The sequence below is a fragment of the Vidua macroura genome, chromosome 6 (genome assembly GCF_024509145.1).
Source record: "Vidua macroura isolate BioBank_ID:100142 chromosome 6, ASM2450914v1, whole genome shotgun sequence".
NCBI lineage: Eukaryota > Metazoa > Chordata > Aves > Passeriformes > Viduidae > Vidua > Vidua macroura.
Genome location: NC_071576.1, coordinates 32,073,434 through 32,555,313, shown reverse-complemented (window position 1 = coordinate 32,555,313; position 481,880 = coordinate 32,073,434). Strand labels below are relative to the sequence as shown.

The 481,880-nt window shown below is 39.2% G+C and overlaps 6 protein-coding genes and 2 long non-coding RNA genes across 15 annotated transcripts; 5 read left to right on the top strand and 3 right to left on the bottom strand.

Moving 5' to 3' along the window:
• The first annotated feature begins 60,023 nt into the window (after positions 1-60,023).
• Positions 60,024-79,216, top strand: BMF (Bcl2 modifying factor). Its single transcript, XM_053981559.1, has 4 exons — positions 60,024-60,083; positions 62,506-62,826; positions 63,769-63,932; positions 77,297-79,216. Exons 2-4 carry the CDS (start codon positions 62,511-62,513, stop codon positions 77,396-77,398), a joined length of 582 nt encoding a protein of 193 aa, XP_053837534.1. The 5' UTR covers positions 60,024-60,083; positions 62,506-62,510; the 3' UTR covers positions 77,399-79,216.
• Positions 79,217-137,692: 58,476 nt separating this feature from the next.
• On the top strand, positions 137,693-140,851 carry SRP14 (signal recognition particle 14). The gene is made up of 5 exons (XM_053979479.1): positions 137,693-137,780; positions 138,244-138,316; positions 138,996-139,108; positions 139,653-139,685; positions 140,022-140,851. The coding sequence occupies exons 1-5, from the start codon at positions 137,757-137,759 to the stop codon at positions 140,109-140,111; spliced, it is 333 nt and encodes a 110-aa protein (XP_053835454.1). The 5' UTR covers positions 137,693-137,756; the 3' UTR covers positions 140,112-140,851.
• Positions 140,852-141,662: 811 nt separating this feature from the next.
• On the bottom strand, positions 141,663-179,315 carry EIF2AK4 (eukaryotic translation initiation factor 2 alpha kinase 4). The gene is made up of 39 exons (XM_053979478.1): positions 179,163-179,315; positions 177,417-177,532; positions 176,176-176,278; positions 173,429-173,602; positions 172,488-172,568; positions 171,892-172,040; positions 171,474-171,589; positions 170,648-170,805; positions 169,679-170,214; positions 169,217-169,326; positions 168,557-168,714; positions 167,804-168,216; positions 166,994-167,063; positions 165,781-165,864; positions 164,444-164,566; positions 163,882-163,986; positions 163,589-163,646; positions 162,819-162,898; positions 161,706-161,807; positions 161,092-161,142; positions 159,870-160,106; positions 159,316-159,391; positions 157,571-157,692; positions 157,127-157,176; positions 156,867-157,035; positions 156,254-156,370; positions 155,765-155,830; positions 155,071-155,241; positions 154,343-154,477; positions 154,137-154,244; positions 153,268-153,396; positions 151,865-151,951; positions 150,450-150,562; positions 148,881-148,939; positions 147,734-147,831; positions 145,624-145,692; positions 144,976-145,020; positions 143,769-143,893; positions 141,663-142,536 (listed from the first exon to the last, which is right to left on the bottom strand). Exons 1-39 carry the CDS (start codon positions 179,313-179,315, stop codon positions 142,482-142,484), a joined length of 4,971 nt encoding a protein of 1,656 aa, XP_053835453.1. The 3' UTR covers positions 141,663-142,481.
• Positions 179,316-184,191: 4,876 nt separating this feature from the next.
• On the top strand, positions 184,192-214,217 carry GPR176 (G protein-coupled receptor 176). Its single transcript, XM_053980305.1, has 3 exons — positions 184,192-184,438; positions 211,973-212,225; positions 213,110-214,217. Exons 1-3 carry the CDS (start codon positions 184,210-184,212, stop codon positions 214,215-214,217), a joined length of 1,590 nt encoding a protein of 529 aa, XP_053836280.1. The 5' UTR covers positions 184,192-184,209.
• Positions 214,218-216,916: 2,699 nt separating this feature from the next.
• On the bottom strand, positions 216,917-220,702 carry LOC128809540 (uncharacterized). Of its 2 annotated transcripts, none has more exons than XR_008437759.1 (3): positions 220,458-220,702; positions 219,214-219,471; positions 216,917-217,113 (listed from the first exon to the last, which is right to left on the bottom strand). It is a non-coding gene; the product is annotated as an uncharacterized LOC128809540 (long non-coding RNA). The 2 variants fall into 2 exon arrangements; XR_008437760.1 differs by having other exon boundaries at positions 220,534-220,702.
• Positions 220,703-220,790: 88 nt separating this feature from the next.
• FSIP1 (fibrous sheath interacting protein 1) lies at positions 220,791-355,679 on the top strand. 7 transcript variants are annotated; one of them, XR_008437516.1, is made up of 19 exons: positions 220,791-220,805; positions 221,804-221,929; positions 222,278-222,464; positions 223,260-223,409; positions 224,756-224,925; positions 225,778-225,862; positions 228,037-228,135; positions 230,929-231,020; positions 231,775-231,882; positions 235,310-235,474; positions 239,514-239,651; positions 287,530-288,076; positions 290,142-290,189; positions 291,512-291,679; positions 292,504-292,547; positions 292,929-293,049; positions 294,086-294,140; positions 295,890-295,982; positions 308,859-308,886. XR_008437516.1 is itself a non-coding variant. In XM_053980099.1 (14 exons), exons 1-14 carry the CDS (start codon positions 221,218-221,220, stop codon positions 291,535-291,537), a joined length of 1,968 nt encoding a protein of 655 aa, XP_053836074.1. In that variant the 5' UTR covers positions 221,030-221,217; the 3' UTR covers positions 291,538-292,166. The 7 variants fall into 7 exon arrangements, 2 of the variants coding, with proteins under 2 accessions (XP_053836074.1, XP_053836075.1); XR_008437512.1 differs by lacking the exon at positions 220,791-220,805 and adding an exon at positions 221,030-221,244; XR_008437515.1 differs by lacking the exons at positions 220,791-220,805; positions 228,037-228,135 and adding an exon at positions 221,030-221,244 and having other exon boundaries at positions 308,859-308,888.
• THBS1 (thrombospondin 1) lies at positions 298,102-313,949 on the bottom strand. The gene is made up of 22 exons (XM_053980098.1): positions 313,833-313,949; positions 313,575-313,669; positions 312,275-312,852; positions 311,714-311,789; positions 311,270-311,466; positions 310,976-311,101; positions 309,361-309,454; positions 308,837-309,010; positions 308,289-308,465; positions 307,814-307,987; positions 307,511-307,638; positions 307,250-307,402; positions 306,537-306,755; positions 305,929-306,036; positions 305,384-305,543; positions 304,875-304,993; positions 302,984-303,218; positions 302,373-302,600; positions 301,894-302,165; positions 301,336-301,433; positions 301,086-301,225; positions 298,102-300,446 (listed from the first exon to the last, which is right to left on the bottom strand). The coding sequence occupies exons 2-22, from the start codon at positions 313,642-313,644 to the stop codon at positions 300,439-300,441; spliced, it is 3,534 nt and encodes a 1,177-aa protein (XP_053836073.1). The 5' UTR covers positions 313,645-313,669; positions 313,833-313,949; the 3' UTR covers positions 298,102-300,438.
• Positions 355,680-388,031: 32,352 nt separating the features above from the next.
• Positions 388,032-394,730, top strand: LOC128809556 (uncharacterized). Its single transcript, XR_008437771.1, has 5 exons — positions 388,032-388,091; positions 390,701-390,745; positions 392,143-392,272; positions 393,191-393,261; positions 394,676-394,730. It is a non-coding gene; the product is annotated as an uncharacterized LOC128809556 (long non-coding RNA).
• Positions 394,731-481,880: the final 87,150 nt, after the last annotated feature.

The window sequence follows — 481,880 nt, the reverse complement described above, 5'->3', positions numbered from 1 at the left end:
ATACAGTTAAAGAGAATAGCTTTATTTCTCTATCTTTGTGTCACCTTCTAGTTTCTGTAAAGTCAGTGACAGACATATATTTAACACTTACTAAAATAAATAATAGGGCTTCAAATGGTTGTATTTAATAGTTCACGCTTGATAATTTTGGCTCTATCTTATCAGTGCTTCTGTGTTGTCCTAACTGTAAACACTACAGTTCTATCATTACAAGGTGCTGTGAGGTTTATGCAATTGTTTAGAAAATACTTTGAGATAATCAAAAGAAAGACAATTGCAGGAGTGCAAGGCATTTTTTAATGTAGTTTCTCTAAATATTGGCCATGGACAGATAATTATAATTTTTCATGGACAATATCTTGAATAAACTTTAATTCCATCTACTTTGACTTTTAATTTAATTGTTAGTATCTGAAAAAAAAATTGTATTTAGGGTCTGTAGATGGGTGGGATAGCCAGTGATGGTATCCAGATAGCTGTGAAGGATTTCCCCTGAAGACATGGTACAACAGACTCTGTAGTGATGATCCTCCTTGTATCCAAGGTGACCAAAGTCATTACTGCCAGCCAGCACTGCTGGTTTGTCTCTGTGCAGTTAAGAAACCTTTCTCTTGAGACAGGAGTGTGAAATTAGCAATGCCTTGGAGTTTCTTTCTAGATGCTGGAGGAACCAATAGGGATGGCAAAGTAAGGAATTTGGCAGCAAAGGGGAGGGAGCAGAGTGCTGAAGGGGAAGACTCTGGTGTTTGAATTTTCAGTGGAAGACTTCCAGAAAATAATAGATGAGAAAGACAAAGGCATCTTGGCTTTTGAACTCTGAAGTATCTCAGGATACTGAGAACAAATATTCTGCATGCAAAATGAAATCTGGAGTTATTGATTACTTCACATCTGAAATTTTGTCAGCAAAAGCATCAGAGAATAAATATATCAGTGCTCTTGTAAAGTCACTAAGTGTTTTGTATTTATGAATGAAGTCTCTTCTTCTGATGTTCTCAGTTGATATGTTCACTGCCTTTTATTGTCATGCAGAAGATTATGCCATTTTGATGAAAAGATCATTTATGAATCAACCTGCATTTCATCCATCTGCAGGACATCAGAGCATCTTGCCAAGATGCATCTAACACACACAAACATGTGATTTCACTCCCTTGGGTTGTTTTACTATTTATTACACAACTGCAGCAGCATTTTTTCCTCTGACTTACTTTTTATCTATAACCATTGGGTATTCTCCTGGATATTGCTGCTTTAATAGTCTTTAAAAGTCTATTATTGCTTTAATAGTCTTTAAGAGTCAGAAGAGGGACTGAAGAAGATACCAGAGCAACTTATATTCTCTTGGCAGATTTTTTTTCTCTATGAGGACATCCATGGCCCTTTTAGAAGCTATTCAGGTGACTCATATTATTTAGTAGACAGGGAACAATATGGTGGAAATTTTTAGTGAGGTTTTTGTATATTAAGATGTTCACTGGGAGTCTTTCTGTGACTCTGCAGTCTTTTACACTTAGATTCTCTCCAGATATTTCTTCATGCCCTTGAGTCTGAATGTGTCCAATGCTGAGGGGATTTTCACAGGACCTCAAGGAACTGACATCCAGAAGCTGACTCACCAGTTACTAAACATGAATACACAGTGTTCAATACATCTGTACCTCACTTATATAGCATTTGTATAGCCCTTCTTATGGATACTTTATGCAATATCACTCCCACACCACCACTTCCAGTGCTGCCTCAAATTCAGTTTTGGTTGCCAGTCCCAGACAATATACTGCCTTTGAGAACAAATGCAAAGATGTGTAGTTGTCAGTGTTTGATGACTTTTCCTTAAGCACTGTTTCCATTTTGTTTTTTCTCCGTGCAGCTTAACTCCCTTATTACAAATACCAGTTTTTCACAGCCTTTTTGTTTCTCCACATACAGAAACTCGGAAGAGCTGCAGCAGACTCCTAGAACATTTTGTCCTGGGGCAATTTCATACAAGCACTTGATATTGCTGGTTAGTTTGGAGTTGTTATTTGAGAGGACCACCCTCAAATTTCTTGAGCAGATGAGGAGACATGAGACATTCCCATCAGCCTCTGTGTGAGAGAGAAACTCAGATAAGAAGGAAGAAAGCTGGCAGCCAAGTTAGTGTGTCTCGTCAAGTTACCCTATTGGAGCCTATCAGTGTCAGCTTGTGCACAGAAAAAGAAGGCCCTTGGTAAACTAAATCTATTAAAACAAAATAGGTAAAAGGTAAGGGGCACACTTAACCTCCTAAACGTACTCTTCCTTAATTTTAGCTCAGTCTATTTTGGATGAAGTATTGTTTTTCAATGTTTCCATTAATTGAACAGCTGTGAAGTTTATTAAGCTAAGGAAAGTAGTTGAGGTGAAGATTTAAATAGTTTAAGAGCTGCAAGTAGAGGAAACATTACAAACTGGGAAAAGCAGAAGAGAAAAACTAAAAAGAAAATAAAATGGAAAAAATACACACATACCCCTCATTTTCTGCTTCTATACTGAATAGCTTTCCCTTATTCCTTTATTTTTGTTTGAAGAATTGCAGTCCATCTGGCAGAGAGGTGTATCTTCTCTTTTTGTGGCTAATGTAGTATGAAAAAAATTCTAAGCCAGCATCAATATTTTATGAAGTTGAACTAAGGCAGCATGTGCCCCCATAGCTCCAACTCTTGTTGCTTTTACCAAAATATGAGTAAATTACTTTAGAATGTTTTATGGCCCATGATTTTGTTTACATAAGAGCCTGTGCAGTTATTGATGCTTGGCCTGATCTGGTTTCTTGGGCTCTGTGCATGTTCACTGAAGGGGAGAGAAGACCAGTAGGCAGCTATTGGCAAAGAAACAGGAGCAAGGAATCCTTCTGAGGTTGTTAGTGAAAAAGATGCACTCTTGAGCCTCTGGAGGCTGTTCCCAGCTGACCACACTGGGGATAGAGACAGCAGCTATATATAGGTGTGGCCTGAGGCTGCAGGGGACCACACACAGGCACAGCGGTGCTCCTCACAAGCCAAATAAAGCTGCTGCTGCCTGTGTGAATCAGCTGGTGAGTCAGCAAAGCCTTTGCCAGGAGAACAGCAGGCACAGAAAAAGGGATGCTAACTGGGTTTCCTAAGTAATAGCTTTTTGTTGTGCCTTTTGGGGCGCAGAAAGTGAAGAAATGTGCGTAGTCTGCTGTTTCAGAGTGATTTCACATTTAACCTGGCAAGTTGTTCAAAAACATGAGAAAAAGCAAATGACTGAGAAATGTTGCAGAGCTATAAAGAATGTCTGAAGGCATTTGAATAGTGCTAGACATGTAAGGTTAGATGTGTTTGGCTTTTGAAATTTGAAATATGTCAGAGAGACATAGGAGAATCTACTGAAGTGTTCTGGAAATATCTACATCCAGGGCAGATGAGAGAAACTGACAGCTAAGAACAGATTTAGGTGAGAAAGTTGGTTTTGGGGAAAGCAGTATTTTTCCCAAGGCAGATGGTCATGATGCTGGTTTTTCTTTATGGTCAGCTGGTCACGGCACAAGGCCAGTAGTGTTCACCATGTAGCTGTGCCTGGGTTGGTGCAGAAGGCAGGTGCAGAAGAGGAGGAGCCTGCCTTGACACATGTGAGGTAAAGAGGAAGCAAGGCCAGGTGTGTGGGACATGGCAGCTTTTGCAGCCAGGATGTGCATCTCACTGGGGAGCCAGTGGCTTCCTGGAGCCAGGGGAAGGACAAGCAAGCAAACCTACAGATCTGAAGAAGGATTATGGCCATAACTGGTAAAGAAACACTGATGTGAATGAGTGGGCTCTTAAATATGTCTGTGAGAGTAGGAAATACTGTTTCACTCTCTCTCACGCACACATCTTCCTGAAGTATCCCATGCACATCTCTGCATGGAATAAGAACATACCTAAGAAAAATCAGAAGAGCACTATGCATCTTCTTAACTGTGCTTGCTCAGTCTTCTGATTTGATGGTATGTATGCAGTTCCTTTGCAATATGGCTTAGAACCTTTGTTCTCTTTGATTTAGCAATACTGAAATAATTTCCCAGCTTACACTACCTCAGCTGCTGAGAGGTGGAAGTGATATTGGTAACTGACATTCATCCTCAGAGACAACCATATGACCATAAACGCAGAGCCATTCCTCCTGCAAACATCTGCTGCCCTAGCAGACCTCTCATCTATTTTGTCCTCACAGCTTTGATTCGAACAGGAACTTGGAAATAAAAAAATCAGATAATTAATTTTCATGATGATCCACAAAAATAATAAGAAAAATAAGAGCTGTGCTGTTGTACTAAAATGTTTGACCACAACAGTTCTCCTGGCAACCTGAGGGAGCTCAGTCTCGATCCCATGGCTGTAAACAGCAGAGTGATTCCCCTGGCTCTTGATCCCCTTTTTCCTATTTACTGTTCCTGGGAAAGCAGCTAGAGAGCAGGCAATTGTGGCTGGCAGTGGCCACCTGGTCTCAGCTATTATTTTGCCAGGATGCCCAGCTGCTTTCCCCAGCACACTGGACTCACTGTCCATGAGCAGAGTAGTACATGGGCACAGCTTGTCCTCTGCCTCCTAGATCAGACAGTGGCAAGTAGTTGCCCACAAAGGACAGAGATTCACAAAACCTCCTCTCACACCTCTTTTCCTTGGTCTGGGCAGGGCAGATTTGTTGAGGACATACACAGTAATGGGCACACGTACCAAAAGCAGTGGACACAGTCCCCATGTGGCAAGCTCAGACACATGGCAGAGGGGGCCAGTATGCATGAACTCCATGGCCCTGGATCCTCCTGGATAAATAGAGTCAACATAGGGTAACAGAAAGGTAATCATTGTGCTCTTCCTGTGGCAGTGGTTGCAGACAAACGGAATTGTCTTGCTTATGAGTCGTGTCATTAGCAAGTATTTGAGTGTTAGCAGCCATGTACTGAGAATCTTCTCAATCTCATTAAACTAGACCTAGGACTTGCATAAACATTTTGGTTTACTGGAAGCACAAGAGCTTTAGTTGGCTGCAAAGTGGTAAATTAATTCAAATCTGAAACTACCTTTCAGCTGCAGACAGTGTCATTTGCATTCAAAAACAATATTGTAAATAACACTCTTCCAATGTTCTTTACAAGCAAATGTGTGATATTATTTTAACTGAAAATTTGGGAAGCCTGCCCAACATGAAGCAGCAAACCATTTCTGTCTGAAATAGATTATTCTTTAAAGCTCTGAAGATTGGAAAGAGATTTATTTTCTCTTGAACAGCTGCTCCTAACAAAATAGATGGCAAAAAATTACTTCTTTATTTTTAGAAGAAAATTATTACTAAACAGTCAGTCGTAGGCTTGAAAAAATAGAATCGAGGTCTCAGAGTATTTGAATTCTCTAACCTGAATTACATAATTTTTCTTAATTCTGGTAAATGCTTGAATAGCATTATTATTATTTAAACAAAAGTCTTAAGATTTTGAGGTTTTTTGCCTGCTGACTTGTAAAAGGGATGATGTTTTATTTGGCTTTGAGATTTTAAAGAACACAACAAAAGCCTTGGACAAATTCTGCAGAGCAACTAAAAGATACCTAAGCCTGAGCTTGGAAAAGGTGAGGGAAGTGGATGACAGTTGAACAAACAGCCCCTAGATTGTTTTATTGCATGAGGAAGTAGATAAGAGCAGTTAAAGGTGGCAGGGGATTACCGCTGAGATTGTGAGGTAGAGGGGTCTGAGATAAAGGACACAGATATGGGAACACTGACAATAGATACTCAAACTGTTAATTTTCCTTGGACAAGAAGTCCAGTTGCCAGCTGTCCATAGACAGTCTACCTGAACTGCTGTTTAAACTGGAGGTTCAGAGGTGCCACAGCTGTCTGCAAGCAGAGCTGGCCCAGGGTGGCTTAGCTCCCACCAGCACCACATGAGCACAGCACAGCTGGCCCATGCTCTGGTGTTTGATGAGTATCACTTAGTAACTGTATGGCACACATTAAATCCATTTCTCCTGCACAATATGTAACCAGGTAACCATAGGGCTCTTATTTCTTCAGCTTATTTCCATTGCACTTTACTTTCTGTCTCTAACAAGGCAGCCTCACTGTCCCTCAGACAGTGCTTATTCTGCTATATACTGCATCATCTCCAGAGCAAAAGTGCCTGTGGGGGGAAAACTAGGCATAAATTAATTTTATGCCATTTATTTTGCAAATGTGTATTTGCATGTTTCATGTATAGATGAAGTGAACTTTATAAGGGATTTAATCCAATTGCCCATGGCCCAGCTCTTGAAAAACGCTGAAGTGACTGGCTGAAGCATGCATTCAGGATCTGCATTTACGAGTTTGCAGTTTAAGGCTGGCTTCAGTCATATCTGGAGAACAGCATGTGTTCCAGATACTGTCAAAGGCAGCAAACTGCTGAAAAAATCGTGCCAAAGCAACAGCTGAAGCAATGAGAGCTTTCAGTTTCTTACAACTCCATTTAACTGTGTGCTTAGGAGCAGCTCATTAAGTAGCAAGCAACCATGTGAGGGGATGCCAAAGATTAAAGGAATCCTGTCATGAGATAGTGGTGACATTTGCCTGCTGCTTTCCAAGTGGCAGTGCTTGCCAAGCCCGGGGGAAGCCAGTGACAGCCCACAGTAGCAGCATCAATTCAAGCAGCAGATTGGCAGGAACGGTGCCTGCTTTGAATATGAATGCTTGAGCCACGCTCATGGTAGGTCCAATTTGTGAATCCTGTCAGGAGACAGACTGTTACAGAAAACAATTACCTTTTACACACATTTATTTTCATGTGTGTGTACACATCCAGGTGGATCTAGCTCAAACAAGACTCTTGCACTGATAATTCAGTGCCTGCAGTGGCAAGCACAAAGGGACAGGGACTATTGTGCCCCTGTCTCAGAAGTGAACACAGGGAACAGTTCTCTCCCACTTCACAAGTTCCTATGAGTGTTGAGACCTGATGGAAACAGAGAGCAGCTCTGAGTTTCGCACCTGTGGGAAGTCGGAAGGCATTCAAGACACCAGCAGACTCATCAGGACATCTTCAGCCCTCTGAGTGGCTTCCCTGAGCTCTCTGAACCACAGAAATTCCAGGCTTGACTACCTCTTCACCTGTGTGACTTTGCAGAAGCACACTGATGTCTGTGGAGTTCACTGGCCGTTCTAACGATCCTGCAGGCTTGGTAATCACGTCTCATTCAGGAAGACTGAGAGCACTGAAATGGACTTCAGCAAAATTACAAAATTTTTGCAAGAGGTTTCTTTTTGTTCTTTTTGTGGTTGTTTTTTTGGTTTTGTTGTTTTTTTTTTTTTTTTTTTTTTGGTGGGTTTTTTTTTTTTTTTTCTCCAGAAGCATTATGCTGCTACTACACAGAAAAGCCTTGCTGAATTTATAAGAAATACGCCTTACTGACATTTCTTACAGTTAGCCTCAGGAAAGTGGAGTTTTTTTAGTGTTCTTATTGAGATGTACTGCTCCAGAGAAATAACCTGGAAAGGCCATGAATGCTATGCAACTACTTATATCAAAGAGCGACACTTCAATTAATAAATCCTTATTAACATCTCTAATTCTAATAAGTTTCCAACATTCATAGAAATCCCAAGCCTTCTCCTTCAGTTACTGTTTTTATGTACTCTCAGTTATTTTTAGGAATTTCAAATGTTCAGTCCCAAAGTCCCAACATTGTTAAAAAGTCCTTGTTCTTGCTTTGTACAGCAGAAGGTATTAATTTAGCTTAGAGCAAGAAATCTTGTGAAGAACTGTGGGCTGGAAAATAAAACCAAATTGTATGGTTGCTCAGAAAAGGGTAACAAGGTCTTTGGAGATTATACTACCACCTAGAGAGTGAAAGCAGCTACTCGAAACAATATGTACATAGCACAACTACAAGCTCCATTTTTTCTTCCTCGTACCTATTTTTCCTTTAACTGCTCTATCGTGCTTCTTACATCTTTGCCTTGTATTCTCAATGTAAAGATGTACCCAGTGATGTAATGGAATTGTATAAGCTAAAGTAATTGCTAGAGAACAAGCAAGGGGAGGTAGTTTCCAACTTCCACAGGTCTTTATGTTCTGAAGTCTCTAAAGCCCTTGTTTTGTTTTTTCAGCTGGTTGATACAGACGTCTTGAACTTTAGTTAGATTTATTTTGCATATATGAAACAGAGATAAGAAAAAAGAACACATATTTCCTGTAAGAGCAAGAATTTTCTCTCCCTCTGTAGCAGCATTAGCATAGATAAGTACTTGGGTTTTAAAGAAATCCCAGAGTATTGCTTTGGTTGCCCAGATAAGAATGATTTATCTTCTTAGATAATAACCAAAATCAATGTATAGAGAGCACTCTTCTAGAAGTGGGAGTCAACTCATCTTCTGGGTGACAAGCAAAACTAATATGATTTCCAGAATAATAATTCCCTTTAATTTTACATAAGAGAGAAGGCAGTTTGTGATTTGTTTTTCCATTTGCCATAAATTTCATTTGACTGAGAATGGCTCATGGTCACTTGTCCAAAGCTAGCACTGAATTTGTATAGTTACTCACAACAGCACTCCAGCTGACAAATTGAAGCTATATTTCAGCTGCACTTCAGTAGTGGCTTTTATTCCCTTTCAGGAATTAACCCCATCTGTCTTCATGCAGCACTTCAGTGAGGGCACAAGATGACTGCAGGATCAAGATAAATACCCTGTACATCCAATCTCTTTTCAAACCCTTCTGAGTGCAATTGCAACACATCCATCTTTGGTTGCAAATTCACCATCTAAACACACATAATGACAAGCACATACTTTTTTCATGAATGTTTTACTTACCTTTATTAGAGACAAACTGGTCTGGCCTTGCTTTAGACTCAGGTAACATTTTATGATGAAGGCTCAGTAACATTCCTGTGCTTATTTCAATCATTTCAGGACTCTATTGACCATATTTCACAGAATCACAGAATGGTTAGGTTGGAAGAAACAAAAGTAATTCATCTGTCCCAACCTCCCTGCTCAAGCAGGGTCATCCTAAAGCACATTGCACATGACTGTATGCAGATGGTTCTTGAGTATCTCCAGTGAGGGAGACTCCACAGCCTCTCTGGGCAACCTGTTTCAGTGCTTAGTCACCCATACATGAAAGAAGTTCTTCCTCAGGTTCAGGTGGAACTTCCTGCCATCAGTTTTTGCCCATTGCCTCTTGTCCTCTTGCTTGGCATCACCAAGAAGAGCCTGACTCCATCCTCCATGACAACCTCCCTTCAGATGCTCACAGACATTGCTGAGGTCCTCTCTCAGTCATCTTTTCTTGAGGCTGAACAAGTCCAGCCCCTCAGCCTTTTCTCATAAGAGATGCTGTCTTGCTGCCCTGCTCCAGGAGCTCCCTGTCTCTCTTGTCCTGAGGAGCCCAGAACTGGACACAGCACTCCAGGTGAGGCTCACCAGGGCTGAGCAGAGGGGCAGGATCCCCTCCCTTGACCTGCTGGCCATGCCCTTCCTAATGCAGCTCAGGATCCCATTGGCCCTCTTGGCCACAAGGACACACTGCTGGCTCAGGGACACTTTGCTGTCCACCAGGACCCCCAGGCCCTTCTCCACAGAGCTGCTTCCCAGCAGCTCAGCCCTCAGTCTGGGCTGGGCCATGGGGTTATTCCTGCCCAGCTGCAGGACCCTGCACTTGCCTTTGCTGAATCTCAGGCAGTTCTTCTCTGCCCATCTCTCCAGCCTGCTGAGGTCCTTCTGAAGGGCTGCACAGCCCTCTGGGCTATCAGTCACTGCTCCCAGCTTTGTGTGCTCAGTGACCTTGCTGAGGGCGCATCTGCCCTTCATCCAAGTCATCACTGAGTAAGTTAAACAATTACCAGTAAACAGGGAAGTATTACGAGGTTTGCTTTGAAGTTTGTTCAGCAGTTCAAGATTGCAGTGCCTAGTGATTACATCACATAGATTTAGAGCGGGAAATTACTCCTTAACATGAACTTCTAAAGCCTTTTTAATTTCAAATATTCTTGTAGCTCAAGTTTGTCATAGTCACAAGCTGTTGTTGTTTATAAAATTATAAAAATTAATTTAAATAAATATTAAATAAAGCAATTTCAATAAGAAAAATGCAGTTATGAAAGGAAAATTTGGAGATGAGAATTGCTTTCTAATTCTGTCTTCACTTCAAGGGAAGAGAAACCTTTTTCCTCCTATCCTGAACAATTATCTCTGATGTGAAAGTGTGCTTGTACTGAATGTAGGATAGATGGAGAATCCTTTCAGAAAATATCAGGAGGAGACACAAAATGACCCGAAATTGAACTCCTCAAATAAGAAGCAAAACAGTCTGTTAGATGCCAACAAGTCTACAGGGAGTCAGTAGTTCATTTGTCTTCTGTGCTTGTTGTTCAAGATAGGAAAAATGGGACCTCTTCAACTATCACTTCCACAGTATAAAAACAGATACAAAGCTAGAAATGTTCATAATTGCCAAGCAAGTGGGGGCTCTCCATCATTTATTACATCTTCACAACTCAGACACAATGGGGTCATATTTGCAACCCATACTCATCCAAGTGTTTGACCTCATTACTTTTCATTTCTTTTATTAATGCTTAGAAAAACTCTGACAAGGAAGTTTTGCCAAGTTCTGTTATCCCAGGATTTGAAAGACTTAATGCCTAGCATCTTTAACTCTCTGCTACATCTTATAGTCCTGAACTGTGCTGCTGAGTCTGCCCCAGACCCAGTGATCTTTGTGCCTTTTCAGTATGCACAGTTGTTAATCACATTCTAGTATCCTACAAGTTCATACCTAACTCCACAATTGATTTCCGTGCAATTTCAACATCAAATACTCAATACATCCTTTTCCCCTCCAATTATCAAGTTCCCTCTGCCTCAACATGATCATAGTTGCAATTCTCATGCCAATGTTTCCAATTGCTTTTGTTATAGTTAGTATGAGTTGCATCTTGCTTTATGCACTAGCAGTATCAACCTTTCTAATAAGCTGGATTTAGATTAGCTCACCTAGCCACCAAGTATCTAATAAACATTGTCTTACAGAGTCTATTCCAGTCAATTTTTCTCCCTCCTTCAACCCATATTCTTCTTTATGATGCAATATGCTTCCTTTAAAATACACGTATACGTGGTACAAGTCCATGAGCACATACAAGACTTTAATTAGCTGCATGGCAGTACGTTTACATGTTAATAAGCAATCACGCCTTCCATTGTGGAAAAGGAGGTGGGATAAACTCGATGTTTGATCAGATTTACAAGGTTTCATATTGACCTGGTAGCAATTTATTTTGTAGTACTGGAAATAAGTTTACAGGAGAGATGTACCTTATTAAGCAGGAAATAGAATAACACATGGTAATTTCATTATGAGTACAGAAGGAAAGAATCCCTTTGAAATATATTTTGAAACTTTGGTTTGGAGGTGTTTGGCCTTTGGAGTCTATGAAAGGACAGTACACAGCAAAAAGCTATCACTATGGAGTCTGACATGTCTGATGGGCAAGTTTCTGGATAATATTCTGTTTCTGACAAGATCAGCAATAAAGCATGGAAATGACATCAAGTCCTACCCCTGCAGATGGCAGCAGTACTTCAAATTTCAGTTCCACAGCGCAGGATGTGGTAGAAGCCAAGTCAGATTTCCAGAGTGAAGGTACTATTGACTGTCAGGCCCCTAAAGTGATGTGTTGCTACTTATCAGCAGGTTACTGATGATTTTTTCAGTTGGAAGATGAAAATTTTAATATTTGCCAAGTAACAGAAAGATGTTCCGGAGCCTTGTGGAACCCCTCTTGGTTCCAAGCATAATCAGCTCTTACCCTGCTTTATCTCAAGTACTGCAGATGTTATTTTAAAACCAATTTATATTCTTCAAGCTAGCAACAGCATTTGACTTTGTTGGCTTGGAAGAGCACAGCACAGTAATAAAAGCAATACTTGAATAATAAATTCAGCTGTAGCAAGATGTTGCTAAAAGAAATCCTTTCAGTGGCAGATAGCTAGCCCTAACAACTGCAGGATGAGGCAGGATGATCAAACAGACCAAGATACCTCTTTATTCACAGCATACAAAAATGGTTTGAAGTACTACAATTCAGCCACCTGGAACTTTCTGTGCTCCGCATGGATCCTCAAGGGTTTGAATTTAGATGTAAACAACTTGAACTCACACCCCCCAAGATTAAGTGTTAACATTAAAACATTGACAGTAAAAATTTTGTTAATGTTAATAAACATTAACATAAAAAAATTTCAGTCGAAGCATCCAACAAATTGGGGTTTGAATAATGTGAGACGTTTGTGCAGAGCCATGTCCTTATCTGCTGCCAGCACAAGCAAAGGGAAGACCAGCAGCACATACTGGGATACTCCTTTTAGCAAGGTCCAAACTAGGTATCTACTCTTGTGTCTGTTGAGTTGTTTGGAAAGACAGACAAGTGAAGAACTGTATTCTCCCTACAAATCTGACAGCAGCTGCCCAAAAGCCCTCAATCTGTATAAAATAACACTAGTTCAGCTCCACACCTGCAGCTTCCTAGTCCAAGCCTGAAAGTTCTGCTTAACATTTAAGCCTGCGAAAATGTCTAACTCCCAACATTCCTACTTGTGGAGACTTCATCTGAATAGCATAGTCTCAGCCACATGAGTCTGTCAGGCAGAGACCCAACATCCTTGTCCATGTGCCCACCCTGCAGCCAATAAACAGAACGATGCCAGCAAGTAAAAATAACACAAATTTCTGCAGCAGTTCTGGAGAAGAAACAAGAACTCCTGTGTGAATTACCTATAAGGCATGATGTGAAAAACAGTTCAAATGACCTGAAGTTACTGGTAATTATCCATATACACCAGCATTCCAAGTCCCAGCAGCCTGTGAAGCACAACTTGGCAACAACCACTTCATCCTCCTAAATGGCCATGGGCAGCTTTCATGGCTGTCTGTTACTATTAGAGAAGAAAAGACTGTTTCAGTTGGAAGGGACTACAACAATATTAGTTTTCATTCAGCTACAGATAATGAAGGCCCTGCAGAGCAGAACAAAACAGAAGAAATCAGGGTTTCAACTCTGCATTCCTGACAAAATATCTCTACTTATTTAGAATATGAAGTAGTTTCCCTTCCTTTTTCTAGCTCTTTTGACCTAAGCTGACACCTTCAGCTTTTATCATTACATGGTCTCTTCTTTCCTCTGATGTGTCTCTCCTTTTTGGCTTTCTATCTTATTAGAAATAATTCAATAAAATAAATTACTTATATGTAATGATGACAGTAGACTAAATTTTATTCTACAAACAATGCAGAAATACAATGAATAATCAATGTCATACAAGTAAGCCTATCCAGGCAAGCTTACAATTTGTTTCACAGGAGTTCCTCTAACTTTAAGGCAAGGATTAGAAGCTAATTACATTTATTATTTTATATCTATTCAAGATTATGGCTGTAAGCTTTGGTTTTTCATATACCTGTGCTACCACTAGCTCATTGCTATGAGCTACTGTTTTCACAAATGCATTGCTTTATGTTACCTAGTGTCTTTTCATTTTAAGCACAAAGTCTTTGCAAGTAAGCATGATGGTGTGGCTGATCCTTAGTGGATAGTTGTCTATTTCAATGTCATTACTAGAGTTTATGCCATTTCCCAGCTTAAATCAGAGGCAACACAAACGCAATAAACATGAAGTAATTTAATAGCAGTTTAAGTAAAACTTGAACTGTGAAGTCTGAACTTTAGATTGTTGTGTGGATTTCTGTAGGACAATTTCAAAATTGGATGGGTTGGATTTCTTGGGTTATTCAGCAGATTTGTGTCTGAGGCTGTAAATTCTGTTCAATAAACAGATAAGTAATTGCTAGCCTAGTTTAGACTCAGCACTTTTGTGTTCCATCTCCTGCTCTATACTATTTATAAGATTACTGGGTGCTTTGTAAGACTGTGCTTCAATAGGAGGGGAAGCTATCCCTGTAAAGCCTTGGGATTCATCAAATGAAAGGTGCTATGTAAGTTGCTACTGGTTTTCCTGTTTAATATACTGTGAATTGATGAAAGAGAACAAGAGAGTGATGGTTACCTCTCAACATAATATAAAATTTGCCTTAGGTGGAGACCTATTTACTATTTAGACTTCTTTCACCCAAAGAGAAAAACTAATGATGGCATTTACTGTTTTCATAACAACCCAGGAGAGTGCTGACTCTGACAGGCTGCTACTCCCTGATGGCTAAATAGCTAAGGAGAAGTAACGTGAGAAACAACTCTGCTGAAAATAACTCCAGCCATCATCACTGAAGCACATGGACTCATTCCTGCCATAAGTCTGTTTCCCCTGCAGCAAAATCCCTCTTATTCCCCTCCCATGGTGGTGGTTTGTTGTTCAGCATTGTCACTTCTGTTTTTTTTCCTTTATTCCACTGTGTAGACCACAGGACAAAAGGGAAGGGAGGAGCTGTCAAAACCAATGTGCCATTCTGCTGCTGAACTACTGAGCAAAGGGGATATTAATAAAAAAACCTGAAACTTAGGTGCCTAGGTGATCTGGGAACTGGATTCTGAACTCTGTTTCTGGAATATTTCCATTCTGGAAGTCAGTGAGAGAGAACAAGAACTGCACTGTAGCCACCTACAGTGATGGAAAGACAGGCAGAAAAAAATAAAATAAACAAAGTCAAGGAGAAACACACTGGAAATCTACCTGGGATTAGTAGTACAACCCCAATGGAAGACCTCACCAACATACATCTGCAACAGTTGATTCCAGGCAAACATATGTACTGTCCATGCTAGTCTGCAAGTATAGAACCAGATGAATCACTGGTTATGTTGATGAGTGGAAACTTACTACACATGGACGCTTGAATAATCTAATATTAGTGGGGGTAGCTGATAGGCTAATTGTTTCATAATCATCCAAACTTTAACACACACTACACTTATTAGAACAAAAAGCAAAAGGGTTAATATCAACAAAATGGCAACAGGGTAAAGCACTCGCTTGAGAATTCCAGTAGCTGTTGGTAACTATCCTAAAAGAGTGTCCCACCATCGGTGTTCTCCATCTTTCTTCACCTGCTCCATCACACAATGTATTTCTTCCATATTGTGATGGAGAGTAAACAAACATTTTGTTCAGTATCAAGAAAAATGTCTTGAGCTTTGATGGTGCTACTTTCACAATTGAATCCTTTTTGCTCTCATACAATACAAGCATTAACATCAGTAGTCTGCCACTTACTTTCATCTTTTTGGGCCCATGCTCCATGCTCCAGAGGACAGAGTATAGATCCATTGTGATTTAATCCTAATGCAATGACCAAGTATATTCTATATACTGAAGTATTGTGGCTTGGTGAAACAAAAACTGTGGCTGTGCTGCAGAAGGGATCATAGGTAGAATTGTCTAGATACCACCAGGATTGTGATTTATTTTCAAATTAAATAATGTTATCCCAAATTAGCTTTTGAATTTCAACAGGTAACGTGCCTTCTTCACATTCTCTTCTGACTGGAGCTGTCATTGATTGCATCCACAGTTGAGCTTGGATACAACTAAGAGCTAAAGAAACATTGGTTTGAACTATGCTAAGTGCATCTGTGATAAACGGAGGATCTTTTCCATTAATTCCCTCCCACTGAGTTAATATGTCCATTATAAACCATTGATTAGCTCCCCAAACCACAAGGGAAGATTGTAGAGGGTGTTTCCGTTTATTTAGGTCACTAATTATTGTGACAAGTTTTCTCACTAATACCTCACAGTCTATGTCATTTAGAGTTCCCAATCCTATTCCCAGAATGCCAGTCACATCCCTTCTGGTTGCCAGGAAGAAGGGAGGGCTTGTTCATGCAACCACGCTGGGCATACCGCATAGGAGGTTTTCAGGAGCAATCTGGTTGGACTGTGGAAACATTATTTGCATTAACAGCTCAACTTACTTGAGGAACCATGTGGGGTTAAACAGCAGCTGCTGTTGACCTGCATTTTTGATTAAGTAGAGACAAATGTTGTAGACATGAGGAGACCGTTCAATAGGAGGCTGTGTTGTTAAATATGACTCTTAAACAAGAATTTCAAATTGAAGGCCCAAGATCAATCAAGAGTTGGGGTCTGTCTAAAGACACATCACAAGCATTGGATGGGATATTTTCAAGGTATGCCAGCACTCATGCTCTTAAAAGAGCAGGTATGTATGTTGTTTTTCCCTTTAGCATAGTTTACAACACTTATTTCCTCAACATAGCTCACCACAATGTGACAACAACGGTTGTCAGGCATTTAGCATTGAATTAGGCATCTAATTAGGCATCCTATCGAGGTGATGTCGCCTTTCATTCCCTTTAGAGATGGGATGTGTTGATTTTCACTCTTATCTGTGACAATCCACTCCAGCTTAAAAAAGAGGATGTTATATTGCAGTGCCATTGCAAATAAATTAGGCCAGGCATAGATATGTCTACAAGCACATATTTGTCTATCCATGGCTCCCCCATTGTACATAAATTTCACAGTTTGTGTTCTACAGTTAGGAAAACAAGTGACAGTTCTACACCCTGTTTTTCCCATAAACAAAATGAAAGCACATGCTGTGAAAAACTAAAATTGTAAGAGGATTTCTTACTGTCACTTGGTTTAGTAAAATCAGTGTGGTATATTTTAATTTCAGTGGGTTTTTCATTAGTAGATCCATTGATTGTTCTGCACCCTATTTTTATTTCTTCCCCAGACATTGCCTGGAGTGCTGATATTTCAGAAATATCATGGTTGTCATGAGTTCCTTTTCCATCCCACTCACTTGTGAGATATAATTAATCTTCATGTACAACCACAACAGCAAGGTTCAGGTTGGCTTTACTTTTGTATGGAATCCCAACTCTTGCTGTATATTTAACATCAGCTTGGGGACCATGGACATTCTGTACCTTGATTATGAGCCAAAAGGAATTGCATTGTCATATTATGAATAGAATAATATAATAAATCAAATATATTACTTTGCTCTCCTCAAAATTTAGGTTTCCATACAACTATGCACAGCAGAAATAGTATTACAGCCAAAACTAATGACAGTACTCCTTGTAGACATTCAGGGTTGGTGTAGGCTAATCCAACTGCCAGCACCCATGAAGGACTCACACTAAAAGTTTACAGAAAAACTCTCTTTAGTAGTAGAAAATTGTGACAGGTAAAGATTTGAGGATAGTCAGTGGTAGTATCTGACTGCAAAAATATATTCAAAGCAATACAGACAAATTCACCTCTAAAAGTATTCAGTACACACAGATCATGGTTCTTATCCAATGGGCACCCCTATGGGCGAGAAGACAGGTTCAGTCTGTCAGCCGATCCCAGTAGCAGAATGGAGTCTTCCCTGAATTTTTCCCATTCTCAACTCAGTATTATGCTATTTCTTTATGCTTAGATGGAGCTTGATGTGGCTCTAGTCATATATACATTTGTTACTGATTGGTGTAAAATTCTGTTGCTTCACTGCTAAAGAGCCAATAAAATACAGGGTACATGCTCAGTGAGGGCTGAGTAACTTTGGGATGGAGGTGTGTTGATGTTACAATTAGGCTCTAATGAACCAAGTTCATCTGAAAAGAGCAATTTTTTCACAGCTGTTGGCTCAGTAGTAAGACATCTTGTCCTCTCTTCCCCTGGCTGACAGGTGCTATACAGTTCATGAGCTGAAAAGTGCCTTCCAGTTCCCCTCCCTGCAAGGCTTTCTACAGAGCCTGGCCACAGTGTCTCCCCTTTGCTCCACCCTTGTTCCATTCCCCTTAGCAGGTGCTATGGTTGCAGATTGTGTGTATGGGGAATCATTATGGAATAGGTTTCAAGCATGCCAACCACATTCCATACAGGGAGCATCAACTGCAGTTTATCCTATAATTTCCATTCCATTATAACATCTGGTAGGATATGAATAGAGCTTCTAGATTTTATCTGATTTTACCCACAGCCATTTTTCCACAGTCACAAAATCCAGGACCTCCTACAAAGTAAAACTGTGCTGTGATAAAGAAATGTAACAACAGCTGTCTGAGATGAAAAGTTGTCCCAGTAAAACCCTTTTCAGCCAACAAGAATAGATAAGGCAAACACGGAGCTTACTTAGATTGGGTAGTTATTCTGCAGTAGTTATTATATTGAAAAGTGAGAAGAGCTGGGTATCAGGAGTAATAAGAAATTCCAGATGCATTAAAAAAAAAAAAAAAAGAGCCATAAGAGGAAACCAAAATAGCCTCCACTGCCTCTGAACAAAGAGTTTCTCTTAATTCTGAGAGAATGAAAAAAGGCTGGCAAGTATGCCCAGCAGCACTGAAATATCTGAAGGTATTCCTGTGAAAACACCTGTCAGTATGGGGCAAGAGTGATTAAACACAGCTAGATCTGAGACAGGATTTTCAAAAACCCAAGCAGTCAAATTTTGCAGACTGGTGTATATGTGGTTGTTCACAGTTATTTATGTATATTATTCAGCACAGGATATCTGGATGCAGCCCTAAGATGCACTGCACTCAGAGTCAAGAAATAAAGCAGAACTGGGCTATTATTCAAGGGAATAACTTTCTAACTGACATTTTCAGAGTTTTAAAAAGTGCCTCCTTATGCTCAAATTAGAGCTGCCTCTCTGTCTGAATGACTGTGTTTTGCCACAGATACTTTAAAAACTGTTGATGGAAGGGAAATTACTATATTGGTAGACTGGTTGGAAGATGTTTTTAAATTACTATTAAGAATTTATATTGCTTGGTGCAGAAACTGTATGCAAAAATTGTATTTTGGCTGCTGAGTTAGCCCAGGAACTGAATTTACAGCCAAAGGATAAACCTGCTTCAGGAATAAGAAAGAAAAATCCCTGAAGTTACTTACAGTGTACATTTCCAAGCCAAGAAACAGATGAGCCTGATACAGGCCATCTGGCATGCTACAAGAATTGTAAACATTATTACAGAAAACTGTGCACCTGGGGGACAGTTGAACCTTTTGAAGGGGCAAATGGCTTCCCACCAAATAGAGAGTTAAAAATCCCATTGCTGGACTGTTGGTCCCATCTGAATTTTCTCAAAGTTGATGGGCTAAAGGCTGCAGAATAAACACAAGTTCATCAAAATGGGAACAGCTTAAAATTTGAATCCATGTGTTTTCTAAATGTGATAATGGTCAAAACTGGAAATCTGATGAAGACCTAATTTGTGCTTTTTAAGCTATCTGTCAAATCTGAGACAGCAGGGTGTGGCTGAACCACATAGTCAAATTGATACATTCATCCATTACTAAGTACTCATATTTTCCATGCTTTCCTTGCATTAGCACTCCTAGGATTTCTGGAAAGGAAGCAATGAAGGCACGTAGGAAAGAGTGAACAGGTTGGAAACAATTTGAGTGACTGAGCAGAAATTATTCCTGAGTAAAAGTACTCAGCATGCCAAAGTGACAGCTAATATTTAACTAGTCTAGAAGTTATTTAAGAGAAATCGTGGTGGTGGTCATGGTTGCAATATCTCTGACAGAAATATGCAATTGATGGGGATTTCTCGGGGAGAAATGATTTCTACACAACTAGGGGATAAATTCACTTCTGCCTTGAACAAAATATAATGAAGCTCATGCAAGGATGTACAAATGCATTTTCAATACTGCAATTTTGTATTTTACAATCAACCATAAATAGGAAAAACTGAGAAGGTGGCCTGATGCAGTGCAGGCACAAGTGTGCTGCTAGAGACCCACTGAGGATATACCAAGGGATAGAGTCACAGAGGGAAGAAAAGACTGGAAAAGGCTGGGAAAGAATGGGGTGCTGAAAAACCTCTTACCAGACAGCACAGAAGACAGAAGCTGTAGGAGTCCAACACCCCTGTGAGCTCTGCTGCCCACAGCTCATAGCTGCTCAGCCATGCCTCAGCATGTTGCTGTCCCAAGACTCCTTGAGGGATGCAGTAATATTTATCACAGCTGTGAGTTCCTTCTGCTCTTTGCCTTTCTCAGTTTCTCCTGTAATATTCTCTTGTTCTCTATATCCTTGCCTGGTCTAGAGATTCCCCTTGGCTGCATTTTCTTTGCTCTTATGTCTACCTGCCAGCCATTGATCTAAACTTTTTGGGAATAGAATCACACAATATAAAATAATTTCAGATTTAATGGATTTCCAGATGTCATCAGATTTAACCTCTTGCCCAAAGCAGGGCTATTTGTGGTCAAGTAGCTCAAAGACTTAATCTCTAGCAAGGGAAATTGGACCATATGGCCAAAGAAGCTGCACAATATTTGATCACTTATTACAAAGAACATCAGAATTTCCCTTGTAAATGTGGCCCCTGACTCTCTGTGGTGTTTCTCAGAAACTTTAAATGGAAGAATCTGATGCAATCTGCAAGTGTAATACACATGAATAGACAGTTTATTTGTTTGCTATCTTTTAAAGTTTGATGAGCCATTTCATAGAGCTTCACATTGATTTGGACAGCTTAAGTATACAGTATATGAAGCAGGGGGAAAATATGGCATATCATCCTTTATGCAAGTTTATCACAGTTGCTTTAAAACTTGCAGAAGATTTTAGATATAAGGTGAGGCTCTATCTAAACTCTTTTCAGAGCCCTAGAAAGAGATTAGAAACATGGGAGGGGTTTTTGTCTCAAAGTGCCTTCTTTAGCATAGTGTAGTGTCTTAGGCTGAGCCAGACCTTCAGTAAGGAGCAGAGATGAAAACTTCCTCCTGACTTCCTTCCTTGTCCACTAGTTAGCTACAAGAAGGCAGGGAAGATGGGCAGGTCTAATACAAGCATATCTGGAGACTGACAAAGATGCTAACTGCAGTTTTTTCTGTGGGATGATTATGGATTGTGATGGGAATAATGAGTGCCAATTTTACCTAACATACTAGTCCTGAAGCTTCAGGTAAAGGCTTTCACGCAAAGCAGAACTTGGAATTTGATTTTCTGGAAGCACAGATATTCCTTCCTGGTGCTGAGAAGTGTTGGCATTTTGAAGCAGGTAATTTAGTGTTACAGTCACTCTAGTGGATGCTATGGTGAATCCTAAAAAAAAAAAAAAAATTAAATTCCTTGCACTGATATTTTTAATTTGCTTGCATGTTCTTGAAGCTCAGGTCACCTATATACATGCCTCTCATGTTTCTTTTCCCATTTCAGAGATTAGCTGCCCTAGGAAATCCACACATTTTTCTCCATTTGTTGAGGTTTTTAAGACAATCAGCATAAGCAATCTCAAGAGGAATTAGATACACACAGGATAATTTTAATCAGTCAATGGAAGCTTTCAATAAGGATGAATTTGAAATACCTAGCAACTTTTTTTTTACTACTGAATGGCTCTGTTGCATTAGCACAGCTCCCAGGAGGATCTGTCCTGTGATCTTCCTGGGAACAGAGCTGAGGCTGACAGATTGGTAGTTCCCTGTTCCTCCTTTCTACCTTTTTTTAAGATGGATGCAATGTTCCCTACTTCCAGTCACCTGGGACTTCTCCTCACTGCCCTGACTTTTCTAATGCCATGGATGGTGGTTTAGCAACTACATCAGCCAATTCCCTCAGGACTCTGGGATGCATCCCATCAGGTCCCATAGATGTATGTGTGTTCTTTGGAGTGTTTTTATTCTACTTTCAGCACTACCCTTCACAGGTTTTAAGAGGCAAAGTTAACATAGGCATGAAACTGCTGATAAAAGTCAATTCCTCGCCACCTATCCCCAGGCACCGGGCTCTGGACTTTGGTGCTGCTAAGACCTTTTTTCCCTCTAATTACCAGTTTTGAGGGTATCTAATTTATGAGATCTTCCTGGGTCCCACCCATCTGAGATCCTGATTGAGTCTATTGATTCATCCCTTTATTACTTCATTCATTCCTCTGAGATATGAGCTACATGCTAAAGGCCTGCCTACTTGGAAATTAGTCTGAGCTCTGCATCTTACTGCAGTTAGGTTAGAGGAGTACACAAGCAATAAATATTTAGCAGCTCATAGCTATTTCGGCTTCTGTTGTCCTCAGTGGTAGGCTGTCAGTGTTCATCCCTCAAACTCTTTCAGAGTAAGTTGACTCCCATCAACAAGAATGCTGCAGAGATCATCCACATCAAGAAGCATTTGCTGAAGTTTGTTTCCCATGCTAAGGGCTTGTCTGTGAGTGGAAATTTACTACCCTTGGACATGCTGAAATGGCTCTTGGTGTGAATCTAGGCTTGTAATAGCTCTAGGCTTATACCAAAGCAGTTATTCCCTAATGCCTGTCCTGATTATTTTAAGTGCAGACGAACAGTAGCAGTAGCTCAGCCAGAAGCAGCAGTGAGTGTGCTGGAGTAAACAGGGTGCAGACAGCTGCTGGTGTTTTATAGAGGAGGTCACAGAGCCCTGCTTTGAGGTTGGACTGCTTTAAATGTTAGTTGCTGTCTGGAGCACTGTTTACAGTAAAGCTCCCTCCTCTGAGGTGAGCTGCTGTTAGCAACAATGGAAAATTCTAGTTGAAGAAAAAATTAAATATTATTAGACACAGCTAAATAAAAACCATTAAAGGAAATTACAGTAGCACTTTTAGAGAAACACTGTTATTTGGCAGTGATGTTTGTAAAGACTAGTAACTACTTAGATTCACTTATGTGACCTCAACTATTTATTTCAAGGGCAAGGATAATTTTCCAAGTGTACTTTAACTACATACATTGTCAAAACAGTGTTTACCTGATGTAAATTGCATCTTTAATGGCTTTATTCTAGCCTGTCCCTTTTTCCCATTTCTAGATTGATGTCTCTAAGTACAGGTGCCTCCTTAGCAGGGAAGGGCTACTAAACTGAAGGTAAAAAAATAAGTCCTAGCCTTGAGCCTTCCTATCTCCCAGAGCTCTAAATTCAAGGAGTAATCACTTGTCTGGGGCCCTCAAACAGCCAGTGGCTGCTAATGGGCCAGGCTGTCATATGTGACATTTCAGAATTTATTTTCTTGAAATACAGGAACTGAGAATCTCTGTCTTGCCCATCCACAGAGAGCCTTGCCCTACAAACTTAAGTCCTCATGCCTTTTGCTGCCAGACTTTGTTTTGACCCTCGCACTGAATTGCAGTTCTGCTCTCCCTGAATGATTACCCCACTACTTGCTCTGCCCCCATACGGAATGCTGCAGTGAATGTATACTTTTGAAGTTTTATTGCAACAAAACTGTTTTGAAGATGTGGAGTTTGAAAGTATTAAATTACAAAGCCACCTTCTTTCAGTTGAGCTTTCAATAAAGAAGCATACGTTAGAGAGTCGGAGCCAAAAGAGAAAGGTGTACTTTGACAGGAAAGAAAGGGATGAAAGGTTATACCTGAAAGCTTGGAGCAGGAAACAAAGGACTTTGAAGACCATGAGGCAGTTTGGAGGCCTCAAAAATCCAAGTCCCTGATGGATAATATCACCCTGCATTTGGACATAGGTTATGACACTACAGCTTGCTTTCTTACTATGAGGGTTATCCAAGACAAGGGTGATTTAAAATCCTCTTTCCCCAAGGGAGTATTCAATTTTCACCAAGTAAGACACTTCATTAAAGATGAAACTCAAGTTGCACTGTTATTTTTAGAATCTTTCACTATTCAGAAATATTGAACAAATTCCAGAACAAGACCTCCTAATGAAACAGAATTTTCTTTGAACTTTTCACATTTCTGAAGACAGCTTAAGCAGATTCAAGCCCAGACATACATACTTATAAATGCATAGACCCTACATACAAGCAAAAAACCCCCAATGTATTGCTCAATTAGGATATTAAACGCTATATATCTTGAGTGTTTCTCTTTTGCAGTGTGATGTAAAGTCTCCAGTAAGTAACACAGATGAATCCTACAAAATTATCCTAGACATGTAAAACTTAGTTTCCATGGCTATGCAGAGAGCTTTTCTGGAGTCAAGTAAAGAATACATGGAAGTGCAAGTAGACTATAGGTTGCTCAAGTTTAAAGTGGCCTGTGGCAAAGGGCTTTGGCATCTCTTTTGCTCTTTTATTACAGAAGGATGGAAATTGTATTTCTGTAGCACTATAAAGCCTGGAGTTTGTTGTTAATGCCTGGCCTGTTCTCAGCTGCTGACCCTATCTGGCAATATAAATTTGATGCAAATAGGTCAAGCTATGCTTGTGCCAGCTCTACACTGTTTGATGGTTTTGATATTCTTAGAGCACTATATCACCTGATCTGGCACACATTGGCTGGAATAAGCCAAATCTAAGCCAGAATGATGATTTGGAGAGGCTTATCTTCAGTGAACTGAGACTGCAGTCATAGCTCACCCTGTCTGCAGCTGGAGCTGCCTCTGCCTGCCTTTAACCACCTGCTGCTTTGCTTCCTGAGTCGCAAGAGAAGCCACACATTTTCTTCCTAGCCTCATCCAGCTAGGCTGATCCAATGTTAAACACATTTATGCTAGCAGGTCATTTTGGCTGAAGTTGGTGAGAGAAGCAGTATTATGGGTAAATACCAAAGGAAAGTAAAGATAGGAAAAATAGATATAGAAGTGCAGTACTTGTTTACCTAATATCTTATTTAGAAGAAGAGCTGCTGAAGTAGCTCTGAAAGAGCAAGAAAAACGAATACAATTGCTGAGTGAGTGTTCAAGGTCTAAGCTGTGTTGCACAGAAAAAGAGCAAGACTTAATACAACTATTAAATTACATCTACTTTTATTTTTACAATTGATAGATTACTTGCATCTTAGCTATGGAGCTTACAGGACAAAATAAAACCACTGTTATAAAAGGTTACAGAAGATAGGTCTGGACATTGCATATTACAGAGACAAGGAAATTGTACAGTTTTTCTGGATCTCCCACTAAATATCATCCCCTTGTACTCAGAATTCAATACAGTTATACAGAAGACAAGAGGTCTTCTACCCAAACTGGCAGGACATACTACAAGAATGAGAAGAGCTATTTTGGGTGACTGAGTCTGAATGAGCTCAGGATGGTATGGCATGACCTAATGGGGACCAAAAGTAACCATGTGCCACCCAACACAACTATGGTGTTGCTGCTACCACAAAACAGGCAGAAAAAACCAAAACTATTAAGACACTTATCAAGTAGGATAAGATGCCTCTTCAATCTACCAGATAAAGCTGCAACAAAAATTCGATCAAGCACATCAGGTTCCACTCCATGTGAATTCTTTAAATCAAGATAAGATCTTTATGGAAGGTATACTAAGTTCTGGTAAAAGTTGTAGGCTATCCAGAATAATTGTTTAATAAGAATCATCATACTATCACACACAAAATATGACAAGATTATCATAAGTCTTCCATCTACAGAGTTTCATTGGGTGGGTTTTGGTTTATTTGTTGAAGTTTTTTTAGACAGGGTTAGAATTTAATTGCAGAACCACAGAATATCTCCAAATGCCACAGCCCTGGGGACTTGCTCTGTGTGATGTACACATATCATATAAACCAGGTACTTGTCTCTGAAACAGAAGAAAGTATATTAATTGAACTACCATTTACACTACCCAACATTAGACAAACAAGACAAGACCTGCCTTCATTGCAGTTTAGTGCCTAGTACAGGCCACGGGGGCAATGCACACAAGACAATTTTGATGTTGCAATGCATTTTCTTAGCACCCACACAGAAAAAAAGTAATTTTACCTATGATTATACTTGCAGCCAGTAGGTAGTAAATAGTGAGTCACTGTGCTCTCTCCAGCTGCAGCTTCCTTCCTTTCTCTGGCCTATCATCTAGGCTTATTCATTTTCACTCTGCATCCAGTGCTTCTCTCCATTTTCAATTATCACAGGAGTTTGCACAAATCAGGCCCTTTTTCAGCAAGAGATTGAAGACTTAATACAAAGCTGGTATTTCATTTCCATAGCAGTGGCCCAAGTTTATTTTGATAGGGGACTCAAATCCCTTGTCAGGAAAGGGCAGCAGGGTGGGACGACAACAGGGCAATAATAAACACTTCCCCCAGCCCCCAGAAAGGGTACAGCCACTCTATATCTGAGCAAGAAGAGCCAGGGTACCTATGGCCAGCAGTATCAGGGTCACTTAAACCCCAGGACAGCACACAGACACTCCTACTTCAGCAAGGTCTAAACCCTCATCTCCTGAGGTTTGAATGCAGTTCCAGGGCCAAAGGGTGGCTGGTGGATGGGTGGAGACTCACGTGAGGCTAACCAGGGTAATCAGTCAGTGCCTGCTGACCTGCTCAGGGCCCTTTCCAAGTCACAGCCCCCTCTGCCATCTGTGGGAAGAAAAAAAACCTATTTAGGTCTGAAGGGAATTAAACATATTTAACTAAAGTTTACACTTTCGTGCAGCTTAGGCATACATTTCTGAGTTGTTAGATATGCTTTTGGAGGTTATTGGTGTGCTGAACCTCACAAATGAAGAAAAATAACAAATGAATGCCACATTTGAAAGCTGAAAATACTTAGACATTACTTTTCTTCTACTGATTGTGGTCTTATTGTACCTGTCTCCCTGGCCAAGGTTATAATCTGCCGCAGACGCACACAGTACTGAGCACAAGGGAAAAAAAGTCATCCATAGGTAGGCAGCTGGCCCTGAGATGTCAAAGGCAAGATTCCAGCTGCTTGGATAAGATTCTTCAGACTTTTAAGAAGCCATCCAGCTCTATGGAGCATGTGTTGGTGTTTGTGCAGTGTCCAGTGCATGACTGTTTTATGATAAAATGCTTGATGTGGGTTGAAAAAAAACCCAGAGATTTATCTATGAGCAGTTTTATCAGTTTAGCCTTAACTTGGAAAAGGAATTACAGTTCTGTGTATGTTGACTTTTCTGGTTGAGTCTTTATTGAGCAAGTGTTTTTCTAGGCTGAAATACTGCTGCATTGACAAGTTGACTTGAAACACAGCCCATCTGCCTCAGCAACCTCAAGGGAATTTGCTGTAGCTTGAAGCTAATCTTTGCTCACTTCTTTGAACAGCATTGTGAAGATGAGCTGACCCTCATTTTCTGCCTTGGAGACAGATGCTGGTTAGTAGTGCTGCGTAGAATTTGCTGTAGTGCATTACATAATATCTGCGACAAAAAGGTACAGCCCCTAAACTGTATAACCAATAATTATGCTAACAATAACAGATAATAGATAAATTAAACTGAAATAGAGGTAAACCATATAGCTATGTAATCATGTATAATACATACTTATTAATATATCTCTGATAATATACATGGATAATAATTGAATAGATCAATAACAGTATTCTATATAACAATGTATAGATATAATTCTGAGAATCTCTGTCAAGGTCTCTTTTATATTTAGATAGAGAGCTAATGATGTCTATATCTAGAGATATTTAGATCTGTATGTACAAAAATTGTATTCAGAATCTTTTTCAGAGTATTGGTTGGCAGCTTGCAGTGAGAATACCCTGTATCCTACAGAAAATATACTGTATACAAGCATTTCTAACTCTTTTTGCCTGTATAAATCACCTTGTCTGTCCCTAGGAAAAGAATTAGAAATTACTCATTTTATCCTTACTAAAAAAACTTACACTACAGAACTCCTTCCATGTTATTTGGGCAGTCTATTAAACCATCTTTTTATAAGATCTGTGTGCTGAGTAAGAAAGTCAGGAGTCTGGTGGCTGGTGGGTTTTATAGATTCCAGCAGCTGATTCACTTCAGTTATAGTAAATCTGGTAAAGTATCTGTATTACTAAGTTTCTGAAGAGGAATGACATATTACACTTCTCTGGCAGTTCTACCTTGAGCAATAGCAATCATAATCGTCGCCCTGTTCTTTTAACATTTTTTTAAAAGTTTTCTATGCCTTCTGATGTTTACATATTTCTACTGGAGTTCTCAGACACTGTTCATGCAAATAATGATTGTTTTGCATTCTTTTTTGTGGGAGGAGAGAATTGATGGACTGTTGTCTGACCAGTGTGGTTGGAGAGGTGGCAATTTCATCCTCCAATCCACTGCCACTTTTGGAATTCTATATATTGCGAGGTCAGAAATAAAACTTCCTTTTCCTCTTTTCCTTCTTTTGCATCTTGAGTGAGTGTGTGAGTTATTTAGTGTCGTAGTGCAACACATAAGTGGTTTTTAAAAATATCTAGAAAGTCTTGTAAAGGTTGATACGAAATTTTATGCTCTCACTGGCTTGTTTATTTTACCAAGCCAAATGATTCAGGCTAGATTTGAACCACTTTGTGCTTGCAAGATGTTCTGTCTAATAATCTAGCAGGGGGCATAATATTAACTACAAAACAACTTTGAGATAACATGAAACATCATAAAGGTTATCAGAAAGCTTAATGTAAGGACTGATACATCATGTCTGGCCTATCAGAAACCTTTTGAAAATTGAGAGTATAAATGGCTATGGCTCCATCTTTGGAGGAAACAGGAACATATGAACCTCTCTTTTGCAGCGTTTTGCTTGCAAAGGAGGTAATTAGATTGCAAGAAATTGGGTTGCACTGGCTAAGTCTTATTAAGACTGTCAAGAGAGACTGGCAAGCAAGGCAAACATTCGTTTCTTGGGCACAGCAAGAAACATCTTGTGCTGCAAAGCCACTGACCCGATTTCAGGTGTTGATTGCTAAAAGTGAATTGGCTTTTGACAGCTCCCCTTCATCTGAGCAGGTGATGGCTTGGGCTTCAGGAGGCGAAGGTGGGTTGCTAATTGCCCTCTCACAGTGCTCTTTGGCAAAACTGCACTGTCCTTGTGTCAGCAAAGAAGGTGTCATCCAGAACGGCAGCTTCTTGTCTCCAGCTTTGAACGGGAGTTATATACAGGTGAATCCCAAAGTGCTTTTTTGCCAATTTAGTAGGCAAAAATAAGGATTCATGGTAATGTTGTTTCTAGAAAAAGAAGTAAGATACAAGGGAAGATGTAGGACAGGCTTGCACAGACATTAAGTTCCTGTTTGCTTTTAATTTTTTTATAGTGGTGGCTCAAAGAAACCTCAGTCAAGAGAAGTAAACTCTTATTTTAGACCTGCAGGTGTACTCCATCAGCTAGCAGCCTGAACTAAAGGTGTCAACTGATTGATTGTCTCATAGGCTGGATATTGTGTACTCAAGCATATTCAGAATTTCCTTTAAAGGGAAACTTTTCAGTAACTGAAAAGATCATCTTTTAGATATATACTCACTGCCAAGTGGCACAGAGTTCCCTTTCTAAAGCTACAAACTAGATTAAATAGGGACTGAAAGCTGTGAATCTCTTATCCCTTATTTAGATAGTTAAATTATAGATGTATGCACCTATATCCATCTACCTCCATGAAGTAACATCATGCTTAGGTAGTCATACTGTTTAAAAATTATACTCGTGTAGATAAAGTAGGTCTAATCTTGCTTCTCCTTGATTTTGAGCGCAGTGGGAGAACATAGCAATTTGCTACTGCAAATTGTACCAACCCTAACTAATATCAGGTAAAACAACCATTACTCTTTGGTTTAAATATTTGTTCTGAGAGAGAAATTCAGAAGAGAACCCTAACAAGAATCGATTAACTAAGTACCTCTAATGAGTTTCAGTAACATCCTAAGAATTAGAAGGGCCTACTCTATCCCATAGGAAAGAAGACAGAGAAGAATCCTTTGGCAAAGCATAAATCTCATTTTAAATGAGATCATAAGCATGCTGACTAGCTACCCAAATTTTACTTCTGCATATAATACTATGTGCTCTTCCTTGCTTACAAAATTTTAACTCCTATTCATGTCATCAATAGCAGTATTTAGTTTATTTCTAAAGCAAGAGAAGCCATTTTTGCTACCATTGTTGCAAGAAAATTCTGCAGGATAATATGATCATATTTAAAACAATAGGAAACAAGTCTAGGGAATAAACACTTCAGGGGTAAGTAAAACATTGCACAATTTAATCAGTCAGGTCTGTACATCTACATGGAAAACACAATTTCTAACCTGTGCTCTGAAGGACCTGAGAGGCGAGGCCAGAGAGGAGAAGTTTTAAAACTGCCAGAGGAAGCTGACATCTGAATGCATCTCTTCTACTCTGCTGTTGTGGCCATTGGTAAACTACAATCATGTATGACACTTAGGAAAAAACAACATTGCATTAATTCAGTGTTTTCATTTATCATTCTCAAACTGTGGCTGCTTTTTTGAATACTTTTAAAAACCTTAGAAGCTTTGACTTTTGTGATAACACAAGTTATACTTATTTAGATTTGGCTTTTACTTACTACCATTTTCCCTGCTTTTTCCCCCCAGTGCTTCTATCTTATTTGTTCCACAAATATTATTTATCTGCCTTTCTTCCCTTGCTTCCTTTTCTAAGTGGAAAGAGATGCACTACGTCTTAGCTTGATGATCATCTCTGCTTTTATTTTTACGTCTTTGAGATAGCACTTATGGGATGAATAAGAACCTGCCTGGAGACTTATGTCATTTAATTAACAAATAAGGTTACTAAATTCCTTGTGTGATTGAAAAAGACAGGGAAAGGCAGAGAAAGCAAAAATAAAAGTCTTGTACGGAGCCGTACAGCACTTGTGAGACGTTATCATCACAACTGGCGACGTGCCCTCTCGTGGTCATACTGCTACAAGAGCAATGCCTTGTTTTAATTAAGAGCAGGCTACTGTTCAGCTAGTACTTAGGCATTTTAGTTCGGTAAGGCTGGTTTTAGGACATGTCAGACCCCCAAAGTGTGAGCTGGCTGGACAGTAGAATGCTACAAGCAGAGAAACAGGAAAAAGTGAAGTTGTATGTTGAACTTTTTGAGTTTTGGAGTACAGTTTTGGAGTACAGTTTTTGTGGCAGTATTCTGGAAATACAGAATTTCCCTACTGAGAAATACAAAGACCTTTATCAGATTGTTTGATGTCTGATGTTGTGTACTGAATCATGAAGCCAAATAAGCAGACTTGGAAGACCTAAGACATAATGACAAGATTTCATTTCTTTCCAAATATAAGATTTAATTTCTGATCTACAGTTGAATATAGATCAGAAATACAGATTTAGCCTGCGGGTAAATATTGTTGATTAGTTCCACAATTGATTCTGATTGAAATTAACAAGGTAATCTTGTTTTCTAGGATAAGGTACTCTGATTTAATTAGGAATATGCAGTTATGTTACTCTTTGCACTTGATAGTGCATTAATTTTAGAGACTGAATCCAAAACTGTCCACACAAGATGAAATAGCTACCTCCATTTAGTCTGAGCTAAATGACCTCAGTCACTGCAATTTCTGCCAGAATCATAATCCCTGGTTGCTCTTGCTACAAGTGTGCTGAACGATGCAGAAAGCAGCATTACATCTGCTATTACACTACTAATTAAAATGTTTTAATCCCCTAAAAATACCATAATAGCACTTTCATTCTCTGTGCTTACACATACCAATAGATACACACACAAGAGAAGACAGTTTTATTTGCAATGTAATATCTCTGAAAGTGATCACTGTGATGTACATAATTTCACAGAGCACCTTTTGTGCCCATTATTCAGGAACTTGGCCTTTGTGGCCACTGCAGTCACATAAAGGAAGTTGCAGCGGTTGAAAGGTAATGGCCTTTACACTAGAAAGAGTGCTAAAGGTTATTAAACAACAAATACATAGATATTCACAAAACACAAAGTCAGAAACTCTATAACTTCATTTTTGTCCATCCCAAGTGAATTTCTTCCAGGAGAACCATTTATTTCTTGTAAACAGTGTCCCAGTCTGGGCACAAGGACAGTAGCCCTACTGCACTCTCCCTCTTAGTATTAGGGTAATATAGCAGGAAGACTTCCACTCAATGTAAAATCCACAGCAGCACAATGCCATTTTCTGCCTATTATTACACCATTATATGATTTATTATTCTTGCTTGAGTTTTTTAGCCAATATTTGTCTGTCAGATTTCTCTCATTTTTTTTTCCCAGAGCTTATCTCCAATCTTCTAAATGACTTTGATTTTTGATTCTGCCATCCAGCCAGTGTGTTTTTTTCCATCAGGGTTTAAGCTCGGACATTGCATCAACCCATGTACCATCTCCACATACACATATATTAAATTATTCAAAATTATTGCAGTCTGAGGAACTCCTAGCCACTGTTGCTAGAGAAAATGACCTTGCTGCCTCAGTGAAGCAGATAACTCCTTGAGTCAGTGTCAGCACAGCCTTTTTTGTTCTCTTTAAGAAGTGTGTTCTTCAGGCTGGTGTGCTCCTGCAGCTCACCGCTGTACATATGCTCACCATATGCACACAGTGCTACAGCAGCCTGGTGACACTGGAGCTTGGGGAGTCCTGTCTATATTTGCTGCTGCCCAATTGCCTTCCCTGCCAGTAGCCTGAAGGGCAGGAGAGGAGGGTCTAATGCATCTCCTTTTCCATGCCAGTGCCTCTGGAAAATGCCCCCAGAGCAATCCTATGGCTATTTTTAGCAGCTGTGAAGCTTTTTTTGTCTTTACGGTACAAGATAGCAAAAAATTCTTACTTCAAGTCTGAAGCAAGAAAAATTATCACAATACAAATTGTCTACTAAACCAAACTTCCATTTTTCATAAATATATCAGTAGAGCAGCTTGCTGTCAGTGGCTGGATGACTACAATTACTGAATACTTCTAAAGAAAAATGTCCTTCTATAGTTTTATTACTATGGATACTTTTTCCAATAGAGTAAAACAGTTTAGACTTACAAATCAACCAAAAAGATTTAAATAGATGGATTTAAAATAAGACTGGAAGATAAGTGCATAAAACAGTTCCAGAAAATCCAGGCCATAATTCATATATCTTTGATTATGCACTTCTAAAGATGGGAAGTGCTCATTGAATTTAATGAATATTTTGGTTCTTTATCAACTTGTGGATCAGAGCCTTGATATAAACACAGCTGGTGTGTGTTCAATGACATCTTCTACTGCTTTGCCATTTATAGGATGTTATTTAATGGGATCTTCTGAGGATGTTTATCAAGTTAGTTTGAGTTTGGCAGAAGTAGATTATGTAAGCATTTTGCAACAGAAACATACACAAAATATGCCTAAAGCTTTAAAACTTCTTCCCAAAAAAATGCAATTAAAACATAAAGTTGTATATTACATATTTCATAAAATATCATCATACTTATAAATTCCACGTGAAATTTGTGGGACAAAGTTCATCTATGACAAAGAAATAACTAAGATTTATATTTAGTTTCACATCATAGTACATCTGTTTGATTTGATTTTTAAATTCTCTTACTATAGATTAATATTTGATGTTTATCTAAGTTGTCCATGTGTAACTTCAATGGGGACAGTGGCCCTGCCTAAGATATTGCCATGCTGTACCATGTGTTGCAGTGAAATGGATGGCTTCTACATAAATAGTTCGATGCTTTTTCAAAAGAATATAAATTAACATACCTACTTATGAAATTTCTGGAAAAAAAATTGAATTTGCTGGATCTCAAGGTTAGGCAATATTAAAAAATGTATGAAAAATACCTTGGATTGGGGTTTAAGTGGCTGCAGTCTTATCACAGGGTAAATACCATTTGATATTTATTTTAGGAGCACACAAAACAAAGGATAGGGAGATGCTGCCACTGGTAGAATCAGCTGATGTTAGAAATTTCCTATGCTTAGGGGTTCCTGGCGTCCTGTACAAACGTGCTGGCTGTCACCTCAATGCTGCCTCACAAAGGCATGGCTACTTGGTTAGGTTAGTGATGTTAAGGTGAAGGAACTAATGCATCAAAGGTGATGAATAAAACTTGCTGAATGCTCTGACTGGGTGACTTGTGATTGGAGCACTGATTTTTAGTCTCTACTGAATTCTGAGCCTAATATGCTGATATTCATGTTCTTCATGTGTCTAGGTGAATTGGCTAAACTCCCTGTTTAGTCCCACAGTCCTTGTAGGGCAAATAAGGAGCTGTTTTCTGTGGCAAGAGACAGTGTCAAATTATTTTTAATATTACCAGTGGCAGTTAGTGTTGGTTCTATTCATCTGAATGAGAACTTTGACTTTCAGGGAAACATGGGAAGGTTGTGCTGAATGTGTTTGAAAATCTCACTGACAGTGTGACTGTTCAGAGCGAGAAATTATTTCTATGTATGCTGTATCTCTGCTTCTGCATTTTACTTTCTTCTTTGGAAATGCAACTCCGGTAACATTGCCAAGTTCCTACAAATCTGGACTGGAAGTGATGTTTGTAAATTAAATTAATACCTCACCATCCACAAATAAGTCTCCTTTAAGAAAAATATTGCATAGCCTCAGTGTGATAAAACTTAGCCTAGCTGTTCTTTCTGGTTTTTACTGGCCACTGCAGCTTCTGAGAAAACACTAATGGATGACTCAGAAAAGAGGAAAATGAAGTTTTATCATGTGAGAGGTGAAATATGGGAAACATTTCAATAAGGCAGTATTCCCTGGGCAACTTCTAAGCTTTTATGTCCAATGCAGAAAACCAAAGTGATAGTTTCAGCACGTGCACAGGAAGGTGTATGGGGTGGGACAAAAAACAGGCACAGATACAATCTGATTTTAACATTTCATTGTCATCATTCTTATGAAGTAATAATTCCTTTATTCTCACAGCGAATGCCTGACTTAAGTTTGCTCCTTTGCTTCCGCAGTTAGGATCTTTACTCTCTTCGAGGGAAGCCCCAGCCGAGGTTGACAGGGCGGTGAAGTTTTCCCTCAGGCCACTAGATGCTCGCACAGCCCCACAGCCCTGCATGCTCCCGGCTGCCAGGCAGGAGCAGGCTTTTTTACATTAAAAACAAAACAAAGAAAAGGCCTTAAACTAGAAGAATTTCAGGGGAAAGCTAAAAAAAAAAAAAAAAAAAAAATTAAAAAAAAATTAGGAATTTCCAGAATCAAGTTGTGTAGGTTGATTTGGTCCATGTGTGCAGACATGATGACACTCATTTGATTAATAATCAGATTTTTCTAAAGAATGTGCACATTTGGTGCACATAAAATATTAGTTGTTTATTTTTCTTCACTTCAGTACACATATTCTGCATTATTTATTGTCTAAACCATACTTGCTCTGCTTTCAATATAGAGTTCTGTGTATCTCTTCATACTATCTTCTGTGTTCACAGTATCCTCCTTTTCTGCTTGTGGTTAATAAACTTTCCACTTTTCTGGATAGCACCTAGATGGCCAAATGATTGTATTCTGATCTTCTGGATCAGAAGCTGAGCCACAGAGGGTAAAGCCAGCATTTCTCAGTGCAACTATTTAATCTCATATCCAGTATAAGAAATCAGTTCCACAAACTTTGGTGCTCTAGAGCATGCACCCTATCTTCAAAGTCCAGGTTAGTTTTGGTTACTGCAAGGGCTCAGTACCTTTGCAGGATGCATCCCAGATTCGGGAGCTAGAAGGAATAGGAATGTTTGTCTTTCTGTGATGCTGAATAGATGGGGTGGAATCTGTTTCTCCAGAGAAGCCCTCAGTGGTCTTGGGGTCCATTCTAGCTTTTCTTGACACCCGTGGCCTGGCCTGTCTGTTTGGGTCCTTCTGCAACAAATGAATTATAGGACACATTCCTGACACAAAGGCTGCTCTCGTTGCCTGATTTAGAGGTCTCGCTCGGAAGCAGTGGCATAGCAGACGCAGGAAACCGAGAGCGGCGTCAGCCCTGTGCTACACCACGATCACATCACCGAGGGGCACTGTTGCCTTTGCTTAATGCAGCAGCCCTGGAAAAAGACGGCTCGGTGTGTGAAGGATCTCCGTCCCCAGCCCTGGCACTACTCAAACAAGCTGCCCTACTCCATCAAGACTGCGCTACCCTGATATCCAGGAATATGTCAGAATTAGAGAAGTAAAGCCTAGTACTTGGGCTTTTTTCCTGAGATTACCTCTTACTAACAGTTGTGAAATTGCCTCTGAGAGTTATCCACCAGGGACTAACAGAGACCAAGTCATTTTGCATTCAGTGAGTACACGGTATGATTCAACTGATCTGAATAAATGTAGAGGTAGCAAGCAACATCTCATTTCCAGGCTCTCACATGTTCATTTCTCAAGAGACACCAAATCTTGAATTAAAAAACAAAAAAACAAAAAAACAAAAAAAAAAACAAAAAAAAACACCCAAAAAAAAAAAACAACAACCCACACCTGATTTATCCATATAATTTCAAATACCTCTATGAAGGCTGCAGACAACTTCAGGAATCAGATCCTGATCTTGCTTGCTGTGATTGTAGAGTGAGAAAAACATCAGTAGCTTCAACAGATTTTTATTAGATTAGTTCCATTTGTGCTGAACTACCACAAAACTGTTTCAGCCTTGGAACTGGCAGCTTAGTTACATGACTGTGAAGGTCCTGGTCACTGCACCAGAACCAAGATTACAGAAGGCTTTTCCATTTAATGGCATTTCTGCCAGTTTGTACTTCTGGCATGAATATTCTTTTAAAATAGCTCTCTGAAGGCAATTAAGGAAAACAACAAAAAAAAATAAGGAGAATAAAGAGACTGTCATTAGTAATCCAAGAAGGGTTTCATTTCTGAGAAAGGATTAACAATGAAGACAAAGAGCAGAATGAGAAAGCAATTGCTGTTGTCATTATCAGCAATTTCTTCAAATTAAGTTGGCAAGTCTTGTATTCAGTGTGCAATATTCATTGTGGATTGGCATTTGAAAAGATTTGTAAGAATTAAAAGTAAGTCTTTAGAGCAAAGCAGCAGCAATATGGTCTTGGATTGTGACCTTGGGTAAATTCCATCAGGACTTCAGTGCAGCTCTAGCCATGTAATATATCACTTGGTCCTGGGGAGATCCTGTATCTTTTCACTGTTCTCCTGATCCCTTAGAGAATAGTTAAGCACACAAATTTTTTTGCAGACCAGCCAAAACTTTGCTTTCTGCTTTGCAGATCTATATAGAAACAACATAGCAAACCTCTGCAAAACTACATGAGCAGACCGGTTTAGAGTGAAGGAAACATTAATAATAATATTAGGGTGAAAGAAATTGAGCTGGGACTTTCCTTCTTTGCAATAGTGCAGAGCTTCACCATGTAACGGTGAGTTGTGACAGGGATGGCCGGAGAACCCCAGCTAATTTATATCATAATAGGATTTGCTTGGTGGGGAGCTCACTCCAGTGGGATGAACGAAATATGTCACTGAATATGTGTGATTTCTAAACAAAAAAATAGTAACTAATGCATTATGGTGCAATATTAACATTGTTTCCTTCAGATCATATCATCAAGCAAGTATCAAGGAGATGGGAAATGTCAGGGTGTGGCCTGTACCCATCCTTCATTACCTAAGATACTGCCCCAAAACAACTGGGCTGGTGGCTCCTCAAATCTGCCTTTCCCTGGCTTTGCCAAGAATGCATTGGAATACCTTGATTTCACCTGTTGCAGAATGAGAAAACTGCATAAAGCATCCCAGGTTGTGAGATTAGTTCAGATCAAGTCACCAAGAAACCCGATGTCTTGGTCTCTGTCCTTTTATGTCTTCCAGCTTTGCTTAGCCAAGGCCACTGTGTTCACAAAACAAAACGAGACCTTGCTATTGTCATTCAGCCTCACAATTACTCCTTGCAGTGCTTCTCTTGGCATTTCCCACCATTCTTTCTCGTCCTGCATCTCTGCTGCTCCTGCCTCTTTTCCCCTCTGCTTTCCCTGCTTTATCTCCTGCTTTTGTCTGCTGCTCCCCACTGTGCCTCTGTTAATCCTTTTGTTGTGTCCCTCACGTCGGTGCGAGCACCACTCCTCCGTCAGCCTCCTCTGCTCTTCCTGCTTCTTCTCGCTGTGCATCCAGCCACTTCCCCTCGTATATCTGCCGCTCTGCCATGCACAGCTGCTGCTCTTCTCCCCACCTCCACCACTCCCGCTGCTGCTGCTGCTCCAAAAACAGTTTTGACCAGCTCTACTTCCAAACAATGAGGCTTTGACCTCTTTCCCCTGGGAGAAGATTTCACAGCCAAACACGTCTCACTGGCAGGAGCTTTTCCTGATATTCAGCCTGTTTCCTTCTCCCATTGCTCCTACTTAAATCTCTTTATATTGAACTAACAGCTCATGCCCCAGGCTAGGTGTTTTACCCCTCCTGTTCTGCCTGTTGCAGAGAAGGACTGGATACAGACAGTGTGGCCAAAAGGAACAGGGACACCCTCCTAATATGCAGCACTGTCCAAGTAAGCAAGCTCCTGTCGTACCCAGAAGAAGCAGAACAAACACTCTTACCATAATGAAAAATAGGCCACATGCCTTACAAAAATTCACCAAGGGCCAAATCTTGATCAGTTTTTATTCATCTGAAGGAAAGATACTCGTACGGACAGCTGTGTCAACAGCCTGTGAGCCAGGGGCTGAGTGAATCTGAGCTTCTGAAGGGGAACAGGGATCTGAAATAGGTGAATAAGGCCCAAACAGAGTACATTTGGACATGAGGAGAGAGATTTGAACTCAGGAGGCAGGAGAGAAAAACACTGAGCTCGCACAGAGTGCAAAAGCAGGAGACACTGAGTTTAATTAGTTGAAAGGGAAAAAAAGAGGAAGAAATAAAACAGACTGTATGGAAGGGAGAGGGGTGGGAGGGGGGGTTCAAACAGCTGGATGTGGGCTGAGGTGCATTAGGAGACCTGCAGTGGGATGACAAGGGTTGAGTGGGGCTAAAGGTGAACGCATCCCCCGCACACAGTGAGGTTAACAAATTGTGGCATGACTGAACACAATTGTGAAGAGACTTGTGTTTTAAGGGTGAAGACTGTCTTTTAACAAAGTACCAGAAAAGTGCTCAGTCAAAGAGGAGATTAGGACTGATACTGAAGCTCCACTTAAGAGCCTAAGGCAGACAACTGATGTCTGCAAAACAGTCTCCATGGCTGGTGTGAAACAGAAGTGGTCATCTGTCCACACAACCACTGAGACTCCTCCTTGCTAGGCTCAACACAAATATCAGGGATAGAGAATGCAGTTTTACTGCGTAGAGCAAGCCAATTGAACTGATGAAGAAAGGTGGAGATTTTTTGTTCCTTTCTACCCTCCCAGCTGGACACTGGACACTAACTGGGCTCTGTCACTTCTTCACACCTTTCATCTATGGATCTCACTCACTAAACTATCACAAACATATCCATTTCTTTTTTTGTGATCAGTTTTATGCTGGCATAGGGAATTGGTGCATAGCAAGAATTCGGAGAATATAATTTTAAAGCACAAACCACAGATGTTTGGGCACAGGATAATGAAGATGAAGGGAAAATGGAGCATTGTTTTTCCTCATCAGAGGCAATATTGAACCTAGCTGAATGTACGCAGCACTATAACCTGAGTGGACATCTTCTTCCTTTTCTCAGGTGTTTTAAAATGTGCCAACCGATATGTTCCCATTAGCACGTTGTAAGGGCTGCTCATTTTCCTAGTCTAGACAGGCCTTTCAAGCAGACGTGCAGATCTGCCTTCAGGCATTTTGTCAGGGCAATCCTCAAAAGCACCTTTCAGAGGCTCAACAGACAACTTCAAATGGCAATTTGGAATCTTATTCTTGGTGGTTAAAATAGCTTATTTTGGCCAGTCCAAAAGCTAAATTATTAATACCAGATGAATTAATAGCAGTGTAAATTGCTCATTAGAAATTATAATAGCACTGAACACCATAACAGATCCCCTATAGTGTAAAGCAACCTGGTCCCATTTATTTAATGAAGCTACAACTGCTTACAGCAGCCAAGGACCTGCCCTAACATTTTCATGCTTTTGCATTTACCTAACATACCATTGCAACCCTCTCCCTCAATTTTTCTGCCATTCTTATAATTTTTCCCTTAGAGGGCTTCTTTAGACATAGCAAAGCCTGCTTGGTAATTTTTATGTCTAGCCTCCTATTTCCCTTGCTACTCTCCCGCACAGTAATTTGTGTGAGGAAAAGGTAAATCAGAGCCACATGTTCCCTTTATAAGCCTGAGATAAAGGACAGCAGCAATATTATTTGCTGTGAATTCACTGGGATTAGGCAAAATGCTGTTAACTATGCAGAAGATCACAGTATCAGCATGCTTCCTCTGTTTTGTATGTTATTTGTTGGGGCAAGCTCAATTGATGTAGGAGGCAGCTGAGGATGGTGCATCATGTCCTGGACTTCCTAGGCAGTGGACCCATTGCCCTCCAACAAGCTGGCACAATTAGATATGCCATACTCAGCCAACCAAACAAGTTGTACCTAGTAAAGGAACTAGCTGAAGGTGTGGAGAACATACAAATATTTTTAAATTTTTGGTTACTCCTATAACAAAAAGAGCTAGTCAAAATCAGTGTTTAGTTTGTTAATTAAAAAATAGGATAGGGGGATTACTTTGAGATTTTTTCCAAGTAAACTGTAATACTCATGTAAATGTGAAAACATGACATTTTTATTTTGAAATGCCACCATTGTAGTGTGAGTGTATGTTCTAATCTGTTTTGTCTCCTGTAGTGGAGAGGGAGTTGTGTATCACTTGCACCACTGGTGACATCCCACCAAGGGAGATACAGTCCAGTCAGTTTCTGCAGCTCAAAAACAAAGATGGGCATTATTATTGGATCAAAGAAAAACCTCTTTTAATAATATCACATCTAGGGTCTGTCAGTCCACCAGGCCACAGCACAAAGAACTATGATCTATTCCAATAAAGTCAAGAGCATCACTGTGGAATCACACTTACATGAATGCAGACTAAAACTCTTATTCTTATTCTGGCTGTTTTATTTGTTCCCCGTTACTCTAATTAGCAATTCCCTGAGGAATGATTAATCCACCTATCTCCAGCTGAAGAGTGCAAAGCTGACTATTTGAACAGAAATTTAATGCTTCCCACCAGATATTTTTAGGAACTATTTCTTCCATGCCACACTTCTTTAGTTTTGCATCTATGTTGGAGTTACGTATGTGCAAAAAAGTGTGTATGTCCTGTGCTTACATCTATTCTGGAAATAAATTAAATCCACAGATTATTTTAGAATTTCAGGTAACGCTCTTGCACTAGAGCTGCTGGCCAGTGCTTGTTTGTAACACATTTGCTTAAAATCAGTGTTTTTCAGAGTGTTTCATGAACTAGTTATAAATAACATTTAATAAACACTCAGCAGTCCTGGACTAGCCAATTGTACCACCTGTAGCCACGTGGCTTTAAAGATGACTCTTCTGCCACATTAGGAGTTTTGGAGGGTCTTAGCATTGTTGATACTGTTATTGGAACTATTTTCCCCAAATCAATGCTGTTATATTCATCTCAAGCTTAAAGACTTGGGGGATGTTTTCTCCCACTTCATTTTGGGCTCTGAGACATGCAGTGCTTTCCTGAAACTTCTAGCATTGAATCTCAGCAAATGATACCTGGATGTGTTTGCTTTGAAGACAGAGGAAATTCTTACATTCAGTGGGACCTCTTAATACTTCTCTAGGGCACTTCCATCACCTACCATAACTTTGCTCAGAGCCATGGTTTGCTGTAGGCTCTGTTTGATGGAAGATGCTGCACCTCAGGTACATAAACATAAAACTTACCAACATAAATATCCCTCTTTCAGCAGAAAACTAACCACAACTGCAGTGTAAAACCTGCACCAATATTCCCACCAGCTTGCTGGTGTAAATGAGGATAGGGACACATCCATTTACAGCACAAACTGCTGGGCTGTGAACAGAAGAGTGCCAGCATCAGCTGCACGGTGCTTACCTGTCCAGCAGTCACCCAGCATAGCCTAACACATATGTGAGGTGGCTGCCTTTCCTCCTCCTCCCAGGACCAAACAGTCTCAGGTTACTCCATGCTGGCTTGGGCAGGAGAATGTCTCTGCACTGGAACTTTCACAGCTTTGATGATTTAATGTGTCTGTACCCTAAGGACAGGACTAGGTATTCCTGGTTTTCAGTCACAAACTCTGATCTCTTTAAAACTTGCTTTGCTCTTCTTTGCTCATTTCCTTTCCACCTTGCTGGCTTAATTCAGGCTTTGGTCAGGTGAGATGGCTCTGGGAAGCTTTCCCACTGTGAGATAGCTACTCCATTACCTCTGTTACTGTACATTTGTTTAATTAATTGCTCATTTTGTTCCTGAGCTGTTGTGCTGGCCCAGTGCACTTACTGTATGCATGAGTGCCTAAAAGGTGACGAGGCTCCTAGGAATGACTCTGTCCCTTTCATTTATTTATGGAAGTTGAGCACATGATCCCTTATAAATTGCAGGCACCACTTGTTCAGCCTGACTGTAGATACAGTGCCACAGGCTCCAGCCCCTCTCAGCTGGCACTGATGGCAAGCAAGGAAGGCAGCAAGGACCATATTGCAGAGAGCAGGACTGATCAGCCCAGATCAGGAAAGCAATTAAACTTTATGTGGCATTTGAACTGTGGACCTGGAGGTGCACAAAATAGCCTTTGGCCACTCTAAGATCTTTTTTTTTAAGTGCTGTGACTACTTAACAGAGGTAATTGTAAGAGCATAAATCAAGGGTTCTGTTATTCCTCAAGAGGCCAACATTTATTACAGCAGACTTTAAAATTATTTTGAAACTTAGAAATTATGAGAATTTACATAGCAAATTACTTATTGTCAACAGGCAATGTAGCAGAAGCTTCAGCAACAGCAGCTGAGACAAGCAGCCTCATCAGTATATGGGCTTATATTTAAGCACTGAACTATGATGACAGAAGTTCCTTCTGGTAGGAATGCTGGCTTAAACAGCCCAAACCAATGGTTCTTAACCCTGAGCTGCCTTGGTCAGTCTGGGTCACTATCCAACCCCACAAACAGCTACAGTGAAAAAGGGGGAGAGGGTGGCGCATAGTGGGAAGGAGAGAGGGTGTGAGGGCTTGTCTTGGGGTGACTTGAGCCAGCAGTACTGCTAAAAGCCATCCTTGCCAGACTAGGTTCCAGCTGTCTGAAGCCCTGGGATCTTTCCTTCTTTTCTGCCTAGAGACAGCTTTGAAGGTTGCTCAAACGTCAAACTGGGTGTTTCCAGGCCCACTTCATCCACCTTGCCAATCTCTGGCGTGTGAGCAGGGAGTGTGTACAGTGGGATACTGTAGGATATGCTGCCCCTGTGTAAAACACAGTCAATAGACATTTCACTAATGTATACTTGGAGGATGGGATGAAGGAAGGTGACAAGCAGTTGTCCTCCACAGTAGATCTGTGTGTTGAGGGAGTCCACTGAGGCATAAAATCTTCCTTGCCAGGCTACCTCAAGTTCAGTGCAGAGAATTTATTGTTCTGGATCCAGGCCCAAGGAGTGCAGCTCTGGCTCTGCTGCTATTTGAGTAGTCTGGGACCAACAATTTACCTGTAGTTCACTTTTCACCATCTGTTAAACATCTTAAGACAATTGTGCTGAATGTCAAACAAGTTGGGTTCCGTATCAGCTGGGTTATAATTAATGAGTGCCTATGATGTGGCTGTTGGAAGACTTCCACAGAAAGTGGAACTTCTTTTATCTACAACTCTGCTCCCCCTGTTCATCCTCTGCACTTTCCCTGTGGGTATGAGTAGCTGAATACTGAGCGCTGATCTGGTTTTCCTTGTTCATAAGCACTGCTTTTTTCCAGTACAAAAAGGAGATGCCAAAGAAGGTTGTTGACTTCATGTAATTTCTCTGAGGTGCTCAGATACTGAGTTGCTGCACACACTCTTGATAGATGAGATTAGATAAAGGAATGAGGTCAAATAGCAGCTTTCTGTTACTTCCTTCCAGACAGTGGAGATGGAGCTAATATGATGGGCATCCTGGGAACACCTAAGAAAGATAGGTCACTGGGAATCAACTAAATAAACCATTTTCTCCTCCTAGAACTGCAACTATGCAGACACTGTCCCCCATCCCATTCAACTCTTCCCTATTCCTGAGATGCAGCAGTCTCAGTCTCTAAGTACAATATTTCTGGCTCTTTTTTTCTTCTTGCAGTGACTGTTGGAAAACTGTATTTCAAAATAACTATGTAGCAAAAAAGCAAATTTGTAGTTATAAAACTTTAAAAATTCACTGGCAAAAATGCTATCCTTTTTTAAAATTAGTATTATTATTCTAATTCCAAGATATTTGATTGGAGAGCTAGAAAACTTGCAAGTATACTTCTGCTAATGGATTGAACTTGACGATGTTTTGTGAACTAATCCTATGCCTTGGAAAGGCTCGGATATATATTTTGTTCAAATGAATTGATTCCACGGAACGCAAGTTGTCAGTAGCCTGTTAACAATAAGTAAGTTCAGAAGAATACTGCTCTATTGGGATTTAAATCTTTATCTCAGCAGTAATACTTGCCATCTAATTTTGATCAATGGTTAGAAAACCATTACTTACTTCCAGGAAAACCTTCACAAAAACTGTCACTGGAATTACCTTTTTTCTGACATGCTTGGAAACATTTTTGGGAAAGACATGAGGAAAAGATAGAGAATCTACTTTTCCTGCATGAATACAAACTATTAGAGAAACATTTCAAAATATTTCATTCAGAGACATCCCAGGTCATCCTCCTCCGCTTTCCTGTTCCTCTTGCTCACCAGCAACCTTTTGACACTGTCTCCTATGGCAGCCTCCTGCATACACTGGCAGCCCATGGCTTGGAGAGGTGCACTGCTCGTTGGGTTAAGAGCTGGCTGGATGGCCGGGCCTGGAGTGATGGTTAATGGTGCCTCATCCAGCTGCTGTCTGGTAAACAGTGGTGAAACCCAGGACTCAGTGTTGGGACCAGTCCTGTTTAATACCTCTATCAACTGAAGGAGGAGACTGAGTGTCCCCTCAGTCATTTTGCAGGTGACACCATGTTGGGCAGGAGAGTTGATCTGCTGGAGAGTAGGAAGGATCTGCAGAGGGATCTGGACAGGCCGGATCACTGGGCTGAGACCAATGGTATGAGGTTCAACAAGGCCAAGTGCCGTGTCCTGCACTTGGGTCACAACAATCCCAGGTGGTGCTACAGGCTGGGGGAAGAGTGGCTTGAGAGCAGCTCAGCAGAAAAGCACCTGGGTGTGCTGATTGACCCTCTTTGCAGAAGAGGTTGATTACAAAGGCTTCTGCTACCTTCCTGAGGAAGGACACCTTGTGCACCACAAACTTCTCTTGGAGTTCCTTCTTGACTGAAGTCTCTCTGATTTGCAGTTTAGCACACAATAGAGGCCATGCCAGCAGCAGAGCAAAGAAAAATTCCCCTGCCCTGAGCAAGTGCAGTACCAATGTCATTAGTTATTTGAAGAAATTGCCAGTCAGGATAGCTGTATGTCTCTAGACTGACACTTCTGAGGCTGTACCATTCAGTGCTGCAGTGCCAAAGAATAAAAATATTTCTAATATCATGTCATCCAGCTCTTTTCAGGGATGCTCAACACTGAACTGAGCAAGAGGAGATTTCTTGAGTCTCTCATCTCCTATGGTATCAGAAATCCTAGAATCCTTTCCTCTGGAGGAAGCTTCTGGCTATCCTTAGCATCACTGAATGATCCCTTTGTAAACTTGTGTCCAGGCCCTGGAACAGTGCCTGTTTTTCAAATCCCATATATTTTGTGCTATGAGGGGTGTCCCTTTCGACCCTGGAGTCTCTGTTCCATCTCGGGCTGAGACTAGAGAGGTTTTGGCCAGAAACTTCTCCATTACCTCTCCAGCAAGAGTCAGTTCTTCCGATGAGACCTGGTCTCCAGAAGTTCCCGATGCGGTGGTGTGCATTCCAGATTCCACTTCAATTATTCACACAGGACTGCTCTGTGCTACTTGCTACTCAGACAGCCTCCCTCTCTCACTTTTCTTTTAAATAAGACATGCTCTCCTCTAACCACAGAGAAAGGTCTCAGGAGCTGACATGTATTTACTCTAGGTGGGGTTCTCGATCCTACCCTTTTGAAAAGGAAATCTCCTGTATCAGGTGCAATCCCAAAGACGGTTTTAGTGGAGCGCACTAGGAAAGACTTTCACCATTTCAATTGATTTGTCAATTAACAAGAGCAAATCTAGAGGTCTCTGTCCCTCAGACTTTGGGGATCTTGGGGCTTGCACTTCAGCTTTGAGGCATCTATGTTCTGTATGTTTCCAATACAGTGTTTTCTGTTTTAAGAACATGAGGGCCCTGTCTTTTTGTGCTGCTTTTTGTGCTGAATGATTTGCTGTCCTTGACCCTGAGAATTCCAACCAAACTATTCCAAGTCTGGTCTTAGGAGTGCTGCTGGTTCCTTGTGACCTGTCAGAAGCGCTTTGCTCTTGTGCTCACACACCTCAGAGAAGATCAGTGATTGGCATCACTGCACAGGAACCCTGCGAGTAGCAGCCAGCTCTGTGCAGCACAGCTGGGGTTATTAAATGTCCAAATGGTTAGACAGAAAGTCTTTCTGGACTACTAAAAATTATGTGATAGACAAATTAGAGATGACATTTAGAAAGGATCTTCCATTGTAGTTCCAGAAAGTCTCAGATTTCACCTATAAAAGGGGTGTTCTGACTGGCAGCTCAAGGGCCACACTTTGCCCAGAGAAAATTCCTTTGCTTTGCTGGAAATGGGGAACATCTGCTAGTACTGCACGTATGGCCCAGCAGCTGAATGACCCCTGTAGTGCCTGTACATAATCAATTATTAAGAGTCAGAGCCTGCCATTCTTGTAACCACATAACCAGCAAGTCAGGTTGTGGGGAGAGGGCTGAAGAAGGATTTAGCCAGGGTCACCTGGAAAGGCTCTATTGTCCCACCCATGGCTAGCATGTGTGGGGGAGCACACAGTTTGTTTTACACTAGGCTGCTGGGTCAGACAGGGTCAGCAAGACAGTAGATCATACAGCTTTTAACTGCGTTCAAATCCTACAGAGCTTTGTAGGAGATAGAAGGGCAGACTGGCATCAGCTGTATCAGTGCTGATAGCACTGGCTAGCTTTTTTCTGTGTAGTAAGGGATTGTTTGCACTGCCTAAGAGCAGCTACTATACATAAGCTGGGGGAAAAAAAAAGTGCATTTTAACACACCAAGCCCAGACACACTAAGTCCTGGTTTTGCCAAACATCTTCACAGCTGCTTTATAAGCACTTGCTTTTGAGTTCCTGAGCCCCAATTAGATGGCCAACGCCCCAGAGCAGCTGATAGCTGGAATGAGATTTACAGCAGCCAGGGTGCTGAGCAGGGGAATACCAGAGGAAAGCAGGAAGGCTGGGGTGAGTATGGAGCCTTATTGTTCCCTAGAACTTAAGTATTTGAGTGGCCTTGAGTTAGGTACTTGCTGCTTATAATGGGTATTTATGGCCACCGAGTTATTTCCTAAGAGTAGTCATCCCTTCGGAGGCGAGTAACTGGCTCATCAGGGACGTACTTGACATTGTAACAAACCTAATCATTAGAGCAAAGCACAAGATAGAGCAGCTGTAACCACTTTCATTCAAAAGCAAGGCTGGAAGATGAGAGAGCCACGTGCCTCCTGTGTCATTGCTGGTGGATAGCTACCACACCGGGAAATGTCAAGAAACAAAGAGGCATCCTTGAATCCTGGCCCTGCTCATCTTCACAGCTCCTGCAAATTCTGTTACATTAAGCATGGTGTAGCAAGAGCCTGGCAGTGACTCAGTGTATGAAAGCCATCATGCCTAGTAGGTTGTGTGAAGTCCTTATTCATGTCCCTTCCAGGACACCTGTAAGTCAGTCACACTGCGAACAAAGGCACAGATAAGAAAAATTAAACTCTTGGAACAACTTTTCCTAAATTTTCATATCTTCAAAGTCTGTGTGTACAGTCAGTCTTGTTTAGGTTATTCATGAATAGCACAGACTCATTTGTAAAACTCTGTACTCTTTGTAACCCTTTGTACTGCACACCTGCCTGACCACACAACCACACAACCTCCTTGCACCTCCGCTCTGGCCATCTCCGGCTGTTCTAGTTGAATCACAGCACCAGCTTTGCTAACAGTATGTTTTCACTGTGGTTGTGTGAGGGAGTATCAGTACCAGCAATGCTAAATACCTGGCAGCCAAGAACCAAGCCACAAAAAAAAAAAAAAGCCAGAATTTGCTTTAAAACTACATTTGTAAGAAGTAATGACTGTATAGTAGGATTCATTCTACCTGAGTTCTTGCATTTCAGTACTGAGACTTCCTTCCAAGTTTTCTCCTGCATCACCATGGTTAGAAATAATATTTTGGTCCATGCTCTGGATGTGCCAGAAACCACTAGATAGCTAGAGGCTCACAATGGATTGTTTGAATTGACAATGTTGTTCAGCTGTGTATAAGACATGTGACATTTAAACCCAGTGCATTAGAAAATCTGAAGTGGGTAGAAAATGCTGTCAGACTGGAATGGTAGCTGACTTTGCAAAGGTGTAAAGTGCAGTGAAGGATGAGTGATGCCAGCTGCCTGCATGGTCCCTTGCCTGCCATGGACTTCCTGTGTGGCCTTGGGCAAGTCACACGGCTTCCTTGGGCTTCAGTTCCTTATCATTGTAAAAGGTAGAGCATCTGCTTACAGCACAGAGGTGCTGGGGAGATACATGCTACAAGGGAGATGTGATGAGGCAGTTGGGTTTCTAAGATTTATTCCACACGGTCAAAGTAATAGAGAGCCTCCAAAGTATTGGTTAGCCTCTATTCAGAAATGGAAATTGTTTATCATGTTAAAACTGTTCCAGGAAACCAAGATATTAAGTAAAATACTTCCCTTCCTCCCCCTCTTCCCCCTGCCCCCCCCCCAAAAAAAAAAAGGCTACAACTTGATACTGCTAAAACACCTTATAAAATCTCACTTGTCTTTTTCATTAGCGTTCTCTTCAGTCTTTAAACTTCAAGGGAAATAGCTCCTTCAGTCCATTAGCGCTGCCTTAATTCAGGTGAGATATGTTAGTGAAAAGAGAGGCCAGGCTCTGCCAGTGAGACTCTGCCTCACAAACCCCAGCTCGGGGAGTAGCTCTGTCTGAGCAGAGCCAGGGACCCTGTGCCTCAGAGCAGCACTCCGGGTTGGGCTGCCTCGGAGCTCACCTTACCTCCTGTCAGCGTCTTTCACTTCCCCCCATGGGTCTGTAAGGCAGCTGAGTTACAAACACAATAAAGATGGACCTAAAGGACCATGTTTTGTAATCAACCCTCCAAAACTTTTGTGGGTTAACAACACGGTTCCGCTTTTGACTCATCTCTAGAAATGAGCCTCCTTTCTTTCTGCCAAAAAATGTGACCTGCCAGCCAGTCTGACGCAAGGTAATTTGTCCTGTTTATCTGATGACTTCAATAAAGCATAGAGATTACTGCTCTTCCTTCATCCTGAAGGACCAAGTTGTTTATATGCTGTAATCCCGAGTGACTTTTTTTTACAGTGAGAGCTTGAATGTGACAATAATTTGGAGAAAAATCTTGGTAGTAAAACTAAAAAAGGACTTTTAAATATGTTATTGGTGTATTTTCTTCCAGCTTGCACATTATCCCTAGTCCTGGCCCCTCTCAGCAGTCACGAGATAAGCTTCGAAGAAACAAGGTTGTTGATTGACGGCTCATTAGAAGTTGCAAGAGCAACAAAAGGGAGCCTGCAGCAGCCGGAGCTCACCGCCTGCCTGGCTGTGAGGACGCTGGTCAGCACTGGCCTGAGAGGAACAAAGACCGCGGGAGACACTGGAGGAAAACAACATGAAATTTTCATGGTGTGCGAGAAAGGCCAGGTGTAATGGATCAGGGCCAAAGCCTCCCCTGCCCCCACGGCCCCGCCGCATAGATTGACTTTCTATATTTAGGCACTCACGGAGAGCATAGGTTGTGCCACACGGCACGTACACGCGTGCACAAATCCAGGGTACCCTGACTTCTCCATGCCAGACTGAATTTATCTGTCAATCCATTTAGAAATGAAGGGCTCCAAGTACATACAGTTTTAATATCTGTACATATTAGATGTCGCGGCTCCTGCCTTAGATAAGGTCACACACTGAGCCAAACTCACCCCTGCAGTGTAAGCCACGGGGGAATGAATTTGGCTTAATGTGCCTGCATGTAGTTATGTTTGTTTTTACAAATCTTGTTTATCCCTTGTGTAAGCATTTCCTCATAGTTAGGAGACTTCTACCAGGCACACGCCAATCCACCTTCAACCCACAAACTGGGGTGTGCTTCTGTAGCTTCCCACAGGTGTCTTTCAAGCCCCCTGACTCAAGTGCTGAAGGGCACTTGCTCATCAGACATGCTGGCGGGTGACCGCCTTCTCTCAATCCTCTAAGAGCTGAACAGTAGAGACACGTTCATAACAAATTGATGCAAAGAAAATTAGCCTTTGCCCTTTGTATACAGTGTCATCTGACACTAGTTGCAAGTGAGTTTTAGTTAAAATATTTCAGTGGAATATTTTTGCTCAAATCCCCTCTTTTCCATGCTGAGGAGAATTCTGTTTGAGGTGTAGGTAGGTGTGCTTGATGTCGAAAATCGTATTTTAATTCTAGTAGGTCACTTTGACTTCTTCAGTAAGTGCTCAAAAAATAACGATTATCTGTCTTATCTAGTAGTTATCTAACTTCCAGTTATGTGCTTTTCATGAATAGTCAAATACAGGGCTTTAAATTTATCTCTTGTAAGCTTTCATACTAGTACAAATTCACTATGCAAGCGGATCAAAATGCCTGGGTCATGTTTGTTTGGTTGGTTTTGGGTTTTTTTTTTTTTTTGCATTTTAATACATTAAATACATGCAGAAACATTTGTAGGATACTTCTAAATATGGAACACCCAGCAGAAACACTAGACTTAAAGAGGAAAATTAGATTGTAGAGGTGGTGTGCAACAAGATGCCGTTAGATTATTTAACTTTAGAAACTCACATGCTGCTGGAATTTAGGTAACACTTCTGGTTGTATTAAGATTTTATAGGTTGAGGAGAGCCAGTATTTTGTGAAATGGATAAAATGACACCAAAGACATTATTCTGCCATGGGATTTACTGATAAAACCTAAATCTATTACCTCTGTTCTTCAGTAAGCATAGCTTAAAATCAGATTCCCTAAATTTAGTAGTGTTATGTGAGCATACAATTGGGATAAACATAGATATAATCCGGAGCTTGACTTTAAATTAAGAAAATTACCTTTCCTATAACATACAGTAACCATTTTCATGTCTTCAGTATGCTTTCTCTTCAATTCTTGAAGAGCTATAAGGGTAATGCTTAAAACTGAATATTTTAGCAATAGAAAGTTTGAGTCCTGAGCCAGGCAAGGTGATTTGCCTAAGATTGCCTATAGATTCATTTTGAGCCATCTTTCATTCTTTTGTTCTGCCTTCGGCTCATGCCAGATCTAATTTTGCTTTCAATTAAGAATTGAATTTACTTGTAGTTAGTTCTTCAGAAAAACTTGAAAAGTGTTATCTGCTGTAAACCACAATAAATTACTAAGGATTGAAGCTTGCATACAGAAATCTGCTGATTTCAGTACAAGTTTGGGGATGGGGAAAGGGAGCTCTGAGAGAACCACCTAGCACGCAGCCATAGCAGAAAGCCTGTACAAAATTGCTATCGCAGCGCAGTGATACGCAAAAAGGCACGAGATGTAACCTTTCTCCTATATTGTAACCCAGCCCTTCCCAAAGTGGCAGCAGTGAATTGAAAGGAAATATTGAAGCAAGCTGCGCATTCTTCAGCCGCGGGGCCGTGTGGGCTTCCTCGGGCCCTGCGCCACACAAAGGCGAGCGCGGCTCTGCGGGGACCTGGCAGTCCCGGGGGGGCCCTGCGCGGGAGCTGCCATATCCCTCCATTGTGATTTCCCCTCGAAAATAGTCCACTGCGTTACAAAAAGCCCAAAACACAATAGTGTGACTCAGCAGTTCAGACCTGCAGGCCACCAAGCCGGCTCTGTGAAGGTGTTGCTGCTTGTGAGGGAAGGAGGGAAGATTCCAAAAGCAAGCGCTGCCTGCTTTTGGACCTCACTGTGCAGACAGCCTTGGGTAAAGGCATCTCCTGTCAGTGCTGCACTGAGCTGCCAGGGGGCCACAGACACATCAGCTGTGGGAGATGCTGAAAGAACAGGCGTTCAAGGAAACACACATAGAAATCCCACAATTGTCAAACCTTCCCCGTGATTTTGGAAAGCCAGCTAGCATCTCGGACCGACACCATAAATCATTAGGCAGGCAGATGAGGCAGCTATCTTGGCTTTGCTGTCAATAAAGTAGGTCAGGCACTGGCTTGCCAGCCTCTCAGTTACCATAACAATACTATTTGTAACACACTTCAACAACAAAAAGCACCAAAGCTAGAAACTACAGCTAAGTAACACTCTATGGGCGGTGCTGGGGGCCAGTTGCTGGTCCCCTTCCCTGGCAGGAGAGAGCAAGAGAAAGACAAATGAAAAATTAGACCAGGTGGTGGTAGAAAGCAAAGAAACTGGCAGACCAGCAAAGCAGATGAGAGGAAGAAAAGACAAGAGGGGAGGCAACATTAGCAAATAAGCAGAGAGGTGAAAAAGGTAGCAGAAAACTTTGACAAAAGAAAGGAGGAAAAGAATATGAAAGTCGATTTAACCAGAAATAGTCCTTCTGGCTAGTCCCCCTAGAAGGGAGCAATGACTTAGGTCAGAAGAGGGGCTGTGCAGTACCAGAGGGGAAGGCAGGGTGTGAACAAACCCACTTCCCCAGGGAGTGAACAAACCAGCCCAGAGGTTTGGTGCAGAGAGGCAGGGTGCTGCCTGCCCATCTCACAGCTTCTCCCTGCCCCTTGCCTTGCAGCCACTGAAAGGTGGGATCCACATCTCTCGGCCACTGCCTGACTCTGCTCACGCTGGCTTCTTCCCACTTCACCCTCTCCTCCTGCCGTTCCTCTGAAGCCAGCAGTGAGCCTGCTCTCTATGTGAAACGCCCAGGAAAGCTTCTATTGCCTCAAGCTTCTGCACGGTTGCCTGATCGCCTTTCAACCTCCCCACTTTTGTTCTCCACTTGTTTTCCCCTTAAGTTTGCTTCTAATCAGAAATTCTGGGCAAGATTTTAAAATCTGAGGCAATGCTCAGGTGGGACTTCTGTACCTAAGGTATATATAGACATTTGAAAAGCCGACCATTGGGGGTTTGGGACTTTTCAGCAAAGCAGTCCTTTGAACCACTGTGCTATTTGTTCAATTGTTTTTTTCCGTGGAATTTTTTTAAGCCATTATGTTTAAGTCTCCCTTTAAAGAGCAGACAGCTCTTGTGCTTCAATGTTTTTTGGTTTTTTTTTTTTTTTTTTTTTGTTGGTTACAGAATGCTCCATTTTCACTGACCACCCCGCAAAATTTCTCTTTTCTTTTTTCTTTTCTTTTCTTTTCTTTTCTTTCTTCTTTTCTTTTCTTTTCTTTTCTTTTCTTTTCTTTTCTTTTCTTTTCTTTTCTTTTCTTTTCTTTTCTTTTCTTTTCTTTCTCTTTCTTTTCTTTTCTTTTCTTTTCTTTTCTTTTCTTTTCTTTTCTTTTCTTTTCTTTTCTTTTCTTTTCTTTTCTTTTCTTTTCTTTTTCTTTTCTTTTCTTTTTCTTTTCTTTTCTTTTCTTTTCTTTTCTTTTCTTTCCCTTCTCTCTCTCTTCTCTTCTCTTCTCTCTCTTCTCTTCTCTTCTCTTCTCTTCTCTTCTCTTCTCTTCTCTTCTCTTCTCTTCTCTTCTCTTCTCTTCTCTTCTCTTCTCTTCTCTTCTCTTCTCTTCTCTTCAAAAATAGATCATTCAAATAATTGGAAGCAAGTAATGAAAACTGGTCCAGAGAGTTTCATGTTCTATTATGAGTTTTCCACATGTGTCAATCTGCTCTGCCTCTGCAAACCCTCAGCACCAGGCAGGAAGGGAGGATAGGAGTTTGAAGGAAGACAAGCTCCCTTTAACAGAATGGACAAAAGTACTATTTGCCACCTGCTGGCACCTTTTGAAGGAACTCAGCATGTTTTCCAGCCACAGAATTGTCCACCTCCTACTGTACACCTGTAGAACCTGAAGCACAAACCATGTGAGTGGATCCCACCGCAATATTGTGTCTTTTGCAGAGCTGGGATGCAGGCATCACCTCACCATTTCCCTGCCCTCTGCAGCTCTTCCTGTCCTGTCAGTCCCAGCAGAGGATGATTTGCTGGACTTTGATGAGGTAGCCACAAAAATGAAACAAAGATTGCAAAAAAGAAATAGCAAACACCTCCCCAGATTTAAGGAGATACTTTACTGTAGTTTTGTAAGAGGATCTCATCTATCTCTTTAATAAGTAAAGAATTTGGGTGACACAGGACCTTCTTGTCTCCAGTGGAGAACGTTTTTTTTCCCAGGGAACCTGAAGCTCAGTTATTAAAAATGAAAATCTGTCTCAGCCTTTCAACTCTGTTCTTGGAAACACCAGCAGTTAAAAAGGAGAGAGTTAAAAAGGAGCCAAACAGAGAGACCTTTTCCAGATCAAGCTTTCCTGGGACCTTGGTATCGGGACGGTGGCACTCGGCTGCAGAGAGGAGAAAAGGTGAGCTGTGCTGCTTTTTACATATCACAGAAAACGCTGTGTTTCCTCTTCAGAACTGCTGCCCACCTGGAGTGCTGAGCTGCACAAGCACAATTCAAACCCAAAGAAAACCCTCTTCCCAAAAGTGCCTTATGCAACTCCCCAGGCTGGTGTGGGAAATGGGTTTTCACGAGCATTAGAGATACTGTGATGAACTGGTGAATCATTAGTTGAAAACATTCCTTCAGGAAAATTGTAAAGCATCCTGTTCTGACAAATTATTTTCAGACTTGTTTTCCAGACTTTGAGATTTGTCAGGAACTTGTTTGTTTTTTTCCCCACCCAAACTGTAAAGTCTATCCATTCTAGTTGTACTGGCATTTGGAGATGATTTGCCAGGGAAGTCACTGGAAGAAGAATAAGGTCCTCAGTTTTATGTTAGTCCTCATAAATATGCATTTACAATTAATACGGTGAAAACAAAAACTCAAGGCAGCAAAAGGAAATTTTTCTACAGAAAGTAGGATTTTTTGCCTACATAGCAAATTTAAACTCTTGTGTTTTATAAAAAAATGTTTTTAACACAAGGAGAGCATATTAATGTCATTAACTGAAGATAATAAAGACAAAGATCAAAAATTACTTGAAGAATATTCTCTGGGTGGTGAAACAGGGAACACCACAGATCTACATATGAAAATGGAGTGTCTGAATTTGCAAACAACAGCATCCCTAGACAGACTCTTCTCAAAGGTATTCTGAGCTGACTGAATATTCAGTGTCTTATAAGCCCTTTACGATAGGAAAACTTGCAACTGGAGAAAAAATATTTTTATATTCTATATTTTTATTTTATATATTATTCTATATTCTATATTTTTAATGTTTATCTTTCTTTTCATATATTTAAATAGGTAACAATGTGAAGTACTCAGCAGCTTCTAGCACTACATCTTCCTTTCAAACTATCAACAGAATTAGGCAATTCTGGTTTTATATTCACTTTCACTTTCTAACTTCAGTTTTAATTTTATTGCATCTAGGACTGTGCTGAACACCCTGAATGGTCCTGTATTGCAACATAAACCGTCAGCACTAGGGGTCAAATTTCTATGCTTTATCTTCACATTCAGGATAGCTGAGTGCTACTTTTCCACCATTTTCTATCCAAATATTAATGATTTTGAGGTCAAACCTCAATAAATAACACTGAGCATTTACCAAAATAAATGAATTCTCTGCTGGTTCCAGTCAAAGGTCCACATAGCTCAACATGCAGTCTCTGGCAGTTGTTTGCGAAAACATGTGACACACATAAATGTGATGTTCCTTTTCTGCATGGTGACAACAATACAACAATTCACCAACATCTACAGGATGACAACATCTGTATGGGGATTGTGCACAATGTACTTTGTTAGGACCTGATACTGCAAGGACTTCTCTGTTTGATGACCTGTGAGTAGCACTGAGAATAATGAAAAAGCTGAGAATCTGGGATCTCTGTATGTGCCCCAAGATAGGAACAATCACTGTCATTAGTTTTGAAATGGAAAAAATAGATTTGGGAGTTTTTAAAGAATGTAATAAAAATTTGTCCCTTAGATATTTTGAACTTGGGATTCCTAAAGAATTTTCCACCCAAGCTGATTTGCACTGGCACGGGTTGGTAAGGGAGGTAATGGAGTCTCCATCCCTGGAAATATTCTAGAGCCATCTGGACATGATCGAGGGGTAGGTGGCCTTGCCTGAGCAGTGGGGTTGGACCAGACTATCTCCAGGGGCCCCTTCTACCTCAGCAGTCTTGCAGTTCTGTGATAACTGAGCTCCAAAACCAAACAGTCTCAACCAGACAGGGAACCCTTGCAGGTAGTGAAGTGTGGTGTCAAACCCCAAGCTTACACATTACCCAGCTGTGACATTTAGCAGCACCAAAACTTTTCATGCAGCGAGACAAGGACCTGATTCTGCCCTGCCCTGAGTATATCTGGGGAGTCCTGAGTATAGTCAGTGTTCATTACCAATCACACTCAAAAATGTTTTTGATCTTACCCCTCTGAAGTCAGTTTGACTTTGCAAGGAGTGGATCAAGCCTTTATAGAATGAGGCTGCAACTCTGTAAAGATTAGATACAGATTTTCCTTTAATATAGCCCTTATGAAATCCCAATAGTGGAGTTAAACATCTGAGGAAGTTTATGCTGCAGGAGTTAGTCCAGAATCCAAGTAAGGAAGATGATGAAGAAGAAGAGAATGAGATGGGAAAAAGCAGGAGAGAGTGCACAGGAGTACAGAATCAGGAGGAAAAACATGGGCAATGGAGGAAATCCAGAGATGTGGGCAAATTGGTTTTGGGAGGGAAGAAGGAAGGAAGGAAGTTTGGAAGGAAGGAAAAAAGAAAAAGAAAAAGAAAAAGAAAAAGAAAAAGAAAAAGAAAAAGAAAAAGAAAAAGAAAAAGAAAAAGAAAAAGAAAAAGAAAAAGAAAAAGAAAAAGAAAAAGAGAAAAAGAAAAAAAGAAAAAGAAAGGGGAGTGCAGGTGACCCCAGCATACAAGAGCATATTCAGTAGCACACAGAAACGCAGACACCTCAAGCCTGGTTGTGTTTCCCTCAGCCCATTGTCTCTAAGGCATGGCTGAATTCGCAGGGCTGGCTGTAGAAAGGCTGTATGGAAAATGCAAACTCCTGTCTCCAGTGTTTGCAGTAGGAGTCAAGCAGAGCACCCCAGGAGAGGGTGAAGCATTTTCCCAATCCAATGACATTACCTGGGGAGAAAAAGTGTGCTTCAGTTTTGGTTTCAGAAAAGCAAGAAGCAGTAACCTTGGCATGCTGCCTTAAAAAATGCTCCCTTCAGAAGAAAACCCCAACAGCAATATCCTCTCACTTTTATTTATAGACAGCAAGTGATCCTGTTCTCACACACACTGATTGAAATGTGCAGCACTTTCTCCTACCAGCACTGGGTGCTGAACACAGTGAGCCCTTCCATCAGGATGCAGGCCAGCTTTCTCCAAGAGTCTGGCTTATGTGAGAAATACACGGGGATGGTCAATCATGAAATTCAAGACTTTTTTTCTGCCTCACACAACAATAAAGCGTGGCAGAACGCATTTAGTAAAGCCACTGATATGTGTCAGGGCAGAAGACACTGTTTTCCACTCCTCTACATTCAGATAGAGCCCCCTGAAAAATCACCCCATTGACCAAATGTTTTTAAGATAACAAAATAAATAGAATCAACCCTGAATGTTTTTCTTGTTCATCCTTTGCTTTATGATCCATGAGACTGCCCTTAATTTCCCTATTCCAACCATGAGAGCTACAAAAATAGAAAAATAGAAATGAAAACTGAGCTCATCAGACAAGACTACCCCCACCAAAGTCAAGCTGGCCCTGTGTGGGTTTTGGAGCCCACCCAGGCAGAGCAGCTTGCAAGGCCTGTGCCTAAGATCACAATGTACTCTGCAATTACAGCACAATGCTGACAATAGCATTTTGTCAGTAAAATAAGAAATAGTTGTGAAGACATGTGAGGAATATGTAGGGGGGGAGGGATAACTAAGTAAAAGAAGCAATTTTGTTCACTATTCTTTTGAGAAGTAGAGCAGGCTGACAGAAGGGTTATAGGATGGCACAGTATTTCCATCCACAGATGTCACAGGGACACTGCTGCACGTGATTTAAGATTAATCTCTTGAATCAAAATGTCACCATGTACACTAATGAGCAAAAACTCTCTGGCAGAGAATCCGTCCCTTGGGCTCCTGTTCCCAGGTAAAAAGCTTGTCTCCATACTATTGTAGAAACTCTCTCAGCTGAGTGCAGTGAGGTTGGTGGTATAACTTGCCCCTGGTTCACAATTTTCCATTTCAGACTTGCTGTCTCTGTCTTGGTTTCGGTCTATTTACTCGGAGCCATTTCTTAACAATGTCTAATTTCCTCAAGGAATCCCTCTGAGTCCCCTCTCTTAGAAATGCTGCCATATCTTTTTTTTAATCACTGAAAGGCACAAATATCCTTCCTGAGCCCTCTTACCATCCAGTCTGATTATATACATAGATTTCAGTTTCCATACATTTTCTACACAGTAGGAGTTCCCAAAATGCAGCCTCTGGGGATATAAAGTGTGGCCCCAACTGCAGTACAAAGAGATGAAAACAAAGCCGATCAGGTACTGTTCTTACTGTTAATGAGCCTAACCAGCAGGCAGTTATTACTCAGTCTGGAAGACATAAGTGGTTGGAATCATAGCACATTCATTTTTTATTTATAGTGATGCACATTCAAATTAGAAGTAGCCCTCCAGCAGCTGGCATTTGGCCAGGGTCTGACCATCAGTGTGATAAAATTTGACTATCTTGAAGATATAGAATGCCTTTTGTTGCCTTTTGGTTTTTTAAATATCAATCTTCTCCTACTCACAATTCCCTTGACTATCAAAAGTGAACGATGAGGCTTAATTAATTTAGGAACCTTACCCCTTACTGAAAATTAAAGAAAAGAGTATTTTTTCTTTCTTACTTGGTGGTGAGGTGCAAGTCAAACATAATCTGACCTTCTTGTAAATAAGCAGACTCAAGCCTTCTGGCAAATAAAAGAGTTGAAATGAATGCTTGGACAAGAACCACAAAGAAATGGGTTATTGGAGACAATGAACACTATTAGCTGGTCAGTCTATTAACGGCAACTGTAAATAACTCACTCAAAATCATAGTGACTCTGAAACATTTAACTGGAGAGGCTCTGTGAGCCTGCCCAGGACAATGTGATACGAGGAAAACGTAGTAATTCGCCTCACCTTGCCAGCCATCGGTTTGCAATCTAACCCATCCCCTGAGTGTAAGTTACAAACCTCAGTAACTGTGTGGCAGACTTGACAGCAATTAACATTACTCAGCTGCCAGCTGGGTTTTAAAACCTCCCTTCCAAGCGATCTTGTTACGTAGAGTTTAAAAACAGCCTGACAGGGTGCTGCTCTGAGCCAAGGAGCTGGGTCCTGCCTCTCTTTAACATGGTGAGATTTTGCCACTGATTACAGGGGGAGCTGATAAATCATTGGCAGAGTAAAGGTAAATGCACCGAGCTGTTGTTTGCAGCATGAAGCTTGGGGTTTTTATCCTAATCTCATCGAGGGGGCTTCACAGAGAGTGCTATAAAGAAATTATCCTTATTAGTTTAATTCTTTAGTCCTGTGTAGTCCTGTAGTCGTACTCATCTACAGGAAAAAGCACAACACACTGCGAAGAACTCCTCGACCCTCACACCTCAGCGTTCAGACTTTACAGGTCAGGAAGAACTTTCTAAGTCATTTAAAGCTGAAAAATCAAAGTTTTGTTGGAAATCAACTACCTGGAGTCGCACTCCCATCAGATTTAAAGCTAGCTCGGCGCGGCTGTGGCTCAGCCCCCGCTGGGGCCGCCTGCCGAGCTGTGGGAGCATTCCGAGCTGCAGGCCGAGGTGCCAGCAGCGCGTCCCGCTGAGAGCTCTCCGGCCCCGAGCCCTCACTGCTCCCACCTGGACCAGGCCGGAGCGGGCCCGCCCCGCCCCCGCCTCTGCCGCGAGCCGGCCCCGCCCCCCCCGCCCATTGGCTGGCGGGCGGGGGCGGGGCGGAGGCGGGGAGGGGGCGGCGGGGGCGGGGCTGCCGTCAGCTGTTCGCGGCGCGCCCGCCGGCGCCGGCCGCAGTTTGGCGGTGTGGAGGCGGCAGCGGCGGCGGCGGCGGCTCCTCCCGGGACGCCTCGTCCCCGAGGGACGCCCGTCCCGATTCTCGGTGAGTGCCCGGGAAGTGCCTTCGCCACTGGGGCCGGCCGCTCTGTGCCAGGTCGCTGGTGAGGGCGGTGCCGAGGCCAGGCGCGATCGTGACAGGGAAGGGGGTTCGCCTCGGGGCAGCCCCAGCCCGGCCAGTCCTGCCCGGAGTCCCGCGCCTGCTGGGGAGCGGAAAGAAAGAGGGAGGGTGCGGGCGAGGAATGAGCTCCGTGGGCGCTGAGAAAGCAGCTGATTCGCTGATGTAGGCGATGGCTGATTCCACATCCAGCGCTGCCCCTCCCGGGCCGCCCCGCCGAGCTCGGGAGTCTCGTTCCACGGCGCTGCCCGGAGGAGCCGCGTTAAACCTCTTGGCCGGGGGCACATCTGCGGGGCTAGAGTCCGGGAGGGGAAGAGTTAAAGGCGGCCAGCGGCGGCGAAGCGAGGCCGGCCAGCTTTGTTTTGGGACGCTGGCACGCACGTGTGCGCTGAGCCCTCCCTCCGCTCCCGGCCCGCCGCCTGTCAGCGCGGGCGTGCGGCTGCCCCGGCCCGCGGCTGTCGCCGCTGGCTTGTGCAAGGAAGTGCCGTGGGTGGGACGCGGCACCGGAGACGCGGGTGCTGCCCGGGCAAAGACCCGTAGACCGAGCAGTCCGGTGTCTGTGGCTCCCAGCGTGAGTTGCGTTGGAGGTTGTAGGAGGAGTTCCAGTGAGTTGTAGGACGAGCAGTCCTTCGCGCTGCCTCAGCATTCTCTGCAAAGCTCTGCAAAAGGGTCGGGCCGTATTGCAGGAGGTCGAGTAAAAATTATTGCTCTTTAAACCCGCTTTTGTTTGGGGTTTGTACCTTTGCTGCACTTTCCTTGAGGAATGTCCATGTCCCAGTGAGGCTGACAGATGAGGTCTGGCAAACTTTCCTGCAAAGACAAAATACATTCCTGCCTGCCTCTCTGTCAGGTGACTGATCCAGCAGAAGAGCTGGCAAGGAGATCATCTATGCCTGCCTCTTGGGGCCCATAACTCCTTTCAGTGTGCTACTTTAAGCCTTGGATGAGAATGTTATGAGTGCTCTGCCACTGTCATCCAGCAGAGCTGCATCCAGCTGTGGGGCTGGTACCTGTTCTGCTCTGCAGAAACTTCTTTGGGAGTTGTGGCTCAGTTGAGTGAACTGCTGAGATGCAGCAACTTAAATAGCCATAGTGCCCTCAAGCCAGAGCCCTGAAGAAACAGTTCTTGCACTGCTTGGTCCTGTTGTCTCTAGCATGCTAGTGTCCTGAGTGCTGCTCACCTGGGGGGAGATGGGAGCACCAAGGGCAGCGCTGAACACATCCTTATAAAATTATTATTAATGTCTCCTTCAGGCCTGAAATTCCTCTTGCTAGTCTTCCGTTCTGTTAAATGCTTCGCAAACCAGAGCAAAGGAAGAGACATGAAGAGTTGAATTTCACAGCCTTGTTTGGAACTGGGTGGAAATCCTGGAGATGGATCTCTTAGGAGTCTGTCTTCCAATTGGGTTAGATGCACAGGTAACAGTAAAGGGACTTGTGGCATTTTTGGTAATACTGCTTCTAATTGCATTATGTTTACAAAGAGCTCTGAAATAGTGATTTAGGGTTCTTGGGGGTTTTTCCCCTCTGTCGTCTTTGTTCAGCTTTGTGCTGTAACAGGGCTCAGGAGTGTTTACTGGTGGCAGCTACAGAAATCCTGCTTTAAACACTGACACCAGCCATGTTTTTCTTTAGTTGTAGGATGAACCATTGCACTAACAGTGCATGTATGCTTGAGGGTAAGAGGGATAAGGAAGTGACTACACTGCCAAGTTTGGGACATGTCTTAAGTAGACGTGAGGGGAGAAATTAGAAGTTGAAAGGAAGTTGGCCCTCACAGGGAGAAGTAATGGAGAGCTTCACAGAAGTGGCTTTGACAATTCTTAAGTTTTGCAACCACTGGTGTTTCTTAAAAATCTAGCCTTTCAGCCTTATGATTACAAGAGTTTTTCTTCATCAATAAGAAATAGGTGGGAAAAAGTGAATGGGATATACCATAAAGTCCAAGTATGGCAGGCAAAAACAAAGCAGACCCCAAAGAAGCTGACTGGTCATGAGGCTAGAAGAATTTGGGTTGCTTCTTAAAACGTCTTTTCTGTTTCTGTGTGCTGAGGTTGGGGGTTGGCTCTCTACTTGTGAGCAGGTGTGGAATTGGACCTGTGGGTGGACTTACACACGTGTGAACTTTGTCTCTCTCTGACCCAGCACCTGAGGACTTTCTGCAAAGCCTTGACTTTCACCACAGGTTGCTCACCTCTCCTGTCCATGCAGATGGGCAGCACTGGGAAGCAGGGAAGAGGGAAGGTCTGGTAAAATCGGTTGTGTTTTATTGTTGGAGCAGAGGGCATTCTCTCCTGGACAACATTCTTGTTGTGTCTTAGCTGTTTCCTCAAATGTCCCTTTATTGCAGGAGCAATGGATCGTCCCAGCTACCTGGAAGAGGACTATTCTAGCCTGGATGGGCTGGACGATGACGTGTTTCACTCTGATGACTTTGGACTTGCAGGTCAGCCTAGTGAGATGACTGCAACTGGCTTTTTCACACAGAACCAGTCCTACAGCTGCCTTCTGGGGAGGTTTCAACTATTCCCCCTCACACACTGCTGTGGTCCCGGTATCAGGCATCCTGAGCAGCAGGACAAGGCAACCCAAACACTCAGCCCATCCTCTTCCAGTCAGGATGTTATGTTGCCTTGTGGAGTCACTGAAGAGCCAAGGAGACTCTTCTATGGTAAGAGCACTCCAGTGTCACTAGCTTTGCAGCAAAGAAACTGTCCCTTTAGCATTTCCCCAATCAAGCAAGGTCTCTTTCATTAGGGCATTTTATTAAAGGACTGAAATTATTTTGCTTTAGTCCTACTCCCTCAAGAAAGACAACTTCTAATTTCTTACCCTTGCTTGTCCACTGCAGGAACCAGACACTTGCTCATTGCTTCTGCTGTCTTTGATATTCCCTCTCGCTCTTTTTGGCTTTATTCTATCACAATTGATTTTACTGCTAGATGTCTAAATGTTCACTGTACTTCATATCCTACAATTTGCCTACATTTTTAACTACCAATGGTCTGTCTCATCCACATAGGAAGTGGAAACTCCTAGAAGTTTTCAGTGGAGAGAAGAAGATGCAAAAAGTTACAGCTTTTAGGCTTTTCACTGGATTTAAAGTTGCTGAATAAGTAGAATGTCCATCCAGTATTTTACTAGTAACTGATGGGTTTTGGATACACTCAGCTTTGTGTATCCAATTCAGCTTTAAATCAAATCACTAAAATCACTAAATGACAGAAAACTGAGAAAAGACTGACACAAAAGATACTTGTACCTTTGAGGGGAGACAACTTGAGGCAGAGATTCTGTAAAACTGCAAAACTGTCATTTAAAAAACCCCAAGCTACAGTGCTTGGCTGAGCTGTAAACAAGCAAAAGGAATACATTTTAAGATCCTGCCACTCATTTGACTATGGGAATCAACACAATGCTCTGTTTAATCAATATAAGTTTATTTGAAAGCTGGGAAAATCTTTTACTGCACTGTGTTACAGTATACAGTCATTGTTTGGCCTTCAGGAACTAGACTTTTAGGACTATGTACAGCTCTTTCCTCCATGAAGTGTACTGAACAGAAAAGATAATTTTTGCACTGGAAGAATGACTCTTCTGATGTGTTTTGTAGGGAGTGCTGGTTACCGTTTACATGTCCCTCCAGCTGGCTTTGTGTTGGATCCGCACCTCCAGGAGGAACCTCAGGAAGGTCAGCGGGAAGCACGTGCTGAGGTGCAGATTGCACGGAAGTTGCAGTGCATTGCCGACCAGTTCCACCGGCTCCACATACAGAGGGTAGGGTGTCTCTGGAGGGGAAAGTGGGGGTTTACCTGTGCAAGAGTGCTACTCTGAAGACTGGCTCCAGGCATCAGCTAAGTGAACTCTTGTTCAAGACAGCAGACTGCCAACAGTGATAAAATGGCAGGAGTATCCTGATGGATTTTGCTTATGCTAGATTGTTTGCTCTTCCTAAAGACTGGCAGGTGAAAGGAAGAGAATATGAGGGAATATGAATATGAGCATTTACTGCCCAGGAAGGGAGCTCTTCTGTGTTAGCTGCTGCTATTCCAGCTCTTCCTGTTCATCAGCAGTGGGGTTTGAGGCTTTTCCCAGGGATCTTCCTCTTGCTTTTTATTACAGCTTTTACTCTTCTCCATTCTCCTCACCACCAGCACTTTCTCTTCTGTGGAACATGTAGCCATCAGTGGCTTATGTTGGCTCCTTGTCTTGGAGATAACAAGCCTAGAGTCTGTTCTAACAGTCCTTGTTGTCTAACGGTAGTTCTATGTAATGTTGTAAAGAATATTTAGATCATACTAGACTTGCTAGCAGCTACTAGTAAGACAGTTGTAGCTAGTGTCGCAGACTTGTGACTAACTTCCTCACCACAAAATACACCTCTAAGATGCTATCAGGTCTGAAAAACACACTCCAGATTCTTGGTTTCTTAAAAAAAAAAAAAAAAACAAAACAAAAAGAAAAAAACAAAACCAAACCCCAAACACTGCTGTTCAAAGAAACAAAATAACCATCACCCCCAGAACCCTTGATTCTTTCTTTCCTCCTTGCCCTCCTTCCTCTTCGAGTAGAGATAAAATGGAAATCTCAGCCCATGCAGAGATGGTCAGAGGTGGCAGAAGCTTGGCAGTAGGCAGCAGTTTGCCGCTTCTATGCAAGCCCAGCAAGGAGGGTGTGTATCTGCTTGTATATGAAGAAATTTTGGTGACTTCAGAAAGGGACAGAAAGTTTATCCTACTCCAAGTGAGTTTGTCCTCTGTTAACTATGGGATCGTTTGCAGCCCTTCTCAAAGGTAAGTGAGGATCTCTGTCCTGATCAGAGTGTGGCTTGTGGTTTAGCAAAGGCTTGGTCCTCTCTGTGTCACCTGAGAGATGAGGAAATTCTGGGACTCCTCATCTCCTAATAGGTGGTTGATTAAAGAAGGAAAATGAAGATTAGCCTGTAGAAATGTAGATGGGGCTATGAATGTCATTTAGCAAACTGCAGGAATAAAGAGCTACCACGAGATTTTTAACGTGTTGTTTGTGGTTGAATGGGGTTTTCCCCGGTGGCGCCTTTTCGCCAGCGTTAGCTGCAGGCCCCGCTCTCTCGCCAGGCTGTCTCACAGGAAAGGGAAGGTTTAACCAGCTTGGCAGAGGAGCCCTGCACTGAACTGGTGGAACTGGTTGTAACCTGACCCCTTTCATCTGGGGGGAGTGTCCCTATCTGATGCCCATGCCTTGGAAACTCGTCCGGGAGCGCCCACCGGCCCCGGCCTCACTAGGGCAGGCGGGGTCGGGCTGCCGGTGCCCGGCCGCGGCTCCCGGTGCGGGCCCGGCCGCGCAGCTCCGGCCGGCGGCCAGCCCGGCGTGTGGAGCCGTAGTAAACAAAGGCGTCCGGCTGTGCTGGGCGGCGCGGCCCGGCCCGGCCCCCGGGGCCTGCCAGAGGAGGGGCTCCGCGCTCTTTGTTTGAACTGGAACAGCAACAAGTTGTAAAGGGGACGGGAGGGGGGGCCTTCAGCCATTTAAATTTGAAAACAAAACGGGGAAAAAAAAACCAATACCCAAACCAACTCGAAAACTTAACCCGAGAACAGAGTAGTTCAGCCAGTGGTTATCCACAGCCTGACCCTGGGATAGGCCTTGGCATTTGGATCTGCTAAGGGATTCTTTCTTGTTTGTCAGAGAAACTGAGTATTGAACCACATATTGGTGTCCAAAGGACTGATCCTTGTGGAGTGTTTTGTTGTCGTGCCCAATCCCTTCCCTCCCAGTCCTGCACGGAGGATTTCCTTTGGCTTTTGGCATGAATCCCCTGTGGAGACCCCCCTCTGTCCTATGTGCAATGACTCTGCCCAGCCCGTTGCTGAAGGAGCAGGCGGTCTGCCCCTGGAGACATGTGAGCAGTTCACAATGTGCTGTGGTTTGGAAGGGGCAGTCTCTGAGGCATGGAAAACTGGGCTGTCGTTTATCTTGCTGTGAAACTAACCCCTGATTTGAAAACCCCATTTCAGCTTGTCTCAAACATTTGGTCAAAACCAACTTTCTAGAGTGGTGTCTTGAATCAGATTTAGAATACCACAAAGTTAGTCACACCAGTGTGGTCTTGTGAAGTCCTGAGAGAGAGCAAGCTTGGTTTTCAACAAGCTGTGCCTGTTTTCAGAGCCTACAAAACATTTATCTGCGAACCTGTGAAAAGAAAATGTGTGTGCCCTTTCAGTGGAAGTTAGGAAAAGCTTTTACCATTGGAATGGTGCATCCAGCTAGCTCAAGAGCTGCCTTCTCATGGCTCTTGACTTCTGTGAGACTCTCCAGCAGTTCAGGTATGGCCCCCATTCTGCTGCTGCAGCAGCAAGGCTGTGTTGACACAAAGGCTGCTGGTCAATGTACATGCCTGGCTGAGAGAGAAACTGAGCAGGCGATTGCTGCTGAAGCTGACATCACTGAATTGTCATTGGACCCTGCTGCATGCACGGTCTAACCCCATCCTACACTGGAGCCCTGGAGAGTCACTGTTATCTCTTCTCTGGGCTTCTGGAGCTAAATGGTATTTATTCTGTAGTTCTTGGCTATACAAAATATTTTTGGGTATGCATCTAGTAAGAAAAAGAAAATTGGCTGCACCTATGCTTGCTTTTGGCATGAAAATCACTTTCAGAGTTTCATTTCCTATTAATATGTTAAACAGAAAACAGTAATTTTAAACCTGGCTATTTCATCCTTAGAACAGTGCTAGAGCAATAACACAACATTCCCTAGAACTCCATGTCTTTCATCTCCTTAAGATGCTGAATTTCTTGTAAGAAGACTTGATCAACACTTTGTGTTCCTAAGTAGCAGAGCCTGCTAGAGGTTGATCTCGATTGCAAGGGCTCTGTAGAATGACATGTGAAACCCATCTATGTTTTCTTGAGTTCTTTACTGTCTCTTACTTGATTGAGGTTGTGTAGCTTCTAGCAAACTTCCCTGTTTTATTTTTTTCACCCTGCTCCTGGAAAACAAAGGTAGAGCCAAGCCATGCTTTCTGCAAGAGCCAAGCCAGTACCTGCCACCTCCCCCTCAGTTTGAAGCAAGTGTGTCTTTGCTATGGAGTCAGTGAACTGCTGCTGTAGCCCAGCCTGTGGCTGAACTTCAAGAGCGTGCTCTGAGGTTATGGAGAACATAGCTCAGCTTATGGGACCTGCTGGTTGGTTGGCTGGGATGTGCTTCCCATACCCCACATGTCCAGGCTGTGGCAACAAGTGCCTGTGCTCTGCTTCAGAGCACAAACTAGGGTTTCCTTGCCTTGAGGAAGAGCTCTGACCTGTGCTGAGAGTGTGTTCTATGACATGAGGGGTTGTTAGATGGGATGTGAGTACACAACCAGGAATGGTGGCAGCAGCAAAGCCGCCCCAGAGGAGCACGGGATTATCCAGGCTGGGGTGGATGACAGTGTATGTCAGTATCACACCCCTTCAGTTTGATGGGCTCCAAAGAGGCACTGGAACGCTATAGCTTTTTCCAAATAAAATAACTCTTTTTAAGCAGGCTGCAGCTTTGAGGGGACTGCTTTTATCGTATTTCTTCTTCATGGAGATAAGATCACTTCACAGGGGATAAAATTGTCTCTTTAAGAGCCAAGGAGTGGTAGCCTTGAACAGTTCTGGGCTCAGGTCCAAGCAGAGCCACTGACTTGCTGTATGACCTCAGACAAGTCTCTTGACCTCCTTGTGCTTCAGTCAACCCATCTGGAAAGCTCAGTTTAAAAAAAGCTGAGCCTCAATGAGAACCAGATGCTGAATCAGAACTGAGCTTTCTTGAGTAAATAAGTGCATTACAAACAACAACAAAGTCCCTTTCCAACACATCAGGAATCCTGCAGTTGATTTAGATATGCTGACCATGCTCAAAAAGCCTCTGTGGATCTAGCTGTAGAAAACTTTGTTTCTCTAAATTCCCCAGTTGGTTCAGCAAGTCTTACCATCACTGCAACAGAGTTCTGCAGCCCATGGAACACAAATGCCTGCATCTACACTGCCTGTGGGCAGACAGCTAGGCATGTACCTATTTGCTTCAAGCTAATGACACTGAAAATGTCCAGAAGGAAATGTTATTTTCCTTTGAAAGTGAAACGTGTTATGTTTTGCATACTTCTTCCTGTCTGTCTCATAAGAGTTATCAAGGCCTCCTCTGAGACACTTCTACTTATGCAACAGGGAGCCTGCATTGCTTGTCGGAAACTTATTGGTGTGAGAGAATGGGTACATGGTACTACATGTGCATCATTTATCCCAAACTCCATCAGGCTTTTTTCATTATTAAGGACATTCAGGGCATTTTTAACAGTTGGAGTTTTTTTACACTGGAATTGTTTGCAGGAATCTGTTCTTTATGATAAACTTATATTTTACGAGAAACATTCGGGAAAGCTTCCCAATAATAATGCAGAGATTCAGACTGTCCTGCAGCTAAGCCTGTAGCACCAGCAGCTCCGTACTTCACTTGTACCTACAGTTTCTTTGAGACCTGGGGTACGTGTTTTTGTTCATTTGTTTCTTGAGTAGGTCAGTGTGTTTCAGGATCTTTCCTGCTGGCTGGTCATTGCTGCTCTGTGCACAGCAGTGGGCCACCTCTTCAGCGCTGCTTTCTGTGCATTGCCCACTGGTGCAGGACTCAAATCTCCAGCTGAGGATGCACAAACATGGAGAGGGACAGAACTCCTGAAGTGAGTGAGCCCAGTTTAAAGGGCAGGGGGTCAGGTGGGTGTGAGTTTGGGAAGCCTGAGATGTAAAACAAAGTTCTTTCAGCTATGGAATTGGAATCCTAGGCTTGAAGAAAGGAAGGGGCCATTCTTATGGTCAATGGAGTCAGAAATTTGATATAAGGAGGTGGACACAGATTTTCTTTTTTTCTTTTTTTTTTTTTCCCTTTCTTTTGACAAATGAAGGAAGAGGTGGGCTTGGAAGTGTACCTTCCCCATACATACAAATGATACAACAACTTGCTGCCCCTTGCCTAGCACCTGTTTTGAAATCCTGCTGCCCGTGGAGCTGATTACTTGATATGTAGGTTAACAGAAACATTTCACATCTAGTCTGAAATGGTATTCTTTGGTATGTTAAGACACTGAGAATAAGAACGTAATTATGCCACTGTATGAATTCGTGTTTCTACCATATCTTGAATGTTATATGAAGTTCTGGTTTTCTTCATCCAAAAATGATGCAGCAGAACTGGAAAAGGTTCAGAGGAGGGCAAGACAGATAATAGAACTTCCATATGAAAAAATGGGCTAGGACTGCTAAGCCTAAAAAAAGATACAAACCAAGAGAGAAGCAATATTAAACAGAAATCAAAAGTGACATAAAGGAGATGAATAGACTAATTTCTCCCAGTACAAGAACTAGGCAAAATCAAGTCAAACTAGTGGGAGCCAGCTCAAAGTAAATGAGGTCATTTTTCATGCAACAGGTGAAAGCTGTGGAGCTCCTTGTCAAGGCATATTGTGCATCCCAGTGCTTTATCTGGGTTCAAGGGGAACTGAGACAAGTTTATGGCCATTGAAGCAGACATTAAATAAACAGAAACCAGATCTGACTCAGGAAATCCTAAGCTCAAACTAGTTAAATGCTGAAGGAGAGTACTAGTGGAAGCTATTGCATGTACTTGTCCTTAGCTTTTCCTCAGGCAACCATGTAAGGCTGCTGCTGGAGGCTGGGCTATACAAACTCTTGATGCAAGTCACATATAATCACTGTATATCAGTTTAATAAAACCCACAAAACTTCTAAGCCATCCTAATCTAGCCTCTTCTATGCTTTCAGCTGACAAAAGATTTAAACATACTACATGTAAGTTCCTGCTTAAAATAGGGGATAATGTTAAAAAGCAAAACTTCTGCCTAGCTCTGGTAGAGAAAGTGGGCAGAGGATAAGGGAGCTGGGTGGCAGGAGAGCCGTGCAAGCTCTGTGCAACTGTGTGCCATGAATCCCACTGGACACAGGACTGTCTTGAGGTGGTGGAGCCACAACCTCAAAAGACCAAGATTGTCCAGAATAAAGAGCACAAAACAGTTCTTTGAGACAGTGCAGGTGAATTGTTCTGCAATGTTTCCAACATCAGTGTTCAGTGGCGCTGTCTCTCCTGTACAACCCCTTCAATCTCTGCAGGTTCTTCTTCTCGCAGCACTGTGACAGTGGTTCATGCTTTCTGCTTGTAGCAGTATGACAGCTGAGAAATTACTTTTCAATTAAGAAATAATTGTGGTAATGCCCCACTTATTTTTTATTGTGGGAGAGTAGAAAATGCAGGTTATAACTTGACTGAGATCATACAGGATTGCTGATAGGAACCTAGTTGTTCTGCCTCCAGTCCTCCACCTAGGTTGGTTGATCTTATTAAGATAGTGCCATCTCTGGGGGGATGATGAGATGTTTGGACTGATTATTTACGGTGAGGAGTGTGCATGTTTGTATTTTACTCAATTAAATTTTATGGTGGAAAGGCAGGAAAGCAAGTGCCCAAATGCAGAGTTCTCTTTTGTTTCAAGCCACTGAGGAGGAATGTCCTGCCAGCCTTTATAGTCTCCGTTCAGATGTTGGGGTTTTTGTTTGTTTGTTTGTTTGTCCTCAGTAGCTGCCTCGCCAATTGAAAAGGAATCCTTCCGAGGACCGGACCACGGCAGAAAAAAACAGCAATCCAAAAACAAGCAGTGAGGCAACTCCTGTTAACCTCAGTTAAGTTTTCCGTGATGGGAGCCAGAGCCGAGGGCGTGCTGGCAATGGGGCTGGAGCCCCCCGAGGGCAAGCGGGGCCGGCCGGCGGGCGAGGAGGAGCGGGCGGTGCGTGCGAGGGCCCGGCCGGGCCGTGTTTGCGCTCGGCGGCTGTGTTTATATCGCTCGCTAAATTTAGCCTCTGACTCATCGGCGCTGCTGACGAAAGTTTGCGCTGCCCGCAGGCTCCAGCCCTGCACCTGCCCTCCCGCCGCCTCCCCGCGCAGCCGGGCAGCCCGGACCCACCCCTTCCCCCCCACGCCAGGATATTTTTCCTGTAAAAACTTTTAAAGTGTTATTTTAAGCAAACCCCGAGGCAGACTTTAATCACTAGGGGGGGTCTCCGTAGCAGTGAGCAGTTTTGGGAGCACCTCCCTTCTGCTGGTGAAGGAACAGATGCCAAACACAGGTCAGCAGGTCCCGCGGCCCGCTCAGAGCAGGCGATGGACACCGGGAGCTGTGGAACAGCTCTGCCCCATCACACGCAGGTTCAGTCAATAAACCCCTAAAAGGGTCAAAAATTCTTGCAGCTGCCGGCTGTGGCTAGGCGGTGCAGGGTGTCCTCTCCCGGGCATCTCTTCCAGCACTCTCACCCACACACACTCACACCCACACCCACCCCCCCCCCCCCTCCCCCACAGCATAGGGGTGAGCCCACGGGGGTGAACCCACGGGGTCCCGGACCCCGTGCCGCAGGTACAGAGTGGTATCAAGCGCAGTTCTGTGGAAATGCGGGATCTTTATTTACCGTATTTGTGGAAAATAAGCCAGCGTGCCCCTCGGGATGGGGAAGGAGGGGAAGGCCGAGGGCCTGGGAACGCGGTGGCCGGTGGTTGCCCTTCCCAGGTTGCCGTCAGCTGGCTGTTGCCATGGCGGCTGTCTGCTTCCCCTTCCTGCCCGCTCTGGAGAGGAAGGCGCGAGTGGCTGCGTGTTTGTTTTTAAACGCCGAGAAAGCTGAGAAAGGGCTCACCTGCGCAGCTGCGCCGGCAGCAGGTTTGGAGCAAGAGCCGTCGTTGTTTGCTGCTCAGAGCCAGTGCCCCAGTCTCTGCTCTCTCCCATCCTTGGGCTGGGCAGCCCATACATGGGTTTTGGGGGTCCCCTGCATCCTTTCGGCTTTGCCCAGTATTGTCCTCTCTCCGTAAACACACGTGTTGCTTATCTTGTTGCGAAGTCTGATGGAGGCTCATGAGAAAGGAAACAATATTTGGGATGACTCCTCCTCTTACTACACGTTTAGTCCCTTGTAAGAGTCATTGCATGACAGAAGGATAGAGTTTCCTGAGGAAGGTCTCTCATCCTCTTTGTTGTGTTACCATGAGAAACCATGTGGCTGAGCTCCTCTTTCATTTTTTTCCTCTGTTACTGCCTTCTTTTTTACTCTGCTCGTTCTACACATGCATTATACTTTGGTCATTAGGAATCACAGCTGGAAAGATTTGTATTTGACTTCCAATGGTCTGCATTTCTCTCTCCAGTAGGGGACACCTTCTGTAACCTCTGTTGCCTTGGGGACTGTGACTTTCTAGTCTTTCTTAGCTAAAGCATATTTTGTGGTAGCACAATATGCCTCCAGCCACCTGGCAGCCAAAACAGCCTTCAGCGATGAGTCAGCAACTGCTCTTGGTGTGCAAGTATTTTTGTATTCAGTGAATAAATACAGTCCCAACAACTTGTTGCTAATACTTGTATTAGTCATTAAAGGAAGAATAATGTTTTTTTAGGTATACATATACCATTATTCTTCTTTTGCTCTCACAGCACCATTTATGGCCATATTAATCCTTCTAGTTAAGATGGGATCAGAATATGACCATTAATTGTCTGGAAGCTATGAAGCAAAGTCAGAAGCTGCCCATGAGATCAAGAGGGTAGACAGAGTGTACCAGACAGACCCACATACAACATGTGTATATGACAAGCATATTTACTTTTTTAAACAGGGATGTTAATGGCACATGTATATCAAGTGTAAAAATGAGTCTTATTAATCTGTTAAACATTTATGCTCGTGGATTCAAGGGGCTGTGTCAAAGGGACAACATTTTCTTTGAAGTGTATCACCTGTCCTGATCTTCCCTTTGATCACCCTGTGCAAGGGCTTGGTAAGAGTACAAAAGGTTTTGACATCTGGGGTGCTATTTGCCAGATATATATCTGTATGCTTACAGTGTGAAACATGTATTAGGAATTAATTATGGGGAAGAACTAAGTGTTGGGTCAGTCATGTTCCTCTTTCATTTGCTTCCAGTAAAAGTCTTACATGTTTGGTTTTTTTTTTTTTTTTTTTTTGTGTTTGTTTACAAGTAGTCTGGCTTTTGGTTCAGCACAGTTCATGGAAGAGGCTTCACTAATGTACTGTTGCTGCAGAGAACACTTTTCCTGTAAAATGGCCTTTTCTTGTGACTCATTGAAGCATTCATGCTAACATTTCAGACAGACAGTCTCTTAAGGATATCCCCTTTAAAAAGCAGCAGCTGCAATAGGAAATGGTTTTATGTGTTTCCAGCTTTGTGTTGACTTACTGTATTCACAAGTCTACTCTTCTTTAGTTACAGTTAGTGTAGAGGGCAAAAGGGGCTTCTTTCCTTCTTGGGAGGGAAGCCTCAAAAGGGTTATTTTGTTGCTCCCACATGGAGGTGGCAAAGTGTTCATCCCTGCTGTTTTTGTGCAGTAGTGACTCTGAGGATTGAGTTATTTTGATAAAGGGCAAATCACCCTTGTGAAGCTTAGGGAAATGATACACCAGTGTCACAATAGTTATGACTCTTAGAAAAATGTCTCAAAATATATCACATTAAAAAAAAATATATGCCAAGTTCATGGAATCACTCTTCTGGGTTTTCTGTCCATCCTGACAGCTAAATTATACCATACCAAAAACCCCTCAATCTTGAAATATTTAAGAATTTTGGTCTCAGCTGAAGCATATCTGAGGGAAAAGACACAGAAATTTGTGAAAGGGACATTTTTTAGTTCTTTCCATAAATTGTTTACTGCAAATAATATCTGCCGTTCCATTCTGTGGCTCTTGTCCCATGCTGAACTAGTACCACAGAAAGTACCACTGATCAGCCCAGAAGTGAAGCTATAACTACAAACCCCATTAGCTGGGCTTGCTGCTGAAGCATGTAGTCCCAGCTTGGTCCTCTTTCTGTTGTCCTGGATCAAGCATCAGTCTGAGTACACAATGCCATGGATCAGATAGTTTAGGATGGTTTAGGATGAGATGTTAAACAGTAAGGGCAACTTCTTTATCAGATTAGTTCTGGCCTTGATCACTGTGCTGCTCTAGTTCACTTTCCAGCACTGTGGTGGAGAGAGGACATTGTGAGTGAGCTGCTCCAGTACATGGGCCAGTGAAAGTGTGTGTGGGACCACACCACCATGGAAGAAAATGCTGGCTGAATACAGACCTAGGGAAATAAAAACAAGCCTTAAGTCTAGGAATAAAACCTGGACGGCTGCCCTCAGTGTAGTTGAGATGTTATGCTTCTTATAAGCAAGGAGAACCAAGGGTAAAAAATATTTCCTATTCTGCTCTTGCATGGAAATCTCCTTGAGTGTATTTGCCTGTAGGCAAACACAGGAAACAACTTTAATTGGAAAAGGACAAAAATGCTGTACCAAAAAGTGACTTCAAGAGGCAGTGAAATAAACACAATAGAATATAATGTAAAATACATATTAGAGTTTTTCTCAGTATTTGCCTTATCGCATTCCACTGATTCTCTTGCAGGCCTGTAAACCATCATAAAGTGCAGTTCTAAAACTCTTATTTACCAGATAAAACCAAAACTCAATACCTTCCTCAAAAAGTTCCCCCTTAAAAAAAAAAAAAAAAAAAAAAAAGTTTATGAGCTCAGTCTCAGTCCTTCCACTGTTTTTTTCAGAACATGGCCTCCCGTACCTATCACTGGAAAGAGCAGGTAATCCTTTTCTCCTGAGGTGAGGTATAAAACTTGAGGAGCCAGAATAATTAGAAACCTGTTATTGTATGAGAAGCACAAAGCAGCTTCCTACATGAAAGAGGACAATAATATGAGAGTTCTTACATGTGTTTATGTAAGAACTATTTCACACTCCCAACAGTGTGCAATATTAAAACTGTACATGCCAGATAAGGACTCCTCTTATGTGCCCCCAAGTGTAACCCACTTCATAAAAATTCCAAGAGAGTTTCCATTAGAGAGGGTACACCAATGAAGCTGAGATGTATTTCAAGCTTAGGATTTCTGTACCAAGTTTTAAACATCCTTTTGCCTTTCCCTTACTAAGTCTCTATAAGACAATTTTTACCCTCTTGGCTGCCAATAGAATAAAATAATCTAACAAAGCAGATTGTCTTCAGAGCATCTGCAATATATTTGTCCACTGTGCTCTCCTAGCATAGTTCCTTGCTTGTGGAAACTGCAAAAGACCACTTTGTTCTTGCATGCCACTTCATTGAGGTCTTACCCAAAATTCTCTGTTCAAGGAATCTGTCTAAGCTGTAATAGCTTGATAAAAACATGGTACCTAGATGTCATGGGGACATTGTGGTTCCCTGTGCAGTCTGAGCAGTTTTAGGAGTGTGGCTGTATGGAGGAGGGTGCTAAGAATCTCTGGAGTTTGATGAGGAAGGGCAAACCTGGTCAAACTGAGATGCGAGTAACAAAACAAAAACTTTGGGTTTGTTTTTTTTTTTTTTTTGAGACCAAATTAGTGGTTTATAACCAGGTCCTACAGGACAGTTAATAAAAGATTGTTTTCACCTGTAAACCTAGCAATGCCAGTGCAATCAGTAAGGACTGAACCCAGGACTAGTTACTTTGAAATAAATAATAGCAGGCTCTAGAGCTACTGCTTACAGGTTATGCTACAAATACAGTGCTCTTAAAATGTGTACTGGGATCTGTGTGAACTTTTCCAAACCCATTTCTTCTTGTTAAGTCTTAAGGGCAAGAATAATGACCCACTGCTAAGATGCAAGATGAATACAGGTTTTCTGAAGCCTGTTTTGTGTGTGCTTGAGATTCAAATGGCACAGATATACTCACACTGGAATACAAACATTATTTAATAGCTATCTGCAAGGGCTTTGAAGAGCTGTCTATTGACACATCTCCAATGCACCAACTCCAGTTGCAACTCTCTTATTTGTGATTATGCAAAAAATGCCTTGCAACTGTGTTGTTCTGCCCTGTTGGGCTAATCTGAGTTGAAACATCTTGTTCATATAATGTGCTTCAGTGCTCTTTCATGAACTCCTGTGTACTGAGGCAAAGTTGTGGGAAGCCAATCTTCTGTTTCCTCATCTGCTGGGGATTGGGGAGGGGGGTAGGGGGTGGAGATTTGGGCTGGTTTGTTTTGTTTTCCAGAAATGATCATGCCTGCTTAGCAAATATGGAATTCTGGATGAGAAAATGAAGACTGACTTCTAATAGAGAGTTGGTTATTGAGGTGAAATAGTATCCCAGACTGGGCAATGTAAGGAGAAACCCACCTGTTTGTATGAGATGCCATTAAAGTGCAGGAAGGTGGGGGTATAATCGGAGCCACTTTTGCAGGGGTGATTACATATAACAAAAGGAGGAACAGCGTCCCTGTCCCAAAGCTGCATTATGTAGTCTGGTGTCCCCCTGAAACTCAACTCCCATGTTTCTTCCTTGACAATGGGACCTGAAATAACCTCTTGGTTTTGGTTTTTTGTGTGTTTTCAAGTATGTTCTTGCTTAAGGTTTAATTGGCTCCAGTCAGTAGGAAAGGGCTCCAAGGCTGATTATTTATGGCTTACTGTCAAAAGTGGCTATAAAAAGGGCAGTATTATCTTGGAGATGCTGGGAAGGAAAATGTGGTGGGGGGAGGGTGGGGGAGTGTGTGTGTGCACGAATGTGTTTTCTTGTACTAGATGAAATCAGAGTTTTGCTGTCTCAGCAGTGTGGTTTAAATTGAAGATTAACCCTTTGACCTTCACGGTGTCAAATCACTTACAGATGGATCACCAGTTATATTTTTTCTTTTTTTTTACTTTTGGGGTGAAGGGGGGCTTTTTTTCAAAAAAAAAAAAAAAAAAAAAAAGGTTGTTTGTTCATGCAGCTGGGGCTTTTGAAAGGCTCAGAAGCCAATCTGATTAAAAACAGCACTTGGCTAAACTCTGCGAAATCCTACAAGCAAAAAAAAAAGTTTAATCCTCTTGTGCACAATGCATAAAGGGTCTGCTCTTTTCTTTTTGTAATGTTAGAGCTACAATTATTTCTGGAGAACTTATCATTTCCCTCTCTCCCCTCATCCCTTGCTGCACCCCCTTGTTATGCTGATGGGATTAAAGTGTCTGCTCTTGAAAAGTGTAACTGAGTTGTTATTGGAAAAGAGAAGTGGTATGTTGCAATTTTAGAAATATAAATAACCTTGCTTTAACTGTTCTTCTCTACAGCATCAGCAGAACAGAAATCAAGTGTGGTGGCAGCTTTTTCTCTTCCTACACAACTTGGCCTTAAACACGGAGGTGAATAGGAACCACACTGGGCAGAGGTGAGCTTCGCCCGCCTGTTTCAGGCCACATCCAGTCTGCAGGGAGCACTGAACAAACACTGGTTCGGGGGCGAGACGTTGCACACCGCCGGCCGGATGTGAGGACTCTGACTTTCTGATACTCGTCTTCAAGTTTGGGTGTTTTTACGGACTCTTCTTTGCTGCTGCCTGCCTCGTGAGGCAGGGAGCTCTTGTCCAACACTGTTGAAGGAAAGCCAGAATGTGGGTGTGTTTGGTAAAGCTTGCTGCTGGTTCCCCGCACCGGTGACCTCTGTGCAAGGGAGGCAGGTATTAGACTGACGGCTTCCTCTGCCCTGTGTAGTAGTGGATGGTAGAGTGCAGGAGTGACATTTTGGCTGCTAGTTAAAATGATGCCTGGGATTGATGACTAAACATACCTGGGGTATCTTTTAGAGCAGAGATGCTCAATTTCTCCACATTTTTAGTGATGAAAAGCATTCAAGTAGTTTGGTTCCATCAGGTTACTTGTTTTATTAATTGGTTACTGTTTATTTCATTGCACCCTGCATAAGAGAAAATCACAAAGAAATCTGACCTCTTCAGCCATTCCACTGGGCACCACTTGCAGCTCTCTCACAAGAAGTTGTTCTTTGTCATTGCCATCAATTAAAAAAAAAATCAGTAGAACAGTCTGAAAAAGAAACCTTCTTGGGGTTGCTGGTGGCTATTCTGCCACTGCCTGCCTTCAGTTCAGTGTTCTCAGTGCCCATGAGCCAGCAGGAAGCCAAAATCCATGGAATATGGCACAAGTATCATTCTTCTACAATGCTAATGTATATGTGTTTAGTAGTTTCATGATGGATGTTTATTTTATTTTGGTTTTCTTTTCTCTTACTATATAATGTGGTTGATCAGGAAGGCTTAGATCCCAGGCATCTGATAATTTTGCTTCAGGATTTGACAGGGAAAATAATTAGCATCTAGTCTGATATGTACACTGTACAAGCAGTCTGTCCATTACTCTAGTGTGTAGTGTTTGGAGGCTGCTGTAAGCATATACTGACTAGCAGCAGTAATGTTATTTCAAGGAGATCTTCTGTCAGTTTGTATGCACTCAGAGGTTTGTCCATATGGCTGGCACTATTGGACCAGCACAGGGAAACTACCCTACCAAAAGGAAGTAGCCTTAAATATTGATGGCTGCTTCTCTGTAGCCTTAAATATATTTAGTTCACAGACCCAGTGACAGCTAGGGTAAAACATGAACAGAGAAGCAATACAGACCTTATTATTTTTTCTGAAAATTTCCATATTGCCACTGCACCTTGTTGTAGGTCTCAAATGATACAACCAGCATGAGGAAGAGCTGTCCAGAGAATTGCTCTTCAGTTGTGTTAGAAATATCCAGCTGCAGGTGTTGAGAAATTCTGCTCTTGATCCACTCTGAAAAATATGCATTACTGTACGGAAGAGTAGTTTACTTGCACATATGCTTTCCTTCTCCACCCCTCTTCGCATATTTGTCTCTTAATTCCTGCTTTCTCTGGTATTGGTGTAATCTCATCATTGCACTGGTAACTGGTAACAGTTTGCTGAAGAGAGTTAAATTTGGACCTTCTTGCTTTCTCTCAGCCCTATCCTCTTTGATTTTCATCCTGCTCTACTGTGGCAAAATGTACTTTAGCTCCCTGAAAGAGGTTCCCAAGCCTTTTTCACCCTCATATATTCATAGTCACTCTCTTTAGACATAAGGAGAGAGTTTATGTGAGAAGAGCTTTTTTTTCTCCTTTTGTGTTATTTTTCTAGCTAGAGCTAGAGTTATATGTTTGTCCATGATGGTTAATAATTCATATAAATGAATCTCAAGTAATATTTTTGGGGGTGGGTTTTATGGAGAGGGAGGGTGGGAGGTTTTTTTTTTAGGAGGGGGAATTGTTTTTAGTTTTGTGTTGTTCCTTTAAGCATGTGCACTACAGAGTTACCCAGAGTGATCTAAGTGATAGCTGTTGCTGACTATGCTGCAGCAGGATGGAAGCCACTCTCTGCCCATGCTGCCAGAGACGAGGCTTTCCATACTTTGCTTTGCACAGTCTGCTTGATGTAAACGCTGGTCATTGGAGAAAGAGGACTTAAAGGGTGGGGAAAGCCTGAGGAGTAGTGCAAGCACAGACTGAACTGGGGACCCCTGAGAAGCCAAATGTTAAGGAGAAGACTCTTAAATAAGGAGCTCTTTAAGAGGCAGAAGTGGAAGTGTGGAGGCTCAGGAAGCAACACAGCAACGATGCCTCCCTGTGTGGCATGCCCTTGGATGTGATACTTGCATTTCCATTTCCTGCTTGCCAGGACCCTTTTATCAGGAACAGTCAATGCTACTTCATAACAGCCCTGCAAACTACGAAAAATTCAGCAACTGCTTCTGACATTTAAAAATCATTGTGGGCTTTCCCCTTTCCCTCTGCCTCGACTTGATGGCCAAACAGGCCAATAAGGCCTGTCCTCTGGATGCCTAAGGTGGAAAGATAAGTCTGGTACTGCCACTTTCTAGTGTTAAGACCCGACCAATTTATCTAGGACGAGACTCTTCTAAACATGGAGAAACAAGTACCTGAAATGGTTCCTTAGTCAGGCTGCTGGCCTCAGTAAAGTAATTTGGCTCAGGGAAAGATACATCATTGCCAGTCCATATTTCCCACTGCAACAACAGACTTATCAAAATTGGTCATGCCAGGGTCTCAAAACCTCCTTGAACAACAATACTTAATTGGAGACATAGAGCTAATGCTAGACAAAGGCCAACTTCCTGCAATGTGTGTTGGTTACTGGTGCCAGAGATTTACAACCACTGATAATATATTTTAATTATATTCCATATCTGCGTATCTCAGAGAAAGGAAATATGCTCTGTCAACCCAAAGTCTTACTTTGCTTCTCGTAGATTTGGAGGGGCAGGCTGGTTATTCGCTTAGGGAAAAGCAACTACTTCATACTTAAAGTCTCACCTACTTGGGGAAATAGTGTGACAGTTTCATGCATTTATCAGCAAACACATGGATGCACAGCACTCATGTATGTGTCACCCATTCTGTGTTTGTAAGGCCCCTTGAACACCTGCTCGAGGGATCTTGCCTGCAGAGTAGCTACTGCAGTGTGGCCAGGGACATATGTCGATTATTTGGAGAAATGGTTCCAAAGAACATGGTTTAAATCCCGTGCTGAAGGATTATGCTCAGGTTTTTAGATATGAGTTTGTTCTGGTGTAAAGAATGGGACACTTTCTCTCTGTGCTGTTAAACTAGAGTCTAACAATTTAGAAAGAAGAGTTGGATCTTTCTCCTAAAACAAATTCCTGTTTTTAATGAGCAGTTCTTAAGAAAAATTTGAGCTACTCCTGATGGTGCCAGCAGCCTTTGAAATTCTTACTTGCCTTCCTCAGATCTCCAAAATGGCTTCAGAACTCAACTGTCCTTCCTTGACGGATGAAGTTCTTCCTATCCCTTCCCAGCTTCCTACTCTTTTGAATATCTTGTAACCTGCCCATCCTAGGATCCAGCAAGCCTGGTGCTAGTAGGGAATAGTTAGCTTTACTTTTGTTTCCTGCAATTCTTGAAAGCTGAGCCAGTAATCACAAAGTGACTGCCCAGGGATAGCTGCAAACTGCTGCAAACAGGATACAAAAAAGGCAGGAGAGGATGAAATTGCATGGAAAGTGCTGCTGCTGGATCTGTATAGGGCTGCAGCCTTCTCTCAAGGTGCTGATGATCCCTGGTCGCATTGAATTCCTGCATAACTGATCACGTATTTCAGTTTAAATAGCTTGTTACTAAATATTTGTTGGCTAAACTCTTGTTTGAGGAGTCCTGAAAGAAACTTCCTTGTCAGCCTTTGTTTTGGAATTGTGTATCAGCAAGGAAATAGAGGCGAGGAACCCAGTCTTCCTTGGCGTAGAAAGTGTGATTGCAAAGACATCTTTCTTTCTACTGGCTGTTTATTTTGTCCCCTCAAGCCTGGATTAAAAGTATAGGCAATGTGTGTATGTGAAGTTTCTACAGTCCTGGAGTTGCTCCATAGCAGTCACTGGAGCTGTACCCAAGGTGGAACTTCATTCAGTGTGGCACTTGGCACTCTTCTGGGAAACAGCAGATCCTGACCATTAGTAGACTAGGAAGAAAGGTTGGTTTGTTGGTTTTTTTTTTTAAGAAAAAACAAAATTACTTGAGGCAGTTATTACAATGTGACCCTATCAACTGTTCAATGAATTCCACCCTTCTGCTGCTGGTCCTGACCCATATCTCTGCTGAAGCTGTGGGAATGGTGAGACTGTGACATGCTGAATGGTGTGATATTGAGGGTATTTTTAAAGGGAAAAATAGGGAAAACACTCAGTGTATGTGCTAGAATCATACAAGAATGCAGATTTGTGGAGGTCTTGCCTTGTTTTACCAGCAGATTTACTGCAGGATCATAAATAAAGGAATCATGGAATGCTGGTTCATATTAATGGGAGGTCTGCCCACGAACCAAGCACTGTTGAGTATTACCATAATTTGGCAACAAAGGTTTTAATAATGTCCTTCAAAAGAGTCTGTCTTTCAAACTGGCATTTGTGATCATTTGCAAAAATGCCTACCTGTTGCCTTTGATTGTTTTAGCAAGAAGAAATACCTCAAGGAATTGATAAAAGATCCAAGGACAATCTTTTACAGTTCCTAAAGACTTCAGTGGTCTCTGTTTCTTTGGTTTGCATGTGTTCACACAGGTGTTACACAGCTCAGCTCTTCTCCACCAGGAAAAGCAGAAAAGACCAAACACATCAAATGCACTGGAATGTAATTGTGTGTGTGTGCGTGAGTGTGTGTGTGTTCTTGAACTGAATGCAGTCTGACATCCCCTACCCCTTCTTTCTTCCATGTGCCTCACCTTCCCCCTTAGCCACAGAAAGGAGGGTCTCTTCCTGCGAATCCCATGCTGGAAGTTGGTTTCTGGGAAGCGAAACCTAATGTCTGTGGGCTGTTTTTTAAAGCCATGTTTCAGTTCTGTCTTCAGACTTTTTGCTGCCTTTGGGGAACAGAGGGGTGGGAAGGGTAGATTGTTAAACTGTTTTTAAAATCTATTATGGAAATTTTGCATGTATAAAGTTATTCTTAAATCTAAAGGAGTCTCTCCAGTTTGTGGACATGGCTCCAGGAGAGCATCATCACAGATTCCTCAACTCAGTTTTAGATGATACCATCTATACTCATATAGTCTATACTCCTGAAAGGAGTATTTGATGACAAAAGGAAGAGGGATTGGTGTGATGGAAGGATGACATCATCAGTATGTCCTTAAATACATGTCAGAAGTTAGGCTTGTAAAAGGGAAATTTTAAAACAATCCAATGTCTGTTTCTACTGAGTGCATTTGAAAATCCTGCCACTAAATTTGAGTTTTGGTATGTAGATGTTGGGGTTTTTTGGTTAAAATAATCATGGCTCTCTTCTGTTCTCTTCCATGGTATGTAGTACAGTCTCCCATGTTTCTAGGTGAAATTCACTGACAAGAATACTGTGAAATGTGGATTAACATTTTCTTCTTCTCCTTCCCCCACTGCTTCCTGCATGACTGTTCTTCGGTGGAATATTTAAAAAAAAAAACAACAACAACAACAACAAAGTTGTTCAGAGTCCTTCATCTAGAAAAGAAAAAGGGTAAGATGAGCTAGAATTTGCAATGTACTTAATAAATTTCCTCTTAGTGGAGGGTTTCCCCATGACTTAGGATTTTCACCAGAATATGATACTGTCCTGCTGCAGAAATAAACCCAATGCTCTCCTGTGAGATTTCTGTCTGGATTAGTCCTGAAGTGCACACACCTTCTTTGCCATGGACTGAGACCCAGTGAGAATGTAGCATTTTGTTTATTCTGGTTGTGTGCCTCCAGGACTCCTGCCTGTACCAATGGTGACTGGGCAGAGCTCCTTTTTTTGTATCTGTGCAGTATATTTGCTTTGTGCTTTCTTCTTTGGTGCTTTTTAATACTTTAATACTTGGAATTTTTTTTCTAATAACTGGTACAATTTTTAATAAAATTGTTAAATTTGTCTGTGTTCCTTGATTTATTTTTTAAGGGATGAAGGGCATTTACACAGCTGACCTATTCTGGAGTTACCTAAATCAGTGATACAATTTGGCTTGTTCAGCTTTGAAAATATCTGGTAGGTTATTTTATGTGCACCGTAATACCAGGCCCTGTGGCAATGACAAGATCTCCTTTGGAGATTGGACTGCTTTCCTTGGGGATAATTTGATTTATAAAATAGTCTTTCCAGAAGATACATTTCCATGCTTGGACAGATGCTGCTTGGAATTGCACAGTTAACCCACTTAAAATCAAGAAGATCTTGTTAAAATACATGAGGTACACCCTCCAAATTTGCAAAATGCAATCTTTGATTGATGACCACTTACCTACTGCCTACACAGGTACATTCAAAAGCACTGAGGCCTTAAGAGTAAAGACTCATTGCTAGGTAATCCTGTTAAAGAAATACAGTTCTCACTGGTCTTCTGAGCCTGCAGAGGAAGGTGAGAGTCCTTGTAGGGTGGTAATGACTCCTTCAAACACAGACTTGTTAACATCTTGGCCATCCCAAGCACAGCAATCATCAGGCCTGTCTTCAAGGTTTCCTCTGTTCCTATTGGGAAAAACTACCTCCACTAAGTAAAGGTAGCTGACCTGGGTGGAGCAGCAATCGTGATACATGTATTGTGAATTATTTGTAATAGAGCTGGTCAAATTCCTTCAATCCCATTCTTCCTCCAGTGCAATGCTGCTGCAGTGTGCTTGGGAGGCTTAGGGAACCAAGTTAACAATCTTACCCGATGTTAAGTTGCCTTGACTGGTGTCTGCGTGTTACAAAAGGGCCTTTCATTCCAAGAACACATGATGTGTGTGGTATGAAAAGCCACATGTGCATCTAAGACCACAGGGGGAAAAAGACAGTTTTTCTTTTCATTGTATTAGATCTAGTGAGAAGTGTGTCCCCTGGTCAGCCTCATGTGACCGTGAAAGAGCCTGTTGTAACACGCTGATACGAGGGGACAGACTTGAGATTGACTTCGATGGGTGGGTTTGCTCAGAGTTTCCTCATGTGGTTAAATTCTCACTGGTAATTAAACTCTCACTCTTAGAAGCTTTAATAATTCTTGCACCAAAGAGAATAATGGCTTTTAAAAATGAATGGTTTGTAATGCTACCCCAGAAGCATTTGCCAAAGCAGCAGCATGCACTGCACCTTGCTCAGAGCAAAGGCAAGCGTGCAGATGTATGATCAGCCTCCCTTCCTCTGAGACCTGTTAAATTACTTTTGACTCTTTGGTTTGGCTCTATCATGACCTGCTGGCCGTTACTTGCCTGGCAAAGTAGACTAAGGGTGCATGGAAACATTTTCAGGGTTAGGCATCAGGACCAAATTGTACAGGCTGGAACATTCCTATTGCACATTAATTTTTTGGTTTTTTTTTTTTTGGTGTTTTTTTTTTTTTTTTTTTTTTTTTTTTTTTTTTTTTTTTTTTTTTTTTTGTTAGTTTGAAAGAAATTGGATAGCCTAGAAAATGTGCTTTGGAAAACTTTCTTCTTAAAGTACTAAGCTTGCATACTAACAGGGCAACTTTCAATTTATTTCCAGCCATGGCCCCTTTCATGACAATCACATGTTCCTCACTTTCTGTACTAACATGACTAGGAAAATTAGTTCTGTTATTAACTTCCTAGCTGCATGCTGTAGGGACAAGGTAAAAAGTTTAAGTAGGATTACTGCTTGAAAGAAAAAATGTTTATCAAGGAGTGCTCAGCCTGTCTCATTAAAAATAATAAAGAACTCTGAGGACAAGAAAGTTCTTTGGTTGCACAAGCTACTGCACAAAGCACTCTATTTTCATGACTCTGGCTGCTGAAGTTTAGAAGCTACTATAGTGTATTGATCGGGGAATATTTTTCAAGCACTCATAACATTGTTTTATGGTGCAGTAAATGTGCTTGTCCTCAGTCTCCGCAATGTGTATGCAAGCTTGGAAGCAGCTCTGCTAACCAGCTTTCTCCTTGTGCTCTCATACTTGAGTAATTCAGACATGATGCAGCCCCATTTCCCTATTTTGCTTGCACCCCCCTGCCTCCTGTTTCTAGTTATGAAGAGATGAAGTTTGGGGAGGAAAAAGCATCCTGAAAGCTTTTGACAGCTTTGGGAGGTTGGTGTTAAACTGCAAGAGCTACAATTGTTTCATTGTTCATATTACTGGTTTCTGTCAAGACGCTTAAACTGAAAGAAACATGTTTCCAACAGGAATCTAAAAGGAGGTGACAATAATTTCTGATAGTGAGTTGTCTTCCACCTGACACGATGCATGGTGTCCTAACACAGCTAGAGAGTCTGACAACAAACCACCAGGCGTGACGCACTGACACCAGTATTCATATTGCCCTCTATAAGTCCTTTAAATCTTGATTTCTCTTAAATGAATTATGTTTTCTGTAACGTTCATAATGGACTCTTTTCTTTCTCCATTAAAGTCTGTGTCAGCATTCTCCTTCTCTGTGTTTTGCCTCAGGGCTCTTGATGTATACAAAGACTCCTCTGTTTTCTGCTCTTAGTCACACGCTTTCACTCTTAACCTCAGCGCTATAAACTAAACATCCACCCACTATGGCTGGAGATGACCCTGTTTACGTCTGCTGCTCAAATCACGACAGCAGCAGTCATGAAACTTTGTTTTCATGGAGACAGTTAGTTCTTAGTAAGAGGACAATGAGGCTTGACTTCTTTCAACACTGCAAGTTTTTGAAAAAAAATTAACAGAAATAAATAGTCAGGAAAGATTAATAGAATATGTAAAAAAATTGGTTGTTTCAATCATTTCACATCACTGTCCTTTATAAATTACCTATACAAGTTGTTGTAGCAGTCCACTATGGTATTGGAACACACTAAGTCAATCTGAGACAGCAAGGGCACAAACAGGCGAATAGGGCTTATGTTTACATTTCAGGGCTGGTTATGATGATGAGTCTGAACCATGACTCTCTGCAATCCAGCAGTGAGTGTACAACAGCAGGGTCACCCACACACTGAGAAATTCCCATTTTTGGACACCTTTGCTGCCAAACTTACTGCCATGACTACTGAGGAGGGAGCTGTTTGGGAGGATGGCTCTTCCTAAGAAGACCAGCAACCCCTTAGTAAACAGGGTGATGAGTGACGGGTTTGAGAATATGAAGGAAAGTGTCAGGAACACTGCTAACTCACAGTGGAGTATCCCCTCCCTTGACCTGCTGGCCATGCCCTTCCTAATGCAGCTCAGGATCCCATTGGCCCTCTTGGCCACAAGGACACACTGCTGGCTCAGGGACACTTTGCTGTCCACCAGGACCCCCAGGCCCTTCTCCACAGAGCTGCTTCCCAGCAGCTCAGCCCTCAGTCTGGGCTGGGCCATGGGGTTATTCCTGCCCAGCTGCAGGACCCTGCACTTGCCTTTGCTGAATCTCAGGCAGTTCTTCTCTGCCCATCTCTCCAACCTGCTGAGGTCCTTCTGAAGGGCTGCACAGCCCTCTGGGCTATCAGTCACTGCTCCCAGCTTTGTGTGCTCAGTGAGCTTGCTGTCATCATTTAGCAAGAAGGTGTTGAGATGCTCTCAATATAAAACACATTTCAATGTTTTCCAATGAGTCCTCCCTGTGACCCTGCCCAACATTTCCACTACTGGGGCAGCAGCTTCCCAGAGCTCTCCTCACTACTCCCCTTCACACAGGGAGGCCCAGGGCTCTGCAGCTGGCAGCCAGCTTGCCCAGTCTCTTAGGCATTTGCACAAAGCCCTCCTTCGACGGGACAGGGTCACAGAGCTCATTTTGCCTCAGTGCAAGCATGCTCCCCATGGAATCTTTGCTGGCACTTCCATTAGTCTAATTTTAAATATCCCAAGTGAATGGCTCTCTACCAGTTCCCTTGAGAGACTGCTGTAGCTACTAATAAATCTTACTGACAAAAGGTTTTTCCCAATATCCATCCTAACTTCTTTCTCTCTTAATTATATTCCAATACCCTAGTTGTATGTCCTTGTGTCACTTTGCAAGGAAACCTTACCAAAGTCATTTCTATAACTAACGCAGAGCTCACTGAACTCTGGCAAAAGCTCCTGCTGACTTCAATGTACTTGCAGCCAGCTTTTGGGCAAAGCTCTGTGTTTCCCCTCAGTGCAAGCCTGTAATCCTAGAGCCAGCATGGTGTGGCATAGCAAGGTTCAGTTAGTGTTGCTACCCAGCCTTTTCACTGCTACCCTCAGTCTTTCTGCCTGGGACCACCAAAGACTTCAGTGGGGGTAGGAAAGTGGACAAGACATATAACCCAGGATTTTCTTCAGGCTTTCTGAGGTGTCTAAACCCCCTGCTTGCTGGCACTGGCTCCCCTCGTGGGCCTGGCAGCCTGTGGAATTCAGGGCTGAGGCTCCAGTAGGATGGTTTGGTATGTATATCTTGGGAGCAGCTCACCTGGGAACAGAAACCTGGCTCCACCACCCAAGTACTGCTGGTCTGGCAGCCTGGCTGTGTCCCTGCATGACAATATCCCTGCCTGGGGTAACACTAGTAACAACAACATGACATTCATTCCTGCAATGTTGGATGTAGTAAAGCATTTCCCCTTCACTTCCTTCCCTGTATGATTGTGAGTCATGGTTCTTGGGAGCTGATAACATGGGAATCCAAACGGTGCTTCGAGTTGTGCCCAAACACGAACAAATACTTAATCAGTCAGGGATTTATCAGAAAAAGAAATGTTTGTTGATGTAAGCTGTTATTTAGAGCTGATGTGCTCATGCCACATTATGTGGTCTTTATGCCTCCATCTGAACTAGGCACTTTTTCTTCAGGTCAAGTTTCCTTCCTCATCCAGAGAAACAGAACCAATCCCCTCCTCGCTCCCTCTGCAGTAGTTTGCTTGCCCTTTGGAAAAGGAAAACCAAAGCAGAATATCCATCTTTGCACCAGCTGCCTGTGAGGTTGGCCAGGGGGAGTTTCCCTCACTGGAGAAGGGGTTACCACAGGCCACGTCTACAGCTGAACCCTACTTAACATGGTAGATGTGGCCTGTAATTGCTAACATCCGACTCAGTTGTGATCCTTAGTTAAAGGTGTGTGGAGTCAGTCAACCAATTTGACATTTTATCGGAGTAGATACAACAGAGGATGATGGAAGTTGGTCAAAGGTTGTGAAGTTCTCTTGTAACATGAGGCACAAAATCAGATCCAGCAAGGTGCATTGATGCTTACCTATCCCTTTTGAAACTGAAGTCCAACCTCACAATCTCATCCAGCTGCTGCCTAGCCCTGGAAGGGGTTTTCACATTCCTCACCATCCTAAAATTCTGCTGAAGGCACTGAACATCTCAGGACCAAGCTGGTGCTTTTCTGGCTCTCTCATTTGAGACACCTGTTGGGCAGCCTGTTTCAGAGTGTGCCACCAAAGCAAGGTTCACAAAAGATGCGGAGGAGGGTGATCCTTTCTCTGCTGTCAGCCAATAACTCTCATTTGAACACTCACCCAGAGTCACTGTCTACTGCCAGACAGGAGCTGAGCCTGGTGCTCTCTGTTCCCAGAGGAGGGCCCTACACATGTAGGATGAGTTGCTCTAAGCTCCTTCTGTCACATCTATAACACAGATATTTTGGAGTCCAGAGAGTGGGAAAAGAGAGTGAATACAACCATCTTAGGGCTAGCAAAAGCATGGCGTGACTGTAAAATCTGTGTTTCTGTTTACAATCAGTTGAATTTGAGGGTTCAATCTTTGAACCAGGTTGAGAGAGACTTCCTCGTGAGGTATTCAAAATCTGGAGAGAAGTGTTTTATTGGCACTCTTCTCATGATCTCTGTGCCTCAATGACCCTCCCAGCTGTCTCCCTGCTGAGGGCACCAGTGGATGTTCTCTGCTCTTAGGCTTCCTACATTGCCTGAGGGGCAGCTCAGGCACCTGGTTCAGGGCAGTGGAGCTGATGGAGAAACCTAAGAGTTGGTGCTGCAGAGTTCAAAGTTAGGATGTTAACTGCCTTTTAGGCTTCTCCTTGCTCATTACTGTGGAAAATAGGGTAGTGCATTTCGTTAATCTCAGAATAGACACAGTTCTATAATGGGACATTACTTCTGTGCATTGCACTTCTTTGTCTGAGATAAGATATGGTCTCTAATGTCTCTTTTTTTTTTTTCCTTCTTCAAGTTGGTACTTGTCCAGAGCACTTCTTCATCTTGCCAACTAGTGATTAATTGGCTGTACTGAAAGGTTCAACACTTTTCTGTACGTTTACCAGAGGAGGTAGAGGAATGTGTGCTCTATCTAGAGTAAAAGCATGCCCTAAGTGGATTTAAAAATGGGTCATCACTTGCTCATTTTAGAATCTGTGCCCTTAAAGCGCATAAGCAAAGGTGCCCTACCTATTTGATACCATTTTAAAAAAAAATTCATGGTAAGTGGGAATGTCAGTGGGAAGTTCCAAGACTTGTGTTTATCTTCAGTCAACACCATACAAGCAGCTCAAGCACAGACTTCTTTGTGCTATGCTGGTGTTGTCAGCTGTCACATAGAATGTGGTTTTGTCCCTTGCTGCTGGAATTTCTATGTTGATTATACAATTTTACCTCCTGACAGTCCAGGGGGGAAAAGTTGCTAAAAGACATCAGCCTAGGCAGGGCCTTGTCAGCTGTAGTTTCAGTTCCAGCACCTGGTGTCTTTCAGCATTTCTAGCCCTACAGTAAGGCTTTGGTCCACTTAACAGAGATACTTGAGAACTCTTTGAGCAAAGCTTGGAATGGGACTCAGCCCTCTGTTTCACAGAACTGCATCTCAGCTACTTGCTACATATCCTTTTAAAAGGAAATCCCAAATTAGGGCCTTCTACATTTTGTGTTATCACCCTTCTGCAAGAGAACTTCATGAAGCAATTTGACCTTGTTCCTACTTCTGTGTTAGCATCTGATTCATTCGCCCTTAAGTTGGAAATTCATGCTCTTGCAACCAGACATCCATGGTTCATGTCTTACAGATGACCCAAACATGGGTGTGTTTCAGCTGGCCATGATGCTTGTAACCACCAGACCACAATCTGATCCCAGAGCCAAGAATAGCAACAAGATTTCTGATGTTCGATTTTCAACAAAGCTGTCTTGCTTGCAAGACATTTTGGAGTGTTGGCAATGTTGGTAAACAGACAAGGACCCAGGAGTGGGCAGGTTGAATTGGAAATGAAAAGACAGAACAAAACCAAAATAGTATTTTTTAAAACATTCTCTAGTCTTGTTTTTAGTGTTCTGGTTTTGTTTTGATTTTTTTTTTTGAGTGACTCACAATTTTTAAATTTGTGGTAGGTTATAGTGTTGCCAAACCTAATATATCTTATCCTTCATCTAAACCTCTCTCCAAAGTTTTCATGCTTATTCAGTCCTTGATCTATCTTTTGGGATGGCTTCTAAGGACACCAATCAGTAGCAGATGTGATAGTATTTTTTTTTTATTGTGGACATCTCCTGAAAGTAGTGTACCAAAATAACAAAACAACAGCTTTTGGGGGCTACCAGTCTCAAGACAGTCACTTCTTTAGGTCCTTGCCAGCCTAATTTGATTTGAACAGGGAACTGATAAAGAAATGCTATCAAGCCCAGGCAAGCCATGTTTCTGCTTCTCCATCTGAATCATTTCTTGACTGCCTGTTGAATGCTTGAAAGCAAGTTGGGTGCCTTCCAAAACAAAGCAAAGATAGCCTCCCTGTCCCAGAGAGGTTACCGTGCAAACAGAGACTGCCCAGCATGCAACAGCAACCTTGTGTGCATACGGGAAGCAGTGGAGGCAGTTGATTATATGGATTGTGTAGGCAGGACTTAAAGATAGATGTGAAGCCCTATTAGTTGCCTGTGTGTGCTATTGGCCTGCTGGAGTTCCCAGGGCACAGCCCTGGGCAGCCCTTCCTCCCAGGGGCAGGAGGGACGCAGCCCGGGCAGGTCACTGGGCCCAGACATGTCCCACGGGGCACACTGTGCTAATGTGTAATGCCTTAAACTGAGCTTAGTAAAGGGGTTTGCAGGGATATCCCCCGTGATCCAAGTGACCAGACTAAATTACCAAGCTTTTCAACAGGAAAGGAGGCTTCTAGATCAAAAATTATAATGTTGCACCATACATAAATTACAGGTTCATTTCTCTACATACTGACAGTTATAAACAACACTTTTTTGGCCCTAGGTCAGAGGTATGGCTTTGACCATAATTGCATTCTTTGTAGATAACTTATTTTTGTTTTGGTTACCAGAGCTTTTGCAATGGATCAGACCTTTGCATTACTGTTTGTGTCTCATGCTCCCATTTTTCTGCCCTGAGAGCCACCTGCTGTCACCAACACCACCTGGGTGCTGGGCACAAAGGCAGGGCAGCATGGGTCACCATCAAGGGGAGGGGAGCTCAGCAGAGAAAAGCTCTTGAGTTTTGAGCAGGACCCATGAGGGCAGAGTAGTGAGAAGCCCTGGTGTGGCGGTGTGTAGTGCAAGGTGCTTTGCCCTACTGGAGGAGGAGGAGGAGGAGGAGGAGGAGGAGGAGGAGGAGGAGGAGGAAGCAGTGTTCTTTATCACTTTTGTTTCCCACTGTCCTGCAGTCAGATTTTCTGCTTGTTTTTCACTGTGCCCTTCATGTGTTTTCCATCTCTCCAGAAATCACTGGCTTTGTTTAAAATAGACTTCGAGCGGCTGCCAAGACTTTATCCAGAGAGGGAGAAAAATGTGCGGACGCCAAGTTCCTATAGAGTTATCAAAAGCTTTCACTCCCCATCAAGAATACACCAGAAGCCTGGTCTTCTCAAGAAGAGTTCTGAATAGTCACTACAGGTCATCCTACAAGAGCCACCAAAGCACTTCTGCCCAGAAGAGCAATCCTCAGCTCCCAGTGGTGTCTCCTGAGATCTGCTTGCAAGTGCCCTCACAAATCACTCACCTCCTGGGATGCTGGCCTTTCTTTACAGTGTATTGAATCTAAACAGAAATATCACAAAGTTAGAGGAAAATGACTTAAGGATGTTTGACTCAAAAACATTTAAAGGTACCCTGCTCATAAAGTAATAGATTTTATCAGAGCACAACTTTGTACTGTAGGCTTGCAGCCAAGGAAGATTCACCGTGGGGGGCTTTGCTGGTTGTATTTGCTTTCTCTTTATGCTTTACCACCTTTTTCTAACCCAACCCTAAAGGGATTTCCTGCTCTGTCTCCAAAAGGAGATACTATTGTTAAGTAATTCCCAGCTCAGAGCTTAGCATCTCCTTCTCTCTGCAACAGTTCAAGTCAGCAAGATAAGTACATGTAAAATTGAAAACAGGATCAGCTCCTTCATCACCAAGGCAAAAGGCATTGAAATAGAGACAAAAACAAATATACTTTGCTTTTAGGTAGAGCAGTGTGATTTAACTCTGGCTTTTGGACTTGTTTCCTAATATTTCTTGATTAGAAGAGCTTACTGAAAATATTGGAGATGGCTGGTGGGGAGAGACTTTCCTGACAGAAGCAGCTTTCTGGCAGAACGTAAACAATCCCAGAGCAGGCTTCATGAACAGCACTCCTCCCCCCAGGAGTGAAAACACACCAGCTCAAAGCCAGCAGCTCTGATGCTTCGGTCGCTACAAAAAGCCGTGGTACATGTCTAGAAGATACCAGGAGCAAAGGGCTTTCCATGCACACTTTGGTTTCCATGGGGTAGCAAGGTCTCATTTTGACTAAGTCATGCAACAGCCTCTTGTCACCTGCTCTTTTACCTTGCAAAACAGCATCAGGGAGGGAAAGCTGCCTTGGCTGAAAGAAGTGTGTAGTGGATGCCAGACTTCCTGATGTTTTAAAGGAGGGAGAGACTTACAATTTTAGATGAAGTGAAAAATTATGATCTCCTGTTTCTCCTATTGCTTATCTCCCTGCTCCCTTTAGAGGCTGTCCTCTGCTCTTTGCTTTGTCACAGGTAGTCTTGGTTTGCTGCAGCTGCTTTTGTTATGTTCCTCCTCTTACTCTTCCTAGGAAAATAACATCAACTCATCACTATTTTTTTCCTGCATGTTGAAAGAGACTGATACAAGCAAAGTCTTCTACAAATCCTGGCTGTAGATTAGTGAAAGCCATGTAGGTCTTCCGTGAAGCCTGAGGGAACTGGATGCTGAGGTCCTTCCTCACTTCACCACCAGCATGAATGCAGTGTTTTCAGGGAAAAGGGAGTGTCCCTGACTATGCTGTACCCCTGTACATGTGTATATCCCTACTGTGATTAAGTCTGCAATTATGGTAAGCACACAGAGAACTCAATGCACAAAATATGAACTTGTTTTGGAAGTCTGGGCAACAACATCTTGATGACTCACTTTATCTCTGTAAAGAATGACTGAGAAATACTTATTTCTCCATAATATTGTGACAAATCAGAGTACTCTAGAAAGCATCTTGGAGGAAATTGCTGCTTCTAGTACTATTGTAAATTAAATATTTGGTCATTTGCCTCATTCATGGTGCTACTTTCACTGCTTTTTTCTAATACTGTTTTACTGCCATGTCCTGTGTAAGGAGGGAATACTCATACAGCCCAAAGCAATCCTGCATTACAAAACATCTTTCTATCCAACCTGGTGCACTGAATCCCTGAAAGCTGAGTGTCCACTGCAGGAATTAGCTTTAGATGTTGTTAAGACACACAGCTACTCCCCAGTTCATAGTGGGGAGGGGGGAAGGAAGTGGGAGACCGAGTAAAAGAAAACCCCTGGTGCTGTAAAAAATGGAGTGAGGTGTAAGAGGGAAGAGATGCAGCACCCAAGTAACGAGCAAGAACAAAGCACAGATTCAGCCTTTGCACAGCAAGCAGAAATTTTTAAAGGCATCAGACCAAGATGCTTCTTGCTTAGTTCTTTTCTAACAGCTCTGAAAATGAAGTGAATTAATAGTTTCCAAACCTAACAGGTAAGTTTGCAGCAATCAGAAACATGAGAATAAAAAGGGTGGTGAAGCAATACTGAGAAAGAAGATTACATACTGGAAATTGGGCTCTGTGCAAAATCTTTTTTCTTTTTTTTTTTTTTTTTTTTAGTTACTGTAACTATAAGCAAGAAATGTGTGCCAGAGGAAATGAGAATTTAAGAATATATAGACAGTTTGGCAGGGCCACAAAATGAAAGCTTTAAGGAAAGAACATTTAGAGAACAGAAGGAAATATTAGTGGGAGAAATGATAGCAGCATAAAAACATCACCTTTTGAAAGATAAAATTTTGCGCTCAACTTTTTAACATCATTTAACATGCATATGGTAAAAGTTTTATCATATTGATGCTTGGACGAGAAATTATGAGCATGTGTTTTTTTTAACCTGCTGGGAGAAAAAATGCGTACAGAAAGGCAGGGAAAGAAGAAAGCAATTCCAGCAACTTAATAGTTAAGGTGTTGGAATAGTTACCAGACACTGTTTCTGTAGGAATGATGAAGCTGAGATTTAGAAGACGTTGAAAGAATTGTGATTCTGAATGGCCAAATACACATTAGTGCCCCCACCTTGACACAAATAAACCACAGCTGCCTGGACAGCATAATTCCCTTTTGGCTTGAAACTGTATATGTTATTTAGAAGGCTCTTTGAGAATAGAAGTAGCCCAGTGAGAGATTCATATAGAAGCCAGGGATCTAAAGCTGACCCAGCAAATAACTGCTTCTTGCTGTCTGTGCTAGAAAACTAAGTCAGTTGGATCCCTAGCAAAAGTAGCTGGAAATACAGAAAAATAAGCCCTGATCCTTTCCTCTAAGAAGATAACAAAGAGATAGCAGGTGCTTGGAAGCTGTGGCGAAAGGCCTAGTTTTGAATCCCTGTGAGCATGGAGCTTGTGCTGCCATGTTTGCCTTTGGTTGGATGTCAGCAAAGAATGGAATTTGGCTCCTCCTCATTCTGCAATGTGTAATTTTTATCTCTCCAATATGTGAAGTCACCAAACCTTCTGACCTGTTTACTCAGTGTTTCCAGAGGCCGTTCATTTCAAAACATTACCATGTTACAGGTATGTGGAGTCCCCAGTTCAACCCTTTATAGCAGTTATTTATTACTCTGGTGTGTTCTGTTAATGCTGAAACCACATTTTTTTCTGCCCCAGCTGGCCCACTGCAGGGCTTCACCCTCTGCTTTTGCCACCTAAAACCCCCTGGTCCTTGTGCAAGAGTAGCTTCAGCCATCCATTCAGCCAGCTGGTCCTGGCTCCACAGCCCTCAGCCTGCACATCCATCTGCAAACAACGTGCTGGCCAGACAGGAGCATCCATGGAAGGCATCATGTGCATCATGCCAGAGGTACGGACAACAAATGTTCCACAAGGCCAAGGATGGAAAGGGCAGCCTGCCTGTGATTGCTTTTCATGAAACTTCAGCAAAAGTTCCTGTGGAGCATACTCAAGAAAAAAGGGGAAGAGCTTGGTGGCATGGTGGGAATTTTGGATTGCTTTGTACTTGTTTGCATGGTATACCAGCTTCCAGACACTGATTGAGAAGTGAAAGACTGAAAAGCCCTTCTGTTCCAGGACAGTGGTGGAGTTTGTTAAGGCAGGGTCTGTCAGAACTTGCAGTCTACCCATAGTGATGTGAGACTCAGCCTTGGATGGAAAATTGGCCCAAGAAAACTAAATATTTGAGCAGCTAATCTGTGCTGCATTATCAGTACCTGAGCAAGGTAATTAAAGCTAGCTCTAGCAGAGCTACAAAGTCTCTGGCCATGCCTTTATGTTGCAGTGTTGGCATCCTCTCAGATGCCTGAAAATCTTTGCTTCCAGCCTCCCTTTGGAATTACTTAGTGCTAAATGCACCACGTATGGTGTTTGTTTAGTCAGACATAAATATCCCTGTGGATATCGTGAAGACCATTCCTTGATGCAAATCACTGCCATTTTGGGATATATGCTCCAAGATGCTGCACTGTTCTGGGACAGGCAGGTCACTGCTTTCCAGAAGGAACCAACCACAAATGGACTGCACTCGCCATTTGTCCCTTTTGTTTGCCCTTCAGCCTGCCAAGTGCTTTGGTAGCCTCACAACTGCAGGCATCACATGAGCAAATCTTTGGATGTTTGCTCCTGTCAGGGCTGTTAGTTAAATATTTGGGAAAGGTGGCTATACCATGCAACTCACATGAAATGCAGGAAGGATCCCAAAGTGTTTTACAAATGGTGTTTAACTCATGATTCATCCCATCTAATGTAAGGGTTTTGTCTGGAATACTTAAATTGAAGCTTTGTCACTTTGGCTTAGTTTGTGTCACCCAGAGCAAGTCTTCTAGTTCCTAGCAATTTATAACCCACTGATGGGGTGCTGAAAACCCAGCCTGAAATACCACCTACATCGTGTGTGAAGAGGATGAGGACGAGGAGGCACCTATCTTCATCCCACTGGGAATTCCCTTGCTTGCAGTGGTGGGGGTGGGGGAAGTGGTGTCTCATGGAATACCCAGGATATGGGCAAACCCCTCCAGCCTTTACTGCTTCACATACCTGTCAGGTGTGATCTAGGACACAACAGTGTATATTCCTTGAAATAGTGTATATTCCTGGCAGATCTTACAGCTGGAAACTCCCTGGGATGTTGGCTTGCTTAGCCAAAACTGGGAGAGCAAGTTGCTCTTTCACAGAAAGATAGGGAAACCCCTGACTGCAGAGAGAAGGGTCAGAGGTGCTGCCAGTGGAAGTTACAGAGATGAGCCTGGGTCAGGTAAACCCACTGGCCCATGCAGGAAGGTTAGAAAAATGAGTCAGGAAGTGAGGAACATGCTCACGTAAGCTGTGGCACCAGTACACAGAAAGGCTCTGTGATTCACAGGACAGACTACGAGCTTTTGGAAACGAGTTCTGGACCTCCTCCTTCTGCCTGAGCTCAGCTCAGAGCTTCTTCTGCAGTGTAGTGGAGCCAAGGTGGAGAAATGCTGGTGACATTCACTACTGTCACCGAGGTTTACATATTGTGCTGTCTGTCACTTGTTTTAAGGTGCTGGGGAAGGTCTGCACGCTATGTGCTGTATTCAGTGTGTGCTCTGTGAACATTTAAACCATTCTGTGACACAAGCCTGGAGGTTTAGGGCAGGATATGCTGGAGATACCATGGGTCTCTCCAGACTTGGACTGGTCCTTGAAGCTTAGGGCAACTGGAGGTACCAGGCTTTCTGCCTGGAAGAGGGGAAGAGATAGAAAAGTGAAGGCAGAAACAGTGCTGTAGCCATTGAAATCACAGGATTCATAGATGAGTGGATTACAGACCAATACAGCCACCAGGCCCCCTTCTGGTCTTACTGCAGCAGCAGTGTACACCAACCATGCCTTGCTCAAGAGAAGTGAGGCCTCTGTGCTCTTTTATATGGAGCCTGATGGCTGCTTTTGGAATGCCAGTCCTGGTGGGCACACAAGGGATGCCCTATGCTTTCCAGCCCTACTGGTCTACCAAAATGCCCAGAGTTTGGCATTGTGTCTGCACATCTGCAGTGAGTGTCTGTGTCTCAGGAGGGATGGAGGTGACTTCACTCTCCTTAGTGCCGTGGTGGCAGTCCATTTTCACCACTCCACTGCTGGTACAGTGGTGTGCTGGGCCACCTAAGCACTGCCTTGATTTTTCAGATACAGTATGTAATTAATCAGCAGGCTTCCTGCTACATCACGGTCTCCAAGAGTGAGTAAGTGAAGCTAGATAGTCCTGTGCAAGAACGTTGACTTTCAACATTAAATTAGAGATGTGATATGAAAAACATAAATCAAACTCTTGCTATTAGTAACAGTGAAGCAGTTTTCTCCAGGACAGATCAGTATAGAAGATTTCTTGCATCTTCTGGAAAAAGAAATGTTGGCTGCTGCCAGAGAGATGATACAGAATAAACAGACTGTGAATAGGTATGGCAGTTCAGGCCCGTGAGTGAACAGGCCACGGTGCCAGCAAATGGCTCCCACCCACTGCACTGCCAAACATGCTTCCTCAAGTGAGAACCAAATAACCATTGCCTGTGTCACCAAACTCAGAGGTAATAAAGATCAGCTGGCCAAGTGAAAAGCCACTCTTGCTTTTTCCTTCTCCTATCGGCAGCAAACAACCGGGCTACTTGTACAGGAGGGCAATGGGTCCCCTGTTCCTCATCACGGCTGCCCTTGCCCCTAGGTTGCCTTCTGCCCCCATGGCCAGGCTGCCATCACAAGCCCCTTGGGGAGGGGAAAGCTCATCTGTGTGTAATCTTTGATGTGATACAGCTACAGGCTCAGTTAGCAGGTACAAGCAGTGAAGGTGAATATTAAGAGCTGCTTAGAGGATTGACTTTTCATTAAGATGAATCTATTGTAATTAAGCCTAACAGAGATGTTTGTGCTAATGCTGCATTATTAATTGCCTGAATTCAATCCTTCTTTTTTAAAAGTTTTTAAGTTTTTCTTTACCTTTTTTTTCTTTCAGTCTTGTATTACTTCTCCTTCTCCCTCTAGAATATATATTGGTGTGCCGTTTCTTCTTTCAATGTCTGTTTTCTCTCAAGACCAATTTTTTTTTCTGTTGTGTTTAATTGTTTTTCTCCTGATTTATTATTCCAAGCCCATGCTAGGCAGTCTATTTATTTATAATTTGGATTATTTTTAAATGGATACAGAGCTCTAGGTCAGTGTTTAAAAATTAACTAAAAAAATACACAAATGAGGCCCAATGGTCAACAAAAGATTACACATCCTCTAGGACTCACATGCTACTCCAAATAAACCACTGGGGAATACCAGCCCCAGGCCCCAAAAGCATGGAAAATTCACTAATCTGGACAGAAGTGGGCTGGTATAGAACATATATATGGGAACCCCTCACAGAAAACACCAGGCCACTCTTCTTACAATTGAACCAGCAGGTGTTAGTATGAGCCCTTGGGAGGAGTGACAGTGATGGTTGCTATGGCAGAGAAATGCTGGGCTCTGCCCAGCCCAGGTACCCACTTCCCAACAGCTGATCCACTTCTAGGCATTTTGGGAGAATGCAGTTCACAGAAGAATAACATGGCCCTCACAATACATATCAGAAGATTATCCTGAGCATCCTGAACTTCTACTTCACCTTCCTCCTTCCACCACGGAGGAAAGGAAAACCCAGGGTGTTGTTCTGCACAGAGACACAAACCCACCCGTCACCTGCCCCTTGCTTTGGCACTACCCCGCATTACATGTGGGTTGTATCCCTCTCTTCACACTCCATTGCAAAACTTCTCCAGTAAACAAACAAACGGTATCAGCCACTGTGTGTACTGGAGAGGCAGCACGGCCTGTGGAGGAGGAGGGCAGCAGCCCTGGATGGCATTGTGCAGTGCAAACAGCCCCGCCTGCAGCAGGCAGAAGGGGCGGCCGTGCCGCGGCCTGGCTCAGCCGCGAGTGCCACGGCAGGGAGAGGGCTCAAGCCACCGCACCCCCAAAGGGAAGTGGTGCCCTGGTCAGCTGGCCACAGAAAACACCATCACCCCCCAGCAAAAAGAGTTTCCCACGGGTGGTGCCATCAGTGCTCTGAGGTCCCTTGTCCCCGCATAAAGTGTGCAGCACACTGAGGGGTGGCCTGAGGCAGCAGGGAGGAAGCAGTGCCCTTGTTCATGCCCAGAGAGGCCTCTCTGGTAAGGCCAAAGAGAGAGGCACTTTGGGCTTTCCCATGCTGACTTGACAACTGGGCACATTTAGTGGGTTTGCACAAAGGTATGAAGCAGTGGCATGGGGTAGCCAGTGCAGTGTGTTCTGCTCATCCCCCTGCAGAGGTGGGGGCCGTCAAAGACAAGAAAACTGGAAATGCAGGAACTAAATCCACCTGCTCTGTCAGTCACAGCCTGGGCTTCTGCTTAAGACACGCAGGCCTTTCACAGTGGTGCAAAGAGGGAGCGAAACCTTCCCCGGGGATGGCTGTACCGTGTGCCCAGACAGAGGCAGGCCGGTGTGTGGAGATGATGCTGGACACTGAAACCAGCACCGTTCCCACTGCAGCACAAGGGTGATTTAGCTGTTGCCCCAATGAAAACAAGATCAGGCTTTTTAGTGCGGTGTTAACAGCTATGTTAAAATCCTCACACTTTCCAACAAAAGAAAGCCCTCAGAGAAACCCAAACAAACACTCACACAAGCAACACTGGAAGTTGGCTTGAGTTACAAACACAGGAAATTAAATACAAAACCATGTTACAATAGCATTGAGGATCTGACTTAAAACAAGCCAGACTAGAGCATGCACTGTTCAGATGGCCGTATTTTTCCCTACCCCCACTCCCAGGGGGATTGTCTCTATAAATACACGCGTGCATGTAAGTAGTTGTATGCTTGTATATACACATATATGCATGCACAATTCCTACCACATTGAATAAACCATGGAATTAAAGAATACAGTAGCCTTTCCCTGAACTGAGTTGGCCCAGTATACAAATACATGAAGGTGTTTCAGCCAGGACTGCAAATACAGTATATTATTGGGAGAAAGTTTGTTAGGCTTTTTTTATTTCGTTCCCAAATAGAGATTCTTGCAAAGATTCAGTTCACAGCACAATTTCACAACAAATGTAGGTGCAACTGAGAACAGTGTGAAGTGAGAGCAAGAACAAGAAGACAGAAGTTCCTTAAACAGGTTTTCTTGCTGAAGAAAACATCATATTTAATCATCAGTTTCTATTACATTAGCAGAAGACACGTTTAGTCCAAGAGAAATTCACACCAAGGGTTATGCCAGTACAGCAGGATTACCTGGAAAAAATACTCTCCTCACTGACAAATCTTTAGTGGGCTTTACAATCGGTCCTCTTGTGTGCCCCTTGGTATGACAGCCAGCATGCTGCCATCAGGTGCCATGACACGTCCTCAGCAGGAGGCCCTTCTCACCTCCAGTTGCAGCCTCACACTGCTGGAGGCCGTGGAAAGGGGAGGGTGGCCTCAGGTTAACATGTCTTGACTTGTGCCTTTCTGTAGGCAAAGCCCTTTCCCTTTGCTGTAAATCCCTATCTCGTGGCCTCAGTCCTAAGGTACGTGCTTGTTTTTCTGCTTTTATCTTCAAAACACTCACAAATGCATTTCAAATGAGAACTCTATTATGTTTTCCTTTCCTTTATTAGACTTTGCTACAGTTTGTCAATACTGGCTACCGGTGTTATTTGAGGCCACACTTGAAAAAAAAAAGGTCCTTCCCGAGCTCTGCACATTTATCTGAAGTTCTGCATAAGGTCACATGTCTCCTCCAGCAGAAGGTCTTGCAAAGTTAAACAAAGTCCCCTCGCTTGCTCTGTCTGAGTAAATACAGACCATATTGGAGTAAATAAACAGCCAGGCAGTGTCCCAGACAATGGGCCTTGGCGATGAATTAATAAACTCTGCCTCTCGCATTAGTAGAGTGTGACTGGAACTGGCAGGAGGCCCTGGCGGGACTCCAGAAACGATTATTACTAGACAGAGCCAAAGGAGACTTGGCACGGCGCGGAGCCCACAGCTGGAGATTAGGTAACAGAGCCCGCCCGCTCGCCGAGCTGCCAGGGCGTTGGTTGCCCTGCCTGAGGAGAGGGTCAGGGCTCTGGTTTTGTAGCTCAGATTCATGTAGGGTGCCTATCTCTGAAACTCACGCTGCTCCGATCTGTAATCCATGGGTTTATTCTGCAGGATCAAACTGCCATCCCAAACCCTGGCAGCTGACCAAAATGCCTGTCTGGTGAAACTACAGAGGATGAGCCCACCCCATCCCTGTCCTGTGCAGCACCCAGAGAGTCTGGTACCCGTGGGGAAACAGGGCTTGATGGCACTGCCCAGGCAACACAGCAGGGCAGCGTTGTTCTGGGTGAGGAAGCAAGAATTGCTTCTTTGGAGAGAAGCTGTGTCTGGGCTTGTCTTCTGAGCTGGGGGTTGAGTCCAGAGGCAGGAGCTCTGCTGAGGATGTAAAGACCTCCTGATGGCTTGCTCTGGAGGTTGGCTGGAACCCATGGGGAGCCACTGCTCTTCCTGAGCTAGACAAAATTGTCACCCAGACATACTGATGAAGGAGCTGTAAATAGGAAGGGACCACAGTAAGCTATCCCCTCTGTTCCCACCTCCAAAGAAAAGGTGTCTGTGTTGCTTCATGTCCTGCGGTGTTGCAGCCCCTGAGCTCTCTCCCAAACCCAAAGAACCATTGCCTTGGAGCTTGGAAGCCCGGCAGCCGTTGGATGAGCACTGCAGCAACCTCAGGTAGCAGGTTTATCATCTGGGCTACCTCCAGCATGGATGCCCTGCTGATACAGCTCTACTGCTTCCAAGAGCTGAGCTAATTTCTGCACCCAGTGTTACCCTGGTTTATTTAGACCTGCTTCTTGGATCTCTGACATGGGGCTGCTCACTGCCATGCACAGACATGCCTGTGTTTGCAGCTCACATCCCCGCAATCAGCTGTAAACCTGTTAGCAATATATCAGGTAGGCCTGGCACTTGTGTGCTGGAGTACAGGTGGAGGGGGAAGTGATGCCTGCTCCCGGTGTGAAGCATTTTGAGAAGTATGAATGCAAAACTCAAAGAGTTTTTCAGTCTGCTGATCAAGAGAGGCTGTATGCTAAACCACTCTCTTCTCACTCATACATCCATGGTGAGAAGATGGTGGTCTGAACTCCATCCCTGAGGGCCCCACACTATTATGATGACCCTAATTTCAGGAACATCTCTTTTTGGTGCCCACGTCTTTTACATCTCAATGACCGCAGCTCTGAAAATGAAAAAGTAGAAATCAGCCTTTCTGAGAGTCATTAGCATGAACAGAACTACCTGGATTACCTTAGAAATGCACTTTGCCAAATATAAGGCAGTAATAAAAGTTACCAAAATGAAGATAATGAAGTCTTTTATTTCACATATATGCTATAGTAAATGGCATTTTCTTATCCTCATTTACTGCTGAATCTCCAACCTGTCCTGGACTGAATGCCCCCAGAGAAGAACAATAATAGTTTCCAGCTCTGAATACTGCCTTTTGTCATCAGGTTTGAAAGCCCTTCACAAAGGAGAGGAATCTCATTTTCTGTGTTTTTCCACAGGGAGAAAAGGGGTCACGCAGGCAGAGCCGGAGCACCGCTGCACTCAATGCCAGCCCGCTGCTGTGCCCCCTTCCCAGGACACGACCATGCCCTCGGCTGCCACCCCGCTCCGGACTGAAATGCTGAAATGCTGAAATGCCACTTGAGCGGGCTCGTCCGAGGAACATTCGCTATCTGTGCGGGAGACTGCGAATGCCCCTGGTGTGAGTGACTAGCTGGTGGCTCAATCAAACGGAGGAGTTTCCAGTGAATGTGGACCAGGGCTAATGTAAAACTGACTCCACAGCCCTTTGCTCACTCTCCAAGCTCCTCCTTCCTCAGCAAACAAGTGGGTTTTTTCTTTCATAACAAAACTTGAAGCGAAGAATTGCTTTCCATTACCTAAAGTGCAGATCTTGTCCTTCTCCTTAAATCACCTTCAGCTTGATGAGCGTGAGCACTCCTTGCTGGTGCCTCTAAACATCGCCTGGAGAGAAAACCTCTGCAGAAAGTGAAATTCAGAAGAGCTAATAAAACATTTTCTGAAGAGTTTGAATCTCTCATTCCAAAGAAAACAAAAAGGTCGGCTGACCTTTCAACCTGACCCTTTTCTCTTTTTTTCTAAGGCATTAAGAAAAACATTCTGCAAACAATGAGTGCTCGTGGTAATTGTCCCTCCCCTGTGCCCCAGTTCTTGCCAAAAGCAACATTTCAATGGCTATGGGGGGTGGAGGTTGAAAGCAAATGAGTGAGCGAGCAAATGCTGGCTTTCACACATCAGTGGCCGGCTACGCCCTGACCACATCCAAGGAGGTTCAAGGTGAGGGAGTCAAGCTCTCAGGCTGCTCCTCACTGAGTTTTACAGTTGCAGTGTCTGAAATATTGCGGTTCAAGTATGGAAATCTGTATCGGAAGCATTCAGAAAGTCCAGTCAAAGGCTAAGGAAAAGGGTCATACAGCCTTAAAGTGAAGTATAATTTAGATCAACATCTTTTCCATCGGCTGTTGAATTCCACCTTCATGTCACGTGCCACATCCACTCATTCCTCAGCCTGTCACAGTTCTTCTAGTGTTAGGGGAGAGGCCTGTGTGAAAACAATTTCATGTTAGGAAAAAAAAAAAAGTGTGTTTTTTGTATGAGAAAAGCCTTCTTGTACCATTTATTTCCATTGTTTTCTAGCACTAGGACCTGCAGTGGATCCTGCTGTGACATGTTTCCAGCTGCAAAAGGAATCAAAAGATTTAAGGTTGAGTTCCCTCCTGATTCTGGAACATGTTCCACTGTGCAATCTTTTGTAATATCTCTCTGCAATAAAGCACTAATGCTCTCCAAGAGGCCTCCCCCTTTCACTTTCCTCATAAGAGGTGATGACAAGCTCCTAGCCCAATTGTCTGCACACATCCTTAACTGTGTGAGCCAGAGATTTAGCTACCTTTCCTGGTTCTGACACTAACCTGTACACTGGTCCAGGGCAAACCATTTAACCTTTTACCCCACCCAGGCAAAATGTCCATGGAAATCCCTTTTGGTAGTACCAGAGCAGAAGCATTAGCACTGCTGGGAGATGGTTGTAAACAGGGGGGCTGTCAGCTGCCTTTGGGACTCAGCTGCCAGGAAAGGAGACCTGACTATGCCAGGGCTCATCTTGCTAATTCTGAGGCAGCTGAATCCATTCTGTAAAAGCACACTGGTACTGTCAAGGTCCTGCCTTTGAACGTGTTTCTCCATCTGTAAAATGTGGATAGAAACACTGAGTGAGCTCTGTAAAGGTCTGCTGAGATTTAAGCTATGTTGGCATTCTCCTGCTCAGTGTTAGCAGAACTGGCAAACGCTAGGAGAGAGCAGGAGGGTTTCTACTTTTCTCTGAATCGTACTGTAAATCTCCACAGCCCTGAGAACAGAGCTTGTAATCCCCAACAAGCACACAAGTGGGTTTAGGTGCTGGTGTGGGAGGAAAGAAGAGGTCAGGGGACATCGTGGTAAGGTGGGGGTTGGGGGGGTGTATGTGTGTCATGACATGGTAAGTAAACAGTGCATCCAGAATCTCTTTGTTACCCTCCAGATTTACTTCTTCTCTTCACTAGGGGTTTGTACAGCAAAGTACAGTTTTGTGGCTCTTCTTCAAGACCATTAACTCAATATAAAAATATCAGCACTGTTTTTATTATCTAAAAAAAAAGAGCTCAGAGCTGAGTTTTTGTGAGCAATGCTTGGTTCATTATACAATGACTCAGACTAGGTTTTGTGGTGGAGGATTCAGCTTTTCCTTAGTGGTAGGATCAAGATGTTCTGTTTCCATGATAATCTACCTTTCATCTCTCTCACGTTGCAAAATTCATTTTTACCTTGATCCCACACAAATGTCTTAGTTTCTTGCCTTTGTTATTGTAAATTATTTACTTTAGAAATGCTGAATCATGACACTGAGGTTAGAGAAAATTGCACTTGTATTTAAAGTAAGAATTGTTCCCACATCTTCTGAAGATTCTTGGACTATTATTTTTGTGTCCTTACATTTTATGGTTCAAAAAAGTTCAAGTGGCACTCAGCTTGACCCCCCTCAGACCAAACCTGAACTTTTACCCTGGTGGAGATATTTAATTCTAGCAAATGATACCTCCCCAGTGCTTCGTGGGAGAAACTGTGCCTGGGTTTCAGCAGGAGATCTGCATGCCCAGTGACAGTACTGACTTCCTTCAGCCTTCCTCAAAGCCTGGGTGGCACAGCACCTCCCAAGTGGGTCCTGGGGGCAGCTGTGTGGGCTCCTGTTTCTGTGAATGGTGTGGCACCTGAACAAAGGCAGCCTGCAATTCAGAGAAGTGCTCCAGAGTTTGTGTGAACACCTGAAACTTGCGTTAACACCTTGGGCCTGCAAAGATTGGGCTACAGTTCTCCTGAAGAAGAAGATGATCATAGTTCCTGATTTTTATTTGAACAGAAACACAGGGAAAAGGAGCCAGAGCCCCAGCCCCAAGCATGCTCTGCAGCCAATCAAGCAGCCTGAAAATACATCACAGTGTGATGCCTTGGCTTGGTTATTACCCAGCTGCAGCCTGGCCCACAAGTGGCAGGGCTACCGCTCGCCTCTCCATAAGCTGTGTTCCACTGGCTGCATGACAGCCAGTGAGCAGACATGCTGCTGTGAGCAGACACACACTGCTTGCCCATCCTCTAGTGGCACACAGCTACCAAGGCTCCCTCCACTGCGGTCACAAATGGCACTGAGAACTCGTTTGTGTGTCCGAGGGCTGTGGATGTGAATGCTGGTACAGGCTGCCGTGTGATGTGTGCTGCCTGCAGCATTGCAGTGACCGGCTACCAGCAGCTAACAACCAGTCTGACCCAGTAACCTTTCTTTTCCTATTTTTAATAGGTTTTTATGAATGCAAGGAGGAGATGCAGGAGAGTGGTTAGAAGACAGTGTGCATAATTTTCAATTTTCTTTTCAAATGTTTTTTAAAGCCATTATTCAAGTGTTCCTGTGTTACATATACTCACAGGTGTCTGTTTTACCACCCTGTGCATTTTCTATAGGGTTACTACAACACCAGCACTACTAGGAGAGTAGTACTCTGATGAGATACAACCAGTGGGGTGGGGCCAGTGGCCTGGGGCTGGCACGCACGGCCCCTGCCCTCTCTTCTCTGAGCCAGTTGGTCACCCTCCGCCTCTACCAGCGGCTGCTACCTCCGCTCCACTGAGCACCGGCCGGCGGCATGCAGAGAGCCAGACAGGGGCCACCTCGTTAGTCATTTAATGAGTAAACAAACAATTTCTCCAGCGTTCTCCAGGATCATTCAGCCTGAGCCAGAAAGCCAGCCTGGCAGAAAAGGGTCTCTTGTTCTGGCCCCCCTCTGCAGCAGGTGGTGAGGGGTTTCTCCCTCGAAGTGGAGCAGGGCTGCCACACAAGCAAGCCCACTGCATACATAGCACACGGGACCACCCGTGCCAATGACTTCTTCCAGAGGCCAGCTCAATCTGTATCAGTTAATCCACGTTTTCTGTGCATTAGACCTCAGGTTCTTTTATATTCCCACTGATAATTGAATTCTCCATTTTAATGGCTCTCATCTTCTGTAGATGTCAGCAGTGCTCTGTAACTGTGGATTATTTAAGCCTCAGCACATCTTTAAGGCAGGTTTAATACCCTCCATTTACAGAAGGGCTGGGCGAGGCCAGGCAGCAGTCAGAGGGTACGTGCCAAACTGCACCATGGCCAGGGATAAAGCCCCATTTTCCTCTGTTTCTGAAATGGGATGCTGTCTGTTTAATCTAGGCAACTCTGTCAAAGGATGGGGTTTCCCATCAGGATGGTGGGATGGTCTCTGTGCATGTGAGAGCCCAACCCAAAGTCCAAAGCTGAAGTGCTTTTGGCTTTTCCAGTGTCAAAGTTACTATTTTACCTGTTAGTTGCCCTGCATTTTACAACCCTTCACATCCTGTGTGACCTCAAAACTTCATGAAGTCCAACTTCATGGACTCTCAGGAAGTGCTAGCCTGCTTACAGGCACAGCTATAGGGCAGCCACTATTTCAGCTCAGGTTGGAAGGAGAGGTGTTGGAGTGCAGAGCTGTGGGGAGTTGTAGGACAGCAGGAACATCACCCGTCTCCTTTCCTCCCTGGGTTTATCAGGATGCCATGAAGGGACTCGATGCTTGCTCCTGCTTCATCCGTGAGGCTTTGCCACCCTGTGCAGGAGTCACATGGGTGCTGTCCCTGCCAGCTCGGAGGCAGCACTGCAGGCAGGCAGACGTCCCTTGCCCTGCCACCCCCTCTCTGGAGGGATGGCGAGGGGAGAACCGTGTGCTGGAGGATTGGAAACAATGCAGGATGGGGGAAAGAGCATAGGACTCATGAAGCAGGAACATTTGGGTCGCGTGTTAGCACTAGAAACCTGCCAGAAATGGGACAAATGCAGGAGTGCAATTACTGACCCGTATTCCTGGCTGTTTCCAGGGAGCGTTCATTCCCCCTTCCCAGCTGTGCTGGGGTGGAGGTGAATTTGCAGTGCAGCGGGAGCACTAACAAGTTAATGTTTAACATTATTATTACCTCATCTTCCAGAGGCTCCTTCTAAACATAACAATTGACGACAGGCTCCTGATAGTTCGGAGAAGACCGACCTCAGCCCTAAGACTATGATGAATATGATTTCCCTTCCCCCTCTGTTTTGATTTTCTGCTCTGTTACTCCAGAGCATTGGCTGGCCATGACCCCTGGCTGCTTTTTCTGTAATTACCAGCTCCTGCCAGATTTACTGTGGAAGTTAATGTCTGTTCCAGCCAAGTCAGCCCCACTGTTATATTGTACGAGACAGTAACCCCTTCAGTACAGGCAGAGCTCTGGTGAAGCAAAACAAAGAGTTAGGAACAGGGCTTCTTGAGGCCCTGGGGAAAGTTTCATGTGCTTGACGGGGGTGCTGCATTAACAGAAGCACTTTCATTGTGCAATCTTCCTTGGGGTCTTTCAAATCCTTCGGAGCACAAGGGGTGTGCGGTGTGGAAACAAGAAGAAAGCAACTTGTACAAGAGTTTACTCTGACAAACTCTCAGGATTTGCTCTCAGTCCGCTGTGCGCCTCTGGGCCATTTCTTCAGAGCCTGTGCATGGTCTGGTGGGACTTGCTTTAATAAATTAACATTCTGGACATTTACCCTTAAAACTGGAAGGATTTTTTTCAGATGTTGTTTTTGCAAGCAATTTTTTACATGCTCAAACGAAGCACGCTAAAAAGGGCAAGATTCAGGCTCAGATGGCTGGCCAGCAGATGCACAGGTCTCAGCTTCGGTCCAGCCATCACAAACACCCGGTTCTGCACCGACACGTTCTGCCCGGCTGATCAGAGCAGCTCCTGGGCTGCACTCACTGCAACAGAGTGCAAGTGCAAGGGCATTTTAAATGTCTGTGGAAGGTGAAACATAATTGAAACGTAGTCAGGGGCTAAATGTGGTTAAAATACAGTCCAGATTCTGATAGAAATTATATTCAGCTATATCTGGAATAATTCCATCTAAGCCATTGGAGCTGTGGGGTGCAAATCCCGTGCCATGAGGTCATGGGGAAATTAGATGAGTAGCCTTCGTACGGTGTGCACCACAGGAACAAGAAGTGGCCACCACAGCAGTGAGCAATGTCAGAAACTTCTGCTTCAGACACAATTGGGAGATAATAATGAGGAATCAAAGAGATCACGCAAGTACCAGTCTGTTAACATGACCTGTTACTGTGGAGGGGAAGACACTAATAATAGACCAAGTAGGCTTGAGTAAAGCACTTGCAACAAATTCTGCTCTAGGGCTCCCATATTTCTGTTTAAGATTTTGCATACAGATGCACAGCATGTGTGTGTCCTGTTATTCTTTGTGTTTTACACTGATATTTAGATGTTTGGGGCAGTACGCAGCATTAGGTCTGTGCATTGGACTTACTGGGGTGGCTCCTGGACACCTGTCTGAGTCTCTGAGATGTGCTGCAGCACAGCAAGGGGCTTTTGACCTCCTGGGCCAACCAAATATTCAGAAAACCATGAGAAATCTATAAAGCTTAAAGAAAAGAAAAATATCCAAAAATATCCAACTGGAGATATTTATCCATAGAAAAAGTGGACACATCTGAAAATGTGTATGTATGGGCACCCCTAGTCTTCACCACAATTTGAATCTGTGTATCATGGCAGATAGCCCATTCTTGAGGGAAAACCAGCACTCTCTTCACCAACACCATCAGAGCCTGCTTGCAGGTTTGTGGGGCTGCAAGTGGGACTGGGCACCAGAGCTGTTTGGAAGGAGAGGCTCTCTGCTTATTCCCACTGTGGAAGCTGGGACTGGAGCCATGCCAGGACAGTGGGGCTGGAAGGAGCAGTTTGATGTGTGGGGACTCACAGAACCTAGCTTTCTGGTAAAAGACCACCAGTGACTACAGACCCAGCTGAGATATAAAGAGCCACTGGCTATCTGCATCCAGGTTTGAGAGGAGCTCACCTGCACCACTGTCCCAGTGGGTGGGTCAGTGTGGGTCCTGGGCTCTCCTGGGCTGGCTGCCTTTCTGAACTGATGGAGAAGGGAAGGTCTACACCCCGGTGATGTTGGCAGTGGATTGCAAAACAGAAACAGGAGTAAATGCAGAGTATCCCTATCAGAAACATGGGGAGATGAAAATCATCTGCAGCACCCTGGGCACCAATTCTTAACCAGAACCGAACCAGGAGGAGGCTCACCCACCAACCCCTCCAAACCCCAGGCTGAGTGAGGATAGTGAGGGGACCCTGCATGGGCCTCTCAGTGATGAAGCAGACCTTCTCAAATCTTTTCTAGCCTGTGAAACAACCCAGTGGCCTGTCACGCGACGAGGGGACGTGTCTGGCAGGCTGGCCCTGCGAGATGCAGGGTCTGTGGCAGGAGGCCATGGCGTCCTGGCTGCCCGCCAGCCCGCGAGGCTCTCCTCCTCCAGCAACCTGCCAATCTGCCGCCCCTGGACGTGCTGTCGGGAGCGCAGAGCAGCCTGGCCCCACGCTGTGCTCAGGCGTGAGGTATTTATTATCCCAGCAGTGAGAAGGTGGGAGTTGGATCTGTGAGGAAGGCAGGGATTGGCTCTGCTCTTGGCACAGGGAATGCCTGAACTGGGGACGGGAGGGTGCCGCAGGAGCCATGGATAGCACTGGATGGAGGTGTCTGTCTTCTCAAGGTACTCCAATGTGCACAGGTGCCTGTTGCAAGTTGGCTAAAATAATCCACGACACCTCAGCTTAGTTCCCAGGAGATCACCCCACAGCTCCTGCCCTTGTTCCCCAGGCTGGCAAGATCTGCAGCACTGCTTGCAACATGCTGCGTGCAGCGTGCTGGACACACTCAGGCACATTTGCCTGACCTCTGGATGCCACCACAGGTTTTTGGGAACACCCCAGGCTGCCACTGTGGGAGGCTGTGCAGACATGAAGAGAGACCATCAGCGTCCCTGGGTGAACTGTGAATGGGGTCGTGCTCCCCCTCGCTGCTCTGCAATGCAGAAGCCCTGCATGGATGGTATTGCATGAGCCCAGTTGTTTTGAGGCACACTTGTGAAGCAGCCCACAGGATGTCAGGGATCACCAGGGCAAGGCTGGCTGCATGTCTGGTGCAGCTGGCTGAGTACCTGCCTCTGGCTGTGGCTTGTACCCACACTGCTGAGAGGAAGGAAAATCTGGTTCCTGCATCAGGGCAGTGATGCTGTGCTAGACTTTGCAGCAGGGAGCACCCCAGGGTGCTCTCCACCTTTTGAGGGAACAGGGCTATTGCTCCTATCCTTCATCCCTTCTCCCTTTGGTATGAAGTACATTGCTGGACATGTGGGAATCTTTCAGGTATTTCCATGTGAGGAATAGCACCGGATAGATAAACTTGTGACAGACCATTTGCAACATCTTCACTTTTCCGGTGCAGAGTTTGAGATTCTCCAAGAGCTGCAGCCTGGCATCCTCTTGGGTACTCAATTTCAAACCTTCAGCTTCACAATACTGAGAGAGTTGGATTGGCAAAAAATGAGTTAGACTCTCTTGATTTTATATCACACTCCGTCTGATTTTTAAAATATATTTTCAACCAATATTGAAATGTGAAATACATTGTCAGCATCTTCTTAAGTGTCTTCAGGTGCAAGTAAACATGACTAGAAGCCCTTGAACAAGGGCAGGAGTGGGAGGTAGCTCTGTCAGTTCCATTTATGATGCTGACTGGGATTTGCTTAATTTGTTGAATTTGACTGCAGTTTTCTTGCCATTTTGGGGTGGGTACATGTTTCGTTTGGGTAACTATTTTAATAGGTACAGCCTAGGATAAAAGCTTTCTGAGTCTGTAAATTAATGGTATAGATGGGCAATTTGTCAGTTTGAAACACTGAAGAATTACACCTACACTGCTGTGGTGATACATACAAATACCTATATAGAGACTGTTTATTGTTTATTATTGGCAATTACACATCCTGGAAAGCCTATGCAGTGAAACCCTCCCTGTCATAAACACACTCAGCTATCTGGTCATCAAGCTGTGGGGTTTTTCTTTTCGTGTTGGAGGCTGACACCAAACCCAGCAACAGAACAAAAGCTTGGTCAGAGGGAAGAGGGTTTGCTGTGTATGAAGTGAGTTTTGATTCATTCCCAAGCTCAGATGTTGCTTTGGGAAATATATTCTCTTCAGGCCTCTTGCTGTGACTCTATAAACAGAGGCAGCAACGGGCATTTGGAGGCACTAAAAGTGATTTAAATGATCCAGCCTGGGACTTTTGCCAAGCAGCACCTCCTTCTGTTTGCTGCAGGGGCTTTTCTGCCCTCCCCCTTGCTGGTGGGTTGGTTGTTGTTTTTTGGTTGGTTTTTTTTTTTTTCTTCTTCCATGCAAAATTTTTTGAGACTGTCCTTTGAGACAATCTCTTTCTCCTAAAAGAAGAAGAAGAAGAAGAAAAAAAAAGCTTGCTTCTCCAGATGGACAGCTGCTCCCTGCTCCTTTTGATGTTGCTTTTATCTGCCAGGCCAGTGCTCTCTCACCCTCTCCCCTCCCCCGGAGGCAGTTTCCATGGGGGTCTCAGGGGAGCTTTGTCTCTCACATGTGTTTAAAGAGAAATGTGGAGCTGACACAAAGGCTCCACAGCTCGACCTTTCACCCTCCGGAGTTATGAGGGCCATAAAGCTCGAGTCCCTGGTAACAGCGCCGATGACCAGGGCAGTTCTGGACACAGACAGAGCTTTTTTGGCAGAAAATTGTTTAACTAAAAATAGTTCTAGGAAAGAAAATAAAAGGTTGTGCAAACTAAGCAATGTCTTTTATTGCCTTATTTGGTGTTACTGGTAATAACATGAATTTCTTTGGTATGGCCAGAGGCAGATGGCTTCACTGCATTTAGTACTGCATTTGAAATGCATGGGGCACAGATAAAAAGTGACACTTGTTGAGGTGCTGGGGACCAAGTCTGTGCTTGCTGGCCTGCAGATGCAAGAGGTGAAGGTTGCTCTGTTGCAGCACCTGATGCTGGGCAGAGCTCAGGGGAGGCCCTGGCTGAGGCAAAACCTCCAGGCATCGAGGTGTTCTCTACCAGGCAATGGGAGACCTGCTGGAGAGGAGGAACCTCAGAGTCCAGCAAAGGGCTGAGGAGCTGCCAAGCCAGCCAAGGAGCAACTTTTAGCCTCAAAGGTCACAGAAGTATTCAAGTGCTTTAGGTCCAGAGCAGATGAAGGGATTGCTTTTCCCTTACTGCTCACACCTGTGAGGCTGTCCTGGACTAGGTGTGCACCCTGGGAGCCTCCCACCATGATTTGAGTCATTAGTAGTGCCATCTTTCTCTTGTTGTTACTTCCTATTTGGCCTGGCTAGCAGCAGATGTTGGATCCATGTGCTCCAGAGTTGACACAAAAGGTTCACTAGTATTTGCTTTCCTGCTGAAGCTCTTGCCTTTGCCTAAAAGGGGCCAGATATGGAATGAATGGGAGAAAAAGTCCCTATGCATGAGTTACATCAAGTGGAGAAGCTTGGAAGCTCACAGGTGAATGACTTACCCAGGACAGCTGGAGCCTACTGACACAGCTGCTCTACCCAGAGCTGCTGAACACCAGAAGAGAAATTCAGAGGTGGATCCTTCAATTCCTTAAGGGAAACTCTAATGCTTGAATGTGAAAAAGGGCTTGTGACAATGAAGTCCTGTTGCCCCAGTTTTCTCTCCTCCAAGTCAAACTTGCTGCAGTGTGGCCTGGCCTTTTAGGCAGAGGTTTGACAGTGTGCATGAAGATGCAGGAGTTTCAAAATGTTTATGGAATCTAAATATTGTGAGAAAATGCCTCATTCTCTTTTGGTAGCAGGTTGTCTGGGAGCAGTGGCCACCTGTTACATATGTATGTGTGGGTGTATCAGCTTGATGGAGTTCTTATCAAGGCTTAGGGCTGTAGCAGTAATAAGACATTTCCCAGGAATCTTTCCTATAACTTTTGTTCTTCTAAACCAGATAAAGTGGGGGTCACTTGCTGTGCAACAGAGGGATAGGCTTTTCCTACTCACCAAAAAAATTCAGGAGGCTTTTATTTTAGGTTAAATAAAGCAAAGCCAAGAAGCAGGGGGGAAGGGAGAAAACCAAGTCTCCAAAAGAAGGAAAAACTTCAGTGATTTATGCTGAGACATTTTGTGTTTTTAACCTAAATACAGCTACTGTTAGAGCAGACAGGGAGAATTTTTACACCAGAAGGTACACACGAAAAACAAAGACAGCATCTCTTCCACTTACATGATCTCTCACCCTGGTAGCTTTGTGCTGGAAATGAGAATCTTTTAACATAAGTAAAACTCCCTGTGCAACCATGCACCAACAACCACATGCAGTAATTCTTCATGTAGCCACGTTTGTCTGCCTGTCTTGCATGATAAGGTGCACATATGCACTATCATATTTCTTCCTATAAATCTCCTTTTCTTTTCAGAAAGTTGTAAACCTAAAGATAACAGCACACACTCTCTTAAAAGCAAGGTTGACATTGAAATCCTTGGCTTAAAAATGTTGCCTGGGGGAAAAAAGTCTCCATCAGTCCAAAGGCAGCAGATTTGGCTCATGTGCCAATTGTCACTCTCCCACCACACAACGGGACACATGCTGGGTGAAGGAATGGTGCAGAAAAGGAGTGTGAAGGGCAAGCAGTCCTTCGACTCTGGCAATCCTTCAGTGGTATACGAGCCTTGAGGGGATCACATGATGGGAATAGAGCAAAACAACAATTTAGCTCCTCTAAATCACATCACCTTGTGGAATCAGTGAACACAATCTCTTCCCTCCTATATATCACCCTCACACCAGACAGATCTCGAATGCAGAGGAGAATTGAGCACTTCTGCTCCAAAGCATGCGTCTGTGGTTAATAACAGATGATCCTAATCACTGCTCCTGGAGCCCAGGGCTAGCTGATAACTCTCTCTTCTGACTACTGACCCCCATAATCATCTCATTCCTGAGAGGGAGCAGATATTGTGAATGATGGGTTTTAGCAATTGGGACAAAAATAGTCCTCCTTTTGCTCAAGGAATTCAGATATCAGCAAACTAAGGGAGAAGCAAAGAGGCTGAACAGCCACACTATAGGGCTGGGAAAGATCTTCATCATGTATCTGGATCTGCCACAGGGTTGCTCTCAGTGACCTCAGGCAAATTAGTTAGTCTCATAGCCCCATTTTCTTCCCTCTGGAAAAATCAAGAGAATAATAGATAGCAGCTCCAGAATGACACTATGAGGATACATCATTAAGTGGTATATTTATAAGAAGTGTTGAATTTTCCAGAGATATTATATTAACAGCTGAGAAACACACTTTGCTGAACCCACTTGTTTCCTCAGAGAGTGGTTTCAGTGCTTCTGCAGCAGCCCTTGAGGCTGCAGTGCCACTGAAGGGCAGCCTTACCAGCTCTCCACTTACACTTTAAAACCTCTGTGCAGGCAGCAGCAGTCACAGATGCAGCTGCAAGAAGAAACCACACACCACACTTGTGCAGGTGCATGTGGGCCCCAGTGGGGAAGACTATTAACTATTTCCTGGTAATAGGGACACAGAGGTCCTTCACAAGGCTCAAATAATCTCAGCACAGTTCCAGGACGTGGCCCGTGTGGGAAGCTGCTATCCAAATGAATACACAACTGTGCTTAACAGATCCTGGCTTACTTAACTGCAGACTATATTCTGGATTCTCTTTCAAATTCATGTTGGTTTGTGCATTGTGCCTTGTATCTTCAGTGTGGCAGGGAAAGCTTTCATCCTATGACTTCCATTAGTGTTAGTTTAAAGCTTAATTTCTAGAAGGCATAGTTGATATTTACCCCAGTATTTGAAGATCAGATCCATTTTGTGTAGCAAGCTAATCATATTATTTGCATCTCTCCTTGACAAAAAGTTGCAGCAGGATCATTCTTTAGTTTGCACTAGGTACCTGGGAACTAGAAGAAAAATTTATAATTGATGCTTTTTAAGAATAGTTTTATCTCTCTGGGAGAAAATTGTTTAGTTATATTCTTCTAATATGTTCTTTAATTGTAGTTATTGTATGAAATGGAAACTGCATGCTTATTTGCAAAAGTAACTAGGCAAGTTTCCCTTCACTGAAAAGACTGAAGTGAGGATGGGGCCTCCACTATGAATCTATTTTTGGAGCTACATTTAAAAATAATTTTCTATGAAATTGCTTCTAGTTATCTGGTTTTCCAGACCATTAAGATGCAAATCTAGGCAAAGTAGATTTTTTAATACACTAAATATCTGTGAACCTATTAGGATTGGCTGAGCTGAAGCTGATAGAGGAGATAATGATGTTCTGCTGAAACACAGCAATGCTTCAGTGAACCCTGATGATGACAATACATTGAAATAACAACATGTGGCATTGCAATCCACCCACACATCATCATGCATCACACCAAAAATGTCACATTATGCTGATGGTAAAGTTTCTCTTCTAAAATCACAAAGCTGGCAGTTCTAGCTGCAATGCTTACAACAAACTGTCCCTTTTCATTTCATGTCTTGTTGGTTTCAACTGTACCCAGGATCTTTCTTCGTGATGGTGGATGCCTCAGAGCATTTAAAAATGGGATTCAGAAAAATACTTAGCCATCCAAATTTCCGCTCCTACAGAGCCCCACCTGAACAGTAGGAGGCTGTAAAATGAGGCAGAAAATCTAGCAAGAAAGAAGTCTGGCACCAGATTTCCATGCTATCTTGCTTTCAAGCAAGAAGTGGTCTCTGTCTTTCAATTCTACTTGAAATATAACTTCTTCAGGTGTTCCAAATGCCTTTGCACTTAAAAATATTTGAAAGCTGAGATTTGGCATGAATTTCAGAAAAGGATTTAGGGTGGTAGTTATTGCTATTATGGCAGAAATGTGATTTTCTCTTTCATCTATGCCATCATAACAAAATAGTTAAGAAAACTTTTTTTTTGTTTGCCTCTTTGTCTGATAAATAAGGCAACACATTTTTCACAACCACCTTCAACATTCTACCGTTGGTGGAGCTAAAGATGAAAGACTTTAGGGGAAAAAATGATGAAATGGATCAGGCAAAATCCAAAGAGAACATGCCTGTATTAAGACTGGGATCTGGATGGAGCTTTTGTTTCCATACCATAAATTTTAACGTTGATAACCTCAGTTAAGCTTAACTCTGCAAATACCTGCTTTCAACAGGTGTTGCAACTCTTAACATCCACAGAAAAATCCTATTTAAGCACTCTTACAATACTTACTAGCACTTCAGTGTTTGCAGGCCAGAGAACTGTGACTTCTACTCCATATCAACAGTAGTGGAGATCCAGACACAAAGTATTTCTTCTCTCTGCCATTCCCTCCTTTTCTCTGTTGGGCTGGATGGATGATGATGCTTGCTGGTTTTTGTTGGGGATTTTTTTTTCCCCCAAAACAACATTGCTGCTGCTGCTGCTGCTGCTGAACCTGCGTTTTCATACCAGAGCTTGGCAGTTGCAAGTAATCCCAGGAGATACATTAGATGCCACAAAGTAATTGACAGTCTTAAACATGATTGAGTCCATTAGGACTTCTTCCATCCTAACCAGGGAGAGAGGTCTCATTTTATATTTTTAAGGTACTGTGGAGATGGACATAATTCCCTTCAGAAGAGTTTAAACTTCACATTTCCCATCTCCCTAGAAAGTGTGACAATGATCAGGGGAGAGACTGGGGTGGGACATTTCTTCTCTTGGACATCTTCAGAAGGGAAGAGAAAGAAAATTGGATATGTCAGAGAGAAAAAGAGTGATTATGGTTATGATGCCTACTGGCTTGGACACACACTAGCCAGAGTCTTGCCTTTCCTGCCCTGCATTTTGCACTAGGCAGCTATTGCATGAAGTACCTAAACGTCCCTGAGATCAGCATGTGGAGCCCAGGATGTCCCTTACCATCTGACTGCAAACTAGACAGTTATACACTTTCCTTTTGGTCCAACTAATATCTAATCCTTTCCTAAAGCTGGCTTTCCCACAAGAGAGTTTAGGAGTACTCCCAGATTTCTTGTCTGGTGGCCAGAGTACTGTAAGCAGCTGTGGCTTTATGGAAGGTAGGAAAGGGCAATAGCAAGGCTCCACTGCATTTCACACCTCTGGCCAGTTGCACCTGCTAAGATATCACACACGTGAATTACATGATGTGACAGTGGCCATGTGACTGACTGTGTGCTACATATTTCCCGCTGCACTTGGATCTAAGTTGTGTCTGTCCCTGCCTCCTAGAAGGTCTGAACCTCCTCTGGGTCCTGACTTCTGCTCAATGGGACTGAAAATTAGGTATCACAAAGCCTCGCCCTACAGTGAGAAAGTTTCTCTTTTGGACTCAGAAAGTATAGTGTGTGAGTGAAGCCTAATTTATTTTAGTGCCATTCAGCCCTCAGTCTTTTAGGTGATGCTGCCAGTAATATTTGCAGTGATTTAGTTAGGGCAGTGATATTTTGTTATGGGAACTCCCATCCACTGGCCCCTGAACTGAGCACACTGGTTTCCCACTGCAAAGGCAAGAAGCAGTTCCTCAGAAGAAAGAGCTTTGGATGGCTATTGTGTACAGACAGATTTAGAAACAGGGAAGAGTCTTATGGACCCCATTACTGATCAATAGAACCACTGTTTCCTGAGGTATGGCATGGCATACATATAAAAATAAAGATAGCATAAAAAAAGTATAAAAATAGATGTGACGCAGTGCATGGACTTCTTAGCAAAAGGACTTTGGGTTTGGGAACTTCCTGTACAGATACATGCTGCATCTTCTCCTTGTTCATATGGCAGGGGAAATGAAAGACGAAAAACACCAAGGGTGGGAATTAAGACTGTTTTCATTTCCTCTTTCTTGTTTGTTACTTGGTCTTTCTCTAGTAAAAGAAAAAAAGAAAACCAAAAAACAACCTGACAACAAAAAACCCAGCTGCACCTGGAGTTTTACATAAATGTTCTCTTGCACTTCAACTCGTTCACCTCCTGGCAACACTGAACTCCAGCAAAATACGGTGCACTCTCTCTTTAAGAGAGACTGCTCCCTGCCCAGCTGTTGACTTGCCTGAAGGTGAGACCTCTGCTTAAATTCATGGCTCCAGCTGTCAAAAGCAAAGAAAAGCAGCTTTTCCTTGGCGGCTCTCTGCTTTGGGTAGAATTTGACATCTTCCTCAGTCAGCAGAATTTAATCAGCATCAAGTGCCCACAGCCACTCAGCTCCACCACGGCTGGGGCTGGGGCTGGGGAACCGGACCTGCAAAGGAGAAGAGGGGGAGAGTCCTCAACACAGCAGGCAAAGACACAGGAACAAACACATGTTTCTATGGGAAATCCAAAGCTTGTCACCATCTAGGGAGAGCCTGATTATCCTATTTGACTTAAAAATTGCTGTTATCATGCAGTAACCTTACCCGGCTCAGAGTCTGCCATGTCCTCCTGAGCAGCTGAGAGCAGTAAATGGAGTGAGTTATTGACAGTTAACAATTATACTGATTTCCAAAGTAAAGCTTGTGAAATGGGCTCAGGGATATGGTTTCCCACACCTGAGTGGACAAGCAAAGCCAAGGGAGCAACTTTTGATATTGTTATGCCTTGCTTGCCTTTCTCCTGGGGAAAAGAGCACCTTAAGTTATTGTCACATCGATGCCAACGAACGAAATTATCCAGCACATGTCAGAAAATTGTTAATTTTCTGAGTTTAATTTCTGAGTGCCTAACCTATAAAGCCGAGCATCTGATCCATTCATGAACCTCAAATGATCAGATCAGACCACTGTGTGCACACATAGGTACACTCAGACTTGCCTATGGACGTACTACAGCAGGAGGGCATTTGCTTTTTCTCAGTACGGTCACCTGCTTCCTGCAACCAAGGCCCCAAATCTTGCAGAGAGAAACACACTGGGGACAGATCAGAATAAGGTGAGGGAGTGGCAGCTCCCAGTCCAGGGAACAAGAAACTCTTTACTGTGAGAGTGTTGAGACACTGGAACAGGTTTCCCAGAGAAATTGTTGATGTTCCATCACTGGAAGTGTTCAAGACCAGGTTATGGGACCATGAAATGGGACTCTGAGCAACCTGTTCTAGTGGAAGGTGTCCCTGCCCATAGCAGAAGGGTTGGGACGAGATGATCTTTAAGGCCCCTTCCAGCCCAAACCATTCTGTGATATTGGGGGACTCGCTTAGGGCAAGACAACTGCTGTTACAGCAGAAGTGTGCATGGAGACCTTGCATTAGTGCTTATGTATTTAGAATAACCTATTCACAGTAAAAGTTATTTGTCTGTATATTTTCAAAACTCAAACTCCAGGCATTCTTATACATTTTCTAGCACCTGCAGCTATTACCCATTTCCTGACAATATCATCATGCCCATTGAGGACAGGAAGGACATGTTGGGTTGTTTAGTTTTTTTTTTTTTTTAATGTTTACCCCTTCCACCTGTTTGATATTAGCCTGCATAATGGCCTGGAGTTAAAGCAAAGGAGGTGGCTGCTAGGAGCAAACAGGAAATGAGGCAATACCTAAGGTAAGGCAGGCAAGGGCAGCAGAGAAACAAGCCTGTGGGGATATTAACTGGTGAATATCCACATGCCCCTAAGCAGAGGGGTGATTTAGCTATCCCTAGACCCGACCTATGTATCAGAGGGACACTAAAGACTGGAATGCCCTCAGCTAGGAAAGTAGAGAAGTGAGAAAGAAGGAGATGGGTGGGGGGAGGAGAGATGCTGCCAATGCAGGTGGGAGTGCAGGTAAAGGCTTGCTGCTCAGGGAGTGGGGGAGAGCTCGCAGGTGCATTGCAGGCTAGCAGCTTGACAGTGATCAATGGAGAGCTCCGGCTGTGAACTGTGTACTCTCGCAGCCTGTAGCCATGAATGTGGTGGGTTTTTTTTTCCCCTGTTCCTTTGTATTTGGGGAATGAACTTCATAAAACCTGCATTCATCGTTTCTGCTCAGCCACATGACAAACTTCAACTGAACTGTGTCTTGGAGGGGTGATGCAGCCACAATAACAAGATCCCTCCTGCTCCAGTCATTAAGAACACTGCATTTCTCATTGTCACAGAGCTGGGGGAGGGGACCAAGAGCAGCCGAGGAAGCAAATCCCGCTGAGGATACTGTTTCAATATGAAAGAGACCATTAACCCACTGCATTTACCTACAGAGCTCATCAAATGCCCTACCAAAAGACATACTTCTAATCTTATCACAATATCGCTCATCTTTCTCAACATTTGCCTTCCAAAAAAGCTGTTACTGATAAGCAAACTTACAATCTTGCTCCCCTTCTTAAACCTCTTTAAAACTTTGCAGTGTTGAAGGCACAATGCTGATCTTCTGTAGCGTCTGGAACCTTTTCTTCTCAAATGATATTGCCTGTATAGGGCAGCTAACTGAACACATCTGTTGAATGTAATTTGAATGCTGCAAGTTTGTTCTATATGTATTATCTTCTATATCACTTGGAAATAATGGGTCTAATTTTTTTTTTTTTTTGACAACGATATTGTTTGTGACGGTGGTTTTCTATTGTCAGTGAGTGGTCAAACAGTGTTTGCAATTTTTTAGTAAAATTTTGTTATTGATTAATGTTGTAGATGTGTATGTTTAATTATTTTAATAGTTCTTCCCTGCCTCCTGTAACTAGAAGAGGTGATATGCTCATTCACAAGCAGATCCTCAGTTATCATTCACTATAGTGCAGTTTTGTGGAAGGAGATGAACTGTGACAAGCTTTGGGTCTGTAGGATTACCTGCTGTACAGCACTCTGCTTGTGGGAACTAGGCCAAGTAATAATGTTGGATTACAGAATAGATGGAAATGACTGAAATGTATTTTCTTTTGGGATCAGAAATATTTTGCTAGAAGTCTTAGAACTTTCATTAAATTTAGTGACAGCAACTGGCATGGACTATTTTTAAAAAGTACACATTCAGCAAATGTCTGCTGAGAACTTTTTGCTACCAACTCCATTTTATCTGTTTTCTAAAAAAGGTCCTATAGACTCTGACACAGCCAAATTGCTGTGGCATGCAAAAATACTAGTGTTAGCTGAACCCTGGTAATTGTACAAACATGTGCCTTTAGCTGGGGCAAACACAGGATAAATGACATTAACACTTCTCTTGGGTATAGACTAAACATACTTCTCCTCTCAGGAGGAAGCCTGATTGCAGGTCCAGCAGGGCAGCCTGGCTAATGGGCAGTAACTATCTGAGCTTAGCCTGAAGATGTGTCCCAGCTCGTTGTGAAGCCCAGCTCCTTCCCAACAATGACAACAAGGGGCCTTCCCTCGTGCCTGACCTGCTGAGTAGAGAGGGGAAAGTATTATTTTATATATATGTATATATTATAAGTGTTATTTAATTTGCAATACTGTGATATTTAAGAGCTCTGGTTTGGATTAAGGACTTTGTGCTAGGCTCTGTTTAAACACACATAAAAACTGTCCTCAAGAGCTGCCTGCCTTACACAAACACACATGGAAATCAGGTATGGTTTCCCGCTGAGGTTGGGCTTTGTCTTTAACGCCTTGTGCTGTGCCAAGCATGTTGTCAGTTGTTGCAGGCCCTCCATATCTCACAGCCCACACCTCAGCCTGCTCCTGCCTGAATTGGTAACTTTGCGAGTGCCTGTGTTTGCATAGTACGCAGTAGGGTACCCAGAAAGATACTTGAGGCCAAGTGGGACAGACTTCCTATTTTAAGGGTAGCTACAAAAAGACCCCAGGTACTGCAGTTCTGAGTGGGAAGAGCTTGAACTGGCTCAGCATGGAAAACAAGCACCTTGCACTAGGTAACTCAGGGGTCAGGAGAAGGCAGAGCTGATCTGGCATGGGCAATACTACACCACCTCTTGGCAGTGCTGCATGCTTGATACATGCATGATGACTAATGGGCTGCAGGGCTTGTCATCCCATGGGAAGTATCTCTCCATCAACTCTGAGGCAATCTCTTGAAAAACAACAACAAAACTGCCTTTGGAGGCAGCAACTAAAGTAGGACCAGTGAGAAGCAGTTAGTTTACCCTGTGAGAAATGTGTATTTGTTCTACCTGTATGCTGTTCAAAGGGCTTCTGGCTTTAGCAGAAGTATTATAGAATGTTAAGGGTTGGAAGTGACCTTAAAGATCATCTAGTTCCAACCCCCGCCTTCCGTGGGTAGGGACACCTCCCACTAGGCCAGGTTGCTCAAGGTCTTAGAAATCTTACCTTGTGACCTAAAAATTCCTCAAGAAAGGTGAGTTATAAGCAATATCTCTTTCAAAGCAGTGATCCTTCCTTTATGAAGGAAGGGTGGCATGATTGCTGAGAAGGAACTGGATGAAAACCTCTTTGGGTAATACCCAGTGTTCAGTGGCCTATAGTGACAGACTCACAGTGGTGTGCATCCAAATGGTACTTGGATTTACCATTTTCTAAAAGAAAGCAAAGACTTCTCTTTTTAGTAATCTTTTATTTTCCCCTCTTTCTCTCAACAGTGAAGGTCTGACTACATTACTTCTCATAAACCTAGACTCATAGAATATGCTGAATTGAAAGGGACCCACTAGAATAATCAAAGTTCAACTCCTGGCCCTGTGCATGACACCCCAAGAGTCACACCATGTGCCTGAGGGCAGTGTCTAAATACCTCTTGAACTTTGTCAGGCTGGTGCTGTGACTGCTTCCCTGGGACCCTGTTCCAGTGCCCAAACACTCTCTGGGTGAAGAACCTTTTCCTAATATCCTCAGGCCATTCCCTCAGGTTGTGTCATTGGTCACTAGAGAGAAGAGATTGGAGCCTGCCCCTCCAGTTCTCCTGATGCGGAAGCTGCAGGCAGCTGTGAGGTCTTCCCTCAGTCTCCTCCTGGATGCAGACCAAGTGATCCTACCCACTACTTTTCTGGTTTCCCCTCTAGCCCCTTAACCATCTTTGATGCCCTCCTTTGGACGCTCTTTAACACTTTATAACTTTGTTACACTGTGGATCTCAGAACTGCCCCCAGCACTGGAGGTGAGGCCACCCCAGTGGAGATCAGAGCAGGACAATCCCCTCCCTTGCCCGGCTGTGATGCTGTGCCTGATGCACCCCAGGACACAGGTGGCCCTCCTGGCTGCCAGGGCACTGCTGGCTCTGTTCAGCTTGCCATCGACCAGGAGCCCCAGGTTCCTCTCCAGAGCATTGCTCTCAAGTGTCTCATTCCCCTATCTGTATGTACACCTAGTTTTGTCCTGTCCCAGATGCAGAATCTGGCACCTGTCTTTGTTGAACTTAATTTAAAAACTTATTTAGAAAAGCTATATTGCTTTTTATAGCCAGTCAGTTTGGTTGTGTTCAAAATCTACAGAGTGCCCATCAGGACAAAGTTCATCAATATGGCTACACCATCATTTACATGGAAGTTGTATGTGATGTGCTGCTTGCAACTACTCTGTCTTGTAGGTTAAACATGTCATGTGGGCAGACTGATTCCAGGAAAGCATTTACATATCAAAAGATGTCAGAATTCTCAAAACTGGTATAAGCTTAATAAACAAGCGTCCTCAGGTGCTGTTCAAGATGGTTTGGTTTTGTTCAGAAGGAAGGATGCAATGCAGTCAAGGTGTTGTGGTCTGACTGATAAACCAGTTCTGGTCAAGATAGGGCACAGAGCCTACCCAACTTAGCTAACTTCACAGAAGTTAAGCAACTTGCCTTTTCTTTAATGTATTGCACTCTGGCTCACTCCTGTGATCAGTCACTCCCCAATAAAAATACACATTTTTACTCTTGTAGACAAAATGTATAAACATTTGACCCCTGGAAATATGATATACAGCTAGAGACAGCCCTTGAAAACCCTGGAGTATGTACGTGCATTATAAATTTCTCCTATCTCATAGGACCAGCATGGTAGAAAAAAAGATAATTGGTTGTCTCTCTTGGTCTCCCTCCCCACCCCGCTCCCTCGCGCTCTTGCACTCCCCCTCCTTTTTACTGCGGGATGTGCCAGCACTTGTCTTGGCAAAAGCCAGTCTTGGATCTTAAAACTGAAGAAAACTCCAGTGTGTTTGTGACTAGCTCAGCCTTTACCAGGCGTCTTGTCCCCCCGCCCAGCCTGCCTCACAAGCAGGTGGGTGTGCTCTTGGGAGATGCAAGAGACTTCTCTGGGCTCAGGGCAGGTAACATCAGCTGATGGCTGTGTGATTTCCACCCAGCACCCTCCACTACACGGCACACAGATACTGGTTGGTTGTTCTCCCTGTCCAGGCAATCTTTGGCATTGCTAGAAAGATTGCCTGCAAATCTTACCATCATCACCACTTTTGGCAGTGGCGATTTCGTGACATAGAAAACTGCCCATTTGGAGTTGCAAAGCAGCTCATTTTCCAAAGAAGCTACCAAGCAACAGTTAGGTGTTTCTCCTTCAGCCAGACTCAGTCCAGTCTGAATTTCAACCAGGAACCAAGATATGACAGCTTCCCATTCTCACTAGCACCTCACAGTGTCCTGTCCTGATCATTAAACATTAAATCACCCTGTGAGTAAACATGCATGCTGTTCTTAATGCATAGGCATCTGCAGTCCATGCCAGGACTTGGGATGGAAAAGGTGGGACCGTATGCATCATAATATGTTAATAATTTGTGAAGCTCCATCCTAAGCTTGCTCTCTCTATTTCTTCCTTGTTAAATTTAATGGAAATTTTTCATATAAGCTTGTTCCTCTGGTCATTATTTCATATACCATCTTGTTCTTGTGTTAAGGTCATGATTTAGTCTAAATTACTAATTTCTTTCTCCCTGTTGTTTTATTTTCTGACATATTTAAATAATCCTGTTCCTGCTCTCCATTCTTGTTTTGTTGCTTTCAAATCAGTTTCTTTTACAGTCTTCTAGGAAAGTTTTCATTTTCCTGATCATCAGGAGTTGTGGTCTATTTTTTTTTTTTTTTTTTGTAAATATGGGTGACAAGGGCTGTGTGCATTGTTCTGGATGAAGTTTTGATACTGCCTTTCACAACGGTGGTAAATGATTTTCTAATAAACTGAAGTATCTTGTCTAATATATCCTCTGACTGTGTTTACCTCTTCCATGGCTGTGTCACACTCGTGGCTCAGCTATCCTATATCCAATGCATGAATAAGTTTTGGTCTCTGTTCAGTACTGTTTCTTACAAATACTGTGTCCCTGTCTTTGCAGCAGAAGCTCCTGCTGCCTAGGTGTATGACCTTCTATGCTGTGAATTTCAGAAGTCATCACCTTTTTTCCTGGTATTCTACTCATCCTCTCTGTTGATGTGCCACCTCACCTTCAGTAAATTTCAGTAGCACACTATTATTATTAATTTTGTGCTTCCATCAGCCCTGCTTAAGACAATAAATAACATCTCCTTAACTTTTGTTTTATGCTGTTGCTGGTGGGAATAGTGTAAAAAAGCTATTAAAAAGCTCATCCTAAAAAGCTATAACACAAAACCTCTATTGCAACTCCTTTTCATCAATGACAGAAGTTATTTATGCACCTTTGCCCATCTATTTCTGTTTTTGTCCAGTGCAAGAAAGGTAGGAGGAAAGCAGACCTCTTAGTCATGCAGAAGAGAACAGCAGTGTGCCATGATATGATCAGCCCTGAGCAGAACTGGGGGTGGGATCCCTAGAAGTATTTGGCAAAGCAGTTGACATACCAATGGAGGGGGACAGAAAACCATTTCTACTACTTGTACAGTATTCCCAAATATGCTTTGGGAGCCACTGAGGAGGCACATTTTACTGGTGTTCTGCAATACATAGCTGTGGCCTTTACTCCATGCACAGAAGAGGCTAGGAAAAAACAAAAACAGTCTCAAGTTTGTGTGGCAGTTCGTCTTCAGTCTGGTCAGTTCCATGGGAGAAGTCTCAGGGCTTTGAGTGTAGCATTTCCAAACACTGAGAACAAACCCTAAGCATCTGCAAAAACCGCAGAGTGTACAGTTAATACACCCAGATGTGCTGTCAGCTCCACAGCACTGCACTGGAGTGGATGGAGTGTGTAAATCTTGGAAAGGTTAAAGCTGAGAGACCAGTGATATGCATAAAGACTCATGTTCCTTCCAGGAGAAGGAGGAGGGGGGTGAGGTGTTATCATTCTCCATTAATCACTTACATCTCCAACCTGCCTAAATCCTCTGAAAAGAACCAGCAAAGAAAACACCAGCTGCTGTAGCTCCTACTTTTTCCTCTGTAACCACCGGTCTCCCTCCCTCCTCCCTGCCTTCCCCAGACTGTTTATTTTTACTGCTCGTGAATCAGCCAGGAACTTGCTCCCTGCAACAGGATCAGCTGAGAACAAGCTGCAGATTGAATGTTCCCTGAAATCCTGGGTTTGTTTTGTAGCTTAGGATCAGGAGCAAAACTGTGGAGAAAAGGAGAGAAAGTGCTATCTGTCTTCTTCCTCACCCAGAGACTTTCATTCTGCAGAGAGCGGGACTTTCCCAACTTGCTCTTCAAATGTACTGCAGCTTTCACTAGAGATTCTGAGCATGCTAAGCTTATGAAAGTCACTTAAACTGTGGGTGCATTGGGTAGGGAACCATTGTTTTATACAGATGTGCTAGGTCCTACAACAGCCTGAACTGCTGCACCAGAACACCACACCACAAGCAGCACAACACTCTCCCTTTGGACACGGCTGTGCTGGGATGTGAGAATTGCCCTGTCTTGAATAGCAAAAAGATTCACCTTCCAAGCTCAACTGCACCATGGCTCTGACTTTAGTGCCTCAGCTTGCACCAGAGGCAGAGGCAGAGAAATCCCGACATTAGTGAGGTCACTACCCTGTTTAGTGAAAGCCAGAATGGCAAGACAGTTCCCTGTGAACTCTCTGGTGAAGAATGGTGACAGAGAAGTGACTGACAGGGAGGAAAGAGCTAAGACAGAGGAAAACAAGAAGGAAGAACTGAAGGAAGGAAAAAAGGAACTGAAACAATCCCCCTAATTTTTTTTTTGTGCGAAAGGAGAAAAAAAAAGGTAAAATCACTCTTGGGAGAACGAGTGTCTTCCTCAGCCGGGATGGGGTTGTCTCTCTGGTGCCTCTCTGAGCCCACATGAACCACAGCACCCATGAGTGCAAGACCTGTGCATTCTCCTGCCACACTGCAGTCCTGATCCCTAGGAGGATCACACTACTGATCCACAAGCAGTAGAATTTGGGAATCAGTTTGGAGTCCTGTCCTCCACAGAGAAAAAAAAAAAAAACAAGGAAAACCTTATTTACAGAGCCCCCAAAATATTAATTTCTCCAGACTCTTGTGTTCAAACTGTCCAAAGGCCATCCTGACATTTGCTGTCCGACAAATCGTGTAATCCAATTTAAATCCAGCATTCAATTTGTTCGCCTCTGAAAGGCATGAAGGCATTCCCTTGTCACCGAGTGGAATGGAAAAGCGCTCGACTTGTGCAGAGGGGTGCATCTCCCCATGCAGCACTGCCACAGCATGCACCCAGAGGCTGAGCTGTCACTCAGGCTCTGGCCTGGTGCACAGCTGCTAATCTCACACTGAAGAGGCTATTTGCTGCCAAGCCTCCTCTGCCAAAAGATAACTTTATAATACTGATAATCTGGTGCCCTGTGATGATAAAATGCCTGTTGCTTGTCCCTGAATGAGGAGTTTCTTGCTGACATGCTGCTTATTACAGCAAACCACATTAATTACAGAAAAAGCAGTCTTTTACTGAAAAGAAGCAACAAAATCTTATCTTAGCCTAGAAGTGGAGAAAGTGCAATTAATTAATTTGTTTCTGAGTCTAACCTCTAGACATAATAGATTTTCTAGCACGGCTATATATTGTAATTACAGGATGGAGCAAGTCTATACTGTAGCTTGTATTTGAGTGTGTAATGAGGAGTGAAAGATTGATGTTCAGTGTGGTCAGATGACTAATACACTGTTAAGAGCTGAACTGGTCGAGCAAGAGTAACCGGCCCCGGAGATAGCATTTGATGTCTTGCTGAATAATGATGTTGTTTCCTATGTTAATTATCTTCCTCTAACCTGATAATTAACTTGTCCTAAGAGTACTGAGTGCAACACAACATTGAAGACACTGCTGCTCCATGGGTAGCTGGTGTCATGCCACTGCTCATCCCTGTGGTCTTTATTCTCCCTCAAGAACACTAGGGATTTTCCCAGGCTGCATACAGTAGGCATGGGTGTATAAACACATGTGACAGATGACAGATGCCTTCTGAGAAATTGCGTTAATGATACTCTTTAGTCTTGTCTGGGAAAACAACAAAAGGAAAGACCAGGGTGAGAGAACACCATACCTTGATTGCAAAATAATGTTAGGTAAACCTTTAGCATAGACAAAGTCACTTTCATCCTAGGATTTGTGGGGCCTTTTTTTTTTTTTTTTTTTTTTTTGTCAAACATATCCTTTTTTGTAATGTTCTTCATAAAAACATAGAGTACTCGTCCTCCAATGGAATTTGGTGGGGTTTTAGTTCTCCTGCTGTGCTCAAATGATGATAAAACAATGTTGGGCCATTATAAGGTTTAAGCATGATAGATGCCCTACATTTACTGTGTCTCGCTGGCTGAGTTGTCTGAAAAACTTCTCTCTGTGCTTGGCAGTTTAAGTCCTGGAGATTTTACTGCTTTTTTACTGGCTTTATAACCCAATCATAACTTCTCTGAAAAAAAAAATTCCAGACCAAAACCAACAGGTGGGGTTGAGGTTTCACTGCAAAAACAAACAGACAAACAAAAATTTTAACAAAATAAATTCTTTGATAAGGAAGTTTCTGGCACAGTATTCTGCAAACTTAGCACAATACTTGCACACTGTATCTTCAAGCAGTGCCACTCCTGAACTTTGAAAGCTGTAGGGTCAGTTGTCACAGAAGTTTTTAAGGCTACAGGCAATAACAAAGGAACTGCATTTGTAATATCTGCATTGCTTCTGATAATTTCCTTGTCAGGATTGCATTTAAGGCTCTGTGAGCTTGATTGGCAATGTCTAGGCAAACAGGGGTGACTCACCTGGGATTTCTATAGCCTGAGCACTAACAAAGAGCCTGTGACTTCCAGTCTGCCTGGGGCTCCTGTCTGCTGCCCTGTGTGCCTTTGAAGACAACATGTATTCAGAAACAGAGGGGGAGGCAGAAATAAAGGGACAGGGAGAGCAACAAACCCAGATTATGGTTTGGGCACCTGTGCTTCCTGTTTCTGAGTGGCTCCACTCACAGTTACAATGGTTAGAGTCTTCTGCTTTACCGAGGTACCTCCTGAAACCCTTAATCTCAGAAGCTTTTGATAAACAAAGCCAGTGAGGTCACATTTGGATATGGAGAGACATCACCAGAACCAAACTATGTCAGGGTAGCAAGGGATGTTGCCTGAGTATGTAGGCAGTAGGAGGCAAGTAGGAGAGTAAAAACACTCCATGACCTGATAAGAGTGGATTAAGGATTTGGCACTGAGCAAACCACTAGAGAAGAAGGACATGTTTCAGAGAGGCAGAATGAGAAATCATGGCCAGTGCTATTCCTGCCCTATTGAACTGACCACTGCTGGAAATGGTTATCTCAGGATGGTGTTGAAAACCATCTACTATGATGGACGAGATGTTTTAGGTGTTGTAAGAAGGCATGAGTGATGCTTGCTGACACTGAAGCTCCAGAAGCACAGCATATGATTTTCATTTTCTCTCTCACAGGAGGCAGAAGAAAAGACACAAACTAGTAATATCCAGCCTGCTGTTTCAGACTCACTTACATGGGGTTCAGGCTGTTTACATGGCAGAGATACCTTCAAGCCCTTGTCACCTCAGCCTGGAGCGTCTCTGCCTCCTCTCCTGCTCTGCCATCCACCGGGGGACGGGTGTGTGAGGTGGGGGTGTCTGGAGCAGAGGGGGAAGGCAGGCAGACAGCTCATGTAGAAAACAGCTTTGCAATGCCTAGATCCTGCAGTTTTTTCTTTCCCCCTATTGTTAAGTGGCATTGAGCACCAGCAAAACAGGAAACTGCTTCCTCCAGCCGCTGACCCAGCCAACCCAGGGCAGCTGCTGGCGGTGCAGAGTGGCCTCCCCACACCACCCTGTTCCTAGAAAGTGTCGGGACATTTGGAAGAGTGTTTAAGGAAGAGCAAAATATACCACTAAATCTTGAATAATCGGTATGCTTGGCAACTCTTACAAGAAGGGAATAATACTGGTTATTATACTGGAAATATCTGGTTAAAACAGTTAAAAAAAAACCCCTCTCTGTTTTTCCAAAATTAGGGCTTATGGAAGTGAGAGCCTAATGTCTAAGCCAGTCTCTGTCACCTCACTCATCTGGTAACTATCTGCACATCTTTTTTTTGTGATGTGCAGATCTTGTATCAGACATCATGACTTGAGCTATGAAGAAACTATTGTTTTACAGGCACTACAGCTTTTATTGTGATCCTTAAACCTCAGAAGTCCAGCCAGGTCTTGCTTTGCTGGGCATCCTCAACAGAGGCAGGAAATAGTGCTGATGAGGTGGTAGGTGACCCTTTTCTTCCTGAGACAGCAACACCCCACAGTATCAAGAGAATACATGCTGCTGGGGTTTCTGTCCTTCTGATGAGACTGCAATTGGAGGATAGCAATGACACTGTGGCTCCCTTTCTAATTACACATCCCCAAGTGATCTCTGATATCAAGGACAAAGTTATCCTCCCTGGTGACATTCTGCAGACCTAAAATTCCCTTTGATTTGTTTTGGTTTAGTTTTTGGTTTTGTTTTTTTTTTTCTATGTTGTGATATTCTTCATGTGGTCTTTTAAAAACTTATATAGTTTAAAAAAATTCCTGTAACCTCACAGGGAATGTCTGGTGGAAATTTTTCACAAGTGCATTTGTCTTTCTGAAAGTAGGACACATCAATGTGAAAGAAATGATGCTCAACCTAATCTCTGTCACCTCATTACTCTTAAGCTCCAATTTAATTACCTCCCGGATGCTTTGCACAGATCTTAACCAGCTATTTTGTGTCTACTTAAAAAGCTGCCATACTAAATGAAGTGATGACTAGATATACTCTTCTCGCTGGAGAGAGGCGATGTGAGGTTTGGTTGAGGTTTGAAACACCATTTCTAGAGCACCCAGAAGGTGCATCATATGGTACAGGCTTAATCCTGCACTTCTGGAGTTCACAGATGACTTACGAAGACCCACTGAAACCATGCTGAGTGCTTATGTCACCAACCCACGGTGCCGCACTCATGGCCACACAGTCTCTGGCTGACGTCAGTGTGTGCAGTGCAGTGTCACTTCCCAGCAGTGGTGGCAGCAGCCACAGGCCGAGGACCGGGAGGAGGAGGGGACAAGCAGGACAGCTCAGCTGTGTCACCTCGCAGGTGCACTCCTTCAGAACATGCTGTTCTTACACTCTGCTCTGCTCTACTCGCAGCTGAAAGTTACTGGGACCAATCAAAACACATGGTGGATGTTCAAATTGCATCTCTCTCCTTTTTTATCTGACCATTTTCCTCCAGTGTTTTGCACTGAATTTGGAGGTATGTGAGACTGGCTTTTTCTTGCTCTGTCCTTCAAACTAAACACATATGACGACATGTTTCTTCTTGTCCCTCAGCCCTTCCTCACACTTTGGGAGATAAAGGAATTGGCTCTTTAATTTCCTTGCTCCCAGAAGTATGTAGAGAGTTACAGCATTATTAATGGTCTCAGTACACACATGCCATTGCAGGGTCTTCTTAGAGACCAGAGATGACACCATCACTTGCACAGATTAACAGCTCTGCATCTGTGCTTTTCTTCCAGCCCTTTCCCCTCCATTTTTTGTGAGATGGGGGCTTGTCACAAAACCACTTCAAGCATGTGTGAGACACTTAATAATATGGTAAATATACATCCCTTATCTTCCTTGACAGGGAAGCTTTCTAAAATCTGGATGGTACTTCAAAACCATGTAGATCTCTTCCAACAAAAAAATCTTTTTGTGCCTCACTCAGATACGCTTTGATATGCACTACAGTAGTAATGTGGTGCATTAGAGTTTTAAGAAATGTATCCATATCTATTTTCTGGTCTCCCTCACAAAATATAAATCACTGTTAACATTGCTATTACACAATGAAAGTCAGTGTCTGTTGAACTCAAGGTTACACTTAACCTATCTTGAAACTCATTATGTGTAAATATGGCATGATAATAAATAGAATAGGAGGGATTCACTAAAATGAACAGAAGTGCTTAGGGAAGAGCTTAGGGCAAATTAATTGGTTCCTAAGACATCGGTTCCTAAGGAACCGATCAGTTCCTAACCGATGTTTCTTGAGGAGATCTTATCTTTGGAAATTGGCTTTCTCACCAGGAGAAGTTTGTCACTCAGCAGATTTCTGGTGGCATAATGTGGTCTCAGAAAGATCTTTCTAAAATGCTTCGTTTAGTTGTCTGTTGGAATCTATAAGGTATTCAGAATCTTTTTCTTTCTCCGGGTTACCAGCTGATGAGGCGAATAACATTGCTTTGTGCCTCTGTATCTGCCTTGATCAACAGGTCTCTGATCACTGTCCCCTTGCATGTCCTTTACTTCTTTTCACAAGGGCAACTTATAAATAAGGTTAAGACCCAATATCAGGACTGACGTTCACCTGTACAAATGTAACCAACTGATTGCTTTGTTGGAAATCCACCTAATACCAGAAAAAAAGAATAAGTGCTCTTTCCTCTTGCTAAAATTTTCTTCTCTACTCCCCTGGCACAGGGCTTAGGGATGTTTTGGTAGCTATTCCAGGTTTAATAGTCTTTCTGCCCAACCAGCCTCTGTTAAATGTTGGCTCTAGAAGGCTTTTCCTTTGCCTATTAATCTCAGATCTGGTGAGGCCAGTAAGGCAGTGAGGTGTACATATCTGTTTTTACAGTGCTAATGATGGACTTGTAAAGGGGGGGAGGCTGTTACTGGGCTTTTGCTCTAACACTGACTCTTTTTCTTGAGCATAGCTATACTTTGACGTGGTATTCCTGAACTTACAGATCAAAGAGAATTACCAGAATGATCCACTTCTGAATTGTGGGCCATTATCTGTTATTAACTCATCTTGAGCACTGTGGTGAGCAAACTGTAATTTACAGTATGCTATTATATTTCTGCTCACTGTTGTGTACAGCAGCTGAATATGTGTGTGTGCTAGTCCATAACTAGTAGTAATCTTTGCTGGCTAATTTGAATAGATCTTTGCCAACCTCTACTAAGGTTGATAGAGAATTTAATTTACTTCTAATAGTTTTGTTTTTCTGCTTCCTGCCCCTCCCACTGCATTTAGGAGAGATTTCACCTTCTCCTTTTCTCTTCAGTACATGCTTGCTTCCAGGAAAACTTGGAAGTGCAGCAACAACCTCCTTCAGTTTTTTGCCAGATTTCCTTCAGGATTTAATGATTCAGGTGGCTTCATTTGCTAAATTTTTGCCAAAAAAAAAAAATTAAAAAAAAAAATTAGTTCTCCACTGACACCATATAATAAAGTTGAGCAAACAGGAGGGCTGGTAGGAGACTTATTTTTATTGCCTGGCCCTGGTCACATGACAGATCAGGTTACAAAATACTAATACCCCTGCCAACTCTCAGGATCCACCAATTCCTCTTGCTACTGTTTTAATCCAACCTGCCTTTTCTTATTTTTTCTTTTTTTTTTTTTCTTTTTTTTTCTTTTTCTTTTTCTTTTTCTTTTTTTTTTTTTTTCTTTTTTTTTTTTTTTTTTTTTGTGAGGGCATGGGGTGAGGGGAAAGACATCAGACTGGGGCAGGAGATAGAGTGAAAAGTGAGTATATCATGATTGGGAGTATCCCTTTAGCTCCTTCAGTGTTTGTTCAGCACTTTTTCGCCAGCTGAATAGCTTATTCCCTCAGAGTGTTGGCAGCCTTTGGCAAAAGTAAAGCAATGTCAGCATTCCCCTGTTCCATCTATTTTTTGGAAAGCAATCGTAAAAAATGTTCCATTTTCACCTTGTTTGCAAGTTGTGATTAAGGCTTCTCCCCCAATTAAGTTGTGACATTCTGGCTTGAAAAACAACTTCAAGATCGGGAAGATAAGCTAACACACATGCACACATGCAAAAAAAAAAAATCCTCTTTCTTTCTTGTGGAAAGAAATTCAGCAGTTCAATGGAGCCACTTCTTTTATTAGCAGTGAGACAAATATATTTTCCAAAATATTGCTGATAAAACAACAGATTTGAAAAACATAAACTTCATGCAACTCTCTGGAGTTCTTCCCAGCAGTTTCCTCTTTGTCCTTTCTTCCAGCATACAGCAGAACCAGAACTTTAGTGTCACAGATTCCTGCAAGGAATCTACCTGGAGAGGTGGATGCCCTGTATCTTTGTACAATCTCTGATGTGGCACCTACACTGCTACTGACACCTCAGCTACATCAAGATGCGCTCCACTACAGCTGCAGAGTCCTGAAGGTACACCTCAGCAACAGAGGCAGCGCCTTACAGAAGGAGGAGGTTCAGGGAAAAAACCTCTGTGGTGTCCTTCCCACAGACATTGATGCTCTTTGTTGTGTCAAAAGTTTAAGAGAATAACTACATATAATGTTTCTTCATCTTTATAATGAAGAGCTGTGGCATAGAGAAGTTAAGGGAGTAGTTCATGGCAACACAAGACTTCTCTAGTGAAGTCAACAGTCAGAATTGAGGTGACAGTGGTAGACCCTGTGTTTCAGCTATGAGACCACCCATCTTCTCTTTTGGCAAGCATGAGTGGAAATGTACTTCTGCCTTCCAGTGCTTGTGACCATGGTAGTTTCCAAGAGGGAGTATGTTGCAATTGTTTTAGTTTTTCCATTTCTGCTCTTCTTTCACTATAAAAAACCTGCAACGTTCTTACATTGACCATGTTCGCGGCTCTCTTGAAAACATAACCCTACTCTGGTTTCTGACAAAACAACCTCTTGTAGTCAGGAGTGTGTTATGACTTCTCCAGCAAGCAGGCAGGGTTAGAGGAAGTACGTGTGTCAGCACTGACTCCATGCATCCACCCATGATCGCTTGTTGTGCCCACTGACTGCAAGCTGGTAGGGGCAGGGACCATCACTTAGTACACTTCTACAGGGCTTTGTCCTATCAGTACTTCCAACTACAGCACTGATGGAATCCCCTTAGAAAGCCTGTTTTCAAGATGCTTCAACAACACATATTCCTCCTTTTTTTATGAGATTTTTAATGCCCTGAGAAAAAAATGGACTTTATTATACTGAAGTCTTTCCTCCTCAAGTGCAAATAATACAAGTGCAAAAGCATCAAGAGGATGATTCTATCCACGATGTGGGAAAAGCAGTGCTGGATCTCTACGCTTCCCTTGCCTCTAACAGAGTGGAGTTACGTTAATAACCTGGTAGATTTTCATAAACCATGGCCGTGTTGCAACGGCCTGCTTCTTGGGCATTTGTTTCCTTGTTCTTTAGGCAGCTTCATTTCTGTGTGTGCAATCACAGCACCCTCTACTGCCTCCCGCTGAACCTGCAGAGGGACCGCGAGTAATTGTGGACTTTAAAAGGACTTTTGGAGTGACTAGGCTTTGTCATTATCACGTGTTGTTTCATATACGAAACAACACCCACACCATGAGAATAATAATGCAAGAAGGTATTGCAGTTCTGTCTAGAACTGTAGTTCTGTCTAGAATTTTCTAAACCAGAGCCCATAAATGAACAGTATGAATTCCTCAGGGACACAAGCACCTATCAGCCTGAGAGCAGTTTTTACTTTTAATCTGTAAGGCATTATCTTCCACTTTTGTTAGGTCCATGGAGGAAAAACAGATCTATTTTCCTAGTGATAAACAAGAAAAGGCACTAGATCACGTGCTGCAACTTCTGTGTGCTCCTGCACCGACTGCCACGGGCCTGACAGAAAACTCCCATCACAGAATCCAGCCCTCAGGGGCTTCAAGTGTCAGGGTATGAAGTGCTCTCTCGGCCCTCCCAGGCGCAGATTTCCTCTCTGCTGTTTTTGCACAAATCCAGGGGTCTGGTTCGTTTAGTCTCAAATCCCGCCCTTCACCGCCAGCCGCGCTCAGCGGGGCCCTTTGCACCAGTCCCGCCTCACTGGGGTCGACGGGCCGGTTCCAGGTGAAGCCTGCGAGCGACTCCCGGTGCCCGGGCACGGGCACCGCCGCACGTGGGCTACGGACCGTGCTCTACAGCCCCGGCAGCGGGCGGGGCCGCAGAGCCGCGCTCGGCCCTGGGGCGGGCGGGGCCGCAGAGCCGCGCTCGGCCCGGCCCTGGGGCGGGCGGGGCCGCAGAGCCGCGCTCGGCCCTGGGGCGGGCGGGGCCGCCCGGTCCCGCCCACCCCGCGCCGCTGACGTGGCGCAGCCCCTGCGCTGCGCGTGCGCACGCGGCCCTTCCGGAGCGGAGCAGGATGGTGCTGCTGGAGAGCGAGCAGGTGTGGGGCCGCGGCCCGCCGGCAATGGGGGCGAGCCCCGTGTGTCGCCGCGGAGGGAGAGAGCGAGCGAGCGAGGGAGGGAAGCAGGGAGACAGGGGGGCCCCGCAAAACCCCGCGGCGACACCGGGCCCGCGCCGGCCCCGGCGGCGTGGGAGCCACTGCGGGGGAGGGGAGCGGAGCGGGCGTCGCGGTTCCCGGGGACTCTCTCTCGGCGGGGCAGAAGCGCCGGAGCTGCGGGAGGTGCGGGGGGCTCAGAGCCCGTGTTCGGAATCGGAACCGACCGCCCCCGGCTGGGACTTCGTGTCCTGCAGCCTCAGCGTGGGGAAAGCCGAGAGTTCGCCTTTCCTCGGTGCTGCCTCCCGCGGGTGGGAGAGAGCCCGGGCCGGGCCGGCGCTGCGCGGGGAGAAGGGCTCGGAGCTCGTGTGGTGACTCCCAGCCACGGGCGCGTCTCTTTCTCTTGCAGTTCCTGACGGAGCTTACCAGGCTCTTCCAAAAGTGCAGGACTTCCGGGAGCGTTTTCATAACGCTGAAGAAATGTAAGTTTTGAGTCTGTTACTGGGTCAAAGAAGTGTTCCTGTAAATCTGACTGTTGTCACCATGTGTTTTAAGCGATACAGTTGTAATACAGGGTATCTGAAGACAAGAGCAGTCATAGGGACAAACCCGTCAGCTGGAGCAGTGATGGTACCACTACTACTATTAGTTCTACAACTATTAGCTGTAGGACTAATAGTACTAGTAGTATCAGTACTAATAACCTTTGAGTATGACTGTATTTTAAACTACAGGAAATATTAGGACTGATTGTTAAACAATAAATGAAAATTGTTTGTTTTCTGTAAAAGGAGAGTTCTGATGTTTTTGTGTGTTCACGTTCCTCTGGTTCCTGGCTAGCTGGCACTACTGGAGAGGCCATGTATGGAGGAGTCAGGAGGCGCCGGGGTGACTGCATTTAAAGCATGCTGCTGCTTGAGCAGCCGGGGCATACAGCACTTAGAGGGGAGGATTTACTTCATTTTTTCTGGCAGATACAGTTTACAGAACAGATCTTTCTGGGGTTCTAGAGTAAGAGCAATTTGGCAGCAGTGTTAGTTCAGTTGGCCTGAAATTCCAAGGTGTTTTACAGATCTGCTCATGAGCAGTTTTTAACATCTCATATCAGAAGGCATCTGTTGATTTTAATGAAATAAGAATAAAAATTCTTTTTCAATACAGACGATGGTCGAACAAAACCAGTTCCACGCAAAGGCCACGTAGAAAGTTTTGAACCAGCAGACAATAAGTGTCTCCTGAGAGCAACTGATGGAAAGAAGAAAATTAGCACAGTGGTAAGTGACAACTTTTAAGTTAGAAAGGTTAGTGGCTCTGTGTGTTTCTGATTTGAAGCTCCATATTTTCAGTGAAACTTGAGAAAATGTTAACTGAAAGTTGAAAACCTGATGTGTGTTTACTTTGAATGGGGGATTGGGAACGGCTTTAGCTGACTTTAGCTCTGCTCTGTGATATGACACAAGGAAAAATGTTACTTAAGAGAAATAGGTGAGAATCTGAGCTGCAGCATTTTTATGGCCCCACAAGTGAATCACAGCTTTCTTTGAATGCTTTTTCACATTCTTCCCATGTGAACACGTGTAACTTAGGGATGAATGGCATGTAGAGGGTTTTCTTAATCAAGGAGTGTTTTCAATTTTCTAAGTCAGTGAAGTCCTATGACATACCAGTACAGCACATTGACCACTGAATGTTATAAATTGATCCAACTGATGTTAAAAAGACCAGATAACTGGTAACTGGTGGGTAAACATGTACTGATACTTGGTCTGTAATAGAAGCCAGAGTTTTCATGGTTAACCTCCAGTATTACTTTTGTAGGTGAGCTCAAAGGAAGTAAATAAATTCCAGATGGTAAGTTCTGTATGCCTTTTATCCTCCTTTTCTATAAGTAGTAGAAGTGGTCTGTTGGAAGCACTGGACAGCTGTGAACAGGTTGATTACTTGCTGAACTGCCACAGAAACTGAGACTACCCATTTATCTTAATCTGTTTTTAAAAAATCCTGGTTTATTTTATCTAACCTTGTACATTGGTTTAGAAACAGTATTTTCCCGGTGCAGGGTGTAAGAGCATGATTTTCTGGGAAAAGGCAGATAATTGGCCATTTGTAGTACATAAAATGTTACCTCTTGCATATTGTCATTTAAGTATTTGGGGTTCTTTTAAATGGTTCTAATTGTTCTTTCAGGCATATTCAAATTTGCTAAGAGCTAACATGGATGGCTTGAAGAAGAAAGACAAGAAAAGCAAGGCCAAGAAGAGTAAAGCAACACAGTGACGGGACAGTGTGCTACCATCACTATAATAGACTTGACCCTTGCTCAAAGCAAAGTCCATTTCTTTTTGAGTTACCATTTGTCTTTGGCTTTCCTTCCAGCAGGATACTGGGATGTGATCAGTACTTTTGTTTAAACTGAGAGCAGAGGTGCTTTCTTTGGGTTGTTGTATGGCAGGAGTATGTACAGCATTATACTGAAATAGCTTTACACTCAGCTGGTTTGTACTTACACTGCTGCTGTGTTCTCTGCAATGTAAAATCTGTCGGGGGGGTAGCACAGGGTGAAGAGAAATGCACCGTACCAGGAGCAAAACAAGACTGGAGCAGGAGCCTCAGTGACAGATGCCCAGTTCTATAGATGAGCCTCAGTAATTCTAGGGAAAGCAGGTGCCAACATATTATCAGGAACAGCTGCTTTCCTGTTTCTGTCTTAATCGGAGGGCCATGTCTACATGATGCAGTGCAGATATCCCCAAGGCAGCCAGCACAGTGCTCAAGCTCTTGCAGAGCCTTCACTCCATGCTGATCCAGCTGTTCTGACCTGGGCTCAGGGTGGGGGGAGGGTAGAACTCTGCATCATGTTCCCTTCAGACATAGATTAAAAATGGTCATGTCACCTAAACTTTTTTTAGAAAAACATCACCCTTCAGTATATTCAGGGATCTGAATTTTCCTTCCTTCATACGAGCAGATGTAAAAAGTAAATGTAATTGCTCCTATTAAACATAATGAGAAATGGATTGGGTGTAATGGCTGATGTGACTTGTCATGGTGAATTGCTAGGAATGGCACAGTTACCTATGCCTTTAGGATTGTGTGCTGCTTTGGGCATTGCTCTTAGAACCTTCACAGTTCTCAGAAGTTTTGTGGTTTCCTGCAAGTTACCTCTACATGTTTTAACTTTGTCACCTTCTTTGCTACAAGAAAGGGTGGAAAAAGTTAGTAGGTATATATTAATGTAATGAGTCTGCAAATAGTAATCATTTGTGTTAGAGAAAGAGGTGTAAGTTGTTTAAACAAAAGGTACCAAGTGGGGAGGGAAGGTAAACACCAGTGTACTTCCAGAAGTCCTTAACATTTCTGCATATTCCTCCAGTGTTTGATGTGAAATATAATATATAGTTAACTATGACTCCTGTAAATCATAGTTTCTCAGCTTCATTCTTCCTGATGGGGTTATGTTACAGTTTAGCTTCAAGAAGGTAATTATAAAACTTCCTTTGTTACTATGACTTTAACTTCAAACTTAATATGACAATTCAGGTAAAAAACTAACTAAAGAAAGTTAGTTCAAAACTCTGGTTGTGCCTCAAGCACATGCAGGTTACTGTTTGTCTTTAAAGTCTTTGGTTTAGGTTCTGCAGGTCTAGAAGAAGTGTTTTATTTTATCAGGTCTTCATCTCACAGAAGCTGCTGCTTGATTTAAATGCAGGACAAGCACAGGCAGCCAGGCTTGTAACAACTCAGCCTGAAATCTACATTATTTTGTACATAAATTAAAATAGGTTAAAAAACACAACTAAAAAGGACACACAAAAGGCTTGTAATGAGTATTTCAATAAGGCTCAGCAGTTTTTATTACATAAAAACTCTTCAAAAATGTTTAAAACAATTTTTTCAAGGTAACTAATTATTTCATAATTCTAGAACTGACATTTATTGTTGCAGTACTATTGCATAAAAGGCATTCTGAAACTATTAAAAAAATAGTCTTACATCTGTACAGCTGATTTGTGTAGCATAAGAGGCAAGAACTACATGGTAATACCTATCTGTGGCTCTAGTCAGACTTGCTCCTTAATTGCTTATAAAACAACTACTTCCACATTTTGAAAGCATTTAGTTTTGTATTTGTCATGGTTTAGGAATGTCATTCTCTAGTTTAGTGCTCCATTTGAATCCATGTGCCACCCACTACTCCCTCCCCTTGCTGGTGGCTGGAGAGGAGAACTGGCGGGGGACAGAAGGTAAAGAGCACAGGTTGAGGTAAGAATTTACTGGAAACAGCAATGAGCTAAGAAAACAGTAACAGCAACAATACCAGTGGCAGAGAGTACAGGAAAGGTGCACGAGTCCACAGAAACAACACGACCCAAATGCTGCCTCTGCCACGCTGTGCCCAGCTGGAAGGCCCCCAGCAATGGTGTGGGGTGGTACAGATCAGCCTCTGGGTCCTGGCCATACCTCCTCCTAGCTACAGCAAATATTAACCTTGTCCTGGCCAGAACCAGGACAATATTATACATGAAATGCAATTTGGACACAGAAAGAGGCCCTAGTTGCCTATCTTGCATTATTACAGCTTTTTGAAATTTTTACAAAATGCTGTTCTCCATTTGCAAAAGCATCCCGTAAAAGATGCTTTAAGTACTAAAACAAAACCTTGTATTCATCTCGGTAACTGTACAGGATAAGTGCAGAAACCCTGTGGAGGGAAGGAAAAAAGAATTTTAGTATTTTGCAACTGCAGGTTTGAATGCTGCAATTCCTGTGACAAATCCTCACAATAAAATAGCAACAAAGATTTAGCAGAAAATCAGTAAGTTTTAGTTTGTTTGGCTGTGACTGTAATTTTCCTCTCATCCTCTTTCCATTGATCTTGCCCGTTCAGTTTTCACTTCAGTGATCTGAGGGCTTATGGCTAAGTAGTGCTCAGGCCCCAGATGGGATAGGAAGATAGTGAGGGATATTACATTCATACCCAGCATTGCATGGAGTATTATTTCGGTTCTGTTGCTCACAGCCTTGGAAGCCCCATGAAGAAAAAAAATTATTCACTTGATAATGTAGCTGTCTTAGTAAACAGCAAACCTGGAGCAATTTTGGTTCATGTGATAAAAAGGAACCAAAGTTTTAGTCTTACTTAAAAGATTAAGTAGTACTCTCAAGTGGAACAAAGGTTTAAGAAAATGAAAATGAAATGAAACCTGTAATTAGGCTTAAGTACCCACGTCTTAAGAGGACCAGGACATGCAACATTTAACAATTTGAGGTTTAAAACTGGACATATTTAATGTGTCCAGACTATCTCTATCAGCCTTGTCAGAATCCAACAGGCAGACTATGAGTTGAACATAAATGTTTTTATGCTTACAAAACAGAAATGGGCTTCACTGTAGTTTTTGGGAGAGCATAATTTATGTTTGCATGAAACTGGGCACACTCCCACCTGTGCCTGACTGACATCATATTATTTCAAAGCAGGAGGAATTAAATGTGCTCTTGAGGTTTAAAAGACAAGCTGAGTCCTTCTTATCAGAAAAGAGGGTTTTTATGTAGCAGTGTAGATGTGTACATTATACATATGTGTATATTTATTCACATACATAGAAGTATATGTACTATGTATAGCAGGATACCTGACTGTACATAGTTGTCTGCTATTCAATTTTATTAACACAGCAGCAAGTAAGATAAAAGTGGTAAGATAATTCTAGAGCTTCTTGAAAAGACTTAGAAAAATGAAAAATTTACATTTTATCAGTAAGTGAGAGTTAGTGACCAGTCCTGTAGTTTTGAAGGAACTATACACATTTTCTGAGTATTCCTTTTTGCCTCAGAGAGAGGGGAAAGTGGAAGACAGTTTGTAGTTTGAATACAGAAAAAAAATTGAAAAAAAATCTAGTTTATGTACCCATAAGAGCTTAACAAATTTACCTCTTTTCCATTTTGAGACTGTAAATTTCATCACAAATTGATTGTAAATATGAAGATCTCTGCTTGGGCCATCGTGACATCAGTTGTCTCACAGTAGCATCAAAGGCTTGTCTATCTCCATCAAGCTAAGAAAAAAAAATTGTCAAGGAACTATGCTAGTCTCATATTCTTTTGTGAAGGAAATACGTCTGCAAGTAGGATGCAGCCTTCTGAATACTGTGTAATGTCAATGCTCTTTAATTAAACAGGTTTCAAACATGACAAATGTCAACAACATGTGTAACTTTTTTTTTAAGAAAAAAATGTTAATTTAGTGATCAGTTTCTTAACGCATTTCTGCACAAGTAATGAAAAGGGCTGTGTCGGCTTGGCAGTGCTGGAGAGAATACAATAACTGTGATGTAATGGTGATCAAAAGTGAATGATGCAAGTTGATCACATGCATATCTATTTAATTTTTTTTTAAGTAAAAGGTGATAAACTACCTCCATGATTTAAACAGACTGGAAGAACTAAGTATTTTGAAAATGTTTTGAGATGTTTCACTGATTTGTGTTTATCAGACAAGCATTGCTTCAGAGCAGCCAAAAAAAGTACTAAAATGCACTTCCAGTAGAATGCCATTCTTGAGTTTGGGTTTTTTAGGGGGTGGAGAGGCACCCATCTCCCTCTTAAGCTAGTGCTGTCATTGGAGCAAAGAAGAAAGCTGTCTTTGGTGTTGTCATCTTTCATGCACCATTGACCAGCTCTTGAGTTGTTAAAGGTGTCAATGTAATATACATTGTCTTTTTATCTTGGCTTCACTAAGGGATGTTTCAGCTACTGTACTTGAAACAATTGCCTCTATTTTGGGTTCTCCTTCGTTAAGAGCTTCATGGAACACCTTTGTTGAAACTGCTATTAATGCGTATTGATTTCTGAAAAAGAGCAGTTAAGATTTAATTTTAGATAACTATTCTTGGGGGAAAAAACTCAGAGCTTTGGATTAGGACTTCCTAATGTTGTCTTGTGTAACTTGGACATTTAACAAAAAAGTATTTTCTCAGTCAAGCTCCCTGGCTAAAAAAATCCTTTTAAGTTTTAAACCTTATTCAAACTTGAAAGAGAAGTCTAGAATGGGTGAATTTTACACTTTACTTCATTGGGAACAGAATTTATGACCTGTTGTGTTCAGTTAGAGTTCTAATAACAATACTTAATTGCTTACCTCTAATGATAAGAAGTGTATCACAGTTGCTTTTGGCAGATCAACCTGTAAAAATACCAGGAAATCAATACTTAACCATTCTCTGTTACCATTTTGCCAACTAGCGATGAGCAATACTAAAGGGAGTCAGATTTTTGATTTCCAGAGAAGCACTCATGCTGCTAAAACTGGGAACTTGGTTTAAAATTATTAAAAGCTTTTAAAGTATTCACTATAGGTTCCATTATGGAAAGCTGCACATAGGTGCAGGCAAATAGGCAGTTATGTTTCCTGAAAAGCATACACAATTTTGAAGTCATCTGTGACATGATCAGTGAAGTCTAAAAGCTATATGCAAACAAGAGCTATGTTTACTTAAATGGAAGTGCAAATCTAGCAGGAACAAGTTATTACATCTACCACAATAGCTGGTGTAATTACAGCTAAATGCTTCTTAAATTTTATTCCATGCAGCTGTCCCATACACACAATTTGAGATACTTTTCAAGTATCAGAGAAACAGACCAGGGCTCTTACTTAACCAGACGTTTGATTCATTTGGTTGTCGCTAAAGTGTGGTAATTGGCAGTGGTTTGTTCCAGAGAGGAACAGCATCATCCACTGCAATTAAGAATTCAGAATTAGTTCAGGCTTCTGCCAAATACTTACTGCTAAAATCTCAATCTCACTTGTTTTCTGTTGCAAGCTAGAAATGAATGTCTGAAGTCTTGTTTGTACCTGGGAACAAAAGATGGGCAAAAGTAAAATACACAGTTCGTGTGACACAGGTTGGGAACACTGATTTCATATTGCATAGATGAGAACAAAAGAGGCTGCTTCTAACAAGGTGTAGAACTACATGATATTTAAACAAATATTTAATATAATTTCCAGTAAAAATTTCACAATAATCCTTGATGAGCAGGGAGGAAAGATAATGGAGCTGAAACACTCTTGTATCAATGGTACACACTTGACAATACTGGCACGGTGCTAAAGAAGACAGAACAACATGGATATAGCTTGTATAACTAGTGAAAACTGCCCTCTGTTTCTGGGTGTTAGATAACTTTCAAATGAATGTGAGACCCTGTGACTGGATGCAGTCAATCACCTCCAGCTACAGAAGGAAGATGGCTTTTGAAAGGCAAACCAAAATACGGGTCATGCCTTATAAAACCGTTTTTTCAGAGCAGGCTAGTGGTTCTGCAAAGGTAGCACTTTACAAAGGTAGCTGCAGGCTTGCATTATGTTGTCTTTTGTACCTTGGAAAAGTTGCTTTTACATATTCAAAACCTGAAAACAGTAAGTTTGTTTAGCTCAGAGAGCAACATCCACTTTTTTTATTTGGGTTCTGAGAACTATTAGTTGGGGAGATTTTTTTGTTGCACATCCAAGTTTGGACTGAAAAGGGGATAAGATGACAGTTCTGTTTTACCATGAAAATTCCAACATTTGTTTCCAGCATCATTGAATGTTTTCTACATTACTATAGTATCTAGTATCATGTTTTAGGCAGGTTGTAGGTTTGTAGGTTTTTTGGTTATTGTTTTGGTTTGGGGTTTTTTATGTGTTTTTTTAAATCCAGTTTTTTCTTAGGTCTTTAGTTTGAGACAACATAATGAAATAAAATACATCAAGTATCTTTTATAAACATGCTACAAATTAAAAGTATGATGAACTTGCACCTTTGTGCTAATTTTGTCTGGGGTAGAGTTAGCTTTCTTCCCAATGAGTAGAGTTAGCAAATTTCACAATTGTTGTTATGGGGCTATGTTTTGGATTTTTGCTGAACACAGGATTGATTAACAGATGTTTTTGTTATTGCTGAGCAATCAGCAATCAGCAATCACTGATAAAGATAAGTAAGGAAGCAATAGCTGGTACAGATTAGCCACAGATGTAGGGATCAAACACTATTGTACTGAAGTTAGAATTTTCCAACATCTTCCCACACTGTTGCATAGACTACTTCTTTTAAAACAATATAACTTGTTTGATAACAGAGCCAAGGCCTTTTCTGCTTTTCATACGTCCATGCTGGCGGGGAAGCTGGGGGTGCATGGGAGGCTGGGAGGTGACACAGCCAGGGCAGGTGACCCCAGCTGACCAAAGGGATATTCCAAACCATATGACATCATGCTCAGTACATAAAGCTGGGGGAAGGAGGAAGAAGGGGGGGAAATTTGGAGTGATGGTGTTTGTCTTCCCATTGACCATTACAGGTGATGGGGCCCTGCTCTCCTGGGGATGGCTGAACACCTGCCTGCCCATGGGCAGCACTGAATTCATTCCTTGTTTTGCTTTGCTGGTGTGCACAGCTTTTGCTTTCCCTATTAAACTGTCTTTGTCTCAGTCCAGGGGTTTTCTGGCTTTTACCCTTCTGATTCTCTCCCTGATGCCACTAATGGGGGAGTGAGCGAGTGGCTGTGTGGGGCTTGGATGCTGGCTGGGTTAAACCACGACAGCCTTTAACACACTTCAGCATTTAGGGAGGGAGAAAAAGGAAAGAGAAGATCCAGAACCACAGTTCCTAGAAAAGTAAGACTTCTAGTATGCATGCACAGTGATAGCTGAGCCATGATGTCACAGATAATCTCTAAGATCCAAACTGTTAAAAAGGGTCTTTGCCTTCAACCATTTGTATTGTTCCTAGTCTAATTTATGAATAAAGAACAAACAGGATGAATTGTTTAAGTTAGGTGATAATGAAGTATGAATTCTACCATTCCTTAACTTCTAAGGATCACTTCTGAATACTTATTTGATGTGTATGTACCTGAATTTCTTGACGTCGCCTGGCACTGGCAGATAATTTTTCAGGAGCTATAACACTAACATTAGGCACTACAAGAGTTCCATGTGATTCAAACACACCTAAAATGCAAACACATCATTTTAGTTTATAGTATTACTTTATACAACAAGTATAAAGAAACAAAAATTTCACAAATATTATTATGCTAAAATCAGTGTAGTACAGGGATTAAAAAGCTGCTGAAAACCACCAAAATCTGACATGATGATGAGACATGCACATCAAATCTCAACACTCACTTATGACTTTGAAGGACTGGTTTTTAATATTAAAAAATTTGGTATTTTACATCACTGCTCCCTGAAACTAAGAAAAGGTACCAAATGACTTGCATAATTTTACAAAGGAATGCAGTGCACCTAATATAAAAAAAAAAGCCATTACAAGAACGAGGTGACTATTTAATGCTCAGTTCCATAGCAGAATCACTGACAAAACAAACAAACTCCACCTTCCCCAGTAACAATAATTGAAATGGCTTATTTCAAAATTCAGATTTCCACTTCTTGTAGTCACACACACACACAACCTCCCCCAAGTTAAACATGGCTTCTCTCCCTCCCTATTATGCAAAAGTGTATGTGTGAAGTGTTTCTTGAAAAATCACCACCACCACACACTGTATTCAGTGCTCAATAAAACAAGTATCAAAAAAACCAAACTTTAGCCACACAGTAAGCACTTAATATTATTCTTTATATACAAACTTATATTATCAGAATAAGTAATGCAAATCCACAGCTAGAAATGTAAAGGCATTTTCATTTGGTCTCAATACTCTAACAATCACAGATCAAGTTATTTTTCATCAAGATTACATTTAAATTTCTCCTCAGCTAGGAAAAATTGGTGAATTTTGGTTTTCCCAGCCTCTTGGATTACTGCATCAATGAATGCTTGTATGCCCATTGGTCTGAGCACTTAGTTTGGAGAAAAAGTCAGTTTTAAATCACTTGGAACAATATCTGAGATTAAGAGGCAGTGCTTCTAATCAGAGTTCTGCTATAAAACAATTTTCTTACTTTGCCTTTGGTATTATTTTCCTACAAAATAGTTTTTGAGCAGAAAGAGCAACAGTTTGTATGTTCTGTAACTAGATATTAAATACCTGAAATACTAGTAAATGATCCTTTTTGATTTGGTATTGAAAGACTATCTGTGGTTTCTCTAAAAATAAACAAAGACAGTTAAGGAATTTACAATTATAAATAAATACTGTAATAAGACAGTAGTTTCAAATTATCATAGATACTTAAACTTAGTTCCAACAGATAAAGAAGTCTGCAGATACTCCCCAGCACACATTTATTATTCATGAATCAATTCTATTCAGGAACTGACAGGAAACCATACAAAATTACATTTAAAAGTTAGGTCTAGAAGCAATGCTCCCTATGGATACAAAAAAAAAAAAAATGTCCTCCCTATCACACAAGAGTGATTTCTATCCTAATATAAAAATATATTGTTAGAGTATTCTCTCCGAATTATTAATTTAACCTGCTTCTCACAGGTTTCTGTGACATAATACTAAAGTATAAAAGTAGTATTTATACTTAAGAGCACACATATTCAAAGAAGTCTTCAGTAATTAGTTTGGATACTTTTACTTTCCACATTCAGGAATTCATTAAAAGAGAAGTTTGCCGGCACTATTACAGTCAGCTATTGCATTTCTGTTTAGTGGTACCATGCAAGGGTTTTCCTGTTCTGTTTTCATGATTTCGAAATAAGGTAACTTTTTGAAAGAATGATTTTCTTTCACAGCTTCTAGTAGATCTGTCACAAAGCACTTGAGGATCAGGTTAGCTGCAAAATTAAATACTAAGACTGGCTGAGGCCAGAAAAATGAGAATGAGAGATGAATAGCAGGAGACATCAACTGCTTGTATAAACTACTGCTTGATTTCAGCATTTCCAAGCTTAATGATTTCCTTTATTGTTAACCCTAGTCAGAAAAACTGGATGGCAAATCTGTTAAGTTTCTGAATTCTACTTTGTGTGACTAATGCATGTCTATTCCTGCTGTCAGTGTACACATATATCTAGATGCACGTATAATTACAGACGTACAGGGGGCTATGTGTAAGTAACAGCTGTAGTGCTTGAGCAGTACATTTCTGTACTAAGTACTCCTGTCATTTCTGTACTAACTTCCATTGGTGACAGTAAATAGTAATTTCAATGAAGCAGGGTGAAGGAGTTTTCCTATGTACCTCAAGTCTTTGCCAGGTGTTACTTCACTTGTGCCACCAGAGCATACAGAAGCGCAAGAGTTACACCTGAATTTCACCATACCAATACTGCCTCAGAATGAAAGGGATTTGCTGCTTTAATTCTTTGATTACATAGTACACAAATGTAATGGACTTCTTCTCTGTAACAGGGACTTGCAGGCAGCCAGCCAAACACTACTGCTGTTCTAGCAACTTTGGGATAACTGTGTGATCTTTTAATTTATGAAGCACTATGGTTGTGTGAATGTAGCAGCAGCTAGGGAAATCAGTTTCTTTCTAAATCTCAATACAACTCTATAACAAAGCCTTTTGCTTTCTTTTCCCCTCAGCAGAAATTCAATAATTTCTTTACCAAATAAAATTGAGGTTTAACTCAGCATATGCAAACATATATTCACTTCTGATTTTGACTATCCACATTGAGACATTATGCTACTCACCTACTACATCTTTCGTCACCAATTTTCATTTTCAGTTTCTGAATCAGGTGATCTACTAAGTCAGATTCTAAAATCCTTTTCTCCGTCTGCCTGTCTTTCTCGAAGGATTTCACCTACAATGTAGTTCAATGGGTCTTAAGATTGTTGATTCTTAATATGGCATACAAATAAATGTATCAAATTTAATCAAAACCGAACTGTTTCACCCATTAAAGGTGAAAGAGTCAAAGGTAGGAAGCTATTATCTTTACCAATCAATCACTGCCAATTAAATATTTGATTCGATTTTTTTCTGCCAACTACTAATTTATTCTGCATTCCCAAAGCAAGCTTGGCTCCCTGCATTTAATGTGATAATTAAGTTCTAAACAGAATGGTTTATAATTGTAAATACCATATTATTAATACTTTAGTTAAGCAATTATATTCGAATAAGGCTTGTCTTTCAATTTGCAAGAGTTAACCCAGACATTCAAAACTTAGGAATCTGCACCATCTTTATTGTCAAGAGGTTAATCAGCAACAACACCATTCACCTCATTAACATCTCCTTTATTGGTTTTGCTTCAATAAGCCATATTTAAAATAACACTCAACAACAGGCTTGTAGAGAACTTTGAAATATCACATTGTCATCATCAAGGTTTACTCATTCTTGCAATTATTGTTGTGATAGTAACAGAGTGAATAAGAAGTGAAAAATGTTTCAGTAAGGCACATTGGCTGTCCTTGCCATATGCTGTCAAATGGTTAGTATTTTTTTTAGTCAAAGAATGATTCTTTATTCAAAAAATAATGATCTTTTCTCTAATGATCTAGAATATTTTAAACTTTCAACTTAAAAAAACCAAAGGTAGCAGAACCACAGGCTGCAAGAGTACAGAAGAAATACAGAGTACATTCATGTTCTGACACAGTCCAGTCTTTGCATCCTAATCTGAGTTTACAGAGGTGAAGAGTGTGGTTCTGACTGTCTGTTGGAACTATACAGAATTTTTCAGATTTAAGTTTTAGTTGTATTTATTTTGTAACATGAAAAGGTGCCAACTGCAAAGATCATTAAGTCAAGTAATTCATTTTGTAGATTTAAAGAAGTCAGAGACAAGAGAAACCTTTTTCCATGCTAAGCCATCGATGGCACTGTCAAGCAATGCTTGCACTAGTTTTTGGACTTTCCTAGAGGGAAGGAGGTCTGTGAAAAACAGTGTTGTGCAGGGATAAAAAAATGTTTAAAGTGTTGAAATTGTTCTGAATAACATTTCTATGACTTAGCAACCAAAACTCTATTTACCTCAACACCACTTATTTAAAGTATAATTTATATTGTATTAATAATGACCTTAAAAAAAAAAAAAAGTAGAACAACAAAGTACAAATCTGAAACACCATAAAGCATCCCCTGGTCCTATGCTTACCTTCACATGACTTCCTTCTTTCTCTGACACCAGAGCCACATATGTAATCCCAGAGCATCTGCAGTATTCCTGTAGTTCTTCCTGGGACTAAAGTGAGAACAAAAGAAGGGGAATGAGACATTAATTTGACAGCTTATAAAATGATCAATTAAGTAATCAGTCTCTTGTCTTTATTAAAGTAACTTGATATACAACAGTCACACAGCTTCAGAGAGACAAAAGCTTTATTAACAACTTGAGCAGATGAAACTTCATCATCCATACATTTATCCACTCAATGCTTGCTAAAATTGAAATCAAAGTCTATGCTTAGATAGAGAGAATGCCTAGGCCCTGCAGCCCACATAGAAGGGCTACCTATACCTAGAAGTGCAGAGTCCCAGTAACTGTAAAAATGTGCAGTGTAACATCAGGCAGACAGTCACCACCCTGCTGCCTGCAGCTTTCAATCCTGCATGGCTGGAGGTCTGCCATGAAAGCTGACTGCAGCTTGGTTCCTGTAAAACCAAGGCTATGCTGACTTACTCAGCACTGGGTTGCAGCACAGCATTAGACAGAGGCAAGAACTACCCAAATCTTCATTCCTTATGAATAAAAACAAACAACTCCAAACCAAGAAACTCCAGCCTAGGTGATCATAGGAAAAGTATATAATCTGGATTTTTTTCAGTTCCAAGGGATTGAAACTGTTGGAAATGTTATGGCAAAAAATTACAAGAAAGTCAGACAATGAATTGAATGAACTCAAAACTTCCTGCCCTGCAGCACATGATGTGCAATGGGCAACTGCAGAGTCTCCCTTGTTAGTCATGAGCCGGGACACTTGAAGGTGAAGCAGACTCATAATCCTAAAGTAAGTGCCACTACCTCTAAAAGGGACTTCAGTGTTGTCATGTAGCTCACTACACTCCAGTGTAGTGCTGGCTACAGCTCTGTTTGCTTTCAATTGGACATAAGAGGGCACAGCTCAGCTTGCCACTCTCTCTTCCCCTCCTATACACATCTCTTCAAGGACTACATGGGGACCCATCTAGTAGCTTAGTTTGTTAAACTGTATTTCTAACAGTAGAATAATGTCAATATTCCCTCTGTACCGAAGTGTCTTTAGCCATCTGGCTATTTAAAAGTTGATGCTACTGTTCTGTTCTTGATGTACCCCCTATTACGTATTAAATTTATTAATAGGAGGGATCCGCCCTCACACTTTTAAATACTCTGGAAGAATGATGCAAAGGCAGTGAGATTTTCTTGACATTACTGTATCTGAATAGCACCCTACATGCTCAGTATTATGGTTCTCCACCTCCATAAAAACAGAAAAATACCCCAAAAAAGGATGGTTTCAGTCTGCACTAATCTTGGAGAACAACAATACAGTTAACACATGGAGATAAAAATTCTACCTGGGACCAGTCATACATTATTTCAGCTGGAATTCCTGCAGTCCAGAATTTCTGAACAATGTTGATAGCTCTGCCCATTGACATCTGACCAACACTTACAACCAGCAGGTCACACGAGCTGACAGAAACCTGAAAGGAAAGTAAAATCAAGGAGACAATATTAGTCACAAGACCACCTTTCCCCCTTCATAAGGCAGTTAAAGTAACAAAGATGGACAAATATGCCAACGTTTGTCAAAATGCATTATGCTAAAAAGCAAAAAAGGGGTTAGATCTACCTCTTTTGAGAGCTACAATCTACCTAAGTCTGTCTCAAGCTCAATCTTTGATGCAAAGCACCTCCACAGCCTCAGCTTGCCAAGTATCCCTGCCTACTCTGTTCTTTCCTTCCCACTCTCCTTGGCAATGTTAATTTATTCTTATACAGAACAGAGAATAAAATACGCATTTCACAACTAAGTGAAGATGTGTGACACTGTACAAAGTAGTCAATATTCTTAAAGTTTCTTTCCATCTCTATCTTCTATACTTTGATAAAGGGAGAAGTAGGAGGGGGAAAATAACACTAAATACCTACAGTTGTACTCTTCCATCTGAAAGAATACACAGGCTGAGAAAAACATCCCATTTAAATTGAAAATAAAATGGTGTAAACCTGAAGATCCTGTCTTCCCTTAATTCTCATTTAATAAATAGCTCTATGTAAAGAAACACAAAAGAAAACAGGTCATCTTGAGTCTGCCTTCTATTTCAGTATGGTATTACTTTGGAACACATCTGCACATCTTATTTTTTTTGTCCATCTCTAGCTACAATTAGATTATTGAACAAGAAGTAAACAAATTCCCCACTTCCCAAAAAAGACTTACAGAATCCTCCACACTGGAAACAGCAGCAGTTATTTTATCTATAGCTATGCTGACTCCAACAGCTGAAGGAACTGGTCCTACTGTCTGTGGGCCTCTAAACTGTGGAATCTCAAAACAAGAAAAAAACAGAATGGAAGACCAGTTAGTTATCTTGGCAAAATGGGTTAAAAAAAAATCAAAATTTACTAGCAGAGATGAGCACATACCAGATGATCATATCTGCCTCCTGCAGCAAGAATTTCAGGCACAGTTCTTTGTCTTCTTTTGATGTATGCTATAAACTGAAAGATAATACCATTGTGCTGCTGTATTTTGTAAACTAGTCCCAGATTTATAGAGATCTGTAAAATAAAAATGAATATGTGCACATATATAATTAATTTCCTGTTAGCAGCATGAATTTAAAACACTGTTTTCACATAAGGAAGACATATGGAAACATTCCTTATCTCCAAAAATTTAAAATACAGTGAAAAATAAGGAAATTAAAAGTGCTTTAATCTTACAGCATCTCAAGAAACCTGTAGCACAAAACCAAAACAGAAAGCTTCAAGCAAGGTGGAGGCCTCCTTTAGTAGTCATTAGATTTCTGTATTTTTAAAATATTTACAGTTTGTTTCAAAATTTATTAAAACCCCTCTTTTATGCTCTAAGTAATGCCTTCGGTCTCAGCTGGAGAAAAGAAAAAAGTCTGAGTGTCATTAGATAGAAGTTAAGCCAGAGACTTCTGACTGGAAGAGGTCTTATTTTTAAAATGCATCTTTAATAAAGAAAAAAAAAAAGGGGGAAAAAAGGAAGTATCAATTCAGTTATCTGCCATCAAAAGACACTTGCATGTGCTTTTGCTATTTTAAAATATCTTTATTTCCTGGCATATTACAATGCACAACAGCCCTGTAATTCCATTAATTTATTAGCAGAGCATTCTACAAACCTGAAGTTTTATTCCCAGTTGCTTTAACAGACCAATGATTTCCTCTAAATCCTTCATGCCATGCTTCAACAGCTGAGTGACACTTGGCTTTTGTTTTATCATTGTATTTAGAAATGGAAATACATTACTTGCTTCTCCCTTCTGCTCAATGAATTTATAGAGTCGAGAAAGCTAAAAACAAAAAAATAAAATTATAAGCATATATAGCAACACAGACAACATTCATAATAGGTCCCATCTAAAAAAAAGAAAAATATCTGACTTTATATTTGTGGGAGTAAGACATCTGCCTTTTTTGTTTGCTTTGTCTAGCAGGCTGTTTTCACTAGTGGAGTTGAGGAAAAGAATAGGCAGACACAAGTCTTGGACTACCCAGAAGTTAACTTCAACTCTATGCACATTCAGTATTGGCAGAGCTTTTTAAAGTTTCTCTCAATTTTCTTTATTAAATACCTCTCCATGGTATTCCATTTACCTTTATTAGTTGCCACATGTTTAAAGAACAAGCTGCAATACTGACTTCCAGAGAGAACAGAGAACAAAGTCAGACCACTTGAAAAGGGATTGACCTATTCTGAACAGCACATGTAGCAGGTTATTTTTCTTACTCTGGTTGATTAAATTACAAATAAATAAAATATTACCGACTTATGGCAAATTACAGGGAAATTAGCACTGAATTAAGATCACTTACACTAGCTGATGTGAGAGAAAGATTACAGAACTTGGCTTCTACTTCTCTTTTAGTTAGCTTTTCAGTCTACAAGAAAAACAGATTAAAACAACATTTGGCTGTGTTCGATGTGTTACTGTAATTATTCAAATTAATTTCAACTATATTCTGTGCTTATAAAGTAGAAAAGACCAAAATGATATTAAAATACATTTTAAATTTAATTTTTAAAATGTTTTTATTGACTAGTCTGTCAGTTCTTGATTATACAGGTGAATAATCCTCATAAATACACATGCAAGAATCATCTTAAACCATCCCAATCCAGAAGTAACAAAAAAGTAATCAATCTACATTTACAGCCCAAAGATAGCCAGCCTTTTTATGTATCAAGAGTATACTCCTACTTATGCTGGAAATGGGCTGTTAGTCATTTTTAGAGATAGCTGCACAAAACAGAATACTCTACAGAGACGATTACAGAGGTTAGGTTAATAACTAATACCTTACCACAGCATCATAGAGAATGATGTAGACTTGATTGAGTTTGTCCTCTGGTATCCCACAGTGCAAAAGTATAGCTTTCAGTAAGGCAGTGTGGTTCAGATAAATACTGTAATTTCTTTCCTAGCAAAGCACAAAAAAAAAAAAAAAAAAAAAAGGAAGAAAGAATGAAAAAGACAAGTTTTACTTGCATTCCGTTTTCTTTAAAAACCACAACCTCCACAAAACAAAGAGGCTTCCTAAACATTTAATAATAATAGTTCAAAATTAACTTCAAACCTCTCCTTTCACTACCTTACCTTTCATCTCTAACTAAACAATGGCAAGTCTTGTCCCATTCCACAGTAATCACTTGTCTGACAGAAAAAAGACATTATTTCAATGGTATTATAAAGAATTCACTTACTTCCTTTGTACATAAACCTATGCTTCATTTTAAGTTTACCTAGGAAAGACATTTTTTATGACAGGGTTCTGTAAGTGACTATAGATTAAATGTGAAAATAGTTCTGTACTGGTTAAAGTTGAAGTATCCTTTTACAACACATCAAACAAAATATTTAGTTAAATTCAAATTTTGGGTGGAAAAGAGAGGAAAGGGGCTGATTAGAGAATCTACCTGTAGCACTGAAAACTCTTGAATGATTTCTGAAATTGCATAAATTGTTTCTGCTATAGGCAAAAAGCTATTTCCAGTAGATGTAATGATGTCAAATGCACATTCTAGGAGTTCTTTGGGATGACAGCGGTCTAACTTCCGAGGTCTGAAAACTCGCTCTATACAGTATCTAAAGGAAACATTGAAGAATGAATCAGCCTCTTCAGAAGTCACTGTCAAAGCACAGTATCAGTGCAAAGTATCACCTCTACAGATCTTACCTTTTCAAGTTTGTTATGTTATTTCTAGCTACAAATCTTGCAAAAGGAATCTGAAAAAACAGAATACATGAATATTGTTGAAACAAATATTGGTCTGACTGAGCTCTGCAACTAGAGATGAATTATACTGTGTAGTTACACTTGTACTCTCCCAAGCATAATATAATGCCTAAAACACCTGACATAGCCAAGTAATATTAACCTAACCATCCCTGCTGCAAGTTTTAAATAAAAACATTAATTTCACCTATGTTAAAACAAACAAACAAACACTATTTCTTCAAAATGTGGTCAGGGCTCCAGCTGTCAAGAGGAGGAGTACAAGAACAGACATTGAAAGATACACTACTTCAGCAGTCAAAAGAAGTGTAAGCCTAAACCAAATGCTACCACAGCACCCTCCAAACCCTCTGAGGCTTTACCTGCAGAGATGATGCTACTTACTCTAAGGTCGTAAGGAAGCATTACCAGCATCCCACTGTGATCCATGAAATATGAAGCTTCATTGTGTTCATATAGTTTTTTATTTCTGGGCATCAGCAGTGGAGTATGCAGCTTGATGGCTCCTGCACAAAACCAGAAAACACTATTATCTCTCATTTCAGAAGTAACACCTGCTTTTTACAAGTTCATGAACACCCTTGCAGGGCTTAATTACATCAATCCGTAAGTTAAAAAATTACATTAAATGTTCTTAATAGACTTTTCTCTTCCATATTTAAAGAAAGAATGTCAAATTCTGTTTTATGCCTATGCTGCATGCTTCTTGGGCTCAGCAGGGAGGCCACAGAAGAGAGAACTGCCAATTCCACAGCCCAGCAGAATCTTTACCTTGCCCTCCCTCTTTAACACCACCTTTCACAAAAGCAGGCATATGAAACAGATGACAAACTCTGCAGTTACCAGTAGCCAAGCACTGCCTTGGTCTAGAGACATTTCCATATAGAACGACTTTTATTCAGACATGTTGCACCCTCTGTCTCAAAAACATACTAGAAGTGTTTGTGTTTCAGTTTAAAATCTCATGAATACCTTTTTTTCCTGGCTACATTTTGCAACCATCTATCTGTATGAATCCAATCTTCATTGAAACCTTAATATTAATAGTACCACTTATTACTGAAAAATTGTTTCCTGTTTTAATATTTGATTGAGAATCACTAGAGAATTTATTTAAGCTTAACTCAATTAGATTTTAAGTCAACATCAACTTTTAAATTAAAAAAAAAGTGCACCAGATAGAAATTCTTCTAGCCATTACAGATGTCAGACACAATCTAATGGAAAAAAAAATAAATATCCAATCCCCATTTTTTTCCAAAAGTATGAGAACATTTCAGTTTCTAAAATGCTGACACTTTCCCAAATCTGTCAAGCTTTAAGGAGCAGGGGGAGAGAGTAAACCCATCCTTGACTTCATATTTCTCAGCTTCTCACTCTTTTGTATTGCCAAATTTTGATCATGCTTAATCAGATTATGATTTACTTGGAAAATGCAAAGTTCCTATTTCAAAATTCAATATTTTATATAAAATAGTATCATGAACACCTGTAAGACAACACAATTTATAACATTTCAAGTGTGACAGTGGCTGCATAAATTTCCTTCTCAAAAAAAAAAATTTAAGTGAATACTATTATTAATGACTGGACAGATTCCTGGAAAGGAAAATGAAAGACTATTAAATATCATGGCATTTGCTTTGGCTCAGGAAGTTCCTGAATAGCAAACCATTTCCAAGAATACATCACTGGAAGTACCAGTACACACTTGCTTTGTTTCCATGCTCTCCCTTATGCTCTTCCCATTCTGGCTGTTCAAAGAGAGGCCACTGTGCTATATGGATGCCTAATCTCCCACTACAGAGCTACCCTTGTATTCAGATCAGATTTTGTGTAAGTCTGTGCCTTTAAAACCTCATACAGATTTATCAGAACAACCATGTACATTCAAAAATATAATTAAGATTTTCACTTTTTTTTCCTGTAGAAAATGTAAATCATCCAGATGTGATGTTAGTAGCTATTACTGGAATGACAAAGTAACAGAAGAAAACGTCATAAAAACTTCAAATTATCAACTACCAAATATGTTTTCTGATTTCTCTTATAGCAGTAAATCCATTCCATTCTTTTAAATTCACTCAATCACAAAAAAGGAAATTAATGACTTTTGTAAACACACCCACCGTGTCTTTTAAATATCCGGCTGACAATGTCACATACATGCTGCTGTATCTTGGCTGCCCAAATAGAAAAACTACCCTGAAACCATCACAAATAAAAAGTACATATAAAATTCACGTGTGATGAACACTCCATGTAGGCAATCATTCCATGTAATACAGGCAATAAACATTCTGCTATCTCATTCCACTACAAAAAACTGCAATGCTTACATAATAGGAAATAATTACAGCTATATGAAGCATTATTGTACTGTGTTACCTAGAATTTCTTTAGATTTAGAACGATTCAAGAGCTGATAAACTAAGAAAAATCACACCAATTAGAAAGAGAAAAAAGCATCCAGGGCAACAATTTCTGCTGACAACCAGTCAACCATTACTTGGACAGGAATTCAGAGTAAAGTCATCATCTGGACAGAAGCTTAAAGCTTTAGCTGCCACAATCAAACACTGCTGGTTTCTTCACTGAAGAATGAATGTAAGGCTCAAATGGGAAGTGGCTATTGAAACCAAGGGAAAAGCCAAACCCACACATTCCCTGCAGACCTACAAACCTTCAGCATATCACTGTCATAAGTATAGTCTATTGCTGGAGATATACGCTGTGCAAATATCTGACTCATCATAGTCCGGTAGGCCTTGCCATCCACGTTTGCTAAGGTATGGTGGAGGACTTCATGGAGCTCAGACTCTTCCATTTGTGGTGGTGGAAGATGTTCACTTTTTAACAGCTCCACAGCTGTTGGCCGTGCTGCAGGATCATGGTTCAGGAGCCATGTAATAACCAGTCTCTACAAATTAAATCAAAATTTAATACAGATTAGAAACGTTTTGTAAGTTAACAGTATTTGCAACAAACTTGGTAGCTTTATCAATTCAATAACAAACTGTGAGACTCTACAGGGGAAAAATAGCAGAATCTGAATCTTTGGGATAGACATTATTTGCTTATTAAATTATGAGGATCTTTTGTTATCATCTGAAAAAATTTACTAAACCACACAAATTATTAGAAATGTGCCTCCTGGGATGAGAAAGGATGTAGTATCCTTTTCCTTTGTTGTCCCATGGTATGCTAGCTCTGGCATCTCATTATCAACAAAGAGAAAAAGCAGAATTGCATGCATGAAATCAAATATTTGAGAGGCACAAGTGTTAGAGTAGGGGGAATCTTCCTGGCATATTTCAGCAAAATGTACAAGATGGAAATGTTTTATGGTACTAGGAACAAGCATAACACATTAAAAGTTAATAAAATGGTCAACAAAAGAGTTGATCAGCACAAGGATAAAGCCACCTAGATGGTCCAGAAAAGATTACACTGCTCCTTATCACTTCATTACTCTGCCATGGAGGCCCCCAGAACAGCTCTTGGCAGCTCTGTCAAACTTGGAGCAGCCAATTGAGCTTGCACATCTCTTTCTGTTGTGTGACACATATTTCTTTCAAAAAGTTTAAGTAAAAAGTTAAAACAACTGAGCTGCCATTTCTCTGAGCATAAAAAGTCAAAATTGTCCCTCAGAGCTTAAAATATGTGCCAGTGAACTCTAAATTTCTTCATGACTATGGTTTGAGAATTTTGTGGGTAAATATATTTCCATGTCAACTTAGAGTATTCTTTTGAGGCTTTATTTCCTTACTTTGTTCTAATATCATGTAATAAGAACTTGGCAGAGAACACTAGGTGGAGAATTAAGTGGGAAATTAAAGGGCAAAAATTATAATCAATGTTTTCTGAGAAGAAATACCTAATAGTTAAAGTATCTTCAAAATTACCTGCTTTGCATGCTTGACTTCATCGAAGTCCTTAGGAAATACAATCGCAGGCTAACAAAACAAAATCCACATTTGAATTTTAACAAGCAGCCCAGATTGCTCAGACTAGTCCTATTTTTAAGTTCTACATATTAAACAGAGAAATTATGCATTTCCATTACCCATGAAAAAATAAACAAACAAACAAAAAAAACCCAAGCAAACAAACCAACCCCCACATGGCAAATTAAATTTATTTGCGGAGCTAAAAGGAAGAATACTTTGATGTTGTTTTGTACAACAAAAGTACAATCCATAATCACAAGCCTTTACCAACTACAAATACCAACTGATTCCTGAGAAAGGTCCTCCAGACCCAAACCTAAGAGATGATTACTTTATCTGACATGTAAAAATTTATTTCACAGACTGATGGCAATACCATTAGAATCCACAGTGCATTACAGGAATTTCAGTGCACCAATTGTATTCTTCACTTTCCATGATACATTTTACAAACCTTGTTTTTAAGCACTCCCTATGGCAACATTTTTTGGTATATTTTGCACCCTTTTGCTTCTTTTCACAAACTATTTGATGCATAGAATTAGTATGCTTCATAACTGTGCACTTACCAGCCTTAGCTGACCAAGAACAAAGATCCTTTCTGATGCAGTATTCATAGGATGGTAACACATTTCAAAGAATATTATACCTAGGCTGAACAGGTCCACTTTCTAAGGAAGAAAAAAATGAAAACTTGTATGTAGTACCTATCAATTCTCTGAAGACAAAAATAGCAGGGGGGGAAAAAAAACAACAAAATGTTTAGATTAAACATAACACTATATTAAAGCTAGAGAGAAGGCTGGGTTTTTTTCTGTGTCTTTTTGTGTGTTTTTATTATTTTTTTTAAAGCTTTTTTGTTAGAAGACAGAATCCATTAAGATTTGGTAGACTTTAAAACCTTCTATCATCACAGCACTGCTATGACATAAATGAGGGTTGCACTTGAGTTGTGGGCAGCAGCTTAACACTGAAGTGAGGAGTGTATGTTCCTCAGGGGTCAGTGCTGCAACTGGCACTGTTGAACATCTTTGTTGGTGAATGGACAGTGGGACTGAGAGCAGCCTCAGCAAGTTTGCTGGTGACACTGAGCTGTGTGCTGCAGCTGACACGCTGGAGGGAAGGGATCTTGACAGGCTGGAGAGCTGGGCCTGCATGAACCTCATGAAGTTCAACAAGGCCAAGTGCAACTGGATAAGCTTTGGGGTCCCTTTCAACCTAAACCATTCTATAATTCTATGACCCACACTTTGAAAACATTTCCTTGCTTTGAAATTCAGTTTGTCTCTGCATATAAACAGGATTCTCTTTGATGGAAAAAATACACCCTCACCTCCCACAATCACAGAAATCCAGAACAGCAGTATACACTGTATTACCTTAACTAAAGACTGTAAGATTTCTATCCTATTCAGTTACAAAGGTCCTCTATGATTACATGCTTTCAACTTGAAGTTGCTTGCATCCAGTCATGATCAAGCACAAGCAGAAAAACTGACTTGCCCAAATCCTTCTATCTTTGGTTTCCTCTTGAAGGAATGTTTAATTCCCCTGATTAGCACAGGAGTCAACAACATGCTGTTCCACACTGAATTCATCTTGTCAAGGATGAGCGACCCAAATCATACATGGTACATCTTAGATTCCATGCTACCTTTTCATGAAGTCTACTCCAATCATACCTGATTGTATGTAGATTTAGTGCTTCCTTGGACCTCTGGGCTGACGTACAGTGCGGTGCCAACCATCCCTGTCAAGTTACCTATGTGGAAAAAGATGAGAGCACCACTTTCAAGAAAGTGGGAGAGAAATGCAGCATCCATGTCAAGAAAAAACTCATTCATGTTCTCTTTCTTCTAGGTGGGGGTGCAGTCCTTAATGAGAGAGACCCAGCTGAGAATACTTTGACAGACAGTTCTTACCCTCACATGTCAAGTATCTGTGTCTATCTAGTAACTAAACCTATCTATTGCTTTACAGATGTGTAGTAGGTCAGCTCACAAATGTTACAACTAAATTTCACTGCTATTACATTTGTCTTTAAAAATACCATGTACTAAAGTTCCCTCAAAACACCATATTCAGACTCTAGCAAAAATCAAACCAATCACCCAAGGACACTGAAGTCTTCAAATTGTCCTATATAGGCAAAGGAATACAAGTGCAGATGGAACAGATATAGAGGATCTCTATATACCTCACCATGACAAAAGCACTGATCTGTGGCAGAAGTCTAGCAGAGGAAGCTAATTAATTCTTAGATAAGAGGCAAAACTGCCAGATTATAACAAAGCTACCCGACTTTGTGGCTGGGGGATGGTCCCACCCCTGGCCTTAATAAAGAGAAGTTTTATTTTCAAAGAACTAATGGAAATTCTAACAGCATATACAAGATCACAGAATATAAATGCTTGCTTAAAATAATTTATAACAAGTTGCAATGTAAACTAACCTGATGGGTCAGACACAGCAGAACCATCTGAGAGATTTTCCTCTTGTTTAGAGACCACCTGAAACCAGCAAAACAGTCATGGTTGTAAATGACACATGAAATACTTCTGTTGGCTGTTCTTGTCACTTGGGTTGGCAGTGCATGGTTTAATTCTAAAACCTTAGAAATTTAGAAGTTTATAGCATTCTCAATATATAAACATTGTGGTCATTTAACTTATGTTTTTTTTTTTTTCTCAAGTAACTACATCACCAAATTCAATAATTTTTTCATTCACTTTAAGCTGTACGTACCGCATTTGCTGGATAATCTGTAGCTAAACCAAAATCACCAATTTTCACATGATCATCTGAATCTAAAAAAATGTTCACAGGTTTCAAGTCTCTGTGGATCATTCCCTGTTACAGGAAGAGAATAAAAAAAGACCCACAGAATATTAAAGAATAAACATGATTCAAAACAGAAGTCCTTATAATGGACTGGAAAATCATATTACCTACTTTTAATACAGTGGGAGACCTACTGCATTAAGTCATTGAAGATCAGTCTTGAAGACAGACTATCGTTTTGTAGCCCTGAAGCCAGAAACAATTTTCAGTGCTACCAGATACCTAACAGAATGGTTTTAAAAGATGGTCAAATTTTTATGACTAATGGGTAAAATCTGAAGTGGTTCATTATAAAATTCATGTTCGTGACAAAATATAATAAACTATTTAATAGACAAGAACAGACTAATAATGGAAAGGGCAAAGAGAGGGAACTTGCTAGTGTATGCCCCAAAATGAAGAATCCACAGAGAAAGAGGCATAACACAGATGTTATGTACGGGTCGTAACTATCCTATTTACTAACCTTTTCATGGATGTAAGCTAACCCATCCAAAATTTCTCGGAAAAGCCTCCAAAGCCGACTGGTATCTTCATATAATCCTTGGTCAATAGTGTCCCTTAATGTGCTCTTTTCACAATACTCCATCTTCAGTTATGCATACACAGAGGACAGAGGGAAGAAAGAACAGTTTTGTTAAGAAAAGACACTATCAGAAATTTGTATCTGTACACATATTACTGCTTGGGCTCAGGAGCAAATGGTATCACCAAAAAAATCAGCTATTTGGAGTTCTCCTAAGAGCTATCTTTTAGCTACAAACATGCATTCATTTCTGGGACCTATCTCATTTGCTGGGACAACGGTATAAGCCTGCAGAGTAGCATATTCTCTAGCATAAACATTAACAAAGTGAAACCAGCCAAGCCATGATATGTGATAAAGCCAAACCACAAAGAATCTCTGGCTTTATTGCACTTGGTGTCTTAGTGGCTTTTATTATGAATATACACAACACATACAAACAAGCTTATTAAAGTCTAATTCCATCTACTTGTAACTTCCTTCCAGACAAGCTCTAGAATTAAGCAAATTATAAAAAATTGCACATCACCACAGAATAGTTAGCCAAGATAGAGAGCTATAAACAGTTTCTGGGAGAAGTTGACTAACTCCTAATACAAAGGAGGTGTCAGTAGAATAGCCTGAAGCTGCAACACTGCTAGAGTTTAATTGTGTGTCTACTGTTAAGAGTTACACAATGGCTTTACAGATTACTGACTCCTATTAAAATAAAGTGCATACACAATGCTGTGCTTTTTAAGAGAATGAGGAAGTTTTCACATCTCTGAAAGACAACTTGCCCTCTGGAATTTAGCATGGTAGACTTCAACGCCACATTGGGAATTAACACCAATTAACAACCAAACTGAGGTACACCAGCTACAGTGTTGGGGATTGGGATGGATATTCTCAAGAAAGAAGCACAAGGCAAAAGAATGCTTCGGAAGCCATAGACTCAAAGGTTGGCTGGTTGGGTTGTTCTATGGTTTGATCAGGATTTGCCAACTTTTACTTGTACATGAGCAACACCAGTTATCCCATTCTGCACTATGGCACTACAAAACTTTGTTCTCTCCAGGCACAAATACAGAGCCTTGGAAGGCATAACAAACCAAGTGCACTGCACAGTGCCTTCCACCAGCCAATCCTTCAGAAAACCAGTCTAATGCAAAAACAGCACTGAATTTACTCATTTGTATTTTTAAAGGTCATTACTTCTCTCATGAAAACCAGCAATTAGTCTCTGCAGGTTAAAATAAACAGTATCTTTTTATGTGAGCACAGGAGCACATTTGTACCTGAATGTACAGATAATGCACTGTCTGAACGACTGGTGTCCTGTCCTCGCCTCCATGGCTATTCTTTTCATTGCCTTCTTCATTCTTTATCACAATGAAAGTAACAGAACAGTTAGCTACAGGAAGATGTGCAGATTTTTTTATTACACATACTACTATTTTTTAATGGCTAGAATACGTTGATGAGAACTCAGCTTCTATGGATAGATTTGAAAAATAGCAAAATAATATAATGGCATTTTTGTAATGTAACCACTGCATCTAAATAAACTAGAAAAACAGGTGTGACTAACTCTCCAAGTGAAAATGAGTAGTATTTTCCTATCATTAGACACTGAAGGAAAAGAATTCTGGAAGAACTGGATGAATCCTAATCTCAAGCTGCGTCAACATTAAAAAAAGAGAAAAAGATAAGATCTGAGACGAGAAGACAGAAAGCTTGCTTGATAAATAATGCAATCCCCACCCTCAATCAACAATTTTGGTATGGTGTATATATATATATCTATATGATGAGAAAAGAATGCATTGCGATATTATTAAATTATATACTGAGACCTTTTTCATGCCAATGTACATTATAACAGAAAGAGGAAGGAGATGTAGCTTTAAATAAAAGCATGTTACAGATCATCAGGGTTGGCAATGACATACTGTAGATGCTGTAAAAGAGTGTGCATTAGCTTTCTAGGGATACAGTGCTCTTACTGTCCACAGCAAGTGCTGTGACACAATCTTAAAATCAACTAAAACCTTAGTCATTATACTGACTTCCCCTCTCTTTCAGACTACTAGCAGTATGTATTTTGTCTGCTTTAAAAAGTGGCACCTGAACAAATATATTGGTTAAAATCTAGAGGGAGAACAGAACAGAACTTCAAGAGGTGTAAGACCATGTAATCCATATGGCTAACTGTTAAATCATAAACACACTGAAGTATTAAACTTGCAATAACCTGGGTCATGATTAGAAAAACCCTCATATTTAGCTCAATAAACACTTTAGGAAACAGAATCCAGATTAGCTGCATCAGACTGATTTCTATGGGATGCAGCTCACAATGGCACAACACTTACTCTAACAGACATGTAAGGTTATGTTTCTGTAATTACAGCAGAAGTGAAACAGAACTTCTCAACTGACCTGTTTACTTGTCAAAGACTATTGTACTGTACTTTCATTTTCACTAACTTTATCTTTTTTTACACTTACTGGAGAATGACCTTTACTATTTTCATCTTCGTTTTCAAAAATTATTTCGCTTTCAGAATCTGTGGTTGGCCTGTTTAAAAACACAGAAAGAAAAAAAAATCTCAAAAGTTCTGCATACCAATAAATATTTACTAAAGAATTTGGAAATTATTTTGGGGGAAAAAATATCTAAGCTTCTGCTGAAGATTTTCTATACGCTTTAAACAAAAAAGCAAAACAAAACAATACCCAGAAAAGCATCCTGATTGCAAAGAAACACTTCCTTTGACAGTCCAGTTCTAAAAGGGAATGTATATATTTGCCATCAGTAAAATTTAATTGCTATATCCAATAAGCAAAACTGAGATAAGTTTACTTACTTGCTTATACAAAAAGTCACTGTGAGTGAGAGAATTGAACCACACAGAGAGGAAGGTATGGAATACACTAATAAAAACCAAAATAAGAAAGGGCATGTTTGATATTTTTCAAGACTTGTAATATTTCTGTTATTCTTTATTAAAAAACTTTATTCTCAAGGCTGGAAAAGGCAGTCAAACATAAGGTAAGCAGTCATGCATTCTGGCACAAATAAGCAGCTTCAAGAATCCTACACCAAAAAATTTTCCACACAGACTGACAATTCTTAGCTAGAAAATTTCCTCTTCCTGGCTATCTGACTGCTGGCAAATACACTGGTTTTGAACAAGGGGACAGAATGATAATGCAGGGAACTACTTCTGACAAAAGAAACAAGGATCATAGGACACAAACTTGGAAAAACTAACTCTGCTCATGCTCCCTATAGTGCCAATACTGAAGCCTACTTACAAAATTGAATGCGAGAACACGCCATCACCATCATCGTCGTCATCACTGGACTCCTGATCAGCTCCACTGAATTTGTTGCTGGAGGATCTTTCACATGAAGTACTCCACTCAACTGAACTTGTCAAACACGGAGGAGGAGCATTAGTCTCCACATCATTTGTCTCCTCAGCGGAAAGGATGAAGAGACTAGCTTTGGGGGGCATTCTCCTCTCATCAGTTGTTTCACATGTTGACACACTGGGAACAGGACTTTCATGTTTTTCTATCCAAGCATTGTAATACCTCACAATATTCTCATGGTTCAAGCGGGAAAGTAATGTCACTTCCCCCTTAATCCTCCGAAATTGCTTGCTGGTAGGGTTTATGCGAATACGTTTCACAGCATAATAGCAACCATCAAGCTTATTTCTCACCTGCAAAATTCAAATTAATCCAAAGTCAAATGCTTACAAATGCCTTACCAAGCAGAGCCAGAAGAATAATTACACAAAACAGGAAGTCTTCCTTTCACCTGAAAAATGACTACAATTCAAATGCAAGGTTCCCAGTACTGACAGGCTTCTCCCCAGTCTCCCAGCAACCTCTTGCAAGAAACTTTTCAGACTACTCAATTCCAGATAAAAACCTCCACACAGGCACAGCACTAGCAGACAGCAAATAAAACCATGCAAACATCAAATATATTGTTCTGCTTCAGAGAAAGCAAACATATCCAAAAAGGTTTCCACAGAGGAGCCAATTTTTATACCATACCTTGATGACTGCTCCAAAAGCCCCTTTACCAAGTAATTTTAGCTCTTCAAATTCATTGTAGTATCGTGAAAATTGTCTCTGTGTTTCTGTGAAGAACGAAGCACTGGATATCTGACTGCTGGGTACAACTGTCTCCATGCAATCTATACCTGCTGAATCTGCAATGAAGACAAAGTTACCATCACTGGTAATATGGGCGTAAGGCACTAGGGACTGTCAAGTAAGGAGCAAGAAGGAGACTAAACCTAAATAATTTCAAGTGCAACTAAACCCTAAAATACAGAAGTGCTCTGATGTGTAAAAGCACAAATCTTAATACTGTTTTTAATTACTAACATGAATTATACTGGACAAAGGAATGATTTAAGAGAATGTAAGAAGGAAAAGTCTTATTGGAAGACTATCTTAAATCTGTATTTACACTATGCAGGAGATGGATGAGTTTACAGGTTTCTTTAAAGCATGAGCTGCTTTTACAGAAGAAAAAACAGTAGTCAGTCCACCCCAGCCAGTCTTGCAAACAGAAGTTAAAGATCACGCTACCTTTTAAGTTAGTTAACATAACATATTTATGCAGTCTTGTGAAGCTGTAGCACAGCTCAGTTTTTCTTACTGCAGGCATTCCATTTAGCAGAATACAGCAAAAACCAAGTTCCTTACCATCTAGATTTTCTTCAGCTACAGGTATTTTTATTCGTGGAATGTTTATAAAACTATGTTGTAGCAACTGCTGAGGAGTCCACCTTTCTTTATCTTCCAAGCAAACACACCTGTTAGCAAACCACAGAGAGAACTATTTAATGTCTGACATAAATGTTAGAAAAGTTCTTACTATATTTAAGAAATTATTACCTCCATCATTTAGATGGGAATCAGAAGCAAAGACAGACTAAATGGCTTATCACAGTGATATACAGTTGGTGGCAGAGCAGAGAAAAAGAGAGCACCAAACCTGCTCTCCCAAATCCCAGATTAGCAGCCTGAGCCATGAGACCAACCTCTTCTATAAAAACTACAACTAGCAACACAGGAAGACTATTCTCTAAAAAACTGTTAAAAACTTAAAAAAAAAAAAAAAAGGAAAATCAAAGACAAAAATATACAGGAATGTGACAAACATACTTTTCTAGAAAGTCTTGAAAGTCAGCAGGTAAATTGGTAGGCACAGCAACTGGGAATTCCTTGGTTACTTGGCCCTGGCTGAGCGAAAGCAGCAGCAAGCCCAGACGCCATACATCTCCTTTTTTGCCAGGTTTGTTGGGAAGACCATCCTCACTAAAACGAACCTTGGTTTGCTCAAAAACATCAGCTTTGCAGATGTCAGCTAAGCGCTTGGAAATGCTGTAGTCTGTGACCTTGATGTTTCCTTCAGCATCTACCAGGACACTGGAAGCACAAAGGACCTTGTGCACTACTGAGTTATTGTGCAAGTAGTCGAGAGCTGACAAGATTTGGATCACATAATGGCGCAACTGCTCAACTGGAACTGGAGTCTCTTTGTGCAAGTATGTAGAAAGGCTGCAACCACTTATGTGCTCCACTAAAATATCCACCACAATTGAGTTGTCCCGTTCTTTGAGGTTCATACATTTGTAATGTACTATGTTTGGGTGACTTAGCTTCACCAGTGAGTTGAACTCTGTTTCTGCTCCCTGAAGCTGGCAGACAAACACAACATAACATGGTTTTTGTCATATCCTGGGACACACTACTAATAAAACATGTAACACAAACATACTTACTTATAAATACTTATAAAATATATGACATCCTCATACTTTTATATAAAGGAAGTATTGTGCACTCGAGAAAGTACAGCTTTGATTTTAATAGGCAAGCTGGATTCGTTCTTTCTTCAGAATTTCAATATTTTATCTATGCATACTTACAAACACACTTTCTTCCATTTGTGTTATTGTAAAGGAACTCCTGAATACCCCAACACACTTATTTTCTTTCATGCTGACTCTTAAGATTAGTATTTTCAAATTCATTACTACCCTCTCAAGTTTATATTAAACTAGCAGCCTAAAGAAAAGCACTGAACCTCACCTCATCTTTATTAAGCCAAATGCAAAATACAGGCATTACCTGTTTCTTAGACTTCTCAATCTTTTCTATTTCTTGAGATGTAAGAAACCTTCCCATCTTTTTTTGCCAGTGCAGAACCCACTCATATATTAGGACAAAGTCTCCACTGTGAATTTCCAAGGCATTGTAGACAGATTTACCAAGCTGTTCATCTTTGCCTATACACGAAGGGAGAGAAGAGAACATGGCTTCTTTTGTTTCTAAGGATTTGACAAAAGCTCCTGCAAATGCTAAATAAATAACAGTAAGCCTGTTTTCTTAATTCAGAAAAATAAACCTACTTACAACTAGACAAGACATGTATCTATATAGTAAGTTTGGAAAATATCAGGCTTGATGAGACTGAATGCTATGTAACAGTACTCAAATGAAAACAATCATATGTTGACAAAAAACTGCCGCACATTTTCAAGAATTTCAAGTTTTAATAAATGAACAAGTTTTCTGCTTAGGAAATAAGTTCTACACATAGTAACAGAATTGTTCATCCTCAAACTGCAAAATAATAAAACTTCCCTTTCTCAAGAGACTTTCAGGCTGTTCATCCATCCACTGAGGAAGTGCTATGTTGAAAACAAAAAATGAAAACATCTGATGGCCTGTCCATGTGGGCACCCCATGGAGGTCTTCCAGCTCAGTTTTCTATCATGTCCTGTATTAATGTTTTTGCTAAACCTGCTGGTTTTATGCCACTGCTATCAGCAGCAATGGAAGGAGAGTAAGTATCCACTTCCTAACCCTAACCCTGAGCTTATAAGTGGTTTCACATGTTACTGAAAGCATCCCAAACCCCAGCATTTCAAGTTGCAATTGTAAATTTGCTTACCTAGACATTTTCCTTTATGGACAGTAAGCTGTCCAGCACCACTTGTGCTGAAGTTCAAAACTTCGTGATTTCCAGAGGACTCTTCATTATTACTAACAGAAATCTGGCGTTCTCGTCTGCAATGTGAAGAGAACATTTTTCTCCAACTCAGAAAGAGAGTATATTTAAAGTCAGGAGTTGAACAGAAACCTTAAATGTTGGAAAGTTCCCAAGTTATCCACAGCACATAGCTTAGTTAAACCACAACAAATGAAGGGAAGGGCAGAAGGTGGCAGGGAACAGACCAAAATGAACAGGTCAACAACATGGCATACTATTCTCTTGCCTTCAAATTTCACTTTGTAATCTAATGTTTACAACAAAATAGATAAATAAACAAGTACATAAATCTAAAACATCCACATGCAAACTGACATACTTTGAACGTCCAGCTGAATTTGGTCGGTGTTTATTATTCACTCCATGTTCCAAACAGCTCCCATTTAAGCGTGAAGCAACTCTGTGTCCTGCAGCATCTCTCCTCTGAGAATCTTCTTGATTTGTCAGAGCAGCTATTTCCAAACGTTCCTATAAATCAGGAAAAACACCAAATAAGTACAGAAGCCACCCCTGTCATCAAACTATGCAAGTACTTATTATTCTATGAAGTCATGCAGATTACAGAAGAAATATGCTTTCATAATAAATGTGCACATGAGGTCAAAGAAAAAGTGCTGAGATTTCAGAAAGTACATTTCTGCACTGTCCATGGCAAGAATGCAAAGAAACTGGAAACATCATATACCAGCTTTTTAACATGTCTGTTTGAAAATATCCACCATGGTACACTCAAGCTGCTAGTGTATTCCAGAAATAAACCCCAAAAATAATCAAGAACCCATTTAAATTTAGATCTACTAGAAGCCCTGAATAAGAAAAGATGTCCAAGAAAATTTCAAATTTTTACAAGTACTGTTACAGTACTGGGAAGAACTTACTGCAATATTTTTTTGCACACCTGCTTAGAAAGAATACCTGTTTGGCAATCTCTTTCTTTTTTCTTTCTTCCCTTTTCTCTTCCTCCCTTCTCTGAATCTCGTTAAGGATTTCACGTTGCTGTAATAAATTTCAGTTGTTAGAAACGCAACATACACGCAATGCAACTGCTAAAATCTTACCCTGATTTAAAAGTAAAGAAGTTATGATGCTGATCTTTTGGAAGTGTTGAAAGAGGACTTAGAGGATGTCACAAGAATAAAAAAACAGAAGTCAAATTAGCTCTCCTGAGGAAGTTAACAGCATCAATTGTTGTTCTGTTGGAATGGAATGGCATTCTAAATTACTTCTACTGCCAGACCCAACAATAAAGTTTCACACACACAAAAAAAGACAAGGAGATAAATCCAAATGATCTTTTAAAAACCAGAGCTATTCTATCCGTATTCCCCTATTCTATCCATATTCCCCACAGAGTGGAGACTTCACACTACTAGCCCCTGTGAGACTTGGATGAATCCCTTCATTTCTATTGAAGGATATTGGTGGTCTGACATTTAGATTAAATTTGTTGCTCTCTAGAGATGCCTGTCACAGTGAATGCTCCAGTCACCCTAAGAGTGAAAGAAGGTACGATTACCCGCCTGCCTGGCTAACACGTCCTAGTTTACAAAGGAATGCACTTAATATGTACATTTGCTTACACTTTTGTACAAGGTCCTCTTGATAAAGGATTTTCATAGGATCAGGAATCAACATTTAGGTTTGTTTCAAGCATAAATATTTCCCTGGGTTAAAACTGCATCATTAAAATATTACAATTGCGGAGCATAGTTCATATAATACATATTGATCAACTCATACTGGCAGGTCTGATAACTTAATAATTCACTAAAACTCATCATTATGCAGAGTGATTTTAAAATCATGATTATGTTATTTTAAGAATATATGGTTATTCATGCTTTGATTTCTCTTACCTCCTGCTCCTCTCTTCTCTTAACTTCTTGTGCCTTACGCAATTCCTCCTGAGCCAATCTTTCCTGTTCTTTCTGATGATTTTTCAGCATTTCTTCATGAAAAGACTTGGAAGGTGGTTTATTATACTCACTGAGAAATGACTGTACATAGTCAGCAAGTTCAAATATCATCACCTGAAAGAAAATAAGTACGAATGAAATGCAGAGTCAAGTGATAGCCAAATGCTACCCACCTCAAAAAGCAACACTGCAGAAGCATGACTGTCAATTTTGTTATTTATCAGGGAGAATTTATCATATTTCACTATTTTTTGTCAGAACTATTTATTAATAAATTGTAACAGGAAAAATCCCCGATCACAGTAGCAAAGATGGCAAAAATTACTGAAAGACAGACAACCTAAGCCATCTTATTTTTCTAACGGAAATGTGAAATTTAAAAATAATTTTCTCATCTTCTTTTATGCATAATCTTTCTACTCCCACAGATATGAGTTTATGACATAGGAACTACAACAGAACAAATCCTTTGCACTTATCTGTTACTGTACCTACTGCTATGAAATAGTTATCATTTCACTGCTAACCACAACTCTAACCCTTCCTCTAGTAGTCTCCCTGTTAGAACTGTAAAGTCACATAAAGCGTTCCATATTCATATAGCCACAACTACTAAAATAAGAACTGCACTGAAAACTCTGCTACATGGTTTGCCAGCTTGGAATAAATTTTCAGTCACTGTTTACTTAAACTATTGATGATCTATTGACCTGTCAGGGCTTACACTTTCAGCAGTCTAGTAGCATCCCCTTATTAATTCAAGCAATCCACAGTGGTAAGAGACCATTTTAGCTCTAAAATTAAAGAATAGTACAGGACAAAGGTGCAGTCAGCAGCACCACTGAGCAGGATTTGCATGTACAGGTCAGACAAATTAAACTGTACCATCTGTCTGTAACAGGGTGACATTTAGAAGACTCTCAAACATTGAATCCCCTGCTTGAAAGTAAGAATGAAGCCAGGAGGCAATTCAAAATAGAAAGAACAGCACCATATGCATAAATCTGACACATGCAACTAGAATATCTTTCCCAAGTTACTATTCAGAAGGCAAGGCGATCATTGCACAACACATGTATTTAAAAAAAACCCACCAAAACCAAGAGAAAACTCAATTAATAAACACTCTGAGTGTTTGCTGTTCCGTTTCAATAGGTGGTTGAGGTATTGTCGAACTTTCTATATCACAGAATACAATTTAATAAGGAATACCTGTCAAGGTAGAGAGACAGTTGTCTCCCTTTTTGCAATTCAGGATAGCACTGCATATGCCATTCATACAAAATGTGTACCATACATGTAACTCAGAACCACATCTACACATTGCTGGAGCAAACGTGTGTAGAAAAATTGACTCTTTGGAAAATCAACATTAGGAAAATGTATGACATATTTTTAGGTCCTTTCAACGAGATCAGAAGTCAAACTGGGACTTGAAAGCCCTACAGGCTAATAATTCTTGTGGTCATTTGTGAGCAGACCAAGTACATATTGCATGGTTTTGTGGTTACTTAAAGAATTTAACCCTTGTACTTCCTATGAATTGTCCATAGCACCGTCATTAGAAAAAAAAAAAACCAAACAAACAACAAACAACAAACCCCATGCTCTAAATTCCAGAATACTTTATTAAACTGCTCATTTCCAAAGATACTGAAAAATTTGAGGAAATTCTTGGTTACGGAAGAGTACGTGATTGGCTAAAAACAATTATTTTCAAAGTATCTGCAGAAAAAAATGGCAATCAAAATACTAGCATAGTATTCAAATGGAAAAAAGGCTTGATGTGGCAGGAGTGAATGACAGATAGCTCTTGCTAAACCTGTAAACTTGACAGGCTTGGGAAACTGAAAGCAAAATACTACCCCACTTCAGCCTGTTATAATGTCCACAGCTGTGTAATACTTTTAAAAAGACAAATGGAGCTATTCAAATGTGTTCACTTGCAACATTACCAAATAGTGATAAGAAACATACCAAAAACCCTGCTTTCACCAGGAATTCTTTGCTTGTAATTCTTTGAATCATTTCAGTCCTCAACAACAATAGAAAGGTATTGTTAATACTAAACACAGCCAAGGATGTATAAAATCCCTTAAAATAGATAAGAGGTCTAAGCTTCCCATGTTTCTCCATCTTTCCCTTTTTTACCCAGTTCCTGGGAAACTCAAGTATCACTACTCCTAAATACAAAAAAAAGGCACAGTGGCATGGAGTGACTGCACTACAAAGTGTTGAGCTGGTGTTGGAACGAAGGCCTCTTGCCCTTCAGTTCAACGTTAGGTGAACAAGATCACATGGATACACTCCCCATGTAACCACTGTTTGCTTAAACAGATATGGCCTCTTAGGCTGCTCAAATTAATCTGAAAAGTGCAGAAAGCTCTCAGTTTTACAGTCAACATTGCTTTTCATACTGCCAGATAACTCAGAACCTTTAAACCTAATAATGTGAACCTTTTAACAGGAACAAAGCTTTCAGTATTTATACTTGCACTGGATTGTGAGAGCATCCATAGTCTGAACTTTCATTAATTAGAAACATTCCTAAGAAAGACAGTCCCTCCTTCCTTAGAAGCAATGAAACTTACACTTCCAATGTGGATGCTTTCCACCATATTATACCATACACCTTTAGAACTATTTAGATCCAGAGTATACTTCTCAAGGAAGTGAAAAGTTCTTACCTCTCCACAGCACTGTTTTGCTAATTCAGTTAGTCTGGATTTTAGTTCATTTATTTTCTCATTTGACAAGCCTTTTGAATTTTTTAGTTGTATTTCTGGAACTCTGTGGGACAGCAACATAAAGAAGTCTTCATTAGAAAAACTGAGTGCAAAAAGCAAAGATTGTTGATAAAAACTGTGTGAAGGAAAAGGAATGGAGTTCATAGTTACTTGTCAATTAGTCAATGCTCAAATAAGCAGAATATAAATATTACATATACAAGATAAAGTAAGAAACACTGTATTATATTCCCTATCATCAAATTTTCCAGTTGCAGATTACCTCTTGGTAACACTTAACAGCAGAACTACCAAAGAAACCCTGCAGAATCTAGTAATTCGTGCTCTTAACCACTAACTTATTGAACAAGCCATTTGCAAAATTACTAACACAACATTTAGATGTTTAAAATTTATTTATCACCCTATACAGATAACACAAAACCTAAGAAATAAATGCAATAAATAAGTATCAGCTATATTTAAAAATATTTAAAATAAAATAAACAAGCAAAATGTCTGTAGGTGTGTTGTTTTAAACTAAAACAAAAAAAAATGAGAGTAGCTGTTACATCCTTGTTACAGAGTATAACTGAGCTATCACTTAATAAGGAATAGCATTTCCCTTCTACAGCACTCATGCCACAGCACAAATGGATGGACTGAAGGGAGTTATGTTTTGGACTATCAGTGGTATAAGGACGAAACAAAATTGTGCACAGAGCAACACTTATCCCATTTTGTGTTTTGCCAACACAAAATGCTGGGGTAGGCTGGTCACCTGCAACTCCTACACTCTCTATGGAGAACTCTTCCAAAAGCTAATCCAACAAAAAACAGAACAACAGATGGCTTTAAATAGAAAGGAGATTCAGTCTGTCTCAGGTGAAAGAGTCAGGAGTTCAAGAAGTTTAACAAGGGCACTAAGATGGTGGCAGGTACACCTGTGGTTATGTACCTCCAAGCTACAAACTGGGGCTGCAGTCTGCACTGACACACTCATCCCAATTATTCTCCATTGCACAAAAGACTAAATCCAATTCAGGTGCCAAAGTTTAGAGTTGCATATTATAAAATACCCCAGGCTTAATACTGACATGCAGAAGGCAAGACTAAGAGTGATGAATAAAACTAGACATCTTTTCAACTTACACTTTGCTACAGAAATCAGAGAAAAAGGTTATAATTTAATGTTTACTTACGTATCAGGGTAAGTATGTGGACACTTGACCCATAGGTCAACTTTGGCATACACTTCATTAGCACTGGTCAATCCCTGAGGACGCAGAACTAAATTAATTTCAGGAGGCTGTCGTACCTAAAACACAACCCAAAACTTCTGATTGAAAAGGGTTGTTTGGTTTTGCTTTAATGAAAACACACAACTCTCAATCTATATTATAGTAGAATACAGCTTAGACCATCCAAACAATACATTAATATGTTGACATTGCTCAAGAGGTGTGGAATGATCCACTGACTGTCATGGTTTATCCAGTATATTTTTAAAAATTCTTCAGATAAGTGTAGTTACAACCATTAGAAAGATGATTCAGACTGAGCAAAAATGAGGTTCTATAATAAAACTTTTGTATTCTGCTTACTATAAGACAGCAGTAGAAAAAAATTAAATAAACTTAACACAGGTTATTTATATCACAAATTAAAGCATTCGTTAAAAGAACAGCATTTTGTGTTTAGATTACTAATCCAGGCATTATTTTACTTTCCGACATGGCAACAGGCCATAATGTCACACTGATATACATCTTACACAGCCAAACAAATGGACAGTATTTTTTTTTGTAGTTGTAGTTTGTGTTTTGCCATAAACCAGAATTTTAACAAGCATTACCTTCCCCATCCCTACTCTGCTCAAATCACCTACTCAAAATCAGAATAAAGTAAAATACACCCATATAAGTATTCCCAACTTTTTCTTTTCAATTAGGTTTAAAAAGAAACAGCAAAAAAACAACAACAAAACAACCCAGCCCTCAGTAACACAAAAAACAGGGAAGGAGGTAAGACCACATGGAATAACAAATACAGAAACAGATGGTAACTATCCCCTTTGCTTTTTTAGCAAGAAGGAGAACATGTCAAGTGAAGAGGATATCAGATATGACTTCCAATACAGAGTGAACACTTCTGGACACCTAACAAATTACTTAAGTGTTCTTACCAAACTTCATAAAAAGAGAAAAAAAGTAATAAGTTATTGCAAAATATTTAAATTCAAGTCTCTGACACAAAAGAAAGCAGAAAATATATCGTAGACATTCAAGATGAAAGAATGCAAAAAGAAACAACAGTAAAAGTGAACCTGTGGAACAGAACAGTGACCATTATCTCCAGACACAGGAAAACAGTATCATGGACACAGCTGGAAAGGAAATATCAATTTGATGGGGACACAAAAGACAAATGGAAGAAAGTAGTGAGTACCAGGCCTGAGCATTAACTAGCCGTAATTAAAAAAAACCCACACTCATAAAAATGAAAGCAAAATTATTATCATGGAAATAGAGGCACTGTGACAAAACCACAGCATATAATAACTACGTAAATATCATCATGTATACCGACGAGATTAATTAGTTGAGCAAGTATGTAATTAGTAGGTTAAGGAATGAATTAAGAGGTAATTTTAAAAAAGCCTGACAATTATTTAGAATGCAATTTATAAGCACAGCTCTGATCACAGAGCGAGCGCTTCTATCTCGAGAATCAATCGCAAAGGTGGCCGGTCGCAGGGCTGAGGGAAGGACCACGGGCAGGCAGCGAGAGCCGCGACACGTCAGGCAAGGAAGACAAGGAGCGGCTCCAGCGAGGCAGCGCCAGCCGCGACCCCGCCGCCGTCCGGCCCCGCTCCGCACCGGCCCCGGCCCTGCCCGCTGCGCCTCCGCCCCGCGCCCGGCGCGCTGTGCGCGGACCCCACTCTCTACCTTCCAGGCCTGGCTCTGCCGCAGGTCCTGGAAGTCCTGCCCGTAAATGGACTCTAGCACCTGGAGCTCGTTCTCCTGCCGCAGCTGGTAACTCTCCGGCGGCTCCGCAGCGAGCTCCGCCGGCAGCTGCCGCCCGCCGCTGGCCCGGGCCATGTCAGCGGCGCCGGCGGCGGCGCGCAGCGGCCATGGCGGGTCCCGCGCTGCCGCCCTGGGACTGGAGCCGGAGCGCGGCCCGGCACCGCCTCCGCCGCGGCGGCAGGAGGAGGAGCCGGGGGCCGGGGCCGCCGGCGCCGCGTGGGGCCCGGCCCGGTGGTTCATCCACTGGAATGGACCCATAAGGATCGCCGAGTGCAGCGCCCTGCTCCTCACGGGACTCCCGAAAACTAAATAGTGTGACTAAGAGCACTGTCCAGACTCTGGGAGACCTGGTGCCACGGCCGCTTCCCTGGGACCTTGTTCCGATGACCAACCACCCGCTGGGTGAAGAACCTTTCATAATGTCCAGTCTGAACTCCCTCAAGATATGCCTCCAGGTATATCTGCATTACAGAGATACACAGCAAAGACAGTGAGATACTATGTAGATCTTTTACAACTGATATTGAGAAAGAGTTACAAAAGGAAAAAAATAACCATGGATTTCAGTATAGATTTCACGTAGAGCTGGGGCAGGATACAAGTTCCTGTGAAAACTGCAGAAAGGTTCCCACCGACATTTGCTGTAGTGAGTAATAGCAGGTGGAGGGCGAACAGTCTTTGGTTGAACTGCAAACAAAAAAGCGAGGCCGGGTGTCCTTGGTGGGACCTGCCAGAGAGAGGCAGCTGGGGGCTGTCGGGGAGCAGTGACAACTAGAAAAGAAAATGTGCTTTCCTTCGGTCACTTCACACGGTAACTACTGAAAAGGACTGCCACAAGAGAGAGCCTTTAAAGTTTTGGAATCTTCATAAAGAAACCCCAAATAAATTAATACATACGAGCTTATCTATTAGGTGAAGTAATCCCCAGGCAAACAAAAAATGTTACAGTAGCCTGCAGCTTGCTACCGCGCACCCAGACGTAGGAATGAAGTTTTGGTGACTTTGACTTTACTCCCTGACCTCTGAGTACAGACTTTTTGTTATAAAGAGACCACTGATTTACGCTAATGATCGGTTTCTATAGCCCTCAATTTGTACTTCTGAAATTGAAAGCTTGTTCCACGCACACTTTATCTTTCAGTTGCACTGAAATAACGTCGTTAGTATCAAACAAAAACCAAGTGTTAAATTGTATCACTATTGTGCTGCTGGTGTCTGTTCCTCACCATTCCTAGAATGTATCTTTAGTGGCAGAGTCTTTCTAGCTCACCTGCTTTTTGGTGAGAAATGCATGACCAAAGCTGTTTAGTGTTTATCTAGCAACAACAGAGACATCCTTTTGCTCAGTCATCTGTGACCTGGGGCACTGTAACTGATCACTGGAGTTTCCTCTGGTACAGTTGGGTTTGGCCATTATCAATTAGTATATAATAAATAAAAAGTTTCCCTGCGTTAAAGACTGGAAATAAAAGTGTCTAGGCCACAGATTCATGTTCTCTCCCACTCAAATGCACAGCAAGAATGACTTGGTGATGCAGTAAGTAACTAAGAAATGTCAGCAAAATTTCCTTTAACGGTGATTATGGGTTTATACTTCCCAGGCATGTGGTGTGGGGCATGCAGCCCACCACAAGGGAAATTTCTCCCTGTTACACTGTACAGCAGTGGGTGGGCCAGATAACAGTATGCCTTTTAAAGCTGCCTGACTTTCCCCTACTTTGTGACTTGGCAAAATTTTAACCAGTTAAGATGAAGTGCTTGAGACCAGATGTCTACTTCAAGCTATTTTTCCCCTTAATTACTTCTATAATGATTCATTTTTTCTAAGAAGAAAGCCAGAGTAAAATAACATAATCATAAAAACATTCTGAGAATTTGTTTTTAAAAGTCTTGTACTCCAGCAAGAGTGTGAAAATTTGATGAGGAAGAGGCAACCTTTTTTCAGTGCTGTGGCTTTGCTAACTAACCTTCTGTAAATCTGCACAGTTTTACTGGAATACGATGAACATCCACCTGCCTCACACAAGTGCCAGACTGCATCTGGACAGAAGCTTCACTTCCAAGATTTAAGGCAAAATTTAAAACTCTCTCCCACTACATTAAAATTTAATTCTAGCAAATAAAATTTAAATGATTTGTGAGAATGTGCTTTCACTTCCCCATGTGCATGGTGAGGGGAAGTCAGTCTTCCTATGAAGTGCAGGAGGGAGGGAAAAGGTTCCGAGTGTTAAGAGTAAGAAATCTGGCAGAAAATAAAACCTCTTGCATTCCAGCTGGTCTCCAGAGATCAGAGGGGCTGCATGCAGCTGGGCTTATTATGATTATAACCAAATTGGCATTACATTGGTTATAATTACATTATAACCACATTGGTTGTGTTCAGTGGGAACTTCCATGAGCACAGATTCACAAATAATGTGATTTATTGAGGCAACAGAAATACAAAGTCTGAATAAATGCACTAGCTATGATAGAGCTCTAATGATAACACTGTGTTAACTTTGGTAATAGTAATAATAGCAGGTACATGCTTACCAAGACAGCATCTCCGCTTGGATGGAGGGAGAGTAGCCTGAGAACCATCTCTGAGGTCTTTAAGGGTCTTTCTCCTAACAGGTCTGCCCTCCTTACATATCGTGCAATCTGATTCCCCTCCTTTTATGTTACCTATAGCATGGTCTAAGCAGAGCGTTGGGTAATATAGTCATTTATGTGGTAGCATATACTTCATTAAGCTTATTAGCACATGCACGTGTGAGGTTTTTTATATTTACATGACTTTTAATCAGGCAAAGATTTCTTTTTTGGCCACGGTGTCCTTCAAAGTTCCAGTCATGCAACTTACTTCTGTTCTTTTCCATTCCTAAGTCAAATCCAGACCATCCTATGCCCACAGGACCTCTTCCTTTAGCCAACTCAATATTCCTTGGCTATATAGATCTGTGCAAAGAGAATGCAGAGGCTACACAGTGTAGGCTGCAGATAGTAAGCATTGCCTGGCTCCTTGGTCATCATTCCATACCGATGGAGGAACTGAAGAAAGGGATGGCTGTGTGAGGAAGTGCACCTTGCAGGTGACTGGGAGGTGAAGGGACTGAGGTCAGACTCTGGTTACAGACACTGGCCACAAGAATGCTGGAATCCAAAAGGAGGAAGAAGCCTGTTCAAGAAAGGAAAGATAAGGGGAAAGCATGGTGAAACCTGCTGATTATTGCTTGGAAAGTGGGGAAAATTGGACTGGGTGGACAAAGTGAATGAGTTATGGGTGAGAGGAAAAGGTAGGAGGGTGAGTGAGTCTGAGACCACAATCAGAGTGAGTCAGAGACATGAATTAGTAGAAAAGTGGCTGGAGCAATGAACTCCCAGAGGAATGAGAGTAGGCTGCAGATGACTGGGCCCAAACACATGGAGGTACAGGCAGAGGCTTGGCCAACAGCCTCCAGGACCTGCGGTGGGATAGGACAATGGCAGTCCGTTATCCCTGTGGTCAGCAAATGCCTTTGAACACATGGCACAGCACCTAGCTCTGTCCTGCATCACCAAAGTTCACATCGCAGGAGACTGGGCAAATGTCACTGGAACACATCCCATGGGCGTCGGGTCCTGAGGAAGCCGTGCTGTGTAGGGGCTGAGCACATGGATAGCTCCTCTTCCCGGGGCACTTCCAGGCTGGCGGCCAGTGGCTGAAAAAACCTTTTTGGCTTAATTTTTAACTAGCACCTCCACAACGCCTCCAAATTAAAGGCAAGCGTGTACCCACTATACGGATGCACACCACCAATGCCACAACTTATTACGTCCACTGAAGAGCTTTTCTGGAAAATTATTCATCTAGAAAAAGATCTATTTTAACAAGTAACATGCATATGTACAACCCAGCACCGTATTTTGAAAATCTGTCATCAGAATTAGGGACCTGTTTCAAAACATCGGTTTAAAACGCGCCCGCCCGCTCCCACAGCCCCCGAGCGAAATGGCGGCGCCGCCGAGCGCCGCGGCCGCGGTTACGTGATGGCGGCGCGCCCGCCCTGGGGAGCGCGGCGGGCCGGGGGCTCCTGCTTCGGCCCGGCTCGGGATCGCCGCAGGGTTTGGCAGCGCGGGGCCGCAGCGGCTCGGGGCCCGCGCCGGGATGTGGGAGCACGAAGGAGCAGGGCTGTCGCTGCCAGCCGCGCTCAGTGCGGGGCGCGCAGGGATGGTACGGAGCCGCCTCGGTTCGCTGGACGCTCGAGCGCCCCCCGCCTTGCGATTCAAACCCCAGTTCATTTCCCCCGAGAAACAGCGGGAGCGCCGGGGCAGCCTCTGAGCAGTCGCTGGCCTCTCTGGACGCTGTGCAAGGGTCTTCGCGGCGTCCAGCGCCGCGCACAGCCAGCAGAGAGACGGGAGGGAGCGGGCAGGAGCAGAGGAGAGAGCGGAAGCAGATGTGCCACGGGGAAAGCCATGCTTTTCCTCTCTCAGGGCTGTGAGCAAAGCCAGAGCCAACGCTGAGAGTGGAGTGAGGGGACAGAGTTGGTGGCCCCCCACTTTTGCAGGCCGGTTTTGCTGTGCAGTGAGTCCGCGGCCGTGCGAGCGTGTGCGCGGCGGCCGCGCCGCGACCCTCGGCAGCGGAGGGAGGATGAGCCGCGGTGCGGGCTGTGATTCAGGGGACCGTGATTCCTTCCCTCTCGCATATTGCGGTAAAACATGCTGAGGAGACCTGTGAAGCAAAAACTATGGCACAGCTGATCGGAAGGAGAACCCTGGCTTCTTCTCTGCTTTTGTTTACTGGCTGTCATAACTTACAAGGTGAAAACGCGAACAGCCAGCCCTGCTTCTCGGGACACAGGAATGTGGTGAAGATGCCTCCGAGAGGCAGAGACCGGGCTTTATCCTCAGAAGCATCTTTTGACCTGTGGGCTCCATTCATTCACTAAAGACAAGGGCCGGACAACCTGTGTTATTAGGCGGCAGTAAGGAAGGCGGGAACTTCGCCATGGGCTACGACAGAAGCTGGGTGTTGATGAATGAAAGCGACCATGCCCCGTCCCAGGCTGTCACCGGAGCTCTGGAGACGGGGAACGCCTCGGCCGGGCCGATGGTGTGGCAGGGCGGGAATGTCAGCGAGACGGGCGCCGTGGAGAGCGAGGAGCACGGCGAGGAACAGAGCTACCGGCACTTCACCACCACCGTGCAGGTTGTCATCTTTGTGGGCTCTTTGCTGGGTGAGTGAGAGTTGCTGGAGTTCTTTGTTGATTTTTTTTTTTTTTTTAACATCCTTGCGGTCAGGGACTGCAGACCAAAAGGTAACTAGCATCACTGGTTGCCTTCGTGACTCTTCTTACTGCATTTCTGGTCCTCGGGTGTATGATTTCAAGTTCCTTGTAGATTTTGACGTGTAAAAGCTGTTGCTATAAAATGTATTCGTCACGGATAAGAACTTGTACATTAGATGTATGTATTACTTATTAACCTTTTCTACCAGCATTTAAACGGGCAAAAATTAGATGGGTTAATGACATGCTTATTTCAGCTGCAATGGGATCTGTTCTCTTTAACATAAACAAGGGTGTGGAGTGTTTTAAAATAAGTTTTGCTGAATTTCTGTTTCACTCTGCAGTAATTTGGTATTTGTGTCTCGCAGATATTAAATAAATCCTTTAGAAGTACTTTATACTGTAAATATTTATAACCATGTGCAAGCTTGCCTACTTATGACTCTTACAGTAGGAATCATAGATATGTGGCAGTAAGGTATTGCTATGTCATTTTATGAATGTGTGTAATGTGTGTACATTTCCTTTCTTGATGCTTATACCAAATTGTTTTGTTAGGAATATGTGTGCATTTCTTAGCGAAAAAAAAACCCCAAAAAATCCAAACAAAAACCACAAACAAACAAACCCCCAAAAACACCAAGGCAAAATAAGCCTTGTGGTGAGTCAAGTTAGCACTGTTTGGGAGATAAGTAAGTTGGATTTCAGTAAAATGTCACTACTATCTCAGTCATTCAAGGCTTTACACACAGGGCTTGACTGAGAAAACATCCAGCTTTCTTAAGGGAGTTCATCAGGAATTTGCTGATGGTCATTGGCTCATTTTATCAAGGATTTGTTTTGGATTTTCCTGATCTTGAGTAATGCTAAAGTCCATTTTTGTGGTCATGGTAATAAATTCTAATATCTGTCTCATTTTGGTAATATTTAATATCACTTAAATAATTTCTAAGAAGATGGTAAGCATAGCCATGGAACAGTCTTGAGTCCCAGTCAACAATGTACTTTCTGGCTATTACTGTAAATCACTGAGTCTTTTGGCATCAGTTATTCCTCTGTGCAGTGGAGATAATCCTCATGGTTCTTGCTTTTTTTCTTCTTAGCATGTAGTGTGGGGAAAAGATACTTTTAATATCATAGGTACTCTGTGTTGTTCTGTATGTTGGATAGTACCTGGCACAAAACAATAGCCAGCAAACAGTGTCCTAAAATAAGAAGACTAGATGAGGAAAGTCAGAATTTTAATTCTTTCTTTTTTGGGTTTTGAACCTTATAGAGAATAAATTTTGAGGCATGTCCAGATTTAGTTTCATGAGCATGGATCCTCCAAAATTATTTGAAGAAGAAAACAGATATTTTCAAGTAATCATTCCTTCAGCAGCTTGGAGTTTTTAAAAACCAACCAACCAACAAAAAAATACCATATGTACAAATTTTGCAGGATGAATGTAAGTTATGGTGTGGCCCTCCTGCAATTTGTTTTCAAGACATGGAGAAAACATTTCAACATGTCACAAGGGGTTTATTTGCTGAGTGGATGGCTGCAAGGCTGATGAAACTTCCAGATCAATAACTTTCCCAGGCTTATCAAAGAGCTAAACAGGGGAGGAAATAATATACTTTTTTAATTATGAAAATGCACTAGTGCCAATGCAAATGTTAGCAGTGGGCCTCATGCATTTACAGTGATGAAAACCAATTTAAACTGTTTTTTTGAAACTAGTAGCCTTTGCTACTAGTCTCCCTGTGTCCCTGAAGTGCTAGTTTAAAACATTTATGATACACACTATCTTAACAGCTGAAAACTTTGGAGTCTTTAAAAATGTCTTCCCATATCAACCCAATGAATGTACTACTACTTCTTCTTTACTGAATGGAAAGAAAGCCACATCTCTCATATATGCGAGAAGATCTGGATGTTCACTTGCTGGACAGTATCTCTGCATCAGCAAGGGATAACAACTGCCTCACACTTAATGCTTGCAGAAATGTTGTTAATTAAGTTATCATTTATCCTCTGCCATGGTCCTTAGAGCGTGAGTGGCATCCAGCTCTTTTCTCCATCAGGTGAGCCCCCCCAGTTAAGCTGCAGAATAGCAGTTCTTTGTTCTAGTGAGTCCCAGGTTCCTCTTTGCAGAGGGGCAGCCCTTCAGTAGGTGGATAAGACTATCCTTCTCCCTAAAACCTGAGATGAGGGTTACGCCCCTCAGGGGTAGGATGTGTGGGTTTGAATCCTTTCTGGTTTGGGTGGATGTGCAGCTTGTGCATTTCACACCATCAGTGTGCGCCCAAGGTACTTTGCTATTGATAAAATAGCATTACCCTTTTAAAAGAAGAAATTATTTTTAGTTTCAGCTTGAAATGAAACAAACCTATATGACTCAGTCTTGATAATGATTACAGGTGTCTGACATTAGCAGGAATCTACAGCATGGAGAGGTCCAGGTCCTGCAAGAGGGAAGAATCACACTGGTATTGTGAATTTAATTTAGGTCCCTGTTGCACAGAAGAATGTTGTCAGCTGTGAGAGAGATGCATGTTATAGTTTTCTTTTCTCCCATTTAAGACCTCTATTTGAGACCTGTGGGAAGACTTGGAACACTAGGATAAATTCTTGTGTTCTCACTGTGGTATGACAGAACAGTGCTGTTTTGAGTGTTTCATTATATCTGCTGAAGGCAAGGAAGAGTCAGACTTTTTTTTTTTTCTTTGTTTTAATCTTGGGATGACATAGGGCTCCCTTTCCAAGTGACTAAATTTCCAATAGCTTTCTTTTTAGCAAAGAAGATTCTTGAGATCAGTTTTGCAGTCAATATAGGAGTACAGTAATACTGATATGCAAGGTAAATTTTCCTCTTGCCATTAGAAGGAATCAGTATGCAGAGACTAATTATTACTTCAGCTTTGAAGGATGAAATAGAGTGTATCACTTCTGAGTTTTGATGGGGAGAGGTCTCTAGAGGTGGCTGCTGCCTCCTTCAGTTGAGTGCGAGCAGTGGGGTGAGATCTTGGAAATGAAGAGGGTCTCCAAAGAGCTCTTGGAACAAGTGTGCACAGTGAGCTTAGTTTGAAAGGGAGATAAAAATGATGGGTGAAATGCAGTGGACAATAGCACCTTCTCAGGAAAAGGGAAAGGAAGACCAGAAATAAAAGTTCTGAGGCAGATGAGGATGTGGGCTCTCTCTCTGAACATGGGCTTTCCCACAGTTTACTTACTTGCATATAAAGTCACAGCAGATAAATTTATTTCAGCAGATAAAGGCGCTTATGAGTTGTGCTTTTACTGACAGGTATAAGTGAATGCTCATGTCATGTCAGGTTTAGGTAAGATTATATCCCATTGTAAAGTGTTTGAGTTGGAAGGGACCTTAAAGAGCATCTTGTTCCAGCACCCCTGTCATGGGCAGGGACACCTTTAATTAGACTAGGCTGCTCAATGGCCCATCCAACCTGGCCTTGAACACTTCCAGGGACGGGGCATCCACAACTTCCCTGGGCAACCTGTTCCAGTGTCTCACCACCCTCACAGTTTATTCTTCCATATATCTAACTTAAATTTCCCTCTTTTCATATTTCCGAGATCTGAGAATCAATATTTGCTCCTGAGGCTATTTGAGTATGTTCACAATTTTCATGTGATATAAAACTGAATTTCTTTAAAAAAGTAATTATTGTCAGTCGCTTAGGAAAAAAATCCACAAGCACAAAATTGATGCAAATTACAATGAGAAAGAGACATCCTCAGTCCTAATATCCCAGACTGAATATGCATCTTACTTTCTATGCATTTTTTACTAGCTGTATCCCACATAATCCCAAATCCAGGGAACTTTCCCAGACCTTTTAGATCAGTGCCTTATTTGAGGTTTGAGGAATTAGGCTCTATGTTCCTTGCTCTTTTGTCTTCCTAAATCTGTCCTGTACAGAAGAAAATTTAACTGGAAGGGCTGAGGATGGTGTGCTAAAGTTTCAACTCTATTTCAGTGATTATAGCACTTTTTGGAAAGTGCTAAATCTGTCCTGTACAGAAGAAAATTTAACTGGAAGGGCTGAGGATGGTCTGCTAAAGTTTCAACTCTATTTCAGTGATTATAGCACTTTTTGGAAAGCCATGGGTTGATTGGTTACCTCCTGGTTTCTAGCCATGCTTTGAAGGAAAATTATGTGCTTTGAAAGAGATGTTCAATATCACAATGCAAACTGAACCTCTGCCTTCCTAGTGTCCTGTAGGACAGGCTTATCCCTTTCCATGAGGATTTCCCAGTTTCTCTCTGCCCCTGAAACTGATCATCTTCTCCTTGTCTTGGTATCTGTGCAGAGAGGTGTAAAATGGCATTGTTGCAGCAACTAATTTTTAAAGGGATAGGTCCCTCATGGGGTACAAACCTGAAGTAAGACAGCCTAGGTAACATGTTTATAAAGGCAAATGTGTGTTAGCATAAGGAATAAATATCTATCTTTGAATAGGTACCAGTAAAGCTTGCCATAGGCATCTTCTGTAAAGAATGGAACAGGGAATCTTGCAGTAAAATACTGCAGATACATGACTCAAAGCTAGACTGAGAGAATTTTTAAAGAATGAGGATCATGTCTGCAAGAGCTCCAGCCAAAATTTATAGCTGTGCCCACAAAAAAGTTAGAGTCAGCTGAGGGTAAGAAACAAAAAGGTTTGGGGATGGGAACTACGATGTTTTGTTTCACGGGTATCACACTTATAAGTTCTAAACCAGGGACTTTGCATAGATTAATTTAGTTGCTGACTAGCTGAAATAAAGTTTGGCAAATCAAAAAGAAAAAAATTCTTGTGTTTGGCAAAGCATAAAGAAAAAATCAAGTCTAAAAAGCATCAGGCAAATGATGATATGAGAGGTGGTTGCATGTAGTACTAACTGCATAGTAACAACATATTGCAGTACCATAACATTGTAGTAATAATTGTCCCCTGTGGTTTTGTATGGGTGGTTCTAAGCCTCAGGAGTCATGAACTGTGCAGCAGTTAAGCTCAGTTCAGGATGCACCTTGGTAAAGTCTGCTTGGAATAGATGTTATGCTTTTTTTTTTAAATATGTGTTCAGTTGAACTATTAAGCAATTTTCTTTGAAGAAAAATGGAGTTTGAGGAAAGGATGAAGAAGAGGGGTTGTGAGAGTGCTGGGGCCCCTGTTGCCATGGAGACCTCTCTTCTCCCTGGGCTTCAGCAGAGGCGCCTTGTGTGGCTTTGGCTGACAGGCCCTTCAGGTAGCACTGCTGCTGCCTTTTAAAAGAGAGGCTTTGGGAAAACAGCCCTTTACCTGGCCTGGAAGCGTGAGATGCAACGATTTATACCTGAAATGTGCATGCCTGATACTGTGGGGATACTGTGTGATGAAGAGCTCCTCAGACATGTATTGGGGGGGTTAACCAATGTCTCTAAAAATCATCTGTGTCAAGGATGTTACACCAACCCCATTCATCCTAGAATCACAGAATATCCTGAGTTGGAAGGGACCCACAAGGATTGTCGAGTCTGACTCCTGGTCCTACACATGACAGCCCCAAGAATTACACCATGTGCCTGAGAGTATTGTCCAAATGCTTCTTGAACTCTGCTGCTGTGTCCACTTCCCTGGGGAGCCTGTTCCAGTACCCAAGCACCCTCTGGATGAAGAACCTTTTCCTGATATCCATTCTACCCCTTCCCTGACACAGCTTCAGGCCATTCTCTCAGATCCTGTGGTCACAGAGAAGAGATCAGTGCCTGCCCCTCTGCCTCCTCTCATGAGGAAGTTGCAGACTGCTACTATTTAGGGAGAAACTGATTCACACCAGTCATTTTACTGTCTGTACTCCCCTGTGAACACTTTAATGAGAGCTATGAACGCCAGCTCTTTAACTAAGTGACTGGATGTCATGTTTTGCTTTTTATTGTGAGTTACAGTTGCTGAAACACCTGTCAGTGTATATCACTTGATTTTTTTGAACTTCTGTGAAAATCTAGATACAAGATTTTGTATTGATGTTATGGGCAGTAAGTATTTCAGGCATGAATGAACCCACGCACTTAGCAAGAATTTTAAATAGTGTTAATTCTGTTACAGATTTCATTTAGTGTCATAATGAGCTCTTAAATGAGGGTTTTATTCTATTGTTAATCTTTAATTTCTTATTTATGTGATGTTGGAAAAAGTACATTTGCCACTGAGGAACATTTTTCAAGATCTAGGAAATTGTATACATCTCCACAACAGGTGCTGGCTGTGCTGCAGAATCCTGTAGGCCAGTAGAGGTGTTCCTGCTGCAGCTCCATGTCCTCAGAATGAGCAATAGCAAGGCTGAGCACGCATTCCCAAGAGGCACACAATGCATCTATGCCTGTTACCACATAGACTGACACAGAAAGGAAATGCAGCATTCAGGCGGACACAAGGAGTATCAATGACCTCGTCCTCTTCGCCTCTCTGGCTGCTCAGGATGAAAGCCCATCAGTATAAAATATATAAGTATATTGATATATAAGCCAATATGGATCACTCTGTAGCAGCTGGTCCTAGACTCCCAGTCTGCCCAGTAGCTGGCCTGGGACCCTCTTGTCTCCCAGTTGCCTCACACACAGACACACAGATGTAGATGACACTCTCCAGTAACTGATTTGGAGCTCCTGGTCCTCTGCTGGCCAACTTTCAGAGCCCTCTTGTCCCCCGTGGTTACCTGGACCACACCTACGGCCACACCAACACTTGCCTCCTGAGCATCTCCTACTTGCTGGCTGGTCTGCCTTGATGTTCAGTCGTGATCACACACTGACACACACCCACACAAATGCTCACTCTCTGTCTCTCCAGCCATTGCCATCCTGATGCATTAGCCCTGATGTCCCATGGTCTTTCCCCAGTTACTGCTCTTGGATTTCTGTTTGCTCACAGGTCCACAGAGGAGAGAGCCCCTCACCCATGAGAAGAGTTGGAAATGGAGTTTAATGAGAAGGTGGGACAGACTGTGCTGATCAGGTGCAGGGTGTGACCAGACCAGTGTATGAACCAAATGCCAATTTATAGATGCCTTCTATCTCATTTTCTCTCTGATCTCCAGCACTTTTTCCTACCCAAACCACCATGGCTGGATAACTGGAGCTTGGACTGTAAGATAAGCCACCACAGTGGGAATTTGAGATAAGATAAAGGAGATACTATTGTCCGGGTGTTATCTCAGATGTAGGGGTATGATAGGAAAGTTTGGGGAGAAGAATCTATCACTGGTAATGGACACAAATAATGCTGGATTTACAAGCCACGAGGAAAGCCAACTTGGCAATTGTGCTGAAATCAGCTCGGATTCCCTAAAAGGTAATTCTGGCAGGGATAGATTGCAACCATGGACTCACAGCCCACCAGCTCAAAAGAAGACAAAGAATAAGTATGTGGACTTATTAGCCTTAGAGGTGAGGAAATAATTTAGCCAACAGAATAAGAGAACTGTGTAGTCAATGAGCATTAATTCCTTTGTTTGCTAGGATGTATAAATAGTGAAAAGTTTTGAACAACCTTGGGACCCCCACCACTGACCCCCACCAGGACGAAGAAGGACCAACAGAATATCACTGGATCCACAGGTGGTGACTATTTTTTACTTGGTTTCTCCACTGATCCCCCTCCCTTTTCTATTTCTTTTCATCATTAAATAAAATCCATATTATCAACTTTAGCATATAGTCTCGTTTTCTGGGGAGGGTTTGGGGTGGGGGCTCCTTTCTCTGAGTAGGATTTTGAGGTTCCCACACTTGCTGTCTCCCTGCACCTTCATGGAGATGAATATTTCCTAATATAGGCTACAAAACACTTATTTTTGATATTTAATTAAGATACTTAGTTAAGATGAGACTCTGAGATCATATAGGAGCATATACTAGTGGGAATGTCAATGTGAAGTGCTTTGCAGAGAAAAAAAAAGGCTTTTATAGACATCCTGTATATATTTAAGGAAAAATTTCCATATTACCAAAGTAATGTTTTGTTTTCCTGTTGTACTTGTTTTTGATTCCTGCACCCAACCAACCCATCACAGAATTTGTAAATTACTCTGAATAGTCTTGGGTGTCCAGTATGGGTGGTCACTGGGGCAGTAGCTAAACTGGTTGCCCAAAGACGGGATTTCTCCATGTTATGTTTCCTGCACTTGCTGTCTCAATAGCCAACGAGAAAAGAGTTGTCAAAATGTTTTGATAGTGGGGTAGCTACTGCTAGAAAGTTTGCAAATGGCAGAAATACTAGTGAAACAATTATTGTATTGTACTTTTGTTCCTCTCTTTGCTGATTAAATACTCTCCCTGCAGGAAATACAGCCTCTTGTTTTCTGAACAGTATTGTTACATGTAAGCCTTTTTTATTTTTAGCATCTTTAAATTAGATTTAGCTGCTGGAAGCAGGGAGAAGATCTGGTGCCTTGTAGTCAGCCAGCTTCCACAGAAACATTGCAATAAGGAAAATATCCTGGACTGGAAGGCTGGCTGAATAAGAAATTGCGTAACCTCTCATGGGAAGGCATGAGTTTAGCCAGACAATGGAAATGGCTGTTATGGTAGTAACAAAAGCAGGAGTGAAGCTGAAATGGTGATGGCAGGGAGAGCTCTGATTGTCTTATTCTCTGCTCGTGGTCTTGCTGTCATTGGTGATTGCTGGGAGATTGCTGTGGACTGCTGCCTTTTAAAATGGTTTATTAGTTATGATATTCTATGCTGTAATTGACATTCCTTTCCATTATGAATTGTCTGGATCCTAGGAAATACAGTCCTTCCTTATGTTCTGCTAGTTCTCTTGAGAGGGGCAAAAAAAGCCTCTAGTTGTTTGGGAGACAGAGACTATTTTTAGTCTGCTTTTTTCTACTACCATTAACTTATTTTCTTGTCTGTCAAAGCAATTCCATACAAAGACTCACGAATTTCTTCCAGAAGACTGATAAAATACAAAGTGATCTTGCTTCTCATGTAACCTCTTGTATCTTTGTCCACAAACCTTGTGTCACTTGGCATGTTTCCAGACCCCAGCAGGCCTTTTGTTGTAGCTATATTTTGTGTGGCACAACTAGATTATTTTTTGATACCACAGAACAAACAAAAAAGTCAGTCATAAAAGGGGCTAAAATGCATTTTCCTTTGTTATTGCCTGAATTAATTGGAACAAGTGGAAAACACTGAGGTAGGGTGGGTTTTTTTGCTTCAGTTTAATATCTGTAATTTTTAGGAGTATCTAGAACAAAAAGAGTTTTCTGGTTTGCCTTTTCCATTTGTGGTATTAGGCTGTTTATTTCCCATTTCCTTTTCAGAGGAGCATTGGCTACAACCCCTTTGGATTTTGTCAGTCTGAATTAGGGACTTCTCTGCCCCTGAGCAGGTAATCACATATATTGTGCACCAGCCAGTAGCATTGTTTCTTTCTGGAATTTGGCTGGCACATTGAGCTTAACATGTTAGTTTTTAGAAGTTTTATTAGTTTAGCTTGTCTTTTGCTTCAGTGACTAAGATTGCTGTCCCCCTGCTGTAGGTAGGATGGTGCCTTTGTAAGGTGCTTAGCAGCGAATTAAGATGTAGTTGCTTGGCAAATGCTCGGAGTAGCATCACCAAACTCCCACTTACCCAAAACAAGTAGCCACCAAAGGAAGCAGGCCAGTCCCAAACTCACCAGTCTTGCTTGGCCTTCCCCCTGCTCCTGTCTTTCCTGAGCAGAACAGCTGTGCCCCCTGCCCTGTTTGGTTGCCCTTTGTTTGCTACATGTACTCCCACCACAGAGAGACAAATATTCATCCTATTTGGTATGGCAAGCACAGATACCCTGTGATGGCTGGACACAGCATCCACACCTTTTTTTTTATTGATACGTTGTGTCTCCATTTTGCCTAAGTTAAGTCTGGGAAACTGCCTATGTGTGTACAGTAACACTGTGTATATGATGCTAATCATCAGGGAATGATTAGGGGGATGTTGCCACATAAAATATACTGTTCTCTGACATGTCTATGGCTTTTTTGAGCCCGTATTTTAAAAGATAGAGGCTTATTTTGCCCAGTCCACACAAACATTGAAGCATTAATAGAAAATGGGGACATTGAAAGGAACATCATGTACAGGTCAGCAGAATTACTATTATACTTACAGAAAAAGCTGCAGCACTCAATAGTCTATTACAGAATGTTCTTTTACTTCACTTACAAAAATTGTTATCTGTTATCCTTATTTCCATCCACTGCAGTTCTCTAGTGTTCATGTGAGATTTGGCTAAGTATTTTGTTAAGCATTCGGTATTCTATGTCTGCAGTTTAATTTGAAAAAAAGAATAAATTGCCACCACACTAAAATTTTTCTGACTGTAACAAGCCTGTGTATTAGGACAGCAAAGACATCCCTTTTTTTCATTTTTTTTTTTTAAACACAGTCAGTAGAAGAAAAGAGATACTAAAGTCCAGAGAGCAAAGGAAAGAGTAAAAGAAGCTAGGGTTTGTGAAGGTAGAAGAAGGAGCAATGGTTGTGATGTGCATAGAGATTCATACGGCTGAAATTGTTCAAAATTGTGAGTGAGTTCTGGCTGTCTGTCCTGAGAAGCCATACAGATGGATGGTCACCATCTGCTGAGTATCAGGCTTAGGATGTCACCCAAAGAATCATCCTCTGCTTTTGCAAAATCAGGCCATAAGACTTCCAAAGGTAACATGACTTCTTAGGGAATACTGTGATCTTATCTCAATACTTCTGCTATTTATGGTCTCTCATTATATTCAATGGCCAGGTTGTCATTATTCAATGGCCACTTTGGAAGCTCTAGAAATAAAATATTCATATACTTTTGATTTTAGAACTACCCCCCCCTCCACACCCACATCCCCCCTCTCCCTCCTACACACTTCTATCATGTTTCAGTCAAGTTATTTTTATAATAATTTTTTTATTTGAAAACTGATTCAGTACAGTGAAAGAGTCTTAATTAGAAAATCCCTGCTGGTTGGTGAGTGCTTTTAGTTATTCTGATTAATCAGACAGTACCACTATGTGGGATAATTCTGCCATGATATAGAAAAGTCTTTAAAACAATTTGCTGCTGCTTAGGGTTCCCTATGATTGATTATAAACTGAGATCATCACAAAAGCATGCAATTAAAAAAAATCTTTTAACTCTGTTGAAAAACCTGTAAAGAACTGGAATAGAGACTGAAATCTGACTGTAGATATGAAGGTGAGTTGCACAAAATTACCTTGGTCTATGGAAAAGACAGCAGGCAGACCAAAGAGTTTTCTTACATCTCCTTTTTCCTATAGCCTTTTTACTGTTTTGGTGCTAAACCTACTGAGTGTAATCAGAGATTTTTTTTTTTGAGTTTTGTTGTTTTTGGCATGGTAACTGCTGTGATAGCAGCATGTAATAGGAGTCTCAGAACTAGTAGTATGTTAGGTAGTTATGAGGGAGTATGCTTTGGTTTTCCTTGCACAAAGCAGCAGGTGTCAAGAAGCTCAGTGCTGTGTCTGGAGCAGTGACTGTTCCAGAACTGCTCTGTCCCATCTGTGTAGACTAGAGGTAGAGTGGAAATATGCTCAAGTGCTTTAAAGTACTTGAAAGAAAGTGGATTTAGAGATATCCACTACTAATATCTTTAGTAGCCAACAAATACAGCATGAAAATAGTCTTTGAGAATCTTCATGTTTTTAAATGTGATAAAGAATGCTTAGAAATAAAAAAAAAAACAAAACCTAAAATTACCCTATATATGTGGACAAAGAAGAAAAGAGGAAGAGCTGTGCATTTCTTTTTCAACATTTGTCCTATTTCTCAGCAATGTAGAATTGGTAAAAAGAAAATCAGTTAACATAAGTTAGAATAGAGGAAGGAAATAACTTCAGTGCTAGTTGCGTTGAATGACAGTTTTTATATTTTTTCAGAGCAGTGGAAATCTGGTATTTGTACTATCAATGTACATCATTCATCTAAATGTGATGTTTGCAAGAAATGGAATTTAACCAGACAATGCCTTCTGATTCCTCTGCTAGGCTGTGGGGAGGAGCACTGGGGTCTGTCAATGCTGATCACCCTGGGGGCATGTTAGGTGATGTAAGGAGTGAGTTGTTGACACAAGAAGCATCTGCTGGCAGCTTGGCTTACATCCTTTGTTGCAGAAAGAATTAAAAATGGTGATCAGAATAATACAGAGCAATCTGTGTCTCTGGGTTGCTAACTCTTAATATTCCCAGCAGAGCTTGGACTTGCCATGTGTGAGATGCATACAGGAAGGAAATCTCTTCCTCTCTCCCTTTTCCCTCCACTTTTGTATTCCAAAGAAAAACACCTGCCTCCTTCTTTTATGGGTTGCATTACTTTGATTTATTAACCTGATGGAAGAGTAGAGGAAAACTGTCCATCTTCTCTTCATTCTGTTGTCCATAGCAGGGAGAACCAGAGATGACCTGCAAGTCCTGCTTTCCTGTCAGGACTTGTGTCACAGGCTTAGCATGTTTGAGGGGGCAGGAAGGTGTGACTTCATGATCACGTTCCTCTAAGTAAGTATTGGGACAACCAAATTCATTGGCAGTGTTTGCTTCAAGGATCAAAAGTGGCTTCAGGTCTCGGTTTTGCATTTTGGTATGGTTTTACCTTTTCTAAGATAAATGTAAATTTATAATGTAAATCTTGCATTTCCTACAGAGACGCTCTCATGTCAGCAAAGGAAAGCAAGTTATGAAATATTTTACAACTACTTCATACATCAGGCAGCCTGGGATCAGTGGGATGGCAAAAAATAGGATATATAAAAATGCTTCCCAATTAAATCTCCTAATTTCCAATAAATGAAAATAGTCCATTGGTTCATTCCCCAATTCTCTTAGTGTATGGCAATATAAAATTTACTTTTAATTTCTGTCTTCTTTTCAAAATATCATTATCAAGTCACATTAAAAACATGCAGCCTTGAGAGAGTAGTGGCTTCTGATGCCTCTAAGGGAGCTTTCTGTACCCAGGCAGGTACATCTGTGGTCTGTGTGTTTCAAAACATTGCAAAAAATAAAGCTAAATCACTGCCATCATATTGTAATGCCCCCTGTAGTAGAAATCACTAGCCATGTGTTTGATCTAGAAGAGCTACTTTTCTTAAAACAAACCAAAACAAACAAAAAACCAAACCAAACCCACAAACAAAAAATCTAAACACTCAGACATGTTGTGCATTATATGTGAAATAATGGATGCATTGTTTAGTCTAACCACTTTGTACTGTCAGATTAAGACTATTATAAGTAGGCTATTAATCAGGAATTTGTAACCAGTAATGTATATACAACTCAAACAATAATAGTTCAATACCTTTTTTTGACTGATGCAAACACTAGATGCTTTCTGAAATATTTATATAGCCATTGTAGTTGTCAGTTCCATCCTTATTAGCATATTTTGCCAATAAAGCTTGAAACAGTAAATTAACTTTCCTGTCCTTAAAATACCAGTAGTTTTTGATTGATTGCTGTTGGAACAGTGAGGCATGAACAAAGAAATTAATAATCTCCACTGAAAACAATTTTACAGGAATCAGGGAAGTCATGTAAATTCTGCTTGAGGATGCAGGCTGGGATGCCTTGCTCTCCTCGGTGTGCAGGTTCCACTGTGTTCTGTTGAGCAGCTCAGACGAGCGGTGGTTGAATGAGTCAGGGTTCAACAATGCCTTTGAGTTCTGATGCAGTGATTTTTTTGACAGCGTTATAGTGCTAATTTCTGAAGTTAATTTTTAATTGCGTAGGCTTCAGAGGCAACTGTAACCTCTCCCTAGAACACTGTGGGCCCTTTGTTTTTTCTTTCTTTACTTTCAGGCTAGATCACGTACTATTTAAATTTCAAGATTGTTACTTGACTGCTGAAGTGTTCCTTTACTGTGCTCTTAGAGAAGAAGTTGCTTCTGAATGCACTTCTCATAAATTAAAGCTTTTAAAGCAGCTGTACAGTTTGTGTCACTCTTACAGCATTAGCACAAAGATCCAAGTGGATCATGGATATGGAGCATTCACGGGTTTCTGTGTAGATAGGAGTGGGTTGCCAGGACAGGGTAAAGAGTTCTCATATGGTTTCCTGTGCAGAATATTTTTCTAGGAAAGCACTGGTGTGTTGCAATCTGATGGTAATAAATACCTTTTTATAAAAAAAAAAAAAAAGGGATCACTTCAACAGAATCTGAAAGAAATCCATATGCTAGTTTGCTAAAATGAAAGCATCTTATAAGATATTATTATTATTATCTTATTATATAGAAGCAGCTATTTTCCCTGCTGTATTTATATAATTTTCAAATATGAGAGATTATTACACTTATGCAATCTAAAATTACTATCACAGTGAAGCCTTCTGTTTGTATTAAACTTACCCTTGAAGTTTACACAGTGATTCTCATGTGGTTTTCCCCAGTACACATCTAGAAGCAAATTGTTTTGAACAGTTACTGACCACTGGAAAATCAGAAAGAGTCGAGGTAACCTCTGACGGTAGATTGTACTGTTCTTTGAGTGTCTCCTCATTAAGCATTACTGATGCTTGTATTGGCTCTTCAATAACTGAATGGTTTATTACAATGTCTCTTAGGTAAAGAGAATTTCTGGAATGCCTTTTTCTTCATAAGTTTTTAAAATAAAATGTCCTAGATTGAATTAACACAAGAAAAACAAGTCATATTCATTTGTCTGTATTTAAGATTCATTCATAGTATTTTCTTAGTGTAAGCATGGTGATGGTTTGATTTTGGAATTTCACTGATAACAAACCTGAGAGTTTGTTAACAAAATCTGAGAGTAATTTAGTTATATGACTTTGTTCACCATATACACTACTATTTGTTGTTTTTTTTGTTTAAACTATTCCACTTCTTTCTTTTTCAATTCATTTATCATATGTTTTTGATGAGATTTGCTTGTTACCAGTGCTATTTTTATGCCTAGTAACTTATTCTACTAAAAAAACCCAAACACATTCCAAATCCAAACAATACAACTGTGTTGTTTTATTATGAAGTGATTTTACATTTGTATTTGTGAATGTATTTATTAAGTTGTTTTTGTGGTCATTGTTGATACAAATGAGTATAATGGTGAAATAAAAGTGATTAAAGATTCAAGTAATTTTCCTCACAAATGGATCAGGAAGGTATGTTTTGAAGATACATTTTATCAATGCATATAAATATCTTAAGGGCAGATGTCAAGAGGATGGGGCCAGACTCTTTTTAGTGGTGCCCAGGGACAAGACAAGGGGCACAAATTGAAACACAGGAAATTCCATCTGAATATGTGACAAAACTCCTTTACTTTGAGGATGACAGAGCACTGGAACATTCTGCCATGAGAGAGTGTGGAGTCTCCTTCTCTGGAGATATCAAAACCTGTCTGGATGTGATCCTCTGCAACCTGCTCTGGGTGAACCTGCCTTACCAGGGGGTTGGACTGGATGATCTCCAGAGGTCTCTTCCAACTCCAGTCATTCTGTGAAACAACTGAAATGTTGTCCATATCAAAAATAATGTGTGGTTAAGAAACAGTAAATCTCTGATTGCTTCTGAAAAGCTTCATCTAAAAATTATCAAAACTACTTTGATAAGAAAGAATTTAGTCTTTCATGTGCAACAGCTTAAATTGACCAAGACCAAGAAAAAAAGCAGAACTGGTTTGTAATGCCTCTATCTGATGTAATATTGTTACTGTGGTCTAAGAATTGCTGTCAGTGGTGTCCTTGTTTTATCCATACATGACATTCTTTTAACATTCTTTTAATAAAGCATTCTTGCTTTATTGTTTCTGCTGATGCTTTCACACATATTTGCTTCTGCTTGCGTTTCATTCAGATTGATCTTAGTATTTCTGTTGCAGGTCTCCACAGACAAATCCCTAAATAGCTCAGGAAAGGATCCACTACTCTTTCTTGTATTAAGGTCACAAGTTGAAGTATGCCAAAACCCTTGTAGTTAAATAAACAAGAGCTTTTTCTTTGTCTCTGCTATCTTGGAAGACCTTTTGGATTTGTCATAGTGATTTTTGAGGGACTATTAAAATATGGGATCCTTATCTTGCTCTTCATATTCCATACCCTGAAGATACAAAGTATGTTTGTTTTTAAGGTAACAAGACTAATTATATAGTTATTACTGAAAATATTGCATCCAGGCAATGGCAGTACAGCTTGAAGGGTTTTCATGTGTTAATGACATATTTTAGTCCCTTAATGAAGAGCTGAAATCACTATAGATATTTGGAATATGTTTTTGTTGCTACTTTGTCTGCTGAAGTAAAGAAAAATTGCTGTATTGTTTTTACTTACTGCTTGTTTATATGTGGCATAGAGAGATACTAAACATTTTCACCTGCTGACAGTGGGTGATTCAGTACAAGAGAGGAGCAATTACATAAATGTGTCATCCAAACATTCCCAACCAGTGTGACATGGTAGTTTTTGTAGAAAAGCAAAAGGGGGAAAGTGTGTGAGAAATGTAAAAATACAAAAGATTAAATAGAAGTAATACATGCCTTGGTTTGTCACAGTAAATGGGTTGAATGTTTAATAAGCAGAGATCAATCACACAGCAGCTAATATCTTGGTTATTTGTGTATTTACTGCCTATGTCACAACAAGAAAAGTTGTTTCAGAGGTGGCTGCAGAGAACAGGCGCAAGAACCATGGAAAGCTTTGCTAATGAGAGTGTATTTGTGTATGTGTGTTGGAAAACACAGCAAGCTGTAAGTGATTTGATGCACCCACTTGCTGACTTGTCCCAGTCAAGTCACTGCCTGTGTGCTGTGTATCCTCTTTGGTGGAAGAGGTAGGACATGCACATACGGAGCCTCCCTCTTGTTTCTGTTGGAGGCTGCTGTCCTTTACAGGATTAGCTGTATGCTACACTTGTCTTAGGTTCATTGAATTTTTACATGCATATGGCTAATTAATACATGATTTACCTTATCAGGTCATACATGTGTATGAAAAGACAATGAAATATTTTTTTAGTTTCAGAAAATAAAGCTAGCAGCTAAATTTATGTTATATTGTTCCAGCTTTTTATCATTTCTTCATATTGAAATCAGTTTGATTTTAGTATGATAAGAGGCATAAAAATTCCATTTGCTAGCAAAGAGATTCTGTTCAGCTGCATCTATCAGCAAAACACAAGTTTAAAATTATATAGTGCATGCAGCTGATTGATGAGGGAGTTTGTGTCATCAGTACATGATAAGTCATGCACTGCTGCACTTGTGCAAGGTAACATGCAGCAAAGTACTGGCAATGTTATGGCACGTTTCAGGGTACATTATCTTCTGCTGTGTCCAGCAATTTATGAAGTTCAAATATGGATGTCTACTTATATTTCTAACACTAGGGAAGAAAAGGAGATTTAAAGCAAAAATGACCACATTCTCTTCCTTTGCCAGTATGGCAGTCATCTGTATTCCTGGCTTTTTTTAATTGAATGGAAGTGTTTAGTACTAAGAGGTTTTTTTTTCAGTGTTTCCTGTGAAGGCATTTGAAGATTGAAAAGCTGAGGTCCATTTCACTAAGCCCAGTGTTATTCTGGGTTTAACAGTGCTGTCTTACAGAGAATGGACCTGTGAACTGTGTCTTGCTGGGAGGATTTTGAGCTGAGAAAAGGGAACTCAGTTATAAAAAGTAAAAGAAAGCAGATTGGGAATGGACAATACAGAAGTCCAATAGTTGAGTTCTGTGGGAGACTGAAAAAATAAGGGAGAAGAAATCTGATGGGGAGTCTCTGTAAACAATTGAATCTGTAAGTGAAATGCTTGATCAAAAAACCCTAAAATTATACTTCAGGCCTCTATATATTTAAAAAAAAATCCAAACCAAATCAAACCAAACCGTACTTCTTTCAGTGAAGCACCTTGCCTGCCCAGAGTTATCCCATGGAACACTTCTCTTTGACAGATGGGATAAATCTCATTTGGTTCCATAAATTCATACTTCTTCAGAGAAATGCCACAGTTTGGTAGCTAAACAGAATATTTTTCCATGGGTTTTTTTTAATAGAGTTTGATTTAGGATTATACTGATTTTTTTTTTAATAACTCCTGGTTTCTCAGATGTGTGTCATAGTCCCCACATCTACTTTCTTATTCCTAGTGAGTATTAACTCAGTACATTTACAGGGCTGGGAGGAGTGAAGAGAACCATTCATTACAGTCAGCTGGCAGGGAAGGAAAAAAGCTTGTTTCTAAATATAATGTAAATTAATCCCACTGCACAGGATCTATTAGGCATATGTAATTCCTGTCTGAAGACATCTGTGTTTGAAAAATGAAGAGCAAATATGCCCAGCTGGTGACCTGGTGAATGGTTGCATGGAAAAACTATATAAAAAATAAAATTTAGTTTCTAGTAAACTGGCACTTGGAGAAAGGGAAGCACTGGCAAACTAATGCAGGAATGATGTCAGATCTTTCTTGGTTGTATAGAGTAAAAAAAAAGTCACAGGACGGTAGGGTCCTGAAATAATTTCTGCTCTATGAAATAGCTGTTGGTGTGGTACCTTTCAGCTACAAACTCCCTAATTTCAGCTGTAATGGGGGATGATTAACAGGTAGGAATTTCTTTTAATTAAGAGTGTAAGATAGCTTCAATTTCTAAAAAAAGATAAAGTCTGTCTTCCAGCTACTAGTAATTACCACAGGCTTTTAAAATTTTGCTCTCTGTTAAGTATCATTCATTTTAAACTGTGTATATGTCTCATTTTTTCCTCAATAAGCAAGCCAGGGAAAAACAGCTACCCAGAATTTTAGTAAAATTAAAATTGTCCAGTTGGTTGTATAGGCTGCATAGGTCTCACATATCCACTATACTACAATATATAGCACAGCAACTAATTTCTTTTATGAGTTTTGTCTGAAAATCTTGAGTGAACAACTAGAAAAGGACTGGATGCAGGAAAAATAACTTTGCATAAGCATGATATTGTTGGGCCATATCTGCATTGCAGATTCTTGCAGCATTTTGTGTAAGGGTGGATATAAGGGTGAAGGCAGGAGAGGATAAGGTTCTGAACAGCACAGGAGCTGATCAGGTTGAGTGTGGAAGGTGGGAAGTTGCTCCTGTCAGCTGTTGACGATGGAGCAGCTTACAGCCCAGGCCAAATGCTGGAGTTGCTCCAAACCACAGTTTTTTCACAGCCTCACAAGTGCAAAGCTGTCAGTCTCCTCCTGGATCTGCCCTTGGCATGTCACACAGAGATGCCAGGGGTCCCACAGGTTCCTCCTAAAAGAACCTTGCTAGGGACTAGGGCTGGCTTTCTAAATGAAGCATCTGTGATGTGAGAAGTCACATCTTTGTGACCTTACATCCTTAATGGCACCATCATACCTGCCTATGAATTGCAGGTGCTTATGGGAAGCCAGACAAAAAAGGTGCACTTGAAGAGCCACGTCAGCACTTACAAAAGCACCAACAAAAGTGACTGCAGGCTCTCTGCAAACAAAGAGGTACAAAGAGGCAGTTAGCAGTGTTATTTAAAAACAAATCCTAAAACTTGTTTCCTGTGTTAAGACTGCTATTTCCAGTTAGATTCAGCACAGTAGTCAGGGTTGCTCAAGTAAATCACCCTGTTGCTTTACACAGTCCTCTCATGACAGTACAGGTTCAAAACAGCCCCTTTTAGATTGCTTTATAAAACAAAGGGACAGTGGTTATTCCTCTTGTGCCAAGGATGCTGAAGAATAGACAGGTTGTCCACTCAGGAAGATTACTGGCTCCATTTGCATTCCAGGCCTTGTGGCAACATGAGATTTGCTCTCTGAGGCATGAAGCCTTGTGTAAGGTGGCCAGGGGTTTCACTAGATATGATCCTTTGCTAGCAAAGGAGATTCAGGATCCCAGACTTCTGCTAATGATTTCACATAAGTTGATGATGTGGGCATCCAATATTTTTATCTCTTCTGTATCTGTTCCTTGTATTTCCTTTCTCTGTGCAACTGGTCAAAACATTGGTCTCTGTGTCACAGGGAACTCCCATGGAGATCATGTAAAATCCTTGGTTTAAAAAATTTGGCTACATTTTTGTACAGAGGCTGGTCCTTTAGGCACTGTGATTTAAAAAGTTACTGACTTTGAAAAGATGTTATATTCTTGTTATTGTTAGAATAGTACATCTGGACATTCTTTTTTCAGTTTTTCAATTTCCTAGCTGAGATTTGGAAGGTAATGCCGTATTTTCCTGACATGGGAACAATCCGTGCTTCTGAAATTGCCAATGCAATATTCTCCAAACTTTTTTCTTTCCAAGGATCTTGAAGAGTTTCAGCTTCTTTGAGGCAATTGGTTTTAAAATAGAGGCCTGGAATTCAGGCAAGTTAAGTGTACTTAAGCAAAACAAGTAGTTTTGTAGGTTTGGTTGTTTCCTTGATGGGCTGAAATTACCTCGATGGATGTTGAAGGACTGTAGTTTATCAAAAGGGAGAAAATGATTGTTCCTGTCTAGAAATTCTTTCCATTTAGTGGGATAGCAAATACAAAAGGTGAGGCAGGAAAAAGTGGCAGGGGGTATGAAGAACTGGAGGATTAGCAGTGCAACGCTTTTTTACCTTCTTTCAAATAAATAAGCACATCTGAAAGATACAAGTGGGAATACAAGATCATTAGCAGGATGCATTTACTTTAGAATCTTCTTACAGACAATAAACATATCAAATACTAAGGACAACAGTAAAAAAAAAAGTCACAATGGAAATACATTAATGGTAAATTTACATAGTTATTTTGACATTAAAAATACCATCATATCATATAAGTTATGCTTACTGTAAGTATAATTTAAAATTTCCTCATATATGTTTTCTACTTTTGCTCTACCTTCAGAGAAAGTCAGAATAGAAGCTGCCTGTGGATTATGTAGGCAGGATGTGGCCTTGGATAATTCTAAGTGGTGCTGCAACAAAAAAACAGTGGCATACCTGTTCCTGCAAGGAAATCTTTGTTCACTTTTTGAGACTAAGCTGCTGTGAACTAGCTCCTTCCATAAAATCTTTCCTACCTTGTCACTATGCATTGCTGGGAACAGAAACCACATAGACAAGTATCACACTTTAAATGAAAGGGCTTCCAGTGTATGTTAAATCGATGCTGAAACACTCTGCAGGGAACTACCCCGTGCTGGGCAAATTCCTGCTTTCTGTAGTTCATTTCACCTGATAAATCTCTTACATAATTATGCTTCTGAATCAATAGTTAGGATGAAAGTAGGAATGTGTGAATGAGAATTCTAAGAATAGGAGTGAGAAACATCTTAAAATTAGGGAGTTCATCTGTTTTATGAAGGGAAAAGAAGGTTTGTCATACAGCAAACCTTGTTCCAAGGTAGTTCATTTGCAGCAGACACTTCATTTTGGATATAAAACATTTAGTTGTTGCATATATGCACAAACTGAAATTGAAAGAAGTATACTAAAATGGCAAATGAAATACTTTCCCGCTATTTGTAACTGGACTGCAATTGTTATCACCAAATTTTGAAGTTTGTAGCAAAAATGTTAGAAAAGTTGGATTTGGTTTCAGGAAGTTTACTTTTTGTTTTAGTTTTATGGTCTTCTTTAATCTATAAAGGTTATTCCACCAGTCTCATGGCTACACTTCTTCAAACTAATGTAAAAAGAATTATAAAGAATTATAAAGAATTGCAAGAATTTATCCATGCTTGAGCAGGGTTTGGCCGACATGATCTTCAGAGGTGCCTTCCAGCCTCAATCATTCTGTGATTCTGTGATAAATTTACACATTTCTTCAAGCTGTGTAAGCCAAAATGTATCCTGATATATCCATATTCTTTCAGGAAATGAATAGGTAAATTTACATATTAATAAGAAGAGTATTTGATAGCTACCTATCGTGGGTGCCAAAAATGTTTCTGATTAACCAGTTTTCTGGAGTGTGGTTTGTCAGAGTAAGGTCTGTGAAAAACACCTTCCTCAAAATACTTTGAAAAACAATAATAAATAGTATTGGAGAGTTGGGAATTTAGTCACTCTGGTGTTTCAACATGAGAATTTTTCCCATTCATCGTGTTCACAGAAACTGTGACTTTTTCAGTTAGTGTTTAATGAATTATTTTAATGGCTAAAGCCCAGTTTCTAACCTTTTTTGTGGCTTCCTGATTTGTTTTTCCACAAAGAAGGCTGCCAGCTCCTTCCCTGTGACAATGCAGGGAGTGTGGGTGGGGTACACAGAGGCTCTCTTCTAGGAAGGATGGCTGGATTCTTGGAACCCTGCTCTGGAGGGAAGTGAGCAAGCAGAGGACGGCAGGTTGTGAAGAGAAGGATTTTGCTGGAGTGTGGACTTTGTTTTGATTCAGTTGTGTGCTGATTAAAGTTAACAAAAATGCAAGATGGATGTCATACCCAGCTAATGGATTGAGTTCCATGAATTAGTCGACAAGAGCAGTATTTATTTATTCTTTTTTTTTGACTGCATGGCAAATGCATTTCTTCAGATAACTCTCTCTGGTTTCCATGGCGATTTTACTTCTGCTTGTTAAAGGTATTTTTTATGACTCTTTCACATTATTTGAAGTAGTGCTAAAAGCTAGTACTTCAGGACTATCTCAGCTGTTGATGGCTGCATTTGGCAGTGAAATTCAAGGAGTACAAATTGGAAGAGGAGCAAAAGTAATTTTTGCTGCTCTGAATCAGACTAATGTACTCTGATAACATTTTGTGGTCAGATAATGTTACTGCTTGCAGATTCAGTGAACTTGAACCACAATAAAGGCTAGAAGGACTTTGGAGCAGCATGCTGTGGTGAACCATTGTATTTACTTCCTCAGTGTATCCTGAGTACTTCTGTGCAACTTAATGTACAATGTAGCTGCTTATGTATGATGTTTCTCAATTAAAAAAAAAAGTAGGGAATGACTGGAAACAATAATCTTTTCAATCTCATACAATAGAGTTGGTATATAGTACATGGAGATTTATTGAATGTTGATAGTTATGATAATAACAAGATAAAATTAACTCTGACTTGGCAGGCTTTAAACATGTTTCCAATATGAAAGGAGCTGCTTCTCATGTAGTGGTTACCTTTAATATTTCACATTTCTTTTTTACTTGGACAACTGGTCAAAGGCACAGACAAGCTACTTATGGGTAGCAGCTGAGGTCACTTGGTCAGCCTGGAGGAGAGAAGGCAGAGGGTGACCCCATTTCAGTCTGCCCCTTCCTCAAGGAGGGCAGCAGAATGGCAGGTGGTGATCTCCTCTTTCTGGTGACCAGAAATGGGAAACGAGGAAATGGAATCAAGCTGCATCACGGGAAGCTCAGATGGGACATTAGGAAGAGGTTCTTCACGGAGAGGGTGATTGGTCACTGGAACAGGGCTCCCCAGAGAAGTGGTCACAGCACCAACCCTGACAGGGTTCAGTGACTTTCTGCGTGATGCTCTTACTCAGAGGGTTTAGTTGTAGATAGTATTGAGGAAGTCAGTGAACCTCACTGGGCCCCTTCCAACTTCAGCTATTCTATTCTATGCTTGATTTTTCTGTCCTCCTCAGTCAGTCTGTGTACTGAGAAGGTGTCAAATAATGTCAGGTGTCATAAGGGTTTTATGTAGACACAGCTCACTCTCTGAGAAGACCAAAGATATGCTTTTCCTTTTTAAATTAAAACCACTTCATCTTTCTGCATTAGTGGTGGAACTTGGCAATATGGGATATGCTTTGTGACATGTGATAGTTTATCTCATGTTCCTGACAGTATTGACTGAATATAAGGAAATTGCAAGATGCTGCATTTCCCAGCTGTTTGTTTGCTCCCATTTTTCTAGGATGCCTCTCAGCTAACCAGTACAAACCCCATGGGAAGTTTGGATCTGAGGTTATGTTGCTCTAGATCAGTTACCCAGCCAAAATCCTTCTGAAACTAACCTATGGTAGAAAATGACAGCTTTGCCCACTGTGAGGATGTGAAACACTCCAGTACATTTGTAACCTAAGGAGAATAAATTTTTCCCAGGTTCATCAGTGTATGACTAATACATGGAGAGTGGAAAAGAGCCTCAAGACATTGAGAAAAGATTCAGAGCACAATTGGTATTCAGAGCACAATTGTTTATTGAATTGCCTTGTTGCCTGGAGCAGTGTTATCCTCTTCCATGGAAAGAAGTTGCTGAGGAAAACTGAGAAACAATGAAATGGGAAATGTTTGCAGTTTTGTTCCAAAGCTTCTTGTATTTAATGCCATGCACAGTTTCTGGTGTAATTTTTCCTCTGCGTTGGGATGTATGAAGGGAAATACTTGATTTGAAGGCATCAGCACAAAGATCTACTAGTCTACACTAAAGCTGATCTGGTTCATTGCAGCAGTTTATTAATAGATAAATCATAGTTGCAAATGAAAAAATAATGTTTTCCTGAGGGGTATTCCCTGACTAGTTTTCCAGTGTCCCAAGTGGACGCTTCTGTCTGCTTATCCTTTTTTGCCTTTCAGGTTCTGATTTTATTTTATCTGTTTAAAGAGTTCCTCCTCATTTTTGAGCCAATACTTTTTTACACTTCATTCTTCCCATTTAGGATCAGTCAGAAAAGAGCTAATTTCATTTCCGTGTGACTCTCTGATGTATAAATGACAATATGACATAATTTGCAGAAGTATTCAACAGCTGATAATAAGGAGTCTTGCATGAAGCTCCTCTGCAGGACCCAAAAGAGAAACTTAGTAGTTCTCTAGAGGCTTCTGAAGTATTCATGAAAACACTTCTGATTTATTTTAGTTTTTCAATTCTTCATTTATATTAATTCTAATGAAGGTGAAACTTGCTTGGGAATAAATGTTATAAAATCAATGCAATTGAAATTAGATGAAAGATTTAAATTCATTTTAAACAAACAAACAAAAACACACAAAAAAAGCCTGTTTTCTCCCCTCTCCAGGGCATTGTAAAAATATATTATTACTGTTAGAAGTACTTTCTAATAGCTGGAGAGTTGGAGATATTTTTGAAAGCAAGTGGTTTGATTGACTGACTATCTATCTCCTAGCAACTTAGAAAACTTTAAATACAACTGATTGAATACTGTCTGAGGAATACATTGTCGAGCCCAAAGCACCTGCCAAAACCAGGTGATGATTCCTTTCTTCAAAATACACCAGATAGTAGAAATAAAACTCAATATTTTGTCAGTATCAAAAGGAATTTACAAAAGACACATGACACAGAGTATAGAAAATTGAATCCCAAATGACATTCAGGTACTGCAGACTGAAATAGGAGATGTGTGAGGTAGATTTTGAAGTTAATATTGAATGCTTCCATTGAAACAGTGCTGTTTTATCAAGAAGCAGAAGTAAACTTTTTGCTAGTTCTTGGTACTTGCCACTTGGTATGCACATTGGCCATGTGAACAAGAATATGGTCTTGCTGCTATTTTACATGGACAGCCATTGGAATACTCTCCTTGGCACATAAAAGCTTGGGGGTTTTTATTGATTGGAGGACAAATCAAAGCAAAGAATGATAAAGCGAGGAGTGTTGGGGGACTGCAGCTGCTTTTTCATATCTCAGTCAGCAGCTTAAGATGCTGTTTTCTCTCATTACGGCTATTTGTAGGTAACCTATAAAAATGCTAACAAATCTGCCACATAAATCAATTACACTTCAACTCAAAAGAACTTCTGGTAAGTGTCAACAATATAGAGTATCCACAATGTGGCTGTTGATATGGTCTGCAGTAAGAACAGTTTAACTGCTTGGAGGTGGGAAGCTAAACTCTACTTTTCACGCTGTCCAGCTGCAGAGAATAAATGGAGTTGTCTTATTGAGTTGTATTTGTATGCTGGTAGCCATTCTTTGACTGGTCTAGTGGTACTGCACAGTGCATCTTTGGGAGAAATAAAATAAAGGAGAAAAAGAATGTCTGTGAAGTCAGGGCTGGAAAGCTGGGACCAGGTTACATGATGTTGTTACATGATGTTACATGAGTGCGCCCCACTCAGCTGTGCTAGCAGAGATCCTTGCCTCCACAGATCAGAGGGCTGAAGCACTTGATCTAGGCAGGCTAAAGTAGTTGGGTTGTCAAGCCTGGAGAAGAAAAGGTTCCAGGGAGACCTCACTGCAGCCTTCCAGTACTTCAAGGGGGCTACAAGAGAACTGGCTGGAAAGGGATTTTTTACAAGGGCATGTAGTGATAGGACATGGGGAAATGGCTTTAAGCTGAAAGAGGGCAGGTTTAGATTAGATATTAGCAAGAAATTCTTTACTGTGAGGGTGGTGAGGCACTGGAACAGGTTACCCACAGACATTGTGGATGCCCCATCCCTGGGTGTGTTCAAGGCCAGGTTAAATAGGACTTGAGCAACCTGGTCTAGTGGAAGTTGTCCCTGCCCATGGCAGGGGGGTTTAGAACAAGATGATCTTTCATGTCCCTTCCAACCCAAACTATTCTATGATTCTGTGATCTTTGTAAAGACAGATTTTTAAAGGAGAAAGAAAATCCTGTGAGTTTTACGGTATCTTGATATGCATTAGAAGGGACCCATGCTGTAAGAACAGATCACTTAAGTTACTCTTCTGCTGTTGCTGTGTAAGATAGAATCATAGAGAAATTTGTGATGGAGAATTTATGTCTATCATATGATATGTCTTTCTGAGATTTGGATGGAATGCAATGATAAGGGAAAAACACTGTCATAGCTAATCCTGGGTTTTTTTTCTGTACTTCTGCTTCATTGCTATCCACCCACCCTATTTGAAACAAATGTGTAGAGCTTGAATATCTGAATCAGCAGGTTGCATTCTGTGTATACTTCTGTGAAGTTATGTGCAGCAAGTATTTTTTTTTTCTGTTCTACTTGTCCCATTTGTTTTGTTATTTTGTACATAGAGAATGTCTTGGGGGAGGGGGAAAAGGTAGATTTCTTCTGGATGTGGCTTTACACAGGCCTGTCTGTGCCATTGAAGTGGTCCATGAAAATAAAAGCAAGCTGCTATAATCCACTTACAAACAGATTAAAACTACATACTTATATTTTATTCGTATCTGTATTTACTTAGTGTAAATTTGTAATAGTGTAAATTTTTATCTTTAAAAAAGAATTCTGTACTATTTATTAAAATATGAACACTTTAGCCAGTTTCTGTATTTTAATACTCAGGATAGACCATTTAATACAGGAATCAATATAAGTATCTAAAAATATGGTTTAGATATTTTTCTTAGGCATTTGCTTCTGAAATCCCCTAATTAATTCATTACCAGAAGATGGGAGGGGATAGCTGGGGTGTGTGTAATTGTTCCTAGCCTTCTGATTGAAGCTGATGAAGCCACTAGCCCTTACAGACTTCCTAATTTGAGCAGCATCATGATCCAAATCAGTGATACCTGGCAAACTCCAAACAATTATTTTCATTTGCAGTACTAGGGAACATTCAAATCTGTTAAGATTATTGTTACTGGGGCCTGGGGTTGGTTGTTTGTCTGTTTTCCTTTTTTTTATGCTTCCTGTCTCTACTCGCAGGTAACATCATGGTGCTGTGGTCAACTTGCAGAACATCGCTGCTTAAATCTGTAACAAACCGGTTCATTAAGAATTTGGCCTGCTCGGGGATCTGTGCCAGCCTAGTCTGTGTGCCTTTTGACATTGCTCTTAGTGCCAGTCCACACTGCTGCTGGTGGATCTATACGATGCTCTTCTGCAGAATTGCCAAGTTTCTGCACAAAGTCTTCTGCTCAGTGACCATCCTTAGTTTTCCAGCCATTGCTCTTGACAGGTAATGGGGAAAATTTGCCATGATCCTGGATTTTTCTTTCTTCTTTCTCCCCTTGTCTTGATAAATGTGGTATCACTATCTGTAATGCACACCAATGTTGCAACTGGAACAGCGTATCAGTTGAAAACTTGTGATTTGCCTCACAAAAAGCACAAACTCCTACCACTTATACTGATAAGTGTGGCAAGTTAGGTCTGTCATGAAAACTCTGTGAGCTTAGAAGTCCACTGCAGTACTCCAGTAGTAAACAAACGATCAACATCTGAAATTTGAAGTGCATGTCAGAGATGCACTTTTTTTTTTTTTAAAGCACACAGAATGTTCAGTGTTCAGCAATGCTTTTGCACAGTTGGTGCAAAGCAAAGCAAAACAGTACTTCCAATAGATGGATACATGTAATTTGTGACCAACAGCTCTTTCCAAATATCCAGAAAAAATCTGTTATAAAGCAACTTTTAAAACCCTGAGTCTGGTCTTTGAATGTGGCACAGGCCTCCATCATGTCTTTTGAAATTTTGAGTGTGTGCAATGTACTGTCTAGTTTATGAGTGAGTTAATGGTGAAATCTTCAAAATAATATTCATATGTATCAGCCAAAGTGTTGTATCGAAAGAAATTTTCACCACCAAAAATGTGATCTTGACATTTAAATAGTCTAGTTTTTTCTACAGACAGACCTGCAAAGGCAGACCTTTGGGGGGTTGGGTTTTTTGTTTTTTTTGTTGGTGTTTTTATTATTATTATTTTAATTTCCCCCTTTCATAAACAGGTAGTCAGTTGGCAACCCAGTTAGGGATTTGGAGCATTATGCTCAGATAGCTTCTGAGAGGTTTCTCATAAGCAGTATGGCCATGAAAATAATTATAATTTTTTTCTTTTGACAGATACTACTCTGTTTTATATCCTCTGGAAAGAAAAATATCTGATGCAAAATCCCGAGACCTGGTTATCTATATCTGGGCCCATGCAATAGTGGCCAGCATTCCAGTATTTGCTGTGACCAATGTGTCTGATATTTATGCCATGTCCACTTGCTCTGAATCTTGGAGTTACTCCCTTGGCCACCTGATATATGTCATCATCTATAATATCACCACTGTGATTGTACCAGTGGCTGTGGTATTTCTCTTTATGATTCTTATTCGCAGAGCACTGAGTGCCAGCCAGAAGAAAAAAGTCATCATAGCTGCATTAAGGACCCCTCAGAACACAGTTTCCATCCCATATGCCTCCCAGCGAGAAGCTGAGCTCCACATCATGCTGCTTTCTATGGTTATGATATTTATCTTCTGCAGCGTCCCCTACGTGACTTTGGTGATTTACCGCACCATACTCAATATTTCAGATATTTCAGTCTTCTTGCTCCTCACTGCTATTTGGCTGCCTAAGGTCTCTCTGCTGGCCAACCCTTTGTTATTTTTAACTGTTAACAAATCAGTACGGAAGTGCTTAGTGGGGACAATAGTACAGCTGCACCGAAGGTTTAGCAGGAGAAACACTGTCAGCTCAGGTGGTATTGCAGATGATAATCTGGAGCCCAGTGTCCATTCAGGAAGCCAGCTTCTGGAGATGTTTCATATTGGGCAACAACAAATCTTCAAGCCAATGGAAGATGAGGAGAATGAGACCAAATCCATTGGCTCTGGTGACTTTCAACGGAAAGAAATTCCTACCACCAGCTTAGAGCTAGGACAGACTTCGGTTCACAGGTTTATACCACAGACAATTGCAGACTCTGCAGCTCAGGTGGCCCCAGCTGTGCCCACAGAAGCTGATACAGTAAATGACAAGTATTCCATGCAGTTTGGTTTTGGACCCTTTGAGCTGCCTCCACAGTGGCTCTCAGAAAACCGTAACAATAAGAAGCGACTCCTGCCTCCTTTGGGGAATACCCCTGAAGAGCTAATCCAGACAAAACAGCCTAAGTGTAAAGCAGAAAGAAAAGTCAGCAGAAACAATAAAGTCAGTATCTTTCCCAAGGTGGATTCTTAGTAAGAGCAGGAGCTTTACGTGACAGACAAAGGTCACTTTCTATTACATTTTTGATCCTATGGATCTTTATTATGTTGAAATTTGTTACAGCCTGATTTTTTTTGCCAAATACAAGTTAACAAACAAACAAAAGAAAAACATATATACAAGTGTTCCTTATTAATATGAAATACTTAATGAAAATAATATATCAAATATATACGGAAATTTGTAGTTTGAGCTCTGAAATCCCTACAATGACACCTTCTAATTAACTTTCAAAAGTACATATGAATTTGGGAACAATTTTTATGGCTGAATTTTGGAAATAGAGCAGTTTGTTTTCTGGGAAATGTTATATTGTATTAAAATGGATGGGGCATCAAAGTAACTTAACAGAAAAAGCTGTAGAGAGCAGAAGACAGGCAGCATGGTAAGTCCTACTCTCCTGCAAATAGACACAGCAAGATTCTGCACAGTTCATTAATGAAGTAGGATGGACTGTTAAGTGCATTTGTTTTCTGTTATGCACATTTATTTGATCAGTGTTTAAACTTGCTGGATTTTTTTGCACAAATTAGTTACCAAGCATCTGCCAAACATCTAAAGTATTTTAAAACCTAGATCACTGTTTTTTGGCTTAAAATATCCACAAAGCCAAGAATACCCAAATCATCATGTGTGTTAAATTTGAGAAAGACCTCTTTTTATAAAGATCCGACATATATTCCTGTAGATTTAAGTAAAATTTGGATTGGAGACCATGCACAACAAATCCTGACTCCAATAAACAAATATGTATGTGCTAAGAATCCTGTGATAAAGGGCATCTACAAATGTCCCTAAAGTATGTATTAAGTAACTAAGGAGTAAGCCTTGAAATAAACTTAGCTGCTGGTGCACTCTGCTGTTTTCTTATGGGAAAGCAAGCAAATGAAATAAATGGGTGTGAAATTCTAGTGGCCTTTCTCTGAGTGTGAGAGTCTCGGTTCCTGAGTCTGTCTCACTCTCACACAGAGAAAGACTCACAGGGAGAGACTCTGAGTGTTTCAGTGACAGCTGAACCATTGGGTGAAGAAGTTGGCAACAGACCTAAAAAGGCAAAGGTTTATTAATGCTGTTGCTCAATATTGCAAGAGGAAGAGAAGTTTTTCTTCTATCTTCACAGATACAGATACCAGCCCTCCTGCTCCACTCATCTCGCAGAGCAGACCACCCAGTGTATGAACACAAGACTTTCAAATCTGGTGCCCAATTCCTGAGTGAGTCAGTCATGCCTGCCCTGGTATCAGCTCGACAGCCTTTCTGTGAGAGTTCAGGCATTGTGCTGCAACTTGCCTCTCTGCATTATCACAGGCATATTGTCTCATTTATACTGAATGTGAACTTTTAACTCTGTCTGTTAGGTGACCTAAAACTATTGCAACCCTGACATTTTAGTTCTCGTTCAGTTTCAAACAGTCTTTCATCTGCACTCACTGTTGTCTTTGTGGGTAGTTTCTTAAAAGCACAATCTTGTAACACCTGTTTGCTCCTTGTGGTTTTCCTGTACTTCAGCCCTTTGCTGCATGCTGAACCTTTATCTGTGATTACTGTCTGTTTGTGAAAGTAGTTTTCTTTAAAGCATACTTTAAAAGGGACAAGGTGAAGAATCTTGACAAGTTCAAAGAAACTTACTAAATCCAACCAGTTAATCTTAAAAGTAAGAAGAAATTCTGCTAAAGCAAAATGTACCTCTTCTTCCTTCATCATGATTGAAGGAAGTCACCAGCTTCTGATGGCGCCAAGGTTGTGGATTTCTACAAGTCATTAAGAGCAAATGTTTTAATAAAAACATATTTAAAGAAAGGTGTATAAATTAGTGTGTAAAATATGTTTTTCTCCATTTCCTCTTTGGTTTTCAGTGCATTTCATTTCTTGCTAGTTCAAGAGCTTCTCAGTTTGGGAGTGAGGAACATTCTTCAAGGGGTCCAGATGGGTGGTGGGAGCCTGAGCTGCCCTTCTTAGATACAGAGATAAGAAGACAGGCATAGCTTGCCTGAAATCAGACAGAAGAAAGATTCCAGAAAAAGTTGGTCCTTCTGTGGCAGAGGTGGAGAAGTATTACAGCATGCATTTTTTTAAAGTGCCAATAAAAAGTAATTTAATGGAGTGTTTGTTTTTCCAAAATTAGTGAAAGAACAGATGCCATTGAGAAAATCTTGAAAACCTAAAAATCAAAGTAGGAGTTGTAGTTTCCTTATGAATTTTGGCTAAGTTTAACATTCATGTCTCGCTTACATATAGGTACTGCTCAAAATCTCTGTGATTACTGAATGTGGAGAAATGTTTACTCAGATCTGAACTCCTTTGAAGAAAAGCAAACTTGTTTTTGTCCTTTTCAACTCTCATATTGAATGAAACACCAATCGTAAATGTAAAGAGTTAAATTGCATAAAATTTCATGTTATATCTGGAAAGCGAAGGGTTTGTGATGAGTTTTTACCGTTGAGACAAAAATACCTCTTTCTTTCAAAAAGAATACATGTAAACACTCAATTGTATTTTTTTTTAGCAGATTATATCCAAAGACATTGAAATCTTTCACCAAGAAATTAACTACAGTGGTTTTTCATATCTCAAGAATTACCTGAGAATGTTTTTAGTTCATCTTTTAGCAATTCATCCATGTGGAAAAAATTCACAAAAGCACATCTTTTTATCGGAGAAAACCCAACCTGTGTAAAAACCAACCTGTTTAATCTGTGTAAAATTCACAAACCAGCCTCTATGCTAGAATTCTTTATGCAAGATGGAATATTTGACTTGTTTCATTTTTAACTCCATTTAAGACAGTAGTAGCTTTGAGTCATTACTGCTGTTGCTTGGATTGTTGTTCAAATTATTCACCTGGGCAAAATGTTTTCCAGTGTCCAACCTAAAAAAAAAAAAAAAAAATCAAGTCTTGCTGTAACATCACATTAAAGTTACACAGAAATGAGTTACGAGGTTTTTTTTGGTCTTTTTGTTTGTTTGTGGTTGTTTTTAACCACCACAGGTGTTGGTAAGATAAATGTTTCTTTCTAGATTATTGAAGAACAAAAGTGAACTACAAAGCAAAGCTGCAGGAATTTAAGAAGAAAAAGCCTGGGGTAATTTGGCCAATGCAAATGGATTTAAAGGCTAAGTCTTACTACTGGAGAATGAACTTGGAGAAAGGAAGGTTAGAAGCCATTATTCTAGCACTTAAGGGAGGAAAATAGAGCTTACATTAAACAAAGGAGGAAATAGTTTAAAAAGGACAAAAGGACTACAAGGACAATGTCAATTTATTGTCCTGAGATATCCTTAAGAAATATTGTTAAATTCAAACAAACATCATGTAAAAATTTTAAAAACCCAATCCCAAATGAAATGAAAAACCAAAACTGTCCTTCAGTACTAAATAATGCTATGTTGGTGGAATACTTAAAAAAAATTGTATTTTGCTTTTCTCTGTAAGGAGAAAGTGGACTATTTTTAAAAGGAAGCATAAGAAATACCAAATGAATACACATTCGTTAATGCAAACCAGGGTTTCTCCAGCAGCAATTCTGCATCCCGAGGTTCCCTATGGCTAAGCATAGTGCACTGCGATGGCGATTTACTCCAGAAACTCCTTTGTGCACACTACTTGACTAAGCAGTAATGTAACTTCTTGGCCTCCATTTCTGTAAAACTACACCCTGTACATTTTGCCTGGATCACTTCCTAAGCCACAGAAGGTCCTGAGGCACTTGCAGGACTGAATTGTTTGGGTTGCCTTGCAGCTGTTTGGTAGCAAACTCCCAACGCACTGCACGGGCAGCACTGAGATTTCAGCACAACACAGTCCATCTTGAGCTCCTGCTTCCACACCCTGCTCTTGTCCTGCAGCAGAAGGTGGGGCAACATGGAAGGCAGTTTTGTAAACACAGGAGCTTTTCCAATGCAATTCAAAGGATTTATACTTAGCTTTAATAAACAATTGAAGTTTTACCATTGATTCTGGACTTGGTGTTTTAGTTTGGCCTGCCTCCCTCAGCTGACAGGTTACTGTACCGATGGAGCACCCTGCAGAACTCTACTCATCCTCATCACGGGTTTCTGGGAAAATTTGAGTATGGCCCAAAATTCATGGCTCTTTGCCCTTGACTTGGCACACACCAGTCAAAAGATACTAATACATAATCACTTGTCCTTTGCAAGATAGGAGTCTGTTTATTGCCCTGACCTTTAGAGGAATTAATATAATAAATATTATTAGCTGTGCTTGTCCTAACCTGAGTACTGGAACTGTTACAGTCTGCCTTAGAAATATTGCCTATGGTAAATAAAAGATAATTCAGGTGAGTACACAGAAAAATATAAAAAATAATCAAAGGTAAATAACTAATGAGCATTAAAAAAATCTTGATTTTTTTCTCCAACATGTATGAGACAATGAAATAAAAGTGTTTTGGCTACCTATTTGTGTATTAAAAGGCTTTTCAGAAGAGGAGTATGAAGGTAAGCAATAGTAATTGGGAACAAGTTCCCTGTATGTTCCCTGTTGTTTGTATTTCTTTTTGATTGGATCAGGAAGAAAAGGATAAATAAATTTTGTTACTATGACAACTGTGTTCTGAGTATCAAGACAGCTTGTCTAAATGTGATTTCATCATGTTATAACCTATCTTTTAGGATTAAAAACACATCTTGGATTTCTTTTCTTGCTGTCCACTTTCTAGACACAACAAGTTTTTCTCATTCCAACCTTTAAAAAAAAAAAAAATTGTTATACTTCAAAGAACTATCTAGTTTATCTTTGAACAAAATTGACCTGTTCCTGGAAAGGCAAAAAAAGAAAGCTCATCCTTGATTCTGCCATTCTAGTTCAAGCTTCAGTATAAGTCCACCTGCCACCTATAACAATATTTGAGATTATGTAATATTTGATGTTATTAATAAAGTTCAGTTCTTATTGGAGAGGAAGACTCTTATGACCTGATTTACAGGATTTGAGATGAACTCTACGAACCTCTTCATCTCTGGGTCTTCCAGGACACACAGCAGATGATAAGATCAACTGTGGTTTGTTTGAGATATCCCTGCTCAGCCATTATTACTCAATCTCAGGTGTGACAGCCTCATTGGAAACCTTCACTGGTTCTACGTGGACAAACAGCAGCAAGAAGCCTATTCCTGCACCAGTTTCAAAGGAGTTTTACGTCTGTTTGTAACCAGATCCAGAGCTAGGTGGTCTCCTTTCAAAGGCTCTTGTGAGGTTGTAGGCAGTCTGTAATAGGAAAGTTGATAACAAGACAAACTCTGTCAGCTGTTCAGCATATGCATTGGACTGTAGGAAAAAAAAAATATTGGGGCAGTTACACCTAGCTGCTTGCCATACCTCATTATGCATAGCTAATGTAATTCCTAATACAGAACCCCCATATTTTAATTTAGCCAGTTTGGAATGATACTGTCCATTCTACTGCTTTCTCGTTGTCATTACTGGCCTTAGATATACAACTTGCACATGTAAACACGCATTCTTCTTTTTTTTTTTTTTATATTTTTTTGCTTCAAATCATCATCTGCACCGTCTGGAAAGCACCACAGGTTCTAAACACCACTGTAATATTGCTTTAGCAATCACAAATGTTAAAATTTTAACAGCAGAGATCAGCATGCTTAGGGAGGAGGCAAAACCACACAGGGTTCCCTAGTGCACTTTCTCTGTATTCAGTTCTTAACTGTGAACCACATGGCATCGTGACTGCACTAAATAGCAGGAAAAATGGCTCTCTGAGTGGCACGTGTAACAGTAAAATGCAATGTACTGTAAGCATCAACACAAGTTCTACTGCAGACCTCAATACTTAACACCTAAGTAAGATTTATTTTGGCAAAAAAAAATTGTCAATCAAAACCTTGATTTGAACGAGATGCACTTTGTCGCTTCAGAAGAAACGGTTTCTTGTGATTTTTTACTGCCAATGAAAACCTAATTTTAACACACGTGTATCAAAGGAAGTGGTAGGAGCCCGGAATTGTCTCTGCCGGTTTTTTTTAAAGTTAATTGGACCATGGGAATTAGTCCTCACATTTTATTTAAATGCAGGAAAGATAAAAAGGGATTAGGAAGGCAATCACGCTCCCCTTATTAATTAATTCCTTATTAACAGTGAGTATTCACGTAAAAACAATGACGACAGTAACAATTTTAAGTTTTAACGGGTTTACTGAAAAGCGATTCAACTATCCTTGTGTGCGAGCACTGACACGATTAGTGCAGAACACCACGCAGAGAACACCAATAATTCACAGCACAGGCACTGCCCGCAGGGCCAGCACGCACTTGTTGCTCACACGGCTGCGGCACGGCGGGGCTCGGAGAAGGAGGCGCCCTGCAGGCAGCGCTCCTCTCCACCAGGACGGGGAGGGCAGAGCTCCAGCGGGGCACAGGGAGCGCTCGGTCACGAACGGATCCCCGCGAACGGAGCGGGAACGGAGCGGGACCGGCCCCGCCACCGACGGGCCCGCGCCGGGACAGCCGCACCTATCGCGAGACTTCGCCGGCCTGGTCGTCACGGCAACGGCGGCGGCGGCGGCCGCTGCTGCCCTGCCGCGGTGAGGACGGGGCTCCTGCCTCAGCCTGCCCCCTGCCTGCCTCTGCTTTCCTCCCTCCCTGCCTTCCTCTGCTTGCTTTCCTCCCTCCCTGCCTTCCTGCCTTCCTCTGCTTGCTTTCCTCCCTCCCTGCCTCCCTTCCTGCCTGCTTTCCTCTCTCCCTCCTTGCTGTCTTCCTCTCTGTTTTCTTTCCTCCCTGCCTCCCTGCTTTCCTCTCTGCTTTCCTCCCTCCCTGCCTGACTTCCTCTCTGCCTTCTTGCCTCCCTGCCTGTCTGTGCCTCCCTGCTTTCCACCCTGCCTCCCTGCCTGCTTTCCTCCCCGTCTCCCTCCCTCCCTGCCTCCCTTATACTGAAATAAAGACTTGTATTCATTTGAGCCTTTTGAGAATTGCCAGCAAGTGTCATGATGCACTGAGATGTTGAATTCCTGTGAATTCACACAGGTTTTGTTTTGGTTTGTTTGTTTGTTTGTTTTTTTTTTTTTTTTTTTATTTTTTCCAGAGAAACGTGTGTGTCTGTGGTTTAAACTCAAAATTGAACTGAGGTTGGGAATATGAATGTTTAGATTTAGAAACTTCCCATTTGAACATAAGTAGTGTTTGGCTGTTTTAGTTGTGTTCAAGATGTGTTTAAAATGCCGTTATTCTTTTTTTGGTGCTAACTTTGTCAGTCCAATGATTAAGAAAAAAAAAAAAAGAAAAGAGCCATGACAATTCCTCTGTTGTGAGATTATTTGTAAGGTGTATGCCATTGGAAGTGTCTTTGATAATAAGCACTTTTGAATACTTTGGTTGGCTTGATGATATATTTTTGTATGTATATTAAAAAGCACATACGTGACTGGCAAGCTGGACTGAACTGGAAAAACCTTGCAACATGGAGTTGTTAGAAAGCATTTGAAACTGACATGGTCTATATCTGAAATATTGCAGGGCTTGTAGTGCTTTATTATGAAACTGTTCATTTGAAATGTTGTTTTTGCTGTTTTTTTCCCAATTTTAGGTAACAGTGGATATTACAAGCAGGAGCTTGGATGAAATTTCAAGGCCTGCATCTAGCTCTAGACCTAATTGTAGATCTTTAAATACATCCATGGATTTATTAACACCAGAACCATGTTTGCAAAAGGTAATTTTTATCTCCTTCAGCAGGTTAAAACCTTCATGCCTAATTCTGCATAGTAGAATGCTCAAGAAGTAGTATTCTGCTTTTTTAGTTTCATATGTACCCTAGCCTGACAATCCCAAATCTGACAGTCTGGGGAATGATGAGCTGGAGAATCAATGTAAAATCTAAGAAAAAGAGCTTTTTCCTAGTATCCATATCAGACCTGAAAATGGTTCTGTTATTTAAGAAGTATTCTGCAGTGTTGTACAGAATTGTTGTTGTCCTTTGTGATAGCACATGAATATTGTGCTTATCTTCTTCACCCAAAACATCCCTGTTTTCATGGTGGCAATAATTTGCATCTCATAGGTTGATTCACCTGTCAGTTTGGCTGATGGTTATCAGAGAGACAGTCTAGAAGTTGGCTGTCCAGCAGAAAACAAAGGTGATGACAGAGATAAATCTGATGTCCAGGAAATAAGAACTGATCAGCAAACAGTGGAGAGCATGACCTTCTCTCTTCACAAGTATCTGTGGAATCCTGATGAGTTGTCAGGTGGGAATGACTAAAACTTTGCTTGTGTCTAGACCAAATATCAAGTTTTTACAGTTCGGGTGAAATTCTGCTGATGGAGGGAATAGAGGTTGCAAATAGCCAAAATTCTGGAAAGGAAGATGTCAAAATCCATGTCTTCATTTCTCTTCACTTTTTGAAATCCACCTTTGAAAGAAATGTGTTATTACTGTTACTACAGTACAGTAAATGTCTTATGGCATCATCAACTGTTATCTGGCTTAAAAGATCATTAAAACCTATCTGTGTGTATTCCATGGAATCATGTTAGAAAGTGTTTTCATTAAGATGTTTTTATCTAACTTTTCAGAATAATCATGATCATTTGTTTGAAACATTGTATCCTAATAATGGTCCACCTGTCCAAAAACCTGGAATTTATGGTTATGAATTACAGTATTTAACAAATGAACAATGTTAATACTAATAAAATACTTTAAATATAAGTATGCACTGTTTAACTTTAATTGAAGCACTTACAGAAGTGTTTCATGGCATTCTTCTGCCATTCTATAAGTGGTGATGGATTAATGTTCTGGGGCAAAGACCAGTGAGTGAAGCAGATGTTTGGATACTGTCTTGAAATTTAGTTAAGATTTCATGACAGAATTGGGGTCAAAAGAAATCCCTTGATTCCTGCTCCTGTTTTTAACATGAGTTCTGGTGTACTAGTATATGCTGTTTTTTAAACTAATCCACTGCAAGGCTCTGTGGTGATCCCTAATTGACAAAAAGGTGTCTGGTTTATTGTGAAAGGCTTTTCTCTGTGTTTTTCAGGATGTAGCTCTAATTCAGATTCTCAGGATGAAAGCACTGAAACACAGATGTCGAAATTCTGTGAACTTTCCCCAGGACAACCAAGTAATGCAAAGTCAGATTTTACTTCACAAACTTTGAAACCCTGTGAACCTTCCCCAGGAAAACCAGGTAATGCAAAATCAGATAGTACTTTTCAGGTGTATAAAATTAGCAGTGCAATAAAACCTTTTTCTTTTCTTATTAAAGCTTCTAAGAGAGTTTGTAATGGTGTATTTGTGAGTATATTATATAGTTATAAAGGAATACTGCAAATTGAACATGTATATGAATTGTGCTATTCAAGAGCTATTGGATGAATTCTTTATTTAGAGATTGCTTTATTAATGGATATTAATTTTCTTTAATGCTATAATAGAATTTGAGTTTTCCATGGATTCAATCAGTCTAACAAGGCAGAATTCAGTGGTTATCATATCCAGTGTTGGTCACCAAACATTATATTAATATCTACAGAACAGAAATTTGATAGAACTCAACCTAAAGCTTCACTCAGTAATTTAAGGTTTATATCAATCTGCTGAGATCAGGCCAGTTGAAATAAGGGCTCTTTTATTTACCATCTGCCCTTCAGTCCATCTGTCCCCTGTAGCTCACTTAGATTTTTATAGCTCTCCCCTTGTTGTATCCCTGATCCTTTTATGGCATAAAGTAGACCGATGCATCACAGCAAATGCTTGGATCAATGGCTATGTAAAGCACTTGACCTCAAAAAATAAGACAATGAAATAGAGTGTGGCAGGGCTCCAAAATTTTTAAGTTGGTGGGATTAGGAGCAGTGCTACAAGTGTTCCCTCTACTCTTCAAGTGGAAGCCATAAACGAGGACAGAGTATGAGGATGCTATAGGAAGGGGAAAAGGTAAAAGTTATAATTATAATCTGCATATTTAGGAAAAAAAAAGAGACAATGTAGAAATCTACTTTAATGGTAGTTTCCATCATGTTTCACAGTTTTTCATTATTTATAGCAATATTTTTCTAGAACCAGTATCAGAATCTGGTTTTGCTAAGAGATAAGACTGGAACTTCTCTAATATTTAAAGGCAGAGATATTACAGAGTCTCTCTTAACCCCAGAATTATTAATTTCAAAATGTATTCTACTAGTCAGGCTGAAAAAAATATTTTATATTTTTAAACTCAGTGATTTTTGCTGATACTGGAGATGTTGTCACTTTTCCATTATGAATTTGAATCAAATCACTTGCCCCAAATAGGTGACTTTTCCTCTCCCACACCTCCTTATCCAACTGCTACAGCTCAGAGTTTGATTCAGCATGTTGCAAAGACTTCTGTATTTTTCCCTGATACAAACAGGTTTAGAAATTAACATATGTCTGAGAATGCTGTACTCTTGTCTATGGGTGTTGCCAAATTACCGGAACTGCTTTTTAATGCTTGTTTTTTTTTTTTTTTTTGACATGCTTCAAGCTAACATTAAATATATTCTCCAACAGACTCTTCTGACTTGGAATGTTCTGAAGACACAGATATAAATGCTCAGATTCAAGCAGCTATAAAGAAAATGAATAAACTTGACACAATACTTGAAAAACAGAGTTTTAAAGAAAAAGTAGTTAAAAAGCGAGGCAGAGAAATGAGAGCAATGCTCTGGGAAGAACTTCAGGTTAGAAGTGTTCTGCTTATTTTGTGACTGATGTATCTTAGAGTACTGTCTTATAGAATGATCATATTTCACAGAAGCCTTATTATTATTAAATAACTCACGGCTGGCCAACCAAAATTAAGAAATGGATCCTAAAAAGTAAGATTGGATAGTTTTTAATACATATTGGCTAAGCAGGCTTTGAAAGAAGGAGATGGTCCTTAAAAATTGGTAAGACAAATTGCTAAATATACAGCTATGTGGGTGTGGTTTACTAGCATGAGTTCTCTGCTTGCAGGGAGGGTAAGGTGTGTCAGGAGGTAACATCTGTGAACCCAGGCTGAAAGGCATTTATTCTGCAAGTGGGATCCTTCTTAGGCCCAGCTATTTCAGTACTGTCTGTTGTTGAAGAAATTAAAGATGTTGCCTGAAGAAGGCTGCTACAACACAAATTCCTTTATCCTCTCCTTGACCTGGCCTTTAGCAGTTAAATGCCTTGAAACAAGTTAGTATTTCCTCTGTTATACATGAATAGAAAGAGGAGTTGCTGAAAAACATGATTGGTTTGACTGCATTTCGTAATTTCATTGGATTTGGATTTGGAGCTGCAAAGATATTACAGAACTTGTCTGGTGAAGTGGGTGTCCACATAAAAGACAATATGTAACAGAGGCTTTAAAGTTTCACCATATTTTTATCATAACTTCAGGAGATATTCAGATAGCCTCAGAAGAAAATAAATTGAGAAGAGTAATTTTTCATAGGGTCTGACGTGCATTAGATCTGATAAGCAGACAATATATTTCACTTAAAAGAATTTACTTTAAATACATGCATGTATCTCTACATATATAGTTTATTTCTTTTGAATAGTGTATCAGCACCACAGGAAGCCACGAGGAGGTGGAAAACACAAACCAGTTTTTAGCTGTGTTCTCCTCATGGCATGATACAGCTGGTAAGTAAAGAGAAACAGAATTGTGATACATCCTATCTTTTCTCTTTTTGGGGAGAGAATAAGGATTTGAGGTCTAAATGGTTATTGCTGAGCAAAAAAATCTCACCTTGAATGTTGGAAGTACATGCATAATAATGGTAGCACTGTGTAGTTAAAATATTTCAACAAAACTTACTATTTACAATGTAACCTGCTTTTATTTCTATGCTAAAGTTTGGGTTAGTAAAGGAAGAAAACAATTTGATTTGGGTGATATTTAGACAGTGTCCAGTAGATGTCAGGATATATTAAAATAACAGTAGACAAGCAAGACTGTTTGCTAACTCCTTTATCTCAAAAATAGCTGCTGTAGAGACCATGTGCATCATGTGGTTTCTGGTGTACTGCACTGACAAAACTGCATGGTTTAGGTTTATAGTTTTCCTCCAGCTTGATCTTTATCTTTTCTATATCATGCTAGTGCCTTACTTTTCAGGTCTTATTTATTTTGATATTTATTTAATTAAACAAATGTCTTGATGACTGTCTGTTGTAGGTTGGGTTGGTTTAGTCAGGGATTTTATTAATGTTAGTTAGGTTGGTTCCTTGTAGCCCTATTTTCCCTCACAGTGGTTTGCTCCAAGTTGTTTACCATGGGAGCTCTTGTCACTCAGACCTGTCAATCTTCTCACCTCTCCCAGTTTTCTCCTTACATGGTTCTGTCAGTCAGGGGTGCTCACTCCTTGTTGGGGTGTCAGTCTTGTAACCTGCTTCTTCATGAAAGTTCTGCATCAGTCACCTCACCTTTGCATTTCTATTTGTCCCAGAACACTGTGCCCACCTCTGTTATGTTGCCATAGGTTGTTATAATCCATGTCACTCCCCTGTTGTTTGTCCCCATAGGGTAAGGCAGGTTTCCACCCCAGTCTACCCACCCCCTATTTAATCTGTTGCAAATTCTTTGTTCAGTTGACATTTTACACTGCATGCAGTCCAGAGAGCATCCCTCCATGCATGGGGGAATAAAAAGGTCTTTGGACCAGCAAACAAGTGTCCTTCTCTCGTCCCTTCGCTTCCTCCCAGCATGAAGCTACCAAAGCTGTGTTACCCACGCCGGAACGCTCCGTGCCATCAGGGAGGCTTACGCCATAACCCTAGAGCACCCGCTCACATGGCGGCTACGGCCTCTCAAAGGCAGCGCTAGCCAGCGCTTTTTGACTTCTTGAGGTCGTAGCAGGTAACGGCCGCAAGTACTGCCATGGTTGATACTGAAATTGAATACATTTAATGTATTTTGCTTTTCAAAACTTGAATTTGATAGAGCTTTATTAAGTAAATTATATATGAGAGCTATTATAGTTTTTAATGTAGCTATGAAATCAAGCACAAGTTTGGGTACAAAATCATTAATAACTGAAGTGTTCCAAGCCTGTCAGGCACAACAAAACCTTCTGATACATTCACAGCAGAAATGTAAATCAGAGCTTAATTAAACAGCCCTAAATTCCTTACCCTATGCTCTGTTTAACAAAATAATTTGTTCAGTTGAGTCCATTACACTTCATTGTTACTGATTATTGTTACTTGTTATTGTATATATTTTTCAGTGTGAAAATCATATGTAATTTGGTTCTTTGCAATGCGAGTCCTTTTCTGTAAGTGCTAAGTGTTAAGATTGCAACTTACTGCTCTAACTTGTATTTCCAGTTGGCACATGTGAATACTTTAATTGATTTATTTTTTTCTTTGAATAACTGCAACAACTAGGATGCTTGAACGCTGTTTTTCTAGACTATGCCCTTGACCTAAGCTGCTTAGAAGTCTAATAATTCATGCACAGGCAGACACCAGCTGTGAAAACCTGGATGCCTTACTCTCATTCAAAGATATAGCTGACTTGCCACATGGTGTCTGCAGAGGCATTTGAACTTTAGGGCCTTGGGCTATGTCTTTGAGAATGTGATGAATTGTCTTCTGTGGGCAGTAGTTGTTAAAAACAGGAGCATGGCCATAAGAAACAGCGTATATATGACTCACACTTTACAGTTTCCCCTTTCTTTATTTCTTGAGAAATACAATGCTTATGTCATTTATCCAAGTGAATTTTTTTACTTTCCAAGTGTATGATACACATGATGCTAGATCTTCTTTAAATACATTTCAATTAAATTTTACTGGAAAAAAATTCCTTACAGATACCTCCCATGCTAAAGAAGATGAAATATGTACTTCAGTATTTCACACACACACAAATCCTGAAGGTTATGATTGCCATAAAGCCCAAGAAAACCAGGGTAAGCTTCATTAATGATAGAGTTTGTATTTTTAGAAATGGCAAAACAACATGCACAATGAGCGAGCAATGAAGACAGCCTTTTTGGCAAAGCCAGTGAAATGGGAAAGAGCAAGGTTACTTACTTGAAGAGTGACAGTTCTTACCTTTTTTGCAAATGAAGAAAGAGAACAGCTTTGTGACTTATCTAAAACATTTTACTCAACACGCTAAGAAAATTTTTACTTTTGTGTTTATAAAACCATTTTTCTTTCATTTAAAAAGGAAGAGGTGTTTAACTGATACATTGTAAAATGTACCATTGATTCTTCATGGCATTTCTTTAAAATTTGCTATTGCTCAAAGGTATCACAGCTTTTCTTAATAGGCTTATATTTTAAAAACCATCTAGAAATGACAAGTGGTGCTGAATTTGACTGCAACTGGTCTGTATTTCTTTTTTTTTTTTTTTTTTTTTTTTCAGCAGAAATTTTATGGATTTGTGTGAAACATAAATCTTCAGACAACTTATTTTATATTTTGCTATGCTGATTATTGTAAAATCTGCATTGCTTTTATGAAATAAGTACTTTCTGGAAAAACTCAAACACCTGCTGATTCTTTTAGAGACCATGTGTTATCATACACTGTATAGACTTTTCAAATGCTGTTAGTGCTGTAGTATGTCCATCATGTCAAAATAAATGGAATTGTGCTTGTATGCCTCTATTCTTTTCCTATTTGAAATCCAAATTTATGTGGTTAGTAACTTTTCACATGTGTTGTGATATAAGAATAAGAGCTTCAACTGCCATTGCTATCAGCTGCAGTTGATTATTTGTCAATTACCATTTTATGTAAACAGAAGGAATCTCTCTTCCTGGTGACTGGCTAAGATGACAAAGACATAATATAAGTGCATTCCTTAAGGCTGAAGCATCGATGGCAGCAATATCTCTGTAGTTTGTAGAATGTGACTGCATGTTTTAATTTTTAAATATGGAAATCAGCTCCTTTATTGTTTTATCACTTGTCTTAGTTCCCCAGTATGTGACCTTATCTTTGAGGGCTGGAGCTTTTAATTTCTCTATCTTTCTACCATGTGTTTTCATTCCTCCCTTGAAATAAAGCTTGACACTCAGCTTCTTTCTTCAAAATTTCTGAGTTGTGCTGGAGTGCCCTTGAATACCAATGTATGTAATAATGGTTTCATTGCCAGTATTCAGTACAGCACTGACTTACAGTTTGTGAGCAATTTATATTGCTTTACATGACTTTTCCTATTTCTGCTGGAGGCTTTTGATGTGGTGTCTGAATAGCTAAGAATTATTGTTTTGGTTGCTTTTGAATTTCTGTGTCACAGCTGTCATAAAGGCAGACCAAGAACAAGAGGAGCTTGTGAAGAAGAATGTGTGCACTAATTTTATGCTATTACTTCTTCATTCTCATCAAGATTTATACCAAATCTTTGAAATATGTGCCAAGTCCACCAAAATGCATATGCAAAATTTATTTAGCTGCAATTTCTCCTTTAATTACTCTTGGCAGTCTTCAGTATATTCTTTGTCTCAGTGATCCATGTCTGTCCCTCCTTTCTTCAATGTTCTGAGATGTTCTGTATGATAGCTCCCTCTCAAAAATGCTATTCTACAGTCAAGTGAAAGATATAGCTTAAAAGTAAGGCGTATCTTATATGTTATGTTGGTGTTTGGTGTGTTCTGCTCATTTCAGGATGCAACTTGTCATCTTTATATTGATGTTTACATTCCTATATGATCCATTTTCTTGACGCATGATGTTGCCTGGTAACGGTAAAGAAAGCTTAGGATGCTTTCAGAAACAGTTGTGCATTTGAACTGTGAGGGGATTTCTTGGTCAGATCCAACACCTCAGTCCTTTAAGGTTTGTCTGTAAAGGATGCATAGGATTTATTTTATATCTTTGGGGGTTTGCTTTCATTCTGTTTACTCTGAAAAATAGTTATTTCCATATAGCCTGTCTTTTATTATCTAACATGTCAAATTCTTTTATTGTAGGGAAATAACCCACCCATTTTTCAAATTTCTGCTTTCCAGAAAAGCAAAAAGTACCATACCTGCTTTTGAAGCAGTTCTTGGTATTTAGAAGTTGATTATATTTGCCTAGACTTGTTATATAATGTGACAAATATTTGCTGTTTGTAAAGGAATTGTTATTTTAAGCATGGTAAAAGTAATTGAAAAACAGAATCATGCCTTTTTTTGTTGTGGATAGAAACTTATTGTTATTAGAATACCATTTATGTGTTTAATAGATTTACAGCTCTATGATGAGTTTTATTTTTTAACAATATTTGTTTTATAAGCTGTGTTATAATAATATCAACTATATCATCTGTTTTTCAGTGGTTTTATTTAGAAAAATGTACTTGATATGTTTCCAGATAGTTCTGTGGTTTTCAAAAAAATTATTGTCTGGTTTTGTAATGATGAGAAAACTGCAACAATGATAGGGTTTAAAGGAATGCTGTGGCTTTTAAGGCCACCATGTTTAACATTTTTGAGGTCAGAAATCCGAAAGTATTTTAGCCTTTGTAACATTGAGTAATTTCATATAATAAAAAGTTGAAAATGAAACTAGGTTTTGGCAACAGTATGTTTTAAATACAATAATACATAATACTATTTACATAAATAATGAAAACATCATACAAAAAGTTTGTCTATTCACTCTATATATTTGCTAAAGGTTTGAATGGTATTGAGGTTATTACAGTTCTTGTTGAATCAAAATAGGAATGATTTTAATGTACCAACTTTTCTTCTTCAAACATCAGATAATCCAAGTGAATTAGAAACAGAAAAAACAGCAGAAAAAATGCATAGCAAAAATGAAACCAACCAGCATTTCATTAAAAAGAACATTGAGGTAAGCATTGAAGCATAAAACCAATAACATTTTTAAAATGTTAGCTAGATAAGTACTTTTGTTAGTAGATAAGTACTTTTGAAGACAGTTTTCTTTTAAAATCAGGAACTTTAGAAGCTACTAAGGCATTGGTGAAGAAATTACCTTTCTGTTAAAACTGCTGTTTATGGCAGAGAACTGTACTAGGCAGTTCTCAACTTGGATGTTCATACTGGTTAGGATAATACTGCTTCTGTGCATTTGATAAAGAGTAAACTTTATTCAGAGAAACTGAATTGTGATTGTGCCTGGATATAGTTTTTTTTTAAGGGCAACATCCTAAGACTTTTAAAACATTTATTTACTGTTAACTGAAAACTTAATTTTATTTACTGTTAACCTGATGCATAAAAAAGGGATAGATATACAGGTTGTTCATGTGTAGCCTAGATGGGACTGTGTTTTGTCAGAAAAGGCATCCCTTGATTTTCCTGCTTTTTTTTTTTCCTGTGAGGACCTAGTAGGTATCATGATTTTTCATCCAGTGAAAAATATTTGCCTATTAATTTGCCTTCGACTATGTCGAAGACTACGATAAGATTATAAATTTATTATATGTAGGCTGCTATATTTTTCTGTCAGAGTGATAATTTGTATTATTGAAATAAACAAGATTTGGCTGTTAATTTCATAGAGTTTAAAAGCTTTGTTTTGGAGGTGTTTGAGTTAGTGGAGTTCTTAAGCATGGGTTTTTGTCTTATTGCAAATATTTCAGCTAGCAAGGGATTCAGGAAACCAATTTGTTATGCTTGAGGGAGAAAGGAAAAGGCTAACTGAACTATTGAAAGATACAGAAGATGGATCTGAATTGCAAGATCTTGAGGTATGACAAATTTAGTCTGTACGTTCTTTTGTATTTGGCTTATTTTTACAGTAAATCTAAATTTTATCTTAGTTCTACTATGAAATCACCTACTGAGTTATGAGAGCAAATATGGATAGATCCTGTTGAATTTGTCTCCAAAAATGAATTCTCATTGGTTTCTTTGTTAATTTTACTAACAGCAGAACCTAAAAGAAAAGTTAGGCACAGGAGAAGGGAACCTTAGAACAGCAAGAGCATTTGGAGAAAATTACTTTTTTTTTTTTTTTTTTTTTTTTTTTTTTTTTTTTTTTTTTACCTAAAATGTGACATTTTGGAGTATCAGTCTGACTGGTCTCAGGGAGGAAGGCCAGCAACTACTTGCAAAAACCTCCCAACAGCAGTTCTTTGACAACTGGTAAATGGACTTCAAAATGCAGTAATTGGAGAAATACACATTTATGAAGATTGTGTGTCCATTTAGAAAAATAATGTGACATATTTTGTGGCTTTCAACTCAGTCTGTCTTAAAAGAATATAAAGTCTGCTTAAGCATTAGACAATTATGCTTTAACATAATATTGTTAAACAATGCACAGTCTGCATACTTCAGTGAATAGCAGGAGCTGAAGTGAGTAAAAATTGTCCTCATGGAGAGTAACAAAGAGTATTTGATTGTCCCATCAATCACTGTTTCTAGGAGATGGTCTTCAGTTTGATAAATGTCATCATTTAAAGATCTGAAAATGTTCTAAACAACCTTTTGTTAGTAAACATAGCTTTCTGACCTAGGGAATAGTGGCCTTTTTTTTTTTAAATTAATGTTACTGATGGCAAAAGTATTCTCTAAAAATGTGTAGTTACTAGGTTTTCTTTCTCTTTAAGCTAGTGCCTGTCATAGAATTTAGAGGCATTTATGCAGAGCAGCTAATGCAAATACTAACTAACAATATGTACTTTTTTTGGCATCAATTCTCAAGGTATCAAGGCAATGGAAAAGTGTAACATTTGTTCACATTTTGCATTTGGCATGTGTTGTCATGTATCTATAGAGATTTCACTCTTAACATTAGATATGAAGTAGATAATCTCACAGGACATCTGTCTTGTTGTATGTTCTTGATACCATGGACAAGAATGGTAGTTTGTGGGTTACTCTATTCTGCAATAGATAATTTCTTCAAAGAAAAAAGCTCCTAACTCCCTATCAAAGTAGAGTGAAAGAAAGGATAGTAGTTAGTTAGACCTATCTAGTCCAATGATAGATTCTTCCTATCCTACTTTTGAATTTTTTTTATGGGTGAGGCATTTCCTGTGGCTACTTCATTACAAAAATCATGAAGAAATTATCAGCTAATGAGTAATCTAGACAACCTCAAGCTGGCCCAGGTAACTATCCAGCTGGTGACCTCTTTCATCTTATTTTATTCTGACTTTCAAAAAGCTGGTGCAATTACACTGGCTGAAGTAATGTTTTGGAGGCTGCCAATTAAGGCAGATCAGGTTATGTTGTATGAATTCCTCTGCATGGTGTAATGTGGATTAGATAACCTCATTTGACTTGTACTACTATATGTGCCAAGTATCCAAACAGCACTTCTCACTTTTTGAAAGAATGTTTTACAAGTGTTTAGAATATTTTAGAAGTACACATATTCATGCTAATTTAATTGTCAAAGCTGAAGCTGCAGGGGTATAATTGTTTCAGATGTTGCACAGAAAGCACTGACTGTGCTGTTATAAAAGTATTGTTCTGAGTTAACACACAGGAAACATTGACAGGACAGAAGCTTATTTTCCAAGCAAAGCTATCTTGAAAATACAAAAGAGAATGTGTGAGTCCATTTCATCCCAGAGTAAAATGACTGCTGTGGTAATTTGAATATTTGGAGTATGGGATACAGACACAGAGCTGCAGCTGCCGAGCCCAGTTACATATTACTGGACTCCTGTAGAGTAATTTCTGTGTTTTTGCTCTGTGATCTTCATTCTCTGATTAGGAGGTGGTTAACATGACACAAATGTATTACCATGCTGGATACTTATGTTTTTGTGGTCACTGTCTCACCTGAACAGATGTTTCCACAAAGCTGGCAAGCATCTAAGACATTTGTGAGTGGCTATTTTGGAGTCAGCTCAGGTCGGGTCAGGCTCATAAGTTGTGTCTCATCATGCTTGTATGAGAAACCATTAGAACTTATTTTGTTTCACAAAAAGGATGGCTCTCTCTTGACTCTCTTTTTTCTTCCTCTTCTTTTTTTTTTTTTTTTCATTTATTTTGAAGATAATTTATGACAGGTGTTTAGGATATGCTTCTTTTTTTTCTTTTTGCAACTAATGTGCTTTAGGGTAATGGGGGTGAACCACAAATGACCTCATAGCAGTGGTATTGTAATTGGAAGCTGATATTTCCTCCTCTTGTATGGATGCAACTGCTTGAATAGCCGGAGGACTAATCTGGAAGCTGGAAACAAATGGTGGACATTAATTTCTTGCAAGGCAGATTTTAGAGTCTTAGGGCAAGGTGGTGGTCCTATTCTGGTAGGAAAAAAGAAAGGAAACCAGCAATACACTCATGTCCTTCCACACATCCTTCCTCTTCTAAGGTCCTATCTACTGCTTCATTATGGTCAGGACAGAGATGTAATCTACTACTCTGATACCCAGTGGATGGGGGTTTTGCAGACTTGCTTCCCTGAGTGTGAGGCAGAGAGTGCCAACTTGCTGTGAAGAACCTGCATCTGTTTGTGGGTATGAGCTCATTTGCTTGGCTTAAGTGGCCTAGCTCACTCACAATACGTAAGCTCACTCGCAATATGCAGCTCACAATACGTAAGTGTATGTAGTAGGAGTATATATTCATATGTGTTATTCAGGTGTTAACTGCTATCAAGGGGAAAAAGTAATGTAAATCATTATCTGCTTTGTGTCTCTCCCAGAGTTTCTGTGATAACACATAGGGGCTCTAGAAGGATGGCAGCTACTGACCTCAGAGCAGTTCCTTTGATTTCCTATGAATGCCTTTTTTCTTCTTTGGTGGTACCTTGCAAGTGTCACATTACATCTCATACCCTCTGTTTGAGATTTGGCTCAAGGTGGTTTCTGCTGCCGTATCAACCTCTGCAGTTTCATTCCAAACTAAGTTTTGGTTAGGCTTTCTCACTTTTTGACTCCTTTATCAGATGGAAAGTGGTTGTGCATTTAAGTTGCTCCTTGGTTATGTTTAAAAGCGATGAATATATGAATGTCTCTACTTGGTCTGTCCATAGCTGCTCTCGAGTGTGCTAGGGACATGAGGAGATTTTAGCTGTATACTAAGATGGATGAAAATGTACATTTTATTATTAAGTATGGTTTATCTGAAAAACAAATACACTTGATATGTAACTGCCCTTAAAGTTTGTTTCCTTTGTGAATGAGGCTTAAGTATTTTTTGAACTTCCAACAGGATAATGTAGCTGTCTGGCAGGCACCAGGAGAAGGGTACACACCTGAACTGATGGAATTTCATCTCCTGCATGAGATAGACAGTAAGCTTCAACTGCTGCTATCTGATGGGGAGTTTCCTGCTCTTTCCAGCTCTAGCTCAAGATGTTCAAGCCAGATATATCAGGTAGGTTACAAATCAGAGCTCATCTACTGATGAAGTGTGGGCTGAGATCAATACTGCATTTGGCTGTATTGTGTCTTTTGCATTTTTCTTTAGGATCCTCTATATATTCATAAAGTCTATGTGTTAAGGAGTGAAGTGAGAAATTTTAGCTGTAGAAAACAATGGAAAAATAATTTGTTGCTATTTTGAGTCATATGTAATTTGAGAACTGACTTGTTTTTAAGAGTTGTTGATTCCATACTTCCAAGATACATGTTCAGAAATTGGTAATGCATACATTTTTAACTGCATGAGGGTGTTTTTTTCAGCATAGAAACAAATTATCCATGATAGTTTACCTTTGGGAATTAGAATTAGGCTTCTTCTTATCTCAGGATACCAAAAGTGCCTGTTCACTTATGATCTGAAGGATAAGGCAATGACTGATAAACAATGTTAAAGACTTGAGGATAGATTGAAATTGTATGTCCCTTGTTTTTAATGGCCTTTGTCTTTTTGCCTTGCCAGCAATATTGAGATTTGAAGATTAAGAATCAAGGTCTCAGCCTTGAGAAATGATTGTTTGAATTTTGTACTTAGAAGACTCCATGCTCTGATACTGTTGCCTCTACTATAACTATGGGGTATAAACTACGGGGTCTAAAAAAAAAACCTAATTCTTATTTTTCATTTATTTGCACAAAGCTTATATACTTCTGTAATATTTTTGTTTTATGGCCAGAACTGATGTATCAGAGAATATCTGTAAAAATGTTCATTCACAAAACTGTTTTCAGTTACCAGTGTATGAGAAACGTCTCTTTGAAAGGCTAAAATACCTGTGGGTTTGGTTATTTCTCCTTTTGTAAGGGCACTTTAATGTCATTTTTTATTGGCTTCTTTCTGAGCATGAGGTTTTGTTTTACCTCTAACAGTATTTTCTGTAGCTCAGTTCCAGAGGAGTCACATTTTGATGTTGATCATTTACCAGCTGGGATCTAATGTGTGAAAAGGCACTTCCCTCTTGTTGGTAATCACATAACAAATGCAGTTGTTACCCTGAGCTTGCCAGTGATTGCCTGATCTTGAGTTCAGTGTATGCCTTCATAGCATGAAGTTAATATGACTTGCCTGGGATAATGAATGCTCTGTTTGGAAATATTTGTAAAAGTTATTGTTGTTGCTTCCTTTCAGGTAATAGCCCAGCAGTATTTGATCAGAAACTTGCATTTAGGTGTATGCTAATTAAAGAGTAACATATTAACTTTTTTGAGTAATATTAAACCTAACAAACAAAACCAGGTCACTAATTCCTTGTTGCCTTTCATTAGTGAAAAGCAGTTCCCTTTCAGTTTTGTTTTGTTCCCACGCAGTTTTGCAGCATGTAAAAAGCTTTCAGACATTTTAGTTCTATGATTTGAATTTAGAATTAGCTTAGAGTTGCATAGATGAAGCTGCACATTCTTTTCTTCCAAGAATTGTCTTAGGTATAGCTTCCAAAATGCAGACACTTAATCACTGTTGCCTCTGTGGGAGATGCCCTTTTTGTGACTGATGGATACTTTGCCAGGATACAGGAACTATTCTCTTACTCTGAAATCTTTAATAATGCGCTTCAGTTATCCTGCAATACCATAGCTGAGCTGTAACAGACAAGCAGACATGTTCACCTTTTTTTTGCAAGGAGTCCAGAGAAATTAAGCAGCAGCTTTTCCATGACTAATGTTCTCTTTTACATGGAAATGTTTCTCATCAGTACTGCATTTCTCTCAGAAATGTTTCTTTTCTCTGGTGCCAAATCAACTAAATATTTAAAAATGTTTCTGTCTTACTTAATATTTTTGGGGAAGAATAAATTAAGTTGAATTTAATCCCAAAAGAAACAGGAAAATGATAGACCGAAGAATATGAAGACTGTGAAGAATATGTAAGACTGTGTGTGATGAGTACAGTTACCAGCCTGAAAAACTGAAAAACTACATGAAAACTAAAGCAAATGAAGATGGTATTTAAAGAAACAATAATATCTGTAGGCTTGGTTGTCTTAAAAGATGATTAATGTATATTACCATGAGGAGTTATTTTATAACTGATTTGGTTTCTTTTTTAATCAGGAAAATACTCCCTTTTACTATTATAGAAATGCTCTACAGTTACCAGTTTAAGATTAAATAAATACTCAAAATTCAGAAGATACGCTAGTTTTTCAGTTAATGAAGCCCTTTATAGCCTATGCTCTATGCCTGTGCTTTGCCAAGACAGACGAATTTCACAGATGATATCTGTTTCAGAGCATAGTTAGAAGCAGGTTATTAAACTGATCAGCCAGTTTTATGCCTCAACGTGATTGTATGACCCTAATATGCTTCATTAGGTGGGATTTTTTTTATTATTTATTTATAAAATCCAGTGAAAAGGGAGCCCAACAAATAATTATAGCTATTTCAAATACTACATATTTTTCTTTGGCATTATGTTTGTTACAGCTTTGGCTCTTGCTTAGTATTTGTATTTTCCCTTTTGTAAAATGTTCAACAGTGTTATTTTCTACAGATCTAAAAACGTGAAAGATGAAGTAATCTTAAATGGACTTCTCTACTATGCACATGTGCTATATATAATTGAAGCAAAACATATCCTGAAGTATGCAAAACATTGACAATAAAATGTTTTCCTTGATATAGTACTTTATACATTTATTTCATGATATCTTGAGGAGAATGTTAAAAAATTAGTAAGTGGGGAAAAGCCTTGACTTTACTCATATTGTGTGAGTTTCTATCGGTTACTATTCAGGGATGAGAGAAGTGAGGCTGTAAGAACTACTTATAAGAAAGCAGCAGCTTAATGCTCCAGAGTGGTCAAATCTCAAATAGATTATTATGAATAATTTTGAAAGGAATACAGAATGAAACAGAAAATATTATTGTCTGTTACAGGAAAGTTTGCTTTCATTTATTGTCATTGTGGTACTGCCAACGATTACTGATTGTAAATATATATTTAAATTTTTTTACTGTATTAAAATAAGTTTATTTTCATGCAACTAATATTTTTGATTTATATATCAGAACTCATAGATTTGCTTGATGTTTAGAAAAAGTTGTTTACAGATACAGTTTTTTGTATATTGTAGCTGAGGAATTTACTATTGAATGTTGAATTGTGAAGGTTGTTTTTCTTTTCAATTAGTCATGCTACTTGGAATTATTTTCCTTGTGTGTCTATTAAAATTTCTTGAGCTGCTTCTGAAAGTAAGAATGAATAGAGTATTTTTTTATTCTATGGCTGCTCATGTCCCTTTGGGTTGAATTGATGATCAAGATAGGGGAAGGTTTTTTGCTTAGGCTTTTTTACCTTTGCCATGATTGGATTTTTCTATAGAATCTATGGTTTGCAAGAGAAAGCTCTGGGGTTTTTTTTCTGATTACAACATAACTTTGCAGTTTTGCCAATACTTGTCATTCTCAATGAACTGAATTACGTGTAATACTGAAACCTGAATGTATTTGGGACTGATACAAACTTCAGAATCTAGTCCAAACCTATTGAAGGATGTGAGAATGTGAAACCCAAATCTTTAATAAAGGTTGGGCAACTAACTCCAACTTACAGAGAGAGAGTTTTTCCTTGTTTACCATGATACCTAGTAAACAAAAGCTGTTGTCATTTTGGCTCATTTTTTCATTTTCCTTTTGACTTAATTCTGATCCCAGTATGGTTAAGAGGAGCAAACTTTGAACCAATCATGCAGTCAACCCTATTCTCAGAGCACTTTTGTTATAGTAGTAGAAATTAAGCATCTAGATATTAGATCTGGAGAATAAGAAATTCCTCTTAAAATGCAAAGGGTAAGAATTCTTCTATTAAAATATGTTTTGCCTCATTTTTAGCTATTGTATTTGAAAATATACATAATGAAGACTACATTTGCAGAATTGGACATTGATGTATTATTCTAAGCATTTCATTATTTTCTTAATAGAAATCAGAAGAACCCTTATCTGTCTATGAAGCAATATAAAGTTACATGGTTAAATTCTATTAATTATTTTCTCAGGAGCCTCTGGTTTATGCAAATAGAAGCCTAGAAACAATTCCAGGTGAGAAGGTTCTACGGGACAATAAGGAAAAGCGTGATCAACAGAATCGTCTGAAAGAAATAGATTATCAGCTGGAATGCCTAGGGAGAAGTCTTGTAAGTTTCCTATTTTTGTCGTATTTTACTTCCGTCAGTCTGGGAACATTGGAGTTTATCATTCCTTGCATCTTTAAATAAAATCAAGTTTTTTAACCTTATGTAAATTTCTGAGAGAATCCCCAAAGAAATATGCAGGCAAAAGCCTCAAATAATTATTCTTAGTATTTTTTTTTTTTCAGTTGTAATGCATACTTACCTTTAATATAGGATCTTTCAAAGTCAAAGACATTATCCTCCTCTTCTTCCCCAGAGTGCATAGCATAAACAATAATATATAAATGCATCCTAAAAGGATTTTTTAATGGCTCATGTACTTCAGTGTTCTTTGGAGGACCAGGTCTGATGAGAATATTGTATACACTAAATTGTTGTGGTAATCTTTCTTTATTATCACTAAATTGAAAGAAAATTAGCATTTTTATGTCTGTGCATTGTATAAATTTGTTTCTTGTGTGTAGCTCATTTTAGAGTTTTTCGCTTAGTAAGGAAAACATAAATTATCTAAGTTTGTTGTGACTGACCAAAGATCCATGTAGCCTACCTTTTTCTCTTGGAGGTCTTTATTCAGGAGTAGGCTTACTCTCCACATAACCGTTCTTGTTATCATTTATCACCCTCAAAAAGGGATCTCCAGTGCAGATCAAAAGCTTTGTGATTCAGGTGGCAGCATAACCACAGTGGTATCATCTCGATTACTTATAGCACTGTTGCTGAAGATGCAAAAGCTTCAGCCACTCAACATAAGCAAGGTTTATTCTGGCAGTGCTGGAGTATACATGAATTATGAGAACAAAGACTTCAGACAAACAGTGATTGTTTTAGAGGCTGTTTGCTTGGGTGTGTGTGACTACAGTAAGGAAGCATATTTAATTCTTATTTATTCACAGTACCAAAACAATAGTAGAACTTCATTTTAATACACTATTATGTTGTATTAAACAGTTAAAAGAGAGAGACAAATAAATAGGGGAAATCTGTGAACTTTAGTATATTGACTAGGTTAATGGGTAATCAGATAAAGTAAGTCTGCATATTGTAATATTTTTCTACTCACTGACCTTTATATCACTTTTTGTCACTACTGACCTTGCTCATGAGGCAAGCACAATCTGAGGAAATGTGTCTGGGGATTGTATGATAGTCTACAGCAGGCCTGGGAAATGCAGTGGGCTGCTGACTCATTCAAATATTTTGTTTATAAATATGTCAGTTCCAAAACTTGTTTGGGTTATAGCAGTTTTGTTTGGTATCACATTACATGCAGACTCTTGCAACATACCACCCATTTTTCCTTGACTAGATTGTGTGTATTTAAAACTCTAAATTGATAGACTGTAATGCCCATTTACACTGTTTATAAATACAGAACTTCACCTGCACCAATGTGTAGCATTGCCGCCTGCTATGCAGCACCTGACAGGGCTTCTTTTGGGGGACACAGTGTCTTCTGATCATTGCTGCTTTGTAGCATGACTGAGATCATGGCATGTGGATATCAAATATGTGAGTAGTAGGTCCTCTGTGACATACTTCAGTTGTCAGTGAAGGTAAAGAAGGATTCAGGTCTGAATGCAAGTAGGTTTCCTTCTAACAGTAAAGTTAAATATATAGAAAGGATACACTTTCTTGAGTGAAAAAGAACAGCCTTTAAAAAAGAGTGCTTTCTTTTTTTTTCTTTTTAATAAAACACACATAATTGAACTTTTTTTTTCTTAAATCAGATAGCTTATATGCAGTTTTGTTTGGACCTCGTTTCTATACCAAAGCAATATTTTAGCAAATCAGGTCTCTGCCAAGACTCTGCATGATGAAAAACTAAACTGAAAGCTTGGGTTGAGGAAGGGAGTACATAGACTGCATGTTTCCAGAATAATATAATGATTTCTGGAAATACTGGTTTTAATTCAATAGGTGGCACTCTTCACTGTATGTCAGAAGAGGAATGCCTAGGCATGGTTCTAGGGGATATTTTGACTGGTAATAAAGTTGTTATTTCTACTTTATAAAATGCAGGTTGTGAGAGATTTGCCTTTCACTTGTGGCAAGAGTCCATGTGTGCAGCTTTTAGCATTGTTATTTTTCTACTTTCTTTAAAATTGTGTATTTAAAATCCACATTTTTAAAATTCACATTGCATTTCAATTTCTCCTTTACTCTTTCCTAAATCACTGTAATTTGCTATGTAAAATTATAAAAAAATTCTCTGCTCTGAGTAGAGGAGGCGATGTGCCAGTAGTAAGGAGTGTTATTTCTGAATGCATGGTTACACTTGATAGATGTAAAATACAGTATTTTACAAACTTAGTATCTGAGAGAATTTACGTTAAAATGTATTTTGAAAAGTCCCTTGGACAAAATATTTTTTTTTGCTTCCTAGGTGGAAATTATGAATAGTTTAATAACTAAACAGAATTTAGCTCTGTGTGTTAGGACATTACCTGCAGTAGGTATAAAGGTAACTGTTGGCTTTTTTTTGTGTGTATGGTAGAATGCTGTATTTTTTCACTACTGTAAAATGGACTATTTAAATTTATTTTAATGGTAATGACCTTCTCTTCAAGGGGAACGAATACATTAATCATATTTCTGGAAGAGGCTATTTAGTAGGTGCTGGCTTCAGAAATAATAACATTTATGGATTCCTCCACTACAGTTAACCTCATATATGCTGTAAGACTTCATGGTCTCAGCTAAATCAGGGAGTAAACTCTCAAAACAAAGCCATAAGATAAAACTTTAATCTAATTTACATTTGATATAAACACATAGAATCTGCTAAATATTATACTTGAATTAGTGAAACTAAGGGCTTTGGAATCTGTGTCCTCCTTTTCTTTGAAAAAAATTGTCCCTAGTGAATTAATATACCAAAGAACGTATTGTATGCATTGTTGAAACGCATTGTGAAATTTCAATCCAACTGAAATGTATCTGTACCATGGTATCTGGGCCCTTGCTGAATTTCTTTTAGGTTTCAGTTTGACCTTGGTTCCCTTGTTCTTCATTTGAAACCATGTCCGACTCTCTCTGCATTCTTTCATCTTTCAGTTTCCTGGAAACCACTGAGCTTATCTTTGTTTTGTGGATTGCATTGTTAACTGCTGCTTCAAAAAAATACCCAGTTCAGCTGCCAAATGCGTGTTGCTGAGCATTAATGAAAAGAATTTTATATAGAAAGAATAATAAATGTAGTTATTTTTCAATTGTGGCTTTGTCTCCTTGGCTGTTTGTGATAATCCAGTAGCACATTTGATGATGTGTTGAATTTCTTCAGTAGGCAGACAGTAGGTTTAAATGCACATCAAAGCAAGCTATTATGTAAGATAGCTTCACCTTTGCTGCTATATTTGTGTTGATTTCTAAGGTATTACACTGGAAGCTGATTAATTCCTGCCAAAAGTCTACTTACATGTCTCTTTTTGGATTTTGGTTAAATATATAAAATCAGAAATACTTCAAATGCATATTGAATATATGCATGTAATCGTGTGTATGCACACATGTAAGTATAAATGCCAATTACCTCTTGGCATGACCAAAATACTAATACCTACTTGAAAAAAAGGTGTCCTCTTACTTCTAGTCAGTGCTTTTAAAACAGAAGCTAGATATAGTTACCCTAGTCTTAAATTTAAATTTATCACATGTCTTTACACCGCTAGGAATAATATTTTTCTAAGTTCTTGCAATCACGTGGCCAAATGCATTGTGTGATTGTTAATTATTAAGGGTTTTTTAATGCAAAGTAGTATAAGAAAAAGATGCATTTGGTTATTGGAATAGCTAAAATTTGCAGAAAGGTGAGCAATTGGCAAGGATGATGAAGAACAAAAATAATAAATGTGACAATGCTGTCAGGAGCTTTGATTACCTGTAGGAGCTTACTCCGAAAAACATAATGTTGTAGATGTCGGTGAACCTAATGGGAAGAATGATGATGTCTAACTCTATTTCAGAAGGCTGAATAATTTCTTTATTATAATTATGTCATTAATATGCTATATAAAAGAGGATACTAAATACTAGATGCTACTTTCTCTAACTATCATATCTCACTAACTCACAACTCGTGACCCTGTTTGCTAGAGTCCAGACACAGGTGGATTTGATTGGCCATCAGGCCCAAACAATTCACCATGGTCTAACCAAGCGCTCACTCTGGGTAAACAATTCTCCAAACACATTCCACAAGAGAAAAATAAGGAGCAGAAATAGAAATTGTTTTCTCTTTCGTTTCTCTCTGTGCACCTCAATAAAAAAATCCTGAGAGAGAGAGAAATGCGCTTGCCACAGCATAATTCTAATCTTTTGATGCAAAATAAAGTATATCTGTGGGGAAATCTCAGGATAAAATGAATTATTTTTTGGTCCTGGAGAAGGTCTTCCATCACTTACATCATTTGCTGTTCATCAGGGTGATGATGGGGTTTGTTGTTACACAAAGTCTTGTTCCAAGATACTGATGCTGACTGAATTCAGTGTACCTGATCCTGAGTCTGTATTAGGCAGCTTCCAGAAAAGAAGAATAATTTCTTCCTGACCTCTGCCATATCTCCTTTCTTTCCTTCTAAAGGCAAGAAGAGAGTAACATAAAGCCCTACCACATATCTGGAAAGTAATTTGTCAACCACACAATACTGTAATATGTTGTTGTGTCACAGTCTCTCCAGAAATTAACAACTAATACTTTTGAACACAGAACCACAGCCATATTTTTAACTATTCTGTGCATTGGTAGTCATTGTAGATAAATAACAAACATCTTTATTTTAATTCATATGGTATCATGTGGTGTCTGGTTTCTAAATAAGCATGTTTTTGTCCATAAAAGTCGAAATTGTTTAATAAAACATTTTCATAAGACATTGCACCAAATAAAGGGAAAAAGGACAGCCTATCTAAATAAAGTTGAAATAGGCCACTTTCTCTGTTATTTCTTCAAAAAGTATCTACCAGGTGCTAAAGTTGCTTGTCAAGCTATTGTCGAGCTTCAAACAAATCTTGTTTATTCAGGTTTTACAAGACTTCATTCTAATTATGTGATTGTACAGAGCTGTTTCAGAGTGAAATGTGGTAGCATTTCCACCTGGGAAAATATCAGTGTGAAAATCTTACTTTCTTCATTTAACAGCTACTACACATGAGAAGAGAGCAATAAGATTAATAGTAGACTGACAAAATGTAAACATTTCACCCATGATTTAAATAAATTTACTGTGTATTGATTGTTTTCCACTGTACTGTGGATAAGAATGAAGTGGCTGCTTAAAGGATTTGTAAAAAATATTTTAAAACTACATGTTGCATTAAGATTCAATAAAACAAAATAATTTTTGTACACATGTTGAATTTTAAAAACTAAATTATATTAAAATATTGATCAGTTAAGTCCTTAATGATGCTTCTAGTTTATATGGAAAGTAAAGATAATATTTATGTAAATGACTATTAAGTTGAACTGCATCCATATTATGGTAATAAGTAATATTGCCAGTTGCATCATAAGTATTAGTTATGTGTTGATACTGTATATGAGAAATCATTGCTGGAATTTGATACCTGTAGTGGGACCTATTTTAAATATAATGGATTTCAAGGTAAGAATGATCAAATTTTCTGTCAATTCAATGTACTGATCTTCCTTCTCCCAAAAGGTAATTTCCAGTAAAGACAACAACTCTGCTGGTTTGCAGCTCTGCTATATTGTGGTGTTTGCAATCATAAAATAACAAAGCATCTTTGACTACTCACCCATCTCTAAATTCATGTAGTGCTACTTATAGTCATTGTTTGATCTCCTCCCATTTTGTGTCTCTAACATGACTTTAAGTGTAACTGCGCTGCTTTCTTAATTTTGTTTATTTATAAATGACATTTGACGCCATCAAACAGACTATTATTGGAAATATGTTTTTTCTTAGACAGTGAAAGAGTCCATGAAAACTGACTTGCTTCTGTGCTCTTGTGTTACTTATTCAGTCATCTTTGTCATGCTGCTATCCTCTCTGACCTCAACAGTGTTGTTGTATTTGCCTATTACTTTTTTTACTATGTCATCAATTTTTCTGCCTCCTGACTTCTCTCATCATCTCCAACCTGGGTTTCGTATATCTACTCGTAATGCTCTTTTTCCTTCCTTCCAAACTCCCCTTTCAACCTGTCAGCCTTAGTTCATGGTTGAGATAAACACAAGCCTTAAAGCAGGATGGTGCCCTTCATCCAATGGTTATATTTGTAAACAATTGTTCATTGCTCTGCTCATGCCTGAAGCCTTCTGGTTAAAAACAGTCAAGCGTATTAAGCTGTGGAGTTTTGGTGTTTTCCAGGTACTTGACTGTGTACTTGTACCTTTTGTATGCATATACTTAACAAGTTTATTTGGGCTTTTCATTTCTCCTTTCTCTTCTCTGTTTGTACAACATGTAGCATCACATTTCAGTGCAATAACTGTGGTTTCTAGCTGTGGTAATACTGAAGTAATGCTTAAATTTCTCTGGTTAGTAGGTGTTGACAGCATAAAATTTTCATTGTTGAAGTGTGCATATCCCTCTGAGAAGGTATTTAACTGTTGTCACACATCTGTACTGGTAAATGCAGGACTTCCTCGTGCCTTGCTGCAAGTTAGCACTGTTCTTTAATCTCCGTAGGAAAGAGGTATTATTTTTGTTGGCCTGCTTGCGCTCTGTACTCTAAGTGAAATAGTCAGGAAAAAGCCCCTGTTTCTCTGCAAATTTTGTTGGGGAAGGCTGTTTCTGCTTTTTCCTAGGATGTCCCATTCAAAATGAGAAATTAAAAACAACAGGGCTGCTGTAGAGGAAACCTTCTGCAACATGTACTTAGGTGTAATTTATCCTTTGTGGGTGAGTATTAGCATCTTCATCTTTTGAAAAATAGCATATAAGTGCATCTCTCCATCTTATCATTGGTGGCTGTGTGATTTTGAGTCTATGATAACTGTCAACATAGAAAATTTTGGCTGTAAATTTATCTTATACCTCTGTGTGTCTGTATGTCTGCATGTGCAAACTCTGTGGTAGAGCTTTGATTTTATTCTTGAGACACTTTAGCTTACTAGGTCAAGATGGAAGTGTAATCATACAGCATCTCTTAAGAGTGAAAGCACATATAAAGCACATAGCAGATGCACAGGTTGGAGATACTCCTGTAAACTACATCAAACTTTTTGACAGCCACGTGGGGTTCCTAAGCCAAAACCTTCTTAAATGCCCTAGCAATATGTGACTACTATAAATATTTTTAATATTGTTGTTGGCATGTTGTTTATTTCAGTTTAAGCTATATAGTATTTTATGTGTTTTCACCTATGAAAGGTAGTGGTAAACAAAATGTTTTTTTCAGTATGATTCCTAAGAATATAAAAATCCCATTGAATTTTTAGATAAGAGGGATACTGCAATGAATGTTTTAAAGCAAACTGATAGCATACTGTGATAAATCTGATAATCACAGGTTTATGACAAAGCTTAGTTGAAAGCTTGAAGTATTTCCAACAGAATTTTGGCTTCCAGAAAGAGTCTCCTGTGATGACAACAGCAGTATTTCTAGCATGAATGTAGTAATTTTATTTTCAGAAACAGGGTAATCCAGTTTACAGAGTCAAACAAAATTGGTTGGAGAAAAGATTTGGAAGTTTTTTCTCATATATTTAAATAGTCTAATTATACATAATATTTTTTAGTTGTGCTGCACAGCACAGGTCAGTATCAAAAAATACTTAGGAGGCTGGGATGTCCTCTTTCCAGAAAATCTGCATTTAAAATATTCCCTCTCATTAGAGCTAAGGGCATATAAACTTTTGATGGAAAAAATAGGTAAATGCCTGACGTTCTGCTACTGAGTATTTGTACTGGTTGCCAGTTTGGCAGGGTTGGGCACCTCGTGGCTTGTCTTATGCTTAAGTCTGTTTTTTGATGCTGGACTGAGCATTCCTTTGTCTATGGCCTCTGTTTGCTACACACGCTCAGAGTATGCCAATACACCCGAGCAGCCATAGGTACAAAGTGTGTTATCAGGCATGATCAAAATTATGCTTCTTTCCTTTCAGAAACACAACCTGGTTTAGAGCATGCCCCCATTTTATTCAACCTAAACAATTTCATCTCAGTAGCTTTATCTCCATTTTGCTTCTGGCAAGAGAGTGACCTAACCCTACGTAATTCTTTTTCTAAGATTTAGAGGAGGAAGGACGTCATCTTTCCCATGGTGCTATTACAATATTCATCAAGGAACAGAGTATTCAGGAGCAAACCAGCATAAATTAGAAGGACAATATTTCTCTGGCCTGGTGATGGGTGGAATATGGAGCACTGGTTGTATCTCTCATGCAAAATGCATAAACAGATTGTTGTGTGGGGACTAGGAACTTCCTTTTTCTGATGGTAGTCTCATGATTGATCTAGATTAATGGTTTCTAACAGCAAGGTTTTTTTTTTTTCCCTAATGCTTTGTTTCAGGGCTGTGATGAAAATTTTTCAGACTTGCCGATGTCTTAGCCATTGAAGTCTCCCCTCATAAAAAGGGAAATTAAGCTAAGACTTAGAAATGGCTTTCTGGGCATATACTTTTAAAAGCAACTATGCAGAGCACATGCAATTGTCATCACACAAATTGATTGTGTCCCTGTAAGAAGCATGGCCACATACTTTTTTTCAGAGTCCTCCAGTTCTTAAAGAAGCAGGGCTGTAGGATCATCTCCTTGGCTCTTTTTTCTGTTGTCTGGTTTGGTTTTGGGTTTGATTTCCCCTCAGAGCAGGGTGCTAATAACACCAAGGGTTCGGGTTCAATCCCTGTACAGCCATTCACTTCAGATTGGACTTGGTCCTCCTTGTGGGTCCCTTCCAACTCAGAATATTCTTCATTTTGGCACTGTTCTTCTTAGAGATACTGAGAAGTGTACATTGGTACATAATACTGCATGATAATGACCACTTTTTATATGTTCTGTACTGCTTATTTATGGAGAAACGCTTTCTATATAGGGTGTTGCCTTTAGTTCAACTATTCAAGTAGTACCAAAAAAAGAAGTCCATTATAATAAGTTGACATTGGAAGACAGAAGACTGGACTTTGTAAGAAATGCTTCTTAATATGACCCATTTTTATTTTTCTATTCTGACATTTATATTTAGAAGTGAATAGGTTTATTTTGTACAAGAGGTTTCTCATTTCTAAATTATTCCTTCAAGAGTATTTGCACTATATCTTCATAGGCTTTCTTCCCCTGCTTCTTCATTATAATTTAAAGAGTAAATCAATTGTGTAGTTAGTTATATTTACCAAATGAAAAATCCAGTCAAAATTAAACACACCTAGTAATCATCTCCCTTTGTATGTGCTCTGTCACTGCCCTTTTTTTTAGATCACTTCCCTATTCCTTATGTGGTTGTCTTAATTTTCTCACATGCAGAGAACTCCCCATTCCATTCTGGTGGGATCCAGTCATTATTCATATCATATAGTCTTTTCTGCCTGGACTATTGATGTTCTTTGTTTAAAACTATATATTTTTCTTTTGATTGCATTTATCGTCCCTAGTGCCTCAATGTAATTACAAATGTAATTACACTGCAATATGTATATATGTTGAATACTAAACAATGTTTGTTGCTAAAAAGAGTATTTAAATGTTCTGAATGCTTTCACTTTTTTGAGATGTTCACGGAAAAGAAGATTAAAACTGAATAACTGCTTCTACAAACAGGAGCATGTGGTTGTAGCAGATCTTTTTTTCTTCCTAACTGCTTTTCTTTCTGTAAATCAAAGGCTTCCTTCAAAGAAATATCAAGGAAGAGTGGTGTCTCTCAGCAGGGAGTCTTCATTCTGCAGGAAACAAACATTTTGTGCCTGTCCTCTGCTATTGGCTTAGATGTAATAGAAGCCTATTAAGAGTGTGCTGGAAGCTTCTGGTTTGTGAGGAGCAGTCTACAGAGCCTTTTTTTGTTGAAGCTATATATATTACTTTCTCAGTGTAATTGCATATAAATATAACGCACTGCTACTTTTTTGATTTATTATATATTTAACAGGTACATGTATATAATTGGGAAAGTAATTAGAGTTGTTTATGGTTAGAATTTCACTTATATACAATATCTTGTACTTATTTTTTGTTTAGGATAATTGATTGAGGAAATAAAATCCAATTACAAGTACCAAGTGTTTTTATTGCTAGTATTTTTAGAGGCAAAGCTAGAAAGCAGTAGTGAGGTAAGTGACTTCAAAGTGATAGCAATAACCAGCTAAGAATTTTTAATTTAGTAAAGGAGCAAAAGAAGGGTGATCTTTTTGGTATTGTATGCAAAGGAAGGCATTGTGACCTATATTTGTGAGAGAAATTTCAAGTATAGTGTGATGATGGCCCTTCTCAGAAAGGTATGTCTGTAACCTGAACTCATATAAAAATAATAATGAACTTGAATTATGTTAATTCAAGAAATGACAGAATTACTAGCTGTATAGAATGTAGAGAGTATGCACTTACTTGTGGAGAAAGATTAGAAATAGTCATCATGCATACATTATTCAGACTCCTTATGAGTGATACACTTAGACTGTAACCTGTAGATATTATTGGTATGAAGTATGGAGATAAATTAGGGGTGTCTAGTGAATTCATGTCAACAGTCATTATGCAAACAAATGCCTTTCCACCTGAATGGTACAGAAATGGAATTATCAGTGTTTGAAATTACTGTATGAGTAACTTTGATTGGTTTTTCAGTCTCTGTCTCATCACCTAGTGACTTCCAGTTACTTTCTGGATTTCTCAGGGTATAACAGTGTATCTCCCTTTTCAATCTCCTTTGATTGGAGAAGTGTGAACACTATCCTGTAACAAAAGTTACAGTACAGAAGTGGCCTTTTAACTTGTCTTTGTGCTCTTTATTTTCAATTATCTGTACTTCCTTATCTATCTGTTTGCTTTTTAAATGTTTATAGTACAATAGTTTCAATTATTTAATGAAATTTTTGTACTATCGCTAGGAGTTTCAGATGCAATATATGTAAGCTAAAAAATTAAGCATAGTATTGGAAACAGAATAGGTAATGTAAGCAGGAAAATCAGCTGCAAATTTAGATTCCTTATGTTAATGACATGTTTTTCTTTTCATAAAAACGAATAAAGACAGATTAGATTAAATCTCTTTTATTGTTGTATGCTAAAGAAATTGCCTTTTTTTTTTCCTAAATGCAAGTGTTGCTTAATAAGAGGATGATCATAGTAGGAAAAGTAATATCTGTATCTTGCTTGTTTTGATACCAGGGGTTCATAACAGCATTTAGCTACAGAGTAAAGTGAGTGGACAAATCTTTTAATTAACCTCCGTCATGATGCATCATGCCCTCTTCATTAAATAGATGTAACAGGGAGAAAAGCCAGTTGTTTCTAATAATTTTCTAGTGCTTTTGTGGTTTGTATACTTCAGTGTTCTGAAGGTCGGATAGAACTACCAGACCATAAAATCCAGCCAGCGAGAGATCTGGAGCTAAGAGAGCTCAAGGATTTATTAAGTGATGTGAAACTCTATTGTTTTGTGCATGTGTTACATAATTGCTGTCAGTGCAAGGCTGTTAAAATTCCCTGCTAGTAATAACACGAATACCATTTTATAGCTTCAAGAGGAGATAAAAGAAGTTTCTTAGTCAGCACTTCAACAATATCACAGCACATGTCAGTTTTATTATTCTGGGGCCTTCAGTTTTGGCAGATGCTCTCCATTCTGGCTGTGGTGTGGTAATTACCATATAAATTAAGCAGTGAAATAAGCTGAGTGCAGCCTTATCCCTGCTGCCTGTTACCAGGTTGCAAGTATCACAGTGTGAAACAGGCATAATTCAGGCTGATTATATTTAGAAGGCCACATTTTGAAATCCTGGACCTTTATCCCAATTCGAGTCAATTTTAAAAGTAAATTGAAGCTGTTTAGTTGCTGTGCAAACAGAGGGATCATTCTTTCTCCACAAGGTACTCTCCATAATAGCATTCCAGGAATTAGTTCAATCCATCCTGGTTTGATTCATAGCCACTAATTATATTTCAGCATGCATTCTAATGCTTCAAATTATATGTGTCCCTACTTTAATGAGTTGTAACTAGTCCTTAAATGGGGAGCTTTGCACTTTTCTTTTATATCTAACAAGCTTTACTTCGGATTTTATGGGATTAAGCTACTATGGAAAATCTAGGAAAGTAAGCTGAAATTACTGGCTTTGTTTTATTTTGTTTTGTGCTTTTTCCCCCCCGCTAATACAATTAATTCTGCTCATTTGGGAAGCTTTGGAAATTGTTAAATCAAGAATCCAAATGCAGATTTCTCAAATGATAGTGGTAAACCAGATATTTTTATCCATGTGATAAGTAACCGCATGTGTCAAGACTGGGCAAAAAAAAATAAAGATGATGTGGGCGACTGATGCTTTTTAAAATCAGAAAAATTGTGTTGGAAAATAAAAGCCTCAAAAGAAAAATAGTCTATTGCATAATTTTTTTTTCCTTTCTGGTATTTCATTACAGGAGTCAAAGCATTTTAGAGAACTGGATATGTTATGAATGGTGTAGTGGACACAAAAAAACATGGCCAGGGTTTCAGTGCGCAAGTAACAAAACTGATGATGTAACTGCAATCTTTTGATTTAAATTTTTCTTTTAAATTCAGTGTCATGGAAAGAATGAGCAGAAACTTGTGCCATCAGTGTTAGGCAGTGTTAATTGTCTTTTGCTTTACTGGACTATTTTTTCTACATTAAAATGTGAATCCACAAAACTGCTGCATTAGAGAAAACCTCTGATCTTTTAATAAGATGGAAAGTAAAATTTGCTTACTTTCCACCTCTGAGGGATAATGTGCAAGATATTTAAGTTATTAAATTTATAAGAAGTATCTTTGCATTCAAAAGATACTGAAGTTCCTATCTTTTCAATTTACAAGTACTTTTGGAATAAAAACTGTTTTCCCTGTTTTGTTCATTTTCTTCAAGTAGAGCAGATGGATTTCCTTTTACATTCTTGACATGAAACTGGCAGTGTAAACAGTGAGACAAAACTGAAATAATAGAAATTTTAATCTTTAAATATCAGAATTGTATTTAGCTATTGTAGAAATAAACACTAGTGTCAGACCCAATTCCAGCTCAGCTAATTTTATTATTCCTACTTCAACTCCTCTTTGGTGTAAGGTAATTATTTTTTCTGCTCTGGAGTGTTGTTTGGTTGGGATCCTTCTCCTCTTTTCCCTTGTCCTTTGGTAAGCTTTTTTCAACAGCTGATTGCATTATTTTTCTAACTGACAATTTAGATAGTTTCATGCAGCACTTCAGTGGCCTTTAGAAAAAAAGGTGGTACATAAAAATAAGCTCTTATTTGAATTACTAAGGACTCGTACTGTTAAATACTGGGGAAATCTTTCTATGAGCCTATTGAATACATTTTGATATAGTTAAAGAAGAGGCACCTCCAATCTACCAGACGGATGGTACATGACATTTAAAGACTTTTTCTCTTTTGAAGAATCATATTTCTTTCTCATTCTTGTAAACCTTTTCTGAAGATAGTATTAGGTAAACCATTTTAATAAACCCCACATTTTCTGTATGTTTATCTACTCTATGCATAGTTATTAATTCTTGCTATATAATTACTTTCATTAGGGCTCTTCTGTTTGCATTTTCTTGAAATTACATCAATTCTTACATCAATTAAGACCTGCCATAATCCTACAAACTTTTGAGAAGTCACAGAATAGTATGACTGGCTGTAGAGATGTGTTTGGGCAGAATAATTTTAATATTGAATGCTGAAGTTACTACTTGGTTTTGATACTCAGATCTTTGAGTAAATGCTTCATTTGGTAAGACCTTCATGAGAGTACTTTCTATGCTTGACAGATACCATCTGAGAACACAGGTAACAGTGGATAAAAACAGTAATTGGTGCTGAGAATATGGGATGGAAAGAGCTTGGTTAATGAGTAGAGATGTGTTACAGTTAAAGTTTGATAAAGTGTTGAGCTTGCTTCACAAGCAAATACATACAACAAAACAACTCCAAGCTACTAATTATATTATACTACATGACTTATTATCTGGATTTTTGCCAGGTGGAAAATGATTAGGCCAAATCTTACTTGTACTTTCACAGCTGACCTCCCAGTAATCCCACAGAGGAGGAAAAAACCCAAAAAAACAAACCCAGAACTCAACCAAAATCCATGGGAAGTAATACTTTGTGGGGAAAAATGTGCTTAAGTGTTGTCAAACTTCATATTGCTTGTTGAAAAGTTTAATTCCACTTCCATCCTTCACTCTTAAAGTTATTCATTCACAACTTTACTTGTCATTCCATTACAAAAAATACTTTTAAATAAAAGTAAAATGCTTATTTTATGTAGATATCTAAGACATTGGTAGAACCTGTTACAGTATCTCCACTTACTGGCTTATGTATTTGGATGGAGCTCTTGACTCTTCAGCTTTTCCTTCTCTGCTGTCTCTCAGGCTTCCTGTTTGTATTTTGTGTGCTATTATTTGTAGTGTTTTTCTTTGAGTGTATGAGTGGACTAGCCATGTTAAGCAGGGCAGTATAGATCACAGCTGTTCCTCTTATGTTTAGTGAGTTTTGAATGTGGAGTTTACTTTTATAAATTCCACTGAGCAGGCAAATAACAGAAAACAAAATACACTGTGAGGACAATGTATTTTAATGTGCAATTTTTATTCTGATTTATAATTTACTCTCATTTTATTTTGGAACACAGCATGCAGCAAACACTTTCTAATTCAATTTGTTCTTATTCTTCTCAATTTAAAACCATTTCTGTGGTTTACCTCACAATTATGTATTTGAAACTATAAACTGCCAGGTGATGTGCAGATTTGCTAACTGCAAATACAAAGTTTAAGTAAGGTTAAATTAAGTTGTGTTGATGTGTAGTTTTGGTACAGGATACCAGAATCTGATGCTGAAATATTATTTATGTTCTGGTGAAAGCTAGAGAGAACAGTCAAGTTGCCTTAATTAATCTCCATGTATCACTAAAAGGGAAAAATTGTTGCCTGAAAAAAGCCTACACTCTTCTTCTAAAGGTGTCCAAATGTGATGTAGACAAAAGGAAACAAGCTAAACAAGGTGAAGATGGGAATGATTTTCAGTTCTTTGATACAACAGAATGGCTAATGTCCTTAACAGAAGTTTTAGAAGAGTGTAAAAGCTAATAAAGTGCCACGCACCACCACAATAAAGTAATATATTATAAAAAGAATATAATGTGCAAGATTGAAAAATCCTGGTTTTGAGGGATTTATGGTATTTTGAATTTAGTGATTTTAACAATCTGTCTGGCTTGAACTAGCTAAGCATTCTCTGTAGGAGAACATTTAAAGTACAGTCTAATTAATCATTAATACAGTTTTGTGAAATGAATGCCCCCTGCAATGAGTTTGCTCTATCTGCATAGGAGCCAGTTGTCATCCACAGCTGAAAATAGCAAATGCTTTCTGCTCTGAAGAAAAGCATTCAATTTTTGGATACTTGTTATTGCAAGAAAACACAAGGAAAAAAAAATGAAGCTACACTTGATTTGAAGCAAAGTTGTATGAATGTACTCTGATTCATTCTTGCATAGCTGTCTAGTTCAAAATGCCTGAGGACAATTAACATGTATTTCGGCTTCATGGACTAGTAAGTATTACTTTGGCCCCAAAAAATGCAGTCTTCAAATAATTAAACAATAATTAAAAATATGGTGTATTTCTCTTAGTAATGACATCATAATTTTGGAAGTTGGTGGAAGCTTTCAGCCTTTTGAGTTTCTTTTTGTTTAGAAAGGGGAACTCTGCCTAAAATTTTGTGTACTGCCAGATGCTTCACAGAACCCCTGTGTACAGAAAGCAAAGTGGCTTATGCAGATTGCTCTACTCTGAAGGTTTTAACTGTAGATGCAGTTAGGCAAGTGTCAGTTAAATTCAGAGAGGGAGATTACTTGTATAAGTTAATTCAAAAATTTTTATTAATTTTATATTTTTATAAATATTAATATTAATATTAATATTAATTAATTAAATGTTTTCCTCTATGTAACTAAGATTTTTTCCCCAGAATAATCTGCTAATTCATATTCTATTAGATCACTGCATTTCTTTCAGATAAGATACATTTAAGTACTTAAATAATTGCAAGACCAGTCACTTTAGAAACTCTTAATATTATATAAACAAGTGTACACTGCAAGAAAGGCTACATTCAACTAAGTGAAATCCACTTAGTCCTGCATGTTCATTCAAGTGCTCGCTGTGAATGCTGTTTGTACTTGGGTGTCAGCTTCCCTCAAACATATTAAAAAAAGCCCCTCATGCAGTTTCTTAGATTGTACTTGAAATGTTTTAAGGAGTCTGCTGAAGTCTTAGGTCAGTTTAAGGTTCTAAGCTAAAGCGAGTCATAATCTATGCTCATGACTGCCATCAGTAAAATTGAAAAGTCTGTTAGACTGGTTTTTACTAGTTTACCTTCTGTCAAACTAGAAAGTAGACAGATGTCTTTTAATTTTAAGCAGAATACTGTTATTCTATATTTTGAGTACAGGATGAGTATTATAGCTTGGATAAAATAAGAAGTCTGTCATTCTCAGGCCCATCTAGTTTCAAGGAATGTCATTTATGTGGTAATTTCTTTCAGCATTTATTTCCTGTCCTAGATCTTGAATGAAACTAACAGAATACATTACCTGCGGCATGGATTTTAAAATAGTATCATCTTGACTATCTCTTTGCAAGGAGGGAGAATAGCCTGATACTGTGCTGCTTCTTAGCCTTTTGTACAACTCTGTAAATTAGTAATTCAGAATTATTGCTTCTTTTGAACATTTTATTTATATATGAGTATACATGCATAATAGTCTTTACGGGTAAACTAGGCAGTTGTTTAATGAGCCATAACAATTATGGCTTTTGGTACAGAGTTTATCATAAATGTTCAAGACCCATATTCTTTGTTATGTTTTTGTAATGTGACAGAGAAAGAGAAAATACATATTTAAATAAGAATATTCCAAATTGAATTAATTTTCTTTAAAACATTACTCTTCCTCTTTGTTGATAATGGGGTTTTAGCACAGTAGCCTTAACAAAGAATTCTGGAATAGAAACAGTGGTCTTGTATCTCAGACTTCTGTAGTGAACTGGTAGTGTACAAGTTGTTTGAAACACTTGTCTAAACATCACAAATATTTTCACTTAATCTAGAGAATATTGGATACATAGTTCTGAAACAAATGGAAATAAATTTTTAAAAATTTGTTTTTCTGCCATGTATAGTGTGGTTTTTGCTAAGAAGGTTTGCACAGAATCATTTCGTTTAGAAAAGGTCTTTAATGTCATTGAGTCCAAGCCAGCACTGCCAAATCCACCTCTAAACTATGTCCCTGAAGTGCTACACCTACACATCATTTAAATACCTCCACGGGCAATGACTCAACCACTTCCCTGGGCAGCCTGTTCCAATGCCTGACCACCCTTTCAGTGAAGAAATATCCAGCCTAATCCTCCTGTGGTGCAACTTGAGGCCATTTCCTCTGTCCTGTCACTCATTACATGGCAGAATGTCCATCTGCCTGCAATCTTCTTTCACGTAGTTGTAGGGAGCAATGAAGTCCCCACTGAGTCCCCATCTCTTCTCCAGGCTAAACAAGCCCAGCTCCCCCAGCAGCTCTAGCAGGACTTGTGCTCCAGATCCTTCTCCCCCTTCATTGTTCTTTGATTCTGAATTACTTTTGTTAACTAGTAAAATTATCAATAAAATACTGTGGTAAGTCAAAAGTTGTATTTCGTGTTTGAACATTAGTAATACATAAATTGTGCAAAGCAGTAAGAAAAAGGAACTAGCCATTCAAAATATAATACTTAGGCTGAGAGACAGAACACAATGAATGATATCTTTAGCTCAGTACAGTATCTGTTTTGTATCTTTTCATTTTTTCAGAATTAAAACTTAGGCTACTGGGTTTGTTGGAAAAAGGGAATATTGGTCAAAGAACTGTTAAAGCCATTACTATGTAGACAATGTTAGAAATAGTTTTCATCTTGAATCACCATATTTGTTTTTCTGTTCTGACATTTATCAGGACCATTCATATAAAAATGAAATAGTAGGAAATGTCTTAAGCTTATTTTCTGTGAAAGTGGAATGTATGCACATAACAAATGTGTTACTCTTACATTATAGTTTATAACAGCAGGGTGATAGTTTGGCTTAGGGTGTCCAGAATGTCAGTAGCTTATCTCTAACTTTTGGCATCCTTTAATTATGATTATGCTTTATTGGCATATACCTGCACAACAATCTTTAATAAAATGGGAAACCTTGCTATAAGTGGGGTTTTGTGACAAGTAGACTAAACAGTAAAGGTGATTAAGTGTCAAGAATTCATATTGGATTTCAAAGTGTCTTACTTCAGACATGCTATTGAGTTCCTTTTTGGATCATACATGAAAGACATATAATAATATTTCTAGACATAACCATCTCCTCACTTTTGGTTTCAATTGTTTTCCCTCTCCAGAACCAACATAATAGTTTTGTTTAAAATATGAGGTCGGTATTTTTGTATTTAGATGCCTCTATGTTGGTGAAGTTTCATAGATGTTTTAATTATATACTTGCATTTACTGTCAAGGGGTAAATTGAGGGGCTTTTTCCTAATTAGGTGTACATGCTCAAGGTTGTTGTAGTACAAAAAGAAGGGTGTAGTTATTTAATATTTTACGATCTTGTCAATCTGTCTTCAATACTTAAATTCGTATTATAAAGGTCTGATCCTGCAGGTCCATGCTTGTAATGCAAATTAAAAGAAGTATCTATAATTTAATGGTTTTTTTAGGGTTTTCGTTTGGTTTTTTTTTTTTTTTTTTTGGTGTTTATTTAGGATGAGACCTATAAATTGCATTACTGGAAATTATGAAAGTGGCAGAAAAGTTATGTTACTTTTGTACTTATTGTGGCCTATGCCTATGAGATGTTTTTAATAAATAATTCAACAAAATGTCTAGACCATTTCAGAGATTTCTTAACATAGCAAAAATGCATGCTTCTAGGATAAAAGTGTGATTTTCTGGTAAGTGGAATACTTTTTTGCATTGTTTTCATGGCAATAACAACTATGAACTTCCTCCAGCTACACTAAAAGGTGGGCAGAAATATATTATGATAATCCTTTTTGTGAAGTTTGACTTCTATGTGATTTTTAAATTATTGTTAGATGAGGTTTATACTTGTGTATTCAGTTGTGTATGGTTGCTTATGTGCTGTCTTGCCAAGTCAGGCCATAGAAACTAGGGCTAAAACCCTGTGGCATCAGTAAACTCTGCATAGTGCACATAGGCTGTGTGCAGAGCGATTTTCTCATGCAAATTATTCTTTGCATATCTAGTTGCTGCTTTTACCATAGTAACGTGGAGATTTGCTTTCACAATAGGAAAGTGCCCATTGTGTGCACATAATAAATTAGATGCATAACTCTAATCATGTGAAAAGAGTTTTTTGCATGACCAGATGAGACATTGCAAGGTAGCTATTACGCCTTGAGATGGCTGGCTGTGAAAAGAGCCAATGAAAAAAAGGATAGATATTCCTTTTTTCCATCTTGGTAGTTTAATTTTAAATTAAAATTTAACAGTTATATTTATATTTAATAATTTTGTAGAATTGGTTTTAAAAACTTTGTTTTGTCTCTTTACTGGTCAGGAAGCATTAATCTTCTAATATGTAAATCATATCATTGTTTAAGCAATGGTTCGCATGCATGAATTTTGTATAAAGGAATAAAACGTTTTTGCTATGTTATATGGTTTGGCTGGATGTGGCTTCTACCTACACTCTTTAAATGCACGATTACTGATCTACTTAAAGACCAAGTATTTTCTATTTTTATGGGAAACAGACGGAATGTCTGGAATTCCACTTACAAAAAGGAATCTGTATCCTGCTGAGTAATAGCAAGACAGTTGTCTTTTTTTCCTAGCTGCAGATGTAAAATTCAATACCCAAAGGCATGCAAAATATTGAAGGTGATTTATGGTTAAGATTTAATATTGTTCCTTAAATTACATGGCTATAAGGAGTATATCTGGCTGCAGGATTAATTTCAAGAGACATAGCTTAATCTTTTATTGGAAAAATATATTTCTTAAAGGAAAAATAAAAGTAATAGATGTAAGTGTTTCAATTGTTCATATTATTTGTATTTTTTATTTCATATATTGGTTGTTGTTTGTAAGCATTTGTTACATGCATGTGTACTTCCCATGACTTTACCAACTTTAAATACACAGAGTAACTAAAATTGCAATGCATCATTGAACGTGTTTTGTTTATGTTGATGACAGCAGAAACAGGAGATGCTCAGAAACGTGAAAGATAGCTTTATATATTATTAAAAATTTAAATATATTATTCTTAAGACTTAAATATGAACCACTTCTGACAACAGCAATGAACCAAAATGTTGCTTCACTTCCATCAATAACTGTAATGCAGATAAGCAGTGCATGTAAAATCTTCTTTTATGGCCTGGACATGTATCATTATTTTAAGAAGATGATAATTTGCATTTACACAGAAAATTTCCTGGCATTTCTTTCATTGATAACATTTTAAAAATTATTTTATCAGCTGTCTTTCTGAGGAAAAGTATTGTAATAAGATGAAGACATTAGAAATAATGTAAAGAACTTCAAGCCATTACACAGTCTGAAGGAGACATGTGGGGATAAAATAGCAATTACCCTGTTTCTTTTCTTGTGTGGATTTTGAATAATATGAACTATGTGACTACATTCCTCAGATTTGAAAATTTTAGCAAATTATTGTTATTTTTATAATAAATTAACGTTTAATTTTCTTCTTCTATAAAATAATTGTGTTAGTAGGTGAAGAAATTTGACCAGTTTCTATCTTGCTAACATTAAAAATATTTAATTGAGCATCATTTTTATGTTAACAGATATCCAATTTTAAATTTGAAGTCCTACATAAAGACATTTGAGCACTTGTTTGTAGCAAATGAAGGCAAAAAAAGAAAAAAAAAAGACTGGCAAGTTGTGTTGTTTACCACTCTTCAGAAGTGCGCCACATAATTCATACAATTCATAAAGTTATTTTTTTTAAATTTAGAAGGAAATCATCAAAAGTAGCTTAGAATTTGGATAAGCACAAGAATCTTCATTCTCATTTTTTCTGCAACCCCCTGGTTGTTGAAATCACAATGTTAATCTGTTATGGACGTCTAGTAATTGGAAAAATTCCACGTCTAGGAAATAGAACTAACAGCTCCTTTTTTTTTCATGTTGGGAGAACTAATTGTTGTTACAAACATCCAGAGTAGAAGTGTGGGAGAACAATATTTGAATTGTGCCAGTTGTATGTTTAAAGTCAAACACTTCATGCCTCTGAAGAAGTAACAGTGAGATGTATCATTGTTTCAAAGGGGGAAATATGATTTGGGGGGCTGGAGATTTTTTGGTGTAATGAAAGCGTAGAGCTCATGCTGAAGTAATTGAAATTCAATCTCCTAATTAGGTTTTATAAATCTCAGTTTTAGGGTTAAAATACATGGTTTCTTCACCTGTTTCTTTGTGTAATTGATAATGATAATTCTATTGGGACTGACTGAGTCATTTAGACCCTTATATACAGATCAGAACATGGGTACCTGCCTGTTTACCAGTTTGCCTCCTTTTTCTAGTTTGATTTATCCTCTTTTGCTTGCTTCCATAGATTTTGGGGTTTGGCTTTTTAGACTATTTCAAGGAAGTAAGTTTATTTTACTATTTTATTTCTGCCTTTAAACAATGAGCATATTACCATGTCTATAAATTGTGCTCAGTAAATTAATGTGCTTTAACTGCAGAAAGAGGAGTATTTTGTAGGTTCCCTTAAATAAAGGACAAGACTTTTGAAGAGAATGCTGTCATATTGGGGGGGGGGGTGGGGGGGGGGGGTGGTTGGAAACTGCAAACAGCCCACCACATTTTCCTTTAGCAAGTTCTCTGTGGCTGAGGACACAGTCATACTGAACATTTTAGAAGTCATTCTAGGTATGAAATGTCCATGAGGATGTTGTGATGGGAAGTCATCCAAGAAACAATGTGCCATAAAGGAAGAAATAACAAACATAGTTATACTACTGTCTCTGCTTATAAAATATAACTTTATCATGTTAAAAGCACTGTAATACTAGCCAGAGTGAAAGGGAATATGAATACATCTCCATCCATTTGTCATATTATTTCTTGTTCTATGTAGAGAACACCAGTAACAAGAGGCTCAAAGCATTTATTTGGAAGAGATGAACTATTAAGGGAACATTCAACATTTGTACTGTTTTCTGAAAATTTGGGTTTTGCTGTTTGATTTTAGCATGAGTTGCCTTTTTAGTGCAGGGTGTTTTTGTGTGAGCTTTTTTCCCCTAGGTGATTTCAGGTGGTAATGTAGCAGGGCAGTTGATAAGATTTTTGGAGGTGTGGCTGATTCATTGCTTTTGATAGAATTTTGAGGCAAATCAACTATTTTGATGAAGCAGAAATTGTATTTTTTCCTTGGTTCTTGTTTCTCAAATTCTGGTTGTGTTATATTTCCCTCATCTACTTCTGTTTGCCTTTTCTGGTATCATAGTCCTTTTCTCTTCCTTTCTTTCCCTGTTTTCCCCATAATAGAGATGGCCCCTGTTGGGTTGTTATCGAACCGTTATGATCACTGCAACCCACTCATCCCTTAATTTCTTACAAAATCTTTCTGTCATTAGTGCTGTCTCATGCTTTGTGTTTTCTCCTTTAGTTTATGTAGCTTCCTTCTTTGACCCCTGTGTGTTCCTTCTATTTTGTGTCTCCTGCAAAACATTTCTGATTTTTAGTCACTGTAGAAACTACTCTTTGTCGAGAAAACAGAGAGGGGAGTTTAAGAATCTCTTTTAAGATCTTTTTCTCCTTTTGTTGAAGAAGGTAGAACGGGAAATTCTTTTCTCTACTCTCAGTACCTTCTTAGAAGCACTTTTTTCCCTTGCTAGGGAAAGTGTGTAAAGCTTTTAAATTCAGGAAGCTTTTAGTTGCCATAAGTAAGATTGAATTCAAAACCAGGTGGCAGAGATGAATAGACAATGTCTATTAACAGTGCTGTGTTGAATTCTACATCACAATACCTACCCTGATGAGATTCTTTTCTTCATACTGAAATAAGAATTTAAGTAGTGCACAGTGGATCACTGAAAAATGCTTTAAGAAATATTAAAAAAAAGTAAAGCTATTGTTTTGGTATCTTTGTCTGTTTCTTTGTTGTCGAAATTCAAACTGTTTTTAATCCTTCAACCCCTGTTGTTTCTTGCATTATTGCTCTGAATGCACCACACATTGTTATTTCTGCCCAAGTTCCCTTCAATGAGAAAGGGTTGATCCATTGTCCCTTCTAACCTCATATTGTGGGGAAGTGTTGAGAGTGTGAACTACAGAGATATATTTTTGTATTTGGAGTACCACTATGATTATTAATATAGCTGTATTTTTTCTTGTTCTCTTCAGTCTTTATTGCTGTGAGCATGTAATTGGGTACTGAATTTGGTATTTGTCCTGAATGCTCGCCTCTCTAGAATATGTGACTCCAGGGGAGTAAAATTCTTCTACTGTGACATCAATTAATGGTATTGTGTTGTATAGTAGGCATGAATGGCAGAAATCCAGCCAGAGAGAGGAGGCATGTAACTTCAGGTTCTTTTGTTGTAATATTCAGAGTTGGTTTAAGCTGGATACAAAGCTTTGATTAGTGCATAAAATCCTGCCACTTGAAAAATTAAACATACTTTAGCTACTGACTGAGAATGGGAGGGGATATGGATGATTTCTTGATATTTTACTTAGTCATGAGATTCATAGCTTGGATAATGATTTCTATAGAATAGAATGAAAATGGGAAGCATTATTTACATAGGTGTTTATAAAGTACAGTGTAAAACATGTTCTTGTTCAAGTTTGAAGGTGATACCAGACTGCGGAAGGGCAGAGAGGGTGATGTGACTCTCAGCTCAATACACTTGAGAGCAGGGCTGCTGTCCAGAGAAACTTCAGCAAGGGGGAGTGGGCCAACAGAAACTTCCTGAAATTCAGCAAGGGTAAAAGTAAAGCCCTTCACCTGGGAAAGAGGAACTGCCAACAACAGTTCTGGGGACCTGCAGGCTGGAAAGCAGTTCCACTGAAAAGTACCTGGGGTTCTTGGTGGATGGGGGAGTCTAGCTGCATGGGAGCCAGCAATGTGCCTTGGCAGCAGAGCAGGCCAACAGCATTTTGCTCAGTATTTACAGGAGCAGAGGCCCCATATGATTACTTATATTAAATTGTTTAATATATATCCTAATTTCCTATCATGTTTTTGTATTTGTAAACAATGAGCCTATTGTCTGCTACCATTTCTGTTACTGTCCTTTTTACATTTTCGCTTTTAGGTTTTTGCTTCTTCAACTTTGGGCAAATTTCCTTTCTTTTTGAGGGCAAACTTGTATATATGTGAAATGTGTTGCTTCATCTCAGCATGTTGACTGGAAGCTGGGAATTCTTCTCATGAAATTATTGCCTGTCTCACAGAAATAATTCCTATTATTCTAAGTGTCTATCTCTTAAATGAAGGGAAAAGGATGTGTTTACATGATGTTAGTCCATTGTGGTGGACATTTTGTGTTTTGAAAAGAAAAAGCTTCATGTTTAGATGCCTCTCCATCTCTTAATAAGTAGTTGCTGAGGAATGCTGCAAGGCTCTGCCAGTACTTTTTATAAACATGAAGGATTGTACAGGTATTTAAAATCTGTAGTAGGCATTTTCCAATTATAATCAATTTCTACTTTATTTAAACTCAAATCAAACTTGCTAGTTGACCAGCTAGTGAGTATCAGCCTGAAGCATTATGAAGGTGGAAACATATCTAGCAAATACAGGACTGGCTTTCCTCACATTACTGCATTTGTATGTTTATCAGTATGTTTTAAATATAAAGGTTTACCCCCTCCTTTCAATTTTTAAGTAGTGATAAGCCCTACTGATCTCTGTCTTGCTTAGGCTTAATGCCTGGCACTTTTAAATAATTTTTACTGTCATGACGTTTAAGAAAAAATCCAAACCAACCAGTAAATGTAACCCTTCAGGTTATAGCAGGGTTATAGCACAGTTGTTTTAATAAAGCACAGTAACAGCTTTGTTGCAGGAAATGTAGGCAAATATTCCTTCCAGCGGAAAATATAGGAAGAATTTAAAGAGAAAGAATATTTGGGCACTTCAGGTGGTAAAAGTAAAACCTATATGCTTAAAGTGCTGAGGGATCTCTCTAGCACAGTTATTAAACCCGCCAGTTCTAGATCTAATTCCTGGTGAGGCTGATTGTGCTATAGAACCCCTATATATCTGTAGGACAGGAGGAAAGCAGGGGTTTTTTATTCAAAAAGCCACCTGAGTTGTGAAATAGAAGTTAATCAGATCTCTCTTGTACAAATTCTGGAATCTGGTTCTGCTTTTATAGCATGTCAGATTGGTGCTCAACAAGGCTATGAAGCATGTCATGTTGAGTGTGATCACACATCACGTGCAGGACAGCAAGGGATCAGACCCAGCCAGCAGGGGTTTAGTAAAGGCAGGTTCTGCCTGATCCACCTGATCTTTTGTGACCTTTTGTGACCCCACGGTGAATGAGGGAAAGGCTGTGGATGTAGCCTATTTGACTTCAGCAAGGTCTTTGACACTGTCTCCCATGGCCTTCTCCTGGAAAAGCTGGCAGCCCATGGCTTGGACAGGAGCACTCTTTGCTGGGTTAAGAACTGGACAGTCAGGCCCAGAGAGAGTGGTGGTGAACAGTGCTACATCCAGTTGGCAGCCACTCACCAGTGGTGCACCCTAATGATCAGTGTTGGGATGAAACCTGTTTAATATCTTTATTGATGATCTGGATGAGGGGATTGAGTCTACTGTTAGCAGATTTTCAGATAACACCAAGCTGAGTTAAAGTATTGATTGGAGGGTAGTAGTTCTCTGCAGAGGAACAGATGGGCTGAGACCAACAGCGTGTGGTTCAGTAAAACCAAGTGCCAGGTCCTGCAATAACCCATGCAGTGTTGCAGGCTGGGGGAAGAGTGGCTGGAAGGCTGCCTAGTGGAAAGGAATCTGGGGATGTTGGTCAACAGCTGGCTGAACATAATCCAGCATGTGCCCAGGTGGCCAAGAAGGCCAGCAGCATTCCGGCCTGTGTCAAAAATAGTGCAGCCAGCAGGAGCAGGGAAGTGATTTTCCCACTTTACTCAGCACTGGTGAGGGCACACCTTGAGTGCTGTGTTCAGTTCTGGGCCCTTCAATTCAGGAGGGCCATTGTGGTGCTGGAGTGTGTCTGAGGAAGGGCAGTGAAGAGATGGGGTACTATAAATGGGGTACAGCCTTTTCCAAGTCAGGCCAAAGACTCAGAAGAGAAAAGCGTACACATCAAAAATTTAGAGGAATCTTGAGTTATTGAATGAATTATTAAGGTCTGAAGGGAAAATCAGATGAACTCAAAATGAGTAGATCACCACAGAAGATCAATAAATGTATGCAGACTTTTGTAAGCAGTTAACAAAGCAATCTAGGATTTGGTAGTATGACAAAATGTTTAATTACCCAGATATCCTTTGAGAAAGGTATAATAGAGTAAGTTTAACAAGCATTCAGTGGTGACTTTTTTCCTTTTAAGAATGTCATAGTGTTTTGGTTTTTCTTTCTTTAGAAGGAAAATGAAAGCAACTTGCTGGAAAGTTTCTATAGATGTAGTTTTAAATAGTGAGAAACCAGCTAAAAATGGCTAAGTGAAAGGCAACTTGATTGATGTGAGAGTGCAATGATGGTACTCACAGTGTTTAGTAAAGAAAACAAAATAGAAAAAGTGGATGTCAAGAAGCAGACTCTGAGAAATAATAGGACTAAACTTCTGAAGGGAATAAGGATTGAAAGGAAAGCTTTTTAAAAACCAACAAACCTCCCACCCCCCTAACTTTCAAACTCATTTTAAAAGTGAAAGGTCAGAAGTGAAGGTAATCCAGTTGCAAAAGAAGGCTTGGAACTAATTTGTTGATTTCAAACACACTAAGACAGTATATGAAAAGGGAAAATAATCTTGCATTTGTAAGGTAATATGGATAAATATAGAAGAAAAATATCAGGTTAGAGAGAGAATTTCATAAAGGCTAAGGCTCATAGGCTCTGAAATCAGCAAAGTATGTCAAAGAAATAAACATTGTATGTTAGAAAATCCTTCTACTATAAGGAGGACCAAACCTGTTTTAAGTCATGCTAGGGACAAAGTTCTTAATTAAAAAAAAAAAATTTACAGCATGCTTTGCTGTAAATTGTAAAAAAAATGGTATACAAATGTTAACCTTACTATTTCTAATATCAGTGAACTAGTATCTGATATTTCTAATATCAGTGAACTAGTATCCATAGCAAAAAATCCCCCCAAAAGTCAGGCAGATTCTCTGTGCAGACTGAGTGTTATCAAATTATCTGGTTGATAATCAGACTTAAATTATTGCAAGAAGAAATCTTAGAAATATTCTTAGTCAAAGTTAAAAATGGCCACAAGAGTAGTTACTGAGAGACTGCAAATGGGAAAAAGCACTTATTTTTTTAAAAATAAGGAAAAAATAATGAGGATGAAACAGCAAACAGATTTGTCAAGAAAAACAGTATCACAAAAAAGGACTTCCTCCTGTGCCAGTATGGCTTTAGATAGAAGCAATAGATTGAAGCTGAGTTGAAATCAATTTATATGTGCAGGCTAGAAACATTTAATGTTCACTGTAGAAAAGTCACTGAAACTTGACTATAATAGGATTTCTCTTTGGCTCAATTTTATTTTGAATTTTCGTATGACCTGGAAATTGAAATGAACAGTATGCTTATTAATTTTTTGGTAGCATGAAGTTGACAGATATGTCAGTATCTTAAAAAAATGAGTACTGTATAAAAATGGTCCAAAAATAGTTAGGATGCAGTTCATCCAGGTTCTGTGATTAGAAATAACAGCACAAATACAAAGGACAATACCTGTTTAGGTGGAAGGTTTCTCAGGTTTATGGCAGATCCTGAACGGCCTGAGTCATGTTGCATCATGAACCATCATACTGTGGTGTATAAAAAAGATATATTTCTGTTCTGTGCTGGTTTGTTAGGTCTCAGTTAGAATCCCATATTCTGTTATGCAAACATTAGTGAAAGAGCAGTGGACTGTTTAGTGAGAGAGCAAAGGAGAGCATCAAACCATGTCTAGATGCCTAGATCGCAGACCTGATAATAATAATAACTACACCAATATGGAAAGTCCTGGGGTGGGTAGGAATGAATGAGAGAACTCTTGGGAGGATGTGGTAGCAGTCTTCAAGTATGCACTGCTACAAAGAGGAATGAAGGAAATGGTTTCCGTAGTGAAAGAAATCGTGCTTCATTTGAAGAACAACAACAGAAAAAAAAAATCCAGATTAGCTATTTAGAAAACAATAAATAGGGGTGTGAAAAGAGATTAGACAAAAGCTGAATTGGAAATGGCATGAGGATGGTTAAATATTTCTAGAGGGCTTGGAATAGGAGATTTTTCATAGTCTCTTCTAGGTATTTTTCATGTTTCTTTTCAAAATGTCTAATTTTCTATATAGGCAAGAGGAGATTCATAGAATTTCATAAAAGAGCTAGGTACAGTGACAGACAGCAGCAATAGTGAAACTGCAGTCCTCAAAAGAATTGGTTATTGCAGGACATAGAGTGGATATGTTGAATAACATATGGGGACGACGTAGTTTCCCTAGATTATCAATACATCTGTACCTGTGAAATGCTGAATACAAACTATGTTTTATCTGAAGGCAGTCCAGTAACAGTCATCTGTGAAATGCCTGTAAAACATCCTCAGTTAGAAAAGAAGAGAATTGAGATAAGCATTCAGTCACGAAAAGAAGGTAGATCAAGAGGTACTGTGCAGTGTAATTTACTTTTCGTTGTATGTTAACAGTGTATATAACATTGCCAAGCAAATGTTTTCTTTGATATATTTCATTGTTTATTTAATTTTTAATTCTCTTCATTTGGTAGCTTTAAGTATGGATTTGATTCTTTGAGCAGTCATGAAGCCTCAATAAAAGCTAAAAATGCTTTGCATCTCAGGTTATGGAGCATTAACTTAGCCTGAGACCTGGAACTGTTTTTGTAATGTGAACACCTTACCATTACAGAGTGAATCACTTAAGGAAAAACGTAATACTGGTACAGAAGAGTATTTCCCCAATCATTAAATCCAATTTTAAATCCAATTGTTGGTCTGCTAAGGCACATCTAGTAAATTTCTCATTGTCAAGGAAAACTCATGGACTTAGTGAAGCAAACTTCTCATTTTTGTACTAATATTTGAAAAAGGAGATAGGAAGAAAAGCAAAAGGGACAATGAAGAAGTTGATTGAGTATTCATTTATAGTTTCATTAATAAAGTAAGAGTTTTTAGCCAAGACTGAGAAGCCTGAAATAATCTTTGAGCTCTGTTATTCACTTGGATTTCATGATAGGATATAGCAAGCATCAATTTAGTTTTATTGTGCAGATGTTGGATGTCTAGACTCTCATACTAAGAAAATCTGGAGTTTTTCCTAACTTGTAATGTGGGGCTTGTTCTTTGTGGTTGAAGAAAGAAACACTGTGAACTGGAGGAGGTCGTGGCTCTTAAGTCTCTTGCCTGTATGCTGTGGGAACAGACATGATATTTAGCACAAGTCCCGTAAGTGCTTGGCGAATCTGCTAACCCTAAATCAATATGGAAAAAAATATATTTGAGAGCAGTGATCAGCAAGACTGGCAGAGAGGACTCCTTGTCCCAAGAGGGTGGGGAGATAAAGCACAAGTATGCAATTTCTGTAGGGGTTAATACAATATTAAAAATACAAATATTGTATCACTGTCTGCCATCTCTCAGTCGACATCGGGAACATGAGTACAGCAGTGGTGCTAGCACTGATAATGGAGCTGCCATTTGAGTGGATTCACCCTGGACTGCACATGCTCTTTGGAGATCATGAGTACGTTCCATGATAGCTGGCCTACATTGAGTTCTCTGTTGCCATGGTTTTCCTTCTAACAGCTGTTTTCAAGATAGTTTATGTATGGTTTCACAAACAGCAGCCATCACATTGGATGGCAATCCATGCACACCTTTTGACTCAGACATTTATTTTATATATTTGACAAAGAACAGTTGTATACTAAAAAGTTCTTGGTAAATGTTTGACTTGACAACCAATTCCAGTGTAAAACACAGATGAATTTAATCCATTCTCTCATGTTTGTCTGTTTTTTTGAACCTTTATATTGTTAGCCAATGTATGAAACCCAGCAATTGGCTGATGATTTTAGCTTTTTACAGCCGTCAAGTAAATAGCGACTTTAGTAAGCTCAGAAAATTATGTTCATGAACAATGTGTTGTTAAACTGTTATGATGATTTACAGAGACTGTTAAAGGAAAATTAATTAACTTGGTGTTAGAAGATGAAATGTGAGATAGAGAGTCTTCCTTGTACTTATTGATGGTGGCACATATTGTTTGAGTTTTCTAAGAAAGAGTGTAAAAATCTTGTGTTGGTTAGGAGTATTAAATTCCTGGCATTGTGTGAATGTTTTTCAGACACTCCTTTGTAAGTATTTAGGGTTACTGAAGTTTAACTAGATTCAGAATGCAATTGGTGGAAACTAGCTCACAAATCATGTTTCATAAGCATTATTTTTATATATTTTCCTTAAAAAAAAAAACAAGATAGGTACAAACTGGAATACAAGATGTTCCTTTTAAACATAAGGGGAAAAAACCCAAACCTTTGAGAGTGATTGAAGACTAAGAGGTTGTGGAGTCTTCATCCCCAAAGAGAGTTGGAATCTGACTGGACATAGCCTGATCAACCTACTGTAGTTGATTCTGCTTTAAGCAGAGTTTTTTGGACTAGGCAATCTCCAGAGGTCCATTCCAATCTCAGTTATGATATGATCATGTGATTCTATATTTGATAAAATGAGTTTGTGTCTTCGAAGAAATGTAAGTATTTGATACCTACTCATACTAGCTTCTTTCAACCAAATGATTTTTCTTTTTTATTATTTTATTTTATATACTGTATTGGTTGACTGTTTCTTTCTGAACAAAAGCAGTAATTTTAATGTTTATGAAGAAAGGAGGAAATCTATTAAAAGCATAAATATGAAGTTTTTGGTTACACCATGCTTCACATGTTATAACTACAAATAACACAATACTAGCCCTTGACTTTTGGCAAGGTTGGGATAAGGTACAAGTCTGAAAATTTAAAGAGTGGAATTTTGCTTAGATATATTTCTTTTGTTTTTGGAAAATACCCTGGGTAAAGGTGCTAAAGGATATAGATGAAGTCTAAAGGTCTTGTGATTTACAGAAAGAAAATCCTCTGAAGCAGGGAAATACAAACAAGTATTTAATACTGCATTACAAGAATTTCTGTTATATTTAGATGCTAAGGAGAGCAGGAGAATTAAACTACAGTGGACCACCCTGAAGTGGTTTTGAATCACCTTGCCCCAGAGCAACCCTTTGAACAAGCTGAAATAAAAAAGGAAAATAATTTTTAAAAATCCTTTTACCCTTTATGTTCTATAGGCTGTGAGTTCCTTGGTACTATTAAAAGATGCATCAGATAATCTCACATCTGGATATTATCTGTGGCTTTACTCAAACTCCTTGTAGTTATATGACAGGAACATTGAAATATGCAGGTGCAAAGAGCATATCAGTATGCCTTGGCTTTACCTTGTGATATTTTCTATTGTTTGAAATGTTCATATGCTTGAAATGTAATGTTCTCATCAGGTTGTGCTGTAGAATGTCCTAGCTAATCCCCTTCAGAAAGCTACCTTTGGCACTTATCTTTAGCAATGGTTTTAGTGTGTTTGGTAATGCTGTAATTTTAATTACAGTTCAGTACTTTTATAGTGCCAGACATACTGTGCAATAGGTGCTGTGTGGATAGTTGTCAATTGTAGGGTATATAGCAGTCAGGATTAAATAGCAATAAAGGAGTCACTGAACTGCACTAATAAATCAGGCGTGATTACAGTCTGTGGCAATGCATAGGCAGAGATTAGAAGATGTGTGCTGATGAATAGACCATAGACTTTCTGCTTATGGTATTTTTCTTTGTGTGAGGTAAATGAGGAGAAAATGGTAGTGCAAGAGTATGGTCCTAAATTACATGAAATATGTAATGAAGGCAGTAATAATTGAGGAGGTTGAATTAAACATTCCTTCAGTTTTGTGAGGTATGTCACCTCTTGTTTTTAGTTCTGTTCAATGTTTTCCTCTTTTCAATATTTTATAGTAATCTTACTGTTACATGGCTGTCAATGAAAATACTTTGCTTTACTGTTCAAATAAACTAAAATTTAATCACTTGAGGTGTCATGCTGTGTCTAATTTCAGAAGAAATATAGAATGCAATTTTCTTTTCATTGTTGGATTTTTTTTTGTGCTTACCTTTCTTGAATTCTATTTTTTTTGCTGTAATCTCAGTTTTGTGATCACTTGTATGAACAAGAACACAGCATTGTTCTAAAAGATTTGTAGGTCTGATTTCTCATTTTTAGCATATACAATATTGCATAGTTTGCCCATATTAGTATTCTTTTGTGCATCATATAATATATTTTATTTGAAGAATTCAGAGTTCTCCAGTCAAGCTTTTGACTGAACCATTTTGTCCCTTTAATTGTAATTTTTTCAAATAAATAAAAGTGAGATACAGTAAGTGGCTGAACAGAAAAGATTATATAGTAAAACCAGGAATAGAAATTGTATTGTAAGCAAAATTTATCCTTTTATGGGTACAGTGTCTTTGGTCTTTATTTCCTTCATGATAGTATATAGAACTTGTAGTAGCAATTGAGGTTTATCAGGTTAAACTCCTCTGGTTTACTTTGCAACAGCTTCAGAATAGCCACAGGTGTTTCTTAAATTTAGGATCAGGTTAACTTTTGTTTTAGGATGAGAGATTGAATAAGATGTATCGTTAGTTCCTTGACTGCACAACTGTTCTTGTCTCAGGATCTGTTGGCACCTTTTCTGCAGTGCTGTAACTTCCGACAGGCGTGTCTTTAGACTGTAGCTGTGACCAGATGCAAGCATGAGGAGCATGGCAAGGCTTTCACTCCTCCTCTTTGTCACACTATTGCTCTTTTTGCACGGGCAATACAGTACTGGCATCTCTCAGCTGTCCAAAAGCCAAAAGATTTCCTCCTGGTAAAACTCTCAACCAAGTACTGCTCATCTGTTATAAAGAGGCCTCACTTGGAGTAGGAAAGCTGTCCTTTTATTTCTTATCTCATGATATTTGGTTTTTATTACCAAATATTCATCACGTCTTGTTTTCTTTTTTCCCAGAGCAGCCTTTTAAAGATTTTAAGGGTGAACTTTTTTTCCTTTGTCATGAGAAGAATAAATCTTAAGTTTCTCATTATAGAAATTATTAGAATTCTTTGATGAGTCTTGTCAAAAATATTCCTGAATATTTTTAAAAGATTGATTTTTTTCCATATGGTTTGTTTCATGAGCATATGGGTCTGGTTTGTGGTTTTGGAAGATACAGTGATCCAGATATTTTTTTGCATGTCCTAGAGTCAAATATTGGGATTTTACAAAATTCTTTAATTACGTACTGCAGAGCAGGAATTTGCATTCCACACATTCACTTCACTTACTAATTTATTCTTAATATTTTATCATTTTGCACTGGTTTAATTTGCAGCCTTTTCTTCTGTCCATCCCAATATTTTTGTTTTTGTGAATAAGCCAGTAAATTATTTAATTAACTCATTAGGGTGCACAGTGGATTTGTGCATACATACTTGCACATCCTTACCCCATTCCACATACACAGTAGATGTGAATTTCTATCCTAGGAACATCGTGAAAGACAGGTAGGTACAGTGGCTTAGCACATTCTGCCCTCCCACCTTGGGCAAGTCAGTTAAAGCTGTATTAGTGAATGTATGTTAATTCCTGGGCTTTCTCTGCAGATAAGGGTGAGGATTATGTGGGTTTAGAATAATATTCAGAGCAGCCAGTTTACTGAGCTGGGAACAGCCTAAGGCTAACTTATAAGAGGAAAAAAAAACCCTGAAGTCAGAACCCAAATGTCTGTAGACTCACCCTTTCTGGAGTCTGGGCTTTTTTATGTGGGCTCCAATCAGGTGCCTTTGTCTTCTTAAGATCTAAAACCTAGAGGAATTTTGTAAAGAGAGGCACTTTTAAAACATTTTTTCAAACAAGGAAGAGCTCTTCTAATTACTTAATTTATCTCATGGTTCAAACATTAACTTAGCAATGGGGGAACTAAATTTAGTTCTTTGTGAGCCTGCTGTTTCAAACTTAAAATGTTGTCTTCTGAGGGAAACCTCTCCATCCTTGGCAGAATGCTGTAGAATAGATTTGGTGTGTTACTGTTCATGGCTATCAATGAAACTGCTCTTGACATGTGAGAAAGCCAAGCCAAAGACAGCGTGCCTGAAAAGGTGCAAAATGTTGTGACACAGTGCTTAGCACTTCTAGCTCTGAGTAGGGAGACTGAAGTGCCTTAATCCTCTTTCCCAAGAGTGACTTGAGGGTAAAGTACAAAAGTACCTATGTCATGTCCCTCACTTTGTTATTTTCTCCATATTCCATTTTATGGCTTTCCACTATGGTGCCTGACAGCCTATAACTCCCAGTAGCCAATATTGAACTGGCTCACATAAAGCTACAAATGACTCACCCATGTAAGGAATATTTTTCCAATAATGCATAAAATAAAACATAGCCTGTGTCAAATACATCAAGTGTATTTAAATAATTCCTGTATGAAGTGGTGCTTAGCACAGTAAGGGGATACATGTGTGAATAGATTCCATAAGGCAAGAACAAGCTGATGGTGTCTCCTGCCAGGCAGACCAGTGCGATCCACAACAATTCATTCTTTAAATTCCAGAAGGAATGAATTTCTGATGTCTCTGGAAAGGACACAATCTCATTGTGTGGCTCAGATCCCTTATGTGTCTTTCTTAATTAAAACCCATTAATTTTAGGAATTAAATATAACTCTCAAATTGTGCCAGCCAGGCTGGTATACATACATGTAGTCACATTGTAAAGGCTATACTAATACACAGCATCATCATTCCAGATTGTAGCTGTAGCCAACCTTGATATTTACATATACTTTTATGTCTGAAACAACATGTTAGATGTTTATGTATGTTTTTCTTTTTGCCATTAGCATAAAAAATCAGATATATGGAACTTCCATCTCTTCTGATTTCCTTTTATTGCATCTTATGCAGCATAATAGTGCTGGAAACTGCAGCTGCTCTATGTTTTCAGAGATGTTTATCTTTCTAAGAATATATATTATACTTGTCTTATTTTTGATATAGAAACTGTTTTTCAATCTGGTCCTTGGTGCATTTCATTTGAATAATTTGGAAGAATCTGAATAATCCTGGAAGTCTTTTAAAAGTTTGAAATTTTAATAAGCCTAATGGAAAAAAAATACCTAAGCAGTGAGTGTCCTTGGTTAAAGAAGTTAGGATTTTAAAATATTCACTCTAAGTTCTTATGTTTCAAAAAATATGATCACTTCTTTTCTCAATTTTTTCAAAAGGAACTCTCTGTCTGAATTAACCTAATGAATAAGTAGTTTTCTCCTAACTGCCTGGAAGAAGCAAATAAAACCCTTGACTCTGTCACTGCCTAGTGATTCAGTAGCTGTGATTCCACATAACTGAGAGTAGTATAGTGTCCTTTAAAACCAACAATGTCATCATTAATTCATCAGAAGCACAGCTGTGAACTTTGGTTATTCTTTTTACCAAAGCAACTGGGCAAAAACATTCCAATGTGAAGTAAAGAAAGTTCCAAGCAACTGGGGTGCACAGTGCTTTGTGTTTAAGCCATTGACCTTGTAATGTGATCACAGAGACTTTTTGTAAATTAATCTTTCAGATCTTATGAGTGACATGTGAACTTTGACTTTATGGGCAAAAGATAGACTCTAGCTTCAGCAGAGTCACCTGTATCCCAAATGCACGATAAATTTACATAACTTTCTTTTGAAAAACATGAGCCTTTTGGAGCTTTCATGTCTTTTACTAGGGGTAATATTATACTTTTTTTTTCCTTTTTGTGCTGTGGTATACATCACTGAGTATAAATGGGATTGTCAAAAGCTTAATTTAAAAATATATTTTATATCCTATTGCAAGTGTACATTTCAAACTGCAAAATATTAACTTTTCTCTGAGTTACATGCATCTGTATAATTTTACATTTTTGTAATTTGTTTGTTGTTTCTAGAATTGTTTTAATTTTCTAAAAGCAAAATTTCTTAGCATCAATATTTACTCAGCTGTTTTGAATTGCATTTTACGTATGAGCACATTCTGCAGAAAATGCTTGAAAAATTCAAACACTAAAATATTCTCCTATCATCAAGACTTTTTTTTTGAACCACAAGTCTTTTTAATATAAAGCCTTCTACATGAGTGTAATTATTTTTTGTCCCTGATGCAGGAAAGCTGGTATGCTTAGTATATGCTGTTTGGGCTATCTGATTTCCTGTACCTCTGTCACTTGTGGCACGCTCCTTGGTGATGAGGAAGAAATACAGGAACCTGCCCTGTGTGATTGTGTGACCTGTTGCATGCTGTTGCTGCTTCTAGTTACAGACACACAGCCATCTCTTATCTACCAGGCACGATTTACCAGGAAAGGTAGAGACAAGGAAAAGTGTACTAAGGCAATGTGTTGTGTACCCTCTAGTCTATGGCTTCCACTGGCAAATCAACTGACTGCCTCTCTAAACTGAGTACAGGGTGTCTTGCTTTTTATCTGCATGCAGATAGCTGTGCTTCTGATTACATGAACCAGGATAATAACAATAAGGAGCTGCAACACTTGGAATGCTTGGACTTTTTCAGTTGTCCTTGCCACAGGACATGAGGAAGAGAACAAACAAAGATGCTGAAAGTGTTTTTTATTGCTAAGGCCTAGGGAATTGAAAACTGTTATAGTTAGTGGCAGAAAGTAGCTGAGGTTTTCTCTCATTGCTTCAGAAGAAAAATAGAGGGTTTGTTCTCTTACCTGTTTTTAAAATGTTTATGCTGTTTCTAGTTTGGCAAAGACATAAAATACATGGGTTTTGGTTATAATAATGTATGAAATTTATCATGCCAGCGGGAATGTAGACATTAGTACTGTTGCACATTTACTTTGTTAGAGAAACCTGAGGAAAAAGTGTATTTTAATAAATAATCAAAACTGAAGTTTACTTTAACAATTAGACTTTCTGTGCAGTGCCTTTTGTAGTTAGAAAAAAAAAGAAATAATGTTATAATTTTGTTTTTTTATGTGTCTTCATAAAAACAGCTGCCAAACATCAAGTGGTAACAATAGATTAGCACTCATATTATCTTAGTCTCAGCTTTTTTTTTATGTTATTGTTATGTGGTAAATGAGAATTTTCTGGTAATATATATTTGAATGTTCCATGCTTTAACTCCTGCTCTTGTACTTACTGAAAGATTTTGTCCCCCGCCCCCTATCCAAAATCAAGAACGGGTGCAGGAAGGCTTGAAACTCCAAATAAAATGTTTTGCCTGCGGCAATATTGTTCATCACATTCTTCCTAAAGGCTTTTGGGTTTTCCTTTTGAATGGAAATACAAGAGCCAGATGCAGTTACCTCATTTCAAAATACCCTTCCATTCTTCAGTACAGAAAAAGCTTCTTATTATTCTATGTTATTTCAGTGCTCCATAAAATATATGCCCACACTGACAAACACAGCAGCAACCTGATGTTCCCTTTAGAAACTTTGCACTTGCCTTGTAGCCACAGGCCCCACCAAACAGAACTGAAAAAGAAATTTCTTTCTCTGGCCTCTCACAAGCAGAGACAGAGATGTGGCATAACTATCCATACCCTTACTCATTTATCTATGCTTATGTACAGGGATCTTTCCCTTAAAGACAAAGACAGTTTCATAGATTTTAGATGGGATCTTCCTTTATGGATGTAATTATCCATGCCATGAATTGAAAAGTAGAGAAACATTTCAGAAGCAGTGAATGGGTTCTTGATTTTTTTCTTTTTTAAAGAGACTTCATAGTCCTGAGGTTATGAGGTAGAATTCCACCTTTGCAATTCACACGGCTACAAAGATTGACAACTTCTCTTCTTTATTCCCATAAGTTGTGTAATTTTTGGTACTGTTAATACTCTAGATTTTAGCAGTGTTTGAATTCTTGCATTTTCCCATACACGACAATACTGTACATGCTGTTATATTAAGCTTATATTAAGTTTGTGGGAGCGAGAGAATGAAATGCTAAACTAGTGTGATACATTATGGGTCTTGTTATTTAAAAGTAGATAATGGATTTGCAATTCTATATTTCAACATATTTCTTCACAACAAGTTTCTGAAAAGTAGTATATTTTATTGCTTTTTCTGTGACTTGCAGAATTTAATTTTTAATATTGATTTCTGCTTCTGCCCATTTATTTGCTTGAGTAGCCTTTTAAATGTGTTGTCAGAAAGGCTTCAGTTTTAAAACAGCAATTAGTAAGCAAAATTCTAAATGTTCTGTCTTTAAATTTTAGCTGAGTTGAATTACAATTCCCGGTGCTGGTGTCTCTCTGCTGCCTGTGAGGACCTTGGGGAACTGCAGCTGACACTAGCACTTGGCTGAGGCTCTTGATTTAGGTGGTGTGATTGTGAAACAAAGAGAGGATGTCAAAAACTCTGTAAGAAAACCACATCCATAAAAGAGAATTTGATCGACATTAAGTTGGATAACTGAGATTGTACCCTACCTATATTACTTCACCGGAGAACCCTGTGAGTTTCTGTAACTTCTTATTCTACATATAGCAGACCTTCCTTCATATAATACTTCTCCTGTCAGAAGAGAATATTTACGCCTTCAAAATACGTACTGCAGGGCAGGCTTAACATATACATTAATATGTTACTTAGAAAAAGTCAGTATTTAGAGGTGCCTGTTGCTATTGATACACAACCAATTAAGAGTCACTTTAAAAGATATCTCTGAAGAGTATCAGAAAACTGAGTCTGAAGTTTGTGTCTGTAGTTGCTTTAGATGAGTCTTTATGACCTTCTGCTCCTTGGGCTAGTCCTTTCCATATTTAGTAAGACTGAAGTACTCTTAATTGCATAGGTCACCTAGATCATGTGTTTGTGGCTTCTCTGTTTTCACAGAATTATAGAAGGATAGAATGGTTGGGTTGGAAGGGATTTGAACCTCATCTAGTTCCAACTGCTCTGCCATGGCTAGGGACACCTTCCACTAGACCAGGTTGTTCAGAGCCACATCTACCCTGGCCTTGAACATTTCTGTTGTTGAACATTTTCTGTTCCTCCAGTAGATTATAGACCTGTAAGCATTCTTAAAATTTCTGGATAGTTTGTTGCAGTTTAAAAAATGCTGCATGTGAGAGTGATCCCATTATGCTACACTATTTCTCGGAAAAAAATACTAAGCCAATATGACCGAAAATAAAGAAATGGAGTTTTGTAACAGAAAACAGCTGCAACCACATCAAGGCATTTTTGTCTACTCTACTGGCTTTACTTAAAATTAAAGCCACAACTTAATATTCAAGGAAGAGACTTCTATGGAATGAAATCTGTTAAGTGCTTAATAACAAACAGTTAAAAACACAAAATGGGATATTTAGGAAACTGGTTTTGAACGCTAAATAATCTAAATTGCAGAAGTTCTGCTTCTTCAGCAGAGGCAGGAAAATGAGAGTCTTATTCTGAGTAATGGATTGTAAATCCCAGTTCAGGAATTTGTGTCTTATGTTTTCACACACCTTCAGTGTGTTTAGTTAAAACCAGCTTGCTCCTAATATAAGAACTCTTGAAACTGTGTGAAATCAAGTACTCTAAAAACAGCTTGAGAAAGGTTTTAGAAATTAAAATCCATTTGTTGAGAAAGATTTTAGAAATTAAAAATTTTAAGTGGCTCATATATGGAAAAATACTTAGATTTTTTTCTATCTACAAACACAGTAGATTAGAAGAGATAAATTTTGTACTAATCTGGAGTTAGAAGAGCTGAATTCCTGCAAAACATCTGTTGATGACCTTGGAGTAGATGGATTTTCAAATTCAAAGTGATTTAAATCAGAGACTTTTCTCATAGTTCAGTGTTTAAATGGAGGTTTACATCATGATTTATGCAGCTTTTAAAATTCTTAAACTTTGAAATTATGTTCTCTAAGGAACATTCAACTCTTACTGTTTAGTGACTAGTAGGATATCCAGTTAAACAGGCTCTTTACATCAAGTCAGTACCTCTTTGCCCTAGCCAGGAAAATATGCTCTATGCACATTTAATTACACAATTTAATATATATTTATTTAGAATTTTAGTTCTTATCTTCAATTAAAGATGCTGAAATTGCTTCCTTTGTTAATTCCTGCTTTCTTGAAATTTGTGCCCTGCTGCTAATGATGGAAGCTGGAGTAAAATTGAGTAACAGGACAATGTTGAAACGACACAAAAGAAAATTTTTAATATACAATATATACAAAAGTCAAATATGCTCTACAACCGGTGTTTGGACCTTAGGAGAAATGGTACAGTATAACATGATGCATAAGTATTATATTAACTCCTAAGTGACAGAAAAAGCCATCATGCTAATGGAAAGACATATTTTGAGGAGTTATATTTCATATTTTAACTATTTAGGTTGAATACAATACTGCTTAGGTCTAAAGTTTAAAAATACCCTATTGGTTCAGATAATGAAAATGGAGCTCCAAAGTAATATGTAGTTAATGGAGGAAAATGATGATGCAGAGTAATTTTCAGTTACTTGAAAAATACTTATTTTTTATTACAATATGTGCCTGATAGAAATGTTAGAAACTTTAGGCCTGTGTGACATTTTCAGCTTCTGTTTCCTGAAGTTACCTTCTTAAAACTTGGTGAGGACATACAAATTTAGATTTTAGTGCCCATGGGTGATAACCTGGTAATATGTAAGCACCAAAAAATGTGATGGAACCTGTAGATCAAAAGCTACAATGAAATGAATTTAAAATTGAAAGGTAGGGTAAAAAGTACAACTTGTTCTTTTATGCAGAAATACAGCTTTTTGGGTCTTTAAAAACAATGGAAACATTTCCGTAGGGTTCCAAGGAATAATTCCCACTTACAAACCTCTTAATTATATCCTCATATAGTACCATGTAAACTGCACAGCTGTAAGCAATGTAGCTTAGTGTCTATAGTGTCAAATGAAAAGTAAATTATTGCAAAAGATCTTTTAGCTTTTTTTTTTTTTCCCCCTCCAATTTCTGTTACCTTTAGCAGCCAGTTGCTCTGTCTTTATACTGTTTACAGAGTGTGGCATAGCTGGTGAAACACACTTTCCCTTTATTGGTACATTCAAACCACAAGCAATTGACTTGATATTTTTTGAGAAAGGTAAAATTAAAAAAAAGTGTTACACCTTTTTGTAATGACTAAAATAGGCATGTTTATGGCAAGTTCTTGAAGGCAAAACTGATTTGTTTTTACCTCTATAACCTATAAGCTACCTTTAAAAACTGCTGCAATTATCATGTCTTGTCTCCATAGTTTGCTACTCTAATTATGATCAAAATTGTATAAACTCATGTCTCCTTTTGATTTCTATTAAAATTTCCCTTGTCAGAGAAAGAAGGGAAAAGAAAATCTAGGTGTTTTTTTTTTATTTTCAATCTCTTAATGAGGTTCATTTTCTCTTCTTAAATTCTTAAATTATTTTTAGTGGAGATTTTATATTATTCCACAAGGCTGATAATCACTTTGATGTTGAGGTTCTAGTGGCTCCTAATGTTGCAAGTTGAATTTTCTTTTCAGACAGTGATGTTACCAGATGCCCAATAATCTCCTCTTTTTGTCTGGTGCTTCTGTTTTTTTGCCAAGATACTTCTGTCCTTTCTGTGTTTTGGCTCTTAGCAGCAGGAGCTACCAGAAACTGACTAGTATGCCTTTTCATTTTGCCCTTACACAAACAGAAACAGTGGAAAAAATAAGAGAAGGAAAAATTTAACTAACAGAAGGAGATTTTCTCCTATGGCTTAGGAATCCTGCTCATTTTTGAAGATATATGTCATTGCTGAAACACTACAGAAGTCCCCACACCCTCTAGACATAAGCACAGAACCACCAGATGGTAAATCATGATTGTAAGGACCTTTTAATTTCTGAATCCATTTTTCAGCTTTCAGTCTTAATTTTTAACACTGTCAAATCCATACACACTACTGCCCTCTCCAAAAACATGCTCATTTAGTTGTGAGCATATTTCTGGTCTATTCCCTTTAATATTTTCTGTTATTACATTCTGAACTAGCCCTGCTGAAGCAGCTGTTACAGAGGAAATATTAACTTTTTTCTTTTACATTCATTAAGCTTTTTCTCTTAACATAGTGTTTATAAAACAAACAAGCAATTACTAGAAGCAGTAAAGTGACATGCTGAACACTTAATTTCTTTGTGACAGCAGATGTGTGGGTCTCTGTACTGTGCTTGGCTGGGATGTTAATGTTTTCTTAGCAGCCTATAGGGTGTTGTGTTTTGGATTTGTGACCAAAAAGTGCTGATAACTCACCTATGTTCTATTGCTGAACAGCATTTGCACAGCATCAGGGCCTTCTGTGGTTCTCAGTCTGCCCTCCCAGCAGAGAGAGGTCTGAGTTGTGCAGCAGCTCAGAGAGTGGTCTGGGGTTGTGCAGCAGGCTGGGGTTGAGACAGATGACCCAAACTAATCAAAAAGACATTCCATGTCAACGTGAATGATCTTATGCACAGTAATAAAAAGGGAGAAGAGAGAGTTCTATAAAGTTAAACTTTTTTTCTCAGAATTATCTGGGTGTTGGTCTATCCATGGGAGATGCTGAGTGATTGCCTTTGCATTGCTTGTTTTGTTATCTTTCTCTCTGCTTATTAAACAATTTTTGTCTTGATCCACAAGTTTTATTGCTTTTATTCTTCCTCTCCTTTACTCTTTTTGCTCTTCCTTTCCTCTTACCCTTCCCCACTGGGGTGAGGGGATGGAGAGTAAGCAAGCATCTGGGTGGTGCTTAGTTGCCTGCTGGGGTTAATCCACAATGGACATATTACATTAATTCAACCAGTTTACAAGTTATGGTCACCAAACTGACTTCTGTGGTGCAAAAGAACTTTGGGCTTTCAACATTTCTGGAAATTATAAGAAGTTGTTCCACAATTGCATGATGTGTGTGGTTTGTATGCAGCATATTAATAATATTTCACAGTTGCACGGACCAGTACTGTTTGTAGACAAGTACATGATGCTTGGTTGTGATGCAGAAAGGTGAGACCTTGGAGTTGATGGTCCACATTGAGTTGAGTAATGTGGAGAGAGAAGGCAAGGATTGCCTTTTCAAAGCAGAATAGAGCTGTTTGAGAAATTGTCGATAAGTTATTGAATAACTAAAACTTACAAAACTACCCTGGGCTGATCTGTCAAAAATCTGAACTTTGTCTCAATAGATTAGTATTCTCTTAAAATGGAGTAGTTTTATCAGGAAGAAAATAGTTACCTCAGACTGTTGCAGTCTCACACACTAGTGAAAACGTCAGCAAATTAAGCATCAAAGTAAATTATTTCAAACTCTCATGTGAACTATTGAGTGCAGCGCTTTCAGACTAAGGAACAAAATTTCCATGTTTATAGATGTGCAAGCTACAGGAATCCTTAAATATCCTGACTTTGTAGTGCTTACTTATTTACTGTGTGTCATTTTTTGATTATTTACTATTATTAGAAATAATCCTGACATGTTAGCCTTCTCCCCATGGTAAAATCTGATACAGGCTTTCAGTGTTAGTCTGTTTTTGTTACTGTAGAGATGTAGAAAGAAAGCCTAAAGATTTGAACTTGAAAACTTGTAGTCACAGCAGGGCTGTCCACAGCGAGCTACAAGTTTGCATTCCTACCACATGCAGTAAGGTTTTCTCTATAGACTCCTGTCACGGAGGAATTCAGCAAGGAACAAGAAATCTTCAGTCAGAGGAGCGCCACAAGTGTGTGAAAAGCTAACCACACATAAACAGTAAAGGTCATTAGCAGGCTCCTAAACTCCTGGCTAGGAATTAGCTTTTTGGATCATTAACGGTAAAAAAGCCTAGGAAATGAATAGGACTCAGTGTCCTATTAAAAATTAGCCAGAACAATTAAAAGGTTTTCTAGTTTTTAATGGAAACCAGACCTGATACCTCATTTTCCCTTGTCTAGTGGGCTGTTTCTGTATTTTGACTGACACTCATTTTATGTTCTTGTATTTTTAAAAAAATGTCTTGAAGTATTTATTCTGTATAGGAGTTGTAAATTATTTACAATGAGAGGAGTGAAAGCATGGGAGATGTAGAATCAAGTGACTCCCTAAGACTGTGTTTCTGATTCCAAGTCATGGCTCTGAACTGTTACAATTGGTTGTGACTGGATTGCTTCTGATGTGTGCAAATATATACTCTGCAGACTCCTAATACAGTTGTTGTATTATGCAATTCCATGAGTTGAAATGCTCATTTGGTTGCAAATGCACAGCCTTTTTTGCTGTGAGATGTCTTTCCCAACAGTGTTTCCCTAAACTCTGTTTCCTGATTTTAACAGCAGCCTTTCTGCTTTCATTTCAATGTAAATTCCTGGCTGCTGAGTGGATGACTGATGGCTATTTATCTTCTTCTCCAGTGTGTATTTTTCCTTAAGCCTATCATCATCTCTTGAGTTTGGCAAAAGAAAATAACAGTGAGCCTTTAGTATTTTAAAACGTAATTTTTAGAGAGATTTATTAAATACTTTCCTTATCTTTACATGCATGTCTTACAAAAAAATCCAAAGGGAGAAAAAGAGAAAGAGAGAGAAAGAAAAAGGAAGGAACAAAGAAATGTTTTACACTGTCTGCTTTGGCTGCAGGCCTGCCACTCTGGAGAAAAACAAGCCCACTAGTTCCCAAACTTTTTAACTCCATGGTTATTATATTCATTTCCCTCACCATATGCCTTAGGCTCTAAATCTTACCCCTCTGGTAATAATCAAGGTAATCTATGAATACAAGCCATATGATTTTCCTGGGGGAAAAAAAAAAAAAATTTGGATGAGGGAAAATGGACTGCAAATAAATGGCGGGGAGGGGTAAGGGAAATAAAAGGACCAAAGAAAGGCAGAACAAGATGATCCTTCCTCACAATGTTAATTTTGTACTGATCATTCATTTGCTTCATATACATAATTCCTTTCTGCAGTAAGTGAATTGCCCTGTCGTTAACATAAAATTAGCTCCAAATAATCTTGGCCAAATGGTTTGAAATACGTTCGTATAGAACCACGCACTCAAAACCATGTGGGAATCCATGTGGGTTTCCAGATGTGAGAATCTTCTGTGTTACAAATATAGTTATGTTTACACAGTATGATCTGCTCTGTGAATATACTCTTGATGCAGCTGTGCTACCAGTAGTGGTCTATTACATTATGCTTTTCCTGTGTGGATGCATCTTGTTTCTTACAGTGAGTCTATTCTGATAATCATTGCTTGGAAACAAATGTTATCCTGCAAATTAAAATACTTTTTCAAGAATTTGAAGGACTTCAGCATGGACTAGTAGTTTAAAATGAAAATTTGAAACATTTCATGTTTCATTTTTGATTCATGATAGTGTTTTGCTACTAATTTTTTCCCTGTGTATTTTTCGTCAGTGAGTGCTTTCTACACTATGATTAAAATTTGGAAGACTAAATCAAGTTTGAAGATGTAATATTTTGCATGTTTCCTATGTAAGCACTTAAGCTTGTGGTTTGATTTCAGTTAATATTATCAAAAATACATAGATTGATACCAAGATTACTTGAATCTCAATATAATTACCTAAATAGTAATAGTACCTAGATCTAAATAAAGATCTCTACCCCTAATGATAGTCTGTCGATGCTCTTTTTTTTTTCCATGTTTAAAAGCCCTTAACATATGATTTCTCTAATGTAGTTGCAGTTTTATGTGCAATAAAGAAACTTGGAGTATCTTTGGGAAGGAAGTTGATATCTGCAGAAAAGACTATTGGGTTAAATAACTATAGATCTGAGTTTATGCACCTCATTTAGTGCCTGAACTGTACAAGATTCAGTCTGTAGCAGTGATTATTAGCTATTATTAATGTTTGAATATGTAAGTACAGAATGGTGACTGAAGGTAACTTAAAATGTCATTCTTGTTCACTTTTTAGTGTAATCTTGTAATATTTAATAGCCGCAAGTTTTTCAAAGAAATATTCTTTCCTTCCTGACTGAAAACTGTCCCCATTGATGAACATGAGTAATCAGTTTTCAGACATAATCCATACACCCTGTGGTACCTTGGCTGTAGCCAAGTCATGTCATATATATCAAACAGGATAATATGACTCCTGGAGTTGGATCAGAGACCTTCAGGGAAAAAAATATCAGCTAAACATCTGATATTGATCTCTCCTCTGAAATGACAGTAGCTCTATCCTCTAGCACAATGTAAAGTAAATTCTCTGTAGAAGTCATTACATAATGAATAAAATTTTTGTTTTATATAAATCACTGTAGCTTAAGGGCTCATTAATGTGTCAGCTGATCCTTTGTGTCTTGGAGGTTGTCTAAAACTGAGATTTTGATTTTAGAAAGCATTTTTCTCTATTAAATGTTGCATAGCACTTCCAACATTTTAAGCACATATTATGATAGCTTCTATAACTCGTATTTCATGGGCAAAATAGTCTTATCCTTATCATTATAATCTTTAAATTGTCAGGGAATATTGTGCTACTCTGTTTTCAGGAGCGTTAAGGATTGTAAAAGCTGGAAGTAACTCCCTATTGCTAACCTCTTTAAGCAAAATTTTCTATTCTTCACCATAACCAGCTAATATCAGTCATTATCTTTAATATCAAATTTTTAGAAATGTCCTGTATGATAAAAATGACGGGAGGGTGTCAGTCTCTGAATAAGAAATTTACTGAAAAGGTACATCTGCGAGCTATGCAAGCAGTGACAGCTTGAAGGAAGCACTAAAACTGTCCTACAGAAGGCAGAGCTTTCTTCTGTCATGACCCACTTGCCATGGGTCATGCTTGCCATGGTAGGTAACTGATGTGCTTTGTGTCATGTGCTTGAGAGACTATGTGGCATTTCTACCGTGAGAGGCTGGGAATATTTCAGTCAGTATGTGACAGTCTTTGTGGGCTGGTGCTGTCCAAAACCATTTCTAACCCCAGCTGCATTGCCCCAACAGTCATTGCCCCAGCAGGAACGTGCTATTTTGCTTTCAATAACTAAAATCTTAAAGAGCGTCTATGTGTGTGTGTGTCTGTACCTATTCACAGCAAACCAAGAAATATGAAAAAGTTCATACTCTGGTAATTAAAAACCAGTCAGATCTTATGGAAGAATATGCAAAATCAAAGGCCTCTCAGTGCCTTGTGGACATCAGGCTTCTTTCCTAACTTTCATCACACAGTCTATCTAGAACCTAGTGAGGATGCTGCATAAATTTTGTGATTATGGAAATGTATATTTAAATTCAGTTTGAATTGAAAGACATTGATATTTGTTTAAGGACTCTGCCAGTGTATCTCTCAGGCTGTTTTATGGCACTGCTTTTCATTAATTATATTTTGACAGAAGAAATTCTTGCCTTTTTTTTTTTTCAGACTGAAGAACAAACGAGCCTCTCTGAAGAGCAGCTTAAGACCCTTCTGGAAGAATGTATGCAGCCTCAGAGAACAATAAGTAACGTTACCATGCCACAGTCTCAGGAATCTCTTTCTTTTGGATTAAGTCCCCCTTGTTACACAAGTCAAGACTCCACTCTTCACTCCACATCTAGTCTTTCCAAAATGTTAGTTGAAGACCATATTGTAGGGATGTTAATGGCTCAGGAAAAGGCTGGACTCGAAGACAAAAGCTTATGTGTTAATGCAGAGAGCAAAATCCCTGGCTACTATATCAGCAAAGCATTGGCTGGTAGTCACTTATCAAAGGATTCACTGGCCCAAACAGAGGAACCTGATGACCTAGAAGGTTTACAGAAGATGGAAGATAAGAGTATTACTGAAGGTTACTTTATGTCAAGAGCACTCAACACAAAAAGATTGAAGAAACCCTCTTTCTTGGGTGAACCATTATATTGCATCAGCATGAACAATGAGCCATGCACAGAGGCTGACATTCTCAGCATACCACTGCAAACCAAAGGAGGTGAGACTCTTAACAACCCTTTAGAATAGGCTTTTGATTATAATGAAAAAACCTAAGCAGGTTCTCACCAAAGGTATGCACCAATACACACTGATTATTATGGTGGGACAAGAATGTTCTTTTAGAAAACATAAAACTGTGCCAAAAGTAATACACACAAAATAGCAGAACGTTTATTAAAATTCTTACCCTGAAATAATTGACTAGGAGTTTTATGAAATGTATCACTGATGTTGATTAATTCTGTCAACTGGAAAACAGTGTTGAAAACACCTATGGATTACCTTTTTGGTAGTAGAAAGTCATGTTCACTGTTCTGTGGAGAGCAAATATTCTCACAGTAGCTGGTACAAAAATTCACATGAAAATCCAAGTGTTTAATGAAAGTTTTTGATAAGGTAAATTCGGTCATATAGAAGCAAACACGACCTGGCTATATTAAAGATAATAAACTGCTTTTAGAGAGTACAAATTTACACACATAAGATACCAAAATTTATAATACTGAACAATTTCTATAAATTACTTTTAGTTTGGTAAAAGAAATAGACTTTAGCTAGCAAAAAATTAAATTTTCTCTCTGTCTGGTATTATAAAACGATTGTGGAAATATCTCTTGTTTTTATGTTCTTTACTCATATGTAATTACATTGTGATATTGTAATCTAAATCTATATTTAGATTTTTAACCTAAGACTAGTTCTCTTCCTGGAAGGCCAACTGTTCAAATAAGGCATATTTTAGGCAGGTAAACATTTCATTTTTTTCATAAAAGTTTTGACAGTATAAAATTTGTGATTATAGTGCTAGAATCTAATCTTACTAGAAATCAACACATTTTACTATGTTTATCGATTGGTCTTTGTTATACTGGTAACCTGTTCTGGATTTAGAGAAACTGGGTTTTTTTTCACATACATCAGTAATTAAGAAGAACATTCTAATATCCCTCCACTATGTTATAATTTCATAATTACTATCACAACACTTTCTTTGATTGTTTGTATTTAATCTTTCTACAATGATGGGAATTTTAATATTTCTTCAAAGTGATTCTGCCTGTCAGAATGCAGGAAGTCTTGTTATTGCTGATTTTACACTGCCAAACAAAGTTGATATCCATACTTACTGCACTATTTTCCCCTTATGAGATTTAAGTGATAGCTTCTACAGGAAGAAAATAGAAATAGTACCTGTAAAAAGGTTGGGTGGTTTTGGTGGTTTTTTTTTTTCCTGGCAGGTTACTTATCAGCTACCTTCAAAAGCTGTCTTTGCTCTTCATGTAGATGCAGGCATCACAGGAGCAGAGCGAGGGAAGAGAGTGGTCTCCAGACCAGAGGAGAGCAGGGTGGTGGTGATGCTCATGGGGAGCACCATAGAGATCACCTCTGCCAGGGGCAGCCTGATCTCATGCAGGAGTAACACGGTTACTTACTGCACCACCAGGCTTCTTTGGCAACCAACAGTGAGAAAAACTCAGTAACTTGCTGCCTGCACTTGAGTTAAAATTCTGCTTTAGTCCGAACAGATGTAGCACGGTCAGAACCAAGCGTGACTCAGCCCCAGCTACCAGCTCCCATTATGAGTGTGTTTTAAGAGGGGATGTGTTAAATCAAGGAAAGCACTGTGCACTGTGACCACAGGTAGTGAAGTGAGCAGGTAACTGTAGATATAGTCACTGTGAGGTATTTTATTGCACAAGGGAGGAAGGAGATTTTCACTATTAAGTGGATTTCCAGATGGGACATCTCATTGTAGAAGTCTGCAAGGTGAATGTGTTAACATTTATCACATAATAATTTAAATATCTTTGAGTCAAAATCATGTGTGTCAGAGTAATGTAATGGGGTATTTCGATTACCTGTTTTCACTAGTGACTGAAACAGATAACGAGTCATGTTTAATCCTGTAGAACTCAAATCTGTATGGCTAATAAGCATCTTGGTTTTATGATGGTTTCTGCATACAAATTCTTTTTTTTGAGAGAGGAAGTATTCTGAATTTTCAGTCCCTGATTTTTTTTTCATTTTTTACTAAGAAGCTAATTAATTTGTTTCCTACAAAGGTGACTCAGTTCTGTCTGAAGAAATTAGTCCTGGACATAGGCCAAAAGGTGTGTTATTTGTTGAATTTGTAAACTTGCTTTATGTATTCTGTAGATAACTTGCTTGTTAGTTCAGACATGATTAAATGTGTTAATTGTATTGAGAAATGGAGATTCCCAGTGCAATCCAGTTTAAAGCAAATACATTTGCAGATTAAGGTATGAGAAGTATCAGGTTTCATTTTAATTTGTAAGAGATATTGACATAGCTATGTTTTGTTATTTTCTAAATTCTAAAAGACATTTAAATATGTATACATAATCTTCTGTAAGTAGTTTGATTTTTTGCCCACTCTACATACAGTTTAAATTCTTTGTAGTGCTGACTAAGCAAATAAAATAGTGTAAAACTGGTTTAGCACAATTTCAGTTTTGCATTCCTTATGATACTGTAGTCTGTGATACAGATTTACTGTAATACATTAAATTATATATATTTTCAGGAAAGCATAATTATTAGCATAATGCATATATATGTAAATATATGAAGGAAACTCTCGTGTGCCTTTGAAGATAAGTAATGCCTGTTTCTTGAAAGAAGCACAAATCTATACCCAGCTCAAATGTATGTAAACATAGATGATGTTTACTGAGGTTAACAGAATCCAGACTTGCCCACATGCAGATATGAAACGGCTGTTATTTCTCATAGTTGTATGAGCCAGTAAATAATTATTTCCAGCTCCATTTTGAGGGCCTATATTGTTTTAAGTAGAATGAACCATTTCATTTTCCTCTTGCAAAAAATACTGTGTTTACAGCAGCTCAGCATCTTTTTCTTTTCTTTTTTTTAGATCATATGAACATTGAAATTTGAGGGGAGAGCGACTATATGCTTCTCTGAAAGCATTTCTCTATGTTTTCTGAAAGTGTAGCTAAACCTCTATCATTGATATTACACTGATACAGTATCATATCAAGCAACCTGATGGGAATCAATTATTATAATTTAAAATGTTCCGTGGGTTGATCTTTTCTTTAGAGATAATTATTATTGTCATTGTCATATATTGTTGTGTTTTGGTTTCAAAATAAACTCTTGCATTTCATTAAATTTCCTGGAAGTGTTCTGTCTTATGAAGAAATGTACACAGATATTGTGTAGCTGTGTGTCTGATAAGACATGTGTGTCTTTGTTTGTAAAAAAAAAAACAAACACAAAAACCAAACCCAAAAAACCAACCAAACTTGAAAAGTTTAGTATTTACTGATGGAGCTTTATTAGAGAGGGTATGAAATATATATAATAATTTCATTTTTCTTCAGATACACACACAGTCTAGCTTTTTAATAAAGTTAGCTAAATCGTGTCTTCTGTTATCTCACTGCAGTTTGCAGGAGCTTGCAGTCTGTCTGACTCAGAGTCCTGACTCAGTGAAGCATCCCATTACTCAGTTTTTTGCCCCGGGGCTGTCTGTTGGCTGGACCCCTGGTTTGCTTGAAGGCTGGAATTGCACAAGTGTTCTGCTGGATGAGAACATCAGCACTAGTCTGCTCAGGTCTGCCTGATTCTTGTCTGGGAAGACGGTAACCACACAGCAAACATCTTCTAGCTAAGAAATGCAATTAAATGAGGAAAGGTGGCAGCCCCTGGTAAAGGCTTGGTGGGAGTAAAAGTGGAGGAATTCAGAAGTTTGCCTTAGCAGCTACTGGGTTGTGAAACCGTATAGTGATGGGGGAAGGGTAATGCAGCTGGTTTGCATTTGAGAGAATAGTAACAATTCATTACAGGTTTTTGATTGTCTAGTATTTTTTCCTGATTTTTCTCTTATTTACTCAGCTGATGGTTGGTTTCCCATTTCATGTGCTGCAATGTCAGAATAAGAAAACATTATTAAAAAAACATGGTTCATTTTTGAAAGTCTTTTTGAGTGGGGAAAGATACTCTAGCAAAGAAGACTCAACAGATTTATTCCATTGACAAACTCTCATGTGACTTCTTGACCTAAAAGGACAAATTATTTCTCAGATCCTATACCTATAGTCATTTAACATTCACAAAGAAAAGATGTATGGATAGAAAAAGAAAAGATGTATGGATAGAATATTAACTATACATGGGCTGTTATTGCATAGGGTTTACTTGATCTAATATGAATGTTTAAATTAATGCACATATTGGCCCAGATTTTAATATAATTTACAGAGTTGCCAGTAGGATTGGATGCACGCTTCTGGGGAAGTTGTAATTGTGTGGCTATAACAGAGATCAGAATCATATAAATTTGCTTTCAGTTAAAAATCTGAATGGGACATTATATTTTCAACAAGCAATTGCTATTTCTTTTTTTACTTTCTGATATTTTTACTCATTCTCCAACAGCATTAACAAACCTTTGGATAGTGGATGTTGTGCGCAGGATTGCTGTATGTACATTTCATGGAACTTTTCAAATCTCACCTACATGTATTTCTTACCATAAGAATATTAAACCTATGTCATCATTTTTTTAGCATAAATATAATTAAAGCAATACTTACAAGTGTTTTAAAGAGTATTTTCTGTGCCTGTATGATATGCATTCAGAACTGTCTGCTGGTTCGAATCTTTTCACAGTCCAGTTATTTTCACATGGAACTTGTATTTTATAGAGACCTTCTTTAAAACAGTGTTTCAAGTGCTTGGGCAGTTTTTGAAGAAATCTAAATTAAGTTTAAAGATTGTATGTATAATATCTAGAGAACATTAAGTAAAATACAAAATACTTCATAATTTTTCTGTTTTATTTTCTTATCTTGATTCACTAGCTGCTATAAAAAAGCTTTTGCTAGCACCTTCAAGGAAGGGTTGCTGTTGCTAACAAAGACTTGCAACATTCCTGAAGCCATACATCTTTTTATTCGCACCTGGCATTTCAGCGATAAACAGGTAAGTTTGGATGGCTATTGACTTGAAATATATATTCCAACAGGAGGTCTGCAACTTAACTTTTAGTCTTGGGAAGTGCTGAGCGCCCTGCACCAGCTGTAGTCACTGCAAACCACAGGGACCTAGCACTCATGGCTTGCTATTCCAGAGTATCCAAAGCTCAGAGAGTGTAAAAAATTAGCGACCTAATATTTATCTGTGCTTGGTTTCTACTGCATTATATTAAACAACAGGTTGTTTGGGAATATTTTATTTCTTGCTTGATGTTACAGGTGAAATATCAATTCAAGTCCTCCTTTCTTTTTGTATTCTCAGTTTTAAGTAAAACTGTTGGAAAAAAATATTTGGAAAAATATGGTACTGGTGAGAGGTGGACAATAACAGAGATATTATATAAAATATAGTGACAAGGTCATTTGCTAAAACATCACTAATATCAGGGTAAAAAGAAAGTTGAGCCCAGGAGGATTCATGGGTTTTTCTTTGTTTTTCCAGTGACTCTGTGTTGTGACCTGCAATAACCCCTCCACTGGGGCCGCCACTTGAATTCCAGCTGCACTGGAATGTGGCAGCTTCTCCTCAGGGAGTGATGCAGCAGTGATGATTGAGATATTTAAATTAATTTTCTTTTGCAGCCTAACTTTGGATTTGGAAACAGGTTTTTTTGAAATACATAGCTTAATTCAGCATAAGTTGTATTTGGCAAAAGATTCTGATAACTAACTTCTTTAATGTCCTCTTTAGCTCCTTTAATCCAGAACATAGCAGAGCACAGGAGACTGATTTTTAAAGTCATCCTTCAGATTTTTGGGCTTTGAGGTGTTTAAGGAAGAAGAAGTTTCATGTGTGCTTGTAAATTTATGTTGTTTGTTCTCCTTATCTTTTTTCACACAATGATTTTACAGCCTGGATAGATGCTTCGTTCCAAAAATTTAATAGTGGTGAAGGCAACATAGCCATGAAGAAAAGGTTTTGGTGTGATTGCATCTAATTGCTGAGCAAAACATGACCAAATCATTCTGTCTTTGTCACTTAGACCCCTCAGTGATGGTGGCCAGTGCTTAGCTGTTGATACTGATTTTCTCCAGTGGGTATGTTTTGATGCTGCCATGGTTTGCCCTCTTAAATGACAAACTGCATATTTTTTCCCTCTGTATGTGGAAAATTAAAGTGGTTCAGTCATTTTCATTAACTTTATGTATGTATATATATACACATATATATGCATATATAAATTGTATGTATTAGTTGAATATATAATATAGAACATATACTATACATTTCAGTGGGCTATTTTAAAGGACTACAACATTGATTTCAGTATACTGTACTGGTGTCAGAAGTTCACTCCAGCTTTACAGTTATTGTGCAGACTTCAGAGTGGTTGAGGGATTTTCATTTTGAAGAGTAGTGACAAAAAATATCCTGATTAAAAAAAAAAAAAAGTCAAAAACTTTCCTGAATCTGGACAACAATAAAATGAGTGAAATTAGTCTTTTATGTCCAGAATTCAAGTTTAAATTAAAGTAGTTCTACCAAAGGGTGAAAAAACCTTCAGTTTCGTCATTAAAAAAAAAAAAAAAGAGGAAAACACCCCACAAAAATCCTCAGCCGAATGCCTTTTTTCAAGACACGTGGGCTGGTGTCTGCTTAGTGGATCTATGGTGCATGCTTTTCTTCTCACTTCCCGAGCAGAACTCCTGCAGAGCCAGTGGGCATGCTGAGTGCAGAGTAAAAACAAACTGTGCAAAAATTATCTGCTGCATAGATCAGAGAGGAAAGGGCTGCTTAAACATGTCATCAGAGTAACAAGGACTAGTCCAGAAATGTGAAAAAGTATGCCAGTAAATTCATGTGCTGGAAAGGGTGCCTTTTTACCTCCGTATCGGGGATTGGATAAGTGAGAGGCGGTTGTTTGCAGCTCAATTTCTGTGTTTTCAGTGACTACGAGAATTTTTATATTTTATTAAAACCCCGTACTTGCTGGATAAAATTTCAGCAAATAATACAAGAGTGCACCTTTTTGTTATGCTTCTTAAAAAGGCTTTCTAAGCACAGCTTTGAAAAAGATCCCCTCTCTCTTGCTTTTTACATGAAGAATTTGCCAGAGTTTACACTTCCAAGCGTGTTTCCTCCCCCACTTATGAAGAGAGAGCCTCACCTCTGGGAGTCTCACAGTGTGAAGGATAGACACAAGACAAGGTGGTTTGGCAGATCCTCAGGAAGCTGACAAGTTAGGAGGGTTTATGAAAGCTAGGAAAAAATAGTAATTGATTTTTTCTTTAATTAAATTTAATTTTCAACAGATGTGCTTATTGAGAAATAATTGCTTCTTTATTTGTAGTGAGATTTAAAGGTCAGAAAAACTGTTTCCTTTTCAAATAGAATAGAGGCAGTTGAATACTACTAATGCCATAACCTACATTTATCCAATTATACGTTTCATTGAGGGATTGGCTAGAATCCAGATGCAGTAGTTGGAATAAAAGGCTCCCTGTCATTTATGTCTATTTGAAATAGTTCACTACTTGCACTTGAATCTGCAATACCTCTTATGCTTAAAAAAAACCCAGTAAACTGGAATATTCAGGAGTAACTTGCTGAGTGTTAAAGTGCATGAACAATTTTGCTTTTCAGGCAGGTATTCTCTATTCAGAATGTTTTTTCCCTTAAAAATCTGCTGTTTTCTTGTGGAAGTACTGATCTGTGCCATTGTCTTTTATTGTTTGCTTTGTGTATTTGGTATGCATAGTTTTGGTGGGAAGGGCATTGCTGGAGGCATTCTACCCTAATTTTACAATAACACTAAAATGGTCTCTCCATACACATTTTGTGAGCAGAGCCGTCAAGGGACATGGACACAGAGTCTCAGCAGCCCTCAGTTTAGCCTTGTATGTTTTGCCTAGACTAGAAGTTCTTCACTTTGTAATCAGGTGAGAAATGAAAGACAAATGATGTCTGGGCTTCCTGGGATTTGTTTAAATTTGAAAATCCAAGTTTCTCTATGATACTTGTCTAATTTAATGGATTTCCTGTGGAATATTTTATCTTTAAGACTTCTGCTTGCCAAGCACTTTCTTTAGTGAGTTCTCTTCCTCTTGTCATAACTCTGCTTGAATATTCATACAGCTTTGTGCACCAATTTTTTCTCTTTGGAAAAGGTGAGAAATAAGAACCAGAACTCCCCTTGTGGATACTTTAAGATGCTTACTTCTCAATCTCAACACTCATTTCCAAAATGAATTTATGTTGAAAATCTACCATTTACTGTGGACTTTCCTGCAAAAATCATACCAATATCAGTAAAAAATGCACTATTGTCATTAAGATACCGATCTTTCTACACTTATCTCAGTCTTTATCTCCATAGCTTATGAATACCTACTGGTTAAACTACTACTCCTGTTGAATATAGGTTTGATGCAAATGACCACTTTAAAACTGAAGGTCCTGTATTTGCATGGGCTCTGAGAAGACCGTGTTGTGGAAGAAAAACATTGTGTTCTCTACAATAGCATGAAATGAAAAGATTACTTATGCAAAAATAGTTGGCCAATACCAAGTAATTTTAGAAGTGGCATGCATTGGCTGGTACACTTACATGTTCCACTGATGAGTCTCCAGGGATGTTTGGAACAGCAAATTTCCCACAGGCTTCTCTGCCCTGTGAAGTGTGGCCACCTGCCATGTTCTTCGTATTTAGTTCTTCTTCAGTAGTTTCTTTGGACAAGTAAAGGCCTAACTTACCTCAACTATAGCTCTTTCTTGTGTCCTACTGTATTCCCACCCACCAAGCAAAAAGTGGGTGGACTTAGGCTATGGGTTAACGCAAAGCATATGGCTTGCCTTTTTTATTCTAATGACAAGAAAAACTACAAAAATGCATGCACTAAATTAGCATGAAAGTTTGGCATGGCTCACACAAGATCATTGGAATGGGCTGCCAAGGCTGTCTTCCCCACAGCAGCAGCAGTTCTCTGTTTCAAACTTTTGGTTAGACCTACATATATTCATATATAGATATGTTCAGATATAGATATGTGCTCAGAAAACTGTTGGCTTTAAGGTATCTCCTTCTTCCTGCAAGTAAATGAAGAGATTTCTCCAGGTTGGAACCATCTTTGTTTTTTATAGTTGTTGGTCTTTTCGGCATCTTTTGGAGGCCAGAAGAGTTAAGAGACAAACCTGCAGGACGTAAGGTACTGCAGGCCCAGGTAAGATCAGATGGGTTACACTGTCAGTGCACTCCCACTACCCCATCTTGTTCCAGACAAGTCAAGCAGACAGTCCGGTAACTGATGAGGGCTGAAATTCCTCGCCCCTCATAACAGGCCAGGAGTTCTTTGCTCTCCTTGTTCTCAGTAGGAAAAAATTAAAATATACAGGACTGCCCTCAAAAGAGTAGTGACAAAGAACAGGAGTCTTCATCCTCAGGAAAAGAAGATGTAAAGATTAATTTTCTACACCTGCAGGACGCCCTCACTACACTTCTCATGTGGGTATCTAGTGCTCCTGTTACAGCACCTGCCTTTGCTAAGGGGTGCACAAGACAAGCTGCTGCTGCAAGTAGAGATTGAGGAATCAGTCTTGACCACTAGTTTTAGCAGCATGTTCTAGAAGTTGATTGGGTGCCCTGGCATCAGCTCTTTGATGACACTAGCAGTTTCAGTTGTGAGAGCCTGATGCACCAGCCCCTGCAAATAGCCAATATGCTGCCTCTTTTCATGTGGAAGGGGGCAGGCCTGGCTGGGTATGACTGCAGTCACTCAAAGAGTGTTCTGCCTGTGCCTGTGTTGAGGGCAGCATGGCTTGGAAGTCTTCAAGGGAAGCCTTCAGAATCAAAGGTGCCAGCTGCCCGTGCTGTGACTGCAGCAGTGCCTGCAGGTGGGCCAGAGGTTACACACAGGGTAAGAGATCAGGTGCACCCCCTCAGAATAGTTGTAATGTAGAGTGCCGAGAAAATCTTGCATAAAAGGCAAATTTGACACAAGTAGCACATCAGTGATTCAGAGATGTATTACAAAACATTAATAAAACCAGCAAACAAAGGTATAAATATAAATGTCCTTGGTGGTTTATTGTTCCTTGTATGTAAGAAGCTTTATTGTACAACTTACACAACTTTAGAATGGAAAAATGGTTAAAAATGTTTACAAAAAAAAAGCATGTTCTTAGAAAATTATGCTAGCAAAAACATTGGGAGGAGGGAAGCAAAAAAATCTTCAGTGTGCAAACTTTTTATAAAAATAGAAATACTAACTCTACAGGTAGCATTTCATGATAAATTATTTAAATAGCCTATCTACACAATTATGTGATTAACTATTACAATGGCAATGAGAAAAATAATTTATAAAAATACAAGCAATGGTATACAAGATGACAGGAAAAAATATAATACAACATTAGAAATTGTATTTGACTTTTTTTTTTTCCAATGCCATTTCCTTTCTGGGAATACATTTTCTGCAAAGAAATTTTTACTATGTACAGCATTAACTTTTTAGTACTACAGTAGCTTTAAAGTTTGTTAGACATTTGAACTCTGCTTGCTCCAAAGGTTTTTCTCAGTCACACAACAATGAGGTAATATTTGTACGTAAAACTTTCACCATGTTCATTTCTTTTTGTTTTTTGAAAAGACAAGGAAATATTATAGGTATAAGGATGCTGCCCCTTCTGTTGGGGAAAACAGTCTTTTAAGGTACATCAAGGCCTCTCCCTCTTTTGCAAGGAGCTCCTGAAATTGCCTAGTCTGTGATGAATTCCTTCTTTTGCAGCTGCATGTCACTAGTTCCCAGTGGAGCATGCAGTGGCCCAGAGAGCCCATGACGTGGTTATTGAGGGCTGTCCTCGTGCCTCCCGCTGCAATCTCCTCAGGGCAGCTCTCCTGGCTCTGGGTTACACCCATTGACCAGAGCTAAAGCATCACAGACATTTCCCAGCACTAGAGCATGCTGGGAGGGTGAATGGCATTCCCTCATCTCTAGTGCTACGGATGGGACAGAAACTGCTACTATCTCAAGGGACTTGAATTTTAGCACTGCAGAACAGTTGCCTGCCAGACTACCAACTGCCTTGCACAAAGAAAGGAAAAGCCAACATTGAGCTCAGACTGAGAAAAACAAACATCCCATTGCCCACACCCTCAATTTTCCTTGTGCCTCAAAGCCTTTATGGGAAAATTGCTCTTTGTAACAAATACATCACCACTATCTGCTCCAGACAAGACTTTTTTTCTCAACTAAACCCTCTCTAGTTTCAGTAGAGAACAGCGACAATAAATAATCTGTATTTACAATCTTACAGTCATGAAGACTTGTAACAATGATTAGGTGGATAGTCTTGACGCATCTCTTGTTGTTTTAATCAATAATCCCTCAGTCATTATAACATCAAGAATAGGCAAAAATAAATATTTTACAATTTTATCTACAGGCCCCTTTTCATCCCCTCTAAAGAAGCGAGGGGTTTAAAACATCTATGGCATGTAGAAAAGGAATGTTTTCATTACATAATTTTTGTGCCTCTTTAACCATAAAAAGTGAAGCATGTGCTGGTTTTCTGAAGGACAGCACAGTGCTAGCTGAGATGGTGGTGCTTTCTGGCACCATATCTGAAAGAACACATTTGAAGGTAAGCAAGACCTGCATCTAAATCAGGAAAAAACAGAATCTAATAATGAATCCCAGTTCTCCCAAAGCTGGTGTGATCCAGTGTACCAGTTTTTATCCTCTTTCCCTCTTGCCATGACAGAAATCAATTTTAGGATATCTGTTTTGTCCTGTGTAGTACAGCAACTGATCTAGCTCACCACAGAGTAAGGCTATGTTTTTATCTGAAAGGTATGACACAGAAAACAATTTCTCCAAGTTAAATGGATGTAAACGAAAGTAGCACAGCCTTCCTTAAAAAAAATTCTCTACCCCATAAAGAAAGACCTAGAGTTCCCCCTCCCACCCAAACTCCCTCTTCCCCACACAATGAAAGGTCTTCAGTTTAAGTAGTCCACAGCACATCCAAAGATGTTCTTTTACAAAATGCTACTCCATGGGACCTCCAGTTAGAGAGGCAGTGACACTGCACTGTGATAAACAGCAAACAAATGTCTTTCCTACTGAAAGAAGTGTGCTTGTTCAGTGACAATTCTCATTTGCAAGACACATTTGCTTCCTTCCACTTCAGCAGAGGTCAGATACCAAGTATGTTCTCACTTTCATTCTCTCAAAAGCATTCTCTTGAGGCAGGTCATGTGTTTCGAGTCCACATTTATGCAGAAAGAAGAAAGGAAGGAATAATATAATGGTCCCAGGATTTGTAAGGCTAAACGTTTCAAAAGGTGCAATTACCAGCATTTTTAAATAGTCTCTGATTCCAATAATCTTGTGATTATGAATCTGTGAAAAAAGGAAAAGATATATTTATGTGTTATTTATATTTATATTATGCATGATTATGTCCAAGTCATTAATGCCCAGAGACATTTTTAGAGAAAATGGAAAGTACTTTCAATTAGGTGCTTCCTTGAGTTAGACTTCTTAATCTAATCTATGTAACCATTACATAATGAAGTGACAATTTCAGAAGTCTAGGACAGCTGGAACTAGTTGTATGCACTTACCTCCACTAAACTTCAAGACTGCAATACATGGACAACCTTCTACTTTGCTTACTTTTAAGCAAATCATCTCTTTACTTACTAAAGTCAGTGTATTGCATTTCTACCTTAGATTTTGTCAGATGTGCTCATTCATTCTAGTCAGCACTTTAAAGAAGAGTCAAGATGTATTTCATTTCTGGAACTCAACATGGATTACTGATACTTTGAAATAAAACAATAGAAATACACTTAGATTTTATATATTTTTTTTTTTTACTGTGAAGAGTTTATCAAGGTGTCCTGTTTCTTCCTGCAGAACTTGTTCAAACCTGAACCATGAAAGATCACAGTTGAACTTTCCCTTTTGGCTCCTATGTCTTATGTTCTTGAACCAATTCATTTATATAGGATCTCTTAACTGCAATGTCATCCTTACCTCTGCATTCATATTTAAGGTCTGAGAAGAACACCATTTCTTGAGAGAAGACAAATAATCCTAGCCGACCACCAGCATAGGTTTTATCATAGATTGGTCCTGAGTCTGCCATGATTTTCTTCCCTTCATACATTACAACCCTACAAAGAGACAAAAGCTCAGCCATCTTTGACAAGATCCTGTGAGATTCATCTCCACAGACATCCACTTTTCCTCTGATATTTACGTCAGATAAAAGGATGATGCTCACCTGATGTAGCCTGTCTTTGGTCTATGGCTAAGTCGCCATCTGTATGCAGTGAAGTCTTTCCAGCCTATGTGACGAGGATCATGCCACAGAGTTCTCACCTGTGAAAGAACGTTTTTTTATCAACCAAAGGCCAGAGATAACACAGAAGTTATTTTGACATGAAGGTGCCTTATTATTAAAGGCTGCAATAAGTCATTAGGCTCTGTAATAGCCTAAATATAGAAAAAATAGAAATCACCTGCACTTAAATTTACTTTTAAAATATGTAAATTGAAAGATATAGCACAATTCCACAAACAATAGATTCACTGCTGCTGGAAAGCCTGTCTGCAGTAAGCAACCCTGTTAATTGTATATCATATTTTACTTGATTAGGAAAAATGATGAAGTTATTGATCTTTGCCAAGAAGCCTATATGATCAGCACGTGCAGGCCCCCTCTAAGTGTCTAATTTGCTGGAAGAACAGCCTGCCTTATGCAGAAGAGTATGTTACCACACTGGAGTACTCATGTTATCACGTTAAGAGTACTTCAACATGTAGTAAGTGCCACTCTTACCTGGCCAGGAGTGTTTCCTGTGTGCCACAGAGCATTACGAAGGTGTTCTCCTGGACCAGTGGTGGAATTCACAACTTTGATGGAGAGACCTGAATAGCCTTGAGCTTTGGTTGGTGTGGAGTCCCAGTAAGACTGGGTGATCTGCTTCCACATGACAACATAGAAACGACTGCTAGATTGGTAGCCAAATACAAAGCCAGCATAATCATCATCCCTTTCTGTATTGATAAAGAAGGTACCGCTGAAGTCCACAGCATTGAATTCATCAAAACCTATGGGGACATTAAAGAATAAAGTTTTAGATGCTACTTTTTTACAATTATTGAACAACTTTTTATTAGTTACTCAGGTTTTCATCCTCTCCCCCACCACAACTAAAAAAACAAACAACACAATCCCCCACCCCCATGAACAAACAAACAACAACAAAAAAATCAAACTACCCCAAACAACAGTGCATGTTAAATTTTTCCCCTTACCTACTGCAAGGCCAGGGTCACAGTTGACTGTCTGAACCAGTTCTTTACCCTGGTGACGAACAACCCAGTTTGGATCATTTTGGGATGTTCCTTTGGGATCCAGAGGAATCATCTGAAATTTTCGGAAATCAGTCTCACTAATTTCCACATTTTCAGGGCAGATATCATCAATGTCTGGCACACTGTCTTGGTCAAAGTCATCTTTGCAAGCATCTCCACGTCCATCACCTGTATGATAAAAGTAATTTCACTATTTTATTACCACTGCTGTTTGCTTCTGAGTGTTACAGCTTGGGAGTTGAAGTCTGAATTGCAGATCTCTGACTGCCCAGGTACTTGGCAGACACATGACAGAAACCACAGCAGCTACTGTATAAATGCCCTTTCACTCCAGCCTGATAGTGACTTAGGAATAATTTGGATATGTGGTCATTTTTACATTGACGTTTACTCCTGAGAAGCACTACAACAACATTCTGGGGTTTTTTCCTGGTACAGACATTCTGGTTTTTTGTTACTTAGTTTTGTCCAATATTAAATAGTATGAAAAAAATAGCATCAAACTGTTGGAAGATACTCTTAAAATGTTATTATGATACTGGCTCTCTTACCATCAGAATCAGCTTGATCTGGGTTGGCAACCAATCTGCAGTTGTCTTTGTCATCAGGGATACCATCATTGTCATCATCATGGTCACAGGCATCACCTTTTCCATCCTTATCATGGTCAGCTTGATTGGCATTGGGCACATAGGGGCAGTTATCAAGGTTATTTTGATGACCATCTTCATCTATGTCCTGGTTGTTGTCACACTGATCACCGATGCGATCAGAATCGGTGTCTTCCTATCAGAGGAGAAAAAAAAAAAACATTTTAAAAGGCCACTTAAAGAAGGCTGAGACAGGAGTCTCTGAAATAGGAGTCTTAATATATAGAATTAATTGGGATTTCTGCTTGCTTTATCAAGAGCTAAGATGGATATAGTGAGTGGATTAATACAGACTTAAAACTGCCTGTGCTAACTGGTTTTATGCTACTTTAGTCTTGTTCTGGTTTTAATTTGAATTCACAGCATCAGAAAGCAGTCTGATCATCAGCTATCTTGTGCCTTTGCCACGTGCCTCTTCTGTCACTAGTCTACCATACTGGATGCAGGGTACTATCTCCTGCCTTCCCTGGCAGCAATGTGGTTTCAAGGGTCAAATCAGGCTTGGATTACTCTGTACTTAGTCAGTAGAGATTGTAACATTACAACAGTCTACCAATGCTTGGTGTTACATCCTCTACACCACAGCTTAATTTTCTCTATCATAAATGTTCTTCATGCCCCCTGATTCATCAGTCAAGATTATTGTTCCCATGGTGGTGACAGACTGCATTAACTAACTAGTGTGCTTGCTGATCACATATTTTAGCCAGTCATTTGCATAATCAGCTCCTGAACTAAGAAAAACAATCCTGTGACCCCTGAGGTTGCCTCACATTTAGCCTAGTAGTCTTGTGAACACAGGTGGGTGACCCTGGTGTAGACAGAAGGCATACCATACACTGTTGGATTAGCTGCTAACTCTGGCACTTGAAATCTAATATCTCCACTTCTAGAACTTGATTAGGATAGTGTTTGGAAAGCTATTAGAGTCTTATATTAAAATTTCAAAGTCACAAGAGAAAGGATCTTCCTGAAAGCAGCTGCCTCAAAGGATCTTCAGGTGATTCCTTCCCTCAAGTGAGGAAGTAGTAAAGCAAGTGACAATGACTAAGACATTTTATATTCTCTGTTTAAATCCTTCAAGTAACACTGCTTTTAGGCTACATTCCACTGATTTGCATCTGCTTTTCTAATCCTTCAAACATTCCAGTTATGTCCCTGAAGCTATTAAACTTAGTCTTTTAAATGACAGGATGTCACAGGCTTTATCTACTTCTGCCTTCAGTTTTTGAATCAGTAAGTTGTGTGAGAGTCTGGATCCCCCTGGACTTTTATGAAGGTGAATTTTACAAGTGTCAGAATATGGCTTTTTCCTAGAGAAAAGCAACTTGTGCTGCCTTCTACTTACTGCTAGAAAAGTTATCTTCTGAAATGCAGTTGGCTTCAAGTTTAGGGACAAAATTTAAAGAACAGCTTTTTGTCTAAGTGAACACAGCACTATGGGCTATGAAGAGAGTAGTTCCACTACCCACATGTTACACAATGTTCCCAAAGTATTTCATATTCTCTCTGTGAGGATCACCACAACTGACAAACCTAAGAAAGGTTTAGGCAACAAGCATATGCAGTAGTCTTACAGATCTTCACTACAGCTACTTTTCAGAAAATACCTAGCAGCTGTTCAAACTCTGAGGGCATGTTATTTGATAAAGGCACCAAATGGGAAAGTGGTAAGAATTATTTGTGACAAGTAAAATTTGAGGTGCAACCTGTTCAAATATTTTCTACAACACAGAACATGCTGTATTCTTTAGCACACCAGTCCTCTACTTATATAATTCAAATCCCTTACCTGATCAGGGTTGTGTTCCAGTGGACAGTTGTCACACTGATCTCCAACACCATCCAAGTCTGTATCCCTCTGGTCTACATTGTAGACATACTGGCAGTTGTCCCTTTCATTAAGCACCCCTGTAAAAGTTCATGAATGAAAATCAGACATCTAAATGCTAAAAAGGACTGTATAAAGCCACCACACACTTCTTGATACCTTTTTTAAATTTTGAATATAATTTGAAAGCTTTGAAACATGACTCATCACTAGCTCTGTCACACACTTCTGCTTCTATTGCCTTGTGAGAGTGGAGATCGAATTGAACTGTGCCAAAATGTATAGATTCAAAAGTGAATTTCCATTATCCCTAACTGTTCCTTCAGTAGCCTTCATGTCCTGAAACCACCACAGGGGAACTTTTGTGCATTCAGGGATGAAATTCTGGTAGGAAATCAGAATTACATTGGGTTCATTTGATTCATGGCTGATTAGAAAACCATCTAAAGGAGTGATCAGAGGCCACCTACCATCTCCATCAATATCTATTGCACATGCATCTCCTTCTCCATTGTTGTCAGTGTCAGTTTGATCAGGGTTGTGATTGTAGGGACAGTTGTCACAGCGGTCACCAACATCATCCCTGTCGTAGTCATACTGCTGTGGGTTGTAGATGAATGGACAGTTGTCCTGCAAAAGTGAGAAAAGTCAAGTTTTAAAAAGAGTCAGATTAAAGCTTTAACCAGATTCTGCTTATGCTTGTACTGCTTTATGAAAGAAGAAATGAAAGATGGGGAAACAGTTAAAACTCATATAATACTATCTCAGAACACCCTGTTGCTGGCATGAGTGTATGAATGGCTAAATGAAAAATGAAAATTCACTTCCAAAGCTCAAACAGCTACAGAAAGTTTGTCTGCACAGTTATGCATATCTAAGGTTTCTAGGATAGCTGTCAGTGCCAGCAATTTCCTATGATCCTCTCTTAAGATTAAGGTCAGAAGCTAGACCCCAGCTTTGGGAAGGGGAGTGGGAAAGCCACATCCTCAAAGGCTGGTCTTTTCTGTTTCCTTACCCGGTCATCAGGAATGCCATCATCATCATCATCACTGTCACAGGCATCACCAATCCCATCCTTATCATAGTCTTCCTGCCCTGAGTTAGGCAGATTAGGGCAGTTATCCTACAAGGAAAGAAGTACACAGAGATGTTCACTCCTGGTATTATTACAATATAGTTTTGAGCAGGTAAAATCTAATCATTAGGCAAAATTGTAGCACCTCGATCAGGTAGGAGTAACCTTACTGTAATTCTCTCAATTTAAGCTAGTGATTACAGTGATAAGTCTTAGAAAGCCACAGTTAAATAATTTCTAAAATAAAGTTTGGGTTGCTTTTGAGAATCTTACCCTGCTGCTCTTCCCTTGGAGATTGCTATCAGAACAAAGCTGATATAGGTATGGTCTAAATTAGAATCTTCCTAGAACATTTACAATAATCAGGCTTCATTTTTTTCCCATATCACAAGAATATATAAAGCAATACAGCAACAGCAAGAGCCTCCTAGCAATGCCTTGACAATGGTATCCCTACACCTCCTCTAACCTAGAAGGTTTTTTGCAGAGAGCATAGTTTAATAGCTTAGGCTGTTAGAATGGCAGATGGTAAAAGAGGATAAACTTACTTTTTTACAGTGGTAAGTGGCATTGGCAACACAAACCAGGTTCTCATTTGGCCATCCATCCAAGTCAGTATCTTCTCCACAGATTATGCCATTGCCAGCATAGCCTGGTTTACATTCACAGCGATACATGGGGTCACTAAAATGGCCAAGATAATTGCATTTGGCATTCTTGTTGCAGTCATGTGTTCCATCTGTGCATGGATTACGTGGCTTGCAGACCTAGAAGACCACACAGAAAATAAACCCACTGCAAACATTCATTTATCCCTCACTTTTCCTCCAAAGATTCAAATACATCCTAATCAATCAGGCAAAAAAAGTCTCATTCATGGCTTTCTTCCGGTCCTCAACTCCAGTACCAGTCTTAGCACTAATTATTTTTCTTGTTCAAACCTTATGTATTATCAAATGGAACCAAGCACTAAGATATCTGAGGCACATACTGTTGTATCTTTAGTGAATACTGATTTACTCCTGAGTTACTCCTAAAATTATGTGTAACCTCTGAACCCTCCATGGCTGAGGAGGACAATGATATTTAAAACTCATTTTGATCTTCAAAAGAAACTGGTTAATGCTTCTTCTGTTCTGAATCACAGAAGATGGTGTTTTATTAAATGCTCCAAGTCTTTTTTGCCTAGAAGAGGTGTTTTTTGTTTTTTAGAAACTTTGTGAGATTTCGTAACCCAGAACAATTCTCAAATTGACAATACCTGTTTGTTACTCATGGCATCCTCAACACTGCGGCCAAATGGCTGTGTTCCAGTGAAACGTGGTGGGCAAGGCAGACAGTTGTACCCAGGTTCTGTATTCTCACACCTGTGCACTCCGTTGGAGACAAAGCAGGCATCAGGAACCTCTTTGCACTTTTGAGATAAAGGAGAACAACAGTTAGCATTATGAAACAGTAATTCTATTCTCCCTTTCCATTTTCTTTTGTTCCCTTTCAAGGAGCAAACTAATAGTCTTCTTACCTCATCAATATCTTGGCAGTGAATACCATCACCATGGTAGCCAGCAGGACAGGCACCACACTTCCAGGAACCATCAGGGGCACTGGTGCATGTAGCCCCCGCAAAGCAGGGATTAGACAGACACCCATCTGTGAAACAAGCGAGGAAATGTTATGATAAAGGATGCTTTACCATGCTGCTACACTAGTGTATTTGGCTGATATCCTGGTTTAAAATTCTAGCACTTGAGGTTTGCAGACTTTACACTGGTATTTTCAAGATTATCAACAACCTTCAGATGTTAATGGACAAATGGATACTCACCAATTGGACAGTCCTGTTTGTTGCAGACCTGAGTCCCTCTAGCTTCACCTACACAAGTCTTCCCACCATACTGAGGCTCAGGATTATTGCAGAGACGGCTTCGTTTCTGAAGTCCTCCTCCACATGTCACTGTGCAAGCATCCCATGGAGACCATGGTCCCCAGTTGCCATTAACTAAAGGGAGAAGAAGAGAGAAAACATGTATAGCTTTAAGTTCAGTGCTACAACTAGTTTCTACCTAAGGACTAAGGACTGTACTTTTGTAGGGAGAGCAGTTCAGACATTGCTCTGACATAAATGACAGAATTAATGGACTCCACAGAAGAGGCATAAAAATAGTTTCATCTGAAACTAACCTGTGAGGTTTTACATAGCCCACCTCTATGAAGAATACTAGAACAAGCTTACTTAGTAACTACTCAGAATGTTCACTATTTAAGCTACCAATTACTAGTTACCACCAGGACACACTTACTTGGGCAAGGATCTTTCTGGCAGGCTTTGTTTTCTCTTGCTTCACCCTCACAAGGTTTGCCATTCAGCTGTGGTACTGGAGAGTTGCAAAGACGAATTCTAGTAATGATGCCCGTGCCACAAGTGACAGAACATGATGACCATGGTGACCAGTGACTCCAGCCACCATCCTGTTTAACTACAAGAGAGATTTCTGTTATTTATAATTTCTGAAGACTTCAGCTGTACAACACCCAGGACATAGTCAGTACCAGGACCAAAGACTCCATGTGTAATGGATAGCCTCCTGACTGTCACAGATCAAGTTTTGCACCTAGGGAAACTTCATACCTAAACTGGCATCACATTTCGTCCTGGGAGCTGTGTCCAAACATGCCTATTTACTGCATTAACTATCTGCTCCCCTCCACCTTGTTAATACAAGTCCTTAAAGCTAGAAGCCAAGGATCCATGCCAGTGGCAGAGCTACATGGTAATCCTTGCTTTTAACATTCATCCAATAAATGCAGCCTCTGTTTTACTACCAGCATGAGTAGATTAAATACTTACATCTCTTATCACACTCCTGAAGGTGGCAAGTCCGAGTCTGTACAGAGGAGCCTTCACAGCGGTTATTGAGACTGTCACAGGAACGGCCTCTCTGCTGAATCCCATTACCACAGGTCACAGAACACGAGGTCCATTCAGACCAAGGAGACCATCCATCGTCTGCATAGTCACTAGCTGCAGAGGGATACAGCTCTGAGTAAGACTCCAGGTAGATGTTTTTCCATATCTTTTCGCCCACCCCTCTCTCCTCAAAAAAGGACACAACTGTTCTCAGAAGCCATATGCATCTTCCTTCTTTGTATGAGATAAAGGCCATGAACTCAAACATTTCAGTATGTTGCATATTGTAAAAAATATCTGAACATGGATCACGTAAGTGATTAGCCTCCAAGACACATCAGATTAACCTACTTCAGAAGTACAAGGTTACCCTTGGATATCCAGCTCTGGTATACTGCAGAGCAGCATGGGTCTAGTTAGATGTGGCCAACTGCTACAGGACTGTGGAAGTATTAAGTACTTACGCCAGCACCGAGGGCAGCACTCCCCATCAGGCACGGTGGCATTGGAACAAGGCATGAGAGGACAGGACACTTTCCGGCATATAGTGGCAGAGTTCTATAAAGAGTTGTGAGAATTACAGTTACCAAGTGGAATATAAACAATGTTTGGAGTCTGAGTAAATAATAGGGACCTTTTCTGCAGAACTTTAAGACTCAGTAGCATATCTAAAGCAGAGACCCTTGTATTTAGAGCTAAAATACCACCCAAGGGGTAGTCCCAGGTATTTTCAGTCAAACTTCATCTCATTTCCATTCTCACCCATTATTTTTTAGTCAAAAGCAGAAATATTTTGGTTCTGCAGAAGTTTACCAGTAGTAGCTAGCAGATGCTGGCTCAAGTAAATGACTATTATGTGATACCCAAAGTACAAGGTTAGATTTCAAAGAAATGAAACAAGAATGAGAAGCCAACTTTTTTTTCAGTTAATATGGATTAAAGCTGATTATATGGAAAAAATAAAATTAGTTTAGTGGACTCGGCTCAAGTGCCATGCAATCTATAACTTATAATTAGAGGTTTTTGATCTGTAAGCCAAACAGGCAGGGTAAGAACATCCACCCCCAATCTCAGTAGCTAAAGGGCAGTCTGTAGTTTTGCTTCTTGAAGGTAGCAGCTTGGTCAGAAGAATGCTCTCATTATTACTGTTTTAGTCTCCCCAAGCAAATTACTAGATTAAGGCAATTAAAGCCAACATTGAGTAAACAGGTTGGTAGGAACGAGGCAAATGCAAAAGTCAATTACCATTTGCTGACTACAAGACAAAAGATGTAGAGAGCTAAAGAAACAGACACAGAATTTGAGTTGCCTTGTATTGCACATATACAAATACCTGACTTTTAGTTTCTAAAGAGTGGCATGCTAATTAACCCACTCTTTGGTAGACTGGTACCCCAAAGCGTTTGTGCTAAGGTATACTTAAATGGAACAAGCAAATAATTTAAAGAAACCCTGAAACTGTAAGTTTTGTGTATATTTACAACATTCAGCAGAAGTGAAACACAAAGCTTAAGTATCTTGCCAGGTAACCCAAGGATTTAAACAACTGAAATCCAAAAGGGATTGCTGTTCCATATAATCTATAAAAGCTAATAGGACACATCTAGAAGCATTTTCTAGATAAAGAAAAACACCACAAGTGCCTTTACTGAATACTAGAATGTCTTTTTCTACTAAGTCAGCAGGAGGTCCAGTGAAGACAGTGATCTAGAAAAGCTGATAGTACTATACATTTGTGATGTTAATACTGACTTAGTTTACTGATGGACTTATGTAAAGAATACAGGCATTCCCCAAATTAAGGAACTAAAACTGTTAATGCCTGTATTAGAGTGATACATATAATTTCAGAGTTTCATATAATTTTCTAAAATACTGCTGTTGAGACAAGGTATGGAAGCTGCCTTTATAGCAGAGATCTAGTAGAATGAAATAAACTGGGTAATTCTATGGCTTTTCTAGTATGCCCAGTTCTGTGTATGATTCACTCTTTCTAACAAACAATGTTGTTTAGAAATATCTGTTAATTCCAGCTTGCGAGTTTATATTCAGGTGATTTGTGAATGTGAGGAATCTTACCTGGCAAGTACATTCAGTGCAGCTGTCAATAGTCCACTCCTCTTTATTTTTGTGCAAGACTCCATTATGAATGCATGCTCCAGGAGTGATCTGGACTACTTTGGCAATGATTTCATTTTCTTCAGTCTTGGGGGTGAGAAGCAAAAAGTAGATATTTAGGATTTAATACAGAAATACCCTTTTTCACAAAAGTCAAACTGTTCTGCTGTTTACACAGGCGCTCAAAAGTCAGGTTATAATTAATTCACTAAATGCTAGTTAATGAAAGGTACCATGAAGTTGACCATCACTTACCACTTTTCGAACTCTGTCTTGAAGTGTTGTAACCATGGACCGTAGCCCTTGCACTTCCACAAACATATTTGTTAGTTCATCACAGGAAAATCCACAGACTGCTTGGATGTCCTTTGTTTTATGGCCAATGTAATTAGTGCGGATAGCTGGGCTGGAACCATTGATGGGGTTGTCCAAAGTAATGATTGCACTAGTGGCTAAGAGAAAAAACCAGACGTGAAGTAAATGCATTTTATACGACATGCATTTATCATTCCAGCCTAACGTCTGCTAAACAGCTGCCACCAGATTCATTAGGGTGCCTGCAGAAATATAATCTTATTTCTTATGCAATGTGGATTTGCATGTCAGCATACTTCTGAGTTCTGTTTCAACTTGTCTTTCTAAAGTAATGAGAAATCTTATTTTTAATAGGTCATTGGACTCAGAAGATTGTAAACTTACAGCTGGAGCAGCCTTTGTTCCGCAGGATAGTTTCCAGAGTTGTTCCAAACACAAACCGCACATTCTGCAGCAGACCCTGTGGACAGAGGAAGAATTACAGCTGTTTGCAGCAACTGCGAGGGAAAGAAGTACCACTTGCACTTGGAGAGACTGAAGGTCATGCAAGATCTCACAGAGCAATCTCATGACAGACAGACGGAAAAGTGAAACACATTGCTCTACTCTCCTTAATGAAAACCAGCCCTGCTTCCTAACGGTCTTATCCTTGAGCATAAGGACTTGGCAACTCTCCAGGCAGGAAGGAAAAAACCCATGGATTTCTGAATCTGATATAAGAAGCTGAGCAATGAAGCTGCAACTACATGTCTGGATGCTTCAGTGCCTCCTCATTGCTGCAGGAAGTTCCATCCCTGCAAATCTAATGCTTTACCCTTCAAACTCCATTAGTAAAGTTTAGGAGATTTAGAGGTCTTTGCTGCTGTTTAGGCTCATTGAATAGCTAATGCACCTTCAAAACAGATGACTGAAAATTCTAGGCAAAATCATAAGTGAAAGTCTTACCTGGAAGTTGTCATTGACTCCCCCTTTGGCAATACGGAGCCTGGCACTGCTGGCCAGGTCCCTAGTGAAGATGTTCTGGATGGGGATGTCCAGTTCAGCGTTCTCCATTTTCTCACACCCCACATAGAGCTGAGCTCGGTCCTCCTGCACAAACAGGGTGATATTCTTCCAATGTCCTGTAGCTAGCAAGACATCCTCTACTGACACTAACTGCTGCTTGCCATCAACAGAAAGGCTCAGGTCCAGGGAGCCTGCCTTGCCGTTTGATACTAGACTGAAGACATGACCAGAGCCATCTTTCTGTTCCACAGACAGCAGTGTGCCTCTGCTCTTCTTGGCTTGCCGGAGAGTGGCCAGGAGAATGAAGCCCTTCTCAGCATGGATGGCATCTAATAAGTCTTGGAACTTTGAGTCAGGGACAGCAGGGATGCGACTGGCATCTTCAATGCGGTAAGCAGGGCTGGAGGATTCTGGTCCCTTCACCAGGTACACCCCGGGGGCCCGGCGCCCCGCTCCCTTCCGCATGAAGCCAATGAGCTCAAAGAGATCGAACACGCTGTTATCATCATTCCTGGATTCTGCAGAGAGAGATCAGGACAAGCATCATGAGAAAAGGACAAGAGGCTGAGTAGGTGCAAATCTCCCGGGATTACTTAACATTTTGGCTCCTGGTGCACATCGTGCAAGGCACAGTGCCTCACATCAGAGCACAGACAGTAGCTCTGATGGTGCAGCAGTCCCACCAGGAGCTGCTGTGCAGCAGTACATGTGCATTCCTGTACAGGAGCCAGTCGGCACAGGAGTGCCAGGTACCTGCTGACTGACACGCAAAGGTAGCAGCCATTCTGGCACCTCATTACACTCGAGCAGCACAGAAATAGACAGCAAAGCCCAATCTGCAATATTCCTGTGCTAGGACAAGGCAAAGTGAGTTTGCATAATCCAGCTGAGTGACAGCAGCACAGCAGCCGCTTCTCTATGGCACCAAGGCGGCAGCCTACTACCCCATTGCTTCTTCAGGCAGTTCCTACATCGTGTTCTTCCTTTCTTCTGCTCAGCGCAGAGGTAGACAAGCTACACGCTCAAGTTCTGGAGACTCTGCATTCCTATTTCTCAAGGTTACACAAATTCCACACCAGAGAGAAGTTTCCTGTTCCCAACTAGCTGATGCTCAGGTTTAAACGTTTTTGTTCGTTGAGAGCTTTGGAGCTCTTTACCACGGAGCACAACTTCATCTGCCTACAACAGGCACCAAAGTTTTTTCTTTTTGCCCCCGGTAGCAGCACAGAGCTGGCCTTACCTGCAGTGCGCTTGGTCTCTGAGCCGCCGAGCACGAGGAGAAGGAGGCAGAGAGCAGTCGCTGGCCCCATGGCAAAGGTCTGTCTCTGAACCAGCCTGGGGACACACACGAGGAAGGTCACCGCGCTGCCGTCGCACCCACGACCGGCGCCAGCGAGGCTCCGGCTGGCAGGGAGGTTGCGCAGCGGGGACGGTGCAGGTGTCCCCGGCCGCCCTCGGACGGGACAGCGAGAGCGGCGGGAGCCGCTTCAGCACTTACCTGCGGGAAGAGCGATCCGGGCGGTCAGCGCCGGCCTCTGGGTACCGGCGGCCAATATCCGCGGGCGGCCCCGACTGTCCCGGCGCGGGAGGGCGAGCAGCGGCGGGCAGCTATAGCGGCGCTGCCGGGACTCTGCGGGCGCCGGCCGCCGCGCCCGGTTATAAAGGGATGGCTCGCATTCCTGGGCGCACGGCGGGCCAATCGGCGGCGGCGGGGCAGGAAGCGGGAGGCGGGAGCCGGGTGGCTCCGGGGCCAGGGACAACTTTCCGCAGGGGCCGGGGGGCGGGGGCGGGCGCGCCCCGCGGGCCGGGGGAGCGGGCGGACGCGGAGCCGCTGCCGCCCGGCCGTGCCGCGAGGGGGCGCTGGCCCCTCGGGGCCTCCCGCGCTGCCCGGGGCCCCGCGCGCCGCCCGGCTCCCATCGCCTTTCCCGCCGGCAGCGGGAGCCGCCGCCAGGCCGCCGGGGCCCTCGCTCCCTCAGCCGGCCGTGAACCCCGCCTGGCACCCGCTCCCGCCTGTCCCGCCGCCCGCTCCGCGTCCCGGCCCTGCTCTCCGGCCGCGCGCACCGCAGGGGGAGCGCTGGGGGCCCGTCCCGCCGCCGGCACCTGGCGGGGCCCTGGAGGAGAGGTGCGCCCAGACGCCGCTGCCTCCGGCTGTCCCGAGGCGCTAGTGAAAGCATCCTTCACTTAATTAACGCAATTCACTTAATGAGACTTCCTCTGCCTGCCCACTGGTTCCAATACACAGCACACAAGACACTTGGGTTCACAAAAGGGGAATAACTTCAAATCTCACTAGCCCTTCTTGCCCAGCCTTGGTAGAGCCGGTTCCCGTGGGGGAAGAGAGGACAGAGAACGGCAGGCTGGAGCAGCAGGGACCTGCTGTCACCTTTCCACTCCATCTCTCCTTGTCACTGGAGAAAAGTGTGTGGGGATGACCCTCAAACAAGTTGGCCTTAGGAATGAAATTGCTATCGCTGCAGTGCAGCTGAGCCTCTCCCATAGCAGCTTTATTTAATGAATAAAATGACTAACACTACTTCAGCTAAGAATTTCCCATGCAATATGAATTCCAGGTGACAGGAAATCTATAGGTTAAAAGGTAGGTTCCTTACATCGTGTCATATTCTGGATGACTAAAAGTGACTTGAGCATGTGAAACAGCTTTGAAGTGATCAAATTCCAAAAATGGTTAATTCCTCTGCATTCCCTGGCCTTTGTGTGCTTGGCATGTGCTCCTGTGGAAAGTGGAGTGACAGTGAACGAGAAGGACCTCGTCAGGCAATTGCGTGTGTGGTGAGGGAAAATTGGAGTGAGCAGTGACTGAGTTGGACTCTGAACCGTGTAAAATGCATCAGACAATTGTGCTGGCTAATGTATGAGAAGGAATTACTGCACTACAGATTATCCTAGGAAATGCTCTGGGAAATTCTTGACCCAAAGAATGAGATAGCTGCAGAATTGTGTATATTAGGGCAAAGCCAAAATTATTGTCTGCCCTTTTAACTTAGAAGATAGAGTATACCATCTGAAGTAGGTCTCTTTACTGTACAGTGATTCATAGAAGAAAAACCTCAACCATCTCAAGATAAAGAACTGAGAGAGAAGAGAAATGATGGTGATGATGAGAGCCATGTCAGTAAAAAAAAAACCTAAAAGATCAGCAAGAGAGAGAGCATGCAAGATATATGGACTGCTCTAACCTGGACAGGTTTAACATTTTATGCTAGTTGAGATAATTTTTCTCCCTTCTTGCAGTCAGTATTCTCAGCATAAAGCTGAAGAGCACAGTGAATGCAGTATCATATATCATATATCAGAGTATTTAGCTTCTGTAAGTATAATGGTACAAAAAAGAACAGCTTATCTGTTAACTGTTTGCTGGATAAGAAATTGGTGGATGGTCACATCCAGTGGGTGATGGTTAAGGGCTCAGAGTCCTGATAGACATGAATCCCTCAGGGGTCTGTACTGGGACCGGTTCTATTTAATGTCTTTCTCAGGTACATAGATGAAGGGATCATCCAGTTTGCAAATGACACCAAGCAGAGTGGTGGAGTTGACACACCTGAAGAATGGAACACCATTCAGATGGACCGGGACAAGCTCAGGAACCAGTCCATGGAAATCTCATGAGATTAAACAAGGCCAAGTACAGGGTGCTGCACCCAGGTCAGGCAACTTCCAGTATCAACACAGGCTGGGGATGAACAGATCATGAACAGCCCTGCCCAGAAGGATGTGGGGGTGCTGGTGGGTGAGAGGCTGACATGACCCAGCCAGGGGCACTCCCAGCCAGAGAGCCAAACATGTCCTGGGCTGCATCCAAAGCAGTGTGGGCAGCAGGGCCAGGGAGGGGATTCTGCCCCTCTGCTCTGCTCTGGTGAGAGCCCACCTGCAGTGCTGCATCAGCTCTGGGCTGCCAGCACAGGAAGGACATGGAGCTGCTGGAGTGAGTCCAGAAGAGGAAGCCACCAGATTGATTAGAGGAATGGATCACCTCTCCCACAAGGAAAGGCTTAAAGAATTGGGATTGTTCAGCCTGTAGAAAGCTCTGGATTGACTTTATTGTGGCCTTTCACTACCTGAAGGGAGCCTACAAGAGAGCTGGAGAGGAACTTTTTAGAAGGGCATGTGGCGGGGGTGGGGGGGGTGAAGGGGTAATGCCTTCACACTGAAAGAGAGTAGATTTAGATTAGATACTAGGATGAAATTCTTTATTCCATTTCTGTAAGGCCAGGCTGGATGGGGCTCTGGTGGGGAGCTCTCCCCACCCCGCTCCCCCCCCTTTCTGGCTATTATAAAAAATTAACCTTGTCCTGGCTGAAGCTAGAACAGTGGCTAAAGTCAGATGAGAAGGATCTCACAATTTATGACTTTCTGTGGGCTGTCCTCTGTTGATGTTTATTGTCCTGACAGTAAGGAAGCTAATGGTTACCTACCAAGGGCGGGTAGATACCTGTTGGAGGAGTGTGGATTTCAATGCAGCGCATAACCCTTCCCCTCTGGGGTGGAATTCAGGACATTGCTGTTTTGCAAATCTGTGCCATGTCTGTGAAAGAGTCATTCTACATTCATTCAAGAGTCATTCTAGTCTATTCTAATTTGGAGTAAAAAAATACTTCGGTGCATATGTTCTTGACAAGAACTTGCTTATCGGTGTTCTTTTTTTTTTTTGCAGGCATATTCTGTGTGCTAATCACAGCTGTAATCTACCTGCATACACAAGGCAGATTGGGTAGTTTTTGTTTTTGAGGATCTTCCATCAAAATTAGACCTTCTCCCATACCAAAAGTGTGGGAAATTGCAGTGTCTCATTAATGGATAGCTAACTCATTGAGCTGAGCCCTTACCCCTTAAAAAACAGAAATGTTTTAATTTCTTCTAAATTGTAGTGGGTGTGCAGCACATTTATTTACTAAGAGTCAGATTTTGGGGTTTGCAAAATGTACTACAATTTAAAGAGAAGAATATACTTTAAAGGGATTAACTGAGTGATAAAATTTTGTTGCAGAGTTGCATATACTTTTGTACCAATGTAATGCCAGTAGCATATTTTTCACCAGAAAAAGTAAAATCATTCTGTAATTTTTAAGCCTTTTTTTTCCCTAGAAGGAGAAAGCATTTATTTTAAAGAAATATTTAGAATTTGCATCATGAACCAAAAAATACCCCCAAACTCTATTCCTGAAATTAAAAGCAAGTTGGTTTCTTTTGTCTGTGAAGGCATAAAGAGGAAAATCCTAGTATTCTCTATCAAAAGGCTTTTTCATGTATTTCCTTTGTAAGCAGCAGATGAAAAGTAACCGTAGATATAGGCATCTAGTCTCTGCCTCAGTGAAGTATTTCTAGTCAGTGAATCATTAGAGCATGTATTCAAATTTAAGCACATGGTAGAGTTTCCTTGGTTTTCATTAGAATTCTTGTGGACATACTTGTGGACATGCATTTTAGATGTTTTATTCAGCAGAGGTGACCATAAGTACATGTTTGTACATTTATATACTGGGACCTTTGATCCTCTGAAGTGAAAGAAAGCTGTTCATTTACATCCGTTAGCAATCTGTGTCCCAGTGTGTTTTTGTGACTTGTAAACAGGCAGCTACAGAGCTTATATTCCTCACAACATAAGCACAGATAAAGTGAAAAAGAGATTTAACTTTTGTTCACCTCTCAGAGCATCTCTTGTCTCCATTAATTTCATATTACACAATCAGGCAAGATTGATTATGCACAAGACAAAACATACACATTTTGCTACGACATGAAACCTCACTTGAGCAAAATACCATATCATATACAAATCTTTACCCTTTTCTTTCCTTCTTTTAATTAAGCAGAAGCAATCAGTTATTTGCAGATCCGATAGAACACTCTTAAAATGCTGTTAATTACTTAATATTGCATAATATCTTCCAATCATCAGGAAAAAAGGCATTGAAAGATCTGTGCAATACATAGATGGGTGTTGCTGGCAGTCGTGTGGTAGAAAAAACAAATAACTTGTATATTAAAAAAGGACTGTTTTGTCATTATACAACTTGAAAGATATGTGTTTAAAATAATGAAGAGAATTGATGAATAAACAGTAATGTACTCATGAGAGGGAAGATTAACTTTGTGCTAGGAAGTGGTGTGCCTGGAGTTTCTTAAAGGCTAGTTGCTTAAAATGGAGTGTCTAGAAGGGACAGAGAAATATAAAACAGAAAGCCTGGTTGGTAATTTCCAATGTCCTCTCTGTGTTATTGCACTATGCGTAGCTCTGCTTTTTTTCTACTTGCACAAAAACTGTTAGTGCAATCTATCCATAGTACAGTCTGTGTTATAAACTTGGTCTAGAGTTAACAAGATTAGACAAAGGATGAACTTCACAACTGAGCTGTAAAATAAAAAAATTAGTCATTCCCTTATTCTGCATGAGTTTCTGTGCAGTTTGATGCAGCAGCACATTAGGAAGAACACAGACTGGAAGAGATTCCATTTCATGTTGAAGAAGAAGACTGAATAACAAAGTTGCCTGGTATAGTTATTTTCAGACTTTTATTACAAACAATGCCTTAGGGGCAGGGAAGTAAGATGTCTTGCCAAGAGATTATTTTGAGCAAATAAAATGATCTATGAAATTTATGACTAAGAATCCTTGACACGCCCCAGCTGAAACTCCCAAGAAGTCTGCTACTTAGTGGATCTGCAAGCCACATAATGTACATACATGAGGTGAAAAGTGCATAGAAAGTATGGGTACATATTATGTCTAGCCTTTTCTTTACCCCAGAGGTCATAATAGTTGTGTTGAATACTGCAAAGCCTTTCCCATTCCTGTAGATTTTAGATACATCATTAGCCCTGTTGACCTTTGTAGCAGCGTGTGGCTACAGTGATGATCGTGATCCAGGGAGGCCACTACCAGCCACAGACCTGCTTACACAAAGTCAAAAATTCTTCAGAATCAGGTTCTTACATGGCTTTATTAGAAGTGATACTGATTTTGTCTGGGATAGAGTTAATTTTCTTCTTATTAGATGGTACAGTGCTGTGTTTTGGAATTAGGATGAGAATAATGTTGATAACACACTGCTGTTTTAATTGTTGCTAGGTAGTGTTTATATTGATCCAAGGACTTTTCAGCTTCTCACCCCACTCTCCCAGTGAGTAGTCTGGGGGGCACAAGAAGCTGGAAAGGGTTACAGCCAGGACAGCTGACACTAACTGGCCAAAGCAATGCTCCATACTATGTGGCATCATGCTGTACGATAAAATTGGGGATTTGGCATGGGAATGGCATCTCACTGCTTGGGAACTGGCTGGGCATCAGTCAGTGAGTGGTGAGCAATTACATTGGGCATCATTGTATATTTTAATTCTTATAACAGTAATAACAAATAGCAGTATTGTTGTTATTATTTTTCCTTTCTTAAGGAAAAGTCTCTAAAATTTCTTAAGTCTTTATCTTAACCCACAGATTTTATTTGTTTTTCTTCTGCATCTCTACCCCATCCCACTGATGGAGGGAGTGAGTGGTTGTGTGGTGTTAAGGTGCCTGCTGGGTTAACCCATGACAGAAGTGCAGCCTGCTGTGACTCATGCTTTCTAAATTCAAATCACATATAGCATATCTATACAATTAAGTTGTGTCCCAAAATGTGTCACTTTAATTACTTTAACTTTTGGGAATGGGAGGAAATTTTGAGAAAGTTGTCTTAGCAATTTGCTTGATACTGTAGCATTGCCAAGTTGCCCAGCACGTGGAGTAGAGTAAGCAGTTCTGGAGAGAGTCATGCAAGAGGTAAAAGAGTCTGATTTGTAGCACATATCTCCTTCTTTCCCCTGAAAAAATAAAGCTAATATTTTCCACTATCCAGACACCTCTCCATTCTCTGAAATAAAACTCTTATAATATCTGAAATAGGACAGTCTGACAACTTCAGTAACATTAGAGACATCAAAAAATTTGATCCATACTGAGAAATAATTCTTATGGCCCTTTTGAGGCTCCAGACTTAGCCTGCAAAATAGAACAAAAGCACAAGCTGTGCTCTGCCACAGTTCAGCCTAGGCATGCTTTCACTCAATATTAGGAAGTTCTCTAGAAACTTGCTGTGGGACACATGGGCCTTGAAGTAACAGCCTAGCATATTCTTTTAGTAGCCTCACTTTGTTAGCAAGAACTTCAACCTAACAAACATGACAGTGAAAATACTTCCTAGGGCCTGAGAATGTATACATCAAAATTACTTTGTCTATGATTTGAGTGGGGGTAGATTTTTTTTTTTTTAGCCAAATTTTGTAAGGAGATGAGACATCTGTGATCATGCTCTGTGTCTGTTTGGATATGTCTGTGTAACAAATTGCTCTTTTCCTACCCCCCAGATAACTTTAAAATTGTTTTCAAGCACAGTCAAACACAAATTCAGCAGAAGAGCAGCATTTTTAAGGAAGTTCTATCGGGTCCTTTGAAAATTGTCATCTGAATAAAGAAAGACAACCCAAATTGGGATGCCACTCGGAGGGATCTTGTCAAACTTGGGAGGCTGGCCTATGCAACCCTCATGAAGTTCAACAAGGGCAAGTGCAAGGTCCTGCACCAGTTTTAGGGCAATCCCAAGCAGGAATGCAGGTTGGGCAGAGGACAGATTGAAAGTAGCCCTAAGGAGAAGGACTTGGTGGTGTTGATGGTTGAGAAGCTCAACAATGTGCACTTGCAATCCTGTCCTGGACTGCATCAAAAGAAACATGGTCTGCAGGTTGAGGGAGGAGTTTCTTCGTCTCTGCTCTGCCTTTGTGAGACCCCACCAAAGTACTGCATCCAACTCTGGGACTTCCAGCATAAGTAGTTTGTGGACCTGCTGGAGCAAGCCCAGAGGTGGGCCATTAAGATGATGTGAGGGCTGGAACACCTCTCCTATGTAAACAGAGTTGGAATGTTCGTCCTGGAGATGAGAAGGCTCCAAGGAGACCTTATTACATCTCCCAGTTCTGAAAGAGAGCTTAAAGAGGCTCAAGTACAGCAGACCATTTCCAGTTGCCCTATCTGTTTTTGTAAACCTTTTGTTCAATTTAGGTTCACAGCTTCCCCATGCAGCTTGCTTACACCTCTCTTCTTGTAGAGCTGCTTTCACAGTACAGTTTTCTGTATTGGAAATGACTTTGATTTCTTCTTGTCCTTCAGGAGGCATAGAGATTGGTTGCTGTCCCCTTACAAGGAATCCTGTACACATGAAAGCCTCCTGTCATGTCTTTCCTCAGTCTTCTAGACTAAACAAAGCCAATTTCTTCAATCTCGCTTCATAGTTCATATTTTCTGAACCTCTTCATCTCCACTTTGGACTTTTTCCAGCTTTTCTTTAGCTTTTTTGAAAAGTATGGTTATAAAAACTCTTATGCAATGCAGTTCTCTATCTAAGGCCATAATAACACTTAAGTAAAAAAAATTAGTCTCTTGTGTATGGAATACTTCTGGTAGCATGTACTGGCATGACAGTGGTCTCTTTCTTTTCTTGAATTTTAGTTTTGCAAAGTGTCCTATCATTAATTTTTGTGCTGCCTGTGGTTTAATACAGGCCTCCAGTCCTGTCAATATTTTTTGGTTTTTGTCTTGCCAGTTATTTTTGCATTGTATTTAATTTCTTGTTCATATATACAGGAGTTGGTCTTCACTGTGATGAATTTCAACTTAGTTTTTTTGTATACAAGACTGTTTATAAGGTAGAGCAGTTTGCATCTTAACATAGTTTTAGCCAACTTTGTTAAGGTAAGTGAAGACCAAGGATCTGATATAACTGCACAGAGCAAGCCAGCAAGTCTTGGAAGTTACTGTCAGTATTAGAGCATTTATTACAGAAGTACTCAAGTACTCAAGAATATTCTTTAAACATTTGTCGACTTATATTATTATAATATTATCGACTTATTATTGCAAGGGTGGAAAATAGAGGCATGAAGAAAGGTCTTGACAATAAGATTTTTAAAACTACCAGTTCAAAATTGATGTCGTTGCAGAACAGCCTTGGTTGTATTGGCCAAATGTAAACTATTTGCTTCCTAAGAATGTCTGATTTCCTGCAAAGTAAATCGGTAAAGCCGTCCAAACTTGAAGGCCGTTTGGAAAGTTTTGTCCAAAGGAACCTATCTGAAAACATCAAGCCAAGGCATAAACAAGGCATAAGCTGGAATGTAATTTGAGTGTCTGTATCTGGGAGTACATACTATCTTATGTCTTGGCAACAGGTCTGAAGTAAAACACACAGCCTTGCAGCTATGCTTAACGCCGGCACAGCATTAACCATCAGCGTCTCTGTACCACAGCTGTGCATGTCTAGCTGGCTCAGTCTGTGAGTAGAGTTAATACAAGACTATCTCCATTGTTCATTTAGACAAACGCTGAATCTTTGTTCTCAGTCTTTTCCTCAACAGGTAGACAAAGCACTGTACTGCCTCACATTGGCAGCCTGACATTTTTTGTTAATAAAAGTAAAGATTTGAGGATACCAGCTGCAATTTTCTCTCAGAAATTTTTAACTGCCTGTAGTTCCTCAGTGCAGAGTGGTGCCAAATGTACTTATTAAAAGTGTAATTCATCAATGCAGAATCTCCTTTAGATTGCTGACTGCTGCATGCAATTGTGCACATCCAGTATCTTTGCACATATTCTCAGGCATGTACAGATTTAAATGATACCATTCTTAATCCAAAGCACCTGTCCTTTCTGAACACCGTGGATTCTATCTTTCTGCTTTTCTCTTTCATTGCTAAATTACTGATTGAGAAACAACTCTCAAACTTTACAAAGTTTATCTCTGAGAAACTGTAAATTTCAGTATATATATTCTCTTGTGGCTCTTCCTACAAACATGCTTCATATGCTAAAGAAGCCTAAAAAACAAATGTTGGCTTTGTAGCTTTGAACAATTTTTTTACCATGCTAAAGACAGGATAGTATTCAACATACAGATGCAAGAAAATGGAAACTGCTAGAACATGTTTCAGAGTATGACCAGTAGTCATAAACCAGGAAAAGGTACAGCCTCCAATTCACTTGTAGAAACATAAGCAGATAAAGTATATGCATATTGCATGTAATAATGTACATATCTCAGGGAAAGATGAACATTATTTCCACTTTTAGATAAAAATAGACCAAAAAAATCAGAAAGATGTAGATGTTTAGTAGTTTCTGGACTTCATAACTCTGCATGTAGCTTTTCAGTTTATATGCTAGAAACTTGTCCCTGTGTTGCTGAATAAATCACTCTATGTTGCTTTGCGTTTGAGGTTTTATTTCTGAGCCAGTGATAACCCACACAAAATAGCCATTCTATGAACAAGTAGGAAGACATGTTTAATCAGAGCTTTCAGGAGTTAGAAACTAAAAAGGCAGTGGAATGTGGTATGTGGATTGGCATGAAAAGGTAGGCGACTTCCCTTTTTTTTTTTTTTTTTTTTTTTTTTTTTTTTTTTTTTTTTGTTGGAAGGTGTTATTTGAGGTCAGGTAGCCCATGTAGGCTGAAGGGGAAAAAAGAAAAAAAAGCATAAATCCAATCCCCATTGCCTATAATACGTTAAGGAATGGAGTGTTTGTGGAGAAATTCTCTGGGCAGCGCAAGTCTTGATTTTGGAGGCAAGCATCTAAATATATGAACTTAAACTGGAAACAGGACATTCTGCATGGTTTTCTGCACCCCAACATGCCTGACCATAAGGTTGTGAGAGAGGTTTAGCTTTAACAGATTGGAATGTGCCAGTAGTCAGAGGTTGCCGTCCCAGTTATGACCATGATTTTGGGACCTAGCCCTGAATGAGCTAGCTGCTGTTGACTGCATTATGATCCACATATTTTTCATGTGTAGTAGATTGTCAGTCAAACCACTCTCGTTCTTCTTTAAGGACATACTCAATAAGGGGAGTATTGGTAGCCACAGCATGTTTTGATGGAGAGGAAACACAACTTTTCTTCATTAAAAAGAGACATTCTGTGTCTTGAACTTCTTCATATATAAACAAGATACTAGTATATTAATAGGTTAAAGAGGACTGTATAACTGAATACATAAATACAAAATGCAGAAAGTATGTATATAAAGGTTATGGGGTATCTAGTTGGTATGTAAATTCTGACCACCAAAGAAAAATTCTGACAGGGTTTATAATACATGTATCGATATGTTTATGGAGGGAATGCTAGCTAATGTATGGTAATCCAAATGCTTTTAGAATTTGTTGGCTTATTTCTTTCTCCTGTAAAGCTGCTTTAAGGACACAAGCTTGTAGTTGTTTCATCATGCAAGGATGTTAGCGACACCATGAGTATTTTCATTTATTTCCTTTTTATAGCTAAAGCAATTTTATAATTGCAAAACTCCTTTTTAATTACCATTGTTATTTCTGTGTTGGAAGCTCGCCCTGTTGTGGAATGTTGGTTTTATTCTTGATTCTTTGCCTTCCCAGCTTGTATAATTCTGCATAAGCAATTATTAAAATGTAAAATTGTCTAGCAACAAAACAACCACAGAGGTTTCCACATAAAGACGAGTAACTGTAGAGTCAAGTAGCAAGTGAAAAATTCAAACTTTGAAGGGAAAAAGGAAAGGAAGAGAACATTTATAAGTACACTTTGGTGGGAGTACAAAGGATGAACAGCCTTCCTATCTGGGCCTTGCCCTTTACTTGCTTTGGTTGCCCTGTAGAAGCCAAATCAATTTTTCATTTCTCAGATCACCCATCAGTGAGGTCCACTGCACAAATAGTAGGATAGGTATGAAATACATACGGCATATCAAAGGTACAATACTGTTATGAATTCAGAGCATTCAAAAAAATTATATCTCTGTCAAATAATACATTGCTTAGATAGATTCCACCAGACTTCAATTTATCCATTTCAGTCAGAATCCAGCAGGAAGTAGGAGGTAATGTGTTGTACTAGTTCACTAGAAAAGTGCTTCAAAAATAATTTAAGGAAATGCACAAGGAAAATGTAGAGATTTTTTTTCTGATGGATAGGTTTTGTCCTTCTGTTAGAGCTATATTGTTACTCTTTTCTGGTCCATTCATGCCTGCAGTCCTAGACTCAATTTATTGAAACTATGAAGAAATACTTGTTTTTTCAGGATTTGCAACCAAACAGAGTACATTCCCAAGAGTTACAAAGAGGTTTCACATCTAAAATGTTCAAATAAATCTCCATGACAATCTCCAGTCATGAGAATGCATAACCAAAATACCATAAAGGCCATTTTACTAAAGGAAAAAATCAAAACTGAAGTTTTGTGTAGTGGAGATTCTTCACAGTGGTGAGAGTTGGCACATGCAATGGTATTAGGAAAGGAAAATAAGCATGCACAGTATAAAGTATTTAGAATGACTAGGCTTTTAATTTTGTTTGTAATTTCAAAGATTAGCTAATTTTCACACAGAGAGGGAAAGAAAAGCCATCTTTTTTTTATTAAATTATTTTGGGAAAAACAACTACTTTAAACTTTCTTCCTTTTTGTGCCTGAGTACAAATAAATGCCTGGCTGTATAGGTAGTCAGGGAATGGTACAAGTACAGCATGTGCTTACAGGGTGTGCAGGGTAAAAATGCACTTTATGAACTGTCTATAGGCACAGTATTAATTTAATGAATACTGTCAGCTAGAGTGTTAAGTGCAGTCTGCTTACTGAAACATTTGGAATCTGTGCTGCTGGGAATGTGACCTAAAAATGTTGCCTTTAAACTTTTATATAACCTCATCTTGACCTGGCTGCATTTCAGCTGAAGTTTTCAACAGTCAGTAACTTACACTGTTTCATGTGAGCAGCAGGGAAGACTTCAGACTGAGGGACAGCAAGTTGAGAAATTAATTGTCTAAAAAAGGGAGGAGGAAAATGATGGAATGAGGAAAACATGAGAACAGAATTGCTGTGAAACTTGGTGACGATGACAATAAGATTATTCTTATTGTTTGGTTTTACCCTGTGCCCCATAAAACTTTAATCCAGTCATGTGGGGAAAGGAAAGTAGATTACTGTACAAATTATTCATGCAAAAGAACATACACTAGAACACACTTTTTTAGCAAAAGTGTTTGGGTTCAGTGCTCAGGATGTGCAGAATAGGAACAAATATTTGGTTTGTAGAAGACCTCAGAAAGAAATACTAAATAATCCTCTTGAGATGGGAGGAGAATCACTGTTAGTATGAATGTGTCATATCATCTGAAGAGTAGTGGTTACTTGTGTGTTGCAATGGCCAGAAAAACGAACAGTTGCTCTGTTGCTGGAGAACAATACTGGTAATTTTTCCTCTGATGGTGGTCTTTTAAGTTTTTTTTCCTCTTGTCTGGTTTAGAATATGGTACTGTCTCTGATAATTTGAGGAGTAAATGGATCTGCAAAGATCAGTACTCTGCAGTCATATGAAATCATTAACAGGTTTTTTCCTACAAAAACCCTCAACCAACCCAGATTTTCATTTTGGCACAAATTCAATCATTAATTGGGTTTTGTTGCCGTTAGTAAATTGAGCAAGATAGTATTATGCTTTTTGAGGCAGGGCTATTGTTCCAAATAAAAGTCTGTTTTGAAGTTCTATTTGGGTCAGAAGTTGGTAACCATTCAAAGGAGATGGGAACACATAAAATGAGGAAAGATTGTAAGAGTAAAAACCTCTAAAATGATTGAAGCATCTTAGCTTGACAAGGGGTTTGTCTAAGAGAAACTTTCTCTAACTTCTTCATCTGTACCTTTTGGTAAAAGAAGACTTCAAACATTGGTCAACCTCAGTTTTTTGGGGGGCATTTTGCTGTAGCATTGATGGCCTAATATGATTTACAGCTGTAATCCAGTGACTTTAAAAAGCAGAGAGAAATTAAAGGTCATCATATTTTCTGGATATGAAAATTTTGGCTCTAAAGTTCTTCTAGGTAGCCTTGGCAAATGTCTGTGGTCTAGAGTGCCACACTTATCTATATGTTATTTGTACGACCTGGATAATAAAAGGAGGCCTTTGCTGTGTCTTTTACAATGTCATTGACCTTGGTTAGCCAGAAATAAACTGAAAAATACACACTGACAAATATTATGATTTATCACTCCGTATGACAAGATAAATGATCTTTTGTTTCTTCAGCATGTAGTTTTTGATAACCTTGTGATGGACAATATGCCATCCTTCAGTTAAGTCATCATATTGCCACTGGAAAATCTCCTTGCAGCAAAAGCCCTTTGTAAATGCTGCTCACGTGGAAATTTCTAAATGTGTTAACGCTAGCAAATGCTTCTTCTAAGTTTCTTCTCTAGGTGAATTAAGACAAGGTGTCTCGATCTCTTTCCTAGACAGGATTTTAGAGCAGAGGCCCCGTGTGACAGTCTGAATCAGCTGAGCATTTATGCTTTAAGTGCATGACAATTACATGTGGCTTTTGATATTAAACAGCAAGGAAACTTAGCTTTTATCCCTATTAAAGAAAGTGATATATTCTGATTATAGACTCAGAAGTAAAACAACCTCAACTATGTATTTAGACAGGCAGGGAAGACTGGTGCAGGATCTTACTCTAGTCAAAATGAAGTTTAAATAATTAGAATCACAAAATGGCATGAAAAGTAAAGGTTTTCTTGGTGAGGTGTCAAAGATGTCATGGCTGAGATTTCCATGGCTGAGAAAAAGGCAAAATTCAGTCCTGTGGCTTTTTTTTTTTTTTTTTTCTGTTTTCAATGTATATATAATTTATGGTGGCATTTCTGGAGCCTTAAGCTTTCTGTATTCCAGAATTCTTCAGGATGTGTGTGTTCTCAAACACACACATATGCACAACTGGCTACTCACCCTCCAGAAGAATCAACACAGCATGCCACGTCAGTCTGGCAGGATTACGTTTATTAGATGTTCATTTTTGCTCCTGACCTTTACCCGCCCCCTCTCCTTTAATTTTCATTGTGAAGAAACAGCTTTGATAGTGGGATTATTTCTGGATTAGTTGACCTCTTTAGCATATTGTCTATAGGCCTGTTTACCTTGCAAGAATCAGTGAGCCTGATCTGAGTCCCACAACAATGTCACAGAGCACAATGGCCCGGAATGAGCAGTAGGCAGAGAAACTCAGGACTATTAGCCTGGCATAGGGAATGGCAATGGTCAAAGGCTTCTGGCAGGTTATTTGAGCTGGCAAGATATTGAGAGCTGCTGCCAGAAAACCCCGCAGAGACCAATTTCTGAAAAAAATCAGAATGGCCTGCCTGAGGAAACTACTGTGTCCATCTGTCCTGTGCTAGATACTGAGAGTAATCCAAATGTCTACTCCAAGATGTTTTGAAAAGCAGGAGAAAATCACTTTCCAAGATGCACTGTCCAGTTGTTGAACCTGGATGATGGGAGAGATGATCTTCAGCACAGCTGAGATCAATGTAAAACTCTTAGGCATATCCCCTTCTGATCTGCCAGATGCCAGCTCCTGGGCCTGGAGGACCTCACTGGAAATTTATATAATGCATAGCTTTCAATGTGGAGACCTCAATAGGGAGAGAGCTTTATTTTAAGTTTCGATAACAACTGCAGAAATATATATCTTTATTTGGCACATTTATCCCATTTCTTTTCTGGATGGCTGTTTAAATTTTTAGGCTGAATCATTTCCTGTACTTGTTGTGTGGGTCTTTTTTCCTTTTATTTATTTTTTTTTCTTTGCTGGGAAATGTGCAAAAGGCCTACTGCTCAGTCAGGATCTTGCATCTTTCCTCCTTTCTGTCTTTGAATTCTTACTCCGAGTGTTGTGATTTGTCAACTAATTTAAAGTTAGATTCTAATGTTTAAGCTTTCCCCTCAAAATAGTCATTTGCAGTCATGAGTAAGAGCCTCATATCAGCCTATTGTTTTTTATCTTGGGAAGTGAAAATACCGATTTCTAGCATGGCAGATGGCAATTGTTAGTTATGCACTGAATTTTCTGTTGCTTTTTTTTGTCCAAATGTCAAACAAACCAAACTTATTTCATTTTTTCCCAATGTGGATTTGTTTCGGAGAGGCTATTTGGACTTGCCTTTGACCACAGTACTCTTGGCAGGCTTATAATAGACCTATAAACTTCCAGTTGTGAGCGGCTGTTGGATGAAAGCATTAGTTTAAAGAATAGTTTCAGGGTATTCGTAGGAAATTCTGAAAGTCCTCTAACCCAACAGATTTTCACACAGTGGGTTTTGCATCACTGTCATATTTTCTCCCATGATTTCCCCATTTAGTCCATTTGAGTATGAATCTTATTAACATATCTTTGTTTATAATCGTCTTCAAGGCAAGAATGTGGAGGAAATACAATTCCAGAATGTTTTAAGTTCAAATTACATTACCAAAGAAAAGTCTGGAAAACGAGGGGGAAAATCAACACTGAGGAGGAAAGGAAAACTGTTAACAAGATGGGGAAGAGGACTAGACTCTTAGAAGCTTTTGCTGAGCCCTTCCAGTCTCAGCCTGCTCCTCTGGACTTCCTCAACATGACTCTTTGCTGATATGCAGGTATGGAGGAAGGATGAGGAGTATTTAAAGCACAGAGTGGAATTCATCACTCCAAGCCACTTGAAATCTCCCAGTCATTATTATGAGCTTTTAGTCTCTATTGCAGGCTCCTGAGTGAACTTCCATTTCTGAACAGAATAGGAGGCTTTGTTTTAGGCCAGCACATTGTAGTGAATCACTCTTCCATTTTTCGCAGCATGCACAGTAGAGCTGTTTGTTCTAGAAATGAACCTAAACACTAAATGCCAGATTCAAATTCAGCCCTTCCTTTCGTTCAGTGATGTTCTCTGATGGATGCACCAAATCCCTTCCTTTATGCCATAACTAGTATCTGTCCCTCTCTGTCTCTGGAAAAGTGATGCTCTTGACTAGCACTGCCATTGTGCCTATCACAGAGAAATTCAAAAGTCAAATTTTAAAAAGTCTTCATTTTTTCCCAAGGAAATGAAAACCACACTTTACCCCTTCCTTCCCCGGGCAAAAAAATCTAATTATGAACTGCTGTCTTAAATTGATTTCAATCTTGTATGAGGGACATTATCAGACAGGACTTTGAGGCATTTTCAGTTTGCAGGCTAGTTGTTTACTAAATTTTACAGTGTCTGCCTTTTCTTTGAGAACAAGCTAAAGCTAGGAATTTGAGTGTGCTGGAAATTTATTGCATCTGGCAGCTGCAAAACAGTGATTCTCAGCAAATGTGTTTATGAAAGAAGGAGGAGAAGAAAAAGTTACCAAGTGTATGGTAATAAATAGCATGCTTCCAGTGTTGTCCTTTGTCAAGCAACTGCTGCAGTATATGGCATACATGAACAAACCTTCAGCTGGTATTAAACTTCTGCAAAACGTTTGACAGACCTGTCTCTTCTTGCACTTTTCTGACCTTATGTATAGCTGGGCTGATTAATTTCTTGTTCATTTGTGATTTTGCTCTAGCAACTAGATCATGTATTTTATTTCAGTGAATCTGCTAATTTTACTTCTTGGCAAAGTAACAGAAAATTTCCCTCAGAATTTCTGAAGAGATAACATTTTTGTGTGACAGGATCAGGGCACATTGCCCCTTTGAGCCAAGTCTACCAGTGGCAGAAATACAATCTGGCCGATCTGAACCAACATATCTCCTGTGAGGGAGCATTTGGGTAGTGCCGGTTCTGAGCTGGAAGGAGAGGTCAGGGTGGCGTGGCTGTGGTCAGGTCAGGCACCACACTGAGCATTTTGCATGTGAATCACTCTATCACTTTTGTACCATTTTGTTATTAATATTGCTGCTCTTACCATTCATTATTTTATCCTGTTGCTGTTTCCAGTAAGTTATTCTTATCTCAACCCGTGATCTTTACCTTTTGTGCCTCTAACTTTCCTCTCCATCCTGACACAGGGCAGACAGGGAGGGGGAGTGAGTGAGCAGCAGCATGACTGGGAGAGGCTCAGTGGGAGCACTAAATGAGGGAGTACCATTTCTAAACCATGACAGTAGTCCATTTGTAATTTAGTTGCTGAGATAGGGAGGAGAAATGTTGCAATTGAAAATAACATATGATAAAATTTATTTTTGAATTTCCTTTCATTTATGCAATGCCAGATATATGCATTTCAAATCCTTTGCAAATCATCAGTAGCCTACTGTCTACATCAAACACAGGCTGAAGGTTTAAATAAATAAGCACATTGCTCTGAAATGCTGCTTAAAATGTTTTGCTTTCTTGTGCAGTTTTATGGTAACTTTCAGGTTAGATTACTCGCTCAGGATATTTTTTTCTGTTTCCCAATCTATGGTATGTGTCTGCTTACTTTTAAAAAAATGTTAAAGCTGTTAACGATCAGTCAGACGCCAGTGCAAAAGTTCAAGTCCTGAAATGTTAATTTCTTTTTTTCTGTCTATTGTCACTTTAAGTGGACTGAGGAAGTCTGTAGTTAGTTATTGCTGTTTTTCGGTGAAACTTTAAAGCCTAAATGCATTCAGCTGCATTGAGTGAGGCTCAGAAGGATTGGTGTCCTGACAGGGAAGCTATTTTAAAGTTAATTGGCTCCTTGGCTTGTTAAGGTTAAATGTATATACATTGACATATATGAAATAGGATTGTTATATCCAGAACTGAAAGGATATCATATGCTTCATTGTAGCAGAACGGAGTATTGGGAAATGATAAACTCATTGCAAAATCTCTGCAATTATAAAAAGTGGAAGAAATTTATAAAATACTATGAAAGTTTAATAGTGTTATTCCATTCTGATATATAAAATTTAACTTACATTTTTAGTATCCTGGAGGAAAGAATGTTTTTCTTTTTGTGTCATTCAAAAGGGCTTCTAGAATGCATTAATGCAAATCTTTAGAATATATTAATACAAGTCTTATATGTATTCATGAATCCTTGCTCCCCAAAGAGTTAATAAATCTATTTCCATATTTCATTCTGTCTGTATGACAGGAACATTTTAATTTCATGGCACAAAGTCATCTTTCAACATCACCATAATGCTAAGATTATTCATCTTCTTTTTTAGAATACTGCATTATATATCTATAAAAAATCAGGCAATGAATTCCATAAAGCTCAACAGGTGTCCCTGAATTCTGGTACTCCCTTGAATAGGGACAAGCCTTTGGGAAACCAAATGAACACCACAAAACTGAGCTTTCTGAAAACAGGAATTTTTCAACAAGTCTGATGACTAAAAGAACTTTACTTAAACCCCCTAAAGTCCTTCTGCCTGCCAAAAGTCCTCCCACCTCAGATTCCCACAGACTTAAAGTAGGACATAATTTCAAAATTTTTATCTATAAGAAACTCTACTGATTTACTTAAATGTTGCAGAACCAAATACCCTTCCAATACAAATGAAGGGACATGTAAAAATATTTTCTATTAAAATCCACACTAAATGGATCATTGTACCTGCTTCCCAGCATGATGCAAAACCTTGCTTCTGGTTTTACTTTTTAAATTCCTAATCCTCTAAAACATGAAAATTCAATTTTTATTATACACCTGAGACTGAAAATGCATAGGCATCACTTCACTTTTTGGTGCAGCATGCTTTAAAGCAAGTGTTCTAAAAATAATTTGCTTTGCCCTCTGAAAATCAGTGATGACCTCCCAGATGACTGATTCACCTAATAACTTTGGGGACTACAAGTATGAAACTAAAATGGAATAGGAATCCAGTGGGTGCTGCCCTGTCCTTTGGCACTGCTTTAAAACAGTGCTTTTTGTACTGCTAAGACATTTTTCCCTTGGAGTTAAAAGAATTTTTCTTCTGATTTTAAACAAAAGCATGATCTCAATTATTTGGCAAGTCCTTAAAGATGTTATTCTGCACTTAAGAAGAAGAAAGTAACGATTCTGGTGGCTTTTTGAGTTTTTTTCCCCAGTTTACCATGACAAACTCATGAGCACAATCCCTTCATGAAATGTTAAGGCTCAGTAAAATGCACTATTTAATACAAGTGTATAATGGAAAATGTCCTTACTATGCAATGACAGACATACCATCTGTCTGCCTCCCCCAGCTTAATGAATCAATTCCTGAATGATTCAAAGATACTTTATAGAAAAGCCTGAGCCATCTTAGAAGAAATATAAGTTGATAATATCAGAAGTTATTCTGTCTTAATTAGTTGATATATGCTCAAAATTACTTTTACAAAATCGAAATAACCCCCCCAACTTTGGATTTTCCTTACTACTCAGGTCACATATAATTTCTAAAAGTGTTCCAGGATAGTTTTGAACAAATGAAGAATCACTAAAATCAGCATGATAAAGGATACTGGAAAACTTTTCCCATCTAAAGGATGGAAAAGCCCAATGCAAGAAAACTATGCTTTTTGCCTGCTGAGCTGTCTGCAGAGCATGTCAGTATTCTGTGAAGCAGCTGACCTTGTCCCATGGTACACTATAGAGCTGGATGGAACTGCAGTCCAAGGCTCTGCTCTTTGCTCCTAGGCTGGCTTTGTGCTCAGTTTCTTGGTGCTCTGCATTACATCCTTGGCCAATTCAGCAGCAATATTACACATGCTCATGAGGGAACCTCTGAGCAGCCTTTCTTGCTGGGAAGGATAAGCTGCCTCATATGGGACCTTGCATGTGGGAGGAGTACACAAAAGAATAGGATGATTCAGAGTCCTTAGAGAACCAAAATATAGCAGCAGACTGACTATTGAGGCTCTGTCTGGGCAAACTGGGTTTGATTCCTGATGTGGCAGTGCAAAACTGGAGCAAGCATGTTGATGATCTTCCCATCAGACTTGCATTTTACTTCCAGCCTTTACAGTGCTAAGAGGCTGCAAGGCTGTTTTTGTTGGACAGATAAGAACAAACATGCCAAAGCCAAATTTTGGTGCAACCTAATTGCCATAGTAGCTGCTTGTTTTTATGGTAAAAGGTTTGGGTTAGTTGTGTCTTTTTTTTTTTTTTTTTTTTTTTTTTTTGGAAGAATATTTTTTAAATTAAAAAAATCTATATGCTTTTAATAAAAAATAAGTACTAATAGGACATGTAAATCTTTCCATGTAATGCTTTGACATTTGCAGTTCAACCTCAGCCCTGTGTCAGCTCACACTTCCAAGACGTGAATATCTATAATATAATGAAAAAGTAGGTAAAGTTACAGATTTCCTTGAGGACATTCAATGTCAAGAGGCTTATTTAAAGTTCAGACAGGAATTTCAGGAAAACTCAAGTCTCTTCTGGCCCAGTAAATTCCTACTTGTTCTTGAGTCAACCCAATCTTTCGTAATGCCTCATATTTCTGAAAAAAGCTATCGATGAACAATATCTGCTTACACCAGTGCCCATTTTCTGTAAAGAACTTCTGTTTGTTGCTTTATGGCCTCCCCATACACATCCCATGTCTAAAGCAGAAGGATGACTGGAGGGATCCCAGTGCCTGTCCCACAGTATATTAACACCAGAAAGCTACATGGCTCCAGCTGAGATGTATGACCTTTAGATTCACTTACAACTGCAGGAACCATTTTGGATGTCATATTTTTTTCATTGGTGCATATAAAAAATAAGTACAGACATATTTTTCTATACTTGTCACCATTTTCTCCATTCAATCAGGCTATAGCAGCAGGCGGGTCAACATTTTCCTCATTATTTTGATCAGAAGATGTTCATATAAGCCAATAAGCCAAAACACTTTTCCTTGCAGTGGATCTAGGCTGCTGCAGTTTTCCCTGAGACACCACTTGAATCAGTTGAGAGTAAAACATACACTGCCTATACTACGATTTTGCACATGGATTTAATATTTAGGCTTAATATAGAGTATGTGTGATGTGTGATGTGACTATTCGGTCTTTTCTGAATTGTTAACTTATTTAAGGCAGGAGCTACCTTTTGTGTTCCTTGAAGTTGTAAATGTAGGACTGAACCAGCACACTGTGATTCTCAAATTATTAAACAATTAAGTAGTTTAAAATTTAATATTATGTTATGCTAGAGCCTCTTAGTTTTATCTTCATCTTTTGTGAATGTTGCTCATAGATGCTAGATGTTTTAAGGGGTCTAAGGAGATCTAGTGGTCTGGCTCTGTATTAATTAAATACTTCCACTCACAAACTAAAAACTGTGAAAAACTATACAAATAATTTAGAAAATAAAAGAGTGACAACCTAGACAATGGTAGAAAAAAATATTGGTTTTAGCATGTGATTGCTTGATGAAGGAAAATTCCACTGCATTTGTTCTCATTGATTTATTTTGCCTGTTTTAAGCCAAAGAATTGGAGTCCAGGAGTTTTGATGTTCGCTTGAGATCACAGACCTTAGCATTATTCCTTGATGCTGTAGGAATGTACCTGCCTGTCAGAGGGGTAATTTTACCTGATGTTGTGAGAGTATTCAGGGTACACATTCTGGGCTTCCTAAAGAATCCTCATCCAGCTCTTGTCTTAAGGAAAGCAGTTGATGCCAGAAGGGAAAGCATCTGGAGAAAAAGAAAACTTTTAACTCAGGTGTCTTCTAAAATACTGGATTTCACCCAGAAAGGAGCTTTCAGACCCTTCGGTAACATCAGCACCATCACAACATCAGAATTCTAGTTTATGAACCAGATGTAGCGCAAGGTCAAGAAGGAAAAGCTCAGGGCAGGAGTGTGTTGTGTGGTATCAATGAGTTTATTTGTCAACTCAACGGATAGCTAAGGAGTCCTTCAGGGAAGTCTGCCTGTTCCTGCCTTCTGTCCCAGAGATTTACTTGCAAGGCATACGGTCAGCTTTGCATGTTCTTAGATACATTAGGAACTTGGGAAGGCATTAAGGTTGTGAATGCGAACTCACTGCATTGTTATGTTTTTCTGGCAAGTCTTTTTTTCAACAGTCTAAACGATTTCCATCTACAGCAGAATTTAATCCAGACCAGAACAGAGGATCTCAGTCTGCTCATTCTGTGGGAGGGTGCAGATTGGGATGTGGTTCCAGTCTCTCTGGCTTAAGCCCATTTCTTGTCTCTGTTGTGGTTTTATGAGTTGATATAGCAAATATGTGACATTTGCTCTCCTTTTTTCTTCTCCTGGAGTTTTTAGAGGCATAAGAGTTCCCACTGTAGTGTAAGGCAGAAAACAACAGAAGAAGTCTGAATAATAATGGTATTCTGTGCAGAAATCTCCATGCCTGGAGAACGGCAATTATTTGGAACCTCCTAAAGTGGATGTATAGACCTTTGTGGATCATGAAAAAGTCCCTTTTGAGGAAGAGCAGAGACACAAACATCATTTTCCCCAGTGGATGCTAACAAACTATGAAGTCCCTTTATCTCAGGAATTTCTAAAGGACTAGCATTACTAGGACGAAGTTACAGTCTTCTTAAAGATTCTCAGTACAGTAATATGAACGTTCAGACTTCAGAGAAGTTCTTTCTGATAGTTATTTGGAATCTAATCTAGTTGCCTGAACATCTCTTCTGTTGAGTAGAGAGAAATGGACACTTCCAACAAGTGTTTCATCTCTGAAATCATAGTCCCTAAAATAGCTGGAGGAACCACTTTCTGAGTGGTTCTGTCACTTGCCAGTGGTAATGGAGGTCATATGGGATAGACACCTAGATTTTAGATTACCTGAATCCCTCCCTGTATATCTTCCCATTGTGGCATGAAGAGGCAGTTCCTCAATAACAATGCTGTGGAAGGTATTAAGTTGACCCACTTTAGTCAAGAGTGGTAGTTAAAATGTTTGTGTAACAAAGTCTGTAACACTGTATATTCCACTTAAAAAGTCAAGACAGGTAACCAAACAGTGCCCTAGTATGAAACACACACTTGTCTGAGCAACAGAAATTTATCTTACCATTAAAAATTCCTCAGAGCTGTGCAGCCATTGCAAGTGTAATGATTAAAAGCCATGTAACTGAAGACTAATAAACAGCTTTAGATATCCTAATTTCTAAACCTACCTGCAATACTTGTGTGTTTTGCTTTTTATGTTTGAAGGTTTTTCTGTTAAATATGTAGTATTTTCAAGTGTGTGCCCTTGGTGGACACTCATAGGTCACAATTTTAGGGCCTATCCACAAGGTTGCCTCAATAAACAGGGCATCGATGTAGAACTCAGGCCTTTGTTCTGGGCCTTTGTGCAGCTTTGGGCTGTAAGGAACAAGAAAAGACGGCTACTGAAGAGACGGATGTTCTTGAATTTTTTGTGTTTCTCGGTAGTACGTAATGGGGGAGAATGCATCCCTTCTTTTCTCCCCGGAGAATTTGAAATGTAACCAGATTCAACTTTTTCTCTTTTGAAATATTTTTTCCAGAAAGCTTTTCTCTGTTCTATTTCCTTCATGACATGTTAGGAGTAATTAAAAAGAAGAGAGATTGGAACAGTTCCTTTTTGGCCAGAGCCAACTTCACTCATGCTACAGTGACCTAGCTCTAATTGATACTTCCTTTGCTGCCAAATATTCTAGATAACCCTCTAAATTCAGCAAAGGAGTCCTATGGTGTGTGTTATAGGCCTCTTATTGTTTTTTGGTTTAATATTTTACACTATGTTTAAGCTAAGGAAACAATTTTTTTTCCCTCATATTGATTGTGCCTATTTTTTTTAGGATAGGGTTTGAAAGGCAGTGGATAAATATGCACTGATAATTTTGAATTTAGATTTTTGTGTACAGAATTCTGGCCAGACATTCTGCTACCATTGGCATACAGGAATTGAATAGTCTCTGCTCTGTTTAGGCAGGTGAAGTTTCCTGCTGGCAAAGGTGGGAATTTGAGATAGAAAGTAAAAATTCTCAGTTAAAACTAAAGGCAATTGTGATTACTTTCAAGTCCCTTTGCAGACACACCACAGGAGGTATCACACATACATAGCTTGTTATATCCAGGTGGCCAATATTAAGACTGAGAGGTAAGTATGTCCTGATTTAAAAGGAAGAGATTATTCTAAGTGCAATTAGATAGTTCACCAGTGTCATGGAAATGTTTTCAGATACAAAATATCCATGTGGGAAAGGTAGGAAATGACAGTGACACTTTGTTTTGTTACCATTTTTTCTCCTAGGAAATATTTTGCTTTTCCTCCTATCAGGTTGGCAGGAGGCCAACAGCTTGGCCTTCCCCAAGGAGATTGCTTTTGTACACCAGTTTTGTGTGTATGAAGAAAATACTGATATGGCAGAGTCATCAGATTGGATCTAACCAAATTTTTCTCTATTGATATATTCAGCATGCTCTAGCTGACCTCATCAGAGGTCATAACAGCAGATGTGGGCTATTCTTTAGAATGTCCTTTAGTTCCACTTGTTTTTATCCAGAAGCGTAAATGCTGGATCAATATATATGTTGTAAGTTATCTAAAGAGCTCTTGCATTTCAGGTACCATATAGAATTTTCTGTTTATTACTCAGCACTTTAGTCTAGACTACTCAAGAGCTTATGTGAGTTTTGTGCACTTCCCCCTCAAATAATTTCTTAATGTTTTTCCTACAGAGACTGGGACTCAGGAAATACTAGCATGTGGCGTGTTCTGTAGCTGGATCAGGACTCTGCCCTCAGCAATACACCTCTGGCCAGGTCTCAAATGTTATATCTTAGCTATGTGGTAGGTAGGCAGAATTTCAAGGCAAAAGGAATTACATGCCAATGTGTGAGGAAAGACAGTAATGCTCTGCTTGCTGTCACTGGATATTTCTCAATCTGACATACCTATTTCAGAGGTAGCTATTTCCCATTAGAGAACTTCCAGTAGGAAAGCAAAAACAAGCCTACAATTATTTCTGTTTTGTTTTACTATTTACACAAGTGTTTCTGATGCAGATGTAATTTCTCAGTCTACCATTTATTATTTCACCTGCCTTTAAATAAGAATGCCAGTACTTTGCCACTGAGCAGTGAGGTGCTTTGTTTCATTTTAACTTGTACAACATGCTAGCTGTGGTAGCCTCCAGTGAAAATCTGTTGGCTTTCTGCAGTAATATTTTGCCACACCTACCAGACAGACACACCTATGTTTCCTCTAGGAGCTAGAATTCAGAAAAAGCAATACTTTCCCCTTTAGTGGCATGGATGGTACAGGCAGCTGTTTCTCTCTACACTGAATTTTTACATTTGGTGCTGAAACAAAGTGCCTCTTTATGCCCATTTTCCCTTTAAAATAAGGCTTATGATAATGATTTCCATGATGGAAAAGTGAGGGAAGAATGTAAGGTTTGTTTTCATGTCTGTAAGAACATGACTCATCCACAGGTTAGCTGATTTTTGTCTATAACTTCCTTTTGCCCATATGTTGACACTGTTAGACTTAAAAAAATTGAATACCTGTTAGGAGACCCCAGAGCTTAGGTAGCTCTCTAGTCTTAATATCTGCTTATCTGTTTTTTTTTTTGGCATATGCATTTCTAAAGCTTTACATTATTTATAATTACCCTTCAATTTTACTGCTAGGAAAATAATAGATAAAAAGTACTTGAATAATATTGCAGAGGAGAAAATATCCAATGTTGTTTCTGACAAAAATGTAAATAGCATATACTTTTTCAGTAGCTGACGAAAAAAAGAATTTTAGTCCTTTCTGTAATGGAAAACATAATTATTAGTAATGAATTTAGTCCTGGCTAGTTTTTATTTTTGTATTAAAAAGATTATTAAATAAAATTTTATAAAACAACAAATTCTGATTTTGATTAAGTGGGAACCATTTTTTTTTCTTAATTTAGTTTGTACTTTTTAGCTTTCACAGCAGAATTTTTTTCTTTAATTTCTCATATAATTTTGAGGAAAATTATCTTTTCCAGAGTTATGTTTTGAGAGCTCCAAAGAGATTCAAATGTGCCCAGAATGTCCATAACAGTGTTTGGATTCCAGATTGTTGCTCTACAATTACTATGCTATCACCACTTTGCAAAAAGATAATATTTGTTGAAAATTACTCCTGTGTAGTGTTTCCAAGCCACTAGATTTGAGGGTTTTTTATAACGTTAAGGATATATCTACATATGTTACTTAATCTGTGGGAGGGGATTAACACAGTAGCACAAGTATATAACAAAGTAAGAGTAGCATCTGAAGTAACTTTAAAAAGAGATCAAGATTTTCTTGTCCACCCTTGAAAGAGAATATCCAAAAGAAAGGAACACAGTAAAATAATATTTATATGTCAAAAGTACTCTTGGCATCTGTTTTTTATTGATGAAGATAATATTTATTACCATCTGGATTTCCTAATTCATTTTTCTGATATTGCTTATCTGGGGTTGCCATAGGACACAAACAGCTGGATTAAATTCCATCAGTTGCATCACTCTGACTCATTTATTTTTTCTTATCTATGAAAATTTCTTGTTGTAAATAACATCTCAGTCTTTCCCCTTCTGAAGTGCTTTGCTCTCTTGCAGAATTCATGTGGTCTCTCTCAGTGTTTCTCTCTCTCTTCCCTTCCTCTTTTCTATTCCTGCTTTTTATTTTTACCTCCATCTCCCTCATATTCTTTCTTCCTTTTCCTCTTTTTCTATCCTATTTCTTAGGTCAACAAATGCTAAGTAGCTTTATAGATAAATTTTAGCCTCATCCATGGGATCTAAATGTAAGTTTAATATTGCCTGATCAATGTAAGATCTTAGTTAAAGTTCATTTAATCTTTCCAACTGAGATTTCAGTCTACCTGATTTAGAAATTTTGACCTGATGTCATAGGGACAGGGCCTTACGGCTGATTCCCTGGAACTGTTTAGCTGCTTTATAATATGTGGTGTGGAACTTTTTATAGTTATGAAGATGCCTAATATATTGGCTGTCTTCAAGCTTTTGTAGTGTCTGAAGCCCACTAGTTCTGTATAAGATTGTAGTACCTATATGCAAAAGAAATAATTGCAAAAATATGATCCATCAATTTACACCCCGCTTCTTTGGAAACTGTGGTAGTTTGTTGGTTTTTTTTGGTTTTTTTTTTTTTTTTCCCCAAAAACTGTACATTTTAGGAGTATCAATTCAGATGTAGCTGGAAGCCTTTCAAAAATGTGATTCAAATCTGCCTTAGATTTTGGGTAAAACCACAGTGTGGACATTTTGTGCATATTTATTTGAAAAATGCTATTTTTTTCATTGCCAGTGGCAAAAGCTAAAAAGAGATTCCTTATTTGTTTTGTGAGAAGGGACTTCTGATGATGAAAATGGTCATTGTTCCACTTTAGATTCTTCGTGTTGTGTGCAGATATTTTGCTTTCAAGGTTTTACCCAAATTTTGTGTATCTTTAGTCTTTTAAAGCAGCATGCAGCATATTGCTGCAAACATAATAGATATTTTCTAACAACTCAGGACTAATTTCTTAATATAACATTGAGCAAAAAGACATTCCTTTAGGTCAGCTACAAAACAATGAGGAAGAATCTGAATTCAGGGCAGATGTCTCATCCACATCTGAAGAGGTGCAGATCTTTTGTGGTCTCTAAAATCCATCTGAAGCTCATCTAACCTTCCCTGTACTGCTCCTGAAGGTACATCTCTGGAAGTGGCCCACGTAAGCATAAGTGCACCTATTGCAGATCCAGTAGCTCTGCAAGGTGTTTCTCCACAGGCTGGGATGGGATCTGGATGCTACTACAGCATTGTAAGAGCAGTGAGTTAAATTTGTGAACACAGAGGAAGATCAGGATGCAGGACCAGCTCTGGTGCTGTTCAAGGAGCTCAAAGCTGAGGCACACAGGATGTGGACTAGACAAAGTGGGCAAAGACAGCCTGACTTTAAGTTTCTAGGGAAGACATGAAGGAACAGACTGGGGTGACAGATCTAGGAAGATACACCTCGTTATTATGCCCATGAGAACAGATGACATTTATGTATGCCATTGTAAAGGGATGAACAAGTGAACAAGGAGACAGAATCATTGCTGCATCCTAGGTGCAAGCCAAGGAGGATTTCTCTTGGGAAAAAATAAACATAAGTATGCTTGCAGGTATCTATAGTAGTAGTCTACTGCATGTACAGAAACCTGGTATTAGAGCTGAAAACTAAAATTTGTCATCAACTGTGAAATAGAAAAGGAAAACAAGAGGACTTGTGAAAATTCATGCACATTGGTGTGCTGCATCTTAAGCATTGAAGTGTCATCAGCAAAAGATACCACTGGTCTAGGAAATATTTTCTGCATGGATTGTGACAATATTTAGTGAACTTGCAAAGTCTGTTGAAAATATGGGTCTGGCATCTGGCTACCATGGATGGAGAATTGGGAGTGTTACAAAGACAGTGGTGGTTCTATGCAGCTTGGTTGAGCACCCCATTTATACTGGCCTGGGTTTTACTCCTCTTTGGGGTAATGGTGCTAGAGAACATCTCATGAAGCAGGGACTTGAATCACTCTGTCAGGTTTCTCACCAGTGTAAAAACTTCCCCTTTGTCATGCTCTTGCTGGTTGTTTACTTTCCTGTTCAGTCATTAATCCCTGTAAGTTGCAAGATGATTAAGTAGCTCCCTAGAATGATGCTTTCATATGGGCCATTTTGTTCTGCTTGGCTCTGTGACAGGTGGTGTTGCATGAGAAAAATCTGTTTTCTGTTTTGCTGCTTCACTCAGATGTTAATGATACATATCCCATTGAGCATAGACATGCATGCATTTTGACAACTCAAGAACCATGCTGATTTGATTTTTCAAGTTGTTTTTTTGTGTGTTTGTGTTGAGGTTTGGGGTTTTTTTGAGTGGTTTTGTGCTAATTGAAAGAGTAGATATTTCTTCTTACTAAAATCTATTAACTTCTAGACTAGGACGAGAGGAAAACATTTACTGACAGTTGTTCATACATGGAGCTGCCCAGGTTCTTTTAAAAAAATTATCTTTCTTCAGAAGATACATGCACATAAACAGTGAAAGAAGCAGTGTCTGGCCAACCCAGGTGCACTTACGTATTTTTTATCTTTATGGTATATTCTAAGATGAACTGAAATGTGTGCTCATTACTGTGGTTACCATGATGAGAGGATGGTTGCTTATTGGTTAGGGTTACTTTTGGGTATTTATGAGAGTCATCAAAGTAAACAGAAAGGGTAATTAATATATTCTCATTTAATAAGTTTACGGTGTAAGGCTACAGCAAAGATTCAATAATTTCTTAGGACAGATGTACCTTGCAAGCATCGTAAGCTGAGCAATGGCTACTCAATACATTGTTCAATGAGAGATGTTCTTTATATTTCTCTGACATCCATCCCTACCAATTAGTTTTACTTTGTAACCCTGTCAGTGGTTGTTCTTACTTATATTGATTTTTTGAGCTTGTTATGTGTTTGTACTGATCCTTGTATTTTTGGTGCTGCTTAATGAACACCTCTATGAAAAAGAAAGAAAGAAAGAAAGAAAGAAAGAAAGAAAGAAAGAAAGAAAGACCAACTTATTTTCCTGTAGTATCATTACAGTAGCAGACCTGGATGGAGACTGTTTTGCTTGCAGCCTCTTGTGAAGCCTGGGACAAATTTGCTGTGAGAATTCCACACTGAAGCTCAGATACTGAGGGGAGCTCTGCTGTCACTACAACATGTCATGCTTGACATAAGAACAAACATAAGAGTTTTACTCAGGAGATTCAGAGACCTATAATTAATATGTGCTGATGGCTACCTGTCTGCATAAGGGATAGAAACAGGCACCATAGCATTTACTCAGTTTGGCAGCCAGCAGAAGGAAACATAATGTCTTATTTCTTTAATTTCAAAAAGAGAAAAACATTCTGGAGGGTTCAAAGCCCTACATTCTGCTATATTTAAGCTCTACATTCAGTTTTAGATGCTGCTTGTCTTTACAGCCTGAGTGCAACCCTTAAACTGTTATTAAAAGCATTCTTCTCTAAGCATCAGGTGCACTGAAAGAACAGACAGCAGAAAAGAGGGAAATGCCCCTGAGTAGACTGATATTATATTTCTTTTAAGCCACATTTTATGAGAAAACCTGTTTCACAAATTAAGCTTGAGGAAAATCAAGAATTAAGCCCTTTTAAAGGTCTTTCGAACAGATCTTAGTAAAATAAGCAAAAAGCAAAATTTCAGTTGTCTTAACATTTATCCTTTTTTACTTATAAAGGTATAATTTGCCGTTCTATATCATGTCACAAAACAAAGACAAATTCAGATGTGGAGTTATTATGCACTGACTTTTCCTCTTAATAAAATTTGAGCAGAATGAATTACAAGGGCCTTTCCAGGCTAATGACAGGCTAAGGACATGCTCGACTCATTGTGTGGGATCTTGACAGAGACTTTTCAGGAGTGTTTCTGTGAACTAATTCTGTTCTTTAACAAAAAGTATGTAGGATGAAGAAAGGAAATGTACAGGAATCAATTGTGTGCAAAAATAGCAGTAGAGCATGTAGCAAGTAAGATTTCTTCACTACACTTGGTGTATTATAACTACATATGATGTGCCAGATTTATTGCTGTTGGAACTGAATTGCAGTATTCTGTCAGATCATTTTAGTGTCAAGTCACATTGGATTTTAATATAAAATCCTAAAGTGCTTGAAGATGTTAGAAAGAAAGGTACTGTATCTTATAAATACCAACTAGTTGTAGTATTTTGAGTTTATTTCAGGAGTTTTTGTTAGGACCTTAGATATTAAAAGCTCATATTGATATCATATTCTACTTTTACAATGACACCAGCAACAGCAGCAGTACTTTCTGATGTATAAGCAGGATCAGATGAAAAAGAATCTAACATTAGAATTGACACCCCTTACCTCTTCCAGCTCTCCTTCCCACTGCATTCCCCCACCATAAAACAAACAAAAAAATCTTCCTTCTTGCTTCCTAGGCTTTCAAAAACACAAGCAACTTCTTTTTTTAGTTTTTTTTTTTTTTAATTTTAAATTATATCATTTTTTCGAATGGACCTATTGGGAATGCTGAGCTAGCATGAAAACATTCCTTTTAACATTATTTCTAGCTTGCTTTTGCAAAGTTCCTATTTCAAGACAGTGTGTTATTATCACACTGGATTTGTTAGGCTCTGCTTGGAACTCCCAGCCATGAGCCAAACAAAAGCTATTACAATGTAGTTCAGACATTAGCAAATAGAAGAACACAAAATGACCCTAGCCTTGGGTAGCAAAAATTTTCTTTTGGAGTTCAAAACTGCACTATGATTTTCTGTCTGTTTGTTGCAGTTCAGACATTCCTCTTCCACCAGTGTATCTGCAATGTGTGACTTTGATCATAACTGTTGCTCCTGCTTGCCCTGTGTCTGCTTGTTTTGGCAGTTTCGATGGCAGAGCACGCTGGGCCCCTTTCATGTGGTTTGTGTCACATGTGCTGCTGTGCGAGACACGCGCAGCTCTTTGGGAGCGCTCGCCGCTTGCTGCTCTGCCTGCTCTTGTGTGCTTCCTCTGCAGATGGCTTTCCTGGCTCCCATGGACCATTTGTTTGTTCAGTTTCTTTTATGGTGCGTACACCCACCCCATGCAGTTCCAATGAAGTATGTGTTGTTTATTTCCTCTAGCTGTCCAGCTCTGAAGGTTTAGATCTAAGGAGGCAATCACTGAATAAGTCCAACAACAATCGTTAACACAACCTGTCTTCTCCTGGGATGCTTGATCTTTTCCCTCTTGGAAATGTGGAAGTCTCCACTTGTCCTTTTTTTAACCCTGTAGTGACTAATTTTAGCTATCTTACCATCAGGCACCCACTGTGGATGAGATACCCTCCTAAGGCAGGCCTAAAATAGGTGGACAGATTTGTGTCTCTCAGATGACTTTTGTTTCTCTCCCCAGTGACAAGGAGGAAGACTAGATGACAAACGTGGGCTAATTGGCTCACTTTGAGATAGCAATATCTGTGTGAGATACATCCTCCTTCAGGGACCCAGGCTTTGTGGTGGTATGCATGAATGCTCTATGCTTGCAAACTGATCTCTGGCATTTTTTCATCAGCTAATCCTCTTATCAGCACTTGCCATACTGCTTTACTCATGAAGACAGAGTGGAGAGCCAGTGTCAGCAGAAGGGCATGTGAGTATAAAAGATAAGGGCTAAGAGCCTTCTTTCAAGTGGGTCAGTTCCAGACTCATAGGAGTTATTTATTCACTATATAAAACAGTAACAGACTAGCCTAGGGACAAAGAAAGTGAGAAAGTATTGGTGAGAAAGAAGGGCAAAACCCCAGAACCTGATAAACAGAAAACCCCTGGAACAGTAGGAGGACAAACCTCCTACTGTGGAATGTTGCAACTACAGGTGGAAGATTTAGCAAATCCTTATAGTCTGAACTAGAAGTGCAAGCTGAGAAAGGTCAGGCTTTCCATGATATTAATGGTCCCATTGACATACTTCTTGAAAAAGTTGAATGCGTGCCATATACTTTATTTATACCAAGAGCTATTTATTCCACTATCAAGACTGATGTTTTTGTTAACAACTCTGCTGGTTTTGTTCAAGAGTAAGACTGTCCGAACCCAGACAACAGTGGTAAGTTTAAAGTGTTTCTGCTGATCCATCATTCTTCTCCTGCAATTTTCAGAATTTTTACAACTTCTATATTTAAAGGTGTGCATTAAGTAAAGTAATCAGCCACATCTTGGAGAAATAAGGCTTTCTCACATCAGAAGCAAAAGCTTGCTTACTGGCAGAGCTGTTAAAATAATCCAGTTTTTACATCTGTATCCTGAAATAGTAGTGAAAAGATCAAATAAATCATTAAGCAGCGAGATTTTTTTTTTAGTTGTCCAGCAGTAAGAAAAATCTTATAGATATAGACTTCTTCATGCTTACCTTAGGTTAGCAAACTGATCCTGCTTGTGAACTGTGTGTGATAGTCCCTGTGATGCCAGTGGCAGCTCTGCTCATGGATGACACGCACAATCTGTTCCCACATGCAGGCTGCAAGATCTGTAGTGAAGGAGATCTTAAACCAGCAAGGTTTAAAACCTGGAGAAAAACTGGCAGTGCACTAACTCTGCTCATTAGCATTACTGTAACAGCATGAGGCAAAGATCAAAAGGCAATAACTGTGATTCTGTGAGACCTGGGAGTAATGACAGGGTTCAAAAGGGGTTAAATGTTCTCTTACCAGACAGGTATATGTAAGGGCAAATTTCTACTGCTTCATTTCTAGTTTGGTCTTTATCCATCCCTTAGGAGTTTCCTATACAAAGCTGTTGGAAGAAAATCCTCCATAATGTGAATTACAGGTAAGGATTCAGTCCTATGTTCATGAAGTGTCCTGCTGTAGTCACTGGAAGTCAAGCCTGTAAAGAAGGCAAGAGTGCATGTAATCTGCCTTTTAAGAATGTTATTTCTTTCCCTGAAAACTGATTAAAAATAAAATGAAAAATAATGTTCTCTACCACTGGCACAAGCTTTACAAGGCTTCAAAGCAATAGACTGCTTATAATCTCTAGACATTTCCTGACTGACTGCAAAGGTCATCTTGGAGTGACTGGGGAAACTGAAAAAGAGTTATCTGAAGGCTAAATAAGGTGAAGGTTGCTGTGGCTAAAGTTCAAGTTTATTTACACAGAATAAAAAGGAGAAGTGAAAAGTTTGCTGACTTATTTTCTAAAGCTTTGGTTCATGTGAAAGACAATGAAAATGAAAAATAAAGGGAGTGGAACGTACAGTGACATAATAGAAAGAGCAGTTAATGATTGTCTCTGGCAACATCACTTTTTCCTTATTTATCTTATTCTAATCCAGACAGTAATATTTTAATTAATAAAATAACAGTAAATGCTGTTATTTTCTATCTTGAGAAATCTTTGATGCTGAGGCCTTATACTTTTTCCCATCTGGAAAAATTGCAAATATCTTGACACCATGGAAGGAACATAAAATTCCTACAAGCAGTGGAAATAAGGAATAACAGGTTTATGTAGTTGTACGTGTTCTTGTTTAGGTTTATAACACAGTCCTCAATAATAAAATGACATGTGATTTTTCTACATTCCTTACAGCATTCCAGAGATTTGTGGCAGCACATTGTGGTGACTTGACCTTGGCTGGATGCCAGGTGCCCACCAAAGCCACTTTATTGCTACCCTCCCTCAATGGGACAGGGGAGAGGAAATATAATGAAAGCTACATGATTTAAGATAAGGGCAGGAGAGATCACTCACAGATTACCATAGCAGGCAATACAGACATGACTTGGAGAAATTAATCAAGTTTATCACCAATGAAAATCAGAGCAGGATAACAAGAAGTAAAACAAATCTTAAAAACACTTTCCTCCCATCCCTCTCTCCTTCTCAGGTGTAACTTGAGGGAGAAGGTGTAACCTTCTCCCACCCAGTAGTGCAGGGAGACAGGAAATGGGAGGTCACAGTCAGTTACATGTTGGGGGTCCTCCCTCCCTTCCCTTCCCTTCCCTTCCCTTCCCTTCCCTTCCCTTCCCTTCCCTTCCCTTCCCTTCCCTTCCCTTCCCTTCCCTTCCCTTCCCTTCCCTTCCCTTCCCTTCCCTTCCCTTCCCTTCCCTTCCCTTCCCTTCCCTTCCCTTCCCTTCCCTTCCCTTCCCTTCCCTTCCCTTCCCTTCCCTTCCCTTCCCTTCCCTTCCCTTCCCTTCCCTTCCCTTCCCTTCCCTTCCCTTCCCTTCCCTTCCCTTTACAGAAAAAAATGCCAAATATCTGGAGTAGGATGATGGAACATGTTTGGAATAAGTACAAATGGAAGGAAACCTTTGGTCTTATTTATCTTATTGATAAAAAGCAAGAACAGACTATCTAAACTATATAAATGTGAAGAAAAAAACATGGTAGTAAGCACAAAAAATGAATGCGCAATTCTGTTGAGATTGTTAAGATCTAGTATTTCTTCAAAATTAAATTAAAAATGAACAGCAGTGGGTATTTTTCTTTCTGTGTAGTTCAATGAATTAGCAAGAGAAGGATCAACAATGTCACTGTCATCCAGGATTCTCATCTGGTGTCGCTTTTCACTGGCATGCAGCTGTTAGGAAAGAGAAGGCTATGAAAAAGTGGTGAACAAGGGAATGGGGAAAGAAATAATTAGAAAGACTCAAAAAAGAGAGGGGAGAATTAAAATGTAGTTGAAAAGGGGAAAAAAGATCAAATGGAGAAAAATCTCGGTTAAAAAGATGGAGCCCAACAACACTGGTCTGCCAAAGCACCCATATTTTCTAAAACTATTTTCATCAACATGCTGAACTTGCATCTTGTCTTGGTAGTCCTAACAGCTTTTTGAGATGTTTCTTGGGGACTTATAGGCTTTCTATAATGCTCAGTGCGGCCATCTGTGGGATGGACACTAGCTGAAGACCCCTCCCACATTCTCAAATGTCTGACCACTAGGATTTAATTCTGAGGTCATTATAACATGAAAGTGTGCTTTGGAGTCCTCTGGTTTCCCACAGAAAGTTTACTGAAGTATTATGTGCATGGGCAGAACTTAAGACAGAAACAGGTCAGATACATGGGAGGTCTTTATTTCTGCATGCCCTTGCTTAAGCTTGTAGTGTGCTATTGCAAAATCATAGAATAGAATCACAGAATATTGTGAGTTGGAAGGGACCCACAAGGATCACCGAGTCCAGCTCCTGGCCCTGCATAGAAAACCCCAAGCATCACACCATGTGCCCAAGAACAGTGTCCAAATGCTTGTGAGCTCTGTCAGGCTGGTGCTCTGCCCACTTCCCTGGGGAGCCTGTTCCAGTGCCCAACTTTCTGCATGAAGAACTTGTTCTAAAATCCAGCCTAAACCTTCCCTGACACAGCTCCCTGTCATTGCCACGGAATCACATATAACATGGTGACAAAGCCCATTTCGTTGTAGTGTACATAGTAACAGCAAACAAAATAAACAATCTAGGTGACAAAGCCCCACTTTAAATGTTAAAGATACACAGTAGCCAAGAACAGGAGTGCTGCACTAGGTGTTAATATCTACCGTTTATGACTAAATTGTTGTGGTTGGCTCTCCATGTGCTATGTGTGCAGTGAGAAGCGAGGGAAGGGCTAAGGGGGAGCCTTGAGGGTCCTTAGCTGGCTACTGTGATTGCTGGGGGTCAGGAGGGAGGTGAGCCTGGTGGGAGCTGTTGTGGCCACACTTTGAGGAATGAGTAACTGCCTTCTCCAGCAGGGAGGAGAGCCAGTGCTCAGAATAGCCTCTCTCTGGGTATCCTGAAGTGGGACCTAGTTTCCAGGGGAAAGAAGAAGCTTACCCACACTTTTAAATCTCCAGGAACATCTGTGTTTTCTGAGGCTCTACCCCACAGCACCATTTCAGTAGAATACCTGCAGTGATGCTTTCACTAAGCCACTGCATTACCTTTGCTTGTCCCTTGTGTTCCCTGGTTACGAAAAAGTTCTATTTGTTATGTGACTGTCATGATAGGAGGGAGGTAGATTTTTGTGTAAAAGCAAATTGCAGTCAGCCCAAGTAGTTGAACAGATGAGGAAAGGCATGGGGCTTTTGTCTGGTACCATGCAGAAGCAGGGCTACGTGTCTCACTACAGTAATGAGGGAGCGGCTGTCTGACCTGTTACTGCTTGTAGGTACAACTGATTCAAGCTCTGCTACATATCCTGCTAGGGGCTCAGCAGAGATGAAAACAACTGCTATCTGCTTTTCAGGTGGGCGTATGGGGCAGGAAGCCCCTGTCCTGCTTTGAACTTGGACTCTGGGAGGGACAGGAACAGCAAACCACCTTAGAAGAAAAAGGGAAAATTCTGGTGATAAACTTTAAAGCCTAATGTTGTCTGAGGGTGGACTCCTGGGCATGTTTGGCTCTGAATCCCCAGATGCATAGCACAGTGCTAGGAGTGGGTACTTGGAACATGAAGAATGTGTGTGATTCCCTGTATACATCCCTACTAATAGGTATCTTAATTGCTGATGGTTTTTCATTTGGGTGTCTTCACCATGATCTTTTATAGGCTCGATTTCACAGGAAATAAGCCCACAGAGTGTGACCCAGTACAGCTGTAATTCCAAGATGCTCTTGTATGATTTGTGATCCTAGATACTGTACCTCAGCCATGGAGCAGAGAGCAGAACTGCTGCCACACAGCAGAGAAGCCTTGCTGGCCCTGGAGAAAGAGAGTGGTTCTCTCACTTTTACTCTAAATGTGTTTCTATATCTTCCTTCCCTGACAGGCTGCTGTTTGGTCCTCCCAAAGCCATCTGTTGAGCAGGCTGAACAAGGATGGGTCCACCAACCTTTCCTCACTGGTCAAATGCTCCAGCCACCAGCCATCCTGGTGCCTCTCTGTTGAACTTCATGAACTTTATTAGTGTCTTTCATGTACTGAGGGGCTCAGAACTGAATGCAGCATCTAGATATGGTCCAACAAATGCTCTGAGTAGAGAGGCTGATTGCTTCCCTTGCTGTTCTGCCTCTGCACCTGTGAATGCAGCCCAGGGTGCTTTAGGCCTTCGCTGCCATCAGGAGATACTGCTGGCTCACAAGCTGCTTGACCCCCTCTCTGTCTACCAGGTGCTTCTCAATATCACTGGTTCTCCACTCAGTTCTTACCTCCAGCAGTGCAAGAGTGTTTTCTTTCCCAGCTGGAGGTCTTGCCATTTGTTCTCACTGAATTTTATGAAGTTTCTGTCAGCCCTTTCCCCCAGCCTGCTGAGCTCTCTGTAAGTGGCAGTCCTGCTCCCAAGTCTGTTAACTGGTTTCTATCAGTTTAATGCCATCTGCAAACATGACTAACCTTCATTCTGTTGTGTCCTCCAGATTGTGAGAGGAAGATGTTAAACAGAATGACCCCAGAACAGACCCCTGCTATTTACCCAGCTAAGCCACCCACTTGGCCAGTAATGTTCCTTCTTGTGCACAAGATTATTTTAAGAGAGTGCTTGGAAGCCTTGCTAAAGCTGAGGAAACTGCTTTCCCTTATCCACAAATTTAGTCATTTTGTCACAGAACACAATCAGATGGGTCAGACATTATTCACCAAGAGACAATCCATGCCTTTCCCCGTTCACAGGTAGAAGTAGTCATTGCCTGCCTGAAACACCTACTTCAAGTACCTGAGTGTATGTCAGTTTTATGAGAGGAAAGAAACTGCTTTTTATGTATTTTAAACTGCTCAGTCACTTCAGTGTTACAATTATCCCGTGATGATTGTTTCATAAAGTTATAAATATCATATAGATATTTAGGGTTGTTTCAGGCTTATTGCAGATTCAGGCAGAGAATAATGAACTGGTTACATGCATTCATAGCAGTAAGCCATTAAAGAAACCTTAAAGAAAGTTTGGATTTCTGGGCACAAGGGGAGGTCAACTACTAAATAACATTTTGCCAGAGTGCTTCTGAAAACAATGGCTTTACAGCTTTTCTATTTTTTTTTTTTTTTTTTTTTTCAAGAGGGAATAGCTCCTCTTTAACATGTAAAAGATAGTTTTCGTATTTTCAGGGAAGTGGTATGTAAGTGCATGCAAGAGAAAGAGGTTTCTTTATACAGTTGCATAACTTGAAAAGCTTTGTAGTTAGATACCCTATTTCTGTTCATAATTAGACTGGAATGTGATGTGCTGACCAGAAAGTAATTATCTTCTACCCAAAGAGTTTTCTGGGAGTTTGAATTGTGCCAAATTACTTCTCCGGGGTTCTCAGCATTCAGGTACCTGTGTGCTAAATGAAGGAAAGAGTCACTTCACAGTTTTTTTTGGAGATCCTCTTCTCACTCCACTGCAGCCTTTGAAAGTGTGATATTCACTAAATGTAAGGGAGAATGCAGTGAGAATCACTGAATGGCATCCAGACAAGGTGGCTCTTGCTTCACAGAAAGTGTACAAACAGAAGTTAATGTCTTTCAGGCCTCATAAAGCATGTCATAGGAATGCTAAATAGCAGAAACTTTTGAGTTGTGTATGCTAAGTAACCTGTCACATGCCTAAAGCAGTCCTACAGTGTTTTTTTCTCTTTAATTAGTGCTTTCTTGAAATTGTCCTTTGCTTTCTGCTTTAGTACTGCCAGCTTGTCTCTTCTTTCCAAATGTCAGATTCTGGCTGCTTTAGTTTATTTGTGCAATGCTGCAGCAACCTTGATTCCTTGTTCTCAACCACAGGCTGCCATCTCAAATGGTCCCTTCAGTATCCAGCCTGAAGGAGCTTAGAGAGAAACAGGCATAATAACCAGTGGTATTACTTTTAAAAATCCTTTCCAGTAATGCTCTTTCTCTCATGTGTTCTGGAATTTGCATAGCTTCTCGAGATCATGTTGCGTGATCTTTTTCTCCCCCTCCCAGTTCTTTCTTTCCTTCTTAGAAATATGGAGAAAAAGGTGCCCTCTCATGTACTTTTCTATTGCTGGATTTGTTTACATCTCTCTCTGTAGATACAGAGAAAGAAGAAAGACAAAGCAACAGGGACTGGTAAGGACAAATCCCATGTTTACGGGGTTGTAAGAACAAATCTGATGAAACCCCCTAGTGAGCTCCAGCTGTGGAGAAACTGCAAAAATCCAATAGTGGCAGTGTCAGGAAGCCTTGCTGTGTCAATTCCACTCTGTCAAGCTGGAATTCTCTCTGGTGCAAATTGCCTTCATTTTTTTGTTAGCACTGCTTTTAGTCAAAATACAGGAGAGAGCTCCTGTGTAGAGCTCCACAGTATTACCTGCCAGTCTTCAGCGGTTGAGTGTTATTTAGGTAGATATATGTACAAACTTTTAGAAAAAAAAATGGTTTTAATAAGAATTGAAAGTCTAAGGAGGGATTTCTTTAAAAAATGAACTCTGAAAACTTTTCATAATATGATTGATATTTTCATTATTTTAAAAGTGTCTAATTAAAAAAATAAAAAGGAAAAGCTTTGATCTTGGATCATCTTATGAAAACAGCAAAAAATAAGTTAAAAATGTTATAAATGTTTGACTTTTTATCATTGGCTTTCCTGAGGCCTGCTTAAAAATCACCTTTATGAAATCAGCCACAGAAATAAATCCTAGATTTGAAGACAAAGAAGGTCTTGGCTTTGGTTTGCTGCTACTTGAATCTGAAGGTAATAGTGAGAGTCCAAAATATGTGGACACGTTGCTGTTGGAATACTGCACTCATTTGCACTGAACAAAACTCTAACATTTAACTTGAATATACAGCATTTGCAAAAGATGATATAATGTAATGTTATGAACAACAATCTTTATGTTCAGACAGACCTGGAGATGAGCAAAATAATAAAATCAAGTATTCATTTTAAATAATCACAAGTTTTTCTACTCCACAGCTTATTTATTACCTTTTGTTTCTGAATTCATTTGTAGTCATGTTTTTTTTTTTTTTTCACATTATGGTATTCATATCTGTTTAAATTAGAGAGCAACATTTTATATTTTTTAATTACAGAAGCTTCAGTAAATATAATTTATACGTTATTCATTGCTTCTCTTTGATCTCCTATTCTTGTAGTAGGTTTTTAAAACAGATAAACTAATAATATCCCTATAAATAATGAGGCCAGAACTCTGTGAAATGGTGGTGGCCGTATTATTGCGTTAAATCTGCAACAGCTGTTTTCTCTCTATGTGAAGTTATGGGATAAGCTGAACTAGCCTTCACCCTGAGATTCTTTCATCTCTGAAATGCAATCAGGAAGAAAGGCATTTGGGATAGAAAGAATAGTGACAATAAATAATAACTATTTATTATTATATGATAATAATTATTACTTAACAAACAATAATCAGATATGCAGTAAAACTGTATGTTTTGATACTTTGAGTTTTCTTACTTTTCCTTTATTGCATTTGAGAAATGAATGAGGAGCAGATAGAGAGGGTGGGTTATTGCATTGATTAGTGTCTTCTTCTCAAGCAGAAAAAACAAAGCTGTATTTTCTTCCTTATTTCAACTGCTTGTGATCAGAGAGACTGTCTTCCTCTAATCTGCTTAATGAAGATCTAAATCTTCATTCACATTCACAGTTCATTCCCAGTACTTGGAAGACTACAGTACTTTGCTCTTTTTAGAATAACAAGGATGCTATGCAAGTTTACCTGTTATTTGTTTTATCTTGCTAATGTGATATAAAGTAATCAGTAGAAGTCATATCAATGATTAGAAAGTCAGATTATAGGGTAGTGATTTAACAAGGTACACGAGTCAAAGGGCTGAATGGTGAAAGATTGTTTGCTTAACATAGTAGTGCAAGAGTTGCAATATCATGCAGTAGGATTTGAATGGAGCCTGCAATCTGAACATAGTAGCCTGGAAATGAAAACAGGTAATTAGGAGACAAATGGAGAACTGGTAAGAATCTTGTCTGGAGAGGAAAAAGTGGGTATTGATTTGAGAAACTAATGATGTGAAGAACCAGTGGCAAAATTACTTTTGTGTGTGTTCTGTTTTCTAGTTCACTTGTGGAATTTGTTGTACCTTGTTTCTCACATGTGAATGTTTCTTTTACAGGTTCAGATTTCCAGGAGGATTTTAAAAGCACAGCAAAATTCCAGTGCAGTAGCACAGTTTAAAAGTCTGTAATTTCTCAGCACTGTTCACTCCTGCTGTGCTTTCATACTGTAATAAATTGTCGTATAGGTTACTTATATAATTTCCTTGTCTTTTGAAGTCGATAACAGTTGCATAGTAGATGAATGTTCATCATGGGTTGATTGTTTCTACATTGCACAGAGCAAACCACTGCAATATATTATTAGAATGTCCTTCTTAATATTTATGAAAGGAGAATATAATTAAATATTGCATTTATGATGATAATGAGCTGAGTGAAAATTATATACTGTATTATAGACTTTCTTTGTTACAAATTTCAAATTATTGATTTTATTTTTAAGAGCTTTTATAACTTGTTTCCTTCTGAATTAGTTTGCTCTTCCTGACAGAAATATCCTAAGCTTCCTTGCATCATAATTTTAGATATAACATAGTCAAGAAGAATCATTCAGAGGCACATACTCTGGGACAGCAGATTGAAAAATGTAGTTAAGACATTAAAAGCAAAAAAGTGCTCTTAGAAACAAAAAACAAAATGAACAACAATGACAAAAATAGGGAAGAAAAGGAAAATTCTTTCTCTTGGCCCAGATCCACAGAAATATTTGCCTAGAGTACACAGTGAAGTGTTAGCCTTTGTAGGTAATATTTGGTGACATCTTGAGCACTGGAATGCATTAGTGTAGTACTGCATGGTGAAATTCCTTGGCTGTTCACATCTGAGAGTGAGTAGCAGCCGGGGACACTTGATGAGTTAAGGGGAAAGCATTTATGCTAGCATGCTGCACGTCATAGGAAGTTACAGCCCAGGTTTCTACATATAAGGCATCATTCCGGTGGAAGCAGAGTGTCTGCAGGAAAACATCACAAAAAAAAATTTATTGTTGAATCTTTGAGCATTCCCAGATTACATCTGTACATTTTCCAGCAAACGATTGGCCTACATGTTTCCCTGAAATATGGAGATTCTTTGGTTGTGCAGTCATGCGTTGGCTAATAGAAGATTTCCTGTGAAATCTGTAAATCATTAGTAGTGAGATAACAAAAATAAAACCTAAAAAGATTATTTAAGTTTGTGTTCTCCCAAACAGCATATCTCAGTAGAGCATTAATGCATTTATATACAATGTTACAGCTGTTGTACTGGATCAGAAATTATTAGTGACTGAGGAACTGGCAAGAAAAAAAGTACAACTGTAATGGTTTGATGACTGCTTGTAAGTAGCAGCTGCATTTCCTTTTTCTTCACTTTTGTGTTGCTTTCCAAATTAACTAGTTAAACCCTGTCTTACTGCAGTGTGACCATCTTAAAGGTTTTTTTTCCCCTAAAGCTAAGTTACTGAACTAGCTCTCAGTTTGTTCTCTGCTGGAAGTAATTGCTGCTCTTCACATCAGGAAGGACAGCAGAAGGAAGAATCAGAACGAGATGACCAAGCAGTTGTCGAACTCTGCTTTTACCCCAGAGGCAAAAGCTGCCTACTTAGAGATGATAAATGCAAGAAGATGTCATGGGGAAACCTTAGTTGTGGCTTGCAATGCTGCCTCGAGAGAGGATTTCAGCCTGCGGTGTTGGTATTCAAGAACCTTTAATTAACAATCAATTAAGTAAGAGATTAGTCATTTAAAACAGAAGAAAATATTAGTTGTGGAGTCCTTTGGATTTAAGTGTTTTAGCTGGAGCCAAATGAATGTACTAGCAGTGGAAATAGACTGCGGTAAGTTCTTGGCCACCACATTTGTCACCCCAAATGTCACAGGAATAAGTGTGTTGACAGATGAACTGGTCAGAAATCTTCCTGTTGGTTTGAAAAATTAAAACCCATGTGCTCCTATTACCTCCTGTAATCTGGTCTTTCCATAATAGGTTCAGTGGGAGAGAATGATCTAGTTCTGCAGCTTGGAGGACACAGTCAGACTTTGTAGAGGGGAGACTGGGGTGTGTGCTCCTGTTCTGACCCGCTGCTTGCTGCAGGAGGAGAATGGTTATGGGTCTGCAGCTCTGTTTGACAGCATTCATGTACTAAGACTAAGAAACCCTTGCTCTGGTTACTTGGATGTCGTTCTGTGTCAAGGTCCAATCCAGAAAAGCACTCCTGATTAACACAGTATTCCAGCTAGTACCCTATTCTATTTGAATCAGTTTGGGTAGTATTGTGTGTTTAATCAAAGTCATACTGAATTGCTTTTCTAACACAGAGCCTAAAATTTACCATTGTAAGACAGTAATACTATATAAAGTGACTAAATAAAGTAAAATTTTCCTCTGGGTAGCAGAGCTTCATTGTTTAAAGGTCTCATGGATGTTTTACAATACAACTTTGCTGGGAAATTGCCCTCTTAAGACAGAAATCTTACCAAAGATACTAAAAATATTATTCAGCTGGTTAATTTAACATGACTCCAAAGACCTCCAGTGTATAAATGTGCAGCAGCTCAGGATGTACTGTGACCTTGAGCAATAAAAATTTTGACTGATCATTTTAAGTTTTAAAATATCCCTCCATATCAACCTTGATTTGAGCAAAACGCGCTTCTGTCATATAGCTGTGACATGATGAAGAGCTACTTTTCTACTGAAAATTATGATCATTGATCTTTTTTTCTCTCATACTCTATTCCTACAATTTCTGTGCTTCAGAACAGTAGCCTGTTGAACAGAATCTGCTAATTTGTTCTATAGGTATCTTTGCTTTTTGCATAATATTGCTAATGTGGAGTTGCTTGATGAAAATATTCATAGTAGCTTATTGTAATATGGCTTAATTGTAGTAAATCAGGTTTTTTTTTGCTTGCAGCTTTCTTTAGTAGGGTATTTGCTTTATTTAATAGATAGATATGACCTAGTGAATCCCAGGGACTGGATTATTACAGCTGTGATTTTAAAGAAACAAAAATCAAAACCACAAGAAATCCTGTACCCTAGGCTACAGTAACATGCAGACAACATGAACTCAAGAAACCTTTGCTTAATAAATAAATAAAACGACAAGACAGTGAATTGTCACAAACACGTTTCCCTTCATTCTGCTTATTAGGACTGACTAATGTTAGTCATTAGTGAACAGGAAGAACTTTCCCCGTGTGTGGCTCAAGCTGTTGAATATGTTGACTCATTTGTTTAGAATGCATCATGCCGTGACTTATCCATGTTATATATAGATGTATGTTTGGGATTCCTCATGCATGACTAGGCATCAGTTCCCTCTTTGGTTACTTTCATAGGTACAACTGAAGGTTGTACCTATGAAAGGGAATATCCCAATTATTACAGAATCACACAGAATCACCTATCAATCTACTGTCTGTAGGACCTGGACTTCACCTGTGAATGGCAATATCATAAAAATTTGGGAATAAATAACAAAGCTATTTTTGGTAACTTTGCTTTTTTTATCCAAGAGAGCCCTCGGATAAAAAGAGTACTTTTCACACTAAGGTTCTCATTCCTTTCCTTCCACTACCTCCTTGTTCCAGGATGGCTTGGTTCTAACTCATATAGTGAGTAGACTGCAGTTATCTTTTTTTATTCTAGTGATATTAACTGCTAGCAGTGTGCACAAGATTCCAGGATCATCATCTTCCTGCATATGAAAAGCATTTTTGAGACTTTTTGGAGTAGTTTGGTTTTTGAACTTCAGAAAGACCTTGTGTGGTAATATGGGTGTTAAGGATGGCTGACCTGCTCCGCAGCCAGCTATGCAATAGATCTGCTTTATGCCGTAACAGATGCTGTGCTCAGTTGCCTGCTCTAAGGTACTTCACATGCTGGCTTACAGCACACAGCTTGGTTATTGGTAACCTCTCCCTCCACTGACTGTATCAACCTTCTTTGGCTTGACACCATGACGGATGGTTGTAATGACATCTGAGGTGACTGTGGCTTTTGTACGGCTATTCTTGGCTTTGCATGTCTAGTTTTAGTCTGTTGATTAGTTGTGTATAAGTTTTACTGCAGAAACCTCTGAAGGTATAGAAAAATGCCAAAATTCTTGAAGGATTTTTGCTATACAGAAAAGTATTTTTTTTTAATCACATAGGAAATTAATATTTTTGACCAGGGAGGGCATGGATAACACCTCTCATTCTGTTGTCTGTGACCTGTAGAAACTGAGGATGTGATAAATAGGTCAAGCTCTTTTCAGTATCCAACTCCTCCTTGTTTCTTGCCCAATAAAAGTGTAAAATAACTGTTTCCCAGAAGTGAAATGTTCTTTAATCATTGCGTGAATGACATTATGACTTCATTGCCTTGTTTAAAAGAAATAAATTCCATAAGCAACCCATTAAAGAAGGTAATTAGAAGAACAGTGCCTTAGCATACTCACTGGAGAACTTGCAGTCCTTCCCTGCTTGTGGTTCATTGCGGTCAGAGATATCTGGCACACAGATGGTGTGGCACAGAGCTTTGTCAGACAGATAGCGAGAGGCCAAGGGAGTCTAGGAAGAATGACAAAGCAGGGTGAGCAGACCAAACATCTTAAAGATGCCTCACACATGCTCTCACCACAGGAGACTGTGTCAAATGTTCTCGCATGTGCCTTTACAAAATATTTGGTGGAATGGATTATTTAGTGAGACTTTAGGGAAAAATTTTACTCTACAAAAGGATTCTGGAACTTCAATCCTAACTCTCTTTCTTCATTCTTTTTCTGTTCTATGAGTTTAATTCTTCCATGTCATTTTAATTATCCTGTGTTAAGGGCTTTGGCTAAAGGTGATGTGAATATGATTCTTGTGAAAAAGTCCACTCTTCTGAAAAGTAATGAAAATCATATTTGCTGTGGTGGCAATAGGCCTGGGCTGTGTTTAATTGAAGTGTTTCTAATTTTGCAATATGACGGTGAAGCTTTCATTTTGCCAGGATTGTTACTAAAACCACATTGATATTGAGGATATATGTTGCCTGTTATCTAAGGGGGCTTAAAAAATTTATAAAAATTTTTTATAAAACATAACATTTTATGTTTTATATGTCAACATAAAAATGTTGAATTTGTAGGAAACTGCTGTGGTCTTTTTTTACATAGGCCCATGAATTTTGTGAAATTGGTGTTTGAAATGCATAAAACAGGAAGAAAGAAGATTTAGATATCTGAGGAAAGCAGAAAGACATGTTTTTGTTGTAGTGCATTTTGTATTTAGAATAAATGACAATATATCTGTTTCCCTTCAACCTTCCATCACTCTGATGACCTAAATGCATATTTAAGAGAAGATTTAAACTTGATCAAGACAGTTTGTCTCTCCAAATTCAATGGTAGCAGATGTCTAATAGTCATCCAAAGAAAATTTCACTGTCTTCCATTTTTGGAAAGCAAACCCAACTATCTGGCATATGCTTGATACATATTTGGGCAATACTGAATGTGTTGCTGGTGCAGTGTGACAACAGCCAAAAATGCTGTTTGTTATGTCTTGTGAAGCTTAGTTATGGTATATTTTAAAATCAGTCAGTTCATGCAATAAACTGTTTTCTAGTACAATGTTCTTCATGCTCTCTCTTGCATTGCATCCCATAGATGGGATGAGTCCAAGGTACCTTCAATTCTGGCCACATGACTGTTTTCCCATGGCATCCTCCCCTTCCCCACCTCAATGACCTTCCAGCTTCTGGTTTGATGAGATTAATTTCTTTCACATCTACTAGTCTTATTGCCTTATTGTATTCCTAGCATTCCCCTTGTGTTGTCTCTATGCTCTACAGTAATGATTATATCTATCTAGCAGTTATTTAAAATATATCTTTTTATAAGAAACCTCCATAAGTGACTAATACATGGGAAGAAAAACCATATGTTAATTCCACTCCTTTCCATAATTTTCCATTCCTTTCCATAAATTTTGTGTTTCCTGTAACTTTTGATTTTCCTTCAGGAGATACTAAAATGATACATTAGCAAAAGTGATTCAGAACTCGATTCCTCTGAATGTTGTCACATCATACAGATCATGTGAAGAGAAAATACCACTGTAAATCCATGGAAGTAGCTCTCCTCTTCTAAATGAGAAGGGAATTTATTTATTTATTTGATTTTATATACTTGCAATATCATCACAAAGCACAGTTGAAGTAAAAAGGCAGTCATTGACACAAGTGACATGGTCTTTTCTAAACAGTAATCTCAGGCAGTAAAGAACACTACTGCACCACGTTTAAGTCTTTCTGTTTTCCTGTTTTCTTGCTTTTTTTTATCCCTTTTTGGATAAAGACGAGATCTCCCTGATTGCATTGAAGATCTGCGTCTTTGGACAAAACTTAATTTGGCAGATTATTTGAAGGGTGCTTCCTATACTAATGAAATTGCATTCATTCCTTGAAAGGAGTTAAACATCTTAGAATAGGTGTCTTTCAAGTTTGCTGATCTTACTATCCCATAAAAACAAGCACTTTGTCAAAATTTTTAATCTGAATTAATACCAACTTTGAGTAGTATTTGTGCAGAAGGTACCTGGAGTCTTCTGGGTAGGCAGGGTATTACTACTGTCTAATGAATTGATTGCAGTCTAAGAACATCTATTTTAAATAGTTTAAGAATTGTGTTTGTGACTCAAGAGAGCCAGATAGAGATTGTAAACTGTCATTATTTCATTGCCATTAGTGATTCTATGACAGATTATGCACAATGTCCTTCAGCTATATCTGTCTATACTATCACTCACTAGCTAAACAAGTAAAGACATTACTTGTAAATTTTCATACAAAATAAGAGATGAAAGGAAACAGGTCCATGTATATAATAATTTATATTGCATTTAGTAAGTTGTCAGAGCAATCATCAAATAAATGATCTATGGCTTCTGTTTACTCAGTACTTAGCATACAGTAAGTTTTTGGAGCAGTCAAGTGCTACAAAAATCTTCCTCAAGTAATCAATCTAAGAGGAACTCCGGCACTCTCAAGTAAGAACAGCAGCCAGCTCCAGTGGATATAAAGCCAAGTATGTCAGTAGTTGTTTGGCTTTCCTTGGTGTTACAGACTAAGATTGCTGTCCAACAATCCATGTCAGGTAGATTGCAATTCTTATTCCTATTTTACATATTGTACAAGGCACAGCAATTAACTGATTCACTCCAGGCCATATTTTAAAAGCCTATGCTAATTTCCAGTTTGAGTGGTCCCATTGTGACAGTGTTTCCAGGATCAAAGGTTAACCTCTCTAAGGTGGATACAATTTTGACAAGCCCTACAGAAATTTCAGAAATGGATACTATGCAACTCATTTTCCAGAAATGTAAAGCTTCAGTACAGCTTGACTGAGGCCTTAGTTGGTGTTTCTCCTTCATTTAGGATGATAACCATGCTTTTATATTCAAGGTCACGTTATGCCACTGATATTAAATGGCCCCTCTCCCTTGTCTGTTCCTTGCAAAATTAACAATCACACTGCTTACATAGCACCTAGCTGCTTTATGTGTTGTAGCATCTGGCCCGTTGCTCTGTATTGAGAAACTTAAGGGAAACAAAAAGCCCTCATAGGTAATCTGAAATAAAGAAAGAAGATTTTATTTTTTATATTAGATGTTTTTTAAACACTTTCTTTCTAGAAACTGTCCAATTAATCTTCCTATCAAATTATCTTTAAACTTGTGGTTTCTTGTTTGCATCCCACTCTGCAAAAGGAATGTAATCTTTTATTGTAGACTGTAATGTAATGTAATCCTTCTTATTTTTAGAGATGTGAATCTCAACCAGCAACTACTTTATTTTTTTCCTTTTTATTTTCTTCCCTTTTTTTTGGCAGTGAGATTTGACCTGAAATGCAAGTAAACTTTTTGCTTATTTCATATCAAAGCCTCTATAAACCAAAATTGCTCTGTGTGTGGGTGGATGGGAGAAAATGCACTGAAGGAAGTTGCAATCCAGTGTGGGAGTTAGACAACATGGCTAGATGACCATTTGCCCTTTCTTCTGTTTTCTTCAGAGAATTTTGAATGCTCCATCTAAAGCTGAAGCTTTGGCCATTCTCTCTTTTGGCTACCATTTGCTGCTTATTTGTTTCTGAGGGCAAATATCTTTCTAATTAATGTATTTATTCCAAAGAGGTTTGGGAAGGGAGGTTCTGATGTGAAGGGAAGCTAATGGGCGATAAGGAAACAGTCTCCTGTGCTGCTTGTCTAATTTGTTTCACTTTTCCTACATTAGTATCTGAAACCAGCTGCTGTCATAGGTCTAAGGGAAAACTGGCTCAATTTCACATTTTTGCAGCTTGAGTTCCATCCACATACTTAACAGCATTTTGATAGGCAAAGCTTCAAAACAGAATGGAGACTGTTTTGGTTTTTTCATGTACAGTAGTTTCAGTCTGCTGGAGGACTAGTACTTAGAGGGACTGTTCGAATTGAGTAGTAATATAAGAGGTAGATACTGTGTAGATTTAAAAGAGCCCTTACATAATAGCAGGGGCCAGTAGATATTATAGAACTGTGATAGTTATATAGAATATTTGAATAATGTAAGAACGCTTATTATTTTAAAATGTTTATTTAAGCATAATCACTTTAGAACTTGTTTCTTTAACATGGGTATGTGCTGTGCGTTGAAGTTCAAGGTTTAATCACTTGTCAGTAATCAAGTAGCCCAGAGCGTTATCCAAGCTTTCATCTTCAAAACACCTGAGGCTGAAGAGGACACAAAATATCTGGACAACCTGCTCCAACTGCCCAATTGTCCTCATGGTAAAGAAGATCTTCCTTATAGCCAGTTAGGACCTCTCTTATTGAAACAATGCTTCTTGTCCTTCCTCCATGTGCCACTATGAAGAGGCAGAGGGAGGGAGGCTTTGTCTTCCTAGTACCTGTCTCCCCCCTCCAGGTACTGGCAGGCTGCTCTTAGGTCTCCCCAAAGCCATCTCCTGCACAGGCTGAACAAATCTCATTCCCTCAGACTTTCCTCACAAGCAAGTGCTCCAGCACCCAGCCATCCTAGTGGCTCTGCTGAACTTGCTGCCATTGCATGTCTTTCCTGTACTGGAAGCTCAAAAGTTGTTACCATAAGGAGAACAGAAAATAGTACTACCATTTATCAGTTCCTTGCTTATGTTTGAATTGTGCTTCTTACTTCTTCTTCTCTACTGATGCAGAATATAAATTTTTCCTTTTATGTTTTTTGTAAGCTTTCTTTGTTTCAATGGCTGTTTAGGTTCTATCTTCAATGCTAGGTTTTGACGAACAAATTGACTAATGGCAGAACTTTCAGAATCTGAGATGCTGTGCATTCTTTTCCCGTCTATAGTAGATATACTAAGAGAAGGGCTGGGCATGAGATCTGTTATTACTGAATACTTGGTTTAGAGATGCCAATGTTCTGTAACAATGTCCATGACAATAAATAAACAGCTGTACTCGTTTCAGTGCTCTCCCATTGCCAGAAATAATTTCATGGGACTCCATAAAGATTTCACTTATTTCTCTCATCTGCAGGATTCACACAACTGATCTGTCCTTTGCTTGCAACTTCTAACAGTGAGGACATCTTACTGATGTTGTTCATGTCTTGGATACTTAAGTGACCATCATTAATGGGAAAACCTTTGTGGGAATTGAGTAATGTCTCAACTTTGTTAGCCTGTGGATAAGCCTGTCCTGAGTCTTTTTATGTGGATTATGCATGGGATGGAGTATATTAAAGCCTAACTGTGGAACTTGGGCCAACTTTCTGAACCCGCTCGGAGTAGGCGACAGCTGGCTCATCAAGTGCACTTGTGCTCTAGGGAAGATTCCCCTAAAGCCTGAGGCGTCTTTGGGATGTGTAACACCAAGATTAACTCTACCTCACATTTCTCCACTTATTTCTACTTTCCATCATGTCGCATCTACATCCAGGTCCATCTCATTTCTGTTTTGCTGCATTTGCTAAGCTTTATTTCATTCTGCCAAAGTAAACACTTCTGCACTAGATAGATAGTGCATACTTCAATGACAGAAAAACTGTTAAAATCTGGGCCAGCTGTGGTATCCCAGTTGTTTGGAATCTGGTTGTCTTTAGGAGCATCCCATTCTCAGAACAACAGTGTGTTCATAGCTGGAGTTCACCAGTTAGCAGTGCCACTTTGCTTAGAATTTTCATGATTTTGGCAGTGTTACATGTCGCATGGAGCTTCCCAGAAGTCTGGAGAACACAGAGCATAAACTCTAGTCTCATAAAATGAGGAGCTTCATTAGTACTCACGTGGCTGACCTGCCTAATTGGATGAATCCTTGCCCTTATAAATTATCCTTCATGCTGCAAAAGCTTTGTTTAGTGAGTTTGCTTAATTGCTGTTAGAAAGCTTAAATTTACTTTAACAGTAAACTTTTCTCTTTTGCTGAAGAAAGTTGAAGTGTCTAAAACTTAAAAGATTTAAGAGCAAAAGAGGTGTAGTATATTGATATAAACAAAACTGATATTACAAAACCTTGCAGGCTCAGGTTTCATAAGAAATTTGGCCTAAAAGAAATTGTTTCCTCAGACTGAATGTAAGCTAATAACTGAGTGTTTTGCTGCTGCTGTGACCTTGCTTGACTTGAGCTAATATGCTACGTTTTAGTTGGGGGTTTTTGTGATGTAAAAAAAGTGTATGCATGTTTCAGTAATGCTGTCATTCAGAAACCTCATGCCTTTATAAGCTATTCCCTATTTTTGGCTAAGGGTTGTGTGGAGGGTGGGTGACACACTAGAACTTGATGATCTACCCAGTACATTCTGTTCTTTGAACAAAAACTGCAAAACCCCTTTCACTGAGATTGGTTTGAACCATTTCAAGAAGCTATCAACATAGATTAAATAGTAGTATGGATATTCCCTTCTGAACTATCTACACATGTTAAACTTTGAACTAACAGATTTTAAACAAACATTGCACAATGCAGAAGATACAGAAAGTCTTTTGACTTGGAATCCCCAGATGTTCAATGTACTTTTGTACATGAATACAATCTAAGATTCTGGAAGTGTTCCTTATAGTGTACTCCATTTATTTTTCTGGTGGTGGGGAGAAGTTGACTGAGTCAACTGAGATGCTGAAATGTCCTGAATTCAGTCTGAAATGGTTAATCTGGTATTCTCTGTCCACACTTTGAGGAAGACAGTCTACAATGCTAAATGCCAGCATTTCATCTGGCATTCTTGACAAACTTCATGGGTAAGAGCAATGACTGTAAACTGCTTTCCCCTAGAGAAGGTCTTTTTTGGCTTGCACCAGTCCCGTAGGAGGTTAGCAATAGCCTGTCATACTAATAGGTGAAGTGATACCTTAAGGATGCTTGCTTTTCTACTGCCTGCAAAATATATTTTTTCTAGGAAAGAAAAAAAAAGGATTTTGTACATACATTTCTTATTTTTAACTGTGTGTTAACATGCTTCTTAAGGAGGTTTAATAATGCTTGTGATTTAGTTGCGCTTCAGTGTTTACAGCACAAATGTCAGCCTTCAGAGACAAATTGGAGAAGCAATTCCTGGCTGTTCTCCAGCATAAAACCAAAACTATTTCTGAGAAACTCTTGTTACTATCAGCTAGACTGTCTGGAGTGCTTTCACCCTCAGCTACTGAGGGCAAAATACAGGAAATTTTGTCCAGATACAGCAGAGGAAAAAAGGAGCACATGCCCAAGAAATGAAGCAAAGTTTTCTTGAGGATCTTACCCCTGTGTGCTGAAAAAATGAGACTCACACTTTGTTCATTGAACTAATGAACTAATAGAAGCACTAGGTTCCCATGACTTGTGTAAAGCCCTCTGAGTCTTCAGTTCTCCTTTCTGAGCACCTATTGATCATCTCAGTAAAAAATAAAAGCAGCACTAACAAAAACTGAAAAATGAAGATACTAATAGTAAGAGGAGACAAAAGTACAAGTTTACACAGAGCTTTTGTGATTCCTTGCAAAATAGGTACATGGTATGAATTTATGAATTTAATTATGACTTTCATTTTACATTTCTGATAATGTGGATTTCAAAAAATCCCTGAATGATGGCTGCAGAATACATAGTATCACACTGTGAAAGAGGAAAGAAAATAAAGACGTTTTCAGAGAGCTTTAAATGGAAACTTAAAAAGAGCTGATTAAGGACATCTGGCTCTTTCTTGTGATAGAGAGAGCTAATCCTAAGCATGCAACAGTCAAAGTAAGGAATACTTTACACCCACTTACCTGTACCAGTAATGGAATGGGGTAAGGAATAAGATTTCACAAAGATAATCAAAATGCCTTCCTTACATGTTTAGATTTTCTAGGACCTAATCTTGAAAGTATGATTGCGCAAGGCTACTGATGTAGACTACACTCATAATTTTCATCTTGCTTTGTAGATATGGATAGGAAAGATTGACTCAATAGGGATTTCAGTTGTTTATATGTCTTGGGAACAACTTGAGACCAAATCTAGATGTAGGTCCTATGAGATCTAAAGACTGACAGAAAATATAAATTACAGTTCTTCACTAAATATTGCAGAACCTTGCTCTCAGCTACTTTTGAGTGGGAAATATTTAACAGAAGTACTTTAAATATGATCCTGTTTTTCCCAGAAAATCAAACATATCTTTGACTCAATCAGACATATTCAAGGCAGCATTAAATGCTTTGCACATTGCACAAGGATTTTTCAGGAATGAATTTTCTAAAGGATACATTGTGCTTATTTTTTTATCTCACAAATGGAAAGCTTTTGTCTTAGGAGAGCAACCTTTTTATTTCCTTTGTGAATGATGGTTTTTGAAACATCCATGTCACCTTGGTATTCAACATTTTTGTAAATATTCTACTCAGCACTTGAGAAAATGAGCTAAATATCTTCCTAATGTAAAGACTGGTATTTGAATTAAGGAGTGGCCTGATGAACAGGACACTAGTTAACTGTCTTGTTATTTTACTATTTATTCAGAATGCTGCATTGAGACTGGCATGGTTTCTGTTGATGAAAGAGAGGCATCACAAAGCATGCTAAAATTAAGACTATCCTATAAACTTTCAATTCTAGATCCCAAATCTTTGCATAAATCATTCAAGAATGATAAATTGTTTCTGGGTCTGAAGACCATTAATTTAAGCATTTCCCCATTTTTTTCATTGTTTGCTGAAATTTTAATTTTTTTTTTTCCTCTGTAAATATTTTAAGCAATGAAAAAATTTGTTGTGGAATACGTGTTAACGTAATTCCCCAAACTCTCTAACCGAAGTTGTAACTATTCAGCTTAAGCTGAGGTGACCCAGCCTATGTTACCTCTCCAATGTGCTTGCTAAACTTTTTGGCCAGGCTCTCCACACATACAAAATGGTGCAGGTTAAAATAACCTTGGGGAATAGGGGAGTATGGAAGAGGTTGATTTTCACTTAGAAAACCAATAGGTGCAGTAATCTAAATGCCCATACACATGCTGAGGAGGTGATTATTATGCAGATCAGATTAGCTGGACTGCTAAAATCAGCTACAGCGGTTTGTAGGAGGATGGTCTGCAATCTTGTGGAAACCTGTTACCTAATGTTTCTATGCATTCTCCTATCTTGACATCAGTTACTGGACTGTCTTCCTGTTTCTTAACAGAGGTTTACTTTTACTAGAATTCTTCTCTGAACAGCCTTTAGCTTTGGGAGCTCCTGGGGCCCCTGGTATGACTCTCAGATTAGGAGAAGGGATAGTGCTTTGAGAAAGCCAAAGGTTCCAGTAAAAGGAACTCTACCCTGTGTGTTGAAACTCAGGCCATGGAACCACCAGGACATCTGGCACAGATTCAGACTCTAAAGTGACGAGCCAGATAGAGGAATGTGTCGATATTCTTCCCTGAAAAACAAAGGAATGGGCGCAATCCTGAATGTACATCAAAAAATGATCATGTTAAATTATGTCTAAGAGTAGGGAACAAATGAAAAAAATTCTCCACAGATGATGGAATCTAGAGTTAGTGCAATAACTCCACTGACTTCACTCCACATTATACTAGCCAGCTTTCCAAACAACTGTGCTAAAAATGTTAATAGCATAATTAAAATCAGAGCACATTGCCAAGAGAAAATCATAACAGCTTTTTTTTTTTTTACTTCTCTCTCTTTCTCTTCCTCTAAAATGCTGGAATCTAAAATCTGATGAAAAATTGACACCGTATTTAATTTTACCACTCTCTGTGCATAAGGTTTGATTAAAACAGTCAATTAAATGTATACAGCATTCCAGAGGCCCTGAAATCAGAAGCAGCCAGGGACTGCAGTTTCAGAGATGGTATTCTGAGGAGCTCTTCAGCTCTTTCTTCAGAGATAAAGAGAGCCACATCAGCCCTTTGTTGTAAATACTGGCATACACCTCAGTGCTCTCAGTGCTCTGCAGTTCTCAGAGCTGGACCTGTCTCAAAAGCATTGCTTCAAGTACAAACAGATCTCACAGTGTATTAAGTGTTCTTAGACGTGGCTGTATTCTCAACCTTTCAATGACTTACCAGAATGTTATACCCAAATCAGGCATGGCGCCTGCCTAGTCCTTGAGAAAGGACACTGCAGAAGCTCCTGATAATGGTTTTTAGAGGGATTTTATTGAATTGTTTTCATAACTTCTTTGTAAAATTAGTCCAAGTAGAATAAAATTTAAAGCGGTCTTTCCTTACCACTTTTTAACAACTCTCTTCTCTGTGTTTCTGAAAGTGGTGCAATAGCATCGAGGTAGGTCAGGTAGTATTATGTTCTCAGCAATATGTTTCATACACAAGAGTGCTTTCCCAATGTTCACAGGCATGGAGAACTAAAAAGTAAAGAGCCCTTGTTTCATTATCAGTACATGCAACAGACTGTAACCTTTTTCTTATTACACGAGGAAATTTAATCTGAATAATTCAAACAATAATTAAAAAAAGATGCATGAGTATTTAATGGACCAGTCAGTGAAGTTAACATAGAAAAATTCCAGATAGCCAAACAGCAGTTAGCAGCTAATTATATGATAGCTAAAATAGTACTGAGATCCCTGCTCTTTTTATACATTTATGCCTGATTGAATAATAGAGTATATTATGAGAATCATAATGTGTGCACACTTGAACCACCGTGATCAGATGAAAAATTGAAGGACAAAATGGTGTTGATTGATATTTTATGAATAGAATAGCCCAAAGCCCTGATTCAAACACACTTGCCTGCAAAAATGGTAGCCTTGGTCTGTTTTGAGGGCTTTCAAGTATGATTTATACAGTTGCAAGCTAAGCAACCATATCCATGTTGCTCCTTCGTGTCCCAATGCATCCAGTACATGACTGGGCCTGTATTCCTGGCTGCACTTCAGGGTAAAAGAATCACCAATAAATCAAGACAAGCAGCATCTCCTAATTATCTTTCCTAGGCAACAAACTGAATTGACAGTACATACTGCAGATTTGCTGTATACTCAGAAAATACCTCAGAAACTGAAAGCAGTCTAGAGCCAAAAATGCTTTCTCTCCACAACAAAAATATTTTGTTACCTGTTTCAATAGTGTCTATCTACTCTAATCTTCTTGACTGGTTGCTCTTGGTATTGAATTTTTAACAGATTTTTCTAATTTCTTTATCCAGGAGGGGTGCTAACAGTAACAGAATACTAAGTATATGTTTGTATATGATTCAGACTGGTTCAAAGGTCATTCCAAATGAGCCTGAACAGTCTTATACTTTGGGAATTTGCATTATTCAATAGATTTTAGCAAGAATAAGTGTAAGTGCATCCATGCTACTGGTAAGTATAATTTAACCTTTTGAAGGAGAAATTTAAAACATTTTAGAGCAGTAGAAACTGAAAAGTACAATGCAGATAGAGGGTTATCTTTTTTTTTTAGTCAAGAAGTCATTTATGTCAGCAACATTTAAATTAAATATTACCAGTTTCTTATTCAAGACTTTTTGAGGGACAATTTTCTCTGAATATGTGGGTTAAAAAATTCCAGACACCACCTAGGGTGATTAGTAGCAAGGAAAAAAGTCAGTTGGAAGTCACTGAACCAGTAAATGGCTTAGAGTATTTGATTTTAGTTATTGGGCTCACTAGCTGTAAAAATGATTGAAAAGAGCTATAATACACTTCATGGTTTATTTTATTCTTTCTGTGAAAGCATTGAAAGCAAAATATAAACTGAAATGATCGCTCAGACACTGAAAAAAAGAGTTAGACTTTTTCCTGGAAATAGGCATCTCCTGATGTGGCTGTTACAGGTGACTTCTCCCTCTGCACCCCTAAAGGTTGTCTCAAAGATCCCTTTATGCAGGAGACCACAAGTAATACTGTGAAACATTCCTGCTCTCCAGCTCTCCTGCTTTATAGCCTCTGTAAACAAACATTAGCTTAGATCAGAGAGTGTGGATACAAGATAACCCCTTCTGCAAACAGTGTGTGACTTCTAAAGCTAACACAGCAAGTATGTTGTCCCTCTCCCTGGACCCTTTGCTCGGGCAAAGGGAGTCTCCTCATAACTCAGCAGTCAAAGGATTCTTTGATGTGTTTGAGCCTCTGTGCTGAGATCCCAGCTCAGTGACTTGGGAGTGTTTAGGAGCTCCAGCTTTGTGAGGCTGAAGTGTCGGGTCAGGCTGAGACATGATTTGCAAAGTTTGCCAAGACTGTGTCTGATCTCAGAGTGCCTGTGGAACAACCAAAATAGTGCATCTGATGTACTGACGTGCACGTAAATGAATGGAATGGTGAGTGTCTTTGATTGCATAAAGGGGTGCTTTGCAGACTCCTGTGCCTGTGACTCAGAACAGATACTTTCCAAATGTCTGGGGCTTATTCTGTTAGAAGGAAAAAAAAAAAAAAAAAAAAAGCAAAAAAAAAAAAAAGCGAGCATTTTCCTTTTATAAGTCCAAAGGAACATTTCACAATAAAAAATACTTTTTCCTTTTTAAAATCAACTCATACTGATATTTCTAATGTGTCACTGAGCTCCTGATTAAGAGCCTAATCCAGCTTTTTCAGAAGGAAGGGTCTTCGACTGTTTTGAAAATAAATATATCAACAGAGCTATTTCTAGCTCAGAAAATGCAAATTTTTTTGAATGGGGTATATTCTTAAAAGGACCCTTATGATTTATTTATGTATATCCTTGTGTTCTACTTCAAAATAATTCTTGCTGCTTGTCTTTTATACAAGAATCCTTTAGGTGTTGGTTCTTTTCTGTTTACTGTTTTCATTCTTAACTAGCATTTTAAATTACAAGGGTATTAAATTAGGAAAAAACTAGTCCCTGAGTAGGAATCTAAAATTTGGTTCTTTTATCCATTTATAAGTTACTTATATGAAACAGGAATGATCTGTTTTTCCCTGTAGTGCCAGCGTTGCAGAGAACAACTGAAATTATAGAGAGAAATGGAGATTTAACCCATTCAATTAAAAAAAACCCCAAAAACCTAAATAGACAGGTAACAGTTATTTATGGGTGAGTCTTTTTCAAACCACTATAAAGAGAGGATAATTTGGAGTGACACTAGAAGATCTTAATTTGTTGTTAGTGGTGTCAACGTAGTCCTCTACCTCTGTTTGAGTCTAGTCAGGGGAGCTGAGGCTTCATCACATTTTTCTGCTTTCTATACCCTAAGTTCATTAGAGCTTAGGAACTCCAGTCCAGAGCCTCCATCATCTAATACTGGCAATTTTAAAGATGAAAATGAACAAGCTGTTATTTTAAATTGAGTGCAAATGGTTTGATGTGAAATTATTATGTCAAAGACCATTTTCCCTCATATAACCACCTATTTCTATCCAAGTGCTCTGATATTCCATCCCAAGAATTCTAAGTCTATTTTCAGTAAACAATATAGTTTTGACAAAACCAGAAAGACATTTTTTCCTAAGAAGGATCTATGAACTTGCAGAGTTGAAAACAGAGCATTCCATACATGACCTCTTATGTTGCTGGATTTGAGTCTTCCTGGACTTAGGATTCCTAAACCTGTGTTAATACAGTTCTTGCAGTACATTGCTTTGGAGTATATGTCCATGATCATATTTTCCTCATTGGGCTGTCCCTGACAAGGTCTGTGGGACACCTCTTGAGGTAGCTGCAAATTTTTCAAAGCTGCCACTCAGAGCAGCATTGAAAATGTCAAGGCTCTGCTCAGAGCCTTCCTGCTGCAAAAGCTGGCAGTCCTGTGAAAGTGAAACCATACTTAGTAGGTGGTATTAAGTGTGTTTATTTCTCAGAGCCAAAAATCTTCTTAACCCTCAAATCAAATCAAATCTGAGATTAAATCAATGCAATCTCCTCACATAAACACTTTGAAACACACCAGGCTGCAGCAATCTGCTAGTTTTGCAAACTACTGAAACGAAGCTATGTAGCTGTGATTTTCTTATTTTGAAAAATGCACAAAGCTTCCTTTTTTCCTTTTGCTTGGCAAATCTTCCTGGTGAGTTGAGCTTATTTGCTTCAGTTCTATGCAGTGGGTGAGAGAATGCTTAAACATCTTGGGAATTGCTACATAAATCTGCTTTATCTTCATTTCCTCCATCTCAATTCCAGCTAAAAGGAAAATGTAAGAAGTTATACACAAGGACAATTTCAGGATATAAACCCAACATCTGCAGTTATTTTTACAAAGGCTTTTAGTTATACACAATATTGTCTAGACAAAATAAAAAAACAATTTTCTTTCTCTTTAAATAAAAACAAACTCTTAAATTTTAAAAAGCATTATGGAGTCTGACCAAAACTAACAAAAGCTAAGAAATTTCAAGATAAGTTTGATTGAATCAGAGCAACTTTGCTCAGTTCATGGTGGTTGAAAGTACAGAAGTGTATCACAAGGCAGACAGAATTGACTTTGATATAAAAGTTTTTGAGCTTTGCTTTTTACTTAAGGCCTCTTTTTAATTTTTCAGAGCTTTTGATATTTGGGGTAAAGGTGTTGTGATTAATGGAAAGTAGTTGCAATCAGCAATCAACAGAAGGAGTAAGAGTTAGCTTGAGTGATTCTAAGAGCTAATGAGGTCTCTATTTGTATATATCCATCATGAAGTATTTCAAATGTCTTCACTAGCAATTTCCTACATGATTTAGATGTTCTATAATTACATGATTCTTAAATTTGACAATATGCCACCAAATGTTTACAACATTGTGTTACATTCTGTTCAGTTTAATTGAATTTTTTCATGGGACCCATGCAGTTTGTGAAGGAGGAAAAAGGGGACAATGTCTTAATTATGGGGGGAAAAAAATTGAAGTGCTCTAGATGACATGACACCTCTTTATATATGAAAAAATTTGGTGTGTACTGGTGGTGGCTTCATTACCTTCTGATCAAAACTAGCACATTCAATATGGAGAATTTGTCTCCAGTATTAGCTATTCCTAGCTTTTGTCCATTTTCTTTAAATGAGTATTCTCACCAAACAATTTATAGAGCTGACCCGCAAGAACTTACATAGCCTGTGGTGTGGGAATTCTCTTACAAGTGAAATCTTCTAAAGATAGAATAACCATATCCAGCACTCACATAGTGGAATTGCAACCTTGGTGCTGATATATGCTATTTTTTATCCAAGGGTGCTCCCACTGCAGAGCTGACTGTTGTTATGACCCAAAGATTCCTTCGAGCATTAGCTTTGTGCTTATGCAACCACTCATCTATATCTAGCAGGAATAAGCTGGCCATTTGGAAACAAAGGGTATTAGCTGCTCAAGCTGCACTTTTACCTTGGAACAGTTTGCTAGCACTAAAACCATCATGCAGCGTACCTCAAGTGAAATTCTGCAGCATGACTTCTCTTACCTAGCTTACATTAGTAGTTGAATTGTTTCAGTAGTTAAATTTGTTTTCAGGGAAGAAATACGTGCAACTTTCCTGATTATTTTTTATCTAGGTTTCCCTTTTACCCAGCTGCCATTCACAGAGGAACATTCCTCTTCCCCAAATACAATGGTGCTTTAAACTAGGACTGGCTGACCTGGTCTGGGAGGTAAATTAGAGTTTAGGTGCTATTTTCATAGAGCATAATAATTTTCAGTGAAAAAAACTGATTGGGACATATAGGTGTCCACAGTGACAGTCCACAGTCCACCTTTGTGGTGCTGTTTTCTCTGAATCATCATAAAATAGTTGAGTTTGGAACGGACCGTTGGAGATCACCTAGTTCAAAGTCCTCTGCTCAGACCAAGGTCAACAAGTGAAATTGTTCAGGGTTGTGTCCCTTTTGGTCTCAATATTTTCAAAGTCAGACATTTCAATTTGTGGCTATTGCTTTAAGACCTTCCACTGTGGCTCTGTCACCTCCACTACCACCATCAGGTATTTGCATACTGTGACAGGATTCTCTCCTAGGCCTGCCCTTCTCCAGGCTGAACAGTCCCATCACTCAACCACTCCTTGTATGATCAGAGGCTACACGAGAGATTCTCTAAGTTCTTAGTGATATTTGTGTCCCTTTGTGGTACTTACTTCATGTTCCTCTTATACTGGATTCAGCACACCTGATGTGTCTCACCAGTGCTGGTTAGAGGGGAAGGATCACTTCCCTCAGACTGCTGCAGATGCTGTTCCTACTGCAGCCCGCTTTGCATTCTTCACTGCAAGGATGCATTCTGGAATTATATTCAAAAAAATGTTGAACATGACAAAGGTTGAAATCTTTACTAAGCAAATACATTGCAAATTTTAAAGCCACTTGTTTTGCTGAAAAACAAAGTGAGGTTCCCAGATATTTTACCAGTATCATATAGATTTCAAGAGCATTAATGTGTGATCTTTTGGCAGCATAATTATTCATGCCTTAGTTTGGCTACCTTGGTGATTATCTATCTAACAATCCAACCTCGAGTCAGCAGGATATCTTCTACACTAATATGTATAAAAGAAGAGTAGGAGAACTCCAGATGCTCCATGTTACAGTCTCTTGCAAAAAAAACCAAACCAAAGAAAGGCTAAATCTGCTCTTTATCTGTCATTATACGGCGCATCTCCTTTGTTCTCGGAGATGGGGCCATGGAAGTAAGCACGGTCCTATGTGTGAAAGATTCACAACCATTTCACAGTAAATCATATAGAGCCAGATTTTAATATCATTTACATGCCAGCCTGAGTTTTTAATGCCTAACTAGTGTTAAATCACAGGGTTTTGGTTTTTATTTTGTCTCTTTTGTTTTTCCTCCAGTTTTCCATCTGAAAAATTCAGACAGCTCTATGTCTTTACTAAAGGGAAGCAAATCAGAAACTTGGAAAGAACTTTGAACAGCATAGAGAATCTATTCTGCTTGCACTTTTTGGACTCCATCTTGTTCTGAAACAAAAACTTTGTCAAATACTGCTTCACTCTAGTGCCAGGATTTAATCTTATTACTTAAATCTCTGTTGGATTTTGCAGACTTTTGTAATTAAAACTGTTCAAAGTTTTCCCTCAGGACAAGCTGAATAGGATCTTGAAGGTTTAATCCATTATTTTTTATTGATATTTCTTAAATCTCTTGAGGGTACTTTTCTTTTAAGTGCATGTTTTCATACACAGATAACACAGAAGGACTTATCTTTAATTATATTTTTATTAGTATGTGTGTTTTACAGTTTTTAATATTTAATACACCTAATTAATTTATAGAATGGTAACCCTTTAACCCATTTTAACTAGTCACTCTATGTGATAAAGACAGCACTTTATTAGGAAGGAATTAGGAACTAGGAACTAGGAATTAGAAATTAGGAACTTATCCTTCCCCTACTAATTTTCATTGGGAGGATCACTCCTCAGCTCTGTAAAGTCAGGTCCTTTGGACCTTCTTTCAGGTTATGCGAAGTCCACATATTAGGGAGCCCTGAAACTGGGGGTCTAAGTGCATTTCCTGCAGCAATTAAAGAGAAGTCAACCTATTCTATATGCTGTGGTCCATATTAAATATTTATCTTTCTGATTTTGATGTCTTAAAATCTGTGTGTGTGTTTGATTTAGCTGATATTTACATTGCTTTTTAGAGTTATCTTTGTCAGAAATGTGGGCAAAATTTCTCATTATTTTAATTTCTGTATATTAAGAACTTTCGTCCTAGCTCATTTAACTCCATCTCTTCCCATTGCACTACTTTCTACACAGTGTGACATTTTTAGAGTATTTTACATCTACTTTTCTTGCTTGTGGACCAATGAATATCCTCATGCTGCGCTGCCTTTCCACTCTGCTATGCTGAGCTAACAATTTTTCAGGGGCAATCTCTCCTCAGGCAAATTTCTATAACATCATGGCTGTTTTTTCAGTATGTTTGCTTGGATTGATGGTGTATTTTGAAAGAAAGTTACTTATTTGTGCTGCTACTGGAAATTAATATATTTTTAGGTTTAAAACTTTGGAAGAAGCAAATATTAACCTGGCTGTGTTATTAAATAATTCTTTTTATGGTCACACTGTTATTTGTCAGTTTTCATTATACTGAGAAAACTGAAAGTCATTGCTGAGTTTTGCATGTCTCTTTCAGGGAAAAATAATTAATTCAAAGTACTTTGCTTCACCTTAGGCTATTTTGCCTAGGGAATTTATGGTTACAAAATTCCTCACATTGAGCTATCATTCTGTTCAGTACTCCAAATGTGAGTGTGTTTTTGGCAATTGGAACAAAAAGACTAATAAAGTCATGTTTTTTTTAATGTATCTATTCCTGTTAGTATGCAAATAACTATCCTATAAGATATTTGCTGTGCCTTTGTTAATTGTTTTAATGAAGATTTTGCCATACCTGCAAGGCAAAATGCATTTTTTAATTTCTCATGGTCCTTAATCTTTCTCTTTTTTCATGATACTGTATAGTAGAGCTCTTCAAGGATCCAGATATTGTAAAAATGCTTTAAAACTTACTCATTTACCTTAGCTGCTCTTTCTTTGTGCCACAATCTGCAATTTTACATTTACAAGTGCATTGAAACTGGTAGAAATTAATTTCTTAATTATGTTATCTTGGTTCTATGAGATATCAAATCTTCCCAGATTTATACCTGATATTTTAAAAAAAAATGTGATAGACCATATCTGCTTCATTCTCCATCTGGATAAGTATATTTGCTGTATAACCTTTTCTGGATATGCTGAAATTAGATGACAGTGATGCTTTCAACAGGACTGAGTTAGCCTAGCACTACAGGGTATTAAGAAAGGAAATGTGAACTCATTAAATAATTCAGTAGAGAAAACCTCGCTAGTAGTTGTCACATCCTCTGTAAGTTCAGACTGGCAAAGGCTTATAATTTAAAGGTTTTTTCCTAAAGGGTTGCAAATCCTCAATGAAAAATAGCCCCAGTGACACAAAGGACATAGGGTTGGAGGGGACTTTAAAGGACAGCCCCTGTGACATAGACGGGGACATCTTCCACTAGACCAGCTTGCTCAGAGCCCCATTCAAACTGACCTTGAACGCTTCCAGGACTGGGGCATCCACAACTTCCCTGGGCAATTGATTCCAGTGCCTCACCACCTTCAAAGTAAAGAATTTCTTCTTAAAATCTAATCTAAACCCTCCCCTCTTTCAGCCCTTGCCCTATCACTACATGCCCTTGTAGAATGCCTCTCCAGCTCTCTTGTAGCCCCCTTTAGTTACTGGAAGGTGCTGTAAGGATGGACAACTTCTAATCTCTGAGCCTGTCTTCATAGGTAAGGTGTTTCATCTCTGCCCAGCCTATATTTGTGCTTGGAATTGCCCTGACCCAGGTGCAGGACCTTGCACTTGGCCTTGTTGAACTTCATGAGGTTCACACAGGCCCAGCTCTCCAGCCTGTCAAGATCCCTTTGGATGGCATCCCTTCCCTCCAGCGTGTCAGCTGCAGCACACAGCTCAGTGTCACCAGCAAACTTGCTGAGGCTGCTCTCAGTCCCACTGTCCATTCACCAACAAAGATGTTCAACAGTGCCAGTCCAGTACTGACCCCTGAGGAACATCCACTCCTGACCAGTCTCCACTTGGACATTGAGCTGCTGTGGTTCCCTGGATCTTCTTTTATTCCATTTATAAAAATGAGGATTATGTCACTGTCATTATTTTCTAATGGAACTGAACTCTAACAGAAAACTCTGTTTTCTTCTTAGACTGGAAAACCAGGGCCTTACTGTCATTTACACTTGAATGCCTTTGCATCACTGTAGTGGTCTAATAGTGGTCTAAAGGACTCTGAGAGTGGATGGGAAGAAAGGCTTCTGGAGATTACAAAGAATGTGAATAGTCTATAATGCATCGCCAAACAATTAGAAAATTTTTGTTTGCAAAATGTGGTCTATCAAAGAGGCTTTGATGAAAACAATAACTCATTTCAGAGCAACAAAAAGTTGAGTCAGAATAAATATGCCTTCAGTGTATCTAGAGAGAATATAAGTAAAACCAAGGATATTTGGAAAATTCTCCAGTTTCATCTTTGAAAAGACGCTAGAACACTTAACAAAGTCTCAGAATCTCTTTTTTTAAGAGTGGGAATTTGAGAGGGGGAATCAAACCAAAATACAGATTGATAAATTAGTATAAACTAAAATGTTTTTCTATTAAAAATATTTTGCATCCAAGGGCTTGGGCTTTTTCATAGCTTAAACCTCCTTTTTCTGCTGTCACAAAATGGCATCAGAGCTCTCTATTTCTGCAAATCTAAATATTGTTCAGTGTCAGCATCAGGCCAGGGTTATTTTCTGAGAGAAATTTTGTATTTGGGGGAAAGTAGAAAGCATTTTTGTGGCATGCTGATGTTGGAAAAACAATGGTTGTTTAGAATTGCTTAGAGGAGTGGAATGTCAGAAGCAGTCTGAGAGAAAATGGATTTGTTGGCAGGAGACAGGCAAAGTGGTCAAAGCCATGTGCTAGTGTAGTTTGTGACATGGCATTTTGATTTGCACTGTACCTAGCACACCTGTGGATCTGGTTAATGTGCAGCAATATAGAAGTGTCTCTGTAGGCTGTCCAATTCCAAAATGTACATTTTAAATGTTGATTGCCATAGCCAGAAGCCAGATGTTAAATTCCTGTAATATTATCAGCATATCTAGAAAAATGTCAAACTTTTTGGCTAACAAAAAATTTGAATTCTCAATAAAGTTGATTTGCAGCATGTTTTTCCAACATGTTTTTCTGACTTGCATGATGAAAAGCTGTGGGTTTTGAAATGACTAATATACACAATGGCTCTAGTTTAAACAACAGTGGAAGTTCCAGCCTGCCTGGTTCTTGGTGGGGCTTCAGTGAATGATCTTATTGGAAATAGATTAGTTCCATAAACCTACATGTGGAGATAGGAGTAATAATATTAAGTGCAACCAGATTGCTAAAGTAAAAATCCAACCACAATTGCATCAGAACAGCACTGGACAAGTGTAGTTTGTTTTTCACTTGCAAGTGCAAGCAAATCCTCAGCTGTTTCAGAAAAACTCTTGAGCTTTCAAACCAGAAACATAGTCAATAAAGTGAGACAACTGGGGCACTTTGCTCTCTATTAAAATATTCAAATGGCTTCTTCAATTAGATAACTGGAATAGTGTTATGTGTGAAGAGCACAGTTGCTTTAGAAGGGCTTTGCTTTGTTGTTTAATTTCAAACGTGAGAAAAGCAATCACATGCAAAATTTGGAAGTATCAGAATTTTTTGGTGTATTTTTTTATAACAGAATCATGTCTGCTTATGTTTTCATGTGGAAAATGTGTAGAACTTGGAAGGGAAAAAAAGGAGAGCAGTTTTTATTTCTCATAGTTTAAATTTGATTGAATCTCAGACTCAAAAAAGTGCTCAGGAAATGTGATGGTATCTTGGTACAAGCACGCTCAAGTTTTACTTAAAACGGAAGTAAAAACTGAAAACTCATTATTTTTCAGATTGCTCTGCGGTGTTAACCAGCATCTCCTATATCACGGTGGATGGATCCCCCCATCTTTGGGGATATACAAGTTCGCTAACTTGCAAAAAACCCAGCTCTGTCAACTTGCCTGTCCCATTTCAATACAATTACTGTGCTCAATGAAACATGATACTGCTGTGGAGAACCAGACTATCACTATCTTGCTTCTCTGATTATCTAGGTTTTCTCACTAGGTGATAAACAGGCATTGTGTTGCACACAGTGAGAAAAAAAGCAAATAATACAATATGAACACTGTAGTGAAGCAAAGTGGTGCTCAGGCTCTTGTATTCCCAGGGGTTGCCTTGGGTCTGAGTCTCTTCAGAACTGAGGAAATACAAGTGTGGCTCTGCAGAAACCATGTTTGAGATTGCAAACCAGCTATGCAGACCTGCTAACCCTTACTTCATGTTAATTTGATTCACATAACTCTCTTTAATTTGATTTAATAGAATCACAGAGTCATGGAATCGTTAAGGCTTGAAAAGACCTTTAAGCTTCAAGTCCAACCATCAGCCTAGCACCACCATTCTGGCCACCATTAAACTGTGTCCTCAAGTACATATCCCCACCTCCTTTCAGTTAGTTGTTGATAAGTCTCCCTGAGCCTCCTTTTCTCCTGGCTAAACTTACCCCTCAGCTCCCTCAGCTTCTCCTCATCACACTTGTGCTCCCAAACCTTCCCCAGCTCTGTTGCCCTTCTCTGGACCTGCTCCAGCACCTCAATGTCTCTGATCCTTTTCCATCAGGCAGCTTTACAGCCACTCTGCCCCCAGGCTGTGGGGTGCATGGGGTTGTTGTGACCCAAGTGCAGGACATAGAACTTTGCCTTCTGAAAAGCATAGCTTGTGTAGCTGTTTTCTTCCAGAAAGTCACTAGTGGTATTTTTAATGTCTTTTGAGTTAAGCCACACATTTGAACCACTGCCACTCACTTTTCAGCATGCTGGTTGGGGAAGGGATGGGAACCAAATCTAGTTACTATGCAAACAAAGATGGTGCTAATGTTTCTTGGCCCTCAATACTTCTAGGCATATTTCTCTAAATTTTGCTAAAGATCAGCTTGCATCAAACCCTCTTTGTCTTTTGAAGGCTTTGGAATCATAGTCAGTGAAGTCAGCATTTTCACTTTTAGGGTAAAGTTGTTTAAACAACTTCTTTCCAAAGCAGATTTGGGAACCTGTAGAAGTGACAGATTTTCTTTTATATCACTGCAAATTAATATATATCTTTGCTTTGATGACACCTGCCCAGAATAACAAATTTACAATCCAAGCAGATATACATAAAATGCTGCAATCCCACGTAGATGCCTTCAGAAGCAAATTGATTTTTTCTAAGTGAAACTGTTGTCAGGGACTTAATTGCTATATGGTTCCTTGGAAAATGATACATGACATGGAGAATGTGAAAAACTCTCACAAGTGTAATCCATCTGGATTTGATCTGAAGTGGAAAAGAGGTACAAGTAGACCAGGGTGAAAAGACAGACCTATTTATAAAGTTTGTTCCTGTGCTTTTGTATATTCAACAAATCAGATATCATGCACAGCTTTGAATGATAGCATTTTCAAAATATTTTTCTTCAAACTTAGTAAAAGAAAGCAATAAAAAAGAGATTGCTGAGAAATTAAGAAATATATTCTATGCATGTATTATATGTAATCTTAAATGCAAGTCCAGCTTGTTCAAGTTTGTTTCTATATAACATTTGGCAAAAGGAAATATATAAGGCTTTCTAAGGAAAATACTTGTTTTCATAGGAAAATTAATGTCTTTTCCTGAAAAATGTTTTTTCTTTCCACATGCACGTACACAAAAAATCTGACCATCCCTGCAGGTGTTTATTGACATAGGGAAAAAAAAAATTAGTTTTTCATTAAAAGTCCCAGCAGCAATCAGTTTCCTTTTGCTCACTTGCCCCCTATCAGATTCATCCATTGATACTTCAGTATTTCAAAGGCATATTTACATTTTTTTAAAATGCAAAATTCTATTTTGGTGCAATTCTGAGGAAAGACTTTGCTGAAGAATTATGCTCCTTTAAGGGGATTTTGGAAATTCTAGGAATGCAAATACCATCTCACCACAAAAGCCATCAGCCATTCCAGTATTTTTCCTCTTTTCCTTTCAACTTTTACTTTTTGAGGCTGAGGTACAGAAGTCACCCAACACTTGAGAAACAGCTACATTTTTGTAATAAGTCAAAGGCCCTGCTTCACCTTTCAATTGCATGAGTGCAAATCTTATAGTTATTGAAGCCTGAAGGAATCCTCTCAGGGTGAAGCAAAGGCTGTGATATCAGGAGAAAGAGCATGGACACAGCTATTTCAGGTAAGAGAGGTTTAATTTCTGAAAAGCCTCTGGATAGGTCTCATGCAAATTTCTGACCTGCAGAAACCTTCAGCTGCTTCCTGCACACTGCTTTCTTTACAGTCATTATGTTACCACCCACTGCTCCTCTGCAACTTTTGAACTTCCAAGGCTCTTTTCCAGTGTACTTGTCTGTTAGCTAAAGCATTTGTGTATGGGAAGAAGAAACAGCTACAGCAGTCTTTAGGTAGTCTTAGGTTGTAGGCAACTTGCTTTCTTCAATTTGTTATTTTTTCTTGCTTTTAAAATATTTTTCCTTGTTCTGTGTCCTGAAGCTTTCAGTGTCATCGGAGATGTGATGCATCTTCACACCAGCTAGCCAGAGGAGCTCTGCCTGCTCTGGATTTACATGCTAAGCCTGAATTTTTCAAGACGAGAAGAAAAGGGGTTTTAAGGCATTTAAATACTTTAAAGTTTTGGAAAGCCATCTCAGAATTCACAATACTTGATCACCATCTGGCTGTAATTCATCTAGACATGCTACATTTACATCAGGTGTGACAATTCTTGTCAAGGTCTACGGGTACATCTCCTCATTTTTCTCTTTAAACCAGAATTCCCTGCGTAGCTGCATCTCCCATGATGAGTTGTAACTATGACAAACTGATTTGACAAACAAACTGCTTTGTCATACTTCTTGCATTGTGGAAGCAAAACATAGTGCCATAGAAGAGAAAGGGAGGCCGAAATGACAACTTCTATAAAGCATTTTTAAAAGGCTATTCTTTTTCTTTAGATCCAAATTTGACTTTCACAGAAAAAATAAATCTGCCTTGCTTGGCATTTCACATTAATTTGGCATTGGGAAAAATCTACTTTCACAAAGCCCCCAAACCAACAAAATAGAAAGGGACTAGTAGCTACATGGCAGCTCTCAGAGTGCTGCTCCCTGTGGCATGGGGAGCTGAGAGCCACCGGGCACCCCTGTGGGAGCAGCAGGATGTGTTGGCCAGGGCCATTGCACTGCCTCAGCCAGGAGTGGCACAGTGGAGCAGACCCAGTCCCAGACACCGGGCACTTCCCTGGAGAATGGGATGGCACAGGCTGGGACCGAGGATCAGTGTGACGGTGTGGTGAGGTCTGCAATGATGCCAGGCTGGGCTGTGGCTGTGGTGCAGCTGGAGTGGCAGCTCTGGGACAGCCCAGCCCTTAGCCAGGCACCTACAGTAACTGTTTTACAGAGAATAAGGGCTCAACTGATTCCATTTCTTTTTAATGAAGCTGTTTAAAAATGAGGGTGCAGAATGTAGAATTGCCTTCATTACTCCTTCCTTGGGTGTCTTTCAAGTGCGTGCCTCAATTCCTTAATCTGTAACTGATTATAACGGTCCTTGTAGAACTATCTTTATGACAAAAGTTCATACCCCACTTTTGTTACAAGCATTATACAACATGTATTTAACACCAATGCAGTCAGAAGCTTTCTGGTTTAATGTGCCATTTTAGAGCTGAAGGTGTTAAACAAATGCACTATGAATAAAAAATGCAGATCGACTTAAAACCAATGTTATATTTTATATCAACATTGTAGGACACTATACAGATATGTATATACAACACTATATACACTGTTCTGGCTGAATGGCTTCCATATATATATTTCATTCTTAAACAAAAATATTGCATTGTAGGAGTGATGTTTACACCAGATGCAATAATTTCTTTAACAGATCTTTCATTTTCATCTACTGAAAATGCTGAAATATTTACTTGGTCTTTTGAAGGCTGATAACCTTAGAATATTTAGAACTTTTATGTACAGGAAATCATACTTGATTTACTGACACCTCTAAACATATTAATCTTGTTTTTCTCTTGTTATCACATTAGAGTACAATCCTTGCTTCACATTTATGGTGCACATAAAACCCTATTCCATTTATCATTCTTGACACACATCTGCTTGCAGTTCCTTAGAATGCACTGTTTTCAGCTAAAAATAGCTCTTGGCTATAGATATTTTTATTTTTCAGTAAAATTTAATATTTTTATTTGGGAAATAAATCCTTGTCTTCAAGATTACTTTTTTGTAACTCACTGCAAATCATTATGATGTGCTAAACCCACAGATTCTTCGAATGTCTAGCACAAACATCTGTCATTAAATGCTACCTATTTTCTAGCAAACAGAGGCCACTTGGTTCCTGCAAGTGTTATTAACACTTTGCTAATATTTGCTTAGAAGCATAACCTTTTCAGCATTGTGTATTTTCTTAACACTTGCAAACTGTTTATTTTTTTTTTTCTGGAAAATGGAAAGCTAATATAAGTCACTGTTCGTGAACCTTTGAAAGATTAACATTTCAGCTTAGTACTGTTCACTGTGGGATGGCACAGTCACTCATCCATCTAAGTCCAAACACACACATATATGCAGGATGTCTGAGGAACAGGAGCACTATGATACTTGAAAAGTTAAGTAATACCAGAATTAAATTTTAGTTTCTTTATGAGTGAGCACATCCACACAATTTTGGTCATAGGGAAAGAGGTATTTTTCTTCAGAAGTTTTCTGTCTCATTCACAGTAAAACCTAACTGATCTTCATTTAACAAGAGTATTATCTTAATTTTTCTCTTTGCAATTAAATGGATGGCCCCATGGAATTTTAGTGTATGTTATTGAAATTCCCTTCTGTGGTTGTTTTCACAGTGTATTTCTCCTTATGTCCACAGCTGTAGTCCTGGAATGTCTCATTGGTTTTCACAACATCTCAGTAAGAGGGGAGGAGAGTATTATCAGATAAACAAAACTGAAATGTGGAAATGTTAAAATTAGAAGCTTCCACTCTTTATGAGCACAGTGTTTGAGAACATGTACTTTTATTTTTCCTACAGATGAATCTAGTACTCATCTGACATGGACAGGCTGAAGTAGGCTTTTTGCAAAATAGAGTGTAAATACAGAAATTTTATATTCCACCATCTTGATACTAATATTTTTGCCAATAAGTGTGTTCAGAAGTCCAGGAAAAGGTGGTATGTAGAGGCCAGGGTTCCAGTCCACATCTTATACAGGAGCATCCTTTGAAAGATATTTGCTTTTCTGTCCAGGTTTTGCTAGCTTCAACTCTCTTGCTCATCTCCTTCTGGCTGTCTTTGTTGTAGTCCTGTCTCTCCCCTACCACAACTCATCATCCAATTCCATTCCTCTCATTTAGGCAAACACAGTTTCTGCTTTCCAGTTTTTTCATTTCAGTCTCATTTTCATCATAGTCTTGTCATATATTTCTCAGACAAATCCAAGTCTCTGTTCTGGGCCCAGCCCTTACCTGGTCATTACTGTCTGATCTGGTTATGTCATATATTGCCTTCCCCTGAAACACCCAGCTCATTTTACTCTCACTTCCAAATTCTTGGGTTTCTCACCCAGTTTTAATGTTGATCTCTCTTGCCAGTTTGCATTCAGATGCCATTCAGTGACTATCCACCTTTGCAGTGTCAGCTCCTGCGTGCAGAGCAGTGAGAGGAGAGTGCTGTACTGGGGAGTGTGTCTGCTCAGCCATGCATTCCAACTCAGGAAATAGGAGCTATGCATTTATATTTTGCCTTGGGAGAAGTCATCTAATTCCATTCAAGTAATAATAAAAGGATCTCCTAAAAGAAACCATGAGAAATGAGAGGGTTTCTGTTCCCTGGCTTTGTCTTTCTGTGACTTTTCAGGCAACAAGGTTCAAACATACTTCTCCTGGGTCTAGTAGGGAAGAGGAGGGCAAGAAATGCCTCCTGCCTCTCATGGCTGCCAGACATGGTGTGGTGCGGTGTTGCGTTCTTCTCCCCGGTCCAGGGCAGCTTGGGACCACAGGCGCGTGCCACTGCACCCGGCTAAAGGCGCTGCTTCTCGGCCGGACCGGGGCTGCCGTGTGGTCCGGGCACTCTGGCATTCAGCTCACCGGCATGATCTGGCCGTGCTCTGTAGCCGATGCTGGGATGAGGTGAAGAGGCAAAGGAGGCGCACCCTGTCCTGCGGCTGGCTGGAGAAATTTTATTGTCGTGTGGTGGCCGTGGCGGTGGAGAGCGGCATCTGCCCCCAGCGCCTGCGTGGACCAGATGGCCGTGGAGCAAAGGGGTGCATGTGGCTTTATAGGGGGCGGGCAGAGAGGGGCAGAAGCCCCCCTCGCCCAATGGGGACAGGCTACAGGGGGGTGATGTGAACCACGGCAACCAACGGGAGCACAACAGGGGTGTGTACAGGGTTCCGGGACGAACGGGAATGCAGGAACGGGGTAACAGACACAGAACTCTCAGGAATGGACAGAGGGGTGGTCACAAGACTGGCATGGGGATGCTCCAATGGTAAGTGACCCAGAGCGGACCATAGTGCAGGGGAAATGGGGGTACATAGAACCGGCTAACTAACATTTATCAGAACCCCTAATCTGAACCCAACCTGGGATGCAACAGTGTAGTGGAAGAACTGCTGCAGTAGGAGAAGCTGGAGTGGGAAGCCATTCCTGCTCACAGGTCTTAATTCCTTGGTTTGTCTCCCTTGTAGCAGCCTTTCCTGGGTGCAGCCTGTGAGGAGCTTTGAGGAATGTTCTCTGGGGGCCTGTGCAGGGGACAGGGGTCTGTGAGGAGCATGACAATATTGGTGACCTGACTTTTTCTGTCATGGTAGAGACATCTACCTCATCTTGTTCTGCTGTCTGCATGCCAAGCCAGCCCCTCAGCCAGAATCCTTGCCACTCATTTATCTCATAAGTCCAGAATGGAAGGACCATGTCAGCTGACCAGAGAGGTGTGTGGTTTGGGCAGGAGAGGCCAGAGCTCATGCTCAACCCATTCTCTGTGGCCCTGGCCATGCCCCTTCCTGTCCTCTCTTCTCTCTGCTCAAACCTGTGCTGCCCCTCTGCTCACCAGACCCTTGAGCTGGTGGCAGAACCAGAGCATTGGTGCCATCAGAGAGACACTGCAGATGACAGCCTTTCTGCAGATCCAGTTAAGGGGTGTAAGATTTTTTAAAAAATAAAATGGAAATCCTTCTTCATTTGCACTGCTGGTTTTCAAACCATGGGGGCTTCTAAATCTGTTACAATACAGACGAGAAAACTTCAAAGTCCTAAGAGAAAGTAAAAGTCAGATAATTGCTGCAGGGAAGGGGAGAACAACTCCCTGATGAGGAAATCAGAGCAAATCAATAAACTGCTATTTTTGTTTCTCACAGTTTGGGGATGAAAGATACCAGAACTTCAAGAATTACCAGTGTACAAGCACTTTAGGAGGTGTCTCAAAGGAGAAGGAAGTTTCAAGTGTCTGCTTTTCTCAATCATGCAACTTTGAGATGTTGCTTAGTGTTTCTGTCTCTTCCAGACCTCTCAGTCATGTGTGCATGCTTGGCTTTCTGAGTGATACAGGTCAAGGGCAAAGTGCCATGCAACAGTTTTAAATTTAGTGATTCCCAAAACACAATTGTGTTGATGAGGTAACCAGCATAATGATGTGCTTTGTCATTTATAGAGTAATTTTTAAAAGATTAAAAACTTTTAAGATTTGGAAGACAGAGTAAGGCATGAATGTTTGGCAAGAATTTCAGAGATCTGCCAGTAAGGCAACGAGACAAATTGATTCTGTTTCCAAGGGCTTTTTGTTTTGTTTTGGTTTTTATTTTCAAGTGCTGCTCAAATATGCCAGAATACCAACTTTTCAGAAACTGAAGTTCTTTATTACTGTACATATATTGAACCATTCAGGACCCAAAAATATAGTTTAATTTTTCTTTATTGAACTGTGCTGCAGTTTAAGAAAATGCCCTCAGTTTGACAAGCTTAAGGCGTTGACCTGTGGGGCATTAAGTGAATAAATAAACTATTGCTAAGGTTACCAAACACTGTATTTCAGTAAACAGATGCTTCCAAGAGCCATAACTCACATACAGTTTAAAAGAAGCAGTATTGCTCAAATCATGTGAGTACTTGATAATCTGAGATTCCTGTTTCAAGTTAAGTGCTGTGGTGGACAACTTTCTGAATTGCATATTTTTTGCCTATTAATGCTTTATTAAGGAATTAAAGAATTAAAGTCTGGAAAATGGATCTGTTTGAGATCAACATATTGCCCAATACTTATATAGAGAAGCAGCATAAATCACAAAATACATTATTTTCGTAAAAGGAGGCCTTGGCATATACAGACATCCAGCTTCTTTTGGAATGAATCACACATAGAAGCTGAACTGCTCACTTCTATAGTGACTCATTTAAATACACTTCTTAGACCCTGCTTGAGAAACAAACAAATTCATCAGCACAAACATGCCCCATCTGCACTGTTTATTTCAATCACTGTTGATTCTTATCATGTTGTGTTTTGAGTGACGGGGGGACCCAGTGCCCTAAAATGGACATAAAGCCATGTGTAGTGTGAATGGAACGAAACCTTGTCTCCTTTACAATTCAGGAACCAGAGTGTAAAACACTTCTTAATGTGTGAAAACTTCAAGGAAATGTTAACCTGGCTTGGTAAAAGGAACATCAGCAGCCCTGTGGAAATGAACACATTGTTTTGACTACTTCAGTTGAAAAGCACTTTGGTATCTGAAGCAGTCTACATTGTGTGGTCAGATGTAATATGAGTTTTATTCCCCTTAATTGTCAGGAAAAATAGGGGAAGATAATATCATTAGGCCACTGACAAAACCTCAGGCTCATAATACTTTCTGATGCTGAAATTGATAGTTTGTAGATTGTATCTATTTGGATATTACTATAATCCAAAAAATGAGAGACTAAATTGAATATCCAGTCACCTTTTAAATGCTTTCTAACCCAGTCTGGTGTCTGTGAATATGCTGTGTTTCTTTCTGTTTGGCTTAAGCAGCTTGAGTAGGAGAATGTGATTATAAATAACTATTTACATTTGCCATCTTTGTCATTTTCTGATAATATCATTTTTGTGTGTTTGTTTAGGCAACATCTGGAAAGGCCATCAGTTTACAGTATTTCACCTCTAAGGTAATTTTTTGTATTAGATAGATGACAGAAACCAGTAGAATTACAAGTACTTTCATTTATTTTAGAAAATCCATGAAAAAGAGCATGTTTTTAAGCTAAGACTCAATATTGTTTGTATTTCTCAGATATCTTTCAATTAAATGATGCCATACAAACTATGTGTGTAGAGCCTTACATGATGTTGCAAACTGCACTGTTGTGGAATACATTGGTTATATGTAGGAGTCATTTAATACATTTTTATGCTTATTAATCTGGAAGTATCTTGTGTAACATTATCACATTTACTCCTTTTTTTCTCATTGTTAGCTACCAGTTACTTATAATTTCAGTGTTTCCCCGTGGAAAAGAATGATTTACTCTAAATCCATCTTTTCCGCCATATGAAATTGCTGACCATCGGAAAAGTTGGAGGAAGAGCTGCTGAAAAAGATGGGAGGGGACAGGGACTCTGGGGTCACTGATTTCTATGCCAAAGGATTACAGCACAATTTTCTGCTTCAAATAAGATGCCTTAAACAACAGTTTTGGATCATGCTTACTCCACAATTGGATTGTATCCCTTTTGTTGTGCAATATGCAAATTTCCAGATAGTGACAATACCTGCCAGAAATAATGTCTAGTTACAGGGCCTTAAATTTTGAGTTACTGGTCTAATGAAATGCTCCAAAGAATTTCCAGCATATTTGGGTAGTCTGATGAAAATCTGTTAAGTCTAAATTTTATTCATTCCAGGCTACACTGGAAGAGGAAGACACTTTAACTTGCAAGAGTGGAGGTGGGGGGGGAGGTGGGGAGGAAGACAGATATAAGAATTAACTTCTACAATTGAAATATATACTCAGAGTGTTTTTTTATGTAGGATTGAAGCTGGATCTTCCTATATATTGCTTGCCAACTCACCAACTTAGTAACACCTGGCACATCTAAGAACTATCTCAAATTAAAATGCAGTTGTGAGTTTGTGGGAGGTGTAAAAGATCAAATAACCAAACGAATAACCAAATAGTCAAATGAAGTCCATTTCTCTTTTTCCATTATGGTATTTTGCTGTATTATGATGTAGGTATATGCTTAGGCTAATCCAGTGAGCCAAATCCAAATAAATATCTCCAATATTATAAATAATACAAATAAAGCTCTCCATAAAGGTACTGTTTGTATATGTGGACATGATCAGGACACGAAAATAAGCATATGTGCCTGGGTGTCCCAACAGCCTCTAGCGTGCTAACACGTATTCCAAAGCTTCATTCTACCTGATGTGTCATTTTCTGAATCACTGTACTCTCAGTGTATGAAGAAATTGTGAAGAGGATGTTTGTTTTTCTGACTGGGGAGAGAAATGTATGCTTTCTTGGAGTTTCCTTTGTTGATTTGTCATTCCTTGCTCAAGTTGGCTAGGCTTGCCATAGCTGAAGGTGACCTGATTTTGATCCTGTCAAATTCCATTGCCTGCGACAGACGGAAGTGCCGCAGAATAGTTGCTGTATAGTTGAGTGGCAGGATCCAGCCACTCAAGCTAGGTATGCGCAATGCCTCATCTTAGAGATAGCACAATTGCAGCCTCTAAGCTTGCTCAGTGATATTTTTTCTGCAAGTTTCCAAACTCTGTCATTAAGCACAGTAGAAGTTGCACAGACTACACAGAAGGAGTGGTGAGACTATTTTGCCATATGATTCCATGGCCAGTCTAGCCAAAATCTTTAAAGTCTTAACTTCAGAGAGTTATTACTAAGACTTCTAATCAGGTATCTGAACACTGTATATTTAAAAAATTACATCTGATTACTGACAAAGAAGACTGATTCTAAATGCCTTAGGTGCTACAAACTTCCTGATCCAGAGTCACCCTGCTGTGAAAAGCAATTGACAGCAAATGATTGATTAGAAGAATGTTACAAAGAAGTTTTTCTAACATATATGCTTGCTGAAGGTTGTTTTATTTACAGCACCTTTTCCCTCCAAACATTCAAACAAGTTACCTGCAACACTGATTTTCTCAAATGTCATGAGCTTTAGACATGTTCCCGCTTGTAAAAATGACATTAAGTGTATTACTGGACTCATCTTTACCACTTCCCTTTTGTTTTGAGTCTGCTCAGTTAACAGTTTTTCTCCCAAAAAGCACACCAATTCATTCAGGACTGTGCAAATTATTGTAACTTTGCAGTTTATGCGTTGTGTTCTGTAAGAAAGCCAAATTTTTATACCAAAAATGCAAACATTAAAAAAAAAGTCTCCCATGCTACTCCACTGCCTCTTCTAGCTGTGGTTTGTGAGAAACCATCAACGTACATTTTAATTCCAAGAAAAAACCCCTTGAAATTCCTAGAAAAATCTTGAAAAACTGTGAATCTATTCTCCTTTTATACAGAGAAGAAAAAAAAGAAAACTTTCCACATAATGCACAACTTTTGTGGAACACTTTTTTTGTTGCTTAGCTTTGCAACACCTTGGAACATGAACTGAGCTGCCTTGTTCACAGCTATCAACTCCCTGAGGTGGTGGCAAGGTGAGTGTTGTGACAGTGATGGTAAAACCCTTTGTGGATCAGTTCCATGGTAAATAATTCTGTTGATGATGCAGAACACTGTACAGAGAATCCTAGTCGTCTTCCAACTCTTTTTCAACCTTCTGGCATATGATCTAATTCTGTAAGTAGATAAATATTTGTTATTGCCTCTTGAGGTAGCTTTTCTTTTTTATTCTGGAAAACACCTTACTTTTACAATTAGCACCTAGGTGTAGTCTTAAATGCCCATCAGATTTTTGAGCTGAGTTCCTTTATAAGATGTGTTTTGGGTTTTTTCTGTGCTCAGGACAATTTTTATTTCAAACATTCTGGTGAAAAAAGAAAAAAAAAACCAAAACCAAATCAAAAAACAATCAACTCAACCCAAAACAAAAAAAGGAAGTGTGGCTGGAAAAATATGACACTTGCATCCCTCTCCAGGTTTTCAGTCAAATCAGTGGTTAAGAATGCCATTCCTTCCAAACTTGGGCGCAGACTTTAATGAAAGCTTTCATTAATAAGGGATTATTAAAATGCGAGGTACAGGGAGCAAGGTGGGCTTGTAAACTTGGTTTTTAGAGGCAATATATGTCCTTCATGTCATTTGAAATTCCATCTGAATAGGGACCAGAGTCTGTATTCAAGAGAGGACTGCCTTCCTGTCTGATAAGAGTACATGTAAGTGCTTTCATTGAAACAGAGTGGTTCAAGTCCATGCTAAAAATAAAGCATGTCTGTACATAGTTTACTGAGTCAAGAGTGGCTTGCTGTGAGATAACCCCAGTACAATTTTATCACTGCTATGCAAGTGTTCAGTAGTAGGTAGAAAAGCCCAAAACTGTTATTAATTTCATTCCCAGGCAGATGTAAACTTATCCTCTCACCTGGAGATCATTTCAGCTGTTTTTTTAATAGGTTGAATTTGTAAAAAATGTCTCCTCTGTAGCTTTCTGCTGAGAAATAGTTACTCCTTTTTATATTTAAAATCAGTGTACATGCTTCCAGTTATTTCTTGTTACACAAACCCGGTCTTACTAAAATTAATAGTTTGTCCCAGATTGTGATAATTTTTTATAAAACAAGTTAATATTTTTTAGTTCTACAGAATTTTAATTGTAAACTACATTATTGTAATATTCATGTTATGTTCCTGTGCATTTCTGTGAAAAGAGATTTTAGCTTACAATGCTGTAGCAAAACAGACTGCTTTACATAGTTTTCATGAAATCAAAGGAGTTAAGTCTGTCAGAAGAAAAGTTACTAATATGTAACTCAGCAGCTGAAATTATGCTGGAGTGAAATAATTTTTAGATCTCACCAAATTAAATCAGATAAGTTGTGGCTAGGTAAACAGAATGGCTACAAGTAATATTGTCTTTGAGAAGGTTTTTCTTTTTCTTTGTTTTATATGCAGGCATATTTTGGCTATCTTCTGGGAAATTACTCAAATATTTGCAGGTAAAATAACATTAATTTCCAGAAATTGCTGAAGTCATGCATCTGTCTATATCTATCTATCTATCTATCTATCTATCTATCTATCTATCTATCTATCTAAATCATAAATCCAGTTTATTATTCATCTGAAAAAGGTACTTCAGGCTTGAAGTAATCACACAGATTAGTGTCCTTGTTGAATTCATTACTCCAGATTATAGAGAGCTGTTAAATTATTTTTAATTGAAGTTTGTGAAAAAACAAAGCCTTATTTTTGTTACTTAGATAATAATAAAAAAAGGGTAAATAGAATTTCTATAGTGCCTTTACACAAACTTTTTCTCTAAATCCATGTTGGATATCTCATCTCAAGCCTGCCAGGCTGAATGGAAGATCAAAAGTGCCATTAGCAATATAGTTTATCATCGACCATAGATGCAAATGTGCTGGATAAAATGTCAAAAGAGTAGAAACAAAATAACACAAGGAAGAAAAGATGGAGTTGGCTCCAGCTCTCTATAGGGTAAACCACTATTACTGTAATTGAATCCACAAATGCTTTTGTGCATATACAACTGAAAAACACTGGGAGATGGCAATAAGCCACTCCCATAGTTCAGAAAACTGCAGATTAACTATAGTTTTTAAAAAAGTAACGTATTTTATCAAAGTAATTCAAAATAGTTTAGGTGTTTGTCCCTTGCTTTTAAAGGTACTTTTCAGAGTAAAAAATAATTCTTACAGGGTTAATACAATAGTTTAAAAATTCTTTTCAACCTCATAATCAGAGAGACCAAAGTCAGAATTTTCTTGAATCTTTTTTTATCCCGACATTCTTAATGCTTTGTGTATCACATCACAGCTCAGCTCATTCATTAGTTGTCCTAAAATTGTGCTACTGTGGTGACAGCACTTCATACAATCTTAGGCAAAATCTTTTTATACTTTCATTTTTCTGGTTCATTTAGTAGCAAGAAATTTTTCAGTCACAGTTAAAAACAAAATAAAACACACTCTAAAAACTAATAGAAAGCAAGAAAGCAAGTCTTTCATATGCTCAGGATATTCATATCCTCCTTCCTTTGAAAATGGAAGGAGGAAGTCAAATGCCTGATCTCAGCCTGGGACCTTTGGAAAAGGTACCAAATACAGAACATTCAGGTTTTTGGATGAAAAGTGGAATGAAATGAGACATAGGGTCTGGAGCTCCTCAGCTTGCAGGAGGCAGCTACTAGAAAACTGGGTTAGAATAATTCTGGTCTCTGAAGGTGTCACAAACCCACAGTGGTGGCACCACACACCCTCAGTAGCTGCTTGGAAAGGTGGCTTTGTTAAGTTCTCAGGAGCATACCAATTTAGAATGAAAAATGCACTCCCCTTGAATTGGAATGAGCCCATTAAGGTGCAGAAGGCTGAAGCAGTCACAGGAATTCCAGCGTTGGATCATTTACAGAGACCTCCCATTCCTGCCATTCCATGCTTCAGCTCTCTGTCTGTCTGGAGGATATTCCTAGAAGGTCATGAAACTCACAAGGTGAAGTGGAGAGTAATATGGTTTCTTTACAAGAGAGAACACCTCTCTAACTCTCTTCCCCAGTGGGATAAATATACATTTTGCTGAAGTGTTTCTTAAAAATTTAGACATTTTGAGTGAAAATAATAAAATACCTTGTTTTTTCTTGAAGATGTTATTGCATCAAAACACATTTATTTCTAGTCCTGTATTCTTACAAGGTTCATGTTTCTTCCTTCCAAATTTTGAGAAATCCTCACATAGTTGAGGTGCTGGAGATGACCTCAAAGATGCTAATTAATATTCCAGAATGTTAACGGCATAGCATGAGGAGGAAAGTGGGTTACCGAGGAATGGCAGTAATCACTCAGTAACTGAAGTTGTGCCACAGCTCTGTTATAAATTTTCATTTTGATGCTATATCACCATGTCTACCCCTCCACCCATAATATTCTGCTGAAAGAGAAATCCTGGAATTAATGAAATATAACATAACCCATCTCATCCTAGAGAAGATTGTTAAAATATGAAAACAGGTTTAAACCTAGGAGGGAGAAGGGATATGAAATCTCACTGTTTTTAGTATTGGCAGGATTTCAGTAGTGTATAGGCAAATTGCCTTTGGTTTGCTTGTCCTCTCCCCCCAGTGGTAACTGACTGCAAGTGTGGGAAATATAGCAAATACAGTAAATCAATTAAAATATGAAGCAGAGTGTACTGGCCTGTGCAGTAATTCAGCTAAAAGGTGAATGCTCTGTGGGAACTGAGTGTGCCCAGTACAGGCTGAATCCGCAGTAAGGATCTGTGGTGTTATTGCAATCCTTCCTTCACTGTAAGACAACTCATGTTTTTCAGAGGTTAGACTGGCCTTATTAAGTTTTGCGGACATCAGAATCTCTCATGGTAATAATTGAATCATCCTGAAGCATTCAAAGTTTCAGCCAAAAAAGCTAATATTTGCTGAAATCTGGAACAGTTACAGAAGTGTGAAATGCTGAAGAATATTTATTTCAGGAAGTAATTAAAATTTTGACAATCATTAAAGGACATAAAGAAGTTTGTCTGAGTAATTTCATCCATTAAATGATTACCACAGTCTGGTAATTTAATTGTTACTTTTGCTAGTAGCTAATAGCTTTTTCTTACTGTTGGTTTCTATTTATCACTATGTCCTGGAGATCACTACTGAAGTCGTAAACACATTGTACTTGACACAGCAATGATAAAAAATAATCATGGGCCCAAAATCTGATATGGACACTCTATCGTTTTTCTGTCTATGATTGAAGACCCATAAAAATGACATCCTTATATGTCTTCTAAATTTCAAAAGTGATCCTATTTCTCCTTAGGCCGTTAACCTCAGGCCTACTCCTCTTCCCATGACTGTTCTCAGTCTTTTATTTAAGATATTATCAATGCAAGGATCATCAAATGCCAGGAATTTACAGATAATCCCCAATGTCATCAGAAAGAAAGCAAACTTCCAATAACTTTGTACACCTCATGTCACTTTGGTTTTAAAATTCCCATGGAAATTTGGTCAGCAACCAGATTAAAATAAACATTTAAGCATTTTGAAAATGGCAATGCAGTTCTGTTTTTTCAAAATTCTTGTCGTGTTCTTGGCTTATAACATCATTGACATGACTTGGTCATGTTTTGTTAAGTTGACCTTGCCTAGGAGAAGTCCAGTTTTGGGACAAGGTTAAGAGGCAACAAGAGGTTGTTTTTGAATGTAAAAAGATCATCATTTGTCCTTATAAACAGTGCTAGATCTGAACTAGTCTCTTTCTAAATCCAGCTGCTGGGTCATGGAAAGCATTGGTTTCCTGGCATAAGAACCAGAAACAATGCAGAAGAGAGGGTGAGAGTGAGTGTGTTTGGTGAGTGGAATGGAGATTGCTTGAAAGGTCAAGTAGTGCAAGGATTACAAGTTGGACAGGAGCTGGAAGGCCGTGAGAAATTGATGTAGGTATAACTTGTCCCAGTACGGTGTGGGACAAGGGGCAGGACAAGTGTCAGCCAAGGACCTGTAGAGCTGTGCTGCCTGATGAGGAAAGCCAAACCACATAGTGTGTTTGTGTCTTCGTTCTGTTCCTTTTGACCTTCATTCTTTCGGGACCATTTTTAGAAAGCTTAGTCATTGTGTGGCATTAGCAATATATTTCCTGGGAGTTCTGGGACTTTTTGAGTGTTGCAACCTTAAATGTTTCTTAGGAAAGTGTTTTATTTAGGAAGCATCTTTAAGTAGTAAGGTCAGTGTTCTGTTTTGGGGCAAAAGTTTCCCTCTTGTCAAAAAGAAACTCTTCTGCATTATGTAATTTTGTCTTCTTGGTAGTAAGTTTTCTTAATGATGATGGCAACTTGTTTATTGTTGAAGAAATAGTTACATTTCACTAGATGGAGTTTTGAAGGAGGGGCAACGGAAATGTATCAATCAAGATAAAAATAAACAGTTAAAATTGCTGACTGTATTTTGCTGTAACTGTATGTATGTGTTACACATTTTGAATCCTCATGCTTTGTTGTTGGAGAAAACCTGGTGTGAGAAAGCTACAAGACAGGAATATTTGCTATATTCTTTTACAGAGAAGTTTTTTCTCTCAACAATTGCTAGGAAAAAGTTGGTTTCAGACAAACAAAACTATTTAAAATATTATATATTTATTTATAAGTTATATATAGCATATATATGAAATGGAAATATGATTTTTTTAAGGAATTGCCATGGAAGAAAGAAATACTCGATAAAGGATGTTATTTAGTTAATGGTAAAAAGTGTTAGTTATGAGTAAAATCATCAGAAAAGTCCTCTCCAGCACTATCTGTAGCACACTTGCCTTCTGCAAGTCATCTGCCTGTCATAGCACCAATTTATTGCACCAATAACTGAGTGTCTACTATTTTTTATAATGCAATGATAAATTATACATAAATATACTATGAACAGATGAAGAATATTTTAGTGAACTTTGTCTCTGATAAAAATTTTCATTCAGGGAAGACAAAATTATAGACTGATTTAGTTTGACAGGGATCAGAAGAAAAGTTAAGGAATGAAGTTATACTGGGTTTATAACTTGATAAATTATTTGAAAAGAATTTGAAGTGAAGGAAAAGAAAGAGGAGTCTTGATAAGGTAGCAACTTGATCATTAGTTAAATGGTTGTGATGGAAAAGCCTGGAATACTGACACCTGAAACAGCCATCAGTGCTGTGTTTGCGACACAGACAGAAAAATTTCTATTTTTAGGAAACTGGAATTGCTGAGTAATTACTGCTCTAAAGACATATCTCAAGTTCTTGATGAACATGGAAGACGCTATCACCTTTTTTGAAACATACTGCCATTTAAAGAAACTGTATTTTAAACTGTTGAAATTTTCTTTACAGTTCCAATTGCAGAAATGTGCTACTTCAAATCTGCTTGACAGTATACCTTTAATTGCTTGTCTTTCCTTTGCATAGGTGACTTTAGATGTATAGGACTCCCACTGACTACCAAAAGTTTGGCATAAGAAGATAAAAATAAGGTCCATAATTAAACTTTAAATGTAAAAGCATTTCTGGCATTAAGAGAGTTCCCAGAGCCATTCAGAGCTACGGGGTTTTAAGGAGAAGATGTGTTCCTAAAGTCAATTGCTAAATAAAACTAAATTTCTTTATAAAGGAAAATTTTCTGCCTATGACTTATTCTCTCTGCTTGCTCTTACCAAATTCAAGCTAGGGCAGTTCTGACTGCTTGGCTATTTCATTCATTAAAATGACTGCTTGAATTCTACTACTGAACATGTAGCTACCCTGAAAGTTTGATGCAGTTGCTCCTCAGATGTCATCAGAGATGTACCAAAGCATGTTTATAGCTGCAGAGGCAGCTATAAATGAGTATTACTCAAAGGAAGCTGGTACTGTGTCTATATCAAATTTCTAAAAGGCTGCTTGAAAATGTTCTCAGCAAGAGTTTTGATTTCTTTCTTGTTTCAGGCTTACATAAATAATTGTATGAATTTCAGCACAAGAAGCAAGGAAGACTGATCCTGGGGCAGTGCAGGGAATCTTAAGCAAGACAAGGAGGGTTACTCATACTAGTATTATTTTCATTGCAGTTTGTTGGCATTAAGGTGCCAAGAATTTTTAATATACACTAAGAGGACTATGTGCCTGCTTACTGTCTGCACAATCAGAGCAGACTCATATGGTTTGTTTACTATAATACAACTGCTAAAGTCTGCAGTTGAAATTACTACAAGAAGTGAAATGATATGTTGTTTTTCACAGCTTTGTGTTATATTTTACAGAAACTTTTAAGCTATGTTGCTTACAGATTTTATTGAGGTATAGATTCTAGAATAGATAAATGTCTGTTTCTTTGCATAAAAGGAGTTAGTCACTTTCTGAAACCAAAACTTCAGGGATGGGCTCAGAGATTTCAAACTTTTCTATCAATATAAAAAAAGCTATTTGTCTGAATGGTTTATTTTTATTTTGCTATATTGGTTTTTGGTTGCTTTTTTTTTTTTTTTTTTAAGATACTCACTACAGTATGGAATAAACTAGGGCATTATTGCCAGTACAAAACTACTAAACATAACTGACTCCTGAAAAAATAAAGATCCCAATAAATATTAAAATTAGATTAGAAAGTCAAAACTAGAGAATTTCAGCAAGAAAATGGATTCGTTTTTAAGGTCAAAAAAAGATAAAATCACTAAATATTAAGGTCTTCTCTGGACGAGAGAGTGAGGTACAGATGCATGAATCTATGAGATAGACAAATTCAAGTATTGTAGCCCTGCCTGCTTGTCACATGTTTCTGGCAACATACCACCTTCTTTATCCTTGTGTTGCAAGTGGTGTAGAAACCCTGAAAGAAATGTCTCAGTAAGCCTATGTTTCTTATACATCTTTGTTATGGGAGCACGTTGAGTCTAATACTTCTTTACTCACAAACATGGACAGGAATGTGTGTATCAGTGCTTCTGTTTTAATGATGGTTACTTTAGTGCTCACCTTCCATGAAATGGTGCTTCATGGACATAGGACATTCATGCAATTATAGAGGAATTTGGTCTTTTTGCTCAGGTGGACATCATGAGCAAAATGAACATGGGAAATTTATACTTTATGCCCATTAACAGAAAATTCTGATCAATGTTTTGTGTATGAAGAAGAAAAGAATCCAAACAATTTGAAAAAAGAAATGTTCTTCTCCCCCTTTTCCCAAGTTCAACTCCAGGCAAGCACCTATCCTCCCACTTCTGAATCTCAGTTTCTCTCATTTTTATTAAGGGTTACCGTTGGTCCATACAAATTCCTCCACTGGGGTGAGGAGCAGTGCAGGAGGCTGGTGCTGTGTGTGCAGATTTTGTCTACAGCTCTGAGCCTCTTACTGGGCCTCTGCTGCTGTTCTTTTAACCAATTCCCCGGCCCGTGTGTAGGTTGCCTGTGCACTCAGCCCCTCAGGGCCATCTGTGGCCAAGTGTGGGTTGCCAGGTGCTGCAGCTCCTCAGGGACAGCCCCGTCCAGGCAGGGCTTGCAGCAGCTGGGAACCTCCTGCCCAACACCCACCCTCTCCACCCCCAGTGTGGGCGTGCTACTCAAGGTGACTGAAATTCATGCATAAAACATCCTTTGCCTGGAGTTAGGGGCTAGCTCCTCAGCTATATTGGAGATTTGTCTGCAAGAGAAGTGACCCAAGTTCTGCTCCCTATCCTGACTAAAATATAAATGTTTTATTTTACAGATTAGAAGAGCTTTAGCTAAGGAAGCAGAAAGACGCATGGCCCGAGTGATTCCTGAAAGAATGCCTGAAAGGTAGGAGTCCTTGATCCAGACAGGAGTCTGAGACTGAATTCAGACATGGACTCAAACTTGAGACCCTGTATACAAGCATGAGTGATTTGATCCCTCATCTTCCACATCCCATGTGAATGCTTTCTCATCCAGCTAATGAAAGTGATGTCAGTCACCAGCATGACGGTGTGTCTACAAGGAGCCTAATCCTGTCATTTAGCATGTCTTTAACTCAGTTACTGAATTTAGGTGCCAGATGGTCTAACCACAGTTTTTCTAGAGATCTCATGTAAGAGTAATGTCCCTTGCCCAGGCCATAATATTCCAGGAATGCCAGTGGCACAAGACTAATCATGTAGGTACATTTCAAGCCAAGAACATGGTAGAATTTTCAAGCACTGAGCATGACATAGATGTCTATCTGGGATATTCTGAGATGCTCAGTTGGTCCTAAAGGCTTAAAATCCTGGTTTAAGCACCAAAGGGTTTGAATTTACAAATGCAATTAATTTAATAATTTCATAATAAATAGAGAAAGAAATGACAAAAGACTGTGGAGGAATAGGGTCCTTTTGAGAAGGCTTGATAATAGACAAAATGTTCATGATTCCAGATATTTCTTGATTAGAAGAGCTTTATCATATCCTTTTTTTTCCTAGTAATGTATTCTATCAAACATGATAGATTAATAAGTTACTGAAGGTTTAAATAATTTAATCACCTGTAGAAATATCTGGCAAACATTTTTGTGTGTGGGTGAATATGTTCACAGAAGCTGCTTTGCACTTAATACTTCTGGCTTATAAGTATAACAAAAAAGAGCAATAAAATATCAATGCGATTGTCCGGAACACTGAAATAGTTGTTGTTCAGTTTGCTGGGACCACCCACACAGCTTCTATCTGTTAAGTTTTCAGGGACAACGTAAGTCTTCTGTTCTCTCATTGGATTTTACAGTGATGTACCTATATTTTGTTTGTCAGATCATTTGTTTCTCTTATTTTTAAGTTACTGGGGAAAGACTCCTTTCTTTTCCCCTCATAGAATATTCCAGTAAGCAGCAATTAAAAATTATTATTGGTTATTTTCAAATTACTTACAACTCACATAAGGAGTACTGTATTGTAATTACTTGCTGTTTTTACAATAGATATACATTCAAGGTAATTGTATCCACTGTTCAGCGTTTCTGCGCTTGCTTTGGTGACTGCATTTGCAAGTGCTGAATGCTTTCTGATAGATGTAGGCATGAAACTACTTATTTAACTCCACTGAAATCTCTGGGACTACTTGTGTCCGCAGGGTTACGCGTGATTCAGTATTCTGCTGGATTGGGGTCAGAAAGTTCAGTGCTCTTTCAGCGTGGCTTATTAGGCACTGACCATGCAGTTTTAAAGTCTTAATTTAAAGCTTAATTTAAACCTGGACAAGGCCAGATTTCTATCATGTAATGCAATCTACTCTTTTCAGTTTCCAGTGTCATGTTAACTTGTGTGTAGACAGAAGGGCAACAGCACCACTTGCATAGTTAATGAAGGGCTGATCAAGTCATAGGGTAGTGTGTTGACAATAAATTTAACTAATAGATTTAGCTTAATTTTTAAAAGAGTCCTAACTGCATATTGTGTATAGACAAACATGTCTGATGCCCAGCATGACTCATGTTTAGTTGTTAATATAATCCTGGAGATAAGGTATTTGACTAGAGCATACCTTCTTGCATGCTGAAACTGAGATCGTTATATAATACCAGGAGCAGCAAATAACTTTTTCAAAGTCGCATGGAAACCATTCAGGAGTGGGAACTGAACGCCAATTTCATTGTCACCTATAAGGAGCCAAACAATAAGGCATTGTAGGCTCACAGTCTGAGCTCAGAACAGGAGGTTTAAGTGCACCAGCCAGTAGGCAAACTCATCCAGGCTAAATCCTGCCAGATAGAATATATCTGTTAACAGACCCATTAGGTGCATTTTAGATGTTTAAAAACTTTGTGAGAGATGTTCATGGGATGAACAAGGGGCGATGCAATGCAGCAGGCGTTTCGTAGTAAGAGTGAGTTCATAGCAATCTTTTATTCACAGTATATTTTACCATGTGAGCAGCTCTTTTTATTTTCATTTTACAGACTGGAAATGAAGAAGTTAGGGGCTGTGCTTCACATGAACAATAATATTTTAAACTAAGGAAGGAAGATGCTAGAGAGGTAGAGAGGAAGTGATGAAAATGGTTTTTGTTTAGTGTTTTTGTGGAGAAAAATTGTTCTGATATTCTAGTTCTGAATGCATACTGGTGTAGTCATTTACCAAGTTACCAATTTTATTTCATTGTATAAAAGCACTAATAAGAATTTATTCCTACCAATCTCTTAGGCATTTATAAGAAAGTTCTCTTTATTCCTCATTATCAATTGAGCAACGATGAAAAAAAAAATGAGCAGGGTCAGCATACTAGGATCTTCCCTTTGCCTAGTTAAATCCAACAATGAAATAACAGTGGAAAGCAGCTGGATTTAAGAGACAGAAGAGCCAAGATGGGTCTGACTATATAGAAGTCCTGCCCTGAGGTAAGAACCTTTTGAAAAAGTCCATAGTATCCTTTAAAAATATCACAAGAGAAATTGTGTCCTGGTTAATGATAAGGGCTAGAGTTGTAATAATTCTAATTATAGTCTAATTAATTATAGCATTCTAATATTAGAACTCTTCTACTTGAGAATACAGAATTAGAAAGTTTCATATGTCATCACTCCCTCTAAATATGCAGAACCTCTGTCAGAGATAACGCAGGAGAAAATGTGTTAAATCAATACTTTCTCCCTTTTGCTCTGTATGCCTTCTGGTAAAACTGAACAAGGATACAGACAGCTGTTATCAAAACTGAAACAGTGATTTGATGAAGGAATCAGAATTTAAATTTTAGCAGTCTCATTTTCGTGGAATACTTCCTTCAAGTATTTTCTGAAGAAGACAGAGGCAGAGCACCACTGTATTATAATGGCAGCACCCTTCAGGATGTTCTGCCAAGAGGAAGCTCCATCTCTCTTCCTGGCAGAGGTGACAATAAAGATTTTCATCTTGAATTTATTTCCAGGCAGCAGTTAGTGTTTGCCCTCCAAACATGGCAGATTGCATTCATTAAAAATCATGTTCAAAAATTTTGATGAGGAGAAGAATCTTTGCTGCTCCTGAACTTTTACAGATGTGCAGATATTCACATGCATACCTCACACATTGCAAGGCTAGCATTTACATGTAATAAATATCAGATTGTCCTTCAATCATTGGCATCATTTTTTGTACTCATTAAAAGGAATAATGAATTGAATCAAACTGTGGTGAATCATATCACTCATTGCAAGTGAGATATTGCAGTCCCATCTACAATAGGAAATTGTAAGAAGAAAGAAAATCCAGGAGAAAATCCAAAAGAATTTGCAGTTCATAGCAGGTGTTGCATAGCTGTATGGGATAAGCCCACAAAGTTTGGTACTTGTATATCTGTATGCTGATGCAGTTGTTCTGCACCAGCACCTCCACAAAGCAGAAGAGTAGGAAAAGCTGCAGGTAGGATTATTCATTAATTTCTAGTGTATCCCAGTGAAGATTCTTTCATATCAAATACAGGAGTAGTCAGTCTTCAAAATAACATCATGTAAGGGAATTTCCCATAAATTTTGTTTCTATTTGTTTTATATTCAAGGGGTTGTCCAGGGAATATTTCTTTAAAATTCCTGGATAACAGAAGAGTCTGGTGATAAATTATTACAAGAGCCTTCATTTCCTTAGTGCTAGTTCATATGTGACAAAGTTTGAAAATATTTTTGTATTGCAACACTTAGACATTATGGAAGTTAGTAAGGCCTAAAGGGGCAGGGAAACACAGCTAACATCCCTTTATCAAGAACAGTAGAATCTTGTCTTCTCATTCTGAGAAACATGATTTTAGATCCAGGTTGGGACTTACATCTAATTATATCTGTAAACTTTCTCAGATAGTTGTCTGCTATTTCTGTGGATCCATAAATCCCCATTGCTGTGTATATATAAAGAAAACTCATTAAAAATGCCAAAGATATCAACAACAAAAAATTTATAATCCAGTCTGGAAAATCGAACCCCTTACAAGATACTACTCAAGAGGCCTGAGGTAATTTATACATTAAGTTAGAAATAGAACACAAAATTCTTATGCTTCATGCACATCTCAATAATAACAGAGCACATAGACATTGTGAACACCAGGTTTCATACAGTAAACTAGGGAGGGCCAAAAAGTCAAAATTTTTAGACTGAATTTAAGATTTGAATTGGGCTGTAGTAAATTATTTTGTAAGATGTCCACACCTCAAATTTCTTCTAGTGTCATCTACTTGTGTGCCCTTCTTAACTCTGCCAGAATAAGCCTTCAGATTTTTATTCCCCAAAGACCTGTTATAATGTGAAATGAGACTGTGCTATTTTCCTCAGATATGGTCCATACTGTTTTCAGTTTTGAGGAGCAGATATTAGTATTTGGTCCACTTCATATCTCCTTGCTACATTTCCCCTGGGTTTCATAGACCTGTAGTTCTCCCATTGGACTTTCAGCTTAGGTGTTCCAGTCTGTGACCTAGGGAAGCTAGAAAATTTTGCTGCTATAACATGAACATGCTCTTATTCTGTCATGCCTGACTTACACAAAGCTAATAATTGTTTCTAAAATTGAGCTTTACTTCTTGAGAAAGATGTAAAAGGAGCTGAACTTATGTTTATTTCCAGGGTACTTATGTATTTATGGATTAATCTTTTCAAAATGAATGTCCTCATGTAAGATTCTCCTCTGAAAATGTAGTTTATGTGCCTGACCTTTGAAGCCACCTTTTTGTAGACCTCTGGCTGAAACACTGGTTGTATAATCAAGTTAGGACTTGGCTTATTTTTCTTCTGTTAGTCATGAATGGGTAAGGAATGAACTAGCATGGCTTCCAATGACACATTTAGTGTGTTGTCTTCCAGATTTTTCACAGAGTTCTCTCTCTGTGTGTTTACACATACATGCTTACAAGAATTAATAAAACTACAGGGCCTGTATTTTTCACAGTGTGAAGTCAGTAGTGTCTCTTTCGGAGATTGTGCTTGTCTTCTGTTGTCACTGTTTTTGTTCAGCCACAAAAAAAAACCCAAAAAAAAAACAAAAAAAAAAAAAAAAAACCCAAGCCTTGCTGCAATTAAGAGTTTTGGCATAGATTTTTAGACCAGTATTCAGGACATCCAGATGAAAAGAAATTTTGGTATTTGGTAAAGTTTATCCCCTGCATTTGTTTCCAGAAGGTCAATATAAGTCACAGTTTGCTATGCAAGCCAGAAGGCTGAAAAGAAGAAACATTTTAAGCATTCCTGCTTGGCTAGTCAGTATAGAGCTGACTATCTCCCTAGGTTATGAACATTCTACCTCCATTTTTTTTCTTTGAGCCCAGGTTTTACTGGTGTCATAATTTAGAATTTTGAATTTGTACAAATGGTGTCATGTGTGTTTCAAGGTCTGTTATTAAAACCGAACCCCATATAGGAATGCCTTCTTTTTCCTTATGCCAAATTTTTATTGGAAGAGAAATTCTAAGATGTACACTGTTGCGTTACACTTTTAGACTTGAATACATCTTTTTGCAGCAGATATATCTCCTTTTGTTTACTGTAGTAGCTGTTCTTTTATCACAGATCTGTAGATTGGCAGCAGTCTCTGTCAGATGCTCACATGAATTATTTTCATCATTTTGCATGTCTCTGTCTTGCTGAAGTTATGTACTAGTCCAAGCCAAAATTCATTATGCTGAAGCACACACATGGCAATATTATGATTATATCTTAGTGTTACTGGGAAAAGGCACCAAATAACATGTGATGTGTTGTTTTTATATCTTTTCTGTCATAAATTCTGTAAGTGATGTGGCAATTGAAGTGAAGCAAGATTGTTTGCAAAGTGTGCAGAGAAGGTTGTAAAAATTGCCCATTTTTGTAGTTTCCATATTCCAAACACTGGAAATTCATTCTTGTTCCTTTTCACCTGTCTCACATAGTGATGACATGCCAACAGAGAAATTCAGAATACAGCAAAACTTCCTTGGTATTTCATACAGTGAACTTTTCTCTTATCTTGGACTTGTCTTGCAGATGTTTTGTTTCCCTTATCTTGATGCAAATGAAAAAGATGAAAAGTATATTGTGTTGGATTCCTTTCTATACTTAACTTTTTTTGAATGCAAGCTGGGAGGCAGGATGATGGGAGGCTGTTGAGGACCGTGAATCATTTTGATTGCAATCCTATTTTTAGTGGACAGTCTTGGAATCTTCAAAACTGTAAAATGTTCTCAGCTGAAGGTAGAACAACTGGGCAGGCATCAAAACTTTAGTTATCCCTCCACCAATAATGTTTTTCTCCAGACAGAAGTATGCAGAAAATAGCATGTGGTAGGCTTGACTGGGAGTATGTAGATGTTCATAATCATAATTGTTTTCTAAATACTTTCTAAATGTATAGTTATAGGAATACCCTTTAGGTTTCTGATTGAAGAGTGCAGACCTATCCCATTTTCCAGTGTTGTGCCAAGGCCAGATCCATGTGTCCACCAGTCCTTTCCTCTGTGCTTACACTAGGTTCCTGTGGAAGTGAAATTCTCTGCATGGACTGGGAAAAAAAATTGGGCAGTATTTCAGCAAATCCCTAGTCTGTGTAATGGGAGAGTGTTCTAGGGATCTGGAAACAACTGAATCTCAAATATTGATGTATGTATTTCTCAAATTTTCCATGAGCAAAAGTAAACTTGGCAACAGAGAAAGTGAATAGGACTAAAGTGGAAGCAGGGGAGAAAAGGGCAGATGGGATTTTGTAGTAAAGAATGAAAGATGAGCGGGCTGCACAGTGCGGGTTGGATAGTGAGGTGAAGAAAGGTGGACTGTGTGATTTCCTGTTTTTATGGATACTCTTCAACAGGTGGAGGTAAACTTGGACAAAGCAACAGAATGTGCACCTTGAGTAGTGTGGTAACAGCAGTAAAGCCAAGGGGCTCTTAATTTCCTGATGTTTCTGTTTGAAGGAGCTCCGAAGGCTCCTTTAGTATCCAAAGTACAGGCCCTTGTCTCTTCTCTGCTGCACTGAAAGCAGTGGCTTCTTTCAAGGCTTGTCTCAGGGTTTTGAGGTTTTTATTTAATACTGATAGTTATGAAATAATCTGGACTAAGGTTTCATTCTCTTCATTGCCATCACAGGATTTGTGCAGTAAATTCTAGGCTTTAGATGTGTTCTGGTTTTCATAAGAACTTGTCACCCAAAAGCTGATGATGCTTTCATCTTGATAAGAATTATGACCTAGCAACTAGGAATGTGATTTTGGTCTGGGGATTTTCTTTCAGTGTAAATTCAATATCTTTTCCTAGAATAAACTCCACCTAATCTCTGATCCCTTTAACAGATGCTAGATGCAGTGCCATGTCAAAATTTGCTGCATATGGGATAATCTCAGCTTTAATTCAGTGATATTCTAGTCCTGGTGGCCTTAAGAGAGGAAAAAATAATAGTGGGTTAATAAAAGTGATGACATGAACTTTTTTTCCCTCAAAGCTTTAGTCCCAGAGTCATGCAATTTGACTTGGCAATTGGCTATGTTACTTCTTTTCTGCAACTGATACTGACACTGCAAGTGATGACACCGGGCATTGAGATAAGATTTCTTGTGATAGCAATTGTAAATAATAGGATCTACCTGTTGACTAATTACTTTCATATCATGAAAGTAATACACAGCATAGCGGTTGATTAATAAAGGAAAATTACATTGCATCATCCTGTTTATCCCTTTGACTTAGAACAATGACCAGTGGAAATACCTTATAATATTCTTATGTTATAAAATTCGTGTCTGTCATTGTACCAACCAAGAAAAGACTACTTAAAGGTCATCTCATGGATGGGGAAAGTTATGACTCATAAACCCCCAAAATATCTGAATTAGCAAATAGTTTTTGACGAAGAATAGAAGTATATTTTAATTATTCCCAGTGATATATTATTAATCATTTCCCATCTTTGTGTAATTTTTTCCCAGCTTGCACAAAGAACTCTTTGGCAGATAAAAAAATGCTTTGTGGCACTGAGTGATAGTACTTTTTATGACACAATATTTAAGAAGTTCTGACACTTAAGAGAGGTTCCAGGAAATATTAATCTACTTGGATGTGTAAAACCAAACACACAAAAATGTGGCAGCTGTAGCTGCTGAAGTTTTTCTCCAAAAATGAGGCAGTGAGGTTACCAGAGCTAAAAGGAGACTAAATTAATGTATTAGACATGCTGTAAAGATCAACCTGTAAGGAATGATGGAGGAGGAGCGGGAATTGGGAAAGCTACTGCACCGTTGTCATCAGCAAAGAATTTCCTCTGCAGTGTTTGCTATCCTCCTTTAAAAGACGAGAAAGTGTGCAGATGGAGTGTGAGAGGTTTTTAAGAAAGCTGTCTTCAGTTAGATCATCTCAACTTTTCCAAAAGAACTTGTCACAAAATAATTTAAGCTGGATGCAATTCTCAGAGATGACTGGAGTCATCTGACTGGCAAACATACAGGACTTGTGGATGTAGAAATGCCCTTTATGGGACAAGTAAAACATCTATCACCTTAAAAAAGTAATATACATTTATCTGTAAATAAAATAAACCTTGAATTTATTGTGAGTTAAATTCTGCAGTTCATAGAGGTAGATTTCTTACTAAGAGTTGCCCAAATCAGGATTTGCAGAAGTTGTCCCAGTCATACAATTGGCACAGGGTGTATCTATATCGGGTTTGTGTAGCAAGGTTGTGGTAGCAAGAGGGCTACAGGAGTGGCTTATGTGAGAAACTCCTAGAAGCTTTGTCTGATAGTCAATTCCAGCTTGTTCCAAGACAGACCCAGCCTGAGCCCATGAATGGTGGTGGTAGAGCCTCAGTGATAGCCTATTTGAGAAGGGGGGAAAACCACCACAGAGCAGCAGCTGGAGAGGGAAGTGAGAATATGAGAAGGAAACAGCTCTGCATACACAGAGGTCAATGCAGAACGAAGGGCAGGAGGTGCTTCAGGCACCAGAGCAGAGATTCCCCTGCAGGCCGTGGTGAAGACCATGATGGAGCATCTGCACTCCTGCAGCCCATGGAGGTCCATGGTGGAGCAGAGATCCACCTGCAGCTCCCGGAGGAGCCCATGTAGGAGCCGGTGGATGCCTGGAGGAGGCTGTGACACCATGAGAAGCCCACACTGGAGCAGGCTCCTGACAGGACCTGTGGACCTGTTGGGAGAGAAGCCCATGTTGCAGCAGGTTTGTTGCTGCAGGTTTGTTGGCAGGACCTGTAACCCTTGGGGACCCCATGCTGGAGCTGCCTGCTCTTGAAGGACTGCACTCCATGGAAGAGCGGTCCAGACTGGAGCAGCTCATGAAGAACTGCAAAGTTCAGATGTCCTCCCTTGAGGAAGAAGGAGAGAGGCAGAGACAACATGTGACTAACAGACTGCAACCCCCAGTACCTTGCACCACTGGCAGAGAGGAAGGTAGAGAAATCATGAGTGAATTTGAGCCCAGGAAGAAGGGAGGGGTGAAGGAAAGTGTTTTAAGATTTGTTTTATTTCTCTTTACTTTGATTGGAATGGTAATAAATGAAATTAATTTCCAAGTGTTAAGCCTGTTTTGCTTGTGACTGTAATGGGTGAGTGATCTCTCCTTGTCCTAATCTCAACCCAAGAGCTTTTAAGTATTTTTTTGCTTTTCCTCTTCAGCTGAGGAGGGGGAGAGATAGAATGACTTTGAGCACCTGGCATCTAGCCATGGTCAAAACCACCACCATTTGATATGTAACTCTTCAGTATCGTCAGCTGTCTTGGACAAACATCTAAGTTGTGCATGCAGAGCTTAAAAAGGAAAAAAAAAATCCTGCTTGTCTGTTTTCCCGTGGTGGAACCAGTGAATGAATTGGAGAGACTGGAGTAACATGATTGAGAGGGGAGAAGTTCTGAGCTGTGGTTATCATACAAATGCAGACTTACTGGGAGAGGCTAAAGGAAATTTTGCATGCCTATTACATGAATCAGTGGAGTACCTGTTCATGCAACAACCAGATGCATCTGCCCCTACAGCAATGTACACATGAACCCAGAGACCCCTGTGTAGGGGCAACAATCAGTTAGATGAAATTCATTTATCATCATAGATTAGGCATATTCATATTCACTAATTTCATAGCCAGAGAGTGGTGTTTGTGGGGTAGTTTGTTCAAATAGATTCAAATTAATTATGACAGCAAATATTAATGAATGAAAAGACCCATTCCAATCCAAGAGCTAAGGTAAAATTATTAGAATTTCCTGAGGGAATTTCCAAGTTCTGGGCTCTGTTGCCTCACTAATGATGCCATATTAAAACATTGGATTGTACTGGCCTTCAAAACTGAGTTCTTCATGTTCTTCATATTAGATAAGACAACCTGAATTTTAAAGTCTGAATATTTGCAGTTATTATCAACTTTGACATGTACTGCCTGTTTGGTGCAGAAAAGTGGAGACTAATTACTACAGGCAAGAACAATCACAGTCTACTGTAATAAATTTATCCAAATGAATAATTTCTTCATCTTCAACTAGAAGTCAATTCAAGCCTAAAAGGGCCCTAATAAAACTGTGTATGTTTGGAAGAAAAAGAAATTCTGAAGAGAATTAATTTCATCTACTTTGCAGCCTAAGCTGCAAATGCAGGTGACTGCATCTTGCATTGCTGAGCTGCAAGACAAATCAAACCCACAAATATTTTATCCTCATTTGCAAACAGAGAAGCTAGGAAACAGTCTACATCCCAGGGAAACATATCTACTGTCACAGACACTGTGATTTCAGGGAGGTACAGAGAAACTGATTTAAAAGTAGTCAGTGACAATTCATTCCAAAACAAATAATGTTAATTTAGCAACATTTCAAAAGGATGTTGTGGTTTGGTTTTCTTCCACTATATCCTCTGATCATCAAACTATGATATGTTTCATACTGAAAGAATAGAAAAATATAGCTGAAAAGAATTAGGATGTTAGAGTGAAAACACTTATATAGAGTTTTGCAAGAAAAACTGCCTTAAAAACATATTGAAAAACTCATTCCCACATAATTGTAGAAAAGGCAGAGGACAGTAAAACAAGGCTCTCTCTAAACAGCTGTCATGAGTGCATGCTCTGAGGTAGACCTGATTTCAGAATAGAGAATTCTTTGGCATTCAAGGGGGAGTTATGCAATATAAAAATGTGTGTACGTCTCCTTTGTATATACACATATTGCTGTTTACCATTCCACATCAATGCACATTTTCCATCTGCTTAGCTCAGAAATGGTTAATTAATGCCATAGTTACCTCTCCAGTTGGAATAGGCTTGCCAGTCAGAACAGAGATATGAAGAAACATGTAGCCTAGGGCAAGTTGGGGGCTGTGAGTGGGATGTTGTGGTTTTTTCACAGCTTTCCTCAGCCTATGCCTCAGAAGTGCTGCTAAGGCAATGTGAGGTATGCAGGAGGAGAGCGGCTCAGAGAAAAGAGTAAGAAAATCTGCTGCTACAGATGTTATGATCCTTGACCTGGGAGTCAGAAGGAGGCTTTTCCCCGGTAAAAGAGCAAATGGTATTTCTTGACCTGATATAACTAGAAAGTCGTGTGTGTGAAAATATGGCCATTTGGACTTGGATATAACTTCTGATTTTCTCTGATGGCCGGTGTATGCCATTCCCCAGATAGCAAGGTGATAGAATAGTCAGCCTTGCTGTGGAACTTACAGACTGAACTCCTAGTCTTATTTTTCAGTAAAATTAGTACTTCAGCGGCTGTAGAGTAATTTTTTTTTAATTCACTTTTCATCCATTTGTTCATAAACAGTGGGAAGGATGAGAAAGGAAGAAAAACTTCTCATGAAGTTGTATTGAGATATAAGTCAGGGGTTATCAGAGGGGGTGTTGAGCTCCATCTTGGCCATCATATTTAACACAGTGAATTTAAGAGGAATATGGAATTTCACAGTTTGGTGAGAAGAATGCAAAATACAAACTGCTTATAGAAATATATTTCACTCTAGACTGGTACTGTTTCTACAACTTCAAGATGATACAAGAGATTTCATTCTTCCCTATGAAATAATGTCAAAGTGCTTAATGATGTATCTCACGGGCTCCATAGAACTGAAGATGATGCTAATGCCAATGGAGGCATTGCTTCTTTAGGAAAGAACTGATGCTAATCTAAAAGGAAATTATCATACACTGAAATAGTTTATTACTTCAAAGTAAAAAAGTCATAAAATGCATATGTCTCAAAAAACTACTTAAGAAATCACCTTTAGAAAACATGAGAAGCTGATATGCAAAGGCCTTCGGGAAGGCAAACTGACAGGGAAGACAGTGAAGAAGGGCTGCCATTTAATGAAAGCAGGGGTCATAAGCAGGAAATTATTTCCCCAAAAGGTAAAGAAATAGCATATGATGTAAGAAAGTTCTAGAATTTTCCTATAAGAGGAAGAAAAAGGAATATTCATTTACCAGGACAGGCATACAAACTAGAGTTGATATTGAAAAAGGAGTGAATTATTTCTTTGTTTCCATTTTCAAGCATTACATGTAACTGAAAATTTATTATATACTTTCAAAAGGAAACAGAAAATGATCGTGAGTACATAAGTAACAGGTTGAAGGTGCTTAGATAAAATAAATGCAGTCACATTGCATGTGAATGAAGTCTGTTAATGAAAATTAGTCCAGCATTCTTAAAACAATACTAAAACTAGTGTCTGAAGGGTGAATAATTATCTTTGGGAATATGGATAATTTTTAAAAGGAAATTGATTCCATACGATATTCTGGAAAAAGTTATTACTTAGTAACAATAGGGATAAAAATAAATAGCAAAACAATGTGAAATTGTCTAAGGCACATTACAATAAATGTATCTGTTTTATGTTTTTTTGAGTGGGAAATTGCCTAATGGAGGTAGGATGCCTGCCTGCCTGCAGGTATGATGTATCTTGAGCTTAGAAATTCTGTATTGTCACATGAATTCTCCGAATTAAGCTAGAGAAGTCAGGTCTGTGTAATGTTTTCCCCACAAGTTTTGTTGCACAACTGACTCAGTGAGAAATTATTGATTCACAGAAAAACTGGGAGAGTATTTCAATGAGTCAGTCTCAATTTTTGAGCAATATTTTATTGTAATATTTTAAGTCTTGGAACAGAAACTAAACTCAAGTGAACTTTTTTTTTTGATACAGGCTAGGAAATGGATGACGCTGATGATCTACCAATGACGCAGATGTCATTTACTTAGAGCTCTGTAAGGCCTTTGACATTCTCTCACACAAAGTCCTTTTCTCTGAACAGGAGATATGGATTTGAGGGATGGACTATTCAGTAGATAAGGAATTTTATATTTTATGAAGAAAATTTTGGTCAAGAATACAGAGTCTTGGATAACTCTAAATACCAAAGAATACTATTTCTCTTGCTAAAGAAGTCCTTGATATCATATCCTTTAAAAAGTACTGAAGGAACTGAGGTTAGGCAAAGCCCTCTGATGGTGCCTGATTTGCTCATCCCTGAAGAAAAGAGAACAGTTTGATTCTGAGCCAGGTAAATATCCAGGCTCTTCTGAGTGATCTGCAATAAGGCCTTACGCACAAGTGCTTTAAAAATGTCAGCAGACCTGCTGGCAGCTAAGAAGCCATGCAGAATAACAAACTGGATTTGTTAACAAACATCAACTCACTGTTTTTCTTGTATTATAGAACTAGTGAATGAGAAGAGTAAATTGTAAGAGGCAGCACCATTTCATACACAGAGGAAGGAGATGAAGGCAGGGAAATGTGGTCTGATGAGATGTTTTTTTCAGTTCTAAATGTAGTGGAAAAGGTCTTTGCAACACCCATCCCTCCAGATGGAAGAAAAATGTAAATAAGTCTGTTAAGTAGTGCTCTTAACTGTCCAAGCTGTAAGATAGAACTGAGCCTTTCATATGTTGAGAATGAAGAAACTAGAATAGCATAGAGTTTGAAGATGATTGTTGGTAGGATCACCACCATAAAAATAAGACTCCTTTTTCATATCTCCTGGAATGCATGTGGCTCAGGCAATTCAATAAGCCCTTATTTCTGACAGAACTTGAAACAGACAAATATATACACATATGCAGGTTTTTATATAGGAAGAGTTATGTCTTTGGAGGGACACTGAGAACTCCCCTTAATCATGTGAAAAAACAAGTAGCTCACTTTTAATGGCTCTACAGCTCTAGTAACAATAAAACTTTCATTGTTGTCTTAGGGTGCCACAGTGCCACAGGTATATGAAATATACTTAGATCGTAATTACTGGATGAATGGTCTTCATGGATTAACTTGACATAAAGGGTGATTGAATAGGAAATAGATATACAATGTATTCTTTAGAAAAGTTTGTTTTGCTGCAACAGACAATGTCCATACCATGCTCTCAATGGTTTGTGCTACATTGATTTCTGAAATTCAGAGTGGGATGAAAGAGCTTGAGTCTGCACAACATGGATGAATGTTTTGTAAAGAATTTTTCTGCTAATTATTTCAAGACTAGGAAAATCCAGACTAATACAACATCTGATAGCAATGCAATACAGAGATTGCTGACTAACAGATAGAAAGAATACCAACTTTACAACAATGTCCTCTGCTTCACACACTTCACATCCAAAGGTTGCTGGAGCACGTAATGGTTTCTGTATTATACTCAGCTAAAAATTCCATAGCTCTGACAGTGCCAGATACACTATCATTTTAATTAAATATGTCCTTTAGCATAATTTATTGCTCCCATTCTGTGAATTGCTGCAAGTTTCAAACATCTGGACCTGTCATATCATATTATCTCAGAACAATAACCATAAGCTGAGACACTGATCTGTTTATGAGAATGGTGTCTGTGCAGGGCCACAAAATCACAACCAAGAACATTCATACTTCCCTACTTACCACCTTATGCTAGAGCAATTTACGTTGTACCATTTTGTGCCTTCATCTTAGATCTTGAGTGGAGATTGATTCAACAGAAAAAAACATTTTATTTATGGCTGAATATCTATTAAACATAGGCCTGGACAATTCTTGAGCTGCGCAGGAAAAGTTAGAAGTCCTCTACTAAGTTTTAATTTACTGTTGTGTATTATATAAGCCTTTCAATAACTATTCAAACAGATGAACATTGATATCTAATGCAATTTATGCTTCATGGTCTTATCTGTTTGTTGACAAATGCTGTGTGAGTAAAACATCCCTTTACTTAATTATATGTGAGTATTTTTTTAATTTTTATGAATTATGATAAATACCTAAATTACTTGCCAACATTCTTTTTACAAATTATTATTGGTATGATAATAACCTATTGAAGAGTCCTTTGGACACATGGGAACCTTGTATAAGCCCAAACCTGGAACATTCTGTGTGCCTGTAATGCTGGATTGTGTCCACAGCCCACCTAGAGCTGCCATTGGCCTCCTTCCCTACCAATGGCAGGCCTGGGCAGAGATAAGAGTAAGTTTATCCCTACAGAATAACTGCTGGCTAAAGGGCAAACAGGAGCCTGGGGAGGCACTCAAGCACCACATGGGAATGCATTTTGAAAGACAGCTGAGAGCTGTGTAAGCCTTGGCCAAAGTTTTCAGCAGTGCTGAACGTGTGTGCTGACAGATGGTCAGAGTCTCCTTCTCTGCCTGTGCTTGTGTCTGATCAGACAAGCACCACGTTGGGCTGTTGAGGGCCAAGGCTGCTTGCCTGTTCTGACAGGATAGACAGGGGGAAATGCAGTGTAATACTAATGTACCAACCTGGCTTCTGGGCTGGACGTGATTTATGTTTGTCCAGGAACACATGCATGCATATACAGATTATGTCATATGAATATTATTGACTGGAAATTTTCAAATGATTTACACATCTTTGAAAATTTCATTCCTAGCAGCCTCTAAATAATTGAATTTTACACTTTCAGCGTGGAAGACCAATGTACATTAGTACACACTGTGATGCTGTGACACTGCCTCTGATTCGGTTTTTAGCTTAAATGCATTTGATTCTACTTCATATTAAACAAACTAGAAACATTTCTGTAACTAACTGAAATGTTGTATACAAGTTTACTTTTAGGATATCAAAGTAAAGATATATTTTTACAAAAATATTTAGATATCAGTGTTGCTTACTCTTTATTGAATAATTAAAAATGACACTTCTGAGGAGTTAACTCACAAGTGATTACTGAAGCATGTATATTAGTAATGTGTGGAGTCTGTCTTTTTATATAGTTTATTTTGCTCAGATAGTATGACCTTTCCTTTTTGTTACTGCTTATGATTTCTTCACATTTCAGCATTGCTCTAAGGAAGCAGATGAGTTAATTTAATTAATTTCATTTTCTAAAACTAGTGATGGAAAACCTGCTGGGGAATAAGAATTAAAGATACAGTTGAGTTATTCTTAGCTGCTCTTCATGTTCAGATCAGATTAAGTCTCAATGAAAATGGGTTGAAATTTTGACAAACCTTCACCTCAGATCTGTATTGACCCTTATCCAGCCTCAATTGTAAGCTCACATGCTCACTCATCTGACTATTCACCTTTTCTTCCTTTTAGAGATAGATGATCTCTGCACAGAATATACCAATAGCGCAAAATCACAAGCTCCCAATGGCCAATGTCTTCTGTATTAATGGATTGTAGAACTGGGATGAACACTTCCTGAGATCCCCTTAAAGGCTTCACCTTACAAATTCTGTGCCCTGCCAAAAGGAATGAGTGTGCTCTGTCTTTTCAAACCTGTAGACTATATTCATTTCCCACTTCAGCCTACTAGTGCTGATATAGAAAAAAGTTCCTTTTTAGCTATCCAATGGGAGACTTTACAGGGTTTTTCCCTTAAAGGCCATTTCCTTACCTGAGCTTCAAGTGCAAAAATAGAGACATAAAATAATATTATGGATTGCCAAACAGTCTTAAAGCAAAAACAACACTTGCAAGTTTTGTGTGCACAATTCAGAACAACCTTAAAAATGTATGAAATAAGATTCGGATTATTTTGAGCTCCATGGCCAGGTTTTGTTGAAAGACTGAATCTCTTCAGCCTGAATTCTGCATTGATAACAAAGCATAATCTGCCATTGTGTTCCTCAGTGTTGCAATGTTACAAGGTTGAGTGAGTCAACCTTTCTCTGTTCATGTGAGGAATGATCAGATTAAGACATTTCCTTATTTAGGAACCAGGGCTGGTCATCATAAGGGTCAAATGGAAAGTCACTTATGTTGGAAACACCCATTCTGTTGCAAGAGAGCACTGCACTTTTTGCTTGAAGAGTCCAGCCATCTTGTGTTTACTGCAGTAGACACCTGTCTTGAATTATACGAGACAATGCAGGTTTTGTTGGCTTTTTTTATAAATTAGAACATGTAAGCCTCTGAAGTGAGACCCTCAAACTGTATTTTGTAGTGGAGTTTAAACTGACATAATTGTCTTTCTCATGCATTTAGATGAAGACCTCTGAGATGTGCTAGAAACTGCAATTAGTTACTATGCACTGCAATGACTCTTAGATCAGAAAGGATTCCACTGCAGTTTTGCCATTTATTTCATTTTGTATACCAACAGCTGTTGTCCGTTGAATGCTACAGAACAAACTCACCAATGAGGCCAGATCATTAAACTCCTGAGAACAGCAATGAGATATTTTGTATATTCTTTGTGTGTCTGCAAGAAAGCACAGAAGAGTAACAAACAAGAAATATATTTTACCAAATTAGTATCTCTTCTCAGTAAAATAAGTTTCTGTTCTTCTGTGGACAAAACAGTTTCATTCAAAAGATTTTCATTTCATAAAATAATTCATCTCTGGATTGAATTTACTCAAATAGTACACTAGTGCAGGATGAACGCTGATGTTAGACTACTGGCAAAGAGCACAGTCATAAACAATTTTTTTTTCTTATGCATGCATAATTGCAAGGCCGCTTACCACCATTTCTGTGAGCTCTTGGTAGGGAGAGAGGCTTTGGCAGGTGTTTATTCATGCCTTAGCAGTGGTCAAACTTCTAGCAGAAAAATTAACAAATGTAATTTTATCAGTAAACTGCTAGACACTGTAACATGGTCCAAGTTACTACTAAATTTTTTGCTATTTTGTCAGGAAATAGTTTTACACATCACTTTTAGAAACCTGCTATGTTGTATCACATTTAAAGGTGATCTTCAAAAATTCTGTTAGAGCTTCGTGTTATCTTTATAGCAAAAATCAGATTTAATTATTTGTTTCATTACTCATATAGCTGATACTACTTTGACAGCTGCTGCCACAAAACACTAATATGACTTAAAAATAACACAGCAGTAACATCAACACATTTCACAGAACTGCTGCAGCTGCTTTGGGATGAAACACAAAACCTCCCAAAAGACTGTAAATGAAAACAAAGCAATATGTGCTGATTTACATTCTGAAGGTCAGTAAAACTGGGGTCTAGCAAGGAGTACATGAGAGCAAATTCCATAAGAGACAACTGCCTCTGGTAAGGGGTGCTGCCAGTGCTGCAAAACTCAGCACCAGAATTTGACAGTATTAAATGTCCTGCCTGGTGTTTAAATGTTTAATTAGCTGCTGATAAGAGAATGCAAGAATGTATTCTTATGTTGGTGAAAAGCATATGGTCACATGGTCAATCTAGCAGGACATATTTATAGCCTTATAGTTACCTCACACCCACAGCATGCAAGTGGACAGTGGAAGGCTGAGCTCTCTGGGAGCTCCAGCTGCAGAAGACCACAGGCTTCTGCAGTCATGGAGTCACCTGTGGTTTGTCCATGAGGTCCAATTGGTGTCAGTCCAAATTAATACTGCAACATGCATTGCAAAAATATAATTATTTTCCTTCAGTTAGGAATGAAGACAAAATATGGTTCACCTCTTGTCCCTGTTTCCTGTCTTCACATGACAAAGCACAATTTTTAATGGCCACAGTTCTTGATGGTCTCACTAGAAAGATCAAAAACAGGTTTAAGCTCTGAAGTCTGAATTACTTTTCCAAATTCCTTTCGGAAGTGAGGCCTGTGCAACTCAATGGCAACATGGGGGAAAGAGAAGCTGGAGGAAGTTAATGTTCTACGTATGATACGTGGTCTGTGTCAGGTGTGCTGTAGGTGTGAAGAGTTTAGGTAGGCTTTATGTGCCACGCTGTGAGAAATTAACAAGTGGGGAGGACAGAGGTTTCCTATTTCTCTTACCATTAGTAAATGTGATGTCACTGTGATTTGGTGGCAGGGTGTGGGAGGAAGCAAGTTAAATATAAATTTCTTGCAATTCACCAATCCATGGCAGCAGATCTGCCTGCATTCTTATATTAATTAAAACAACCCAGAAAACACTTTCATGCTTCATTTTCTAGTTTGTTATATTTTAAAATGTAAATAGGATAATGAGAAGTGAAGACCTGCAGACAAAGGAACAGGCTCTTTTCATCATTGAAACTGAATGGAGTGTGGGTGTTCCCAGTTGGAGCTGTGGGTGTTCCCTTGGCAAGCACAAAAGTAAATGTATATTAGGAACACAAATTTAATGTCAGGAACATTAAATATAAAAGGAATGAGATTTTAAAGTGGTAAATATTTATAATACTTTGAATGAATAAGATTCTAATTAAAGTTTCATAGGAAAATGTGGCAATTTTTGGTATATGTTTAAAAATAACTTTCTATTTTAAGAAGTGGAAGAGTGTAAATTAATTTGAGAATATGTATTTGTCATATGAAAATGTAATTTTCAAATTTCAAATAAAATGTAATTTGAGAATGGAAAATAGAAAGTGAGACAAAAATTGCTTCCTAATATTTCTCTAATTTAAATGGTGACAGGACTGTGTGCAATTTATTTTAACTTTATCTAAGAGCTTTTCTCTCTATATGACAAGAGAACTAGGAAATAAATATTATGCTATAATACCTGTATAAAAAGAACATTCTGAGCTCAGTTGTTTTTTTCTCACTATAATTGTTATTTGCTCTTTAAAGTAATGGTTGCAATAGATTTTTCCTCAGATTTGGAGGACTTCAAAATACTGAAATACAAAAGAGTGAGATTAATAAAAGGTAATCTTTAGAAAGAAAAATTCTGGAGTGCACGAGGGGAAGTGTATAACACAAACATTCTGTGTGAAGAAGCTATTTAACTGCAGACATCATTTTGGACAGTGTTTCTTTAACCCAGAGTTAGTGATTGGCTAAACTGTCCCTCACCACACAAATCCAGAATGTGCGGGCACAGACAGAGATGTAACGTGAGCCTGTCCAATGAAACAGGGGCCAGCAAGTGGGTCTGTGCCCCCTGAGTCCTTGTCATGGCACTCTTCTAACATTTGTGTTGTTGACTCTCTCCTTGCCTTCAGCTAAGCTTCAGAAGTGCTGAGTCCAATCTTTTTGCTGGTTAACTGGGCTGTAGTAGGTTTTTGTGTGCCTGACCCAGAGGAATGATGCAAGAGAGAATTTGGGTGCATGAGACCCTCTAACAAGTTCAGGCTGCAATCAGGTGTGAGAATGTTTGCCTGCTGGGCAAGTTTGTATCTGAGAAAGGGCTCAGACTCCCACTCCATTAGGAATTTAGACCTGGAGTTTACAGCCTATGGCTCATGAACGGTTTTTGCCTTCAAGCCTACAGAAGGCAATGAAAAAAGGAAAAAAAGCAGCCTATGCTGCAAAGCTTATATTTGCTCCACAGAGGTCTTGTCAGCCTTGGAAGAATTGCAGGACTCTAAAACTAAAGAAGAGGAAAACAGGAGAAAAAAAAAAAAAGGATTGATTTGTGAGCCCTGCCTTTCAATGGAGGTTGAAATTTAAATCATGCAGTCAGTCACAAGAAGATTTGAACTACACTCAGGGAGTTGTGAGAACAATGATTTAAGTACCTGGGAGGAAAAATTCTTTAGGTGAAACATATTAAATTCAATGGGAACAGGTTTAGGCCCAAAACTGGAGAAGATTAAAGAAATTATGAGTATTCTAATACAAATCTTGTGAAATAATATATTTATCTATTAATCGAGAAATGTGAAGATTTTTGGAAAAGATAATTTTAAATTTACAAAAACCTCAGTACCCCAAATTGAATCACCTGGATAGAAAAATATAGTTGTTTTTTGTTGTGAATGGATAATGATAAATATGCCATGCAGCTTGGTTTTACCTACACTACAGCATGTTTTTTTTCAGATGAAAACAGATTTTTAGTCTTTTATGGTATGTATTTTTAGTAGTAATTTTGAGAGATTTATGAGGAATCATACTAAACATAATTAAAATAATCCAAATATCGTGGGTGTGCACTTTTGCCAGTTGTGATCTGTGTTTCTTTCTCTGATGCATCAGCATTTGAATACAAAAGGTTAAATCAGACCCCACATGATTATTTATATGTGTATTTGCCAAAGAAAAATTAGAGCTTTCTAAACTGCTTTGAAGTGCATTATGTCATTTTAACCTTCATAAGGTGCCTAATAAATGTGCATATTACAGATGAGTCAATCATATTTTTCCAGAGATAAAAAGAGAGGTCAGAGGAAAATTTGAGCACAGACTTTATACAGAAGTTTAATGCTCCTCAAAATCTGAAGAGCTTTTGTATTACCCATAAGGTACATCAAGGTGTTCTTAGTTTTTAGTTAGCCTCTTGGGTTTTTATAATCAGAATTGACAAATATGCTTATAGCTAAAATCAAATCAAATCATTCTCAGTTCTCAGTAGTCTGCATTCAAGAACACCATAAGAAATTTGTGAAGACGTTATTTCATAGACTACTGAACAATGAACTTTGCATGAATCTTTTCTACAAACTTCAGTCTTAATTATTTTGCAGTTGAGATTTACAGGCATAAAATTTCTCTATATTGAAGCAAAAAAGACTAAAATCTGTGGCCCAGATCCTCCTTTGGACAGATTCCACTTAAGGAATCAGTGTCAGGATACCAAATTTAGGCCAGGTTGAAAAATCCTGTTGAGACAAGAAGCTTATGTTTTAGTGGCCTTGCCTTGTGTACATTTCACATACTTTCCATATAATCCCATATTTTGGTAAATTCTGTCTCAGCTAAAATATTTATTATATGACTCAGAAAATATGTTTGAGAAGAGTTTAATCTTATAACAGTAGCTCACACTGGGACAAGCCTCAAAATATCTTGTGTTGTGAGGCCTTGAATCTTTCTCTGGGTACTAATTTCCTTATGTAATTATTAATATATATATCAGAAATTTCATGGTGCTGTATTATTTGTGTTTCTTTAAAATTATTAAAAAGTGTTACATAAATTTGATCAGTTTATTTTTGTATTTCCCTGTTTACTCTAGGGGCTTGTAAACATCTCAACGCTGGTAATCCCTTGAGATCAAGCTCTCTGTTATCAATCAATATTTTTTTAAGTGTCTGTTCTGAGAGAAATATGTTGCAATTAATTGATGTTCTCAGTTACAGATGAAATTACCAAATACTGGCTCGTGAGAACTACCTCAGGTGAGAGTAGAATCTGCTCTGCCTAAAATTAATTTATTCTTGTATTGCTTATTCAGTACTGCAATAGCCATGCTCTTTTTGTCACACAGAATTTCAGAAGGCTACCAGGTGTAGGCATCAGAAGGATCTCCACAGTACCCTAATCTGTTAGTTATGATCCATCAGCCCTTGAAGCTGCACATTCCTGCAGTTCTGTGATGTGCTGTAAGCACAGATAATGGTGTTCCGCAGAAATACCACTGTGTTGCTGAAAGTGCATAAAAATGCACTGTGGTTACATAAGAGACACCACATTATTCCTGTTAATCAATTACTTTGAGTAATTCCTCTTTCTCAACTGATAAAATTCATGGTGATATTTCTGAATGTAAAGCATATCCTACAAGGGTATTTATTTAAAGGGTGACTGTTTCCCTAGCATTTTAATTGATTCAAAAATTATGTAATATATTAAGATATGAGTGCCAGTAAAATTCCTCATTCAACTTCAAACACATGACACACCATGTACATAAAATACTGTGCTAAATTTCTAAACTTGACATGTAAGAGAACTTCAACACACAAATATTTGCATACTTAGACAATGAGATATTTGGTATTTTCATGTCACTTTGCTGAAGTCTGATAGTGAAACATCAAAAAGTTGCTACATAAGCAGCAGAATTAGTAATTTATTTGTGTCTTCCATTTCCTTAATGTAAAAGGAATGTTCTTCAATAATGCATTGATAAGATCTGTTCTCTCTATTACTGGCCTACCTCTGTAAAGTTTGTAGATATGTAATGTCTTTACAATGTCTTTACCTCCTGTTAGTTTTGTCAGAAGTCAGCTTGGGAAAGTTATTAGGACACTATGATGAAATGAGTCTTTGTTCTTCAGGAAATTATACTAAATTACTACTCTTTTTTTTTGCCATTTTAATATGGAGCGTAAGCAACACTCCCTAAACAGTACATTTGCTTATTTAGCTAATATCAGTATATCATACTATTAAAAATGCGTAGGTAAGATACATGACATAATATTGAACTGGTTTTCCACTCTGGAAGTGATTTTTTTTCTTGCTGAAGTGCTTTATAAATTTATGTTACCTCTTGTTTGCATTGTCCAGCTGCCAGTTTGCCAATAACTTAGCAGAACAGCAGCATCTCTATTGTTTTGCTCTGTGACTGGAGATGCAGAAATTATGAGAGTCTGCCTTCCAAAATTTCAAGAAAAGGGTAACAGGTTAGCTAAACTTCTTCCTTGCAGCTTTTCTGGTAGGAGTTGTGGGGGTTTCACTGAATAAGGAGCAGCAAGGCAGGTTGCATTACAGTGCTGAACACACATTATTTCATTAACAGAAGAAAGGCTGAGAAGGTCTAACATTAAGAAAGGCTGAGGTGCTCGCATGTCCTGACATTTCCATTTGTAATGGAAAACTTCTCGCACCTTGTGCTGTATGTTATATGGAAAGAAGAAGAATATAGAAGACTAGAAAAAAAAAATTGCTAGACATATTTCAGTAATGTTAGTAAAATACGAATTAGAGTTAATACAGGATAAACACTAAATTGAGAGTTTTTCGAAGAACTCTGATTTAAAGCAAGATTGAATACAAAATTAAATAATTTAGATGTTTTCTTCAAGGAAGTATCCATTAATCTGAATAAAAAGACTTGAACTTGAGTAAGTGCAATTTTTAGAACTACCAAAAAAGATTGATTCAGTAAAATTTTAGAAAATGTCACAATTTCATCTTTTCCTCGTAGCCTTCTCAATACAAGTTAGAGATGCCAGAGATAGGTAGATAAGTTGCTTGAAGAATTTTGATTTTAACACTAAACAAAAAGTCAGTTTGGACATTATTTTATCTGAACTAGGTACCCATTAAACTTTACTTTAGACAAAACTATGCCTAATATCTAGAGAGTCACAGCTGATATAGTGTGATATAATCCTAATTTGCTTTCCTTCAGATGAAACTCCAGATCAGATTGTAAAGTTCAAGGCATTTTCTGTTACCACCCCAATTTTATTCATTGCCTGGAGGCTTTAGTGCTTTATTTGTAGGTCTTAAATACAAGTTGAATCTGAATGTTATTTTATTAAATTGAGAGACATTGTTTTAAATGAGTCATAGATGAAAACTATACATCAGAAGTCCAAATATTAATTAAAGAGAGTATGCTATATTCAGTAGCATAAAAATACCATAATGATGAACCATTATTATAGGATAAGATCCTTTTCTGGCAGAAGATACATTCCTTGGGTTTTCATGTTAGTGCCTAAAGCCGTAAGAGCTGTCACAGTTAGTGGTTGGCAATTTAATCTCAAATTGCAGGAGACTTGCCAGATAGAATTTTTAAAACTTCAGGATTTAGAGACTTTGTATTGCATGAGCTTGTAAAATAAAACTATTGGAGCCTTCCACCATGTCTTAATTGTAGAAAGTTCAGGAAAAGGCAAGGTCATTTTTTTACCCTATAAGTTAGGATGGTAAAGCTATGATTTTGAAAATAAAATCCCTTAATGAATATTTATCACCATTCTCTTCCCCACCCCTGACCCCAAAATTACTTCAGTATTCCTGGGCACCAAACATCTCCCTTATTTTAGGAGATGATGATATTTTAATGTCAAAACAACTTGTGGAAGAAAGAACAGTACATTCTAGGAAATGTGTCAAATTCAGTTCCAGTCAACAATTTAAACTGTGATAATCTTATACTGCAGTTCTTAAAACAGGTGTTTCTTTGTTCAAGTTATTTCCTGTTAGACTATGTAGTGCGATTTCTCAATAATTTTCCACATAGTTGTGAGTATCATCATTGAATTAACCTGCCAATCTGACTAAAGGCTTTATAATAATGCCTAGTTCGTAATCCTGGAGGAATTCAAAGATTTGAATCAAATGTTTGAAATCAAATGTTTGAAACAAATTCATCAAACATTTGAATTACTGTAGAAATGCCAAATTTTTCTGAAGGATCAAGTTATTTTTCCATTTAATGGCAAATCTTACCTTCATGGGATAAAAACCATGGTGTCTACCAACAGCAGTAAAGGTCACTACTGGCTATTGGGTAAAATAGAGGATGAAAGATGTGGTCCAAAACAGAGTATTTCCTTTGAATAGTTTATTTTATTTCACAGCTAAATATTGTTCAGTAAGAATCTGAGTGTCTGCTATTTAGACTGTTTTGCTGTGTAGAGAGAATTAATTTTTCAGATTATAACTAGAGCAGTCAGTAATCCAGATAATGATTTCAATTGTCACTTAAGCTTGTGGGCTCCAGCATTCCCACTTTTCCTTCTCTGGCATTTGAAAATACTTGTATGCTCTGAAAATAATTCTTCCTCTGATGAGGACCTAAAAGGTACATTGTTTTGTCCTGTGAGATTTACTGAATGCACGAATAGTGACCTCAGCCTGCCAAGCAATAGGACATTGTGGGATTAAGGTAGATCACCCGAACTAATAAAAAAACTTAGCTCTTGCACATTTCCTATGCTCAATATTGATATCAGTGTTGATGATGATGGGTTGTCATTTAAACAACACACCTGTAGGCAGCTTAACTCTGGAAGCCCATCAAGAGTGGTAGAGTGAAGGACATTTCTACCATGAGCAAGCAGTCTGACATTAGGACAAGGAGGCTTCCTTTACTGTAAGCACCTCAGGGTCTCACCAGTGCATGTAAGCCAGCAGTGTGCCTGACAGCAGAGTACTCACAGGAGGAGAAATAGGAGAGCAAGGGAAGTGATTTATTTTAGGATTTAATTTTTTCACTTTTCTGTTAGAGAAAGGAGGTACCCTAGCATCCCCTAAAAGGATAGGTCAATGATTTGATCTCACATCTATTTGAGACACAAGTTGTCTTAAAATATGTAGGACTTCTTAAATGGTTGTGTTATGAATCTTAGCTTCTTCAGAAGATGCAGATAAAATCCACTGTTACGAAGTATACAAATTGAGTCTGTAACAATTTTGTCAATGGAAAATCCTAAAGGTTAGTACTTCTACACAGATTACAAGAATCAGCAGTTTTTCCTTTTGAATTGATGGCAAAACTGCCAGAAAAATTTAAAGTGATTCAAAACCAAGTAAATGAGTCTTGAAATCCGTTGGGCATGGCACACTGTGATACCTTTATCAAAGAATGTACAGATTTCACATTCACCCCTTAATTAGGTCTAACAGTCATATACTGTAACTTGTTTAAACCACTTCAAAATTTCCAAGCAGATAATATGGCATGCTATTAAGGAACAAAAATGAAGTAAAAATATGTGATTAACATTTAGCACCTGAGATAATTTGAGAGTGAAAACAAAAGCTCTCTTTGGGCTAAAGATAACTTACCTAAAACTGACAGATGCATTTTTTCAAAAATTAAATGTGATCAGCTTTTGACACATTCATATGTCTTCTACTGCAATAACAGACAGAAAGATTTGAGGTTAGTGGGCACGATGCTCTTTCCACAGAGAGATGCAGACGTGGAAGTGCTTAAAATTCTCCAGTAACAAAGTCTCTTTATCTTTAGGGAGACCTTTCATTTATGCGAAAAAAAGGAACCCAAGAGTTTACAGAGGATCTTATGATCCTCTGATTTATGCTCTTTGGTGGGGATGAAATGACAACATACTACCTATCCCTCTGTCAGGGGACAGATTAATACTGCTATTAGCAGCTTGCCATAGACAGTCGTCTGCCAAAATCCTAAGAATGAGAGTTTTTTTGTTCTGTGAAGAACTTGGTTTTTCTATTTGAAACAGAGATTATTGACATTCCGTATTAAAAGCTCTGCTTAACAGAAGTTTTATGCTACAATCAGGACTTTGAACTGGGACAAAGAATGTGAAAATCTTGGCCAGTTAATGAAATTTGAATTATCTGCTTTGAATGTGCATTTGAATCTGATATGTTCTAAGGTTTCGTGTCTTCTTGGCATTTGCTCACAGCTAGTCAGATCCCTTGTTTTTTTCTTTTCTGAAATTCTTTTTCAATTCATTCATGGTTATACTCTGTTGAAATTGAGTCCTCTTTCAGTTGGTAATACAAAAGCAGAAGGAATGCATTATATCTTTTCTGGAGAAACAAGCAAGAATTTCAGAACTTGGCCCAGACATTGGTCTGCATCTTATGGACTTGCGGGGAAAAAAAATGCTTAAATGCCATGGGAAGGTTTTCCTCATAATTTGAAGTATTTTTTTTTTTAACCAGAAATAAATATGTCATAACACCTGTAGCATAAAATAAGAAAGGTCAAATTTTCTGCTGTGTGTGTGTGGGTTTTTTTTTTTTTTTTTTTTTTTCCCTGGAAATTTCTTTATGGTTTGAATAGATTTGTAGGAAATTTCAGTCTTTTTTTAATGTCAGTCTAGCATGCATTTTATAAATCAATTTTCCATCACGGAAATTTACAAATTTTTTTTATGTTTTACTACTATAATCAGGGTGAAATAAAGATGTACTATTTAGTTTTCCATAGCCAGCTATTACTCTATATCATATTAAAAAACCCCAAACCCAGGAGAAAGCAATATTCTGATTATTTTCCATCACGGAAATTTACAATTTTTTTTTATGTTTTACTACTATAATCAGGGTGAAATAAAGATGTACTATTTAGTTTTCCATAGCCAGCTATTACTCTATATCATATTAAAAAACCCCAAACCCAGGAGAAAGCAATATTCTGATTATGAAGCTTCGATTATTTAGATTGAAGATGTCTTAAAAATTCTATCTTCTGGGATGTGTTTACAGGTGTTGGAGGAACTGGCATTTGTGGAGCTGATATTTCTGCAAAGGAAACCGTTTGCTTGCAGAGACGCAACTGTCAGGTCTCAAAGGCAATGCTGACACTAATGAAACCAAAAGTATGCAAAAATAATTCTACCTATGAGAGAGAAGCCTAAGAAATGAGAACAACTGTAGAGAAAATGGCTACCAGCTACAGAGGATAAAAGACACTTCAACCAGCCTGTGCCAGAAAATAAAAAAGAAACTTGCTATTAGACCAAGAAGGGGCAAATCAGAAGGAAATGCATGTTTCCAGCATGGCCTTTAGATATGTCTTAACAATTGCATTCAGTTTTAATTGTTATTTAAGGGTAGATATTTCCCATCTATTCGCCTCTTTTCCTTTTTTTATTTAATTGACCTTTATCCAGTTTTCTCCAACTCACACTCCCATTTCACACAGGTCTGAAGATCAAAGATTTTGTCTTTAAAGAGAGAGAATTCTCGCTATGCTTGTGAAGTCCCAGTCATTCTCAGTAGTTTTGAAATACACCCTGCAATAAAATTAGCTAATCAATGGAATCTACATGTAGTGGATGTAGTAGTTTATAAAGTCTGTGGGATTAGACATAACCAAGCAGTTCTGTCCAGTAGCGTCTAAGGTGATGCAATGCACTCACTGAAGAGGAATCAAATGTGGTTGAGCAAGTTCTCAGTGAATCAAAAGCATCTTTTCTTGATTAGGCCAGAAGAAAATCTGACTGAACAAACACAGCTGGATTTTAGATTCATGGCTGTAGCTCTCCAAAATCTCCATACATAGAGAAAAAATAGAGGTGATAATTGGCATGGCTGGAAATATTGTGGGATGGCTTCTGAAGGATCAACTACTCAGCTACTCATTGAGGTTATCTGTCCATGATCTGCTGCTGACAAGCAGTAAAAATCATGGTTGCCAAATACTTTTAAAGCACAGATCTCTCTCAGGATGCCAAGCCTGCAAGGCCTGTTATTTTGATGTAGCTTGCCTGGATGTAGAAGGCCTGATTTGGAAATATTTCTCTTTGACAGATGTTGTTTTTGCCTTCGGCTTCATAGGAAAGTGAAGCAAGTAATAAACATAATAAAGTCACAGAACTTAGAGGTAAGCTTTCAAAGTAGTCCAAGAAAAATATTGTTTATATAAAATAATTCTGAACTGAAACCAGAACTGTCTCTGGACAAATACATAATTGTAACCCATGGCATTATCTTCTGACTGAACACCATATGAGTTTTATATTTATTTTACCATACCTTTTGGGAAAGATAGCCTGCCTGGTTTTGAACAGTGAATATTTAAAATCCAACACAAATAGAGTTGATGATTCTGTAAGGGAAAATCCTCACACTTTAACCAATTGTGAATCAATGGTATACCTTCAGGAACTGACTCAATTTATTAACTTCAGAGAAACCGCCCTGGGGGATTAAAATTGTTGGTAGTTTTATGCTGGATAAGTTTACTCAGTGAAGAGTCTCAATAAGAAGCAGAGCCAAGGATCCATGAGGTACCCTCATGAGAAATGAAGAAAAAAAAAGACAAGGAGAAGTGATGAAGGAAGTAAGTGAGACTTTCTCATTTGGCCATGGCTAGCTTTGATAGCTTACTTCAAGCTTGGGTACGTTCATTTTGAGTGCTGTGAAATTGCAGTGTGTCAGTGGCTCTGCAGAAACTGCCAACTCCTGATCCAAAATAAGGAGAGGTCCCTTTATTTCTGTCATAAGCTAGGTTGCATGAGATTATATGGACAGACAATTTTCAATTGTCTATTAACTGTCCTACATCTTTGTCCTACAAGCAGACCACTGTCTAGTTTATCCTTGTACCTTGTTATCTGCGCAGCCACTCAGACACTTCGTAGTTGAACAGGAATGTGGAAGGGTTGAGTCTGACTTTTACTGGACTAAGCAGAGAAAGGAATGCTATTGCTAACTTTAATTAAAATTAAGAAGTCCAAATTTGGGTTTAACACTAAATATATTAAAGGAAATCCCATCTGGATCTCAATATTTTCTAATTTCTGGTAACATTTATGATGTTAAAGCCATGTAGAAATCAGGTATGTGTCTCATGAAGGCACTTATTCTTCTTTAGGGAATCTGAAAAATGTAATTTCTGCCACATCCTTAAACATGCCATGTGTTTGGTATACTTTTGATTGTTCTTGTGGCTTCCTTTATTAACAAACTTGAATCGTACTTAAAGAGAGAGGTAATTTATGAAAGCAGCAAGAAGGTGATAAAATAATATTACTATGGATACTGGAACAAAAATGAAGAACAATAATACCATATTGAACATAAATTGCTGAAAAAATATCTACTCCTACCTCCCTGGGTTTTTTTGGTCACTTTGACTCTAGTAGGTGATGACTACACTCTGAAGATACAAAGCATTCAGGAGATACTTCTGTGGGATATTATGGGCTATTTTCTGCAATCACCCGTTCCATGTTCTTCAGTGCTTAGAACGACAAATGCCACTTGGAGATGAAATGAAAACATAATGTTTGTATGTAGCTTTATGGTTCACCCAGATCTTAAATACTACATGTATCCAGTTTAAGACTTATGAGTATATAATAAAACAAACAAACAACTCACCCCAAAAACCCAAACAAACAAACAAAAAAAAAGAAACACAAACCCAAATGATCAGAGAAAGTTTACCAAGGAATGGAACAGTTTTGTAGAAGGAAATGCTGAGCAGGTAGGGACTGTCAGTATTAAAAAGAAGACAACAGAGAGAGATGTGATACAAGTCAATGAATGAGAGGGAATAAAGAATTACCTTTCACTTTTCACTGACCATGAAAAGTAAGGGATACCCAATGACAGTTTGTTCAAACCAAATTAAGTACTGTGTCACACAATATATAATTAGATTGTGGAATACATTTCCTCAGGAGAATATAAAAGGAAAACCAAGAAGTGACTTAATGGAAGAAAGGCTATTTGGTAGTTGAACAAAATGACTTTAAAGCAATCTTTGTCTCAGGAAAAGCCTGTATCAATGATTTTTGCAAAATACAAGGGTGGACAGGAGGAAGGCTCACTATTAACTTGTCCTATTTAATGCTAGGTAAGGGGATTACAGGCCGTTCTCTATGAACACAGAAGAACAGAGGCGCAGCAGGAGGTGCTGGAACCCAAATAACCTGCTCGGAGAAAAGAGCCCCTGCCCCAAACCCTCTGCAGGCTGTACCAGAGGACCCTCAGCCCCATGAGTGGCCCCCATCCATGACTCTGTGCCAGAGGCTCTCCAAGTCTCCTTTCAGGCTAGGGGGTTTTAGCCCTGGGGTAAGGGAGTTACGCTGAGGATCTTACTAGGGTAACTTATAATGTGCTGCTTAGGGTAGGTATCAAAATAGCGAAAGGGAAAATTCAAGGTCTTTTGAGAAGGAATGGGTATGGAAAACTAGAAGAAAAGGGGAACAAAAGACAGTTGGCATATGGTGAGTACACTTTGGTCATGTTCTGCACCTGGTCAATTCCGTCTGACCCATCTTCTCATCAAGTTCCACTCTGGATTCTTTTTGTGGGTGAGGAGCTGTAATTCTCTGTTCCACATGTGTGTATGGAGATCTAGGTGTGGCAGCTAGCTGCAGCAGGGACTGTGGGTCACTGGGGGCTGTGCATCTGGGGTGCCAGAAGTGAGAGTGAGGGCTTAGGTCAATGTGTGATCACCAAACTAATCGGTGAGCAGGTGAAGTGATTTGGAAGCCATGGGTGTTTGTGTGTATGTGTGTGTGTGTGAGTGCAATGACCAGAGGAATTGTGACTGAAGAGATCAGGGGATCCAGGCCAAGTGCTGAAGACACCAAGAGGTCTGAATGCCAACAGGGATGTGTGTGTGTGTGTGTGTGCGCGCGTTTGTGAGTGTGTGTGGAGGGTTTGTGCGAGGGTCTGTGAGGGGTCTGGAGCAGCACCTTGGGTGGGGCTGAAGCCGCAGCACCACGTGTCCAGGTACCAGCAACAGCAGACATCAAGGATCTAGAGACCAGATACTGGACCTTTGAGGGCTCTGAGCTCAGTCACTAGAGGAATCTGCATAGTCCAGACAATGTATTTCCCACTAATGGACCTTCAGCCTGATCAGCTGGAGAGGGGCCCTGGATTGGAACAGAGGTACATTGTGGGTGGCCAGAGGGACATTGTGCTGTTTGTTACTGCATGAGTGCCCTGTGTTTGTGTCTGTATTGATCTGTGCAGCTGGCTCTGTGTGTCCATGAGTACGTGTTGTACGTGTGTTTCCATGTGTGCCAGACTATTGGTTGGGCCTGGGGCATGAAGCTGTGACAGTCTTACCTCTTTTGACCTATCCAGTTTGACCATTACCTTACATTTACTATCACTAGTTGCTACTAGAACACACTGAGTAAGATGTCTTTTGTTCTGACCCAATAGAGCAACCCTGAACAGACAATTAAGGATGCATTGTAAAATTTCAACAGACGTGCCTAGCAAAAAATAATTAAAAAGAATGCAATAAATTCCTTCTAAATTCCCTTTGCTTCATACTTTTCTTATCTGATTCTCTTCTTTATCCTCCCTACATGATGTCATCTATTGTCTTTGAATCAACTAGCCTTACCTTTACACATTCTTGTGTAACATTTTAGTTTTACTGCTTTTATGTTCCTTGATTTCACCTGAGGAAGAATAATCATCATAAATTTAATAATTCTTCCACTGAACAATGAAAGAAAAAATCAAGAAGGAATCCAACAAACAAAACGAAAACTGGTGTAAATAGTGGCTAAATACTTAGCTGATGCATAGCCAAGATGAAGTATGAATTAGGATTTTGTCATTTTTCTTTACTTTCCATAAAAAAATCACAATTAAAAAGATGGAAAGCTGACATATAACTACTTAAATTTCAGTTTTCTGTTCTTAATACCAAATCATGTTATAGTAGTATGTACCTATGGACATAAAAAAAACTGATATACATGTTCTAAATTTACTATCTTATCCCCATAGTTTTTAAAAGCTTTTAAAAATTTTTAAGAACCTCTACCTTCACTCATATATGTGAAAATAACTCTAACCAGAGCCACCACACATATATAATAGGATTCAGTGGATAAATTAGAGAAGATTTCAGCCTAAGAAACAAAATATGCATCATAACCAGTTTAAATTGTGATGAAACTTTAAATTGATAGATTTTAATTAGCAGAAAGCAAATTTCAAGCACCTTTATACAGGAGTTAGTACTACAAGGCCAGACTGTCCACTAGAAGAGTCTGTGGATGGGAATTTAGGACAAGACTTGAGCTCTAGCAGAAGTTTTATATCCCCAGGAGCATAGTTTTCACTGGTGATGGATTGAGTCCTGGCTCAAAATAATATTGTGTCTTTCTTACTTCAAAACACATGTGAGGTCTCTGCTGCAGCTCTTTACTCACTGAACTAGAGATCAGAGAGTATCAGAGCCTGAAGTTACATGACTTCAAGTTAGAAATGAGCATGAAGTTGCTTGGAAGGAGCTGAATGTCTTCTCTTCGTTTGACTGAGCTATACATAACCAGAGGCATTGCAACAGCTTGGGGCTATGTGTTTAAGTTATTTCCCTTATGCACAAGTTGCACACAATTTAACTGCATAAGTATTTACATATTTTCTGAGACTTCCTTGTTGTAAAAGAGGAACGTTTGTCTACATAACTGTCAAAACATGCTACTCTTTAATCTGGCATAATATTTACTTCTGTGGTAGTGTGTGTCAGGAATTCAGGCTTAGGTTGTAGATGGTATCAAATTTTAGTAAGTGATAATGACATTAGGGAAGGTTGCCAGGAGAAACATCTGAACTATGCAAGTTAAAAATTGCCATTCAATAATTGATTTAGCATGCTTCTGATTATAATATTCCTTTGAAATGCTATTGAAATTCTTATGCCTATTTGTACTAAGCAATGCCTTTTGCAATGCAGTGCAGCGTTTTCTTATCTCTGAAGCTCAGCTGCAGAACATTAAATCAGCCCCCAAGAGCATCCACCTCTCATCGCTTCACCAGCAAATCCTTTTACATTTCCCCCCACCCCTAGCAAACATACATAAATGCCTGGTGTTATTAACCTAACTGTGTAAAACACGTATTCAGATGAAAGAGCTAGAGATGAAGACATGAAGACAGACATTCTTAGCTGGCTAGAATGTAGATGCAGAGCTGACAAGTGAGTGGACCATTTCAGCATATCTGTTCCACTTGGTTGGTACAAAGCTTTCCAATGTCATTTTGACTAGCTATGAAATCAAATTATTCCGCATGAAGTGTTGTAAAGCACTGAGCTGTTCTAATGCCCATTGGATATTGTGAGTGACTCTTTGGGCATGACTCCTCATTTCTATAACTATTCTGGACAACTGTTTTATCCTAAGCAGCTAAGAATCCATAATGTCATCTCTGCCTGGCTCTGGATTGTCAGATCCAAAGCAAGTCCATGGAGTGCCCACTGAAACTCACTGAGTGTCAAATTCCCTTGGCATGCTCAGGGACACTCAGGGACATCCTCTGCAGATGCTATTCAGGTGGTCCTGACTGAGGATTGGGGGGCCTAGGATCCTGGGCTCCTATTGTACTCACTGTTGACTTTTTGACATGCACTTGACCAGAAAGTTGTTGCATTACCTTTAAAGGGTAAAATTCCACTACTGAAATGTCCCCTTAATCCCTGTAACTGCAACACTCCCAGAGCAAGTGTTTGGAATGGCTGTTGAGCTTCCACAATCCCCAGTGGATTCTTTGGGGTTTCTCTCTTCATAGTGGAATTCAGATGACTTTGCAGTACATTTAATGAGTTTATAGTATGACCAAAATTAATTAAGAGATTAAGTAAATAATATTATCAGTATATGATACGTTGAATTATCAACTTATAAAAATGTTTAGTCCTATTTTAAGACTATATTCACATTATGGCTGACAAGAACTTCTTTTTTAATATGGCTGTTTATAGCAGTTTCTGTAAGAAAATATCTAATTTTATATTTAATTAAATGTGGAAAAAAAAACCAACCTGCTAAGAAAAGCAGTTGCTGGCTTACTGTAAAAATAATTTTTTTTAAATTGTCTAATGAAAGCTCATTTCTTCTCAGTGAATAATAAATACTGGGAAGAATGATCAGAAATATCCAATTAAAATTTTATTTGCTAAATTCTGAATGAAACAAACCCTACTGATTCACCAAAATTTCTCCATCTTTATTACCTAAATACAAATGAAAATATTTATATCTAGTAAATATATAACCACATAAAAATAAAGAAAAATGAATGGAATTAATTTTTCAAAAACTTGTGTAGTGTTGCTTTTATCTACAGTCAATATAGCCACACTCAGCTGACCTACGTGTCTTTAAAATAGAAATGTTGAGATTACTTTATAGCAGTGTGAGTAGTGCCTCTGCCACAGAAAACAGAATGTGGAACAAAACAGAAAAGAAAATGCATTTTTTGTCTGCTCCCAGCTCCAGATGGTGTGCTAATTTAGAAAAGAGATAGATAATAGTTACCTTCAGGATACGAGATGAACAGAATGAGGGATTGATTTGACAACTTTATTGTACTCTGTTCCTTTTGTCAAATGTAGAATTCTTTAATTTATTGCTTTTCTTCTCAGGACATCTACGGTAATATTAGAGAAGTGCTGATAGTGTAGATACACTACAGTGAGCCACCTGTAGGCAATACTGATGTGACCTGTTTCTCACACGTATCAAATTCTCTAATTACCCTAAAAAATTTCAGCTCACATGTCTTCTATTTGCAACTATCATTCTTTCTTTTGTTTGTTCACTCATTCCTTTTTTTTTTTTTTTCTTTCCCACTAAATACATGGCTCTGGACAGAAATTTAGAAAAAAGTCTAATGATTTGAAAAATGTTATTGATACTGCAATCAATGTGATGCCGTGTGTGAATCTATCAGTTGTTGGTATCACTTATATTACTGCATGTAAGGGAAAAGTTAAAATTTGGTGAGAAGAAGCAATCCACAAAATACCAGTCTATGACAGTAATTAAAATGAAAGAATAATAAAATCACAGTTGTTCACAGCATTTCTACTTTCTGCTGAGTCATTCTACTACATCAATAGTCAGTGTAAGAAAAATAACACAAGTGTAATTCACAAGGCAAGTAAAAGAGTTTGCTGTATTAAATCTGACAAACACCATTTGGAACTAAAAGCCATTACTATACCTTATTTATCTGCCTTCCTTTCTGAAATTACTTAAAAGCTTCACTATTTTTTTTCAGGCACGTTACTGAATCTGAATATTATTGACAAAATTGGTCTTGAATACCATCTTCTGGGGAAAACCTGGAGGAGAAGACAGTGGGCATTAAACACATTCAGAGTTAAGGTCTTTGGTGTTTAAAATACATTTTGGCAAACGTCTAACTTTATACATTCTAAAAATTTAAGAACTTTCTTCCATTCCAGGACCAAAGTGAAGAGAGAGATTTTAGACATATTTTCTTAGAATCTTTATTTGAATAATAAAATTTTCATATCATCTTCTCTTAAAATTCCTATGAAACAATTACATATGAAATGCCAAGTTAGAACACTATCTGAAATAAGAAAAAACTCAACACTTCAGCTCAAGTCTGGTGACAACTTTGCGTTTAAAATCACCGCTAGTTTGTGAATCTGCATTACAGCTAGTTCTAACAGGGAATGCAAGGGATTATATTCGGGTATTGGTATATTTTTTACTGATTCTTTCTGTCATTTTAAGAACCCACTGATGCTGGCACAATCTATTCTAGCTTAAGTTGAAGAGAAAAAATTCTTTTGTAAATCCAGTTGTGCCCTGGCAATTTTTGTCCCAGCTCATCACCATGAACACACCTTGTGTTCTGCAGAACTGGCAGATATTGTGTTCTTGTTTTAGCATGGGGACAGTTGGATTGAATAAATGAAGGGTCAGGGGAGAATTTGGTGGTTGTTCCCTACTTGAACTTCTGTGGCATATAATTCAGGAAAAAAATAAAAATCAAAAACATTGGAACTATGCAAAACTATTCATAAACACTTGCTATTAGATATTTACTGATAAGTAACACTCACTCAATAAAAAAGTTTATTGTACAGGCTCTGTCTGTTGAAACCTTCCTATTCCATTCCTTGGTAAAGATTTGTAGTCTAATCTTTTTGAGAGTCTAGATTTTCTCTTGACTACTTCCTTCAGACTATTTGAATTCAGAGACTTTAGAGAACTTCATCCATCAGACTCAGTGATTCTGCAACTGTCACATATTTTAGGGTTTTAATTATTTTATAATTTACATAGACTGTCCTTTATTTTTTTTCCAATGGTTGAATAAGGCATAGAATGACATTTTATCAGGCTATTTTCATTAAAGAATTTTCAATCATGGGTTAAACATTATTTTGCTTATTTTTAAACTATTTTATGGAAAAATATACCATTAGATCTATAAATTTCAAAGTTGTGGAAATTAGTTCTCTTCCTGCTATGAAGTGTAGGCTGTGATAATTACTGCTACAGAAAAATCCCCTTTAATCAAGAGTAATTTTGTCTGTAATATTGCAAAGAGCAATTGATATGCTTTGAGACCAATATTCATTGAGTTTTTAGCTTTTTTTTTTTTATGGTATAAATGAATGGTCATATATTTTTCCCTTTTCAGTAAGAGATAAAGAGGTTAAGCCAACACGGAAATATTTCTACACTGAACTGGTTTGTGGATATCTTTCCAGCAGCATTTGATTTAGCACTGCTAAACTCATTACTTTTTTTTTTTTTTTTCCTATGGTGGATCAAAACCAGAATTTCCAAAAATATGACTACCATTCTTGGGTTGCTTGTTGATCCTATGAAAGAATCAGTTTGAGGTAAACTTGTCCTAGGCATCACAGTCAGTTGGGAGACTGGCCGAGCCACATGCCTTTTGGTATCTTCTTAAGTGGGAAGCCAAAATTGCAATTTGCTTAAAAAATACGTCTGGGATTTAAATATTTTCAGAGCTACTTAGAATGTCAACTTTTGGCATGTTTACTCTCCAGCTGTGAAATGCAGCATAAGAGTCAAGTGATAAAAGTGGCGAATTAATTGGACAAGTGTCTGGTCACTAAATAGACTTTCAGACAATTTCTGACAAGCTAAATTTATAGATCGTAGAGTTTTTTAATCCCCTTGCTGCTAGAAAATTTCTTTTCAAATCCACTCTATTCTTTTATCATTTCTCTTTTTTTTCTTTATTGTTTGTACATGACTGACTCTGTTATTTCATGGATTTAAGTTTCAAATCATTTGGTTTAATTCTAAACCATAATTTACCAGGAGTAGTTTTGCTGACCTCAATTTTCATAATTTCCATCACACACTGGTAAAACTTGAGGCATCCAAAAATATATTGACTCACAGTCTAGGTATTTGGTAAATGATCTGCATCTTTCCTTTCAGTTTTTCATTGCCTAGGTATGTGTGACCATTCTTCACATAGCTGTCATTATGCAACAATAAAATCTTCTTTAAAACATACAAATGAAAAGCCAAATGAAAATGATCAGATGAACAGAGTGTTTGGAAAGAAAAGTGTCTATATGAAATTTTCCATCATAAATTTCCTTTTTTTTTTTTTTTTTTTTATGGCATGATTTTACTATGCTTATGAACAATTTGTCCCTTCTCTTGAAAGGCAAGTATGTTTTAACCAATTAAGAAAGATGTGTCCACAGGTGATTTTTATCCTAGACAGCTTGAATTAGTTTTTGATAGGAGTTTTTAATATGTTGGTTTTTTTAGTCAATTAAGATTCAAAAGAAACTTCAGAAGTGATTTATCCTATTCCAAAATCAGTTTTGAAGGAAAGAAGTGGAATGAGTTAGATGCTGAAGATACCTATCTTCTTCTGCTGACTGTTGAGAAGACCTAGACCCAGAGAAACTAGTAAAGAAAGAATAAAGGTTATTGAGCCTCTAATCCTACTCACTAGGGTAAAGAGAGATTCACATCTAGACAGCCCTTACCCTATCTATTTTAGATACTATCTTAAAAGATCCTTTTTGTTCTATTTGCTCTAGAGGTAGCCTAGTTGATAGTTGCAAAATAGATGCTTAACTTCTAGATGGTTAAATTAGGTGAGCTGATAAATTAGGTGAAAATAACACCTTCAGTTATTTTCTGAGGCATAGTTAAGAATGTAAGTAGAATTTATCTCTCCCTGCTCATTAGCATAGGCTTCTCCTTTTAGTCTGCAAGATTATTAGGTGTCTGTTTTTCTTTGTAAGCCTGCAAGGAACTATGGTTATTACAAAGGCAACCAAATCAAGATGTGTGTTATTCTCTTCCCACAGACATGAGGAGTATGGTTTTGGTTTTCACTGATTTAAATATAGAGGTAGGTTAATCCACAGAAATTCAGGTTCTAACCACAAAGATTTCCTTGTGTAAATCTGAGCTGGCATGTGTCAAAATGCAATGGTACAGAATCCCATAGCCAAGAACAGCTTGTGCCTTGGTGACCAGTTCCAGAATGAGAATAAAGAATTGGTAGAATGTCAATTAACTGAGGTAGTATTACACCATCTCCCTGCACAAACAGTCCTCTGGAATGAGACTTCCATTAATTGTAGACATATTCAGGCTGTCTACAAACAGTGACTGTCTTTTCCTAATTCCTGGCTTGCCTGAGCTGGAAATAGTAGCATGAATCCATGGGCTGGGTTGACATGTAAATCTGGAGAGATGTGACCCCATATATGTAATGTGCAAATCATCCTCAGATTAATAAAATAAAATAAATAAAATAAAATAAAATAAAATAAAATAAAATAAAATAAAATAAAATAAAATAAAATAAATAAAATTCCACACTGCTCAAAGTAGTCTTCAAAGAGTCCAGCAGGCAAAATTCCACTGGAAATTATACAGTTTTTCATTTTGAATAATTTGGATTTTTTGGTATCAGATAATTTTCATATAGCATAACCTGATAAAAAATAGGTAAGATCAGTCTACCCTTGTGAAATCCATCTCTGTTTTGCATTGTAACACTATCTGTGGAGAGACCCACTGAATACTTTTGTATAATGACCTACGGCAAGTCTTGATGAAGTGAGCAAAAATGCAAAAAACTAAAAAATGCATAGCACCATAGAGGATTGCTGGAAAAGCTCAGGCAATCTCAGGAATAGGTATGGTGCCAGTAGCATCTATGGTGACTGATATTTCTCAAATACTATGGAAAATAGCAAGCCAACAATGATCTGCTTTTATGGAGAGCTATGGACCATGGCTTACCACCTTTCGTTCAGTTTTGCCTCCTAGGTGGAGAGGCAAGAAAACCTTTCCCTTGCCAAGCAGATATTAAAGTCTTTCAGCGTGAGATGCTTCAGCAGTGAAGCTTGCAGCACTTACAGTGGGCTATGCTTCCAAAGGAGTTGATGTGATGAGACAATTAGGGTCTTAGGTAGACATCCTGTTCTGGTTTGGGACTAGAGACCTTGCAGAAAGGGAGATGATTTTCTAATGGAAAACTAGCTAATGAAAGAACATTTCTTCATGTAGATGAAAGACAGAATCTTTTTAGAACATGGTGGAAATATAAAATAAGAATAAACATTAAATATTGTCAAAATTGCTGTGCTCATTCACTCACTAGAAGCTGCAGTGCATTTAGAAACACCTGGCATAAATATGCACTTATTTATGTAAATATGGAAGGGAAAGTATTACTGGGTTAGTTGCCTATTTACAAAGAACAGATAAAAAGACAGATTTTTCTAAGAGTAGAGCTTATATATATATAATTTTAAGATATTTAAATAATAGGAAATGTGAACATTAGTGACTTGTGTGACTTCTATGGTTGTATTATTCATTTAAACTATATTTCCTGTAAGTAATTAGAAAAATATAATATAGTTGTAGAGAATCTTTGTTTCCCTGGAGATTTTTGAACAAATGTCTCAACTGTTAAATCATTGGAGAGGCAGAAGGAATCACTTGTAGGCCTTCTGACTTTGCCGGTTTCCTTTCTGCTGCTTGGCTGCACTTTTACATAAAGAGAGAAATGTTTATTCAAGACTTTTTCTTGATTAGTTTTGTTTTCAAAAAAGAGGTGGGGCTTTTTTAATTTCTTTATAAAAATGACAATTTAAAAATTGATTTTGATTGATAAACCACAGTTTTAGGCTATATACCATAGCCTCAAAAATTTCCAAAATTAAAACCTTTCTTGCAACAGCCAACCAGGTGTCATGTAAGGGGAGAGAAGGTCCAGATAGTAGAGATCATCTGTGAAGTCTGCTTTTATCTGTTAGCTAGAATTCTTAGAACCTCTTCAAGTTTCTTGAGAGCTCTGAGACCAGAAGCTGATCCAGGAATGACACCTGATCTTTACTGAGTACACTGTGATTCAAGGAATCTACGTGTCTATGATTCCTGCCAGGATCTGTGCTTCTGCACAGCACCTAAGTCCTCCTCTTGCTGAGGAAGCTAGTCTTAGAGGAATTCTAAAAATAGTAGGAAAATAGACTTCCTCTAGACATTGTGATTACATATCTCTGCACATTCATTTAGAAGCTATTTGTCAATCAAAAAAAGCTTCATGATTTCTTATTCTCTGTCAAATTTTGAAAAAATGCTAAAATAATTTTTATATGCAGTATGTAATTATTCCATATTTAGTAATATATAGTTAATATATTTTAAATATTATTTACCCATATAGAAAGCATACTATACATTATTTGCATATGAGTGTTCTTGCCTTCAATTTGAAATCTATAAATAAATCAGATTAGGATTTACAATGTTGCAAAAGAAATTATTATACAGAGGTACTTTGGATAAGAATGCTACATAGTTTTTCTAGTATGCTGATATTAGTTGGTGTTTATGAATGAGTTCATATAGAAAAATAATTTCTAAAAAAAAGGAAAAAAAATCTCAAAAACGGTGACAAAGTATGACAATGTTGTTACCAACTTCACTTGTCTTCCAATAATTTTCCTTGCACAACTGAAATAAGGTGCTTCTCTTCACTTCTTTTGACTTACAAGACATTGTACTTTACCAAAAAGAAGCTCATCTTGCTTTCTTGAAAAAAAAAATTCTTGCAGACGACTATGCTATTTATTAGCAACCCAAGCACAGTATTTTTATGCAATGGTTGTTTGCTTTACCACTGATTCCAAAGTTAAATTGAAGATGTTTTGTAATTTGATAATCAGAGAGTATATGCAAAAAGGAGTTGAAGGAATTGTAAAATTTTTGTTTTCCATATACATATTTTGCAATCACCTCTATTCTTGTCACTTTACATTTAAAGAAAAACCAAACTGGATTGCTGCATTTTTTGCAATATTTCAACTCAAGGAAAAAATTACTAAAAATATTTCCAAGTATTTTCTGTGGTTGGCATAGATAGGCAACCATCAAGCCTTTGATGGCAGTGTGCATCAGAAAAGAAGGATCAGAACCACAGTGAACAGCAAAGACCTCAGCATTTCCTTAATGAAAATTTTATATTTATTTTCTCTTCAGATTTTGTATCTTTTCTGCAACAACAACAAAAATCTCTTTGTTTTTCTGTATAGATCTTTTTATTTGCAGGAACAATGGAAAATATTCTGAGAAATATTTCATTGCATGAGTCTGTGTTCATTTGGACAGGGTGGAACCAAGTGCCATGTAACTTTTCCTCATTCAATGCTTGTTCTGTCAACTCAGGATACACTCTCTGATCATCCTCCAATACATCGTCTCGTCATCCCATTTTTCTCTCATTTCCTTTTGTACTTAAAATATATTTCTCTTAAAGGAGGATGACAGAAGTATGCAGGATTTCAGCTCAGGTACACTTCTTTCAGCTCTGGAAACATTTTCTCAGAGAACATTTGGATTGATCTGTCTTTTCCCTATTGCATCACACTAACATTCTTGCTCATTCTGTTATTGAACAGTGCACTCTTTCTTTAGGTCTTTAACAACTTGTGATTTCTTGGCTTATATAATTAATTCCTTTTATTTGTGCTTGTATTCAGGACCTTCCATTTTTTTGGTGTTGACTTTACACCATTTCTGTTACTCCAGTCACAGAAGTCACCCCTTACTCTGCGTTTATGATGGCTCAGAACCTTGTGCCAGGCTCTTCCTGCCAACAGCACAGATGAGACACTGTACTTAAACAGTCCCTGAGGAGCTACTTTTGGAAATTCTCTTGTACTGTCCATTAGTCCCCCCTTCTCTTTTAAGTGGTTTTTCACCTAACTTAGACATCTAAACCTGAAGGTATCAGGTCTACTTCATTTGTCTAGAAAATGAAATACAGAGTTTTTCCATCTGAGCTAATAAGTGTACTTATATCCAGTGTTATACTGAGTTCTAATCTACTTTATTTGCAGAGTAAATAATTTCAAGGAAAGGCTCCGTATTAAGTATGGGCTATTCTACCTCTGGTGAGGACACATTTCAGTTTATTCTATTTTTTTTTCTATCCCATGTGTTTACATAATCTTTCAGAATTTGTATCTTTGGTTATGACAGAAATGAAATAAAATGTTTGTCAATAAAACACAGACACTATATTATCTAGTCCTATAGATATGATTACCTATCACAAGAATTTTCAAATTATTGGGGTTTCTTCTGTGAATGGGTAGTCTTTTCCCTCAAATTCTGATTTTGTTAAAGAAAGTCCAAGACTAGGTAGGGATGAAGTAACTTCCCAAACAGCAAATTCTGTGGAGTAATCTTTCATCTCAGCTTGCTTTTGGCATGCTGTGTGCTGTCACAAGCCCTTTGGGTCAGATGGGAGAGAGGGAGAGTCCCAAGAGATGAGCAAAGGCCCTAAGGTGCTGTTTGCCACAACCCAAGCACTAGCCTTCAAAACTGAGCTATAATGCAATGTAGTCAATGATCACTTCAATGTCTACTGGGGTTTCAGTTAAAATTAGAATTTGAGTCCCTCTCCTGCTCCACAGAACCCTCCAAAACATACCCAAGTCTCTCCACCTCTCCACAGTAGTAGCTGTGTTTCCGTAGTGAGCAATGTACAAACTCTAGAGAACAGTATAATACTATGCTGAATAAAGGTCACAATTGATCATAAGGGACCTATGGCTCTACACATGGTACAAATGTCACATAGCATCAGTCAAAGCTTACATGGAAAACAATGAGACTAGATATACATTCCAATCTGTTGAAATTAAATGTGTGTCTGGTTGTAGAAAATGCCTAGATTCTGACAGAATTTAACTTCTCATTTTTTATCTCCATAGGGGAATATAAAACAGTGATGATTTTTTTCCAATGCTGAAGTTGTTAGATCCTAAATTTCCAGCTGCCCATACTGACACCTTTTCAAGGACTCTATGAGAACAATTCAATCGTTTCTTTCAGCAGAAAAACTGACTCCACTGGATTGCAGTGGCCCAGAGGACCAAGGGCAGCTGTTAAAATGCAATCACTGTTGAGCTCATATAAATTGTTATAAAAGTTTTCACTGTTTCTCTATTTAAACTTGCTAAAGTACATCCAGTTAATGCATCCAACCTCTCCTTTAGATGCTTGCTTCTACTAGGGTTATGAAAGAGGGTCTCTCTGTAGCAGTCTTTGTGTTAGTCTTTTATCCTTGGTAATGTTCCAACAGCTCTGAAAATAGCAATTATTAATTCACTGTGAAAAAAACACCACTTCTTTCTTGATATTCTGATTCATTTTATTCCAGTTTCTAACCTGCTGTTTCTGGCAAAAGCCTTTTTGATAAAGTGAAGGCTGAGTACTTTTGAGGCAAGCTTTGACAAAATTAGGTGTCATATGTGACAAGTTTCAGTTAATGTTTGTTTAAGCCAGGGGGTAGACCACAACGACTCCACTTGGTAGCTCAGGTTTACATGGACAGATGAGTATTTAGCTGCTTGACTCTTCTCTGGAGACCAATCACCGCTGGGAGTTTGGCACCTCATACCTCCACTGAGCAGGCCAAGGCACACACAGGCATTGCACTCATCGACTGAAATCACAAAACAGGGCTGGTAAGCGCTTAAGAAGTTCCTGACAAATGCAGGCTATTACCCCAAACTGAGTTTGTTCCCCTCATCAGGCTCTCCAAGACTGTAGAAACTGCAGTTACAGCCTGACCATATGGATGGGCTGCAAAACTGTAGGATCAGCTGTGAATTTAGGCAACTACATAATGAAAATGTTTTCTTTGTCAAAACTTATTTTGGTTAAATTTGAATTAGCTTATGTTTCCCTTGTTGGGGAGGTAAGATACCTGGAATTGCCTGGTACTTACCTGAGGCTAAGAAACATGGCTGGATGATTTCTAGAAAGCTGCTGACACAGAGTAACTTGTTCAGACACTCAGAATGACAAATGTTATCTATTCATTTGGAGTTTCACTGAAATAAACATAAAATTATTTTCACAGGAACTAGTGGGCTACCTTCAAGTAATTGTCCAATGATGATAAAGAAGATCCATTTCTTAGGCACCAACTTTGACTTGGGAAATCCTAATTCCAGCACACTCTATCACCTGCAGTGATCTTAGGTAGTCATTTTCTCAGATCCTCAGATGTACACATCACTGATTATGGGGGTGTAACTAATTGGCTTTCAAAAATCTGACCAGCATGCCTCTGTGCCCAATGCCAGCTCTGTTGAATGAGTTGTGATTAAAACCTTATGTTACAGTAGTCCTGCAGAACTAATAAGGTGCTATGTTGCTGAGGGCACTGTGAATAGCTAAGACAGATAACCAAGACAGAGTATTGCTCAGCTGAGGAGTATTCAATGGGAAAGTTTCTTTGTAATTTAGAAAATCCCAGAGTGAATCTGAGTGGTAAAAGTAATTCTGTAATACTTCAAGTTTCCTTCCTTTGTATTTTCAGAATTCAAGTGCTTGTGTTATTTGTATCCTAACTCAGTTTTTGACAGAGTGAATTCTGAGACTCTACCTCTTTCGTGACTGCCTGTTTGTATTAAAATGTGGTGGGGAATTCTGTGTGCCTCTGCTCAGGCTCAGAAAGGCTGTTCCATTGTAGCCTTCTATGCACAAGCTATAATATCTTTGTGGTATATTACAATATTTCTGTTTGCTTGAAGGTAAAGGAAAACTTTTGTATTTGTGTCCTGAGGTTTACTGATAATCCCAGTGAGGCAAAGGGCATTCCTGTACATAACTTAGTTCAAAAACAATTGCATATCAGTCCTTCTGACACCTGTGGGGATTGAGTTATCAGATCAAAGCCCAGAACAGATTTCATTCTTTGTGCTTGCTCCACTCAGTCAGAAATAATTTGTAGAAAACCTTTAGGGTACTTTAAGTGGAGCACAACTGCATTGATTGGGAAGATATGCATGCTTTTGTGAGCATACTTGTGCAGATTTCAAAGTGCAAGGTATTCAGACCAGGGTTTTCCTGGAGGTAATACCAGTGAACTACGTGGGTGTACACATTCCTGTATATCTGGAGAGACATCTATGGGCTGTGAGCACAGTTAAAACAGAAAAACTCTCAATATTGTAAGTGGAAAATGAAAGGAAAATAATGGGAATCTAGCATGAAGACTATTAGTGCTGCATTTAGTGGGTAACCCGGAGAGCACAGAAGAGGACAGGGCATTCCTTTTCTTCTCTACTGATCTTGATCATTGCTGGCTTAAACAGTGAATATTCTCAGAAGAGAAAGGGTTGGTACCAGTGTGTGGGACAGTCTGTTTATTTCAGCAATAGAAATCCATGGTCAGGTGAATAGATTCCAGGATTTCCTCAGTTGTTGAAGTGCTGCAGTACACCTAGAAGAGCTGGCAACAAAAAGAAAGAAACTAGCAGATACCACTCATTTCATCCAGCCATGTTCCCGACTGCCATGGACTAAAGGGAGCTATTATATCAATTTTATTGAAGGAGGGAAGTCTTCTGCAAAACTCATCATTTTTTGAGCTTTGGGGGTTGAGAGGCGAGATGTACTATTTAAAGGATGGGGAGTCAATTTGTTATTTGTAACTATTTTTTACTTATGAAAGGTATGATTTATAAGGATAACTATGTACCCAGGGCTTGGAGTGAGTGATTAAAAGACTCTTTAAAAGGACATAATTACATTTACCCCTTTTCCAATAGAAACCTTGTCCAATAAAATAAAATTATGGTTGTGATATGAAAGCATTGTTTATAAAAAAATTCTGAGTCACAACACAGGAAAACTAAAAGAGGAGTCTGGGTAGTGGAAAATCTAGAAAATTTATATTTTTCACAGGCCTTCTTCAAATATGAGAATGCTTAAATTATTACTCCAGTATATTTGATGTACATGAAATTCACTTTAGAAATTTCTGATTTCCTGAGGAAATAAAAATTTAATATAAACAAAGCAGTCAGATCATAGGGAATATAGGCAATAATGACTAGAAATAGCATTCTAAATATTTTAACAGTGACATTCCAGAGATATTTACCTTTGTGAAGATAAGCAGAACATATACAGAAAATGAATGAACAACAATCTGCATTCCATCATTAAAATTAACTTTACAGATGACTTGCTCCTGGACTCTGAGACAAGTTCTTTTTTTTAGAGCACAGTCTGAAGAACCAGAAAAGAAAGACAAAACCAGCCTGTTTGCAACCTCTCAGGGACCAAATACCACACAGAAAGTGTTTTGTGCTTTTGTATTTATTTTTAAATGCTTAGTTTAGTAATTAGAACACCAGTTCTTTGTTCTCCTTCTGGAGTATTTCACATCAGCTCTGAGGTTTAAAGTGATACTTAAAATGTCTGTAACTTCATTACACTTACAGAGAATTCATGCCAAAAGCCTTTTGGATATATGTACTGTGTCTCTTTTATACTGCTGCATGATAAAGAGGAAGCAAGACACTTTTGAAGCATCTGCATTATCATTCTTAGATGCCACTTTCATCCATCCTATCCATCTCTGCAACTTTTGCACATCTGGGCTGTCGTTCACCAGAGCAAGCTAACCTGATATCCCTTGGTGTTAGGGCCCCTTTTATTACATTTGCTGAGAATAACACCGCTATAAAATTTTATCAATAACTCTTTCAAGGAGTCCAGACCTTGGGAAAGTACCATCCAGAGGATCTTGATCTTGTCAATGTTCCAATGTCAGGGAAAGTCAAAGTCAACAAAAGCAATGTGTGAATGAGGAAGTGAGGATTATCAGACTCTCAGAGCTCCAGCCATGTTCTAGGTGAGATATAAAACTGAATCCCTCATCACTGATCATTAGGCAAGCATCTACACTGTGCTGGACAGCAGCTGTCAGTGTGGCATAGATGACAAAATTGTTTGTTCATGTTCATGTTCATGTTCATGTTCATGTTCATGTTCATGTTCACCAACCACCATGCCCGACTGACCCTGGAACTGACTTGATTGTAGTTCTGCAGATTTTCCCCAGGGAAATGGAAAATCCACCCAGTGACCATGATCCCAAAACTGCCCTCACAGTACAGGTGAAGCCCAGCAGCTATGTCTTTTGGTTGAACCAGGAGGCGCAGGGAACACGTGGGGACCTTCTTAAAAGGGATCTTGTTCCAAGCAGCCAGCATCCACAGGGAATCTAAATTCAGCTTGAGTTTAAGCAATCAGTGTCTTGTGTGTCTTGTTAACAGTCGCAGATACAAACTAGTTTACTCTTTGGTTTAACAACTGAAGAATTACATTTAACCTACAGAATTACAAAGCCTACATTTTACCATGCAGAAGAAACCAATTTAGAAAAATCCAGAACAGTGCCTTGTCATCTAGCCAAAAGCAAGGAGAGATATAGATAGGGCTTCAGCAACCTTCTGTGTTACAGCTCAGCACAAAGTAGCAAAAAAAAAAAAAAAAAAAAAGTGTTGACATGAAAATATGGAAAAAAATTTAGTAGTGTTCTTTGAGACTGTCCTGAAGACTGTATTTTCTTTCTTTTCTTTTCTTTTCTTTTCTTTTCTTTTCTTTTCTTTTCTTTTCTTTTCTTTTCTTTTCTTTTCTTTTCTTTTCTTTTCTTCTTTTCTTTTCTTTTCTTTTCTTTTCTTTTCTTTTCTTTTCTTTTCTTTTCTTTTCTTTTCTTTTCTTTTCTTTTCTTTTCTTTTCTTTTCTTTTCTTTTCTTTTCTTTTCTTTTCTTTTCTTTTCTTTTCTTTTCTTTTCTTTTCTTTTCTTTTCTTTTCTTCCTTTCCCTTCCCCTTCCCCTTCCCCTTCCCCTTCCCCTTCCCCTTCCCCTTCCCCTTCCCCTTCCCTCCCTTCCCCTCCCCTTCCCATGTTGTAGGTTGGGTTGGTTTAGTTAGGTATTTTATTAATGTTAGTTAGGTTGTTCCTTGTACTCCCCTATTTTCCTCTCACAGTGGTTTGCTCCAAGTTGTTTACAATGAGAGCTCCTCAGACCTGTCAATCTTCTCACCTCACAGTTTTCTCCTTACATGGTTCTGTCAGTCAAGGTTTGCTCACTCCTTGTCAGAGTGTCAATCTTCTAACCACTCCCTGCTTATTCATGAAAGTTCTGCATCAATCACCCCACCTTAGCCCTTCTATTTGTCCCAGAATGCTGTACCCACCTCTGTTATGTTGCCATAGGTTGTTATGATCCCTGTCACTCCCCTGTTGTCTGTCCCTATAGGGCAAGGCAGGTTTCCACCCTTCTCCGCCCACCCCCTACTTAGTCTGCTGCTGTTGTTTCTCTGTTGGCATTTGCGCTGCATTCAGTCCAGAGAGCATCCCACCACACATGGGGGAATAAAAGTTCTTTGGACCAGCAAACAAGTGTCCTTCTCTCGTCCCTTTGCTTCCTCCCAGTGTGAAGCTACCAAAGCTGCGTTACCCATGCTGCAGCGCTCACCACTATCAGGGAGGCAGACGCCGTACCCCTGGAGTGCCCGCTCACGTGGCGGCCATTCGGCCTCATAGGCAGCGCTAGCCAGCGCTTCTCAACTGCTTGAGGTCGTAGCAGGTAACCCCCGCATGCTCACACTGGATCTGAATCAGATTTCTGATGCATTCAAGTCTGAGTTATTAATTAAGGTGAATTATTAAACATAGCATTATTAAAGTAGATCACAGTAAAGTGAGCCCTAGGACAAGGAAACTTGCTATGATTTATGTACCTTCTGCCTTCTGGCTTAAGTTACTTTTTCTTTTCCAGATTATCATGTGAAAGTTTCCTCTGGCTCCTTTTTTTTTTTTTTTTTCCTGTGTAAGCTAAAACCTCATTTTTGCTTTTGAAGATTCTCAACATGGGACCATTTTGTGCTGTAATTTGGCAGAGACTCTTTCTGAGTAGGAGGTTTTGACTTGTTTTCAGGAAAAGTGAGATATTTCTTTTTTTGCTTTTGTTAAATTTTGGTATTTTGCTAACCTTTTTGATGAGTACATAGGGACTTTCAAGAACAGCTTTTCTCATGGAAATGGAAGAATTTCTGTTCTCTGCCATATGTGGGAATGGGAAGGAAGATAATTATTCTTTTTGAAAAACAAAAAGTGAACAAATGAATTTATAGAACTGTCTGGAATTCATATCCCTGAAAAGTAGTTGATTTTACTTTTATGATCTTCTTCTCAGATACTTCTTATTTTGCTAAATTATGCTATGTCATTCCTAGAAAAGAATAACATTTCCTAGTCATTAATAGATATGCTATATCACACCCATTAATTAACCCATGAATTAAAAACTAAATTAGCGATAGTGTACAGAAATTCTGACATAATTTCATTATTGTTTTTAATGCACATATTAACAAATCTCTCCAAAACAAGGAATTAAATTTATGAAAATATTTAGATGCATATACCTAATGATTCGATTTTCTTCTCGTTGTTGAATCAGAGATTAGGCTTTCCATTTCATTCCTTGACAATGTTATGCTAATATGGCCTTAGAGATTTCTTGTCTTTCAGTTAGCTATCCTGAAAAAATGTCTGTTGAGGAAGTTAGGAAAAATGTTTTCTAAACTGTATTGGAATATTTCCTTTTAAAGTAAAGTGTATGAAAGACCAGTCCATGGTACAATAAGTGCATTAAGAGAAAAGTTCCATTTCAGTTGCACAACAGAATGAAAATACTGCAGTTGGTGATGGGGTCAATAAAAGATAACCTTTGCTCATACACAAATTCCTTGTCCAAGTAATTGCACTCTGCTTAAGCTTCTGTCTCTGGGATCATGTGGAAACTCATTCCTCAAAAGCTCAGCAAAAGCTCTACAGACGTCTAAGACCTTGTGAAGGGTGATTTTTCTTTTGACAGCTTGATTTGCCTCAGATATGAGCAGAGATTTTTCTCCTTCACTGCCCAAGACTTGCTAGATGGGATTTAAAATTCAGCTGACAACAATAGACTAACTTTGCAGGTATGCCTCTTGTTTTGGAATTAAGAGTATTACTTTTACTTAGCATAATAAATACCATCATCCCCAGAAGAGCAGGGTATAACAAACTTTCCCTTTATTCACTTTCCAGATGACTCCTAGACTACTAACACTACTTCTGTTATTCTTTGTGTTCTCTGTATGGTCCTGACTCTCAGGTTCCTGGAGTTCACAAAGACAAATTTAATTAGAATTTTTACATTGTTCAAATTAATATAAATTGAAATGTGTTCAAATTGCCTTCTAAAAATGCTTAAACTATCTGAGTTTAATTTTAGAGGAACAGTAAAATACACAAATAGTACTGATTAATGCTCCACTCTGAGGCACAGGAGCATCAACACCTTGATCTACAGTTAAAATACACACCTTAAGCATCCCTAGCTTAAAGTAAATATCTTTTCTAATATAATTTGAAGGCTTCCAGCAAAACTGTCCCAAATAAGCTTTAATTTCAATGCATTTTTTTAAAAGTAATTTAAATCAGGACATCAGGATTATTCCAACATTTCTGTAGTATGCATAATGAAATCATTCAAGTCCAGATAGATATCTGAGGCAATGACAGAATATTTCATTGACTATACAGTGAGAAAAAGAAAATTTGAGTTTCCTTTCATTTACACTGTTAGAAATTTTCTATATGATGTAGAAGAAATAATGGGAACATAACTTCAAAGAAAAGAAACTGAATAATTTCTAACAGACTAGCACTAGAAAAAGGTGAAAGTTTTAGAAAAAGTTAGAAAAAGTAAAAGTTTTTGATGTTTAATTGAGGCTGAGATATGGAGGGAAAACTGTAATTCTGCAAAATCCTAAAATAGTGCAAGCTAACTTGAGTACTACATCTGAAAAAATTCACTGTAAATGTATAATTAATAACGAATTAAATTTAGACATCATCATGTTCGACCCTTAATGCTAAATACGTAAACTTTTATCTATAATGGAGTGGAGCATTTTTTAAACATCCAGATGACTGAGTATTTATGTATTTATGTGTATTTATGCTTGGATTCATCCTTTATTGGTTATCTAAAGTATGTGCTATTGACTGCTTTCTAAATATGTTCAGAACTTTTTTCAAAGTCTTTGAGTTTGGTCTTGAAAGCTTGAAAGTTTTGTGTAGTACACAGCATTGTCAACTGGGAGCATTGACTGCTGGTCAATCATTTAGATATCTGCTGTGGGCACAGCAAAGCTTTCTACAGTCCCATTCTTCTTTTTTGTTTAATTGTGAGGAGATGTAGTAGCTGATTTACGATAGTAGGGCTACACTGAAAAATCCTAGTGGTACTTAACCGTTTCCAGTCATATGACAACTTATTGGAAGGTGTCCCTAATTTTTTCAACATTACCACTTCTAAAGAAAAAAAAAATCACTGAGTTACAAAAGCCCACGTGTTTTACAAAATTATCCTTCGATGCTGTTTGTACATTTTGCACAAAATGTACTGCTTGGCATTTTTCAGCAGATACATATTACTGCCTTTTCTCTTTTCTGGAATTACTTCTTCATGTATAGTCATGAAAATAAGTTCTATTATGGAGCAATGATTTTCCACGCTGCAGACTTACAGGATGTGAGAGAAGTTCTTACTTGTGAACTATGATGTATTTCAGGAATGTTGGCTACCAGCACAGAATGTGTTCACCTTGGAGTTGGAGGTTTTCTGCAGAACACATCAATAAAATGATCTTTTAACAGCTGTCTGTTCCAGCACCCAGGTGTGCTGTACTTGCATCCTGTTTTGCACACATCAGAATAGTTTCAAGTATCAGGGTTCTTTATTGAAATCGTGGCCAATCATATTAAGATATCATTTCAGGTAATTATAAATGGGAATAATATTTATAGAGTACCTGCCTGACTGAAGGTCATGCTGCTGTTCAAAATCCGTGTTTTCATACGAGATCAGTCAACTCCTTTAGTTTAATGAACTGTTTGTTGGCAGATTTGTAAAGTGATACTGGTTCTGCAGGTCCAAGTAGTTTTCTGCCAAGGAAATAATTTCACTCTTTCAGACTACAAGTGCTAAAAGTCTTAACCAAAATGTTATTTGGGAATGCCAGCCTTATCAATTTTGCTGCATTCTCCTTGAAACACATCTACTGTGCACCAGAGTGCAACAGCTCTCTCTGCTCTGTCTTTTGCAGCTGGCCAGCCCTGTCTGTGGTCAGTAGCCCAGGATGTGTCTGAAGGACAATGTCCTGTGATTGGGCCAGGCAACCCCCATTATCAGCACAGGCTGGAGCTGAACAGACCCAGAGCAGCCCCGCTGAGAAGGACGTGGGGGTGCTGGTGGCTGAGAGGCTGGACATGACCCAGCCATGGGCACTCCCAGCCCAGAGAGCCAAACGTGTCCTGGGCTGCATCCAAAGCAGCGTGGGCAGCAGGGCCAGGGAGGGGATTCTGCCCCTCTGCTCTGCTCTGGTGAGACCCCACCTGCAGTGCTGCATCCAGCTCTGGGGTCCCCAGCAGAGGAAGGACATGGAGTGAGTCCAGAGGATGGCCATGAAGATGATCAGAGGGCTGGAGCACCTCTCGTATGAGGAAAGACTGAGAGAGTTGGGGTCACTTACCTTGAAGAAGAGAAGGCTCTGGAGACACCTGGAGACATTCAGTATTAAAGAATGCCTATAAGAAAGATGGGGACAGACTATTTAGCTGGGCCTGTAGGGTTAGGAGAAGGAGTTATGGTTTTAAACTAAAAGACAGTATATTTGGACTAGATAAAAGGAAGAAGTTTTTACCATGAAGGTGTTAAATCACTGGAACATGTTTCCCAGAGATGTGATGGATGTCTCATCCCTGGAATCATTCAAGGTCAGGTTGTATGAGTCTAAGCAATTTGATCTAAATGAAGGTGTCCTTGTTCATTGCAGGGAAATTGGACTAGATGGTCTTTAAAGGTCCCTTCCAACCCAAACTATGCTGATTTTCTGAATCTATGATTATATGAAATGTATCTGCTTGGCCAATAACAAATTGAGCTGGAAAACTTTCTGAATCAGTATTTGATTTTGGAGAACTGTTAAAATATTATTTTAGTGAGCCTAGTGTTCTGAAGAAGTATTGCTTGAACTGAAAACTGTTGTTCATGCTTAAACTTGAAGCAGATTGTGTTCCTGCAATACTGTGCCCTTGAGTTTAGCATCACAAGATAAAAAAAAACAAACAGCAACTTTGGACCACTATGCCTCTCTTTGAGATTTTGAGTCATTGGCAGCCTAATTTTGTTTAGGAAAGGAAAAATTAAGCCTTTTGATGTGTTTTTTATTTTTTCTACTGAAATACAGAGTCGAGTGAGGGGAAAGATTGAAAATTTTCTGGTAAGATAGGGTCTAATTAACCATCACTCCATAACTAAGACATGAAAGCAATGCCAGAGAATGGTAGCTCTGAAGTGCATATTATTTTCAAACATTGTCTTAGGATTCATGGCCAAAAATTGCTCAGTGACAAGCGTGACCAGACATCACATGTACAAACATGTTCACTAGGCAGAGAGTGACACCTCCCTGCTCAGCAGAAGCATCAGGACCAGAGGAAGTGAGTCATGACTTGCTTTCCAGGGATCAGTATGAAATAAAAGGGCCAGCAAGTGAGGTGGACAGCTGCAGCTATTAATGTCAAAGGCCCAGAAAAATCTTCCGTTTCCCAGGATGGCACGCTGCTTGTGCTCTTTCTGCTTCTGATGACTCACATCTTTGTCTTCTGATGCTTACAGATTATTTGATAGAGCCTAGACACAAACCAAATGTTTCAAAGCAGCTGGAAAAGTGAAGATCTCCTAGATTTGATGTTGGTGATACTTACAATTGCTTGTGAGCCAAACATACACCTAATCATAGTCACAGAAGAAAATCCCATCCTCTGTCAAAACCACAGCATACCAAAGACTAAACAGCCCTCCTGACAGTCTCCTTGCTAGAGTATTGTGTGAAATGTTGGACTTCAGTACCAGACAATCTTGAGCCTTCTATATTTTGGTAACTGCCAAGTAAGAATGAATTTGAGCTTTTTTTGTCTTAAGTAAATTGTTCAAAAATATTTAGATTTAGTCCTGCTGAAATTTTTGTTATTTTTACTTTTTCATTTTAACTTGTAGATTTATAATCTTTTGAATGGATATATATAAACATCTCTTATAAACAAGAGATGTTTTGTACTGAATAAATGAACATTTCACACTGAAAATAGTAGATTTTTCCTTCTTGGATTTTGTTATTATACTGATTTCCTGTAATAAGCAAACAAATCGATCCAGCTCACAGTTCCATGGGATATGCTGGCAGTGTGACCATTCAGTGTTAGCATGAAATGCTTACATTAGTTGTGGAGACAGCCCAAAGCAGAGCTGGTGAGACAGAATGCAGAGAACCATGAGTGTGAATTCCAGCCAAGTCTTTAAGAAATTTCTATTAAATGGTTGTGATCAGATATTTTTTTTCACAGATGACTTCTTTCAACTTTATCTAACATTAGGTGAATATTTTAGAAATGGAGCCTTCTGAAAAACAAACCCAAACTAAAGCAATCAACCACACAAAACCAACCCCGTGTGGTTTTAAATCCTTATATTTGTAAAGAGTATGGAATGGCTGTAACTGATACAGCAATACTTTCCGTGCTTGCAGTTCTCACTACATGTGCCAATGGATATTTTTTCATCTATTTAGCTGTGGCCTAATATTCCCATAACTTTGTTATCCTTACTAGTCTTTTTAAACAACATTCCCAAATACATTTTTTTTGGAAAATCCACACTCTTCACAGCAACATTAAAACTCTAAATCCAGATGATTTCTCTAGCTTTCTGTTTTGCCTCATCAGCGCAGGTAGTTTGTTTACTGTACTCAACAGTTCTAATAATCAGGATTTATTCTGTAAATTAAGTTTTAATTAAAACTTTCAAGTGCTTCCATTAACCATGTATCTCAGGAAATATTACGAATACAAATGTCTGGGATTTTAATTTTCTTTAATTAATGAATCCATTCATTTAGAATAAATTTTGAAGTCTTCATATTTCCTTTGATTACGATGGCCCAGTAACAACCTATAATAATGGCTTTAGTTACAGACATAAAAGCTAGAATCTTAGTGCCATCACAGCATTGATAACTGGGTGGGGCCAGCCCCAGAGATGCAGTCAGTGCAGGTGAGGTGTACTGATGTGCTCCACTGACATCACTTGCTTTAGCAGAATATGGTAAAAAGAGAAGTGAAAAGTCTAAATAATCAGACAATTCTGTAAGTGTCCAATAAAGCAAGAACAACTGGTTTTTGGATGATTACTGACTAAGCTTTCCTCACTCACCAAGATTGGAAAAGCAGCCCAGTTCAGGGAAATAAGTTAGGATTTTTCCAAACCCTTTCCTTTCCCAGGACCTCTTAGGCACTCCGATATCTTTGCCACCCAAGTTTACCATAAGGTTTTCTCATCTGCCTTAATAACAGATCAAATGAGGAGAAAATCTGTGACTGCTCAGTTTGGAGAGGAGACAAATGAGAGAATAATCTGGAAAGTTTCAAAGAATTATGAAAATAATGAAGATGTAACAGACCTGGTCACTGATATGTACAAAGCAGAGGCCTCTCAAAGGAACAGTAGGAGACTGGTTTCAAGTAAACAAAAATAATAAAAAATACTTCTTTGCACTGTAGGCACTAAACTACTGGGCACTGACACCAAAGACAGTTGTGTGGATACAGAGAGCATTAGCTGGTTCTGTAAATGGCCAGTGCATATGTGGAATAGGGGGAGGAGTGCCAGAGGGTTGACCTCTGCTTTATTTGCTCTGGATGTTGGGAGATTGCAAGGGAAATGCACCCCACAATATGGCATGGTCACACCCCTTCTATACATACTCACTCCTTGAGCCATGGCTGCGGGCAGACTTCTGTGCTTTGTCCAACAGGGCAGTTCTTATGGGCTGATGCTTTAACTCCTCTCCTTAAGTCTGTCCCACTACAGTTAATCTGAAATCTTGAGGTCCATCTTCTGGATGTAAACTCATCAGTGAAGTCAAAAAGAGTGTGCACACTTATAGCATTTGCAGCATATCACAGAATGACGGAATGGTCAGGGTTGGCAGGCACCTCAAAGATCACCTGGTTTCAACTCCTCTGTCGTGGGCAGGGACACCATCCACTAGGGTGGTTGAAGGTTATAATTATGTGGTCAGATGTCCACACTGAAACACTGTTTTGTGACCAGCTTTCGCTACTCTTAATTCTACCCTAACTTCATACAATGACTGCTGAAGTGACTCTTAAAATGACCTGCTGGAGCTGTGTTCTGGGTAGGTACTTCAAATCTAACTCTATTTACATATCCATAATTATGTGAGACAAATATTCATGACAGAGAGCAAAGCAGGTAATGGGTGCAGGAAAAAAGAACAAGAGATATTAAAGAAGACTTGTGAATGCAGCAAAAGAAGAGCCAAAATGAGCTCTGTTCATGAAGAGCAGGATCAAGCAAAATAAAGAGGATGATGAAGCAGGCAACTTCCACCTGATGTCACGGGAGATGTTTTCTTCCTAATAAGTGTCTAAGTGCCTTTTCTCTACACATTCTGGCTCTGCATAGTGGAAGCTTTAGTCTTTTCTGTCTTTTAACCTTGAATCTGTGGGAGGTAGGATTAGACAGTGGCCCTCATGTATGGACTAAACAGTTCTGAGACAGGAACAGGACCTATATCCAGTCCTTGTTCTAATGATGACAAGTGACAAGTTAAAAAAGTACATCTTCTAACAATTATTTTACAATAAATGACGATAGACTTAAAATGAAAACTGGTGAAGCAGTTATTATCTCCTTAAATGAGAGTTGTTTTTATGGATTTCAAAAAGAATAACTCCATCTAATAATTTCATACAGAGTACAGTCTGTGCAGCACCCTTTTTCTGGGGAAAAGAATCCCATCGCAAACCAACACCAAGAAACCCAAACAAAAAGGAAAAAATAAAGTCTTTAAAAGTGTTATATTTAATATGGACATAGCTTTTATCTTATTTAAAACCATTTTATTGACTTATGTTGATTAGATAGAGGAAAATTTGATGAGTTTATTTTCATAATTTACTTAGATGGGTAAGTGAATGAATGAATCAGTAACATGGCTGCTTACTTTCTCAAACTGCCTTCTGTAATGGGCCAAAGTGGGCTTGCTTTTGGCTGAGGGAAAATATTTGCACAAAGAATTAGTGGTCAGCTGTTGCATGCAATTCCAGGAGTCAGCCATCTGGATTTTGCATCAGGTGCCCAAAGAAAGAAGAGAAAAATTCTTTGTCCTCCATAAATCTCCGGAGCAAGTTTCATCCAGATCCTCAGTCGGATGTTGCTTTGGATGCCACAGAAACCTTACCTTCAGTTGTTTGTTAGTGTTCCCTTCTTCTGGATTTGCAATGATCCTGACATTCTGTTCCTATGGTTAGGGTGTTTGTTTTCTCTTCATTTGTCAAAGTAATAATGTCATGAAATACTAACCTTCAGTGACCTACAGACATCTTTAAATCTTTCTTGTCAAGCCATACACAATCTCAGAGAACAAAGAACCCTCTCTTCAGTCCCATGCCTTTGCCAAAATATTTCTATGTTTTCTGGGAGGGACCAGCAAGGTATTCCAGGAGAAACTGCCAGGTAAGACAAGCTGTCACTAAACACAGATCTCACTGATTCAATCAGAAGGGAAGATTTCTTTTGTGTCAGGTAGAATTGCTGCTTTCAAATCAAAAGTTTTATCATCATCAGGAGCTATTGTCCGAGAAGCATCCACTGAGAGATTAAGCACTGAATGGGGACAGTCCACTGAATCAACGCTGCTGAACTCTCTGGCCATCATTCCACAGGCACTGATGGGCCACATGGTAAAATAAAGCTCAAGCACTATAACAGACGTTCCTTACTAGGATGACAACACAAAAGTATTTTTTTCTAATAATACTACCAGAAATAGCTGAGTTGTTATTTTTATCTTTTTTTAAATGCCTCTAAAATTATGCTAAAACCATATGACTTGCAGACATGGCCCTTAAAGACCTAATTGCTGTCTTTTTCCAAATGCAGTTTATTGAAATTACCAGTATAATTAAGGAACACATAAAGTGCTTGTTCCTTGGGCAGATGTGCACTCTTTTTACAAAATTACTAATTTATTTTTCTTTTCTTTTCAGAGATAAAATGCAACATAAGGCAGATTAACAGTGATTAGGGGCCAAATTTTGTGTAAGACTTTGCTTTGCTGAAGCAGAGAACAGACAATGCTATGGAGTTAGCACATCTGTCTGCAAATCTATTTTCACACCTTAAGATCAAGCTGTACCTCAAAATTTTATGTGTATAGATATATATGTTTATGCATTTATTATTACTATTTTGATTTCCAAATGGATAATCTCCCTGGAATGTTAATTGATGACATTCTTGCTACTGCAGCTCTCAGATGATCTAAAAATTTAATGGATTTTGCAATGTTCTCATGTATAACCAGTCACAGAATAGAAGAGATATATGACTGTGTTTTCTAAGCCCTGTAGTAAAAATATCAGAACTTAGAATAATCACAAACAGAAAGTTAATAACTGGTGTTCTTGTGTACAGCTTGAAATCTGGCTGCTTTTCCAGACCAGGTAAATAGCTGTAAAAGAAAAAAGCATCATTTTTCTAGGACACAGGTTAAAGTTTTTTCTTTGAAATGCATTGCATAAAAATAGTAATTTTCATATTATGCACCTAACATTTCTTTGGCACAGTGCCAGTGCATAATGTCTCCCTTGAAAAGGCCATCAGTCTGAATATCTATTAGAAATCTCTTTCCTGAATTATTTACACAACTGAACAATTAGTTTTCTTTTGTTTAGATGGGTACCTGCATTTTCAGTGTGTATGAATATAGTTCAGGGCTGGCACAACTGAGTTTTCCACAACTAATTCCTTCATGGTACAGTAAAAAACATCTGGTTTATTTAATAAATGTTCTCTGTAAATGAATCCTGAAATGGAAAGTGCAATTGGTCTTTAGAAAGGCATCACATGCTGCCATTGAAGTAAGACAAAATGGTCTTCATGCCAGCTTTGTACTGTAAATTTATTACACCTCAATTAACTGAGATTTTCTTCACCATTCTGTTTCCATCTATGAATTGCAGGGCAATCCAGTTTTCACACATGAAAAGCAGAATTACATTACTTTAATCATCCAGTTCTATACATATGAAATATCATTTTATCCCTTTTGCAATGGTGCTTCCGATATCTCCCAGCAGCAGGTAGTCAGTAAAAGATAAGAAATAGCAAGGTTCTGTAGCATATTGCTTTACATGGTGATTTCTCAGAAAGATCAAACATGCCAGATGTTGAACTAATATACATTGAACTATTTCTTTTTTGAGAACACTTAAAAGATTAGGCTGCAGAAATAATTTACATTTCCTGTAATCTAATTTGCAATGTGTAAAGTAATGCTAGAAGCTCACTTTGAGCTGAACACCCAGAAGCAAAACTTTATTGCAGTATGTTTTCAGCTCAACCAAGGATGAAAGAATAAGGAAAGCATGCTCCTAGAAATAAGGTTCAATACTGGGCAGGTCCCATCTTGCAGCTTTCTTTCCTCAACCTAACTTAGAAGCAGTTGAGGCAAGTGAGACAGCAAAGGATTGGCTGGTTTTTCCTTATAATTACAGCAGCGTGGTCTGCTACTCTGTGACAGGAATATACTGTCCTTTCTGACTTTCTCCTGAGCTCAGATATTTTGTGGAAGGCTGATTCCTTTGCCATGAGCACTGAGCTGTGAAAACATGACAACAAAATATATGACACATTGATTTTGGAACTTACTGTCTGTGCTAATCACATACCTTGTTCTACCTGCATTATCTTTGTTCTGTACACATGTTAGAGAAGTAGACAATGTCAGTTACTGTAGGTGCAGTGATGCTTAGGAATTACTGGTGCCTAACTACATAAATTTTCTCAGGTATGCATTTCCCTGAACCCTGTCACTATGTGCCTCATGTAGACATTGACTCTATGGTTGCTTGACAATAACCATGACTGAAAATCATAAGCAGAGAAACACACATTTAGTGGGTGAAAATACATGGATTTTGTTTCCACCATGACATGGCTATTTTAGAAAAACTGTAGCATGAGTTGTAATGTTTGTTTTTTATTTCTTTCTGGCTCCCAATCACTTGTATGCTCACAATGAACAAATTCCTTGTTCTGTAAAAACACTAACACATCCTTCTCCTCCCAAATCCCCCAAATCCAACATATTCCTGAAGAAATGGAAAAAAAAAAATTAAGGCCACAGAGATGGGAATTTCAGGCTGCTGAAAATTAAACAGTCTAAAATACTACCAAAAATCTCCCCAGTATTTCCAAATACTTATAAGGAAATATTTGTCCATGAGAACTCAGAGGATGTCCTTTTTTCCTTCTCATGTCCCCTCTAAGTTAGGTACAGACAACATGGAGTAGGAAATGCATGTTGCAGAAGCTGAAGCAAGTGGAGGCTGGAAAAGTTTTAGCAGCAAATTTATGTGTGGGTAGTAGCTGGCCAAGAAGTCTGAAGCTATGAATTACTGGATGAAATGTAAGAATGGAATGGTGTTGGTCCTGGAACCTAGAATTGACTGGACAAACACACCTGGGATGAGGGTAAGGTCAGTCAGGGAAGGAAGACAAAAAAAGAGACAGGAGAAGAAATTGAAGACATAAAATAAAAAAAAAAAAAAAACAAAAAAACAACAACCCCCCAAAAAAAACCCAAACAAACAAACAAAAAAAAAACAACAAAAAGAGAAAATAAGGGAAAACAATAAACGCAAATGGGATAACCTGAACTGCAGGGAAAGAAACTGAAGCTTGCCCAGTTGATCCTCATTGAAATCTTGAGATGTCAATGGGAAGAAGTTGGAGAAAAAGAGGGCAAAACAAATGAAAGTCAGATTTGAGTTGTGGGGGAAGATGTGTCATTCTGCGCGCTTGGTGTTGTGACACCTGCTCCCAGCTGCTGCAGGCTCCCCGTTTTACAGAGGTTGGAGTAAAGACGGGGGTCTAACTTAGATTTTCTCTCCTAAGCCACATGCCTGATTTATAGCCTTTTTAGTGTCAGCAGGAATAACTATGTCTCATCTGAGCCTTAGTGCTTGCATATAAATATTACTCAGCAACCTTTTAGCAGTGGCAGGGATAGAAGCCCATCCTCCAGGGAAATGTGTGACTCCCTCAGTCAAAATACCTTATTTTGTTCATTTCAACACTTCTGGCCCCTTTCCCAGTGTTTCTTATTCTTGATAACAAATTATGCAGAGAGATCTGTATATGAGGTGATTCACTTGTCACACTTTAATTCACTTCTGTCCTCTATCCCCTGCAAAAAAAAGCAGGATTTTTCTACAGGTAAAAGGTATGGGGAGGGTGGGGCAGGGATTGTGTGATCTTGTAAGCAAAGTCTGAATCTTAATAAATGGGATCAAATTAAAATTTTAGAGTCAGATTTAAAATTTTATTTCTTTTAAATATATGTTTATAACTTGAATTAAGTGATCTTAACCCATGTTATGTGTACAAAAATGCTAAGATTTGGTGAGAAGCCCCAAAATGCTGATACAAACCTTACTGCATACTTCATATTGAACCTAAATACTTATGTCCATTTATGTGTGGAATTGCACCTGTGCTGTAAGAATGAGCAGAAGAACCACCACAACCAAGCAACTACCTCGATTATATAAAAATACTAGTGACCCAAAATTTCCTTCAGCATTTTACTACAGAAGACTACATCCTTAATCCTACAAACCACTCCTTCCCTGGTGAGGCTTATCTGGTGTTGAAAGTGAAAAATGGCAAAATGCTAAATGTGAAAAGATACAATTCCATCTACCAATTTGCAGTTTAGATCTATATGCAATAAGATAACTATAGAAAAATGTTCATTGTGAACTCTGTAGTTTTAATTCTGTGTTTGTTCTTTTTTTATGACATCCCTTTGATCCTTTGATGCTATTTATATTCCTCTAAAATATTTTTATTACTCAGATTTTTTTTCTTGTTGATATGTTATCTTTTCCATTAAAAAAACATTAAAACGTTCTGCTTATCATCTAGTTTGTAGTGCAACTTGGAAAATACAAGTAGGATATTTATACAGTTTTTCACACGTGTCCCATTCTCATTTTCCTGCAGTATACTGGAAATCTGTGTCAGAGTCTGTGTCTTTGGCACACTTTTGGGAAAACAACATTAATATGTTCTGGTATGGAAAGATGAAATATATGTGTGACATGAATAAGACAAACTCCTAAATACTTAAAAGGAAATCAAAGGGACTTGTTCTGAAACTGTAAGACATTCTCTAATTTTCTTGGTGCTTGAATTACGTGAACATATCACAGAGAGATGCAAATATCCTGATTATTTTCATTATTTTGAGTATTCTACATGCCAGAGAATGATCAACCATGTTCCACCATGCAGACTATATTAACAACTTCTTAAATGCATCTTCTATTTGCAAAGGTTCTGAATGCACAGTGTGTTCTTAAGAGTTCAATTAAAGAGCTTGCCTGTAAATCAAGAACAAAACCAACACAAAAAGCACAACTCAGCTTCTGTGAAGGTTTGCTGTTGCCAGCAATAAATGTGGAAAAAGCCATTAAAATTGTTATGGAGCCAAATAAAGGCTCAGGATTATTGGACTGTTTGCACTGGCTGTGCATACAGTTTCAACAAAATCAATGCCTACATCAAACGTGCTACAATTAGGCTTCAAAGAGTATTTGATTACAAAGTAGGTGAAAAACTGTAAATTTCAGTGCACTGCTATTAGTGTGCATTTTCAATTCCTTTGCTTGGAAAAGTGAAATTTGTATATCTTCTGCTTCAATTATGGCTAAATTATTTTCACTCTTAAAACCAGGTTTTAATTCCAAATCAATGTATTTACATTTAGAGGTTATTTTCTGAAAACACTTGTTCAAATACTCTGACACTGCTTTTTTTCCTTGTCAATATAACACTTTGCTAAAATATTGTGCAAAAATGGTCATGTCTGATCAAGGGGAGCCTACCCACCAAGCCTCCTTGTTCGAGCTACAGGAGGCATTGTGCTCTCAGGCTCTCATCCTGCTGAGGGACTTCAACCACCTTGACATTTTCTGGGAAAGAAGCACAGTGAGCTTTAGGCAATTCAGGAGGCTCCTGGAATGTGTAAATTTCTGAGTCAGGTAATAGACAGCCCTACCAGAGGAGGTGCAATCTATTGGTCATGAACATGAGAGAGCTAATTGGGGATGTCAAGACTGGAGGCAGCCAGGGCTGCAATGATCACATGCCAGTGGAGTTCCCAGTCCTGAGGAATATGGGCCAGGTAAAGAGGAAGATTAGGCCCCTGAACTTTAGGAACAGACTTCCAGCTCTTCAAGGAGATACTCAATAGGATCCCTTGGCACACTGCTCTCAGTAACAGGGGGGTGTAACAGAGCTGGCAGATTTTTAAGGAAGTCTTGTATAGATTGCAAGAGCTAACAACCACCAGGAGCAAGAGCTCAGACAAGGAAGGCAACAAACCAGTATAGCCAAGCAGGGATCTGATGGTCAAACAGAAGTGCAAGAAGCAAGTGCACAAGCAGTGGAAACTAGGACAAGTAACCCTGGAAGGGGAAAAAGATGAACTTTGGTTGTGAAGGGATGGGATGAGAAAGGCTAAGGTGAAGCTTGAACTGAACCTTGCAAGGAATGCAACAAATAACAGGAAGGGCTTTTACAGATATGTTAACTAGAAAAGGAAGGTTAAAGAAGGTTTACCCACCTGTTAAACAATGCTGGAAAGCTGGTAACAAAAGATGAGGAGAGAAGGCTGAGGTACTCAAATTTTTTGCCCCAGTCTTCAATGACAACGTCTTTTCCCAAACCTCTTGAGTGAGTGAACAACCCAGTTCAGTGAAAAGTATCCCTGCCCATGGTAGGAGGGTTGGAACTGGATGGTCTTTGAGGTCCCTTCCAAACCAAACCATTATAAAAACCCATAATAACCCATTTTATAATTCTGTGATTAGGATATATATGGAATAAGGAAATAAGACAATATACAAGGGATTCAGTTGCCTAAATTAAGGTGTCCAGTGTCACTTAGGATGTGTTTTGCCACTCAAGATAGCTACACAAGTCTGACATGGTACTTAGGATGACTCTGACATCCCTATGTAGCAGCAAGAGAAACTGCACAATGCTTAAAATGTTTGGGTAAGCAAATCTCATGCTGTCAGTTCTAATGATGTGCAGCCCCTAGTGCTGGCACCTTAATTCTTGTAAAATTTTTCATAGGCTTCATACTAGCCAAGAACTGAGGAACTGAAGGATGGTGCTAACAGCTTTACAGGTCAGCACAAGACAATCCTCAAAGCAGAATGGGACAAAACAGAAAGGGTGCTTGCTTAAAATTCTAAACTATAATATATACAATCATCTGGAATGGCTGATAGAAGGAGCTGATCCCCTGTTTTCAATACTGAATGAGAGATGGTAGGTGGGACATGGTACTTATTGACTCGTGAAATCCAAAAAGTGTAGTATGACCAAAAGCACAGATTAGGGAGGTTCTTTGTGTAGGAGCATTCAGAAGAGTCTAAATGAGGAAAAAAACTGCATTTACAAAGGAAAAAAAAAAAAAAAAAAGGATACTTTCATGCTTCAGACAGAAAATTATAACCTGAATGAGATGTTGTACAATTTTTTCTTTTAAGGTATTTTGGGGGATTTTTGAGATGCTGACTGGACTTAGGGTCCTGACTGAGATCTGAATCAAAGATGCTGCCAACAAATCTGGCAGATGCAGGCAGGCTGGTAGCATTCCCCTCTGGGAATGAGAGGATGGGGAAGTATGCCAAATGCTGCTTAGCAAATCCCTTAACAGTGCACTCAGTGATATATTCCTAAAGATGAAATGCATTGACATTTGCAGCCCTTTCCTTTTGAAACAATTTTATTGGAAGTTATAGTTGTGTAACTACCTTCAGCAGGGTTTTATGTGGCAGTCATGCCTAAAGTGTAATCCTTCATTTCTATGCTATTCTGTAAGACTTTTTGTAGCTTCAGTTGCACACTAAGCTCAGGTTTCTCCGAGACATAACAAGGAGGTAAAAAAAAAGAACAAAATAAAAAGGTTATTTGAGACAAACCACAGTTGATTTACCTTAAAAGGTTTCTCTTCTCCAGCAGATAGCACATCTAAGATAAAATTACAAGGGTGCTGAGTCAACCTGATGGTTTTCCAGTTCAGCACAGGCTCTTACTGATGCTGTAACACCACTGCTGTGCAGAGTGATCTTTTGCATACCTCAAGAAGTGTCAAGAAGACATTTGTCTCATGCATTTTGCAGATCCTATTTGTAAGAGAGGACTCTCTGGATTCAAAAAGCTATACACATTAGCTTTTTGGCTTCAGACAGAAGCTCACTATTGCATTCTTTTGCTCTGAATAGAGGCTTTTACAGTGTAAAAGCTTTTATCTAATTCATAGGGTTACTTCCAGCCAGCCAACAAAACTGCAAATAACTGTGTAGTTGTTAAGCAGCTATTTAATTTCACCTTGAACAGGTTGGGGTTTTCTCTATATTATTTTTATCTCCCACCAGGGTAAGATGAAAGAAGTCTGGAGGCATGGCATGTGTACAAACTGTTAGGTCTCTCTGTTATGTCACTGAAGTTGTTGCGTTAGATCTTCCCATAATATCCTTGTTGCTTATTCTGGACTGATGTATTTGTTGATGATTGATTATACACCTTTCATTCAGAAAGACTGCAATGCACTATTTTATTTAAGTAAAAGCTCTCAGTTTAAGCACCCAATTGAATGCAGCCTTTTACTGAGTGCTGAGTTATTCCAAAGCACCGAATTACCTATTCCATTTGCTCCACTACTCCTTCCTCTGTGCCCAGCCACATGGACACTTTCTCACTTTTGTCAGCTCTGCCTTTCACTGGATCTCCAGTGAAAAGTTAATTCAGCTTCTGAAGGGACATAAAACTCATCCAGCAAAAGAATGAAATTTTTTTGATCTGGTTTTATAAGCTGAACTGACTGAACAATAAGTCAGAGCCAGCACAAAGAGTAGGACAGGACACTTCACCTACAAACAGGTCCTAACCTGATGAAGGGAGATGAAGAAGCTGAACCACCCCTCTGGAGGTGTTTTGATTGCACGGATATTTTAGATGAGCTCAGCTGTCTAACAGCAGACAGAGGTTAATTAATGGCAATTGTCTGAGCTGGACTTGGATCAGAGTTGGACCAGAGTTCTGTCTCGGACCAGAGTTCAGAGACATATGCCCTTTAATGCAAGCAGCCACATGTGCAGCTTCTGCCTGTTCTTAAGAGTCAGGCAGGTTCACTAATGCTGCTTCTTGTTAAAGGCTTCAGGCCAGTTTAACACCTTGGCTTAAATGAGAAGCTATCAAAATCAGCCCCTCCTTCATCAGTCTATTAAAAAAAAAATCTTGCTGTTATTTACAAATCTATCAATATGATGTGCTAAGAAAGCAACTTAATGTGCTATAGCTGTAAGTAGTATATTGTATTGGTTGCATTTTTGGGATTCCATCAAAATGGAAATATCTGTGAGAATGTTGCCTGGACAGGGCAATCATCATCACTCCAATAATGAGCCCTATTTGTTGCCTCATTTCTATTGTGCAGAGAACAATGTAAACAGAGAGAAAGGACGCCTTAGAAGGAGTGTATTTCTGTAGGCTAGTGGTTTGACTACTGATCCAAGAGAGTACCCTGAGATCTGGTTCTTTCTTGCTGGTCTGCTGATGCAGATGGATATTGAGGATCCACTGCAGATAGTGGCAGTCTCAGGCACAGAGGCTTAGGCACCACACTCCCCAGCCTTGTCAGTGGCTGGGCTGGATTGCAAATTCTTCATTCTTGGCTGCCTACAAGCCCAAGTTCATTAGCATATTTGAAGAGTCCTTACATTCCCTGGCCCAACCCAGCTCAGCCTCTGTCAGAGGAAGAGCACACTATCCAGGCAGCGTAGGCTTGGGTGCCCTTGGGCGAAAGATTCCCGTGTTTGCCACCTGGGTTGTTGCAAGGCAGTGAACAGTATTTGGGACAAAGTGGATTTGGTGCAAAGTGCCTCTGACAATCAATCTGCATCAATCTGCAGATGCCTCTGTGCATCAATCTGCTTCATCCTGGCACCCCTGTCTTCTCCCTTATCATCTGTTTGTGATTCCCTAGCTTGTCCACTTTTCCTGGGCTGAAACTTTTGTAACAGTAATCATGACAGTGCATTGCCTAAAACAGGTTCAAAAGAGACGCCTCTTTATGATTGGCCTCATCTCTCTATATGGTGTGTATATGATGCTCAGTAGTGGGATAAGAACAGTGGGACATCTCAGGGGCAGGGATTAGTGTGACACAACCTCCTCACAGGTAGGAAGAAACAGAAAGTGATAGGCCAAGACAGCAAGGAGCCCCCAGCTTGTCTAGGAGTGCTAATGAATCACACAGGGGCTCATGAGCAGTGGGTGTGAGACAGCACAGAACTTTACTGAGTGCTGCTGGGCCAGATCTGAGCAGGCAACAGACCAAATACATTCAGGAAAAGCAGCTACAGTCAGCTGAGTCAAAGGCCCTTCTTTCTTCCTAAAACATGGAGTATTTTTATCTCTGGGTGTTCAACTTAAGAGCATCCCTCCTACCTCACCTTTTTACAGTTGGTACAGCTACACATTGATATACCCACAACCTCCAAAGCACTGTGGTTGCAAACCTTCTTATGGGAGATATAGAGGCAGAAATACAGCACAATTCAGACAATTTATCTCTAGAGAAGAAAATTCAGGAATCAGAGGCACGATAAAGTCACTGTGACATAAGAAAGTACCTGACAAGTTTGGATCTGCAGCTGCTGTCTGTCTCTGTGAATGCTCCTAGCCAATTCCTCACGTCAGACCCTATATGAGAAAGGCTCAAACTGTGGTACATCATTCTACAGCCAAAGCTGTCTGAGTTTCTGAACAGGGATAATTGTTTTGCTTTAACTCACAGATGGCAACTGGATAATCTACAGTCTAGGCCCTGACCAAGAAACTCTTTTAGCACTCTGCAGTACCTACCTTTTTGATAAATCTCTAGGCTTTGAAAGGCTGTGCGTCCATAACACTTTGTGACAAGCTTGTCTTAGAAATTAAGGAGCATTTTTCTTCTGAACATAAATAAGAATATAGTGCAATTCAGTGAACTTCATTGAAGTACTTCTGGATTTACGTTAGTATAGCTGACAGCAGAATCAGACTCTATATGTGTTGGCATGTGCTCTATAGGACATTGTAAGAAAAAACAACAAAGTTAACCTTCTTTAACCATGTTTCAGCTTGCTGGTGGATCTGAGCTTTAAACACTACACTCTAGTCTAGTGCCAGAAATTTTACCTGCTTTCAGATCTCTCTATTTTAAACTGTTTGCCAAGGCTTGAAAACTGTAGGTGTAAAATACAGTTAAGGAGTTTTACACTCTGAGACTTGCCAAACATAGTCCGTGTCTCCCCTGCATTAATGACTTATATTGTAGCATGTCTGGAAAACTATGACTTTAATTAGCAAAAAAATAGAAGGTGCTTTAAAACATAGCCAGTTGCAGCATATTAGTTATGCTTCTTAGAATTATAACTTGGAAAAGGTTTTCATTTACTCTAATCAAAGAAAAAAAATAGTGTAATATCATGTTGAAAGTTTCAATTTCTTCTGGTTAGCTAGAGAACAGGTATATGTACATGAAAGATTTCACGTGATGGAGCTGTGCGCACAAATCTCTTATGTCTACTTAGCCTTTGTGAGTTAGAGGCTTGTCCTGTTAGCTGAAAACTAGCCATGTGCTGGCCTTTACAAATAGAAGCAGAGCCACAGGAATCGATTGTACTCCTTTAGTCAACACTCATTACACAATTCACAGAATTCACAGAATTGCTAGGTTGGAAGAGACCTTAAAGATCATCGAGTCCAACCCATGCCCTAACACCTCAACTAAACCATGGCACCGAGTGCCTGGTTTATATGTCCAGTCTTTTTTTTTAAACACATCCAGGGATGGTGACTCCACCACCTCCCTGGGCAGACCATCCCAGAACTTTATCACCCTTTCCATAGAAAACTTTTTCCCAATATCCAACCTACATTTCCCTTGGTGCAGCTTGAGACTGTGTCCTCTGGTTCTGTCAGTGCTGTCTGGAGAAAGAGACAAAGAGACCAACCTCCACCAGACTACAACCACCTTTCAGGCGGTTGTAGAGAGCAATAAGGTCACCTCTGAGTCTCCTTTTCTCCAGGCTAAACACCCCCAGCTCCCTCAGTCCTTCCTCACAGAGTTTGTGTTCCAAGCCCCTCACCAGCCTCACTGCTCTCTTCTGGATGCACTCAAGCATCTCAACGTCCTTCCCAAACTGAGGGACCCAGAACTGGACACAGCACTCAAGGTGCAGCCTCACCAGTGCCGAGTACAGGGGAAGGATGACCTCCCTGCTCCTGCTGGCCACATTCCTGTATCCCTGATACAGGAATTACCTCACATCTGGAACAGTACATCCCATTGCGGGCCTCCAATGCAAGAAAGACACAAGTGGCAGCAAGCTCAGCAGAGAGACACCAAAGCTGAGGGATCTGGGCTGGTTCAGCCTGCACAGCTGCCTTCTAATCTACAAGGAAGTTACTGTGAAGACAGAACAAGGCTGAGCTACACAGGGGGAAAACAAGAAACTATGGTGAAAATAGAAATAGAGACATTCCAATTAGATATAAGGAAATATTTCTCCTTTGGGATAACTTTTCATTGTAAATGGTAAACAAGAGAGACTGAGGAACTGAAGAAGCTGATTTGAATCCAATATTTACCTGCTTTGAGCAAGAGATGGCCCAAGAGAACTTTCTCTTGTCATTCCCAGCCTGAGTGGGTCTGACATGTTGTCATCCGATAGAGTCATTTGCACCAGTGAAAGTGGGTGTAGCAAGCTACCAAAAGAAAATGGAACTTTATTTTTTCTGGATGCAAATCCAGATCCATTGTGCAATTTAAGCAATAGCAAATGTCTAGGCATCACCTTTCCCTAGCTTTCTCTGCCCTGTACTTACTGAGTTGTTAATGTCAAGCCATTAAATGAAAGTAGAATGAGTCCATTAAGTTACTTCTGATTTACTACGCAAAGTAAGTAGCTTTATGAACTTAAACAAAATTATATTGTCACCTGAAGGAAAAGCACTAAAAAAACCCAAATGCACAAGAATGAAGAGAGCAGAAAACATGAAAAATGAAGGGACAAGTTGTTTTTATTTTGTTCCATGATGTTTCAATACATTTTGGGCAAATAAATGGTTTTGTCTCTCTTTTTTGGCCCATATTCATACTTTAAAAGTTTTGTCTACACCATAGCTGCAGTATGAATTTTAGGATGCTTCATACTCTTGTAGCCTTGTGTCTGGGACAACAGTCTGCATTTAGCTTCAGCTCAGATTGTCTAAAACTTAAGTAACGTCCAAGTTTAGAATGGACTTCAAGTATTCTGTGGGGCATGACCATCCTTAGCACTTCTGCTTGAGCTTATTGAAAAAGCTGATGGGACAATTCATGTAGCCGTATTTTGGCAGGGTTATAATTTAGTTTGTGGCTTTCCTACATTCTCTCTGGAATATAAGCATGGTCTACCTTGAGTCAGGTAAGCATCACACACAGAAGTTTATTGCAGTCTTTGGTCCATCCCTTGGCACAGTTTACAAAGCAATGCAGATGCAGCAGTTTAAACATCAGTTGATTTTCTATATTCTTGTGACAAAATCTCTGCTCTTATGGTATTAATATGTGATGGACCAGTTGTATAAGTAGATGCACATTTGAGTCATAGTCACCTTCACATTTAATTGCCAAAACTGATCTGATATTCCTTTAAAGTTTGCTTAGTATGGATTCAAATGATGTATCCTTATTGACCTGAGAACCACGGAGAAATCTAACCAATATTTAAAAACTGACCTCGAGATTTCCATTTGTGTACAAGTGCTGTACACGGATTCCACTTCTAATTCTGAGGAGGAAAAGTAGCTATGAATCACTGTTGGTCTTGTTAAGAATAGCAATGGACAAATGGTTATGTTAACACAGGTTTCTAAGATGGAATCTTCATTTAACTTTGTTTATGTGGCAATTATTTTAAAAGCAGCTAGATAAAAAGAGCCATTAATCTACTTTCCTTCAGTATTTTCAAACGTGCTGCAACATAAAATGCCTGATAAAATTATTAAGGTTATTTATTTCAGTCTCATTGCCTTTACATGTCTGAATGGCACCCAGCCATTACTTAGTTTAGTATTTACTCAGTTTAATATTCAATATGTACTGACCAAAAAAATCTCCCTCTTTTTAAAATTAACTTGCTAGGGTGTTCTGGTTTGTATGTTAAATCTAAATACATATATTTTGCCAATAAAGTGAGAAAAAAAGCACAAAATAATTTTTAAAAATCCAAGATTTTTTTTGTTTTGTTTTGTTTTGTTTTGTTTTTTTTATTTTGTAACATCTTGATAGGAAATGTTTTTCTTTAGGTACTCCCTGTAATCAAAAAAGGGTGGGAAGGGAAACTGACTTTTAAAACATAGCTATTTTGGTGAAAGATAGAAGTCCTGAACCAAAACACAAACTGCATATGTTCCCCAAAGTATGAGCTGGTATACGGTGTAAAGCTGATGAGCCAAGATTTTACTTCTTTCTCTTACTTCTTTCACTTTTTGAGGTTCATTTTGGCCCCTGTTGCTCAAACTGAACTGTACCTTCCTTGTTGAGGCACGCCTTCAATTCTAATTGCTCTATCTAGACTCTACTCAGGATAACTAAAACTTCCAGAATCTGGCTTCATGTGTTATATTTAACATTTTAAAGATAACTGCAGGCTTGATTTTAGTTGCCAAGACTTTGTAGCAAGTAAATTTTGTAACCAAGAAAACAGAAGATAAACCACAGATAAAACCACAACAATTTCTTAATTAACAGAAAACACCCTCAAGTTGTGTTTTTAAAACTAAAAGGTGTTCTCTTCCCATTTCCACCATTGTGGCTGCTTTAAATCTCCACGTTCTGGTTATCATAGGGTATATGGCCAGAAAAATACAAATTAGTGTCAGCATTGATGCTGATAATTAAATTATGCTACAGGTTGTGATTCTACAACCCTTGTGTTGTGAATCCATATACTTAGGCTACAATATAGTAGAATTATTTAATTACTTTGGTTTAGGATACCAGGGGTTATGGTACATTCTATATAGTTTCTCAGAAACCTTGGATATTATGAAACTTAGAGGTCTGTTTTTCAAGAGGCCCAATATTATAAAACATAGATGTCTGCATTGCTCTGTAAGATCTGTATCACTTCCTCCAAATGGGAGCTACAGGAGTCAGGAGCTTAAGTAGAAGTGATTTATAATAGTCAATAGGAGATGCTGAAGAGAAGAATATATCTTAACTTGTTGAATCATTTAGTTATTTACATTGGAATCTCTCTCTCAGATTGCTTCTCAAAGCAACTCAAAGCTTGTTAGGGCAGATTGCCCAGTGTCGTATGCAGTTGAACTTAGAAGGTGTCTAAGGGTGGAGATCCCACAACCTATGTGAGCAAACTGTTTCTGTGGTTTATCATCTTCACTGAGAAGACATTTTTTTTCCTTGATTGCATAGAGAATTTCCTGTGCTGCAATTTGTGTTCATTGCAGCTCATTTTTCCACTGTATACACCTCCGAGAAAAATTTGGCTCCATCTTCTCTATAACCATTCCATTCCCCTGCAAGTGGAATACAATTAGATTTCCCCTTTGATCTCCTTTGATTTCCCCTTTGGCTGAGTAAAAGCCATCTCTGATTCTCTCTGTACTTCCCAGTTCTCCTGATAATCTTGGTGGTCTTCCGCTGGACTTACTCTAACATGTGCAAGGAAGATCACAACTGAACATAGCACTCCACACACAATTTCAGATGTGTCAAATAGAGGGAATAATCCCTTTTCCTGAATGTTGCACATTTTTGCTAACAAGTCCAGGATGGTGTTGATCTGCTGCTGGCTCCTGTTCATATTGTCTGGTGGTAGTTTATTCATCCAATCCATATGTCTTTAAAAGGGAGCTATGGGAGACTGTCTATAAAGCCCCACTAAATCACCACTTTACATATACCAAACACAATGCAACGAAAAAGGAACCCTCATCTGTGTATTAATGCTGCAGGGCTAACTGAAACTAAGTGTAGTCAGATACTATTTTTGTCTGGGAATGAAGCAGCTCAGATGCTGAATGCAGACAGTGAACTATTCTGATGGCTGAGAAGCTGCTTTTTATATGCAGTTAGGTCTCACAGACAAGATTCACTTAAGCAGTAGATTTGTATTAATGGCTGGCAGTGAATTACCAGAAAATTATGTATGTCTCAGTGCAGTGATGGGATTGTCATGCACCTATTTTTGTCAGTGTTATGGTCTTGCATTTTTAGGCATGACTCACTCATGGAATGAAGCTGGTAGATTACTTTGCAATTTTCATTTTAAGTTGAGATGCAACATATGATTGTGTGAATTCATGAGCTATTTTTTCACCATAACAACATATTTTTGAAATTTTTGGTTTGATATGTGTAGAAGATGCAACAGTAGTTTCTGATAGGTTATTGTATTTAAAGGCACTACTGGTGTAGTTATTACAGTCCAAGGCCTTAAGCAAGACCAGATTTGTAAGTAGTAATAATACCTCTTATTAGAGAAACTGAAACAGATAGGAATATTAGATGCAGAAACTACATATTAGATCTAAACAGAAGTAGTAGATGTCAAAGGAAAATACAAACTTAACTGAATTTGTATTAATGAGACAATTTTTGAAAATTAGAGACAGGTATCTTCTATCTTGCAGACAGCAACTCCCGACATCTTTTTCTCCTCTTGTTCATATAACCATGAACTTGTTCTCTAGGGTGAGGTTCTGAAAAAATGAGAACTGACAAAGGTGAAGAATTTTTCATATTAAGGACCTAAGTCAAGGGGCCTTGAGGAGAAAGCTACGTAATGACATGTAAAGACAATGAACATAAAGTCAAAGACATTGCAGCAATAGCCAGAAGTCATAAGTTCTGTTTCAAAACACAGACAAATACCAAACAGAGGCTTAATCATAATGCCCACATACTTTCTTGATAAACTAAACCAACCTAGAGGACACCCGATATACACTACCTTTACAGCAACGGTGTGGTGAGTTGTGTGGGATGTTTTTTTTATCTAGAAATGAGACTTTGTGACATGATCTTTTTAGAACAGACAACAAATTGCCATTGCATGGCTGAAATTATCTTCCACAGACTGGGAGCATTTTGAAGACAATTCAAAATTCTAATAATCCTACTGTTTTACTTAACTAAAATAAAGGTTAAGACACTTGTATAGTTGATGAAGAAATCAACATCTCTGCCATTACCCAGTAATAGTCACTTGGCAGCCTTTTGAAGAAAAAACACAGGTAAAGAGATGGTGAATATTAAACTTATCATTAATTTGCCATGTCAATCTATTAACTGATTTGGGTTTAGTTAGAGGCTGCTCAGCTAAGGATTCATGGCTTCACTAAACCCTGGGAGTAGTAGGAGAAATTGAGGAAGCTTGTAAGACAGTTCAGTTTGGCAAAGAACTGAGAGACAGGAGGTCTCCTCTCTCCAGTAGGAGACCTTCTCTATCAGCTTCTAATGACAGGGAGAGTGAGCAGGGGAGTTAGGTTAGGGCAGGTCAGGAAATCATCAGGGGGCAATAGTTAGCTACAACAGAAGAGTTCAGAGGAAGGAAACAACAAAGACTGAGTTGACCTCCTGTTTTCAGAGTTCTTCTTTCATGAGCTCATAGGCCATCTCATAGGTCTGCTAATGGTGAAAGACAGAAGTAGTTTTTTCTTAAGTTAAGGGCTTTATCTTCTTTCATGTGAGTTCAACATTTTTATCAGCCTTAAGGAAAGTTTCATTCATAAGAGATGAGGAGACCTGGCTGTCCCTCAAATTCCCAGTGCAATCAGAAAGATACAAATGTGTTTATGTTAAGGACAGAGGGACAGAGTGCTCCATGTTGTGTCCTATTGCCTGCTCAGTCAACTACTTTTCTAGTAATTTGAAGCAATTAAACTGAAACAAGAAAGGGAAGACTTCCAAAGGCAGTGGCACAGATATCAGTCAGTTCAGTAATGGCCCTCACTGTTCTTCTGCAGATGCATTTCAGATGTGCATGTAGAATTTTTGCTCTTCATGAGCAGTAGAGATGAGCTGTTGATGGAATAGAGGTGGGTTCTGCTAACATTCCTGTGAGTCTTTGTATTAATTCTATTCCTCTTAGGGTATCAGATAGTGTTAGGCACATCCTACCCTCAAACTTGTCCCCTACAACAGCAGTGGAAAGGAGTGTCTTCTGTTGACTGAAACAGCATCCTCTCTGACAAAAATCATAGTTTCAACATTGTTTGATATTAATTGACCACAACATTGTTTAATATTAGTTGACCAATTCTTTGATCAGAACAGAGTTATTTACTATACTATCTCCTTCCTGCTACTCTTTAGGCATGCTGAGATCAAAAAAGAGCTAATTTACGTAGAAGTTTCTTAAAACATGGCTGCTTGCATAGACTTAGAGTCTTCATAGAAAACTGAATCCTTTCAAATAATTTGCAGGTGAAATTTAAAGCACTTTTTAATATCAACTGTAAAATATATATGTGTGGTAAACATCTATTCCTAGTTCTTTTCAAATGTGGCAAAACTAAAAGCAGAAAAACTTTTGTACAATATGGTCTCCTGCAGAACTTGTGCTAGTCATGCTGAAATGGAATATGACCATGGTTTCAAATTTAAACTGAAAAGAGCTTTTTTCTTCCTCTCTTTTATTTTTTAATTTTTGGAATTTTTTTCTTTTCTGCCAAACTGTCAGTCAAAGCTTATATAATGGTGGTGCACCACCTTTACTTTCATTAAGCAGCAATTCAGCATGCATTACTGATTATCTTTATGGAAAAAAAATATAGATCACAAGCATCTTTTTCTTCCCCCTTCACTTAAAAGTGCTCTTTCTGTCATAGGTCCTTAGCAATTTGAACTACTGGAAACATCTTCTAAAGAATGGGAAAACAAAGTAACAGCTCTGTTTTCCAAACTTTTTTTTTTTTTTGTTCCACCTAAAGTTGGCAGAAGTAAAGCCTTTATTTCTGTGGAAAATTTTTTCAGTGAAAAGTCTTAGATGGCGTAGCCTTTGTGGCTCTGATTTGGTGCAGAATGCAGAGTGGATGCAGAGCAAACCAGCTAGACTGAAATCTTTCTCTCTGCTACTCTAGGGCAGTATCTATTATCTCACTGTGCCTGACAGGGCCTATCTTGGAACTGGGAGGTGTCTTTCTCGTAAATGTGTCTGTTAGATAAGGGAAGATGCTGTTCCTTTTCAGAACAGCAAAGAAATAAGCTTCAGAATGCAAGACCAGGCCTGTCCCTTCAAATTAAATCTTAGCACTCAGGAATCCTGCAGCAGAAGAAATCTTTACCTTTATGGAGGACAGTGTTTATAGAGCCAATTATCTATGTTTACTGTAGCTGGCAACAGTCATCATGAAGTGTTTTTCCTAAAAGGAAGATTGTCTGTCTGTACTGAAGACGTTTCATTAAAGTGAGGAGCTGGAGACTGCAAATTGTGGAGAGTGTTAATACATTTCTTTCCTACAAAAGCAGCAAACACCTTGCCAACTGCACCACTTTATCTCATTAGCTTTTCTGACTTGTATTACACTATTTCTTAACCCCATTGTGCCAGCTAATGCAGAAACAAAGAATAAAATCCAACCCTTTTTTAGCTGAGCCCCTTTAATAGTTCTTAGTGGGGCATTCTCAAACATGAAAAACATTTGCATAAAATAAAAATTGCTGCATGTCTTTGACAGCAATCTGAACTGCAAAGAGAAATTACATTACCTGGAACTAGAAGTGATTTTACCTTAGACAACCTCCAACAGTCTGAGTCAGCAGGAAAACTGCTTTTGAGTTCTATACACACTAGAACAAAAAGTGCAGATTAGTCTTCAAAGAAATACAGCAATTAGGCTGTTCACCTAATAAACTGTCATAGCTTCTGGAAGAAATTCTGCTCCTACTGAAGTAGGAGTAGTCTGCTTCCTACTAAAGTTTGTAGGATTTTCTCATCAAGTTCTGAGCAGCCTGTAACTCATTATCAATTCATAGAGCAATTTGTGCCTTGTTGTCTCCCTTCCTGGAGTGAAAGAACACCTGTGCAACTCCTGATGTTTAGATTCAATCCTTTTGATAAAATTCATGACATTTTAATTCTGTTCTGGTCCGAAAATTTTACGTCAGCTTTCATGGGTTGTTGGGAGGGTTTTTTGAATGTTGGCTATGCTATAGTTGGCATGCCTGTGTGCTGGCTAGTTTTTCAGTAATATGGTAACATTACTCCCAGAGAAGGAGCTGGATGACCCTCTTGCTACCTGAGGAAAATTAGACCATCTCAGTCTTTTCAAAATCACCAGATCAACATCACAAAGAAGAGAAGCAAGTAATATTGTTTGTTGTTGCTTTAAGCATATAATTCCTACTGTCCAAAATCTATATATTAATTGATCCTTCCCAGTTTTATTTTAATAACAAATATATTGAATATTATATGTCTTCCCATTCAAACACACACACACACAAACACACACACACACACAAGTCATAAATTCAAGATATGGCTCCTCCTGAGTTGTTTTAGAAATGGATATCTTATTTCTCTTGGTGTCATGCATAATTTCTGATTAATGTCAGTGCTGGTATCTCAGACTTTAAAGCAAGAATGGTAACTTTCAGGGAACTTTCCTTCAGCGAAGATGTCAGTTTCTTTTGACTTCTCTTTAATCTCCACTGTCTCAAGAAACTCTACCCTTTCTCTCTTTAATGTATATTTTTTTTTAAATGAAAAAGCTGGACAAAGAAAAAAAAATCAGTTTGGCTAAGCCTTCCAATCAAAACTTTTAGGTCTTTTTGAAGTCTCAGAAAAGGAATATGTCTAT

What these genes read in the sequence shown, in the direction of transcription:
- SRP14 (XM_053979479.1), top strand. Translation starts at nt 137,757, where the DNA reads ATGGTGCTGCTGGAGAGCGAGCAG. An exon ending in TTTCATAACGCTGAAGAAAT is followed by an intron (nt 138,317 to 138,995) that starts GTAAGTTTTGAG and finishes TTTTCAATACAG; the next exon opens with ACGATGGTCGAACAAAACCA. An exon ending in AAGTAAATAAATTCCAGATG is followed by an intron (nt 139,686 to 140,021) that starts GTAAGTTCTGTA and finishes TTGTTCTTTCAG; the next exon opens with GCATATTCAAATTTGCTAAG.
- THBS1 (XM_053980098.1), bottom strand. Translation starts at nt 313,644, where the DNA reads ATGGGGCCAGCGACTGCTCTCTGCCTCCTTCTCCTCGTGCTCGGCGGC. An exon ending in CAAACAGGACTGTCCAATTG is followed by an intron (nt 307,639 to 307,813) that starts GTGAGTATCCAT and finishes CTTGTTTCACAG; the next exon opens with ATGGGTGTCTGTCTAATCCC. An exon ending in TGACCCTGGCCTTGCAGTAG is followed by an intron (nt 302,166 to 302,372) that starts GTAAGGGGAAAA and finishes ATGTCCCCATAG; the next exon opens with GTTTTGATGAATTCAATGCT.
- BMF (XM_053981559.1), top strand. Translation starts at nt 62,511, where the DNA reads ATGGATCGTCCCAGCTACCTGGAAGAGGACTATTCTAGCCTGGATGGG. An exon ending in GCCAAGGAGACTCTTCTATG is followed by an intron (nt 62,827 to 63,768) that starts GTAAGAGCACTC and finishes TGTGTTTTGTAG; the next exon opens with GGAGTGCTGGTTACCGTTTA. An exon ending in ACCGGCTCCACATACAGAGG is followed by an intron (nt 63,933 to 77,296) that starts GTAGGGTGTCTC and finishes TCTTCTCTACAG; the next exon opens with CATCAGCAGAACAGAAATCA.
- GPR176 (XM_053980305.1), top strand. Translation starts at nt 184,210, where the DNA reads ATGGGCTACGACAGAAGCTGGGTGTTGATGAATGAAAGCGACCATGCC. An exon ending in CTTTGTGGGCTCTTTGCTGG is followed by an intron (nt 184,439 to 211,972) that starts GTGAGTGAGAGT and finishes CTCTACTCGCAG; the next exon opens with GTAACATCATGGTGCTGTGG. An exon ending in CCAGCCATTGCTCTTGACAG is followed by an intron (nt 212,226 to 213,109) that starts GTAATGGGGAAA and finishes TTCTTTTGACAG; the next exon opens with ATACTACTCTGTTTTATATC.
- EIF2AK4 (XM_053979478.1), bottom strand. Translation starts at nt 179,315, where the DNA reads ATGGCCCGGGCCAGCGGCGGGCGGCAGCTGCCGGCGGAGCTCGCTGCG. An exon ending in TGCTTCCTTACGACCTTAGA is followed by an intron (nt 157,177 to 157,570) that starts GTAAGTAGCATC and finishes CTGTTTTTTCAG; the next exon opens with ATTCCTTTTGCAAGATTTGT. An exon ending in AAGAAGGAAGTCATGTGAAG is followed by an intron (nt 150,563 to 151,864) that starts GTAAGCATAGGA and finishes ACTACATTGTAG; the next exon opens with GTGAAATCCTTCGAGAAAGA.
- FSIP1 (XM_053980099.1), top strand. Translation starts at nt 221,218, where the DNA reads ATGTTGAATTCCTGTGAATTCACACAG. An exon ending in GAATCCTGATGAGTTGTCAG is followed by an intron (nt 222,465 to 223,259) that starts GTGGGAATGACT and finishes TGTGTTTTTCAG; the next exon opens with GATGTAGCTCTAATTCAGAT. An exon ending in CTCATGGCATGATACAGCTG is followed by an intron (nt 225,863 to 228,036) that starts GTAAGTAAAGAG and finishes AATTCCTTACAG; the next exon opens with ATACCTCCCATGCTAAAGAA.